At 41.4% G+C, this 558,224-nt stretch overlaps 2 protein-coding genes, 1 long non-coding RNA gene and 1 pseudogene across 10 annotated transcripts in view; 2 read left to right on the top strand and 2 right to left on the bottom strand.

Annotated features, from left to right (window-relative positions):
- Positions 1-31,482: 31,482 nt before the first annotated feature.
- ECT2 (epithelial cell transforming 2) lies at positions 31,483-89,526 on the top strand. 5 transcript variants are annotated; one of them, XM_084768848.1, is made up of 25 exons: positions 31,483-31,672; positions 36,001-36,152; positions 36,701-36,780; positions 36,882-36,974; positions 39,299-39,481; positions 41,836-41,925; positions 43,107-43,214; positions 45,170-45,243; positions 46,707-46,837; positions 47,223-47,338; positions 47,440-47,502; positions 49,736-49,958; positions 51,440-51,576; positions 52,070-52,180; positions 54,250-54,318; positions 56,581-56,691; positions 57,562-57,658; positions 60,353-60,434; positions 62,859-62,937; positions 63,301-63,420; positions 67,672-67,810; positions 70,071-70,225; positions 81,518-81,625; positions 83,982-84,125; positions 88,266-89,526. In XM_084768848.1, the coding sequence occupies exons 2-25, from the start codon at positions 36,023-36,025 to the stop codon at positions 88,353-88,355; spliced, it is 2,733 nt and encodes a 910-aa protein (XP_084624974.1). In that variant the 5' UTR covers positions 31,483-31,672; positions 36,001-36,022; the 3' UTR covers positions 88,356-89,526. The 5 variants fall into 5 exon arrangements, with proteins under 5 accessions (XP_084624974.1, XP_084624972.1, XP_084624973.1 ...); XM_084768846.1 differs by having other exon boundaries at positions 52,061-52,180; XM_084768847.1 differs by having other exon boundaries at positions 31,483-31,686; positions 52,061-52,180.
- Positions 89,527-112,464: 22,938 nt separating this feature from the next.
- Positions 112,465-116,271, top strand: LOC311590185 (glycosyltransferase 1 domain-containing protein 1-like; annotated as a pseudogene). Its single transcript has 4 exons — positions 112,465-112,647; positions 112,834-112,953; positions 115,375-115,707; positions 115,805-116,271. The product of its transcript is annotated as a glycosyltransferase 1 domain-containing protein 1-like (transcript).
- Positions 116,272-187,638: 71,367 nt separating this feature from the next.
- On the bottom strand, positions 187,639-511,862 carry SPATA16 (spermatogenesis associated 16). 3 transcript variants are annotated; one of them, XM_084769324.1, is made up of 12 exons: positions 511,750-511,837; positions 499,104-499,180; positions 483,659-484,288; positions 428,698-428,843; positions 386,602-386,691; positions 321,681-321,765; positions 268,102-268,249; positions 247,305-247,451; positions 245,913-246,025; positions 228,292-228,456; positions 225,404-225,487; positions 187,639-187,887 (listed from the first exon to the last, which is right to left on the bottom strand). In XM_084769324.1, the coding sequence occupies exons 3-12, from the start codon at positions 484,268-484,270 to the stop codon at positions 187,759-187,761; spliced, it is 1,719 nt and encodes a 572-aa protein (XP_084625450.1). In that variant the 5' UTR covers positions 484,271-484,288; positions 499,104-499,180; positions 511,750-511,837; the 3' UTR covers positions 187,639-187,758. The 3 variants fall into 3 exon arrangements, with proteins under 3 accessions (XP_084625450.1, XP_084625449.1, XP_084625451.1); XM_084769323.1 differs by lacking the exon at positions 499,104-499,180 and having other exon boundaries at positions 511,750-511,862; XM_084769325.1 differs by lacking the exon at positions 499,104-499,180 and having other exon boundaries at positions 321,681-321,762; positions 511,750-511,862.
- A 45,071-nt stretch (positions 511,863-556,933) lies between these two features.
- LOC311590170 overlaps positions 556,934-558,224 on the bottom strand; it is a 1,507-nt gene continuing 216 nt past the window's right edge. The window contains exons 1-3 of the long non-coding RNA XR_014776794.1: positions 558,115-558,224; positions 557,433-557,707; positions 556,934-557,074 (exon numbers count right to left, since the gene is read on the bottom strand). The exon at positions 558,115-558,224 is cut by the window's right edge and continues 216 nt beyond it. This is a non-coding gene — a long non-coding RNA (uncharacterized lncRNA). The remainder of the gene's footprint in view (positions 557,075-557,432; positions 557,708-558,114) is intronic.

Here is a 558,224-nt window from a genome sequence, read left to right as displayed (position 1 = left end):
TACATGTACACTCTGTAGATTACTTTGCTACATGAAAGCTCTTTGGCGTTATGAAATCTTGTTCTATATTTCTGCTTCCCCCCCCCCCCCGTGTCTTTTGGTTTATGTCACAATATTTGTTTCCCAAGCAGATGTCATGACATTCTCACTCACTGACTGTGTAAAGCATTCAGTTGTCATATCTAAGGCTTTAGTGCATTTGAACTGGTCTGTTTATGGGTTGTAAGATGAGGGTGTAATTGCACTCCACTTTAAAAAAAATAAGCTGCATTATTAAAAGTTTATAATTTTTTAAATCTTTTTTTTTTTCTCAAAAAAAATCCACCAAAAAGTGTGGAGAAGACTCACTGGGTAAGGATACAGGGCAAGCTCTCTCTTTCTCTTGTTCTTCTCTTTCTCTCTTGCTGTCTATCTCTCTCTCTATTCTCTCTCTCTCTCTCTCTCTCTCTCTCTCTCTCTCTCTCTCTCTCGCTCTCGCTCTCGCTCTCTCTCTCTCGGGCACCCCTCTTCCTCCCCTCCCTCCATGCTTCTACAATAAATCTTATACCATGTTTAAAAAAAATACATGATAAACTTAAAAGATCTGAGTTTGAATCCATTAGCCCCCATGTAAAAAGTACACATACACATAGTAGGCGTGTACAGTGCTCATGCCTACTATGTGTACATGGCCCCATGTGCCTATAACCTCAGGCCTGTGGGAAGTAGAGACAAAAAATGGCCGGGGCTAGCTGGCTGCCAGGCTAGCTCCAGGTTCAGTGAGAGACAAGAATAAGGCTGAGAGATTTAGTGTATTCCTCCAGCTCCCGTGTGCACAGAGCTGAGTTTACAGGCTTGCACCCTACGTCTAGTGGGTCATTTTATCTGTAGAGGTAACTTCTCATGAATGTAACCTTTCGTTAACCTGAGGAAGGTAACGTGGCAGATGTGACATTACCATTAGTTCCAAGGTATGACCCTATGATGGTTATTTTTAGTTGTTCAACTTGACTAAGTCTGGAATGAACTAAAAACACAGCAGCTGGGCCCACCTGTGAAGGAGTTTTAGTAATTGGATCATTTGAGGTCAAAAGACCCACCCTAAATCTGGGCTACACCTTCTCGTGCCACTCACTGTAATCGGCAAGTTCATAGATTATGCTCTTCAGGCATTCCTTCAATGCTATTACAGCCTACCTACTTTTTCAGGATCCAACTTACATTGAAGTCGTGTCCATGGGCTGAACTACTGGATGCTTAGATGTTCTGATGGGATACAGCTATTGTGGGACTAGCTGGACCACAGCCTGAAAACCACTCTAATAAATCATATGTGTGTGAGAATTTATTATATGTATATATATGTATATTTACTTATATATGATATATAATAGATTATATTTTAATATTTATTTATGTGCCTTGGTGTTTTGTCTGCATGTGTGTGTGCGTGTGAGGGTGTTAGACCTCTTGGAACTGGAGTTTCAGATAGTTGTGAACTGCCACATGGTGCTGGGAATTGAACCCAGGTCCTCTGGAAGGGCAGAGAGTGTTCTTAACTGCTGAGCCATCTCTCCAGCCTCATATATATTATATTTTGTATGTTATAGATAATATGTATGTGTATATATGTATATATTTTTATATAACATATTAATATTAATCAGTTTTGTTCCTCTAGAGAACACTAATACAGCACACTTTAATTTTCTCAGTGTGGAGTTCCTTTCCTCTGATGCCTAACAAATTTATGACAGAGATTTTTTCCTTTGTCACAGGAACAGGAAGAGCCATAGATGGGAAAGGGAGAGAGCCTTGCTTGCCAAGCTGTCAGACTAAATTGTCTTGTGGGCTAGAGGATGCATATTGCCTTCAGATTTGCACTTGAAAAGATATAACTCTGATAGTGAATACCTGGCTAATTGGCAGAAAGAAAGAATCTAAAAAATGTTTCAAATCCATACCATCAATAATAGGTAAATGTCCAGAATATATCTAAGTTTAAGGACAGCCTAATGGAAATGGGCAAAGGGTATGAGGAAGTATTCCTAAAAAGATACAGACCATCCAGCAGTATATTACTAAGCACATCATCCCTGATTGTGAGGCTGATCCATACAAAGATAGAGAGTTCAAACCTCACAAGTGACTGAATGGCTGATACTGAACACAGAAAGGCTGGAAAGTGTGTGACAGATTTTATTTTGTTTTGATTTAGTTGTTTTAGATTCTAGAGACCGTCTTGCCTCATACTGGAGGCTCACTTTGAACTAGAGAGGCTCCTGCCCTAACTCCATCAGGGTTTATAGGAATGAGCAACAAAAGCTTATCTGAGCTGACGAACTTGAGAAGTGTAGGATGTGCTGGATTGCTACTACAGCTTTGGGAAAAGGAAGACTAGTGCAGGACCCCAAGGTTTCCAAAATAATGGGCAGCTGGGGGGATGGTAGATGTTGTGGTACACACCTGTTGTCACCTCAGTGCTTGTGTGGCGGCAGCAGAAGATGCTGAAAGGTCAAGGTCATGTGCTACATAGTTTATGGCCAGCCTGGGTTACGCAAGGCAGATATCAAAACAAACAAACAACAAAACCAAGACAGAGAAAAAATTTACAGGAGAATGTGGTGATTTGAATAAGAATGGCCCTCATAGGCTCATGTGTTTGAAGTGGCAATATTTGAAAGGATTAGAAGGATTAGGAGGAGTGGCCTTGTTAGAGGAAATGTGTCACTGAGGTGGGGAATGGGCTTTGAGGTTTCAAAGGCACATGCCAGGCCCAGACTCTCTCTGTCTCTGTCTCTCTCTCACTGCCTCTGTCTGTCTGTCTGTCTGTCTCTGTCTCTGTCTCTCTCTCTGCCTAAGGATAAATATGTAGCTCTCAGCGACTGCTCTAGCACTCACCTTCATGCCTCCATATTCCCCACCACAATGATAAAGAATTCACTCTCTGAAACTGTAAGCAAACCTCCCAGTAAACTCTTTCATAAGAGTTGTCTTGGTCTTGGTGTCTTGTCACAGCAATAGCACAGCGACTAAAACAGAAGGGAAGATCTGTGGGAAAAAAAAATTTATATCAAGCTTTTTGAAACTTGTGTTTTCTTTCTTCTCCTGTAAGTTTGTGTTTTCAGGGGGAGATCCTGGTAGGCGGGTCAATGTGTGGGTCTGGATCTGTGGAGAGATCTGAGGCAGGGACGGAGATTTGAGTATTTAAAATAATAGCAGTATAAAAAGTGAGAAAAACACAAAGAATAAAGGCCAGAAATAGCAATGCTTCTGTAGGCCACGGAAGAGTGAGGTGGTGAAGGCCCGGCCTGTGGTTGGCTATGAGTTCTCGTCTATAGTAATGTGTTCTCACAATCTAGCAAGGGGCTTTAGTGATTCAGGGAGAAAGCAGCTCCTGGCTGATTTGTTTTCTTCTTTAAATGTATCTTGGAGCTGAGAGTGTAGATCAGTGAAGATGACTTGCCTCAAATGCACAGGCTCTGGTGTCTCAGCTTCTCAGAATAATTTTTCCAATTGTGCTTTTTTTCCTTATTCTCGAGAATTACATATACATATGATCATATCCACCCCTCATTTCCCTGCCCCAAATCCTCCCGAGCATGATTTGCCACTTCACGTCTTCTTCCTCCTCCTCCTCTTCCTCCTCCTCCTCTATTTAACCCACTAGTTCGAATTAGTTCTGTTGATATGTGCATGAGTGTGGGGTTATCCCCTGGAGCATGGGAAACTCTGAATGTAATCCCTTGTGTACTGTACGGAATCTTTGCCTGTCCATAACAGCTGACTGGCCTATAGCTGAGGCAGGAATAGGAGGGAGGAGTTCTGGTGGAGAGAGAGAGTGAATGCTGGCACAGAATCAAGCCTGTAGGGGGTTCACCCTGGGACACTGAAGACGAACAAAATCATGGACCCTGAGCTGAGGTAACCAGCCCCATAGCAGGACTTAGAATAAACAGGACATTAGTTACGAGCAGGTCAGAGAACATGCCTAGCTATATTAGCCTAGGCTTCTGTAAATATATTAAAGTTACAGAGTCATTATTTCTGGGAACAAGGGTGTGGTTGAAAAACATGAGCTCCCGAAAACCCCCATCTTCAGGAAACCTACCAGTTGGCACATCCTCAAAATAAAATGACTCTCCCTCCTCCTGCAGCTCCTCAAGAAGGAAAAGGACACAGGGAGCATCTTCCCAGCTATGCCTGAATTTTGGCTGAGTTGATCTCTTGCAAGTCTTGTGCCAGTAGCCACACCACACTGTTGTAAGGTTGTGTGTGTGTGTGTGTGTGTGTGTGTGCACACACTCGCGCGTGTGATAGCAACGTCATGTTCACACGACAGCATTTCACAGCCCTCCTCCACACCCTCCAGCTTTTATATTCTTTCTTCCTCATCTTCTGAGCTATTTGCTGAACCTTTTCTGTGGTAGGTGAGGGTGGACAGGGTTGGGGTAGGAGAGTGCAGGAGACTTGCTAAAGACAAAGACATGTCTTGTTACTTAGCTAGGAGCTCCCAGTCTCTTATTCTCAGTGCATTGGTCAATTATGTTTCTGCACTGACTGACTACCCACGGCAAAAAGAAGCTTCTGTGAGCAGAACAGCCATGTCTATAGGTGTATACCTGAGTACTTGGAAGGCAATCGGACAACATGACCACTGAACTAGATAACAGTGGCAGATTTTGTCCTAGGGCCTATTACTTCCTCAGCTATGGATGTTGACCAAGATTACAGTATTAAACATGAATTTCATATTCTGGAGAAGACCTCAAATCCAATCAGAAAACAATTAGCTACCCCAAAACAGTCATGGCACTCTTGCACACTGGGCACATCCTGCCAGTCCAGTGAGCACTGGTAACAGCCATGCCACCATTGCACACTGGGCACATCCTGCCAGCCCGGTCAGCACACTGTATCACACAGAGTCTAATGGTGATTAATCTGTTGGTGTCTTTTGCCCTCAGCAGCCTGCCTACATAGCACCTTCCTGGGTCGGGATCAGAAGAATTTTCTTTTTGTAAAGTGTGTGGGGTATTTCATTTTAGAAATTTGTTTTGAAGCTCAAATTGCATTCTGACTTCTGTCAGAGTGAACTGGGGCTTACTGTTTCTCCAGTAAAAAGGCCTCATGAATACTAGGCAAACGTTCTACTGATGATCTATATTTCTAGCTATACTCTGAAATTCTATGAGATAAGGTCTTCCTAAATTGTTCATGCTCTCCTGGAACTGGAAATTCTCTTTCATCAGCCTCCCAAGTGCTAGAATTGAAGGTATAAGTCACAATACCCAATGTTGGTTATTTTTGTAAGCTCTTGACACAAATTAAATTTCTTTTAAGGCGTTTGTTCTTATTGGTTATTATCCCACATACTTTAAAGATCTAAGTTCCACTTTAGACTATTTCATGAAAAAAAAAAGCATCAGAAGAAATATAAGCTGTGAGAGGTCAGCAGCTCGGCTCTGCGTGCCTGCCTACCCTCTGAAAGTTGGCCTAGTGTGTGCTTGCCTGCCCTCCGGAACTTGCCCTAGTGTGTGCCTGCCCACCCTCTGGAACTTGCCCTAGTGTGTGCCTGCCCACCCTCTGGAACTTGCCCTAGTGTGTGCCTGCCCACCCTCTGGAACTTGCCCTAGTGTGTGCCTGCCCACCCTCTGGAACTTGCCCTAGTGTGTGCCTGCCCACCCTCTGGAACTTGCCCTAGTGTGTGCCTGCCCACCCTCTGGAACTTGCCCTAGTGTGTGCCTGCCCACCCTCTGGAACTTGCCCTAGTGTGTGCCTGCCCACCCTCTGGAACTTGCCCTAGTGTGTGCCTGCCCACCCTCTGGAACTTGCCCTAGTGTGTGCCTGCCCTCTAGAACTTGCCCTAGTGTGCATGGGTGGCTTTTGCGTTTTCATTTGGTGCCAGAACTCTTAAGGCGATCAATATTTTTATAATTCTAGGGAGGCAACATCTAAGAAGAATCACAAATAATAATAATAATAATAATTGTGCAGAAACACTAAGAAGCACAGATTCAGCCGGGCAGTGGTGGCGCACACCTTTAATCCCAGCACTCAAGAAGCAGAGGCAGGTGAATCACTGTGAGTTTGAATCCAGCCTGGTCTACAAAGCCAGTCCAGGACACCCAGGGCTACACAGAGAAACCCTGTCTAAAAAAGCAAAAACCCCACACACAATTAGATCTACAAACAACATTTTTTAACAGGAAGATATAGTCTCAATTTTCTTATCAAATATATTTTATTACGACTTTATTAACCGAGAGTACCTCACTTATAACCCGACTACCCTAAACAATAGGAAACGAAGATTAAAGAATACAATAATGAAACTGTAAGGATATCAGTTCCGAGGAACGATTCTCCTGGTGTAATCAGCAGTATTTCTTCTGCTGGAACCTGGAGCAACCAGAACCCAGAGCCTAAGCCAGAGCCCGGAGCCCCGAGCCCTGAAGCCTTCCCTCAAGCGGTTCTCTCTAGGATCATCTTGAAGTGAAGCGATGAACAGCCAGAACTATCCCAGGCCTCCAAAGGCCCTGCCTCCTGTTTTTAGCTCACATTTATACCTCCTCTCAGAATTTGTTCAAGGATGTTTTTCAGCTGGTTAACAACCAATCTTCCCCACACGGTGGTTTGACTTCTAAAGAGATAAACATCACCTGTTCTCTCAAAAGTCTTTTTTCTCATCCCCCTCCCTTGATCTAAACAAAAAACAGGTTTATCTCTCCTTCATGGAGAAGTTTAAAATAGTGATATTCTTTGCTATAAACACAGTTTTATAATTTCATTTTGTTAGATGCATATATAAAATTTTACATTTTTATGGGTTTATTTTTAGATAGGACCTTGAATTTTCTTTCTAGCCCAGACTAGCCTGGAAATTATAGTCCTTTTGCCTCCTCTCCCCTCCTCTAGCACTGTGGTTATAGCTGTTCCCAGTATGCACAACTAAGGCAATCAATTAGACCTATGATTTTCATAATTACGAGCTGATATGGTGGTTGGTAAATATTTATATCCCCAACACTCAAGAGGTGGAGGCAGGAGGATCAGCAGCTCAAGGCAAGCATTGGATACATAGTCAGTTAGAGGATAGCCTTAGCTACGTGAGACCATCTCTTAATAAACAAAACAATATTATTTTTTCTTGTTTTGTATATTTTAAAAATAAGTGTATTTTATTATGCTCCACCAGATTCTTTTTTTATTTTCCCCTTCCTTTTCTGCCATTTTGTTGTTGTTGTTGCTTTGTTTTGTTTTGCTTTTTGAGACAGGGTTTCTCTGTGTAGCCCTGGCTGTCGTGGACTTACTTGAGACCAGGCTGACTTCGAACTCAGCAATCCACCTGCCTCTGCCTCCTGAGTGCTGGGATTACAGTTGTGCTCTACCATGCCTGCTTTCTTTCTTTCTTTCTTTCTTTCTTTCTTTCTTTCTTTCTTTCTTTCTTTCTTTCTTTCTTTCTTTCTTTCTTGAGACAACTCACTAAATAGCCCAGGCAGATTTGGAAATTGTTACACAAATTAGACCACCTTTGATTTTTTTTTTTTTTTAAATCGGTGTCTATGTTGCTCTGGCTGCCTTGAAACTTGCTGTGTAAACCAAGCTGGCTACAAAACTGACAGAGATCAGCCCTTCCTTCCCCAGAATAAATGTATCAAATGATCTTTGAAGAAACAGATGATGCTGGCCCATTTATTTCATGTGAAACAGGAACTTATAAACCTTGGGCAGTGGGAGGGGTTTTGAGGGTGAAAGTGTTTGATTTGCTGGGTCTTGGGGCACCAGGGATATTTCAGTCCTAAAATGAGAAACATTGTACTTAGCTTTTTGGGTTTGTTTGTTTGTTTGTTGTTGTTGTTGTTTCGAGACAGGGTTTCTCTGTGTAGCCTTGGCTGTCCTGGACACTCTTTGTAGACCAGGCTGGCCTCAAACTCACAAAGATCCTCCTGTTTTACTTAATTATCTTATGGGTAGAGGAACTCCAGGTATGGCTAAAGGTCACTGGTTGGAAGCCAAGACACGAAGAAATCTTATTAGCATAGGGTGAGTGTATCCAGGAGTCCCCAGGTGTGGCCTGGTTTCTTATGAAGAAAGGCCCAGGCTTGTAATCCTCCTGAGGACTATGTGAGAGGTTCCCCAGATCAAGTGGAGATGGAACCCAGCTGAGAAAGGGAGTCTGTAATCTTATGCCAAGCTCAGAGGCTTGCTGGAAATGCCAGACTTTGACCTCAACATCAGGATCCCACATATAGCTTTTAAAATTATTATTATTATTACTTACTGGTTCATTATTTTAGTTTAGTTTAGTTTAGTTTGTTTTTGTTTTTTGGGTTTTTTCACACAGGGTTTCTCTGTTTAATAGCCCTGGCTGTCCTGGACTCTCTTTGTAGACCAGACTGGCCTTGAACTCACGAAGATCCACTTGCCTGCTTGGATTAAAGGCGTCTGCCCTTGGTTTTGTTTTTGTTTTGAAATTTCAGATGAAGAGGTTTCTACTTAAGTTTCCCAAGGCTTTCCAAGATGTAGAACTCTCACCTTTCTTTCCTTGTGCTTGTGGACCAGTGACATGGCTGAGCAGGTGAAGATGCTTGCTACCAAGCCTGAGGACCCGAGTTCGGATCCCACATATTCATGCATGGTGGAGGGAGGGAACTGATTCCCTTGAGCTGTGCATCCACACATACACATGCCACAAAACATAAACAAATAAATGCTATCTTTGTTTGTTTGAGACAGGTTTTCTCTGTGTAGCTTTGGCTGTCCTGGAACTCAATCTGTAGACTGAGGTCCCCTGCCTCTGTCTCCCAAGTGCACGCACCACCCATGCCTGGCTATAAATGTTATCCATTACAGTGTTTGTTTTTTCTGCTTCGGGGGAGAGTTGGTTAAAGACTTTCAACATTCTTTGGCAGAGCTTCAATGTACACCATTGGTAACACCATTGTGAAGAGTTTTACAAGGAACAGATCATGATCTAAGTGGTTCGGGGTTGGTTTGCTTTTTTGTTGTTGTTGTTGTTTTGTTTTTTCTTTTCTTTTTTCATGTTTTAAATTGGAAAAGTAATCTACATTCATAATGGCAGGGGACAGGAATATAGGCCAGGCACGGTGGTGCATGCCTGTAAACCCAGTATTCAGGATGCAGAAATCCGAGGCTAATCTGGTCTAGACAAATCTAAGTCTGCCAGAGCAACATAGTGAGACCTTGTCTCTAACACCCACTAACCAGGCTCTGGTTTCAGAACTTGGGAGGAGGTGGAGACAGGAGAATTAGGAATTTAAGGTCATTCTTGGCTACATACTGAACTCAAGACAAGCTTCGGCTCCCTGAAACCAGTCTAAATAAATCAATAAGTGAATGAAGGAAGGAAGGAAGGAAGGGGGAGGGAGAGAGGGAGGGATGGAGGGAGGGCACATTTGAGTTTACAGCTCACATCCACATTCTCAGTAGTGATGTGTTAGTTCTTTCATTCTTCATCTTCCTAAGATAAGACAACAATAAAATCACCACCGCCAATAAGAAAAGGATTTTAATTTGGAACAATGAAACAATGTAATTTGGAATTACTGATAATGATCTTAATTATTCAATAGTATATGTAATGACTGTTTAATCTTCAAAGAAGAAGCGTGCAAAATGTTAATGAAAAATTAAAGAAAATTATGCCTAGTGAAGGAGAAAATAGCCCAATATTTTTAGTAACTTCCATAAAATTAGTTCAACTGGGTGTGAAAATAATATGCTAGAGTGTTTTCCCTTCAGAGCAGTGACTGTATCAAACACCACAACTTTCACATTAGTACTCAGTAGGGAAACATTTTCTTTTTTACATATATTAACCAAAATTATCACTCTATTACAGATAGTTAGTATAGCTATAAAGCTTTGTGCATTCCAGTTGTACAAAATGGAGAGGAGTGTTGTGGATTAGTGTTATCTGAGGCTGGGGACAGTGCCCATTGGTGGAGTGCTTACCTACCATCTCCGAAGCCCTGGGTTTAACGCTAGCACAGCATACAAGACATGGTGGTGCACACCTCCGATCCCAGCACTTGGAAGGGGGCCATTTTATTAGCTACATAGCAAGCGTAGAGGAGCCTGGGGTTTATGGGTCCTGCTTTAAAACGAATCATAGCAAGATCACACCAAGCTGTTTCAGTTTTATTCCGAGCGCTCAGCACAGTAGCTGGCAGGTAAACGCCTATTGACGAGACACTTGTACTGACTGGCTTTGTAGTGTTATGAGACCTGCCTGGCTACTTTATTTTATCTTTGATATGCTAGTGTTTTGAAACATGATCTCATGACCCTAAACTCCTGATTAACCTGCCTCTACCTCCGAAGTGCTGTGACGGCTTAGAGATGCTTCTCTTTCTCCCCACCCCCACCTTTCGTGTCTGAAGATCCCATAGCCTCATAGAGGTACATTAATCTCAAAAAAAAAAAAAAAAAAAAAAAGTCCTTCATCTTCTACATGGTGATTTTGTAAAAAAAGAAAAAACAAAAAACATTAAGATATAATCTGAAACCTGCTTATGTCATATAGGTATGTAATAAAGTTCAAATAGCCACTACTTTTTGTTGTTGTTTTTAGTGATTTTCCTTTATTTATTTACTTATTTATTCTTGTATTTTTCGAGACAAGGTTTCTCCGTGTAGCCTTGGCTATCCCAAAACTTCCTCTACAGACCAGGCTGGCCTCAAGCTCAGAGGCAACTGCCTCTGCCTCTCAGTTGCTGGGATTAAAGGCTGCACCACCACGTCCCAGTGCCAGGACATTTTGATGAGTTGGATGCTATGGCGGTTTGATCAAGAATGTCTCCCACAGGCTCTGCTATTTGAACACTTGGCTCCCAGTTGCTGTGGCTTTGCTGGAGAAAACTCATGCCTGGGAGTGGGTGGGCTTGAAGGTTCAAGGCCTCACATTATTCCCAGTTCACGGATTCTTGCTTACCGCTCTAGACAGCAGCTCTCAGCGGCTCCCTGTCTGCTGCCTACGGCCACATTTCCCTGCTATGGTAGACATTGCGCTTATAGAACCATAGACCACACACCCACATATACTTGCATTTTGAAAAGGAAGCCAAATCTATTCAATGGAAAAAAGATAGCATCTTCAGGCCGGGTGTGGTGGTGCACGCCTTTAATCCCAGCACTCGGGAGGCAGAGGCAGGCAGATTGCTGTGAGTTCGAGGCCAGCCTGGTCTACAAAGTGAGTCCAGGATGGCCAAGGTTACACAGAGAAACCCTGTCTCGAAAAACCAAAAAAAAAAAAAAAAAAAAAAAAAAAAAAGAAAGAAAGAAAGAAAAAAAAAAAGAAAGAAAGAAAGAAAAAAAAGATAGCATCTTCAACAAAGGTGCTGGTCTAACTGGATGTCTACATGTAGAAAGATGCAAGAAGAGCCATATTTATCACCTTGCACAATCAAAGTGAGTCAAAGACGTCAACACAGAACTAGATACACTAAATCTATTAGAAGAGAAATTGGGGATCAGCCTTCAACGAATTGGCACAGAAGGCAACTTCCTGAACAGATCACCAACAGTTCAGGCTTTAAAATCAACAATTAATAAATAGGACTTCATGAGACTGAAAAGATTCTGTAAGGCAAAGGACATTCTCCCCCTGCAATTTCCCCCTATAGTCTGCCCCTGCACTCTCCCACTCCCTCTCCCCCTGCAATTTCCCCCTGCAACTTCTCCTTTGCCAGGAAGGCCTGGGAAGACATCTTATAGACACTAAGAAACCACAGATGTCAGCTCAGACTACTATACACAGCAACATTTTGAATCACCATAGATGGATAAGACAAGATATCCCATGACAAAACCAAATTTAAACAATATCTGTGCACAAACCCAGCCCTACACAAGACTGAAGGAAACTCCAATTAAAGGCAGTAAAATACACCCAAGAAAACACTGGAAATAAATAACTCCACTGCAGCAAAAACAAAAACAAAACAAACAAACAAAAATAACACAATCCCCAAGCCCCCAAAACAAAGAAAAAAACAATAACACACACATGCACGCACACACGCGCGCGCACAGACACACACTGCAACCATCAACATCAAAATATTAAGAACTAAAACAAAAATAAACAAACAAACAAAAACCAAGAACTAGCAATCATTGCTCATTAATATCTCTCAACATCAATAGACTTAATTCCCCAATAAAAAAAAAACCAGAGGGTAACAGAATGGAGACATAAACAGGATCCATCATTCTGCTGCATACAAGAAACATACCTCAGCAACAAAAATAGACACTACCTTAAAGTAAAGGGCTGGGAAAAGATTTTCTAAGCAAATTGACCCAAGAAGTAACTGTAGTAACTGTTCTAAAATCTAATAAAATAGACTTTCAAGCAAAATTGATCAAAAGAGATGGGGAAGGACACTTCATACTCATCAAAGGAAAAATCCATCAACATGACATCAATTCTAAATGTCTATGCCTCAAATACAATGGCACCCAGATTTGTAAAAGAAACAACTCTAAAGATTAAATCACACATTGATCCCCACACATTAATAGAGACTTCAACACCCCACTCTCACCAAAGGACAGGTCATTGAGACAGAAACTAAATGGAGAAATAATGACACTAATAGACGTCATGAATCAAATGGACCTAACACATAGCTATAGAACTTTTCACCCAACACAAAAGAATATGCCTTCTTCTCAGCATATAGTTGGTCACAAAGTAAACCTCAATGATACAAGAAAATTTAAATGATTGCTTGTATGTTATCAGACCACCACAGATTAAAGGTGGACTTCATCAATAACGGAAACAAAAAGCCTATACACATATGGAAACTGAACAACTCCATTCTCAGTTAGCACTGGGTCAGAGAAGAAATAAAGAAATTAAAGGCTTCCTAAAATTCAATGAAAATGAAGGTTCAACATACTCAAACTTATGGGATACAACGAAGGCACATAACAATAAGGGCCTTAATAAAGAAATTGGAGACAGCCCATACTAGCAACTTAACAACACACCTGAAACCCCTAGGTTAAAAAAGAAAGAAGAAGCAAACACAGACAAGAGGAGTAGAGGACTGGACATAAACAAACTCAGGGCTAAAAATCAATACATTCGAAACAAAGAGAACAATACGAAGAATGAAGAAAACCAAGAGCTGATTCTTTGAAAAAACTCGACAAGCTAGACAAAAACCTTAGCCAAACTAACTAAAAAGCAGAGAGAGAATATTTAAATCAAGAAAATCAGAAATGAAAAGGGAAACATAACAACAGACATTAAGGAAATCCAAAGGATCATTAGATCTTACTTCAAAAGCCTGTATTCCACAAAATTGGAAACATCTAAAGTAAATAGGCAACTTTCTTGATAGATTCCATTTACCAAAGTTGAATCAAGATCAGGTAAACAAGTTAAATAGGCAAATGACCATAAGGAAATAGTCATCAAAAGTCTTCCAACCAAAAAAAGCCCAGAGCCAGATGATTTCACCACAGAATTCTACTGGACCTTCAAAGAGATAATATCAATACACCTCAAACTATTCCACAAAATAGAAACAGAAAGAACATTGCCAAACTTGTTCTATGAGGCCACAATCACCCTTATATCGGAACTACACAAAGACCCAAAAGAGAAATAGAATTTCCCTTTTGAACATTGATGCAAAAATATTCAATAAAATACTTGGAAACCAAATCTAAGAACATATCAAAAATATCATCCACCATGACCAAATAGGCTTCATCTCAGTGATAGAAGAATGGCTCAAAATATGAACCATTCATCAATACAATCTACTATATAAACAAACTGAACACACACACACACACACACACACACACACACACACACACACGATCATCTCATTAGTTGCAGAAAAAGCATTTGACAAAACCAACACCCATTCATGTTAAATGCCTTAGAGAGATCAGGGATACAAGGCATAGAACCTCAACACAATAAAGGTAGTATATAGCAAGCCTATAGCCAATATCAAACTAAACAGAGAGAAACTTAAAGCAATTCCACTGACGTCAGGGACAAGACAAGGTGCCAACTCTCTTTATATCTCTTCAATATAGTACATTCAGTCCTAGTTAGAGCAATAAGACAACTGAAGGAGATCAAGGGAATACAAATTGGAAAGGAAGAAGTCAAAGTATCACTATTCATGGATGATGTGATAGTATACATAAGTCACCCCAAAATTCTACCAGGGAACTCCTACAGCTAGCTGATAAACATCTTCAGCAAAGTGGCTGAATACAAAATTAACTTTTAAAAAAATTAGTGGCCCTCCTGTATATAAGCAACAAATGGGCTGAGAAAGAAACTAGGAAAACAACACCCTTCACAATAGCCACAAATAATATAAAGTATCTTGGTGTAACTCTAACCAAACAAGTGAAAGGCTTGTATGACAAGAACTTCAAGTCTCTGAAGAAAGAAATTGAAGAAGATATAAGAAGATGGAAAGATCTCCTACACTCATGGATCAGTAGGATTAACATAGTAAAAATGGCCATTGTACCAAAAGCAATCTACAAATTCAATGCAATCCCCATCAAAATACCAACACAATTTTTTAAAGACCTTGAAAGAACAATGTTCAACTTCATATGGAAAAAAAACCCATAATAGCTAAAACAATCCTGTACAATAAAAGAACTTCTGGAGGTATCTCCATCTCTGACTTCAAGCTGTACTACAGAACAATAGTAATAAAAAAAACTGCATGGTATTTGCATAGAAACAGACTGGCAGACCAGTGGAATCAAATCAAAGACCCAGAAATAACCCACACACCCACATATACTTGATTTTTTTACAAAGAAGTCTACATGTAGAAAAATACAAAAAGAGCCATATTTATCACCTTGTACAAAGCTCAAGTCCAAGTGAATCAAAGACCTCAACATAAAACTGGATACACTAAATCTATTGAAAGAGAAATTGGAGATCAGCCTTCAACTCATTGACGCAGGAGGCAACTTCCTGAACAGAACACCAAGAGTTCAGTCTCAAAGATCAGCAATTAATAAATAAGACCTCATGAGACTGAAAAGATTCTGCAAGACAAAGGACACTGCCAAAAGAGCAAAGCAGCAGCCTACAGACTGGGAAAAGATCTTCACCAACCCTACATCTGGCAAAGGGCTAAGATCCAAAATATATAAAGAAATTAAACACTAATAAACTAAATAATCCAATTTAAAAATGGAGTACAGGCCAGCCGTGGTAGATCACACCTTTAATCCCAGCATTCAGGAGGCCGGGGCAGGCAGATCTCTGTGAGTTTGAGACCAGTGTGGTCTATAAAATGAGTCCAGGACTGCCAAGGCAACACAAAGAAACTTTGTCTCAAGACCCCCCCCCCCAAAAAATAGTACAGAGCTCAACAGAATTCTCAATAGAGGAATCTCCAATGGCAGAGAAGCATTTAAAGAAATGTTCACGATCCTTAGTCATCAGGGAAATGCAAATTAAAATGACTCTGAAATTCCACCTTACACCTGCCAGAATGGTACAACCACTTTGAAAATCAATCTGGTGCTTTTTCAGAGAAGTGGAAATAGCACTATGTCAAAACCCACCTCTACCACTCCTGGGCACATATCCAAAAGATGCTCCACCATACAGCAAGGACATTTGCTCATTATGTTCATAGCAGCTTTGTTTGTAATAGACAGAATCCGAAAATCTGGAACCAACCTATATGTCCTTCAACTGAAGAGTGGATAAAGAAACTGTGGCACATTTACACAACGAAATACTACTCAGCTATTAAAAACAAGGAAATTTGAATTTTGCAGGCAAATGGATGGAACTAGAAAAGATCATGCTGAGTGAAGTAACCCAGATCCAGAAAGACATGCATGGTATGCTCTCACTAATAAGCGTGTTTAGCCATATATTACAGGGTACTCATACTACAGTTCAGACCCAGACACTAAGTAGCAGGGGTGGCCCAAGAGAGACCCTCCTTGAAGCTCACTCAGGTGGGGAAATAGAACAGACAGCAGAAGTGGCTGAAGAAAGGGAACTCTGAAGGAGAGGTTGTGGGCATGGAGACAAAGGGCGGGGGATCAGATGTGGGGAGAGTGTGGAGGAGGCTTGTGAAAGAGCAGAACGGTAAAAGGACCAGGGTTGTAATACAAGAATTGCCCTGCAAACCCCTTGAAGAGTGATTTCGGTGAGATATTGAATGCATACCTTAAGGCAAGGCTGATTGCAAGCAGGGCCACAGAAAAGATCCGGGAGCCTTAACTGTGACATCAACACGCTTTTGGGGCACTTCTTTCATAGAGAAACCAAGTGCAAAAGACAAGGGGAGGGGAGTAACACATGTTGGCTATCTGAACAAAGCAATATTACATTTTTTGGCCAACTAGACAAAGTATTAACAGCTAACCTTTAAGCTGGTTGGTCCCAAGTGAGGTGAGTGAGGTGGTGGTTAGGGTCTTTCAGAGGACATCCAAGGTGTACCCAAGTGTGTAGATAACAAGAGTGCAGTCAGAGGGTGGCCAAGTGGGTAGATATCAAAGTATGAATTATGACACCATGGAATCATCTAGTGTAGGTTAACTGGACCCTCTGTCAGGGAATGTCAATGTCAGCTATGAATAACTGCTTCTAGGAAGCAAATGTAGAAACTTAAAAACAACAACAACAACAAGAAAAACTGAACTTAATTTCACTCTATAAATGTAGGAGCCAGGCCTGACTCGGCTGCCTGCCTGTCTTGCTGTTTCATGTCCTGTTTCTAGCAGTTTCCGTGTCTGTGTTCATGTTGATTAGCTAGTCATGTTTACTGCTCTGAGAATGTACCCCTCCCCTCCTCGAGACTTTTCCTCCTGTGTGCAATCACTTCTTGAGGGATTTCACCTGCAAGTGGCATTCCTGTTTTGCTGCCTATAAAAGGGCTCTTTGAACACTGAATAAAAACTGCTGCTGCTGCTGCTCTCAGCACAAAGGACCCGCTGTTTTAGTGTGTGTGTATGTGTGTGTAAGTTAAATCTGCAGTCCCTTGCCCTTGACTCAGTACTGCGGTGGTGCGGGCACCACATATAAACAAAATGGAAGCTGAATACATAAATGGCTGCAGCTATGTCAAGAAACAGGCCTCAGCACCAGCAGGGGACAAGAGTGCCACAAGAAGACCAACAGAGTCAATTAACGTAGGCCCATGGCACTTACAGCTATAGAAATACCAACCAAAGAGCATGCATGGACTGGATCTAGTCCCCCTACACACATGGACCTGCTGGGCAGCTTAATCTTCATGTGCATCCCCTAGTAAGTTGGATGGACTCTGTTGCCTGCTTTTTAATCACTTTCCCTTAACGGGGCTGCCTGGCCTGGCCTCAGCGAATGAGGATGCGCTCAGTCCTGATTTGACTTGACATGCTGCGGTGGGGTGGTGGTGGTGGTGGGGTTCTTTCTGAGGAGGTGAGGAGGAGGACTGTGGAAAAAGGGTGGGAGGGTGGGACCAGGAGGGGAGGATGGATGGGGCTACAATTGGGATGTAAAGTGAATATATATAAATCAAAAATAAATTTAAGAGAGAGAGAGAGAGAGAGAGAGAGAGAGAGAGAGAGAGAGAGAGAGAGAGAGAGAGAGAAGCAGTGAACAGAGTGGGGTCTTCTACCCACAGCTAACATTTTGCTAATCAAATTACCTAATTTGAAATAATACTTTCCTTCTACGTGGCACCTCTTTGTGCTACCAGGGGAGCGAATTCTAGCGCCCAGTGAAGCACCAGAGCTGCGGCTGCAGTCTTGCAGATTGGTGTCAAGAGACTAAGAGCTCAATGATTCACATGAATAAAGCGAAGATTCCTATACTAATTACTGACCATTGAAGTGTGCAAAACTGCTTCCTTGGGCTCATAGTGATTATAATATCTAAAGCTTGTTTTACAGGAATGGGTGACAGGTTAGAAGATGCAATAGCATAGCCATATTAGAAGTGTAACAATTTAATTGGAATTGGAAAATGCTAATTTTTTAAAACATTGACAGAAATTTCATGGCTATTCATGAAAAAGAAAGCCTTAAATGAAGTTCTTAGAGGGTCTGGATCGTTGTAACTCTAGTTAGTGTGGGGGTTTTTTTTGTTTGTTTGTTTTGTTTTGTTTTGTTTGAGACAGGGTTTTTCTGTGTAGCTTTAGCTATCCTGGACTCAAGTTAGTAGACCAGGCTGGCCTCGAACTCACAGAGATCCACCTGCCTCTGCCTCCTGAGTGCTGGGATTACTATCACACCCAGCTGCTAGAGTGGCATTTATATATAGCTGTGTTTATAAATGGGGCTAGTGTGAGCTGTAGGAGATTCTGTCTTACAACAAAAACAAGTAATTTACTCACTACAGCCTTTAATCCTTGGCTTCATGGTTGTGTAGTGAGATGTAGTAAGTAAGGTGTATATAAATTGCCAGTTCCTGATTTAAAAAAAAAAAAATGGGCAGAGTAGCTGGCAAGTAGCAGTGATGTGAATTCGGGCCCAGCATGTGTTGGAAACCTTGCTTCCAAGTCTAAAAAGGCTCATGAAACTGTGCTATTTGGATGACCCTAGCCTCAGGTCATGGGGATGCCAGGAGTTCTCTCCCCAAAAGGCCTCCAGTTTGTTCATCTAGGAAGCACACAGCCATGTGCTGGGCACCAGAGGCAAGCCTGTGAGGGAACATGTGGGCACCAGAGGCAAGCCTGTGAGGGAACACATGGGCACCAGAGAGGCAAGCCCGTGAGGGGACGTGTGGGCACCAGAGAGGCAAGCCCGTGAGGGAACGTGTGGGCACCAGAGAGGCAAGCCCGTGAGGGAACGTGTGGGCACCAGAGAGGCAAGCCCGTGAGGGAACGTGTGGGCACCAGAGAGGCAAGCCTGTGAGGGGACGTGTGGGCACCAGAGAGGCAAGCCTGTGAGGGAACGTGTGGGCACCAGAGGCAAGCCCGTGAGGGAACGTGTGGGCACCAGAGGCAAGCCCGTGAGGGAACGTGTGGCCACCAGAGAGGCAAGCCTGTGAGGGAACGTGTGGGCACCAGAGAGGCAAGCCTGTGAGGGAACGTGTGGGCATCAGAGAGGCAAGCCTGTGAGGGAACACGTGGGCACCAGAGAGGCAAGCCTGGAACGTGTGGGCACCAGAGAGGGAAGCCTGTGAGGGGACGTGTGGGCACCAGAGAGGCAAGCCTGTGAGGGAACGTGTGGGCACCAGAGAGGCAAGCCTGTGAGGGAACGTGTGGGCACAAGAGGCAAGCCTGTGAGGGAAGGCCAATCCTGTCAGTCAGCTGTACCTGATAATGGGTTGATAAGACTGGCTTTGAAGGTTCAGAGGGAAGTTTGTGAGTCCTTAAAGATTCTATCAGGGCCATCCATGACCATTTGGGGCTGAAGAATGTCAATCATCACAGGCAGGAGCCTTTGCTCTACTGGGACATAGAAGGAATCTCGAGTTTGTATAGAAGCATCACCTGTCAACAAAAGTCTAACGGCCTATAGCTGAGGCAGGAAATAGGAGGTGGGACATCCCGCAGGCAGAAAGGACTCTGAGCCAGGCGTTGGAGATTCACTGAGAAGATGTGAGGAGGACAGATGCACAGTACCTGAGCAGAGATAACCAGCCGTGTGGCAGAGTGTAGATTAGCATAAATGGGTTATATGAAGCTATGAGATAGAGAAGAGCCTAAGTATATGGCCCCTAGGTATTTGTAAATTACTCTGGGACCTTGGGGATAGGAGGAAAAAACCACCACAACACAGCGATAAGAAATACTGTTCAGCTAGTGCTGAGAAATTAGATGGGATTAAGAAGAGACCACTAGGGGCTGGAGAGATGGCTCAGAGGTTAAGAGCACTGGCTGTTGTTCTTCCAGAGGTCCTGAGTTCAATTCCCAGAAAGCACATGGTGGCTCACAACCATCTATAATGAGATCTGGTGCCCTCTTCTGGTGTACAGGCGTACATGCAGGCAGAACACTGTACAAATAATAGGTAATCTTTGTGTATCTGGCTTTGTCCTCAGCCCTGTGGCTGATCACTAGAGTGGAGCAATGTTATCACTAAAGGAGGACACCAGAGCTCATGTACACACATCTATGGGTTATAAGGAGGGCAGGTATATTTTGTCCTGCCAGTTGTTACTGGAATCTTCCTCCTCCTCCTCCTCCTCCTCCTCCTCCTTCTTCTTCTTCTCTCTCTCTCTCTCTCTCTCTCTCTCTCTCTCTCTCTCTCTCTCTCTCTCTCTCTCTCTCTCTCTCTCTCTCTCTCTCTCTCTCTCCCCAGGGTAGACCACTAGATCCAGTTTTATAAAGGGACAAATGCCTTTGCCTATACATTACATTGTCACGTGCTGTTTGAACCTTGCTGAGAAACTAGCTCCAGAGGAGGGACCTGCTCTTCCCACTTCAGACCCAGGCATTTTTTCTTTCAAAGCAACCCCCAAAGTTCCCTTCACCGAGTCAGGCTGTCCCCCCAACTCTGTAACAGGGAGAAAGGAGAAAAGTCCAAAGAATGAAGATGTTGTGATTATTATTTATCTCACTATCTAAAGCCCTGTCCTTGTCTGAATATTTAAACATATTCAAAACCAACAGTCTGGTTATGGTGGGGTGGTGCTATCTAAGTGTATAAGGACTGTCTTGCTGTATTTTCTGTTAAGTTTATCCTGGGAACTTACCAAGCCCTACAGTTTAACAGTACATAATCAGGTCATATTAATTTATTGTGTGTGCTGTTTGGACATATGAATTCCTCCCATTAAGGTGGTATTGTACAATACTATCTTCCAAGACAAGCAACTGCCACTACGTCAGCGGTACCATTTTGCTGATGTTGCAGCTAGGCTCGTTGTTTGTTGATTGCTTAATGTCATTATGTCTTCTATGCTGGCTGGATGATTTTTGAGAATGGCAAAGAAAGCTGGGAAGTTTAAATATGCTGCAAGTGTCTGATCAGGGTATGTAAAAAGTCAAAGTTCAAAACACTGATGTCAAATCTCTGTTTATATCAAAGGAGTTACTGGTCTATTCTGCAAAATAATTACAAGGGTTGCAGGATATTTTATCCCATTGTGAACCCTGAGATTATGAACTGTAACAACCTGTTTATTTTTTGGTGTGGCTCAGCCCTAACACACACATTTAATCCAAGAAGTTTCTGCTTATTGTAAACAGTGATTATGTTGTGGCTCAGCCCTAACACACATCTTTAATCCAAGAGCTTTCTGTACACAGGATTTAATAAAGTCAAGAGGCAGAGTAAGAAATCAGCTGACAGGGATTAAGTAGAAATGAGTATTTGAGAGAAGAGTATTTAAGACAGTGCAGACAAAAAGAAAGGGCTCTTCGTCCCTTAGCTTTCAGCTTTTTTCCTCCTGAGCTGTCAGTTGAGTTAGCAAGCTTTTGGCTTTTGGCTTTTGTCATTCTGGGCTTTAGCTCTGAGCGTTGGTTTTGGCTTTTTCCATCACTGTGTGAGCTGAGTGGGAAGGTCAGCTGCGGGCTTCCTCTGTTTCTCGGAGCTAGCTGTTGTTCACCCCAGCATCTGCATCCTGAGTCTTCATTGGTAAAATCAAACAATTGGGATTTTTTTTTTTATTTAAAATGGCATACAAGGACTGGCTTAAAGAATAAAAATGTATGTCTAATCAAAGTGAATTTAAGTGTTTGGGGGTTTTTTGCTCAAGTTTTATTTAAATATTACACAGTTGTTAAAAGTACCAAAATTGTATAACTAACCTTCTGGGCATTCAAAACCATATTAGGAGGCTTATCTTTGTGATAAGAAGAATTAAAGGGGAGAATATTTCCCCCTTTCCTCTCCAGTCAGGTATTACCAGAGGACTATGCGGCGGCATCTCACAAAATGCCCGGCAGCTGTGGGATCACCCGATCTCTTGCTGGGAGGGCAGCGACCCCATCAGCTGTGCTCTAACAGTGTCCAGTTTAAGAAGAAGAAGAAGGTCAGTGCAGAGGGAAAAAACTCTGTTTCTTTTTCTTTCTTTCTTTCTTTTTTTTTTTTTTTTTTTGTTGTTGTTTTTTAAGACCCAGTTTCTTTGCGTAGCCTTGGCTGCCCTAGACTAGCTTTGTAGCCCAGGCTGGCCTCGAACTCACAGCGATCCGCCTGCCTCTGCCTCCCAAGTGCTGGGATTAATAGGCGAGTGCCACTACGCCCAAGTGAAGAAATGTCCTCCATGCTTCAAGCAAGGTCAAGCAAGGCCTTTGAATTATTCTCACACGCATGGGACAAGGTGGGGGGAAGGGGTGTTAGAGGAGCCAGAACTGCTTTCAAGCCCAAATGACCCAAGAGGACAAGATTCTCCAGGGATCTTGACCGTTAAAAAAAAAAAAAAAAGGAAGAAAAAGTGATTAATTTTAGCTACCTGTGTGGTCGTAAACACCCAGCAGGAAGGTATTCCAAAGAATAAAATAATTGGTGTGATTCTTTAATGGTGCCTGGACATTAGGCTTAGTCATATGTGATGCTCTTTAGACAGCGGTTTCTCATTAATGATTTTTCTTCTAGATAAGAAAAAACAAAAAACAAAAACAAAAACAAAAAAACGCGGCACAGATGTAAGACCTCAGACCTTGGCTAAATACAACACCATGATGCCTACCTGAAGCCTAGAGAAACTGGCCCACTGCTGTTTTCAAATGGTGGTTAGATCTCTTCTCTCTTTCTGTGTCCCTCTGGCCCCTGCAACCGCTGCCCGCCCCCAGATCTAGGAGGGAGCCCATACTGTTATGTTAGCCTGGGGGTCATCACTCGAAAAAAACCAGCCTTGGATGTGGGACCACCTTCCTGTGGAGTGGAAGTCCTGGTGTAGAGACCAAATGGACACAGTTTTTGCGCTCGGGGGCCTGAGCACCTGACCCCACCCCCCTACTCCCCTACTAGTTTCCAGGGAGAGCCACAAACACAGAGCTAGCAACTGTTTCTAGGGCACCCCGTGCCAACCAATCAGAGCTGCAGGTCACAGTGACCAGAACAAATGAAAAATTCCCCCCTGCGGTCACGCAGCCAATCAACTTAAAGGTCACTCTGTTAGCCAGTCAAGTTTGCACTAATCACTGCTGCTGAAGTCGGCGTCTGTAGAGGGTATAAAAACGCACGCACGGCTTTTGCTACTCAGGGTCTTCTCCTAACCAAAGGCAGGTAGACCCCTCCAGACAGATCAATAAAAGCCTCTGGCGTTTGCATCTATCTCGGACTCAGTCTCTCATTGGGGCTTCCAGAAAAAGACTCTCCCGACACGAGTCTTACACTGGCTGGAACAGCCTTGGGGTGGAGGTAGAAGTGGGAATAATGGGCAAGCGTAGTAGTTGGAGGCCAGGGCCAGGAAAGAGCCCCATGCCTACCACAGCTCTTGTAGTCATGTGTGAGAAGGCACTGTGGGGCAGTACCAGGAAGCAGAAGGAGAAAGGAAGGCTTGGAGACAAGGAATCCCTTCAAAGGCTTCGCCGTAGAGACTTCCTCTAAGCAGGCCCCACTTCCACGTCTCCATGAATTTATCAAGGAATCAATCCATCCCTGAGGTTAGTGGCCGGTCACCTCCCCGGCACACCAAGTGCTGGGTAGGAAACCTGTCAATACTTGGGACTTTTGTGGGGTGGTACTTTGTATCCAAACCAAGTCGTAACACAAGAGGAACCAAGTGCTAGGTATTCATGAAGAGAAATAAGATGTAAAAACCCACATTGTAATACTTACAATGTAATAACTTACTCCAGCTTATACAAAAAGTAGTAGCTTTTAGAACCAAGTCAGTAAGTAGGGAAGAAAACATTAATTAATATCAGACATAGAAAAACTAAGTCAATGGCTTGTTAGCTGAGTGTTTGCCTAACAAGCATCAGGCCTTGCGTTGGTCCCCAGTACAGCATAAAGCGGATGTGGTGGCACATGCCAGTAATCCCAGCACTGGAGGAAACAGAGGCAGGAGGATCCGGTATTCAAGGTTATATGCAGCTAGGTAGTAAGTTCGAGGCCAGTTTGGGATACATAAGACCTTGTCTCAAATGGGCATAAGGACAGAAAATTAAGTCAATATGAGCTATTTTGACATAAAACTCTTAGAATATGGCTTTGGTCCATTTAAATAGCCATTACCAGTGTTATAAATACAGCTGTAAACAGATACTGTGAAGTATTTTGGATTTAAATTTAGACAATTGGTAAAGTGACAGGAAAAAGAAGGAGTATTCATGACTAAAACAAACAATATACTGGAGAGATGAGTCAGGGGTTTGCAGCATTGTCTGCTCTTCCAGAGGACATAGGTTCAGTCTTTAGCTTCCATATGGTGTCTCACAACTGTCTCTACTGTCTATAACTACAGTTCATGGGGACCTGAAGCCTTCTGGCCTTTGCAAGCACCAGGCAGGTCCAAGATATACAGACATACATGCAGGGATATAATGCATATAAAAAAAACTGTACTCAGGTACCTAGCCTCTACCATTGGAAGTGAGACATAGATATACATTAAGATAGTGAAATATTTGCTTATCTTCCTTCTACTTTCCCCCATATATCTATATTATATATATAAACTTTTCCTTTGTATATATAGTATATGCACACATATATTAGTATAAGCACATACACAAACATTTTTGCTTGCTTTGTTTTGAGACAGGGTAGTTGTTATGCAGCTTTGTCTGGCTTGGAATACACACACACACACACACACACACACACACACACACACACACACACACACCAGGCTGGCCTATGCTCACAGGGGCCCACTCTGCCCCCTTAGAGCTAGGATTAAAGGTGTGTGCCACATGCCTGGGTAACATGTTTTGTTTGTTTGCTTGTTTGAGGCAGTCTCTCATATAGCACAGGCTAACTTTGAACTCTTTATGTAGCCAAGGATGACCTTAAGCTCTTGATATTTCTGCTGCTGTTTCCTAAGTGGATTTTCCCCATGCCCTACCATGCCTAACTCCATAAATATCTATAGGACGCACATAGGCTAACTGTAAGGGTACAATATGATCTTGCTCTTTAAAAGTGTACATCACAGCTGAGTGATGGTGGCACATACCTTTATTCCTGTCAGTCAGAGGCAGGCAGATATCTGAGTTCAAGGCCAGCCTGGTCTACAGAGTGAGTTCCAGGTCTACACAGAGAAACCGTGTCTTGAAAAGCCGAAAAGGAATATGCCCCAAGGGCTGGTGGTGATGTGTGCCTTTAATCCCCGCACTTGGGAGGCAGAGGTAGGTGGATCTCTCTGAGGGCAGCCTGGTCTACAGAGCGAGTTCCAGGACAGCTAGAGCTGTTACACAGAGAAACCCTGTCTTGAAAAACAAACAAAACAACAAACAAACAAGAGTACACTTCATATTTTTTTTAATATTTGTGTGTTTATTCTACTTATATACAGATGTTCTAGGATGCCAGAGGTGGGCACTGGATCTTCTGGCGCTGGACTAGAGATGGCTGTGCGCCAGCTAGTGTGGGGGCAGGGAAACAAGCTTGAGTCTTACCCACCGAACCATCTCTGGAGCCCCCAGCAGCTCCTGTTTTAATAGAGGAGATCCACCTCAATGGATGTCTACCAGAATGGGGAAGATCCCCGAAGGCCTGAACATGGCTGCACTTTTATACAACAGAAGCAGCAGCTAGTTTTCTGTGAGATAATCAGGATAGGTTTCATTGAAGTAATGTTTGAATGGGTTCTCTTTTTCTAAAAAGAGTCTCAGGTAGCCCAGGCTAAGCCCAAGCTCATTTAGAAGGAAGGGATGACCCTCCTGTTTCTATGTTCCCGAGTACTAGCATTACAGGCATGCACCCGTGCCTGATGTATGTGGTGCCAGGATGGGAAGGAAGGCTTCCTGTACGCTGGGCAAACACCCTGCCTGCCACCCGAGCTGCACCTCCAGCCTGGAGTCAGGTCTTGATTGACCAGTATCATTTTTTAATGCAGAAAAAGGGAATAAGGGCAAGCGAGGAAATGATATGGAAATAGAAGGGTCTGAGAAAGAGTCTGATGTCAATTGTGGATGGATGAGAAGCCAATATAGCTGAACATAGGGTATTTGGTGAAGGATCTCCGTTTTCTATTCAGGACTTTGAACTTCCCGCAGAGACTGACTAGAAGAAGGCTGTGCTATGTATGGTTGGGGTGAGAGATAGTGAATCTGAACTGCCTGGGGAAGATTCAATTCTTGGTATTTGTTTTTTGTTTTTGTTTTTGTTGTTGTTTGTGTGTGTGTGTGTGTGTATGTGTGTGTATGTGTGTATGTGTGTGTGTATGTGTATGTGTGTGTATGTGTGTGTGTTATGTGTGTGTGTATGTTTATATGTGTGTGTATGTGTGTGTATGTGTGTATGTGTGTGTATGTATGTATGTGTGTGTGTGTGTGTGTGTGTGTGTGTGTGTGTGTACTCAGGGAGATTGAGAGCATAAGGCTGAATGGTGGTACTGTGGGGAAATAAGTACAAAAAGGGGAGTAAATCAAGGATGACTTTGAGCGATATCTGAGAGGAAATTAAAGAAAGCAGGAAGAACAGCAAAACATTGAGAGTGGTGGTTGGACCCCGAGCACAGTAGCACCTGCCCAGAGTCCCCACACATGGCGGCAAGGCACACACGGCTGGACTGCCAGGCCTGCCTTGGCCTTAGGGGAACCCTGTGTCAAAAAGCTAAAACTCTAAACAAAGAAATGCCACCAAGACTGACAGGCAAGCTTCCTCAGAGGAAGGCAAGGAGCAGAAGTCCATTGAATTTTTCCTCTTTTATCCCTTTTGTTTTTTATTTTCCGAGACAGGGTTTCTCTGTGTAGCTCTGGCTGTCCTGCACTAGGTTTGAAGACCAGGCTGGCCTCAAACTCAGAGATCCTCCTGCCTCCCTGAGTGCTGGGATTAAAGGCTGTGCCAGCAACACCAGGCTTTCTTCTTTCTTTTTTTCTTTTTCAGTTTTGGTTTTTTGAGACAGGATTTCCCTGCATAGCTCTGGCTGTCCTGGAACTCGCTGAGACCAGGCTGACTTCAAACTCAGAGATCCGTCTGCCTTGCCCTTTGCGTCCTGAGTGCTGAACTACAGATGTGCATCATCACCACCTGGAAATAGTTTCTACTTTTCTAAAACAAGATCTCACCCATCCTAAGCTTGCCTTGAACTCACTGTGTACCTGAGAATGACCTTGAAAAAATTTTTTATGCTAGGTCATATTTTTATTTTTAGAAATTTTAAATGAACTCTTTGAGAGTTATACATACAACATAATATATACAGTGTATACAACGTATCTAGATCCTATGTAACCCCCAGGCCTCTCCCTTTCCTCTCAGCCCACCAATCGCACCCTCAAAGAAACAGGACATCCTTCCTCTCCTCAGTAGCCTTCAGTTGATAACAGTTCTTCAGCAAGGGCTGGGGCCACCCTGAGCTGTGACAGGTTTGATCTATTGCAGGTCTTTTGCAGGTAATCCGCGGTCGTGTGGTCCTGAGTCAGCCCAGAACACTGCATTTCACCTTTCCATGAGCTCTTTCCCATCCTCAGTCTCTGACATTCTTTCTGTTTCTTCCTTTTCAATGTTCCCTGAGAGCTGGGGTGGGAGAGGGTGTGGTGTCCCACTTTATGCTGAGCGCTGAATAGTCACCATTCCTCAGCTCTTTGTCCCACTAGGAGTCTCCATGTTGGCTTCTGCCCACTGCAAAAAGCAGCTTATCTGACCAATTAAGATCAGCGTTAGGCTCTGGGTACACACACAAGGGTTTTATAAGGCAGTTTGACAACATGTCCGTGTCACAGAACAAAGGTAGGACATTCTCCTTAGGGCCTAGGATCTCTACAGCCACAGGTCCTTAAGCGGATTTACAGCACCAAGCGTGAATTCTCCGGAGCAGGCCTCAGATCTAATCAGGAAGCAGTGGGTTACCTGCTCTCAGATATGTCACAATTGCACAGCAGACACATATTTGCTGACATGACCTTGAAATTCTGTTCCTTCTGCCTCTACTTCCCAAAGCTGGGACTGTAAGCATGTGCTACCGTGCCTAGCTGTTTGGTTCTGTTTCACTTTTGTTTTTGAGACCTACTGTGCAGCTTAAGGAAGCCTGTAACTATACAGTAGACCAGACTGGTTTTAAACTTCTCCTACCTCTACTGCGTGTAATGCTGGGATTATACGTGTCTGGATAATTCTGAGGTGTTTTTTTTTTCTCCAGAGGTCAGCCCAAGTAAGCAGAAAATTAGTACCTGGGATTTCTGTTTTTAGAAGCTCAAGGTTAATATGCCATTGAGCTAATTTACTTATGCTTTGTCTATAAGTATGTTATTAAAAAGATTGTGATCATGTAGACTTGGAAGCATGAAAACACTTGAAAGGCTTCATAATCAGACAAAGTTATTATTACTGTTTTTCCATGTGCCCAAATTTTGTGAGTACTTTTGTGCATAAAAGCTAATTCCCCAATGAGGTCAAGGTCCTTGTCTATTTTGTCACAAGTCTAGTCTCACTTCTAGCATATTTATTTATTTATTTTAATTTTTATTTTTTTCTAGCATATTTCTTAATGGATGCTCCGTACTTATTGCATGAAAACCACGAGTAAATAAGTGAGAACAGTTTTAACTCAGTCCTTATAGAAATTTGGTACCTACTTCCGTATACCCCTGCTTATCCAAGAGCAAAAATACCATTAAAAACCATTTCACATGAAAAACATTTTTAGATTTTAGCATTTTATTTTATGTTTCTGTTTGGCTGTCTGTATGCATACATAGCCTGTGCATGCCTGATGCCCACGTTTGGTCAGAAGGAAGCATAAGGTATAAGACCCTCTGGAGCTGTGGTTGGGGGTGGTTCTGAGCCACCATGTGGGTGCTGGGGACCAAAGCCAGGTCTTCTACAAGCTGCTGAGCCACTCTCCCACCCAACGCCCCCCTCCACCACCCCCTTTCCCCCTTAAATTAGAAATACTTAGGCCGGCAAGATGGCCTAGAGCCTAAAAGCCTTTGCCCGGCTGGAGAGATGCTCAGAGGTTAAGAGCACTGGCTGCTCTTCCAGAGGCCCTGAGTTCAGTTCCCAGCACCCACATGGTGGCTCACAACCATCTATAATGCAATCTGGTGCCCCCTTCTGGCGAGCAGGCACACACGCAGGCAGTACATTGCATACATTAAAAAAAAATAAATACCAAAAATGACAAAACAGTCTGCTTTGTTAGAACTGTTAGGGATTCACCAAAGGAAAGGAAGGCAGATGGAGACACAGTACGAGGCTCGCTTGGAGGGCAACCGCTAAATGGCACATGCCTATAATCCCATAACTCAAGAGAAGGCTGAGGCAGGAGGATCACTGAGAATCAAAGACTACAATGTAAGACTCCCTATGTCTCCCCAACCAACCAGGCCCTCCCACCGCCCCCACTTCCCCATTCCCCCCCCTCCCGCTGGCAAAGAAAAGAAAGGGAAAATAAAAAGCCTTTGCCATGCAACCCTGATGACCTGAGTTGCATTTCTCAAACCCACAGTGGAAGGAGGGAACTGACTCCTGAAAGTGTTCTTCCAACAGACAGACAGACAGACAGACAGACACACACACACACAGTGAGGATTCAGAGAGTAAGGACTATGTGTTACTTCACTGGGATCTGCACTCTGTTAGGTACAGTTTGTTAGTGTGCATCTTTCACACACGACTATCTGAAATGCTCCTCACACATTGTTTTCTTTTCTTTTTTGTTTTGTTTTTCCAGACAAGGTTTCTCTGTGTTAGCCTTGGCTGTCCTGGATTCACTTTGTAGAGCAGGCTGGCCTCAAACTCACAACAATCCACTTGCCTCTTCCTTTCGAGTGCTGGGATTAAAGGCGTGTGCCACCATGCCCGGCCACACATTGTTTTCTGTTAGACTTCCTTCTTATGCACCTGTTATTATTTCTGAGTTCCTCACAGAGCGCAGGCTGGCCTGGAATTGGTATGTCCCCAAGGATGACCTTTGCCCTCTAGCCCTCCCAGCTGGGTGGTGCTGGGATTACAAGTGTGCACCACCGCAGGCTGCGCCATTCTGACAGGCTGGATCTATACCGCAGTCCAGTTAAGACATTTGCTGAGTGCCCGCGAGTGCAGAGAGTGCCTCTTCTTCGTTTCGCATCAAGGGGGGGTGGGGGGGGCACACAAGCTCTGAAAGGCTAGCCTAACCGTCCTGCACTGGCACCACACAGCCTCATCTGACAGACTGGAAGCTTGTTTTCCTAAGGCGGTGCACAAAGGAGGCAGGCATTCTGTATTGAGGAGAATGTTTGGAATGCCAGACACACCCAAGCTTGAGTTCCGAGCACACTCCAGAGGGCAATTTCAGCTCCTGCTTTCTTTTTCTTCTGCTCTCAACCTAACTGCTGTTCTGAGATTCTCCTGAATGGCAGGCCATAGATATTGGCAAGCAGAAAAAAAAAAAAAAGTTGACTATATAAACTGTTTTACTCGTTCTATGAGGGCCATCACAAACTTTTCATGCTGCAAAAGTTGTCAAGAGGATGTGTTGTTTTTACAGTAGATTTTGGGCTGCCGAGTTGGTTTGGTGGTTACAAGCACTTGATACTCTCAGAGGACCTGGGTTTCATTTCTAGCACCCACATCCTAATTATCTGTAATTCCAGTTCCTGGGATTCCAGCCTTCTTACCTCTCAGGCCACCAAGCACTCACACAAGGCACATACACGAAGAAAAAACTTACATGCAGGCAAGAAGTCAGACACATAAATACATTAAAAAAATTTTTTTTTCTACCTCTTATTGAGATTTGGGGCATAGCAACACGCCCATGCCCTTTTCATCTAAGTCAACAGCCACTAGGTAGGGGTTTTGTTTTACACTAAACCGTAGTTGTTCTCAGACAGGGTCTTTTGTGTAGGCCAGGCCGGTCCTGTGCCCCACCTCCAGGGTACCCTCCTTCGTGGTGGGGTTACAGGATTTGACAAGCACGCCCAGCTACAAGTGTCTGGTCAAGAGACTGTATTATAAACCATTTTATCTAGAAACAATTTTCAGAATAGCAACACTAACCCCAGGAAATAATTGATCACTTCTTGTCTAGACTTCAAAGGACAATCACTAATATTCGTAGGCTGGGGTGGAGTCGGGGTGCGACCCGGAAGCAATTATGCCTCAGGGGATTCTAGAATCTCTTTCTACATTTTTAAAATTGCTCAGATTGAAGCTCGTCTTTAAAAATAAAGTCTGGGAAGGAGTATGAGCGGAAGATCTGCGGTGCCTCGTCCTTTGTCTCCAAGTTGCAGGCGAAGGTAGAGAGGCTGTTCCTCAGGAAATGGGCTGTTTACTCAGTAAACAAACGGTAACCACAGAAACACCTGCCGCTTCCAGAGGCGCTGCGGAGCCACGCCCCCTCGGCCACATCCGGGCACTCCGCTGACGTTCACACGCTCCAGCCGTTTTCGCTTATTTGAAACACACGCACGGCCAATGAACCGGCGTCTTCTGGAGGCGGGCTTTGGGACGCGACCAATCAGCACTCCCCTAAGAGGCTCCAGCCTATCAAAAGGAGGTTGACAGGGCGCGCCAATCAGCATGGCTCTTAGAGAGAGCGGCTGCATTTTTGAATCGGCGGCGGCAGCCACCCTCGAGCCATGGCGGCGCCAGTGAGGAGAGTCGGTGTCTGAGGAGCATTAGCCAAGGGCCGCGCCGGAGTGGTTCCTTTTTTAAATATCTGAGCGTGGTGAGGACTGCGGGGTGAGTGGGGGGGACGGGAGGGGGTACGAGAGCCCGGAACCGTGGGCCGTGGCGTCCACGGCCGGCGTCCCCCGGGCGAGCATCCTCGGGCTCCATACCTGTGTCCGGCTCCCTTTTCCACCTCGTCCCCCATCCGCCCCCTTCTCCCGTCCTGCATCCCCTATCCCGCTCTTCCCTTGCGGTCTGGGTCCTCTTCCTCCCTGTTCTGCTCCTGCCGGGCGCCCCAGGGCGAAGGACGCACTTGGGACCGGGATTTTGGCTGGGCGCCCGGTCGCCCGCCCGCCGCAGCCCTGAGCTGCCCTGATTGTTTTGTGGTTTCCCTCTGGAATTCCTGCAGAATTCCGATTTTCGATTTTCAAATGTAAGACACAGGCCGCCCCGCCCCTTCCTGGCCACAGATGCGTGTGGTTAGTGGTTAACAAAGCGCTATCAGTGGAGTTGGACCGGGCTTGGAGTCGCTGTGCGAGCAACTTTTCTTTAACTACCCACTGGATACAGCAGTAGTTTTGGTCTGCTAGGATGGCTGCAAAGGTTAACTAAATGCCAAGGAAGAGATTTAGGATGATGGTACCTGTAAAATATTAACTCTAAGTAAATGAGAGTTGTTGTTTACACTGTTACTAAGAACGTGTTCAGTAAATAAATAAAAAAGTATTCACTCTTGTAATTTTGCTTCTTTACTCTGCATAACTTTTTTATTAAAAGAAGTTAAAAGGGAAGCTAAAATGACCGTTTAAGAGAACCCATGTGTTGGGAGACAGGGTCTCAGGTAGCCCAGCACAGGTTTGAATTGTGGAGCCAAAGGTGACATTGAACTTCGGATCTGCCCGCCTCCCCATCCTGAGTGCTCGGATTACAGGTGCCTGGTTTATGAGGTGCCGGGGATGACTTCATGCATGATGCTACAGCGGGGCTACATCCCGAGACAAAGATGTGTTGTTTCATGATCACTGAGTCTATTGTGCTTATTTTTAAAAATGCCTCTAGACTATGTGAACATGGAAAGAATGTGATTGGTGCATTTCAGTTTGAAATCAGATTGTTGGGTGCTAGTTATGGCATTAATACAGCATGTAGCACTTTTGCTGTTAATTTTGAAGTTGTTTTTTGTAAATAAATGATTTATGCATTGAAGCATTTAAAATTTTTTTGGGGGGGGGGTGGCCTCTGTTTTGTGCCTGGAGTTAATTATCAATCAACTGTTTTGGTGACTTTTTTTTTCTTTTTTTTTAAAAGAGGGTCAGTAAACATAATATTAAAAGTGCATTGTTGTACATAATTATGGGCTGTGTTTTGACTCTCTCCTCCCCGTCCCGGTAGGGCTGGGAGATTGAACCCAGGACCTCATCCTGGCTTTACCACTAAGTTCCACTTCAAGCCCTAGTGTCTTTTAGTATGTTTATCCAGTGTGTAACGATTAGAGCAAAGTAGCAAAGTAACAGTTACATTTATGATTCATTCTTTCTTTTTCTCGGGACTTTTCTGTGTAGTCCTGGCTGCCCTGGAACTTGCTTTGTAGCCCAGGCTGCATGCTGGCTGCCAGTTCAGAGATGGAATGCCTCTGCTTGCTGATTGTGGGGATTAACGGTGTGTTTGCTCCACCACTGCCTGGCTGTTTTAATTTTTTTCATATACTACATTCTGATCCTTTCTCTTAGATCCTCCCCATCTCCCCTCCTTCCCACCCATCCAACCCCACAGCCTCTTCCTCTGTCTCTTTAGAAAACAAATAAGCAAAAGAAAAAACAAAACAAAGAATAGAAAAAACAAACAGAATGAAAACCCTAGGGCAGAGCCCAGGAAGCACAAGCACAAGCAGACACACAGAGAACTGTCAAACTGCAGGAACCATAGTGTATAAACGCAGACCAGTAAAGGGAAACAGGACACAACAAACACTCCACAAGAACACCAGGGCTCTTGTTGAGCTGCCATGTCCTGCTGGGTGTGCGGCTTGCACTTGGTGGTTTGTATACCCAGTGAGACTCCTTTGGAGGACATTTTTTGCTTGTTTGTTTGCTTTTGTTCTGTTTTTTTTTTTTCTGAGTGGACAGTTGGCCATAACATCTCGGTTAGGGATAGGAGGTCACGTTAACTTCCCTCTCTCTCTCTGCTGGAACCCCATTTGGCTTGGACCTCTCAGACTCTGTGCGTGCTGCCTCTGTCTGAGTTCATATATGCAGCAATCCAGTTGGTTTTAGAAGGCCTAGGTTTCTTGGTGTCCCCATCTCCTCTGGCTACTATTCTCTTGGCTCTTTTCTCTTCTGTGGGGTGCCCTCTGCTCCAAGGGGAAGGATTTGGTGGAGACCCCCGTTTAGGGCTGAGGGTTCCAAGGTCTCACTCGTTGCATAATCGCTGGTTGTGGGCCTCTGTTTGTTCCCATGGGCTGCAGGTTCAAGGTTCTCTGACGATGGCTGAGCAGACACTGATTCACGGGTATATAGCAGAATGTTGATAAGTCATTGTCTTGTGACGTTTCTTTAAGTGACTTAGAGCCTTGTGTTTTTCTCTAGAAATGATTTTTAGGAGATGTAGGAAAAAGGCTGTATGGAATTTGCCACTGATTCTGAATGCAGAGCTCTTCTGTATCGAACCTTAGAATAGTGATTGCCGTGGGTGAGAGAATGAACAGTCCTGAGTTGTGACTGTTGGATAAATAAGAGTAGTTCTTTGTCCTTTCAAGATACCCTTTTAGTTTCTATCTTAACTTGCATTGGAGTTGTATTACTGTCTGCTTCCTTCATATGGAAATGAGACTTAATGCAGAGCTGAGCCAGCACTTGAAGCCTATGATTTTTACAACTGTGTGTAGGTCTATAGTGCGTACATTTTATACTACTGTAGAATCTACCCAGAAGTTGGCTGTGTGGTGGCGCACGCCTTTAATCTCAGCACTTCGGAGGCAGAGGCAAGTGGATCTCTGTGAGTTAGAGGCCAGCTTGGTCTACAAAGTGAGTCCAGTACAGCCAAGTCTACACAGAGAAACCCTGTCTCGGAGGGGGAAAAAAAAAGAATGGAGATTCGTATCTATTGTTTCTCCAAAGCATACAGTTTAAATTGTTTCTTTACTAAGAATCTGGAGCAGTCTCTGAACTTTGTCTCTGAAGTAGGGGAGAGTGGATCAGACATTTTTGAATAAAGTGAGGTTAAGCTCTGAGATAAAGATGAGACTGTTATATTTGCTTAGTATTTAAGATATTAACACCCCCCCCCCACAGTTGGGTATAGAATCCAGGGCCTTCAGCATGCTAGGCATGTGCTTACCACTGAGCCACAACAAGCTCCAGCCCCACACTTCAGATAGACTCTCTTCCCTGCTGGCCTAACTTTCCAGTTCTTAGATTCTAGATGTCTAAAAGAGCTTTCTTCCATAGTCCAGATTTATATTGGTGTATTTTTCTTGTCAAATCTTAGAGGTGTTTGAGAATTAATATAAAATGTGATTAACTGTAAGCTGTACAGTCACCTATGAAAGGTTCTGAGAGTCCATAGAGGTTGAGTGAAGAGCGATGATTGAAGTTGGCAGGCAAAGTAGAGCTGATCACTATTAAATGTATGCAGTTAGGACGTACATTGCAATTTGTGCTTGGCAACTGCTCAGGAATTCATTGTTGTCCCATAGAATCTGACACTAGACTTATTTGATTTGAGACTTATTTATTTATTTACTGTATTTCTGTAAACTAGGCCTGAACAGTTTTATTTTATAGAAGAGAAAATTTAGGCTCATAGAGGTTTTGAGACAGGATCTCTTGGACTCCACATTGGCTTTTTTGTTTTGTGTTTCGAGACAGGGTCTCTCTGTGTAGCCCTGGCTGTCCTGAACTCGCTTTGTAGACCAGGCTGGCCTCGAACTCACAGCGATCCACCAGCCTCTGCCTCCCGAGGGCTAGGATTAAAGGCGTGCGCCGATGCGCCTGGCTTCCACATTGGCTTTGAATTCATGTTGCAAGCCATGACCTCCAACTCCTGTGTGCTGAGATTATAAGCATGCTGACCCACCCCTACCACCTGGAGGCAGCTTATGAATTCTGGATACACAAATACAACTTCCAATGCAGTGGTTGTCAATCTGTGGGTCTCAGCCCCTTTGGTCATCACATATATATCCTGCATATTAGCTATTTACATTATCATTCATAATAGTAGTAAAATTATACTTATGAAGTAGCAAATGAAATACTTTTATGGTTGGGGAAGAACTGTATTAAAAGTTTACAGCAGTAGCAAGGTTCAGAGCCACCGTTCTAAAGCGTGCTGTTCAATGACCGTGTTTGTTTCATGTATTCACATTTCAAATTTTATTTTTTTCAGCCTTCATAAAATAGTATAAACAATGGCTGACAACAGTGTATTAATATCTCCTACTGAGATAACCGGCTTGGCAGACTCTTCCATTTTTGATTCTAAAGTTACGGAAACTTCCAGAGAACACTTGTGCATGGCCTCTACTTCAAACGTTGATGGTAAGCACACTACCGGCTTTTAAACACAGAATTGTTATTTGAATCCTAAAGTACTTAGCTTACTACTGATTTTTTTTGCAACCAAAGTGACAGTTGTGAGGTTAGAATGCGTGTGTTGAGTACTTAGGGCTGTGTCTGCATCCTCTGTCGTCATTTGGGCTCATGCTTCCCACCTTGGAGAAGGGAGCACTTCGGATGAGGCAGTCTAGTGTAACGTTGTCCCGCTAGACTTCACTCATCTTAATGGAGGAGCCGCTTGTATAGCCTGCTTTCTAGATGCTCTTTCCTAAAGGTTCATGTACTTTAAGGAGGAGGGTCATTCTTCATACTGCTGCTCTGAAGGAGTTGTTTCTTGATGTCGTATGCCTTTTGTTACTTTTTAAAAAAGTGAAGCATGGGCAGATATTTTTGTAGGAAATTCAGAATTAGGTTATTTTAACTTCTGCTCTCAGAGATAGAAGGCTTCCTAGCTAGGAAAAAGGCCTAGACACTACTAATTGTGTTGTTGCTACCTTGTAACCACATGGCAATGTTTTACATGTTGATAGAGGAAATGCCTCAGGTTGAAGCCAGAGTGGTTATGGTCCAGGAAGCTGGGGAACAAGAAGAGCTCATCAAGGCCGTGAAGGTAAGGAGTTTGGCGTTGTCGTTCATTTCTAAAGAGATTCTTCATCTGTCTTTGTAAATACTTTCCTATCTTAATCTTAAACGTAAGTCTCTTTTCTACAGACTATTAAGATAATGGAAGTCCCTGTTATAAAGATAAAAGAAAGTTGTCCTGGAAAATCGGATGAGAAATTAATAAAAAGTGTAATTAATATGGTAGGTCAAGCATCTCATTGCATGTGGCATGCTTCACTTCCCTCGATTGAATTGCTTCACTCTGGTGATTGAATCAGGCCTGAGGTGTGCTGTGCATCTGAATTAGAAATGGGGGAAGCCGCTTAGCTTAGAATTGGCTTGTTTCTGAAACCCCAAACTATAGCACCTATTGTAAATTCAAATTTTAGAAATGTTATTTACTTAAGTAAAGGATGTATGTGTACAATGATCTGAATTTTCTTTACAGGTTTAAGTACTTTTCCCCATTAATTTTGTTTAGTTTAAATTCTTGCTTTTTTTTTTTTTTAACAAAATGTAAATAATAATAAGCAGTGATTATCAGTTACTTTGCCTCAGAATTTGTAGTTTATCTAGTTCTCTAGACCAGAATTATTTATCATGTTTTGGCAGATTGAACCCGGGATATCATGTATGCTGGGCAGTCATTTTCCTACTGAGCTAACTCTCAGTTACATTGGTTTGCTAGGGCTGTTCAAACAGAGTAACACAGACTGCTTAAACAGCACAAGTAGCTTACATGTCAGAACTTAGTTTTCTCAGTTTTGGGAGCTAGTTTGAAATTGGTGCCAGCAGGTTCAGTGTCCTTTGAAGCCTTCCTTGCTGCACCCCGCATGGCCTTGTATGTGTGTAGTACGTCTCTGCTATTGGTTTTGTATGTTCACATTTCTTATGAGCAAATGCCTCAGATTGGGTGAGGGCCACCCAGGACATCTCATCTAACTTTAGTTGCTGCTCTAATGTCCTTTTAGCCACATACAATCACATTGCGAGGTCAGGCTTCATTCTTCATTTGGGTTAGCTTTCGACATAAGAATTTCAGGGATAGGTGATTTGGCCTATTACGCCAGTCTTTCAGATTAAAGCCCAAATAATTTATTCAGAATTTTCTTTTTTTCACACAGCCTAGTCTTCAGTATGTTAATTAAAAAAAATGAAGCATTATAATATACTTGCCTTTGAGCTGGGCATGGTAATCCCAGAGAGGCAGAGGCAGGCGGATCTCTGAATTGGAGGCCAGCCTGATCTACAGCATGAGTCCAGGACAGCCAGGACTTTAAGAGAAATCCTGTCTGGAAAAACAAAACACACACACACACACACACACACACACACACACACACACAAAGACAAAAAACAAAAAAAGAAGAAAAAAGATGCTTGCCTTTGTCTATTATACATTTCTATGCTCCCAATGTGGCTCATGGTCTCTCTTTATGGCATATGTACTGAAATGAGAATGCCAATTAGTAACCTTTTATCTCATCAGGTGTTATGATTTGTTTTTTGTTTTGTTTTTCTTTCTTAAAGATAGCTGTGAGCCAGGAGTGGTGGTGCAGGCTTTTAATCCCAGCACTCAGGAGGCAGAGACAGGTGGATCACTGTAAGTTTGAGGCCAGCCTGGTCTACCAAGTGAGTCCAGGACAGCCCCAGGCTACACTGAGAAACCCTGTCTCGAAAACAAACAAACAAACAAACAAACAAATAAATAAAGATCATTTTTTCTTGGTCAGAATGAAAATTGTTGGGTACTTACCTAATGCAGTGCATTGAAATACATGTACTAAGGCTGGAGAGATGGCTCAGAGGTTAAGAGCACTGATTGCTCTTCCAATGGTCCTGAGTTCAACTCCTAGCTACCACATGGTGGCTCACAACCATCTGTAAAGAGATCTGGTGCTTTCTTTTGGCATGCAGGTGTACATGCAGGCAGAACATTGTATACACAATAAATAAATAAAACTTTTTTTTTTTAGAAGAAAGAAATAAATGTACTTAAGTTTTTAAAAAAGTGAAGCCTAGTGGCTCATGCCTGTAATCTTATCACTCAGCAGGCTGAGGCCAGGAAGGTTGCTGAGGCTTTAAGACTAGCCTGGGCAACATTGAGACATTGCCTTTAAAAAACACAACACAATAAAAAGCCTATGGCTCATTGGTAGAATGTTTGCCTAGCATGTTTGGAGTTCTAGGTTCAACCCCCATTATTACCAAAAACTAAAACTACAACTACAGAAAGGAAATTTCTGGTCTTTTAGTACATAGAACTTACAATGCATTCTTAGTGGTTTATAGACCACAGAGTCGTAAAGTTTACATTTTCAGAGTATTGATCTGAAAATCTTAATGTTAAGTATGGGGATATGTGACATACAAGTAGAGAAATACGGTGCTGTAACTATTGTATTCTTTAACTCTTAAATTTTCCACAAATTTTAAAGATGTCAAAAAACTACAGGGGAGTCATTCATTATCTTATACGATCTATGAGTTATTTTTATTTGTCATAACCATATGAAAAAATCTAGGAAATTAAAGTGCCTTGTGTGAAGATGGACTCAATGGAAGAATTTGGAAGTTTGGATTCGCCAGAATTTGAGAATATATTTGTAGTCACTGACTTTCAGAGTTCTGTCTTCAATGACTTATACAAGACTGACTGTAGAATTGTTGGGCCACCAGTTATACTCAACTGTGCACAAAAGGGAGAGGTAAGAAACATATCATGACTTTGCAAAAGTACATTTTTATTAGCTAATTTTTTGAAAGTTTGTAATTAGACAATCTTGCTACATGCTGTCAGAGTGCTTCATGGTTGCTGAGTGTGCTGGCTCATGCCTGTGGTTCTCGCACTTGGAGGTGGATGTTGGAGGACCTGGAGTCTAGTGCATTCTGGGGAGTTCTAGGCCAGCCTGGCTTCACGAGGCCCCCTGTCCCCCATCAAAAAGATAATCATTAGGTGGTTACTCTTACGTACTCTTTTTGCAGACCAGGCTGGCCTCAAACTCACCTCGATCCGCCTGCCTCTGCCTCCTGGGTGCTGGGATTACAGGCGTGCGCCACCACGCCTGGCCCGCATTCCTCATTGAACAGTCAGACAATGAGGAGTGTGGGTGTGTGTAGAAGCATGTACATAGGGCCTTACTATTACACCTCGCTGTCTTAGGAGAGATTGGTCTGCAGAAATGTGTACACATAAACCTTTCCTTTTAATTTAAAACTGGTGTTCTATCTGCTAACATAAGCTTTTATTTTAGTTACTTATTTTTTAATATTATTATGTATGCAGTGTTTTGCCTGCATGTGCCGCCATGTGGTTGCTGGGAGTTGAATTCAGGACCTTTGGAAGATCAGCCAGTGCTCTTAACCTCTGAGCCATCTCTTTAGCCCCAACATAAGGTTTTAATTAGGGAAATAATTTTAGCTTTTTTTTTTTTAACATTTGGCTGTGTGGTGTGTGTGTGTAAAAAGTGGACAGCTTGCGCACACAGTCAGGCAGTATGTGAACTTGGTGTATGGCCAAGCGTGACTTGCGCTCTTGATCCCTCTGTTCTCATCTCCTTAGTACAGAGATTACAGGTGTTAATTTTAAATCATACTTCTCTTTGCTTATTTCTTTGTTCTTGCTTTTTTGAGACAGTGGTTCACTATGTGGTTTTGCCTGTCCTGTATTTACCAGGCTGGCCTTGAAATCATGGCGACTGGCCTGCCTCTGCCTCCTGATTGCTGGAGTACTCCTTTAGGCATACTCCACTGCACCACACGGCTTAAATCATATTTCAATATAAGAATTCTAATCTATTTACTTCCTAATTGTTGGCTTGACAGATTTTTTAGATTTATTTTATGTGTATGTGTGAGTGACTGCATTTCTGTATGTGTAAATATACATGCCTGGTAGCAGTGGAGGGCAGAAAAGGACACCTGACTTCCTGTGGCTGGAGATAGAGGTGCTTGTGAGATGCCTTGTGGGTGCAGGCACTCCGCAAGAGCCCCAAGTAGTACTACAGCCGTGAGCCATCTCTTCAGCCTCTCCCCCCTCCAGTGTGAGATAGGGTCTCACTGTGCAGCCCTGCTTGACCCTCTGAACTGTAGGCTAGTGTGGCTTATATGTTGAGTCCCAAGCCAGCCAGGGATACACAGTGAGACACAGTCTCAAGAACCAAACCAAACAATATAACATCAGCAAAATAATCCCAAAAAACAAAAAACAAAAACTTTAGAATCCGCCCCCCAACCAAAACAACCACCACCACTACCACCACCACCACTACCACCAAAGCCAAGGAAATTAAAGTGTTTTATGTAAAGATGGACTCAAATCTGAGCATGTTTTTGTAGAATGGTCCCTATTCTATCTGTAGTACATAGTCTCAAATAATTGTAGTTGGTTAAAGCATATGCATCATATTGCCTAATATTTATTTAAAATGTCTTTTAGTTGTTGTTGTTGTTGTTGTTGTTATTATTATTATTATTATTATTACATTTTACTTAGTGTGTATGTGCATCATCCCATTGTGTACTGTGGAGGTCAGAGGAGAACTTGTGGGTCCTGGGAATTAAGCAGCTAATGAAGCTTGACAGCAGCTGCGTCTCCCCAGCAGCGTGGCTTGAGTTTTTCCTAGTGACGGGAAACTATTACAGGAGTGTGTGACTCTGGACTCTTAAATGGTAGCTTAGTCATGGATATCAGTGATTTTGGGTTTCAGAATTTATATATGATGCTCTTCTGCTTAACTTTCCAATTATAAAGTATAATTAAACATGCTTTGGGAATCATAAAATGTTTCTAAAATTTTGAGATAAGGTTGTTTTATTGATCCTGGATGGCTGTGAACTTAGAGTTTTCCTATCGCAGCCCTCTGAGTGCTGAGGTTGGTAACCAGTGCATAGGCCCCCACCTGACTAGGAGACACTTATCGTGGAATTTTGATACTTTTCTCCCCCTGCATATTGGAAAATTCAAGTAAACCTTGGGTTCATTGGCAAGAAGAGAAATCTTTAAGCTTAAGGAAATGTTTTCTAAATCCTAACTGAAAAGGGTTTAAATTCTGCCCTGTAGCCCTTGCCGTTTTCCTGCCGGCCGCTGTACTGTACAAGCATGCTGAACCTCGTGCTGTGCTTCGCTGGCTTCAGGAAGAAGGAGGAGCTCGTAAGTGTGCGGCACCGCGGCTTCAGGGGCGTGTCCTGGCCGCAAGACCTGAGTCTCATGAACTTACTTACTGACTTGTTTACTATCATGACTTAATCTACAAAGCCTTGAAGTAAAATGCTGACTATCAGCTTCTAAATTGTAAGGAAATTCTTAAGAGCTTTGTTAAAAAAAAGTTTTGTAAGTGATAGCTGTCATGTGAGTTAATAGGAAATTCTATAACTACGTGAACTGTTTTACTTTCTTGCTAATTTTGAGTTGCATTGGCTATTTGAAGTTTTTTGTAACAAAAGATTAATATTGTTATACAAGCCAAGCTTTAAAGTATTCTTACTACCATAAATAAGTCATAGAAATTATTTTTGGTTCACAATATTTTCTAAGTTGGAACTAGTAACTGTGATTTTTGTGGGAAGAATACTGTTGTTATATAACTTAATATTAAAAATCAGCATATTTGGGGTTGGAGAGATGTTTCAGTGGTTTAGAGTGTTTGCTGCTCATCTGAGAACAAAAGTTTGGCTCCAGCACCATGTCACATCGTTCACGGTGCCTGTAATTCCAGCTCTGGGGGATCTGATACCTGGTTCTGGCCTCTGAGGCACCTACTTGTATGTGTGCATACTCACAAACACATAAGTAAAGATTAACTTTTTAAAAAAATCAAACATTTTTTGTGGGTGTATGGCTGTGGTTTCTTTCTTTCTTTCTTTCTTTCTTTCTTTCTTTCTTTCTTTCTTTCTTTCTTTCTTTCTTGGGTTTTTTGAGACAAGGTTTCTCTGTATAGCCTTGACTGTCCTGGACTCACTTTGTAGACCAGGCTGGCCTCGAACTCACAGAGATCTTCCTGCCTCTGCCTCCCAAGTGCTGGGATTAAAGGCGTGCGCCACCATTGCCCTGCCATGGCTGTGGTTTCTATCCCCACTATTGTAAAAAATAAATTGAGTAAATGAAAATAACAAATCGATGTGTTTAGGCAGTTTTTGAGCCAGTTGTCTATTAACTTGATACACTATATATAGTTTTGCCTATAGCAATAGCAAACTACCCTTTTAAAAAGTATACAAATAATTTAGCATTATAAAATCCTTATATAAGTTTTATAAAATAGTTGTGCTAAATGAGTTGTTAATTTTTGTTCAAGTTAATTAAAATAAATTTTGTTCAATTTTTCTTTTGAGGTCAAGTTGGTGACATTGGTTCATCATATGGGTGGAGTTATTAGAAAAGAGTGTAATTCCAAAGTAACACATCTAGTGGCAAATTGTACACAAGGAGAAAAATTCAGGGTATGTAAACTTACTGTTTTTTTTCCCCACTACTAATGTTTTTTGTTCATAAGTTATGAAGTAGTCTAATAATATAGTCCAGGATAATTGACAATTCTACAGATTATATGGGTGTGTGCTTATGCCATGGCCCATGTGTCATAGGAAGACAACAAGCAGGCCTAGGTTTTCTCCACTTATGTGCGGCCTGGGGATTGCACAGTGAGTTCTTATTTTTTCCCCCTCAACGCAGGATTTTTTTTTTTTTTGAGTAACAGCTCTAGCTGTTCTGGAACTCTCTGTAGACCAGGCTGGTCCCAAACTCACAGAGATCTGCCTCCCTCTTCCTCCCAAATTCTGGGATTAAAGGTGTGCACTGCTGCCACCACCACCTGGCCCTAGTTGAATTATCTTAACAGTAGTTTGTCATTCATTGTCACATTCTCAAGTGTATTGTGTAGGAAATGGTAACCGGCTTGAATTTTCCCTAAATTTGTTTTCATTTGTGTGTGTGTGTGTGTGTGTAGATGTGTATGTATGTGTATGTGCATTCCATGTTGAACATTTGGAGACCAGAAGAAAACTTATAGAGCAGTGATTCTCAACCTTCCTAATGCTGTGACCCTTTAATATAGTTTCTCAGCTTGTGGTGCCCCCAACTATAAACTTGTTAGTTTATAAGTGTAATTTTACTACTGTTATGAATTGCAGTTTCAATATCTGTTATGCAGGATATCTGGTATATAACCCCCAAAGTGGCCACAACCCACCGATGGAAAACCGCTGTTCTAGAGCATAATGCTGAGAGTTAGCTGTGATACCTGATAGGATGGAAGCCTATCATAGGGGCATTTGAAAGTTAAATTCACTTACCTGATTCATTCCTATGTACTAAGGAAGTAATTTCCTGTAATATTACTAGTAGACTTACAGTTTCCTATTGTAGTTAAGTATACCTAAAAGCCTGTTTCAGTCTTTTAAGTTTGTAGTTAAGTGCCATTAGCTACATCTACTTTACTGTGTAATTATTGTTACAATCTATCTATTAAATCTTTTGTTTTAGTTGTTCAGGGCTTTTCCTCTTGCCTCAGATAAAGACTTGCTGTCAATCTTTGTGGATGTGTCTGTATTCTAAGTAACTTGTTAAGGGAACTCCTGTTTGTCTTTAATTGTAATTTTAGTGTCAAACAGTCCAGTAGCATCACACTTAGTAATGACAACTTACCCTACCCCAAATATATGTATATACACAATATCAAAATCTTTATATAGATGCACAAAATTTGGGTTATAAAGGACATTCATTTGCAAGTCAATTTTATGGTACACATTGGAAGCTTTTCAATTGTCCATTCAGTACTCTATAAGTAATAGGTAGCAGTGTTGATAAAACTTAATATATGCTACCTTTGATTCAAGATTGTGATATCGTAAAAAAAAGAAAAAAGTAATATGAAAATACAGATTGCTTTTTAAAAAAATAATTTAATTTATTACTTATTATTTATTTAAATTAGATAAGATTATTCTGATAACTACAAGGTCACATGTAGTATCATCATGTTTGTCTTAATGGTGTCAAGGTCAGGGTCTGAGATTCTGATACTAGCTATATACCATTGTCTTCCTTCTACCCCAGACACCACCCCCCCACCCCTGTTTTGTTCTCCTCACTTTCTAGACCTCACCTAAAAATTCTCATATTCTAGGAGTTTAGTGACTTAATCTTGTGTTTTCTTTTGTAGTCCTGTTTTGACCAATACTTCCAAGGTGTGAAATAGAAAAAGTGAAATTGAAATTTAATAAGCATGAATTTAAGAGCTATATCTATAGTTTGGGTACCATGAAACTTATTTTAAAGTTACCAGAACTTTAACAGTATAATGTAAATTTCTGTACATAATTCTTTAGAAGCACTTCCTTGAAAGAAGTTATTTAAGGTGAAAACTCGTTGTAATTGACATTAATATTCTTAGGTTGCTGTGAGCCTGGGTACTCCAATTATGAGGCCAGAATGGATTTATAAAGCGTGGGAAAGACGGAATGAACAGTAAGTACTTATCAACTTATAGTTTATTGTGTGAATTTAACATCTTATTCATTTATTTAAGAAATAATGGTCTTTTGTATCTTTGTGTACTTGAATGCGTGTTTTTGTCCTGTGTGTATGCAGTGCCTGAGGAAGACAGAAGGTGGCATCAGATCCTCTGGAACTGGAGTTACCATGTGTGTGTTGGGAATCATACCTGAGTCCCCTGGAATAGCAGCCAGGGTTTTTAACTACTGAACCATCTCTCTAGCCTGACATGTTACTTAAAGAAAAGAAAAGAAAGAAAGAAAGAAAAAGAACCAATGTTTTAAAGATAAAGCCATGTGTCAATGAAAACTAAGTTTGCAGATAGTATAGGAAAAACTGAATTCAGTCTTTGAATAGCTTAGAGAGTAAAACAGGTTATAAAACAGTTAGTTGAAAGATTTGGTACATTGGGTTTTACTTTGTAAACTAATTTCTCAAAATTAAAAAACAAACCTTTGTGTGCGTGTGCATGATTGTGCACGTAGGCATGCATGCTGCAGCAACAGTTGGAGGGGATGACTGGAGCTGGTGTTCCCTATTTACTTTATGTGGAGCTGTAGGGATGGAACCGAGGTTCTTAGGCATTCATGGCAAGTGCCTTTACCTGTGGAGCTGTGTCACAGACTGGGCAGTCCAGGCGCTCTGACAGGCGGAGGTGCTTACTATCCACAGATGACTATGAGAGATTGGACTTTAGGGTGTTGTCCACTGACTTCCATGTGTGCACTGTAGCAGCTACGTACACATATAGACACATATACAAGTAAATTTTATTAGTAGCTTAATGTGTTCAGGTATTTGCATTATGTTTTTCCTACTTTATGTTTAGATACATATGAATTAGTGCTTAAAATTTATTCCTCATTCTGCTAGCTTTCCACTTGCTCACTTGTGCCCTGGCACTTCATCATTATGTAACGTTGCATGAAATTGGACAGTGTCTATATTATAAAATTTCAAAAGCACAGCCAGGATTTGAATGATGTGAAGGTTGTTTCATTATTTTGTCAGATGTAATGGATCCCTGGACCTACACATGTTAATTTCAATTTCTACTGAACAACATCCCAGACAAACCCTTGTTTTTTTTTTTAAAACAAAACAAAACAAAACAAAAAAACAAAGCAGATAAACAAAACAAAAAATCAACTGCGGTTGTGAACACTTCAGGACCTTACGTAAATTATTAACAGGGTCTTTCTGTAGCCCTTGCTGTCCTGTAACTCTTTGTAGATCAGGCTGGCCTCAAACTCAAAGATCCACCTGCCTCTGCCTCTTGAGTACTGGAATTCAAGGCATGTGCTACCACCTGTGGCTGTGTAAAATACTTTCAATAAATGCATTATTCTAAAACTTGAACTACTGAGATTTCATGAAGTGATGTGCCTAAGTGATGGAATTAAGCTGGCTTTAGAATGTGCATATTTTGTTTTTAGGTGTTTCTGTGCAGCAGTTGATGAGTTTAGAAATGAATTTAAAGTTCCTCCATTCCAAGATTGTGTTTTAAGTTTCCTGGGGTTCTCAGAGGAAGAGAAGCACAGTATGGAAGAGATGACTGAAATGCAAGGTACCACACCTGACACCGTGTACTTAGTTCTGTTCACAGACAAGCACCTAGCACATGTGTGGGACAGTTTCTGCGCTGGACTAATGAAATGTGCGGTGCTGTCCGCAGATGCAACGGAGAAAGCGAGCTGAGCACCTGCCTCTATTTCTCTGCTTCTTGGAGCTTGACCAGCTACCCCATGCTTTTGACTTACCTGCCGTGACTGGACTAGACCCTGGGACTGAGCAAAACAAACCCTTTAGGCCTGTACTAGAAACGACTGACATCATATAAAAGTTTATACATTTATTCTCCAGGCTGGTCTTCTGCATAACTTGCTGTTTTAGGGACAGAGAGTTGGAGAACAGCTATCTGGCTGATTTGTCTGTGTTCCTGTTCTCTTTAGGAGGTAGCTGTTTACCAGTTGGGGATGAAAGGTGCACTCACCTTATTGTTGAAGAGAGCACAGTAAAAGAGCTTCCATTTGAACCTTCGAAGAAACTTTTTGTTGTCAAGCAAGAGGCAAGTAACTCCAGAATCAAATTAGTTAGCTTTAACAGCGCTGTAGCTTCTTTGCTAAGGTAAATTTAAAATCTTAATGAAAATATTTTTCTCTCCCCTAGTGGTTCTGGGGAAGCATTCAGATGGATGCCCGTGCTGGAGAAACTATGTATTTGTTTGAAAAGGTATGGTATGTTTTTGCTTTTGGGTCTGTGAATTTGTACAAAATTAATACTTTTGTATGCAGAACATTTAGAAAGCACAGTATAATTTGTGTTTCTAGGTGTTTAGAAATATTTGAATACATATTTACACACACACACACATATACATGTATACATACATACACACATTTTTTTTCCTGAGACAGAGTTTCTCTGTATAGCCCTGGCTGTCCTGGAACTCACTCTGTAAAACAGGCTGGCCTTGAACTCAGAGAGATCCACTTGTTTCTGCCTCCCAAGTGCTGGGATTAAAGGCCTCCCACCACCCAGCAAATACCCATATTCTTTGTTTATGTAAATTTAAGTGAAACTATGCAGTGCAACTAGTTTTCAGATAGCCTGCTAAGTGTTATGTTACCTTGATACAAAGTCATTTGGGAAGAAGGAACCTCAATTAAGAAAACATTCTCACCAGATTGGCTTGTGGGCAAGCTATGTGTATATTGTTAATTTCTGTGGAAGGGCCCACTTTGCCGTGGGCTGTGCTACATTTAGGCTGGTGGTCCTAGGCTCTATAAGAAAGCAGGCTGAGCCAGATGTGGTGGTGCATGCCTTTAATCCCAGCACTCGGGAGGCAGAGGCAAGCGGATCTCTGTGAGTTCGAGGCCAGCCTGGTCTACAAAGCAAGTCCAGGACAACTATAGCTACACAGAAAAACCCTGTCTCAAAAACCAAAAAAAAAAAAAAAAAAAAGAAAAAAAAAGAAGCAGACTGAGCAAGCCTGTAAGTAGCACTTCTTCATGGCCTCTGCTTCAGTCCTTGCCTCCAGGTTCCTACACTGACTTTTCTGGCTGTAAGATGAAATAAACCCTTTCTGCACCGAGTTTCTTTTGGTCACGGTGTTTCTAAGACATTTACCGTAACAAGTTATTCTCTGCTGGTTTTTGATGATACCATCATCAATAATATCAACCTTGTCTTTAGAAACTTACAACCTTACTAGGCCACATGTGTGTTACACCCGAATATTGTGTTCTAGAATTTCATTCTGAGAGACTCTGCAGGATAGACTAGCACGACTGAATGTTGAACCAACATCCTAGGCTACTCACGTAAGGACATTAGCTAGAGGTAAGGAAACCTTGAGACAACGTTAAAATGATAAGTAGGTGAGAATGTGTTTTTTTTTTTTTTTTTACAAATTATGGGGGAAAAACCCAACAGTTCAATGTATAGGGAGACATGAAAGTTCTTAATATCCTGAAGAGCCAAGTATTTATCATTCAGAATTAAGAGTCATTGCTGTTACATTAAGAGGATGATTTTCCCAATAGAATGTAAGCAATCTAGTTTTCATGTTGGATCTCAATGAAGAGGACCATTATAAATTCTAGGAGGATTTATGAGATTGTCTTCAGTGTGAGATTTAATAATTTTGAATTGAGGAGCCAGGATATATGCCCATAATCCTGTTACCCAGGAGGCTTTCGAAGAAGGTTTTCAGTGAGTTTGAGGCCAGCCTTGGTAATGTGGTGAGGTACCCCTGGGCTATACAGAAAGGCCTCACTGAAATGAAAGTAAATTTTGGATGGTACATTGACTATGAGGTATTGGACTTGCTGTTGCCTCTATAGAGTCTATGTGATTATCTCCCTGTGTTCTCTAGACCCTTGTTCTTGATGAGAAGTTCTTTAAAGTGTAAATGTGCTGTAGGAGCGCTGAGAGAACTCGGCCAACGCACTCTTGTTTAACATGCATATTGTCAAGTGTGCATTCTGTTCCTTCTCTGCTGTATTGAGACACAAGGAAAATAACCTGTGGCTCATCCTCGCACGGTTCATGCCCTAAAAAGAGGAGCTACCATACAGTGGAGAAGGTGCTATGAAAAAAAGAGGTATTCATTCGCTTTCCATTTATAGTTGGTATCCTTTTTTCCCCCAAGAAAGGGTTTTTCTGTGTAGCCTTAGCTGTCCTGGACTCGCTTTGGAGAACAGGCTGGCCTGGCTCTCACAGCAACCCACCTGCCTCTGCCTCCGGAGTGCTGAGATTAAAAGCATGGACCACCACACCTGGCTCTATAGTGGTGTCCTGACCATTCTTTTTTAATGAAGTGTCTGAATTGTCTAGTGCACTGTTAAGATTGAAAAACTTTTGTACAACATTCACGGGTTTGTCATTTGAGATGTATGTGGTATGTTCTTGTCTCAGTCAGAACCATCATAGTAAAGTTAAGCTTTTGTGCTTTTGATTTCAGGCTAACACTCCTGAGCTCAAGAAATCAGTGTCTCTGCTGTCTCTAAATACCCCAAATAGCAACCGCAAAAGACGAAGACTGAAAGAAACACTGGCTCAGCTCTCCAGAGAGGCTGACCTCTCACCTTTCCCTCCCCGTAAGCGGCCCTCAGCAGAACACTCCCTCTCTATTGGATCGCTCCTGGATATCTCCAATACACCCGAGTCTAGCATGCACTATGGAGGTATTTCACACTCTATAAACTAACCTTTAAAACGGAGTGAACTGCAATGACTAATAGAATAAATCCCTACTACAGAGAATCAATAGGAAAGGCTTTTCTCTTAATTTCCTCAAAATCTGGGCAAGGTACAGATACACCCCTGTAATTCCAGGACTGCGCAGGTGGAGACCAGAAGATGAGCTCAAGACAGTCTGGCCAATATGAGGCTCTGCTTTAAAACAAAACAACAAACATCTAGAAAAGAAAAATCCCATAAAACAATCAACTATGCACGATTGTTTACTGTATGCCTTTGTGTGTTTATAAAAGGTGGTGTCTGTTTCACAGGCCACTGAACTGAGGTTCAGGGCATTTATGACCTGCCCAAGGCTGTAGCTGGAGAATGACAGCTATTTTAAAAGATTTTTACCCCTTTGAGACGGGTCTCATGTAACTGAGGCTGGTCTTGCTTGCAGCCCTGATCCTTCTCAAGTGCTGAGTTTATAGGCATGCACCATCACATCTGTCTTAGAATTATAAGAAATGCTATGGGGAGCGCACACCTTTCATCCTAGCGTTGAGGAGGCAGAGGCAGGAGGATCTCTTGAGTTTAAGGCCAGCCTGATCTACAAAGAGAGTTCCAAGAAAAAAAAACAGAAAGAAAGAAAAATGCTATGGAGGAAATGAGGTAGAATGAATAGGTAGACTGACGTCAGAGGAGGGTGATGTCACTTTGTGTTGAACTGTCAGGAAGACCCCTAGGATTAACTTTTGATTACCAGAGTTTCGCTGAGAATATGTAGCATTTTCTAGATTTAAGATAGAAAAAATAAAAGCCTTTGACTCTATAGTATTCTCTACTAAGTGGCTCATATGCCTTTCCATTACATCTCCAGCCCAGGTTTGAGACGGGAAGTGGAATAACACTGTAGTCCAGGGTGTTCTGAAGTCATGGCCTTCCTTCAGCATCCTGAGTGATGAGCTAGCAGCATGTACCACTGTAGCTAGATTGGAGACATTGCTTAAATAGCCACGTAACAGTTATAACACCAGTAGCACAAACCACTCTAGTACTTTAGATTTTTCTAATTGCCTTAATTGTGACCTAATTTCTAACCCTCTCCCAGCAACAACAAACTTGTGTATTTTAGTTTAGAATCCAACCTAGGATACACATTGTTTTTATCATCTAGTTTCTTTTCATTTAGAGAAATTCCTTTTAATTTAATGACTTTGGCAAATTTGAAAAGTATAAACCATTTATTAGTAAAACGTCTGTCAGGTTTTTAATTGCTATTGAGATTGAACCTGGAACGTGACTCACATATGCCAGGTGAGCTCCTACCACTGAGCTATGATCTCCGCTCAGAATGTCATTGTGTTTTTCTTGCCTTGTTCCATGAGGAAATTGTATTTAATAGAACTCTCTATGGTGGTGTTACATGTATAAGTCTGTATACAGTTTAGATCTGCCTTCCATTTGGACCTTTCTTCCTTTTCAGAAACACCGAAGTCTTGTACTAAGTCTTCTAGAAGTTCTACTCCTGTTCCTCCAAAGCAGTCAGCCAGGTGGCAAGTGGCAAAAGAACTCTATCAGACCGAGAGTAATTATGTAAATATACTGGCAACAATTATTCAAGTGAGTATGTGTTTGGTTGTACAATGATTCCTAATGTTTCCTCTCCTGTAAAAGTAGCATTTATTTATTAAATGTCATTTCTGAGGCTTACTGCCTGTTTGATAACCTGGGCCTAGTCCTGGAAGCTAGTCTGGACAGTCTATTCTTGGCCAATAACTACAGCTAGGTTCTTACAGCTTTCACTTTGTTATGATACTGCTTTATATTTAGAAGCAATAAGATTTTCTGAAATATGTGTTCTAGAGAAATTGCTGTAATTAATGTTCCATATATGTGAAAAAAGGTAGTTTGAACAACAGCTGAGAAAATGTTATGAGAAAAATATATGTTATGCATGAAAATATATGTTATGAGAAAAGATTGTCAAATTTAGGAAACACACTTTCTCTTGACTTTATCTCATGTTGTCATTGTTTATCGTAACTGTTTATAATTTAGCTTTTTTTTCCTCATAGTTTGCCAAAACGAGGTTTCTCTCATTTAGTTATTTCAGGTACCCTTAGAAGAAGAAGGGCAGCGTGGTGGACCTATTCTTGCACCTGAGGAGATCAAGACTATTTTTGGGAGCATCCCAGATATCTTTGATGTACATATGAAGATAAAGGTAAATGTGCAATTACAGGTCCATAGCTTCCTTTTCTGGGAGTTGTATATATTTATTGTAACATTTTGGGTATTTCAGGTTTTTTTTGTTTTTTGTTTTTGTTTTTGAGAGACAGGGTTTCTCTGTGTAGCCTTGGCTGTCCTGGACTCTCTTTGTAGACCAGGCTGGCCTCGAACTCACAGAGATCCGCCTGCCTCTGCCTCCCGAGTGCTGGGATTAAAGGCGTGCGCCACCACGCCCTGCTGGGTATTTCAGTTTTGTGTGTAAAACTTACATGGTGGTCCTCCTTGTTTGGGGGTGGGGGGAATTACAGGTTTAAGACACCACTCTAGGCTTAAATATGGTAATGTCTGTAGTTAAAAGAATTTTTTTTCTCTCCAGACAGGGTTTTGCTGTGTAGCCTTGGCTGTCCTGGACTCGCTTTGTAGACCAGGCTGGCCTCGAACTCACAGCGATCCGCCTGCCTCTGCCTTCCCAGTGCTGGGATTAAAGGCGTGTGCCACCACGCCCTGCTTTTTTTTTTTTTTTCTTTTGGCTTTTGGAGACAGGGTTCCTCTTGTAGTCTTGGCTGTCTGTAAACTGCTGGCCTACACCTCACAGAGATCTACCTGCCTCTGCCTCTAAGTGCTGGGATTAGAGGCATTCTCCACCATGCCCGTCCCAAGAAAAAGAATTTTTAAGACATGCTCTATTATATGTGTATGACTGTTTTGCTTGCATGTTTGTGTGCACACCACAAGTGTGCGTGGTGTCCGTAGAGGCCAGATGCAGGCATTGGATTCTCTGGAACTGGAGTTACATGTGTGGGTGCTGTAAATTGCATCTGGGTTCTCTAAAAGGGGAAAAAGGGGCTTTCGAACCCTGAGCCGTCCCCGCAGCTCATTCAAACTTGTTTTAATATTTTTTTTGTGTTAGGATGACTATGAGGAATTTTATGGACCGGGCATCACCATGTTATGGTTGATAGGCTGCATCTAGCCCTGTTTCTGTAAAGAGTCTATAGTATAGACTCTTCATTTCCATACTGTCTTTTTCCTACATTGTATTTGATTATACTCTTTTCCCTTCCCCTCCTTCCAGATGCTCCTCACCTGCCTACCTACCCAACTTCATGTTCCTCATCTCTCTTTTTTTTTTTTTTAAAGAATAACAAATAAAACCCAACAAGACAAAAATATACCAAAGCAAAACAAAAAGCCCACTGTGGAGACCACTTTATGTTGACCAACTGCTTCTGGGTATGGAGCCCGCCCTGGGGTGTGGTTGGTAAACCCAGTGACACTCCATTGCAGAAACCTAATTTTCTGTTTCCCAGAAGGTAGCAGCTACAAATAACTTCTTGGTTAGGGGTAGGACTTAGGTTTATTTCCCTGTCTCAGTGATGCGATGTTGTCTGGCTTGTGCATCCTGCCACAGTCTGTGAGGTTATGTATGTGCTGTTGTACTGTGTCTGGAGGAAGCTGTTTCCTTGCATTCATCCACCACCCCAGCTCCTACAACATTTCTGCCTCCTCTTCCACATAGATCTCTGAATCCCTGAGGAAGGAGGTTTGAGAAAGGCATGCCACTTAGGACTCAATGTTCCAGCCTCTTCACTCTTCATTTGCATATTTTGTGTGGTTGCTTCTGTTCTGCAGAATTGAGTATGAGTAACAGAAGACATATGGTCTTGGAATATTTACCATCTGTCCCTTTTAGTAAAATTTGCTTGACCCTGCTACAGGTTATAATTTTTAATGACTTGTGTTAAATTAGTTGCTAAAGCAGCAGGATTAAAAATAGCCTTTTCATAATTAATAAGGCCAATCAGTTTTATAGTTAGTAAGACAAAGCATTGATCTATCAATCATGTTAGGGAATGAGGATTGGTCTTCCTGACAGTGCTATTTATATTTTCTTAATTAATTCAAAGGTTATTTTCTTTGTAGACAAAATTTAATTCTTTGTTGAGACAGGAAACTTACATATAACTAAGTACTGCATAAAGTGGACTTTTGTTTTCCCTAGCACAAGATCTCATAAATGTTATTAGTTGTCGAGTTTAAATGTTTCCATTTGTTCTGTTTCAGGATGATCTTGAAGACCTTATTGTCAACTGGGACGAGAGCAAAAGCATTGGTGATATCTTTCTTAAATATGTAAGTGTTTGTTTCATAGTTTCAAGGACTTTAAAGAGTTCAGGTTTAATTAGTATCTCTTTAAGAACTGATAGTTCTTAAGAAAATGCCATTTAAAGATTTCACATGGTTATAAAATAGGTTAGACTTTACTTGACTTTTGAAATATGCTTTCAGAATGTCCAGATGAACACAATATCATTAGAACACAGTTGTATAGTGACTTTTATATAAAATTGTTTGCTAACCTCAAAAGATTATATATTCATGATGAAAAAAACCCTTTGTACATGTATATTTTTACATACACACATTACGTACATATGTATGTGTACACATATGTGTGTGTACACATATGTATGTATATATATATATGTATACATATGTACCAAAACCCACACACACACACACACACACACACACACACACACACACACACACAAACACACACACACACAAACACACACACACACACGATACCTCTTTGTCTGCTTTTGTTGAGTTTGTTTCCCCAATTAGAATTAAAACCATAAAACCACATATCTGAGTGTGTGCTTGCTGAGTGTTCATCACACATTGTAGTAGGCGAGAAAAGAAACAAACTCACCATTTAAGGCTAGAGGTCAGGGTAGGTCAGTGTTGGAGTGTTTGCCTACAGTGCATGGAGCCGAAATGCAATCTCTAGCACTGTTTTGTTTTTAAGCCCTTCAACAAACAATTATAAAAAATAGACAAAAAGCAAGATACAGTTGCATATATTTTTCCTTACAGCATTTAGGAAATTAAGGGTCAGGACCCCCCCCCCCCCCCCACTACATAAAGAGATCCCTCCCTGTCTCAGGAAGCAGACAAAAACCATGTAGCTTAAATTTAGGAAATTACTTATTTTTTTACTAGGTGTGTGGCTTATATCTTTAATCCCAACACTCAGAGGCTGAGGCAGGAGGATTGCTATGAGTTTGGGGCTTACCTGACAGAATCAGACCCTGTCTTAAAACAATAACCAAAACCCAAAAACTAGAAATATTTTCATTTTCATGATGTCTTGTGACAAAGAATGCTTGATGTGCTTTCTGCTTTTTGTTTTCTGAGGCCTCTTTCTCATCTTTTTATAGATAATTGTTCAGGTTGTTTGCGGATTCTAAACATGGAAGTCATTAATATATTCATTTGATGACTATTAATATGTTTAATTAGCCAAGACAGTTTTTGTTTCTAAAGATTATATTTTTTTGTTTTAATGGTATTTATATATGTGTGTGGGTATGTGGCCATGAGTGCAGGCAGATTCTTGGAGAGGCCCGAAGGTACATTAGAGTCCCTGGCATTGGAGCTGCAGGGTGTTATGAACACGTTCTGCCCCATGTGAGTGCTGGGCACTGAACTTGGGTCTGCTGCAAGAGCAAGGCGTTCTCTCAATAGCTATGCCATCTTTTCTACCCTCCCCCCACTTTAAAAAAAAAGATTTATTTTTATTATTATGTATACAGTGCTCTGCCTGCATGTACATCTGCAGGCCAGAGGAGGGCATCAGATCACATTATAGATGGTTGTGAGCTACCATGTGGTTGCTGGGAATTGAACTCAGGACCTGTGGAAGAACAGTCAGTGCTCTTAACCTCTGAGCCATCTCTCCAGCCCCGCCTACCCCCCTTTTAGGTTGCGTGTTTTGGGTAATGTGATTGGAATTTTAATAGTGACCTGGATTCTTTAACAAATGATAACATGCATTTTTAGGCTCGCTATAGACTAGCTTTAATTTAGTTTAATTTAGTCTGAAAACAGCTTTTAAATGACAAGTTGTCGGTATGTGTCGTCACACCCAGATTATATGGTGCTGGAGATCCAAATCCAAGATTTTGTGTTTACTAGGCAAATACTTTATCAACTGAGCTAGCTACATTCCCAGCCTGAGACTCAAAAATGTGTCCTGTTTTAATGAGTGTATATTTGTGTCTTTATTTGCTGGTTTTTTATCATAGAATGTGTGTACCAGATGATACAGTTTGAATAGTAATGAAAAAATGTTTTGAGGTGAACTCTCACTCTGATGCTGAGGATGGGGCTTGGTAGACCACTTTGGTCTATTACTGTCAATCCTCTTGACCCCCAAGACCACCAATTTATTTGTAAAACCCATTTCTGTTCTTAATAGAAATTGTGCAAAAACTTTAAAATGTTTTCTTTTGCATATAAATCCCATTGTGGTTGTAGATTGTGTCACAAAGATTCATTGTCTAAGGTTGGCATTTATAACAAATTGTTTTTCCTTTTTGTTTCTAGTCAAAAGATTTGGTAAAAACCTACCCTCCATTTGTTAACTTCTTTGAAATGAGCAAGGAAACAATTATTAAATGTGAAAAACAGAAGCCCAGATTTCATGCTTTTCTCAAGGTAATATAAATTTCTTTCATAGAAAGATCTGAGAATCACTTCTGAAAGAATTCTTTAAAAATAATCTTTAAAAGATTAAAGTAAAGTATAATGTAAGAACACCTTAGTACTGGTCTTAATTTCAGTTGTACCTATCATGTTTAGACTTAGATGATTTTGGCATTTTACACAGCAGAATCCAGCAGGCAATTGAATGAATAGAATGTTATATGTTGTTTGATTTGTTTCGGCTTTTTTGTATTGATGGGGATTAAACCCAGGGCCTTGCATATGGTAGTTCATATGTAGTTATTTTAAAATGAAATAATGTTATCCATGTTTAATTCTTGAAACACCCAGTGAGGCTTCAGTGATACTGTATTGCCTTTAATGATTGTGTTTTTCTACACCAGTGTTTTCCTTTAACCAGTGTGTCAGCGTAATTGGTATGTCAAAAATGTTACAGTCTTTATCTACAAAAGGCCATATGCATACAGTTGTGTAGAGGAGCACACTTTTTTTGGTAACATGTTAGCCTTTATTGACCAAGAGAATTTTAGGCCTTGGAAAATTACTGAGTTGTGGTGATGTGCCTAAGAACAGCTGCCATCCTCCATCTGCTCCATGAATTCTTAATTCGTTTATTGACTTACCTGTGCACCAGTTCATGCTAGTGCTTGTGCATGATGTGCAGGTCAGACGTTTTTTAACCTTTGATCCTGTAGCTTCTGGGGCCTGCTTGGCATGGCAGCAAGTGCCTTTACCTTCAGAGTCATCATAACTGCTGCCTCTTTTCTATTAATTCTGGACAAGGACATGTGTGATAGAATGTTTTGAAGTTTTGCACAAAACTTAAACTATATTTGTATGTAATAAATTACTTCCTTTTAGATAAATCAAGCTAAACCAGAGTGTGGAAGACAGAGCCTTGTGGAACTTCTCATTCGGCCAGTACAGCGGCTACCCAGTGTTGCTTTACTTTTAAATGGTACTGGTTTTGCCTGTGTTTTTGTTTTTTTGTTTGTTTGTTTTTTGTTTCCTTATTTTTTATGCAGTTTTTTTTTCTTTTTTTTCCTTTTTCTTCTTTGAGAAGGTGGGTCTTCTGTAGGCCAGCTGATCTTGAGCTCATGGATCTGAGGATGACCTTGAATATCTGCTTCTACAACCTTCTGAATGCAGAGATTAATACCTGCTTTATATAGTGTTGGAGTTCCAGCCCGCAGCTTCGTGCTGTCTACCAACAACTCCACCCTCAGTCGCAATACTTTCTTTTTGAAGAGTTGATATCTTTACTTTTAAAGCTTATTAGGTCTTAGCATTAAAGTTTGTTTTTTATATAAATAAGAAAAATTTTGATAATCTTGAGAAGCAGTCTCAAAAGCTACAAATACTCATTTTTACCTAATATTGTTTGTTGTAACACTGGTCTTCTCTTAATGCTTAGAAGCTCTTCATGTTTCCTAGTGTCACTATTTATACATCTGTTTAATTAAGTAACAAAATTCCCACAGAAACATCACAGGAAGAGGATTCATACAGTCCAAGTTCCTAGTCCTCTGAATTTTAGTTATGTTTTTTACATTTGAGGTTTATACCTTTTTATAAAAATTGGAGTGGGGATGTAGGTGAGTTGGCAGAGTGCAAGATCCGTAAGTGTGGTTCTGGGGGCCTTGAAACAGCAGGTGTGGTGCTGCACTCGTCTGTGCTGGGAAGTGAGAGCAGAGGGTTAGCGGTTCCAGTGGCCTGCAGAGAAAGTTAGGTATCCAAGGCCCATCTCACGTTGTTTAGTATCACGTGCAGCCTACATCCATTTATGTTAGCACTTAAAGCTGCAAGTATTAATATGTTTTTCCATCACAGGTTTTATGATTATATTTACTCCTGTCTAAAAAGTGTATGTTTGTCATTTATACTCAGTTGACTAAAGCAATATTTTTTAGGGTAGTGATACTTTTTAGTGTTAATTTTAAAAATTAAAGTATGAAGCTCAGGAATATAATTTATTGATTATTTGTTTAATCTCTTTTCCCCTGCTCCCAACAAAATGTTTTGGTTGGTATAAAATGACAGAGCTAAGAAAAAAGGGGGGATCCTTTCTTTCTTCTTCCCTTCTTTCCTTTATTTTTGGGGCAGTCTCACTTTAGCCCAGGCCAGCCTTAACTCCGGCATTCCTGCAGCCTAAGCCTCCTGAGTGCTGGGATAATAGGTGAGAACCAGTGCATGGCTCCCAGAAAGGCTTAATAAGTAGAAGTCTGTCAGAGAGTTTTCTAAGATGAACTCCTAAGCCTTTCCATGCGAAGCCGGGCGTGGCTTGGTAAGAGTGTGTCCTGTGGGGCACAGGGAGCATAGTGAAGAACCTGACAGTAGCCAGCACTTGGGAGGCACAGGCAGACTTGAACTATGAGTCCAAGGTTAGCCTCTTGAACTTAGAGTGACCTTACAGCAAGCTAACAAACAACAACAAAAAGCCCCAAGCCAAACAAAAACTGAAAACCTGGAGAAGCAGTCAGCATGTTAGATACGAACCTCTATAACAGCACAGAGCTTACTCTTACGGTATTCAAATGTTCTCTGTGATGGATGGGGCTGTGTGCTCCCAGAGGACATTTAAACAATGTGGCAGTGTATAAGATACGTGAGGATCATCCAGCCCTGTAGAGAAAGCTTGAGGAATCCAGGAGTCTCCCAAGTGTGACTGAAAGGCAAGTGACAAAGTAATGTTAAAAGAAACATGTTACATATTCTGAAAATTAAATCAGTAGAAAAGATTGGAAACTTTAATGGAAAAAAGACAGTGTTTTAGAGAATTTGGTTAAAACTATTTTGATTGTTTAAAAAAAAATGTGTGTGGTGGTGGTAGTGGCATACATGTGAGTTTGAGTGCCACAGAGGCCAGAAGAGGGCATCAGATCCCACAGAGCTGAAGTTGTAGGACTGAGCAGCCGAACTTGGGTGCTAGGCCCTCAACTCAGGCCCTCTGCAAGTATGTGCTCTTAGCTGCTGAGCCACCTCTGCAGCCCCTTGTTGTTTTATTAAAGACAGTGTAGCCTTGGCTATCCTTGAACTCACAATGTATTTTAATTAGGGCAGTTGGTGAGCTGATGTTAATACTGTGGCACCTCCAATTAGGTGTATTAATAGGTGGCCTACAGTCATATTTTCATTTCTGTCTCTCAAGTGCTAGAATTCAGCACCATAATGCTAAGGAATAAACAAACCTAGGACCCTGCACATATTAAGCAAGTGTTCAGCCTTCAAACTGCCTATCTAGCCATTGGGCATTTGCAGAATAGGCTGCCTATAACTGTGCTGACCTACCTCTAACTCCTGAGGGTACAGATCTACTCTACTATTCCTGGCCATAAACTCCTTTTCAAAATAAGAATTTGTTTTTAAGAATAGCTAACCTGCCGGGTGTGGTGACGCACGCCTTTAATCCCAGCATTCGGGAGGCAGAGACAGGCGGATCGCTGTGAGTTTGAGGCCAGCCTGGTCTACAAAAGTGAGTCCAGGACAGCCTAGGATACATAGAAAAACCCTGTCTCAAAAAAACCAAAAAAAAAAAAAAAAAAAAAGAATAGCTAACCTGTATCAAGATTGGTGTATTTAAGGCAAAGTATAGGTAGAAAACCACTGAACTTATTTAATCATGGAAAAAGAACCCCATATTTTATTATTACAGATCTTAAGAAGCATACAGCTGATGAAAATCCTGACAAAAGCACTTTAGAAAAAGCTATTGGCTCATTAAAAGAAGTGATGACGTAAGCAATTTATATTTTATTTAAAAATGTTATTTCTATTTGCGCGCACGTGCGTGTTTGTGTCGCCCTTGGTTCTCCGAGCCCTGGGGAAAGCTTGCTCAACTGGAGCTGCTCTGCAGCCTGAGGTGTGCCATGTGGAGGCTGGGAGCATTGGGCGGAGGGAGTAGCAGGACAGCTTACTTTGGCCTCATCATGGAAATCTGTGAGGTGCCTCCACGGTGTCTCTTGAGCAGGTGGGGGCGTGGTTGGGGAGGGCTAAAATCACAAGCCAGAATGAGACAGCCAAAAACAAAACACCAAGCTTTAATGTGCATTCTAACTCTCATGAATTCTGTGCAGAGGGGGAGTCAAAAGCAAAAAATAAGAGAGAACAAGAGAAGGGTGACAGGGGACCTAAATCTCCAAAGAGAAGGGACAGAAGAGCGGCCAGAGAAAAACAACCAGCAAAGGTGACCAAAAGGCCACCCCAACTGGAGAGCCTGGAGATTTTAAGTCCTGAGTTGTAAAAGAGAAGGGATGGTCCCAGCATATTGCTTCTGTTTACAGTAAGAATCCGAGACCCTGTCTCAGGAACAGCCCCTAAAGTACAACCAGATTTATGACAATTTTCACTAAATAGCTTACTGGCCTGCTGAGATCAGAAGGGACGCACTCCCCTTTTCCTGAGCCTAGACGGAATGGCTCTCTGGGAGGGAAGTGGACATCTACCTCAGTCCAGCAATGGTGTGTGTGTGTGTGTGTGTGTGTGTGTGTGTGTGTCTGTGTGTGTCTGTGTGTGTCTGTGTGTGAGAGAGAGAGAGAGAGAGAGAGAGAGAGAGAGAGAGAGAGAGAGAGAGAGAGAAAGAGAGACAGAGACAGAGACAGAGACAGAGACAGAGACAGAGACAGAGACAGAGAGACACCAGACAGACAGACAGAGACAGGCAGAGAGACAGAGACAATCTGTTGGTCGGGTTTCCTTCTGCCGCTTGTACATGGGATATGGGGGTTGAACTCTGGGTTGTCAGACTTGCATGCTGTAAGTTTCTTTTTCCTGTAGATCCATCTTGCTGGCCTGTTTCTATGCTTTTCTTATTGGATTTAGGCTGGAAGCAACATCTTTGTCATAGAAAGAAAATTATTAATAGCTTACTTTTATAAAATATCTAAATTATTTCTCTGATAGTATGGTTAGAGTTAAAATGATAAGTATTGTAAAAAATATATTGGCTTAAATACTTATTTCTGACATTAATTACATGTACAGAGACAGTAATGGAAATTTGAAAATACCCATAAATGCAAAAATAGACATTTTTTTCCTTGGGCCCTAGTGAAAGGCTTTTCCATGTCACTCACATGCATATGGTCTTACTCTTTGGGGGATTTTCTGATTTCAATTAAATTCTGATTTACAAAGATGTGTTTCTGCAAACCTTGCATTTATAGGCCCTCTCACCAGCAGAACTTTTCTTTTTCCTTCTACTACTTTTTATATGTCTTTACTTGAATACATTTTCAAATGTTAATTAAACTTCATTCAGTGAAAAGATTTTTTTACACATTGTTTAAATTCATGGAGTTTCCTCTCATGAATATTCTCCTGTTGATCAAGATCCTAAGTCTATATAAGTTGTCCTACATGACTGACTTTCCAAAGGCTCCCTGCCGATGTTGAGCAAGGTATAAGCTCCAGATGGACACCCCCACTCCCAACACCACCACCTCATGGAATTTCCTAGTGACAATAATGTTCTGAACTTCAGTAAGATTTGCACCCTGAGTGGAGGCTTTCTCACATTTTACCAATGACCTATAAGTGAAAGTTCCCATACGATTACATTCATAAACTGTTCACTGTGTTAATTCACAGTGTCTAATAAGACACGATTGCTAACTAAAAGCCTGGTCCCATGAATATATTCTTGGACTTTTTACACTTATGCATTTTAGGAAAATTCTTTGTTTTGACTGATTTTTTTTTTCCTTTTTTTTTTTAAACTGATTTTTAGTTTTGGACACAGGGAAAAAGGCAGGAGGAGACTCTTGGACCATCCTGTCGAGAAGCAATAGTTGTAGTGGTTTTTTCTTTTTTTTCTTTTTTTCTTTATCTCTTTACCATGTGACTTAAGAAGAAGGCATAAAGATTTACCTGAAAGTATGTTTCAGACTTCTGAATTTTGTTACCGTCGTGTATTATACAGTCTAACTGTATTTTAGAAAGTGTAAATAGTGAGTAAAATGCTTCACAATGAAACATAATATTCTGAGATACGCTATGGAGTATTTTTTAATATTAGGATGTTTTGAAAGAATATTTATCTGATTCATGAATCAAAAGGCACCCACATGAAAGTCAGGCTTTCTGACATGAGATTTATTTGTGTACTGATTTCATGTGTGTTTTTAAAAGAGGTTTTTACAAAACAATCATTAATTTTTCAGACATATCAATGAGGATAAGAGAAAAACAGAAGCACAGAAGCAAATTTTTGATGTTGTTTATGAAGTAGATGGATGCCCAGTAAGTATTTTTTGGTAAATACCATTGACTTTTCTGCCTTAGTGAGGTTTCTGTAGTTTCAGTCTAAGCAGTCTCAGGCTGCAGAGATGCTTCGAGGTTCAGAGCACTTGCTGCCCTCAGAAAGAACCTGAGTTTAGTTCCCATGTCTGGTGACTCACACGCTGTGACTGCAGCTGCCAGGGAAATCAACACTTTCTTTTGGGGTCTGAGGGTACCTTTACACACATAGCATATATGCAAAGAGACATGCACCTAAGAATAATAGAAACCGATCTTCAATAATAAACAATCCTAGCACCATTTTTGAATGACAGCTTGTAAAAGTTACTTGGTAATATTTGACCACGTTATTAATGTTCACAGGCTAATCTATTATCTTCTCATCGAAGTCTAGTACAAAGGGTGGAAACAATTTCTTTAGGTGAACATCCATGTGACCGAGGAGAGCAGGTCACTCTCTTTCTCTTCAATGACTGCCTCGAGGTAAGTTCGTACTCACTGTAATTTAATATTGATGTATTTTGTGATGTCTCTAAATATTTAAAATAAAGCTTTGAAGTACAATATAGGAATTTGAGGTATGTTCAGTTCTTATTATTTTTTTTTTAAATTAAGATCAGTTGCTGATTTCATATTGTGGAATTCTTTTGGAAGAAAGTTTAATACTAAATTTGATAAATTTCCAGACTAATTTTAAGTGAAAATTCCTTACAAATAAATGCTTAGATCATGGGTTTGGGGGACCTTGTATTTTTATGTGTATTTATTCACTATCTACACATTGGGTTTTTTGTTTTTTGTTTTTTTTAATTGTTAGTCGATTTTTGCAGCCAGGATGAAGTCAGTTGAAGAGCTTAACTTGATAACTTAGGACCATGAATCCCTTGATTTCTTCTTTTCCTACTTCCTTAGTATCTCACTCTGTGGTCCAAGCTGGCCTTGAATTTTGGGTGGTCCGTCCGCTTCAGCCTCCTTGAGTCTTGGGATTACAAACATGAGCCACTATGCCAATTGGAGTCTTTAAAATTAGAAGGTTTTATTGATGAGATGTAGTAATTCTAAATCCACAACTAACGTGTCTATGCTCAATATTTTCTTCCCAATAGTACCTCACAGGCAAATATTGAGTAATTAACCAATTTAATGAAAAGAAGTGTCTTAGTCAGGGTTTCTGTTGCTGAGAAGAAACACCATGACCACAGCAAGCTGGGGAGGAAAGGGTTTATTTGGCTTGCACAGCACAGTTTATCATCAGAGGAAGTCAGGATAGGAAGTCAAAGCAGGGCAGGACCTTGAAAGCACGAACTGATGCAGCAGCTATGTTCCTTACTGGTTTGCCTGGTAATAGCTAGCTGTTTTGTTTTGTAGTTTTTTAGTGCAACCCATGACTACCAGCAATGGCTCCATGCACAGTGGGCTAGACTCTCCCACATTAATCACTAATTGAGAAAATGCCATACAGGCTTACCTACAACCTGGTCTTATGAAGACATTTTCTTAATTACGTTGTTAGATGATACTAATTTATGTCAAGTTGACATAAAATTATGTAGTTTTGGTAGAAATTAATGTAGTTTTCTTTATTTCAAAAAAGAAAAGATGTTCATTTGGTAAAACAGACATTAACAAGAAAAGTATTTGATATGTTTGTTATTGGGTAACTTCTGTTGCCCTCAACAAAGTGAGAGCTTGCCTTACCTTTGTCTTTAAAGTCTGTCCATTCCTTGATCCCTTTCTGTGTTGTTTCTCTTAAAAAGCTGCCTTCTTCCATCATGTACCCTATTTAAAGTGTAAAAACACTAGCCAGTTTTAGACACCAGGCCAGGCATAGAGGAGCTTTAGGTGCAGTAAAATCTTAAGGAAAATCTACCTCTGTAAAACAGCCTTGTAGAGGTTAAGAAGTGATACTTTCATTTGCCTAGTAGTAACATTAACAAAAAGCACAAAATAGTGACAATCTGATACACAGTTGACCATGTGGAGTGAAAAAATTTATAAAGTCTTGCAGTAGCTGATTGTGAACTACCTGATCCCACTACAGTAAGAATGTCAACCTGTTCTGCCTTTGAAAACAAGGTCAGAGCCGGGTGTGGTGGCGCACGCCTTTAATCCCAGCACTCAGGAGGCAGAGGCAGGCGGATCGCTGTGAGTTTGAGGCCAGCCTGGTCTACAAAGGGAGTCCAGGACAGCCAAGGCTACACAGAGACTCTCCCCACCCCCTCCAAAAGAGAGAAGGGGGGGGGGGAAGAAAAGAAGGTCAGGAGTCAATCTTAATGCCATTTTACTTGACTTTACATTATCAGGAGGCTTAGCTGTGTATAGTTTGACTTTTTCTGTTAAGACTTTGAGGTTTTTCCTTATTGATATCTCTTGGTCTGCTGGCCCCATTCTATTAGGTTGGGTTATCTGGATTTCCTGAATAGTTTGTAACAGAATTTATCTTTCCTTTTTAGTACAGCAGTGATTTGTTTTGATTTTTAAAAAATTATTATTTTATGGGCCCTTCATATATTTTATCATAATTGGCTCATTGACTTCCTTTCTACTATAATTCTCATTGTGGGCAATCCCTGTACCTTCTCATGCCTCGACCTCTCAATTTTTTCTCCTTATGGATCCAGTGACTTTTGTTCCCCTCCCCTGTCCTAGTCAGAGTTGACATTGCTGTGATGAAGTACCATGAACAGAAGCAGCTCAGGGGAGAAAGGCTTACCCTCCATATCACTGTTCATCATCTTCTCTCACAGGGCAGGAACCCAGAGGCAGGAGCTGATGCAGCAGCCATAGAGGATGCTGCTTACTGACTTGTTCAGCCTGCTTTCTTACAGAACCCAGGACTGCTCGACCAGGCATGGCACCACCCACAATGGGCTAAGTCCTCCCCCATCCATTACAAATTAAGACCATGCTCTACAAGCTTGTCTATAGCAGGATCTTATGGAGGCATTTTCTCAGTTGAGGTTCCCTCCTCTTTGATAACTCTAGCTTGTTTCAAGTTGACATAAAAGTAGCCAGCAATCCTCTTAGCCTCTGTCTCAGTTGCTTGAATAGAAACTGCTGTTTCTGCTTTTTATTGTTTATTTTGAGTCTAGCAAGGACTGTCCTTGTAATCCTCTTGCCTCATCCTCTTAGTTTATTCATTACTGTGTATGTACCCATATTATGTGCGGCACATTATTTGTTATATGTACCCACAGCCCAGATGCTTTAGTTTGAAGGCAGGCTGTTAGGCTTCCCAGGCTGCTTTGAGCTACCTTAGCCTCTCAAATGCTAGAGTTACAGACGTGTATCACCATGCCTGTTCAGCTGCTGTATTTCTAAAATTAAAACTCATAGAAAATTTGAAATAAAAATAGTTACTTTTAATATTCTAATACTTTATAACATAAAAACCCAGAACAATCACTGTACTTATACATTAAGAACAGGTAAATTTATCAGTTGCATCTATACTGTCTAATATGACAGATGACTAATGTTAAACATAATCTAGATTTAAGATTTATTTTCCAGTTGAATGTTTTGTCTGTGCTTTGAGTTTTTAACCTTCATTTATTAATGTGCCACCAATTTTAATAGTCTTCATTTTCAGCCATAAGCCTTAAGCTGTTATATTTTTGTTTAGCTAAATAAAAAGCATATCCATTCATTGCAGAGAAATTAGAACCTCTGCTGCATACTTTCACTATGCTTATGTAAGTGAACCTTTAGTATTTGGTCTATATATGTGATATGTACAATAGACATTTCCATATCTGCTTTAGTGACATTTTGATACATAGATAACTCATCTTATTCATTAGCCCAATACCAGGTAATATATTTTAACTGTATTTGTCATATTCATGATGACCAATCTCAATTCAAGTAACTATTTATACTCATTTTATGTTAATGCTTTTCAGTAAACCCTGCAAAGGAGACTTCTTTTTTTCTTTTTTCCTTTTTTTTTTCCTTTTGGCAAAAATCTCAATATATCACAAATCACAAGATCTTTCTGATTTTGCTCTTCTCCAGTTACCTATCTCTTCCTTTTGCATGGTATCCAGTTAAGGTAAAGTTATAGCCTAATTCAGCACTTTGAATTTATAATTTTTCTTGCTTGTGTGTGTGCGCGTTGTTGTTGTTTATTTTTTGAGACAGTCTCACTCTAGCTCAAGGTCCTGGAAATGAAGGTCCTCTCCTGCTGTAGCCTCCCAGAGCTGGGCTCTCAGTGTTGAGCGTGTGTTTAATTACTTCTCTGAAGCTTCCCTTTGTAGTATTAACGTGAGCAATCATGAGAACAGGAGCTATTGAAACTTCCTCTGTATTCTTCTGTTACCAGGAGATGTGTCAAATACTTACTTAAGCTAAAATTAACACCATTTTGAGCGCTAGACAGTGGCCTCAGAGCAGCCGTCCGCGCCTGAGGTTTGGGGGTTTGGTTCAGGACCCCTGCTGTTGTCCCACGTGTTCTTGCCGTGCTTCTCGTCCTTCCGTGCTGGGGACCTCTTGCACTCCCTCTCCCTAGGCCTGTTTTTCTGGTTGTGAGCTTTCCTAATACGGACGTGAGCATCTGGCTACACAATTACATGTGTGCTTTTTGTCAGTCTCTTGCTTTTATCGCATAGTAACTGGAATGGCTAATCATCAGATTAGTTGCATATAGATTTATGTGATTGGTGCTGTTATTTTTAAATGTGTGAAATTTTGGTTTTATCACAATAATGATTATGAGTTTCCCTCTACAATCAGATAGCGAGAAAACGGCATAAAGTTATTGGTACTTTTAGAAGTCCTCATGACCGCACCCGGCCGCCGGCTTCTCTGAAGCACATTCACCTAATGCCTCTTTCTCAGATTAAGAAGGTGGTAGACATCAGAGAGACAGAAGGTAAGCTCACAGGGGAAGCATTCCTTAAATAAGAACAGCTTGTTCTCTTGACACTTAGGTTTACTATTGTAATTTTTTTTTAATATATAAATTTTCTTCAAATGTAGCTCACCTCTCTGAAAGTAATTGTTCTCATACAATCAAAGCTTACTAATTGATAATTCATCATAATCCAGAAGAGGTCACTAGTCCTGTTCTGGACCATATATGTTAACATAGTTTCTCTCCAATGGTGCATTTTAGGGTGTCTTCTTCACATCCCTTTAAAAAAAGTGTCTGTGTGCTACATTCATATAGTGACCATGGAGGCCAAAAGAGGGCACCAGATCCAGCAGGACTGGAGTTAAGATGGCTGTGAGCCACTGTGTGGATGCTGGGGATGAACCCAGGTCCTCTGGAAGAGCAGCCGCTGGAGTCTTAACCACTGAGCCATCTCTCCTGCTCCAGGGATGTTTCTAAGATAGATACTTGGGAAGGGAGCTGTGGGAATGATGACAAGATGGCTCAGTTTGTAGAAGTGCTTGCTGCCAAGACCTGAATTCAGACTTTGAAACCCACATGGTGGAAGAGAATAACTCGCTTCCACAAATAGTCCACTAAAACATGCATAATCTGGGAACAGACAGCCATACAACTTTTTAAGGAAAGATAGATATTAGGAGTAGATGTATGTGAAATAAGTGGCCCACAGTAACTGGTAGGCTTAGCATGGACTCCAGTATGTACGTGTACACACACACACACACACACACACACACACACACACACACACACACACACACACAAAAGATGGCTGTGGCGGCTCACTCTAACACCAGCACTTGGAAAGTAGGAGCAAGCGGCTTTCTGTGAGTTTCAGTCCAGTTATGGGTATGTAATGAGACCTTGTCTCAAAAATGAAAAATAATGAGAAAATAAGTAGGCGTGTGTTTGTGTGTGTGTGTGTGTGTGCATGCACGTGCGCACACCTGTGTGTTGCATGTGTGCCAGTTTTTCTCTTTTGCAACCAAATTTCTGAGATAGTCTATAGAAATATCTTGGCTGATAATTTTTGGTATTTCATGACGTTCTCTTTTGGTCTTACTGTTGTGAACTGTGATGACATGGTTCATTATGGCTGGAGCCTCATTGCTGAGTTGTGAAGAGGAAGCAGTCAGGGTCCCACAGTTCCCTCAAGGCATGTCCTCCGCCATCTAAAACCTCCCACTCATGCCCAGCTGGAGACTGAGCCTTAACACCGTTTTTGGGTGACATTCCTCATCCAAATTACAGTATTGTTCTAAGGCAAACTTTTCCTTTTAACTTCACTAGCTTTAAGTGATTTTCTATAGGTCTGAAAGGGCCAAGATGGACATTTACCTGAAGTGATGCTATCTAGCTAGCTTGTGCTTGGTGCTATGTGTTCGTGGTCATGTTTTAGGTAACATCTTTTGTTCCTTTAGTAAAGTTAAGTGCTTTCAGTGACCCACTGCTGAGCTGTCAAGCATGAGCCTTTCCTTGTATCATGTGTGTCGCTGGTGATCAGACCCTGTGCTCCTGACCCCCATCTCTCAGGCACAGTGACTTACAGAACTAGTTCTTTCAGCCGTTCAACTCCATATTTATTAGAGCATGCAGTGAGACATATATTTAAATTTGGGGCAGTTGTAGTTTTGAAAGAGTTCATATTGAGGGGTGTCTTGAAGATAGAAGTGGGGGAGGTGGAGAGGCTGGTGAGGTGATTCAGTAGGTGAAGACACTTGCATCACACCTGATAACCTAGCTCAGCTCTAGGGACCCACGTCACGGGGAGAAAACTCCTACAAGTAGCAATTTAATGTTTGTTTTCAGTTTTTAAAATCTTTTTTAGGATTGTTTTAAAAATAGATTATTTTAGCATCTCAATTACAAAGCAATTATGTTTGAATATTTGTATACTTCTTTGAATATGATTTATGTAAGTTGCTGGTGATTCATGCTGTTATTTTTATTTTGAAACTTAAATGCTAGAATACTAAGACATTTTATCTATTTTTTTAATTATTGAGAAATTTAAATATCACAGAGAGTACTATTTCTTTGTTTTCAGATTATTTTGGTTCCTTACATAGTATATATGATTATAATTCTTTCCAGTGCTTCAAACCACTGCAGAGATGGTCCCTTTTTAGTTGAAGAAAGCAGGGACAGGGAGGAGAGCTACTGGGTTTGGGTGCTCTGTGGAAATGATATTTCTAGACAGCCAAGGGTAACGCTGTCAATGGTTGTTCTGGCTTCCTAGATTGTCATAATGCTTTTGCCCTGCTTGTGAGGCCACCAACAGAGCAGGCCAACGTTCTGCTCAGCTTCCAGATGACAGCAGAGGAACTTCCAAAGGAAGACTGGTTGAAGATGCTGTGTCGACATGTTGCCAACACCATTTGTAAAGCAGATGCTGTAAGTTCTTAAATGTGTGTCACATACAGGCTGACTGACTGACTGTACATTTCTAATGACAAGGTAACTGTGGATGGAACAGAGCCTTTAGTTTTATTCATATACTTAAAACCTAGTTTGTTTGGGGAAAGGATTAAAATTTTTTAAGGCATATGAGTCTCTGATTCACAGATGGTCCCTTTTAACTTTTTAGCTCTTGTGGCTGCAATTTGGTGAGGCTTTTGGAGACTTGTAATGCACCATGTGCTTTTCACAGATGCTTTCCCTTTTAATCAAACAAGTTAATAAACTGGCAGTAAGGTAATTTTGCACATAAAAAGTCTTAATGTAGTCATTTTACAAGTTATTTTCTTATTTTTTTAATTAAAAAAAATGACCATTTTGTGTCTATGGATGTTTTGCCTACATGTATGTTTGTGGCTTGGTGCCTGTGGAGTCCAGAGAGGCCACTGGATCCCCTGGATCCCCTGGATCTGGAGTTGTAGCCACCATGTAGGTATTGGGAATCAAACTTAGGTCCTTTGAAAGAGTAGCCAGGTGCTTGCTTCGGCAATATACGAAAATTGGAACGACACAGAGAAGATTAGCATGGCCCCTGTGCAAGGATGACACACAAATTCTTGAAGCGTTCCATATTTTTTGCAGATGGCCAAGTCACTATGAATGTACATATATAGTATTCAGTATTCTCATGATTGTCACATGGTCCTCCCTGCTGTATGTAGTTTGTTTTACACATGTGTAATAAAATAAAGTATATATATATAAAAAGGAAGAGTAGCCAGTGCTCTTAACTACTAAGCCATGTGTCCAGCCCCCTCTAATCAACTTATCTTCTTGGACTCGGGAAATGAAAGTCTTTGCTCAATGCAGTCCTGAAGTTTGTGCGAGCTCTCTTTATTCCTTTGTTTTCTTTTGACTGTATTTTGTGATGGCCTTTGAGCTCAACATTTATTTTTATTGTTTGACTTATCCTGACACTGATGGTCTCTTCTGTTGTCTTTTTAACATAGTGCATTTTTTCTGCACGATGATTTTTAAGCAGTACTCATCACTGATAAGTGTCTCTGTTGAGGGTTGAAACTTTTCTGTTTTCTTGAAACTTGCGTTTCCTTAAAACAGTTGTTTTTAAAAGTTGTAGAGTATGGTCCACCATAGTGGGGAAGTCAGGGCAGGGAGGTGGCTGCTGACACTGCTTCCCCATTGGAGAGGCAGAGAAGGATGAATCTCATGCTCTGCTTGCTGTCTCCTTTTCCCTATAGTTCAGGATCCCAGAAGGGCGCAGGACAGTGCCAGCCACAGCAGACAGGCCTTCTTACATTATCCCAAACCCTATCGCCCTCCAAAGGCATGCCAAGAGCCTGTGTGGCAGATGGTCTAGAATCAGGCTAACATCCTGCAGCAGAGGCAGCCTCTGTACTGCTGCTTCACATGGCTCTAGCAGTTAAATGCCTTGTCTGGGGACTTTGCTCAGCATTGGTTTCACCATGGTATGCCTGTTAATGAGTTTCATATCTAGGGCCTGGACTTAATCCGGGCCAGAGGCTCTTCCCACTTTGCTTTGAGTTGAGAAACGACTGATGTGCTGTGCTTCCTTCAGTGCGCCTTGCCTCTCTGTTCTGCTGAAGTAGACACCCCTCTCACCTGGCTTTCTGTAGCACCGTGTTTCCTCTTGTTCGCTATCACTGTGCTGTGGTGCCCAGCCAGCCCAGCCACTGTCTTGCTCTTAGGTATGGGTAGTACAGGCAGAATATTCCTTTTCAAAGTGCTTTGAACCAGAAGTGTCCCAAGCTTAGGCAAAAATTTCAAATTGTGGATTATCTGCAGAGTTACCTGATGATATATATAGATTCTGAAATTCTGAGATATATTGCTCCTGGACTCAGTACTGCTGTACTGTGCTATGGGCATTTTAGAATTCAAATTGTTGGATTTGGGATGCTTGATGTAGTAAAAGAGAGCATTTTATTTTCTTTCTTATTGAAAGTAGTGGAGGCTTGCTTTTCCTGTCAGGACAAATTTCCAGTCCACTTTTCTCACAGCATCTCTTAAATTACATTCATACCAGTCAGATTACAATGAAGAGCTAGGTGTGGTGCCTGGAAGTAAATGAATCGCCAGAAATCTCAGGATCTATAAGGTCTTGGACAAGTTCAAGGTCCCTTGGAAAATAACTCAATCTTCACATGGGATCAGATTATTAGTACAGAGCCCTTACTCTGAAGAAATGATACATTGACCAGAATCTGCTGCTGAAATAGATTGACCATGTTTAATAATAGGATTAGGATTGGCCTTGGACCTTCCCATGGGAATAACATTTTACTGTAGCTACATCTGCCTTATAATGATTTTGAAGTTTATACATACCATGGTGGGAAATAGGATGGCTTATGCAGTCCTTTCTAGGTGTATCACTCTATAACACTGAAATGCAAAGCTAGTGGGAATTTTTTACTTAAAATGTTGACTTAGTAGATGTAAGATGAATATTCATACTAGAGCTGAACTACAAGCAACAAATGCAGATAATTTCAGAAAGTATAATTATCCACAAGATGGCAGCAAACATTTACACACCAGAATTATTCCAGTTTGTTGAGATCTTTCCCTTAGAATTGTGCTTATACAGGCAAAGATTCGGTGGTGTCAGCTAAGCTTGTTCCTGAGTTTAAGGTTTCACATGTAGTAAAGATTTTAAAGCCCCTCGTTAATGGCTTATTTGAGAATATTTTGCAGTGTTGAAGAAATTATGTTTCTAAATATGTATGCTCAGAAGGTATAAATATACATGTAACTTATTTTTAAAAAGCAATTTGATTATTTGAATCAGGTTTTTTTATTTCCTGGCACCCTAAATAGTAATGTTTGCTCCTTCTGTTGTTGAAATTTGTCTCTTTGTTATATAATCCTAGGGAGTTCTCAGCTTTGTAGCAATCCTCTTGCCTTAGGCTCCTATATGCTGGGATTACCACACCAACTTGACACTGCTTAACTAAGTAAAATAAGTATGATACAGGGTTTTTGTTGTTGTTGTTGTTGTTTTTTGAGACAGGGTTTCTCTGTGTAGCCTTGGCTGTCCTGGACTCGCTTTGTAGACCAGGCTGGCCTCGAACTCACAGAGATCCGCCTGCCTCTGCCTCCCGAGTGCTGGGATTAAAGGCGTGCGCCACCATGCCCGGCTGATACAGTTATTTTATATACTGTCTCATTTATTGTGAGCATTTGTAAATGAGTTAACAGTTAAAGCTTTCAAGATGAAGGAAAACAAACAAACAAAAAAAACCCACATGAAAATAAAGCCAAGAACAATGCCTGATGGTTACATAGCAAGCTCCAGCTTAGGCGTCTTTGTTCTCAATCACCCCTTTTAAACTATTTTACTGTTTTTTTTTTGTGAATTTCATAACACTCCTCTTCTCCCCTGTACCTGCCCTCCACCCTTTCAACCTCCCTGCAACAAAGGGGGGAAAAATCTCATTGTGGAAACTAGCGTGTCACAGTGTGTTCCACAGTGCACTCTTTTGTCTACACACATTTGCTTGCAAATGTTCATCGCAATGACTTGGCCTAGTATGAGGCCTCTGGCTTCTGCTGCTGCTCTGTCAAAGCTGGAACCTCACGGGACTCCTTTCCATAGATGCTGTTGTTGCCCCTTTGTCATGGAGATCCTGTACTTTGGGATCTGTAGGACCAGCCCCTTCAGGCACTCTAGCGGTTCATAGATGGGGAGATGTTGGGGTGAGGCCACTCAAAGACCTGGATCTGGACCTGAGAGGTATCTGAGCTGGTCAGCCTGCTCTCTTGATCCACTCCCTTGGCCCCGCTCCCTCGCCTGCTCCACAGTGGAGGGTCAGCTCTGCTGTGCTGCCCAGGTGAGGCACAAGACCTCCTCTCCTGAGTGCTGCAGCAGGTGAAGGGAAGGGCCAGCCCTGCTGCTCTTATGACCCCAGTAGGGGCCAGCTCTCCTGTCAGCCACTAGTGGCAAAGGCAAAAGGGAGGGGAGGAGAGATCTCTCCCTTACCAGGACCACTGTGCAGGAGACAAGAGGCAGGGCTGGCTCTCCATGTTCCCACCATCTGCATCAGGTCTATTATGCAGCCCAGGTGAGCTGCAGGGCTCCTTCTTGGAAGTGCTATAACTCATATGGTCCAGGGCCAGCTTTCCTGCCCTCATGACCCCTGCCTGGGCTAGGTCTATATCCTGCTGTATGTGGTGAGGAGATTCTCTCTCCCTTTTCACACTGTCACCTGGGAGACAAGTGTTAGAGCCCATATCCCTGGCCTGGTTCTCCCACAATGTGTGGGGCCTGCTCTCCTGAGTACTGCAGCTGGCTAGGGCAGGACCTTGCCCTCCACACCAGAGCCAAATCTCCCTTGATGCCTAGGTAGGAGGTGGGGCAGTTTCGGTACAGCTCTCAGATGTCATCATGTCCCTGGGCAGCAGTCCAGACTAGGGACTTCTGCCTCACTCTTGGTGGTAACAGGCCCCTGCTGCTGCCGGGCTACAGACCCAGACGTGGCTCTCGGTGGTAGCACAGACCAGGTCCCCACCATGGTCCTAGGTGGCATCACTGGCTACTCACACCAGGCTGTTCCTCACTGCCCTCTAATCTCAAGTTCTGCCTCTTTATTGTGCCCATATCTTTGTGTTTCTCTTTCTCTTCCATTTCTTCACCACTTAGTTGCTTAGTGGTGGTACCTAGGGTCTGTGGGCGTCTGGGGTCCTCTCAGGAGTGCTCTGTCCTGCTCATACATTATGGTGCCAGGCAGGGGCCATCTTTGGTATGGTGAGCCCCATCCCCCAAGGCTTGTGTGGTGCTGGACTGGTGGTTATTTCAGGCCAGTTTCCTGTCTGGGCCTCGTGCGCCCATCTGTTGGTCATCTTGGGCTCGCTCCTTGCCGGGCCTGCCTGAGTAGCCCCATGCAATGGTAGTCTGTCTTGGGCTCACTCCCAGCCAGGCCCAGGGTCCCAAATGGGATTCTTCCAGCCTCCAGCTTTCTCTCTGCTCCCCACTACAGGGCCGTGCGGTACCAGACTAGTGGTCATCTCAGGCTAGCTCCCCTGATTGGTCCTGGGCAGCATATTTTGCCAGTATACTTAGTAGTAAATTAAGAATTTACTTAGTAAGTAAATTAAGAATTAAATTCCCTATGCCACAATTTAGTGTTTTTGCCACTAACTCAATGTTTCTAATAAAAAAAATAATTATTCTTATATCTTGGAGCTAGAGAGATGGCTCAGTGGTTAAGAGCACGTCTTGAATAGAACTCAAGATCTGTTCCCAATACCTACATGGTGGCTTGAAACATTCTTATCTCCATTTCCAGGGGATCTGATGCCCATGCTTGGCCTCTCTGCCACTAGGCATGCATGCATGCATGGTACACACACACAGGCAAAATAAAAATACCCATACACATAAATAAAATGTTTTATATCTTGATTTTTAACTACTGCCACTGATTGCTTAGAAATAGCAGTATTTTGGCCTTTCTAAACTTGTAAGCTGAGTTAGTAACTACTGGGGAATAGACGTAGGACATGTAGGAAGACTCGTGCTTGTGAGCCAGTGTTATTTATAATGAAGTTATATATTATTTGTATTCATAACTATTCTGCAAGGTATTGGGATTAATATCCCTCAATATTCAAAATTCTTGGGTCCTAAATGTTAGGATCCCATGTATTCCAGATTTGAGACTTTTTCTACATTTTGAAATATTTGCATATGCATAGTGTGGTAAGTCGTCTATTAACTCGAGTTTAAAACTGCAGTTCATTTGTTTTTTATTCTTACGGTCTAAAGGTAACTTTTTTTGTGCTTGTGGGAGCTTGAAGAGTAACTTGCTAGGGAGATGAGTTGATGGAAGGAAAGGGCATGCCTGATGACTCACATGTCAATGAGATGCTTTTATTGGCTGAAGATACCAGAAATATATATATGTGTGTGTGTGTGTGTGTGTGTGTGTGTGTGTGTGTGTGTGTGTGTACAGCACCATTCATGAGTAAACTTATAAACTGAACTGAAGCTCGTTTTTCATTGACAGCTGGCACTGTATACCTCAGTAGGAAAGGTCAGTATTTGCTTTTCAGTCTTAAGTTCAGTGCTTCTGTTTCTGTGCTCATCTTGTTCCTGTAGGGTTTAGGGACAATTAGCAAACTGGACTCCCGTAGCTGCTTTTATTATGTTCTGTACGCTTTGACTAAACTATAGATGGTTTCAGAGCTATGCTTTAGATTTCATTTACATTTTATTCAAGAAACTCAAAAGATTTACAATAAAGATATTTTTGAAAGAGCTGTAATTACTAATGGGAAGTAACAGAAGTCTGGACTAGTTAGATGCATTTCCCTCACTTGGCACGTTTGCCGGAGTCTTCTCGCCCTGTTTCTGTCATGCTTAGAGAACTTGCATTTTAGCAAACAGTTCTGTTGTTATTCTGCCCTCTAATGGAATACCTGGGTATATTTTCTCCTTTGGCTCATTCTGGAAGTAAAGCCTTCTAGGGTTGCAAAAGAACTTATATTTATCCTCTTCCTCAAATCAGAAAGATTTATTTGTTCTTTCAGAATATAACCGTGAAACCACTTTTCTCCTTCTTCGTTCTTCTTAGGTAGTTATTGCACAATGACAGTTATAGCAACAGGAAAAGGTGCATGAAGTTGATAATACAACCTTTTCCTTAAATCAATTGCTAAAGTTTTAATATGTGTGTAAATATATATATACCATGTGTGCAGTCCCTATGGAGACCAGAAGAGGGCATCATATCCCCTAGAAGTGGAGTTAACAGATGGTTGTAGGTTGCCATGCAGGAGCTGGGAGCCATCGCTGGGTCCTCTGCAAGAGCAATAAATGCTCTTTCCTGCTGAGCCATCTCTCCAGACCCTAGAGTCTTGCATTTTTAAAGCTTTCATTTTAAAGAGCATTTACAAAAACTGAGCATTGGTGGAGTCTAGCTTGATTATCTAAACTGATGCTTTCTTTTTAAATTCAAGGAATAAATCTTAGTTACAATATGTATTTATTTATGCAGTGATTTTTTACTGATAAGTTGAAAAATAGTATTTGCACATACTAGTAAAAACAAATCAACTAAAAAATAGGTATGCTGTAGTAATACATGTCTCAATCCTCTATTCCATCAGTCTTTCTGTTCACTGATGTGGTTTTGTTATGCTCTATCTTTCTAGAAACAGAAGAATAGATGTAAAGCTTTCTTTAAAAATGTGCATTTATAAGAGTCACCTAGGCAATTTCCTCTGTAATATAAGTTGGTACTTAGTTTGCTTCGAAGTATTTTCTGTTTCTTTCTTTCGCTTGCTCTTCCTTTCTTTCTAATAGGTGAATCTCTGATACATATATTTAAGTTTTTAGCTAGCCATTTTACATAATCCTGGTTTAAATAATTTTCCAGTGCATAATGTTGCAATTTTCATCTTTCTTTTAAAACAGTGCCACAAGTTGAACAAGTCAAATGAACATTGGCAGATTACTTGTAAACATACTTAACAGAAAATATATTTAAATGTTTGAATGTTCCAATACAGAGTAAGAGTTTTGAATATGTATTTGTTGATGAAAGCAGGATCCATCCCTGGCATTGTTTTAGCCAACAGCAGACTTCATACTGTAGTGGTCTATCCATCTTTTGTAGAGTGGTGTTGTATGCTGTGTGTTCATGGGTGTATGTTGTGTTGTATACACAGCTATGTAATGACATTCCCACTGGGAAGCAGCACACCATTAAGTGTACACTTAATTCATGGTGTTGGCTTATAAAGCAGTGCAGGGAACAGCACCTGTGTTGTTAATTGGAAAAGCTAACAGTAAGCATAAGGTATGTGCTGTTCAGTCAAATTGCAAGTGGCTGTTGAGGTGTGGAACCTCTGACTTGTTAGGACTCTGAACTGTTAAGTAGCGAAAGTACGTACATGTGTCAGGAGTTTTTGTTAATGTTGGCAGTTATCAATTACAAAGTATAGAAAAATGACCTCTCTCAGTAAAACTTGTTATAAAATATGTAGGAATAGTCTTTTAAGAAATATAAGAAGCAATTATAGTTCAATGGTAGAGTGAGTGAGTGAGTGTTCACCTTGGTATTCCCAAGACCTGCTTTCAATAACCAGCACAAAAACAATGAAGCAGAAGCCTGCAATATTGAGAGCCCTCACTATGATAGTCCCTAGTGAGAACGATAGTACCCAGGTGTTGGTTCAGTTTTAGCTAACAGTTTTCTGCTGTCTCTAAAATCCTATGGAGAACTTTTGAAATTTGACATAATGGTCCATAAGTTAATTTCTAAAGAAAAAAACCAATGATGCCTAGAAAATTTAGTAGTACTGTTAACATTTGAGATATTAATTATTACACTTAAGCTTTACAAATGATATTCTCTTATTTGGGTGAGTGGGATGTATATGCCACTGTGCTCTTGGAAAGGAAGCCCAGAGGGTAGCTTGTGGGAGTCCATTCTTTCCACCATAGCAGTGAGGACGGAATCCAGGCGTTAGGCTTTACCCACTGAACTATCTTTTTGGCCCTAAGATTATACTTTAAAGACGTTATAGTAATCAGAATACTCTTGCACTGTTTTAAAGTTTATATATGAACCTATAGGAAGAGTTATATTTTACATGGATGAGTGTTTTACCTGACTGTATGTCTGAGCACTGCATGCATTTAGTGTTCAAGGAGACCAGCGAGCACATCGAATCCTCAGGATCTATAGTTACACATGGTTGTGAGCTGACAGGTATGTGTTTGGAATCGGACTCCTATTCTCTGGAAGGCATCAGTACTCTTACAAGAATACATGTTCTTAAGTTAACCCATGGCGCTACAAAAATTAGTTAAGTATTTAGAAATTAGATGTATATCCTATTTCTTTCCACATAAATTAGAAATACAAATGTGAAAAAAATGAGAGCCTATTTTAAAAAAATCAAGAAATACATAGGACATGTATTCTTTCAAAGCAGGAAGGATATAAGGAAAAGAAGTTGTAGAGTTTAACAAATGGGGTATCTGTATGGTAATAAGGAATGTAAAATAAAAATTTACAAAACAAGAGAAGTAATAAACATAAAATTGCCATTTTTTTTTTTTACTTGAACATTCTTTTTTAAGGATATAGACATCTACAAATACTGTTAATCTATTGGAGATTGGATTAGTCTGCCATTTAGCAGATGTGTCAAATGGAAAAACTGGGTCTGGAGGTTTCTTGTTTTTTTATTTTTAAAAGATTCATCTTATTTCTAGTTATGTGTATACATGTGTGTGCGAGTGCAGGTATCTATCCGTGGATGATGGAAGAGACAGTAATCTCTTGGAGCAGAGTTCCAGGCAGATGTGAGCTCCCTGACATCCTGCTGAGGACTGCACTCTGGTCTTCTGCTAGAGCAGTATCTGAGTTACCTGCTGAGCTACATCTCTAGGCCCAAAACAAATGTGATGACCTTAATGAAGACACTAAAAGTTTTAGGAAAATAAGCCTATTTGGCTGCTAGTGGTGGAGAGCAAAATAGGCATTTATATTTAGTTTTCATTTTGTTTTAAATAGCCATTTGTTATTGTAGGATGTATTGTTTAATATTTTGTGTTTGTAGCTTGGCATTTCAGTCAGTTCTGAACACTATCAGGTTTTCTCCTTATAAGTGCTGTGGGCTAGACATGCCACATATTTTCTCCACTGTGTGTGTGTGTGTGCATGTGTAATAGATATGTGTTTATATAATTCTCTGTAGCTGCAGACTGATGGTGCTAATGAGTGGCTTCATAGTGCTTGAGGAATGAAGTCATTTGCCTTTTCTTAGTCGAGATATATGAATTTAAAGTGAAAATCATTCCTAGGAATAATGTGTTAACTTCCCTTTGCAAATCCAAACATAATACAGATAAGTAATATTTGTAATTACTTGGAGAAGGGCTGTCGGGTAGTCTGTAGAGGTGATGGGTTCTGGGAAAATGGAGCTGATAAATGAGGCTGACTAGAGCCGCCTTCAGTAACTTGACTTGAGTAGAAATATACTCTCAGTGTTTTAGATATAAAACTAACTTTACTCAGGAATCAGAAAGGTAAACAGTCCTGTGAGGAAACTGTATGATCACATGGACAAGCTGTGGGTGGCAAGTGGCAAACTGTGTTTTTCCCTAAAGGCACATAAACAAATAGCCAGCTGTAATGAAGTAAACTCCTGCCCACCACACCTGGGGTCGGGACACAAAAACACAGTCTAAGAACAATTCCCAATGTCACAAGACTCTTGTTTTCTTGGAATTTTCTCACAAGCACTCAGAATTTTCCTTACAGGACTCCACTCTTGGACCTATTCTGACAAAGGTTTTCTTGTTTTGGTCCATGGTTCTTAGCTTAGCTCTAGGAGGGCTTTTGCTCCTTGAGGAATGTATTCTATAATCTATGGACCCCCTTCTTAGGAAAGACAACTTTGCTCATATTTATACAAAATACTCACAGTTTCTTTCTTTCTTTTTTTATTTAATTAATTTATTCAGATTACAACTCAGTTATTATCCCCTACTTGTTTCCTCCTGTTCCCCCTCCCTCCCTCCCTCTTTCACCCTATTCCCCTCCCCTAGATCTGTGACAGAAGGGACCTCCTCCCCCACCATATGGTGACAGCCTATCAAGTCTCATCTTGGTAGCCTGCTTATCCCTTTCTTAGTGCCACCCGGCCTCCTCACCAAGGGGAAGTGGTCAAATATGGGGTCTTAGAGTTCATGTCAGAGTCAGTCCTCGCTCTCCACGCAACTGTGGAGAATGTCCTGTCCATTGGCTAGATCTGAACAGGGGCTCAATATTTACTGCATGTATTGTCCTTGGTTGGTGCAGTAGTTTGAACAGACCCCCTGTCTGGGTCCAGATCCGCCCGTCATGATGTTCTTCTTATAGGATTCTAGGACCCTCGGATCCTTCTATTTCCCATTCTCCCATACTTTTCTCACCTAGAGTCCCAGTAGGATGTCCTCACGTCTATCCCAATCTCCTGGTAAGTGTAGACTTCCATGGGACATGCCTTTTGGGCTAGTATCCAATTATAAGTGAAAATACTCACAGTTCCAAGGCTGTTACATGGCCCTGCTTTCTAGCTGCTGTTTCTGTAGGACTCTGGACGGCAGGTCAAAACCTCTCATTTAGATTTCTTCTAGATGCACAGTGAGAGAGAAAGTCAGGTGTGAGCATCTTTTTTATGTATGTCTGTGCTTAATGGTTTGATTATAGAAATAGTTGTTTTTGAACATTAAAATAAATTATTTTTCAACAGGAGAATCTTATGTACATGGCTGACCCAGAATCTTTTGAAATGAATACAAAAGATATGGATAGTACTTTGAGTCGAGCATCTAGAGCAATAAAAAAGACTTCAAAAAAGGTGAGTTTTAGTGAAATTCTGGACATACTCTAAAATGTACTTTTCACATTAAATTAAAATATTATCTTCAACACTAATAAAAGAGTAGTCTAGAGCTGTTGTGAGGACCTGAGTTCTGTGGCTAGAATCTAAAGGGGCTGCGCTTTTAGACATTTATAATCTAGATCTGGGGAGGCAGGAGGATTCCTGGGTTTGATGATCACCTAGTGTAGCCTTCTTAGCGAGTTCCATGCCAATAGAGAGGTCTTATCTTAAAAAAAAACAGAAAGTACCAGATTGCACATCAGGGGGTCCCGTGACCTGCCTGTGTGTACTCTCTCTCTCTCTCTCTCTCTCTCTCTCTCTCTCTCTCTCTCTCTCTCTCTCTCAATAGTCTTCAGCAAAACTGATCTACGGTACTTGGAAATGACTCACTGATCAAGGTCTATGAAGTCCCTGATTTCTTTGCCACGGCACTTACAAACAACTTGCTGCTGTATTCTTATTGCAGTGACTATTGTATGAAACAGACTTGAGTAGAAAATATACTACATTCATCTTAAATAACGCCAAAGCTAGTTTTCAGCAAAACATATAACGTGGGTCAAGAAACCTAGATCTATTCATGTTTTTATTCTCTCAGACCTAAAGCAGCTAAGTAACAAGGAGGGCCCAAGGGGACATGCTTAATTCTCACTCAGAAGGGGAAATAGAATAGACAGCGGAAGTGGGTGAATAGAGGGAGCAGGGTAGCCGAGGGAGTAGGGAGGGAAATGAAGATGGGGATCAGATGTGGGGAGAGTGGGGGCGGGGGACCGCAGGGCCTTGGAGAGAGACGAGAAACCCAGGGTGAAGGCATCTGAGACAAGGTGGACACCTACAACAGGGTATGCTCCTGGGAGAATATTGGGGTGACTTAGCTAAGACTCCTAGTAATGGGGGTTTTGGAGACTGAAGGGGCCACCTTCTAGACAGCCAGCGCTTCTAGTGGAGGGAGGGGAACAGCAACCCACCCACAAAAACTTTGACCAGAATTTACTCTGCCTACAAAATGTGCAAGGATAAAAGACAGAGCAGAGACTGAAGCAGTGTCCAATGCCTGGCCCACCCTGAGGCTCACCCTGTGGGAGAGAGCCAACCCCTGCCACTATTAATGATACTCTGCTGTGCTTGCAGACAGAAGCCTAGCATAGCTATCCTCTGCGAGGCTCCACCCAGTGGGACATCAAAACAGATGCTGAGACTCACAGCCAAACATTAGGAGGAGTGTGGGGAAACCTTGTGGAAAGGGCAGGGTGGGGAGGGTCGAAGGACCCAGAGGTGATAGGGGCTCCACAAGAAGACCAACAGAGTGAAATAACCAGGGCCCAGGGGCCAGAGGGAGACTGAAGCACCTACCAAGGACCATGCATGGACTGGTCCTAGGCCCTCTACACAGATGTAGCCTATGGGCAGCTCAGTCTTCATGTGTATCCCATAGTAAGGGTTGCAGGGGCTGTCTCTGACATGGACTCCGTTGCCTGCTTTCCGATCGTGACCTGTTGAGTCTCACTGCTGGCAGGGCTACCTTGACTGGCCTCAGTGGGAATGAATGTGCTCTCAGTCTGATGCGACTTGATATAGAAGATAGGGGGTCCAGTTTTCTGAGAAGTAGGGGAGGGGTAAGAGGGAGGGATGGTGGGACTGGGAACAAAAGAAGGAAGTGGATATGGTCGGATGTAAAGTGAATAAATAAATAAATAAAAAACGAATGAATGAAAGAAATAAAGAAAGTAGAAGTAGAGTTTCAGAAAGCCAAAGGACATTGCAGCCTTAGAGTTGCTGCTTTATTTACAACCTTTGCTTTGTTGCCCTTGAAAAGGAAGCCCTGTACTACCTTTGTATATGCCCTTACTTACCACCTGTAACATACAGTAGATAAACTAGTTAGATTATGATTCAGGGGAACTCCTTCACTTTCAGTATGAAGTTGGGGTTCAAGTGGTTCTGATTGCACAACTGTGCTGTGTCAGAGTAAGAGAAAGCCATGGGTTTTAGCTGAGGACATAGCTTATTAGCACATGGAAGTCCTGGGTCCAATCCCAGCGCTACAAGAAGGTGAAATAAAAGCAACAACACAACAAACCCCTCCATTTCTTGTGTGTGTCTTAGGCTGCCTGCTTTCCTTCCATGTCTCTCTCTTCCGCTGGACTTCAGTGCTCCTCCATGCAAGAGGGAACCATCTATAATGCACTTCATCTCACTGTTTATGCCAGAGAGAATTCTACCACATCTGATTTGTGGAAAATGATGTATTTAGCTTCCTTTATGTAGAGATTATTATGGATGTCTTAGGGTTGTCTAGCTAAAACTAATACTAACTCTTCTTAAACTTCAGGTTACAAGAGCATTCTCGTTTTCCAAAACTCCCAAGAGAGCGCTGCGGATGGCTCTTTCATCATCCCATAGTTCAGAGGGAAAGAGTCCTCCCAGCAGTGGCAAACTTGCTATGAGCCGGCTGTCCAGCACATCGTCCTTAGCAGTGAGTATTGCTTTAATGTGCTGAAGGACTTACTCAGATGTTGATGAACTTTTTAATAAAGTAAAGCAATCTTCTTCTTAAAAATGACTTGGTAATATTTTTTTCTTAATTAAAATGAGCATTATTCATTAAATGTATAAAGCATTGGAGTTTGTTTTATTGGCTAAACATCTAACCTTTATTTTACTTAACAAAAGCAACTGAAAAGATTTTTTGGGGGAGGGGGCAGCGTCTACATAGTCTTGGCTTTCATGGAACTTCTGTGTAGACCAGGCTGGCCACAGACTTACAGAGCAGCCTACCTCTGCCTCCCAAGTGCCGAGAGTGAAGGCGTGTGCACCCACGCCTGGCAAAGAGCCTGCTTTTAATGAGTTAGATGCATATCTACTTTGTAGTTTATTGGGTATGAAATTTTACTGGAACTGAGACATTCTAATTTCCATAGGAAAGAAGTATGTGTTGGCCTGGCTTACAACTTTATTAATATAAATGCTATGTTTCTATTTGATGAGTTCCAATAACATTGGACTAAGGTTTATTCCTTTTTGATTGGCTTGTTGAGTAGCATGTAATCTCTGCAACCAAACTATAGAAGATTCTTTGGAATCTAAAATCATGTGCAAATATTTGTGTTCTTTTTTTTTTAATAAGTTTTTATTTAAGTGTTCTTAAACGATCTGCAATCACAGTTTTAGAATGGTTAGGTGAAGACATTTGTAAGTGTCACATCACCAGAGTATGTAAGTAGTCTCATTAAATTATAGTTAACCCAAGCTACTAAGGTTAAGGAAATCAAGTGGCTGTCAGTTCTTAGCTATACATCTTTTAGCAAGCTTCTGAGTTTTTATGAATAAGAGGTCACTAATGCTTACCTCAGAGAACTAAATTATATATAAAATAATACATGTACGTCATGCATCCTCCATGTGCAGGAGGCAGTTTGAGGAACACTTAAAGAGCATGAACTCTGAAACCCAAGTTTTCAAAACCTTGTTTTGCCGTTTACTAGGGCAAGTTTTATTTAAGATCTGCTTTACTTTTTTTTTTTTTAATTTGTAAACTTGTTTTTTATTATAATTTATTCAAATTACATCCTGATTGATTGTTATCCCCTCACTTGTGTCTTCTTGTCTCCCCCCCCCCCCCCCCCCCGCCCCCCCCCCCCCCCCCGCCCATCACTCTATCCCCCTCCCTTAGGCCTCTGACAGGAGGGGACCTCCTCCCCCACTATATGATCACAGCCTATCAGATCTCATCCGGGTAGCCTGCTTCCCCTTCCTCTGTGTGCCACCAGGCCTCCCCACCAAGGGGAAGTGATCAAATTGGGGGGTACCAGAGTTCATGTCAGAGACAGTCCCTACTCTACTTTTCACTGTAAAATCTAAAGCAATGATGAAAGTGAAATAAATGCATGTTAAGTGCTTAGTATCTGGCACACTGGGTCCCCTAGTATTAATGAGTGGTTAGTTTTGTGTCATATAAAACTAACACAGGTAAGGGACAAAAAAGTCAGTAAAAGTTATTTTTTAAAAGCTAGTTAAAAATCTCTTACACTTCAAAGAGTTATAGCCAAAAATTGAGTGGGTTTTGTTTAGTTTTTTTCTTCAAGACAGGGTTTCTCTGTGTAGCCTTGGCTCTCTTAGACTTGCTTTTTAGACCAGGCTGGCCCCCAATTTACAGAGATCCGCCTGCCTCTGCCTCCCTGAGTGCTAGGATTAAAGGCGTGCACCACCACACCTGAGCTAGAGTGTGTTTATAAGTACATGCAAAGCAGGGCTGGCGATGTAGCTCATTTGGTAGAGTCCCACATGCACAAGGCTATGGGTTCAATCCCCGGCACCACATTAACCAGTCTGTAATCCCAGCATGCAGTGGAGTGGAGGGAGAAGGACCAGGAAGGAGTTCAAGGTCAACCTTGGCTATATACCTATGTAACAACTTTGAAGCCTGCTTGACTTACATGAGACTCTGTCTTTAAGTTTTAAAGAAGGAGAAACAAAAGAAATGAAAAAATATGTGCAAAATTGTAAATACAATGCAGATAAGCATTTGTTTCTTAGATTATAAATTTTCTCAAGGCCAAAGTTTTATATCATGTTATTTTTATTGTAACAAATGTAAATATGATTGTCTTTAAATGATGGTACGTGGTTTTTATAAGAATTGTAGAAAAATTATATTATTTGTACTAATACTTTTATGTAGACAGTATGCATAAGAAGTATCTAGAATCTCCTTAGGTGTCACTGCCTCTCAGTTGCTTGTCTCTGATGAAGCATGTCCTAAGGCGTCACGACTTCTCCTCAGTTGCTTGTCTCTGAGGCAGCGTGTCCTTGCTCAGCCCTCAGACTGCACTGCTGCGCACAGTCAGTATTCCTGGGTTCCACCTGTGCACCATTCTGCCTCCTGAGCTAGATTCTTTCCTTTTCAAATTTTAAAAAATATTCTACCCAAGTCACCTTTGACATTTGTGAAGGATTAGGTGCTATGCAAGCAGTAATGGAAATAAGTCTTATAAATTTAATGTGAGGTTATTGGCTATTTGAAATTTATATTTGTGGAAAAAAACATTCTTTCTCTATTGAGCTCACTTTATGTGGGTTAGGTCTTTTGAATTCACAACTTTATTTTTGCTTAGTAAATTAGATTAAATAGTTTTGGCATTTGCCAAATAAAGATGTTTTACAAAAGAATTTATTAAGTTCACAAGGAGCAGGTTCCATTGAGTTTTTTCTTTCTTAGATAAATGATCTATAGGAAAGTAGTGCTATGGTATGCAGATTTTTTTTTAGGTTGTCTCCCCTTTATTTTATTATAAATAGGAAAACAAAGAGAAACATTAATATAAGCCATATGTGGACATATATAGGAGAGGCAATTTAATCTAGGTCCTGGATGTCAAGTGGGTGTTTATATAAATATGTGTGTGTGTGTGTGTGTGTGTGTGTGTGTGTGTGTGTGTGTGTATGACACTTGCATACCCACCAATATAAAAGCATTAAAATTTCTTGATTTTTTTTTTTTTTGAGTTTTTCATGGTGTGTCTTTAATATTATTAAAAGCTCCAGCAGGCACTATTTCCATTCTTTGCTTCTATACTCTTTCAATTTTATTGAGGCATAATTTATGTAAAAAGTATGCAGATTCTTAAGTTTATGACTATTATTTAGTAAATCATGAAAGCTCTACCTGATGGTGACACAGCCTTTTGTTGTTGAAGTTATTATATTTTATCACTTGTGCAGTAGTATTTTATTTATTTTACTCCCTTTTGGATGAGAACTAAGAGCCAGTTAACTTATAGGCCCTGAGTTTAGATATAGTTAGCCATTAATATGTAGTTTTTAAAAAGTAGATTTTTAGTTTATTTTGATTATGCCTACTTTTGGGTTTTATACTCTTCTGTATATTTTTGGGTATAGTTTAAGATTCTAGTATGATTAACTTTGACCTTTGAAAAGTTTAGATTGCTCAGTAATTTAATAATTACTGTTACTCAGAAGTGCTGCAGTTCTGTTCAGTTTCATGTGGAGTGAAATATACACATGAAAATACATATACATACATACATACATACATACATACATACATACATACATACAGGAGTTGTCCATATAATACAGTAGTCATTGGGAATACATGACTTAATTTTAGATTACTATCATGATGTTATTTTTTATCCTTCTAATTTTGCTTTAGGAATTAAGAAAAGGGGCCTGGAGAAGGGCGTTCAGTAGTTAAGAACATGTCTTTCAACACACACACACACACACAGAGACACACACACTGACAGTTGTCCTCTGTCCAATGAACATGTGGCTCGGGTGTTTGTCTTTTAACTGAAAATCCTACCAAATCTCAAAGCTTTATTTTTAACCTGTAACGCTGCGCCTCATAGAGGAAAGACACCGGGTTAAATCAGTCAGTCATCTAGCTTTTGTTTCAGAATGCTAAACTAGTTTTAATTGTTTCATTCCTACTCCAGCCCTCTGATCTTACATTTTATATTTAAAGAGTTTGGAATTTAGCGTCTTGATTGTCATGTTAATTAGTAGAGGGCGAGAGTGGTAGGCATGACCCTGAACTCTGCTACAAGTTTTGAGAAGAAAATTTAAAGTATATTTGTCTTGTCTTTCACAGGGTATCCCATCGCCCTCCCTTGTCAGCCTCCCTTCTTTCTTTGAACGGAGAAGTCATACATTAAGTAGATCCACAACTCACTTGATATGAAACTTAAAACCCAGGGACCTCACACTTCAATAAGATGCTGACTGAATGGTACTTTTAATTAGCACTTGGTGAAAGTTATGAAGAAGATAAGTAACACTAACCAATGCCATTTTGTTTCCTTAAAAACATTTTTCAAGATAATCTATGTAAAAAAAATACTGATTTTGATGTAATTTATCTCTTTGTTTGAATCTCACATCTGAAGACCAGTAACTTAAGTTATTCATGATAATCAGTAGCTTTGTAACCCTGAGACAGTAAACTTTATTAGTGGGTGCAAAATACTATTGTGTATTTGTATAGTATCTTGGAAGTACATATTTGTGTATCTCAATTTGTGCAGAGACTAAGTGGCAATGCAATACTTACTGAATAAAGCCTTCTGATTAAATTCCAGGGGCTTATCCACTTGTATTGTTTGATGTACTTAACTGTTCTTTTGCAGTTTATTTTCTTTTAAAATAACAGATCTAACACATGAATTTTAAAAGATACATCATTATTAACCATATAATTAAGATCATTTGAAAATAGTACTGCAAACTGAGATAAAGACAGAAAGATTACAAAACATTGTATATGCTGTGAATATGAGATTTTAGTATGTACTTTATAATTGTTTCAGAGACTTTATTTTTATTTTGTTTTCTGGTTCTAGCCACTAGCAAATCTTGATTTAGTTTTGACTACTGTATTGAATTTCATTTCAAAGGATAAGACCGTGGAAAAACTGTGTTAAGAATTGCTTTTCTTCTCTATACAGTTGTTCTGAAGTTGCCTTCAATTTTGCTAATCATTTGTGAAATGCATAGGTATAGTGTATGGCCAGATTTTATCATAGTCAACATTAAATAGAAGATTTGAAATTTATTGTCAAGTATTTTGCAAGCTGCCACTGTCTTCTACTGTATTATTTCGTATAGTCAATAATACAGAATGATTGGGTTCCTATGGCCAAGTGTATTTTTATTTTCTACATGTTCAGGGGAGTATTACAAGTCTCCATGTTACATAATTTTCAATAATCTGCTTTAAAAGTTTAATTGACTGGATTTTTTTTTTCTATACCATGTATGTGCCACTTGACAGGTTAGTAAATGGCCTCATTTTGCTATATTTTAAAAGCAGTTATAATAGCAAGAACTTTGTAAATAAATAGTTTAAAACACAAGTATCTTTTATGTGTCCTGTCATACTTTCTTCAGAGAAATTTCGATAGACAAATGTGAATGCTTCCTTAGTCTCTGGACTGTTTTGCATTTAGCTTATTCATATGTTTATCAATGTTTCTGGGTATTTATATGCTGAGCTATGTATAGGATGGGAGGTTTAAGCTGAACTTTATAGAAGGCAGTGTAAATCCTGTATTTCATGTAAAATTTTGTGTTTATGTCTATGTATACACTTCTCTTTTTTTTTTTTTTCTGGGAGGAAACACATACCCTTTATTGTTTTATTGGAGATAGAGGTATTGCCTTGCCACCGAAGACTGAGTTTTCCAGAGAGAAGAAATAGCAGAAGTTATGGACCTGGAAAACTATTGAGTGTACTGTTAAAAAATATCAAATAAGCCAATAGTCAATTTTAACTTAAAAGTAATTGTGCCTGAGTTTTTGTTTTTTGTTTTTAACTGATTTATTCTCATGTTTTTATTTTATGTGTATTGGTGTTTTATCTGTATGAAAGTGTCAGATCTGCTGGAACTGGAGTTACAGACAGTTGTGAGCTGCCGTGTGGTTGCTGGGAATTGAACTCAGGTCCTCTGGAAGAGCAGTCAGTGTCTCTTAATTGCTGCATCATCTCTCCAGGCTCTGAGTCTGGGTTTTATCATTAACTGCTGTAGAGTGTTAGTATGCTCCCATTAATAGATAAAGGAAATTTGTATGTGTACTTAATGCATTTGGATTCTGTACCATACAGAATTATCAGCAAGTTTTTCCTTTACGGAGAAAGCAACACATTTTATTTATTATAAAAGCCTTTACAGTTGTTTTAAAGTGTTTAGAGCATCAGATAGTATTCTTCCCCCTCCCCCACCCCCTAGACGAGGTTTCTCTATGTAGCCTTGGCTATACTGGACTCGCTTTGTAGACTAGGCTGGTCTTGAACTTGCAGCGATCTGCCTGCTTCTGCCTCCCAAGTGCTGGGATTAAAGTGCTGCTCCTCAAGTACCTGGCAGGTACTATTCTTTCAAGAATGCAAGGGTGGTTTATTATCAGGGCTATTGATGTGAGCTGTATTAGGTAAGAGATAGAATTCATCTCCAAGTTTCAAAGTTGATAATTTTCTTCCATGATTAAGTTCTGAGAACCATTTGGCAGCATAACTATCACAGCTGCACTCATTGCTGTGGGTTAGACCCACTTTCTCTTGTTAAGTAGGCAAACCTACCTTTGATCTCTCTATGTCACCAGCCCAACATCAAGCATGTCTTTATGAAATATAACTAAGAATAATGTTGATATGTAATGAAGAGGCAAATAACAATGTAGAAATCACTAGGGGTAAGAAGTTCAAAACAAAGTCTAATGGTGTTAGGGAATTGGTCACTGACTCATTCTGTTGAGGAATAAGAAATGGTACCTTGGGGTTATGGAATGTTCTGGAGATGATACCTTGGGAATGTGAATGATTATGTACAAATCCCTCACCTAAGTCCTAAGATTTAGAATGTGGTTCTGCCATCAGAAATAGCCGTGAGCACGTCAATGTCAAGCCACAGAAGAGGCCTGACTTGAAGGTAAGAGTGCAATTAAAACAGGAGATGAAGCATAAGCAAGTAGTAGATGAAGCAAGTGGAATCTGTTGGCTAAGAAAATAGGTTAATACAAAATACATACTTACATATATATGTATGCTCAGGCTGGAGGGATGGCACAGTGGGCAGGAGTGCATGTTCTATAAGCGTGGGTACCTGAGTTCAAATTCTCAGAACGCATGTTGAATACTGCACAGCTCTATACACCTGTAAACTCAGCACTGGGAGGAAGGCAGAGAGAGACAGGTTGACCCTGAGACCTCACTGCTAGCCAGCCCAGCCTAAAGGCAAGCTTCTGGTTCAGTGACAGTCCCATCTTAAGGCAGCTATATCTATAGAGAATAGAAGAGGGAGACACCTGCGGTCCTGGTCTGGCTTCTGTGCTTGTAAGTGTATTCACCACACATACAAAACAAGCAAATGCACACAAAATAATAATAAAGAGCATGATTGTTCTTAATGAAATATAGTGAGGGGCTGGAGTGATGGTTCAGGAGTTAGGAACAGGTGGTGACTTAGAACTGATTGTAACTTTTGTTCCTGGGATGGCTTTTTCTAGCCTACAAGGGTATGATCCATGGATGTATCTGCAGGCAAAACATTCATACACATAAGATAGTGATAAATCTTTAAAATATTGTAGAAACTGATCCTTAGCAGTATAAACTGATTCACCTTGTAAGAGGAAAATTTAAAAACACAACATAATCCATTATACAAAATAAGCCATTATTGAAATCTTAATATTTAACTATTCTGATGAAAAACAGGGAAAATATATTCCATCTGTTTCTAGTAGCAAAAAGTCTGTAACCCTTGTCCAGGGAATTTAGTTAAACAAATTTTCCATTGAAATTTCTTTGCCCCCAAAATCCACACACAAGATGTTGTCCCATTATGTGGCTAGAGCAACACTGCAAAAGCATGTCCATTAATGTGGGATTGGGTAATAAAAATTTGCTTACAGTATATAGTACTTGAGCTAGTTTTTATTCATGTATGGAGCCATTTCTAGAGTGCTGTTTTGAAGCAATTGCAAGTTTTGTGTTTATAAGAGTGTGTTACATGGTGGCCCCACCAGATCTAAAGAGCCCACTGCAAGATCCAAGGAATTTCAGCTAAGGACATCCGTAGTTGCTCTTCTGTAGAGTATAGTCCTTGCTTTCTAGATTCACCCTTGTTTAGGGAAATCCCATGGAAGCTGTTGAGGTCAAGGGAAGAAGTGGATGGAGCATAAATGTGACTATGTTGTGAAGCCAAGGCTGGGGAGCAAGAGTGTTTGATAGAGAGCATACAGTGGTCAATAGGATGCTGCCTCAGTTTGTTGCAAGTGTGTGATTATAAATGTGGGGTCTTGCCTGAGCAGATACTAGAAAGACACCATAATGACCTGGTGATTGTTGAGCCCGTGGTATGTACCATGCAGTCATAGTTTGATGAAATAGAACATCTTTGTAAATGTTTTGCCTGGGTAGCCAGGATTCCTTTGTTCTCTCATGAGGGGTAGCATAAGAGCAGGTGGACTGGTCTGTCTCCTGCTTGTGACATTGGAGTTGTAACTCCCTTTCATTTGGTTTTGTCTTCTTAATAAATCTAGGCTGTGACGATGTTCACACAGACTCTGAACTCACAGATGTATCTTACAACTTAGACATGAGATTGCCCCTCAGTCAGCTTTCTTGGTGGTCCCATCTTTATTCCTCACTTCTGCTGAGAAAGTACATATTTAGTCTCCCCACAGATCTCAGAAGGCTTTAGTAGAGCCCCATGTGTGACTGTAAGTTGTATTAGAATTTTCCACAAATACAGTAATATAATCAGCCCTGTCCTAGAGCCTGAAGCTGACTGACAAGTGGAAACATTCCTTCGAAAAGTCCAACAGGCTCTTGTCTGTCTTACCTGTCATTGTGCCTTTAAAAAATACTTTTTAAAAATTGATCTCAAGTCTAGGCTGACTGTGCTCAGCTTAGAGGCTGATCTACCACTCCTTCCCAAGTACTGATTCCGTGTGTGCTGAGACCCCTGGTTTATGTGGTGCTGGGGATGTATGCTAGGCATACACTGTGTATCTCATCTTTGAGGCTCAGTGGGCACTGGAACCTAATTATAAGGCTGAAGGAACCCAACCATTGTCGTACAGGCCACTGATTTAGGGAAGGCCATTATCATTTACTTAGATAATTTATAGTTTATTTAGATAACTGAGAATTAATCCTGGCAGAAGATAAAAAGGTGTGGCTGACAAAGTGGAGATGAGAGCAGCCTCTTCCACTAGAGAAGAAAAATGTCAGAATTTAGGAGTTCAAGTGTCCCCAGTCCTCTCAGTCTTTCCTTCATGTCCATTCTTGGAGTCAATAACCTCCATTCAATAGTATGCACCTTGTGGCCGGTGGTGGGCAAGCTCCACCCATCAGTCCCCGCCCTGGAATGCTTCACCCCGCCCTCCCCTCACACTCTGACTTCTGCTCAGTCCTATGCTGCTGCTCTCCCCAGCAGCCACTCTTCTGGGTCCATCCTTCCCAATAAATCTCTTGTGTGAGATTTGTTGTGCTTCCAGCTGCCAGAATACCTCTTTGCTGTGACACACACTCTATGTGCTTGGGAGTTCAACCTGCATGTCACACCTGGCACTCATAGGACAATGACCTGGTTTTTAATTGATTAGCTTTCTCTTCAGGACATACCTAAATTTTTTTAGGTCATCTATGCAGTGTACACGTGAATTAGAGCCCTTCAGCTTAGTCATTTCTCTTGTCATTTTATTCAGTGACATTATGTGAGATCACTACCTATGTCATTCTTTAGTTTCCTAAGGGTTCACTTGCTTCTTGCTTCTGTAAGTGGTTGGGAATATCAAAGGCTGATAGGGAAGGCATCACAACACAGACTAGCACAGCTACTAGGACGGAAGTCAATGATGTCTTAATCTAATCAGCTTAAAGAGCCAGCTCCAGGAATTCTAGTGCCGGTTGGGGAAGCTCATCCTCACAATCCTGTTTCTCTGGAAACATAAGTGGTACTAAAACCTTAGACTGGAGTTCTTCAGAAACGGCCAATATTATGTAGTGTTTATATTTATAAATAGTCTTATAGGAGTTGGCTTCCTTGATTTTGGAGACTGGTGATATAACTCAGTCCAAATCTGAAGCTCTGGGCACCAGCGGACCCAGTGACTAAGTCCTGGATTGAGTCCAGAGCTGTGAGAATAGAGAACCTGTGTCCAGGGCCTGAGAGCATGGAGGCCCCAGACTGCCTGGCACATGGACTCTTCCTCTGGGTTTTCTCCAGTTAGGCTTTCAGGGGGTTGGATGATGTCTGCCCAGATTGGTGAAGATAAATCCTTACTCAGTTTATTAATTCTGCAAATATTTTGCAAAATAATATAGATATATCCCAAAATAGTGTTTAACCAGCTATCTGGGAATCCCTTACTACAGTCAAGTTGATACATGAAATTAACCACTACAGAGACATTCTGAGGTGGTAAGTAAAAGGTGGTCCCCCTTTATCTTCAAGGTAGTGTTTCTTGCTGTCTGGACAGGTGTAGGTGGCGTCTCTCACTGTCTGGACAGGTGTAGGTGGCATCTCTTACTGTCTGGAAAGGTGTAGGTGGTGTCTCTTACTGTCTGGACAGGTGAAGGTGGTGTCTCTCACTGTCTGGACAGGTGAAAGTGGTGTCTCTCTCACTGTCTGGACAGGTGAAGGTGGTGTCTCTCACTGTCTGGACAGGTGAAGTTGGCATTTCTCACTGTCTGGACAGGTGAAGTTGGCATCTCTCACTGTCTGGACAGGTGAAGTTGGCGTCTCTCACTGTCTGGACAGGTGAAGATGGCGTCTCTCACTGTCTGGACAGGTGAAGATGGCGTCTCTCACTGTCTGGACAGGTGAAGGTGTCGTCTCTCACTCTCTGGACAGGTGTGGGTGGTGTCTCACTGGACAGGTGAAGTTGGCGTTTCTCACTGTCTGGACAGGTGAAGGTGGTGTCTCTCACCTGCAGTATTAAGCTCCTCCTTTTCTGCCTGACAATCCCTCCCTCCATCTGTCTTCTATTCACAGTGTAGAAACAGCAGCAGGGAAACCAGACCACACCTTTGCTTCTGAAACTCAGCAAATTATCCAAGTTGACCATGTTCAAACCTGCTTAGCACAACAGCGGGACAAGTCACTGAGTTTCTTGCCACTGTATCAAAGGACCCCTTTTGCCTTGTTTCCAGCAATTCTCAATTCTTCTAGAGACTTCCCAGCACATACTGCACATGTGTAATCCTATCAGCCATCTGGACAACTTGGGTACTTTCCCAGAGAATACGGTCCTTCCTGCTGTGGTCCTTCTGAGTTCTCGTGGTAGAATCACTAACACCCACATTTCCTTTGGTGATTGTTGTTGTTGTTGAGTCGGGGGTCTCATGTAGCCCAGGATGGTCTTGAATGTACTATGTAGTCAAGTCTGGCCTTGAACTCCCGATCCTCCTGCCTCTGCTCTCTAAATGCTAGGTAGGATGCAGGCATGCAGCACTGCTCCTGGCAGCATCTATATTTCTAACACGCCCTCTTCGCCCAGCATAATGTTGAGTTCCTTTCAGTATGCTTTGCTTTGTTTTCTTTTTATTTAGTTTTTTAAATGTATTAGTGTTTTGCCTACATGCATGTCTGTATACCAGTGCGGATGCCTTGTGTACACAGAGGCCAAAAGAGGGAATCAGATCCCATGGAACTGGAGTTACAGATGAGTGTGAGCTGCCTTACCGGTGCTGGGGGTTGAAACTGGATCCTCTGCAAGAGTAACCATGGCTGTCAACCACTGAGCCATCTTTTCCCTCTCTTATTTAGTTTTTGTTTCTTTTGTATTAAATCTTTTTCATATAAGTATGTATTATACATTTAGCAGTTTCCCCTTTTATACTCTTATTCTCCCTTTTCCATTTATTTTAAACTGATAAAAATTTTTATATTACTGTATACAGCATGGTATTTTAAAATATATGTTGTAGAATGGATTAATCATGCAGTTAGTGTATATATTACCTCCATACCCAACAATCAACTTTTGTATAATTCATATAGCAGAATACTGGCCAATTCCCTAGCTGTTTCTGCCTTTTTGTTGTTAGTTTTTGGGACAAAATCTCATATACCCCAGTCTAGCCTCAAACTTGTGGTCCTCCCACCTCTGCCTACCAAGTGCAGGGGCTGCAGACAAGTGCTCACACTCTACTTTTTAAAGTATTTGTTTCCTGTTGGCGTCACATTAAAACATAGTGGCTTAAAGACAGACTGATGGCGGATCATGAGTGTGTGGCCCGACCTCCATAAATTCCTGAGTTTGAGACAGAAGTACAGTATCGCTCTGGCCCCAGGTCAGTGGAGCAGGCTCCTTCTAGATGCTCTAGGAGAGAGCCTGCTCTTGTTTCTTCTCACGCACACATCACGTTCTCTCTTAGAAGAGCATTGTGACTACATCAGGCTCCTTCCCACCTGCATAGTCCTAGAGCATCTCATGATCCAAAGCTCAGTCACTTCTACACAGTCCCCTTTACCATCCAATGTACAGATTCCTGGGCTTTGGGGGTTGTTACCCAGTTTGCCAAAAGGTAAACAAACTGAAAAATATATGTACCACATGTGATAGCAGCTTAATGATTTTACTCCATAAAAATATTGTAGTATCAAGATATAATCATCAAGATCAATGGACAAGTTCTCTATGAATGACCAGTGAATGTATGAAAAGTTACTCCCATGTTACTAGCAAATGAGACTTCAAGAATGCAGTAACACTACTTTAAAAGTCAAGGTGTGATATGCTACTGTCAAGGATATGCTGTGTACCAAAATTTACACAAACAATTCTCCATTGAATACAGACTTGCAAGCAGACATTATGCAGAGGGTGAGAGGCGGTGTTGCATCTATATTCTTCATGATGTGTTTGTAAAAGATTTCTAAACTTTTATTATTTCTCAAAAAATAAAATTGTAGTGGGGAGTGATGGCACATGCCTGTAATCCCAGCACTTGTGGAGGCAGAGGCAGGCGGATCTCCATGAGTTCAAGGCCAGCCTTGTCTACAAAGTGAGTACGGGATGGCCAAGGCTACACAAAGAATCGTTGTCTCAATAAATGAATGAATGAATGAATAAATAAATGGTACACCAGAGATATAAAAAAACTAAAAATAACTAAAAATGTTTTTTTTGTCTTTTTAATATGTAATCCCATAGCACAGCTCTGTACATTTGCCCATTTTCCTACTGTCAGCCTCCAGACAGTGACTTGTTGGCTATGTTTCTTTTAGGATTCTGCCAGCAGTGTGCATGGTGAAGCAGATGCTTCTGAGGGGCCCTCTGCAAAGCTCTCAACAGCGCTCTATGCTAACAAGTGATGCTGATTTCACCGAAGCTTCTGTCTAAACATACCACATCTCTCATATCTGTGGCTTGGCTTCTTTCATTTTACGTATACTATATACATGTATGTTTATACACATGAAGTGGTCTGTAGGATGTAAGCCCTTCGGTGATTGAAAATTTCTTCATACACAGCACACTCAAAAATCCTCACGGTTTATAAAAGTTTTGTATCTAGACTATATAATAAACACCAAGCAATTAAAAATCACAACAAAACAGGACTGGCGTTCTCGAGTCCTTCCCGTCCCGTTTTGTATGGCTCACTTTAGCATCAGCATCCACCCTACCACCCGAGCCACACCCTGGCTCCTCTCCTGCATGCTCATCTCTCTTCATCGTTCCATCCAGCTAGCACATTGATCCCACGTTCTTAAAATGTTGCAAATGAATCCATTTCCTCATGTGCAGTCCATTGCCAGGCTTTACTTGAGGCACTCACAGCTTTCCCCTGGATCTGCACGGTAGCCTTCAGTTCTAGCCTGAGACCCACAAAAGCAGATCTTGGAACAGAGGTTTCTGTTCAGATTTCTCTTCGTAGCTCGTCCTGAGCAGAGACGGAGGAGGGAAAGCCAGCAGTTTGCTTTATTGGGTTGACTGCTGATACAAAGCACTGCTGCTCAGCCCTGTGGGAACTCTACCAGATACGTGAAAAGGAGAGAGGCAGTGCTCGCTCAACTTTAAAACCTGCAGTTCAAGAGCTTGATTTCAGTCCTTTATAATCCTAGGTTGTACTTGCATGTAGACCCAGCAAGTCTGACACCAAAGACTCAGAAGTCCCCAAGGCACATCCTCTGTCCTGGCTTCAGCAAGAACGATGACATCTGAAAGGTTCTTATGAGTGAGCAGTGGAGTCCTCTGTCCACCCCCCACAATCTTCCTGTTCACCTTTTACAGCCAGAGTCTTTGTAAAAGAAAAATGATTGCGCTATTTTCCTGCCTAAAATCTTTCAGTCTCCTAAAACTTCTCAGGGGAGGGGTGTGTCCCTCAGCATATCACAGGCCCTTCCTCCTTCCCTGGACACCAGATCTCATTTTTACAACATGTTCTACCGCAGTCTTGCCTCTCCTCTGCTTCTCCCTCTCCCAAGGATTCCTGCATCTTTGCCTTTTCCTTCAGAAAGCCTTACATGAATCTACTCTTGCCCAGCTGGGTTAGTTTCTTGTCTGCCTTCCAACATCATTTAGTGTTTCCTTTTAGCATAGAATTTATGTTATTACACATAGAGGCAAGTGCACTACCACTGAGTCTCTCCCCCCTCCCCCAATCCCAGCTTTACCTAATTTACTCATCACACAGACACAGCTAGCTCCTAGCACAGGATCTGGTAGACTGTAGATGTTCAGCAACAGTTGAAATTACTGCAGCATCAATGAGAAGGTCAACCAACTCCACCCCTAACAGCAAGACCAACTACATCTGACATGTGCCTAATTATATCCTTAGGGTACCTATTCCTCTCAGAAGTGTTAATCTGTTGTGTTCCCACAACATGCGGCCTGGGAGTAATAGGGCTTTAGTTTTCAAATTTACATGTATGTGTGTATATGGGCGTGTATGCATGCCGTGGTGCATATGTAGGTCAGGAGGACAACTTGTGGGAGTCAATTCTTTCCATAGTGTGGGTCCTGTGGATTGAAGACAGGTCATCAGGCTTGGTGACGATGCATTTACCCTCAGAGCCATCCCCCAAGTCCTGGCAGTGAGGATTTGAAGCACGTGAAGGAGTGTTAGGTAAGGAGGCGGGAACCATGAAGAGGACTCCAAGTCAGTACAGCACAGAGGAGGTCCTTGTACAACAGCCAGGTTATGGAAACCAGCCCAGGTGCTTGAAAGTGGATGAAGAATACGTGGTGTACACAGCAGAGTTTTCCCCTCACGGCGCATGAAGTTATGCTGCTCGCAAGAAAATGGGCATGCAGGAAGGTCTTCATTTAAGCGAGCTAAGCCTGTCCTGGGGAGACATGCTTTCTTTCATTTCTCATGCATTGTATACACAAAATCATGTGTGTACAAAATAGGAGTGAAACTGTCTAAGAGAACATAGGAGACTAGTGGGAAGAGAGGAGTGGGAAGGACAGGCCAGAGAGATAGAGGGGGATATGCAATATAAACTTGTGTGAGAATGTTTGTATGTAACTAACCTAAATAATGAACATACTTAATGAAAATAAAAGAGAAAGATGGAAGAAAGTGGTAGCTTGGTCATGTGGCTATAAGAAGTGTGGGAATGGACAGGAGTGTGGCAGCCTCAGGCAGAGAGTCTTAGCCCTCCACAGTAGTAGTGTCCATGAAAGGAGCCACCCACAGCCATATGAGCTCAGATGGAATGGGGTCCCTGGCCAGAGTCATTGGTTTGGGTTGAAAATGTAACAAGGCATTAGCACCTCTGCAAAGCTGGAGTCCTGTCGCCAAGAGGTATGGCGTTGCTGTCACTTGGAGCAGTGTGGGAAAGACCTGGGGAAATGCTGTAGGCCGAGAGATTGCTAATAAACCTGCCAGGTGAATTCATCTGCTAAAGAATAGATTCAATTTGGTATGCTTCACTTAGGCAGTTCCAGCTTTCATAGACTTAACTTTTGCCAATGTGATTATAACTTTATTTTTAAAAGAATAGTATGACTCTTAATTTGTTTATAAAAATAAGGAATGCTTGTAACTATCTCTGGTCCCTTCCTTCCTTCCTTCCTTCCTTCCTTCCTTCCTTCCTTCCTTCCTTTCTTCCTTAGACAAGGTTTAAAGCATCCTAGGCTAGCTTCAAAACCACTATGTAGCCATGTATTATGGTTGCCTCTGAACTTGACCTGCCTGCCTCTACTTCCTGAGTGGTAAGTGCCACCACAACCAGTTCATGCTATTCTGGGCACTGATCTTGTCCATGCCAGAAGCACTCTCCCAACTGAGGTATGTCTGCAGCCCCTGACTTTATTTTTTGCCATGGTTACAGTCCTAATTATAAATAGGTACTAACATTGCTGCTCTACAGCTTTAGGTATTATTAACTGAAGTATGAAATCTTGAATATATTAAGCAAGGTACTCAGGTTAAAAAAAAAACATATTTGTTTCTCTACAACCAAATGACAGACAGAGACAAACATCATCTTAGAAACACTTAAAAGTGAAAGATGATTTCAGGACATCCCCCACCTGCCACTTCACCCTGGCTTTAGCGGCAAAGAGCAAGCTTTTATCAGATTCTCCATTCATTAGGCTCCTCTGTGGGCTTAACCACACTTACAGCACAATAATAATTGATGTTCATCTTGGTGTCCTTAAGCAATGCAAGACCCTGAGACCTTCATAATCATGAGAACACAGATAAATGATGTTCAAGATTAATTTTAATTTGGGTTATTTAAAAATGTACCTGCATTCTTACCATATTCAGAAAAATCCTTGTAGTGGCTTCCATAAATACATACTATAAAAAATGTAGAAGAAAGTGGGAATAGGGCTTCTGGCAAGATGGCTCAGTGGGTAAAGACTGACCATCTGAATTCTACCCCCAGGACCCACATGGTGGAAGGAGAGAACTGACTTCCACATGTATGCTGAGGTATCCCACTCCCACATAAATAAAAGTTAAACAATAAAACAGTGGGGGAAACAGTAGTCATGGTAAGATGAAGCCAGAGATGAGTGTGGTACTCATGGTGAATGTAGAGGGGTTCATTTATTAGAAATGCATCATGTATCACATCCAAACAACTACTAGCTATACAAATGCCAGTTCAGGGCCAATTCTGTAGTTCATAATGGCCAGTACACATCAACTTGCTTGGAGATCGGAGGTGTTTCTGGAAGAGGCGAGATCAAATAACTTACCACACTGTGGGGGGTTGAATTAGAAATGTCCCCCACAGGCTCATGCACTCAGTGATTTTGTTTGGGGAGCTTATGGGAACTTTTAGGTTGTGGAGGCTTGCTGGGGAAGTGCATCACTGGAGGAGGGCTTGCCTCATTCATAGCTCTGTGTCTCTGCTTCCTTTGTATAGTAGAGATGGGATCTCTTAACTTTCTGCTCTGGCAGCCTACCACCGTATCTCCCTCACCAGTATGGCCTCTCCCTCTGGAACCCTCAACCAAATTAAGCCCTTTCTTCTATAAGTTGCTTTTAGACATGGCATTTTATCATAGCAATACAAAAATAATTTATACAGAAGTTGGTACCCAGTATGGAGTCTCCACCACAACTCAAGCTCCAATTTTAGTGCTTCATGCAATGGCTTCTTAGACCTCCTTGCAGAGGCCCCTTGCTACACATTTCCTGGCATCAGCAGCTGCCCAAAACCATGAGTGAAGAATCTACAACTACCCCACTCTCGCATTTTTCATTTCACCAACACCGTATGAATGATCTACTGAGTTTGGCTCCTGCTCCCTTCAATCACATTTGTAGTAGTTTTTTTTTTTTCTTTTTCTTTTTTTTTTTAATACATTTTTATTAATTTATACATATTACATCTCAGTTGTTAGCCCATCCCATGTATCCTCCCATCCCTCCCTTCCTCCCACTTCCCCCCCCTACTCCCCTCCCCTATGTCTGTGTCTGAGGGGGATCTCCTCCCCCTGAATATGCTCATACGGTATCAAGTCTCTCCTTGGTGACCTATTATCTTTCCTCTGAGTGCCACCGGGCATCTCCATCCAAGGGACATGATCAAATATGGGGCACCAGAGTTTGTGTGAGAGTTAGATCTTCTTCTCCACTCAACAGTGGAGAATGTCCATCGGCTAGTCCGGGTAGGGGTTCAAGGTTTTTACTGCCTATTTTTTCCTTGGCTGTTGCCACAGTTTGCGGAGGACCCCAGGGCCCAGACTCGCCTGTAGTTTTCCAGGACCCACTGGATCCTTCCATTTCCTCTTTCTCCCAGGCTTCTTACACCTAAAGTTTCAATAGGATGTCCTCCCCTCTTACCCATTATTCTGGTAGGTACAGTTTTTCATGGGGACGTACACCTTGGGCTAGTGTCTCGATATAAGTGAGTATATACCATTTAGCTCTTTTTGCTTCTGTGTGAACTCACTCATTATGACAATTTCTAGTTCAATCCATTTGTCCACAAATTTTGGAAATTCCTTGTTTTTAATAGCTGAGTAGTATTCCATAGTGTAAATGTACCACAGTTTCTTTATCCATTCTTCTGTTGAGGGACACGTAGGTTGTTTCCAAGTTCTGGCTATTATGAATAAGGCAGCTATGAACATGGTTGAGCATATGTCCCTGTTGTGTGGTAGTACATCCTCTGGGTATATTCCAAGGAGTGGAATAGCTGGGTCTTGAGGAAGCCCTATTCCCATTTTTCTGAGAAAGCACCAGATAGCTTTCCAAAGTGGTTGTACTAGTTTGCATTCCCACCAGCATTGCAGGAGTGTTCCTCTTTCTCCACACCCTCGCCAGCATGAGGTGTCAGTTGAGTTATTGATCTTAGCCATTCTGATGGGTGTAAGATGGAATCTCAGTGTCGTTTTGATTTGCATTTCTCTGATGACTAAGGAGGTCGAGCATTTCTTTAAGTGTTTCTCAGCCATTTGATATTCCTCTGTTGAGAATTCTCTGTTTAGCTCTGCGCCCCATTTCTCTATTGGGTTATTTGGTTTGGTGGTGTTTAATTTCTTAAGTTCTTTATATATTTTGGATATTAGACCTTTGTCAGATGAAGAGTCGGTGATGATCTTTTCCCAGTCTGTAGGCTGTCGCTTTGTTCTCTTGACAGTGTCACCAGCCTTACAGAAGCTTCTCAGCCTCATGAGGTCCCATTTATTAATTGTTGATGTTAAGGCCTGGGCTGTTGGTGTTCTGTTCAGGAAGTTGTCTCCTGTGCCTATGAGTTCCAGACTCTTCCCCACTTTTTCCTCTAACTGGGTTAATGTCTGTGGTTTTAAGTTGAGGTCTTTAATCCACTTGGACTTGAGTTTTGTGCATGGTGACAAATAGGGGTCTAATTGCATTTTTCTACATGTAGACATCCAGTTAGACCAGCACCATTTGTTGAAGATGCTGTCGTTTTTCCATTGAATGGATTTGGCTTCTTTGTCGAAAATCAGGTGAGCAAATGTGTGTGGATTCATCTCTGGGTCTTCAGTTCGATTCCATTGATCCACTAGCCTATTGCTGTGCCAGTACCATGCTGTTTTAATTACTGTTGCTCTATAGTACAACTTGAGATCAGGTATGGAGATTCCTCCAGCGGATCTTTTATTGTAAAGGATTGTTTTTGCTATTCTGGGCTTTTTGTTTCTCCATATGAAGTTGAGAATTGTTCTTTCAATATCTTCAAAATATTTAGTAGGTATTCTGATAGGGATTGCATTGAATCTGTAAATTGCTTTTGGTAAGATGGCCATTTTTACTATGTTGATTCTTCCAATCCACGAACATGGTAGATCCCGCCATCTTCTGATGTCATTTTCAATCTCTTTCTTCAGAGGTTTAAAGTTTTTTTCAAATAAATCCTTCACTTGCTTGGTTAGGGTTATTCCTAGATATTTTATATTGCTTGTGGCTATCGTGAAGGGAGTAATTTTTCTAATTTCTTCCTCTGCCTGTTTGTCATTTGTATATAGGAAAGCTACTGACTTTTTTGAGTTTATTTTGTATCCTGCCAATTTGCTGAAGGTGTTTATCAGCTGTAGGAGTTCTCTGGTGGAATTTTGGGGGTCACTTATATACACTATCATATCATCTGCAAATAGGGATAATTTTACTTCTTCCTTTCCCATTTGGATCCCCTTGATCTCCTTTTGATGTCTTATTGCTCTGGCTAGAACTTCAAGAACTATATTAAAGAGGTATGGGGAAAGTGGGCAGCCTTGTCTGGTCCCTGATTTTAGAGGGATTTCCTTGAGTATCTCTCCATTTAATTTAATGTTGGCTATTGGTTTGCTATATATAGCCTTTATTGTGTTTAGAAAAGTGCCTTGTATTCCCGATCTCTCCAGAACTTTAAACATAAATGGGTGTTGGATTTTGTCAAATGCTTTTTCTGCATCTAAAGAGATGATCATATGGTTTTTCTCTTTCAGTTTGTTTATATGGTGGATTACATTGATGGATTTCCGTATGTTAAACCATCCCTGCATTCCTGGAATGAAGCCTACCTGGTCATGGTGAATGATGTCTTTGATATGCTGTTGTATTCGCTTTGCGAGTATTTTGTTGAGTATTTTTGCATCAATGTTCATAAGAGAAATTGGTCTGAAATTCTCTTTTTTTGTTGGGTCTTTGTGGGGTTTAGGTATCAATGTGACTGTGGCCTCATAAAAGGAGTTTGGTAATATTCCATCCATTTCTATCTTTCGGAATAGCTTGAATAGTATCGGTATTAGCTCCTCTTTGAAGGACTGGTAGAATTCTGCGCTGAAACCATCTGGCCCTGGGCTTTTTTTGGTTGGAAGACTATCAATGGTTGCTTCTATTTCTATAGGCGAAATAGGGCTATTTAATTTGTTTATCTGGTCTTGGTTCAATTTTGGTAAATGGAATCGGTCGAGAAATTTGTCCATTTCCCTTAAATTTTCAAATTTTGTGGCATAAATGTCTTTGAAGTAGGTCCTTACGATTCTTTGTATTTCTTCGGTGTCTGTTGTTATGTCTCCCTTTTCATTTCTGATTTTGTTAATTTGGATAGCTTTTCTTTGTCTTTTAGTTAGATTGGCTAACGGTTTGTCTATCTTGTTAATTTTCTCAAAGAACCAGCTCTTGGTTTTGTTGATTCTTTGGATTGTTGTCTTTGTTTCTAATTTATTGATTTCAGCCCTGAGTTTGATTATTTCCAGGCGTCTACTCCTCTTGGGTGTTTCTGCTTCTTTTTTTTCTAGGGCTTCCAGATGTGTTGTTAGGTTGTTTATGTGGGATGACTCCATTTTCTTTTTAAAGGCACTTAGTGCTATGAATTTTCCTCTTAGCACTGCTTTCAATGTGTCCCACAAATTTGGGTATGTTGTTCCATCATTTTCATTGAATTTCAGGAAGTCTTTTATTTCTTCCCTTATTTCTTCCGTGACCCATGTGTCATTAAGTAGAAAGTTGTTTAGTTTCCACGTGTTGGTATGCTTTTTGTTATTTCTATTGTTGTTGAAGTCCAGCCTTAGACCATGGTGATCTGATAAGATACAAGGTATTATTTCAATCTTCTTGTATCTGTTGAGGTTTGCTTCGTGACCAACTATGTGATCAATTTTAGAGAACGTTCCATGGGGTGCTGAGAAAAAGGTATACTCCTTTGCGTTTGGGTGGAAAGTTCTGTAGATATCTGTTAGATCCATTTGATTCATGACATTGGTTAATGAAGTTATTTCCCGGCTTAGTTTTGAAATCAAAGTCCTATCCTTGAGTGAAAGTGGGGTGTTGAAGTCTCCCACTATTAATGTGTGGGTATCGATGAATGGGGCAAGCTTTGTTAATAACTCTTTTACAAATGTCGGAGCCCTTGTATTCGGAGCATAGATGTTCAAAATCGTGATGTTTTCCTGGTTGACTTTACCTTTGACAAGTATGAAGTGACCATCCTTGTCTCTTTTGACTAATTTTGGTTGAAAGTCTATTTTATTAGATATTAGAATAGCTACCCCAGCTTGTTTCTTGTGACCATTTGCTTGGAATATTTTTCCCCAACCTTTCACTCTGAGGCAATGTCTGTCCTTGTGGTTGAGATGTGTTTCTTGAATGCAGAAGAATGTTGGGTCGTGTTTATGCATCCACTCTGTTAGTCTGTGTCTTTTTATTGGAGAGTTGAGACCATTAATGTTGAGAGATATTAATGACCAGTGATTGGTAAGTCCCTTCATTTTTGGTATTTATAACAATCGAGTTTTTGTGAAGTTGTGATTTTGCAATGGTGTAGTTATTTATTTCTTATGTATTTTTGGTTGTAGTTTGACCGGTTGGGGTGGAGTTTTCCTTCTAGTAACTTCTGTAAAGCCGGATTTGTTGCTAGGTATTGTGTGAATTTGTTTTTGTCATGGAATATCTTGTCTTCACCTCCAATGGTTATTGATAATTTTGCTGGATATAGTAGTCTTGCCTGGTATCTGTGTTCTCTTAGCGTTTGCAGAACCTCTGTCCAGGCCCTTCTGGCTTTCATGGTCTCTGCTGAGAAGTCAGGAGTGATTCTGATAGGTTTGCCTTCATATGTTACTCGTCCTTTTTCTCTTGCCGCTTTTAATATTTTTTCCTTGTTCTGTATATTTTGTGTTGTTATTATTATGTGGCGGGAAGATTTTCTTTTTGGGTCTATTCTATTTGGTGTTCTGTAGGCCTCTTGTATGTTCGTATGCATCTCCTTCTTCAAATTGGGGAAATTTTCTTCTATTATTCGGTTAAAGATATTTTCTGGGCTGTGGAGTCGGTTACCTTCTCTTTCCTCTATCCCTATTATTCTCAAGTTTCGTCTTTTCATGTTGTCTTTTATTTCATGAACGCTTTGTGTCAGGAACTTTTCAGATTTAGCATTATCCTGGATGATTGTTTCCAATTGTGCGATTGTATCTTCAAGTCCTGATATTCGTTCTTCCATTTCTTGCAATCTGTTAGATAAGGCCACCTCTGAGATGTTTGCTTTCTTTTCTGATGCTTCTCGATCGCGTTTTTCTTCCGTGCGTTCTTTTATGATTTCTTCCATTTTTATCTTCAGGTCTTGAACTGTTTTAATAATTTCCTTCATCTGGTTATTTGTGTTTTTCTGAAATTCTTCAAATGCCTCTTTATATGACTCTTTTAAGTCATCAGCCCTCTTGTTTGCTTCCTCCTGCATTTGTTTACAAAATTTATTTGATTCTTCCAATATCATCTTACTTACTAAGGATTTGAGGTGGTTTTCATGTATATCCATTGATGTTGGGTTCTCCAGGTTGTTTTCATTAGGATTGCTGGGATCTGGAGATGCCATCCTGTTTTGGTTTTTGTTAGCATTCTTTCGTTGTCCCCTTGTCATTTTGGTGAATCTAATGTTGGGAGGTGGTTTGTAGTGACCTTCCCTGTTTGGGAGTGGATAGTTGATGTCTGCTTATAGGTAGGGTGCCCTTACCTGTGGGGAACAGGGAGTACTTCCCTGGACCAGGCTGGTGATTCAGATTCTACTCCTGTAGATTTTTCTCAACACCTTAGGCTCCAGGCTGAGTCCCGCGAAGTAGGTTTCTGTTTGGGCCTTTTCCCCTTACTGCTGTATCTCAAGTCAGCAGTATTGGGATCTAGAGTAAGGTCAGCACACAAGCTCTCTGGTTGTGTAGGTTGATCCCAGCTGTCTGTCTTTCCTGTTGCTTTGTAGCCAAGACCGCAGGTGGATCAGATCTTCTGGGTTGTAGCTGTCTTAGGAGCGTTCAGCCTTTCCCATGAATTTGGGAGTTCTTGCTGGGTCTGCAGGAGCTGACACAGCTAGGATCTGCCTGTTGGAGATTACAGGATCTGTGCCTGTAACCATACGGTTTCAGGCCACTGGCAGTATCTGAGGAGGTAGCAATTTCCACGTCCCTGTATGCCAGGCCACTCCCAGCTTGCTATAAATTAGCGGTTATACCCTGCACATATGAGCCTCAGCTCCCTGTATTGTGGGATACAGCTAGGGAGAGCCCAGTCAGAGCCAGCAGTTCGTCCCCGTGGCTGGGGACAAAAGCAGGTTAGACCGCTCCCAGGCTCCCAGACGCTTTAAGGCAGCAGTTATTCCCTGCCAGCAAGGCCCACAGCTCCGGATAAAGTGGGCGGTCCTAACGAGGGCGCGCAAGAATGACCCCTGCTAGGTCTATTGTTCAGGTAGAGCCCAGTCAGAGCCAGCAGCTCGTCCCCTCGGCTGGCGACAAATCTCCTGTATTTTCCCTTTCTGCTAGAGAAAGGCAGAGTGCATCGCCTTAGGGCAGCAGTTATTCCCTGCCAGTAAGACCTACAGCTCCCGATAACCTGGGTGGATCTGTCGCGGGCCCACAAAGATGGGCCCAGTTAGTTCAGTTGTTTGGGGATTGCCGGCAGTTGGGCCACGCAGCTGGCGCCAAAGGCAGTTCAGACCGCTGGCGTGAATCTGCTGCCGGAGTACTGCCAGTTCCCTTTAGGGCAGTAGTTAGTCCCTGCAAGCGTGACCCTCGGCTCCCTATAACGTGGGCGGACCCACTGGGCTGTGGGAGCAGACCACGCCGGTTGCTCCCCAGTTTGCAGGGTCAAACCTTTGTGTCTGGCTTCAGCTTGAGCGCAGGACGCGGACGCGGTCCCCAGATCTAGTTGGTTTTGGTGAGACTCGCCACCTGTGTTTCCACCCGGGTTAGGCAGGTGCCGTCCGCAGTTCGGCGCGGTGTGGATGTACAGGATCAATGGTAGTTTCACCCTATTCGCTGAGACTCCTCAGGCTTGGGGCTCCGGAAAATCTCCTCCCCAAATGGCGAATTTGGGTTTTTTGTGCTGGCTACAGCTTGATTGTGGATTCCTTTTCAGAGTTTGGGGAGTGCGTTTAGCCCTCGGGTCTGTCGCTTGTCCCGGGGTTGGACCCCCTGGTGGTCTGCGGAGTTTGGGGCCCCACTCACCTACAGTTCTCAAAATCCAGCAGTCTGTGGTTCCATTCAAGTCCCTGGTCTCCTAAGAGAAGATCAGCTATGGTGCCTACTGGTCGGCGCCATCTTGGAATCCCCTTGTAGTAGTTTTTTATGTTATTATTTTTTAGGAGCAGAAGACCCCCAGGCTTTTTCCTTTCACAGGTTGGAAGATTAGCTGCGTGGGGTCTTGTCCTGAGGGCACCCTTCCCTTTATATCAGTGTGGAGGCCTACCTAAAGGGCACATATCTTAATAATTGCAGCCTCTCTTTCAATGCATGTCTTGACTGTAACATTCAGCTTTCTGGAGTTCTTTTTCCTCTCCTGCCTGCTGTTTTCATTGTGGACATAATGAGGATTATTAGTAATAATTGTACCACAGACACAGCTATCCTGTTTTGAGAAGCCACATAAGGAAGAGCTTGTTTTGGCTCTAGGTTCTAGAGAACTAGATGTGCATGATGGTGAGACAGGCGTGGCAGCAGACAGCCTGAACAGAGAGCTGAGAGATCACATGTCAGTTGCACAAAAGGAAATAGTGAGAAAACTAGAAGTGGGGTGTCTTAGTGTAGTGAGATTTTGGTTTCTTAAAAAAAATCCAGTTATGTAATATGTCTTTGTTTTAATACCACATGTGGGATATAGGGCCACTTCAGATTGTCCACAGCCACTAATTGTGAATTGTCTCATGCTCTAGGAGAAGCCATCTACGGATAGTTTACATATGGAATTCTGGGAACTCTTGAGAGAGGGTATAAATATGAGAGCCCTGAGAGGGCTGTGATGGTTGCTGTTCCCTCTTCTGTTGCTTTTGCTATTGTTGGTTGCTGGTATTCTGACAATGGAAATTGGAATTTCCCCAAGGAACTCAACACCTCTTGTCATCAGGAAGTAGTCTAAAGAGGTCTATACTCCCTGTCCCCTCTAACCTTCTTTCTCACCTACCTAGTGTTGGGGAATTGGAAGAGATTAGGGTGGAGATGAGTGGTAAGTATAGGAACCCAAATGAAGTAGCTAAAAAGCCCAGTTACGTCTTACGGTTTTATTCCTGTAAAGAGACACCATGACTATGGCAACCTATAAGGGAAAACATTTTATTGGGGCTGGCAACTGTTTCAGAGGTCTAGTCCATTATCATCATGGCGGCATGCAGGCAAGATGGTGTTGGAGAAGGAGCTGAGAGTTCTACATCTTGAACTGCAGGCAGCAGAAGTGAATGCCACACTGGGCCTAGCTTGAGCATACAAGACCTCAAAGCCCGCCTCCATGGTGATACACTTCCTTCAACAAGGCCACACCCATTCCAACAAGGCCACACCTCCTAATAGTGCCACTTCTTATGGGCAAGCATCCAAACACTCGTGTCTATAGGGACCGTACCTATTCAAACTACCACACAGGATGAGGCTATGAGCTTGCAAATCTCATCCTCAGAGCCTCCTCCAGCAAATCTTTAAAAGTTCCATAACATTCCCAAAGTGTTCTCACTCCAGAATGTCGAATTTCTAAATAATTCCCTTGAAAGCCATCCTCCAAATTCAAGGCAAGGAGACAATAGCATTCCTTCTTTACAGTGTGGAACTAAAGCTTCTCATCCTTTTCTTTGAGTAAGAAAGGATTTCCTCACGTATCTCAGGTTGGCATTAAAATGTCCACTCCTTCCTCTTCAGCCTTCTGCATTGCATGTATGCCTGGGTAAAGATGTCAGATCTTGGACTTAACAGACAGCTCTGAGCTGCCATGTGAGTGCTGGGAATGGAACCCGGGCCCTCTGGAAGAGCATTTAGTGCCCCTAGCCACTGAGCCATCTCTCCAGCCCCTCTTTAGCCTTCTGAATGCTGGGATTTCCTGTGTGTGCTATCATAAGTGGCTTTCCCAGTTTTCCTTCTTGGCTTTGTCATGGGGAGTCTCTTGGTTCTTGTTTTCTTGAGAGAAAATTCAGCCAAGAGATACAGTTCAAAAAGAAGCTTGCTTAGTGAAGTGAAACAGAGCCAAGAGAGATTGGAATGGGCAGTCCCAAAGCGGGCAGCTCAGTGGTTCTACATTGTGGATCTTAAAGATTTTATGAATATTCATGAGGGTGGGAGGCATATTTATGCATTGCTCTGACATTTTTTCCTTCCCAAATCATGGTAGACTAGACTTCTCTTGTAGGACATCTCTTCCCATGATTCTTTGGAAAGCCTCCAAGAGATTGGGTCAAAATCACATTAGTATAAAGGGCAGTTAGGGTCTAAGGATGCAGATCGCTCTCTGCATTAGAGCTTATCTGCAGTACCTGGAAGGTCTTCTTGGGCCTCAGTTTCTGATACAGTGGGAAGGACCCGTTTACAGCCTGGAGGCACTTTAATATCAAAAGGCCATTCTGACAGTAAGAAACACAGCTACCCAAGTATAGCTGCAGTTTTCCTTGCTTACCCTCTTTGCCCACCCACCGTCAGTTCTTTTATAAAGCCTTTTTCTACACCCGATAATAGTTTTGTTTATTTGATCTTCTTCGTAAACGCCATGTGGCTTCCACTGAAATGGCTAAGAAAATAATGTCTCAATGTCCTGTTGTGTTTAAAAATTACGTTTATTTATTTGTGTGTGCTGCGGGTAGGGTGGGGGCGCATGCCACAGCTCTAGTGTTGAGGTCCTGTGATAATCTGAGGCACAGTCAGGTTTTTTCTTTCTATCATGTGGATCTTGAGGATGGAAGTCAGACTTGGGGACTAGTGCTGTTACTTGCTGAGCCATGTCACTGGTCCCTGTGTCACAGCTTTCAGAGCCTTGTAAAGCAAATGGATGGAACGTCCTGACATGCTTAAGTGCTTCAGGTGTGGCCACTGTTAGTCCAGGCAGGTGGCATTTTATTTGACTAATGTATCTATTTTACCCATTTAATCCATGATACACACTTGATAGCTGCCCCCTTCCCCAAGAATTGAAGTTCCTCTGTCTCAATTTTGGGGGTAGTTAATGCTTACTTTGATTCCTGCTAAACTGTATCTTTTTGTTTTTCTCCTATTGTAACAGGCACTCCTGCGCCATCTGAGTCTACTGTGCAAATATTTGCTTTAAAAGGAATTGAACAGATTTTTGCTACATATTCACTCTGTACATGGAAAGCTCCTTAGGAAAAAAAATCTGCACTGTCTCACTGGAACTGTTTGATTTGTACACATATTCAAGGGTGAAAATTGAGAATGCGTTGCAGGAGAGTTTCAGCTCTTCTCCTGATAATCCTGCGTCTTGTGCAAACACAGCCCCAACATGTTCCATGCTATCTTGTCAGTTTCTGCACGTTATTATATGCAAATGTCTCCTAAGAATGCTGAAAAGCCTGTGAAGAAAGTGCACGAGCCCACAAAGAAAGCTATTGACAAAAAAGATTGAATGGCATAGCAATTTTTTTTTTTTAATGTTGATGAAATTGCACTCTCATATGCTCTTTTTGGAAAGCAGACACGAGTGCCAGAACAGAAAGTGTGCAGGACAGACTGATACACATCTTCAAAGTGAATGCGGAGCTAAGCTGGTGTGTTCTGTCGCAAAGACCCATGTGCCTTTTAGGGACTGTGGAAGAGGAAATTGCCTGTTAGGCTATATTTCCGTTATAAAAGATTGGGTGAGCAAGGTAGTGATCAGCGATTATATGAAGAACTAGCTCTTTCTCTACTACCATCAAAACAGTACATGGGGGGGGGGGAACCTCTTGCAAACAAGGTATTTTTGATAATAGCCCAATCTTCCAGATATCCTTCTGTGTTGATGAGTATGGAGATACTACCACAGCAGCCTTTTTACCTCCCAGTTTCGGGTCACGGCTATAGTTTCTGCACTTAGGAGACGCTGCAGCCTCCGAGGCATCTTGTCTGTACGTGGTGATGCCAAGTTCGGTGCTTATCGCCTGATATATGGGCTGATGATGCAGGTAACAATGCCCCGGAAAAGGATTTATGGGAAGGTTTGGGCATTCAGAAGGTCTTGCCATTTGTCAGGTGGATCTGGCACGTAGCATAACAAACAAGGAATGGACGAAGGGAGAAGCTGTCCTGCCCATATGTTGCTCATGTCCAAGGTTTCAGGGAAGTGATTAACGAAAAGCAAGAATCCTAAATCTTAAGAAGTTAGTGAAGTGCACGACACAAAGAGGTTACAAGCAAGAGACTTCTTCAGTTAGATGCTTATCCTAGGTCCCCAGAAGAGAAAGAAAAGGAGACATAAACACTTAACACCAGGCCTTAAATAATTGTGCTTATAAATTATGCTTATAAAATTATGCTTATAAAAATTATTGTCACTTTGGTTTGGTTTAATCCATAGGTTTGGTATTGTGTTTGTTTGTTTGATCTTATTTTATCGTCATTTTTTAAATGTATGTGAGTGCTCTGTCTGTGTGTACAGCTGCATGCCAGAAGAGGGCATCAGGCCCCTGAATAGATAGTCATGAGCTACCAGGTGGTTGCTGGGAATTGAACTCAGGACCTCTGGAAGAACAGCCAGTAAGCTATCTCTCCAACCCCCTTTTTGTTTGCTTTTGAGACAAACTCTGTCACTAAATTTCCTTCCCTGGGGAAATGTAAACAGTGTCTCTTTCCTGCCACTAAGGTGTCAAAGATAACCGAAGTCTGACTCTGCTGTAGTTCACCATAGGGAGCCAATGAGTTTGCCAGGTTTTATTACAGAGCATGGGTGTGGGGTTTCTGACAGGAGTGCGTATGACACCTAAGCATTCTCACCAGCAAGTCTTCACCTAGCATGGATGATGGCTTTCCCACAGGTCCGTGGATGAAGACCCCTTCCCCTAATCTCTCCTAGCTTTTGAAATTTAGCCTGGACCCAAGATCCTGAGGCCAGATACAGCTGGGACCATGCATCTGGCAAGGAGGATGGATGGATATTCAGGTTAGGGCTCAATGACCCTGCTCACCCCTCCTCCTAGAAGGCCATATCAACACTAATGGCTGGTTGATCTCATGATGAGGGCAGCAGATTTGATTGGTGGGGGCCGGAGGGGTTAGCACGTTACAACAGAGTCTTCTCCCTCCTGTCTCTGCCTCTCTGTGTACCATGTATGGCTCTGGAGATTGAACCCAGGGCCTCATGCATGCTAGGCAAATACCTACTAACTGAACCTTGGTCCGTGGCTTTATTTTCCATTTCAGGTAAATACCCATCTAACTCCATGGTAACAAGTATCAAGAAGATAGGATAGTCCAAGAATGGTTTAATATAGATAAACACACACTTAAACTGTTGTTTCACTCTCATCCGTCTCCCTTTATTATTTATTATTATCATACAGAATCATGCTGGGCATGGTGGTGCATGCCTTTAATCCCAGTACTCTGGAGGCAGAGGCAGGTCGATCTCTGTGAGTTTGAGGCCAGCCTAGTCTACAAAGTGAGTCTACACAAGCCAAGGCTACACAGAGAAACCCTGTCTTGAAAAACAAACAAACAAAAACAACACCCCCCCAAACAACCAAAAACAAAACAAAAACAAAAAAAGAAAAAAAAAAAACAAACTAAAACATACATAATCATTTAAACCAGATTCCATGTTTCTGTGTATTATTTAACCAAAGAAGCTTGGATTCATTACATAACTTTAAAACGCACAGTAGCTTTAAATGTATGTTGAAGCACACGGTTGTTGCTTTGCATAGGGATATACATTCTGCAGGAAACTGCTGTGTTGAATGCAGACATGCCCACAAAAGAAAGTGCCATCCAAACATGAGTACCTGAGTGAATCCCAAGCACCCGTGCAAAGTCCAGGAATTGCTGCACACACCTGAACCCCAGCACTGTGTGTGGGGAAGGGGAGCAGGTGGATCCTGGGAACACTCTAGCTAGCCAGCCTGACTGAACTGCTGAGCTGCTGCTGTCTCAAGGTAGGAAGGCCGAGAGCAATCCGAGGAGGAATGGGACGTTCTCTTCTGTTCTTCCCATGTCCATGTGAATGCATCAGCGCACTCATGTGCATGGAACACATGCACACACACACGTACCCACTAGATCATCCATTAGGTAACAGTTGCGTAGCTAATGTTATGTATTTGTGTACATTTATACACAAATCCTTTGGTCTTTATTATTAAGGCTGTCTAAATTTTGGAACATTTGTTGCGTGTTGTGGGTGGGCTTAAACTGCATAAAATATCCCATTTAAAATCAAAGACTATCTCTCCCTTCTCCCTTCCCTCCCCCCTCCCTTTCATGTAGGTCCCCTCCCTCCCTCCCCTTCCCCCTGGCCCTCCCTGCTCCTGAACCTGTAGGCTCTGCCTGGATCGAATGCACGCCTGCCCCCCCATACCCCCCAGGGCCTGTGGCCCAGTCCTTGGCCATAGCTCCTGTTCCTGTCGAAGCTGTGGCCTCACACTGGCAACGCAGACATGGCTGGGCGCCTGCGGGACCACCTAGGAGCTGCAGGCCACGTGTATATTCTGAGAGATGCCTTTGCCTTTGAAAGCCCATCTGAAATTGCCAACCTCATCACAGCTGAGAACCAGGAAGAAGCGCTAGCCCTCCTACCTAAGAGGCGGACTTCTGCAAGGTCATGGCATTCCTTTTGGGGTCATCTTTGGTAGAACTGATTTCAATGAAGATTCCAATCAGAAAGAGAAAAATGAAGTCATGGGAAAGGTTCTGGCGGAAGCCAGGTTTGCCATGGCTGTCACAGCATAGGTGCAGTGGAGATTGACCAAAGTGCTGACAACCTGTAAGTATTCCTTGTAATATGTGGACTCAGACCAGTGAAGGATACTCTATACTTGGTAGACACATTCTCAGAATGGCATCAAGAAGCCATGTTTACATGGTGATTGTGGGTCCTGAGGTAGATTCAGCGTTTACAAGAGAAGTGAAAGACCGGGTGAGGAGGGCTGCAGGGGTGCGGCTGATCCAAGAGATGTGCCTGGAGGATCTGCATGCTGCGATAAGGTCAACAGCTCAGTCTCCGAAGGCATGTCGGCCGCCATCTTGGAGGCAGTGGATTTGGAAGGTCCCGTGTTAGCCAGGAACATCCCCGGGAACTAGGTTGTGGTGGAGCACAGAGTCACAGCACTGCTGTTTTCAAACCCTCATGAGTTCATTCAGTTGGCAAAGAGACTAGTTAGCGATCCCGCGCTGGAAAAGGAAATCGTGACCAATGGAAGGGAATACGTGAGGACGCGTTATTCATGGCAGGTCAAAGAGACACCTACCAGCATATCATCAGGATGCTGGAGACGAGTGTGGAGGATTAAAAGATGGATGTCTGTGCTTGCCACACCAGTCTCAAGAACCATCAGGTGTCCAGCTCTGAGTAAACATCAGGAGATAGGACCTGGTCCTGGACCACTGGAGTCCTAAAGTCCCCAGGAACACACCCATGCCCAACTCTGTGTGGCAGACACAGTTCTGAAGTGCTTGCTGACAGCTCAGTTCTGGGTGGGCTTATAGCTCACTCCTGAAAATGCTTATGGCTCAATGCTCAATGGTCTTATAAATCACTCCAGAAATTTGCTTTTGGCTCAGTCCCAGATAATGTTTGCAGCTTCGTGCAGGATATGAAGGTGCATTTCAGGGCCTCTGGGGGAGTGTTCTAAGAACTGCTTTTACAACTTATGGAGGCCTATTTTTAAGCAACCACAGTGCAGACCCTTCTTCTGCCTTCAGAGTGACCTTTGCTGGTTCACAAAGAAGAAACAAGAAAGCCAGGACTGTCAAGTGAGTGGAGATAGCAGCAATTTTAACATGATCTTGATACAGCCTATCACAGGGTCCTGATGGGTATGTCCCCCGTGTTGTCCCCACCCCCTGTGGCTAACATGCTAATAAGTGCTGGAGAGGCCGTAAATGGGTTGTATCTGGACACGTCATTCCTCACTGGTGCACCTGAGAGATAAGCAGGCTTTTCCAAGAGGCCAGGTTGCCCTGCAGGTCCTGCCCACTGCATCACATCACAGGAAGCTGGGGGTGATTGGGTGGTCCCTATGATGGAGTCTCGGACCTTGAATTCAGTGTGGGCCTTCTTCCCTCTTACTGCTAAGGAACTGAGGACAAGTGTTGACTGAGTCACAAGACTCCAGACAATGGTGAGACCGAAGATTAAGACAGGAGGTCACTGGGGTACCGGGAGGTCAGCCTGGGGTGGGGTCTTTTGATGGGCTCTCCCTTCACCAGCACTCTGTGACTGCACTGCCCCTCCTGTTGAATTGCAACAAGGCTGTGCTGCTGTGAACAGGGCTAGGAATGGCCCCCTGTGCTAAAGCGAGCAGCTTGGAGAACAGAAGAAAAATGCAGCCAAGAGCCACGCGTGCAAAGAAAGTATCAGGCTCCCGAGGAAACCAAGAAGCAGTCAGAATCTGTATTGTCCTTGCTCCAACTCCTGGGCCTTTTTCTTTTCTTAACACACACACACACACACACACACACACACACACACACACACACGCAGCAACATCTCATCTTAAGAGAAGCAGGCTGGAAGGAAGAAAAGTAGAAGGCAGAGCTTCAGGGATGAGAGCAGAACACGGTTCTGTAGGGATATATATATATATATGTATATATATATATATATATAAATTTATTCATATTACATCTCAATTGTTATCCCATCCCTTGTATCCTCCTGTTCCTCCCTCCCTCCTGCTTTCACCCTACTCCCCTGCCCGTGTCTGTGACTGAGGGGACCTCTCCTCCCCTTGTATATGGTCACAGGGTATCTGGCTCCTTGACTCTGGTCACAGATGACTAGAGTAAAGAGAGGTCTTAGCCCAGAGTCTGCAAACTTAGGAGCCAGTAGAGGCCAGGCACACAAATGCTATTATAGGAGGCAGTAGAGGTCAGAAACAACAGCATTCTTCTTGAATGTGGCAAAGTGGAGACAGCGTGCTTCATTGTAAAGAGGCCAGAGTTAGCCTTGCCAAAGGATGTAATCTAGGAGAAAAAAAAGAAGCATTGCAATATCTTTAAAATTCTTATAATTCTAAAAAATATTTATTGTTTTATCGTTATTTATGTATACTTGTCTTTGTGAGTGTATGCCATGTGCGTGCCTCTGGAGAACAGAAGAGGGCCTCAGACCCCGAGCAACGGGAGCTGTAGCTACACTTGGTTGGGTGCTATCCAATGAGGGTTCTGGGAGCTGGAGTACAGCTCAGGGCTGCTGAGCCACCTCTCTAGCTCTGAAGATTCTTATTTTTAAATGAAATGGCATGTGTGCCTAACAAATCATGACAACGGGACAGATTTAGTTCACCGGGGGCTTGCCTTTAACTTCTGGCTTCCAAAGGTGGTGTGTGGACATTCCAACCAGTGACATGTGCATGACCTAGGGCTATAGGCTTCACCTTTCCCAAACCTACTTTATTTGGGGTTCTTTAATGCCTATACCTCCCTTCCAACCCACTTACCCTAGTTGGGAGAGAAAAGAGGTTAATGGGAACAGGAGAAGTAGACCTCATTGAATTCAGTTCCTGAGAACAATTCCCCTGACGTAGTCGGCAGGTTTTCAGCAGACCAGCAATTCCACCAAAGTTGCTGCTGGAACCTGGAACAGCAGCCGGAACCCGGAGCAGCCGCTGAAACCTGGAGCCTCAAAGCCCTCACTGGAGTGGTTCTCTCTGGGAGCCTCTCAAAGTGGAGCAATTAACAGCCAAACAATATGAAGACCCCCAAAACCCCAGCCTTCTGTTTTGGGCTCATATATATTTCCTCTCAGCATCTATACTAGGATGTGTTTCAGCTGGCAAAAACCAAGCCCCCCACCCCCTGACAAAGTGGTTCGACTTCTAAGTGGATAAACATCACCTGTTCTCTCACAAGTCTGTTTCAGAATAAAACAAAAACCTATTTACACCCAATACTTATCTCACACTGGGGATCAAAACAAAAACATGTTTACATGCACTACATGTGACCTATCCACAAATGCTTGACAAGTCAAGGAGGATGTCAACTGACCCTAACCAATACCAATCTCTTCGGAGTTGTTAAAAATCATGACTTTTTTTTTTTTTTTTTTGAGGAGCTAAGTAATATAGAGCAGAGAGCGCACCTGGTTAGCAGGATGGCCAGAAGCAGTTAGGTGGTGCTGAGGGCCACGCCCAGGGCGTTATACATGCTTAGCAAACACTCTAATTTTATGCTATGCCTTTTCAATTCTTTTCATTCCATTTTAGTCTTTCATTCCCTCTTTACCTGCCCAGCTCAAGCCTGCTTCAGATGCTCAGTCCTTGTGTGCAGTGGGTTAAATGTGTTTCCTGAAATCCCTGTTAAAGAAGTTAGTGGTGTAAGGAGGTTAGGGCTCTGGGCATCTGCTGAAGGCAGGATGGTCAGGATGCATCAGGAGCCTGGTGCCTTTGTAACAGGAGTCCTGGCTTTGCCTTTCCCTCCCTGTTTCTCCCACCACGTAAGGGCAATAGTCTCCTCTCCGCATGATGGAGCCACAAGGCACTAGCTCAGTTTTTCTAAACATGCTCAAGTATAGGACAATCCATGGCAGCCTGGTTGACTGGGATCCTAACAGGGATCCGCCGGAAGTAAGCATCTGGAGGCACACCATGGTAGGCGGCTCCACATGGCACATTTTAGCTTTTATGAAGACTCACACTCACTCGAGTTCTAGCAGCATGTCCTCTAACAGTTTGCCCGACGAGCTGCACGCAATTCCTTTTTCCTAAGGAGTAAAGAACCACTCAAATGTTTCATCTTCACCAAGCACCGAGGGCAGAAGGCACAGACTAAGCCCGAGGACTCCTTTTACAGACAAGGAAATGATTATTATTTTTTCCCCCCTCACAGTATGAGTATTTCCTCCTGGGAATCAGAGAGCTGATAGAATGCACGTTCCCTCCGTTTTCCTTTCTCCAAGGGAATAGCTGGCTGATTAATGAGATAATGAACGTGGGGAGAACTCCCTGGGGGAAAAGCATTTCATAAACAGGAAGTGAAGACTCGGGCTGACTCACAGATCCCAACAGCCAAGAGGTGCCGATAAATCCTTCGGTATGAATCCTAGCTACTTAATCTACGGACCTACCTCCGCACACCTTTCAAGCTAGATTCTGGAGCCTCTCCTAAATGTCAAACTGATCCGACATGGAGCAAGATTTATCATCCAGTTTGTAATTAACAGCAAGTGTTTATAAAATTGAATGACTCATCCGTCAATGTTTCGGAGGGCGGCAGGTGGAAAAGCACCCTGGACTAACCTGGAATTGAGTAGCTTATGGGATGTAGCCTGGAACTACTTTGCTGAGTACTCATAATCCTTCAGGATAAAAAAAAAAGTTCTGTATCAGAATCGTTCTCTTGAGAACAAATGGCAGTTTCCAGCTGATGTTTTTCTGAAAGAACAGAAATGAGTTGGTAAAAAGGTAAGAAGCCCAAAGCAAACGATCCAAGTCCCAGTTGGAAGAGCGGATTACCTCTCTCTCCAACTGTTTTCCTAAGAACCTGAGACGTGTCAGGATATTCGGATGCTACTGTAGATGTGGCCCAAAGCTCTGGATTGTGCCTCTGGCTTCGCACAAGGAAATGAAAAAACAATCCCAGAAAAACAAATAAATAAATGATTTTCTAAACCAGTCTGTGTCAGGTGATAGCTATGGCAGTTTTGTTAGATTAGAAAACTAGCCAAAGGATATGGCAGTTGGTACACATTGAAGGGTGTTATGTTGTCTTTATAAACTGGGTCTCTAGGAGTCACTGTGGGTGGGGGTGTAGCTCAGTGGTAGAGCCCCTACCTGCTCTGCACAAGGCCTTGGCCTTGACACCCACCACTGCTGGAAGCCCTTGTGAAGTATCTTTTCTCTGTATGCGTTCCTGAACATGGCTTCCTTTGTTGAGATTCATCTGTTTGCTTTTTGCAATTCATTTATCCTTTACATTATTTTGTCTGTTAATGCTTCTCATGATCTTCATTTTTATAGATTTAAAAATCAGTTTATTGAATAGCCTAAATGTTAGACAACAGGGTAGCCATTTGGAAGGGGATTAAATTAGACACATGTCATCTCACACCAGGCATACACAAGAATAAATCCCCCAAAGGTTAGAGATTTAAAATTTAAAATGTAAGAGCAATATAAATTTGAGAGAAGACACAAGTAAATTTTTATTTCACCTGAACAAAAGTATTAGGAAAGTATATTTAGCTTGGACTTGGAATTCAAGCTCAGCAGAAGCACAGAATGAGAAATGCAAGTACAAAAAAAAAAAAAATTCAAAAGTCTTTCCTGACTGAGTAAAATCACAAGTGACCAACTAGATCTCTACAGGGTTTTAGAAATAGACAAAGACCAAGAGTTCACAGTCAAATGTAGGTGGGTGAGGATTATGAACAAAGACAAAATGCATGCCTACCTGTCAATGTAGAAAAATTGTTCATGCTCACTTACAGTTTTTCATCAGATGCAGAAGTTGGGAAGCATGTCAGTATGTTCTGTTAGGGATGCTGTGAGAACAGATACCTCCTAAGTGTCTGATAGGAATTGCTAAGAGTACTTCTGTTAGTTTCTCTTCTTGTTGCTGTGAGAAAATACTTGTCAGAAGCAGTGGGAGGGAGGAAGGAAGGAACATTGTGTTTTGTCTCACAGTTTAAAGAGACACAGTTCATCATTATGGTAGGGCAGCATAGATAATGGAGCATGAAATAGTTGGTCATGTTATTTCAGGAAGCCGAGAGAGGTAACTATTGATGTTCACCTTCCTTTTTCCTTTTTGTCTGTGTCAGTACTCCAGTCTGTGGGATGGTACTGTCCATATTCAGGGTCATGTCCTCCGTTAGTCAACTCTATAGATACACCCAGAGGTGTGTCTCCACGTGGCTCTAAATCCAGTCAGGTTGACAGTGGCTATGATATACCATCACCCGTGGAAGGCAGGTTGGTTAGACATAGCACAATGCAAATCATTTTTAGGAATCTACTCTGAAGACTTTCTCAAAATACAGTAACAGTTATGGTGAAGTTATATGTTCCAGCAACCTAAATTCCGATGCATAGGACAATAGTTGAAGAGCTTCTAACACACACACACACACACACACACACACACACACACACACACACACGGGAGCGCTAAGTTCCCATGAAAAAGAATGAGCAAGGTCTCAATCAACAGAGACGAAGTGATTTCTAGGACTTAACAAGTGGCAAACAAACTAACAAAGAGTATTGCCTAGCATGCTACCCTTCGTGTGAGAAATATTTGTGTGAGAGAAATAAAACTGGAGATTAGCTAGATGCTGATTTCCCAGAGACTGGTGGGAAAGGAATGGGAAGAAACGACTGGGGCTCCGTTCCTAGTGGTAAAACGCAAGCAACACTTCTCTGAGTTCTTTTTAAGTATAGGCCTAGTAGAACTGTGGCGGTGTTAAAATCCCTAGTTTTCCTCAGGATACAATTATAGTCAAATAGAAAAACACAAAATGGAATGTAACCAGCAAAAAAATGAACCTGGCCCTTGCTGTTTGAATCTGAAATACAACCCCCTCCCCCACATAATTTGAGCTCCCAGCCCCTCCCTCTCGTGCTTGTCCTGCGGGTTTTGGCAGCAGCGGCGCCCCAGAAGGTAGGTGAGTAGGTGTGGCTAAAACCTGAACTCTGTTCCCTAGTCCCCACCGCCATGGCTTCCTGGCCGAAGTGGACTGAACATGCTCAGAAACTGAGCCAGAATAAACGTTCCCACCCTCAAAACGTTTCTGTTGCCGTTCTGGTCGTACTGACACAAACGGACTGATTTGTTGGCAGCATTACAAATGCGTGCCATCATCAGCCTGAGGACCAAAAGGACTAACTCATATAATTTGGGAAAACAATGTTTTGCCTGGCTAATGTGAGATAAACGATGTAAATAAAGAGCCATATACAAGCACTGTTAGCCAGACAGTAAGTTTGTTTCTTATAGGTGTAGCGCGGCAATCATGCAGCTACTTAGCATGGGTAATGCATAGTGTTTGCATAGTATTGAGTCTACCACTGATGATGACAGAAGTCTGCGATTGTTTGAGAAAGAGAATGTGTTGGCTTGGAATCAGAAAAATCAATTACACACACACACACACACACACACACACACACACACACACACACTGAGAAAGCCTAGGAGACACAAATATCCTAGCAGCTGTGAGCACGCTTGGTGATATAATATTGGTTTCTAAACACTAGTTTCCAATAAAAGTCAGCAGACCTCTTTGGAAAAGTGGTTGACTCAAGAGCTGGGGAGATAGAGACTAGAAGAGCTTGTGGTATCAGAAAATAAGAAAAAATGGCAAGGAAAGCATGGTACTAGGACATGAGGGTTCTTGGTAGCCCCAAATGGGAATAATTGAATAATAAAATATACAAGTTTAATATTGAATTCTAACCAATAAAATAAATACCATTGAGTCCACATGGATCTAAATAAATAATGAAATAAGGAAATAGGGGGAAAGATCGGGTCTTTCCTATAGAAGAAACCCCACTAAACAAAGACAGCTGGGTTCCTGAAAAGGCAGTACTTATTAGGTGAGCACAGTGGTAAGAAACACTAAGGTCAGGATGTCTGAAGTCCCAGGGCAACTGGTGTGAGCAAACTTCAATGTACAGCCATGAAGGATGTAGGAGGTCCCTTGTAGGTGCCGCTCAGCCAGTGATGGAGGCCAACACCACCACTGCTATGACTTCAACCCATTTACCCTTTGATGTGCCCTGAGGAAAACAAACAGTTTATGCAGTGTTCTTTTCTCCAAGGCTCAATGTCATAGGCAAGTGAAAAGACGAAACAAATCCAAGGTGTGGAACATTCTGGAAAATAACTGACCAGCACTCCATCCAGAGTGCGAAAGGCAGGGAGAAGTGAGGCCGTGTTCTGTGGATGTGTGGAGAAAGGTGAGAAGCTGGCTTCTGATGTGTCAGCTTGCCCTGACCCGTGCCGTTCGAACTGGGCTCTGAGGACCTGAAGGAATGGGGCAGGCTACAGTCACATGCTGCAGACAGCCTTACTTCAGTTTCAGTGTGTGCTTTTATATAGGAATGTAACAAAGTAATGCCCCAGGGAAGGTTGCTTGAGTTCAGAAAAACATGATCAGAGAAACGCGTAAACAACCTTTAGTAAGCACATACTGAATATTAACAGAGCAGCCCTTCCCCAGAATTTTCCAAGGACAGACCGATGTAAACACAATTGCCTGGCTCGTACCACAGATTATATCTAGGGAAGCACCAATGGCCGTATCCAGGCCAAGACAAACAGCCGTATCCAGATTCAGTAGCTATGTTCCGACATATAGCAGGAATAAACATGTCTTATGAATTGAATGTAAATGTTTGTCACACGAGGCATGAAATCATTTACAAGAACAATCCAGGGAAGCAGACGCCCCTGAGGCTAACGGTCCTCTGCCTTGTTTCTCATCTCCCCAAGGCACTGTTGGGCATGCATCGTTCTTTCGACCATGTCCCAGCTGTGATACCTGGTAGGATCCTGGAAACAAGAAGGGTGCTGAATAGAAAACGGATAGAGCTCAAATCGGGCTTCCTTAATGGCGTTGCTAAGATGCTAATGTCTTGGTTTTGCTAATTACCCAAGTTATTAGCAACTAGCACTGTAGAAAGTGAAGTAAATGGTATACATGAACTCTGAACTATTTTTAAAATGTCTTCGTAATTCTAAAATTATTTTAAAATAAAAAGACTGGATCTCATATATTTTAGACTGGCCTAGAAATTGCTATGTAGCTTGGGATGACCTTGAACTTTTGATCCTTTTACTTCCATCTGAGTGTTGTGATTACAAAAATGCAGCACCACACCCAGTCCTCTCCAGTGTTGGGGTCAGAGCCCAGGGCTTCGTGGATAGTAGACTCTACCAACTCAGCCATACCCCAGGCTTAGAGCAATTTAACTACAAACTACATGGAAGATACTTTACACACTGGAAAATATTGTACAAAGTGCCAACCATGTGCCAGTTTCTAATTTTGTAAGTAATTCAGTTTAATTTCTGTTTTTAATTAATTGTACACTTTCATATTAATTAAAAGGTCAATTTATTATGATGATAGGAATAAAATCCAAGGCCTTGTGTATGCTGGGAAAGCAGCACTCCACCACTGAGCTAATCTCCTGCCTTGATATAGTCTCTCTCTCTCTCTCTCTCTCTCTCTCTCTCTCTCTCTCTCTCTCTCTCTGTGTGTGTGTGTGTGTGTGTGTGTGTACGTGTGTGTGTGTCCACAGAGGTCATAAAAGGGTGTTGGGGTCCTCTGGAGCTGGAGCTCCGGGTGATTTTAAGCTGTCTGACATGGGTGCTAGGAACACAACTCAAGTCCTCTGAAGGAGCATCAAGCTCTCTGAGCTACAGAACTTTTGACATTTTCTTTTGATGCAATCAAGAGACTCATTAAATAGATGCATGGGACTGCTCTCAGTAAAACACGGTATAATAACAGTTAACTTGTAAAAAGATAAGTTTGAAATCTAATATAATGATAAAAGTATGTCATAACCTGTAATCCCAGTACTCAAGGAGGTAGAGGCCAGCCTGGTCTACAAAGTGATTCCAGGACAGCCAAGGCCACACAGGGAAACCCTGTCTCAAAAAAACAAAAACAAAAAAACCTACCCACAAACATTGTCATCTCTTATCTAATATAATTCTATGTGCTACGCTTTCTTTGACTGGTAGTACAGTAAATATGCTCATGGTAGCATCACTACAGATTGTGCTATGAGCTTGTGACACTATGACACAACTAGAGGCATTTTTCAGCTCATACAGTCTTCTGGGTGGTCCATTATGAACTGAAACCTCCTGTGTGGTGTGGCTTTGGAGCAGTGTGGAGAATGTGTGCACTGCTGTGAAATAGCTTTGCAGAAGTAAAAGCCTGCGCTTGATAAAGTATACTCCCCTTTGACCCGGTATCAGTTTTAATAAGAATGGCTTGAATTCTTGGTCACCAGGAAGTAGTACCATTTGAAAGGTTTAGGAGGTGTGGCCTTGTTGGAGTAGGTGTGGACTTGTTTCAGTAAGTGTTCTACTGTGCTTGGGTTTTGAGCTTTTAAAGGCACAAGCCAGGCCAGGGGATCTCTCTCCCTTCTGCCTGTGGGTCCAGATGTAGAATTCTCAGCTCCTTCATAAGCAGCATGTCTGCCTGCTTGATGCCATGCTCCCTGCCATAACGAATATGGACTAAACCTTTCCTTTATAAGAATTGCTCTAGTATGGTGTCTTTTCTCTTCCTCTGGCTCCTGCTAAACACCTGCCTTAGAGTCTTTTCCTGTTGCTATGACAAAAGTGCTAATGAAGCTTAAGGGGAAAGGAGTTTAGTGTGGGTCATAGTTCTAGGATACGGTTCATCTTGATGGGAAGTCATGGAACGTAAAGCAGCTGGTCACATGGCATCCATGATGAAGAAGAAGGATGATTGCAGCTGGCTGCTCTGCTCCAGACCCTGCTTTCATCTCTGTGAGATATAAACACAGAAGAGGGTTTGATGTATCGTATGGTTTACCTTTTATTTCAAAGTGTAGTATATAGTCAAAGAGTACACTCTTAACATCTATGTTTGTATCTATATACAGATGCACAACTATAAACATCATAGTTTAAGTTTATGTTTATAGTTGAATGGTCATAAGATACCCAGATAGTTGGCTAAACAGTTAAGGGAGATACTTTGTGTTTGAAGAGTTTGGTATGAGCAGAGCACATTGTCTTCCACAATGTGAGTTGGTGTCATCCAACCAAATAGAGCAAACCGATGGGAGGATTCACTTGCCCGACTGCTTGGCTGAATCACTAGCCTCCTCTCCTTGGACCAAGCTTTACACCATTGGCCACTTTGGTTCTTTCTGGACTGAAATTGGAACTGTACCATTAGCTCTTTTGTGTTGCCATTTGCAGATAGTTAACTATGGGACTTTAGGTTTTACAACTGCATGAATGAATCCTCTTTATTTCTCTACATGTACATAGTCAATCTCTCTCTCCATATATATGTATATGTATACATATACATGTGTATATGTATAATATCTATATAAAATAGTACACCGCCACATCATATATCAAAGCCTATTGAACCATGAGTTGCAATGACTTAAAATGAAGGGGCCATGAAAATTTTGGCAACAGTAAAAAGTTTCTGAGCATGCTACAACCAAAGATTAATTTGAAACCAAAAATATAAGGAATCGTTTCTGGCATTGCACGGCTTTGCTTTCGCCTTGGTTCTGAGCACATGACATGCACACTTCACGTTGCGCATGCTATTAGCCACATCGTGCCCGTAAGTGCCAACCAAAACACCATGGTTCCCCTTCAAGATTGTTGTTATTTTATATTATGTATGTATGTATGTGGAACATCATTGACTATTATAAAATCAAAAGACACATCAACTCTGAAGAAACAATGAAGATGCCTTATGTTCTGCAGTTGCAAATACTCAACATACATATCTATATTGTTAGATCGCATATTTGCTGTCATATTAAACATTTTAAAAAGTATTTATTTGATTTGATGTGTATGAGTGTTTTGCCTGCATGTGTATATGTGCAGCATTTGCATTCTGAGCCCTTGGAGATAAGAAGAGGGCCCCACCTTGCATTGGAGTTACCCACAGCCCCATGTGAGTACTGAGAACCCAAACCACGGTCCTCTAAAAGATCAGCAAGTGATCTTGTCTGCTGAGCCATCTCTACAGCCTCTGCTTTTGTCTTTAATAAGTGGTAAAGTTGAGCCGGGTGTGGTGGTGAACGCCTTTAATCCCAGCACTCAGGAAGCAGAGGCAGGTTGGATCACTGTGAGTACGAGGTCAGCCTGGTCTACAAAGTGAGCCCAGGACAGCCAGCGTGACACAGAGAAACCCTGTCTCAAAAAACCCAAAACCAAACCAAACCAAAACCAAGCAAAAAACTCCCCGAAAAAACTAAGTAGATTTATATTCATCAATCTGTTGATTTAAATTTTGGGCTGGAGAGATGGCTAAGAGCATGCACTGTTTGAATGCTTCGATTCCCAGCATCCAAATCAGGCAACTCACAACCAACTGCCTACAACTCCAGATCCAGAGGAATGAGGTGCTTCTGTCTTCGAGCACTCGCACTCACACGCACAAACACATCCACGCACGAAGCCCACTCCTTAAAAAAATAAAAATAAACTCTGAAACAAGAATTGTTTAAAAGTAAAATTCCCTATGATTTTTTAAAAAGTAAAGTAAATGTTAAATTTGCATTCTTTTTTGTGTTTTTTTTCATTTTTTGTTTCTTTTTTAACATATATATTTGTATTCTTACACATTAAGAAAAACTACATACAACAGGGAGAACCACAAAACAATCAGGAATTATATACATGTTACATTCATAGTGATTTATCTATCTGTATTTGGCAAACTTGAAGTAAACATCTTTCCTATCTTGTGTCTAAAATTCTGAATGAAAATCAATATCTATCTCAATTAACTTAAAACATCTATTTAGATCTAAAAACATTTTAACTGCTAAATCAACTAAGCTTAGTTGTCAGATTAAAGTATCTGGTCTTCAACTCCATCAGAGACTTCAGAAAGAACAAAACTTAAATTTGTATTCTTATTTTAGGTAGTTGTATCTCTGGGGGTTATTTAAAATGTTCTCAAGTGAAAAGGTATCATTCGTAGAAAACATTTAAGAAACTCTATTATATCTAGTGTAATTTCACACTGTATATAGTTACATACAACTTTAATCCCAACTATCAGATGGTATAGGCTCAAGGATCAAGACCTCAAGCTCGTCTTCTGCTGTGTAGTGAGTTCAAGGCCAGTCCGAACTACAGCGGACTGTGTCTCGGAAAACAAAAGAACAAAAACAATATAATCTTTCTATACACCCTTTTAAAAAACATCATCTTAGAAGTCACATGTCACAGTGTTCTAGTTGTTAAAAGTAAGTCACCACCAGATCCAGTCCACATCTGAGAGGTTGGGACTCTTGACATGGCCATCACAAAGTGAGTTATTGGAGGCAATCTCAAAAGCCATTAACCTCAGACAGTAACAGGGGACAGCACAAGGAGTGCGGGGGTAGGGGCAGAGGGCTAGAGGACATACGGGGTCAAACATGTTGGTGACCATTTATGCTTAGCTATGAAATTAAGGCTAATTTAGTGTCTTTGATGGTTAAAAACATAAGAGAAGTGCGTATCCCTCTAAGACAGTGTGGGGCTGAGGGGTGCGGGGGAACAGTTACTTAAGACACATGGCAACAAGGCAAAGGACTGGAGACACAGCAGCCTGGTTAGAGGGAGGGTCACGGAAACAGGAAGGAGTGGGCGTGGTTAGAGGGAGGGTCACGGAAACAGGAAGGAGTGGGCGTGGTTAGAGGGAGGGCCACGGAAACAAGGAGTGGGCGTGGTTAGAGGGAGGGTCATGGAAACAGGAAGGAGTGGGCTTCAATGACAGGAGTCGCCATGGGACTGGGAGGTCTGGGAAGCTGACTTGAGGAGGTAGTCATGGCTTGGATGTTCTAAGGCCACTGGGAGGGTTGGGCGGACTGGGTTTGCTGGAATGGTCGAGGTGGAAGGTAGGTGCTCAGATGAAGACGGAATTGGCACCAAGGCAATGGAGACGCTGGGTTTAGCTGACTGTCTGAAGTCTGGAGGAAAGTTTTGTACCACTTCTCAGAGTCTGATATAGCCTTGCAAGCTGTGATTATCTGACACTGACGGTAGGTTTCCATTCTTCCAACTACCATTGAACAAAAGGCTAAATCTCAGCTGTTTGCACGGAACTTCATATAGGTCCAAGTGCAGACTCCATTCCCTGAACAGTCACTTGTTCCTATGAGCTCTAAAAATGGAGTTCTATTTTCACAGTGGCGGATCACATGAAATGCATTACCATCAGCAGTCTCATAAATATTCAGCCATTGTACCTTTCCCCAAACAGCCAGAGATTTATTCATTATATTGAATTGCAGTCTCCCCCTTCATTCCTGCTCTTTTGTAAGGAGAATGGCAATGTTTAGGCAGTATTTTTTTTTTTTGCAACACCCTAGCCTTAAGGGAATGTAAACATAAGCATAATTGATTTTCTGAACTTGCCTTGCCCCGCCCTATCTTCCAGGGTTGCATGCATCTTGGGTAGAATGACTGACAAATCAGCCCTGATTGCTAATTAGGAAGCAGAATATATTAAAAAGCATAGCACATCTATCCAGCTTGCTCACAGTGCAAGCCATGAAAATGTGAGGCCTCTTAATGCTCTAGTGCTTGTTTAATTATCTCCCCCCCCCCTTTTCTTTGACCCAAGCATTCAGGAATTACACTAGCGGAGCTTGACAGGTCAGGATAATTTCTGATTAAATGGTGGGTTCACTTTGCTCCACTTTGACTCATCTTTCCTTGCTTTCCTCCCCTGAAGTGGCATTCTTCCTCAGAAAGCATTTCTTCCCCCCACGTATTGGCTAATAATGAAGGCTGCTGCTCTTATCCCTGTTTGAAGCTCAAATGTGCAAGGTAATTTTACTTCAAGGATTGGTGAAATAGGAATTCCATCCTTTACTTTCTCTGACTCCAGAATAAAGAGGTCTTTTTGTATCAGAGCTTCTAATGGCAACGCAAGACCCCTGGGGTCTCCATTCTTCTAGGTCTCACCTCAGCAATCAGCCTCTGGCCCCAAAAGGCGAGGCCATCTTTGCCTTTGTGTCTGAAATGAGAGTTCACCACTCACCCCAGGAAATCTGTGGGCACCTGCAGGCGGAAAAGGGAAAATTGATTTCCTTTCACCTTGTCAGGGATCTGAATGTCACCTTAGAAACTTTCAGGGTTTAATTGATCGATGACAAGTTCATGGCAACCACAGCCCCCCTCTTGAATAATTAAGAATATTAACAAGGCTGAAGGCAACTGGCAACCCTGAGAGGAGGGCATCTGCTTCTCCTCTGGAGATCTTGTTACGAAGCGTTGGAGTAGAGCTCAAATCTTGCAAGTGCTTTCAACTAGCTCCATTTTGTCATTTGGAGGTGGCTTGGAAGCACGCAAGAAAGCTAAACCACAATATTTGTCTGTTTTTGTACTTGAAATTTGGCACTTTGCTAAGATTGAGACTAACCACAGCTACTGTGAGAGAAATGAGATAGGGAAGCTTGGCTAGACGAAATGAATTCTGGGTTCCACCAAGTCTTTGCCCTTACAGCAAACAGAGAAGTAAAGGCACTCACTTGTGCATTGGTGGGACATTTGTTTTATATTTATTCTTCACTCTTTAATTGCCCAGTAGACAAATTAGGCATGTTCGTGGGGCCCTGCAAAATACGGTATTATACTGTCTTCAACTTCGATGAAAAGCATCCAGCATGGGACATATGATGCATATGTGTGTGCTTAGTTGGCCTAAATCACCTCCTGGGGCAGCTTGCTCATCAGAAATACACACTCTGGGGGAGGCTACTCAGCATTTGAAGGGGTCTAAATTAGGTAGCTCCTATCAGCATACATCTCCCACTCATCTCAATTAGCACCAGAGGGTTTATTAAGGAGCCTGAGGGCTGTCAGCAATAACTTAAAATTAGTCAAATAGACTTTATGTTGGTGAGAAATCTGGCAACAGTAGCCTGGCATGGTGAGCCTATAAAAATCCAGAGCACTCTTGACCCAGGGTTCTTTTCTTGAAGTCAAGCTAAATCCTGCCACTAAGGTGTCATTGTAATTACCTCAATTGAGCCTGTCATGAAAGGTGTCTTGCTGCACACATAAGGACAAGGAAAGCATGACCATACAACCCATGAATTAAGATTTAACAGTGTAAATGTGTGGGAAGTTGACCAAAGGGGATGAAATGGTTGTGATGAAGAATGACCATGGGAAGAAAACAGCTGGGAAGAGTCATGGGGGCATCTTCACGGAAACAGATTCCCATAATGCCATTTATTGGAACCATCAAACAGGAGACATTTCCACATGGAAGAGTTCTGTGGCTTCTGCAAAACTGAAAACCGAAAAGGTAAGAGAAGTTGAGGACTGGAGAGGTGGCTTAGGAGCAGCAGTTGCTCTTCTAGAGGACCCAGGTTCGATTCCCACATAGTGGCTTACAACTGTGTGTATGTATGTGGTGTGTATGTATGTGCATCACACATACATAATGAGTTAATAAAAATAAAGGTTAAACCTTTTTAAAAAGTTAAATGCTGGGAGATGGTAGGGCAGGTCGGGAGAGGAAGAGGCAGGAGGCTAGCCTGATCTACAGAGTTGGTTCCAAGAAAGCCAGGGCTACAGAGAAACCCTATGTCTAACACTCCCCTTCCCGGCAAGTGAAAAGCAAATTTGTAGTGGTTTAAAAGAGATCTCTTGCATTCTTGGACATATGATTATTTGACGCCTAGTTGGTGACACAACTTGGGTAGGTTTAGGAGGCGTGGCCTTGCTGAAAAAATGTGTTACTGACAGTGGGTTTTAAGGTTCGAAAGCCTTGCCTGCCTCTTCCAGTGTGCGTCCTTTGCTTGCTGCTTGTGGTTAGAGATGCTGTGGTCAGCGGTTCCTTTTCCGGTGCCTCCTGGATGCAGTGCCTCCCCTGCCATGATGAACAACTCATCACTCTGGCGCAGTAAGCCCCAGATAGACCCTTCCTCCTAGAAGTTGCCTTGGACAAAGTGTTTTATCACAACAACACAGAAGGAAGTGATCCATATATGCACACATGCATGCATACAAATATAGTATGTTACATATAAACATGGACATGCATATTTGCTGTCAGGGGCTAACCTAGACAAAGGTTAATGCATTCAACAAACACATCAGTCACTTTCTATGATCCAGGTCAAAATTAGCGTAAATCTTGCCTTCCATGTGATTTCAGGATTTGGCAAACACAGACTAATGGAAACATTTGAAGTGGTCAGGATGAGGTCACGTAGGGAGGTTGCAGATTTAAAGATTTAGATGCAGTAGCTTGTCGAAAACTTACATCTTGGATTCAGGAGGAAGAAAGATGAACGAAACTATTAATAAATAAACATGGGGAGGATTAGAGAAAAATACTTGGAGAATTGTGACAGGACAGAAAGGCAGGTAAGTGTGGGAGACATGAGGAGAAGGAGCACCCCCAACATGGAGAAACAGGAAGTCCAGCACAATCACAAAAGTCTCTCTTCCTTCCCAGCTGTAAACCAGCAATGCTCTTGGGATCTCACTAGAAACCTACTCACAGGAAAATGGTGTGGATTAAAATCCTTCAACCATCTTCGTGGCTCCTGGATTTTCTTTACAGAGTATGATTCTATCCAAGGCATTCCCTGAGTACCCTGTAACCCACTCATCAAAAAGAAGAGAAAAGGTGATTAGGGAGATGGCTAAGAGCACTTACTGCTCGTGCAGAGGATCTGCGTTTGCTTCCTACAATCCACACAGGGGCTCACAACTACTGAGTTCTCAGTGCTCCAGGGTCCTCTTTTGACCTCCAAAGGCGTCTGAGTGCACGTGGTGTGTACACGTACACTCAGGCACACACACACACACACACACACACATACAAACACACAAAATAAATAAACATAAAGAGAGAAAGAGATAGAAGACACACAGACACAGGCACACATGCACACATGCACACATGCACGCGCGCACACACACACACACACACATGCGCACGCATGGGCACACACACAGGCAAACACATAAAATAAATAAACACGGAGAGAGAAAGAGATAGAAGACACACAGACACAGGCACACACACACACACACACACACACACACACACACACACACTAAATATTGAGAGAGAAAGATAGAGGACACACAAATAAATATTGGGAAAGAAACGGGACACACAGAGATAGACAGACACAGACAGAGACACAGACACAGACACACACACACACACACACGAGAGAGAGAGAAAGAGAGAGAGAGAGAGAGAGAGAGAGAGAGAGAGAGAGAGAGAGAGATGTGTTTCTGAGCAATGAAGGAGGGTAAAATGGTCCAAAGAAATGCTAGACAAGTAAATGAGTCATTGTTAAAAATGACTAATTTCAAACCTTGTTTAAGGGAAAACAAGTGTCCATTACTGTGTCAGTGTGTGGTAGGTATGGACTGTGGACCGTTGGCATCTGTAGCACAGGACCGTCATGGAAGCACCAGGCAGACAGAAGGTTTCCTGTGAACCTTCCTGCTGAAGGGTAGCCAGGGGAGAGGCGCCACCACCAGAGAGGCCTGCTGTCTCTGCTGGAGTTCTGACAGGCCACTTTATATAGGACGCGGTTCCAGGAATGACATTGCACTCAGAGTGACTCAGCACCTCTGGGACTGTCACAGTTTTACTGGAAGTACCACCTTATCTTCATGAACAATTGCTTTCAGGAAATATGATGGGAAAAAATTTCAAAGCTCTGACTTCTCCACATTTACTCTTGAGTTTTTCAATTTCTCTTCAGGGTCATTCATCTCTAAGCATTGTTTTCATTAGAAAAGAACATGTGGCGTCTGCAGGCAATTAAAAGCTGCCAAATTCCATTGTAGACCAAAGGTGAGGCACAAGCTAGTCTGGAGCCAAAAAGATGGCTTTTAAGGTCAGATGGGCTTGGGCATAAGTTCCAAATGCTGTTCATTATCTGTGTGGCTTTGGGCAAGTGGCAAGTTATTTAGCCTTTCTGAGATTCAGTTTCTACAGCTGTATATTCAGAGATAAACAGCTTTACAGGAATGTTGTGAAATAGTTTGAATATATATATACATATATACATACATATATACACATATATGTATATATACACATATTATATGATGTGTGTGCATTGTGTGTAGTAATATATATTGTATACACACATACACACACACACACACACACACACACACACACACACACACACACCTTTTACACTAAGTTAGGGAACCAACTCAGGTGCTCAATAGTAGAGACATAGAAAAGGAAATATGATTTGTATACATAATAGAATTTCTTTCAGTCACAAAGAACAAAGCTATCTGCTAGAAGGAAATTGATGAAACTGGAGACAATCATATTAAGCAAATTAAGCCAGTCTCAGAAAGACAAATATTGTATATTTCTTCACATTTGTAGGTAGGTCCTAGATTTTATATAGCTACACAAAACCCGTCATGCATACATAGCATAGAAATAAAAGCAAAACTGTCTTGGTCCTAGACTCTAGGGCAGGGGTTCTCAGCCTGTGGGTCTGTGACCCCTTTGGGGTCAAAAGACCCTTTCACAGGGTTCACCTGTGAACTCTACCAGACCTTCAAAGAAGAGCAAATACTAATACTCTTCAAACTATTCCACAATATAAAATCAGAAAGAACATTACCAAACTCATTATATGAGGCCACAGTCACCTTGATACCTAAACCACACAAAGACCCAACAAATAAAGAGAATTTCAGACCAATTTCCCTTATGAACGAACACTGATGCAAAAATACTAAATAAAATAGTTGCAAACAAAATCCAGGAGCACATTACAGATATCATTCATCATGACCAGGTAGGCTTCACCCCAGGCATTGCAGGGATGGTTCAATATATGGAAATCCATCAATGTAATCCACCATATTGACCAGTCCGGCTGGTCAGTTATTGGGGGGCCGAGGAGGGTCGCAACCTGTGAATAAAGAATGGGTGAGAGAAAGGCAGGGCTCAGGGAAACTGTAGCTTGTCAAGAGCCGTTTATTGAAGGTGAGGGCAGGCTTTTTAAAACCTGCTTTAGGGAGGGTGGGGGTAAGCGAGGAGGGTAATGGAAAAGTACAGAATCTTCTGGGGTTGGGCCCCCAGGAACATCTGCAGGGGGAGGGGTTTTCCTAGTTGGGGCAAAGCAGGATGTCTCTGTGGTTATCTCAGGATCGGATCGCTCTCTTCTCAGGGCTAAGCCGGATGCCTTGCGTGCCTAGTGAGCAGCCAAGCAGGATGTTTGCTGCAAGTGCTGAATGGGTGGGGGTCGGCCACGGGCCGTTTTGTTCCTGGCATCTCCCCCCACTTTGTTTACTTTGGCCTGAGGGAGACCCTATAGCCCAGCGAGTGACCTTTAGGAGGTCACCAGTCATTGTTACAGGATGGCGGTATGTTTGAGAATCACTAGTGTCCAAGTGTTTCAGGACAACAGTTATTCTGGACCGGCCAAACTCCCAAGGAAAAGGGGGCTTCGTGATGGCCTGAGCCTGCTAGAGGATCGATGCTCAATCTTACCTTGCGTGCCTAGTGAGCAGCCAAGCAGGATGTTTGCTGCAAGTGCTGAATGGGTGGGGGTCGGCCACGGGCCATTTGGTTCCTGGCACCATATAAACAAACTGAAAGAAAAAACCCAACATGATCATCTTCTTAGATGCCGAAAAAGCATTTGACAAAATCCAACACTCATTCATGTTTAAAGTCTTGGAGAGACCAGAGACACAAAGCACATACCTAAACACAATAAAGACAATATACAGCAAGCCAATAGCCAACATCAAACTAAATGGAGGGAAACTCGAAGAAATTCCACTAAAATCAGGGACTAGACAAGGTTGACCACTCTCTCTACATTTCTTTAATATAGTACTTGAAGTCCTAGCTAGAGCAATAAGAAAAGGAGAGAGAGAGAGAGAGAGAGAGAGAGAGAGAGAGAGAGAGAGAGAGATGGGATCCACATAGGAAAGAAAGAAATCAATGTATCACTATTTGCAAATGAGATGATAGTATAATAGTATACATAGATGACCTCCAAAATTCCACCACAGGACTCATACAGCTGATAAACTCCTACAGCAAATGGCCAGATACCTGTATACAAATGACAAATGGGCTGAGAAAGAAATTAGGGAAACAACACCCTTCACAATAGCTACAAATAATATAAAGTATCTTGGTGTAACTCTAACCAAGCAAGTGAAAGACTTGTATGAAAAAAACTTCAAGTCTCTGAAGAAAGAAATTGAAGAAGATATCAGAAGACGGATATCATGCTCGTGGATCAGGAGGATCAACATAGTAAAAATGGCATCTTAATATAAGCATTCTACAGATTCAATGCAGTCTCTATCAAAATTCCTACACAATCCTTTACAGACCTTGAAAGACCAATTCTCAACTTTGTATGGAAAAATAAAAAACCCAGGATAGCAAAAACAATCCTGTACAATAAAAGGTCTTCTAGATATGTTGGAGTTATTTTATCAGTATAGCCTAATAATGTTTATTATCAGGCCTATAATTATTGTTAAGGCAATATTTTCTAACTCATTAGCAATCAATCAAGACACAGACACTTGTTATATTTTAAAATAGCTTTAGTTAACCTGGGGAAGGGCAGATATTAATCCTCTAAACTATATCCTATATTGGGCAGGTATGGGATGCCTGCCCCAATCCTATGCCATCTGCTTCTAATAATTTCTATCGAGTGACCTCCAATTCATAACCCCAAATACTTGCTAATGCTCTTCATCTGGGTCGAACCTCCCATGATGCTTGCCATGTGCTTCTTCATTCCTCTAAGCCATGGTGTGGCCTTCTTCTTGCTCTCTTGTCCTCTGGTCTCTCGCTTTGCTGAGTCAGTGTCCACACTCAAGCACATCTACAATAAAAATCAGAGACTTGATACCCTATGAGCATTTACACGGGGAGGAAATCCCCCTCAGGAACTGCCATAGGGGAGGGGAATAAGGGGAAAATGGGAGGGAGGGAAGAATGGGAGGATACAAGGGATGGGATAACCATTGAGATGTAACAAGAACAAATTAATAAAATAATATATATCTTGGAAAAAAAAGTTAGAAGTCCAAAGTCTAGACAGTGGAATGGTTCATTGCTTCTTACCTGTTTTGATCATTTCCTCCATGTTACTTCCTATATATTCTAGTGGTTCATATGTATTGTACTCAGTGAGTCACCGTAGAGTAAGTTACAGACTGACTGGGCTTATCAAATCATTCACTGATCCTTGTTAAATGAGTGGGTAGAATCTGTAGGAGTTGGATGAACAACACAAATAAAACCCTTTTGATGTAAAAAAAATCATTATAGACAACACAAAAGAAACTCAGAAACTTGGTGTCAGTAGGCAACCAACTAACTGAAGCCATCATGCAAGTTATGAACAGCTTTTCCAGTAACTGCACAAGCAATGATTAACCTATGATTCAACTATATTACACATGTGGTTATGTATGAAATGACTAATTATAGTACATTCTTGCAAAAATTAATCACTCGTCAAACAACTAAGACTATTGTAAAATATAACAGGTCTCTATATCTTGATTGATTGCTAGCAGGTTAGAACATACTGCCATAATAATAATTACAGGCCTGACAATAAACATTATTAGACTATCCTGATAAAAATAACCCCAACAGGGAGGAATCTCCATCCTGATCTCAAGATGTACTATAGAATAACAGTAATAAAAATGGCATGGTACTGGCACAGAAATAGGCTGGTTGATCAATCAAATTGAAGAGCCAGAAATAAACTCACACACCTTGGGACATTTGATTTTTGGCAAAGAAGCCAAAACCATACAATGGAAAAAAGATAGCATCTTCAACAAATGGTGCTTGTCTAACTGAATGTCTACATGAAAAAAAGTTCATTAGACCCTTATTTATCACCCTGCACAAAAATAAAGTCCAAGTAGATAAAAGGCCTCAACATAAAACCAGACACACTAAATTTGTTAGAAGAAAAAGTGGGAAAGATCCTGGAACTCATTGGTACAGGAGACAATTTCCTGAACAGAACACCAATAGCTCAGGCCCCAAGATCAACTATTAATAAATGGGACCTCATGAAATGTAAAAGCTTCTGTAAGGCAAAGGAAACAGTCAACAGAACAAAATGACAGCCTACAGACTGGGAAAAGATCTTCACCACCCCCCAACCCTATATCTGACAAAAGGCTGATATCCCAAATATATAAAGAACTCAAGAAATTCAACACCACCAAACCAAATAATACAATTAAGAAATGGAGTACAGAGCTTAAACAGAGAATTCTCAACAGAGGAACATCAAATGGCTGAGAAACACCTAAGGAAATGCTCAACACCCTTAGTTATCAGGGAAATGCAAATCAAAATGACTCTGAGGTTCCATTCTACACCTACCAGAATGGCTAAGAATAAAAACTCAAGTGACAGTACATGCTGGCAAGAATGTGGAAAAAGGGCAACACCCCTCCATTGCTGGTGGGAGTGCAAACTTGTACAACTACTTTACAAATCAATCTGGTGCTTTCTCAGAAAATTGGGAATACTGCTGCCGCAAGATCCAGCTATACCACTCCTGGATATATACTTTAAAGATGCTCTACCATTCAACAAGGACATTTGCTCATCTGTGTTCATAGCATCTTTGTTTGTAATAGCCAGAATCTGAAAACAACTTAGATGTCGCTCAACTGAAGAATGGATAAAGAAACTATGGTGTATTTATGCAATGGAATACTACTCTATTCAGCTATTAAAAACAAGGAAAACATGAAATTTGCAGACAGATGGAAAAGGTCATCCCGAGTGAGGTAACCCAGACCCAGGAAGACACGCATGATATATACTCACTTATAAGTGGATATTAGCTCAATATAGATGTCCTTTGAGAGACTCCACCCAGCGGGGGATCATAAATAGCTAAAACACTATGAATGTAACATTTATATAATTCCTGATTGTTTTGTAGTTCTTCTTGCTGTAGGTAGTTTATTATATATGTATAATAATATAAATGTATATAAAAAAGAAAAATAATAAAAAATAAAAAAAAGAAAGATATTGGGACTCACAGCCAGACTCTGGGTGGACCATTGAGAGTGGTATGGAAGAATGGGAAGAGGTGTGATGGAAGGATCCAGAGGGTTCAGGAGGCCTACAAGGAGACCATCAAGGCTGGTGGATCTAGACCTGGGGGGCCTGCACAGAGTATTATATCCACCAAGGACAATGAATGCAGTAAGCCTAGGCTCCCTGTTCAGAGGTAGCCAATGGACAGCTCATTCTTCATGGTTGTAGGGAGAGCAGGGACTGCCTCTGACATGAACTCTGGTTCCCTCGATTAGAACATTTCCCCTTGATGGGTAGGCCCAGCAGGCACAGAAAGGAAGGGGAAGCAGGCTTTGGGTATATGGCAGGGGGAGGAGGTCCCCTTCTGTCAGAGGTCTAGGGGAGCAGAATAGGGCAGAAGAGGGACTAGAAGGAGGGAGGGTGAGATTGGGAAGATACAGGGAGGGGATAACAATCAGAATGTAATCTTAATAAATTATAATAAATTAAAATAAATAAAAGAAAACACATGTATTTACATTATGATTCATAATAGTTGCAAAATTAAAATAGCAAAATAGCAAATAAAAACTGTTCTGTGACTGTTGGGGGTCAGCACAACACGAAGAGCTGTATTAAAAAAGCCCAGCGTTAGGAAGGGTGAGAACCACTGTTTTGTTGTTTTTTTTTTTTTACTAAAAGTTTTGTTTATTTCTTTTTTTTGTTTTTCTTTTTTTAATATTAATTTATTCATACTACATCTCAATTGTTAGCCCATCCCTTGTATCCTCCCATTCCTCCCTCCCTCCCGCTTCCCCCCTACTCCCCTCCCCTATGTCTGTGACTGAGGGGGACCTCCTCCCCCTGTATATGCTCATAGGATATCGAGTCTCTTCTTGGTGACCTATTATCCTTCCTCTGAGTGCCACCAGGCCTCCCCATCCAAGGGACATGGTCAAATATGGGGCACCAGAGTTTGTGTGAAAGTAAGATCTCCTTCTCCACTTAACGGCGGAGAATGTCCTGTCCATCGGCTAGTCTGGGTAGCGGTTCGAAGTTTACTGCCTATAATTTCCTTGGCTGTTACCATAGTTTGAAGAGGACCCCAGGGCCCAGATCTGCCTGTCATACAGTTCCTCTTGTAGTTTTCTGGGACCCTCTGGATCTTCTATTTCCTCATTCTTCCAGGCTTCTCTCACCTAAAGTCTCAATAGGATGTCCTCCCCTCTGACCCAGTTTCCTGGTAGGTAAAGTTTTTCATGGGGACGTAACCCTTGGACTAGTGTCTCGATATAAGTGAGTATATACCATTTAACTATTTTTGCTTCTGGGTGAACTCACTCATTATGATAATTTCTAGCTCAATCCATTTGTCCACAAATTTTAGAAATTCCTTATTTTTAATAGCTGAGTAGTATTCCATAGTGTATATGTACCACAGTTTCTTTATCCATTCTTCTACTCAGGGACACGTAGGCTGTTTCCATGTTCTAGCTATTATGAATAAGGCAGCTATGAACATGGTTGAGCATATGTCCCTGTTGTGTGGGAGAGCATCTTCTGGGTATATTCCAAGGAGTGGAATAGCTGGGTCTTGAGGAAGCCCTATTCCCATTTTTCTGAGAAAGTGCCAGATAGATTTCCAAAGTGGTTGTACTAGTTTGCATTCCCACCAGCAATGAAGAGCAATGAGAGAGTGTTCCTTTCTCTCCACATCCTCGCCAACATGTGGTGTCAGTTGAGTTATTGATCTTAGCCATTCTGATGGGTGTAAGATGGAATAATCAGTGTCATTTTAATTTGCATTTCTCTGATGACTAAGGAGGTCGAGCATTTCTTTAAGTGTTTCTCAGCCATTTGATATTCCTCTGTTGAGAATTCTCTGTTTAGTTCTGAGCCCCATTTCTCAATTGGGTTATTTGGTTTGATGGTGGTTAATTTCTTGAGTTCTTTATATATTTTGGATATTAGACCTTTGTCAGATGTAGGGTTGGTGAAGATCTTTTCCCAGTCTGTAGGCTGTTGCTTTGAGAACCACTGCTTTATAGGATCAATGAGAGGGGAGACAATGGAGAAAAGGAATGTATATACTCAATGTACACATATCTTTATGTGAAAAATAAATAAAATTCACATAAACACTGATCAAGAAAACAGGTGTAGTGACCTATGCCTATAATCCCAGCACCCAGGAGGCTGAGGCAGGCAGAGCTCTGTGAGTTCAAGGCCAGCCTGATCTACAAATCGAGTCCAGGACAGTCAAGACCACACAGAGAAACCATGTTTTGAAAAAAAAACAAAACAACCAAACTCACCAAACAAAAACGAGAGAGAGAGAGAGAGAGAGAGAGAGAGAGAGAGAGAGAGAGAGAAGAAAATAGAGATGAAATTGTGTTTGCAATCTTAAAATTCAGGAGCACAGGCTGGGGATGGGGGTGTCTCAAATACAAGCTCAGCCTGTGCTACGCACTGAACTCCAGATTACCTAGAGAAGTTATATTTCAGAACAAACAGAAAAGTGATTTGCTTGGTTTTCTTTGCATGAGGACATCATCTAGAATAAGACTGTGGTTGTACCCTTTGTAATGATTTGATGGCTTGTCTAATTTAACCTTTGTCCTGGTTACTTTTTTGTTGCTGGGATAAAATACTCCTGTAAAAGTGACTTAAGGGAGAAAGGGTTTCTTTTGGCTCCACGATGCCTGGGAAAACATAGTGGTGGTAACAGGAGGCTGGCTGGTCACATGGTATCCACACTCAGGAAGCAGAGAATAAACAGGAAATGGGAGCAAGCTGTAAAGCCTCAAGGCCTGTCAGGGACTCCATTGAGATTCTGCCTCTAGAAAGTACCCCAACTTTTCCAAGCACACCATCAGATACCAACAAGTGTTCAAACCTTTGGGCCTGTAAGAAGACAATTACATGTAAACCACAGCGCACCTTAACAGGGTCACAGTGTAAGTATCCACAAGTTAAAAACAAAAAGTTAACTCCAAGATACCAGCAACTTGGTGGTTTGGGGTTTCTTTTTCCACTACTGGAGACCAAACCTGGAGCCTTGTGCATGCTAACCCTGTGATGCTGCTGATCCTGTGATGCTGATCCTGTGATGATGCTAGTCCTATGATGAAGCTGGTCCTGTGATGATGCTGGTCTTGTGTTGATGTTGGTCCTATGATGATACTGGTCCTGTGATGATCCTGGTTCTGTGATGTTGGTCCTGTGTTGATGTTGGTCCTGTGATGATGCTGGTCCTGTGATGATGCTGGCCTGTGTTGATGTTGGTCCTGTGATGATACTGGTCCTGTGATGATGCCAGTCCTGTGATGCTGGTCCTGTGTTCTATCATCCAGTTTACACCCTCAGCCTATGGGAAAATGTGTCTATAGAAAACATTCTTTTTAACACTGTGGAGGCTTCTGAATATCAAGAAAGGAAAGGCAGCAGAAACAACCACAGAGAAATTAAAAATGTGTGTATGGCAAAAAGTGTCAGTGAATGAATGAACAAAGCACAGTTTTTTTTGGTCCAGTGTATGCCCCCAGGTAAGCCATGCTTCTTTCTCACTCCCCATCCCTTCTGTTGGCATGGAACTGCTCAAATGGGAAGTCATGGAGGAGATGTGGAAATCAGGTGGCCATGTAATGAAAATACTCTGTCAGTGTACAGACTCCATGCATGGCTGTTTCAGGTGGGAAGCGAAGGGGTTCTTGTCACACAACAAGACTGTAGGTGGGGAAAGAGCATGCAAAAACTTTCTTTTCTTCCTTCCTTCCTTCCTTCCTTCCTTCCTTCCTTCCTTTTATTCCTTCTTTCCTTCTTTCTTTGGTATGGATCTGCTTAGATAGCTTTGTTATATTTGTAACTGCAATGAGGAAAGTGTTCTATCTACCGGGCATGTAAAAAGATAAAGAACAGGAAGAATAAGTGACAGTACATAATCTTGATTTTGATTTGATTTTGTCCTGCTAGGGCTTGAACCTGGGACCATAGGCATGATGGACAGATGCTCTACTTACAAGCTACATTTCCTCCTCTCCTCCGCTTTCTCCTCTTCCCCATTTTTCCTCCCTCCTTTTTTTCTTCCTCCTTTCACCTCCCTTTCTTTCCTCCCCCCCCTCCTCCTGCTTCTATTTCTTTCCCTTCTCCTCCTTTTTAGTTATACCAATATGTTCATAAGGATGGAGTGATGATGGTGTAGGAAGGAGATATTTAAAGTACAGCAGAATACAATTTCAAATACCATCATGCTATTATAAAGGAAGAAATAAGAAGTGTTTAGGGGGCTGGAGAGATGGCTCAGCAGTTGATGGTACTTACTGCTCTTTCAGAGAGCCTGGGCTTGGTTCCTGGCACCCACGTTGTGCCTCACAAGGGCTCCGGCTCCAGTAGTTCTGATGACTTCTGGCTTCTGATGGTGCAGCCATGGGCGTGCTACACAGACGTACATGCATGCAAAAAATAAACTTAGACTCAAAATAAACAGGAATTATTACATTGAAGTATTTAGTATATATTTGAAAAATAATATTATTATTTTGTTGAGGTTACTTGAGTTATAGAAAGTGATATTATTGTTTACATTATTTCACATTTTTATCTTCACAAGGTTATCCTCTTAGAGAAGCCTGGGCCTCTTCCACATTTTAGCACCAATAAGCTTACAATGTGAGAAATGATAGGGTTAAAAATGTGGTTTCAATCTATCATAAGTTGGTGGGGATTTTAAAGAACATCTTTTGGAACCTAGAAAAAATAAGTAACTAATATGCCACGATTTCCACATGGAAATGGTGGCGTATGTGTGATGGGTCTTCATTTCGCCATGCTGCTGGTCATTGCAAGGTTCACAGGTATTGTAGCTAGGCATCCTTGGCAATCTCTTTTCTCCCTTGCCAGTTTGTGTACAGTTTCTGGGACTGTGGAAGCTAGACTGTAGGAAAGAGGCTGTTAGGTCAGACCCAGCTCAAACCATGTTAGTCTTGTGTCCTAAGTGAGTATGTTATCTTCGTCAATAGCAGCCCACCCTCAGCCTTGGCAGGGCAGCTGAGAGACTATATTGATAGTCTGCATTGTGTTGGGGGGGTCACTGGAACGACCCTGACCAACCATTCAGGAGGAGGCTCCTCTCATTTGGCCCTGAGGTTTTGTTGGTTTATGGTCTTGTGGAGACCATTGTCAGCCCAAATGGCTTTAATTTCCTTCCCATGAGCAGGGCAAGCATATACTTCATGTATTGTGTATAGTTTTAGAAAAATTTAAAATAATGTGCTCTCTTGAGGCTTTATCAAATAACCTTGGTGTCATTTGCCCCTTGTCCCTCTGGCTGTGTTCACCTCCCTCCCTCCCTCCTCCCCAACTCGAGCCCTTGCCCCACTTTTCTGTTTCCCACTTCATATCATCTGAGTCCTGTTATTCCCTCTCAAGGTCTCCTCCCACCCCTCTGTGGTCCCTTTATACTTCCGTGGTTTCTGTAGTTACCCTATATTGAATATTCACATAGAGGATTTGGAGGTAGGGAGCACTGATGAGAGAATACAGGTAGGGAGCACTGATGAGAGAGTACATGTGCCATTTGTTTTTCTGAGTCTGGGTTACCTCACAGGGCATAATCTTTTCTAGGTCCACCCATTTACCTGAAAATTTCATGACTTTATTTTCCATATAGCTGAATAGTATTCCATTGTGTGTATGTAACAGGTTTTCATTATTCATTTATCTCTTGAAGGACACTTATGCTGTTTCTATTTCCTGGATATTTGAATAAGGTGTCAGTGAGCAATGAGTTGCACTAATATGCTGTTGGTAACCAACAGCTTTCTAAGTGGACTTAAGGCCCATACAATATGATGAAAATTATGCCTGGGACTGACTGAAAACCCAGCCAATTTCCCAGGATAACTAAGGTCCCAGACATTAGAAAGCTAGGCCAGTAAAGTGGCATCCTTACTACATTCTAAATATTACCACTATTCTCACAGCTAAGTCTGGTCACTACCCCTCATCAAAGAAGCAAAAAGGACCATTACAGAAAGCCACAAGTGGGCATAGCAGAGACCAGTGGCTTATAGGGAGCCCATCGCCCAGTGGATAAATCTGTATCACAGCTTCTGAATCTGTGGTTTAGGGGCGGTGGATGCAGAGGGGCCAAAAGATTGTAAAACCCAGAATACCAGGAAGTCAGCTGTAAAATTCTATCCTAGAATTTATTGAAATAGCAGGGGCGGGATTTTGTAGGGTCCCACTCATAAGAACTAAAGGCAACTAATGACTGCTGGGAGAGGGAGAATTAGCCTCCTCCAGGGATGAGTGTCTACGGGTCATCCAGTACAGAGTTGTCAGCCATGGACACACACACACACACACACACACACACACACACACACACACCAAAAATGGATGCAACAGGTCGTATTTATATATTTGTGCATACACATACCTACATACCTACACACACATCTACATACATACATACATTTGTAACAATAATAACAAAAGAAAAAAGCGGCTATCAGCTTGAGTGCTAGGGGCATAGGAAGGGTCAGAGGGAGAGGGGAGTACCTAGGAGAGAGGCTGGAGGGAGGCGAAGGAAGGAAGAAAGTAACAATTCTATTTCAATTAAGAACATATTTTAGAGAGCTACTGGTTGCCACTACTGCAACCTTAGGGTCATCATGACATGCTGATCATTGATGTGGCTCGTGTGTGCCATAGATGAGTAAGAGTGTTGCTTGTTCTCTTCCTTTGGAGGCTCGCACGGGAGCTCCTGGTACCATGAAAGACAGTCCTCAGTGTGGAGGCACTCAGGCCAGTTCCCACTCAGGTGCCTGTAAAGCCCACAATGTCTTCAGGAATAGAGCGCTATCTTCCACCTCCAGAGATGAACTGAGGGCAACGGCAAAGCCTGTACTGTTTTGGGAGTGTCTTGGACAACCCTGACCAAAACCTCAAAAGAGGTCCTCGCATGCTTGGTGTCAGATGACCTTTGGCTCCTGGAAGCAGCATTGTCGGCCCAGCTAAGAAAATTTTATTTAAATTATGTATGTATATTTACACACACACACACACACACACACACACACACACACACACACACACACACACACACACTTATATATAGACCAGCTGTTTGCTTCCAGGAAGGAACAGAGGGACCTCAAGATCAAATGTTCTGTTTCTCCCTCAGGAGTGGCTTCGGCTGCTCAAGATGAGGCCTGAGCACTAGGTGAGGCTTCTGTTCTTACCGGGGGAGGTGGAAATGAGTTTTCCACTGGGTGTTAGAGTTTGCTCTTTGAAAATGAGATTGCTGGTATCAGACGGCCGTGAAAAGTCAGGAACCCCAAAAGCCTGTGATGATAACAAAAGTGTTACAGCTTAGCAAGGCAGAGAAAGCGCGTGGATGCCTGAAACTGGCTGGAAGGCAAGTCCGGTGAGACACAGGCTTTGCTGCTGGTCAGCAATGAGCTAGCCGGGATGTGCTGGGCTTCAGGGGCTGCCAAGGCAGTTGTGCCATCCCTGCCTGCCTGGCAGTCAAACCCTGGGCGTTCGCAGTGAATCTTCCCCAGAATAAATAATCAGGCTCAGATGGTCATGGGGGAGCCGTGGGGTAGGCTCACATGGTCATGGTGCAGGGGTGGCATAGGCTCAGATGGTCATGGTAGAGGGATGGCATAGGTTCAAATGGTCATGGTAGAGGGGTGGTGTAGGCTCAGATGGTCATGGTAGAGGGGTGGAGTAGGCTCAGATGGTCATGGAGGGGTGGTGTAGGCTCAGATGGTCATGGTGGAGGGGTGGTGTAGGCTCAGGTGGTCATGGTGGAGGGGTGGAGTAGGCTCAGATGGTCATGGTGGAGGGGTGGTGTAGGCTCAGATGGTCATGGTGGAGGGGTGGTGTAGGCTCAGATGGTCATGGTGGAGGGGTGGAGTAGGCTCAGATGGTCATGGTAGAGGGGTGGAGTAGGCTCAGATGGTCATGGTGGAGGGGTGGTGTAGGCTCAGATGGTCATGGTGGAGGGGTGGAGTAGGCTCAGATGGTCATGGAGGGGTGGAGTAGGCTCAGATGGTCATGGAGAGGTGGAGTAGGCTCAGATGGTCATGGAAGGGTGGAGTAGGCTCAGATGGACATGGTGGAGGGGTGGAGTAGGCTCAGGTGGCCATGGTGGAGGGGTGGTGTAGGCTTAGATGGACATGGTGGAGGGGTGGAGTAGGCTCAGATGGTCATGGTAGAGGGGTGGAGTAGGCTCAGATGGTCATGGTGGAGGCATGGCATAGGCTCAGATGGTCATGGTGGAGGCATGGTATAGGCTCAGATGGTCATGGTGGAGGCATGGTATAGGCTCAGATGGTCATGATGGAGGCATGGCATAGGCTCAGATGGTCATGGTGGAGGCATGGCATAGGCTCAGATGGTCATGGTGGAGGCATGGCATAGGCTCAGATGGTCATGGTGGAGGCATGGCATAGGCTCAGATGGTCATGGTGGAGGCATGGCATAGGCTCAGATGGTCATGGTGGAGGCATGGCATAGGCTCACATGGTCATGGTGGAGGCATGGCATAGGCTCAGATGGTCATGATGGAGGCATGGCATAGGCTCAGATGGTCATGGTGGAGGGGTGGAGTAGGCTCAGATGGACATGATGGGGGTGGTGGTGGAGTGGAGAGCAAAAGGGATTTATAAATCTTGGGCAGTGAAGAGGGGTTTAAGGGTGAATGTGTCTGATTGGATGGGGCTGGGGGTACCAGAGATACTTAATCTACATGTAACAAAACAGGCCTATCATAAGAAGGGAAAAGCAGTACTTAATTATCCTATGGGTAGGGGAGACTCTAGGTACAGTTCAAAGGTCATTGGTTGAAAGCCAAGTCATCAAGACATCTCATTAGCATAGGGTGGGTATCTCCAGGAATCCCCAGGTGCTTGCTGATAGGTTTCTTATCAGGAAAGGTTTGGGCCTGTACTCTTCTCTGAGAGTTGAAAAAGGGAGTCTGTCCTTTTATACTGAGCTCTGAGGCTATTTGGAAACATCAGAATTCAACCTTAGTAGCAGGGTTCTACAACAGAGTTACATGTATTGCAGGTTTTGTTTTGTTTGTTTGTTTTTGGTAGCTACTTAGTAGTATGATTCCTTGTGGCTTCTTTAGAATATAGGAGTTTTAGCCAGGCGTGGTGGTGCATGCCTTTAATCCCAGCACTCGGGAGGCAGAGGCAGGCGGATCGCTGTGAGTTTGAGGCCAGCCTGGTCTACAAAGTGAGTCCAGGACAGCCAAGGCTACACAGAGAAACCCTGTCTCGAAACTCCTCCCCCCCAAAAAATAATAAAGGAGTTTTTGGAAGGCAAAAGGGGAAGAGGAAAACTGATATAATTATATTACAATCTCAAAAGTAAAAGAATTAATAAAACATATTTAAGGTGTTAGAATATGTATCTCTATGTGGTATATGATCAATAAATTCCTTTAACACAAGAATACAGAGTAGTGAATAATTCTAAGTCAGCATATCACAGAGATCCCTGCACATCCGTGAGTAGCTATACTATTCCCAATGACCGAGAGGCGGAGTTAGCCTAGATGTCCTTCAACAAATGGATGGATAAAGAAATGTGGTGCATACACACTGGATTTTACGCACCGGTAAAGAGTGAAATTATGACACTACAGGAAGTGGATGAGATTGGAGATTGTGACATTTAATAGAAATAAGTCAGACTCAGAGTACAAATATCACACGTTTTCTTATACAAGATGGCTCTGAGGAGAAGGGTGACAGTGTTTGATCCTGAGGACACATATGGTGGAGGGACAGACCTGACTCCCGAATGACTCCTGAAAGTGAGCACCATGCACCAGGACACACAAGTGTGCAAGCGGGCATGTGCACACACACATACACACACACACACACACATACACACACACACACACACACAAAACACAACACAGAAATACACTTAAAATGAACTTATAAGGAATCCACCAAATGTATATGTGTGTGTAGATATACATACATACATACATATATGCATATATATGTGTATATATATATATATATGTGATGTGATATTAACATAGAAATGGGATCAGGAGCGGGGAGGAAGAAGTAAAAGGCGGGGACTAGGGAGGACCAAAGAAGCTATAGCTGGGACATGAAAGCGGAAGGAGGGACTATTTAGTCAGAGGAATGAAACTGCAAAGAGGGGAATGAGGTGGCACAGAAGCTGGGGTAAAATATGACAATCGGTATGCGTGGAAGTGACACAAGGAAACACAGTATCTAGCATACTAACTAAAAATATTAATAAAAAAATCCCAGATGAACATAAATATGCTTTTCACAAGGTAGTTACAAGACAGATACGGATGTATTTCAGCATGTACTTTGTGTGCATAGTGTACTGTGGCCATTGTAAAGAGCGACCCTGAACCCGGTGCACTGTCCCTGGGAAGACATCACCAGCCTGCAGAGGATGCTCCCTGGATGTCGAGGCCAGTGCACTTCCGGGCGATGTCTCCTGCTCCAAGGAAGCTGCAGTCTACAGCACAGTGTGGGCGCTCAGGAGGCTTCACCGTGTGTACCAACTAAACTGCGGTGGCTGCATTGGAAGCTCGCTTGGCGCTTTACAGTTCGTGTGTCCCAGGTTTAAGCAGCAGCTTGCTAACCTGCTGTCCTTCCTCTGAGTGCCACCAGGTCTCCCCCTCCAGGGGACATGGTCAAATGTGAGGCACCAGAGTATGTGAGAAAGTCATATCCCACTCTCCACTCTACTGTGGAGAATGTTCTGACCATTGGCTAGATCTGGGTAGGGGTTTAAAGTTTTACAGCCTGTATTGTCCTTGGCTGGTGCCTTAGTTTGAGCCTATGAGCATATACAGGGGGAGGTAATCCCCCTCAGGAACAGTCATAGGGGAGGGGAATAAGGGGAAAATGGGAGGGAGGGAAGAATGGGAGGATACAAGGGATGGGATAAACATTGAGATATAACAAGAATAAATTAATTAAAAAAGGGAAAAAAATAAAACAAAAACATGTTTACATGTAACACAAAACTTCCACAACATCAGTGACATTTCATCTTAATAAATAGTCACAAAACAAAAAACAAACAAACAAACAAACAAACAAATAAGCAGCAGCTTGCAATTTCATTAGAAAAAGAAAGGACTCCCACTTTGTCCTTTCTGCACCCCTTAAGCAGGTGGCTGGCATTGAGTCCTCAGGACAGAGCAGAAGGGAAACCAGAGATGCTGAGGGAAATTGACAAGGTGATCTTCAGGCAGTAGCTTTGTTTTGTTACTTTTGAGAGTGCTTAAGGACTTGGGGTTTTAATAAAGCAGGAGGCACATCCCCAGCCCGGCAGTGCACTAATGGAAGTCAGCTCCAGCTGCAGCAGCTGGTGGACTTTCCTAATTTCCCCAGAAATCAAGAGAAGCTCGTCTGTTTTTAGCCGCGAGGCTTCTCGCTAATCTCTAGCCCCAGCTTTTAGTAATAAATCAAGGTGCACCAACGGCAGAGGCACAGGCCACGCATCTCTGCACTCGAGGTGCCCAGGATAGACCACGCAGGCTCACATCACCATGGTGCCGGCTCTCCTGGCCAGACCTCCTCATCTCAGTGTAAATCACTACTCCGAGAGCAGGGCAAAGCATTTAAATCCTCCTTAAATTGATGCAGCTTAGCAGGCTCAGCTTTGAAGCCCTCTGAGTCCCGAGGGCCTGGTTTTCCCATTCGAGACAGAATAGTGCTCTGTTCATTCCCCCGAAGTAGGTAATTAATTCTTGGTAGTGTGCTGGAAGGCGGGTTGCTTTCGTTTTGAGTCTTTAAAAAGAATCTGGTCTCTACTTGTGGGATCATCTTGGAACAGAATAGTTCCTAAGAGGTAAAAATAGAATTTGCATCAATAATAACAATAACAATAAACCTATTATAATCTTGAATTTATAATTTGTCAATCTCTAAAATCCTGAGGATGTTCTAAAAGCACGGCCAACCTGTCCATCATCATCGTTACTGGTGAAAGAGGTAACAGACTCTCTCTACCAAGGGAAGTCAGTTGAACAAACAACTGGGTGTCTGGTAAGTACATGCCTGATTTTTCTGTCAGGCATTTTTGGATGGAAAAATATATCTAAATTGTGGTTAAAGAGACCCACATACTATGGGGTGCTTCCCTCTGTACCCCAGATTAGGCACAGACCACACCCAAACCCCAATTTCTAAGTACAAACCAAATACACAGAGAGATCCTTTATTAAGGGAGGCAAAGACACAAGGTGGCTGGACCTGAATTGGGCAGAAGCTGCGGCAAATAGCTTTATAAGTGTTAGTTTTATGAGGGGAAAGGGGGAGGTCTGCGTTAGGCTGAGCTGGTGAGTTCTGACTGGGTGTTTTAACTAGGCTAGTCAAAATGATGAGTTTGGTTCCGGGCCCTTGGTGTTTTGAGAGTTGGTCCTTGGTGATCGGTCTCAGGAATGGGTCAGTGGCCAAGTAAGGGAGCATGTGGTGGTCAGGTGTAGGGATGCCATCTATAGTTTAGCAAGGGAGAAGGGTACAAGGCAAAGCTGTCGGCGCCACGTTTGCCATGCTCTGGCCTGTGTTTGCCACACTTGGGCCTGCTAGAGCCTTTCACAGTCTTTGATTTTGAGCTCAAAACGTTAAGTGTCTAGGTAAAGGTGCTCAGAAGTCTTGTACGCCAGAACATTGATGACAGTATTAGCTTTTGGGTTGTTAGGACATCCATCCAGTGGACTTCTGTAACAGCCACAGGACGTAGGTCACACACAGAGGTGGACAATGGTCATCTTCCTAGGATTCAGAGTCTCCCTCCACCACCTACCTTGTTTCCTTTTTCCCTTTCCTTCCTTTCTTTTTTTTGACACAGGGTCTCATACAGCCCATGCTGGCCTTTAATAGTTAAATTCTCAATTATTATGGTGAATCTCACCTATCTTCTTAAACTAATTCACATCTTACAAGGTCTTTTTCATATCAATTTCTATTCACCCACCTTCCTCAGAGCCACCTCTGACCTTTCCTTGCCGACTGCATATAGTTTTCCTTTATATCTTACCTTTCCATTTAATAGGACCTGCCTAGGGTTTTCAGTAGCCTGCTCAATTATTTACTTGACCTCAGCATCTGCTCTGTAAGCTCCTCTCCCACCACTCACCATGCTAAACTCTCTTTCCAAACACGTAACATTGAGAAGAGCTAAAGAGTGGTCAAGAGAGCTAGTTCCGGGACAGCCAGGATTACACAGAGAAACCTTGTCTTGAAAAACCAAAAGAAACAATCGAAAGATCTAAAAGAGGCAGTATTTGTTCAGCCCACACACAACACTAGGCGCTGGATAAGCTGCCTCTGGTCCTTCGCAGGTTGGTTCCTCCAAAGCAAGACTGTGTAGGGGCGTAAAACTCCACAAAGACAGAAGTAGCCCATGCACTGTAATCAGTGCTGCAGGGTTTCTGTTCTGTTGCCGTGATAAAACACAGACTGAAAGCAACTTTGCTTCATCCTATACTTTATAATAAATCAAGGGATGCCAAGCCAGGAACCTTGGCAGGAACCGGAGCCGGGACCATGGAGGAATACTGTTTACTTTCTCTCTTTGCCTTGTTCACCTACCTTTCTTAGACAGACCAGGCCCACTTGCCTGTGGAGGGAACCGCTCTCTCACAGTGGACATTTCTTCAGGTGAGGGTCGTTTTTCTCAAGTGGACTTAGACTTGAGTCCATATGACAGCTGAAGCTAACTATGTTGGTCTTCTCTAAGTGTTTCTTGAATTTTTTTTTATAGCTATTTCACAGTTGTTAGATGTATCATTTATTCTTGAAGTTTAAAATTTTAATTATGTCGAAAAAGATGTGTACGTCTGTATAGCTGGGTGGAATGAAGAACCTGTCGTGTGAGTATATCGATGTCAGAGGACAGCTTGCTAGAGTCGCTTTGCTCCTTCAAACACGTGGGTGCCAGGGACTGAACTCAGGGCACCAGGCTTGGCAAAGCATGCCCAAAGACAGCCGGCCCACCTGATTTTTTCCTTCCACCACGTGAGTCCTGGGAATTGTTAAGCGTGGCAGCAAGGGCCTTTACCTGCTGTGTTAACTTGCCATTAAATTTAAATAATTTAAAAAAATATACAGTTTTTAAGTTACTTATTAGCCTGTGGGGTAGGTGTCATTATTTTTCTTGGAAATATAGTAAACTGAATAGGTAAACTTAGATCACCTGCCCTCTTCCCAGTCCTCTCAGTGTAACAGTTTCTCCTTCCCTGTAGTAGCAATAGCTGTGTTGAGTGAGAAAGCTTCTTTATGAGAAATCAGACTCCAAAGTCTGTTTCATGCTTGGGAATTTTGTTGAATCATTAAATCTGGTTTTATCTAGATGTAGGCATAAAGTTAGTGTGTAATTCAAATGCTGATTTCTGAACCGCCCCCCATATCTGGTTGCATGCAGTCCTTGTTCTAAGAATCTCCTATCTCAATGTTGTGTAAACACTGCTCCCCAATTGTCCCCTGATATGCCAATAAAGTAGTTTACAGCCTATGGTTGAGCAGGGGAGAGAATAGGGCTAGACTTCCTGAAGCCCGTCAGGGGAGGAGGAGTTAGAACAGGAAGCAAAAGATTCAGCCGTGGGCTGAATCAGAAGAGAGGAGCTGGCACAGGAAAACCACAAAGATGTATCTGGGAGGAAGCCAAATTAGCTCAGAGGGTTAAGAATGGAGTAATAACTGCTCATGTACTGTGTTGTGAAGCTATTTTTTATTGCAATTTTTTTTATTATTTATTCAGATTACATCCTGATTGTTATCGCCTCACTTGTATCTTCCCATTCCCACTTCCTCCCTCTTTCACCCGATTCCCTTCCCCTAGACCTGTGACAGAAGGGGACCTCCTCCCCCACCATATGACCATAGCCTATCAGGTGTCATCTGGAAAGCCTGCTTCCCTTTTGTCTGTGTCGCTACTAACCTTTCTCTTTTATCTAGGGTCAATGGTTGGAAGGGAGGTAGTGGTGCTAGGAAGCTAAGATAAAGTATTTTTTTTTTTTAAATCAAAGCCTACACTCTAGATCACTTGTGTGGTAAAGTATATCTACCTGTGTACACATGAAGAAATGTGGATGAGAAAAAATTAAAAAGCAATCTTCTTAAAATTAAAAAAAAAAAGGTTAAATCTGGAAATAGAACAGAAGGTTTAGGCTTGAGTGTCCAAGGGGGACCAATGCCATTGGCTGTCCAAGGGGGACCAATGCCATTGGCTGTCCTCCTAGGTAAGTGGACATATGTGTGTTGTCACTGTGTGGATGTGCTTGGCATTCTCTCCCTGAGCCTGGCACAGAATTCTGGGCCAGACATGAAGTGTCTAGAGAGAAGGCATTCGTGCATAATAGGTTTTTAAAATTTTATTATAATTTAAATTTATGTTTATTTTATTTTGTCTATTTGCTCACATGTGTTGCAGCAGGTATAGGGAAGTGAGAGGACATGCCTGTGGGGGTCACTTCTCTTCTTCCAGCATGTGGCTCCCAGGGATTGAACTCAGATGTCAAGTTCGGAGCAAGCACCCTTACTGGCTTGAACCATCTTCCCTGGCCACATACAGATCTGAAGACTTGTGTGTATTTTCTGGCCTCCGAAAACAGAGGAGGAAGAACAAAGAAATGCTTTGCTTCAAAAGCATTTAGGAGGAACTCGAAGATCAAGGCGTGAGGATTGGAAATGCAAAGCAGGAGGTACCTACTGCAGGTGCGTTGTATTTGGAGAATCACTTGAATCTATTTCATAGATGGGATGCGTTAAATGCCTGAGAATAAAGGGAGCAGACACAATGTATAGCCATACTGTCTGTGAAGCAGAAAGGCATTCCCTGTTCTTAGCACACCTTCTGTTTGCCTGGAAATGTTCATAAGCAATGGCCACGTCTAAGGTCAATAAGATGTGGTGTATCTCCCCTAGAGTATGTTACGTACACAGCGATTGGCCAGGGTCCTTTAGGAGTGCTTCAGATCTGTAAAACATATAGGGGTATGGAAGAGCAAAGAGTGGGCAGGTGGGTTATAAATTTAGTCAAATTAAAAAAGGATTCTTATCTAGAATCTATAATAAGACATAACATTTATGTAATCTCCACCATGCTCCGTGAGTGGCATGAAATGTTAAAATCTAATTAACCTTTAATGTACTCGTCTAAGGATTATCATGTCAATTTTCATAGATCAAAGTGAAGGAAGAAGGGCACATGCCTGGCTTGGGACTGTGGAGTGGCGTGGGTGAGGTTTAGATGTAGCTTTGCTTGTTTGGGGCTTTGTCTGTCTTTTATGGGGGAGACTTCAGCAAAACTTAAGATACAAGGAGTGTGGTGAAGGCTGGGCAGCCAATCGATCTGAAGATTTAGAAAAATTCCTAGGTGACAGTGTGACTCATGATGGTAAGTTAGGGACAGAGGGTGCTGGGGTGGCACAATCACAAGCTGCCTACAGTGACAGGACCAAGGACAGCCCTGATTTGATTTCAGGGCTGACCACTTCCCCAGGACTGTTCTCTGGGGAAAATTATTTTCTTCTGTTCTCAGCATTCCTTAGTTGCTTTTAGTTCTTTGTCTAGAGTTGGGGCCCAGTAAAATTCTGCCTTCCACATTAGCATGTTCTGATCTTGTTTATTAGACTTCATGGGTACAGCTTCCTGGACGTTTCTAGAAGATACAGTTTCACAGCAGATACCCCATTCTCTGGATCTTACAGTCTTTCTGTTTCCCCTCTCTTGATGTTCCCCGAGTTTTCTGTACAGGAATTGTGTTGTAGATAGAGCTGTTGTGGCTGGACACCACAAGATCATTTGTTCTCTGCATTTTGATGGGTTGTGGATTCTGTGACAATCTCCATCTTTTGCAAAATGAAGTTACTTTGTTGCAAGGGGGTGAGACCTGCACTTAGAAATGTGGGTATAAAAATGAGTATTTAGAACGTAGTTAGGAATTATGTTAGATGAATAAGGTGGTGGTTGTAGGTTCTCCTCCAAGACCCACAACCTCACTAGCCGCAGATAGTTGGCTAGTTTCTAGTACCAAGCATGAGTCCCCTCTTGTTGAGTGAGATTTAAGTCCAGTTAGAAAGCTGTTGGGTAGCACTAAGACATGAGTGCCACTAGGGCACCCTAAGGGTTATTGTGCCATGCTGGTCATTGTGTTCACAGGCATCATGGCTGGGTATGGCTGTCAGCAGTTCCCTCCCTTAGAAGGTTGTGTGGCATTCTGGTACTATGAAAACTAGCCCTCAGGGAGGATTTCAGGTTAAATATAGCTCAGATACCGTGAGTCCTCTGTCTGAGGTGCATGATGACTTTAGCAATAGGGACTTAACTTTCAACCTCTGGGAGACAACTAAGGCCAACAGCTACAGCCTATCGTGTTTGTGGAGTCTCTTGAACCCCCAGTCAGTAACTCATAAGGGAGCTTCTCATGCCTGGTATTGGGAGTTTTGTTACATAGTCTACGGTTCTTGAGAGAAGTATTGCCAGGAAAGAAAATGTAATTTAAAGTATGTATACACATAGGTGTATGTTATTATAGGTACTTTTGGACAAATAAATGAATCTTTATAAGTTTTTCAGACATTCTTACTTTCCTCATACTGATCAACTACCCCCCCCTCACCCTGTTCTTACCATTTTTGCCTATTCAAATTACATTTACCCTGATATTCCCCTCTGTCTTACTCCTTTACCTCAAAGTCCTTTTTGGCATTCTTAGTTTCTTTGGTCACTCCAGGTTATGTAACTCACATCTGAAGATTTGGAATTAGGAGTCACAGAAAAGAGAGAACATGGGATTTTTTTTTTCTTTCTGGGAGTGAGTCATTTCACTCAATATAATCTTTTTTCATTATTTAAAATATATTTAATTAATTCTTGATAATTTCATAAATACCTAAAATGTGTTTTGGTCAGATTCACTCCCCCATTTCTCCCCGTAACTCTTTCTATATCCACCCCTCCCAACTTCATGCCCTCCTCCTCTTTTTCTCCTCCTTTTCTTCTTCTTCTTCTTCTTCTTCTTCTTCTTCTTCTTCTTCTTCTTCTTCTTCTTCTTCTTCCTCTCTTCCTACTCCTCCTCTTTCTTTCTTCTTTAAATAACCCTGAATCCAGTTAGTGCCACCCATATCTTTATAGATGTGGGTCCATTCACCGGGGTGTGGTCAAGCTTCCAGCAAACACACCCTTACGTAAGCAGACTCTCCTCCCAGATGTTATCAGCTATCAATTGCTCCTCAGCTTAGGGTGGGGATGCATGAGGTCCTCTCACTCCATGATAGAATGTTGACTGGGTTGATCTTGTGTAGGTCATACACAAGCAACCACAGCCACTGTGAGTTCATGTATACAGCAGTCCTGTCAAGTCCAAATGATGCTGTGTTGTGTCACTCTGGTCTTCCCTACTCTCTGGCTCTTACAGTCTTCCTACTCTCTCTTCCAAGAGGTTTGTGAGCCTTGGGGTTATAGATGTCTATTTGTGGCTGGGCATTCCAGAGACACTTATTCTCTGCACCTTGATGAGTTGTAAGTCTCCACCATCCATTTCATAAAGAAACTACTTACTATAAAACTATTAATGGTCCCTCCCTATTCCCAACATTCTCTTTTACTTCCCTTTTTAACTAGTCAACTTAAAAAGTCTCCTGAAGACACAGGCTATTGATGAAAAAGGATAAACACAATTGTGGCTTTATTTCCAGTTGCTTCACAGCCATGAAAGTGCAAGACAAAGCATTGTCCTGATGCTTCTTTTGGCGCATGTATGGTGAGCTTTGGTCTTACTGCACAGGCTTCCTTCCTGGATAGTAAAATAGAAAGGGCTGGCTTATCTAAATCCCAGTTGCAATTCCAGGTTACTTTCCCCTCTCTTCCTTCACCGATTGATTCATTCCCTCACTAGAAACAAATAGCTTTTGTGTATGAAATATTTGATTGGAGCTCTAACAATGAATAAATAATGTCTCACATTCTTGCAGAGTTATATAACAATGGCGACAAAAAGTTAATAATAATAAAAAAAAACAATCATGACAACCATCATATCGGGAGGGTTTACAACTTGGCAGGCACCGAGGTGATTAGATCGCAGATAGCTATTAATCCTACTTTCAACAACAACACCGAAATACTTATTACTTCCAGTCTGTAGAGAGACAGACTGAAGCACAGATCACGGGAGGCTCCTTTCTCATTACATGAGAAAGAGGGAAAGATATGAAAATGTTAAGACAGAGAACAAAGTGCGGCAGAGAGGGTGTCGCTCTGAGCCAGGGGTACATAGGATGGGAGCTGGCTCAGGACTCAGTGGTGTCTCCCCTGGGTCGTAAAGGATAGGCAGACTTGAGCACGTAGAATGCAAGCATTCCCCTTGGAGATGCTGTGCCATACACCTGTACTGCTTTTGGCTTCCCAGCACCTACTCTTTGTTCTATGCACAATGGTGGTTAGCTTTGGGGCAGTTCTTCTTTTCTGTTGGATAAAGTTGGCTACAAAGGTTGTCTGTTTTTCTCCAACCAAATCCAGGTCACCGGGAGAGAGGAGAGAGCGATAGAATCTGAGCAGCAGCGTGAGATAGAACAACACACAAAAGACAGAAACTGGGCTTCATTTCCCCTTTCCCCAGGGAAGCTGTCCACCAGTCCTGTGACTCTGAGACCTTCTTGTATTGATCTCCTCTGGTTTGTGTCTGGGCTGGGCCTGGCTCATCAGTTTCTGCAAATGTTTACCATCTTTCCGGTATATCATTTATTCTTCATAGCCAGAATTGGTTTTTGCTGTTGGCAAATGATGAACTGTAGGAGCTGGGAATAAGACCATGGATGGGCCACACTCTGTAGTCTAGATCTATTCTCAGCAGTGGTGTAGACATGGAAAAAAAGAAAAAAAAAAGAAAAAAAAAAAAAAGAAAAAAGAAAGAAAGAAATGAGAAACATATCCAGAAAAGTAATTCAGAGAAAGATCACAGAGGCCCAAATATTGTCTAAATGGACTGGACTTCACATGGAAAACATTGGGAACCAGAGAAACATCTTAGCTGGGTGTGTGGCTGTGTTTCTCCTTCAAGATTAGCTTGGCAGCAATGTGGTTACAAAAACTGGGGAATGTGGATATGGCAACATAATAGGTACTGTTCTTGATGGTGGGACAAGAAACAACTACGGGTAGTTTGGCTCATGGTTGAGGCGTTACAGCCCACCACACTAGGGAAGTCGTGGTGGCAGGCAGCTGACGGTGGCAGAAATGCACATCTGGAATTCCTTGCCTCCCAATGTCCTGGCAGAATAGGAAGCAGAGGGAAACTACTTGGGGAAGACAGCCTGGAAAACCTCGAGCTTCCTCCCCCAGGGACCTACTCCCCTCCAATGAGACTTCACCTCCTCAAGGTTCTGTCACCTCTCAGAACAGCTTCGGCAGCTGAACAGCACGTGTTCCAACACACGAGGATGTGCAGAGAGGGAGCAGCGGCATTCAAACTGCGAGAGGATAGAGAGATCATAGGAAGGTATTTTAGCCGTCCAGGTAGCAGAAGCCGGATTTGCCTTGTGGAGGAAACAGTGATGAGCTGTACAGGATAACAGTCCTTGTTCTTATGGGTGGGAGCCGAAGGGAGAGAATGCTGAGTCAGAGCAGCGCCAGTGGGGAGCACATCCCACAGGCAGAGAGAACTGATGAATTCTGCTGCGTAGCACCTTAAGTGCTCCGGAGAAGGAGGATTGGGCTCATAAAGAGAGATGCGGCAACTCAGTCTGGAGAGCAAATCAGCTGGACTTGGACCAAATTAATATCTGGAGCTGTCGATGCCGAAACATCGACCACTCCCTTGACAAATAATTTTTGGTTGAAGGCAGCGGGCAAGAGAAGTTCTCATTTGGGAGATTTGGTATAATCAGTGGTTCCTTCTCTTGAAAAAAAAAATAGAATTACAAGCCCCATTTTTTTTTAGTGGTTCATAAAAACTTGCAAAAGGGAAAACATTATTGAGCAATAAAAGGTGTGTTTATGTGTATTCATAAGAAATGGCTGGAGGCCAACTCTCATAAATGTGATAGGCCTACACCTCAGCACCAAACAGTTACAAGAACCCCGGAGGCTCCTATTTCACTGAAAAACATAAGGGAGGCAGCTTCCACAGCCCTTCCAGGCTAATCAACCAGAGACTGTGTGAGAGAGCCTGCCCCTTTAATTGCAATCTATATAGCACAAATGGTCTTTGAAGGCCAATTCTTTCTATTCTTCGTGGTTTGGTCAGATACCCATGTCTCCATGTCTCTTTGTAGTTGCAGGCAGGATTATTGGCTCCGCAGCTTTCTCCTATTTACCAGGTTTGGAGGCCCCACCTTCTAGTTGACATTTAGCTATCCAAAGACAACAGCAAGTGGGTTTCCATTGTGAAAACTGGATCCTTGATATGCACACTTAGAAGACTTCCTTACAGCAAGTAAGATGGTACTCTTTTCAAACGGCTTTTGGCGGTAGATGTATATAAGCTTATCCTTCCTCCAAAAGCCACATCTCAGAGACATCTGCTTATTTCACCAGGGAGCAAGGCCAGCTCCATCTTCCCCAGGAAGGCACACACTTGGATGACTTGACATGAGCACTGCCATTGCTTGTAGCAACAAAGTAAGAAGAGAAATATCTCAGGGGTCCTGCTCAAATTATGGCACCAGCCAAGGACAATACTTGCAGTAAACTTCGAACCCCTACCCAGATCTAGCCGATGGACAGGACATTCTCCACAACTGAGTGGAGAGTGGGGTTTGACTTTCACACGAACTCTGGTGCCCTAAATTTGACCATGTCCCCTGGATGGGGAGGCCTGGTGGCACTCAGAGGAAGGACAGCAGGTTACCAAGAAGAGACTTGATACCCTATGAGCATATACAGGGGGAGGTAATTCCCCTCAGTCACAGTCATAGGGGAAGGAAGTAGGGGGGAAATGGGAGGGGGGAATGGGAGGATAGAAGGGATGGGATAACAATTTAGATGTAATATGAATAAATTAATAAAATGTATTAAAAAAAGAAGAGAAATATATTCAGAGGGTAGCTGCATCAACAGAAATGCTTGGTGCATCTGTTGAAATCCTTTAGTAGCAAGAGAGGAGCAAGGAGTACAAGACCACACAGGATGCAACCCACCATGCTCTCATGTTCCCCAGCTGCACATGGTCTTGGTACCTGAGTCTGTGAGGTAGAAGGATGACAGGAGGTTGGAACTCATCAGTGGTGTAACTGCCCTTGGGTCATCCCGACGGACTCACTGGTTCATTAAGTTAGAGTTTGATGTATCCTGTCTCTGCCTTCTGTGTGGGGAGAGCAGATATATCTCCATGTTTCCCAGGAACAGTGGATCCCTTCACTTCCCTATGGGATTCCCAGAACTGAGAAAGGACTATCACAGCCATTTGAAAAGAGTACCATCTTATATTTATGGTTGTGAGCCTAGCCTTTAATGGCTGAGCCATCTCTCCAGCCCAAGAGTACCATCTTACCTCCTGTAAGGAATTCTTCTAAGTGTGGATATCAAGGATCCACACTTACCCTTGAGACGTACAAGGTTTTGGATTCCAAATGTTTAGCCTTGTAATCATTTGATTCATTCTCAATACCTATATACAGAAATTTTCTGGGAAAATAGGTCTTAAGGCCTGACTTAACGCAGAATCTATGAGGAAGATGCCTCAGATACTAAACTGTCCAGTAGCTGAACCCATGACTTTGGAATTCTGAGAGAAACATATACAAAGGTTGTATCCTGCAATGTAAACTTATTTGCTATGCTGTGGCTTTAACTGGCCCAACAACAACTGTGTTCCTTCCCAGAGGCCACTTACCTTACTTGGTTGGAGATCCCATCCTCTTCACCCCTGAAATGGCTGATATGGAATCTCGCGCAAGACACTAATTTCTGTGTTTTCGCTTCAACTTCTAAGGACACCGTGATTACACCGAAACTTGCTTGGTAATCTTTTTTTTTATTGTAACATATGTTTATTAGACATAATATAATTATATTATATTGTTTGGTGTGAGAGGGTGTACTAAAAGAAACAGAAGAAGAAGAAGAAGAAGAAGAAGAAGAAGAAGAAGAAGAAGAAGAAGAAGAAGAAGAAATTCTGTGGTATATTTTTTTTACATATTTAAAAATTAATTTATTCTTGTTACATCTCAATGTATCCTCCCATTCTTCCCTTTACTTAACTTTGATTAGCAACCTTAATTTCCTTGCAACCTGAGTCCTGTGTCCATGGAACGTAGCCCACTCACAGGCTCTGTGGTTGGACTTGGGCTTCTTGGAGGCCTTATCTGCCTCATTCTCTTTGGTTTCCTAATTACTCTTAACTTTTCTTAAATTGTCTCTAAACTAGGTTATGGTCTTTGACATTGAACACAATGTCTCTTTCCCAAGTGACTTCAGGATGCAACACTGTATACAAGGAGCTACTTGAGGGATCGAGGAGAGCTTATCCGCCTTTACAGCCTTTGAAGAATTTTTCACATGGGTTGAAAGAGATGAGACACCAATGTGCTGAGAACAGAAGAGAGCAGGACTCCCTCAGCCTCTCTGAACCTCCTTGACCAGATGTGTCCTGTCCAGTGGGTACTCCAGTAAGGCTCTGTGCTGGATAGTTTGATGTCAACTTGACACAGGCTAGAGTCATTTGAGACCAGAGAGCCTCTGTTGAGAAAATGCCTTCATAAGGTCAGTCCTGTAGGGCATTTTCTTAAGCAATTGGCCAGGGAGGGCCCAGCCCATTGTGGGAGTGCCACCACTAGGCTGGTAGGCCTGGGTTTTATAAGAAATCAGGTTGAGGAAGCTGTAAGTCGCAAGCCAGGAAGCAGCACTCCTCCGTGGCTTCTGCATCAGCAGCTGCTTCTAGGTTCCTGCCCATTTGAGTTCCTGCCTTGGCTTCCGTCAGTGGACTGTGAGCCAGGGCACGTGGGCCAAATAAACCTGTTCACCCTCAGGTTGCTTTTGGTCATGCTGTTTCATCACAGCAATAGTAACCTTCACTAAAGCAGGCTCCACGGGAGCTAGTATTCCTTTTACTACTGTAGGCATCCCTCAGCCTCAGAAATGGGGGCGAACAAATGCCCAGTATTCTCACTGGCTGGCCCCAGACAGCTGTAACTTGCACAATACTTCTTCCTTTTATAGCACAGGTCCGATAGATTTCCCTCTTCTAATTCTAAAACAACCGATCCTTCAGACAAGTAAAATTACTCAGCATAAAGTTGGGAGCAAGAGTTCAGCTCCCTGGTACAGCAGCAGAGCTAAGAAAGCAGTGAGAAAAATCACTGTATAGATGGGAAGGATCCATCACTTCTTTTCTGGAGACCCTTAGGGAGAAACAGCTGCTCTGGTTTTTTTTGGGGGGGGTCTTTTCAGCCTCCTTCAATGAGGAGCATCTTCTGAGATGGTAGGAGGCGGTTGTAAAGGGGGTAGAGCGATCATAAGTGCCTTTGTGAGCAGCTTGGGGAGACATTTCTGCACCTTCTTTATTTGTGGATCAATTCCCTGGTCATACCGGAAGTGGGCTGTGCTAATGATGTAGGGGACACTCTCACCAGTGGCTCCTGCTCCATTAAGGTCACCCAGGATCATAAAGAACAGCAGCTGAAGGGTGAACCTCTGCTTAGAACCTGTAGTGCAGATGGAGAGGGCTGGAGATTGCAAGGCCTGCTGGGAAAATGTGCACAGCAGCTGGTCAGGGAACCGACATCTTTTTCCTTTGAGTCTATTACAGCAGCTTCCTCTGGAGTACTCTGGTGACGCTTGAAGAGACAACTGCATCTCCTCCATTATTCAGAGAGCCAGCAGACCATATTTAGGATGCAGTCCCTAAGTCAGGGCCATACAAAAACAAATGTCACCAGCAGTGGTGGCTCACACCTTTTCAGAACTCAGGAGGCAGAGGCAGACGGATCTCTGAGTTCGAGCCAGCCTGCTCTACGGAGTGTGTTTTAGGACAACCAGGGCTATGCAGAGAATCCTGTCTCAAAAAACAAAAGATGAAACAAAACAACAAACAAAACCAAACCTCAAACAATAACATAATAAAAGAAAAATGTCCTTATCATGCTTAGTCTTCTATGGTGCTGGGGATCAGACATACTGTTTCATACGTGCCAGGCAACGGAGCCACATCTCCTGCACATATTTCTGTCTCTGGAAAGCAGATGTATGCTTATAGACTGATTTGCTTGGAAAGGAAGGGTTTCAATGGTTACCAATTTTTCCTTTAAAGAACATGTACCTTTAAAAGTCAGATCCAGCCTCTGTTTGACTATTTCCCATGTGTGGACGCTCAGCTAATGATTTCAGAGAATACCACAAGCCTGGCAGACCCAGGGCTTTGGCTGCAGCTATTCAGGTCTGCTCTTGTGGTGGGAAAGCAAACAGCCGTGGAATGTGGAGGTGCTATGTCTGTAGGTTTGTGTTGCCTGTGTGCTGTGGTTTATGTTGTCAGCTTGTGGGGTATAAATCTTTCGGGTTGTCTATGACATGGTGGTTTTCGATAGGATAATTGAAGTAAGAAGACCCAGTTGTGGGTGGTACCGTTCTGTGGGGTGGGATCTACCTCTCTTCCTGCTAGTCAAATCCTTCCTGTCCTTTGTCATGAACAGCTTTGCTTTAAAAATATTTGATCATTATCTACAACTCACCCACTTGTATCTAAGTTATTCACAACATTCAATTTTCTATTGTGCATTGTTTTGCTCTAAAGATTATATGATTGATGAACTGTCTTGCTCACTTATCCACTTATTAATCACTAATTGAGTCTTTGAGTAGGTGCTGTCAAGTAGGGCAATAAAAAGCCTTTGTTCACTAAGGGTTAATGGTCTTGTAGAGGCTGATAAAAAGTAAATGGAGGAAAAAAGTGGTGGGGTCACTTAGGGTGATCTGCCCGAGGACACTGGCCTTGCTCAGGGCACAGACAGGCAGATGAGGACGCTCTCGTAAGGGAGCGTCACTTGACCTAGGGTTAAGACGTTTTCCCCCTCTGTATTACTTAATTTTTTTTAAAAAGCAAGTTTTTAAAACGTAATGTAAAATTCTTTTGCTAATTTTATACAATATATTTTGATCATATTCTTGAACCGGAACAAAATTCCTGACATGCAGTTTTAGGGAGGAAAGATTTATTGTGGTCCGCACTTTGAAGGAATACATACAGGCCGTCATGGAAGTGAGTAAGACTAAGTGGCAGCAGACGTGTGAGGGGGTGGCTACATGTGTCCACTATCAGGAGAGGCGGGCAGTGGGGGACAGACAGACAGACAGACAGACAGACAGACAGACAGACGCACACACACACACACACACACACACACACACACACACACACACACACGGGGGTGGGGTGGGGTGGATGGTGCCACCACATTCAGGGTAACTATTACCTCCATATTCTCACTGAGATGCTCAGAAGTGTGTTTCTGAGGTGGTTTCAAATCCAGTCAGACAGACATGAAGATTACCTACCACACTCGCATGGGAGTGAGCAGTGAATTCTGGAAGCTTGATGTGAAAAGATGTGTGGCTTTTCAGTGTGTTAGGTCCGCAGCTGTGTAGGTCAGGAGCTACAGGTAACTTAGTTCAAGCTGGGTGGGCGCACTTAGCTAGAATGACAGTGGAGGTGAAGCTACGTGTGGTGGTTGGTGTTAACTGGCCAGGTGGCAGAATTTAGGCTCTAGAAATCTCCTGGATTTGAGCATGCCTGTGGGGGGTTACCTCGGTTATGTTTATTGATGTGCCCACTGTGGGGCTATCCTTCTCTGCCTGGGATCCTGGGCTGTATAAGTGGAGTGAAGAAGCTGAGCCACATCCTGCGTCCTTTGTTCTCTCTTCCCGAGTGTGTGTGTGTGTGTGTGTGTGTGTGTGTGTGTGTGTGTGTGCGCGCGCTCCAACCTTCTGCTGCCATGACTTTCTCCTCATGAGAACTCTTGAACTGTCAGATTGCTTTTGCTGGCATTTTATCACAGCCCTGGGAAAATAAACTAATGTACTAGGCAAGCAATTTACCAATCTAACTACATTCCTAAACCCTACTTTTTTTTAACTTTTTAGTGGGGCTAAAAGGAATTCCATATGTGGCCTACCTCTGTGCTTGTGTCTGTGTGGCACAGCATTGATAGAGGGCAGATCTGCCTTCAGGAGTCATGACACTATTTTTCCATTTTGGACACTTTCTGGATGCTCCTACGTTAAGAGGCCAGAGAATATATTTTTGTTTGTTTTGGGGGTTTGAAAATATGGCCTCCACAGTCACATGATCTAATTGCATCATAGGTAGCCATGCATGTGACTCACAGTGGCAGGGGCCATGTGCTAACCCAGCTTTAGCAGTGCAGCCACACAGTCCCTGTGGTTCAGCACCCTGCTTGACTCCCTTGGAAACACCCTCTATCCTGGCACAGACACTTAATACTAATGCGTGTAGACCTCAATCTGCTTGTGAGATTGAGGGAGATAAGGTTTCAAAACAATTTTCTGGTACCCAACTTAGTCACTATTTTTTTTTGTGGTTAGTATGTTGTTAATGCATGCTTATAGAATAAATGATGAATTAATCTATTGCCTAAAGGCAGCAATGTTTACAGACTGGATGACAAGATGTTTTCAGAAGTCGCTTAGTGCTTGAGACAGGCTTCAGCGGTTAAGAGTACGAGAGTTCAGCTCACAGGACTCACATCCAAAGGCTCACAACACCTGTAAATGCAATTTCAGGAGACTTGGAGCCCTCTTCTGGCTCTTGAGGCATTTGCACTCACATGGACATACCAACCCATAGACACACACACATAAACATAATTAAGGAATGAAGTAAACCATCCTGAGTGGTGGCAATTGGTCTTTAATCCCTGCACTCAGGAGTCAGAGGCAGGTGGATCTCTGTGAATTTGAGGCTAGCCTGATCTACATAGTGAGTTTCAGAATATACAGGACTGCATAGAGAGGCCATGTCTCAAAAAAAAAAAAAAAAAAAAAAAAGACAAGAAAAGAAAAAGAAATTTTTAGGAAATAAAACATTGTTTATCAGGTCTATAAAATGATCTGTAAATGTGTTTTGTTTACATTTGCATAATGATCACAATGAAAATAGCAAGCAAGAGGCTGTTTATATATCTGATAGGCTTCTGGAAGTGGCTGCATTAAAAAAATGCACCATGTGGAAATGATGTAATCACTTTCATGATACAGTGTGTCCCAAACTTTGCAGGTTGCAATGGAGAAACTCCCCAAAGGTCTCAATGTTGCCTGTGTATGAGGCTGCCCCTGGCCAGGTGGGTTACAACAGATGAAACAGGAAAAACACTATCTTATCATCAGGTAAATGGTGACATGACACTGTAATGTTTAATATATTTCCTGTGCCATAAAAATATAGGCACTATAGCTGGACCAAAAAGAAAAATAAATCAAAGAGAAGGAAAAGAAATGTTGCCTTAAAAATGGTTATATTTCCAATTACGTGTGTGTGTGTGTGTGTGTGTGTGTGTGTGTGTGTGTGTGTGTGTGTATCTTTGTGTCTATAAGCACATATGTGAGTTCTCGGCCTCTTAGAGTACAGAAGAAAGAATCAGATCCATCAGAGCTGATGACATAGGCTGTTGTAGCCACCGGTCATGGGTACTGTGAACTGAACTTGGCTCTTAACTGCTGAACTATCAGTCCAGTCCCATGGGAACGTATCTTGTTTTTTGTTTTTTTTTCAAGACAGGGTTTCTCTGTATAGCCGTTGCTGTCCTATACTCACTTTGTAGACCAGGCTGGCCTTGAACTCACAGTGATCCACCTGCCTCTGCCTCCCAAGTGCTGGAATTAAGGGCGTGCGCCACCACGCCCGGCGGGAATGTTTCTTTTTAATTCAGAAATGACTGGGTTTTTATGCCATCCTTGTAGTTTCCTAACTGCAGAATATGGATAACATCTGAAAAATGTAACAAAATCTACATTTTGTTGTTGTTGTTGTTGTTAAAATTCTTGGTCTTGGTGCAACTACAACTTTCCAGATCGTTACCTTTACAGCACAATAATACAGACAGGCACAGGGCGCAGTGGTCCTACTTCAGGCCACAGAAGTTCCTAGTCAGCCTAGAACCTACAGGCTCTCCCAGAAGTTCCTAGTCAGCCTAGAACCTACAGGCTCTCCTAGAAGTGCCTAGTCAGCCTAGAGCCTACAGGCTCTCCCAGAAGTTCCTAGTCAGCCTAGAGCCTACAGGCTCTCCCAGAAGTGCCTTGTCAACTTAGAGCCTACAGGCTCTCCCAGAAGTGCCTAGTCAGTCTAGAGCCTACAGGCTCTCCCAGAAGTGCCTTGTCAACTTAGAGCCTACAGGCTCTCCCAGAAGTGCCTTGTCAGCCTAGAGCCTACAGGCTCTCCCAGAAGTGCCTAGTCAGCCTAGAGCCTACAGGCTCTCCCGGAAGTGCCTAGTCAGCCTAGAGCCTACAGGCTCTCCCGGAAGTGCCTAGTCAGTCTAGAGCCTACAGGCTCTCCCAGAAGTGCCTTGTCAGCCTAGAGCCTACAGGCTCTCCCAGAAGTGCCTAGTCAGTCTAGAGCCTACAGGCTCTCCCAGAAGTGCCTAGTCAGCCTAGAGCCTACAGGCTCTCCCGGAAGTGCCTTGTCAGCCTAGAGCCTACAGGCTCTCCCAGAAGTGCCTAGTCAGCCTAGAGCCTACAGGCTCTGGTCTAAGATGCTTGCATGTGTCTCTCGGCACATGATCCTTGAGACACTCAGATTGTATTTTACAAGCAGTGAGATTTGAGAGCAGAAGTGAGAATCTGGTTGTTAAAGAGATCCTTATCAGTTTTATAGATGTTCCCTTAAAACAGGGAAACAGATTAAACTGGAAAAAACCCCACCACAACAACGGTTTCTACTAAGAACTAAGGACTGTTCTATTGCAGTCTGGGTGTTTTGGGGAAGGGAAACTATAGAAATTTCCCCAAAGTTTATGACATACAAACTACATTTGGCTAGAAAGCACTAGAAAAACGACAATTTGAAACAATCCAGAGAAAAACTTGCTTTGTATTAATCCTTCGGCTCCCAGGTTGGAAACTTGGAGTAAGATATCTAATTTAGTATCTGAGTTTATTTATAAAAACCCACCAAGTGTCAAGCTTTTGCCCTTAACCTTTTTTTTTTTTTTAATATGCAGGGAGGTAATTGTCCAGACTACCTCACCCTCCTAGATTAATGAAGTAACTAACAGGCCACAGTAAGAAAATGGGTGCCTGATTGAACTATGACAAACAAGCAAACCCCAAACCACAGCAAAGAGACTGGGAAAGGTCAGACATTCCGTGGATTTCTATTGTCCTTCAGAGCGTACACAGCAGCATTACCCTTCTGCTGAGTCCTCGTGATGGATTGCAAAGAGAATCAGAGAAGGCACAACATGAGTCTGCTCCCGGGACAATGATTGTAATCAAAATAGGAAGTGGTACAAATGTAAGCCATTCTCCTTGCCGTTTAAAGATTATAAATCCGTTATTCATCTGTTATGATCCAGGGCCTACTTGTGATTTTTATGGCTCTTTCCATGCTTAGAATTTTAAAAACTGTAATACTGAAGGGGCTACAGCTGCTCTCCTTTTGATTTTTATGTTAAGATCTCTGCTTGGAGCATTATACCCTGGTGTGTGCCTCTGGCCATCTGTGGTGCGAGCCTGCTGCCAAAGCCTCTTACATGATGAACTCAACCCCATCTTGGTCTCCTCTAGTTATTAGTACATAGTACCTGGGGCTAGGGCGGTGGCTCAGCTGGTTTGAGTGGGAGTGTATTTGCCTCAAATGCATGAAGTGCTAGACCCAATCCTTGGTACTCTATCAACCCAGTCTACTGGCTCACATCTATAGTTCGAGCGCGTCAGAACGGAAGGAGGATGAGCAGTTCAAGATCATCCTGGACTACCCATCGAGTTCAAGGCCATCCTGGGCTATGTGAGACTGTCTCAAAAAGCAAGCACAACTCACACTTCTCGGAGGGAAAGGTAGAAGGAAAAAGGCTGAAACAGTTGCCAAGGATATTGAAGTAATCCATCTTTCTCCTTGATCACCATGCAGCTTGCGGTGGAAGTAGGCTGTACCTTTGGGCCCAGAATATCTGGATTTGGACCTTCAGTGTGCCTCTTTTTAGAAGTATGAACTTCCTTCCCTGAGCTTTTGTTTTCTTAATAGTTAAATAGTGGCCAAATGTTACGCACAGGGCAATTTCAAATAACAAAGGAGCAAATGTCTGCAAAGGTGCCTTGGGAACTGGGAGTACGTTTTCAAATGACAGATGTCAGCACTGGTATGAAAAAAGCTGGTGTGACACGGTAGTAATAATGACTTGCAGCCATGTTGATTTTTCTTTCTTTCTTTCAAGTATGCGTGATGTGCATATATATGCATGTTCACATGTGTGTGTGTGTGCATGTGTGCTGTGAGACACTATTCCTGAGGAGATGTGCATAACCATCTTCTCACCGCAGGTAGAGAAACAGATGACAGGTCAAAGCACAGATACCAGCAAAATCAACAGGGTGAACAGCGAGTTTTACTAAGGGCACTTTCAGGAATATGGGTGAGGATTTACTGACAGGAACAGAAATGACTCAAAGACAGCAGCATCACCAAAGGCCACCCCAGCGCAAGGGATAGCTCACAAAGCTGGAATCTGGAACACACTGCACAGCCTGCAGGCAGCTCAGCAGGTTGGAGAGTGTCCTTTACAGGTGCCTCAGTTGGTCTGAGCCTTTTCTAGGCTCTTGTCTGCTTCTTCCAGCCTCCTTGGGTGGTCTGAGAGTCTTCTAGGTGGCTCAGCTTGTCTGAGAGTGACCCTCAGCAGTCTTTACTGTAGTTTATGCACTCTTGGAGAGGGAGGGACCTAGTGAGTCTGGTCAGCTTCAGGGACTTCCTGAAACTTTTTTTTCTGAGTTGTTTATTTTCTTTCTTAATGAGCTTCCAGAAGGACATTGTTTCACCTCCCTTTAGAATGTCCTGTTGTTTCATCTCCTGTCTTAAAATCTCCTGTTGTATCACCTCCCATTTCACATCCCATGTCTTATTTTCCCCTTTAAGATGAAAGGTTTTAATCTTAAAGGAAAATACTATACAACATGTATATGGATATATATATATATATATATATATATATATATATATATATATATTCACATATATATGGAAGGCAGAAGTTGATATCAGGGGTCTTTTTGATGCTCTTTACCTTATTCATCAAAGCAGGGTCTCTCCATCGAACTTAGAGCTTTCTAAAATGGCTAGCCTCACTAGCTAGTTTGCTTCCGCTGTCTTGTCTCCATGTTTTATAAGCACTTGAACTATAGGTGAGTTCACCCAGTATTTATATGGGTTTTGAGGATCTGAATTCTCATTTTCATGCTTGGATGCCAAGAGCTTTGTCCCTTTAGATATCTTCCATCTCCTTAGCTTCCTTCTTTTGTTTCTCTTTAAAGTTTTCTGCATTAGTTTATGTTTGTTTTATCTACCTATTGTGTGTGTGTGTGTGTGTGTGTGTGTGTGTGTGTGTACAAACATACCCATGTCGCAACACTCAAGTAAATGGAGTTGGGTTCCTCCTGCTATCTTATGGTATCTGGAGATGGAACTCATGTTATCAGGGATGTACGTAAGAATCTCTACCTGCTGGACCATCTCACTGTGACATCTTTTGTGAAATACTCTTAACAGTGTCTCTTAACCTCCTGTTCCCCTGAGAGCCCCAGTCCCTCTAGCACACTTGGGTTTATCAGGGGCACTTACTGAAAAGTATCAGCTCAGGACCCCTAGGGCAAAGTTCTCAGCACAAAGGAGATTTATTTGTCCCAGAGGGACAGAGAGCAGGGAATAAGAGACAAAGACAGGAGACACAGGAAGAGGGAGAAGAGGAGGGGAACAGGGTGAGGAGAGAAAAGGGGCAAGGGAAGGGAGTCAGGGGTATTTGTCCCAGAGAGGCACAAAGGACTGCCTCTGCATAGAGGGGAGACAGATGTGGCCCATAGAAAAATGGTGGTTTATAAAGGTAAAACGGAAACCCCCATGTTAACGTGAGCTGTTTAATTTTAATTAGGCATGTTAATTAGGTGAGCCAATGGGGGCCTTTGATTGCTGGACTTCAATACTTTGATAGCTGGACCTTGGTAGTCAGCCTCAGGAGGAAGAAGTGGCCAAATATAAGAGTAGACCTTGGGGAGTAGCTTTAAGAATGCAATCTAATGTTTTTTGTTTTTGTTTTTAGCAAGGCAGAGGGGATGCGGGAGAAGGGCATGGCCTGCCAGAGCCCTTGACATGCTCGAGTTGGCTAGGGCTCCTTCATTTACAGGAATGTGAGTGACACTGTGTAGCAGTGAGTGTAAGGTAAGCTATTTTTCCAGCGGTGTCTCTGTGATCTGTGCTCCAAGGTGCTCACCCTTACTCTGAAAGTCTTCCCTGGCATGACTTGTGTTGTCACACATGTTTTTCTCATCTTTCCTCTCTCCCCCTTTTCCTTCTCTCCTCCATTTTCTGTAAATTTTTGCTTGTTTGTTTTTTTTTGAGACAGGGTTTCTCTGTGTAGCCTGTGATGTCCTGGATTTGCTTAGTAGACCAGGCTGGCCTTGAACTCACAGTGATCTGCCTCTGCCTCAGGGAGCCTCTGCCTGCTCGAGTGCTGGGATTACAGGCATGTGCCACCACAGCCAGCTCTCTCTTCCCTTTTCACAGTGAAATTTATAGTCATGATCTAAATAAATATTTGTGTCTCCAAATATTCACAATGAAGCTTATTATCTCAACATTTTTTCTAATTCAAATTGTTTGCTTCCATCACTGTAATCATATTTGGGAAATAATGTCTGAACTCGACAGTCTATATGCACAGTTCTCAAAGTCCATCTCTTCCCTTTTCTTTGAGAAATTTATTTTCTTTAGGAGGGACTATCTTTCCAATGTCCTTGTTGTTTTTACTCAGTGTGACCAAGGATCGAACACTCTTAACTATTGTGTCTTTGAGTTGCATACACTTACAACTTACAGTTGTGTAAACCATTTTATTTTGTAGTTATTTTAGCTTCTTCCACTTCTAATGTCTTAAAAAAAATAGCTAGTATCAAGTCTGCCTTTTCCTAGCTAGTCTCATGATTTTTTAGAGAATCTCTACACATTAAAATTCCATTTTTATGTAATATCATTTTAATAGAAATGTTCGTTTTGTGGAAGGAAGATGACTGATACAAATTTGAATGATTCTCAGGCATCTGTTATACCCTTTAGTGCATTTTGATGTGACTGAGCTCATTAATAAAAGCAGGAGAGTTGGAATTGCAGAATGGTTTATCTTCTACATTTAGTCAATAACATTTTTTTAAATACAAAATTTAGAGAAAATTTCCAGCTTTTATTTTCCAAGACTATATATATATATATACACACACACACACAAATAGAATGATCTTGGGCTCAATTCAGAATTAGGATTTTATGGTCACTCTTTAACTCACACTGTGACAGCCCCATGAATAATAGTTGACATTATTATTTCTATTTTGCAAATGGAGCGAGTGACATACAGAGGAGCAATATGCCTTCAGCTTCATTTCTGGAAAGAGTGGAAAAGTCTACTCTTCTTTTCCACTCTCCCCTGTTTTATTCTGATCTATAAATAATTTTGGAAAATTCATTTTATTGTAGAAAATGTGGAGGGCCTTGAAGACTTGAAAGAGAAATTTCCTGCTCTCAGAAATTCTATATTATAGTGGAGAAAAATCCATAGGGCTGTAGTGTAGCTGTGTGCGAAGCACTGGCCTAGCAGGCACGTGACCCTCTGTGCAATCTCCAGCTCCAAAACCAGCTCCTCAAAATGCTGTGTATAGGATTCATTCTTATCTACATTATTAGTGTGGAGGGAGAAAAGCACAGTCTATCTGCCTGGGTGGGGGAGAAGAGAAACGAGTAGATTAAGGCTTTAAAGAATAAGTGACATTTTGAGCTGAGGTGTTAATGAGTGGAGAAGGGAGGGGATCCTGGAGAGATGGTCAAGTGTAGTATCCAGCACACTCAAATGTAGGCTGCTTGGAGGCCAGCTTCTTAAGCAATGGGCTGGGGAGTTAGGCAGGCTTGGCTCTTGAAGTTTTCCCAGAAGGCTAGCCTGTACTGCAGACGGGGAGCACTACCACTGTGAAGACAGCACAATGATGGGTTATGAGACGTTGCTCTCATCCCAGCATGGAGCAGGGATCAAAGTGAAGCAAACCTGGGAGAACGAGCTTGTTAGAACACATGAGCGTGAGCCCAGCTGCCTGTGTAGAAACTTTCACCTCTGATGGATGCTGTTAGGAGCCTGGCCCTTGCAGGCAGGTTGGAGTCTTAATGAAGGGGCTAGTGTCCTCCAGAGGAGCCCCGCAAAGAGCTTGCTTCTTGCCTCTGCTCTCCAGGTGAGGCCAGAGCAAGAAAACATCCACCTGAAGCCAGGACAAGTCACTGATCTGTCAGCACCTTTGCTGTGGACTTTCTACCCTTCAGAACTGTAAGAAACCCTTCTATTGTTTACGGTGCTCTGTCTATGACAACTCGTTATAGTAGCCCTAATGGAGACTAGACTATTGTGACTCATAGGAATTCATAGATGGTGCAAAAGGCCCGAGTTAAGGTAATAGTAGTGAGTATCCAAGGAATAGAGTGGGCGTATCTTAGATAAAAAAAAAAGATTATTTCTTTGAAATGCATAAGGGAGAAGTCATTGTCTTTTCTCATTTTTTTTTTTTTTATAAAAAAGATCTACTTAGAATTTTTGTCAAACAAGCATATTTAATTTCAACTTATTTATTTTTGTTTTTCTGTTTTTGAGACAAGGTCTCATATTCTAAGCCAGGCCTTGCATTTGTTTATCATATAGTGGTCACGGGCTATTTATGCAGTGCTGGGATGAGAACACTGACTTTATGTATGCTAGGCAAGCACTCTACCAGCTCAAATAAACCCACAGGACCGAGCTACGGTCGTTTGGGACAGAGGTCTTTCTATATGGCACATAGCTGCTTTTCCTATGCTAATGCGTATGAGGACGTGAAGTGAAATGAGAAAGGACTGGAAGTACTTTTAATCTTACTTAGGATTTATTTTATTTGTCCCTGTTCCTGTGCCTGCCCCCCCCACCCCCTGTGTGTGTACATGTGTCAGATGCGGTTAGAAGAGGACATTGGGTCCTTCGGAGACGGAATTACAGCCATCTGTGAGCTGCCCAGCATGACTGTGGGGAGCTGAACTCGAGTTCTCTGCAAGAACAGCAAGTGCTCTTCGCCCCCGAGCCATCTCTCCAGCCCCAGTTTTGTTTTAAAAGATGCAACTCTTCGTTTTGTTCCGAAGCCACTTTGCAGCAGCTCAGATTTTTACACAGCCCCCCCCATTAACATAAAGTATGCAGTCAAGTTCCCCACACTTGGCGAAAGGCTGGGCCAGCATATCCCAAGTGCAATGGATGAACCCTGCCCTGGACAAACCACCTTCCTGATCATGGCGGCCCCATGCTGCATCATCTTTTTCTGCATCTTCTTTCTGAACATCCATCTCAGATTGTCCTGAACTCAGTCTCCCCTCCCCCCTCCTCCCCCCTCCTCCTGTGCCAGGGACCCTTCCTCCTTGTCACAGGTGAGGGGCACCATGAGGCAGCACTTTTGCCTGCCGTGTTAACTCTTCAGGACAAAGACTGTTTTGCACACTTCTGTGTCAGAGAGGGCACACTCAGTTGTCCTAGTTACTTTTCTTCTTGTTTTAACACAATACTCCACAAAAGCAACTTCAGGAAGGGTTTCTTTAAGGGCACAGCTGGAAGGTACAGTTTGCCATGAGATGGAGGCAAAGCATGGTGGCAGAAGCTTAGTGCCGCTGCTTACGTTTACCTGCTGTCAGGGAGCAGGGGGTGATTAATGTTGCCGCCTGGCTGGCTTTTTTGTTTTTATTCATCTTATGACCCTAGTGGTGCTGGGACAGGAGCTGTCTACACTCAGTGCGGCACTTCCCAGCTCATCTAAACATTTCTGGAAACTCTCACAGTCAAACCCAGAGGTGTGTCTGCTAGGTGACTGTAAATCAGGCAGGGTGCCAGTCAAGAGTCACCATCACTTAAAAGAGTCACTTACATTTAAAAGAGTCTCTGCTGCATGTCACACTGTGCAGGAAATTCTGCTACATGATCCATTTCAGCCCCCAGTCCCCCACATGAGTCCCCGTGTCATGACTGAGGTCCAGGTTACATAACGGGAAAGCCAGTTCATTTCACATTACTTCACGCAACTGTCCCAATGTTTGTTCTCTGTTCTGCCATACAGTTAAATGTTCTTACTTAATTAGGATTGCAGAGAGGCAGTTTCTTCATCAATATATCACTCTCTGCCATATGTGGTACTGGCAAGGGAGTTTTCTGTCCCTAGAGTACATAACATGCGTTTTGTTTCAGCCATACTCTGGATTTAATGGCGTCTTTATTGTGCATTAATACAGACACGTCATTGCTACCACTTATGTTTTTATAGGGTAATGTGACTCAAGAGACTAACACTAGTTACAGATACACCCACTGCATCCATAGCTTCTCCCCTGAGGAGGACACATGTATCACCCTCACAATAAAACAGTGCTCTAGTTTGCTTCTTTGCTATTGTGATAATGCCATGGACAAAAACAAACAAACCATCACACCACAACAACAAAAACAAAACAAAAAATTTGGGGGAGGAAAGGCTTTTTTTCCCCAGTTTGTACTGTATATTAAAAAATACTTTGTTCCCATCACTGATGGGAATCAGGGCAGGAACTAAAGGCCAGATCAAAAGGAACGATGCTCGCAGGCTTGTTTTCTGACTCTTGCTCAGGTACCTTTCTGGAAGGTAACTGGATCATCTTGGATGATCCTTGGGTCATATGCCTAGGAATGGCACTGTCCACAGTGGACCAACTCCTTTACACCGATTAATAGTCAGCACACTTTATCACACACATGCCTCAGGCTGGTCTGAAGTTGGAAATCTCCCAACTGAGATGCCCTGAGGTTTCTCTGCACTGTGCCAAGTTGACAGTCAGGAACTCCAGTGCTCTTTGAGCACTTCCCATCGTACTGGCAGGAGGTTTAATCTTTCCTAAGATCGTTCTTCCCAATTGGCTCCAGGGGGTCCTGTAGCACATGGTGGGACCTTTTGTTGTAACTGCCTTGAACCAAGGCAAATTCTTAGTTCTATAGGTTAGAAAGGCTTACGTTAGTTAGATCAGGAACCTTAATGAGTGTCTCTGCCTTTCTCATGTCTACAGCGACATGTGCTGAGTGTCTGGACTTGAAGTGGACTCAAGACCTTCCCCTCCCTCCCTTCCTCCATCCCTTTCTTCCTTTTTCTTTTTCTCTTTCTTCTTCTTCTTCTCTGTTTTTTTTTGGTTTGTTTTTTGAGACAGGGTCTCTCTTTAGTCCAGACTGTTCTGGAACTCAAAATATGTACCAGGTTGGCCTTGCACTCACAGAGATCCTCTTGCCTCTGCCTCTGAGTGCTGGGATTAAAGGTGTGTGCCACCATGACTGGCCACCTGCCTTTTAAAAAAAATCAGTCCCTTATGCTATAGGACAAGTGTGAAAGGCGATAGATAGCCACAGGTTACACAGTTTTTGTGCCCAGTTTTCTGGGAAGGACGATTGCTCTTGCTCCTTGAGGTCCATTTAACCATCTGTCCAACCTATCATAAATATGTTTTTTGTTTCTTTTTTTTATTATTGAATGTTTTTACATATACATATATATTACACATATATATAATCAACTGCCTACAGCAAGAAGAACCATGACACAATCAGGAATTACATAAATGTTGCGTTCTTAGTGCTTTAGCTATTTGTGTTTGGCAGTCTTGAAGAAAACATCTTTCCTATCTTCGTGCATCTAAAATTCTGAATGTAAGTCAATATCTATCATATCTCATCATTATCAACTTAAAACATCTATCTAGACCTAAACACATCTTTACCCCTAAACAGCTTAGCTTAATGGTAAAACTAAACTATCTGGTCTTCAACCCCATCAGAGATTTGAGAAGGAATAAAATTAATTACCTGAGTAAACCTGAAGTGCATGTTAGCAGTTTCCCAAGTGAGAAGATGACAGAGACAGTTTGCTACCTGAATAGTCACCCAACATTGTAACATGATGTAACATTGGAGCATCATCTTCTGCCTTCTTGCCCAATATTTCTGACAGACATATTTGTGATGGATGTGTTTTTTCAACCCCTCCTTTTTATTCTTGTGTGTGTGTGTGTGTGTGTGTGTGTGTATGTGTGTGTGTATGTGTGTGTGTTTGTGTGTGGGTGTGTGGGAGGGCTGCATGTACCTGTGTATAATCCAGAGGCCAGAAGATAACTCACTGCTCTTCACTTTGTTCCTCTTGTATCTATTTACTTGCTCCCTATGCTGAGAACAGACCCAGGGGCTTACAAGTGTACCGTAGATTCAAGCTCACGCCCTTATGCTTATACAACAAGTGCTCTTAACCTGCAAAGGCATCTCCTCACGCCTTTCACATCCTTTTGTTCAATAAGAGAGCTTGTTGCTCCAGGTGACTTGTTCAGGACAATGCTGATATATATATAAAATCTCTCTATATCTTAAAAATATATCATATATATGTATATACACACATATATGATACCTATAAATGTTATTTAGAATGTTTGGTAGTTACAGCAAACCCCAGAGATAATTAATTATTTTAATAATATTTCTTTAATATTTAATAATATTTCTTTGAATCATTAAATCTAAAATGTTATCATTTCAACATATAATCTCCATAAGGTTATTGCAGGTGTCTTCTAGACTCTTTATTCTAAATCCTTGAAGTTGGGCTTAAATGTTACTTTCACAACCAATCTCAACTTGAGGCATGTATTATTTTCTCATTGCTGTGACCAAATCTCTTCCAGAAACAGCTTAAGGGAGAAAGGCTTTATTTCAGATCACAGCTTCAGAGGATTCATGGCTGCTTGGACCCAGGACCTTGATGAAACACCATGGCATTGGGAGTATGCGGTTGAGGAAAGCTGTTTGCTCCATGGTTGACCAGGGGCAAACGGTGAGACTTAAGCAGGCAGGGAAGGCATCCCACCCCTGGTGAGCACACCCTCCAGCGTAGCTGCCTCTTAAGTTTCTGAAACCTCCTAAAGCAGCAACAGCACAGGGAGGCCATTGCAGGTCAGGAGCCAGTGGGGGAACGTTGTGCACCCAAACCCCAGCAACAGTAAGGTTTCAATTGAATACTTGATCTGTATTTAGAATCCATTAATGTCAGAGTTAAAGGGTGGTTTTCAGCCAAGCATGGTGCCTCACACCTCTAACCCCAGCACTATGGAGGCAGATGCAGAAATGCTCACTGAACGTGTGAGGCCAGACTGGGTTAAATATTGCGTTCCAGGTCAACGGTTGCTACTCAGTGATGTAGTGAGACCATGTATTAAAAAAAATGATTTCCAGATGCAAATTTTTCCTAAGGACTTTAAAGTTTTCTAAGAATGGAACGATCCACTTTTACATGATATTTTAAGAGGTAAAGAAGGACTGAAGTTCAGAAGAGCATGGTAGAATGTGCCTACAGTCCTGACACTATAGAGGCAGAGGCAGGGCGATCAAGCTCAAGGTCAGCCTTGGCTACATAGCAAGTTCAAAGCCAACCTTTGAACTGTTTTCTGAAGAAAACAGATCCCCCCCCCAAAAGCCAAATGTATTAGTTAGGATTCTCTAACCTTCCTAATGCTTGGACTCAGTTCCTCATGTGTGGTAACCCCCAACCATAAACTTATTTTTGTTGCTACTTTAAACTGTAATTTTGAATCTCCAAAGAGGTCAAGACTCACTGGCTGAAAACTGCCACTCTACAGGAACTATAGAAATAATAATCTATCTACCTATTTCTACCTACCTACATCTATCTATCTATCTATCTATCTATCTATCTATCTATCTATCTATCTAAAATGAGGTGCTGTAATGGCCTACAGAGTCCAGTGATGTCTGTCTACCAATGGCAGGTCTAAGAATCAGTAGTTGTTTAGTTCAGGAAGCCACATGTCTCAGCCCATCTTTATTATATTCCAGAAACCCAAATACTGGGTCTAATGCCAGTAAAGGAATGGACTTGCTAGGAAGATCTTTATATAGGCTGACACCTATAGATAGGTGTCTTTATATAGGCTGACACACCCATATATAGGTGTCTTTATATAGGCTGAAGACCAGATCTTCCCATGTCAAATATCCAGAGTAGACGTAGATCTTTCCCTTCAGATGATTTAATTAAGCAAAAATCCCTCTCAGGGATTTTGAGGTTTTAGTTAATTCTAGACAGAGTCAAGTTAATAACCACCCCCAAAATCCACCACAAGAAGTAACCTCAAAAACAAAACAAGAATTAACATTTAGGTTTAAAATGTAGTTCTTTGCTTACATGTACCACATCTCCGGGCTTGCTAGCTCATGCCATTGTCGGTGACTATATTACACACACAGTGAGCTCCCAGGGCCATTTCTCAGTGATTCCAGGAAATGTGTACTGTCGTTGTCACTCGGAAACCACAGGAGAAAAAGATCAGCACCGTGACAACACATTAAAAAACAAACAAATAACAAAACAAAACAAAACCCCCAAACCCCAGCATATCCAGCCTAACTCTGGAGTAAAGCTGCCTGGGCTTAAATTCTGGCCATGTTACATTCAGATAGAAGGAAGTTACTGCTCAGTCTGGGTCTCAAGTTACACACCAGAAAGGAGGAGGAGGAGGAGGAAGAGGAGGAGGAGGAGGAGCAGGGATGAGGGTGGACTTAGGAGTCGAGTGGGTGGAGATAATGCCCCCAGAATGGCTTCATGGTGAGTTTCTGTTACGTTATCAGAAAAACATAAGGTCTAATTTCATTGCTTCAGTGTTTACAGCAATACATTTTATTAACTCATTTGTTTCTTACTAAAATAATCAGGTAGGTCTGGGGTCTGCACCCAAGTCTTCTCACTTAAGTTCACTTTGGTTTCTGTGTTGTCATCACCACCACCACCAGCAGTAGCCAACTTGAATGGAGTGATGTGGATCTTAGGGCTTTAGACTTGCCAGGACACAGAGTTACAGCATGGCCCTGGCCCTTGCTCTAAGGATCAGAAACAGCCATTCGTATCTAAACATCCATGGAAACGTCTTAGAGAAAAAGCTGTAGGGAGGGTTAGACGGATGGCTCAGTAGCTAAGATCACTTGCTGCTCCCTCAGAGGACCTCGGCTGGACTCCCAGCGTCTCCATGGTATCTTACAGCCACCTGTAACTCCAGTTTCAAAGCATCTGGCACCCTCTCTGGACTTCCATGTGCACACATGCAGACAAAGCACGCACGCACAAAGATAATACAACAAGTAAATCTATCTTTAAAACAGTTTCAGTGTATTATCGAGAATCAAGGTCTCTGGTTTTTTGAAAAATATATGCATCACAACTTCCACAAACACAAAATGAAAGACACAGTCTTAATCATATGTGCTGTTTGCACGTTGTCTTGGAATCCAGGTAAGATCACAGCAAAAGCACACATCCAATAATCAATGCTCAGACTCTCCCAGTGTTTATCACATAATGTACTTGAAGAATGAGCCTGAGCGCTGATTATCTTAGGTAGTCTTAATATTTCTAGATTCTGTCCACTGAGCCCCAAGGAGAATGTGCTTATATTTATAACTTTCGGGATGCTCTTTCAATCCATTTTATGGCTGTCCTTTCCTTTGATGGTTTGTCAAAAATGATGTGCCTGCCTCCAGGTGTCACTTTGTTCCATCTTGACAGTCTGCTGCCTGTCAAGGATGCACATTGGTCTTTGTGTCCATGTCCACGAGCCCTAGGAACTGCTGAGTGGATCAGGCAACGTGTGAAATACTGGATTGAACTCAGACTTGGTCTCCATGAATCAAGCCACCGTAAACCAAGGCTTTGCTCTGCCACTGCTCTTTCAACTCTCAATACATTTTGATTTAAGGGTACTGGTTTGTGATCATCTCATATTTCATGAGATGATATCCTGTGAGCATGAGGAAAGATCTAAGGCAAACAATCCGATGAGAAAAATTTATGGAACGCAAGCAAGAGAGACAAAGGGCAGCCTAAATACTGAACTGTATTTATAAGTGTTGATACGGCTACAACTGGTGCACTGCTCAGGGCCTCCTCCTGTGACACTCGTGACTGCCTGTGCCTGAGATTCTTGTGAACCTAGCCACAAATGTGTGCCTCACAGAGCTCCACAAGAAAGCCTTCCTTTGGTGCCTGCCTGTGAGAGTGTCACTTTTTCTCATGCAAGAACTAATATACAGTTTTCCTCTCAAACAGGGAAAGAAAAACTGAACTAAACTAGTTGTTTCTCTGCAGAATGATACTAAATTTTGTCTTTAAAAGATGATTGGCTATAATTACCTCACTAAAGATAACTAACTATTCCTCATGCCTTATTGTATTTCCCTTCAGTCTTTTATATGCATATTTTACAATCTAATTATAATCATGCTATATATGGTTTTGAGTCCTACTTTTTAACATTATAAAATTTTAATACATTATTAGGTTAAGTATTGAATAGACTGCCATAAATCATTTACTTATTATAAATCTATTAGTTATGCTGGGAAAATTTGGCTGTGCTTATGTTACTTTTCACAAAGCCCTAAAACCTTCTGAGCTTTTATATTTCAAGATGCATTTGGAAAGTTCATCAGTATAAGCTCAGTTCCACCAGAAGCATGTGGGAGGGAATGACTGCTACCACAGCGTGCTTAAAGTAAACACACCATCTTAGAGCTATGGATGTCCAACTAGCCTTCACAGTAGCAACCTGGGACTGCTCCCTGTGTTTTTGTGTGTCCCTACTGTGCAGATCACATGATCCTGACATAGTGACATTACTCAGTTGTCATCTATCCTACCGCCTGAAGTTCTGAGTAACCTTTTGTCACAGTTTTCAGCTGTCAACTTGACACCAACCTAGAGCCAACTGAGAAGAGAGGCCCTCAACTGGAGAATTGCCTTTATCAGAGTTTCTCAGCTGCTCAGCCTGTTGAGTGTGGTACCATGCATAGGTTTGGCTGTGTAAGAAAGTGAATGAGGAAGCCAGAGAAAGCAAGGTTGTACGCAGAGTTCCTCCCAGACCTTGGCTCTCTCCTATGATGGATGTGTATGTGTAAGCCAAATACACCCTTCCCTCCTCAAATTGCTTTTGGTTAGAGTGTTTTGTCACAACAAAGGAAAGCCAATTAGAACAGCTTTAGAGTTTTCAAAATTGTATCACCCAGTCTCAAAGGGCCATATATGTCACTCTTGAAGAGGTACAAAAATGTGAGTTAACAGTTCCAAGATTGCATCATGCCTGTAAGCTGCAAAGGTTGTTACCAGACCAAATCAGAATGGTAGCAGACAGTTTTGCTACTTGCATTTCCTCCTTTAAAGATCCCAAGCACATTGCATTGCTGTCATCATCAGAGCGCTGAAGAAGGGCCCCAGCAGAGACAGGGTGTGTGTGTGTGTGTGTGTGTGTGTGTGTGTGTGTGTGTGTGTGTGTGTGTGTGTGTCCATGTGATGCTTGGCACTGTCCAGAGTGCCCCTTTCAGCAGTCCCTAAGAAAGTAGCTGTAGTGTGGGGCTTATCCACGAGAGAAAGCAAGGTTTGATTGCAACAGGGACAGTGATTTTGTCATCCCATGAATGAATTATAGTGAATCTAAAGGAGAGGAACAAGGAAATGTGATAAAATGGTAGCAGTTGGGGAAGACTGGTCTAGAGAGCCATCTGTTATATTGTCTACTCTTATCGCTTTTGTACAGATTTAAACATTTGAAAATAAACAGCCACAAAAGAATATGGAGAGATGGCTTACGGGTTAAGAGCCCCAGCTACTCTTCCAGACAACCTGGGTTTGATGTCTAGCACCCACATGGTACATCACAGCCATCCATCACTTCAGTTCCAGGAGATCCAAAATCCTCTGTAGCCTCCGTGACACCAGATGCATACATGCATTCAGGCACTCATTCACATAAAACAACAACCAACCAACCAACAACAAACAAAACAACACAGCACCAAAATTCCTTGAGAAATGAAATTCAGGTAGCTGTGGACTAGGAGCTATGATTACTATGGTGTCGCAGGGCCCCCTGACATTTCTCCTTTAGGGAAGATCCTATGGCAGTATCCCCAACACAGTTCATGGGCAGATTTTCTCACCCTAGTGTAGCCGGTTTGGTAATAATTTGTTTAGAGATTGTGCTAGTTAGGGTTGCTATGATGTTATGATGAAACAACATGATGAGGAGGTCAGGACAGGAACTCAAAACAGGGCAGGAACCTGGAGGCAGGGCTTGACGCAGAGGCCATGGAGGGGCACTGCTTAGTGGCTTGCTCCTCATTGCTTGCTCAGCCTGCTTTTTTTTCTTTTAAAAAATTTATTTAATCACTTTACAGCCCTGATCTCAGCCCTCACCCTCTTCTCCTCCCAGTCTTACACCCTCCCTCTTCCCCACCTCTCCTTCTCAGAGAAAGGGAGGCCCCTAAGGGGTACTAATTCACCATGGCATCTCCAGTCACAGCAGGACTGAGCTCTCAGCTGCTTTCTTACAGAACCCAGGAGCATGAGCCCATTGGTGGCCACACTCACAATGGACTGCGTCCTCTCTCATCAATCACTAATTGAGAAAATGCTCACCAGGCTGGCCTACAGCTCAGTCTTATGGAAGCATCTTTTCAGGTTCTCTCTTCTCAGACAACTATAATTTGTGTCAAGTTGATGTAAAGTAGCAGCCAGCACAGATATTTTGATAGAGTTGTTACTCCTGGTTTTAGGGGTCAACAGAACTCTGTTCTTAGCAAAAGATAGAGAGACATGATGAATAGCAGGGACTAGCTATGCGGCTAATATTACTGAAAGAGGTCTGAAAAGAGAAAACAGTATATTTCCCTTCTGTTTGGCCAAGAAGTCATTTCAAGGTTTGCATTAAGTGTCTTGAAAATATTACTAAATAAAACCCCTTGTCTTCACTTTCAGGGAAATGCCAGAGAAGATCACACTTCTTACAGCTGAACTTTGTCTTTCAGCTTTTGTAGGAGTGTGTCCGTGTATGTGTGTGTGCTCATGCGTGTGTGCGCGTGTGTACGCTGTGCCTGCATGTGGAGGGCAGAGAGTGACTGTGCCTTCCTAAGTTGCTTTCCATCTGTCTTGATCTCCTCGCTTCTGACCACACCCAGCTTTTTACATGAATGCTGTGGATCCAGTCCGGTCCCCTGCTTGCCCACTGGGTATTTCTTCAGTCTCTTCCACACTAATATATAATTCCTGGACAGTGGTCGAAGAGACTCTCGCCAGCTTGTGAAAATAAAAATCAGAATACATTCCTTAAGCTAGCCACCAAGGTCTACTCTCTTATTTGGCCACTTCCTCCTCCTTATGCTGACTTCCAAGGTCCAGCTATCAAAGTATTAAAGTCTAGCACTTGAATGCCCCTTTGGCTCACCTAATTAGCATGCTCAATTAAAATTAGACACCTCATCTTAACACAAAGTTTCCCCTTGTACCTTTATAAACTGCCATTTTCCTATGTGCCTCATCTGTCTCCTTTCTATCCAGAGACAGACATTTGTCCCATTCTAGGAAAACCACGCCTTTCCCCCCTTCCTTTCCCTTTCCTCCCTTATTCCCCTTCCGTGCCCCTTTCCTCCCGTCTCTGTTGTCCCTCCCCCCCCCCTTTCCTCATCCTCTATCTCTGGTCTTTGTCTCCTATTCCCTGCCTTTTATCCTTCTGGGGGCAAATACGCATCGTTTGTGCTGAGAACTTCATCTTGGGGTGTGCTGAGCTGATGCTTCTCCTACAGTGGTCAGGGGTGTTAACATCAGCTAGCTATAACACTAAACCAACCTGGTCCTCTCCCATCAGCCAGACTCATGTTCCTAAAAGAAAGAGTTTCCCAATGCTTGGAGGAAATGCGATGTTCTGGTATGGTCTTAGCAGCAAAACAGAGCACCTTAAAGTGCTCATGTTTAATTAATCACTAATGTGAGAGGTGGTGGGCAATGGAAGTGTGTTCCTTGTTGGGTGGGGGAAGAAGGGAACTATTTGATGGAAGCAGGAGTTGAACAAACAGCACGCAGAGAACCCAAGTCCCAACAGTTACATTTCAATATTTATGCTTTGAATTTTTAAGAGTATATAAACTTCCTATGTGTTAAGAGCAAACTTTTATTTAATCTGTTGCTTCACCATCTCATTGTATCAAGACAGGCTCAGTACCCCCTTTTTCCATATTTTTGTAATGGAGGTACTCAGACCTTATTGATTGTTCTTAATCATAAATTGTACTTATTTGCTTATGTTACTTTCTGTCTACATCCCTCCTATCATCGCCATTTCCAAATCCTCTTATGGGCATTAGTTGGAGTCTCTCATGATGGCTCTAGATTCACCCTCACATCAAATATGTGAATCTGTGTGTTGCTTCAAGAGCAGGTCCAGTGCGATATAAGAGATCCAGAGGGAGGAATGGGTCTCTCAAAGAGAGAACTGATAATAGCCAAACAACATATGGCCATATTTCTAAGGACTGAGGAAGTATACTCTTGTCTTCATCATTTTAAATGGGCACTTGTCTGCATGTGACCTGTGACTATTTTCAAAGGAGCACACACAAATATGAGCATCCTTGGGTAGACCTAGCATACCGTAGTCAAGTCTGGAAGAAAACAGGTAAAGGAGGCAGCAGTGGTTATTACAAAAACTCTTCAAACAAGAAGAATTTGAGCAGGAGTCAAGTCAAACATATTGAGAACATTTATTGCTGCTAGTTGAAAGTAATGAAGTATAGACTGTCTTTGCCAAGGGGGTGTATTCCAGTGACGGCCTTTGTTACCCGGATGCTATAGAAGCCAGCTTCTCTAGACATTTTGGTCAGCCTGTTCCCTCATGTCGAGTTTTGCTGTACAGTTTGAAGCCTCTTCATTTTTGTTTTCTGCCTTCGAGCAGTTCTCAGTTTCTTAGTTTTCAAGAAATTGTCTTCTAGTTGGTATAGAAAGTCTTCAATTCGTCCAACCTAGAAGAAACAAACAGAAGTTTTTTGTTGGTTTCTTGGGTATTCTAGCTTGAATGTGAAAGGCCTCCAAAGGCTCCTGTGTTTGACACTGGCCCCAGCCAGGGGGGCTAGTTTGCAAGGTTGTGGAGCTGTAGTAAAGGAAGCATGTTATTTAGGATGAGCTTTGAGGTTTGGCTGCCCATCTGCCCTCTGTTTCCTGACAATAGGTCCACTGTGACCAGCTGCCTCCTGCATCCTTGCCTTCCCTCTTATGGTGAACTTCATCTCTTCTTAAATTATATGTTAAAACAGAACCCTTCTCCCATAAATTGCTTCTTTTTTTTTTAGGTATTTGGTTACAGAAATGATAAAAACAACCAACACAGAGCCTTGGAAATATATGGAAATGACGAATTTAAAATTCAGCCACAACCACAGGCCCTGTTCAAGCCACCGAGCTGGGATGTAAGGGCTCCCTTGTTTTTACACTGCAGTCATGTAGGAACTGGCTTTTCTTACTCAACCAACACAGTTGGGATAGAGAGACATGCCACTTCAGTGTTGTTTCTGATGGCCAGTCAATCCAGAGATTTCAAAACAATGCATGGTGAAAGTGCAGCCATGGCAGTTTTCTCTAGCTCCTTCGTAAAAATCAAGACAGAAAATGAATCTACCCCCTCATGGCTGGGGAGTCTAGCATTTCAGTAATAGAATCCTGACCAACACAAGAGAAAAATGGGCATTCCACACTGTCTTGGCAGGAGCCATTGCTTCTTGAAATCAAAGGAGAAATTTGAGAGTACATTTTCCTTAAAACAAAAAACATAACAAAACAACTGCCTTCGAGGAATAAGGTGAAACAAAGGCACACAGAATTGTTTCAGGATATTTGATCATATTGTGAACCTTGAGATTGTGAACTGGAAAAACCTGTTTCCTGTTGTGGGATGTCTCAGCCCTAGCACATACTTTTAATACAAGAGATTTCTTTGTGAATACTGTAAATGGGATTAAATAAAGTCAACCAGAGGTCAAGAGGCCAAGCTGGCAACCAGTTAACAGGGAGTGAACATAGAAAAAAACGTAGAGTGACAAGAAGTCTAGAGTATGAATAGAAAGATGCAGAGGAAGTAGTAAGGAAGGACATTGGGTTGAGGTCTGTTTAAGACAGAGTGAAGAAGGGGCTTTTTCCTTCTGCCATGTTAGCTGAGGAGGAAGGTCAGCTGGGTGCTTACTCCGCCTCTCTGAGCTAGCAGGCTTTCACCCCAACATCTGGCTCCCAGGTCTTTATTGGTAAAATCGAACATTTGAGATTATGTTTTAAAAAAAAAAAACCAAAGAGTAATAATTCTTTAGAAAGGAAAACTATTATTTTTTAAAAAGAAAGTCTGCAGTTATTCAGTGGGAGCTTGCTGGATGTATTTTATAATGTTTGTCTGAAGAACGATAGGATAAAAATTTCCATCTATGCTGAATTAGGCTCTCATGAAAGTCAGTATATACAATTCCTACTTAGCCTTGCCTCCCAGAACCTGTACATTGCATTAGTCTAACATCACTCACTACAGAGCCCATTGTCATTAACTGAACTCAGAGCTGGGGCACTTTCTATTCATGGTACCATCTACTTAAGATAAAAGCACTTAGAACTTCAATTTTCCAATTTTGAGTCCTGTTTTTAAGCCATCTGATTTATCATTCAGAGTTATATCCAAGAGATAATTCTGATTGCCAAAGTGAGAGTAATAAATGGCCACACTGGTCTGCATGTTATGCTAAGGACACTTCAATCCAGGTGATATAAACTTCCATGGGGTTCCTTAAGAAAACAGATAATTTATTTATGCAAAGCAACTTTTTCCTGGAATCTTTTTGAAGTTCCATCAGGTAATGTCTCCAAAAGCGCATTGTCATTTCTAATGTCTTGTCCTTGAGAGGAGTCATCAAAATAACCTCAAGTCAAGCCACTATTCAATTTCCAGGAAACTGGTGAATAAAAAAAGAAAGGAAAACAATAGCAACAAAGCAGAAAAGCCATTAAACAATAAACAGAAACACAGTAGCTGACACTACTATTCCTTTGGTAGTTGAGTTGGTGGTGTCTTCCTGTCATTTGCCCTGATAATGTATCATTGTCAACTTCTCTACAATTACAATGTTCACAATTGGCTCAAAACCAATTTGAAGTGACAATCATACTTCAACAAAAATAAGTCTTTTCCAACAAGAAAAAAAAAATCATCCAAAAGTGAGTGCTGCTTTCACTTTGCTTTTGGCAATTGCTTTTTAATAAGAGCAGTGTTGACACAATGGGTTACCTTTAATTAAAAAAAAAAGCCAAAGATATCAGAGTATTGTACTGGTATTGATTGCACAAAGCAGTGATCCCAGCACATGGAAATCTGAGCTGGGAGGATGTTGAATTGAAAGCTAGACTGGGCTACAAAGGAGATCCTGTGTTTGTGTGTGTGTGTGTGTGTGTGTGTGTGTGTGTGTGTGTGAGAGAGAGAGAGAGAGAGAGAGAGAGAGAGAGAGAGAGAGAGAGAGAGAGAGAGAGAGAGACAGGAGACAGAGAGAGAGAGACAGAGAGAGAGACAGAGACAGAGAGAGAGACAGAGACAGAGAGAGACAGAGAGACAGAGAGACAGAGAGACAGAGAAAGACAGAGACAGGGACAGAGACAGAGACAGAGACAGAGACAGAGACAGAGACAGAGACAGAGACAGAGACAGAGACAGAGAGAATAAAACCAAAGCAAAAATGCAAGCCAAGTCAGCACAGTAGAATGTACAAGAGTAGAGTCAATTGGCCTAGTTTCAGCACTCATGTGACAGTGCTTATGTCTCACCTAGCCTGTCATAGGATGCTGTTTCTTAGAAAGTCAATCTTACACTGACAATGCTATCTCAATTGACACTACAATGATCCCTTTAAAATAAGTGGGGCCATGTTTGCCTTGGTTAAAATACTTTAAACGGGTTCCTCATGGTCCACACCAATCTCAGTTGACCTCTTCTACTGCCCTTGCACTTGTCTCACACCACTCCACCTGCTTTAGGCCTGGGACACATCCCTCAGTTACCTTAGCCTACCAAGTGCCTCTGCACCCTTGACCTTCCTAGAGCCCTGCCCTCTGTGGGGCCCTATTTCCCTTGTGTTTATGGTTGAAGGTCAATGCCTCTGTGCAGTCTTCCTCTCTCAGCTAGCCAAGGTTGGGTCTTAGGTATATAATCCTGCAGCAATTCAGCAATTTATTCATCTCTACATATTACAAATTATTTTTAAAAGCCTTTTAAACATTATTTTATGCATGTGAATGTTTTGCCTGTATGGATGTTTGTGCACCATGTGTGTGCCTGGTGCCCTCAGAAACCAGAAGAGGGTGTAGGATCCTCTGGAGCTGGTATTATAGACGGTTCTGAGCCACAATATGAGTGATGGGACTCAAACCCTGGTCCTCTCCAAGAGAAAGTGAGTGCTTTTAACTATTAACTCATACCTCTGGCCCCAATATTACAAGATTTTACTTAATAACTTCTGATGATTTAGATAATATCTGTTTTGTGGAACTAAATCCCATGTTGTCCTTATTGCCAAAACCTAGGATATGACAGATCCCTGTAACCCTTCACTTTCTAGTAAGAGAGTTGAACAGACTCAGAAGCCAGTGTTTTTTTCCTTACACTTCAACTGATCCAGGTACTCAGTGTAACAGGAAGCCTTCTTTTCCCTTGTAGGGTAAACAGACACCATACCCATGGCTCCTCACTCCAGCACTGTTAAATCTAGTTTCTAGGCTGTCAGCGCAAGGCAATAAGAAGAAGGCGTGCTTGAAATAGCCCCAGGCATATCTCAGCAGGCAGGATTGCAGCATTCCTGGCGTGGCTTAGTCTATCCTTGCTCTGTGATACCGGGGAAATCATGTGTCCTTTCTTGGCTTCAGGTCTTACTGATGTTCTGTGTTATGAGAACATAACACAAATAATTCCAAGGCCACACCCACTCATAAAACTCCCTGACTTGGACTCACATGAGATCTGGGTAGTCTGGTACACACACACACCCACATACACACATGCATACATATGCACACACACATGCATACCCATACACACATACACATGCACACACACATGCGCGCACACACACACAAACACACACATATACACACATGCACACACACGCATGTGCACACACACACATACACACATATGCGTGCACACACATATACACACACATGCACGCGCACACACACACACACACACACACACACACACACACACACACCCTTAGATTATACCATTATATCAATGACACTGCGCAGGAAGTGAGTGAACTCTTGCCTCTGTTCTCACTGAAGGACAGGAGAGCTGCCGAATGTCTTTGTAAAGTTGGGCCCTTATTTTCTTTTTTTTAAATCAAAGAAAGAAAATGCTGGTTCAAGGGAAAACAGAAATCACATAACTAAGAACAGATTGCAAATGATAGAAATTTCTATAGAGCCCTTAGGGAAATGAAACAAAGAAACCACAAGGATGTGATAAAGAGAGAAAATGAGCTGGTTTGGAGGAGGGTCATAGGGGTTTTTTTGTCTCTCTTTTGATACGTTGTCTATTTGCTTAATAGAGTCAGGCTGTTTGGTCACTTTGAGCCCAATTTTTCCATTTGCAAAATGGGTTACATTTCCTTGTGTCTGTGTTGCCGGTGGTGTTGACGGTAGGTAACATTTCCTTACGATGTGGCTGAGGAGCTGATGGTGTTTCTTTGATGACTGAGAGGAACTGAAGTCCTTATGGGGAGGGCTGGTTCTACTCTACCCCGTGGGTGTTGGTTATCAGTCATGTCAAAGAGTCAAGAAATTGTCAAATTGTCATCAGGTATTTTTTTTTTAAAGATAGGATTTTATGTGGTCCAGGAAGGCCTCGAACTCATCACGTAGCCATTACGGAGTCACCTCGTTATGTACTGGTGGGTATCTAACCTAAAGCTTCCTGCAAACAGGCTACAAACTGATCCACATCCCTTTCCCTCCTAGGACCTTGTAATTTATACCCAAATACTACTGTTATGAGTTTCAACACAAATTAATATATTGTGACTCCCTTGAAATTCATTTGCTAAAATTTTCACTCCTAGTCCTTCAAATGCATAGTTTTAATTTTTATTTATTCACTGACAATTTAATGTGTGTGTGCAATGGATCTTGATCCTATACACCCTAAACTGCCTCCTCCTCCACCAGATGCTCCCTGTGTCACATATACATCACCATCATATCCTTTTTTATTTTTTTCTGGTGATAGTTTGAATAAGAATGTCCTCCATAGGCTCATGTATTTGAATGCTTAGTCATCAGGGCATGGCATTACTTGAGAAGTTTTAGGAGGTATGGCCTTGTTGGAGGAAGTGTATCACTGGGAGTGGGCTTCGATATTTTCTGAGATTCCATCTTACGCCCATCAGAATTGCTAAGATCAAAAACTCAAGTGACAGCACATGCTGGCGAGGATGTGGAGAAAGGGGAACACTCTTCCATGGCTGGTGGGAGTGCAAACTTGTACAAGCACTTTGGAAATCAATCTGTCATTTTCTCAGAAAATTGGTGATATGGCTACCTCAAGACACAGCTATACCACTCCTGGGCGTATAGCTTAAAGATGCTCCACCATCCAACAAGGGCATTTGCCCAACTATGTTCTTAGCAGCTCTATTTGTAATAGCCAGAATCTGGAGACAACTTAGATGTTCTTCAGTTGACATGAACTCTGGTGCCCCATACTTGACCACCTCCCCTTGGTGGGGAGGCCTGGTGGCACTCAAAGAAAGAATAAGCAGGCTACCAAGATGAGACTTGATAGCCTATGACCATATAGTGGGGGAGGAGGTCCTCCTCGGTCTTAGACCTAGGGGAGGGGAATAGGGTGAAAGTGGGATGGAGGGAGGAACGGGAGGATACAAGCGATGGGATAACAATTGAGTTGTAATCTGAGTAAATTAATACAATTAAAATAAAAAAGAAACTGTGGTACATGTACACAACGGAATACTATTTAGCTATTAAACACAAGGAAATCTTGAAATTTGCAGGCAAATGGGATTTGATGTTTCAAAAGCCCGAGCCAGGCTCAGTGCTTCTCTCTCTCTCTCTCTCTCTCTCTCTCTCTCTCTCTCTCTCTCTCTTGTTTTCTCCCTCTCTGCCTGTACCTCTTAGCTACTGCTCTAGTGCCTACCACTATGCTGCCGTGCTACCTACCACTATGATAATGGATTAAATCTCTGAAACTGCAAACAAGCCCCAATTCAATACACTCTTTTGTAGGAGTTGCTTATAAAAGTCACGGCGTCTCTTCACCGCAATGGAACAGTGACTAAGACGGAGGTTGGTGTCCTGTTTGCTGGAGGAATATGGAAGACTTTGGATTAGAAAAAAAAGGGTGGAGCCTGCAAACAAGGCCTGGTGGACCCCACTAGCAGGTGCACGGAAGGCAGTGCTGAGGGCTGTTTGAACTGTGGCGACCGAGATCAGAGAGTTTCAGAGGGGAAGAATAATAGTAAGTGGCACAGAGACTATTCTTGTGGTATTTTTGGCAAAGAATGTGGCTGCCTTTTGGCCTTGTCCTAAAAATCTGCCTGAAGCTAAGTTGAAGACTTTGATATAAATGACACTGGCTTAGGAGACTTCAAGACAGCAAAGTATTGACTGCCAGATGGTTATTAGTGGCCACTTTTATGCAGACATATAATGAGAAGGAACACACTGAGCAAGGAAAACTACAAACTGTACAGCTTGAGGGGAAAAGGAGCAGCAGGAAATACAATGTTGGAACCAAGTTCAGCACTCAAGTTTAAAGAAAAGCCTGATGCAAATGGATACAGGGACTGGTGACCTCAGCATGAGAGCCCACCCAGATAAGCTTCCAACTTCTGATAAGGAGTTAAAGGAAAGTTTAAACAGTGAAGAAAACCTTCAAAACCAGAAAGCTGATATAGGTGTATTTGAAGGAGGGGGGCCAAGGTGCAAGCGCTGCACATGGCTGAACTTGGCAGCTTTGGCCAGGCGGAGAAGGGGGTTTATCTGGAGATACCTTTACATTAAATCAAACCAGACTGCGGTCATTCTAATCCAACATGACTAACGTTCTTCTAGGAGGGAGAGCTTTGGAGATTGCCCATGGAGAAAATCAAGTGACAGTGAGAGTACAGGTTAGGGTGTTGTTTTTTCAAGCCAAGAAGCCATAATGATAACCATCAAACCACTGGAACTGAGAAGAGGAACAGCACAGATGTGGGCTTTACTTCACAGTACTCAAGAGGAAACTAGCCTGTCTGTGCTTTCGTTTCAGACCCATAGGCTCCAGAACTGTGCATTCATTTCTTATTTAAGCCACTCAGTTTGTGGCATTTGGCTACAACAGGCCTAGCAAGTGAATTTTTCTAATTAACTCACCCTCAAGGAGAAAGCAAGTTCAAGTTAGGTAAAACTTTCTCCTCTGGCATGACTTTGATGCTCTTAGTTCACTTTTCTTATTTTGGAAGAGTCTCTACTTAGTTCGTCCCCCCTTCACAGACTTAGTCCACAGCTTGGGGACCAGAGTGCTCTGCCAGTAGTGTCAGTGAGAACTCTATCTTAGGGCTGGGGAGATGGCTTGCTGTGTTTCCAGAGGACTGGAGTTCATTTGCAGTATCAGGTCAAGCCTGATACTCAAGCTCCAGGAGATCAGATGCCCTCTTCTGGCCTCTGCTTGTACCTGCACTCACATGGACATAGTCATACACACAGACACACACAATTTAAAAAATAAAAATAAACCTTTTTGAAAAAGAGAAATCTATCTCAAACAGGAGTGAACAGTTAAATTATCCATAGAAAGATGTTAGATTTGAACTTCGGGCTTTCTGTTAGGTTGCAGGCATTCAAAGGAATAGGTATGTCTAAATGGTTTTGCTTGAAGATGGTTATGATTCAGGAAATGGAGGGTGAATGTAATTCCCCCCATCAAAAAAGAAAAGAAAAAGTATAAAATACTTTACCTTTAGAAGAAAAAGTATAAAATATTTTGCCTTTAGAAGAAAAAGAATAAGCACCCAGAATCAGACTCTGCAGGAATGACTATCAGGCACATGTGGCTGCAGCTCGGCTTTTAGAATGAGAATGTTTTGAGTGATTAGCAGTTTGGGCCAAAAATCCTCTCAGCAGAACAGATATTTCACTCCACCACAGTGGGTTTGATTACATGAGTTTCTTTGCTCTGTTCCAGCTTAATTTCCAGACCAAATGCTTTTAAATATTTATCACCCTTAATGGCTTGAATTTTAATTCTTATTAGAATTACAATTATTTTCAAACATGCTTGAAATTAATTTCTAAAATAAGCCCAGTTTCTGAAGCAGCATTTTTCGCACAGTTGCTTTACCTTTGGCTAGTGTACAGTGAGCCCCTCTGATTCTTCTTTCTTACTTAGTGGATTTTGTTGTATTGTACAACATGTAAATCTCAGTACCTAGTCCAGAAATGTTAGCAAATGTGCAAAAAAATCCATGCCAAAATACATACTATTGATGACAAATGCCCATTCTGACAATGCTTTTATACTATAGAGCTAAAAACCCCATCATCAAACTCTGCTATCCCTTTGTTCAGGGATGCATATGCTGTGCTTGGAACATGGCGGATCCTGAGTAGTCTCCACTCAAAACCCTCTTGAGGTCACAGAGAAGAAGGTGGTGCTGGTGGCTTCTGACTGATGAGATGGCTTGGTGGTGACAAGCCATCATTGCTCTTGCGGAGGACCAGAATTTGATTCCTAGGACTCACACCAGGTGTCTCACAACCTCTTGTAACTCCAACTCCAAAGGATCTGGCCCTCTTTTCTGGCCTCTGTGGGTACCTGTGTTACATACACATACCTCCCCATGTACATAGTTAAAAACAAAACATAAGAAGACGGTGGAGCTCTGGGGAAATGATTGCATCATAGAAGTAGGACCCTCATGAATCACTGCTCTTAAAAAACAAAGCCCATAGGACCTTGCTTGTCGCTTTTGTCACATGAATACACACACACACACACACACACACACACAATTTATAAATGAGAACTTTGACCTTTGCTATATATCAAGTCTGCCAGGTCTTTGACTTCAGACTGCTCAGCCTCAGGATGTACCAAATGATTTCTGTCACCCACAAGCCATCCAGACTATGGTATTTTGTATGATGAGTAAACATACTGAAAGTCCATGCATCAGGATTCATTTTAGAAATTCACTTTTTAGAGTTTAAGTATAAAATTTGTTTGAAAATTGAATGTATTTTATTATTACTCTTACTATTTTGATCGCTTTTGCTGTGTAGCTCTGGCTGACCTCAAACTCACTAGGTAAACTGGGCCAACCTTGACCTTGCAGCCGTCTTTCTAATTCTGCCTACTGAGTGCTGGGACTACAAGCATGCACCAAAAAGTTGAACATGTGTCATCACACTTCCTATTTTATAATAATTGTAGATAATTGTAGATTCTCATTCACTAGTAAGAAGTGCCAAGGGAAGAATCTATTCCCGGGTCCCTCATAGTGTAACTTGCAACTATAGAAGAACACTGAGTGTAATAACATTGATACATACAAGGAAGACACAAATCTTACATGTTTTTGAAAAGCGCCCCATTTTTATCTCTCTGTTCCCTTCCAGTTCTTCATTGAAAAATGATTGCCTCAATGGAACATTATCTAATTTTATTCTTTTCTTGAGGTTGATTCTGATGAATGCATCAGTTGGTGTCTTCTTACTGATGGGCAGGGTCGCATGGTCTGGAGAAATAGTTGGGTGAGTCATTTACCGTACGAAGGGTGGCTTGATCATGTCAGTGTTGGGGCTACTGGGAATTAGGCTGGCATGAACATTTGTGTATCTGCAAGTCTTCATTTTTTTTATTTTGGATAAATAGTTACCAGGTCATGTGGTAACTGCATATTTACTTTATCATATTAAAATATATTGATTATACGAAATGATGGATTACTGTATTTTCATGCATGCATAAGATGTACTTAGATTATATTCTCCCTCCCTCTCCCTTCATCATTTCTCCCTTCAGTCTATTCTTTTTTTTTTTTTAATGAAATGGTCATATTCTATTGTAACTGGCTGCACCAGTTTTTCTTCCCATTATCAAGGCTCATATGATCGAATTCCTCACATCCTCACCAGTATTAAATGTTGTCAATATTTTCATTTTAGCCATCTTGACAAGTGTGCAGTGGCATCTTGTGGTTTTACTTGTCTTGTGAGTACATGTTACTGACCTCAGTTTTCTTTAGTTGAATTTTGAGAACTTTTATATACTTAATTAGTTAATTTATTTCTGTCTCCCTATAGCCCGAGCCAGTCTTGAACTCACAATCCTCCTGTCTCCGCTTTTTGAGAGTTGTGATGACAGGCAATGCCCACCATGATCACTTTATGTGTGTGTCTGCATGCATGTAAGAGATTATATGTAGATATATTTAGATATGTGGTTTTAAAATATTTTTCTCATTTTGAACTTGTCTTTTTATTTATTTAAGAAAACTCTCATAGGGAAAATAAAGTGTTTTAAATTTTGATAAAGTTGAATTTGTCAATTAGACTGTGACTGTGGCTTGGTATCAAGTTAAGATTTTTCTACAGATCAAGATCTCAAAGATTTTCACTATTTTTTCCCTAAGAATTTTATAGTTCCACAATTACACTTAAGTTTATGGCCCATTTTAAATTAATGCTTACAATAGTGATTTTATGGTTTTCTTTCTCCCTCAACTATGGATGTTCAGACAATCCCACTCCGTTTGTTGGAAATATGATCTTTTGTTTGTTGAATTATTATTATTATTATTATTATTATTATTATTATTATTATTATTATTATTATTATTATTATTATTATTTTCAGACCAGGTTTCTCTGTGTAGCCTTGGCTGTTCTGGACTCTCTGTGTAGACCAGGCTGGCCTTTAACTCACAGAGATCCACCTGCTTCTGTTTCCCTGAGTGCTGTGAAGGTGAAATATTTTTAAACTGTAAGGAATTATTTTATTCTTATAAAAGATGTTTCATTATTCATGAGTGTGTGTCTGTGTGGGTGTATGTGCCTTTGTGTGCAGGTGGCTCTGGAGCCGGAAAGATATCAGATTCTCTGCAACCAGAGTCCAGGTGTTTGTAAGTCATGTGATGTGCTGAGAACCAAACTCACTTGGGTCATCCGTAAGAACAGTCAGTGCTCTTAGCTGCAGCACTCCATCTCCACTTTATTCTTTATGCTCTAGAAAAATTTGTTTTTTTGTCTTTGTTTAGAAAATTCTTATATGTATCAAGTAAACTATTTGCTGAAATTTAAATGGAGATTATATGTATCGTGTGTATCAGTGTCCTAAGGCCTGTGTGTACACTGTGCTTGCCTCTTCCGTTCAGCCACACAGCAGGTTTATCCACTCATTTAGACATTTTGTACTTTTAAAATTAATACACTAATTCTATAGAAGAAGGCTTTCATTATGACATTTTCATACTGCTTTGTAGAATTTGGTGAATAAGTCCTGTATATGTCTTGTTAGATTCACTGAAAACACCCTCTTTTTGAGCAATTGTTAATGGTCTATCTGCGGATTACTGCTAGTGTAAATGCAAATGAGCTTTGTCCATGGATCTTGTCTCTTATAACATTGCTGAATTTATATTATCTTCAAATGTCTCTCTCTGTCTCTCTGTCTGTCTGTCTGTCTCTCTCCGTGTGTGTGTGTGTGTGTGTGTGTGTATGTGTGTGTGTGTGTGTGTAAGAGAGAGAGAGAGAGAGAGAGAGAGACAGACAGACAGACAGACAGACAGACAGACAGACAGACAGAGACAGAAACAGAGATACTATGTAATTTTCTATGCAGACACTGATGTCACTTATCAATAGGGACAGTTCTCTTTCTTCCTTTTTGTGCAATGGCATTTCTAGTACCATGTTGGATATGGGTGGTGAGTACTGACTTCTTTACCTTGCTCCTGATCTAAGTGGGAAAGTGAAAGCATTCATTTTTTTCTGCTTTCAAATATAACATTAGCTATAAAATTATTGCAAATGTTCTTTAACAATTCAATGAAGTAACTTCTATTCTAATTTTCAGAATATTATTTCATGTACGGAATCTAATTTGGCATTTTTGCATCAGCTGATATAATCATGTGATTTACTTTTTCTGTTTTTCTGTGTGTATGTCATATGTGTGCCATGTGCATGCATTCATATGTGCTCATGTGTATGTGGAAACCCAAGGTTGAAGTAGGGAATGGTCCTCAGCTGATGTTTCCCCTTGTGGAAACCCAGACTTCTAGGATGTGGCTGGTCTCACCTCATGTTTTCTTCCTCTGGGGATTTCTCCATTTCCACCTTACCAAGCTATCAAGATTACAGGCAAGCTGCTATGCCAACCAGCATTTTCATGGGTTCTGGGGATCCAAAGTCCACCCCACATGCTTGGGGGACTCATAGGTAAACAAAGAGTCATCTCCCCTGATTAAAAAATGTGATTTTCTTTTTGTGGCCTGTTAAGATGACAGATCACAGTGACTTTTCAAACATTCAGCCACCTTTGCATCTACAAAGCAAAATGGCTTCTAGTTACAGAATATGGTATTTTCATATGTTGCCAAATTTTATTTGCTAATAACTTAAGGGTTTCTTCACCTAGATTCATAAGGGATGTTGGTTTTCAGGTACTTGGTTTGGTGTCAGAACAAGCCAGATATGTAACAGAAATCGGCAAATGGCTACTTGTCTTGTGAATTCTTTCAAATATATCTACCACAGTTGTTCAGTGAGAGCAGATACGTTTAGTGGTTTTGCTGAAGGGGGTTTGTCATTATCAGGACATTTAGATTATACTAGGCAAGGTATGGTGGGTTCTACGTTGTTTAGGACTGGTACATCTCATCTGTGTGTGTGTGTGTGTGTGTGTGTGTGTGTGTGTGTGTGTGTGTGTGTGTATATGTGTGTGTGAGTGTGTGTGTGTGTGTGTGTGTGTGTGTGTGTGTGTGTGTGTGTACTTGGTCCCTACTCTTCTTCTAATGTTTGCTGCATTTACAGTGATATCTTGAAAAGTTTATGCTGGTGATTTGTGTCTTATTGTTCTTTGTTAGTTTTGTAAAATGATTACAAACTTTTATTAACAAAATGTACATTTATTGAGTACAAATACTGTGCCCGTTCCATGCCTCCTCACAGGGGTGGATATTGGAGCTTCACGTCTTAGATGGTTAAATGACTTCTCCAAGGTTGTGCAATTAGAGTCCAGGCAGGGGGCACTGGGGCCTATGCTTTATTCCTCCTGTCCCAGACACCAACAATCCTCCAATATGTGTTTATTAAGAGGAGTGATTAGTTAAAAAAATGTTTAATTCTATTACTTGCTTATGTGTTGTTTCTTTCTTTCATTTTTTTTTTAAATCATGGAAGCGTTTATGTTGCTTAGCAGACGCTATCTTTTTCCAAGGTGTGTTCTTTCTTAGAACTAGGTGAAGTGCATTGAGCAAGTGGAGACTTACAATATGCTTAAAAAAAAAAAAAAAGAGCCTGGGCCAGCAGAAGCTGCTCTGAGGGGTGACCCATGTACCCTGCCTATTTTTTCTTCTCTCCAGGTTTGATGAGGGCGCTGGCCAGAACTCAGCTCAGGTGGCAAAGGCATTTGACAAGCCATCAGATGAAATGGTTGAAGTTTTATTGTTCTGTTTAAAGGCCAGTTCTTGGTTGCATTGATTTCCTAGTTTTCTTTCAATGTCATTGATTTCTCGCCTTATCTTTATTATTTTCATTGTTTTACTTGTCTTGTGTTTATTTTTGTCTTGCTTTCCAGGGTTTTCAGATGGACCTTCAATTGATTTGCAAGTTTCCCTCTTAGAGTGTATGAATTTGGCACTTCTTCTCTCTCAGCACTGTTTTAGCTATATTCCATAAATTTTTATCTCTTATATTTTCATTCACACTCATTCAAATGTACTGTTCTTATTTAATTTCTTTTGGATTTAATTTTTTCATACACAGACTATTGGAGCAGATTTCCCCATTATTTCTTTATCTTGAATTCACTCTAGAGAAAAAACACATTCTTTATGATTTCAGTTCTTAAGATTTTGTGATGTTTATAGCAGGGATAGTCTCTATTTTGGTACATGTCCCATGGGCTGTTGAAAAGAATGGGTAATTGTGGTGGTTTGAATAAAAATGGCCCCCACAGGCCCTTGGGGAGCACCAGTGTTAGGAGGTGTAGCCTTGTTGGAGGAGGTGTAGGCTTTGAAGTCTCACAAGCTCAAGCCAGATCATCATGTCACCGTCACTTCCTGCTTCCTGCAGCTGCAGCTGTAGAGCTCTCAGCTCCTTCTCCAGGACCATGCCTGCCTGCCCACCGCCATGTTTCCCGCCAAGGTGGTAATGGATTGTACCTCTGAACTGTAAGCCAGCCCCAGTTATAAGAGTTGTTGTGGTCATGTTGTCTCTTCACAGCAATAAAACCCTAACTAAGACAGTGCTCTTCTGTTGTTGGGTGGACAGGTCTACAAATACAAATGTTAGATGTTTTTTTTTTTTATCCTGTTGCTGAATCATTCCATATCCTATCTGATTACATTTGTTTAGATGTAATCGACTGTTGAGAGGGAGAAGAGGAGTTCCCCAAGTGTGACTTGGCCATGTCTGTCTTCCTATCAGCTTTGCTGCTTATAATTTTTTGTGGCCTGGCTATTAGCTCATGTGTGCTTATGACTTCTTCATAGGTGATGCAAACATGTTATCATTGTAGGACGATCCTTTTTGTCTCTGGTAATTTTGTCATATAAAGCAGCTACATCATCATCATCCTTCTTCTTCTTCTTCTTCTTCTTCTTCTTCTTCTTCTTCTTCTTCTTCTTCTTCTTCTTCTTACTTTTTGTTGTAGTTTTGACGTAGGATCTTGCTTTGTTGCTTCGGCTGCCTAAGACATGATACATAGCCCAGGCTGGTTCAGACTCATGATCCTCCTATTTCAGTTAGTCTCTGGAGTTCTAGAATTACAGATGGGCACTACTGTTCCCAGCCCCTCTTCACCCTCTTTTCTTCTTAATCATTACGTTGTACCTGCCTTCATCCTTTGATTAGCTGCTTGTCCAGTGTGTGACATGCATTTGTGGGCAGCAGTGCTAGCCAGTTTCTGTTCTGGGCAGCAATGACAGAGCTGATAGAATAAATATATAGTAAGAAGGCAGTTAATACTTTGGCTTACACAATATCATCTGAGCCGTCCAATGGTAGTTGTTTTACACAGGATAAGCTGAGAACCCAGCAGCTGATCAGTCCGTGACATACTGGAGGCGTCGGATTCCAGGGGCCACTGGTCTTCAGCTTATACTGTAACCAGAAGAAGCTGGCTTCTCATATCAGGAATAGAAGGCAGTAGGAGTTAGTGGTTTCAGCTGCAGTGGCAGCAGGGGAGGGATGAACTCACCAACAGGGTAGAAGAACTTGCCAGAGAGACACAAAGGCAGTGAGGCAAAAAGCCGAAGTTTCCCCTTGTCAGCCCTTCAACATCACTGGAAGGTGGTGCCCATATTCAGGGGGGGTCTTCCCACTCCACGCAACCTGAGAAAGCAAATCCCTTACAGGAGTGGAAGGAATGTGAAGGAGTGAACAGTGAACAGAGCAGTGGGCTCTGACCTTCCAGAATACCTTGATGCATGCAGTGTCATGATAGCTTATCTGGAGTAGTTTTTTAGTTGCTTTGAGTATAAACACACACACACACACACACACACACACACACACACACACACTTTATAATTTTAAATTTTTGCTAAAATACATAGTTTGCTTTAAGATCTCTTTATCTCCCCCAAACTACAATAAGCCCATCTTAAGTATTTCCTTCAATATAACTAGAACCATATTATACAGTTATTATGTTTGCTTCCACCATTAAATACAATGAAAGAAAGTTTATTTTAAAATTAATTATTAATTAATTAATTACCTTTACATTCTGGTCATAGCTCCCTCCCTCCTCTCTTCCTGGCCCCACCCTTCCCCCTCCTCCCTTAGTCCTCAGGAGAAGGAAGCCCTCCCTCAGCTCATCATGTCTCATCAGGACTGAGTGTGTCCTTTCCCCCCTGTGGCCTGGCAAGACAGTCCTGCTGGAGTAAGTCATCAAAAAGCAGTCAACAGAGTCCATGTAGGGACAACCCTTGTTCCCAGTACCAGAGGATACACATGAATCCTGAACTGCCCATCAGCTACATCTGTGTAGGGGGCCTAGGTCCAGTCCATGTATGGCCCTTGGTTGGTGCTTCAGTCTCCACAAGTCCCTCTAGGCCTGCTTAGTTGGCTCTGCTGGCCTTCTTATGGGACTCCTGTCCTTTTCTCAATCCCCCCACTTTTCCACAAGACTACCTACACTTCTGAAAGTGTTTGGCTGTGAGTCTCAGCATCTGTTTCAAACTGTTGCTGGGTGGAGCCTCTCAGAGGACAACTCTGCTAGGCTTCTGTCTGCAAGCACAGTAGCACATTGTTAATAGTGTCAGGGTTGACTCTCTTTCATGGTGTAGGTCTTTGGTTGGGCCAGGCATTGGATGGACGTTCCCTCAGTCTCTGCTCTACCTGATCTATCTTTATCCCTGCACAACTTGTAGGCAGGGTAATTTTTGGGTCAAAGTTTTTGTGGGTGGGTTGGTGTTCCCCTCTCTCCACTAGGAGTGTTATCTAGTTAGAGGGTGTCCTCTTCAGTCTCTATGGCTCCTGTTACTAGGTGTCTCAGCTAGAGTCCCCCTCATATCCTCCCAGGAACATACTCTTAGGTTTTAAGCTTATCACAGAAATGTCCACACCCAGTTTCTCTTTTTTTTTTCTGCAGGCCTTCAGTCCTCTCACCCCCTGTCCTCCCCAGGTCTGATCTCCACCCTCATTTCTATCTGCTTTTCCTCTGCTACCTTGTTTCTTCTCTTTAGCCATTTCCTCTGTCTATTCTATTTCTCCTTCTGAATGAGATTTAAGCATCCTCCCTTGGGTCCTCCTTATTACTTATCTTCTATAAGTCTGTGCATTATAGAATGTTTATCCTGTACTATATGGCCAAAACCCACTTATAAGTGAGTACATACCATGTGTATCTTTCTGGGTCTGGGTTACCTTACTCAGGATGATCTTTTCTAGTTCCCTCCATTTGTCTGCAAATTGCATGATTTCTTTGTTTTTAATACCTGAGTCGTATTCCATTATATAAATGTACCACAGTTTCTTAATCCATTCTTCAGTTGATGGACATCTAGGTTGTTTTCAGATTCTGACTATTGTGAATAAAGCTGCTATGAACATAGTTGAGTGTCCTTGTATAGTGGAGGGTCTTTGGGGTAAATGCCAGGAGTCGCAGATCTGGGACTTGAGGTAGAGCTATTCCCAATTATCTGAGAGAGTGCCAGATTGATTTCCAAAGTGTTTGACAAGTTTGCACTCCCACCAGCAATGGAGGAGTGTCCTTCTTTCTTCATATCCTTGCCAGCATGTGCTGTCACATGAGTTTTTGATCTTAGCCATTCTGATGGATGTAAGATAGAATCCCAGAGTTGTTTTGATTTACATTTCTCTGATGGCTAACGATGATGAGCATTTCTTTTAAGTGCTTCTAAGCCATTCGGTGGAGAACTCTCTGTTTAGATCTGTACCCTACTTTTTGAATTGGATTATTTTGTTTGTTGGTGTTTACTTTTTTGAGTTTGTTATATATTTTGGATTTTAGCCCTTTGTTGGATGTAGGGTTGGTGAAGATCTTTTCCCAACCTGTAGACTGCCGTTTCATTCTATTGACAATGTCCTTTGCCTTAGAGAAGCTTTTCAGTGCCAAGAGGTTCCATTTATTAATTGTTGTTCTTAGAACTTGAGCTGTTGGTGTTCAGAAGTTGTCTCCTGTGCCAATGAGTTCAAGACTCTTTTCCACTTTCTCTTCTAATAGATTTAGTGTATTTGGTTTTATGTTGAGGTCTTTAATCCACTTGAACATCAGTTTTGTGCAGGGTGATAAATATGGGATATTTACATTTTTCTACATGTAGACATCCAATTACTCTAGCGCCATTTGTTAAAGATGCTGCTTTTTTTTTTTTTTCCCATAGTATGGTTTTGGCTCCATTGTAAAAAATCAAGTATCTGTAGGTATGTGGGTTTATTTCTGGGTCTTCAGTATTATTCCTTTAATCAACAAGTATAATTCTATGCCAGTGCCATGCAGTTTTTATTACCACTGCTCTGTAATATAGCTTAAAGTCAGGGATGGAGATACCTCCAGAAGTTCTCTTATTGTATAGGATTATTTTAGCTACTCTGAGTTTTTTGTTTTTCCATATGAATTTTAGAATTGTTCTTTCAAGGTCTGTAAAAAATTGTGTTGGCATCTTGATGGGGATTGCATTGAATCTGTAGATTGCTTTTGGTAAGATGGCAATTTTTACTATGTTAACCCTACTTGATCCATGAGTGTAAGACATCTTTCCATCTTCTGATATCTTCTTCAATTTCTTTCTTCAGAGACTTCATGTTCTTGTCATACAAGTCTTTCACTTGCTTGCTTAGAGTTACATCAAGATACTTCATATTGTTTGTTGCTATTATCAGCTGTAGGAATTCACTGGTGAGATTTTTGGGGTCACTAATGTATACTATTATATCATCTGCAAATAGTGATACTTTGGCTTCTTCTTTTCTAATTTGGATCTAGCTAGGACTTCAAGTACTATGTTGAAGAGATATGGAGAGAGCAGGCAGCATTGCCTTGTCCCTGATTTCGGTGGAATTGCTTTGAGTTTCTCTCCATTTAATTTGATGTTGATTGTCGGCTTACTGTATATAGCTTTTATTATATTTAGGTATGTGCCTTGTATCTCTGATCTCTGGAAGACTTTTATCATGAAGGGGTGGTAGATTTTGACAAAGGCCTTTTCTGCATCAAATGAGATAATCATGTGTTTTTTAAAATTTCAATTTGTTTATATGGTGGGTTACATGGATGAATTTTCATATGTTAAACCATCTCTGCATTTCTAGGATAAAGCCTTCTTGATCATGGTGAGTGATGTATTTGATGTCTTCTTGCATTTGGTTTGTGAGTATTTTATTGAGTATTTTTGTGTCAATGTTCATACGGGAAATTGGTTTGAAATTCTCTTTGTTGTATCTTTGTCTGGTTTAGATATCGGGGTGGTTGTGCTCTCATAGAATGATTTTGGTAGTGTTCTTTCTGTTTCTATTTTGTGGAATAGTTTGAGGAATATTGGTATTAGCTCTTCTTTGAAAGTCTGTTAGAATTGTGCACAAAACCATTGGGATCTGAGCTTTTTTTTTTTTTTTTTTTTTTTGGTCGGGAGGCTTTTAATGACTGCTTCTGTTTCCTTAGGGGTTTACATTGTTTACTTGATCTTGATTTAACTCTGGTAATTGAAACCTATCAAGAAAGTCATCCATTTCCTTTAGATTTCCTAATTTTGTGGAATACAAGATTTGAAGTCAGACCTAATGATTCTTTGTACTTCTTCAGTGTCTGTTGTTATGTCTCCTTTTCATTTCTGATTTTGTTAGTTCGGGTACTGTCTGCCTTTTAGTTAGTTTGGCTAAGGGTTTGTCTATCCTGCTGTTCTTGTCAGAGAACCTGCTCTTGGTTTCATTGATTCTTTGTACTCTTTGCTTTGTTTCTAATTTATTGATTTCAGTCCTGAGTTTGATTATTTCCTGCCCTCTACTGTTGCGTGTGCTTGCTTCCTCTTTCTTTCTAAAGCTTTCAGGTGACTTATTAAGTTACTAGTATGAAACATCTCCAATTTCTTTATGAAAACACTTAGTGCTTTCTTTTTAGCACTGCTTTCATTGTGTGCCATAAGTTTGGGTATGTTGTGCCTTAATTTTCATTGCATTTTAGAAAATCTTTTATTTCTTTATTCCTCCTCTGACCCTGTGGTCATTGAGCAGGGAGTTTTTAAGTTTCCATGCATGTATAGGCCTTTTGTTATTTCTGTTGTTGAAGTCCAGCTTCAATCCATGGTGATCTGATTAAGTACAATGGCTTAATTCAATTTTTTTGTATAGGTTGAGGTTTGCTTTCTTTTCCCTTGCTGCTTTTAATATTTTTTTCTTTGTTCTGTAGATTTAGTGTTTTGATTATTATGTGGCAGGAGGAATTACTTTTCTGGTCCAATCTATTTGGTGTTGTGAGAGCCTTTTATATGTTTAAAGGCATCACATTCTTAGGTTGGGAATTTTTTCTTCTATGATTTCCTTAAAAATATTTTCTGGTCCTTGGAGTTTGGAATCTTCTCTTTCTTCTATTCTTATTATTCTTAGGTTTTGTGTTTTCATGATGTCCTTGATTTCTTGGATATTTTGTGTTAGGGACCTTTTTGATTTAATATTTAATATTTTCTTTGATATATATATATACATATACATATGTATACATACATACATATACATGTATATGTCTATACATTTCTTCAGTTGTATCTTCTATGACCAAGATTCCCTCCTCTATCTCTTGTATTTTGCTGGTGATGCTTACCTCTGTGGTTCCCGTTCATTTCTCTAGGTTTTCCATCTCCAGGATTTTCTTGGTTTGTGTTTTCTTTATTGATTCAATTTCCATTTTCAGGTCTTGAAGTGTTTTATAAATTTCCTTCATCTATTTGATTGTATTTTCCTGTATTTCTTTGACTGATTTATTCATTTCCTCTCTAAATGCCTGTAACATCTTCATAAGCATTGACTTAAGGTCATTTCCCCATGTTTCAGTCACATAGGATATCCAGTGTTTGCTGAAGGTTCTGGTATAACCACATTGCCCTGTTTTTTTGTTGATTTTGTTCATACACTGGCTTTTAGCCATCTGGTTGTCCCTGGCATTGGATGTTTGTTCCCAGAACATGCTGGGTTTCTCAGGGGTACTGGAGGAGTCCTAGGTCATGAGATGGGGGCTGAATCTTCTCCCATAGCCTACAGCTCTCCTGTGCTGGTCATGTCCCAGTTGGTTCAATAGGCAGGGAGTTAGAGTATTAGGGTGTGGTTTATTAACCTGTGTGAGCCATTGGGGTCCTACGGATCTCCTCAAGTCAGCCAGCAGAGCCATGAACCATAGGGTGGATCTGCACATCTCCAGAGCCCAGAGTAGTCCCCAGGATGGGGGAGGGCAGTCAGGAAGTCCGAGGTGGCAGCATGTGTGTGTGTATGTGGGGGTAGTTAGGAAGTCCAAGGTGGCAGCATGTGTGTCTGGTAGTTGGGAACCCCTATGCTTTCCGAGGGAACTCGAACAGACACTGGTGCTTTGGAATCAGCAGCATGGAGGCTTGCTCACCTAGTAGACACTGATACTCAGACTTGGCTGGATGTCACCATCTTGTACCAGGACCCTTTATGTTCCTCTTGTCCATATGGTCTCCACAGGGAGATCAGTAGAACCATGGAGCAGAGGGTGAGACCTTGTCCCTGTTATCTGGCAGCCGTTCTCTGGGAGGCAGGAGCAATCTGGTCTGATGCTAGAGCCTTGCATTTCTGGAACTTAGGACTTGTGCCTGTGTAGGGGGAAGGTGCCAAGGTGTTGCGAGCCCAGGGCTGTGTGTGGCTCTTGGATCCGGGAGATGACCATGGGGTTCCTTGGAACTCCGTGCCTCCAGCCCACAGGATGCCTCTTCTTGTCTGGGGAACACAGAAGCTGGTGTTCTTGAGTCAGCAGCTAGGTCACTCACTCAGTCTACAGTCTCTCATTTTTGCTACTCAGATATGGCATGTACTGGGCACCGCCATCTTTCAAGTTCATTGTTTTTTAGTCGTAGTTTTGCTTGTTGTTTTTTCTTTTTCTTTTTCTTCCTCAATTTTATTAACTTTTTTTTTCATTTAGAAGATTCTTTCAGGCATTCTTTTAGGGTAGGCCTGCAGCTGAAAATTGTATGGATTCTTCATCTGAGTGTCTTATCTTTATTCTCATTCTGGAGACTTATTCCTCTGGGCATTTGCTCTGCAGGTAGAAAATACTTTTCTTCCAACAGCTGAGAAGTACTGTTCCAGTTACTTCCGGCCTCTGAGTTTTCCTATGGAAAAGCCCCTGACAGTTGAGTTGTTTTTTCTCACCTGTAACGTACCATCCCTCCAAAGCCATGGTTCTCAATGTGTGAGTTGCGACTCTTTCACAGGGATCATTTAAGGCCATCAGAAAATACAGGCTTCTGCATTATGATTCATAACAGTAGCAAAATTACAGTTAGGAAGTAGCAACAAAAATAATTTTATGGATGGTTTGTACACGAGGAACTGTATTAAAGGGTCACAGCGTTAGCAAGCTCTAAGGCTGCTCTAAGGCTTCTTGTCTTTAGTTTCCAGGAATTTGACAAGTACATATCATGGTGTAAATGGCTTTGAATTTATTTTTATTTTTAAAGGAAAACAGAACAGCCGGATTGATACAGTTTATCACATGCAAATAACTGTATTAAAAGAAAACCTGGGACAAATATATAATCACCCATCTCACAAGCTAATGACTGAAAAGAATAACCTAAAAGAAAATAGGTCAATGTTATCTTAGTGGGGGAATTTTCTCCACCTCTGGCAGATGCTTCCACACCTTGTCCCATGTCCCTTTGTTCTCACAGCACCCAGGCTTTCGGGAGAGCATCTTTCCTTATGCAGCCCCAGCCTTGGTTTTCATCTGCAACAGGAGTAATTTTCAGTATGTCAGGCAAAACCAGACATCAGCTCCTGGAAGCATGCAGGTGTGCTCCAGCTGTGCTACTCATCAGCTCTTTGTGTGAGTGTGATGGTGCACGTCAAGTTCATCTCCTCCGTCACTGTGAGGTCCTCAGTGGGGAGACAGAGATGCCTCAGTGGGGACAAAGTTCTACTGTGGCCTCCTCCTCTTTGGTCCTGCTACAAATGTGAAGGTGTGAAGGGAATGGTAGGCCCTGCGCTTCCAGAGTACCATGCTGCACTCTCTTGGATTTAATTGTTCATGCTTGTTCAAGTTCCTATTTTCCTCTCCTCCATTTCCTTCTCTTCTACGCCTTCTTTTCTTCCTCCTCCTCCTCTTTCTCCTCTTCCTCCTTTCTTCTCCTTCATTTCCTTTTCCTCCTCTTCCTTCTTCTCCTCTTCCTCCTCCTTCTCCTCCACTTCTTTCTCCTTCATTTCCTTCTCCTCTTCCTCCTTCTTCTCCTTCACCTTCTTTCTTCTCCACTTTGGGGAATGAATGCAGGGCTTTGTGCACACCAAGCAAGCACTCCATAATTAAGCTCTATCTCCATCCCTCAACTTCTTTAACTTAAAGATTTTTTTTCCAAAACTGGGGGACTTATTTTTATTTATTTGTATACATTTTTAGGTTTTTCTCACTCTCATGTCCACCTGACACACTGTTGACACAAACATTAGATTGGCTGTTGTACTCCTCCAGGTCCCAGATGCTCATTCTCTATTCTCTATTCTCTTTCTTTATGGTTCAGACCAAGTTCTTTCTATTGTCCTATTTTTTTCTTCCTGATTCTTTCCTCTGCCCTGTCATTCTGCTCTGTAGCCATGAGGGGTATTTTGTTATGAGACTCTACTTCTTATTTACACTTCCTGGGTTAGCTGTGCTTTTAATTTTTTGATACTGTTGTGGCAGGGGAAAGAAAGATGACTGGCTTGTTACTACCACTTGGGAGAGAAACATAGGTTTCCCAATGAGTACTTGTGAGGTCCCGGGATTGGGCCTTCCCCAGGTTTCAGCTGATGCTGCTCCAGCTTGGAGGGGCAAGACCACGCCCCACGTGGCCTTCATTGATTCTATGATATGTTATAGTTTGTACGCCAAGTCTTTTCTTTCCATTGGTCTTTTGTGTTGAAGGCTTGGTTGTGAGCAGGTGACACTATGAAGAGGTGATAGGGTCATGGGAACTCTTGGGCAGATCCACTGATTAATTCACACAGGGTGGGAAGACGAGGAAATCTTGCTACAGCCTGGTTGGTGAGGGTGAAATTGAAGTCCCTTATTTGGCCCTTGCTGAAGCGGATGGGGTGAGACTAGCATGACTCCTATGTGTTTCACTGATGCAGAGACATTTGTATGCAAGAGATTTCTTTCTTTCTTTCTTTCTTTCTTTTTTTTTTGGCAAGGCCACTCCTTTCCTTGCCTGTTGGAGGGATAGAGTGGGAGAGAGAATGACACAGAGAGAGATTGATTGGGGCTTGTTTTGGCCTAGGCTTGATATTTCTGGGTTATTAGTTTCTTTAGTTTTGAGGGTGGAACACACACACACACACACACACACACACACACACACACACACACACACAATGATTGCATTATCATGTCAATCCCTGGCTTCTAACATCTCTAGTTATGATCCTTTTTTATTTTACCATTTAGATTTAAATTCAATTTTACATACAGTGTCCAGGGATTTTGGTTGTTATGTATGAAGTGAATAGGGCAAATCATAGCTATCCTATATTCTTAGAAGTAGAAATATTGTCATGAGTTTGTAAGACATGATTTTTGACTCCATGGATCCCAGCAAGGTGTAGTTTTGTGTCTTCCATCTGTCTGCCCATGTCTTCGAAACATTTCCCTCACTGTAATAAAGCAAACCTCCTTCATAGACTCAAGGTGCTTCCTAGTCATCAGCAAAACTGGACAGTTAAAATCCTCCTGAATTCCCATCAACTTGACAGGAGATGGGCCTCACTTTACCCTGTCTCTAGGTTAAGATTTCTCCCACTTATAGTCCCAATAATTTTCCTGATAGCCATTTTTTGGTCCTCTCGAGCCTGTTCCAGGAGAAAACTACTTTAAGAGTCCCGGTGTCTTGTCCATTTTTAAGGATGTTGAGGAACACAGAGGTGTTTGAGCGTATTGAATTTATATGTGCTTTAGATTACAGCTTTTATCCCATATCTATGTGCACTGCTTTAAGAAAGTCATAGTCAGGATGATAAATGATCCATACTTTCCTTTAAAATTGGATGAAAAGCCACTTTTGTTTTTGCCCTTCTCCAAAAGATGATAAGTGTACTGTACATGGCCAAATGGCTTGCAAGTCCAACACTTTCAACTCTCTAGGAATCCCAAGTTTTAAACAGAATGCAGTATGTCTATGGCTCATCAATGACATTAGCTGTTGTCCTGTTACTCTCTCTTTTTTAAAAAAAGATTTATTCATTATTTTTAATTATAAATAGGTGTGTCTGCACACAGGTATGTGCACATGAATGCAGGTTCCTATGGAGGCCAGAGGTGTCAGATCCCATGGCCTGGAGTTACAGGTGACTGTGCCCCCTGATTAGGTGCCTGAAACTGAACCTGGGTCCCATGGATGAGCAGCAAGTGTTCTTAACTGCTGAGACATCTCACTTTGAAAATCTTTTGCAAAGATGAAAACACTAATAGGGTTAGAGTGAAAGAAGCACTTCCGGTTTCTGTTCAGTTAGTTCCTTGTATTAGCTGGTGAGTGTGTCAGGCAGGCAGAGAGCTGAGAAAGTAAAGGAGGTAAACACTATGTAGGTTCATGGCCAGACTTGAGGCCATGGTGAAGTTTACAGAGGTTACAACAACATGTGCTTGTTTCTTTTTTTACACTGCTAATTCTGATGACTTACCAGAGATCAGACTGAAGAGCAACTCTCAGTAAGCAAAAAAACATGTCTAGAATGTCAAGTCGTGTTCTAGAATTCCTGAACTTGCAGGAAGATGGAAAACAGTGAACTATGAAAGCAAACAGAAAACAATATGCCCATGGGGGGAGGGCTCATGAAGGGCAACAGCAGGGCAATTCAGGGGAGCGCTGTGGGTGTTGGCATTCAGGATTGGCCATGCAGCTTCCGATGAGCAGTGTAGGTGAGTTTTCAGATGGAAAACAGTTTGTGGTGATGCTCATAATAGTCCCTGATGTTAACCATGTACTCCTTTCAAAAGAGAAATCAAAGCTTCTCTCATTGGCTGTTGCAGAATCTGAGCTTGGAGTAGGCGGCATTGTGCGATCTTTGGCAGCTGTGTTTGTCTTAGCATGACTGTTCCAGCTGGAGATTACAAGGAGGACCTCTGTCTCATTCCAAACCAAACCATGCAGTGCAGACTTGGGATTACTTCCTGTTAGTTTTAGAGTGCTACTTTCCTCATCTTTCAGAGACACACGATGACAGCTGTGTCATAGGGTTGTTGCAATCATTAGATGTTATATTATGATCAAGTGTATGGTACGTGCTGGCATCTGTAATGACCACTGATAATATTTATCATCATCATCAATTTAGCTTGATTTTCTGAAATAAGTTTTGCAAGCATGTCCTGGTTATGATCATTAGCTCAAGCCTGTTTCAATCCATCTAAGACAGTGGGCTGGATAATGGTATTTTGCTAGGTTCACTGGATTGGCAGCAAGCTAGCTATGTCAACCCCTAGATAAAATCCTGTTTAGAAATGACCACGCTCCTGGGTACGTGCTCCTTAGATGAGGGCCTCAGGAGGGTCAGATTTCTGCTGCAGAAATGTCCTGTCAAATAAAGTTTTAGAAGACACTATCTTCAGCCAACCAAGGATGTAAAAGAGCTTCCCCATTTTGGAGGCAAAGTCAAGCATCGGCAGGAAATGAGCACCAAGAGAGCGCTGCCAGAGACTGAGAAAATGTGAACACTGACTGTCTCTAATGGCGTTACCGAGATACGGGAGGCCTGGCCTCTCCCTGTCTCTCTCTTCTCATTCCAGCTACCATGATCAACACACATCCTCTGCTTTGCTGCTACCCTGATCAACTCAATTGTCTTGTGGCCGAAGCAACAGAGCTAAGTGCCCATGGGCTAAGACCTCTGAAATGGCGAGCTCAAACGAAGCTGCTGTGTCTTGTCGGAGTCGTGGGAAGTTGGCCGGTGCAACAACGTGACTCCAAAGTTTGTCTCTCTAGCCAAGGAGAGAAGATGTTGGTTTTAGTCACAGCCAGATTTCACCATCTATTTCCTGTAGCTTTCCCTATTCCATAGGGTAGTCATAGTGTCATTGTCCAAAAGTCCAGCTTTTGATGAAAACCATGAGCTTCTACAGGGCTTCAGGGAAGCAGCTTGCCTAGAGAGCCTTGGTGGAAAACTACAGATGTAGAATCTGTTTCTCTCTTACTGCAGTGATCCTGAGGGTTTTTGGTCTTGTCTTTCCTGCTTGTGCCTGGAATAATCCCTTCCCTTCCCATCGCGGCTAGTGACAAGAGCACTTAGGTTTCCTACATGATCTGCATGAGGCTCCGGACAGAACTGCTTAGCAGTGCTCAGAGCTCACACCATAAAGGAATGTGGGGATATGCTAATGAGGATAGTCATAACAGGAAGTTGCAAGATTCACAGTCAAATTGCAATAAATCTATGGAGACTCTTTAAAGAACGAGACACACAGGAAAAGCCTGATTGCTGAAAAAAACTGCTTTGTAAATGAACGGCACCACTGCTGAGTCTCGGAAAAGACACGAACATGCTCAAAATGCCTAACCCAGCATGCATTAGTCAGACCCGTTAACTGGCTGAGGAGTGATGGGACCACGTGGGTGATCTCAGAGGAACCTCTGGAAGGATTCAGGCTTGAATGCTGATGTGGAAAGTAAATAAAATGCTGCAGTTTGCTCTTCTCTCTCCTCAACCAACTGCCCCTGCCCCCCCTCCCACTCTGTATTCATTTGCCTCTGCTCTGCCTACACCGAGTCTTCAACAGAATTGAGTTGCTGGGTCACATCATCCATCATATGCTCATCTTTAAGGGCCCAGCGAGGACACCTATGAATGCCATTTCTGTGTGATGACAAGGGGTATGCTGTGTAAGTGAAGGCTATGAGATAAAAAAGGAATATAAAAATGTAAATCATTTTGAGTCCATTCATATGGATGTCTGAGGACACGCATGTATTCTGTGTGTTGGATTCCCTGACGTTCGCTGCATTTTGTAATACTAGATGAATTTTAAAGTGGTCTTCCTACTTTAAAACCACTTTTCATGAAAACGCACAGGTCTGAGGTTATGCTTGAGGAAACGTCTCTCACTGTTTCTAAAATATCAAAGTATATACTCTCGTTTAGTCTCAGACGAGCGATCCAGAGACAAAAGGATAAAATAATATGGCAAAGCAGGTTAACTCTGATCTCCTTACTGAGGCATTAGGCTTTGTGACACAGAAAGAAGGATGTTTCCTTGTGAATGGTTTAACTCTTGGATGTGTAATGAGAAGAAATCAGATGTGCTAACATAATATTTAGCGTCATTTTTGCACTCCTCCTGTTTCTCTGGTTAGACCCCTTTATCAAACCTCAGTGGAGGGGGTGGTTAAGATCGCATATTGCCTATGTCAGGTGACCCACAAAATGCCTCTAATTCTAGCTCCAGAGGAATATGATGATCATTCTGGCCTGTGTGGGCACCTGCATTCATGTGCACAGACCCGCAGAGACACACATATATATCCATAATGAAAAATTGCAGGACCTAAAAGTGCAATGGGTCTGGACACACTGGGTTTCTCAGAAGGTGCTGAATTGTTCAATAATGTCTCATGGTGGAAAACTACACACAAAAGGTGGGGGATCCTGTACAAGATAGTGAATTAGCTAATGAAATTACTTATTTAGCATGTGTATGATGTATGTGTGTATATGTGTGCTTGTTTGTATGTATAAATACTGGTACAGAGGTCAGAGGATAACTTGGAGTGTTGGTCCTTGACTTACAAAAATCTGTTTTTTTTTCTTCTGTTTGTTTATTTTGAGAATGTGTTTGTCAGGCCCAAGAGCTTCTAGGGATTCTCTTTTTCCACCTTCCATCTCTTCTTAAGTTCACTGGGGTTATGGGTATGTGCTACAATGCCCAGCTATACATGGGCTCTGGGGATTTGAACTCAGATCTTCATGCTTGCATAGAAAGCAGTTTACACACTGGACTATCTCTCTAGCTCCAAAGTCAATTAATTATAATGTTAGGCTAAAAAAAAAAAATCTTAGTGGCTTCTTTAGCTTAGGTTGAAGGAATCTGAGAACTGAAGACAATTAGGTGAGTGTGTAGCCAAATTACCCCACACTTGGCCTCACACTGAATGTGAACACACTGTGGAACACACTTGGGCATCTTCAGGTATCATATATTCTTGGCTTCCATTCTGGAGATTTGAGGACCCAAAGTCAGCTCAAGCCATAGCTTGTGTTACTTACTGGTTATGTGACTTGGGCAATGAACTAGATTTCTCTGTTTAATAAATTATAATTTTTACCAGGTGAAGATTAATGAGTTGGTATATATAAACAAGTTGAATGTCGCATAATAAGAACTCAGCAAATGCTTTTATTCTTCAAGTTTTGGTGGTTTGCCATTCAAGAGATATATTTATCCAGAGGTGGGGGAAGGTTTAGATTGTTCTAGCCCAATATCCTTATTTTACAGGGAAGGAAACTGAGGCCCAGGGAACGAAAATGATATCATGCCCTAATTTGTGACAGGTTTAGTTTGCTGCCAGATTACTAGGTCAGAGTGTGTGATGGTTGATCTTCATTTTCAACTCAATGGATTTATAGCTGCTTAGGAGACACACTCCTCAGTCAGTCTAGGAAGGTGTGTCCAGGGGGATGTAGTTGAGAAGAATCACTCCATGGAACCTGGTACTGGACTGAGAGAGAACCAGCTGGGACATCACTGTTCTTCTCCCTGCTCTCTGACTGTGACACAATGTGACTAAGCATCTTCCCTGCCAGGGTGGGCCGTGTTCTCTACTGTGAGCCCCAACCAACCCTGTCCCTTAAGTCGCTCCAATCACAACTACAAAAGAGGGTAAGGAGTGCAGGATGTTTTGTTTATTTTACAGCACTGTCTCTCTTTAAATGCTTTGCCATTCTGAGTAGAAGACAAAAGCTCACTGTGGCCCCCACTCAGGCTTAAGGCTTAAACTCCCAATTTCTCCCCTGGACCACTGTAATAGCCTTTCTTTGCATAGTGTTTTGAAAGACAACGCCCTCACAGGGTCCTTTACATAAAAACTGGTCTGCAGTTAGAGCTGTAGGAGAAGGATTAGGAGGTGTGGTCTTGCGAGGAGATGTGTCGCTAAGGGGTGGCTTTGAGGTTTTAAAAGCTCATGGACTCCCAGTCAGCACTCTCTGCCCCTCTCTCTGCCTCGTACTAGTGGGAAAGGACATACACCCTCAGCCAGTGCACCAGCACCGCGCCTGCCTGCTGCGGAAGGTCATAGACTCACGCCCGAAACTGTAAGCATCCCCGTAAACCCTTTCTTCTGTAAGGTGCCTTGGCCATGGCGCTCATCACAGCAGCAGAAAAGCAACTAAGATATATCGCTTTCCTTTGCCCCTTCGACCTCTCACCCTAGCAGCTTTGTTTTTACTTTTTTTTAAACCAACTGTATTTGTTTTTATAAAACATTCTACCTTCCTTCACATCATATCTCAGGATTCATTCATTACATGGTAGCTATCGTGCTGCCCTTGTAGGGCGCCCCCTACCGGAGGGTCTCACACTTGCTGCTTCCTTTACAAAAATGAGTTCTACCCAGTGTCTGCCGATTCGCTTCCGTATGTGGTACCTTTCATTTTCCTGTCACGTTGCTATTCCTCCACTGTTTTGTCCTATAACATATTTATTTTCAGGTTTGTCTGTGCCTATGTCAGTAGGGTACAGATGGTAGGAGGGCACTGACTTTTTAAAAACTGCATGAGTCTCGAATGTCTATTACAATGCCTAACACAGATGGGAAGCCACGTGAATTTTTTGCTGTTCATATGAATGAGGAAGATGTCCGTGGGACCTTAGGCATATTTAAAACAGACTGGTTCCTCGGGTGCTATTGGTATAGAATAAAACTAAGCAGTGTTGATACTCTCAGCCACACTGTGGATGAGACTTTCCAACGTAAGAAAACGCTTGCTATTTTATTAAATGTGACTTGCCTAGTTTTCTATCTGCACCACTAAACCAACACGAATGTATCTTAATATTGAGTTAATTACTTGAAAGAACTACTCCACAGAGCCAGTCTCCAACCACCATCACTATTCTACAACTCTGTGAAGAACATATTTTGATCCTAGTGAGTCAAGGCAAAGCACAGTTGTTTCGGTGAAGACAAAAACACAGACAGGAGGTCAGCGCCCATGAACGAGATTGCAGCGCGATGAGTTTTTTTTAATAGACCTATAACAACGTGGAGCCCAGGAAACCGTGTGAGGTAATGGGGATTCTGACAGACCCTTTAACTATGTAGAACGAGCAGCTTCTGCTATAATTCTGCTGCTTCAGATGAAAATTTCAAGTGTTTTCATTAGGTACAACAGCTGTTTCGATTACAGATAACAGATCTCAGAGGTGGTGATGCTGATGTCAACTTCCAGTGAGCTCAGAACACAGTGTAGCTTGTACAATTAGTTTTTTTTAATTATTTTTTTTCCTGCACACACAAATTAACTCTGTAGCAGTAAAAGGAAATTACTTACTTGCTACTGGAATTGTCTGAGAGTGATACCATCATCCTTTGTAGAGTCACATTAGCCAAATTAAAAGCCCTTGGGAAAAATTTGGCACCCTGTTCTTCCCCATTCACATCTTCCTAAAGATCTCTCAGGAGCTTCTATATAGAAAGCCATGATCATTACCAGGGCTTTTAATTTGAAAAGACTGGCTGCCCATCAGTGAGTCTTTCCAGACACCCATTGGTTGGGTGTGTGGTGCACGGGTCAGTTGTGTTGTAATTTCGGGAGGCTTTGACTTGATGGTCTGCCTGACTCCTGCTTGCTTGAAGGTGTGTTTTCCAGTCCAGGATACAGAGCCACCCTGCTGCTGTGCCTTGTCTCTGAGATTGTCACCACCATCTCCTTGGCAGCGACTTCTATTCGTCTATCTATTTATGCCTAGGCTGGCCTGTGACTGCTTATGTCAGCACAGTATGACAGAAGTTGACATAGAAAGAAGGCAACTCTGAAAGACTGAATGTTTTCACCTGTTCTCCTGGAATCCAGTGAGACACTGCTTTAAAGCCTATTTCAGAAAGGAGACCTCCATCCAGGCCAGTGTCTCAGCTGACCAGTGTCAGCTGTCTGCCATGTGAGGCACATTTACAGATGTTAGACACGTTCACGCAAGCCATAAGATTGAAGCAGGTGGGAGAAATTCCCAGAACCACCTGGTAGCGTCTCGGCAGTGTATGGATCTGAGAGACAACAATGGTTTCTAAAAAAATCACTGCACTTAGTAGTTTGTTACACAGCACAGATAACTGAAGGAGGGACACAGTAAGAAGCCAGTTAAATGCGCCCTAAACATAGGCGCCACAAGCAGCAGCTTACAGCCAAGCGCAATAAATATTCTCAAAAGGTGCAGAAAGATATTAATTTTTCTTCTATCGTTTTTTTGGCCTGACCCTAGGATTTAATCTCTGGGTGGTGGCTCTTAATGTTGGGATTTGTAAATATTTGCTCAATGGATGTAAGGATTTCTGGGATGTGTAACTATTGTAAACCGGAGTACAGCAACATTTTCCTTCATACGGCTGGATAATAAATAGTTTTCACTTGGTGAGTGATTACACTGGCCACGTTGACCCAGACCACACATAAACGAAAGGCACGGCTTTAAGCAATACACTTTACTAACAGAAGCATGTGGTATGCTGAATGTGACCTGCAGCGTGTAGTCTGCTGATCCCTGTTCTAAGCAGTTATGTTGTAGAGCCAGTAGAAACCATTGGTAATGTTGCTGAGTCTGAGGTATTGAATTTCCTTAACCTGCAGCTCTAAGTCTTTCAGCGAACCCCATTCTCCTTCGAGGGTTCCTCTTTCATAGTTTGAAGTGCGCCCTCCACAATCCTCTTCCCTTTGTACATACTCTTTCTTAGCAGTTTCAGCCACTCACATGACTTACTATTAATGGCCAAGACTTGGAAACGTACATTTCTATCCAGTCCTCTCTCCTCCTTCTCATCCCTTTTTCTTCTTCTCATTCCTCGTCACCTTCATTCAGTATTAATTCAGAACTCCAGGCTCCACATTTCCCCTTGTGTATCTTGACACACCCAGGTTCAATGCACTCTTTTATAAACCTGAATCCTCTCTGCTCCAAATTCAGTCTTCTATGGTCAGTTGATACTAGGGCTGGGTCTCTACAAATCTTACCTCTCATTTGCCAGCGGTTAGTCTCTGTCAACAGGGGAACTGAAGAGAACAATGTGCTTGTCCCTTCCTCTCTTCTTGTCTTCTGCGAGCATCTCTGCAGAAAAGCCATCTCCAGTACAGAAACACATACTGCTCTACAATCTAGTCCCCTGTCACCCAGCCCCCGGCCATTTCCTTTCCCTCCAAGACCACTGGACTTAGCACTTCACAGTATCAGGATAGTGTATTGGCCTTAAAGACATGTGGTCAGCTCGTCTGGAATATTTCTTTGACTTCAGAGACCCAGGAGTGACAGAACAACACCTTCCAATAGAGTTTGGGCTTGACGGGTTTTGGATCCAATTTTCTTAAGAGTTAGTCACCCCAGCCTCTTCCCTTGGATCCTCAGCTTACAGAATGGTACTGATTTCTCTTTCTCTTTTTCATCTTCTTATTCAACAACTTCATTACTCATTTGAAAAATTACATGATTACCCCAATCTCTCCTCTTTCCCCCTCTCTCCTCCTCCTCCTCCTTCTTCTTCTCTCTCTCTCTCTCTCTCTCTCTCTCTCTCTCTCTCTCTCTCTCTCTCTCCCACCCCCTGTGTACAATCATGTGCTATGTGTATGCACATGTGTGGAGGACAGAGGACATTTTTTAGGAGTCAGTTCTTTCTTTCTACCATGTAGCTCTCTGGAATTGAACTCATGTTGTTGGCCTGGGCAGCAACTCCAATGACCTCCTATATTAAATTCTCATTCAGCTGTTTAGTGTGGTTACACTTCCCTCCTGGCTACACTGTAAAGCAGTTTATATTCTTAGCCAAAAGCCATACCTGAAGAAGTTTACTTATTCATTTGTTTTTGGTAAGTGGCACCAGAAGCCTCTCTCTCTCTAGCTCCTGCCTCATTGCTCAAGCAACTATCTTCATGGCATTCTTTATTTTTCCTTATGTGTAAGTGTTTTGCCTGCATATGTGCATGGTGTGGTTTGAATGGGAATGGTCTCACAAGCTCAAATATTTGAATACTTGGAACCCAGTTGGCGGAACTGCTGGGGGAGGGTTAGGAGGTCTATGTTCGGGAGAGGAGGTGTATCACTGGGGTGTATTAGTCCAGGTTCTCTGGAGTAACAGAACTTATACAATGAACCTACACACACACACACACACACACACACACACTCTCTCTCTCTCTCTCTCTCTCTCTCTCTCTCACGTACACACACATACATACACACATACACACATAGACACACACATAGACACACACACACATACATACATACACACACATAGACACACATACACACACATAGACACACATAGGCACACATACACACGTACATACACACACATAGACACACATAGACACACACATAGACACACATAGACACACATACACACACATACAGACACATAGACACATATATACACACACACACATATGTAAAGGGCTTTACTAGAATGATTTACAGTCTGTGGTCCATCTAATCCAACAATGGCTGGCTATGACTGGAAAGTCCAAAATCCAGTAGTTGCTTGGTCCATGAGGCGGGTGTCTCAGCTGGTCTTCAGTCTCTGCTGGAATCCCAAAGAAGTAGGCGCCGGTGGTGGTGAAGGAATGGACTTGCTAGCAAGGCAAGGGCAAGCAGGCAAAGAGCAAAAGCATCCTTCTTCCCTGTTCTTATATAGGTTTCCAGAAGAAGGCATGGCTCAGATCAGATCTGAATTGAAGATCTGGGTTAAAGTTGTGTCTTCTCACCTCAAAGAGCTGAATTAATTGTAGGTCTTCTCACTTGAAATTAAGCAGAAATCCCTCCCAGGTGGGTTCTGTCCTCTACATGTAGGTTGTAGTTAATTCCAGATGTAGTCAAGTTGACAACCAAGAACAGCCATCACACTGAGGCAGACACTGAGGTTTCAAAAGATGTGTGCAATTTTCAGTATGCTTTCTGTTGTCTGTTTGTGGATTAAGATGTGAGCTCTCAGCTGCTGTTCCAACTCCTGCCTGCCTGTTTGCTGCCATGTTTCTTGCTGTGGTGGTGATGAAATTTTCTCCTTCTAGGACCATAAGCCCCAAATAAAGTCTTCCATAAGGTGCTGTGGTAATTTGAGTGAGAATGGTCCTATATAGGCTCGTATGTTTGAATGCTTGGTCCCTAGTTATTAGTGGAACTGTTTGAGAAGGATTAGGAGGTGTGGCCATGTTGGAGGAGGTGTGTCACTGGGATTAGGCTCTATGGCTTTAGAAGTCCATGATAGACCTAGAAGTTCTCTGCCCACCTGCAGATCAGCACCATGCTTGCCTGCCTGCCACCATGCTTCCTGCTCTGATGATCATGGACTTGCACTCTGAAAATGTAAGCAATCTTCCAATTAAACACTTTCTCTTATAAGTTGCCTTGGTCATGGTGTTTCATGATGATTTATTTGTGTTCTTGGTGCATGCTTTTTACTCTTGAAAAGTTCGTGTGTATGTGTGTGTGTGTGTGTGTGTGTGTCTAGGCCAGAGGACAACCTTGGGTGCCATTTTTTCATATGCCATTCACCCTTTGCAGGCAAGGTCTTTCACTGACTGAAACTCACTGTTTCAGCTAGATTGGCTGGCCACTGAGTCCCAGGGATCTGCCTGTTTCCACCTCCTCTGCTCTGGGATGACACCACAAATGGCTTTAAAAAAATTTAATGTGTGATCTGGGAATTGAGCTAATGTCTACATGTTCAAGCATTTTACCAACCAAAGTGTCTTCCCACTTCCCATCTTCCCTTTCACCTGGGCAATGACCACTAATCATTAGAAGTTATAGCAGCACCACATTCATATTTCTTCTGCTCTCCTGGACCAGGCTGTTCTCGTCTGTTTCCACACGTTATGAAAACATGTTGTTCACACCTATTTAGTAGGCATGCTGCTTCTGTCTAGCAAGGAATCCATTATAGCTAATATCCTTTCTGTTATGATGGACACTCAAGCATCTACCGATTCTGCTCGTTTTGTTTACCACGTATACAAAACTTTGTATAGTTTTGAGTTGATCTCAGAGCTCATGTGCCTCCTCTGATTCACCAGAGTCCCTTCAGGTTGGGTGCCATCTTTGAGATCAAAGCCTTCTTTACTTTGTCCCTTTCATGTTTCCTGATCTTGGGATCCACAAGGGGACCAGGACAATTGGAATGTGCTACCTAGAGGTGAACTGGAGGTGAGCACCAACACTTACGCTTTCAGACAGTCTTAACCAGAAGTCTCTTGAGTACCTGGGGTCAAGTTGTCATTCCCGTTAAATGTTACCTTGAGCACCAGCAAGTGGTCATTATGTTTCTCTGTGGGAAAGACCATCAGCTTTGTCACAGGTAAAAGCAGTCTTGGCAGGGCTTTACCCTTGGGCACCCCATGGATGAACCCTTGTGATAGACTGAGTGGAGCCATCCTGGGCCTGGAATTAAGGAAGCAGACCTGGGGACTCCACCTGGACTATTGTCTTTCTAATCGACCCTCAATGAGAGAAAGAGACCACCCTTTGCTCAGGCAGGCGGAGAGGAGAGAGCTGCAGCAGGTTCAGACCAGGCTTGAGCGCACGTGGATCAGCAAACAGGCTGGACCAGCACTCAGGCCAGAGACACCTAAGGACCCGTCCCGTGGAATGGATACCAAAAGGTTCACTCTTTTTCCCTCTTGTGTAAGCTAGTTGGGTTGTATAATAAAGTTTAATTGTTAAGAAACAGAGCCTACACTTCTCCCCAACCAGAACCACCAATGTGCAAGATTCCAGAGCTTGAGATGGGATGTAGCCATTGTCTCCCAAGGGAGTGACAAAACCACAAACACAAACACAAGCAAAAGACAAACAAGTAGTTGAGGAATCAATGAAAATTCGAAGGAAGTGGGTTTTTAAAATCATTCAAGTCAGGCAGTGGTGTTATACACTTTTAATCCCAGCACTCGGGAGGCAGAGGCATGTGGATCTCTTTGAGTTCGAAGCCAATCTGGTCTACAGAGTGAGTTCCAGGAAAGCCAGGGCTGCATGCCAAATATATATATATATAACATACAAACATACCAATATATTATATATTTATAACATATGAATATATATTTACAAATAATGAAGCAGTTCACGTAAGCAGAAAAGGAAGGGGAGCATGCTCAGGAAGGGTGCTGGGTACCATGACTGCAGCACTCGGGTACAGATGAAACAAACCCATCACTGGTCTTGGCTATGTTTGTAGTTCTTTCCACTGCGTCTGCTTTACAGAGGAAGCAGACCAAAAATAACCCCAGGGACTTCTCTCATTTCTTTCTTATCTTCTAAACAGATTTGACTCAAGGTGGACATTTTCTCTGAGGATAAGATATATTTCCCCCCTCAGCTCAGAGTTTTACCTTTTGGATTGTATTCCACACACGCTCTTTATTACTCTTTCCTCCTTCAAGGGCGTCCATGGCGTCTGCCATTAGCGACTGCAGCTGTGATACCAAGATAAAAATTATCAGCATGGAATTCACACAGAAATAACTTCTCTAAATACACAGATTAAAACCTAATTAAAAAATCATTTGTACGCTGATGATTTTATTACTCATATTTTCCATAGTGAGCGCTGCCACCTCGCCTCTGCTCCAGCCACTACTGGGTATTGCTGTGCGCATAAAATACTGAAACAATGGAAAGATTCTCCCTCAGAATTTGTAGGAAGCATATAGGTTTTAATGTAGTAAGTGTTGATGCTTTGTTAAAAAACAGATTTGGGCTGTAAAGAATGAAGGCTGCAGTCGATTCTCTCAGGAAATGGCATGTAGTACATGAATGCGCTTTAGTGTTGTCTCCTGAGGCTAATGTATCATAATTCTAGGCGTCATGAAAAAGCTCTCCAGAGGACCATACTCAAACTGTGCTGTTTTATTGCCTCTTAAAACAATCTCGTTCATTTAAACTCTTTTATTATTGTTAAAAAAATTGAACTAACTATTTTTTCTTCTGCTTTTTTAAAAGGCCCCTTTGAAACAGCACACATCACCTACCAAAAAGCCATTTGCTCTATTGCAGTTGAAAATCATGTGATGGGCTAAGAGTGCTGGTGCCTGTCCGCCATTACGGAACATGATTGGAGGAGGCAGAGGATTGGGAGCTCCAGACCAGCCTCAAGGAGTGCTGAGTGAAACTTCATCTCACAGGAAATGGACAAAAATGTCAAAGCACCGTCATAGCAGTGTGGAGGCCGAGGCAGGAGGATTCCTAGTTCAAAGCGCCACTGAGCCAGATAGGGAGACCCTATTTCAGAATGTGTGGGCTGCCTTGGAGCAGATGATGCTCAAAGCTTAACGTTTAGACAATGTTTCTGGTGCCACAGAGCTTAATCAGGAATCAGAGAGCAGAGACACTCAGGGGGCCTCTGGGGAACAACCACTGTTTTCCTAGTGGCCTACGAGGGCAGGTTAGACTTACTCCCTAAGGTTGACCCATACTTGGAAGCTGGAAAGTAAACCCTTTCACATAAAGTGAAGAAAGATACAGACTGTTCAAATGCCTCTGCTGGTCTGCATCTCTGTTTCTCTCAATCTGTCTATCTAGCGACCATTCAGTCATTTATCCATTTCTCTTACTAAATTTTGGGGATGTGTAAAAATACCCAAATCCCATTTTATAAAGTATAAGCTACTGAAGAAATTGTATACCCAGAAGGTATGTCAACGATGTTGGTTTAAGCGTTTTGTGCTTGTTTTGAAATCTTAAGCCCTGGGGTAGGGAATTCTCACAGGTGTGTGGCTCAGGAGACGTAAAGCAGAGAATTCGTCTTCATTTTTTCACTTAAATCTTGAGTGTGCTTTTTAGGAAGACAGGACCAACGTTTTGCTTTCCAAATTAACATTTTCTTTGCTGCTCTTACCTTGGGGAAGCTTCAATCATCTAAAGTTGGTTGTATTACTCCCTTTGAAAGCATCACAAGTACCAAACTATTGAAAGCCTCCTGAACGGCAGGATGAGCACATAGCCTTTTCAAAGGTGTTCTTCCAACCACCATAGTGGGCCAGACAACATTATTAGCAGTTTTGACTAATACATTTCTTGAAAAACAGGCTTATTTTATGGGACTCATCTTTAGTATGCTTGGCATTATTTCTGGACTGTTTCATATGCTTACTTTGAAGAGCAGTATTTATTTAATACACTCTTTAAAAAGTCTAGATAAATATTATAAATACGGGAAGTTCATTTCTTCGTCACATCTGGCAAAGCTCAAAGGAGGGTTCTTTTAGTTATCTGAAATTACAGGTAATCAGTTTGGGCTGTTCTCATCCTTGTGCTGTGAATTCAATTCAAGTCTATAATTAGTTTTAGCTCCTCTCAATTAGAGCTTCAAAGTAAAGAGGCCTGCCCAGTGACACGTTAGGCTCTCCAGACCTCTCCTTGAATGGGCAGCACACTGTTCAATAATTACTTTTCAAATGAGGTGGTACGATTTCTAATATTAATTATGACTATAACACACACATGTTTGAAGATTGTTCTAAGCTACTCCTTTAAGTAGTTTCTGACTGGGGTTGTATCAGAACGAAGTGTGTGGCTTTCTGAATGTGTTTAGTTAAAACTTGCGCGCGCGCGCGCGCTTGCGCGCGCGCGCGCGCACACACACACACACACACACACACACACACACACACACACACACACGCTTTTCTTGCAGCTGCGAGGGGCCTAAACTTGATCCTTAAACAGTAAGTTAAAGGAAAGAAGCAGCTGAGCATGGCAATCAGCGCTTGTCACCCCAGGGCTGGGAAAATGGAGATGGGCAGATCCCTGAGGCTCCATGGCTAGGCCAGGCTACCCTACTTAGTGAGCTCTGGACCAGTGAGAAATCCTGTTAAAAAAAAAAACAGATGGTGGTAGGTGCCTGAGCAAAGACAAGACAGCTAAGGTTGTCCTGTGGCCTACACACACACACACTTTCATTTTAATTTAAATGAAAAGTTTTTATATGTATATATGTATATAAATAATTAGGCCTTTCCTATGTTTTTACATATTCCAAAGTTTTGGCTATATATGAAAAAAAAAAAAGAAAAAGAAAAAAGGAAAGAAGGAAAGAAAAGGGAAAGTAGTCAAATAGATCCAGACTGCTGCTATCTTCTGGTGTCCTCATTTGAATGCTGTATGAGGGCTGGCGTCTCCCTTCAGACTGCATTTATTACCACAAGCCTTTTCAGCCCCTATCAGTCTTCTGTTGGCTCAGGGCCCGTGAAAGCTTAAACAAAGAGAAACAAATACTTACCAATTCTGCCTCCTGTTGACTGATGTCCTGGAGATAAGGGACGGTTGCCAGCTCTGCCATTGCTTGATTGATCACCTGGGCCTGCTCCTTCACTCTTTGCAGCTGGCTGAGGAGGCTGGCATAGTGCAGCTTCTCCACCACTCCTGCACATGCGTGGAAGTTTCCCTGGTCTCCCAGTGAAAAAAGAATGTTTCAGAACAAGAGCACAGAAACAGACCCCTCTGACTGAAGCCAAGTCAGGGTTGGCCAAAACAAACGGTTCCATCCATCCATCTGTCCGTCCATCCATCCATCCATCTACTTCCCTTCCTACCATCTATCTATACTGAGTATCATCATGTAGGCCTGGCTACTTTGACAAGGCTGGCCTTGACTTCACAGAGATCCATCTATCTCTGCTGGGATTGAAGGCATATACCATCAGACCAGACTCATTTACATCTTTTGCACACAACATCCAGTACAAGGGCATGTTTCCTCCTATCGCTTCAGAAGTGGTCTCCACATTTCCTCAAAAAGGTGGATGTACGTGAAAGGCAGCCCTTAGCAGCTCTACTAAGATGGCTGTTCCAATTGCCCTGTATTAGGGATGTAGGCTGCTGTGAAAAATCAGGATTGAAGTTTTACCTGGGCTTTCCTAGTTGTCCCCTCACAGGCCTGTGACCTCCTCTAGGTGACTTTATTTACATTATCAAAGCATCATACCAACTAAGAGTTTACCTGTTATCTTGTTTATGTCCAAGACAATTTTTATGCAAGTTGAATAAATAGTCTGCCCTTATTGATAGTTGTTTCTGGGGTCGTTTGTACACTGGCTGTGTTCTAACACCACTTACTCTAGATCCTAGGGTTACCTCGACAGCTGACATGATCCATCTTGTGATAGATTGCAACTGTAAAGTGCTTCCCCCTCATGAATATATGTGTACTTCTGGTTTTCCTAGGACAGGGTGGCCGTCCTGTGTATTTGCCACTGCCAGGCACAGAAGAGAAGTCACCACCTTCTCTACAAAGTCAAATACAGACTGTCATGTTCGACAACAGAGATGGAGGTTATAACAAAATCCCCAGGTTTCTCTTCAGGAAAGATACATGGGGTGGGGCACATCATGGTCAGAATCCAAAGTCTTGAGTGTTTACTGGGTTCTGAGGGTGTTTGGCAGGTAGAGCTCAAAAGATCACAACTGATGAGCAGTATCCTTCATGCAAGACTTCAGGACCGGCTACAGCAGGGCCTTTGGGCTTGCTTGCTAAGCAGACGCTCAGCAGTGCCCTCACTTCTCCCAGGGACTCCCTGGACTTGCTGCATATCCCTAGAAATAAGGATTTTATGGGCATCTGCCCAAATATCCAGACATCTGGCCCAGGAGTTTAGATGACACCAACAGCCTTTAGCTTAGTATCTGGTAGGGACTCTTTTTGTTTGTTAATTTGTATCAAATGATTGCCTAGAAGGAGACCTGGGATTTTGTCCCAAAAGAAATGTTTCTCTAAGAGAAAAAAGAGATCATCTGAACTTCAACTTGAAATTAGAAAGCGATGCTCTGAAATGTCACGCCAGCGTTGTGACTGACAGCAGGCCCGAGAAGCTGGCATTTTCCTAGAAATCTGAGAAATGAGCAAAGTTAGGCAGACCTGCCTCCTTTTGGCTTTATTTCTCCCCGATCTCCACCTATGTCATCCAAATGACGTCTTCCATTTTTGTTTACTGTTTCTGATTAGTTAGTTGTATGAAAATCTAGGAACTTCTAAGACTGATGATTTCACACGGTGGGTTTGAGATCCCTCGGCTGAACTGACGAAACAGCTAGCTGTGTGCTATGTGTCCCTGATCAACGGCATTTTGTCAAGCAGAGAAAAGCAAACCGAAGGAGAAACAGTTTTCTTTCTGGAGAACAATTGCTTCCTTTGTCCTTCGTAAAAGAAACAATGGGGCTAGTTGTAGGGAGCTGCTGTAGTGACTCAACTTCAGAGAACAGAATCGACTGCAGCTTGCTCGGGAACGTAATCTATTAGTGTAATTTTCCAAAACATCAGGAAAATAAAAATAGTTGAAGGCAACAGTGCTTTGTTAGCCTGATTGCCGGATGCATAACAAAACAGGAAGTGCTCCATATGAATGAGACCCCGGGAAGGAATCTGTGTGTCTGCTAATAGTCACCCGGCCCTCCCTTCCCCACAACCAAATGCAAGCTGGCCATCAGGAAGCTATAGATCAGTGTTGTGTCTATGCAGGACGAGGGCTTTTGAAAGAGTGAGTGGAAAACGATAAACATCAATATCTCATGTCAGCAGGGGCGTTTTAATGTGGCTTCTGTAAGACAAATCAAGGAAATAGTGGAAAATGAAGGAATTAGGGTAAACCTCCAGTGCTAGCAAAGGGAATTGGCTCTCTCTCTGCAAGACCTTAGGAGTCACCAAATGGCCCCTTAGCTTCTGGAGAGAGGGTGATAAAGTGGCCAAGATTGAAGCTAAAACCTCACCTGGGTGCAATGAAGGTTAGGCAAATAGCAGGTTCCAAGGAAGGCTTCTGGCAGAGAATCGCCTGGATTTAGTAGCAATTATTGATAAATGCTGAGTAAATAAGTGGCACTGTATAATGCTATGGAAGGCAAAGTCCAATGTTTGGAGTGTATTTCCATTTGGCATAACATATAGAAACATGACTTGCAAATAGAGTGGGTAGGAAGCATATACTGTTGTTCACTTCAAATGTGCATATGTAAACAGTTTTAAATTCTCTGTCTAGAAGAAATAAAAGGTAAGATTAGCGAGGTCTTAAAACATGGTCAGTTAGGTCATTTTCAATACATCACCCTGTGAAGAAAGCTTCATGTATGGCCAGAGATTTTATGATTTGAATTCTTAAGAGAAACTAGCCAGGGAGCACAGTGTCCAAGGTTCAAGACTGACAGCAGCCAGTGAGGTCCATGAAGGGAAGAGCAGGGCAGCATCAAGGAAACTAAGATACCAGGACTGAAATCTGGAGAACAGGGAGTAAATAACAACAACAACAACAACAACAACAACAACAAAGCCCTTAGAGTAAGGATGCTGGGTGGTGGTAGGCTTGACATTCAGTAGGATTGGAAGCTACCAGGAACACTCTGGAATATTTTAGTTTATAGCTTCTAAAATATCAGAATCATCCTTGTTTACCCATTTGTTGTATGCCTAGAAAAGCCATCTAGGGAGAAGGTAAACTAAGCCTGTGAGAGTGTGAAGGATGTTATACTCGGAAACAAGGAATCGTCTTCGGTCCAGGTCCGCTACCACCTCATGTAAGAGATTAAAACTCATGTTCCCTTGGAGCGTTTCCACAGTTTCCTGATCTATTTTTTGTCCGGAGCCAGCCCAGGGTCATTCAAGGCTAAAAGAATCTACTGGCTGAGGCAAAATTCTGATGCCCCATTCCAAAGCTAAACTTCCTCATTTCAGCCTCTGCATAACTTCCTTATTTCAGCCTCTGCATAACCTCCTCCTTTCGACCTCTGCATAACCTCCTCCTTTCGACCTCTGCAGATGTTGTTTAGCCGGGTTGGCTCGGGACTTTCCAAGAGATAGTTAGCTAAAGTAAGATAGGAATTGTTTCAAGATGAATCACAGGATGTTCCCCTGCTGAGATCACCTGGAGACATTCTCAGACCCCCTACTGCTTGGCTCCTGCTTCCACCCCATATAAGCTTTTGCTTTTGATTCAATAAAGAAGACCTTGATAGGAGTTCTACTTGGTCTCGCCTCCTTCTTTCTCGTCCCATCTTTTCAGGTATGGCTCCCCTCGCGACCCCGTAATTACTGGTCCTGCTGGACGGGACACGTGGCGCCCAACGTGGCCACGAGGTACGAGCCCTCTACCACGACAGAGACCCTTCGTGGAAAATAATTCAGAAACGCCGCGGTCAAGTATCTCGCCGAGGTCAAAAGTACCTCCGATCGTCTCGGGTGCGGGCCTGCCGCTCACAGGACCTCTCCGCACTTAGGTAGGTGTTCATCTCTGTCAATAAGATGGGTAAAAGTCTCTCAAAGGAGGCGCAATTTATTCGCCACCTTAAAAATTGTTTCAGGGAAAGAGGAGTTAGAGTTAAGAAAAAAGACCTTGTAAGTTTTTTCTTGTTTGTTTCCCAAGCCTGTCCTTGGTTTGTCATTGATGGTCCTAATATTAATCCTGATCGTTGGGACCGTGTTCGTCGAGAATTAGACTCCTATTCTTCCCAACATGGTCCTGAGACCATTCCTCTTCAAACTTTTAACTACTGGACTTTAATCAAAGATCTTATCTCTTCTGATGCCCCTGACATTTCTTCCGTGGTTGCTTCAGCTGAGGCCTTCATTCAGCCCTTATCTCGTTCCGCCTCCCTGGCTTCCCTAGAGTCACAGGGCTCTAAGTCGTTACAGCCCCCAAGATCCCCCTGCCCTTCTGTTGTCGTAGACATGGGGGATGACCGTCCCACCTCCAATAAGCCTTTATATCCTTCTCTGTCCAAGCTCTCTCTAGTGGATGATGCCCCCACAGACCAGGGCCCTGCAACCCAGGCTTATCCTGTTGTTAAGACAGCTACCTTAGAAGAAGAGGCCTCTAAGTACCATAACCCAGATTGGCTGCCCCTTCCATGCCCGCCCCCTTATCGGCCCCCTCCTTTTATTGCCCCCGCACTTCAGCCTCACCTTCTCGGTAAATCCTCCTTACATTTGGCTAAACGCAACTTAAAACTACAGATTCAAGACCTTAAAGAGGTTCTTACTCTCCAAAAGGAATACTCTGAACTTTCTATGGAGGTACAATCCCTCCAAGATGCCCTCCGACAAGCTCTTCTACCGCCCATGACAGGGGCCACAATTCAGCGACCCAAGGCCCCCTCAAAAAAACGCCCTGTGCTAGCGTTTCCTGTGATGACCCGGCTTCAAGCCAAAGAGTCTTCTGGCGCCGAGGCCTCTACTGAAGCTTCTCCGCCACAAGGTGACGAAATGGCCGATGATTTAGATGATACTGATGGTAATGGCTCAGATGATGAGGAACAGGGGGGCTCTGACCCTTCCTCTTCAGGCACCAATCCAATTTTTAAGCCCCTAAAATTCAAGATCCTAAAAGAACTCCATAGTGCAGTTAAAAACTATGGGCCCACTGCTCCCTTTACTCTTTCTCTGCTCGATTCTCTTGCCCCCGAGGGCTACCTTGTCCCAGGAGAGTGGCTTAAACTTGGCCAATCGGTCCTCCAGCGTGGACAATATCTACTCTGGAAAGCTGATTTCATGGACCGCTGTCAAGAAACGGCAAAAAATAATCAAAGGAAGTCCACTTCTTCTTCCTGAACTTTCGATAAATTAACAGGGCAGGGCCGCTATTCTTCAGAAACAAGGCAAGCAACATTGCCTCCCGGGCTTCTTGCCCAAGTTAAAATGGCAGCCTTGGGGGCATGGCGTGCTCTACCAGGGAAGGGCTCTCTTACCACCCCGTTAACCAAGGTAGTCCAAGGCCCCCATGAACCTTACAGTGATTTCATTGCACGTCTATTTGAGACCGTGGAGAGGGTCTTGGGGCCAGACGAATCTGAAAATAAGCTTTTAAAACAGCTTGCTTATGAAAATGCTAATGGTGCCTGTAAAACTGCCTTGCGTGGCCACACAAGGGGTAAGGATATTAATGATTATATCAGACTCTGTGCTGATGTTGACCCCTTTGCCCATAAGGTATCCCAAAGTGTACATCTGGCAATAGGAGCCGCCCTCCAAGCGGCCCATTCTGGCCCCCGGACCTGTTTTCGCTGTAAACAGCCAGGTCATTTTGCTAGGCAATGCCCTGTCTCGACCGCCACCACTGGCCTCCCCGACAAGGCGCCTTCACCTACCTCGAGCGTTGCACCAGCAACTGTTTGCCCGCGCTGTAAACGCGGAAAACATTGGGCAAATCTTTGCCATTCCAAAACTGATATTCAGGGTAATCCCTTGCCTCTACCGCAGGGAAACGGATGGAGGGGCCAGCCCCGGGCCCCGAGACCCATACCTTTTTGCCCAGCCTCGGGGACACAGACAGGCTCAACGCAATCAGTTCCCCCACAATTGACCCCACCCCCTCGCTCTGCCGAGCCACAGCAGGGAGCGCAGGACTGGACCTGTGTACCTCCACCGACACAATATTGACCCCTGAAGATGGTGTCCAGGCCCTCCCTACTGGGATATGTGGACCTCCGCCCCAAGATATGTTCTTTCTTATTCTTGGCAGAACCTCAACCATGTTCAAGGGTTTGACTGTTCACCCCTCCATCGTGGACAGTGATTATACTGGGGAGATAAATATATTGGTCAGTGCTCCCTCTGGCCCCGTGACCATTGCTAAGGGACAGAGATTGGCCCAAGCCTTGCCATTGCCTATATCTCGCCAATTCCCTCATATGTCATGTCTTCGAGGTGCATCCTCCCCTGGATCCTCAGATGTCTATTGGGTACAGGCCATTTCCCAGAGTCGCCCCACCCTCCGGCTACATTTAGATGGGAAACCTTTTGAAGGTATTGTCGATACTGGAGCTGATGCTTCGGTAATCTCCGAGGCCCATTGGCCATCTACATGGCCTCTTCAGCCCTCCCTTACCCATCTACAAGGGATAGGCCACTCCAACAATACTCTCCAGAGTTCCAAAATTTTAACTTGGACTGATTCAGAGGGTAACGCGGGAATGGTGCAACCTTATGTTATCAAACACCTTCCTGTTAATCTTTGGGGCAGAGACATCCTCTCCCAAATGAAACTTCTGATGTGTAGCCCTAATGAAGTTATAGCCCAACAGATGCTTGCCAGTGGGTTCCTGCCAGGTCAAGGCCTGGGAAAAAATAATCAAGGCATTGTTCAACCCCTCCCCATGTCATCAAATCCCGATAAAAAAGGGTTGGGATATGAGGGTTTTTCCTAGGGGTCACTGCATCCCCTGCACCCCAGGCAGATAAAATCTCTTGGAGAAGTGATGCCCCTGTCTGGGTAGACCAGTGGCCCCTGACACCCCCTAAATTACAGGCTGCCACAACGCTTGTGCAGGAGCAGTTGTCTGCCGGCCACATTGAACCCTCCACTTCCCCTTGGAATACACCTATTTTTGTTATCCAAAAAAAAAAAAAAACAGGTAAATGGAGGCTCCTGCAAGATTTAAGAAAAATAAATAAAACTATGGTGCCTATGGGAGCCCTCCAACCCGGCCTTCCATCACCTGTAGCAATTCCTAAAGGATATCATAAAATTGTTATCGATCTCAAAGACTGTTTTTTCTTTATACCTCTCCATCCAGATGACTGTAAACGTTTTGCGTTCAGCCTCCCAGTTCCTAATTTTGCCGGCCCCATGCGACGATACCAATGGAGAGTTCTCCCTCAAGGCATGGCAAATAGCCCTACTCTTTGCCAAAAGTTCGTTGCACAGGCTGTTGATCCTCTTCGAGGCCTTTGGCCTTCCATTTGTTTTATACATTATATGGACGACATACTACTAGCTGGCCCTGATATTCGCTCCCTATATAATGCCTTACAACAGCTAACCTGTTGCCTTCAGGCACTAGGCCTTCAAATATCGCCTGAAAAAATTCAATTAAAACCTCCTCATTTATTTTTAGGATTTGAACTCTTTCCTCATAAAGTCTTATCCCAAAAAATGCAACTTAGAAAAGACTCCCTTCATACCTTAAATGATTTCCAACGCCTTTTAGGTGGTATTAATTGGCTACGACCCTATCTAAAACTTACTACAGGGGATTTAAAACCGCTTTTTGACATTTTACGTGGAGACTCTAACCCCACCTCTCAACGAGCTCTTACCCCAGAGGCTGAGGCTGCCCTAGCTCATGTTGAATCTGCCATTAACAACCAAACTATCTCCTTTTTTGACCTTACTAAACCCTTACAATTCATTGTCCTTCCCACCCCTTTTACGCCCACGGGGGTGTTTTGGCAGGGCGCCCCCCTTTACTGGGTACACCTCCCTTCGGAATCGTCTAAGGTTCTTGCCACCTACCCATCTCTGGTGGCCCAGCTCATAAAGGATGGCCGCTTACAATCGAGAAAAACCTTTGGAAAAGACCCTGACATTTTGATCCTCCCCTATACCCCAGCTCAGATTAATTGGCTATTTATCAATTCTGATATCTGGGCCATTAATTGCATAGATTTTCAAGGCAAAATCGATAACCATTATCCCCCCGATAGGTTGCTTCAATTCCTTTACAAAACGCCTATTATTTTCCCTAAAAGGACGAAATTGTCCCCTATCTCCCAGGCTAGTTTAGTTTTTACGGATGGATCTTCTAATGGTATAGCAGCTTATTCCATTGATGGAGTAACCACTCGTGTGTCTTCCCCTTTTCTTTCGGCACAGCTAGTTGAGTTATATGCTATAATACAGGTATTTACAGCCCTCCCAGACCATTCCTTTAACCTATATACCGACAGCGCCTACATTGCCTGTTCGGTCCCCTTGCTAGAAACAGTGCCTCACATAAAACCTACCACTAATGCTGCCCCATTATTTGCAGCATTACAAAGCCTTATCCATCGGCGCACCAAACCCTTTTTTGTTGGACATATTAGGGCTCATTCTGGACTCCCTGGACCTCTTGCCGAGGGAAACCGGTTAGTTGATGCCGCCACCCAGATGGTCGGGTCTATTCAGGTTCAAGATTATCCCTCTGATCTAATTTCCCAAGCCCAACAGGCCCACGAGTTCCACCATCTTAATGCCCACACCCTTAGGTTGCGGTTCAAAATTACCAGAGAACAGGCTAGACAGATAGTTCATAATTGCAAGAGTTGTTTGACTTTTCTCCCCGAAGCCCACTTCGAGGTCAACCCTCGAGGACTGGTCCCAGGCGAATTGTGGCAAATGGACGTTACCCATGTTGCCTCTTTTGGAAAACAAAAATATGTCCATGTTACCATTGATACGTATAGTGGCTTTCTTTACGCCTCCCTTCAAACAGGAGAGGCCACTAAAAATGTCATCAACCATGTACTGACCTGCCTCTCTGTCATGGGACAGCCTAGAACTATCAAAACAGACAATGGACCTGCATATACCAGCGCCAGTTTTAAACAATTTTGTGCCCAATTAAACATTAAACATATTACTGGCATTCCCTACAACCCGCAGGGACAGGGAATTGTCGAGCGAGCTCACCAAACGCTTAAAAATATGCTGCTGAAATTACAAGGTACAGGGGGAACACTCTTCCCCACATTGGGCAATAACAAAACCCTTCTGTGCCATGCACTTTTTGTCTTAAATTTCCTTACCCTAGACAAAAATCGCAGATCAGCAGCGGATCGCTTATGGCATGGTACAACCTCTCAGACTTATGCTCAAGCCTTATGGAAAGATCCATTCACCTCCCGGTGGCAGGGTCCCGACCCTATTCTTATTTGAGGAAAGGGACATTGTTAACTCCTCTTCCTCTATCACTCATCAAACACCGTGGCCTACTTTGGAAGTGGACTTATGTATGCTGGCCTTGGGAGCCAGCGAGGCCTGGGGAACCCCCTCCTATTATATGCCCCAAGATAAGCCACTGGATCTTCGGCCTGAGGGTGTCCAAGCAGGATGTGATGGACAAGTGCCCAGGTACTTTTTGGGAGAAATACCCATTTATGTGTGTCCCGGGGGACACAGAGATCGCTCCCTGGGTCACAAATGCCGCTTCTCTAGTGACTTTTACTGTGCCGCTTGGGGATGTGAGACTACGGGAGATACCTATTGGAAACCTTCATCTTCTTGGGATTATATAACTGTTAAAAGAAAGGATCTCCCAGAGACAGTTGACCCCTCTGGCACACGTGACTGTAGTAATTGGTGCAACCCCCTTGTGATTACCTTCACTGACAAAGGAAAGAAAGCCACATGGGAGAATCGAGGCCTAGAGTGGGGACTTAGGTTATATACAGTTGGATATGATCCTGGCCTTACTTTTAAAATTAAACTACTCAAGACCATTCCCAATTCAAAACCGGTGGCCATTGGCCCAAATCAGGTCTTACAGAACCTGTGGTCTGATTCACGCCACCCAACAGCCACTGGTACACCCCATACCACCCTGTTTCAACCCACCGTACCTCCCGGTCCCTCACCTTCTGTTAATATTATCCTGACCATGGTTAATGAATCCTGGTCTGCCCTGCACGCTGTTCGTCCCAACCTTGCAGATGATTGTTGGTTATGTTATCATGCTTCCCCACCCTTTTATGAGGGTGTTGCTATCCTTAACAATCTTACTGCTACTAACGACTCCTCCCTGGTTCGCTGGAACCCAGAGGCCAGGGAAGGCATGACCCTGGCCCAAGTCTCAGGCCTGGGGCTCTGCATCAGGGGACCCAGGATGCGTTTACCCTCCGTTATTTCTCCTCTGTGTAATCAGACCCTTGAGGTCAGTGGTGGCTCCACCTACCTGGTAGCCCCAAATGATACATATTTGGCATGTTCCACTGGCCTAACCCCGTTTATCGTGGTACAGCCTTTCCTACAACAATATGATTACTGTGTGCTTGTTCAGCTACTTCCTCGATTAACAGTTTATTCTACAGATGAATTTCTCAACTTCTGGACTCCTCCGGGTACACCATCCAGAGTCAAACGCGAGCCCATTACAGCCGCAACCATCGCGGTTCTACTGGGGCTCGGGGCTGTCGGGGCCGGGACGGGCATTTCATCTTTAGTGATCTCCAATCAAAACTATCACCAGCTTAGTGCAGCCATAGATAAGGATATTGCTGAAATACAGGTTGCTATGGCAGCTTTAAAGGATTCGCTTTCCTCCCTTGCAGAAGTGGTACTGCAGAATAGGAGAGGGCTAGATTTGCTGTTTTTACAACAAGGGGGATTATGCGCAGCACTCAAAGAAGAATGCTGTTTCTATACCGATAAAACTGGGATCGTAGAAGATAGCATGAGGAAGGTCAGAGAAAGTCTAGAAAATCGCAAGCGGGAGCGAGATAGAGCTGAATCCTGGTATAAAAACTGGTTTTCTGCTTCCCCTCTTCTGACTACCCTCCTTCCTTCGTTGCTGGGACCTCTTATAGGGTTCTTGTTACTAATATCTTTTGGACCATGGGCTTTCAGAAAGATTACTGACTTTGTCAAACGCCGAATAGACTCTGCCATACAGGGACCCACCCATGTGGAAGTTCATTACCACAGGCTCGAACCACCTGACCCCGAGGCAGAAGACTGTGCCGTCCTTGATAATGCGGCTAAAAGTGGCCTCGACTTCAACAAGCTGAAACCTAAGGGCCTGAGTCGATTGTTCGCTTGAGAGGGTGCGAGGCTAAGCACTGCAGGGAACCATGCCAGACACCTCGGTAGGTTCCTGAGGAGCACGCCTGACTGCATATAGGCTGACGTGCATAAAGGATGTTACTATCCTTTTCCTGTCCTCCGCAAACGCGTCTGGGAGGTTGGGGACATGTGTGACCTGAAAAAATGGCCATGCAGTGACCTCTTAACGCAACGCCCATCTTCAGGAGGGTCAGGCCTCTACTCCCCCCTCTCTCTCTCTCTCTCTGCTTCTATTTAATAAAGAAGGGGCAGATGTCCGGAGCCAGCCCAGGGTCATTCAAGGCTAAAAGAATCTACTGGCTGAGGCAAAATTCTGATGCCCCATTCCAAAGCTAAACTTCCTCATTTCAGCCTCTGCATAACTTCCTTATTTCAGCCTCTGCATAACCTCCTCCTTTCGACCTCTGCATAACCTCCTCCTTTCGACCTCTGCAGATGTTGTTTAGCCGGGTTGGCTCGGGACTTTCCAAGAGATAGTTAGCTAAAGTAAGATAGGAATTGTTTCAAGATGAATCACAGGATGTTCCCCTGCTGAGATCACCTGGAGACATTCTCAGACCCCCTACTGCTTGGCTCCTGCTTCCACCCCATATAAGCTTTTGCTTTTGATTCAATAAAGAAGACCTTGATAGGAGTTCTACTTGGTCTCGCCTCCTTCTTTCTCGTCCCATCTTTTCAGGTATGGCTCCCCTCGCGACCCCGTAATTACTGGTCCTGCTGGACGGGACAATTTTTTAAATATATATATACTTTGGAGCTCATTCCAAGGTTTTTTCCTTTTAATTCTGTGTACCTGTGTTATGATCAAAGGGACCAGAATAGTCGAGGAAATTGTCTATTGGTGGCCTGAGCTTTGAAACCGCAAGATAGCCTAAAAGAACATTTTTGAGAAATGGGGTGTACTTCCAGGCTGTGTGGTAGTGAGAGATCTAGGGGCTTTGGTGTTGTGACCTACTCTTGTGTTGAAGAGGAGGATGCTGCAATGGGTGCTCATCCTCCCGAGGTTGACGGTTGTGGTGCAACCAAAGAGAGCCATTTCTAGAGAAGATTCGGTAAAGCCCGGTGCTCATTCAACAGTGAAGGAAATGTTTGTTGGCGGTATTAAAGAAGAGACAGAGGAACATATTCCGAGAGACTATTTAGAAAAGTATGGCAAGATTGAAACCATTTAAGTTTTGGAAGATAGGCAAAATGGGAAAAAGAGAGATTTGCTTTGGTAACTTTTGATGACAGTGGTACAGTTGATAAGATTGTTTTTCAAGAATACCTTTTTTTTTGAGACAGGGTTTTTCTGTGTGGCCTTGACTGTCCTGGACTCGCTTTGTAGACCAGGCTGGCCTCGAACTCTCAACGATCTGCCTGCCTCTGCCTTCTGAGTGCTGGGATTAAAGGCGTGCACCACCACCGCCTGGCATAGGAATACATTATTAACAGGCATGAGTGTGAAATGGGAAAGGCCCTTTGTAAACAAGGCCTTGGTGGCTCTTGGTGGAGACATTGGAGGTGATTTTTGTCTTGGAGGAAACTTTGGTAGAAGAGCAGACGTTGTTGTGGAGGTGGTGATGGTGGACATAATGGATGTGGAGGTGATGGTGGCAGCTATGGTCCTGGTCCTCGTTATAGTAGCAGATGAGGTGGTGATGGACCAGATTGTGGAAATCAAGGTGGTGGAGAAAGTGGTGGAAGAAGAAGATCTGATGGTTACAATGAGGAGGAAATCTTGGTGGAGGTAACCCTATAATGGACAATGGAGATCAGTTAAGGACCCATGAAGCAGGCCAGTGTTGGCAGAGGATGCTCAGGCAGCCCCTATGGTGGTGACTATGGATCTGGTGGTAAAAGTGGTGGGTGCAGTAGCTGAAGGTTGTAAAAACATCAGAAAAAGGCTACGGTTCCTAGCAGGAGAAAGCTGCAGGTTGCTATGAGACAGTCAGCCCAAATGCGTTAGAGGAACTGTAAGATCAGCCACAGAAGGAACAATGATCCACAGTCTGAAAAGTTATTGCAGCTTAAACAGGAAATCTTCCTGTTCAGGACGATCACAGCCACAGTTTACAAAAAGCACAGCTATTGATTCATGCAATGCAGTGTCAACTAGATGTACATTCCTGAGGTCTTTTATTGGTTGTAGCTTTTTCTTTTTAATATTATTTTTCTTTTCACTGTGTTGGGTATATTGCCCTGTAAGTTATAGCAGTGGTACTAGAAATAAGAAAGGAAGAAAATTTAACCTTTCAATAGTTTTGTAGTCCAATTTTTTCCTATACTTTAGTACCGAAACTTTAACAAAATGTGGTTTTGAAGGTGTTTCCTTGTGAGTTACAAGGAAAGAAAATCATTGTTAATTACTATTGTGTGTGAATGTTTCTAAAGTTAACTGTAAAGAAACACAATTTAAGGAGAATATATTCTTGCCATTTTCAAAGCCATGATGAATGGATACTGACGTGTGGAGAGAGTAGACATTTATATGTTTACAATATGTATCTTAGATTATTAGGATTGGACATTAAACATTAACATTTTTGAGTTAATAACATTAAAGGTTACCTTCAAATATAAAGGATTTCAAAAATTAGATAACATTTGACTCCAAATATTGAGTGAATTCCCATGTTGTATTATTTAAAAAAAATTTTAATATCTTAATAAAAGAATGGTGGGATAACTTATCCCAGTTCCTATCTCGTGTCCAATCTTGTAATCCCATAGCGGTGTGAGTGTGATTTATTACCCCCAAGCCATGAACAGTTTCCTCATTGGCAAAATGAAAGAGATTGTGGGGTGCCACTGAAATGATGTAAGTGTGGCAGGACGTTGTGACCTGTTTGGGATTCCTCGCATCTTGAGATAGCCTGCATCTGGGTTGCCATAGCAATATGCTTCCCTGCCCTTTGCTTTATAAAAACTCTGTGAAATTTTTCAATAAAGGGGGCTTGATCAGAATCCAGACTTGCCCCCATTTCTTCGTGTCTTGTGTTCTGTCCCTATACAGAAAAATTTTCCTCCCGAGCATTAGTCAAAACCCGGCAGGCCAGGGCACTGTATAACCAGGCTTCTCTGTTTCACTTCAAAAGTGTTTGAGTTAAGAGAATGTCTTGATTATGACAGGTACAAGAATTTAGGGAAAAGCTTTAGAATTTTTGTTTCGCTCACTTTATATTTAATATGCTTCTGATGAAGGTGTATTACTATGCAATTTTCATATACTTATTTTGTGGAGAACAAAACACACACTTATTTCACTGTAGGAAAATTTAAACTTAAAGCAGGCAGGGAGAACATCGCAATGATATTATAACTTAGTGTTATTATATTAATATAATTTAATGCACTGTCATGTTACCCTTGTCCCAATTAAAGGTGATGGATGTATATCTCCTATTTATAAGGCAGGTTACTATTTAATATGTTTAGGGAAAATATCACAAGAATTCTTGGCATTGTCTAAGTATTATTTAAACAACACATATTTATCATCATTTATGTGACAATGTAAGTGTGATAATGCATAAAATTATATAACTGGCTTCTGGTCATAGCATTATCTTAAAGATTAATGTTGTCTTTTTGGCCTCCTGTGTCCTAATGAATACTAAAACTGTAATGTATATTATTTTCATCCTGCAAAGCCACTTACATTAAGGAACGTTGTCAAAGTGAGTTTAAGAAAATCTCTTTGAGGATATGACACAGAGCATCCTTCTTAGCTATTAGGGTTCTATGTAAAGCTGGATGCTCCGAATAGATGGATCTTGGCCTTGGTGGCCAAGCAAAGTCACTGTATTAAGAATGACATGAACTCTGGTACCCCATATTTGACCACCTCCCCTTGGTGGTGAGGCCTGGTGGCACTCAGAGAAAGAATAAGCAGGCTACCAAGATGAGACTTGATAGCCTATGACCATATACTGGGGGAGGAGGTCCCTCTCGGTCTTAGACCTAGGGGAGGGGAATAGGGTGAAAGCGGAAGGGAGAGAAGAATGGAAGGATACACGTGATGGGATACCAATTGAGTTGTAATCTGAATAAATTAATAAAATAATAAAAAAAAAGGAAAAGAAAAAAACTGAAAAAAAAAATGACTGAGAAATTCAAGGTTCTTTGAGACAGATATGCTGCCCCAGGTGTCGGTTGCGCTCTTACAGTGGCAGTGCCTGGGGTGCTGGGTCCTTTATGGCGAGACGTGTATGGCACTAATAGCTCATGGTCAGAGTCTGTGGTCATTGAGGCTGCGGGCCTGAGGCCAACCCTCCTGTGGACAGTAGGTCTGCTCTGTGGCTGGAGAAGACACAGGTCCTGCCTGTGTGTGGGGAGCTGAGCAAATCAGTGATTGAAGGAAAAGGATTTAAGGCTGATGAGACTCCAGTGCTACCCTCATATGGGAAGAAAGATTAAAGCACACAAGATATACAAGGAAAAACAAAGGGCCATGAAACAGCCCTTTTGTCAAACAAAACCCAAACCAACACAAACAATTCAAGTTTCCATGGGAAATACCTGGTTTTACCCTAGTCACAAACCATGGCAAACACATGGACGATGTATGCTTATTCAAGTGAATGGCATTTGATGTCTCATAGATAAAAATACATTCACTATGAACTCAAACACACCATTGAAAACTTCTTGTTAACAGCATGTGGAAATGCTTTCTAATAAGTTACCGTCGTATGCAGCTTTGCTCATGTGATGACTCTTGGCAGTGAAGACTTTATTGTTTTAATAACTTGATGATGACTGTGATGATGTGTGTGAAGTTTTAGTTAGGATGGGAAGAGGTGTGTGTGTGTGTGTGTGTGTGTGTGTGTGTGTGTGTGTGTCGTGTGTTTGTGTTTATGTAAGGGATTATGATATTATGAATAAGACTCAAAATTTGTAGCACTATTGATGAGACTGTTGTGGACCGAATGTTTATGCCACTCCCTAGCTCATATGTTCAACCTCAAGTTTCAGTGTGAACGTGTTTGCAGATGAGGCCTGTGTGTGAGGTAATTAGGGTGAGATGAGGTTGTGAAGGTGGGGGCAACAGGAAGCAACATAGACCAGCCTGTCATGGAGGGATGAGTGACCTCACAAGAGGAGATGCTTGACCTCTGTTCTGCCTCTCTCTGAGCCCTGTGGGGAAACTGAAAATGCAACTTTATGAGAATCAGGAAGAACACCCTTAACTGAACCACATTAGGCTGCCATCTTGATCTTGGGCAATTGCTACAGGACTGTACAAATATCAACTATTGAACCCACTGGGTCAACAGCATTTGGGCACAACAGCCTGAACCAAGTGCAACAAAGATGGATTCCTCGCCAGTAGAAATAGAAGGAAGTAACTGAGTGGAACACAGTTGTGGAGAGAAGGGGCTTTGCGGCAGGGAAGTCAGTTAACGCTGTACTTAAAAAAAAAGTAATATATACAATTACAAATCATGCAACTAGATTAGACATTTTATAGCTTTCCTAAAACGCTGCCTGATGTTAGTGAGCAAGTAATTGCCAAGCAGATGTTAAGTAGCTGCGCAGGACGACCCCCTTGGTTCTCCTCCTACGGACATGAAATCAAACACAATACAAAAGCTGTAAGAAGATTCCTTAACATTTCCAACTAAAGGCTTTTTGAAAAACATTAACAGAGGACAAATCCTCAGCCTTTATATATATTAATAATAAGTTATCTTTATGTACTTTCAGTACAGTAAGATACGGGTTGTAAAAGAACAGCAAGGAATTTGCGTCACATTTAGGGCATATTAGGGTGTAGGACAGGGGGAAGAGCACACTTTTGCTGCTTTATGGAAAAGGATGACGTCATTCATCTGAAGGCCATGCACAGCTCTGCAGCAGTGATTAGAGTGGCGTCCTGCTGGTGACCAGGTATGTGGGCACGAGATGGCAATGCTGAATTCCTGTGTAAGGTGAGGCAGTACTGCTCAATGGCTCAGTACATGGCTTGGGAGAGCATTGTGCTGGCTAACATGCTGTTTTTGATTTGAAATGAAAAGTTCATGGCAGCTTTGAGGTAGTTGGTAGGAAGGCACGGAGAAGGAAACCTCTGCGAGGAGACTTTCGTCTGACAAACACTCAGGCCCATGGGTTAGCACTGCGACATGTGTGGGGATGGAGAAGGCACGCAACCATTAGCTAACATTTGTTTGGTTTTGGGAGTGTGATTCTCTGTGTATCTTTTTAAACCAAACCAAAGCAAAGCAAACTAAAGCAAACCAAACCAAACCACTCTAATGTTTCTTCCCTCATCTTTACAGACCCTTAGAAATCTCTGACGTTCACACATGGGACAAAGGAAAAAGACCCATCAGATACGCACGTTCAGTTGTGTGCTTCGGAGAAAGTCCAGGATGGGCAGGATTCGCTTCCCCACCATCTCCATGTGTCTCACTGTGTCTTCTCTGGTGAGCAGGGAGAAGGGAGTTTTATGTTCTAGAAATTGTAACAATAAATTTTTATATATTTTTTTAGAATTCCATCTCAGAGTGCTATAAACAGATATCTCAATAGTAACAGATACAAAATCTTTAGTATGGACACTAGTCCCATCCTAGCCTGTATGTGTAACAATAAAAGGTCTATGAGGAGAAAGGCAGAGGATCCATAACCTCTTAGAAACTGACATTTATTCATTTTCTTGATGGAGAGATCTAAGAGACAACCTGTGACAATTCATGCTTCTTGGCAGAATATGTTTGTCTTGAATTGTGAAAAAATGTTGTCATGGACATGTGTGATTCTTGTCTTTTTCCACTCAGGTGCTGCTCAAGTGTGCAGATGTCACTGACTTGGAATGCGGCTTGAGGTGGAGAGAAACCCCAGAGGGTGCTGCCTCCGACAAAACACAAACTTAATGATGTGCTCACAGCACAAGAAACCAGTTCAACCTGCTCATGAACTCGGCCTGGAAGTTTGAGATTTCAGTTCCAGTAAGCATCTTCTTAAAAGTTGGAACCAGAATTATTTAGTGCCATCAGATTATATGCTCCTCAGGAGATGTGAGCTCCTGTCCAGTTATCTGAGAGAGGGCAGAACAAATGCTAATGTGCCAGCAGCTAGTCCAGGTGACCTGGAGTTGTCATTTTTATATTTTGGATTTCAGGGACTAGTCATGCTGACAAACTCACATTTGCTGATTAATGATAAAAGACTATAGTCTTTGTTTTTTTATTTTTCCAGTGCATATGTGTTTATGTGTAGATGTGTGTATGTATGTGCATGTGACTTGTGTGTGTGTGTGTGTGTGTGTGCGTGCAATCAGTAGCCAACTTGCAGAGGTGATCCCATCCCTTCCTTCCATGGCTAGAATCACACTAAGCTCACCCAGCATTTCTGTGGGATTCTGGGAATAGGGACTTTGGTTCTCATGCTTGTAGGGCAAGTCCTTTGGCTGTTGGTCCTTTTCCGAGACTGGAAAGCCTGTGTTCTTGGTGGCTATGGTAGGCAGGGGCTATGGTGTTGGGGATGGAATGTTAGAACGAGATAGTAAGCACCCGTGACAGGGTACAGTGTGCTCCTGAGGAAGGAAGCTCTCCTGAAATCAGCACTCTATGTGTTTTTAATCAACCTACAAAGAAAATTAGAAAGATTACAAGAGACTTGTAACCAAACATTTTTGGATACTTAGGCCCTTCTACGAGCTGGTGTGTTGTGACAGGCTCCTGGCCTTGGCCCCATTTTGAATGATTGTAGTACAATCAGGATCAATCACCTGTGAAGGTAGGCAGCTTCCTAGTTGACACTTTTTCCAAAAATTTCCCGTCTTCTTTGTTTTTGAACCCAAGTGTCAACAGATACTGTTGCGGAGGAAAACATGACCAGTCGGCTGTCTGAGGCAGGACATGGAGTCCTTGGGTGTCTGAAAAACAGCACGGGAAGAAGTGGGAGGTTTTGTTGCAGTTTTATCATTTTCAGTTCCCTCCTCCCCTTTAGGTATTGTATTTGGAAAAATGATAAATATAAACATTAAACGTGCCAAGTAAAATTATGTGCATCAAAAGTATAAGCTGATAATATATACAATTGTATTGTGTTTTCCTTAGTTATATGAATATACATGGAGCACAGTAATAAGCAGTGAGCAGATTATACAGCCATCTTTCCCCACTCATAATAATAGACATCCAGGATCATCTCATACAAGGGACTATTTTCCTCTCTGTGTGTGATTTTTGATTCCTAGATGATGATTAAGGAAATATTGTCATATAAAAGGATAGAAGAAGATTACTGAGTGAGAATTAAAGTAAACAGGGCTGGGAAAACTGGCTCTCCTCATGCACAAGCACAAAACTTAATTTATCATCTTTCAGAAAACATGGTTCAACATGCCTCGAAGGCTTAATGTAGGACATGAAACTCACCAGGCAGTGGCATCCCATGCCTTGAACCCCAGGGTTTGTGAGGCATAGGCAGGCAGGTCTCCAAGTTCGAGGCCAGCCTGGTCTACGTAGTGAGTTCCAGGACAGCTAGGGCTACACAGTGAGACCCTGTCTGGAAAGAAAAAAGACTTGACACTCTGAGACTGCAAGAAGCAAACAGGGCTAACACTTCAAGAACAGACACAGCAAGGATTTTCTGTAGAGAACTCCGCTATCCCAAGACATAACCCTCAAACCTGCAAATGAGATGGCACAAAATGAAAAGATTTCTACAAAGCAAAGCAAACAATAGCTAGAGCGAAGAGACAGTTTTTTCCCCCTGAGTACACATCAGACAGAATTAATATTCAGGACATGTGAGGACCTGCAAAAATTAAACACTAACCTCCACCCCTCAGTTTTCTTGAGCAGGCTGTTCTCAAAAGAAGAAATACAAGAGATCAACAAACACGTGGGAAAACTGATGTACATCCTCAGAAGGTGGTCTGTTAGTGAGGAGGATGGGTTCTAGCAAGCTGGGGTACTGAGGCAAGAGAGAGGCTACAGTAAGAGGTACTAAGAGCAAGGTACAGGTTTGGGTGAGGGAGCAGAGGGTAGGATGGGAGAGAGGATACGGAGGGGGAAGATAAATAAAATAAGCACCAATAACAAAAAGAGGAAGGTATGTTTAAATCAGCACGATGACACACATTACTTTATATCCTAACTTAAACCACAGTTAAACGATAGTAGCTTCGACTGTAGCGATCAGACCCGGAAGTCACCCAAGTGTTGGGAGCGCAGCTCTAGAGCGAGCTCCATTCTCCATGGCTGGAAGAGCTGCTGCTAGCTGGAGATGACTTTCTTCCTGGCAGTGTTTTAAATGTTGTGTGTACATTGTCCTTATGACTGATGTTGTCGCCTCTCCTTCGGAATTAGGAAGTGAAGGGACCTATGCGGGAGCTGACTAGCCAATGGAAGCAGTCTGGAAGTCGCAGCAAGGACTGAGGCCCACAGCCAGTCCACCATGGAGAGTCTGTTCACTGCTGTGCTACTTTTGGGGTAATGAAGGTCATATTGGGCTCTGAAGGCCAGATTTGCCCCAGTCATCCTTACTGTGGGCAGTACACCTTCTGTAAAAAGTCTTCTCAGTTGGTGATGGGTGAACAGTAAGGCTGAGTAAGTTCCCTGCTGAGTCCTGCTAGAGAGAGCGATGGCAGCAATCTCTAATAGCTTGGAATTTTCACACAGAATCAAATGGTTCGGTTCCAGCTTTCTCTCTTTATTGGTAATGTTTCTTTAGCAAATGATAGGCATGGTGCATCCCAGCTCCATCTGTAGAATCCTCCACAACCCCTTTGCTCATGTTCAGCGAAATGTTTGCTAGGAAGTCACTTATTTATTTATTTATTTAGGCAGGGTCTCCCCCACAGTCCACACCAATTTGGAACTCATGTCCTCCTGCTCCAGCATTGCTGGGATTCTGAGTGCCCCGCCACGCTGGGTTCTGATGCCTGAAGCTCCGGACCCTTGAACATGGATCATCATCTCCCACTCCTGGAACCCTGCTCTGGGTTCCACATGTGTTAGCTGCCCAGAGCCTTTCCACAGAACCTCCTTTCCCAAATTACAGTCCATGAAAGCTGTAGTAGTTTATTGGCAATCTATTTAACTCATACATTACATAGTTTAATATACTCTGATTCTTCCCAAAACTAAACCACAGAACTCAAAGAGCCCAATTAGTCTTTCTTGGATGATTGGGGTCTTTATGAGGACTGATATTTACCTGGTATTTCTGTGTCCTGTGCTTTATGAAGATTCCCTTTTTGTTCAATACACGCTGGGGATAAGGTTTATCTTTCCACTAACCCTGCAGATTATAAGACTGGATTTTCAAGAGATTACAAATGGGGGTTGGGGAGATGGCTCAGTTGGTAAAGTGTTTACCATGCAAGCAGAGGACCAGAGTTCAAGCCTCAGCATCCACATTAAAAAACAAACAAACAAACCAAACTTCCAAGTGCAGTAGCATGGGCCTAAAATCCCAGTGCTGGGGAGGTAGAGAGAGGTGGACTCATGGCCTTGCTGGCCAGTCATCTAGCTGTGTAGAGGAATTTTAATTAAGGAACATGGCTGCTCGGGCAGGGGATCAGATCTAAGGACCTTCTAGGTCTGTGTGATCAGGTTGGAATGCGGATATGCCACATACCTTTAATACCTCCAGCTGGAATACAGACATGCCCTTAGTACACACGTTTAATCCCAAGCAGTGATGTCTAATTGAGGGGCAGACAAAGTGATGAATTAGAGAAAGATTTGACGGAGTAAGTATGAAACAGGACATTGCCAAAAAGAACAGACAGGAAGGAGAGGCTACTTAATAACAGTGGAGAGAGAAAGAGAGAGAGAGAGAGAGAGAGAGAGAGAGAGAGAGAGAGAGAGAGAGAGAGAGAGAGAAGTCTAGTTTGATGCAGTTTAGTTGAATGCAGTTGAGTTCAGCTGAGATCCTTTAGTTCTGGTTGGTTTGTGCAGTCACTGCAGTTCAGTTTGTGGAGTTCATCTTTTCCAAAAAGAGGAATTTACTCAGAAGCCAAGATAAGCCAGTTTGAATCAGTCTGCTTGGAGAGGAGTTTGAGCCAGCACAGCTGAGTTGAGCCAGCCAGCCAGAGTTCAGAAAGAACTAGAAGGAGTGAGCTTATTCAGCAGTAAGTCTCTGAGGCTGAAACATTCTAGGTTAGCAGATGGAGGCTGGAAGATGAAGCCTTCCAGGTCTGGGCTTGCAGAAGATTAGATTCTACGGAGGCTAGAAGCTTCCAGGCCTAGGCTGGAGTAGTTAGATAGAAACTATCTTGGCTCAGCCCAAGCCATGTATTTGTAAAGCTACCGTACGGCTCTCATCTCATGCCCTCATTGGGAAAATAAAAAACAACAGTTACATAGTTGAATAGATTATCCATAGATTCAGACAGAAATCCCTCTCAAAAACTTCAGTCTTCTGAACACTCGTAGCAGAGTCACGTGCTGCCAGGAGGATGCTCTTCCAGCTGATCACTGGTTTCTGTGCAGAGGACACTGAATACCCTGATATTCGGTGTTTTGGTTGTGCTATTGCCAAAACAAGGCACACGTGTGAGGACATGATAAACAGAAACAGGGACACTCGTAGGGTTTGGCTTGCCGGTATTTTTGTTGGATAAAGAAGAGACCCGTGTTACCATGGGAGGTGATTAGATAGATTAGAAAAATTAAGTTAGCCCAGAGCCAACTTAATAACAACCTGACTACATATAAGTGTGTTTGGGCTCTTTTTCGTCTATATATGTCTCATTCAATGTGTCCAATTGAATTAATTATTAATTTACAGGTAAAGTTTGAAAATGTGATTAGACCCATCGTACACACTGCTCACTTTAGAAAGGAATGTAAATGACGGTTTAGGTTTTGCTTGTCCTTCCATTTGCATGCAGAGTCTGTGAAGGTGGCCTGGCAGGTAGTCTGTGACCCCATGTGACAACACACTTCCCAAGGAGCGAAGCTCATATAACACTAATCTGAGTGAGAATTTACCTCAACTTTGTGCATAAGCTTCTGCGTCTGAAATTCTTGTGTTTCTGATGGATGAGAAAGTTAATCAGGTTATATTGTCCTTTGGTAGAATTGATCTTTAAAAAAAGTCCTTTTTGCTCTGGTCATGTCAAGAATACTTGGCAGAAAGAGGTCCATTTAGTGCATCCCTTTACAGTTTATCACCACTGGAAATGAAATTTAAAAGTCTATAACAGAATTTATTATACAAATCAGTTTGCAGGTATGACGTGGGTTTAAGTTTTGATCATTAGGAAAGCATCTTCTTTAAAAATTTCTACCATGAAATCATGAAGATTTCATTTCCTGCAAAATCATATCTTTTAATTCTGTTTTTTTCTTACTAGATAGAAGATAGCTAATGCTTAGAAAAAGAGGTTCAAATAGTTGTTCATTAATCAGAAATACAGTGCAGAGGGAAGGCTAGCACTGCCAAATCAGCTGCTGAAGTTATGGAATCTCTCTGACCCTCTCCACTGCTGTTTGTGAGATGATGATGAAGATGATGATGATGATAACTAACTAATTTTTCTCTGTCTGTCTCTTCTTTCCAGTTTTTAAATTTTGTGATGGTTAGTGTCAGTTGGGTGTGCCTGTGAGGGATTAGATTGTGTTATTTGAAATGAGGTGGTGGCCTGCCTCCTGAGGGTGGGGTGGGGTGGGGTGGTCACCGTTTCCTGACTGGGATCCTGGCCTATGTGGAGCTGAGCAGCACTAAATGCACTCATCGGTCTTTGCTTCCTGAATGTGAATATCACGAGATCGGCTGCTTTGGGCTCCTGCCACCTTGACTTCCTTCATGTGTAAGTGGGAATAAACCCTTCCTCCTTTAAGTTGATTTTGTCAGGGTGTTTTACATAGTAACAGGAAAAGAACGTGTGTTGGTTGGTTTTTGTTGACTTGACACAGACACAGTGCTATGAGAAGAGAGACCCTCAAGTGGGGAAATACCTCCATCAGATTGACCTATCCGCAGGCCTGCAGGTTGTTTTCTTGACTATTGATGTGGGAAGGCTCAGTGCATTATGAATGGTGGAACTTTCAGGTCCTGGGCTGTATAAGAAAGCAGGCTGAATGAGCCATGGAGATCATAGTAAGCAGTGGTTGGTCCTCCATGGTCCCTGCCTTACTCAGTTCCTGCCTTGAGTTCCTGTCTTGACTTCTCTTGATGATGGACTGTAGCCAAATTAACTCCTTCCTTCCCCAGTTTTGGTCTGGTGCTTATCACAGCACTAGAAGGCAAGCCAGAAGACTAAGTCACATATACTGATTCTTCTTTCTCCAGTGATTCCCCAAGCTTCCTGTGCCTTACTGACACCGTCTGTATTAGCATACTCTTGGGATTTCTCTACTCTTGTGAATTTTCCTATTCGTTCTAACTAAAACATGGAGGATGAGTGCTGCAGTCTCATCTTACAAATTTCACCAAATTTCAGCACACATTTCCCAGTGCTTGCCAGGACATCGTTGTCTGCTCGTTGTTCCCAAAAACTGCCTCGAATGGTGGAAATTCTGCCCAGAGCTGATTTCACTCTCTTTGCAGTTTCTTGTTTCCCCTGATGCTTTCTGATGTCATGATGATAACCACTGTTCAACCATTTCGTTTTCTGACTTAAAATCGTGTCTGTTGTTAACTTGCCTTTCCCAAATTCATGGCATCGCAAATGCTAATGGAATGTGCTGTTGTACACCCCAGCTCACCCCCTTCTATGCCTACAGTCATCATTTTGGTCAGAAGCGGCTCCTTCCACATCTCTGCCACACCTTCCCTCAGGAGCTTCAGTGGCAACTAAGACTCCCAGCTAAGTCAGCCTCGTTGCCATCTCTCATAAAGGATGAAAATGTTTGTACTTTACGAAACATAGATAAACTACATACGGTGGTGCCTGCCCATGGCCCCTGTGCTCTGGAGAGAGGCATTGGTGCGAAGCAAGCTTGAGGGCTGTGCAGGAAGACCCAGTCTCCAAAGCAAGCTTGTATCATTTCATAATTTCTTCCTGGGTTTTATGATTTTATTTTTTGTATAAATCTTCTGTATAAATCTTTCATCCTTTGGGCAGATTTCTCTGTCTTGTGCCATCCTGTGTATACCCTGATGCTGAACTTTTGTCGTCCATTCACACCCCCCCCCCCCCCCCCGGAGAACACAAATCACTCTTTCTGCTTTGCCATTTTTCAGTGGTGTCTAACTTGTCTTTACAAATTCCCCTACTCTTACCTGTTATCTCCTTCAAATTCCCATAACAGTATCTTAAGCTTAATTCTTGAGGACACCTCTTACCCTACCGGCAGCTTCTAATGCCACTCAACCTCACATTTTCCGGTCATATTCGTGCCCCAAGGAACTGACAGATGCTCAACCCACTATTCAATTGAATCTAGAAACACATCTTTTTTTTTTTAATTCCAAATTTTGAATGATGCAAACGAGAACAAAGGTCTGCTGCTTCTGAGATGTCGTTGCTTCTTTTCTGTCGCTGACTGTAGGGATGAATCATTCTGGTTTGCATTTCAACTCAAGCTCAGCTGGGTTGTGGGCTAATGGTGCAAAGGGTCCTCACTGACCACATGCTAGAGTGCGCATAGCAGCTTTGATCCGGTCGAGACCCTGGTTTCGAAGCCAGACTGTAGTAATTGTTTTTTTGTTGCTGGGACAGAACACCCTGACAAATGCAATTCAGGGGCGGAACGGGTTTATTGAGGCTTACAGTTCTGGAAGGAAACTGTCCATTACAAAGGGGAAAGCTTGGCAGTAGAAACATGAGACCAGCCTGGTGGTCAGGAAGCCATGTGATCATATTTTATCCCACACAGGAAAAGGATGGAGGAGGACAAAGACATGATTTCTTTGATGCCATTTCTTCCTGAGAGATCTGATCTTTTAATGGCTTTACAACCACTTCGAACAGCACCACCTAGTGGGGACCAAATGTTCAAACACATGTGCCTGCAAAGGGGGGGTGGTTGGGGTTGGGGTGTGTGTGTGTGTGAAACATTCTCACTTAAACCTCAGTTGGCATCTGGTCACAAAAGATGGTGCCCCAGAAGGCCCGACAGCATAAAACAGCATCAACAGAAACTCCAAACAGCAATTGTGGACAAACAGACTCATCTATATGTCAGGGATAGTGGTAGATGTTGAACATATGTAAAATGAAAGTTGAACTCTCTGGCAGTAGAGTATGAACTATAAGTGCCTTATCATCAGTGTGTTCTGTTAGATACCTAGTCATAACTATGACTGCCAGACCATGAATGAACACCTCAAATAATATTTTTCCTTTAAAATGTACAATTATTTATCTATTCACGTGTGTGTGTGTGTGTGTGTGTGTGTGTACGTGAGCACATACACACCTCGGAGGGTTTTGTTTTCTTTCTGTTCCGTTTCAGGGAATGAACATGGCTCACCAATCTTGGTGGCAAGTATCTTTACTTGCAGATCCATCTCAGCAGCACTTGCCTCAATATTCAAAAGCAATAAAAAGAATCATAGGGAGGTAAAGTCTCCTCTAGGAACATGCAAATCTATCTGCATCTCATCATTACTTTGCTCTAAGTTTCATCTCTTCTGCTTTCTGGAGTCTGTCATCTTCCTGCCCTTTGTCCATAACAAAATGTTCTGACATTTTGGGTTAGAGCAAAATCTCATTTCTAAAGGTCCCAATTGTTCAGGGAGAGATGGGGCTGTGTGAGTTTTATATGACTCCTTTTTACTGATCTGTTTCAGAGTTTAGCTTCTGCTGTGCTTCCGAATGCCGACACTTCGTCATTACCTCTTCCTCAGTCGGTTCTGAGTTTTATCTTGTAGGCTTTTTAATGCCAATACTTCTAGCTTGGAACTTTTCCACAAATTCACATCAGCAAGAAAGTAGCAAAAGGCAGCAACTTTTCAGCTACGTTGTCTTCATTGCCCTTCCTCATAAATAATACAACGTTTTCTACTTTTAAAGACACAGACGATCTGAGGGGTGCATGCCTGTAACCCCTGCATTCTTGGAGGCTGGGCAGGTAGACTGCAAACTTGAGACAAGGCTGGGCTATATAGTGAGACCCAGTCTCCTCAAGCTGCAAGCAGGCAAACACCCCACCACTTAAAACACAAATAGTAAACTTTGGGTTTTGCATTTGATGTGTTATCCAGCCATATGAATAATGGATTGTTACATAATAAATTGTATTTTCCCTTGGGCCATTATAATTACAGAATTACACATGCAAGAGGAAAAAAGTTGGCTTCCATCCCAAAGAATCCTCATTTTCTCTTCAGGCTGCTGGTCTACTTCTCTGAGACCAATTTGGTGTATTTAAGTTTCCTTTCATAGCCTGTATAAATTTTAGAAAGATAAGTAACCCCACAGGAATTTTATATACATTTCATTTCTATTTTTCTCAGAATCCTTGTTGGTTGCAAAAATTTCTTTAGTCAGCTATTTTGGGTCTTTGGGATTCATTACATCGAAGTTACTCAAATCTACTTGGGATTCATTATACTGAAATTGCTCAGACCTGAGGCAATGAATGAGTTAACAACACAGCAAATCCCTTCACTATTGACTAGAACACTGTGCGTGCACCAGCACATGCCGAAGCCACTGTGTAAGGGTTGGCATGGTCGTTACTTGTGAGTAGCTGGATGTAGTACTCCCTCCCTCCCTCCCTCCCTCCCTCCCTCCTCCTCTTCCTTTTTATTGAAAAAAAAAAGCCAAGATAAAACCTTTGGAAACTTCTCTAATCACTCTCTTATTCTGAAGATGAGTCCAGGGCCTGGAGTGGATCAGCAGTTAAGAGAACTCGCTACTCTTCCACAGGACCGGAGCTTCGTTCTCAGCACTCATGTTAGGATGCTCACAGCTGCTTGTAGCTTCAGTTTCAGAGGATCTGAATCCTCTTCTGGGCACCTTTGATCACATACCTGTGTACACACACACACACACACACACACACACACACACACACACTTAAAAAATTTTTTTTGAGACAGGGTCTCACCATGTATTCTTAGCTAGCCTGAAATTCAGACTGACCCCACACCCCCCACATCATAGGATTCACGGGCTTTGGCCTCCACATGCTGGGGTTTAAAGCTGCTTTTAAAAGCAGGATGTAGTGAACTTCAGTCAAGTTCAGCCTTGTGCATGGAATGCAGTTTGTCGATGGCTTTCTCATTGTTCCTTTGGGAGGCTCAATTTCATAACATAGAACATACTTGAGCATTTTGCTGTTGCTGTCTAGCACCTAGCACTCAAAGCATGGCGCAGGTAGGAGAGCACAAGGTGCAGTTTAGGAATAAAGTTGACGGAGGATGCCAAACGGTAGAGCTGTGGTGCTGTTGAGTCAAGGTGTGTGTGAAGGCAGTCCTACCCTCATACGTTTCAATGGTGTGAGTTGCCCTATTCTCCACCTCTGCCTGCCCTTTAATGCATATATGCTGCAATCAGTGCATCGAGTTTTAGCATCTGAAAGGTTCCTGATACAGGATTCAGCTAGAAGCTCAACACATCGATAAATATTTCAGAATCCTTAAGTCACTGGAGTTGGACATGTAAAGCACATACAAATGTCAAGTTCAATTTCTGGGGAGAATGTTTCCTTCATGTGTTTTCCACACAGGAGGCCTGGGGATCATTATTTCTTATATTAAGTACAAACAACAGAATTGATCACTTCTTGATGGTGCCACTATTGATCACAGTAGTAACATAAACCTAGGTGGCTGTGATGAAAGGTGACACGGCTATTCGCTACAAGTAATCCTGACATTTCACTTCTAAATATGTACTCCAGATAATTAGAAGAAGATGCTCAAATAGATCGTCATAGGCTCATGCTCATATCAAAATTATTCATAATAACCAAGAGGTCAGAAGAACTCATGTTAAAAGGACAAGTGAGTGGTCAAAGAAAATGTGTACATATAAAATATGTAATGTATAATATGATATAATATAATATAATATAATATAATATAATATAATATGGACAGTGGAATCTGGTATGTGACAACATGAGTGATCCTTGAAACATTATGTAAAGTGAAATAAGCAAGATAAAAATAGATAAAAATACCCCTTGATTCCAGGTAGCACCTTAGAGAAGTCAAATTCACAGAGAAGGAAGTAGAAGGGTAAGTGCCAGGGCTGGCAGAAGGGGCAGGAGGAGCTGTCACTCAATCCATATAGAGGTTCAGTTGGAGAAGTTGAAACATTACTGGAAACACCACCCAATTGCTAACCACAGCAGCAGCAGCGGCGGCGGCGGCAGCAACAGTTCACTGCATGTCTTTTCTCGGGATTTTGAATGCTCCAAGCACAAGAGAGTGTTAGTCATGGACACACCATGTGTCCTGCTCTGGTTATTATGCATAGTCTTCACATGCCGCGCTGTTTCAGGATTATCGAAGCAGTGTCCAGAAGCTTGCAGGCCACTATGGCCATCACTAGTAGAAGTTGCAGTTCAGTTCTGAGCTTTTCATGTAACATTTGAGGGTGACGAAAACAAACCAGTTAGTGCTTTTGACATGAATGGATGAAACTCATCATCATGACTATGCTGTTGCACAAAGGAAGCCAAACACAGGATCTTCCCTCTGTGATTTCAGATGTCTAGTCTTCCACAGTGGCAAGTTAAAGTGAGGGTTTGGGAAAGAAAGTGCATCTGATGGCACCGTGCAGGGAAGGAAAGGAGTATTTCAGGGAATGTTTGTGTTTTACCACACACTGCCTGAATCTGAGCCTTTGTGAGGCGACAGAGATTGTGTTGGCCCACAGTGCTGAGGCTGAGATGGTCAAGTGTATCTGCGGCAACCTGGTTCCTTGTGTCCTGTGGGACCTTCCTTTCCAGAAGCCTCAGAGGCATCTAATGGTGGTGCCTCCTGACTCAACTATCTCCTTTCAGGCCCCACCTCTCAAAGGCTCCACGGCCTTCCAGTCCCACACTGGGGACCATCCTTTTACCACAGGTATCCAAGGGCACAGATCGTACTCAAACCAAAGCAGGAGAAAAGACTTTGAAAGTTGGGGCAGTAATTATCCCGGTCATGGGTGGGAAGGGCTTGGAGCTGTGGAGGGAGCAACAGAGAGCACCTGTGGAGCTGGAAATAGTTTGTTTCTTGATGATGTTTACTGAATAATAACTATATAAGTAGTAGAGATCTTTTGTTGCTTGTTTGTTTTGAGAGAGGTTTCTCTATGTAGTCTTAGCTGTCCTGAAATTCACTCTATGGACCAGGCTGGCCTCAGACTCAGAGATTTGCCTGCCTCTAGTGCTGGGATTAAAGGCATGTGCTGTTACACCTATCTTTTTTTTCATTTTTTAAAAAACATTTGTCCTTTTCTTTTTGATTGCAACCCAAGTTGGCCAGCACCTCACAACGTGGAACGGGCTGGCCTTGAACTCATGGTAGCCTCCTTCTGCAGCCTCCCAGGCCTGAGAGTACTAGGATTACAGATGTGAATTACCAGAGCCAGCAGAGATATGCATTTTAAAATGGATGTGTGTATGTGAGTGTGTGATGCTATAAAAATATTAAAAAATAAAACAAATAGGGCTGCGGAGATGGCTGAGTCAGGAAAGTCCTTGCTATGCAAGCTTGGGGACTTGAGTTCAATCTCCAGAATTTAGTAAAAAGGTTGTGTGTGGTGCTCTGCTCCTGTAACCTAGGGCCTGAGTGAGCTGAAGCTGGTGAAGCCCTGGGGCTCACTGGCCTGGTTTTGCCTAATTGGTGAATGTTAGCCCTGGGAATGACCTCGGCGCAAAACAAAAACAAAAACAAGGGGGCTGGTGCCTGAGGAGTGACATGTAAGATGGTCCTCTGGCACGTGTGTTCACACAAGTACACCACAACATATGCATATACACACATACAGACAAGCACATCACATAACATACCTACCACAACACACACACATTATCATACACACATACACGCTCACACATACACTCACACAAGCACATCACACAATACACACATATACACACAAACACACACCACACACATACACACAAGCACATCACATAACACACACATACCACACACACACACCACACATACACACACACCACACACACATACTAGCATGTCACATAACACCCCCACACATAATACACACACACACACACACCCATCTCACACACATAAGACACATACACACACCATACAGACTAGCTTATCACATAACACACACAGACAAACACAGGCAAGAAAGAATGCCTTAGTCTGGATGGCTCTACTTAACTGAAACTACAGTGATAATTTACAAGGTCCTCAATAAATATGCTCAGAAGGCATAGGTTAACTGTGAGCCAAGTAGTTAAGGAGAAATACATTGTACCTGTATACTGAGTGCAAATCTTAAAAGATGAGTTTAGAAAAGGAACTCTCCAATGTGAAAATTCCATTTTTGTGCAAGATTGACTTCCAAACAAAGAATGCCAGGTTAAATGTGGGGAAGCAGAGTTCTTGTTTACAGTGACTGGGAGTTCAGTCTTCCTGGGTGTAGTATGATGCATCCTTGGAGGTTAGTACCTTCCATCTTGGAGGGAAGCTCTTTAAGGTATAGGCAAGTAAATAACTCAAAACAGCTTCAGGAGGTTCCTGATACTGACCAGATTCAGTAGGTCCCTGTCTTCCCACCTGTACATAATCTGTAAGGACTGCTGGGAGTTGCTCTCAGACACGTTAAACTGCCTCAAAGAAGCAGAGACCCAGAAAGAAGGCTCGGAACAGACAGGCCTCCTGCAAAGGGCACTCTCTCTGGTCTGCTGAGCTGCCTGCAGGCTGTGCAGTGCGCTCTCCTGCACTTTCCTTTCCCATTCTGGGGTGGGCTTTGGTGACACAGCTGTCTTTGAGTCAGTTTTGTTCCTTCAGGTAACCCGCTACCTACATTCATGCAAGTACACCAACTAAGACTCACCAGTTCACCAAGGTGGGCTTTGGTGGCAGCCTTACTTTGGTCTGTTATCAGCTCTGAATATGGTGAGTAGACACTCGTGCCTGTCTCCCTCAAAATAGTGCCAGACAATGGGTCCAAATGGTCAGCTGCCTGGTTTCTTAGCTAGCAGTGGTCGGAGATGTAAATAGGTTAGGTTGGTCAGAAGAAATTGCTATAGGTGTTTACCACGTGGCTTCCACGCCAGCTAAGACAGGCTCTGCATGTCTAGGGGCTTTGCCACCTGAAAAACTGATAAGGCCTGAAGTCCGACGCTGGCAGGGAGCTGCCCTATGTGTACATTTGAGGGGTGTGTCTAGAGAACGTACAGTGAGAAGCAGTCTTTGGTGGTAGCTGCTTTTTTATATAATTTTTCTGAGTACTATAGATACAATACCTGTAATTTACATCTGCTCCAGTTGGGCAGCCTGGGCCAGCTGTGCCACCATGCCCCATGCCATCTGGCGTTCTTTAGAGACATAGTAAATGCTTATATTACTTTGACTTATTTTTGGACCATTGGCTGATGACTTTCTTTTTGCTTGGAGAGCATAAGGAAATGTATTAGGTAAGCAGTGCTGGAGCCTAGGTGAGGCTTGGGAGGGTAGACAAGCGTCACAAACAAACAAACAAACAAACAACCAGGACGCTGGGGTGCTGGGGCTGCAGCAGGCACATGAACTGGGGTTGGGAAACACACAGCGATGCCTGAACACCACTTCACCCTGGGGAGAGAGCATTCTGTGTCAACAGTGAGGACTTGCAGCCTGTTTATGAGCTGTGCCTTTACTTTAGGAATGGCTCTTTGAGTCTGTGGAAGATTTTGTAGGAATATCAGTGGATTTGTCTTCCTGAACACAAACTTGGCTATAACACTTTCCCAACAATGTTGGGGGTGAGAGAGCTCTTTAATTACATAACTTTTTCCATTTGTAAAAGCTGGTTCCAAAGAGGAAGGCATCTGATTTAGAAACTTCTTTATCATGATAAAATTATATGATTTAAGGAAGGAATAAAGAAAAGAGGAATTTCTGACTTTATGTTTTAGAGAAAACACGAATATATTATCCTTACTAGTAAATGATGGCTGGGCAAAAACAAACTTATAAATTCCAGTGAGCAGCAATTTTTAAAGGTCTATTTAAAAACAATATATTATTCCTCTGAACATACGTATTTACTCCTGGGAGTTACAGTGCACAAGAAAGACAAAATATGACTCTACCCACTTAAGTGTTAAAGTAATTGATATCTGATCCACAAAACTTTTCTATTAAACATGGCTAAACACAGATCTATTACTGAATATTTATTTATTTAGCAAATAAATCTTGATATTTTCATCAAGAGGAGACAGGGTATGCTTATTGTATTACTTTATTATTATTAAAATACAGCCATGCAAGAATAAAAACTGCATGGAATTGCATTATTTCATTGGAATATATGAATAAAAATCACAAGTAAAATCTTTATAAATGAAAGCATAATAATTCCAGGGCTGGTGAATTATTATTTGTTTTATGTACCCCGACTACACCACATGAATCAAAGTAGATGTTTTCTTAAATAAGAAAAATGGATAGCTATGCTATAAAAATATCAGTAATTTTTCCTCCATGAAACACAATACAATGAAGCTCTATTGTAAAATGGCTTGAAGATTTTGGTGGGTCCACACTAGAAAAGGATGTGCCTGAATGCTGATACACACTGGAGCCTGGAGAGCCTACAAACCTAGCTATAATAATAATAATAATAATAATAATAATAATAATAATAATAATAATAATAATAATAATAATGTAATAAAAATAATAATATAAAAAACAGAGATGACCAGAGGAATATTAACATCTTCCATAAAAGGTGAGTTTTTCATGGTATATCACTGCCAAACTCATTTCTCACTTAATTGGTTCACTCAGAAAAATGAAAACCTAGACTTAAATTCAAAAATTATTTTAGATTTAATTACATTTATACCTTCCTCCTATTTAATGTAGAAATATCTTACAAAGAAGACTGGTTAAAGCAAACATGCTGGTGGCTGGGGAGGGAGGGGGACTTTGCTGCTCATGGTCACCTCTGCCAACTGCGGCTGGCCTTGCTGCATTGCCATGACCAGGGAGTGAGGCGCTCTGTCCCAGGTAGGCTCCAGGAAAGTGAGCAGAGTTTCTGAGGTGGGGTCTGCCTGCCAGCCTCCACTGGCTCTACCCAGTGTGCTAGTCTCCAGGTTTTAATGATAACTGCTCTAGATAACAAGTGCTTCGCTAGGTACCCCCTTCATCTGAGACTCACATGAGCTTTATCCATTGTATTTCCTCAGACTGTTTCTCAATTTTAGAAAACCTTCAGATTTTCTTTCTTTTCTTTTCTTTCTTTCTTAATATATTTTATTAATTTATTCATACTACATCTAAATTGTTATCCCATCCCTTGTATCCTCCCATTCTTCCCTCTCTTCCATTTTCCCCTTACTCCCCTCCCCTATGATTGTGACTGAGGGGGACTTCCTCCCCCTGTATATGCTCATAGGGTATCAAGTCTCTTCTTGGTAGCCTGCTATCCTTCCTCTGAGTGTTTTTCTTTTTCTTTCTCTTTTTTTTTCCTGGAATAAAAACTTCAAAATAGCAAGAAAGAGAGACCTTGGGTGGGTGGTTGCAAGTGTGTTTCTTAGCTGCCTGTGGAAAGGTGAATGTCAAGTTGAAGTGTGTGTACTTGTTTTAATATCTGGCATATAGTAAACACATATTAACAAGGGGGGTTTATGGATAAAGCCCATGCTATGCGAGCACAAGGACCTGGCTCTTGATCCCTTTAAAAAGCCACATATGGTGATACTCACTCGAAACCCCAGCTTTGTGGAGGAAGAGACAGGAAAACCTATGGGGCACATTGACCATCCATCTTAGCCTGTCTGCTGAGACTCTCAAAACAAGGTGGGTGGCTCCTGAGGAACAACACCTGAGGCACACACCTACCAAGATGTATGCACACTTGCACACATCTCTTTGCATGCAGACACTCCAATGCACATACTTTCACATATACATACATACATACATACATATACCCACACTGTGCACATATGTGCATGCGTGCACGCACACACACACACAGACACACACACACACACACACACAGACATTTAGGTGGTAAATAAAGAGAAGAACACATGAAAATATTGAGTGTTGAAGATAGTATTGGTTGCACATGAAAGAAAATGTTTTTTTCAGTCATTAGAACTGGGTGAGTGAGTGAGGACTAAAGCACAGTGGTAGGGTGTGGTGATCTAGCTTTTGTTGTCACTTATCTTTGTGTGACTGTAAAGTCATAGCTGGTGCACAAATGTATGTTGAAATATGTGAGCAAGTAAATGACCAATGGGGCAAAAGGTCTTCTATTCTATCAATATCTGGTCATGGTGGCATTTAAGCCCTTGGGAACCAAAGGCAGGTAGGTGGTTTGCTCCAAGAGTGAGGCCAGCTGCAGGACGCCAGGGTTAGACAGTGAGAGTCTGTCTCAAAAAAAAATTACACACACACACACATACACACACACACACACACACACACACACACACACACACACACACGGTGTCTAGGTGTTGAAGGGGCCTTTCCTCTTTTGTGCTCTGTACCCACACTCATCTCGAAGGTGCTGGGATTAAAGAAGTCACGCCTCAGGTAAGCAAGTCTTCAGTAGTTCCTGCCTCACTAATATGTCTGTCAGCTATATTGGGCCAGAAGGCTGAAGAAGATGCTCCAACATAATAGAGAGTCTTGGGTTACTATTCAGGTAGAAAACTGTCTCTGATAATCTTCTCACTTGGAAAGCTACTAACCTGCACTCCCGGCATACTCAAGTAATCAAGTTTATTCCATCTCAAGTCTCTGATGGGGTTGAAGACCAGGTAGCTTAGTTTTACAATGAGGCTTAGTTGTTTACGGATTAAGATGTTTTTAGGTCTAGATAGATGTTTTAGGTTGATAATGATGACATATGATAGATAATGATTTACGTTCAGAATTTTAGATGCACCAAGACAGGAAAGAAGGTTTTCTTCAAGGCTGTCAAATACATATGGACAAAACACTAAGAATGTAACATCTATATAATTACTGATTGCATCATGGTTATTCTTGCTATAGGTAGTTTATTGTGTATATGTGGAATAATATAAAGGTATATGTAAAATATAAAATAAATATTTTTTTAAATCTGAAAAAAAAATGAAGTCATGCCTCAAAACTGCATTACCTCTAGGAGTAGACTACTAATAGTTGTTTCACCCTAATCCTAGATGATAGTTTTTTTTTGGGGGGGGGAACCCTGGGTTTTTGCCCCAGAGGCAAATGATGTCACCAAACCATCGTCATCTTGTTTACTGTTTACTCAGCTCCCACAGAGGCAAAGAGCTTTAGTAGCCCTAAAGAAATTTACATTCTAAGCTGCCTTCCCTACCTCACACACCCTTGACATGCTTTGTCTTTCCACTCTGGGCGCTCATATCACACTGTCATATGCTAGCAATTAGTGATTCAAAATAATAGAAACAGTCATTAGTGATGTGTAATTATCTTCTCTTAGAAAGCGTAAGATTCTTTAGCGCGAATTGTCTTGCCAACGGATCATAATTCATCTTGATAACAGGTTTGATGGAGTTATAGGAGACGCGGGTCTGGCTCATTAATGTTATTATTGTTTTTAAACTCTCAGTGGCAATGATGCTTCCTAAGTATTAATTAATCGTCATGACTTCTCTGGGAAATGGGTTAAATATAACTAAACTAATTCCACCAGAAGAGAAATTGGCAAATTGGCAATCTCGATGAACCCCCCTCTGTTTTTATGACATTAGAATAAAAGCAGCTGAATTGGATTCAGTTTTCCAAGGTGATAAGTAGGCAAAACTTTTATGTGCTATCAGCGACCCCGCCCTTTAAAAAAAGAAAAGTCTTGAAATGCAATGAAATAATGAAAAGAATTATAGCAAGTAACCAAGTCTAAGTTCTGAGAAATATTAACAGTTTTTTAAAACAGAGTTTTAAAACTATACTTTTTTCTTTTGTGTTTTAATCTTACTTTAAAATTTTAATTTTAAGTGTGTGTGTATGTGTGTGTGTGTGTGTGTGTGTGTGTGTGTGTGAGAAAGAGAGAGAGAGAGAGAGAGAGAGAGAGAGAGAGAGAGAGCTCTCACAGCACATGTGTGGATACATGAGGACAATCATGGTTGTCAGTCTTCTCTGATCATCTTGCTTGAGGCAGAGTTGTTCTTGTTCGATGCTTACTCAGCACTCCAGGCTAGCTGGCTTGGATGCTCCCTGGGGCTCCTCTTGTCACCTCCCATCTCATCATAGGAGGGCTGGGATGTCAGCTGCTTACTGCTGTGTCTAGCTTCTATATAGGTTCTGGGGACCCGGAAGTCAGGTTGTCAGGCTTGTGAGGAGTGCTTTTTCCTACAAAGCCATTTTTGCTGACCCTTGGTTGAATGCTTAAGAGAGTGCTCAGACTCACTAAACAGTACCAACAGTCATCAGAACATGACATAGGCATTTAGTTCCTCTTTTTTTTTTCCGAGACAGGGTTTCTCTATGTTGCCTTGACTGTCCTGGACTCACTTTGTAGATCAGGCTGGCCTTGAACTCACAGCGATCGCCTGCCTCTGTCTCCCAAGTGCTGGGATTAAAGGTGTGCGCCACCACCACCCGGCCTCTTTTTCTTTTCAAATTCACCCTGTAGGGACTTATGATTCACGTGTCAATAGTTGGATTTATCATATTTTCTCTGAAGTCCCAGAGGAACTTTATTGATGAAAACCAGAAATTTATAGAAGCTCAAGGTCCAGGACCAGCCTCGCATCAGAGGCCTGCTGTCACCCTTCTTGCAAGGGACCTGCAGAGGGTTCTTTGTTTCTAATGTAGATCATCTTTCCCCATAAATTATGAGAACAACAAGAGAACAAGTATACAGTGCTGATTCTTGAAATGTGATCAATAATAGTCTTGTTATTAATCCCATAAATCAATGAGTCAGCCCCAGAGATCAGGAAGAGCAAGGATTATTTCTTAATTTGAGGCTGCGGACACCAGGTGCATGCTTTTGGAAGTCTTGCTTCATCTTGTAATCCTTGCTGAGCAGATTTTTGTTTAGTGTGGGTTCATAAAATTCCTTTGAATCCAAAACGACACTTGGTGCATAGTGAATAGGAAATTTATTTTGGAATGATGAGCAAAAGCAGGAGACTTTCAACATGAAAAATAGAGAAAGGCATAATCCCATTGCTTTGTCCTTCGACACACTGCTGTGATGTGAGCCATCCTCCACAGGACTGTGTGCTTGAGTGCGTGGTCTCCGTCCGGTGGTGCTGTTTTGGGAGGCTGCGAAGCTATTAGGATGTGGAGTGTAGCTCTGAGAGGGAAGGAAGGCCCCGAGGGTTACAGAACACCCCACCTCTGACCCTAGCTCTTCCTGCTTCCTCATGTGAAAACCGCATCGCAGAGCATGCTGCCACCACACTGGCTGAAAGAAACCTCTTCTCCCTTAAGAAAGTAGTGAAAGCAGGTACCCTTGTGTCTGAGTTAGGGTTTTATTGCTGCGAAGAGACACCATGACCATGATAACTTTTTTTTTTTTTTTTGGTTTTTCGAGACAGGGTTTCTCTGTGTAGCCTTGGCCAACCTGGACTCACTTTGTAGACCAAGCTGGCCTCGAACTCACAGCGATCCTCTTGCCTCTGCCTCCTGAGTGCTGGGATTAAAGGCGTGCGATAACTCTTATAAATGAAAAAAATTAATTGGGGCTGCCTTGCAGTTTCAGAGATTTAGCCCACTATCATCATGGCAATAAGCATGGTGGTGTGAGGCAGACACGGTGCTGGAGGAGGGGCTGAGAGTTCTGCATTGTAATCTGTAGGTAGCCAGGAGGAGACTGGATATGTTTCACAGTGGGTGTAGATTGAACATTTAAGACCTCAAAGCTACACCTCCACTGTGACCTACCTCCTCCAGTAAGGCCCCAGGTCCTAATAGTATCACTCCCTATGGCCAAGCAGTCAAACATATGGGGGCCATACCTACATAAAATTACCACACCTTGGTTATCTAAGACACACACACACACACACACACACACACACACACACACACACACACACACATACACACGGAGGGAGAGAGAGAGAGAGAGAGAGAGAGAGAGAGAGAGAGAGAGAGAGAGAGAGAGAGAGAGAGAGACACTGTGGTGGATGGTGAACAGGAAATACAAGCAGCAGTCATTGATGAAAAAAATTACCATCTTCAGGAAAACACTAATTGCTGTGAATACAGAGGGGCAGGGAAAGGGGGGGGGGAGGAAGTGAAGTTTACTTTTCTGTCATACGTCTTTACTATTTTGTTCTTTTAAAACCTTAAGAACTTCTAGATTTACTCCTTAAAAAGTTTAAAATTGTGACTATACAAGGCAGATTGTGTTGAAACAATAGCATTACTTAAAGTTTTAAAAGTAAGTTTACCTTTGAGGTTTTTAGATTAAAGCTTACACCTGTAAGTAGAAACAACAAACAAGCCAGAAAGGACACTGAGCTGGTTGCCATGGCACCAGAGCCTTGTGAGGACTATACACTTACCTGTGTAGATCCACTCCACATAGGCAGGATGAGTTTTCATGAACACCTCTTTCACTTTTTCTATTTTATCATCCCTTATTTTTGTTGCAAAGGGTGTGTACATAACTGAGAAAGCCTCGGCTCTGGTGATGGCTTCTTCAATCATGGCCTGAGAGGAAGCAAACGACCCACTTAGCAGCAATAACGACATAAGATTTTTTTGAGAATGTAAAAAATATAATTACCTTATGGATGATTTAAGAATCTATATACTGTACAGCAAAGACAACATATTTTAGTCTTAAATATTCATTAGAACACAATTTAATTAGTTTTGAAAATACTATTTCACATTAAGAAATCCAATTAACTGAAGAAAGTTTGTAAACAGCCACCTGTGCCCCAAACCTGGCATAAGATAAAAATAAAAGTCTGCTTTTCAAGGTGTCATTTTTGCTACTTGACTTAGAAAATCAAATTCTTAGGTACGGCATTATAACCAGTCTACTAATGGGTAGATATTGGTGACCAATTTATACAAAATTATTTTTTCCTTTTTAAAATTTCTATATGTATTTATTTTTAAAATAATTTATTCAGATTACATCCCAGTTCTTATCCGCTCACTTATATCTTCCTGTTCCCCCCTCCCTCCTTCTCTCACCCCATTCCCCTCCCCTAGGCCTGTGACAGAATGGGACCTCCTCCCTCACAGTCTGATCACAGCCTATCAGGTCTCATCTGGATAGTCTACTTCCCCTTCCTCTGAGTGCCACCAGGCTTCCCCACAAAAGGGCAAGTGGCCAAATAGGGGGCACCAGAGTTCATGTCAGAGTTAGTCCCCACTTTCTATACAAGTGTGGAGAATGTGCTATCCATTGGCTAGATCTGAATAGAGGGTATGTGTATACTGCATGCATTGTCCTTGGTTGGTAAAGCAGTTTGTGTAGGCCCCCCAAGTCCATATCCACCAGCCTTGATGCTATTCTTGTATGGTTTCTGGACCCTATGGGTCCTTCTATCTCCCCGTTATTCCATACCACTGTTCCTTGGAGTCCCAATAGCAAGTCACAGCATCTGCCCCAACCCCCTGCTGAGTGAAGACTCACAGAGGGCATTCATGTTGGGCTAGTATTCAATTATAAGTGAGTATATACCATGTGTGTCTTTCTGGGTCTGGGTTAACTCACTCAGGATAATAATTTAGAGTTCCATCCATTTGTGTGCAAATTTCAAGATTTCCTTGTTTTTCATAGCTGAGTAATACTCCATAGTGTAAATGTACCACAGTTTCTTTATTCATTTTTTGACTGAGGGACATCTAGGTTGTTTCCAGATTCTGGCTATTACAAATAAGGCTGCTGTGACCACAGTTGAGCAAATGTCCTTGTCTGGTGGAGCATCTTTCAGTTGTATATGCCCAGGAGTGGTAAAGCTGGGTCTTGGGGTAGAACTATTCCTATTTTTCTGAGAAAGTACCAGACTGATTTCCAAAGTGGCTGTACAAATTTGCCCTCCCATCAGCAATGAAAAATTGTTCGTCTTTCTTCACATCCTAGCCAGCATGTGCTGTCACTTGCGTTTTTCACCTTAACCGTTCTGATGGGTGTAAGATGGAATCTCAGAGCCGTTTTGATTTGCATTTCTCTGATGACTAAGGACGTTGAGCTTTTCTTTAAGTGTTTCTCAGCCATTCTATATTCCTGTGTTGAGGATTCTCTGTTTAGCTCTGAACCCCATTTCTCAATTGTGTTATTTGGTTTGGTGGTGTTTAATTTCTTGAGTTCTTTACATATTTTGGATATTAGACTGTTGACAGTCTGTAGGTTGTTGCTTTGTTCTGTTTACAGTGTCCTTTGCCTTACAGAAGCTTCTCAGCCTCATGAGGTCCCATTTATTAATTGTTGACCTTAGTGTCTGGGCTGTTGGTATTCTATTCAGGAAGTTGTCTCCTGTGCTAATGAGTTGAAGGCACTTCCCCACTTTTTCTTCTAACAGATTTAGTGTATCTTGTTTTATGTTGAGGCCTTTAATCCACTTGGACTTGAATTTTGTGCATGGTTTTAAATATGAGTCTACTTGCATTTTTCTAAATGTAGACATCCAGTTAGACCAGCACCAGTTGTTGAAGATGCTATCCATTTTCCATTGTATAGATTTGGCTTCTATGTCAAAAATCAAGTGCCCATAGGTGTATGGATTTATTTCTGGGTCTTTGATTCAATTTTATTGATCAACCAGCCTATTGCTATGCCAGTACCATGGTTTTTTTTTCTGTTTCTCCATAGTACAGCTTGAGATAAGGGATGGAGATGCCACTGGAGGATCTTTTATTGTACAGGGTTATTTTAGCTATCCTGCGCTTTTTGTTTTTCCGTATGTAGTTCTGAACTGCTCCTTATACGTCTTTTAAAAATTGTGTATGTATGTTGATAGGTATTGCACTGAATCCATATATTGCTTTTGGTAAGATGGCTATTTTTACTATCTTAATTCTCCCGATCCATGAACAAGGGAGATCTTTCCATCTACTGATTTCATCTTCATTTTCTCTTTCTTTCATTTTTTAATTTAAAATGTAATTTTATTAATTTATTCAGATTACAACTCAATTGTTATCCCATCACTTGTGTCCTCCCATTCCTCCCTCCCTCCCGCTTTCACCCTATTCCTCTCCCCTAGGTCTATGACTGAGGGGGACCTCCTCCCCTACTATATGGTCATAGGCTACCAAGTCTCATCTTGGTAGCCTGCTTATTCTTTCTTTGAGTGCCATCAGGCCTCACCACCAAGGGGAGGTGGTCAAATATGGAGCACCAGAGTTCATGTCAGAGTCAGTCCCTGCTCTCCACATAACTGTGGAGAATGTCCTGTCCTTTGGCTAGATTAGAGTAGGGGTTCGATGTTTACTACTTGTATTGTCCTTGGTTAGTGCAATAGTTTGAGCAGACCCACCTGGGCCCTGATACAGCCATCACAATGTTCTTCTTGTAGGTTTATAGGACCCTCTGGGTCCTTCTATTTCTCCATCTCCTATATTTCTTTTACCCAAGTCTCAGTAGGATGTCCTCACATCTATCCCAATCTCCTGGTAAGTGAAGACTTTTGTGGGACATCCCCTTTGGGCTAGTGCCCAATTATAAGTGATGATATACCATATGAGTCTGCTTCTGGGTTAATTCACTCATTATGATAATTTCTAGTCCCATCCATTTTCTCTTTCCTCCACTCCTATTATATTTACATTTTGTCTTTTCATGGTTTCCTTGATTTCTTGGATGTTTTGTGTCAGGAATTTTTCAGATTTAACTTTTTTTTGATGGTTGCATCAAATTCTTCTATTATACCTTCTACCTCCAAGATTCTTTGCTCCATCTTTTGAATTTTGTTCCTGTTTTCTTTTCTAAATTCTTTTATTCCCAGCTTTCTTATGTCTGTGTTTTTATCATTGTTTCCATTTTCATCTTTAGATCTTGAACTTTGATTTCCTTCATCTGATTTGCATTTTCCTGAATTTCTTTCAGTGATTTCTTAATTTCCTTTCTATAGGCTTCTATCATGGCCTCTCTAAGGTCATCAATCTGTTTGGCTGTACCTTCCTGTATTTGTTTATGGATTTTATTTGTTTCCTCCATTATCATCTTTATTATTAAGGATTTGAGATCATTTTCTTTGTGCTTCAGTTGTGTTTGAGTTTCCAGGGTTGATTTCTTTGGGATGACTGGGTTCTGGAGATGCCTTATTATTTTGGTTTTTGTTGTTTGTGTTTTTTACACCGGCCTTTAGTCATCTTGCTGTTTCTGACATTGGGTGGTATTTTCTGGTGTCCTTCAGTGGCTGTTGAGAGCAGATCGTTGGTGAGTGTGTATAGATTGAGATCCCTCACCATGGGGATCAGGAATCCCTTCTCTGGATCAGGCAGGTGACCTGGGTTTAGCTCCACAGGACTTTGCTCTACACACTGGGCTCCCCACTGGGCCAGCAGAGACTGATGCTGATGCCCTGCAGCCCAAAGTTCAGTCCAAGAGAGTGTAGGTACAAGTTATTATACTCCATTTGGCTGGGCTTTGGATACCCTGCTAACGGTCACTGGGACCCTGGGGCCTTGGTTCAGTTTGCCAGATAGTTGAGTACCAAATGCTAGCTTTGGCATTTTGCTAGGCTTCTGTGTAAGTGCCTGTGCCTGCTCACGTTCTGGGGCCTTGGTTTAGTCTGCCAGAGAGTGCAGGTTCCACCTTAGCCTGCAGTGTTTGGCTGGGCTTTGGCTGTCCACAGCTGTCTGGATCCCCTGTCTGGGCCCTGGGGCCCTCCATGGACCAGTGGGATATTCAGAAATCAAATCTATCCAACATCCATACTGTGCGCTGTACCCTGGGCCAGCAGACACTGATGCTGGTGCTCTGTACCTCACAGTTCAGTTAGAGAGGTGGGGGGAGCAGGTACTGCCCGATAGTCTGTGTGTGCCTGTGGTTTGAAGACCCTGAGGGCATCCACTAGACCCTGGGCTTTTGGTGGACTGGCAGGGTGGTCTGATATCAGATACACCCATTCTTCCATGTTCTCCCCTAGCCAGCAGATGCAGATGCTGTTGCTTCACTGCCTACAGTTTAGTCTCAGATACAGAGTCTGAAATATAGAGCCCAGATGCAGTATGCAGGCGGGTATGCATCCAGACTCTGGGGCCCGGGCACCCATCCTCCATGGACTAATTGGATGGCCTGAGGTCAGACCTACTTGTGCTCTGTACTGTGTAGACCCCTCTCACCAGGTCTTGTGGTCTGTAGTTCCCAGCCCAGTTCATAGGTTCTGTCCTGCCAATCAGATCCAAAAATATTTTTTAAAATGCACTAACCCACCTATACTGAATTACTTTCATAAGAAGCACTGCAAACTGGACACACTCCTTTCTTCTCCCAATCCTGGCAAAATCCTTTAGCAGTAAGAGGCATCTCAGATTCCCCAGAGAAGCATTCTTACCTCCGGATTGCAGGTGACATGAGACAAATTCAGCTGTGTAAAAAGTTTCTTTAAATTATGTTTGCTCACATACTGTTCTCGCCAGGACTTTGCCCTCCTGCTGAGCTTCCTGTTTTAAATATGCCACAACCATACTTGTATCACGTTTTTAAAAGAGCCATTTCAAAATTTAAAGGGAGTATATTATTTTCTACAATTATCCCTTCTAAAAGAGACTTGGAATTTGAAAAATGTGTGTCTACAGCTGCCTCATTTTTTTCTGAAAATAGCACAAAAACATATTATATGAAAAGCCCATATATATTTATAAGAATAAGAAGTTCCCTGACAATAAGACTATCTACAACCAATAAGAAAATCAACAGATTGGAACTGTGTAACAGTGGGAGAGAACCCAACAAACAAATTATATCATTACCAACCTCGTATTTTGAGAACATTAATAGGCAGTTTTCATATGGGTATATGCCACACTCTGAACATTCCCTACATTCCCCGTACCCCACTTAGTGCTCCTTGTATCTTTTGTTCTATGATTATGTTGAAAATATTTTCTGGGTCTTGGAGCTTGAAGTCTTCTCCTCCTTCTATTCATATCTGTCTAAGCTTGTTTTTTTCCCCATAGTTTCCCAGATTTCTTGGATGTTTTGTGTTAGAAACTTTTTAGTTTTAATGTTTTCTTTCATTGGTGTATCAGTAATTTCGATGGTATCTTCCACATTTGAGATTCTCTCTTCTATCTCTTGTATTTGGTTGGTGTTGCTTATGTCTGTCGTTCCTGTTCTTTTCCTTGTTTCCAAACTTAAGATTGCCTCAACTTGTGTTTTTGTTGTTGTTGTTGTTTTTTTGTTTTTGTTTTTTTTTGCTTCTAGTTCCCTCTTTAGGTCTTGAATTTTCCTGTAATTCTTTAGAGGATTTATTAAATTCCTTCATCTGTCTAAATGTATTTTCCAGTGTTTCTTTGAGTGATTTAGTTTCCTCTTTCAAGGCTTCTATCACTTCAATCACTTCAGATTGAAAGTCGTCTTCTTTCACTTTGTGGGTGGTCATATCTCCGGGGCTTTCTGTGGTAGGATCACTGGTTTCTGATGGTGTAATATGGCTCTCAGGTTTGTTGCTAGTCTTCTTGCCCTGGCCTTTAGGCATCTGTTAGCAGGCCTAGAGTTTCTCCAATGGGGTCACTGTCTGTGTCCCACATGGGCCAGGCAGGTTGGGAGGAAGTAAGGAGAGTTCCAAGCTGAAGACTGTTTGCTAGGGCTCGGCAGAGGACTCCTCAGGATGGTGGACAGTGGGCATTGAAGCCTGTACCTAGTTCAGTTCAGCTGGGTTCTCTGTCTGAATCCCAGTTGGGTCAGGCAGGAGAAGAGTAGGCTGATAGATTTCTAAGCCCAAAGCTGCTCAGGTGCCCCACAGGTATTCTTGGGATGGTAGCAAATGTGAGTTGTGGCCCATGTCAGATTCAATTCTGCCTATCTTCTTTGGGTCCAAATGGGCCAGGCTGGTAAGCAGCTGGGGGCAGGGCTGAGGAGGATTGGATCCCCATGCAGCTCACAGACCTTCTTGAGATGGCAGGGCTCTGCTTTTATGCTCTGTGTTCCACATGGGCTAGGCTGGTAGGCAACTGGGTGGGGGGCAGAGAGAGATCTGCACCCAAAGCTGCTTATGCAATGGCAGCTAATGTAGAGTGTGGCCTGCGCAGAACTCAGCTCTGCCTCTCTGCTCTGTGTCCTAGCTGCTTCAGACCAGTAGGCTTCAGGTGGGCAGAAAGAAGTCTGAACCTGAAGATGCTCTGTGGCTGGTGCCGCGACTCAACTCTGCCTGTATGCTCTGTGTCACAGATGGGCCAGGCAGGTAAGTAGCTGCGGGGGGGGGGTGAGCCCAAAGCTGCTCCAGTTCTCCACAGGCCTTTTTGAGATGGCAGGGCTCTTCCTATTTGCTCTGTGATCCAGATGTGCTGGGTTGGTAAGCAGTTGGTGGGCAGAGAGAGATTCAAATCCAAAGTTGCTTGTGTACCCCAACCCCCACTTTTTCTTGGGATTGCAGCTAATGTAGATTGTGGCCAGTGCCAGGACTTAGTTCTGCCTGTTTGCTCTGTGTCCCAGATCTGGTAAGTAGCAGACAGGCAAAGAGGGCCCAAAGCTGTGTGGATGCCTCACAGTCCTCAAGATGGTGGCTAAGGTGGCTTGTCCCACAGGACTTTTTTTGTGGGTTAGGTCAGTGGCCAGTGGTGCGATGGACCCACCCATGCTCCATACAGTGTGGATCCAAATCACCTGAGAATCTGAAGCACTGGTGTTTTGTAGTTCTCAGTTTGGTCTTTAGGTTGCTGCACAGTCCTGGTTGTCCTCAGAAGCAATGTGTGATAGGCACCATCGTCTTGGATCTCCTCCTCCTTGTCTCTTTTGAATTCCCCTGTCCCCAAATTTGTCTCTTTTTTCATGTCATCATCTATTCACCTGGTTTTATGTATCCTGATCTCTAGAACTCAGAAACAAGAAAAAAACGTGATATTTGTCACTCTGAGACTGACCCAACTTAGTATGATTACATCCAGTCACATTCATTTTCCTGCAAAAATCCAATGTGCAAATATAGCCCCCCCTTTTTTTTATCTATCCCCCTGTTGTTTGGAAAAGCTTGGTGCATAACTTAGCTAGTATGGAGAGTGCTGCTATAAACACTGATGTGCCAGTGTCTCTGTGATGTGTTGCCTTGGAGGCTTTGGGGGTAAATCCTGGGAAATGGTATAGCTGGGTCATATGGTAGTTCTTTTCTTAGTATTTTTGTTGTTGTCTGTTGTTGCCTTGTTTTTGTAATCCCCATACTGATTTCCATAGAGTCTGAACCATTTTCCATTCCTACTAGCAGTGCGTAAGGCTTCCCCCTTGTCCAAATCCTCACCAGCATTTGTTGTTATTTCTTTTCTTGATGGCTGCTATTCAGACTTGGGAGAGATGGAATCTCAGATGTAGGTTTGTTGGATGGCTAGTAACACTGAACACATTTTCATGTTTAATTTGCTGTTTGTATTTGTTCTTTTAAGGATTACCTGTTCATTTCAGTAGTTGGTTTATTGATTGGGCCATTTGGTTTCTTGTGATGCAGCTTGAGTTCCTTGTATATTTTAAATATTAGTTTTATCAGGTTTATAGGGAGGGAGGGTTTTCTACCATTCTGTAGCCTGTCTTGTCTCTTCACTTGCTTGCTTCAGGATGTGCTGTGAGAAGCTTTTAAATCTCATGAAGTCCCTCTTGTTAGTTATTGGCCCTGTTGAGTGGAGTCCTGACGGAAGTGCTTGTGTATGCTAATACCTTAAAATCTTTCCTCTAATTTCCCCTCTAACAGTAGCAGGGTTACAGGTCTTGCATTAAGGCATTGGATCCATTTGGAATTGCTTTTCATACAAGGTTAGAGAGAAGATCTAGTTGCCTTTTTCTACATGTGACTATGTAGTGTTCCCAGCAACATTTTCTACAGAGGCTGCTTGGTGTTTATGTATGCTTTTGAAATCAGGTATGGCCTTCTTTGTTCTCAGGATTGCTTTGTCTATTGGGATCTTTTGTGCTTCCTTATGCAGTTTAAGTTTGCTTGTTTCTATTCTGTGAAGGATTGAAATTTTATGGTGATGCCAATTAGTCTGTGGGTTGGCTTTAGCAGACTAGCCATTTTTACAGTATTGACTTATGAGCTCTCCTTAAGCAGATTTTAAATTAAGTACCCTAGTTGAACTTAGTCATTGCTTGGTCCATTCCTCAGTGACTTCACATGGCCTCTATGATCATCTGTGCTGTCTACAAAAACAGAGTCTTGGGTCTTATGATCCAAGATTCCCTTGCTCCTGTTAGACTCGTAACACTCTGCTTTTCTATGTTCAGGGCAATGGAAGGGCTGAAGAATGGAGTTGTTGGGTGTCACACAGATGGAGCTGTCCCTGGCTGTGTATGTGTGTAGTAGGATCTCTGTGCCATGTCCTAGGTCAGCTTTGCATTAATCAGAGTAACACAGGCAGCAAGTTTGGAACTCAGATGAGTAAAGGCTCTTGGTCTTCAGGTAGAGAAATAGTCCCTTCAGTGTTGTGCTCCTATATGCTCACAGCTGGAACCAGCAATGGGAGGGCTATTCTTGACCCACCCCCACAGGTGTGAAACCACATGAAGATGTGGAGTGATGTGAGGAAGAGGAAAGATGCTGCAGACCTCAAGTTCAGTCTTGGTACTTGGCTTTATTGATTATGTAAGCTATTGGTTCCCCATTAATTAGGTAGGGCTACTATAAGAGAGAACCACAAAGTAACTGACAGAAACACCAGAAATTCATATTCTCCTACCTCTGGAGGTTGGAGGCCTAAGACTGAGGTGTCAGAAGTATTACTGTGAGGCCCTTATTATTCTCTTTGGCATGGTTGTTTCCTTCCTGCATCTTCAGATCATCATCATTGACGTCGTCGTTATCGTTGTCATCGTCATCATCATCATCATCATCATCATCATCATCATCATCATCATCTCTCTTCCTTCTCTCCCTTCCTCCCTCCCTCTCTTTCTCTCTCTCTCTCTCTCTGATATTGGGGATAGAGTCTAGGGCCTTCTCAATATAAGGCACGTGCCTGACCCTGTGCTATATTTCCAGCTATATTTTATGTATCTTAATAGCCTCTTTATGAAGTGGTCCACCATAGGACTCATCTCAACCTAGCCCTCCTTTCAAAGAGCCCATCTCCAGGTATAGTTTTATTCTGGGACATTGGGTATTAGCACTTTACTTGAGTATATTTGAGGGGAGGACAAAAGTCCTTCTATCAGTTTATAATACCTAGAAGGCTTTCCACTGGCCTTTCTGAATATCTTGAAAGCGGGCATTTTGTCTTAAATTCTGTTTGAAAAAAATTAGTGAAGGTACTTAATCTTCCAGCTTGCTTCTAGACAGACACTAACAAGATCACAGTCAGGACACTAGGGAGAAAACACTCCCCACCCCATTTCTTTTCCAAATGCTGGCAGTGTAAGTGAATGCTGGCAGGGTAACTTGGCGAAGCCACATTGCAGCAGGGATGGTAATGTGAATGCCCAAGAACTTGCACCAGCTTTTCCGCAAGTGGCAGAAGTGTGGTTTTCATGTGGCAGCTTGATCTGCTCATTGGCAGAGCTATGCCCTTGGATTTCAGCTTTGGGCCGTGTATTCAGGCCTTCTTGTGAATCTTACTGAAAAAGATGTGTGTTTGAAGAAGAGAAGACTCCTGCACTGTGGGGGCCAACACAGGTGATTCTTTTGTCTTCTGCTCTTAATCCTGGAGATGCCTAAGGGAGTGAGTCAGTGAGCAGACTGCATACACAATTCATGACTAAGAAATGAACATGTTTGTGATTCCATCACTTAGGAGGTAGAGTCAGGAACATCAGATGTTCAGGAGAGCCTTGGCTACATGAGAGACATCTTTTCTTACAGCAAAACAAAACAATGAAAGAAGAAAATTATTTCCAGGAGGATGTTTTCTTTTGAAGGAAATTATTATAACCCTAAGGAAAATGATTATTACCATAGAGTAGTAATAGGAATATGGATTGCCCTTGCATTGGATCCTGAAATATCCTCACTGTGTTTTATTTTTTTCTAGAACTGGACAATCTTTGGACTTTGATCCTGTCTCATATTGCTCTGGTAAAGGGATAGAGCAATATTGCATTCAGTATTCAGTGTAATTGCATTATTGGGTAACTGGTTAATCGAACAATCTAGGAAAAATTCAGCCTACAATTATTAAAAATGGAAATTTTATTTTCTAGTACCACAGAGGCTAGACTACAGGAACTGTGTCTGAGTTCTGTGTCCTAAATATGCATAGTTTTCTGCAATAAAGCCCTACCTTTGATTTCTGAGAGGCAACCAAGGAATACGTAATAGTCTCTACCATTTTGGCAGCCACTTGGCTACACTAACAATTCATATGAAGTTTCTTATGCCTGATACTGAGGTTTTGTTTGTTGTTTGTTTGTTTGTTTGTCTATGGTTCTTATGGGGGATCATCTTCCCTGTATTGTGTGCAATTTTGGGCAAATTTAAAATAATATGGTTCTTGGAGGCTTCATCAAACAGCATTGGTATTATTTGTTCTTCGTCTGTTTTTAATCAGTCTATATGGACCAACCAAGCTGCAGAAGGAATCATACTCAGCCACAACACTTATAAACCATGACAAGGAAAAGCATGGCAGGTGTCAGTAAAGATGTAGTAAGTGGCACTTACTTGTCAGTGCTAGCGAGCAGCTGTCTAATTGGACTTAAAGCCTGCTCGACAGGAAGGAAGTCATGCCTGGTGCTGGTTTATTGCGAAGAGTGCCCTTTATTCACTGTGGTTTCTTTGCACCTTTATCAACATTGAGCTGGTTGTAGATACACCAGTTGATCTCTACTTTCTCTATTCTGTCCCATTGGTCTGTCTGCCAATCCAGTGCTCTTCTAATGCCCATAGTTCTGTGGCACATTGTGGAATCAGGTGGTGTAATCCCTCCTAGTTCTGTACAGATGTTTGAATGCAAACTTTTAAGATTTCTAGTATTTTAATGGGAATTTTATTGTCTCTGTAAATATTTTTGGCATTATGGACATTTTCAACAATATTGATTCTTCCAATACATCAACTCAAAGCGTGCTTCTGTTTTCCTGTGCTTCCTCTGTTTCTTTCATCCATGTTTTAGTCTTCATTTTAGGGATGTTCATCTATTTGGTTAAAATTGTTCTTAAGAATTTTATGTCAGCATCTCTGTCTGTTGAAAATGGGATGGCTTCATTCATTTTTAGTTTAGACAGTCTGCTACTACTGTATAGTAATGCTACTAATTTCTGTATTTTTTTATTTTGATGATTTGCCTTATTAATTCTAGTGGGTTTTTAGTGGAGAGTTTGGGTCTTCCTACATATAAGAGTGTATCATTGGCAAACAGTAAGAATATGACTTCCATGTTGGATACTCTTCCTTCCTTCCTTCCTTCCTTCCTTCCTTCCTTTCTTTCTTTCTCCCTCCCTCCTCCCTCCCTCCCTCCATCCCTCCCTCCCTCTCTCCCTCCATTCCTTCCTTTCTTTTGACTGATGGATATGGCTAGTACTTACAGTACTGTGCTGAACTAAAGTGATAAGAATGGGTGTCTCTCATCTTGATTTTTCAGTAAGAAGCTTTCAGTTTTGGTCTATCCATTCTAACACTGATTCTTGCTTTATCACATGTGATTATGTCATGCTGATGCATGTTCCTTCTAGACCTAATTTGTTCAGCATTTTAGTAATAAGGAAAAATATTGAGATTAATACATAGACTTTGTTCTCCATCCCATTTTTAGTTATCATCTGCTTAAAAGTATTCTTATTACACATTTATTTATTTATTTACTTATTTAATATATGAAACAGACACACACAGAGAAACAAGATACAGAGAAATGCGGAGACAGAGACATAGCATGTCTGTGGAGGTCGTCAGGAGTCAGTGTTTGGCTCTTTTCAGCATATAGGTTCTAAGGATTGAGCTCATGTCTTCAGGCATCAGGGACCATCATGCTGGTGCTCTTAATTATCAACTTTTAAAATTAGTGTTATGAAATTTTCACTAAAATGTTGCTTAGTTTCACTCCAGGACTAGATTGCTTTGCTCCATTCTGCTGGTCTTCTTATCTCTAAACAGCTCCTTTCTGCTTCTCTCTTTCTCTTTCCTTCACCATCCCACTTCCCTTACTATATATTGTTATAGTTAGATTGCACATATGAAAGGAATCATATTTCTTGCTCTCTAATTACCCTTCCTTATTCCTCATCTTCCTCCTTTTAGACCCCTTTCTCTGCCCATAGATTTCCTGACTCTATTTTCAAATCACACACACACACACACACACACACACACACACACACACACACACACACACAAACACACACACTTACACCTATATTTCACATATGAGGGAAAACACGCAATGTTTGTCTTTCTGAGTCTGGCTTATTTTGCTTACACAAAGATCTCCAATTGTATTATCCTGAAAATGAAATAATTTAAGTTTCCTTACAGATGAATAAAAATACATTATATATATATAATACATTTGAACATTTATCCATCTACTGACTGGCATTTAGGATAATTTTTGTGCTAACGTCTTTGTGTTATGTTAATCTAAATTGCTTCTGACATATTCTCAGAAGCACTGTAGCTATATTATATGACAATCCTACTTTTCAGTTTTTGAGGTTTTCCATGGTTTTCAGTTTTCTATGGTGGATGCAATGGTTTACATTTCCACCAGTAGGTATGTCTTCATCTTGTCGACTGGTTGTGTATGCTGAACTATCCTTGCATCTCTAGAATGAATCCCATTTTATACTGGTGATTTTGACATGTCTTTGTGTTTAATTTTCCAGTATTTTGTTAAAAATTTTGTTGAAAATCTGTCATCAAAGATACTGACCTGTAGTCATTTTCATTTCATTTTAATGTCAGAATAGTACTAGCCTTACATACTGTATTTGGAAGAATTACTACTTCAATATATTTTGTTGTAATTTAGGAAGAATTCTTTATTCTTTAAGTAGCAGAATTCAGCAATGAAGTCTTCCTCCTTTAAGAAATCATTATTTATTCAATCTATTAATTCTTATTGGTGAGATTGGATACTCTATTCCCTCTGGGTATTTGCACAGGAATTGGTCATTTCTTTTACTCACAAATTCCATAATCTAATTTTATTTACAGCTGAATAAAATTTCACTGTACATTGTTAAAGTTAATTTCATACAACTGTGTTTGTTTTTCTTAGTTTTTCTCTTAACCCAGCTTTCTCACAAATAATTGAGACTCCATTATATGATTTTCAATAAGATTCACAGTACAATAACTGAGCAGTTATTACACTATTCTTAACCCTCTAAGCTGATTTGCTTTCCTCCTAGCGTACATCCCAGATATATTTGCACTTTGTAGCTTTCTATGGCTCCAGATCCTTTTCCTGATGTTTCTTGGACCTTTGACAGTGGCTGAATCCCCTCCTTCCTCTTCTACTTCCTCTTCCCCTGGCTGACAGGAAGTCTGGCCCTATTATCTCTCCTGCTCAGTGATTTACTGTAAGCTGCTTTATTAGCATATCAGGGGATAATTGGGAAGCAGTGCTTATCAACAGTGAGACAGGAAATTCTCAGAACAAGGACTGTAATTAAATATGGGGGGTTTACAAAAATCAGCATTTCAATTATACAATAACCGTATGCCTACAGTATATAGGTGCCACATTTTAATTACCCATTCATCAGTTGATAGAAATATAGATTGATTCAATTTTCTAGCAGTTGTGAATAGAGTGTCAATGAACATGGATAAGCAAACATTTCTGTGGATATGGAAGCATTGGAATATATGCCCAGGAATGGCATAGCTGGCTCATGTTCTATGTCTGACTTTTCAAGGACCTTCCATACTGGTTTCCATAATGTGTAGGCATGGAGAAGCCAGGAAAATAGAAAGAAGCTATTGTTGGTATGTGTGTGTTTGTGAAGATATTAAGAAAGAGGAGATAGTAGAACACAGGGGATGGAAATAATGCAGGGCAAGTTTGGCAGTGGGATGTGGGTAGTAATAGCCAACATTAAGGATGCTGAAAAAGCCACATAGAAATTATACTCTCACTCTCTCCTCTTCCCTCCCCTTTCCTCTCCACTCTCTGTCTGTCTGTCTCTGTCTATCTCTGTCGCACTCTCTCTCTCTGTCACACACACACACACACAAGCACACACACACACACACACACGCACACATGCACACAGACACACACACACACACAAGCACACACACACATAAGTACACACACACATAGACACACACACAAGCACACACACAGACATGCACACAGACACACACATAGACACACACACAGACACACACAAGCACACACACAGACACACACATACACACACAGAGACATACACAGATACACACACAGACACACACACACAAGCACACACACAGACATACACACAGACACACACATACACACACACAGACACACACAGAGACACACAGAGACACACAGAGACACAGACAGACAGACAGACAGACAGACAGACAGACACACACACACACACACACACACACACACACACACACACACTTTTGTAGTTTCCCTGCATGGGGGAGACTGATAATGCTTCTCTTACAAGCCATAAGTTACCAAACAAAAATCTTTGTGGCAGGAATAGGTTATTTCTCTTCAAGTGATTGGTCAGGGAACACCAGAGATTCTCAGATAACATAAGCTATTAAAAATGCTTTTGGTTGTCCATTAGACCAAAAGTTACTTGTTGCTGAAGATGTCATAAAGTTTGGTTATAAGACATGGAGAAATCAAGACATTACTGCCTTGTAAGCTTCCTCTCTCTGGCTAGCTTTTATAGTGCTGGAATGCACCATGTAGACAGAGGGGGAGAAAAGTCACCAACAGTCTTACATAGCTGTGAACCCCCGTTGGCTACAACAATGACTAGCCTGGCAAAATATGCTCATTGGTGTAACAGTGATGTGACTGTTATGGGAGAGGGCTAACCAACCACTTTCTCAGTTTCATAGGTGGGAACTCACTTTTATGCTAGAAACCCAACCAAGAACCATGACTGAAAAGGTCCTAGGCATTATGAGAGAATCCACTACTATTATTTTGCTAGATGGAAATAGAATCAAAGTTATCTTTTAAATATTAACCTTTAGGTCCACAAATTAGTAGAGGGCTCAGCCCCACCAGAAGCTTTTTATTTGTAGTAGTTAATGCAGAGACTGGTCAAAGTGCAGATAGTAAGTGATGATGGAGTGCTGAGTCCTAAAGTGGACACCTATCTCATTCATACCCAACAAAGATCAAGGAACATCATGGAAGAGAGCCTAGAGATATCTTAAAGAGGAATGGTGCCAATGGAGGGACAAGATGTTGGCACACAGTATGGACAGTGTGTAGAAGATAGAACAGCTGAGGCTGGGAAATGGACTGATTTTTTAAATCAGGAGCACCAAGCTCCCCCCTCATTGCAGCTGGACAACTCCCTGGTTCAGAATTCACAAACTTCGAACACCCTGTACTCCTCTGAATACAGGAAGGAGCACAGACCCCCTGGGGGTAGAGGGTCCTCTGTGGTAGTTTGCAATGGCAGCAGCTCAGCACAGTAAAGCAGATGAGCAAACTAACAGGCCACTATCCAAACCACAGACTTGGGGATTCTTTAGTCTATACAAGTGAGGAGCATAAAAAGAAGTGCCCGCTCCCACCTCCACCATGGCTGGACTTACCCCAGGGTTGGGAGCTCCAAGCTCCAAGGACACTGTACAGTATAGGCTCCCTCTGGAAGAAAGCATCAACACAGTCGAAGCCACAGAACATCTGGCATTCAAGTCACTGTTGTACTTTGTGTCTGATTCCTCTGAGGCATCAGGCAGAGGAACCCTAAAAAATCATGACGCCTAGGTGACAGAGCTTAGACAAATATAGATACAGGAAGTCAGCGTCTGCCAAGCCAGTATAGAAAGCAACTGCCTTCCAAAGGCACTCACTCCTGTGACTGCCCGCTTAGAAATCCCAAGCCCTCTTAGCAGATGCCTAATGGAAAGAGTAAGAAGGCAAATAACAAAAACCAGGGCAACATGCCTCCACCAGAAAGCCCAGACATCAACAGATACCCTAATACAGCTGAATCTCATGAATTTCACAATAAAAGGATCCAATAATCATTGGTCACTAACATCTCTCAACATCAATGGCCTCAACTCCCCAGTAAAAAGACACGGACTAACAAAATGGATTTAAAAACAAGATTAATCATTTTGCTGCATTCAAGAAACACATCTCAGCAACAAAGATAGACATACCTGAGAATAAACGGGCAGGAAAAGGATTTTCCAAGCAAACGAGCCCAGGAAACAAGTGGGAGTAGCCATTCTAATATCTGATAAAGTAGACTTTCAAATAAAATTGATCAAGAAAGATGGAGAAGGACACTTCATTCTCACCAAAGGAAAAAATATGCCAAGAGGACATTACTATCCTGAATATCTAAGCCCTAAATACTGGGGCACCCGCATTTGTAAAAGAAATACTTTTAAAGTTTAAATCACACATCGATCCCAGCACAATAATAATGGGAGACCTCAACACCCCACTCTCACCAATGGGCAGATCTTCAAGGCAGAAACTAAATAGAGAAATAATCAAACTAACAGAGGTCATGAGTCAAATGGACCTAACAGACATCCACAGAACTTTTTACTCAAGCAGAAAAGAATATGCCTTTTTCTCTGCACCACATGGAACTTTCCCCAAAATTGACCAGATAATTGGTCACAAAACAAGCCTCAACACATACAAAAAATTGAAATAATCCCCTGCATCTTATCAGACCGTTACAGCCTAAAGCTGAACATGAACAATAGAATTAACAAAAAAACCTATAGACACATGGAACCTGAACAATGTCTTACTCAATGGCAACTGTGTCAGGAATGAAATAAAGAAAGAAATTAAAGACTTTCTAGAATTTAATGAAAATGAAGGCACAACATATACAACATATCCAAACCATTGGAACACAATGAAAGCAGTGCTGAGAGGAAAGTTCATAGCACTAGGTAGGTGCCTTCATAAAGAAATTGGAGTCATTACATACAAACAACTTAATGGAACACCTGAAAACTCTAGAAAAAGAGAAGCAGACACACCCAAGAGGACTAGACTCCTGGAAATAATCAAACTCAGGGCTGAAATCAATAAATTAGAAACAAAGAAACCAATTTGAGGAATCAATGAAACCCAGAGCTGGTTCTTTGAGAAAACTAACAAGATGAACAAACCCTTAGCTGAACTATCTAAAATGCAAAGGGACAGTACCCAAATTAACAAAATCAGAAATGAAAAGAGGACATAACAATGGATACTGAGGAAATCCAAAGAATCATTACATCTTACTTCAAAAGCCTATATGCCACAAAAATTGAAAACGTAAATGATATGGACAATTTCCTTGATAAATTCCACTTACTAAAGGTGAATCAAGAATAAGCAAACAAATTAAATAGTCCTATATCCCCTAAGGAAATAGAGCAGTCATCAAAAGTCTCCCTAAAGGGACCTGACTCCAGAGACCCCAAACTCCTCAAGGACCCCAGTTGCTTGGCTAGATCACCTCCACGACAGGCTTCAGGTTTTCACTCTGCCTAACTAGACCAACTTTCTAACAATTCCTTAAAAATCCACAGGTTATGAGCAGCTCATGGGCAGCTAATTAGCTTATAAAACAAAATGACTAGATACCATGTTTTTATTACTTCATGGCCGTGGTAAAGAACACAGCTGGCCTCTTCCAATCAAATTAAAGGCCAACTCCTGAGTAAGAGCCAAAACTTCAGTGACTCAGAAGTCCCCAATAACTAAACAAACAGCCAGTCCTAAATTTCCTCATACACTCTGACTCAATTTTGTTGTCACAGATCCCTCCAACTGTCTATAAATTGAGCCCGAGTGCTCATTTTGGGATCACCTTCTAGAGAGGCGATCCTAGCATGCTAGAATAAAAACACGTTGTTTTTGCATATTGCCTTGGAATTTTTCTTCAACAGATCACCTGAACCTTAACATTCCAACCAAAAAAAGCCCAGGGTCAGGTGGATTAAATGAAGAATTCTACCAGACTGTCAAAGAAGACCTAATATCAATACTCCTCAAACTATTCCACAAAATAGAAACAGAAGGATCACTACCAAACTTATGCTATGAAGCCACAGTCACCTTAATACCTAAGCCACAGAAAGACCCAACAAAGAAAAATAATTTCAGACCAATCTCCCTTATGAACATAGGTGCAAAAATACTCATTAAAATTCTGGCAAATCAAATATAAGATCACATCAAGAATCTCATCCATAATGACCAAGTAGGCTTCATATCAGACATGCAGTGATGGTTCAATATACAGAAATACATCAATGCAATCAACCATATAAACAAACTGAAGGAAAAAACCCCACATGATCATATCTTTAGATAGTAAAAAAGCATTCAACAAAATCCAATACCCTTTCATGTTAAAATTCTTAGAGAGATCGGGGATGCAAGACACAGACCTAAACATAGTAAAGGCACTGTACAGCAAGCCTATAGCCAACATCAAACTAAATGTAGAGAAACTTACATTAATCCCACTGAAATCAGGGACATGACAAGGCTGTACATTCTCTTCATTTCTCCTCAATATAGTGTTTGAAGTCCTAGCTAGAGCAATAAGACAGCTAAAGGAGATTAAGGAGATACAAATAAGAAAGGAAGAAGTTAAAGTTTCACTATTCGCAGATGATATGATAGTACACCTTAGTAACCCTCAAAATTCTACCAAAGAACTCCTACAGCTGATAAACACCTTCAGCAAAATGGCTGGATACAAAATTAACTAAAAAAAGTCAGTAGCCTTCCTATATACAAATGACAATCGTGCAGAGGAAGAAATTAAGGAAACTACACCCTTGATGACAGCCACAAGCAATATAAAGTATCTAGGAGTAACTCCAACCAAACAAATATGAAATATTTGTTTGAAAAAAACTTCAAATCTCTGAAGAAGGAGATTGAAGATGACATCAGAAGATGGCAAGATCTCCTTTGTTCGTGGATTTGGAGAATTAACCTAGTAAGAATGGCCATCTTACCAAAAGCAATTTACAGATTCAATGCAATCACTATCAAAATACCTAAAAAAAATTAAAGACATTGAAAGATCAATTCTCAATTTCATATGGAAGAATGAAAAACCCAGAATAGCTAAAACAATCCTATACAATAAAAGATTTTCAGGAGGAATCTCCATACCTGATCTCAAACTTTACTATAGAGCTACAGTAATTAAAACAGCATGGCACTGTCACAGCAATAGGCCAGTTGATCGACGGAAGCGAATTGAAGACCCAGAAATAAATCCACACACATATGGACACATGATTTTTGACAAAGAAGCCAAATCTATTCATTGGAGAAAGGACAATGTCTTCAACAAATGGTGCTGTTCTAACTGGATGTCTATATGTAGAAAAATACAAGTAGACCCATATTTATCACCATGCACAAAACTCAACTCCAAGTGGATTAAAGACTTCAACATAAAACCAGAGACACTGAATCTGTTAGAAGAAAAAGTAGAGAAGAGCCTGGGACTCATTGGCATAGAGACAACTTCCTGAACAGAACACCAACAGCCCAGGCCTTAAGGTCAACAAATAATAAATGAGACCTCATGAGGCTGAGAAGTTTCTGTAAGGCAGAAGACACTGTCAACAGGACAAAGCAACAACCTACAAACTGGGAAAAGATCTCCACCAACCTCACATCTGCCAATGATCTAATATCCAAAATATATAAAGAGCTCTAGAAATTAAAGACCATCAAACCAAATAACCCAATTAAGAAATGGGGCTCAGAGCCGGGTGTGGTGGTGCATGCCTTTAATCCCAGCACTTGGGAGGTAGAGGCAAGTGGATCGCTGTGAGTTCGAGGCCAGCCTGGTCTACAAAGTGAGTCTAGGACAGCCAAGGCTACACAGAGAAACCCTGTCTCAAAAAACAAACAAACACAAACAAACAAAAACAAAAAAGAAATGGGGCTCAGAATTAAACAGAGAACTCTCAACAGAGGAATATTGAATGGCTGAGAAACACTTAAAAGAAACTCAACCTCCTTAGTCATCAGAGAAATGCAAATCAAAAAAACTCTGAGATTCCATCTTACACCCATCAGAATGTCCAAGATAAAAAACTCAAGTGATACCATATGCTGGAAAGGATGTAAAAAAGGGGGAACACTCCTTAATTGCTTGTGGGAATGCAAACTTGTACAACCACCCAGAAAACTGGGAATAGGGTTATCTCAAGAACCAGCTATTCCACACCTTGGAATATACTCAGATGCTCCAGGACACAACAAGGACATATGCTCAACCATGTTCATAGAAGCCTTGTTTGTAATAGCCAGAACTAGGAAACAGCCTAAATGTCTGGGTAAATAGAATGGGTAAATAAACTGTGGTAGATTTACAGTATGGATTACTACTCAGCTATTAAAAACAAGGAAACCTTGAAATTTGTGGACAAATGGATGGAACTAGAAATGATCATACTGAGTGAGTTAACAGAGACTCAGAAAGACTCACAGGGTATATACTCACTTATAATCGGACACCAGCCAAAAAGGGATGTCCAGTGAAAGTTTTCACTTACCAGGATATCAGTATAGATGCGGGGACTTCCTATTGGGGCTCTAGGTGAAGGAAATATGGGAAAATGGGGAAATAGAAGGATCTAGAGGGTTCTAGAAAAAGAAAAACATCATGGCAGGTGGATCTGAACCCAGGGGAGTGTCTGCTCAACCTACTGCACCAACCAAGGACAATACATGCACTAAACATTGAACCTCTACTCAGAACTAGCCAATAGACAGGACATTCTCCACAGTTTTGTGGAGAGTGGGGACTGACTCTGCCATGAACTCTGGTGCCCCATATTTGACCACTTCCCCTTGGTGAGGAGGCCTGATGGCACTCAGAAACAGGATAAGCAGGCTACCAGAATGAGACTTGATAGGCTGTGACCATATGGTGGGGAAAAAGGCCCCCTTCTGTCACAGACTTAGGGGAGGAGAAAAGAGTGAAAGAAGGAGGGAGGGAAGAATGGGAAGATAAAAGTGAGGAGATAACAATTTAGATGTAATCTGAATAAATTAATAAAATAAATAAAAAAGAAGGATCCAGAGGGTCCTAGAAACCGACAAGAAGAATATCATGATGGGCTGCTCTGGACCCAGGCGGATCTGCTTAACCTACTGCACCACCCAAGGACAATACATGCAGTAAACATTGAACATCTGCTCTGTCCTAGCCAATGGACAGGACATTCTACACAGTTGTGTGGAGAGCAGGGACTGACTCTGACATGAACTCTGGTGCCCCATATTTGACCACTTCCCCTTGGTGGGGAGACCTTGTGGCACTCAGAGAAAGAATAAGCAGGCTACCAATATGAGACTTGATGGGCTGTGAGCATATGGTGGGGAAGGAGGGCCTCTTCTGTCACAGACCTAGGGGAGGGGAATGGGTGAAAGAGGGAGGGAGGAATGGAAGGAGACAAGCAAGGGAATGTAATCTGGTAAATTAATTAAAAAAATAGCCATCCCACCAAAAGCAATCTACAGATTCAATGCAATCCCTATCAAACTACCAACACAATATTTTACAGAACTGGAAAGATCAATTCTCTACTTCAGTTGGAAAAACAAAAAACCAGGATAGCTAAAACAATCCTGTACAATAAAAGATCTGTCAGAAGAATCTCCATCTTTGATCTCAAGTTTTACTATAGAGCAACAGTAATAAAAATGGCATGGTGCTGGCATAGAAATAGGCCAGTTGACCAATGGAATTGAATTGAAGACCCAGAAATGAATCCACACACCTATGGTCATTTGACAAAGAAGCCAAAACCATACAATGGGAAAAAGACAGCATCTTCAACAAATGGTGCTGTTCTAATTAGATGTCTACATATAGAAAAATGAAAATAGATCCATAGGGGGAGATCCAAGATGGCGGTGAGCAGTGTGGACCATGTTTGGAAGCTCCAGTGAACAATTTAGGGAATTGCACAGATTTCTGAGCCAGGATCACCAAGGTCCCCACACCACAGCAGCAGGAGTGCTCCATGGTTCGGAGGTACCAGGGTGTGGAGGACTTGTGTGCCTCTGCACACGGGAGGAACACGGATTTTCTCAGATCGGAGCAGCAGCGGCAAAGGCAGCAGCAGCAGCAGCAGCAGAGGCACCAGCAGCACCAGTGTCAGCAGCGGTGGCGGCTGAGGTTTGCAGCTCGCTTCCGGTGGAGGCGAGTGATATGGTGGCCGGTGGGAGTTGCTGCGGGACAGGGGACTCTGGACAGGATTTGGGTCTTGTGATGCCTTGAGACCCAAACTGGACTTGGCGGACAGTTCAGCCCCAGAGTCCCGGGTTCAGCTCAGTGCGCAGTGGAGACACTGGCTCAGCCCAGCAAGCACTTCTGCCTGAGGCACTACCTCAGCACAGCCACAGCTCCCCTGCTGTGGCGCAGGCTGGATCGAGCACTCAGTTCCACCCTAAGCACTGGCTCAGCTCAGCAGCAGTTCTCCTGCTGTGATGCAGGCTGGGCCGAGCGCTCAGTTCCACCGAAGGCGATTGCTCAGCGCAGCTGCAGTTCTCCTGCTGTGGCAGACAGTTCAGGCCATGAGAATCTGGCTGAGCTCGACGCCCAGTGTCCCTGGCCGGACTTGGCAGGGGATCCGGAAGGCAGTGGATACCTTGGCCTGACCCAATGCTCATTCAGAGACCCAGAACAATTGCAGGACCCACAGCAAAGGGGAGCTGAGGATCACTAGCTGTGAGAGCCCAAAACGACAGGGCTAACCTCCTGCTATCCACACCAGTGAAGCATCAGAGCTTCCAGCCTATGGAAATCGTGAGAAAACAAGTGAATCTATCATCAGACTCCTTCCATCCAACTCTGGAAGTTGTCCAACAAAAACAGAGATGGCAAGATGTCTAAAGGACAGCGTAAAAGCATACACAAAAAACCCATAACAACATGGCGTCTCCAGTTTCCAGCTATCCCAAAGAAAACAACCCAGAGAACTCAAATACAATGGAAACACAAGAAAATGACCTCAAATCCTTGGTAATGAGGATGATAATGGAGGAAACAAATAAAATTCATAACCAAATGCAGGAAGACGCAGCCAAACAGGTGAGAGACATAAAAGAAGCACATAGAGTGGAACTAGAAAAATTTCAGGAAAATGCAAACAACCAGATGAAATAAATAAATAAAACGGTTCAAGCTCTGAAGACCTATAAAGCGACAATGGAAGAAACTCAGGAATATACAAAAAATCAGATGAAAGAAATAAAAAAAATCTGTTCAAGATCTGAAGATGAAAATGGATTCAATGATAAACACACAGACAGAAGAAAAATGTGAACGTGAGACCTCAGAGAAGAAAGCGAGTGACACAGAGGTGAGCTTTTCTAACAGAATCTAAGAGATGGAAGAATGAATCTCAGGTCTAGAAGATACAACCACAGATCTTGAAGCAACCATTAAAGAAAATGCCAAATCTGGAAAACTCCTGACACAAAATATCCAAGAAATTAAGGACTCCATGAAAAGAAGAAATCTGAGGATAATAGGAATTGAAGAAAGAGAAGATATCAGATTCCAAGGGCCAGAAACAATTCTCAACAAAATCATAGAAGAAAATTTCCCTAATCTAAAGAAAGAGATGCCTATAAACATACAAGAGGCATACAGAACATGAAATACAATTGACCAGAAAAAAAACCTACCTGTCACATAAAAATCAAAACACAAAACATACAGAACAAAGAAAAAATATTAAAAGCTGCAAGGGAAAAGGGCCAAATAACATTTAATGGCAAACTTATCAGAATTACACCCGACTTCTCAACAGAGACCATCAAAGCCAGAAGGGCCTGAACAGAGATCCTGCAAACCCTAAGAGACCACAGATGCCAGGCCAGACTACTTTACCCAGCAAAACTATCAATAAACATTGATGGAGAAAACAAAATATTCCATGACAAAAACAAATTCAAACAGTACCTATCCACAAATCCATCTTTACAGAAGGTACTAGAAGGAAAACTCCATTCCAAAGGGTCAAGCTACAACCAAAACTACTCAGGAAATAGATAACTATACCATGGCAAAACCACAACTACACAAATGCTTGACTGGAACCAACATCAAAATTAAGACTCTTAACAGTCACTGGTCATTAATATCTCTCAACATCGATGGTCTCAATTCTCCAATAAAAAGACACAGGCTAACTGAATGGGTGCATAAACAAGATCCAACATTCTTCTGCATTCAAGAAACACATCTCACACATAACGATAGGCATTACCTCAGGATAAAAGGTTGGAAAAAAATATTCCAAGCAAATGGTCACAAGAAGCAAGCAGGCGTAGCCATTTTAATATCGAACAAAATAGACTTCCAACCAAGATTAATCAAAAGGGATGAGGACGGCCACTTCATACTCATCAAAGGTAAAGTCAACCAAGATGACATCACAATTCTGAACATCTATGCTCCCAATACAAGGGCACTCACATTTGTAAAAGATCTGTTAAAAAGGCTTAAACCACACATCGATCCCCACACAATAATAGTGGGAGACTTCAACACCCCACTCTCACTGAAGGACAAGTCACTGCAACAGAAACTAAGCCAAGAAATAACATCATTAACCAATGCCATGTGTCAAATGGATCTAACAGATATCTATAGAACCTTTCACCCAAACAAGAAAGAATATACCTTCTTCTCTGCACCCCATGGAACTTTCTTCAAAATTGATCACATCGTAGGTCACAAAGAAAGCCTCAACAGATACAAGAGGATTGAAATAATACCTTGTATCCTATCAGATCACCATGGGCTTAGGCTGCAATTCAACAACAACAGAAATAACAAAAAGCCTACATGTATGTGGAAACTAAACAACTCTCTGCCAAATGACACCTGGGTCAGGGAAGAAATAAAGAAAGAAATCAAGGAGTTTCTGAAATTCAATGAAAATGAAGGAACAACGTACCCAAATTTGTGGGATACATTGAAAGCAGTGCTGAGAGGAAAATTCATAGCACTAAGTGCCTTTAAAAATAAATTGGAAACATCACACGTAAGCACCTTAATGACACAAGTGAAAGCCCTAGAAAAAAAAGAAGCAGAAACACCCAAAAGGAGTAGACATGTGGAAATAATCAAACTCAGGGGTGAAATTAACAAATTAGAGACTAAGAAAACACTCCAAAGAATCAAGAAAACCAAGAGCTGGTTCTTTGAGAAAATCAACCAGATAGACAGACCATTAGCCAAACTAACTAAAAGGCAGAGAGACAGTATTGAAATCACCAAAATCAGAAATGAAAAGGGAGACATAACAACAGACACTAAAGAAATACAAAGAATCATAAGATCCTACTTTGAAGGCATATATACCACAAAATTTGAAAATCTAAAGGAAATGGACAATTTTCTTGATCAATTTCACTTGCCAAAGTTGAGTGAAGAACAGATAAACAAGCTAAATAGTCCCATTTCCCCCACAGAAATAGAAGCAATCATTGATAGTCTCCCAGCCAAAAAAAAAAAAAAAAAAAAAAGCCCAGGGCCAGATGGTTTCAGTGCAGAATTCTACCAGACCTTCAAGGGCGAGCTAATACCGATACTCTTCAAGCTACTCCAAAAGATGGAAATGGATGGAACATTACCATATTCATTCGATGAGGCCATAGTCTCATTGATACCTAAACCTCACAAAGACTCAACAAAGAAAGAATTTCAGACCAATTTCTCTTAAGAACATCGATGCAAAAATACTAAATAAAATACTTGCAAAATGAATACAAGAACACAAAAAAGATATCATTCATCATGACCAAGTAGGCTTTATTCCAGGCATTCAGGGATGGTTTGATATATGGAAATCCATCAATGTAATCCATCATATAAACAAATAGAGATTAAAAAACCACATGATCATCTCTTTGGATGCAGAGAAAGCATTTGATAAAATCCAACACCCATTCATGTTTAAAGTTTTAGAGAGATCGGGGATACAAGGCACATTCCTCAACATAATAAAGGCTATATACAGCAAGCCAATAGCCAAAATCAAAGTAAATGGTGAGATACTCAAGGAAATTCCTCTAAAATTGGGAACAAGGCAAGGCTGCCCACTCTCTCCATATCTCTTCAATATAGTACTCGAAGTTCTAGCCAGAGCAATAAGACAACAAAAGGAGATCAAGGGTATCCAAATGGGAAAGGAGGAAGTCAAATTATCCCTATTTGTAGATGATATGATAGTCTACATAAGTGACCCTCAAAATTCCACCAGAGAACTCCTACAGCTGGTAAACACCTTCAGCAAATTGGCTGGATACAAAATTAACTCAAAAAAATCTGTAGCCTTCCTATACACAAATGACAAGCTTGCAGAGGAAGAAATTAGGAAAGCCACACCCTTCACATTAGCCACAAGCAATATAAAATATTTAGGAGTTACTCTTACTAAGCAAGTGAAGGACTTGTTTGAAAAAATTTCAAAACTCTGAAGAAAGAGATTGAAGATAACATGAGAAGATGGAATGATCTTCCTTGCTCATGGATCAGGAGAATTAACATAGTAAAAATGGCCATCCTACCAAAAGCAATCTACAGATTCAATGCAACCCCTATGAAAATACCTATACAAGTTTTTAAAGACATTGAAAGTTCAATTCTGAACTTCATATGGAAAAATAAAAAACTCAGAATAGCTAAAACAATCTTGTACAATAAAAGGTGCTCCAGAGGAATCTCCATACCTGATATCAAACTGTACTATAAAGCAATAGTAATTAAAACAGCATGGTACTGGCACAGCAACAGGCTGGTTGATCAATGGAATCGAATTGAAGACCCAGATATGAATCCACACACATATGATCACTTGATTTTTTTCAAAGAAGCCAAATCCATTCAATGGAAAAAGGATAGCATCTTCAACAAATGGTGCTGGTCTAACTGGATGTCTATATGTAAAAAAATGCAACTGGACCCATATTTGTCACCTTGCACAAAACTCAAATCCAAGGGGATTAAAGACCTCAACCTAAAACCAGAGACCCAAGTCACTTAGAAGAAAAAGTGGGGGTAGAGTCTGGAACATATTGGCACAGGAGACAACTTCCTGAACAGAACACCAACGGCCCAGGCCTTAATGTCAACAATTAATAATTGGGACCTCATGAGGCTGAGAAGCTTCTGTACGGCAGCAGACACTGTCAAGAGAACAAAGTGACAGCCTACAGACTGGGAAAAGATCTTCACCAACCCTATATCTAACAAAGGTCTAATATCTAAAATATATAAAGAACTCAAGAAATTAAACACCACCAAACCAAATAACCCAATTGAGAAATGGGGCTTGGAACTAAACAGAGAATTCTCAACAGAGGAATATCAAATGGCTGAGAAACACTTAAAGAAATGCTCAACCTCCTTAATCATCAGGGAAATGCAAATCAAAACAACTCTGAGATTCCATCTTACACCCATCAGAATGGCTAAGATCAAAAATTCAAGTGGCACCACATGCTGGCGAGGATGTGGAGAGAGAGGAACATTCCTTCATTGCTGGTGGGAATGCAAACTAGTACAGCCACTTTGGAAATCTATCTGGTGCTCGCTCAGAAAACTGGGAATAGGGCTTCCTCAAGACCCAGCTATTCCACTCCTTGGAATATACCCAGAAGATGCACCAGCACACAACAAGAAAATTTGCTCAACCATGTTCATAACAGCCTTATTCATAATAGCCAGAACATGGAAACAGCCTAAGTGTCCCTCAATAGAAGAATGGATAAAGAAACTGTGGTACATATACCCTATGGAATACTATTCAGCTATTAAAAACAAGGAATTCCCAAAATTTGTGGATAAATGGATTGAGCTAGAAATGATCATAATGAGTGAGTTAACCCAGAAGCAGAAAGACTCAAATGGTATATACTCACTTATATGTGCATATTGGCCCAAGGGGCATGTCCCACGAAAGCCTTCACTTACCAGTAAACTGGGACAGAGTGGAGGACATTCTGTTGGGACTCTAGATTAGAGAAGCATGGGAGAATGGAAAAATAGCAGGATCCAGAGGGTCCTAGAAACCTACAAGTAGAACATTATGATAGGCAGATTTGGGCTCAGGGGCATGCTCAAACTAAGGCACCACCCAAGGACAATACAGGCCATAAACTTTAAACCCCTACCCAGATCTAGCCAATGGTCAGAACATTCTCCACAGTAGAGTGGAGAGTGGGATATTACTTTCTCATGTACTCTGGTGCCTCACATTTGACCATGTCTCCTGGAGGGGGAGACCTGGTGGCACTCAGAGGAAGGACAGCAGGTTACCAAGAAGACACTTGATACCCTATGAACATATACAGGGGGAGGTAATCCCCCTCAGGAACAGTCATAGGGGAGGGGAATAAGGGGAAAATGGGAGGGAGGGAAGAATGGGAGGATACAAGGGATGGGATAACCATTGAGATGTAACAAGAATAAATTAATAATAAAAAAAACCAGAAAAACAGTGTTCCAAACCGTGAACAATAGAATACTGCTTACTTTAAAAAAATGCACATGTCTTAACTGAAGAAGTATTAAATATCTTCTTAATCACTATAAAAAAAGAAAATAGATCCATATTTATCACCATGCACAAAACTTAAGTCCAAGTGGATTAAATACTTCAACATAAAACAAGATACCCTAAATCTGTTAGAAAAAAAAGTGGGGAAGTACCTTGAACCCATTGTCGCAGGAGACAACTTTTTGAAAAGAAAGCTCTAGGATCAACAATTAATAATTGGGATCTCATGAAATTGAAAAGCTCCTGTAAGGCAAAGGACACTTTCAACAGAACAAAGCAACAGTCTACAGACTGTCAAAGAGCTAATATCCAAAATATATAAAGAACTCAAGAAATTAAACACCACCAAACCAAAGAACAGAAATAAGAAATGGGGTTCAGAGCGAGATAGAGAATTCTCAACACAGGAATATTGAATGGCTGAGAAACACTTAAAGAAATGGTCAACGTCCTTAGTCATCAGATAAATGCAAATCAAAATGACTCTAAGATTCCATTTTACACCCATCAGAATGGTTAAGATGAAAAACTCAAGTGACAGCACATGCTAGCAAGGATGTGCAGAAAGGGCAACACTCCTTCATTGGTGGTGGGAGGAAAAACTTGTACAACCACTTTGGAAATCAATCTGGTGCGTTCTCAGAAAATTAGGAATAGTTCTACCCCAAGACCTAGCTTTACCACTCCTGTGCATATATACCTGAAAGATGCTCCACAAGACAAGGGCATTTGCTGAACTATGTTCATAGCAGCTAAATTTGTAATAACCAGAATCCGGAAACAACCTAGATGTCCCCTCAATGAAAGAATGGATAAGGGAACTTTGGTATGTCTACACAGTGGAATACTACTCAGCTATTAAAAACGAGGGAATCTTGAAATCTGAAGGCAAATGGATGGAACTAGAAATGATCATTCTAAGTGAGATAACCCAGACTCCTAAAGACATGCATGATATTTACTCACTTACAAGTGGATTTTAGCCCAATATAGATGTCCTCTGAGAGACTCCACCGAGTCAGGAATAGGAATAGTTACTGAGACTCGAAGCTAGACATCGGGCAGAGTGTTGAGAGTTGTAGGGTGGCTTTGTCAGGCCACAGAGGGAGAGGTTACATGTAGTACAGAGGACGCTGGATAAACTGAGATAGATCAGACATCAGGGAAGGAGGGCTCCCCTTTCTAAGGACTCAGGATGGGAGGGAAAGGGGATGAGGGAGGGGATGGGATTGGGAGGTGATGAGGGAGGGGGCTGCAACTAGCATGTAAAGAATTCAAATTACAGAACAAGCAGGTAATTTATATTGCTAATCCCACTACATGGAAATAGCTCTGAGACTGAGAATGCCTATGCGTAGACAAGCCTTCATGTTGGTCACAGATTTTCTGTGACTTATTATTAGAGGCTATTCTTAGTATGGCATGAAGGGAGATTTGCAAATGTCTTACTTCTGCTCATACAATGAGCAGAGACGCAGTCTTAATTGCTCTGTACATCCCGTACACTTCATACAATTATAATGTTAGAACTGTAAAATGCTTGTGGGAAATTATGTTTTCAGAACAAAAGAACTGGACACTGACACTGGATCAGACCTGACAGGATTCATTTTTGAGTTGCTGTCATCCATCAGAATTGGACAGCTTCCAGGACAGCATTGTAGAAAGTATCTGATCCCAATTGGTCCAGCATTTCAGAGTGTCCCACACAGGAATCCTATTAAGCTTGAAATTTCTCAACATTTAGAAACTGGACCACAAATGCTATGCCTGGCTTGGTTAACCATTTTCCACGTTTTTGGGTGGGTGCCCTTCAAAGTTATTATTCGCCCTAAATCAACCTGAAGAATCTTAAGAGAATGGTGTCCCATTTTCTCTAAGGGGCCTTGGGTACGTTTCTGTCTGTTCTCTTGGTCTACAGATGCATATATTCATCAGGAGTTGGTTTTAAATCATTATTGGTCTTATACAGAGAGAAAACTAGGTTGGACTCTGGGACGTCTCTCTTTTTCTTTATCTTTCTTTCATAGGTAAGGAAATAGGAGCTGAAAAGAAAGAAAGGGGGATATAAAAATACTGAGGGAGGATAGAACAAAAGGTAGATTATTTAATCTACTCCTCAGCTTAAGGGCTTGTTACTCACAAATAAGGTTATTTTTAATTCAATGATATAGAATTTTGTATATTGATGCAAATTGTGGTCATGTCAAAAACTAGTCTAATTTTATCACAAGAATATATATCCTAGGTCTAACAGATATGATTCTATAGACATTTAAGGTAAAATAGTTAAATAACATCTTTAAAAGCCTCAGAGACCTACAGAAATAGCATTTAAAGATTTTTAAAATTATTTTAAAAATTCTTTGACATCAAGACAAGTTAACTCCTGGCAGCACCCAGCCTACCTCAAAGAAGATGATGAGCATCATCGAACCTCCTTATGGAGTTGGCTTGAAATGTGGCAAACCAGACACTGGGCAAAATGTCTTCATTTCTACCACAGATAGAATTCTGCCTAAAACTGGGCAAGCTTAGATGCAGGCAGAGTCAATGGCTGAACTCTGCCAAGACAGGGCAAGCAAGTCCTCAGTAGTTCCTGCCTTGCAGATATGTCTGTCAGAGATATTGGGCTAAAATGCCAAAGATAATGCTCTCCAGTGTTATAAAGAGTGTTGGGTGACCGTTCAGGCAGTAAATTGTCTCAGTCATTGTTTTATTTTGGAAGCTGCTAACCTGCATTTCTGCTTCACTCAGGTATTTAAGTTTTATTCCTTCTCAAGTCTCTGAGGGGGTTGAAGACCAGATAGTCTAGTCTTACAATTAAGCTTAGTTAGTTATGAGTTAAGATGTTTCTAGATCAAGATAGATGTTTTAATTTAATAGAGATATGATAGATACTGATTTTCATTCAGAAATTTAAACCCGACAAGATAGAAAAGATGTTTTCTTCAAGTTTGACGAATACAAATAGTCAAATCAATATGAATGCAACATTTATATAACTCCTGATTATCTCATGGTTCTTCCTGCCTTATGTAGTTTATTTTATTCATGTGTAATAATATAAATGCATATGTTAAAAAAGAAACATAATTTAAAAACAAATTAAAAAAAAAAGGAAAAAGAGAAATGATGCCAAACAGCATCTTCTGGACATGTCAGGACATTGTTATTATGAACTCGCAGTAGCTGTGGTTGCCTCTACCAGATCAAGGCATTCAATACTGCAGCACAAACGGGAGGAAACAGGAGAGTGGTGTGAGGTCTTCCCCCTAGCTGAAGAGCTACTGGCAGCTGGTGACTGCTGAAGAAGGGTGAGTCAGTCTTCTTCAGAAACTTGGACTCTGATAGGTTGCTCATGTCCCGCTGAAGCTCCATGTGCATGTTGGCAATTCTAATTGGATTTAGTGGATTGTTTAAAAAATACCAAGAAGCTGCAAGAGGGATGAAGGCATAGCTGGGCAAGCCAGAGTGGGGAGTAGGGATGGGTATAATCAAGATACATTATAAGCATGTATACAATTCCCAAAATGTGTAAAATCGATTGCAATTAGAATACTTAGATATAACCATTGATATTAAAATATAGGTTTTTAGGATCACACATGATCCTTGACTTTGAAAATAAAGACCAGATGAATGTTTAACTGCTTGTAAAAAATGTTAAAATTGAAGTAAATTTCTAATGATGTTTTCACTTTGACTTCAATGTTCTGAGTTGACTGTCTTTCTCTTATGTGCTCCTTTGATGTTGTAGATGTTGCCTGTGTGCAGAGAATCGTGAAGCAAAAACAGGTCCTCTTGTTGAATGTAAAATGTTGCTAATCATCTTCTCCACACTGATCCTCAGAAGGAAACTTTGGTGCTTATGTCTGTGGGTTCCAGTGAACTCTTAATTGTCACTCTTGCATTTATAAGTCTTTAAATGTATGATTTGGTAAAGCAGGAGTATATGTGGGCAGCCCATTTTCTTTACAAACACCAAGTTATAATAATTTCTCTTAGTACTACAACTAAGTAAAAGAACCACTCACTACCCTGGGAGTCAGCTGGCCCTGGATGGCAGTGTGACAGAGACTGCAGAGAGGAAGGGAGGAGGTCAGTGCCATCAAAGGTTAAAGAAAAGTAAATGTGAACAGACAGTGAGAGAAAAGGAAGGAATTCATCTCCCCATTTCACATCTAAAGGGTTGGAGCCTCCTGGCAAAAACTCATCAGTGCTTAAAGGTTCCCAATAAAGCTGGCAGAAGCTACAGTACCCGAAGGAATTCAGGATGGTAAAATTATTTTATACATCCCCACCCCCATTTCTTGATGGAAGTGCTGCAGCAAGTAAGAGTCCTGTCACTTCTAATTAGAAAATGTAATCAAATAATTTTAGACTATCAAGTTATTTTTTTTTATTGCTCCCAATATTAGTCTTGACCACAATCATAGTAAGTTAATTTGCTTAGAAAATTAGATCTGGAGGGCACCTCAGGACTTTCCCAACCTAATTCGTGGTGATTTGGGAAGGCTTTAAGGGGCTTTCTAAGGATGAACAGATTTTAAATTTTATAGAACTTGAAATTAGACCTTTATAATATGAATCACTTCCTTTTGAAAAATTAAGGTTTTACCCACTGGGAACATGACAGGAATTTCATAAACTCTTACAGGTGATTATATAAGGTAGGCAGGTGTATCTTTGCTTAGTGTGGTTTATATTTTATCCCACCAAGGACTGAAGAGAACTCTTAGCCTGGTCCTGTATCCCAGCTACTCACGAGGCTGGAGCAGAGGACTGCAAGTTTAAGACATTCTGGACCAAAGAGTGCGTTCAAGGCCAGCTTGGACAATTTGTTGAGACACTACCTCAAAATAAAAAGTAAAAACAATGCTAGTAATAGAATTCTGTGGACAGGCTCCATAAGAGTGAGAACATATTTGTCTAGTATGCAAGAAGTTCAAGGTTCAATTCCCAGGTTGTGGGGAGAATGAGAGAGCCACAGAGCGAGAGAGAGCCACAGAGCATGAGAGAGAGCCACAGAGCGAGAGAGAGCCACAGAGCATGAGAGAGAGCCACAGAGCATGAGAGAGAGCCACAGAGCATGAGAGAGAGCCACAGAGCATGAGAGAGAGCCACAGAGCGAGAGAGAGCCACAGAGCATGAGAGAGAGCCACAGAGCGAGAGAGAGCCACAGAGCATGAGAGAGAGCCACAGAGCGAGAGAGAGCCACAGAGCGAGAGAGAGCCACAGAGCGAGAGAGAGCCACAGAGCATGAGAGAGAGCCACAGAGCGAGAGAGAGCCACAGAGCATGAGAGAGAGCCACAGAGCGAGAGAGAGCCACAGAGCATGAGAGAGAGCCACAGAGCATGAGAGAGAGCCACAGAGCGAGAGAGAGCCACAGAGCGAGAGAGAGCCACAGAGCGAGAGAGAGCCACAGAGCGTGAGAGAGAGCCACAGAGCGAGAGAGAGCCACAGAGCATGAGAGAGAGCCACAGAGCGAGAGAGAGCCACAGAGCGAGAGAGAGCCATAGAGCATGAGAGAGAGCCACATGGAGAGAGGGGGAGGGAGGGAGGGAGAGCGAGAGAGCGAGAGAGCGAGAGAGCGAGAGAGCGAGAGAGAGAGAGAGAGAGAGAGAGAGAGAGAGAGAGAGAGAGAGGAGAGGGAGGAGAGGGAAGAAGATAAAGGCATAATGCAAGTGCAAAATCACATTCTATTGTCTTACTGAAAAAACTGGGGTTGTTTGTTACAGTACTTAATCTATCCTAATACAGAAATAGTAATAAATGAAAATTTGGATCTCACTCATAATCCATTCCCATCTATTAAACCTTATGACATTATAAAAAGTAAAGAAAAACAACATTTAAAGGTAAAATAGCAATTTTTCACTTAGCACTGTAATACAAGCTTTTACACATGCCATTTTCTTTAATCTGTATAGAATCCACCTAGGTAGGTATTATTATGGACTGAATATTATGGGTCCATTGTTCTATTTTAAGAGTAACTGTTATTACTTTCAAAGGAAATTTCCTATACTTGGAAGCTATATTGTTGAGATGGTACCTAGTCTTTAATGGCTAGCATAACTCTTTGTTATTGTATGAATAATAACATAATTTTGAATGATGAGTATAATTTACTAGAAAATGGAAAAATAAAACTCTATAAGTGACATTTTAAGAATTTAATCCCTGTAAATATATATTGGTTTAATTTGGAAGGCTTCCATGACTTGAAATAGAGGGCAGAGTTTTCTAAATCTCTCTCTCACTGTGTCACTTATGCAATAACTAGGGTTGACATTTCTGTGATTATAATATAATAGCATGTTAGAATATACTGTGTTATAGAAGATTGTTTTCTCTTGCCACAGAGCTCAGTGCCTTAGTGCTGAAGCTCTATTATGCTGGACAGGAGTTCTCTTATGAAGCAACAGCCATTTAATGTCTGTCAGCCCAGGTCTGAGAATGCTGTAGATCTCTTTATGAAGTATAAATAAGGCATTTAAATTTTATTTTCATTGTCTGTAAATCACTAAAGATTATATGATCAGGTTACTGTTATCTAGGTAAACAGATTTTGCTACAGCTTTCTTTAATTCTCTACTTTACAATTCTTCCTGTTTATTTTTTTCTTTAAAATTAAAAAAAATATTCAGATTTCATCCCATATGTTATCCCCTCACTTGTATCTTCCTCTTTCCCCCTCCATCCCCTTTTTGCTCTATTCCCCTCCCTTAGACCTGTGACAGAAGGGGATCTTCTCCCTCACCATATGATCACAGCCCATCAGTTCTCTGGTGGATAGCCTGCTTCCCCTTCCTCTGTGTGCTTGCCACCAGGTCTCCCAACCAAGGGGAAGTGGTCAAATAGGGGACACCAGAGTTCATATCAGAGGCACTCCCTGCTTTTCCCACAACCATGAGGAATGAGCTGTCCAATGGCTATATTTGAAAAGGGGGTCTAGGTTTACTACATGCATGGTCCTTTGTTGGTACAGTAATTTGTGCAGGTCTCCCTGGGTCCAGATCCACCACTATTGATGGTCTTCTCGTGGGGCTCCTGAACCCTCTGGGACATTCCATCCCCCATTCTTCCATACCCCTCTTACCTGTGGGCTATTCCAGGCGCTGTTTGCTTCTGAACAGGAACAGGAGGACCTTGCCCCATTCCTGGCTCAGGGCCAGCTTAGAGCACTCAGGGTGAGGCCTGTGCACTAGGCAAGGTCCTGGTCTCATTGGGGGAGGTGGAAATTAGTTTTCTACTACATGTTACAGTTAGATCTTTTAAAATAAGTTTCCTTGTGGTCTCCTTGTGGGGCTCCTGAACCCTCTGGACCTTCCAGTCCCCATTCTTACATACCGCTCTCACCCAGAGTAGAGTCCAGCATTGAGTCTCAGCAACTGTCCCGATCCCCCACTGGGTGGAGTCTCTCAAAGGACATCTATGTTGGGCTTATGTCCACTTATAGGTGAATGTATATCCCGTGTGTCTTTCTAGGAATGAGTTACTTCACTCAGGATGATCTTTTCTAGTTCCATCCATTTGCCTTCAAATTTCAAGTTTTCTTGGTTTTTAATAGCTGAGTAGTATTCCATTGTGTAAATGTACCACAGTTTCTATATCCATTCTTTGGTTGACGGACATCTAGGTTGGTTCCAGATTCTAGCTATTACGAATAAAGCTGCTATGAACATAGTTGAGCAAATGTCCTTGTTGTATGGTGGAGCATCTTCCGGGTATATGCCCAGGACTGGTATAGCTGGGTCTTGCAGTAGCAACTATTGCCAATTTTCTGAGAATGGTATTTAAGAATGGGGCCATGGAAGGACCCAGAGGTTTCAGGAGCCCCAGAGGGAGACCATCAAGGCTGGCAGATCTGGACCCAGGGATGCCTGCACAAACTGCTGTACCAACCAAGGGCAATGCATGCAGAGAACCTAGACCTCCTGCTCAGATCTAGCCAATGGACAGCACATTCTCCATGGTTGTGGGGAGAGCAGGACTGCCTCTGACATGAACTCTGGTGCCTAAGACTGGATCACTTCCCTTTGATGAGGAGGCCCTGCAGCACACAGAGGAAAGGGAAGCAGGCTATTCGGATGAGGGATAAGACCTGATATGCTGTGTCAGTTGGTGGGGGAGGAGGTCCCCTTCTGTCAAAGGTCAAGGGGAGGGGAATAGGGTGAAAGAAGGAGGGAGGATGGGAAGGGAAAATACAAGTGAGGGGATAAAATTCAGGATGTAATCTGAATAAATTATAGTAAATTAAAAGAATATTGAAATAATAAAAATCATATTAATCTTTAAAAAAAATAAAATGAGATTGTTGGTATCAGATGGCAGTGGAAACTCAGGAGTTTCCAAATCCCTGGCATCCAGTGATGATTCTTTTCCAGAGTAAATGGGGCTCAGATGATCTTGACAGAGGAGTGCAGTAGAGAGCGAGCCAGACTACCTTTATTTGTGAATCAGGGATTTATAAGCCTTAGGCAGTGGGGAGGGGTTTGAGGGTGAGTGTGAATCAGACTGCACTATATATTTTAGATATCAGTCCTCTGTTGGATGTAGGGTTGGTGAAGATCTTTTCCCAGTCTGTAGGCTGCGGTTTTCAAATCTCCATTTTTTTTAATGGACCACATCCATCTCCCCTCCATCCAGTGGGAGTCCTTTTTCCTTCTCCAGAACAAATATCCCTTACCCTTTTTTCTCCTCTCCCTTGTTCCCCTCTTCTCCTTATTCCTTTAGCTTCTGTCTTTGTCTCTTATTCCCTCTGTCCATCTGGGGCAAATAATCTCCTTTGTGCTTAGAACTCAACCTTAGGGTTCCTGAGCTGATACTTTTCCTTTCAGTAAGTGCCCCTGATAAAACACAAGTGTGCTAGAGGGACTGGGTCTCTCAGGGGAACCGGATGTTAAGAGACACTGTTAAGAGTATTTCAAAAAAGTTGTCACCGTGAGACGGTCCAGCAGGTAGAGATGCTTACATATATTCCTGATAACATGAGTTCCATCTCCAGATGTCCAGATACCACAAGTAAGAAGGAGGATCCAACTCCCAAGAGCTGCCCTCTAACCTCTTCCTGAGTGATATAATACACTCTTGTTTCTTATACATTCTGCTTTTAAGAAACACTTCTCTCTCTCTCTCTCTCTCTCTCTCTCTCTCTCTCTCTCTCTGTTAGGGTTTCACCATTTATTTTTGTTGTTGTTGTTTTGAGACATCTTCTCTCCATGTAGTCTTGGCTATAATGGAATTTGATATGTAGTGTAGACCAGGCTGGCCTTGAACTCAGAGAGATCCTCCTTCCTTTGCCTCCCAAGTAATGGGATTAAAGGTGTGTGCCACTATACCCAGTGAGTCTCACAATTTAGTCTAGGCTGGCTCCAAACTGGTATTCTGCTTCAGCCTCCATTGTGCTGGGATCACAAAAGTGAGCCACTCTGCCTGGCTTAGGTTTGAGTCTTGATTGTACATTATGCATCTATGAACTGAATCACATAAGTATGTTATAACTAAAACCTTCCTTGCACTAATCTTTAATCATTCCTGTTTTGTAGTAAAATGGTATTTGCATGTTCCTTCAACATGGAACTGAGGAAAGGTAAGAGAGCCACGGTACAATTTCACACCCACTTTTAGCTAAGTATCAAATGTGTAAATTCTGGTGATTCGTCTGAGGTCACAGAATTACAAGAGGAAGCAAGATAAGGGCTTGAGTGCCCGAAGTCAGTGCTTTCTTCTGTACCGAAGGCTTTTCATATTTTAAATTAGATTGCAAATTCCTGGAAGATCAAGCATTACCTTCGCCTCCCTTTCTTTTCCTCCAGCAGAATCTTTTTTTTCCCTTCGAGACAGGGTTTCCCTGTGTAGCCTTGGCTGTCCTGGACTCACTTTGTAGACTAGGCTGGCCTCGAACTCATATAGATCCGCCTGCCTCGCCTCCCGAGTGCTGGGATTAAAGGCGTGCGCCACCATACCTGGCCAGAATCTTATTCTTACTGTCAAGAAAACTAGAATTAGGCTCCAACACTAAGAGCAGAACAAATGGGCTGTATCAGAGCATAACTACATCAAAGCCCTCTTTATAATAGTCTCAACATAAAGTTTCCATACTTACTTGTCACAGTAAGATTGTTTTGTCCATTGACATCTCATTGGGTTAGTATATACTGTCAACTAGTATGGCCATTTCAAAGAAAAAGTTTACAAAAATACTATTCAGCTATTAAAAACAAGGAATTCCCAAAATTTGTGGATAAATGGATTGAGCTAGAAATGATCATAATGAGTGAGTTAACCCAGATGCAGAAAGACTCAAATGGTATATACTCACTTATATGTGCATATTAGCCCAAGGGGCATGTCCCACGAAAGCCTTCACTTACCAGGAAACTGAGACAGAGGGGAGGACATTCTAGTGGGACTCTAGATGAGAGAAGCATGGGAGAATGGAAAAATAGCAGGATCCAGAGGGTCCTAGAAGCCTACAAGTAGAACATTATGATAGGCAGATTTGGGCTCAGGGGTCCCGCTCAAACTAAGGCACCAGCCAAGGACAATACAGGCGGTAAACCTTAAACCCCTACCCAGATCTAGCCAATGGACAGAACACTCTCCACAGTAGAGTGGAGAGTGGGATATTACTTTCTCACATACTCTGGTGCCTCACCTTTGACCATGTCTCCTGGAGGGGGAGACCTGGTGGCACTCAGAGGAAGGACAGCAGGTTACCAAGAAGATACTTGATACCCTATGAACATATACAGGGGGAGGTAATCCCCCTCAGGAACAGTCATAGGGGAAGGGAATAAGGGGAAAATGGGAGGGAGAGAAGAATGGGAGGATACAAGGGATGGGATAACCATTGAGATGTAACAAGAATAAATTAATAAAGGAGAAAAAAAAGAAGAAAAAAAATTAAACAAAAGGCTTCTTGGTAGGGGAGCTTCCACATTAGTGCGCTTAGGTTGGTTAGCTTATTCAATGACAAAGTACATATACCATATAAATAGAATTTAAATTATGTTCTTGTTCTAGAGATGTGAATAATTTTCCTACTTGCACCTTAGGGAGACACCAGCTGATAGACACTCAAGAGTTACCCGTGTGGGTTTCAGCGGCCTCCAGACTCTTTAGGATGCCACAGCACTTTTGTTCTTCATGTCTGAAAAATGAATCACTAGAAAGAATTAAAGAAAGAAATAGCTACGTTACCTGCAATTATTTTATAAGGACAACTGGATACTACTAATTAGTCTTAGCATCTGAGTTTGGTGGTAATGTCAAGACAGGACGATACTCTCTTATGTATTTCATCTTTATACGTCATGGCTTAGTGAAGGTAGGTATCATGTGCCTGTGTGTTGTTTATTAAATTTGTTTTGAGACTATAAATCCCAAGTGCCCAGGAACTTGTATTACTCCTGTCTTGTGATCTTCTGAGTCGTGAAATTGTATGGTATAGCACCACAGCCGACCAACAACTGATTGGACTAATCAGTTATGTGTGCTGTTGTTCATTGTATTTCTTGACTAGTGGTTTCACCTTGGAATACGGCTTGCTATTACATGAATGTCATTAATGGGAGGCTTGGGACGAGGACCTGGTTCTCCCATTTGTAAATTTGTAATGCCTTTTCTACCAAGCATTTGTTTTATAAGTTAGGTGGAGAGGCCAGGAATGACTTTGGGGGAATCATTCACTAAAGAAATTGAAAGGTCGTGGTGTGCAAAGACTAACTTCTGTCATTAAACGAGCATGAGGTGTGTTTATGTGGGCTTCCACCAGGTCATGGACACAAGGGCATTTTAGGTGGGTGTTTTCTGTGCACTTGGCTAAGTGTTTGTTAAATGCCACTACAAACTTCACATGTTCCCGTTCTATAGATGAGGAAAGCAGGTATTCTTTGTGTGTGCTGTTGACACGGCTACTTCAAGAGAGAGCTTGGACTGAAATGACCTACATCTCCATCAGAACCTCAAGCTATGAGCCATTTGACTCTGGAGACTCATAAATGGGGTCTGCAGACTTGTCCAGCCAATCAAGATAGACTTCCAAATATGTGAAGATTTCTTGTCTCTGGCTCCAGAGGACAAGAGTGAAATCCTGGGCAGAAGACAACAGTTTGAGTAGTTCTTCACCCAAGTGAACGATGCATCTTTGAAGAGAGCATCTTCTTGTAGAGATGCACATCTGCTGTGCATAGAGCAAAAAGGGATGCCATGTCTGGAACCCACCAAGAGACATGACCACACTTGCTGACATCATTCAACCTTCATCTTTGGTATCTTCTGCCCTGTAATTTCTTTTCTTTCTTCAAGTTTCAACCTTGTCTGGCAACCAGACATTTCTAATCTTCTCTCATTTCTCTTATTTGCTTGAAATTGATCTCTTCTAGGTTATGCCATCAGATTTCAGAATTCTGATTTTATGAGGTTGTTGGCTTCCTATAGATGACTATTGATCATGCCACCTAACATCAAGATGTCTCAGAAGGGGAATAACTTTGTCCAAGGTAAACTCAATGGTGTTGCCAAAACTGATATATATATATGTATATAATAATAATAATAATAATAATAATAATAATAATAATAATAATAAATATAATAATAATAATAATAATAATAATTATATATGGGTATATTCAATTTATTATTATTATTATTATTATTATAATTATTATTATATATGGGTACATTCCATGTACTCTATTACAAGAGAACACTGCAGCTTCAAGTGGTGCTAATAAATAAAAGTTCTACCTTCATGTTCTCACAGACGCGCTCTGTGTGGCCTTGCTATACTCACTGAGGTAGGATTCTGAGGGCTGGGGGATGAAAATGCACGGGATGAAGAATTGCATACTGATTTTTTCCAGGTCTCTAGATCTGGTTTGAAATAATCCTCCCAAGGTTCTCTGGAGGGTATTGTTCCTCACAGGTTGTTGACTCCTACTTTAGGCTGCACTACATATAAGAACACTTAAGCTTTCTTGTAAAAAGAAATAGGTTAGCTTCATAGTTAATTTATGATCCTTGAGAAAAATCAAATATGTCATATGCTAAAGGTTGACATTTGAAATGTCAAAGTCTCATTATTTAGGAGAAGGGAAATTGTTATGAAAAAGAAAATTATCCAACCCCGGTACAGGTAGAACAGATTGTCTTCTAAAATTAGTGAAGAAAATACAATCATATGAACTGAAACAAAGAGAACTTACTTTTTAATTGGGGCACAGCACTGTCCAAAGGATGGCTTAAAAAAACATTAAAAGCTTAGGGTTTTACAGATTATCCTACACCTGGGTGAGCACAGCTTAAAAAATACCATGATTTCATGGGATAGTAATTGCCCATCTCCAACTGCTAAAAAATACTGAGCTCAATTTCTCTGCAAGCTTGTAAATCAATAACCCATAAAAACCTGTGGGAAATATAAAAGATAGCCATAAAAACCTCTAAATTTGGTTTTGCTCATAATAGTTTTGGATTTTTTTTATTTCAGACGCAAACAAAACAAAGGAAGAGGTCTTTGCAAATTTCAACTGGAATGCAAGTCTTTGTGTCAACAACCTCCTGGGCAACCCAGGGGTGGAGTGGTAGGAACCAGGCTCGAACAGCCAGCTTCACTTGTCCTGAAGAGAAGGCACCTCAGAATGCTGTCGCCTCTAAAACACATTCTCAAACAAGAGGAAATGCAAAGACATTTAGAGGTTATTCCAAAACTCCCAAAGCACTTTTTTTTTTAGAAGACGAGAAAGACAGACAGAGAAAGAGACAGAGGGAGGGAAGGAGAGAGAGAGAGAGAGAGAGAGAGAGAGAGAGAGAGAGAGAGAGAGAGAGAGAGAGAGAGAGAGAGAGAGAGAGAGTGCTGCAGAGTGAGACGAGACAAATTTGACCATGCGCTAGCTTCCTGGGTCAATTGACAGAAATGGCTGCAAAACCAAACCAGCCCCACACGCTTGCGAAGGCTAGGAAAGAGTAAGCATCGCCTCGGAGGAACTGACGAGGAGTTTTTTTCTGAGGCATCCGAAAGATCTTTGTGCAACTGAAGATCTGTGCCGACACAGGAGGGCAGTGTGCTTCCCCCTGCCGTCTCAGCCTAAGGCACTGGCAGGGATTTCTGCCTCCAGGCTCTAGTGTGATCTGGAGGCTGACAAAAGAGCCACTTGTGCTGCAGCGACTGACTTAGGGCGTCAGAGGCAAGCAGCTTCTGGAGAGTGAGGGCACTTCAGCTTCTGCCCCACGAGTGTGGACAAGGGCCAGGGGAAAAGCCACCTCACTTACTCGGCAGCGTGGATGAGTCAAATGCGCACAGTCTTCCTGACATGTTAATACGATTACATGCGTATACGTTCAGACTCTGCCCTCCTCTCGCTCCTCCACTCTCTGCCTTTCTCTTTCTTCTTCTTTCCCTAATGCCTAAGACACTCACAGAACAGCACTGAAGAACTACACAAAAATCACACATGCAGCAAACAATGTCACGGTCACTAGCTCCTTCATGGGAACACCCAACCTTGGATCACACACAGGCCTCATGACACCTTTCAGTTAAAAGTGAGCCTCTCCTACTGGCAGGCCGCCTCAAATAGCATCAAAGCAAAATGAAACACAGGCAGCATTTAACAACGCTGGTAACCATGGAAACATATCATTAAAGAATATATAAACAGGAATGAATAATTAGATGAGAAATTCATTTCCATATTTATCTTTTTTTTTCCAAGAGCCAGGAAAAGAAGCTCTCATTTGCCTCGCATCGCAATTTGGACACCTCCTCTTAAGCCTGCCTTTTAATTGAAAAAAAAAAAAAAAAAAAAAAAAAAAAAGAAGAAGGACATTTCGTAAAATGGGAATTTCAATATTGCCTATCTTAATAGACAAATCTTTTTGCAGGCAAGTGACTTCAGAACACTTCAGTGTCCACTGTGGCCTAGCTGAGACCCTGAATGCAAGCAAGGACACTGAAGGCCTGGGGGAGGACTCATGGTGGGTGGAGGATGGCAGTTAGTCATATTGAACAGCAGGAAGCCTGAGGGGCTTCACTCACAAGGAAGCCTTCTACACTGCGGCAGACTCCCCCGGTGCTCTACCCTGGTGCAGCTGCAGCTTAGCTGCATGGTCCGCTGAGCTGACCCTGAACGTAGCAAAAGGCAATGGCTTCTGGACATTTAGTGCAAGAGCAGCGCATTGGAATCAGTTGGTGGGGGCAGGTGTCTTAGAGGACCTGCACCACTGACGGTTAGGTCTAATTGTTGACACACCATATAATCCTCTGGGAAGAGCATCTCAGTGAGGGACTGTGCATGTTCAGAGTTAGTCTGTGGGGGGGATTTTCTTAATCAGTGTGGGAAGCCCCAGCCCAGTGTTGACACCATTCCCTAGGTGGGGATCCGGAACTGTATTTAGAGTGGAGCTGGGTATAAGCAAGCAATCGAACAGGCAAGGTACCGCACAGCACATGCATGCATTATTCTCTTTCTTCTCCTGATTCTGCATGTCATGTGTAGCTGTTTGAAGTCCCTGCCTTGACTTATCCATAAAGATGCATTCTAATATGGAATTGTAAGCTGGAGAAAAGCTCTTCTTCCCCCAGGTTGCCTTTTGTAATGGAAGTTTGGTTACAGCAACGGAAAGGAAACAGGATCACCACTCAACCCACGTGATGCTAAAGCAGTTGCTACTAGACACTGGTGTTTGAGACCCACTGAGGTTGGCCTAAGCTAAGAGACACGACGCCTGTACACTCAATGGCCTCCTTACCTCCCTACACCTCCTGCGGCGATATCATATTCATGACTTTGTCCTGGTTCTGCAGTGGCAGAGCTTCCTTTGCACTTGGGCTGGGTCTTGTAGCTTCCTTTGTCTTTCTTGATACGAGCAAGCCCACTTACAGCAGAGGATTAAATGCCTCTATGTGCTCTGGCTTTCTCTTAGAATGCCACATTTCCTCATGAGAACACACAGTAGGTAGCCATCAGGCCAAGGAGGTAGAACTCACTTGGACTTCTCTCAAGCTTGGAGCTGAGCCTAAGCAAGACTAGCCAGGATCATCTGAATCTGAGCCAACCTGGTTACTGGGAGTTTTATAGTGATTGTCATACATAGCGTTATCACAACCATTAGCCGATCCAGAAGCTGGGTGTTAGGAGCAGACCCAAGCTCTCAGCTCCTGGTCCTCAGTGCCACCCTGTCCCTCTTGCCTACAGTGCATCTGTTTGTTTTCTTTCCTGCATGGAGTGAGCCTCAGTCAGTACCAGGACCCATTGCCTTTTCAGAGTCCTTCTGCCTCACTCACATTGCTTGCCTGAGGGACACTGTGTCAATTTCCTCTGTAAAGCTTGCTTTTTTTCCTATTCTTGTTCCTTTCCATTTTCACTTTTCCAGAGAGACTAGACAAATCAGTTTTCACCATTGTGTTCACTGTCACCCATTCCTGAGCTAAGCTCCCCCACATCACGTTTATTTTGCACTTGACCTGAGGCCGACTAGAGTGTTGGTGCCAAGCAGTGGGCGTTTAAATACAGTGCGTGGCATCTGATGGAGGAATATCTTTGAGTAAGTGGCTTCGGGGCTTCTCAAATTATATGTAATCTGAATAATCTTCAGTAACAAGGCTGCTTTCAGACACTGGGCATCTGTTTTACAAGCCCTCTGACTGACAAGGCCAAGGCAAATAAACAGATAATGAATATTGGCGTTTAACTAAAGTACTCATGTGCTATTTCTATTTTGTACCTTTCTGTGGGAAACGTTTTCACATGGAGGCACATCTCTGGGAACACATTTTTTTCTTCCCTAGAAATGTAGGTGTTTTATTCAACATAATGATAGATGTTTCTGGTTCCTTGACCTTGCGTTACCTGTAATTTCATGTTGAAGGTTTTATTTTTGTTCTGACGTGGAGCTGTAAGTTTTCACGAATTAAATGAGTGATATTGGGATGATTTTGCAATAGCAAGGGGAAAAAAAACAAAGAATAGAAAATTAGGCTTATTATTAGTTTGAACTCCCAACTCATTCCAGGGTTAACACCCTACATGACTCACCGGTCATCACAGAGACTTTATGAGATTTCAGGGTCCTTGACAACTGTCATGGACTTTCATAGGGGCATGGAAACCAACTACTGCAAAGGATCTTGGAAGTCTATATCCTTTTCCATCTAGTCCAGTGAGTCTCAAGCCAATGGAAGCCAAAAATTATCTACAGTTTTGAACTTAAAACATATATGCACGTATGCAGAAGAATGTGAAATGATTTCATAACTAATGAGATTTTTTCCTCCCCTTGCTGTTTTTAATTTTAAAGACTGTGTAAACTAAGAGAGATATTCTCAGGATAACCACTGGGAACTGTGTAGTATATAGTCTGTGAGACTCTGCCCCCTTCTTTCATATGCGTATGCATACGTGTGTAGGTGGGTAACTTATAACCAGTACACAATTGTATGTTATGGATGTTACTGGTTTTGGCTTCAAGTCAGACAAATTTGATTTCTTGATTAAAAAACTTATTATTGAGAGGCATTTTATAATGTGCTTTGATGGCACCATGGAAGAAGAAATATTAAGCAGTGGGGTATGTTTTGCTTACTTTACAGCCTTATGGTGGAATACAATTGTTTCCCCTCTAACTCATGAGGAAGGCATTACAAAACTCTCCCAATAGATGCTTGCAGCTTTGGATTATACCTAATGCTATGTAAACTAGGTAAGTTCCCCCCGCTTGGCAGATCTAACTTGGTCACAATGAGAGATTAGCAACAGACACTGGTAACAATAGAATGGTTACAACATTGAACTACAGTACAAATCATGTGAATAACTTCCCCTTTCTCTCAGAATATTGTGTGTCACTGTATCATTTGAAGGATGCACTTCATATATACTCTTCGACATGTGGGAGTCACCATTTCTGTACTTGTGGTAATTATTAAGGATATGTTCTAATTTAACTTAAGTACTGTATACCAATGCTCTGCTGGCTGAAATGGCTATTGTGGGATTTAACAGGTGGGATATTTCATCATATTACTCAGAATGAGATACAATTAACATAGATTTAGTCCCTCTCCTCCCCGTCTTCCTCCTCCTGCTCCATCGCCTCTGCATCCCCCCCCCTCTGCCTCTTTACATAAGGTCTCATTAGTTGTTCCTAGTTGGCCTGGATCTCACCATGTAGATGAATCTGGCCTAAAAGTCACAAGTATGTACCTGCCTCTGCTCACAGAAGGCTGAGATTGCAGGTTTGAACCAACATGCCTGGCCTCCTGAAGCTGAAGAAAGAGATACTGCAGATGAGGAGGAATGCTATGTGTGGTCCCTCAAGACACAGTGATGTCTGTTTGTTTGCTTCTGTATCGTTAGCACATAGTGTTGTGCTTACACACAGTTACTCAATGGCAAAGGAACATGAATGATGCAGAGTTTCTGAGTATATGGTAAAGGTATTCACCAGCTTCTTAAGTGCCTGCCACATGACTGAATTATAAACATTTCAAGTTTGAATAACTGTAGCAAAGTTGATGGAAGCACCCTATGACAAGACCATGCTCTATGACAAGACCGTGCTCTATGACAAGACCATGTTCTATGACAAGACCATGTTCTATGACAAGACCATGTTCTATGACAAGATCATGCTCTATGACAAAATCATGCTCTATGACAAGACCGTGCTCTATGACAAGACCGAGTTCTATGACAAGACCGTGCTCTATGACAAGACCGTGCTCTATGACAAGACCGTGCTCTATGACAAGACCGTGCTCTATGACAAGACCGTGCTCTATGACAAGACCGTGCTCTATGTCAAGACCGTGTTCTATGACAAGACCATGTTCTATGACAAGACCATGTTCTATGACAAGACCATGTTCTATGACAAGACCATGTTCTATGACAAGAACACACTTGGGGCTATTTTTTGCCTTCAGTGCTAGAAGCGGCAGATGTCTCTTCTAGGCCCAATATCAAGGACAAATGGGACTGCAGTAGTAGAGAGTGCTGAGCAAAGAGAAGGAGTGGATCAAGGGCTGAAACCCTGATATGCATGGAAATACCTTAGCAGCCAATATAGTGCACTACATTCTTCGGGCATGCGAGTAGGATAAGTACAGTTCTTGGTTTTGTCCTTTGAGAGAAGAATCACATCAACACCAGCCAAACAAAACCAAAAAAAGTTCTTAGTGAGCTTTCTTAGGAAGCTACAGAGGCCATTGATAGTTTTGAAACGGGGAGCATTTCAATGCCAAGCACAACTTGACTTGAGTAGGATGTCTTAGTGTTATCTGCACAGATGGAGGCCCTGTGAAGTTGGCACTGCCTCAGCCTTGGCTATTTCACTGCAGAAAGAGGCTCCACATGTCAGGCTCTCCGCACAGGCGTGTGTTGGTGTCAACAGCTTTTCCAACAACCCCCAAAGAGGGCTCCCGCCTGCTGCACAAGTCCTTGGCTTTCTCAGAGCCAGGCGCTCCAGCCTTTCAGGAGCCCACCATGAAGTTCCTTCCTATTAGATCCGTCTCTACAAAGAAAGGAGCCTAGAAAGGATTCTCTTTGGTTAATTTTATGCATTTTTTCAAATAAAGAAAAGAACGTGATTTGATCATGTGTTTATTCCAGAATATAGCTTTGTCATAACTGATAGCCTTGGCAGTGCGGTGAATCGTTGGTGTGAGGAATCTGATGTCAACTATGGGTAGTGCAGCTGGGCATCCTCTTTCTTGTCTCTTTTCTTTCTTTTTTTAAAAAATATATTTTATTAATTTATTCATATTACATCTCAATTGTTTCTTGTCCATTTTCTAATCAGTAACTTTAAATGAAGTGCCTACAGTCAAACAAGCAGGTACCTCCAACCCTGGGATGACACTGGCAATGTCCTGAGAGTTCCAGTGGGGACAGTGTACAGACACATGGCAAATAGTTTGTGTTTGAAAATTGGAAGAAATTGCTGACATAGATAACCTTGATGATGTCACCCTAATAAAGACTTCAGTGACCCAAGGAAAGGAAGTGATGTAATATGAATTTAAAAAGAAGATGTTGGTATCTCTAGATGACTGTTTATACACACACAGCATGCTGTGCACTACAGGTGCTGTGACTCCATTTGTAATTGGTGATTTTTGTTAGTCCAACTTTCGCTATTTGCTGCCACTAAAATGAAACATTGAAATTGACATTATGTCAAATATTTCAGTTTCTTATATCAGGAAAATTACATTGTTCTTATAGGTGAGTAAAAGTCATAATTCTTTCTCAATAATGCCTTGGTTTTTGACTTTGCTTAGGCCAATTTCTTATGCAATGAGATAAACATTTCTCTTTCTCTCTCTCTCTCTCTCTCTCTCTCTCTCTCTCTCTCTCTCTCTCTCTCTCTGTGTGTGTGTGTGTGTGTTTGTGTGTGAATGAATCTGATTCTCAGGAGGTAGGAGACTGTTATTTGAAGGCTCAAAGCTTGCAGATTGATGAAGAAAATTAAGAAAATAAAAAGTAGGCTGGGGTGGTGGTGAGCGAGCTGAAGATTGGGCAGCATGCCCCTGTTCCATGGGGGGATTTTCTGCACTTCTTTGTATGTGTTTTACAGCAAATCTCTGCTGCTGCCCTTCCAGATTCCATGTGCTGAGCTGTGCAGAGAGGGTTGGCTTCTGCAGTCTCCTTGCAGAAGTCAAGGTCATACAAACTGATGAATGTCACATGAACACATGGCTGACAGGCAATACGGGAAGGGAAAGAGCACAACCTCCTTGTTCATATGATCCTGAACAATTTAGACCTCCACTAAGAGGCTGGAGGTGGAAGAGAGCTTCTACTGGAAAAAGTTCTTGTAATAATACTATTTTGGGGGTGGGAGAGATAATGTGGTGGTAAAGAACACTCGCTCTTCTTCCAGAGGACTAGGGTTCAGTTCTCAGTACCTACACTGGGCAGCTTACAGCTGCCTCTAACTTCATTTCCAGAGCATCTGAAACCCTCCTCTGGCCTCTGTGGGCCAACTCACTCGTGTGTGCGTGCACACACACACACCCACACCCACACACACACACACACACACACACACACACACACATAAGACACCTGCTTCAAAACAGCCAGTTATCAGCTCAACTGAGCAGTGCCCCATTTTATTGCTTAGCTCAGCCTAGTGGTGAAATTTCAAGGTATTCCCCACAAGACTGGTTGGTGGTAGAATGCTGGGCAGCTTGCTATGGAGACACTGTATTCTTGTCAGCAACCACCAGCCATTTTCAACCCTCTCTACCTCTGTGTAGCTGATACTATTATAAAACAACATGTGCAAACACTTTTATTCAGCGTGATGGGGCTCAGTGTGAGCTGTCATCCAGCACAGACCGGTACACCATTTCCCACCCCTTGATGGAGTGATGATATAAGAAGTCCTTCTCATACAATTGAAAGATGTTCCTGAGTTAACCATGGCAGAGATCAGCTCTTTTGTGTTCGACAGTCAGTCTACGCAGAGTGGATGGAGACTGGCACTAATGTTTTTACATTGTTAACATTTCTGTTTTGGTATTAGGGCCTCCAAAGAGAACAGTGAACTGGGGCTGGAGAGGTGGCTCAGCCGTTCAAGGCTAGGCTCACAACCAAAAATATAAGAGCATAGTGAACTGGAGGAGTAGGGGTTTTATGCACCTGGAAAGGGAAATGGCAGGTGCACCTTGCTGTATGGTGGTCTCATGTTCCAAAAGCTCCACCCATCTAAGCCAAAAGCCCTTCAATGCACGTAGCAGAGCAAATGCTGCAGCTTGAGCTTGCCTACCTGAATACATCCAGAGCACCTAGATTAAGCTTCAGTTGGGCAAATCTTCTAGTATCAAGGCTATTTCATAATAAAACATTGACCACCTCATGTAAATTAATGAAGGAAAAAATGTAAATTGATTAATGCTGTACTGTGAGTGGAAAAAAAAAGCCCACAAATGTAAAGCTTAAAAAAAAAATCCCAAGCGAACCCATTTTATATTAGAAACTACCTGCCTTTTCATCTTTTGCTTTATCTTATATAGTAATTTAAAGTGGAAGTTTCTGGTTTCTTTGAAGACAAACCCCCTCGCCTACAGCCTTCTTTCTCCAGTACCTATGGTGGGTGGGTTGGAAGGGAGGTAGAAGCACTTAAGAACCCTAAATAAAGTGAGTTTTTAAACTATCTAAGCCCACAGTAATGGGTTTCACCAGAGCGTTTTCATGTGTACCTGTCATATTTTCTTACTCCCTTTTCCTGTAAATAGTAACTTCTTAGAAAGGAAACAGTGCTTGTCTGTTCCATTTGTTGTTGTTTGTTTTGAGGCAGGCTCTTACTGTGTAGCTCATGCTCTTCTTGACCTGGAATCTCCTGCTCAGCCTCCCAAGGGCTTGATGGCAGACTTCAGCACCTCCCTGGGCTCTGGCTAATGGCTGCGCACAGGAGGATGTGTCCATGCCATCTGCATGTCTATCTCTGTGACGTAGGAGCATCAGGAGACTGATAAGCAGAGTTGCCTGGGTGGATTAAGCAGCCAGGCATCCTTCTTTTCTACTGATGACAAAGGCTGATTTTACCTGGGAGTCTAGGACTAGCTGAGGCTAGAATTCACCTGAATCAGGCCCCTCTTGCAGCCAGGGGCTCTTGTCACTACACAGGCTACTTGCAATTAAAGGAATACAATGAAGAGTGTATTTTCCTTATCACTTATTAATACAGGATAACAAAATAAAAGACTTGTGATATTAAATTTGTGGTTGCAAACAAGTATGTATTGCTAACTGGAGGTTATTTTCTCACTTTAAGATTAATAAAATGATATTATGTTCTTTGTAAACTAAAGGAAATAAAATTTTTTGCTTAAATGTATCAGATTCTAAATTTGGCTTTGTTTATATTTACAATGAACTCACTTTCCCCTAGTTCAGTATAGAAAGTGCAGCGTGCAGGTAGGGTGTGCTTGTTTAGTGACTGAATAGCTGAGGCCAAGCATTTGTTAGGAAGCTATCATAGCTAAGACATGCTGATCGTGTCTGGAGAGCCAAACCCTCTCTTGCTTATTTTAAGATACCTTTGACATCCTCATGTCAAATATCTGCTTTTGTATGCATCATATTGCTTGTTTGTTTTTCATATCGGCCAATTCTTCACAGTTGGTTTAAAATATTTTCTTTTAAAAGTGTGTGTGTGTGTGTGTGTGTGTGTGTGTGTGTGTGTGTGTGTGTGTGTGTATGACCATGCCTATGGGTGCACGTGCTCTCAGGGGCAGAGTAAGGAGTAGGATCCCAGTGGGTTTGGGTTTGCAGGTGGAGTAAATCGAGTGCTTTTACCCTAACTCCGACCCCACAGCTGTTTTTATATTTGTTGGTTTGTTAGTTTTTCATACTTATTCAATTACTATTAGGAAAGTCTTTTTTTGGGGGGATCAAGTGTTTATCTGAACCCCATCTTTTTATTTTCCTTTTTTAGATGGCAGGTTTCAAGCACAACAGGGCTACATTTTAAAATGTAAATCTATTTATATAATAGGTAAATTGAGCTTCAAGTATTTAAGTAGAAACACGTAAGCTACTGAGAACTGTAAATGGAAGGAGCCTGAACTAGTGACTCAAATTTTCCTTACAATTCTGAGATATAGTGGCTTCTCCTTGGGCTCTGAGAGGACATCGTGCTGTCATTTTGAGGAGAGCTGGTGCCAGACCATTTGCTGTTGCCCAGTTTTAATAGTAAATATCACCCATCAGCACCTCTCACTTCTTGGTGTCCTCAATTATATAATTAACATCACTTCAAATGTTTGGTTTTATTTTTAATTTTTATTTTTGCTTTGTGTACGTTGGTGTTTGATTGAGTGTATGTCTATGTAAAGGTGTCCGGTCCTCCGGAACAGGTGTCACAGACAGCTGGGAGCTGCCATGTTGATGCTGGGTCCTCTGGAAGAGCACTCAGTGCTCTTTATTGATGGCTGATCTGTCTCTCCAGCCCCCAGACGTTTGGTTTAAAAGTCTGTGATGCAACACAATGTATGGAAACACAGCGTATTTTAAAGGACCATGTCATCACAGCATCCCTGGAAAAATAGCTCCAGGGTTGTCAAAATTTTATATTGAGTTGTAAAATTCAAGTCTGGGACAAGGGTTAACAACCCTGAATTCTGCACTTAACATTAGTTTCAGAAATCTACCTCATTATAAATACATTACCACTGGGCAGTGCTGTCTTCTGATTGATTTGCCCAGAGCTACCTTTTCAATGGTCTTTTGAGTACCCATCCTTCATTTTCATTCTAAAAGTGAGATATGCTCCCCCTCCCTCTTGGGATATCAGTGTTTACCTGCCAGTACAGTTTGATGAGCTTGCTCACACAGTGCTCGCTCCCTCCGCAGAGCCAGAAGATGTAGTCCGCAATCATGGCACTCCTCGGAACAAGAAAAGACGTAAGAGACGCCATGAATTTATAAGGCCGAGGGGAAGCTGCCGTAGGCTACACGCACAACCCCAGCGAAGGCTTTACAGGGGACACATACAACTGGAGTGAGGTTAAGCAAAACAGGACACACTTCTGGGATGTAGAAAGCAGGGGCTTTGTTTCTTGAGCTGCACTGAAACTGTGAGCCATTCATCTTCCACAGGGTTGTTCTACTGGTACAACCCAAGCATACTTGAAGACCGCCCGAGGTGTCTGTGCTGTGTTTTGGTTCCTTTGTATTAGACCTCAAAAGATGTATAGAATAGCAGACTCTGAAGGCCCATGTTTGTGGTGCTGTCTTTCAGAGCAGCTCTATGCTGTGCCTTGCACACAGCCTTTACGGCGTCTCTAAGCTTAGCGTAGCTCTGAGGTAGTAGGTGGGCATTTAAACACACCTCAGACTTTACCTGAGTCAAAAGACTATTTATCTTCGATGAAATTTGTCTTTTTACAACTGAAAATTTAAAAAATGCCCTCGAATTCAACAGATTAAACCCCCTCCTCCTAACTTTGCGTCTAATTGAATTAGCATCTGGGATCCCGTACACACAGTCGCTGTATTGGTCTTATTAAGCCGAGGGGATATTAACACTATTGTGGAATGGATATTAATTCATTACTTAGCACCCCTGGAAAAACAGTTTACTTTTATGGCTGTTTCTTTGCTAGGCTTCTCTATTTCTTTTTCCCCAGAGATTGCAAATCCAATTAAATGTGACTAGAAGTAATTTCAAATTGTCACGTTAGCCAATTAAACATATAATAATCCTGTGTACCTAATCACTAGCACCAAAAGTTTATTTATTTAAGTAGAGCTATCACTGTGTACTCCTGCATGTTTTTCTTATCTTCGCCTGCAGATACGTGTTGTTTCTTGACATCACTGTAAATTGAATTAGAAATGTTGCTTCCCTAAATATAGGCTGTCTGAGGTGCAGAATCTATAAACTTACTACTGCATTTTTCTCAGAGAATTAAAACATTTACATTCTTGCTCAGGACAAACAAAGATTAGGACTTTAAAATTAACAATGGGAGCTGGGCACAGTGGCGCACGCCTGTAATCCCAGCACTCAGGAGACAGAGGCAGGCAAATCTCTGTGAGTTCGAGGCCAGCCTGGTCTACAAAGTGAGTCCAGGACAGCCAAGGCTACACAGAGAAATTCTGTCTCAAAGCAAACTAACTAGCTAACTAGCTAACTAGCTAACTAACTAACTAACTAACTAACTAACTAACCAACCAACCAACCAACCAACTAACTAACTAACTAACTAACAGTGAGGCTGGGGAGACAGCTCAGAGCTGTGGCAGCATGAGGACCTGAGCCCAGATCTCCAGCATCCATATAAACAATTAGATGTGGTTCCGTGTATACGTGTCTGTAGCCCCAGGGCTGTGGCATCCTGCTGATGACAGAGCATCGCTAGGCCTTGTTGTCAATGTGCCTCCATGCTCAGTGAGAATGCCTGTCTCAGGGGAACGAGATGAGAGTGGTCCAGCTGTCTGTCTGTTGTCCACTTCAGGCTTCTGCAAGAATGCACAAGGATGTTTGTGGGTTCATGTGACACACGCACACACGTTGCACACACACACACACACACACACACACACACACACACACACTGGGGAAACAATAGCTTGTGGAGGACTATTCAACTCTACGGTTTCTTCATACACTTGGGACCTTGGGAAGGTGCTGCATACTAACATTTCAAATAAATGAAGTTACCTTTTAAGAATCGTGTCATGTTCCCCAAAGGCTGTAATAACAAGACGAAGCATTCTAGGAGGCTTTGACATTGTGTGAACATGCACAGAGCATGGGCAAATTATTAAAAAAAACCCACAGACGTCAGGAGGCAAGGTTGTAGACCAGATGTTTACATCTGCGAGAAGCATGTGGAAAGTCTCCTCATATTGACCCCCAAATCAAGTCAGCTTGTCAAGGAGGTGCCTGTACTGAACACATTTAGCTGCCAGTTCTGAGTTTAAGGGATCAAGAGAGAATGTGGAGAAAACTTACTCCCAAGGGCCTCACATGCTGCATTTATGAGTTGGGGGCTCTGTGGCCATCTTAGTCTGTATCCCAATTCCTCCTTCCACTGGAGACTGAATTTGTGTTGTCAAGGTCGGGCAGGTGCCTTTACTCACCGTGCCATCCCACTGGCTCTGTTCTATTAATTCTGTGTTTCCATTGTTCTTCACTACCACAGGGAGCAGCATGCTGTGGTACATCCTTTATAGCTGGCCTACCACTGTCTGTACATAAAACTCTAGGAACACAGTGAACCTAGCTCCTGTGTGCATGGCTTACACATCGGCTTGCTGCAACAGTGGCACTGAAGCCTATGACAGAGTGACAGAGCCCGTGGCCGGCAAATCCTCATGGCTTTATTATCTCGATCTTCCCTGGCATCTGTCTCCTCACCTCCAAATAGGAATTCATCCACTTCAGACATTTCTTCATCTCCAGTGCCTATTTGAACATTGTACCTTATATGTAGTCACACAAGTATTTACTGCCTTAACAGTAGCACGCTGTCTTATTTATTTGTCTAAACTAAAGGAAAAAAAAATTAAACTCTGTGCTAGAGATTCCTGCCCGAGCAGCTCGGCCTTAGGGTGATTTCACTGTCCATATCTACCAGAAAGATTTTTGCAAGGGAGGTGTTGTGACAATGGAGCAACAAACTAATTTGTCCAATATGAATTCCAATGCAAGCTATCTCACAGGAGAGCTTAATGAATGCTAATGGATGCTGACGTGTTTATTACATAAGTTAAAGAGGCAAGGTGCGAGGAGGCACACTGGCCCAATGTGCTGTATCTAAAATTACATTTCGTGCAATGCCTTCAGTCACGTGTCAACTATTATTGCTTTCCTGCAAGCAAATCTACTACTGCTTTGATATTGTGTTTGAATTCATTTTATGGAACTGTCACTGAAGTCACATTGATTTAGTCAACACATCTGTTAAATGTAAAAGGGCCGGGATCGGGCATACGAACAAATATATTCATAAGTAAAAGGCATTTATGTCATGAACTTAGCTTATTGTGACTCAAATCCTGTTTCTATGGAAAGGCATATGCACAATCAAATAATATCATTGTTATTGATAATACAGAAATTAGCTTATATTTTCTGAATTATGGTCGTTAAATGTTCCTGTGTATAAGTACATCCACGCCAGCCAAGTTTGCAGACAGACCATGCGATTCCAAGGCATGTGAATATACAATTGCCATATTCCCAGGTCTGTGCTTGGTTTCGAAATTTGCAACATTTGTACCCAGTGTGGCCACATGGTGGTGTGAAACAATAAGGTATGGGTAAACAAAAGGAAATCGCAGCATGCAGTCTTTAGTGTGGCCTCCCTGGGTTGACTGGCTAGGACCTTGAAAAGCCATTTCCTTCATCACCTTGCCTTTAGGCAGGATCACACTTAAACCTTTCAAATGAGACTGATGAGAATCTCTTCTGTTTTAAAGACCTCCACAGAAGGACAGTGCTCTGAATTCCTCACCGAGCCCACAGTTTCACAGCCATAAATAGCTTCTTCTGCAGTTTTAATCTGCTGGCTTTAGTGCTCTTCCCAGTGCTGACACCACCCATTTGGCCCTCCTCTTAAGAAGAACAACTCTAAATAGTCCCACAGCCATTTGTTAACATTCTCATTGCCAGGTTAACTAATTAACCTATCTGTTTTGATCTCTATGGGCAGCCCCTTTCCCCCATTTTTAACTCTCTCTAGGCCTTCCTCTTCTTACTGTTACAACTGGAAATTGGTCTGCCAGAATCTAAGGATGAGCGTGTGGGCTTTGCATGCCGCTGTTCCTCTTGTGTTCTGGGTACAGACACTCAGAAGGGTGCATGCAGGTTGGCTAACTATAGACTCAATCCATTTGAACACACTTAGGAAGTTGTTTCTTCCTCCCCATACTTAAAAAAATGCTCAGGATGATACACGTTACATATTCATATGCATATATGTTATTAATTTTAGATGAATTAATATTGATGCCCAAATGTATATTCCTTTTGAGTATAAATACATACTAATAAGGAGTTGTTATTCTGAGCAGAAGGGGCAAACTACCAGGTTTACTCCAACACAGACACACACACACACACACACACACACACACACACACACCTCCAAAGCATCTTTTTGTACTCTCACATTTTCCATAGACTAGTTAGCTACAGCAGTCTTTAAACAATGTAAAATGCAAATGGATGCAGTGAAATCTGAGCTCCTAGGGGTGACCTACAGCTCTCAGCCGTTTCCCTCAGCACATTTGCTTGTAGCCTCCACCACACGCCTGCTGAAGCACTCTTCTACCAAAACCTCGGCCTTTTCTTTGTTGATTTCTTGTTTTAGTAGTGACTTTTTGGTTTTCTTGATGTTGCCTTCCTTCTCTGGGCCTGTGCAGTCCAAATTGCTGTCACTCACACTAAGAGGTCAGCTACCTTTAAATGAACAAACTTTTAAAAAATTAAGTCAGTTCTTCAGGTCTGTAGGCACATTTTTGGTAGCCAGCAGCTACTGGTAGCTGATGACTTTCGTACTGAGTGATACAGTACATGTCTCATCGCTGCAGGCTTGATGGTCCAGTGCTGCTCTAGGATGCAAGCCACGGGAGCCTGCCAGCATAATGCCTCACACAAGCTGATAAGTAGGAGGTGCTCAATCCATTCTTATTTTTAAAGGAAAAAAAAACATATCTATTTAGATGCTTGGTGCCTTTTCTCTCTCTTTTGAGCATGACATTGTCTCATGTGGCACTTGCCCTTGCTATGCAGGCAGGCACGCAGGATTTCAGGCATAACTTGGGACGTGCTGTGTAGCTAGCATTGGCCAGCTCCTGCTTCCAAAACCAGTTCACAGGATGCTCTGGCCTTCCTTATGTGTTCTGGGCATGTTCACATTAGCAGGTGATGAGCACTGAAGACACTAAATGCATTCAGCCCCCTTTCTACAGAAAGAAGAGAAAGTATCAGCCAAGCAGCAGCCTAGCATGTGTACCCAGCGGGGCGTGTCTTCATCGGCTGAGGTTTCAGTGAGGACATTTGGAAAGCTCCTTCAGTGTGTTCTTTGAAGACCCGGCTGAGGCGAGAGAGAGCAAGCAAAGCAATTTCTACCGCATCTCAGGAGGCACAAGGGAGGGATCTGCCTTCCACTTCTTAAAAGCTCACTATGGATGCCAAGGAATTCTTGTGAAAGCCTTAGCACTTGCTGATGGAAACTGCATAACTGGTATGCCAGGAAGGCCCGATTTTCAGCTCCTGGGGTGGAGTGGGGCGTGGCACAGTTCCTCTTTAAACAGCGAAGGAATGAAGATTTTTCTGGGATTCCAGCTAGCTTATCAGAAGACACTGGGACCAAGCAGCAAGAGATCCTGACTGAGAAAGCCTGCCACTGCATCTGCAGAAGACACTGAGCGTCCAGGGTGACACAGCCAGGCTCCTCACCAGCATGTCGGGAAGCCAGCCGTAAAGGACCTTCCACTTGTCTGTAGATGATTTCCTTTCTACTTTCCCAGTGTTCGTTGTCATAGATGCAAATAAATCTGTTTGGCATTATATAAAAGAAAATTTCTGTGTCTTTAGATCTTTGTAATAGGTCAGCCTCTGTCTGTGCCTACTTGAAATAGCTGGGGAGCTGTCCCTGAGACTATTTATGAATAAATTAAAATACGTCTATTTATTTATTTGTATGTGCTTGTGTATTTGTACTGGTGTCCTGGTGCCCTGGTGCATATGTGGAAGTCAGAGGATCACTTTTGGGAGCCATGTGGGTTCTAAGGACCAAACCCAAGTCACTGGGCTTGGCTGCAAGCACGCTGAGCCATGGAGCCTTTCTCCAACCCCTGATGTCTGCTTCTGAGGTTCAAACTTGTGTAAAGATTCCTGCCGACCTCTGGATTCTGAATGTTATCAATGCTCTGGCCATGCCTGCTCCCACACGGCTGTCTTCCAGTGTATCAGAGGGTTGCTTTGTGTTTATACCCACCTGCTGCTCTGGAACTTCAAACACTACACATTCCTTCCTAGGTTCTCAGTTGCTAACCACAGCACACAACAGCAACAGCATCACTGTGACAACTGACGCTTATAATAGCAGCCAGTGTTCTCTGAGTGCTTACTGCGCATGTACCAAGTGCTTTTACAGATCACTTAATTCTGAAGACCAGGATATGAAGTTTGGAATATGTACACATGTTTAAACTGGTTAAATTGGAAAAAAAAAGTGGTTACTCTGCTGGAGACAGACAGCACTTTGATGCTTTCTCCAGGGCTGGGTGCAACAGACTCCACTTTGCTGGGCTTCTCCTATGCATCTGTCACAGGACAGGACTCCATTAACTCTTGTTCACTTGCCTGGGGCTATTTTTTCCAAACAGACAACTGTTGATGTACTATCTAAAAACAGAAACCTCCATGGCTGATCAAAGTGGTGACACCTTTGCTGCTTGGGGCCCAGTCCTCATCCCTGCCTTTCACACCACATGACAGCTTCTTAATCTGACAAAAATCAATGTTTCCTCCTTGGCCATGTCAGAAATGTACTATTACTTCTATTAAAATATTCATGAATGTGGAAGTAGAAGGGATGCTCTTAGAGAAGTAGAAGAGGATTGAGGTATAAAGGAGAGGAAAGAAAGAAGCAAGCAAGGAAGGAAGGAAGGAAGCAAGCAAGGAAGGAAGGAAGCAAGGAAGGAAGGAAGGAAGGAAGCAAGCAAAGAAGGAAGGAAGGAAGCAAGGAAGGAAGGAAGGAAGGAAGGAATCAATCATGTGGGTAGATATGATAGGCTTGTCTGAAAATAATGAAATCCACTAATCTGGTTCATTTTTTGTTTTGTTTTGTTTTTGTTTTGGGGCTTTTGTTTGTTTATTTGTTTTTTTGAGACAGGGTTTCTCTGTATAGTCCTGGCCAACAAAGAATTCCCTCTGTACCATGATAGGCCGGAACTCACAGAGAGTCACTTGCCTCTACATCATAAGTGCTGAGATTAAAGGTATGCACTAATACCATCTAGGTCTGTGTAATTCAAATTCACAGAAAAGAAAAAAAAACCTTCTTGAAAAGGTCTATGTGAATAGAAATAGTTCTGGGTTATGTATGAAAGTTTTATTTTATTTTTCTGTTTGAAACCCAAACAGAAAAAATAGTTTTCTCAATTCTCAATAGTTAGTTTTCTCAATTCTGTGACAAAATACCTGAGAAAGTAAGTCAAGGCTTATTGTGGCTGGGTGTCATGGTGACATGACAGAAGTGTGAGGCACCTGATCTGGAAAAGGAGAGAGATGGGCACTGGGATTCTGCTCGCTTTCTCTTTTTCCTTCAGTCCAGAGCACCAGCCCCATAGCACGGTGGTGCTCACATTTCCCTAAATGTTAAAGACACTAAATTTCAAAAAAAGTAGTTACTGTGTAAAAAACTTCAGTAAATTAAATCTAGAAACTCTTTCAAAGACATGTTCCTTGACTTGTTTCCATGGTGATTATAAGTTCAATCAAGTTGACAATCAAGATTAACTATCAAATCAACTATCTTTGATGTTTGTTGTTTTATAGGGAGGTTTGCAGTCATGGTAACATGATGCTGCCCTTGAATGACTTCCTATCTGACTAGTGATGTGACATCTATATTTGAAAACAGCAACCAAGGGTCCATCAATAGAGAGCTAAGCAAATACCAAGTACATAAAACTAACTTATCACAAATTATGGGGCTGCAGAGATGGCTCACCAGGTAAGAGCACTCACTAGCTGCTCTGTCAGAGGTTCTGAGTTCAATTCCCGGTGCCCACCTGGTGGCTCATAAGCATCTAAAACTAGTATCATGGAATCAGATGACATTGTTTTTGGGAGTGGTGGTGCAAGCCTTTAATCCCAGCATTTGGGAGGCGGAGGCAGGTGGATAGCTGTGAATTCGAGGCCAGCCTGGTCTACAAAGGGAGTCCAGGATAGCCAGGGCTACACAGAGAGACTCTGTATCGAAAAAACAAGAACAAAAACAAAAAAACCCACAAATTATAAATGCTATAGAATTTTAAAGGGAAAAGTGACTGCCTCTGACTTTAAGAAACAATTCTGTACTGGGTCATAAAAAAGGCTAAAGTGATGACGACGAAGAGAAGAAAATGGATCTGGGTCTTTTTTTCCCACTGGCGTATCACCTATAAGAACACTGAATGTAAAAGAGCATGATTGCAGACTCTAAGAAGGAATAGAGGGCTGTGCTGAACAGACGAATTGGGGTTCCAACTTCTAGATATGGGAAACAATTGAAAAAATTTCCACTAGGGAGAGTACCCTGGAGGTTTCTAGTTTTGAAACTCCATCCACTGCTACTCTGGGTTCAGTGATGGGAAGGGGGTCTCACACAGCCTGGATCTCAGGCTTGCATTTAGCAGGGATGATGACCACCTCTTGCCTCAATCAGTCCAGCAGTGTATCAACCCTTAGGCTCATAAGCAGTGTCTCTTTCTCTGGGGACCCTTGTGCTTTACAGGACCCTAAAGGTATTATGAAGAAGCAAGGCCCTGGAAGAGCCATGTGGATGGGGGAAGGAATCTCAGTACATGACTCTGGTGCCCTCATTTGCATACTTCATGAATTCATTAAGCCCACAAAGATGGGACTCTAAGATGAATAAGCCATTTCCTATTATTGGAGTCTAATGGGGAGGCAAACATGCACAGAGATAATTATATCACAATGAATAAAGTGGAATAATCAATATACGCATTAATGCAGCTGAGAGGCTTGTTCATGTTAGGGAGGGGCCTGCTTACACTGATGGGTGAGACAAAGGGACTATAGACTGAGAAGCTCAGGATAGGTTAGGGTACAGAACAGACTCAGAGGCAGATGTCAGAAGGGTGGGACCCCAGCAGTGCCATCTGGGTAAGGTAAGGAAAACAAGGAGAAAGGCAAGAGGAAGCCAGATCTCCTCTGGAGGGAAATGGCGAACCCTTGAAGCTTTCAAAGTTTCTTCACCTTCCCGCTGACATGGGAAGCTCTGTGGTCTTCAGAGGAGATGGAAACAGCTCTCAGGTAACGTATCTAAAAGCAAGAAGATGAGACAGGAAGGCAGTTCAGGGGTTCCAGAACTGGGCAGGGCTGGCTGCCAAACTGGGAACCAAGGCCTTGGCACCATTTCTAGGAACACCCTCAAATGACACAAGCAGGAGAGAAGGTATTTAAGACAGTAAATATTGCAGGATCCAATCTCATAGGAAGGATGGCTTCCTATGAGTGTTTGAAACAAAAAAGTCTACAATTTTCTGATGTATCTTTCTAGATGAATGAACTAATATCTAATGATCAAAGGAAACAATAAATAAGGATGAAGCAGCACTGGTCTTGGCCTGAACCAAACATTGCAGCCCTTCAGGAAACACACATCAAATTAAATACTGTGTTACCCTGAGTCTCTGAAGACCACTGGTGGAGCCTGGAAAAGTCCGGGGGATCTTTCTGGATGGGGTATGTAAGGGTTCTCTTTGGAACATTTCTCAGTAATTGTTCCCATAAGCCATCTGTCTCTTCTGACTGTCCATATCCAAGTTCATGTTCCCATGAGTGTGAACTTTTTAACACAGTTTAACCACAATCTACTGACCACTTACTTTCTTCAGGATGTTTGTGGCTGATGATGTGTGGGATAAGGTAGAAAACACGCCCAAACAGAATGGATGCTCATCCTTGGGTCATTCCTTCCCAACAGAAAACCCTCATCTTTGGCATGAATAGAAACGTATCATGTTCTTAGGTTTATACAAGATCATAAAGTTTTTTTTTCCAATTTCTTGCGGGAATAAATGAAGGAGAATACTTAGGATAAAGCGAAGGATGCAATCTTCGGTCACCCTGAGGAGGAGCCAAAAAGCTAGAGTGCAGAGTCTGGTTGGTTCAACCCAGGCAATCCTGGGCTTAATTTTCCTCCAGCAGTTTGTACCAGCAGATTCTGCAGCCAACAGAAAATGTAAAGCAGTTGGAGAGAGGAGCACTCAGAGCAGAAAATAAACCCATTCACAGTAGAGGGACAGCTTACAGTGCAAACAGCCAGAACCAACTGCCATCCTCCTGCCTGCCACTCCATCTTCTGATCCCACTTGAGTGGGTAAAAGCCTCCGAATTCACATGGATTGTACAACCTGGTAAGACATCTTAATTGTCTATCATAACGTACCAGTCAATCGTAGTCGTAAGCCCAGTTGTTTACTCTTCAAGAGCCTGAGACCCACAGGCAGCAAAGGGGGAAGTGTGGTGAGTGGAAGCAGGCAGGCCTTACTTTGATAAAAGTGTACACTGTGATGTTGTCATGGCAACTACAGTCAGCCATGTGAAGTCATGTTTACAGAGATGATGTGTTCTCCACAGCTGTGCAGTGTTTTATCAATTAAACAAAACCAGAGGAGAAAGTAAAGGTGGCAACAGTTCTGAAATTTCTAGTGATGAGCCAGGTTTCCAGTTCACAACAACTTCGTCAACACTGACCAGTCGCAATGACTGTCTGTATTCATGTTAGTGTCCTATGGGGGCCACCGTGGTCACAGTGTTGGGTTCAGCTTATATGGTGGCTGCACTGATTATTTGCCCAAACATTACACTCACTCTTAGGACAGGGAAAGGAGCTGAGAATCATTCACTGAAATAGAGATTTTTGAGGTGGACCATCATTAAAATGGCAAAGAATTCTTCTGGGGTTACAGGCGTTCAAGGTAAAATTGTGACCGTCTCAGTAATTTTATTTGTCACATTGTGAATTTAATCAGACTAGGAGAACAAAGTGCTCATTGTCCCATCCCTATCACTGATAATAACATCAATGGAATTTTCTCTCCGTGGAAAATCTCAGAGAGATACCAGCTTGTCCCCCAAGGCAGCAGCTCCCTAGAGGAGGGCTGGCTTATTCCTGAACAGCAGAGGCCTTACCATCCCACAGCAGCGTCTGTGGACTTTCGGAGTGATAGGTTGTTTAACGTGGACAGAAGACAGCACTTCATATGTTCTCACTTGCATTCCAAGTGATGCTCGAGCCCTGTGGAAAGTTCCTGTTTCCATTTTCTTAAAATGTTGAGTCAAGCAGTGGCTTTCTTTCTCAGGTGAATTCACCGAAGCCCAGTCTGATGTCAGTGACAGTATTTAAGTATTTTTTCTTCTCCAAACCTTCATTCAGTGTCTAAATTCTTCAAGGCAACAGTACATCTGGAGATAAGCTTTCAATTTGAGACGCCTCAGAAAATAGCCCATACCTAAGTTGTTTCTTCAAGAACAAAATAGTGCGAGAGAAAGACACTTTCCTTCTTTTTTAAGGGAACAGTACGTTTGTGCTGCCTCAGAGAGTGAGAGCACCCACAGTCGTTGACCAACTTGAATATACTGTTTTTTTTCTTTTTCTTTTTTCTTAAATCACACTAACAGAGTAGCACTGTAGCTAGAAGCAAGTGCCTAAAACGTAGGTGTAGGAGTTAGACTGCCTTAGGTTGAATCTCAACTCCCTCATGTGTTAGCTGTGTGACTTTGAACAAGTAGGTCAACTGTCTGTTGGAGTTTTCTTGCATGGCGATGCTGACGGTAAGAGTTCCATGCCCTTGGACTGTCAAGGGACTGTGTGCTCTGCCCCATGTACTGTATGGCAGAGCATCTCTGATGTCTACAAAACATTCAGCAATTAGCATTCTGTGCAAGCACTGATGCTGCTAGTTACAGGAAGCAAACGTGGCTGCGTTCAGAAGCTTATACCCAAACCAGGTATTGATTTTCTCATTGTTTTACAGTTTTTCTTATGCTTTAAAAATATCTTAGAGAAGCTTGTAATTAATATAGGTAGTGGAAGTTCATGCTCCTCTTTTGGTGAAGTCTCTTTCTCTTCCTCCTCCCTCACCTCTTTTTCATTTCTTTGCTTGTGTCTGGGGAGAAAACAGAAGTCCATGCTGGGCAGTCATTCTGCCATGAGCTGTATGTTTGCCTCAGGCACAGCCTTCTTCAACTCCTATTGTGCTTGCATATTCCCACCTTCCACTCATAACACTTGACTCATGTCTTTCCTGAGACAGCCCTCTTATGTTCACCTTCATTAGCTATATCCTGTGTTATGACCTGTGCGTTATGACCATTTAGGGTTCGAATGTCCTTTTCCCAGGGGTTGTATATCAAATATTTACATTATGATTCATGATAATAGCAAACTTATAGTTCTAAAGAAGCAACAAAAATAACTTTATGGTCTGGGGATCGCCACAACATTGAAAACTGTATTAAAGGGTTGCAGCATTAGAAAGGTTGAAAACCATTGTTTTAAAGGAATATCCAATACAGCATGATTTGTGGAGCCTCGGGATCAAGTCTCATCTATTAGGAATTCAAAAAGGACTGGTCAGGCTGGCCACTTGCTACATGCTCATGAAATGAAATGATCATGTTATTATAAGCCTCACAGGGGCAAAGGTTTTTACACTTTTACTCATTACTTATCTGCATTTTTGTAGATGAATACATATCTTTGTACATTGGAGAGACCAATTCTGGTATGTGGGCCAGAACACCTAATCATTCTGTTAGAGCTATTTTTCTGAGGCTCAGAGGATAGTGACAGTTGTTATCTATAACCTTTATTCTCCTGTCTCAAGATGTAGGTACTGTCTCCTTCATTTAACCAAAGTCTTCTGACCACTTACTTTCTGAAGGGCGTTGTAGCTGATGATGTGCAGGACAAGCCAGAAAAGACGCCCAAACATTGATCACAGAGCTTAAGCATGAATTGTTTGAGCAGGACGGATAACAGGAAGCTCTTTGACCAACAGCAAATTGAGTGTTATTGTCTCAGTCAGGGCACTCCTAAGAGAGCTGCCTTATAGCTGCACAGGGGAGGCATGTTCAGCTGATCTTACTCTGCTTTCTGATTGGACTGGGGTAGGCATGAGTATTTTAGAAACTGAGATCACCTGGTCCAAACCGAAATGACTAGTGATGCAGATTTATGAACTAGGACATTCAAAAGGGCAACTCTCCGCAGCAGAATGAGGAAGCAGAGGTTCAAAACAGTCTCCATCCTCTGTACGTCTGAGTCTTCCCATTGTCTTCTGCGTTTAAGGCTGTTCAGATGGACAAACTTCAAGATAATATGTTGATTAGAACTGTTCTGCTCCCAATCAAAGGTCAAGAGAAAGAGGTCAGCATGATGTCCACAATTATTTAGGCTTCCTCAAGTTGGCCCTAGCTTCCTCTTTTCATCGTAGAATGACAGGCCCCTCTCATTATCAAACCAACATGGATTAGATGACAAATGGCATCGTGTCCTGTAGCTCTCTCAGGGTAGATATACATGTATGCATACTGCACAGCCTTTCTCCATGGTTCAACGCACCTGTTTAATACCCCGTAGAGAGAATTAAAATCCTTTCTCTAATAGGATTGTAAGCTCCTCAAGGGCAGAAATCTCATTTTCTGCTTCTTTTATTTCTCCTTCCTACCAAGAGCTGATTATATAGAAGGCTGTAATATATTCTTGTTGAATTATATTGATCTTCCCCCTGACTTAGGATATTTAAAAATTCATTTACATGTGCACTTTTTTCTCCCAGATGATATATTTTCTTAGAGATAAAATATATTTATCCCTAGTCAGCTAAATTCACTGAATGCACCCCCCCATTTATCAGATGGACTCCATAAGAACTTTGATTTTCATGCCTAAATTGTGCTTTTCAAAATGTACACCTTATAGCTTTTAATTTATGAATTAGAATCAGAAAGCCTAAGATACACAAATGCATTTTAAGTAGCTTACAACTTATGTTATACACAAAAGTACAGTGATAGGGTGAAATTTCTGAAGATAAAAAGCAAAATTTGAGAGAGAGAGAGAGAGAGAGAGAGAGAGAGAGAGAGAGAGAGAGAGAGACACAGACACAGACACAGACACAGACACAGACACAGACACAGATACAGAGAGACAGTGAGAGACAGAAACAGAGAGAGACAGAGAGATTTCCAGATGCGGAAGCAGCACAGCCTATGGCGTTAGGAAGTGAAGTGGTCCACACATTAGGAGCAAACTCATTGTAGGTCATTTTCAAGCAGCACTGACATTATTGTTTGGATTTTGAGGAAGAATAGATGGAGATATGTAGATCTGATGCTGCATCCCGGCACCAGAGCTCCTGGGCTTACAAGGTCCTAGAAGAAGCCTTGGCGCCCTTGAGCTGGTTCGTGGTGATGGCTATGCCCTGTTTAGCTTATAGGGCACAGGGCAGTGGCCTTGAAGGTGAATGTAGGTAGGGTTCTTTTATCACCCTTTTAACAACCACAGTGTCCCTGATATTAGCTTTATTTTTACTTTTTACAAATAGGCCCAGAGATATTAACTAATTAATTAATGGCAGCATATTTATAAATCAAAGTGCAAACAGATAATTTTGGAAAACAGCAACAGCTGGCAGGTATTTTTCTCATGTGAGCTGTTTGTAAGGAACCAGCTCCATTGGCACGAAGAAAGCAACTGCTTTAATTCACAGTAGACAGCACACTGGGAACCTCACAACAGAAGCCTGAGTTTTCAGAAGACGTGAAGAGAAAGTGTGTATCTCTTGTAGAAGGTGGGGGTGGGGCACAGAGAGTGTGAGTGTGGGGTGGGTGGGGAGGAATAAGAACAGAGGCCTAGGGGGAAAACAAAGATGTAGGCGCCCCATGTGTACCGTGTCTAGGGAGCAGAAGACTGGAAGCTGTGAAATTGACTGAAGGGAAGGAGTTGGGCGGGATTAGAACCAGCTCTCCTCTCCCATCATGGCTGGACAATCCCAGATTAGGGAGTCACAAGCTTCAAACACCCTACCCTCCTCCGAATACTCCAGTGGGCACAGCAGTCCCCCTGGAGAACAGAGTATTGGTGCAGCAAAACCGAATGCGGAGAGCTGAAGGCGTGGGCAGCAATCCACATTAGTTGCTATATGGATTAAGTCCTGTGGGACAACTGAGCCACTTTGGACTTGTATATCTCTCTGCCCACCCATGACTTACTAGCCTGGCCCATTTGGGACACTGAGAAGAAGTAAAGGTGAGTCAGGTGTGGGTCGTAAGCCACGTTAGCTGACACCCCTAAGAGACCTGTGGGACACCTGAGCAAGTGGCTTTGGGCTTGAATCCCTCTCCACCTGCCCACTACTTACCAGTCTGGCCCACCTGGGACAAGGAGAGCAAACAGGAAGAACTGAGTTGGGCACGGGCAACAACCCATATTATCTGCTATCTGGATAAGGCCTGTGGGACAACTGAGCAGGGTTGGGGCTTGGATCTCTCTCTGCCCACCTGCGGCTTTCAGGCCAGGCCCATCTGGGACACAGAGAACTAACAAGCAAATGTGATCCCTCCCTCCATCAACTGATATCCCTAAGAGGCCTGTGGGATACCTGAGTGAGTGGCTTTGGGCTTTGCCCACACGCTGCTTACTAGCCTGGCCCATCTGGGTCAGAGAAAGTGAACCAACAGAGGTGAGTTGGGCTTCAGCCACAATACACATTATCCACCATACCAAGGAAAACTGAGGGCCCCTCAAGCAGCTCTCTGCTTGACGCTCTCTCAGGCTGTGCCTCTTCTGCCTGAGCCAACTGGGATACAGACAGTGAACCAAATAGAGCTGAGCTGGGTGCAGGCTCCAACATCCATTTCCCACCTTCCTCAGGAAAGCTCTAGAAATTTCCTTCAGCTTGGAGCTTTCTATGCTGGCTTCCAAACTGCCTGGCCCATGTGAGAACACACAGACAGCAACCCCATTAGAGGAACCTCCAGGCCTGCTGGAGACAACCCGATGACTAGTGGCCAGCACAAGAAGACAAGCAACAAAACTGACAGCCGTATGACACCACTGGAAACCAGTGATCCTACCAAAGCAAGCCCTGGAGATATGAACTCCCAAGAAGCACAAGAAGAAGATTTTAATTCTGAGGTGATAAAAATGATGGAAGCCTTGAAGAAGGATAATAAATTACTCAAAGAAATACAGGGAAATGTATTTAAACAGGTGAAGAAATTGAATAAATCATATAAAGAATTTCAGGAAATTTCAATCAATGAGAAAAAAGACATGAATAAAGGCATTCAAGACATAAAAAGGGATTTGGAAACAACAAAGAGAACACGATCTAAGGTGATCTTGGACTTGGAAAACCTAGGGAAGAGAATGGGAACTGCAGGCACAAGCAACATCAACAAAATTCTAGAGATGGAAGAGAGAGAATCTCAAGTATAGGAGGTATGGCTGAAGTAATCGATATATCAGCCAAGGAAAATATTAAAACTAAAAAGCTCCTGACATAAAACATTCAAGAAATCTGGGGCACTATAAAAAGACCAAATCTAAGAATAATAGGAATAGAAGGAGAAGACTCCAAGCCCCACGACCCAGAAAACATTTTCAATAAAACCATAGGAGAAAACTTCCCCAATCTAAAGAAAGAAATGCCCATAAACATACGAGAAGCGTATAGAACTCCAAATAGATGTGGGTCCACCACATAATAATCCAAACATAAAATGTACAGAACAAAGAAAGAATATTAAAAGCTGCAAGAGAAAAAGGCTAAGTCCCATATAAAGGCAAACCTATTGGAATTACACGTGATTTCTCAACAGACTATGAAAGCCAGGAGGGCCTGGATGGGAGTCATGAAGACACTAAGAGACCGCAGATACCAATGTAGGCCACTATACACAGCAAAACTTTCAATCACCATAGTTGGAGAAAACAAGATTTTTATCATGACAAAACCAAGTTTAATCAGTTCCTAGCCACAAATCCAGCCCTACGGAAGATACTAGAAGAAAAACTCCAACCCATGGAGACTAACTACATCCAGGAAAACATAGGAAGTAAATAACCCCTCATCAATTAAACAAACAACAAAAAAGGCAACACACACACACACACACACACACACACACACACACACACACACACTCTACCAACACCAACATCAAACAAAAACAAAACAACAATAACAACAAAAAGCAGGAACAAACAACCACTGGTCATGAATATCTCTCAATATTAATCAACTCAACTCCCCAATAAAAAGACATAGGCTAATAGAATGGATGTGAAAACAGAACCTGTCATTTTGTTGCATACAAGAAACACCTCAGCAATAAACATAGGCATTATCTCAGAGTAAAGGGCTGGAAAAAGGTCTTCTAAGCAAATGGATCCAAGAAGCAAGCTGGAGTAGCCATTTTAGTATCTAATAAAATAGACTTTCAACCATAACTAATCAAAAGAGATGGGGAAGGACACTTCATACTCATCAAAGGAAAGATACACCAAAAAGATATCTCAGTCCTGAACATCTATGCCCCAATTGCAGGAACACCCACATTCATAAAAAAAAATTACTAAATAGAGCTTAAATCACACATTGAACTCCACATATTAATAATGGGAGACTTCCTTCACTTACTAGGAAAGTGGGTCAGAAGGGAGGACATCCTATTGGGACTTTAGGTGAGAGAAGCATGGGAGAATGGGGAAATAGAAGGATCCAGAGGGTCCTGTAAACTTACAAGTAGAACATTATGACAGGCAGATCTGGACCCAGGGGTCCTGCTCAAACTATGACATCAGCCAAGGACAATATGGGAAGTAAACTTTGCACCCCTACCCAGATCTAGCCTCTGGACAGGACATTCTCCATGCTGAGTGGAGAGTGGGGACCCACTTTTACACAAACTCTGGTGTCCCATATTTGACCACGTCCCCTTGATGGGGAGCCCCGGTGGCACTCAGAGGAAGGATAGCAGCCTACCAAGGAGAGACTTGATGCCCTATGACCATATACAGGGGGTGGAGGTCCCCCTTAGTCACAGACATAAGGGAGGGGAGTAGGAGGAAAGTAGGAGGGAGGGAGGAATGGGAGGATACAAGGGATGGGATAACAATTGAGATGTAATATGAATAAATTAATAAAATATTAAAAAATAAAAATGAAAAAGAATAATGGGAGACTTCAGCACCTCATTCTCATCAATAGATAGATCACTGAGGTGGAAGCTAAATAGAGAAATAATGAAACTAATAGATGTCATGAATCAAATGGTCCTAACAGATATCTACAGAACATTTCACCCAAACACAAAAGAATATATATTCTTCTCAGCACCTCATGGAACCTTCTCCAAAATTGACCATATACTTGGTCACAAAGCAAACCTGAAAAGATACAAGAAGATTGAAATAAGCCCTTGCATCTTTTTTTCTTTTTTTTAAAGTTAATTAATTTATTCAGATCACAACTCAATTGTTATCCCATCACTTGTATCCTCCCATTCCTCCCTCCCTTCTGCTTTCACCCTATTCCGCTCCCTCTCCTAGGTCTAAGATCAAGAGGGACCTCCTCCCCCACTATATGGTCATAGACTGTCAAGTCTCATCTTGGTAGCCTGCTTATTCTTTCTTTGAGTACCATCAGGACTCCCCACCAAGGAAAGGTGGTCGACCACCACAAATTTACACTGGAACTCAACAATAACAGAAATAGCAGAAAGCCTACAAACTCGTGGAAACAGAACAATTCCCTACTCAATGACCTCTGGGTTAGGGTTGAAATTATTAAAAATAAATTAAAGACTTCATAGAATTCAATGAAAATGAAGGCGCAATGTACCAAAACTTATGGGACACAATGACAGCAGTGCTAAGAGGAAAGGTTATAGCACTAAGTCCCATCATAAAGAAATTGAAGAGATCCCATACTAGCAACTTAGAAGCATACCTGAAAGCTCTAGAAAAAAAATAAGCAGACACACCCAAGAGGATTAGAAGGCTGGAAATCATCAAGTGCATGGCTGAAATCAATAAATTAGAAACAAAGATAACAACTCAAAGAATCAGTAAAAGCAAGAGCTGGTTCTTTGAGAAAATCAATAAGATAGGCAAAACCTTAGCAAAACTAATGAAAAGGCAGAAGCAGAGTACTCTAATCAAGAAAATCAGAAATGAAAAGGGAGACATAACTACAGACACTGAGGAAATGCAAAGGATCATTAGGTCTTACTTCAAAAGCCTATATGCCACAGAATTTAAAAATCTAACTGAAGAAATAAATTGAAGAAGATATCAGAAGATGTAAAGATCTCTCATGCTCATGGATTAGTAGGATTAACATAGTAAAAATGGCCATCTTACCAAGAGCAATCTACAGATTTAATGAAATTTTCATCAAAATGTCAACACAATTCTTTACAGACATTGAAAGAACAATTCTCAACTTCATTTGGAAAAGAAAAAAAAAAGCTGAATAGCTTAGACTATCCTATACAATAAAAGATCTTCTGGAGGTATCTTCTTTCCTGATCTCAATCTGTAATATAAGAAAACAGTAATAAAAACAGCATGGTACTGGCATAGAAACAGACAGGTGGATCAATGGATTCAAATCAAAGACCCAGAAATAAACCCATACATCTATGGACTCTTGTTTTTTGACAAAGAAGCCAAAACCATACAATGGAAAAAAGATAGCATCTTTAAATAATGCTAGTCTAACTGGATGTCTGCTTGTAGAAAAATGCAAATAGACCCTTATTTATCACCCTGCACAAACTAAAGTCCAAGTGGATTAAAGATCTCAACATAAACCAGACACATTAAATCTGTTAGAAGAAAAAGTGAAGAAGAGCCTTGAGCTCATTGTCATAGGAGACAACTCCCTGAACAGAACGCCAATAGCTCAGGCTCTAAGATCAACGATAAGTGGTACCTCATGAAAATGAAAAGTTTCTGTAAAGCAAAGGACACTATCAGTGGAAAAAAACAACAGCCTACAGACTTGGAAAAGATATTCACCAATCCTATATCTAACCAAAGGCTAATATTCAAAACATTCAAAGAATTCAGGAAATTAAACATCACCAAACCAGATAATTCAATTAAAAAATGGGGCACAGAACTAAACAGAGAATTCTCAACAGAGGAAAATCAAATGGACAAAAAAAAACACAAAAAAACAAAAACAAAAAAACCCAAAAAACAAAAAACAAAACAAAACAACAACAACAACAACAACAACAACAACAACAAAACCCCAAAAAACAAAAAACAAAAAAAACTTAAAGAAATGCTCATGGTCCCTAGTCATCCAGGAAATGCAAATCAAAATGGCTCTGAGATACCATCTTACACCTGTCAGGATGGCTAAGATTAAAAAAAAAAACTCAGGTGACAGCACATGCTGGCTAGGATGTAGGGAAAGGGGAACACTCCTTTACATTTGGTGGGAGTACAAACTAGTACAACCAGTTTGGAAATCAATCTGTCACTTTCTCAGGAAATTAGGAATAATTTTACCTCAAGACTCAGCCATATCATTCTTGAGTACATACCCAAAAGATGCTCCACTATATAACTAGAACATTTGTTCAACTATGTTCATAGCAGCTTTATTCATAATAGCCAGAATATAGAAACAACCTAGATGTCCCTCAACTGAAGAAGGGATAAAGAAACTATGGTACATTTACACAATGGAATACTACTCAGCTATTAAAACAAGGAAGTCTTGGTATTTGCAGGCAAATGAATGGAACTAAAAAGGATCATTCTGAGTGCGGTAACCCAGACCCAGAAAGATATGTGTGGTATATACTCAGTCACAAGCAGATATTAGCCATTCAGTACAGGATAACTACACTACAATACAGAGACTGATGTGCCAGCTAAGGACCATGCATGATGTGGACCACAGTCTTTGCTCAGATGCAGTAGATAGGCAGCACAGTCTTCTTGTGGGTCCCACATAGGGGGAGTAGACACTACTTCTGACGTGAACTATGGTTTCCCCACATTGATCATTTCCCCCTGGCAGGGTGGCCTTGCCAGGCCGCAGAGGAAGAGGATACAAGTTGTAGTGATGAGATTTAATAGGCTGAGGAAGGCCCCCTTTCTGAAGACTGGAGGAGTGAGGGAGAGGTTATGAAGGAGGCAGGGTGGGATCGGGAAGTGATGAGGGAGGGTGCTACAATCAGGATGTAAAATGAAGAAATAAAAAAAAAAAAAGAAAAAAGTAAAAAAGAACTGAGGGCTAGCTAGACACATTTTGAACAACCAAGGTGGAAAAGGCCTTGCTTCTTCATACATGCATACAATCCATTTCCTTCTGGGATGAGAAGGCTGAAAAACACTCCATAATCTACCCCTGAACAGCTGTTATCATCCTGGGGGATCAGAGAAGCCTCGCGGCCTTGTCCAAAAAGGATCCATTTTAGCTTTTCTTGATTTAAGGAAGAATTCCATCTGTCAGAAAGTCAGAGTTTAATAAAAAAAAAAAAAGTCGGAGTTTACATCTCTCAAAAGACAAAACAGTTGTTTGAGCCCAGGGAAAGGTAGAAATGCATGGATTTACTGCAGTGGCAAGGAGTTCCTAGAGTTAGGTGAGGAAAGCAACGCCTTCCACAGAAATCAGTTGGCAGAGACGACTCACAGGCAATCTTCGGAGCAATTACATCTAAAACCCAACAGGCCTACGAAGAGAATGCTGTGCATGCCTAAAACACATCCCAACAGCTCTAGCATAGATGATTCCTGTAGTGGCCGCCTGCTCTCACATGCTGTCAGAAGCTGATATTTCCCAGTTCCATGTGGAGGCATCCGGAGGTTGAAGACTGATGAAAATCTCGAAAGTGGCAGGATGATGTCACACATGCATTTAGCCTATTGGTTTGCAAAAATACTGGTAAAAGAAACAAACAAAGAGGAAAATGAAAATTGAAACAGTGGCAAGTGCCAACATGCCTGCTATTTTATAGACTGAAGTCCACAGGCAAAAGACAGAGCCAGCCAAACTGGTAATCATTGCAAGTTTGAAACCTATTTTCAATGTATGAGAAAGGTGTTAAAGGTTTTTCTCTATCAATGGTAAAGAAGCAAAGCATCTGCTAGGCAAATGGGTGGCCCTTCGGGCTTTCCAGGAAAAAAGGCAATTCATTAATTAGTTAATTGTTAGTTAATAATTAATTTCAGGACAGGGATGAATAGTCCAGCAGACAAGGTAGTTATAAAGATGTGATGGTTTGACAAATAGGAGGGGAAAAATTGCTGAAGACTTACAAACAGAAATATCTTCAGTTATATTTTCTCAGTTCAATCTCCCTGTGAAATCTGATACTGGATGGTACAAAGTGCATTTAATGCTTGTGTGAGCATATTAGTGTATAGACTGTAGGAACAAAACCATGCATGGTGATGTACGCACATTTCTAGGTATTCTTTACCCTATTTTCCTTGACTGAAGTACATGGAGCTGGTCCCCAGGAATCCCAGAAATGTGTATGCGTGTTGGGGTGTGTGTGTCTTGTTTCGTAATGGCAGAAACACAAGCAAGCGGTTGCAGCTTGTATCATGACTCATTTTGTGTTCAAGGGGTGATAAAGCTTGGAGAAGCTGAAGTCATATAAGAAATGTGTTTTAAAAAAATCAACATAAAGTTTTCATTACTGAGTCTGTAATAAAATAGAAATGCTTTCCTTGACTTTTACAAAAATCCATGAATAGAGACTTTCTCTTTTATTCTGTACATGGACACCGGTTCCAAGAAAATCTTGTCTATTTTATTGGAGGTAGAGAGTATGCTAATGTAAGGGCCTCTTCGCCTTGTTGACTTAAATGCCAGTGTGCTGTCCCATGCATTGACATGGCAGTAATAGTACCTGTCATTTCACAGGACTCTAGTTATGGAATGCTAGATACTTTAATCTATGCTGTATTTTCAGATCCACAAATATTTGTATTTTGAGTAATGTGAGGTGAGATACAAATTGGTGCTAAGGGTAAAAAGGTTGAGCTGGTCAGTTCTCATCCTCAGAACACCAATGATTGCTGGAGATTAAATTGACACTTTAGGAAATAATTATGAGTGGAAAAATATGCAGTTAATGTAATGGGAGAAAGTGGTGCTAGGAAAAAAGTCCTCGAAGACAGGGGACCGGATAAAGGCATCAGAGGCGAATAGAGGAGATGTGGCTGTCAGCTGAGACAGAGCATGGGTATGTGAGTGGACATTTGACGTAACGGGCTGCCCTGGAAGCATTCAGGGTGGAAACTCATCTGTGTGTGTGTGTGTGTGTGTGTGTGTGTGTGTGTGTGTGTGTATGCAGATGTGTTTGAACATACACTAGGAAAGGTGACCAAAGAGATAGTTTCAATTATAAGAAACTTAATCCCCGACCCATGATCTATCTGATAGATTATGGAGAGCTATTTGAAGCAATTAATTATTTAGAATTTTGTTCATATTTGTCCCATAAATAAAGCAGACCACACAAACACACACACACACACACACACACACTCACACACACACACACATGCCCTGACTTTGAAAATTAAAATAATGATGAGAGTATCTTTTATATTTATAGATACTAATTTGTAGCATTGACTAAATTTTTGCATTGCATTCTGTAAGTATTTTCTTATTTAGTTCCCTATGTTCCACAATCAAGATGCAGCAAAGTGAAATTTTTGAGAACAATAAAGCTTATAGTTTTGAACAGATGCTTATGATACAGCCAGATATGGATGCCTTGAAGGTAAAACAATCCATGCATATGGACTTGAGGACAAGATCTGAGATAGTACATGTAGATTTGGGTATCACTGAGGTAATTATTAATTGCTTAACATCATTAATGAAAAAAATAGCAATTGAAAGGTAAATGAAAATTTTCATAAAAGAAAAAAATGTTAAAAAACCTTTTAGAAATACATATTTCTGATCTGGGACACAGCTAGCAGAGGTGAAATGCATATTGTCCTCTAAGTGCCATCAGCCTACTTCCCAAAGGGGCCTTCAGGTCCGTAGGAACATACAACTTAGACTGCTCCCCATTAATTCCCTGCCTTTCTGGTCTTCCTGTGGCACACCTGGCAGAAGTGCTCTGTTCTGGGAGCTCCATTGTCAGGTCCATGGGTGTGCCTCCATTCCTGCAGGACCCTAGGAACACTCAGGTCTACCTGGGCACAGCTTGCAGAGGTGAACAGTGGACTGTTCCTTGAGCCCCACTCTCAGGCACAAGGCGCCAGCTGCCTCCCTGAGGAGTCCTGCTGGCACCAGGGACAGCCAGCCAACACTAGGGACAATATAGTATTTGAAGTCTTAGCTAGAGCAATAAGCAATAACTGAAGGAGATCAAGGGGATACAAATTGGAAAGAAGAAATCAGAGTATCACTATTCACAGATGATGTGATAGTATACATAAGTGACCCCAGAAATTCCAACAGAGAACTCCTACAGCTGACAAATATCTTCAGCAAAGTTAACTAAAAAATTCAGTAGCCCCTTTCTGTATATACATAAAAGATAAGTGAGCTGGAAAAGAAATTAGAGAAACAATACCTTTCAAATAACCACAAATAATATAAAATATCTTGGTGGAACTCTAACCAAGCAAGTGAAAGACCTATATGACAAGAACTTCAAGTCTGTGAAGAAAAAAAAAAAGAACATATCAGAAGATGGGTAGATCTCTCATGTTCATGCATAAGTAGGAATAAGTAAAAATGGCCATCTTACCAAAAACAATCTACAGATTCAATGCATTCTCCATCAAAATTACAACACAATTCTTTATAGACCTTGAATGAACAATTCTCAACTTCATATGGACAAATAAAATACCCGGATAGCTAAAAACAATCCTGTACAATGAAAGAACTTCTGGAGGTATCATTATCCCTGATTTTAAATAGCACTACAGAGCAATAGTAATGAAAACTTCATGGTATTGGCAAAAAGGCACACAGATTGATCAATGGAATCAAATTTAAGACCAATGAATAAACCCATACACCTAAAGAGAGTGATTTTTCATAAAGAAGGCTAAACTGTATAATGGAAAAAAGAAAGCATCTTCAACAAATGGTGTTGGTCTTCCTGGATATCTGCCTGTTGAACAATGCAAATAGATCCATATTTATCACTCTGGTACTCAAGTCCAAGTGGATTAAAGACCTCATAGATTGAGGGAATCACCAACCAGTGACTGGCCCAACTTTAGACTTACCCCATGGGAGTCAACCCCTTACACTATTAATGGCACTCTGCCATGAAAATGGATGCAGAGACCCACAGTCAAACAAGACCTACAGAGTAAACTAACCTGGGATCATGGGGCCACACAGAGACTGAACCACCAACCAAAGAGCATGCATGGGCTGGACCTAGACCCCCTATACATATGTAGCAGATATGTAGGTTGGTCATCGTGTGGATCCCCTAACAATTAGAGTAGGGGCTGTCTGTGACTCTGTTGCCTGCCTTTGTATCCTTTCCATATAGCACTGAGAGGATGCACTCAGTCTTGCTGTAACTTGATGTGCTAGGGTGGGTTGGTACCTTTGGGGGCCTCCTCTTCTCTGAGAAGGGGAGGTGAGAATGGGAAAAGGGAGTGTGAGGTTAGGACTTGGGGGAGAGGTGGGCGGGGGCTATGATCAGGTTGTAAAGTGATTAAATAAATAAATTAATGAAAAAAAAGGAAACACACGTTTTTGATTCTTAAAACATACATACATGTGAAAGAAATATAAATGGAATCATGAAATAGTGGAGACAAAGCCCCAAGTAGACATCTTTTGCCACCAAATGAAACCTTCTGTGTCTGGAATGGGTTACATCTAATTTGAGTTGTTGGGCAATGAAGCCCCATGGACACCACCACATAACTAAAGTCCATCACCAAGTCTATTGGTTGCTCTTCATAAACTGGTGGTAAGAGTCCAAAAAGACAACAACTACATATCTCATCGAACACTGAGAAGTCAAGCCTATGCAGAGCCTTCAATCCTAGTGTCTATTGTTTATGGTGTGCTAGAAGTATTCCTCATGTTGCCACAGGAGAAAGGTAAGCATGAATCCAGCTTCAGTCTATACTGGTGACCTGTCTGAATGAAACACTGGTGCAATAGTGGCACACAACTTGTGAGAGTAACCAACCACTTTCTGATTGGATTTAAAACCTACTCCATGAGATGGAGCTCCATGAAATTCACTCCATATCCCACACTACCTAGGTGGTCAGGAACCTGAGACTAGACAGGTCATAGGCCTAGAGGAAAACCATTTTTTATTACTATGCTAAAGGAATGTAGCAATAAAATCACTCCTAATGACATTCTGCTATACCCATAAATTAATGTCTCACTCAGTTACCATTAGAGATGCTTCCTCTTGCAGTAGAGGGGAACTAATACAGAGGACCATAGCTGGGCAATGTGCAGAGAGTGTGAGACCTTGGAACACTGTGCTAAGAGGTATGTCATTATCAAACCCTTGTGTTCACGATATTATGATCTCCTGATTTTTCCCAGTGCTTGACTTCCCTCCAATTTCTTATTCCTCAACTTTGTGCTTAAATGTGCTTTTCTTTACATTTAATAATACATTTCTTTATTATTGAGAAGAATAAAACTATTATTCCAAAAGGAATTCAGTGGCCTTTTGAATCAGGGAGCTATGTGGAAGAGGAGGCAGAAAGATTGCAAGAGTCACAAAGGATAAACAACATAAAGGAAACAGTTTCTTTTAGACACATCAGGACCAACACATCCAAATTCAGAGACTGTGTAGCATGCACAGGGCCTTCACAGGTCTAAGCTGGATGGGGCCCAGCACTGAGAAGGGGAAGTGAACAGGATCTCCCATTTTTAACCAATTGACAACTGTTTGCAAAAGAAAACAATTTTTTTTCAATGGAGTCTCACTGGGTATATAAACCACACTTAAGGGCAGTCCACATGGCCAGCAGTAGAAGGCCAACAGAATATTAACTCAGTGATGTTTTGGAGATTTAAAAAAAATCTCATATTGCTTTGACAGGGTATTTTGTTTTTATCTTATTGTTCTTTGCTTGTACTTCATGGTTTCAACTTTGTGTTTTTATGTTTCTCTCTGAGTGTGTTTCTCATGCATTTTCTTTTTCCTTTTTGCTTTTTCTAAAGGAGAGAGAGAGAGAGAGAGAGAGAGAGAGAGAGAGAGAGAGAGAGAGAGAGAGAGAGAGAATGCATGGGACTGAATAGGTGGGCAGGAGGGAGCTTTTAGGGGAAATAATACATTGTATGAAAAAATTTATTTCAATAAAAATTAAAGTAAAAAAGGAGTGCAATAAAAAGAAATTCAAGTAGGGGGATAGCAGTACATAGGACATTAATTCTATAAGCGTATTCAGGAAGGAGAAAAGGAGAGAGTGTGAGGGAATATCAACTATATAAACAGTAACAGCGAAGTGTTTATATGACAATAAAATTTGACAACCCCTATGCAAGAACATCAAGATTTATGATCCCCTCAAATGTCAGAGGCCAGTGAATTCCTTTCTGAAGAATAGCTTTATTCTTCTTAATAATAAAGAAATTTATTATTAAAAATAAAGAAAAGCACATTTTAAGCACAAAGTTGAGGAATAAGAGACTAGGAAGAAAAAGTTAAGCAGCGGGGACAATCAGGAGATCATAATATCATAAACATATGGTGAAGACAGCATTGGCACTCCTGCAGCCTTGGGCAGAAGAGTCAGTGGTACCCACCATGACTGTTGTCTGGCCGACAACTGCATGGTTCCAGGTGATGTCACAGGATTGTGATCCTGACCTCCTCACTTCAGCTTTAATGCAGTTACCACCAGACTCTACTCCAGCAATTAAAGCAGAGTACAAAAGAATAGCAGAATGAGATTCAGAAGCTAAAATGGAAATGGAATCTGTAGAGTACAGAAAAAGAACACATTCTGAAGTTATAGCAGGCAGAGAAGGATATCCCAAAATAGGCTAGGACAGAAAGTTGATAAAAAATGCCTCAAAAATGTTAAGTCTTGGCTTTCATATTTGAGAATATGGTGGATAAATGATTAGCAGAACCCTGATGAGTAAAATTGCTACAGAAAACAAACAATGCATTTTTCTTAAAAAAAACTTATTTTACAGAAAATTTAAAATTATAGAAAAGTTGCAAAAATAGTAATGCAGTTCTATCCCCTAGCTTCATCTAATTTTAACGATTTACATAACTATTTACAATTTGCATACAATTTACATAGTACAATGAATGAAATCAGGAAATGAGCATTTGGCATCCAAGCATCAGGACTTCCCTTTAGCATCCCTCTTCTGCTCTAGTGTCCAGTTTATTTGTGTCTACTTATTCACTCCTACCTTTGACATTTCTTCACTCTTTGTGTGCTTTGCATGGCCTTGAAACTTTTTTCAAGTAAGTGTATGTGTGCCTGTAGTATGGATGTGTGTGTATGGGTATATATGTGAGCATGCATGCGTGTTTAAATACAGAGGCATGAAAGTGATGATAAAGATTTTTCTCTACTCTTCTGCTTCCTTCTTTGAGGTAGGGTCTCTCAGATAAGCCCAGACATTACAGATATGGCTGGTTTTGCTTAAACTTGCTCTAAGGATGTAAGTGTTCACCCTCCAAGGATGGAATTATATATGGGTAGCCGTGCTTACCTCCTCTTCTCCAAGTCCCTCCCTTCCCCCTCCCCTGCCCCTAGGAATTCTTCCCTTCCTTCTCCTAGATGGGGAGACCACCCATGGATATCAACCCTCCCTGATATATCAAGTAGGACTGGGCCCATCTTCTATTGAGGTTAGACAAGGCTGACCATTTAGGGGAAAGGGATCCAAAGGCAGGCAACAGAGTAGAAACAGCCCCTGCTCCTGCTGTCAGAAGTCCCACATGAGGACCAAGCTGTATATCTGTTACATATGTGTAGGGGCCTAGGTCTGTCCCATGCATGCTCTTCTTAGTAGTTCAGTCTCTGTGTGCCTTTATGGGCCCTGGTTAGTTGATTCTGTAGGATTTCTAGAGGGGTCCTTGACATCACTAGTTCTTTCAATCCGTCCTCCCCTTCTTCCACAAGATTCTCTGAATGCTGCCTAATGTTTGCCTGTGGGTCTCTGCATCTGCTTTCATCAGCTGCTACATAAAGTCACTCAGATGACAGTTATGCTAGGCTCCAGTCAGCAAGTATAGCAGAATATTATTAATAATGTCAGGGTGGCTCTTTCTCATGGGATGGTACTCGAGTTGGGCTAGTCATTGGTTGGCTATTCCCTCACTTTCTGCTCCCTTTATTCCTGTGCCTCTTATAGGCAGGAAAATTTGTAGGTCAGAGGTTTTTTTGGCTGGAATTTCACACTAATTTCCCTTATGGACATTGATGCAAAAATATTCAGTATAATAATTGCAAACCAAAACCAAGCACACATCAAAAACATCATCCATGATCAAGTAGGCTTCATCCCAGGGAGGCAGGAATGGTTCAACATATGAAAATCCATCAATGTAATCTACCATATAAACAAACTGGAAGGAAAAAAACCGCACGATAATCTCATTAGACAGTGAAAAAGCCTTTGACAAAAATCCAACACTCCTTTATGATAAAAGTCTTGGAGAGATCAGGGATATAAGGTACCTATTGAAACACAATAAAGGCAATATACATCAAGCCAATAGCCAACATGAAATTAAATGGATAAAACTTAAATAATAAATCAAGGACAAGACAAAGCTGCCCACTCTTTCAATATCTATTCAATATTGGACTTAAAGTCCTAGCTACATCAATAAGACAACTAAAGGAGATCAAGAGGATCCAAATTGGAAAGGAAGAAGTCAAAGCATTGCTATTTGCAGATGATATGATAATATACATAAGTGACCCCAAAAGTTCTATCAGAGAACTCCTACAGTTGATAAACATCTTCAACAAAGTGGCTGCATACAAAGTTAACTCAAAAAATTAGTGACTCCCATATATATAAGCCATAAAAAGGCGATGAAAAAAATTAGGGAAACAACCCCTTTCACAATAGCCATAAATAATACAAAATATCTTGGTGTAACTCTAACAAAAAAAGTGAAACACCTCTTTGACAAGAACTTCAAGATTTTGAAGAAATAAGTTGAAGAAGATATCAGAAGATGGAAAGATCTGTCATGTTCATGGATAGGTAGGATTAACATATTAAAAATTGCCATCTTACCAAAAGCAATTACAGATTTAATGCAATCCCCATCAAAATAAAAGAACTTCTGGTGGTATCACCATCCCTGATCTCAAGTGGTACATTTTTTTTCTATGATAAACCTGTATTTTTATATTATCATCTCCCAGAGCTATCGTTAACAGTGGGGCTCACTCTTGATTGGGTGCATCCTATGGCCTGTTAGAAATATATAACAAAATATGCCCAGCATCTAACGCCATGCAGAACAGTTTCACTGTCCTAAACAGCCTCCATGTGTTCACTCTCTCCCTTCTTCCTAAACAATGGTGACCACTGAACTTTTTACATAATACTACCTTTTCCAGAAAGTAGTAGTCCTGGACTGGCATAACATGCAGAGTTTGGAGATTAGTTTCTTTTACTTGGGAATATAATTTTAAGGTTGGTAGTTCCTTTGACTTTAGTCCTGGCTAACAACACATTGTGTGGATATGTCACAGGTGTAGTAATGTAGCTTAGGCAGCAACACATTTTGCTTGCTTTGGAGGATTAGCAGTTAGGTGTAAGTCTGTACATTTTGTTTCCTGACCATCAGCAGTGAGAACTCTTTGGGGTCCCTGGTTCATTATCATGACTTCATGACGTCTGTGATCAGGATCTGGGGAGTATTCACTGGAACCTGTGGGTAGTGATAGCACATTGTTCTTTTCTAATATACATGTTCTGGTGACATACAATGCAAAGCCTCTCTCCCTATGGCTAGTTGTCACTGCATATCATCTTCTGTGAGGTGTCACTCCCCCTTTGGCTAGTTGTCACTGTAGAACATCTTTGTTGAGGTGTCAGTTAAGATTTGGGGCTTATTTTTAAGTTGGGTTGTTTGGTTTTAAAGAGTTCTTTGTATACTTGGTTAGATATGTATTTTGTAAGTAGTTCCTGGGGTGCTGGGGGATAAACCTTAGGGCCTGTATGAGAATTTTATACTTGAACTGCACTTCCAGTCACTTTTATTCTTTTGATAGTGTCTTTTACGTGTGTGTGTGTGTGTGTGTGTGTGTGTGTGTGTGTGTGTGTGTGTTTGTGTGTGTGTGTGTGTGTGTGTGTGTGTGTTTGTGTGTGTGTATTTGTGCATGTAGAGGCCAGAGACTGATATCAGGTGTCTTTTTTGACTGCTCTCTACTTTATTATTCAGTATGGAATCTGTCACCAAGCCTGGAGCTGGCTGACTGTCTGGCCTTTGAGTGCTGGGAATGTACACTTCTCTGCCCACCTCTACCAACATGGCTGGAGACACAGACTTGCATCATTGTGGCTGCTTTTACCTGGATGTAGGGTTCTAAACTTAGGTCCTTAGGCTCATAAAATAGGCTCTTTATCAACTAAGCCATCACCTTAGCTTTTAAATTGATAATTTCACTTTTGGGGAGAGGACAATGATATATTTTTTATTATAATTTTTTTCAGATTACATCCCAATTGTTATCCCTTCACTTGTATCTTCCCATTCCCACCCTTCCTCCCTCTTTTGCTAGATATTTTCACTTTTATTCATGTTTAAATAATGGCTGAGAAACACTTAAAGAAATGCTCAATGTCCTTAAGCCATCAGAGAAATGCAAATCTAAATGACTCTGAGATTCCATCTTATACCCATCAGAATGGCTAAGATAAAAAAACTCAAGTGATAGCACATGCTGGTGAGGATGTGGAGAAAGGGGAACATTCTTTCATTGCTGGTGGGAGTGCAAACTTTTCCAACCACTTTGGAAATCAATTTGGTGTTTTCTCAGAAAATTTGGAAGAGGGATACTTCAAGACCTAGCTATTTCACTCCTTGGCATACACCTGAAAGGTGCTGTACCATACAACAAGGACATTTGCTCAATTATGTTCATAGCAGCCTTATTCATAATAGCCAGAATCTGGAAACAACTGAGATGTCCCTCAGTTGAAGAATGGATAAAGAAACTGTGCAGTATTTTTGTTGATATTATTTTTATATATAATTGTCCAATTGTTGTAGAACTATTTGTTGAGGTGACTATGTTTTTCTTCTATTTTATAGCTTTAGTCCTTTTGAAAAAGATTAGTTGACCTAGATAACAAAATGAAAGTTTTATAAATAGGAAAGAAAATAAAAATCTCTCTATTTACTGGTGATATATGATAATGCTTAAAAGATTCAGCCAGAAGACTCTGAGATATGACAGACACTCTGAGCAGAGTAGAGGTATACAAAACCAACAAATAAAAAACAGAAGCATTTTTTGTATAGCAACAACAAACTTGCTAAAAAGCAATCAAGAAAATAATAGCACAAACAACAGCAAAATACCAAGAAAAAATGTAACCAAAGAACTAAAGATTTCTAAACTCTAAAAAAGAAATCAAAGAAGACAAAAGATAGTGGAAGCTCTCCTATGTTCACAGATTAGCAGAATTATTATTGTAAAACTGGACCTTTTAGTGGAAATGACCTGTAGAATCAATGCAATCCCTGTCAAAATTCAATGTCATTTTTCACAAAACAAAACAAAAATTTGAATCATATGGAAGCACAAGAGATCCCCATAGCCAAAGACATGCTGTAGAAAGCAATCCTGCTGGCCTCCCAGGACATGACACCAAATTGTACTAGAGCTGGAATAACAGAAAGCATCCTGGTACAAGCAAGAAATAGACTCAGGGGTGAATGGAAGGGAATACGAGACCCAGAAGAAAGCCACAGCCACAGCCACAGCCACAGCCACAGCCACAGTCACAGCCACAGCCACAGCCACAGCCACAGACATCTGATTCTCAACAGATGTGCTGAAAACATAGACTAACTACTGCTGCTGCAGACACTGGATACTTACACGTAGAAGTCTGAAACTCAATCCCAATCCCTCAATTGTACACAAATCTATTCAAAATGGACCCCAAGCCTTGGTGTTAGACCCAAAGCTTTGATGCTACTAGAGGAAACAGAAACAGGAAATGCTTCAAGATGGAGGAATAAGCAGTGGCTTCCAGATTGCTCCAGAAATGATTTCAATAGATAAGGAAATAACAGTAGTAATTGCATCAAAATAAAAAGCATCTGCCTAGTCAAGGAGATGGTCCAGAGCGAAGAGAAAAAGCTACAAAATGGGGAAATCTATGCAGTTAATTATCTGATAGTGGATTAAGATTACAGAACTCAAAAACCTTATCAATAAATGGGCAAGTAAGCAAAATAGAACCTGAAGATTTCTTTGTGTATATTAACTGTAGAATATAATGTGTTTCACTACAGGGTGTGTGTGTGCCATGTTCCTTGATCATAATCACTCTCCACACCCCCCACTTCTCCTTTCAGAGCCTTGTTCCCCTTTGGTTCTAGCAGATCACTCTTCAACTTCATTTTTTTCTGTATGTGATAAATATGTAACGTTGTGAACATTATTAAAATCAGTATAAGTGATTAATAAACACACAAGAAGGTTCTCAATATACTTTTCCATCAGAAAAAATGAAAATCAAAACTATACTGAGATTCTATCTCACCCAGTCAGAATGAATCTCAGAAAAAGCACTTCACACAGCCCCTGCAGGATATCTCACGGGGCTGGATCCACCTAGCTCAGAGAGAGCATGCACAACCCTCGGGACCAAACTGGGGCCACACTAGAACAGAGCGCAAAGGACAGAGCCTGCAGATCAGAGAAGTTAGAACCCAGCTTGGACACTTCACACAGCCCCAGCACAATCTTCCATGGGGCTGGGTCCACCTAGCTCAGAGACAGTGGCGCACAGCCCATGGGGCCAAACCGGGCCCACGTTGGAACAGAGCTCAGGGGATAGAGCCTGCAGATATGAGCAGTTAGAACCCAGCTTGGACACTTCACACAGCCCCAGCAGGATCCATGCTCTCAGGAGAGGCTGGACACTTCTGAGGTGTCTAGATGCTGGCATAAAATGGGCCCATAGCTCAGTGAGTCGAAGCTGGGCAAGGTCTGGGCTACAGATCTGCTGGAATTGCAGGAAATTGGGAGCAACTTGCCCATCCAGAGCTTGCAAGCCTCAATCTGAGACCCCATAACAGCTGGCCTGAATCGCAACACTAACGTGAAAGGGACCAGTCAGAAGCCTACCTCTGCTGACTCAGCCTGGAGCCTAAGTTGTAGAGCAAAGTCTCTAGGAGTGTAAACTAGGTCACCTGCCTGTTCCAAGGAAAAACCCTGATCCCCACAGACAAGACCACATGACCTATAATCATTCACCAAGTATCCACTCTCAATAACCTGTGAAGGACACCATAAGCCACATGCCATCAACAGAAACAGCAAAATGACTAAAGGACAGCGTAAGAATGCAAACAACAAAAACCAAAACAGCTTAGCATCTTTAGATTACAGCTATCCCAAAGAAAACAGCCCTGAGAACCTAAACACAATCAAAATACAAGAAAATGACCTTAAGTCCTTAGTAAGGAAGATGATAATGGAAGAAACCAATGAAATATATAAACAACCGCAGGAGAACGCAACCAAGCGGGTTGAAGACATAAAAGAGACATATAGAGAGGCACTGGAAGAATTTAAAAAAAAAATACAAACATACAGATGAAGGAAATCAATAAAAAACTTCAAGATCTGAAGATGAAAATGGAATCTATGATAAAGGAACACACAGAAGAAAAACGTGACCAACAGGTCTTAGAGAAGAAAGCAACCAGTGAGGGGATAACCACTGAGATGTAATATGAATAAATTAATAAAATAAAATTAAAAAAAGAAAGCAATCAACAAAGAGATGACTTTCTCTAACAGAATCCAAGAAACGGAGGAACAAATTTTGACACTTGAAGATATAATCATAGAACTCAAAACAACCATGAAAGAAAGTGCTACATCCAAAAAGTTCCTGACAGAGAACATCCAAGAAATGAAGGACACCATGAAAAGACAAAACCCGAGAATAGTAGGCACTGAGGAAAGAGAAGATACCCGACTCCATGGCCCAGACAATATCTTCAACAAAATCATAGAAGAAAAATTTCCCAATCTGAAGATGGAGATGCATATGAACATACAAGAGGCCTACAGAACACCAAATAGAATAGACCAGAAAAGAAAATCTTCCGACCACATAATAATAATAACACAAAATATACAGAACAAAGAAAACATATTAAAAGCAGCAGAGAAAAAGGGAGAGTAACGTATGATGGCAAACCTATCAGAATTACACCCGACTTCTCAGCTGAGAGCATGAAAGCCAGAAGGGCCTAGACAGAGGTCCTGAAAACCCTAAGAGACCACAGATGCCAGGCTAGACTACTATACCCAGTGAAATTATCAATAACTATTGATGGCAAAAACAAAATATTCCAAGACAGAGAAAAACAGTACCTATCCACAAATCCAGTTTTACTGAAGTTACTAGAAGGAAAATTCCAGCCCACAGTGACGAGTTACAATCAAAACGATTTTGATATTTCATCTTATGCCAGTCAGAATGGCTAAGATAAAAAAAAAGGAAAAGCTTTAGGCTTCTGGTCACCAAATATTATATATATTGAAGGGTTTGTGTGTAGAGATTTTTCAGGAGGTTCTTAGTTTCAACTTTGCAAGCACTTCAACCAGTGTGGGTTGGATCTTGTCAAATGCTTTCCTGTATCTGTTGATATAAGCAGGTAATAATCGTCTTTAGCCTGTTGTTGTAGGCGCAGACTTGAGTCCTGGAACACTTTCTGTAGTGCCCAGATTCTGTGTCCTGCACAGTACATCCTTACCAGGATTTTGCTGGTTGGAGCAGCAACAGAGAGGTGTTGAAGTGTCCAACTACAGTATGGAGTCATCTATTTTTTAATTGTGTTCCTATCAGTTCTTGCCTCGTATATTTTCACAGTGCTATGTCCTTTATCACTATGCACTATCTTTTCATTTAGAGCAACATTCTACTCTCTGCGGGTTCTTTTTTCCTGAAATTAGTTCAGATGTCCCTGCTTCCTTTTGATTGGTTATCATGATTTATATTTTTCTATTATGATATATATCTTTCCCTTTAGTTTTTGTTTTTGTCATTATGTGGAGTTTTATGAACAACAAAGGTGGATCTTTTCTTTTTCCCCATTCTAACAATCCCCGAGTATGTAGAGGACTGATAGTTAAAATGATTAGTCATATAATCTATTATATTTGTTATAATATCTATTATCTAATAGATCTAAATAAACATCTATTATATTTGTTAATTTTCTATCAACAACTCTTGTTCTATATTGCTTATTTTGTTTTCTATGCTTTCCTGCTCTGCTTCTTACTGAACATTTCAGATAATTCCATATTCTCACTTCAAGCATAATCTTCTTTAGTGATTGACATAGAATTTATAATGTATTCATTTACAATGAATCCTAGACCACTTTTCAGTAAAACTATACCACTTCGCCAATAGTGTGCGTACTCTGTAAGAAGCCCTTCCCTTCTGGTTCTTGCAGTGATTATGTCATTAATTTTCTTTACCATAAGCACACCTATATAAGAATGTACAGTCCAATACATTGTTGCTATTATTTTGAACAAACTGTTACTTGTACTTTATTAGCAAAATATCCCCCAAACAGCTGTTGTTGGTGTTCTGGATAGGGATGCCTGAGTGGAGCTCGAGGTTCTTTTACTAAATGAGGCTACACGTGGGGATGGGTGGTCGGTGGGGTGGCAGACTCAAGCTGCACTCCAGTGGTTAATTCATCCTGGTGAGCAGCTTTTGAACTGGATTGTTAGAGTTTTGCTAAAAAATGAAGTATGTCTAGTCTCCAACTTCCAGACATCTTTTAAATGATTTTGGGGTGGCCTCTTCAAAGGGTAAATTATATTATAGTAATGGAACATTACATGGAATACTTCTGGGACCAACCCCTACATGGAGACACATGCTTGTCTCCTCTCTTTAAGAGTTAATGCAATCAGCCAGCCAGCTCAATGGCCTGACCAATGGACCTTCCTGTCAGGAAGCAGGTTCACTCACATGAACCTATTTTCTTTCCCATAATCATTGCAATCCCAACACAGCCTCCTACAGAGCAAAGTGTTGCCACTTTGTACTACTTCTCTTTTCCTTCTATCCTTTTTCTTTCTAAGCATGCTTTTCTTAGTGTTTAGGCTTGGCTCTTTTCTCTAGAGCTCCTTTCCTTACTAAGTGAGTGACATTACTTTGAGTTTAACTGAGATGTCATTGCTTCCCACCCCCTCTTCTTCATCTTCCTCCTCTGGGTAGCTACTGAAATTTACAATTTACATGCTCTGGATTTTTGTTTTGAAATTCTAATGAACTTGTCTTCAAGCTTAAAAAATAAAATTAGAAAAATTAAACAATTATCTTTCTATTACATTAATTTCTCAGTGTCTTTCCTTTATATAGATCTGAATTTCAGAAAAAAAAAAAGAAAAGAAAGAAAAAGAAATGTTTCTCTCAAGGCAGATCTTTGGGCAACCAATTGTTCACTTTTTTTGTTTATCTTAGTGTATTTCTTTTTCACTTTTGCAGAATATTTTTTTATATTTTTATAGCATATTCACATTACATTCCGATTGTTACCCCCTCACTGGCATCCTCCCATTCCCCCTCTCACCCTCTTCCCCAAATCCCCCTATTCTCCTCCTCTAGTCCTCTGACAGGGGGCCCTCCTCCCCTACCATCTGGTTCCAGCCTGTCAGGTCACAGGAGGATAGCCTGTATCCTCTTCCTTGCCAAGGGGAAGTGATCAAATCGCAAGCACCAGAGTCTATGTCAAAGGTAGTCCTGGCTCCCCTTACTAGGGGGTCCACCTGGAGAATGAGCTGTCCATTTGCTACATCTGAACAGAGGGTCTATGTTCTCTGCATGCATTGTGCTTGCTTGGTATATAGCATCTTTAAGCCCCCTTGGGTGCATATTTGTTAGATTTGATGGCCCTCTTGTGGAGCTCCTGTCCCCTCTGGGTTCTTGTATCCCCCCACGCTCCCATAAGACTCTGTGCTTTGCCCAGAGTTTGGCTGTGATTCTTAGCATATGCTTTAAATATCTGCTGGATGGAGTCTCTCAGAGGACATCTATGTTTGGCTAATATCCACTTATAAGAGAGTATATACTATGTGTGTCTTTCTGGGTCTTGGTTACCTCACTCAGAATAATTGTTTCTAGTTTAACTGAAGAGGGCTCTGCCTTCTTGAATAGGACTAGTGCTCTCATGAAAGGGCTAGTGAATGTGTCTCTGTTATATACTCTTTGTCCCCTCAGGGCCCAAATGGTGCCACCTCTTATAGGTAGGCCTTTGCTAGACATGAATCTCCTGGTCTCTTGATTTTGGGCTTCAGAACCTCAGTGAATTAGTTTCTCTTCCTTACTGACTGCCTAATCTATAATATTTCCTTCTAGGAGCCTGAACAGATTCAGGTCAAAATTGATATAAGAGTGGAGAGCTGCTCTCAGAAACACTACAAAAATTGCTGAAGCAGGTTTGGGATTGGGAAACAGGCAGAGTCTGGAAGATTTTGGAGGTGAATGCTGGGAAAAGAGACAAAAATTATCCTAGTGAGGATTCAGAAGAAGTAAGCTGAAGAAGAAGAAAGCTACAAGGTTGCTTGAAAATAACCAAGTGGCTGTGAACAGAGTATTGATAGGAATAGAACAGTAAATGCCATTGTTCTAAGGGCTCAAATGGAATATTCTCTATGCCAGTACACCAGTCTTCAGTTCTCTATGTATGGGCTAAATGGACCCAATTATACCATGGGCATCCCTTCCAGAAGGAATAGAGTAAATCCTGGTGCATCTATGAGGTGATATCTCTGAAGATGTGAAGAATGTAAAGGCTGTGTGGACAAGACTTCCTAGTCATAAGTTCTAAAAGATTTCCTGGGGAGCCCTGAGACCCAGAGAGTGAAGTGCCATAGGCTTGAGCCACTGGGCCTGCACCCAAGGCAGAGAGAACAGCCTCTGGGGAGATGGCATCTTTGCGGCCTCAGAACTGAAGAGCCACCAGAGTGTGATTTCAGTGTGTGACTTACAGGAACACCAAAAGCCAACATGAGCACATTGTAGTGACTGTGCAAAATCATGGAGCACATACATCTGGAATGCTGGAGAACCAACTCCCACCACAATATGCCTGCTCAGAAAGTGGGGCACAGACTAAAAATATTTTTCTGGGACCTAAAGATTTAAAATTTGTCCTGTTGGATTTTGGACTTACCTCAGACCCATGCATCCTTATCCATCTATCTATCCATCTATCTATCCATCTATCTATCTATTTTTCATTCTTCCTTTTAGAATGGGAAATGTGTATCTTACTCTGGACTTGTACTTTGGGAGCATTCTAACTTCTTCAGCTTCCCAGGCTTATGGGGGTTGGGGAGTTTCTCTCACAAAGAACCATACCTTGAGCCCTAGCCATATCTAGTATAGCAGGATTTTGACACATTATGGGGTGTTAGACTTTTGAGTTGATGCTTAAGTAAGCTAAGGGCTTTGGGACTACTGAAGTGAATGTATTTTGTATATGGAAAAGATATGATCTTTAGTTGGCTCTTGGAATTCTTGTGCCTCTCCAAAATTCATGCTGATATTTCCTGCTACAGTGCAATAGTACTAAGAGACGGTGCCTTCTGACATATGAGCACTTTGTGAGAGAGGTATCCTCTTACCTGAAACCGCTATACAATGAAGGGGTTGAAAGAGAAAACTCAATCCATTCCTGTCCTGTTAACAAATGTGGAGATACATACATTGACACTTCTAGATGCTCCCACTGCGCATATATTTCATATGTGTATTTATGTGTATATTTATATGTTATATTTTACAAGTCTTGTATATTTTGTTCTAGTTTGATTTTTAGTCTTTAAAAAGAAATACTTTATAAGCTTGGAAGCTTATATTGTCATGTTCTTAATCTCAGAAATTCTTTTCTTTGGCCACATAGAGTCTTCTTTGAGCATTTGCCAGTTTTGTCATAGTGTTTTTGATCTACATTCCTTTTTTACTCTTCCTTAGAGCTTTCATGGCTCTGTTTGTGCTATTGATCTGCTCCAACATGCTGGCTCTTGCTTCCACTGAGGCCTCAGTATACAACTCATAGTTAGAAAAAACTTTCAGGTCTGATAATTCCAAAATTCCTGTCATATCTGATTTTACCATTTGCTTATTTGTTCTCTGCAGACTGTTCTAACCTGTCACTTGATGCACTGGGTGCAGAAACAGCAGCAAGTGTGCCTTCACAAGTGCGGAGGAAAACTGTGGAGGAAGTATACTACTGTCCGCTCTCTGTCTGGCAATAAGCCATGGAGGATGGACTATGGACATCACCAGTGGCTTCTCTCTTATGATTCCCCCGCTCCCCTCTGGTGAAACAGGATGGCTACAGGTAGGGTTGCGATGCATAGATGAGACTGATAAAATCCCAGCAGGTGGAGTCTGACCAAACAGCATCTTCCAAGGGTGGTACCTGCAGATCTCAGAATGCTCTGGGGCTCCTCGGGTTGGCTTTTTTTCTTGTGACTTTGTTTCCCTGATGGATTTAGGAAGACATGTTGATTTTTCAGTTCATTATCATTTTCTTTGTATCATGGAGTGGTGACTTCTAAGTTCCTTACACACTGGACTGGAAACCGGAGTCCATTAGTGAATTGTGCCCACAACAATTATTACTGTGGTGTTTGCTCATATTGATTTTCTCGCATTCTTTCTACACTTATTAACTGGCATTTTCTGTAAGAAGTGGTTTTCTTTATGCTCTGTATATTCATTTGTGAAAACATTTTATATTACCATTGAATTATGGGTGTTCATTGAATTCTTAGAAGCTGATATTATCAATATTTAGTTTGAAACTCAATTATTTCAGCTTTGTCTCTTGCACATTACCCCTGCTTACTTCCTGTGTCTACTAAGCATTAAAAATACTCATATAGAATTAGACAGGAGGATCTGGTAAACAAAACTGAAGCTGCTGTTTTTGTTTTTCCTAAAAATGTTGTTAACCCTTAGAGGTTTAGTAGCTGTATTTCAATACAGACAGGCATGAAATACAGAAAAATAGACAATGCCTGAGCAGAAAGAAGATTTTAGAGGTCATTCATATCAATATTTTCTACAGAAGTAACAGGTTCAGTGAAGGAATTATGAGAAAGTTTCAAAGAAACTGTTGCGAGGTAACGCCTGTACTGGCGTTGAGTCTTGAAAAAACACATCAACTCTTGCTTGAGAATTTCTAGACAAAGCTGTCAGAACCCTGGCTGGCAGTTCTAATAGTTTCTGCAGCACACATGGAAGAGCAAAGGATCAAAATGGACAAAGGAATTATTGGAAAAAAATAAGTTGGGAAGATTGTTTTGATTTACCATATACCAAATATATCATAAAACTGTTCTATACTGGACACTGTGGCCTTGACAATGAAATAGACAAATAAATGCATAAGCCAGATAGAGACCAGAAATCAGTCTGTTCGTATACAGAAAGCTGATCTCGACAGAGCTAATTTTGAAGATGACTAGTAAAAGTATTCAGTAAGATCATACCAAGGAAATTGGTTTTTGGACAAGGCAAAAACAGCTGTTTTATATGTTGCTTTGTATATGAAAATTAATTAGTAAGTCATTAAGTCAAACCTTCAAAGGCAAAGGGGAAATATTTTTCTTTTACATTTACTTATGTGTCTAGGCACATGCACCATTAAACACATGTTTGGCGGTGAGGGGGACATTTTTCATCTTTTAGGACTTGATTCTTTCTTCCCACTATGTGGGTCCTCAGGATCAAATTCAGGTCATTATGTGTAGTACAGGACATGCTCTGCTTAGTTCTATTGTTTTGTTTTGTGTCGTCAATTTGACACAAGCTACAGCTATCCAATTCAAGAATTACTTCTTTCTTATTGGCCTATAGGAAAGTCTGTGGGACATTTTCCTGACTGGAGATTGATGAGGGAGGGTCCATCTTACGGTGGGCAGTGTCACCCATGGGAAAGTGATCGTGGGTTGTATAAGAAAGCAGGCTGAGCAAGCCACGCGGAACAAATCAGTAAGCAGCACCTTTCCATGGCCTCTGCTTTATTTCCTGCCCCCAGGTTCCTTCCTGGAGGTACTGTCTTGGCTTCATTTTCTGGTGGACTGTAAGCTGTAAGCTGAAATAAACTCTTTCCTCCGAAGTTGCTTTTGGTCACAGTATTTATCACAGCAATGGAAAGCTAAGTAGAGCAGGATATTAAAGGACATCTTAGAACCCAAGCAGTGAAAATCATAAAGTTGATCAAATTTGATCTCAAAGCATTAGACTTTTCCTTGTCAAAAGATACAGTGAAGAATGCCTTTTATAAATTAGAAGAGGTTGCCTACAGTAAATGTTTCTATAAATTATTAGCTATCTAAATTTACTGAAATTCTAAGGTTCAATGATGAAAGACAAATAACCTAGTATCTTTTATATTGTACCAAAGATAAATATAAAAATGGGCATTTCATAGAAAAAATATGATTTGGTGGTAGCTGTAATAAAATTATGCTGTAAAAAATTAAAAATGTTCATTAGCAATTAATAAAATGAAACTGAGAACAAGAGTCACTGAATGCCAAACGCAGACTCTGATGACGTGAGCAAGCTGGGTCCATCAGTGACAAACAGTTGAGACTTGCCAGTGATCAGCAGTGAGATTTGACATGTTCTTTAAACTCTAGTGACAGTTCCTCACCTGCAAGTTTAGAATATGACTTCCCTGCAGTTATGAGAAATGAAGTTAATGCACACAAAAAACGCACATAGAGTTTGCTAGAGCAGAGGGTGCAGAAGCTTACATAAACTTGGGGTAGTAGCAGGATTCGGGGCAATGTCACAACAGCAGAACTCACTCACTGACTGCATACTGTGTGCCAGACACAGTTTGCTTTATTATGGTCATTATTTCATTTAATTCCCAGTATTATTTTGAAACAATGTTTTTTGTTTGTGTGCATAAGTGTTTGTGTGTGGATATACATGTGTGTATGGATGCAGAAGTCAATGTCAGGTGTATTTTTCTTTTTCTTTTTTCTTTTTTCTTTTTGTGTTTTTGAGACAGGGTTTCTCTGTGTAACCTTGGCTGTCTTAGACTTGCTTTGTAGACCAGGCTGGCCTTGAACTCACAGAGATCCTCCTGCCTCTGCTTCCCTGTGTGTGGGGATTACAGGCATGAACCACTGTTCCAGGCTTAATCTTGAGTGTCTTTGTTGACAACTTTCCATCTTATTTCTGAGTCAAGGTCTCCTACGATGCCTTGGGCTCACTAATTCTTAATTCATGTACACTTGCTGACTATCAAGCCCAGAGATTCTCTTGTCTCTGTTTCCCTAGTGCTGGGACTACAGATATTTTGTCACATCTGGCTTTTATCTGGGTGCTGGGGGTGTGAACTCAGGTCCTTCGGCTTACCTGGGAAGTGCTTTACTGACTAAGCTCTCTCAACTCTCCCAGCTACTGTGGCTAAGTTCCTCCCTTTCCCTTTCATGGCTGAGAAAACTGAAAGTTAAAGGGATGAACTACCTTGCCCAAGGTCATTTCTAGCTCTGGGAGTGGAGCACATTTCTTTCTGCTTCTACTATAATTCTCCAGGGTAGATCATTTCTTAGCACATAGATCCAGAAACAGAGCTTTTGTTTTACAAGCAATTTTCATAATTAGTGGAATCAAGGTTAATTTATGTGCATAATAGTTTGATGAGCTGATGGCAGTATTAAAAAATAGGTGGGAGGGAGATCAGTTGGTGTTCTGTGCTGCTGATTTCCAATCTAAGTTTTGGTTAAGGTACCTTTGTGTTTTGGCTGAGATGATGCAGAAGGAAGGTGGGGAAATGAAGGCACAGGCAGCTGACCTGACTCCTCGAACTCTTTGAAATTCCATGTCTCCAGCTAGGAAGAGTCGGTATTCTAATGACCAGCAGAAATACACAAAATAGCACTGAAAATCAAGCAGGATGATACAGTTCTTGATATACTCACACACAGAAAATCCAAATAGGTAGAGTTTTGCCTTGCCAACTTTTTAAAGTAGCTAGCACCTTGCCTTCTGAATCTTCGTGCACTGGTGGGCTTCCCAAAGCACTGATTCTGAGAGCAAGACTGTATTTAGTGGTTGGGTGCAGCACAGCTCAATAAATCCTTGGCAAACTCGGGTTTTACTGTCTAGAATCTCATTCTTTTTAAAAATACTTACTTTTATTCCTGCTGTGTGTGTGTGTGTGCCCACAGAGTCGAGAATAGGGCATTAGATGGACAGAAGCTGGATTTAAAGGTAGATGTAAGCCCACACCTGCTTCTTTGTAAGAGTAGCATGTGCTCTTAAGAACTGAGCCATCTCTCCAGCCCCATCCTCTCATGAGGTAGCTTCATCTGCCTTGAAATAACTTTTAATTAAGACATTTATTTTTATGCGTTATGTGTGGGTGTTGTACCTGCACAAGTGTCTGTGCACAATGCACACACCTAGTTCCTGTGGAGGTCAGAAGTGTGCAGATCCCCTGCAACCAGAGTTACAGATGGCTGCGAGCCATGACATGGGTGCTGGGACTTGAACTTGTATCCTCTGGAAGAGCAGACAGTGCTCTTAACCACAGAGCCACCTTCATCCCCAAGGTCTCTAATATTTTAATAACATAAAAAACAATGGCAATAGGTCATTTAAGTTGAGAGTATATTTTGATGGGTCAAGTATTGTATTAAATGCTTGATTTACCTATCTCACTTAATTCTCGTAATTATGGGTATCATAGATGCTGTTATCATATCCAGGCTACATACAGAACATGGATGTTTATTTTTGTCTGTCACACTTTTAGCACCTGCAGATTGCATCCTAATGTATTTGTCATCCCTGAGGAAGCACCATCCACCTTCCCAGGCTTGAGCCTTGTCCCGGTTGCTTAAACATGTCTATATTTAATTGCATCTCTACATCCTATCTTTATAGAAATTGAGGAACCATGTGGACATCTGATTGAAGGTGATAACAGTCAGTAGGCATGCTTTCTTTACATTAATAGACGGAATTTGGAAGGCCTTGTCTGTTCTTGTCCCATTGTCGCCAGCCACTGTTTTTGTGTGGGATATTTATGTGTTTGTGTGTGCACATATGTGTATAAGTCCATGTGTATGTGTGTGCAAGTTCATATGAATGTGAGAGGTTGACTTAATATGTCTTCCTGTATGACTCTCCACCCTACTTTTTGAGAGAGAGTGTCTCACTGACCTGGAGTTCTATGACTGTGGTGGGCTTGCTGACTAATGAGCTCCAAGGATCCATCTGTCTCTGTGCTAGGGTTAAGCCATGTGTTGTGCCTTGCTTTTAAAAATTTACATTTATTTTGGGTGTTTCTGCTTCTTTTTTTTCTAGGGCTTCCAGTTGTGTCGTTAAGGTGTTTATGTGCGATGCTTCCAATTTCTTTTTAAAGGCACTTAGTGCTATGAATTTTCCTCTTAGCACTGCTTTCAATGTATCCCACAAATTTGGGTATGTTGTTCCTTCATTTTCATTGAATTTCAGAAACTCCTTGATTTCTTTCTTTATTTCTTCCCTGACCCAGGTGTCATTTAGCAGAGAGTTGTTTAGTTTCCACATACGTGTAGGCTTTTTGTTATTTCTGTTGTTGTTGAATTGCAGCCTAAGCCCATGATGATTTGATAGGATACAAGGTATTATTTCAATCCTCTTGTATCTGTTGAGGCTTTCTTTGTTAACTAGGATGTGATCAATTTTGGAGAAGGTTCCATGGGGTGCAGAGAAGAAGGTATATTCTTTCTTGTTTGGGTGAAAGGTTCTATAGATTTCTGTTAGATCCATTTGTCCCCTGGAGGGGGAGACCTGGTGGCACTCAGAGGAAGGACAGCAGGTTACCAAGAAGAGACTTGATACCCTATGAACATATACAGGGGGAGGTAATCCCCCTCAGGAACAGTCATAGGGGAGGGGAATAAGGGGAAAATGGGAGGGAGGGAAGAATGGGAGGATACAAGGGACGGGGTAACCATTGAGATGTAACAAGAATAAATTAATAAAGGAGAAAAAAATGAAAAAAATTTACATTTATTTATTTATTTGTGCATGTGGGAGTATATGTGTACTTGCCATGGCATGTATGTGGTGGTCAGAGGACAGCCTGTGAGAGTTGGTTCTGTCCTTTGACCATGTGGGCTCCTGGGATTGAATTCAAGTTGTCAGGCTTGGACAAGAGCACTTTTTCCTGTTGAGATCTTGCCGGCCCCATGCCTGGCTTTTTATGTGGGTTCTTGGGTTCCAAACTCAGGTCCTAATTCTTACACAGTGAACACTATCCAGACTAGGCCATTTTCCAACCCCAACCAGTTTTAAAGACAGTTATTATTATTATTATTATTATTATTATTATTATTATTATTATTATTATTACTACTACTACTACCACCACCATTATTTTAAGATTCAGGGCTAGATATATCTCAGGAATTTTTTTTTCTGAATTCTGCTACTGTATAGACTAATACACTATGCCAGTTCATGAACTTTGTATTTACAAATTAATTTAGCAATGTTTAAAGGTAACACAAACATATAGCACGTTATTATCATTACTATCACTGTAGACATTAGTGCAGAGTGTTTCTCTCTGATAAGTTTATCAATAGCCATACCATAAGCCAGGGGTTTCAAAAAGATTTTTTAAAAAATATTTTTAAGCATGAACACCAACCCAGCTACAGACACTTCATTCTGCAGTGGTACCCAGCCTACAAGATATGATAATGTAATAGTGGCACAAAGTTTGTGGGAGTAACCAGTCCATATCTGATTTAAGGTAAAGCCTACTCCTTGAAATGGAACTCATATCTGACACTACTTGGGAGACCAAAAGTCTGAGATTAGATAGGGATCTAGGGTTTAGAACTCTACTGTAAAAAAATGTAGCAATAAAGAGACTCCTAATGGCATTCTGAAAAAGATATTTTTATAGAAGAGATTATGTATTTCTGTAGTAATTTACTTATAATTTGGAAATTATCTGAAAAGTTCAACTCTGAAATCACATTGGTCTTTTAAAAAGCTATCTGCTATCCTAACATCAATATTTTTGTTATACTATTAGATAATTACAGTTCTGTAACTTTGTTATATTTTTGAATATTTTTAATTATAAGTCTCTGTGTGTGTTTGTACACATGAGTACCCATGGAAGCCAGAGATGTTGGACTCTGCAGAGCTGGAGGTGAAGGGGGTTTGAGCTGCCTGACATGGGTCCTGTGAACTGAGCCTACGTCCTCTGCTACAGGAGCAATTATTCTTGTCCATTGAGCCATCTCACCAGTGCCCAGCTCTGTAATCCTAAGTCCTTAGGAAAAGCACTGGTTATGAACCTGAAGCTGGACTGTATGAATCTCGATACAGCCTTCTGAGATTGTGCCCACCACACCCCCACTGTTGGGGTGAAGATATTATGAATTGTGGCTGAGAAGTGAGATGTTTGACTTAGGCCATGATCTGTGGCAAATTTTGTCTCTACTAATGTTGCCTTATAAGTCGTACACTTAGAAGCCATACAACATTTTGGCAGCGTGTAAAGTGAGGGTTCCCACAACTTTGTGATACCTACTGTTGGGGGAGGGTCTTGTGCACTGTGAATTCAGGTGCTGATTTCTGTGCCCTGATTGTCACAGATTGTATAGAGAATCTGCTGTCTCAATCTTATGTAAGAATTGCTCTCTAGAGATCCCTGATTGGTTAATAACTGGGCAGAGGAGACAGAAGGCAGGACTTCTGTTCCCAGTCAGGTAAGGACCGCGGGGGAGAGGGAAGGAGGTCAGCATAGAGGATGCGCCATAGGGACAGAGAGATACAGCAGCAAGACTGAGATGGCAAGGAGAAGTGCAGGTGGCTGGGAGGCAGCCAGACCTGCATAATTGGAATAGAGGAGATGAATATCTTCCCAGTATAGTGCTCTAAAAATAAACGTAATACGTCTCTGTGTCAATTGTTTGGGAGCTAGGAAGGGTATTAGAAAAGGCTAATGCTAATACCTTAGTTCAACAACTTACACATGCGAAGAGTCACCTAACAGCAAAACGAATTATCATAGTCATTTCTCAACACATGGCCCTCCCACAGCCACGTTTCATGTGATGAATGCCAGACCACACACAGCTGCTCTGGCAGTGGCAGAGTGGACCCAAGAAAGTGAAAGATAAAGTTTGTGAATGAAAAATAGCCCTGAGACTTTATTCAACCTATTTCTCTGCATACACAAGAACTGATTTTACCATTCAGAAAACAAAACTGGTGTGTTTTTTAACTCCTTGCATGGAGGAGGAATGTGTTTTACGCTTCTAATTGAAGGAGAACGGGGCTCTAATAAACTCCGAACACTACCACAATCTCTTCAGAATTACTTGTCTAGAGTCTACCTGTCAGCGTACTCTCTTCCATTGCAAGATACATAATAATCTCATCTAAAATCACAGAGTTCCATGACACCGGAAAGCTGACAAAACTTGCTCCTGCCTGCCGCTATGATCCTGCGTCTGGGTGGCTGCTTATCTACGCTCATGTTTTATATTGCCGGATCCCTGAACACTTCAATTTATTTTTGGATCACTCTTTGGCAGACGGTGATTTATATATGCATCACTTCCAGCACGATCAACCGGGAAGGAAAGACTGAGGAAGACAGGAATATCTCCTAAACAAATGCTCCAGTGTTCTTGCTGGTTCTCGTGAAAGTCATCGGCTCCTGAATCTACTCACCTCTGCTACCCAGCCTGACCATGAAGGAAACCATCAATGACTGCATCCTGAAGTACTGTAGGTATCAAAGCTACTGCTTAGCCAAACAGGACTGACTCTGGGCTCTCTTGATGCCCATACTTAGGCCAGAAACAAAATTTTTTGCCCCACTGAAAACTTGGTGTGCTAGTGTGTCATACTTAAGGTGCAGGTGACTGTTTATTCCTAAAAGCCTCAATGTTAGCACATTTACCTTTTGAAGGTATTGTTCTGCATTTAGCGACTGACCAGATTTCTACAACATTCGACTATCCCAAATTATCTCTAACTCATTGTCCATGCAAAGCAAAAAAAAACCCAACTGTAATCGCTAATCAATTGAAAACAAACAATCTGAAACCACCAAAGATGACTGATGACTGCTGGGGATCCATTGAGGATGGTAGACAAAGCTTAGGTGGGGGAACAGTGCTACTTTCTGTGGGCCAAATACTGACAAGTGAAGCCGCCAGAGGCCTGAAACATGTAACAATGCCGGTTCAGTGATGTGGCCTGTTTTATAATCTCGGGAAGAGTAACTTGAGAATACATTATGTGAAGCATAGAGGTTTATTTCTTACGGTCCAGAGGCTGAGCAGTGGATATCAGTGGCTTTCTTGTGGAAGATTTAAGGGCAAGAGAAAATCATTCTCAGGTGTTATGGTGGAGGGAAGTAGAGCAAATTCATCTTTCTTGGGAACACCATGCTTGTGATAACTAAAGCATGCTTGTGATAACTAATGCGTGTTTATGATAATGACATCTATTTAGTCGTTTATGAGGTTACCCTCATGATCCAGACGTCTTACTAAGGTCTCCATGGTTCCGCTTTCTTTTTGTTTATTTATTTTTTATTAATTTATTCAGATAACAACTCAATTGTTCTCTCATCACTCATGTCCTCCCATTCCTCCTACCCTCCCGCCCCCACCCCACTACCCTCCCTTAGGTCTATGTCCGAGGGGGATCTCCTCCCCACTTTATGGTCACAGGCTAACAAGTCTCATCTTGGTAGTCTGCCTATTCTTTCTTTGAGTGCCACCAGGGTTCCCCACCAAAGGGAGGTTATCAAATACGGGGCACCAGAGCTCATGTCAGAGTTAGTCTATGCTCTCCACATAACTCTGGAGGATGTCTTGTCCATTGGCTAGATCAGAGTAGGAGTTTGGTGTTTACTACTTGTCTTGTCCTTGGTTAGTGCAATAGTTTGTGCAGACACCCCTGGGCCCTGATTCACCTGTTACGATGCTCTTCTTGTAGGTTTCTAAGATCATCTGGATCCTTCTATTTCCATGGTTCCACTTTCAAGACATCAACATGCTACGTTAGCTATGAAGCTTCTGGTGAAAAGCTCCCAAGTATTATTGGCACTCAAGCCACACAAGGATGAAAGTGGTGGTCCTGAGCGAGTGAAGCATGAGCAGTGTTAGAGGCTTGGAGGGCAAAAGATAGAGACCAAAGATGAGAAGTGGTCAAGAGAGAGAACCCTCTTAGTATAGCAACAACTGACATAATTTTATACCATTAAAAAATCTATTTGTTCTAGTTTATCCCCAAATTCACTGTAATATAAAACTGCTCTGAAGTCCAGTGCTTTGGTAAGGACATTGCCTTTAGAAGGGTGAGCATAAGGCAGTTTGCCATCACTTATCTGCCAGTCTGCATCTTCAATATACAGCACACATTCTTTGATGGTAAATAAGAGCACTGAAGGGCCAGTGAGATGGCATAAAGTAAAGCCACTTGCCACCAAGCCTGACAACCTGAGATCCTCCGCTGGAACCCACATGGTGGAAGAAGTGAACTTCTGAAAGTTGTCCTTTGACCTCCACATGAATGCCATGGCATACATATATGCACACACACACACACACGCACACACACACACACACACACACACACACACACACACACACATTCACAAATATAATAATAAAAAAAGCATTGTAAATTAAAGAATAGGCCAGATCATTACTAACTCAAATTTTTGAACTGAACTCTGCTCACACTGAACTTCAGGAAACATTTAAAATTGGAACAAAGGAGCAAGCCTGGCTGTAAGCCTTCGCCTTCTGTGGACTCTTGGTCAATCCATCACAACATGGATTTCTTTAAGAACCATCTGGTCAGGTCTGTAAATACATTAACTTACTAAAAGTTACTTTATTTTCCTTTCTGGGGATGTAAAGCAATCCTACAGATGGATGCGAAGGGAGCACAGGCTCCAGAGTCCAGAGTTTATTAGTGTTTCTCTATCATAGTTTTTCTCACTGTGGGATCTGCAGCCAAGAGTAGGCTAGGTGTTCACTGGTGGATCTCCAGACCTCAGTTTCCCTAGCATCACGGGTTAAAGTGGAAACATTTTCCTACTAAGGATGAATTGTTGCGAAAGCTGTTAGTAGTTAAAAATATATTCATTAAATACATAAATTTGGCCACTCTCCATGGACTGAGAAAGAACCCTAAGAATGATTACTTCAACCTTTGAAATATTGTGAGTCATCTGGAGTTAAAAACAGGACTTCTGGGTAAGATGGAGGATCAGATGCTATCTATGTGCAGTTGAGTGAAGAAGATTCAGAATGAAAAAACAGAAACCGAATGGTGGACACTGTTTCCAAAGAGAGAGAGGAAGAGATTGGGAAATTTACAGAGGGTTTGATAGACCTGAAAGGCCTGGAAAAACAGAAGGTGGTGCGCTGAAAACATTTAGCAGAGGGCCGCCTTCCTGGCCAGGGAGAGGAAAAAGAAACCTTACAAACTGTCAGGCTAGTGCAGGGGAAGACCCTGGCAGTCTATGGCCAGGACAGACCCTGACCTCACAGCCTTAAGTCCAAGTGGCAGGGTTGGTGAGATTGTGACTTCTCTCATTGCTGGTCTGCAGGAGAGGGTATCCCCATCCTGTCATCTCTGTGTGACTTGGAGGACAGTTGCTAGTTGCCATCTTGACTGAGAATCTATTATTTAAAAGTTGGCTACCTCAAGAGTCTAAGAGTAGAGGACAACTGCAAGTTGGGGGTCCTGGATTTACTGGTCACAGTTGAAGGGACGACAGAAAACTTGGAGGCTCTTGTGAGGTAGGAGGAGGACCAGATTCTCATGAGACAAGAATCCAAGATACCAAGAAGCTCAATCAGCTCAGACAGTGGGGTGTACAGAACGCAGTGCCCCTGCCCTCAGTGCTGGGGAGCAGACATCTTCAAGTTGACAATAGCCTTGGAAAATGAAAGCCCTGGATCCAAGTGGGTAAACCAACTCTTGGAAGCCATCTATCTTCTGTCTTTTGCTGTAGGGCCCAAGACTCTCAAGGTTTGATAGTCTATTTGACATTCACAATTGTATCCCTCCAGTGGGGTGGCCAATACTCAGGTGGTCTTGAAAGTAGGAAAACAGGTCCTCTGCCTATAGAGTCCCCACTGTTATTGCCTCTCACATTCTCAATGTACATGGGAGACACTCTCAGCTTCCTACCCACTCTCAGGGTGTGTCTGAAGGATGTGAGAACTTGCTCAGCCAACAGACTGCAAAGCAATGAGACCCCTGGTATGGAAAGAAGGAAGACACTAAGGTGATACCAGTGCAGGTGGTCATTAGCCATTTTCCTGACTTGGACTCAACCCAAGCAAAAACTACAGTAAAGATGAGAGCGCAGAAGCCAATTCACCCCTCCTCCATGTGTGTGACTGGCATTCTGGAATTTTGAAGACCTCAGAAAAAGTTGCTCTCACAATATTATCTTTTCTTGCATTCTATTAAAATTATAACAGAGTTACAATTTTCATTGTGTATATTTGTTTTACATGATGCTGTTTTACATAAGATCATTTCCATACATGTATATATTATATACCGAGCATATTCTCTTCATGCCACCCCCTCTCAGCTCGGTTGTTTCCGCCTCCTCCCACATGTTTTCATTGTTCCCCACAAGAGCTTTGCTTCTGTTTTCATGTAACACATGCACACATGGTGTCTTGTAGGCATATAAAACCTAGGTCCACAGAGGAGGGAACAAATGCAGGACTCGCCTGTTTGACACTGCGTTACTTTGCTTGTCTTCAGTGTACCTATTTACCTGCAAATGACATCATTTTTTTTAAGGACCGAAAAATTCCACTGTGCATGTATGCATTTTTCTTTAGCTACTCCACTGTTCTTGTACACCCAGGTGGGTTCCATAGCGTAGTTCTTGTGAATGGGGCTGAGGAAGCATGGGTTTTTTTTTCCTCATTTGGTGACTCAGCTTCTTTTCGATAACTACACAGCAGTGATATAGCTGGGGCAATTTTAGCTTTTTGAGAAACCACCACACTGACTTCCAAAGTGGCTAGAGATTGTATAGATTCTGACCAGCATATACAGCAGTACCCTTTTATTTACACCCTCACCTTGTTTTGTGATTTGTTTTCTGACATTTCAATGGGGGAGATGGAACCTCAGTGTAGGTTTAATTTGCATTTACATAATGGCTCACAGTGCTGAATATTTTTTCTATTTTCATTTAGTTATTTGAATTTCATTTTTGTTGGTCTATCTGTTTATCTATTTGTTCATTTATTGATTTGATTAATTTCTTGTCTAGGCTTTTTAGTTATTTGTGTATTTCTGTGGTCCAGACAATAATCCTTTGTCATATATACAACCAGTGAAGATTTCTTGACATCTCTTCCTTTGATTAGCTGTGGCCTTAGCTCCACAGGAGCTTTGCTGGTTTGAGCCTGCCAGTGGTCAGATGCTGATGTCACTTTCAAGTGACCAGTATCTTATTCAGAAAGGTCCTGCTTATGGTGCAACGTGTTTTCTCCACTTTTCCCTTTAACATTTCAGAGTTACATGTCAGGTTGCTACAATGAGATCTCCGGTCCACTCAGAATTGATTCTTCATATAAGGTGAGCAAGAGGTACCTAGTTTTATTTATTTCCCTACATGTGGATATCCAGTTTCCTCAGTGCCATTTGGTGAAACAGTGTATATTTTAGCATCCTTTTCAAGAATCAAGTCACTGAGGTTGTGTTTTATGCCTCACTTTTCCATTATATTTCACTATTCTGTATGTCTGGTTTTGTGCCAGCACCACACTGTGTTTTTTCTATTGTTCTTGTTTTTATGACTTTGTAGTGTAAACTGAACTCAGTTATGGTGATAACTCCTGCATCATCATCATCAATCATCATCATCATCATCATCATCATCATCATTATCATCATCAGTCATCATCTGCTCAGGATTGTTTTAACTCTCTGGGGCTTTTCGTGCTTCCATGTGAAGTTTAAGACTTCTGTTTCATTGGAGAATGATGTTGCAGTTTGGATGATATTATACTGGATCTGTTTTGCTTTTGAAAATATAGCTGTTTCCATAATACTAATCTATGATTAACTGATTGATTAATTAATCAATTGATCCCTGGTTGCTAGTGCGATGCAGGAGCACTAGCACACCTACATATTTTATTCTTCACTGATTTCATGTTCTCCTTGTGGAGGTCTTTTGCTTCCTTGCTAAGGTTTATTACAAAGTATTTGTTTATCTTTTGAAGCAATTTCCTTGATTTCACAGTGTGTTTGTTATTTGTAGACATGAAGACTACTGATTTTGCAAAGTGATTTTGTGTACCACCACTCTGCAGAACATTTTCCAACAGTTATAAGAGTTTTCAGGCAAAGTATTTAGGGAATCTTCTGCATAGAACCATGCCATCTATAAATGAAGTTGCTTTGATGGTTTCCCTTCTGATTTACATTCCTTTTGTTTCTTCCTTTGTCTTATTGGTTTATATAAGACTTTAGGCACAGTATTAAATAACTGTGGAAAACTGGACACCCAGGTTTTAGTCTTGATTTGAGTGCAAATAACTTGGATTTCTCCCTGCTTACTATAATGCTGGCTGTGGGTTTGGCAGATGCAATGTTCATTATGTTGCCATAGTTTTTTCTAGTCCAAGAGTTCTGAGACTTTTAGGTTAGGTATAGAAAAGATCCAGGTTAATGAAAGTAGAGATGAGAAGGAGTGGCCATAATCTTTAATAATAATCCATCTCGTATAAATTCACAAGATAATTAGGAAATATATTGAAAATCTGGAATTAAAACTGGAGAATATGAAAAAAGTAAATAAATCCCTATGCACATATTGCTTACAAATTCAATCAAGGAGACAGAACAGCGTAGACAGATTTGCAACAAGCCGACCATTAAAGCATTAGTAACAAGAAAACGCCTAGAACTTATGAACTCCCTGCCAAAGTATATCTAAATTTTAAGTAAGGTCCAATTATAACACTCACCAAACTGTTCCATAACACAGAAAAAAAAAACCTACTACAACAGTCAGCCTATAAAACTAGCATTACCCTGAGATCAAACTGAATAAAGATACACACAAGAAGAAAACTTTTATTCTCCAATGAATATAGATGCAAAACTTAATAAGACTTTTACAAACTAAATTCTCAAAGGTATAAAAAATCATCTTCTATGATAAAGTAGGCTTGAGGATGCAAGGATGGATCAAAGTACACAATTTGGTAAATATATTAATCACTGAAATGAATTCAAAGGTTGAAATCACAATATAACCTTAACAGATATAGAAAAGGCATTTGATAAATTTTAACTCTCAGCACAATGAAAATACTTGAATAACACGTGAATAGAAGGAAGGTTTTGCAACAAACTAAAGGGTATAATGAGAAAAACCATAGGCAACATTACATTAATTAGGAAAACAACCCTGGAAGCATTTCTGCTAACATCAAGCTTTAGATAAAGATGCTCACTTGCTCCATTGTTATTCAGAACATTTCTAGAACACTGAACTAGAGCAGTGAGATAAGACAAAGAAACAATAACACAAATAGGAAAATACATCAAACAGTCCTACTTTCAGAACCGGTCCTATAAGTCAGTCAGTAAAGACTCCACCAGAAAACTTGCACACCTCACAAACACCTTCAATAAAATAAAGACACGAAATTAAACATTAAGTGCCAATAACTTTCCTATATGCTAGAAATGAACTTATTGAGAAATAAAAAAAACTTATTTACTATAGCTTTAACAATCCTACAAAAGCCAATCAAAAGAACCCACAAAACAGGAAGGGGCAACAACTTAGACATAATCCTAAACCAAGAGTAGGAGACTCTTGCAATAAAACTTTAAGATACTGAAAAGCAAACAAACATATAAGACTCCTGATTATTCCTGATGTAACCATTATTCTTTCAAAATGCTTGCTGAATGTTTTCCCTCTTACATCTTGCAATTTGTGTGTGTGTGTACATATATATATATATATATATATATATATATATATATATATATATGTATATATATATGTGTGTGTGTGTGTGTGTGTGTGTGTGTGTGTGTGTGTGTATGTGATGTGTATGTGTGCACTCACATCTCTGGATGCTTGGTGTGTTCCTCACGTATTTACCTTTTTAAAAATTTATTCAGATTACAACTCAATTGTTCTCCCATCACTCGTATCCTCCTATTCCTCCTACTCTCCCACCCATACCCTATTACCCTCCCTTAGGTCCATGTCTGAGGGGGATCTCCTCCCCACTTTATGGTCACAGGCTATCAAGCCTCTTCTTGGTAGTCTGCCTATTCTTTCTTTGAGTGCCACTAGGGCTCCCCATCAAGGGGGAGGTCATCAAATATGGGGCACCAGAGTTCATGTCAGAGTTAGTCTCTGCTCTCCACATAAATGTGGAGGATATCCTGTCCATTGGCTAGATCAGAGTAGGAGTTTGGTGTTTACTACTTGTCTTGTCCTTGGTTAGTGCAATAGTTTGTGTAGGCCCCCCTGGGCCCTGATCCACCTGTTATGATGTTCTTCTTGTAGGTTTCTAAAAGCCTCTGGATCAGTCTACTTCCCCATCTCCTATATTTCTCTTACCTAGAGTCCCAGTAGGATGTCCTCACATCTGTTCCAATCTCCTGGTAAGTGAAGACTTTCATGGGACATGCCTTTTGGGCTAGTGTCCAATTATAAGTAAGTATATACCATGTGAGTCTTTCTGTTTCTGGGTTAATTTACTCAGTATGATCATTTCTAATTTCCTCCATTTGTCCACAAATTTCTAGATTTCCTTGTTTTTTATAGCTGAGTAGTATTTCATAGTGGAAATGTACCACAATTTCTTTATCCATTCTTCAACTGAGGGACATTTAGGCTGTTTCCAGATTCCGGCTGTTATGAATAAGGCTGCTATGAACATGGTTGACCATATGTCCCTGTTGTTTGGTAGAGCAGTTTCTGGGTATTTTCCAAGGAGTGGAATAGCTGAGTCTTGAGGTAGCCCTATTCCCAGTTTTCTGAGAGAGCACCAGATAGATTTCCAAAGTGGTTGTACCAGTTTGCATTCCCATCAGCAATGAAGGAGTGTTCCTCTCTCTCCACATCCTTGCCAGCATGTGGTGTCACTTGAATTTTTGATCTTAGCCATTCTGATGGGTGTAAGATGGAATCTCTGAGTTGTTTTGATTTGCATTTCCCTGATGACTAAAGACATTGAGCATTTCTTTAAGTGTTTCTCAGCCATTTGATATTCCTCTGTTGAGAATTCTCTGTTTAGTTCCAAGCCTCATTTCTCAATTGGGTTATTTGGTTTAGTGGTGTTTAATTTCTTGAGTTCTTTATATATTTTGGATATTAGACCTTTGTCAGATGTAGGGTTGGTGAAGATCTTTTCCCAGTCTGTAGGCTGTTGCTTTGTTCCATAGACAGTGTCTCCTGCCTTTATTAATTGTTGACCTTAAGGTCTGGGCTGTTGGTGTTTTGTTGAGGAAGCTGTCCCCTGTGCCAATGTGTTCCAGGCTCTTCCCCACTTTTTCCTCTAACCAATTTAATTGGGCATCTTATGTGTTTGTTTGCTTTGCTATTTTTGTATGACAAATACTTTTTATATTTTGGTTGTGAGCCATTAACCAAAAAAGCATTTCTGGTATAAAAATGAAAGTTAAAAAAAGAAGCAAATAAACAGAGTATCTTCTAAAAGTATGCTGGGTCATGGTTATAGCACTGTATGCAGATACTCATCGATGCTTTATTTTAGTTCTTAATTTACTGACCTTAATTGGGTTTTAAGACATTTTACCTTAAGTACCCTCTGTAAGATGGCTTACACCCATTGTGTGGTAATGGACAAAACAGCTGCCATTCAACTTACAGACACTTGTATTTGCACATAAGAAAGACCATGTCCTTGCAAAGGCCAGGGCTACACAGCTGAAATTGTGCTTATTCACAATTCATCAATATTATGAATGTGAATGGAATAACCAAGTATCTGGAACAGTCATGGAAGAGCGTCATCTACTGGAAATGACAGAACGTCGCGGTTTCTGCAGAGTGTGCAATCTTAAATATTGTTTAAGTGTTGGCTCTTTCCAAAATACGTTTCCCATAGTTACAAAAATAATGTTATATTTTACAAACCTGCCATAACTTAAAAGTATAAAGAGGGATATTTCCAACTTAAAAAAAAGAAGATGCTGAAAAATAGAAGACAATAGATGACCAAAGGACCTCCCACGCTCATGGCGGTCAGGATCAACACTGTGAAAATGTCTATATTATCAAAGAAACCGACAGACTAAAGGTAAACTCCCATCAAATTTCCAGTGAGATATTTTATAGAATTAGGAAAAAATCATAAAATTCATTTCGAAGCACAGAACCCTTGAACAGCCAAAGAAATTTTAAGCAGAATGAGTGATGTTAGAGGGTTTGCAGTATGTGATCTCAGATTATCAAATACGGCAAAAAACAAACAAGCAAACAAACAAACAAACAAAAAACACAGCCTTGATACTGACACCTCCTGAAATCAGAACAGAGTAGAAGACACTTATATAAGCCACACAGGTACAGCCATTCCACATACTGAAGAAAGGTGAAACCGAAGAGACTGTTCACAGGTTAGGAACATGTGCTACTGTTGTAAAGGGCACAAGTTCAATTCCTAACGTGCAGATTGGCGGCTCACAACCGCCTGTAACTCTAGCTCTATTGTGAACCAACACATCTGGCCTCTTAACTCATATGCATATGCCTGCACACATGAACATAACTAAAATTAATAAAAATAAATTAAAAAAAGAAGTAAACATGCAAGCAATTATCCCAAGTAAAACACACACACAACACACATGCACACCCACCACAGTTAAGAACAATTGCTGCTTTTGCAGAGAAAGTGGGTTCAGTTCCGAGAACCCACATGTACACTGGAAAAGAGACACCCACTCTCTTAACAAAGTGCTGAGAAGACTGAATTCAAATGTAAAAGAATAAAACTAGATCCTTTCCTTACTCTATGTGAAGATAATTTTAAATATAATAAATACATAAAGTAAAACCTGGAGCTTTCCAGAACCTGGAAAACTCTACAGATAACTATAAGGGAATCATGTGAAATAAAAAGGCCAATGTTTTCTGAGAAGAAATCTTGTCATATAGAAAATAATATGAGGAACTTAAAAATGGAATAAAAAAATCCTCTTTTCAGAAAAAACTCAATTATAAGGAGTGAATAATGAGCCACAAAATGAGAGAAAAATGTCAACCATATATCAAACAGTATGTCAATATCTAGAATCTACAAAAAAGTAAATACCCAAATCCAAACCATTAATGAGCTAATGAATTGAATAGATAGTTTATAAAGGAAGAAATACAAATGCCCAATATGTATTTGAAAAGGGCTTCAATATCCATCAGTAGGTACCAGGAAAATGGAAATTACAATTGCGCTGAGATTCTCTGTAACTCCAGTTAAGACGGCTATCACCAAAACAACACACACTGTCAAGGAGGCAGGGAAAAGAGTTTATTATTTTTTTTTGTAAATTGCTGGTCAGGGACTTCCACATGCATTATGGAAACCAGTATTTAGGGTCCTCAAAAACCTGAAAACAGAATAACTGTCTAATCGAGCTGGGCTACCATGGATATGTTCCGAAAGTTTCTTAGCTGGAACACAGTAGAGATACTTGCACAATTATGTTTATTGTTGTACTATTCATAATAGCCAGCCTACAAGTCCATCAGCAGAGGGGTGGGTGGAAAAATATGGTGCATGTGTACAGTGAAATTTTATTTAGTCTTGGAGAAGAACGAAATTATGAGATATTAAGGAAAAAGGACCAAACTACAGATCATAATATTAGGCGGAATAAGGCAGTCTCAGAAAGATAAAGCTTGGTGTACTTATATATTGAATTCCAACTTTGCATATTCATGATAAGGAAGAGTGGGGGATGGAATTTATGTGACACAAATGCAGAGGAGGCATTATTGAGGGTGGAAGAAAGTATCCAGAAAGAGGAGGGAATGGGACAAAGGATGGCAAAAATAAAGACTGATTACAAAAGCACACATATGTGAAAAAGCTTAGTGAAAGCCACTGCTTTGTATTCTAACTAAAAAATTGATAAATACAGTAATAGCGAATATACGCACTTGGACAGTGGTGACACACACCATTAATCTCGTCACTCAGGAGGGAGAGGAAGGCAGATATCTATAAGTTCAAGGCCAGCCTGGGCTACACAGAGAAGCCTTGTCTCAAAAACATACCCTCCCCAAAACATAAGACTGTAGACTTACATCACTGAAATACATCTAATAGACTCCTTTCTTTCTTTCTTTCTTTCCTTCCTTCCTTCATTTCTCTTGCCTTCACTTTTTCTTCTTCCTCCTCTTCTTCCTCCTCCTTCTAACATAGCATCTCACCTATGCCTGTACCACCCTAGATATACTTTTCCTTTGGCATAGACTTTCACTTTGTTACTCAGACTTTCTAGTCCACTATCTAGGCAGCTTTAGCTTGAGTTCATGCCAGCCCTCCTGCCCTATGTGTGCATTTATCATATCCAGCAAGTAATGTTTCTTAAAATAGGTTTTTAATGAACTTTAAATTTGAAAAGATCTGCATACTGATTATTGGAAAACTAGTTCTTTAATGGATATTTTAATGTAAATATTTCAACATTAAATTTTTTATTATTATTGTGTGTGTGTGTGTGTGTGTGTGTGTGTGTATAAATGTGTACAAGCTCTTCTTGTCGGTATGTCCACCACATGTGTACACAAACTAAGGAGGCTAGGAGAGAAAATCAGATTTCTTGGAGGTAGCTAGAGGTGGTTTCAAGTCGACATGTTGGTTCTAGGAAATGAACTCAGTTCCTCTCAAGAGCAGCAAGTGTTCTTAACTGTGGTATATGTGTGTGCCTGCGCAGGTGTGTGTGTGTGTGTGTGTGTGTGTGTGTGTGTGTTTGTGTGTGTGTGCATGTGTGTGTGCTTGTGCATGTTATTTTGGATAATTGCTTATGTATTTATTTAATTCTTAAATTTTATTTTTATTAATTTTAACTATGTGCATGTGTGCATGTATATGCACCAGCATGCAGAGGTCAGAGGTACCGGATGGCCCTGGAGCTGGAGTTACAAGTAGCTATGAGGTGGCTGATGTGATTGCTGGGAATAAAACTTGTGTCCTTTAGAAGAGCAGCACATGTCGTAACCAGAGAGTAATTTCACCAGCTTCACCTCAACTTTCTTAAGATGATACTGTGTTAGAAAAAGCTGTAATAAGTGTCAACATCTATTCATCAAGATCTTTCTTGGAAAGCGGTGTAACATACACTAAAGAGGTCTTAAAAACTGAGCGTCCATCCCTGTATAGGTTCTTGATCTGGATATGAGCAATGGATGTTACCTTTGGAAGGATCCGTGGGAGGGTGACCACACGCTTTGTGTATCTTTGACTGCCTTGCATGCTTCCTTGGTGTGATTCTTAAAAGTATCCACCTTAGTTACCACAGTGTCCAGTTTGAACGGTAGCGACACGGAGAGACACTGTAGAGCTGTTATAGTTGCCGCTTCAGATGAAGCCTTCAGGGGGGACTGCTTCTTACCGGGGGCTATGGCACATTGGCAGTTGCATAAATATTTAGTTTTGTTGCAGAAAATATGATTTTATCAATTTAACCAATGCCAATCATTTACTCTGCAGTGACCAGAGTCCTCACAGAGCTATACCATGATAAATAGCCTTCATTTTATTCTGTTTGGACCATGGGTGTGCTCTTGCTATTTTGTCCAGTGGGATGTTTCTGAAAGGCCATGAATATATATGGTTAAAGGATCCTCCTATTGTAAACCTGCCTGAGCTTTCAATCTAATCGCAGTAGCATTCTCTGCCTTCGCGGTGAGAGCCTGTCCTCTCATGATGCTGTCCTGGCAATCTTTCTGACCTGTTTTCTTGGAATCCCTGATTCAGCAAAGATGGCTAAACTCAGACCACTTCAGTCATTCTGCTTCCAAGGGCTTCTTGTAAATGCTACAATTTGATGAAAAAAGGGCTGAGGAATATGATTATTGGGAATTAGGGTTTTATTTTGACTACTTCACATAATATGCATTTTTTTTTTGGTTGGTGGCTATCAAGTCCAGAAACCTGACACCCTTTAGGAAACTTGGTGCATTGGCTTTATAGATTAGTTTAAGACCATATTCTTATAATGCCTGAAAAAATTATCCAAATCTCCACATGAGCTCCTGATAACAATGAATGCTATATGTACTGGCTTATGTTGGGGGAGCCGATGTGTAAGCAGATGTTAAGATGTCCATGTTTATGCCTTTGGTAGTACTGGAGATCATGGTAGATACTTTACACTGACAGATGTAATTTCCAAAGAAACTAAGACATTTCTTGCCTATGATGAGTAGCTGCATGTGATAGCAACTGTCTACTTCTCCTCTAGGGAAAGTGCACACCAGCATAACCAGTGCTTAGCAGGGACTTGCTTGGAGCTTCTTATCAAATCATCATCAAACGATATCAAATGGATACATCTATTTCACCACAGGGGGGACATAACAAGAACAGTAGAATTGCCAGTGCCAGTGTTACATGGGAAATGTTGACAAATACTAAGTTTCCAACTAATTGCTTGCTTTGAGACTCAAATGACTTGAGGCCAACTCCTTTGGCTCAGTTAGGTTTAATAACATTAAGGTATAACCAGTGGTTGGCTGGCACCTACCTTTTCTACAAACAAACAAACAAACAAACAAACAAATAAACAAAAACCAACCAAATAACCAACCAGGCAACAAAACAAAGGAAGAAAGAAACAAACCTGCACTTATGCATTTCTTGATTTCTAACATAAATTATCACCAAACTGTTAATTTCTCCAGTTATTTAACAACTGACTCCCTCTAAACTCCAGTTTAACTATGTACATTTTAAATTGGCACAAGAACCCCCATGGCAGGTTTTGCATTTGTTGTACTCTAAGCCTCAGTTCATAGGTAGATTTCTATGACAATTTAGATAGGATTCAAACACATTAGTAACACATCTTTTATAAGATTTTTCCCTGGAACTTTGTATTAGCTTCTTTTGTGGTGAGCTCTCAAAGTTTAACAAACTCCATTCATGTGTGTGTTTGTGTGTGTGACCTTTTGTAGGTCTGTGTGCAGGCATCAGAGGTCAGCACTGAGTGTCCTCCATCACCTCTGCCTTACTTTTTGAGATGGGGATGTCTTTCATTGCAGCTGGAATTCTCCAGCTCAGCAAGGCTGGCTGGCCAGTGAGCCCCAGAGGTACACTAGTCCCTTCCTTCTCACTTCTTAGATGTGTGCCTTGGATTGGCCACATCCAGATTTTCACATGGATGCTGAGGACCCAAACTCAGGACTTCATGTTTGTATGACAAAATTTTAAAAATTAAGTCATGTCCCCAGGGACCCCAAAACCCTTCTTCTGTAATCATTTGCCTTAAGGATTATCTCTTAATAATCTTTTCTTTCAGCCTGAGGGACGAATCACTGAAGAGAATAAAAACTAGAAAGAAGGCATGTGTGAGTTCAATAGAAAAATTAATTCAACAAGCAGTGTATGGAAAATGGAGTGTGAAGGGAGTGACAGAGACCTGTTTTCTTATTTTAAGGTGGATCACAACCCATGAGAAGAAGATGTGCTGTGTGTCTGCAAGGTGCCAGGAGTTGAGGTTAACTCTACTTCTTATAGTCATCACTTGACGGAGCTTCTAGCAATGTAAGGACCCATGTTAGACAGATGGACTTCAATATCACAGTGTCAATGCCATGGAGCCATTTTATTCACCATTCAAAGAAAGATTTGTATGCAAAGATTTCCAGGTGTTCTAGAGACAACAGTCATCTAAAGACTAGAGCCCGCACCCTCATTACTATGGATTTGACCTTAGGAGTTGTGCTTGGAGGAATTCTAGAAACTATCTGTATTTTCCTCCTCTTAATTCCTGGAAACAGTCATATAAAGCAATAGATTTTGGTACTTTAGGAGGAAAGAGAAATTCATTGAGGAAATTGGTCAGTTTCTTCAAGTTCACCCTGGAGGAAAACCAGCCATGCCTAGGACAAGGGACAAGGTCTTTGCAGTGGGTTTTAGGCTGCCGTGTGATTCTTACAATTCTTTGCCAAAATTTAGGTTCTGGGACAAGAACATTAGCCCCTGCCTCACTCAGTTTCCCTTCAAACATTGACATCCAAGAGAGAACTATCTTCAGCCCTAGGCTACCCGACAGATGCCATCTTTTAGACATGGACTTTTGGCTTGCCAAGTTCTTTCCTCACAGTTTGCTTCATCTCCACATCTCGAGTCATAGAACTGTGTCATTACAGTCAGAGCATCCTGGACACTTAAGAGGTCAAGTTCTTTCCTAATATCTATGGAAGTTTTCCCATCATCATTAATGACCTCATGGCTGGAAAGTTTGAATTTTGCTAAGAGCTATGAACATGGAATAGCTTTAATTAAAGAAAAAGATACTCAATAATTGTTGGTTTGACATTTATAAGACAATAATTCGGGTAAAATCATATTCCATGAGAGAAATGGAATGTCCTCTTATGCTATTACCAGAATCTGAGAGTAAAATTAATTTAACTTTAAATAAATCTTCACAAAGTTGTAGCAAACATACCGGGCAGCTTCTGAGTATCTCTCCAGACATCTAAACACGGCTGCCTGACGAAGATGGTTTCGGAAATAGGCTGGGTTTAAAACAATACTCCTGTGAAAAGATAAAGGAAATACAAATGCCATTAGAACCTTAAGGGACAATTACCAGAAGCGTATAGGAATGTAATCACATGTATTCAATTTTCTATATCATCTTAAAAGATCCTAATGAATGAGGCCTCTTCTGTGATTTATCAGAGAAGACAAACAAGCCAGATGATTGAAAAACAAATTACGTTTGCATCATAAAAGCTACTTGACAGTACTGAATTTATTTTTTATGTCTGGTAATGATAAAGAATACAACCTAACTTATATTGTGTATATCACATGGTGCTATTTGATTTGCTTATGTCAATGCACCAGGTATCAGTCATAGGCCATTTATGGCATGCCTTCTTTTTAACATTTTAAATTATTTTGCTGTACAAATTGTTTTCATATGCATGTCTCTATAGTACATTGTGCGTGTCCCTGTTGCACTGTATTGTTCCTTCCTTGCTCCTTTGCTCCCTTGGCAGTTTTGCGTGTACTTTCACTTCATGTACTATTATAGATATTTTGATGAAAGAAGAGGTTGCAAACTGTTCAGTTTTGGATAAAAGCAGCTGTAACTGGCGATAGACTCATTTGAATCAGAAAATTAGACTTGTCAGAAGGTGTGGTGGCATGGGGGAGCTGCGAACCTCAGCTGAGGAGACTGGTGTTGGCCTTGCCACTTTTCATAAGAGACTTGAGAGTTTGGACTTCTTTTTCTATTCAGTGCCTGCCTCACAGAGAAGCTGGTCAGATCACTTGAACTGCTGGCTATGTTGCTGTGTCCTAGAGTTTTAACACTTCAATTCAGTTGAGGAGAGCATGCCCTGCTGTCTTTCTACTTCAGAGATAAATTGAGAGCAATTCCCCTTCCTTGATTCCTCCAGAGCTCTTAAAGCTTGGCAACACTCAAGACATCTGACAGACCAGGAGTTGGGGCAGATGCAGTTCATCCCATGCCCTCTACTAGGGAAAGTTTCAAGTGCACCTTTTACTACACGTATAGATGTTATAAAGCCAACAGGAGATTGCTAAATAACACCCTGTAAGACTGCCCATGGCTTGGTTGGAGTTATTTGGAGCAGGTTAATTACTGACATAGACAGTTGACTTTTATGTTGAGAAGTTCCAAAAGCTAAAAACCATTGTCTTAAAAAAGACGCATGTAAATATTGATGACCAAATTTAGAGTTCATGGGACTCTTTTGGGCCTAATCATGAACTTGAGTTTGAAAAACTTACAGATTAAAATAATTCTACTCTCAGAAACATTGCTTCTAAAAGGGCAAAAGGGAAACAGACTCCATCTTTCTGGGCCACGACGATTGCTAAGTCATATGGCAATGGGGTGGCTCCATCCATTCCACTTTAAACACAACAGAAACCATAGAGGTTAAGGAAACCCTCATTCATCAACAGCCACAGGAGTCTGTTGTACTCCTTCCAGTCTCTTTTGCAGTGGCTCCTCCATCACAAGGCTCCCAGTCAACCAAAGTGGGCTGTGCTCCATGAGCAATTTGTGAAAGTGAATACTTATTCCCCAAAGATCAAGGAAAACTTGTTTAGATAAGATCTAAATTAAATGGAGGATACTTAACAATTATCACAGGGGGCCACTTGACTCAAGGTAGGGCTACTAATCGACACCAACTGCTAATGTTCTATCAGTTTAGACAAAAGCAAGTTCTAAAGTTTCTATCCTAGCCTTTTGAAAACAATCCTTAAACGCAACCCAAAGTGTCTCAGAACACAGTTCTGTCCAGGAACCTGGGGTTTCTGCCCTGCCCAGAGGCTTTCTTCTGCATCCAGACCATACCATTCCTTCTACATGTGTGTAGCACATGTTTTCACATGTGATGGGGCAGATTGGTTAAGGAGTGCATGTTGCTAGCCTGTAGTGCAATGCCCTGCTTTCGCTAAACTCTTTTCCAAGAATCTTGCTCTGATGGACAATTTTTTTTTCTTTACAAAAAAGGCTTAGGTTGAAGGGTGAAGGGCTGCACTCAGCAATAGTAGTGAGGGAAAATTAAAACAGAATGCGGGAAGAGTGACATGACACTCTGAGTGGCTTCTCATGTGGATGAGCAGAGAGACTACAGAAAGGGGACAGCAGGGGCCTATTCTGATGCTTATAAGTCACCCACAATTATGGCCTCCTGTGCTTCTGAACAAATAGTGGATCAGATGTGGGCCTATTGTTAGGCTGTACTATGTTATTTGAACTACAATCTCACCCTCCCTGAGCCATGTGATTCCTCACTTGAAAGAAGGACTCGTAAAGAAGATCAAGACCCAGTTTCCTCCATGAAGGTGACATCATGAAGGGACATTTGGAAATGTTGGACGGGAGGTTACATCTGGCCACCCATTATTTTTTGACCCTCTTGTAGTAATTGCAGTTTCCACGGTATGTTCCTGCTAGATATTTGGCAGGCAAATGTTAGTGGTGGTTGTAAAGCTGCAGTTTCCACACTTTTATTAATTTATTGGTGCTTCTCCAAATGACATGTCCTCTTAAAGATCTATTTTAGGTAGTGCACAACCTGCTGAGTGAGTGATAATTTGTCCTTTAAAACATCGAAGCATTTATCATTTGACGCTGTTTAGAGAGGCAGAAGGCTATGATCAGGATGGACAGTCTCGCAGGGTTCCAGTGAGGAAACGGTAATTGTAATCAGAAGAGGCCTCTGCACTGATTAGTCTGATTTTCAGCACAGAGGAAGTGACTTTGATTTAAGTATGCTGATAGGGCTTCTGGTAAGAAGCAAGAACCCTGTCAGAGGGAACTCCAGGAAGTCCTGAGTTTCTGCAGAAGAACGGAGTTGGTGTGAGCAGCAGGCCTTGGTTGCTCACTTGGCTGTCAGGGTCATACTAAAGGAATGCGATCCTGTAAAATAACAGATTATGAGGCACCAGAGTACATGTGAAAGTCATACCTCACTCTCCACTCAACTGTGGAGAATGTCCTGTCCATTGGATAGATCTGGGTAGGAGTTTGAAGTTTACGGCCTGTATGGTCCTTGGCTGGTGCCACAGTTTGAGTGGGACCCCTGGGCCCAAATCTGCCTATCATAATGTTCTTCTTGTAGGTCTCTAGGACCCTCTGGATCCTTCTACTTTGCTATTATCCCATGCTTCTCTCTTCTAGAGTCCCAGTAGGATGTCCTCCCCTCTGTCCCACTTTCCTGGTAAGTGAAGACTTTCATGGGACATGCCCCTTGGGCTACTATGCATATATAAGTGAGTATATACCATTTGACTCTTTCTGCTTCTGGGTTAACTCACTCATTATGATCATTTCTAGCTCAATCCATTTGTCCACAAATTTCGAGAATTCCTTGTTTTTAATATCTGAGTAGTATTCCATAGTGTATATGTACCACAGTTTCTTTATCCATTCTTCTACTGAGGGGAGACCTGGTGGCACTCAGAGGAAGGATAGCAGGCTACAAAGAAGAAACTTGATACCCTATGAGCATATACAGGGGGAGGAAATCCCCCTCAGGCACAGTCATAGGGGAGGAGAATAAGGGGAAAATGGGAGGCAGGGAAGAATGGGAGGATACAAGGGATGGGATAACCATTGGGATGTAACAAGAATAAATTAATAAAAAATAAAAAAAGAAAAAAATAACAGATTATGTGAGATGGAAGTTTATTTTTTAAAATTAATTTGTAATCTATAGTAGCTTTATATTTTTTATGATTACTCTTTGTGGATGCCTTAAAAATCTATCTCTATGTTAAAATTTGTGTAATTTGATGTATGTGCATGTTGATCTACAAAGTTCTCCTTGTGAAACAGTGAGGTAAGAATGTAGGTCTATCCGAGCCTTGGCTGTGGCTTCCCCATTCATTTGGCAAAGTTTAGCTTATTTTAGTACTGTGTGCTGAGTTCACAGGCACATCTGTTCCTGTGGATGGACTTGGTACTTCCACACGTGGTGTGGTCTTTCTTTTACTGTGACAGGAACTGCACTAAGTGCCCTGCATTTGGAAGAGTACTCTTCAGTTTCTGGATGGGAAAGAGCTGATTAATGTCTTCCTTGTGAAGAACTGTGCTAGTTAGTATGACATCGTTATCTGCTCAGATTGGAGAAACATCGTTTCAGTGGGAGGGGAAGACAGGAACAATGGAAGTTGAAGGCTATGCTGGCCTTCACAGAGAGCCTGCCTCAGAACAAACACATAAACACAAGAGGAAAGCAAATGAAAACCCCAGCCAAACTTATAAAACCGATATACTATTTGATGATTTTCATTACTGCAAAACTAGATTTTGGTATAATGTTCTCTTATTCCAAAAATGTAATATTCATTCTCCTTAAATCTTTGTGTGGGTCTCAGCAACATTTTAATATTTTGTGTTTTTCTTTTAAGATGAATTGAGATATTGTACAAGCTTTTATTGTTGAGATTTTAGTATAATTATAATTTTTCTCCTTTCTCTTTGCCACATTCAGAGCCTCCCCTGTACCCCAACCTGCTTTCCTTTAAAGTCACACCTCATTTTTCATTAATTACTTCTACGTGCACATATGTATATAAATACATATTGATAATTGTAACCTGCTCATTTTGTATAATGTTAACTACATAAATGTTTCCAGAGCTGAACATTTGATATTGGATAACCTGTTGGTGTGGTCTTCCATGGAGCCGACAATTTCCCTAACACATGTACATACATCTAGACCTTACAGTTCAGAAAATGGGCAACAGCAGCACTGAAGAGGTCATTCGCATCTGAACTCCTGACTTCCACCTATCAGGTGCACAGCCTTCTGAAGCTGCATTTAACAGGTCTCATGGGTGAGCTGCATGCAGACCTCCATGTATATATGTGTAAATGCTATAGTATGTATGTAAGAATGGAATTTTCTTCCATTATAATCTTAGAAATTATTGTTTTCACTGCTTTTACTTGAACTTAGTTTGTCTTCTAACTTAGTATCATAGCAATTCTGTTTATTCCCATTATCTGCAAATGTTAAGTTATTGATTTAAAAATACATATCAATGTTTCTTGTCTTATTGTATAGACTAAATCCTTTTCTGAAAGGAGTTAACTAAAGGAGAAGGTCTAGGGTCACTTCTGTGTGTCACTGATGTTTATCATTGTTTACAACTTTGAGGAAAGTGACAGCATTCTGTTCTTAGATCACATGTAGTAAAGAGTTAATGGATTTTCAAAAACAATTATAAAAACAAACACAATATTAAAGTTAAATATTAGGGATGTTATACTGTTTTTTAAAATAAAATATAATTATATTAAAGTTCAGCTGTCATGGGTTTAAGTTTTGTTAAACACATTTTAGTCATAGTTATTAATTTTGCTGTCAGGGTTTTCAACTTGTTCAGTTTGTCTTTCATAGAATCACCTCCTATTATCCATGGGCCATTGGTTCCAGGATCCCTGTGGATGTCAGGCTCTGTGGTGATCAAATCCCTTGTGCAGGATGCTGTAGTATCTGCGTGCGATGTATGCATGTTTTTCTGTCACTTTAAATCATGTCTAGGTTACCTGAAATGTACAATGCAGTGTCACTGCTATATAAACACTTGCTATAGTACGTTGTGCATGGAACTGTGGCAAGTCAAAAGCCAGTGCACGTTCAATACAGGTATGTTTGCCACTTTCTGGAGTATTTTCTCTTCTGGAGGAGAATGGAGGTTGAGTGGGAGTAGAGGTCATCCCAGAAGCCTTCCGTGTCCCTCTTTCTCAACTGTGCATCTGCAGTTATCATTATTACTCCTCAAGTAGTTTCCTTGCTCTTTACAGCCAGTGAATGCACAGATCGTGGGTCTCAACACGGTTTCTGGTGACAACACAAGCCACAAGTACGACCCCCAGTTGAAATAGGACAGTGGACCCAGACAAGGCCCTCAAGAGTATCCCAGACCACAGACATCATCATGGCCTCAAATGGCAGTGCAGGTCACTCACATCAATGTGGCCGCCAGTGACAGCATGGCCATTGACATCAACATGGCTTCGTGCTATAGCACAGACTATGGACATCTACATGGCCTTTGGTGATAACATGGGCCATGTGCATCAACACAGACACTGTGGTAGGACCACCAGCCCAGACTTGGACTTTAGGCACAGCACAGTCCAGGACATCACCATGGGCTCAGGTGGCAGTGGGGGTCACTCAAACCAATATGGCTCCTGGACATCAATATGGCTTCAGGGAGCACGGCAGACCATGTACATCCTTCTGGCCTTTGGTGATAACATGGGCCACAGACATTAGCATAGAGTCTGGCTTCAGTAGCACCTTGGCCCAGAAATGGCCCTCAGAGGCAGCAAAGATCTGGTCATCACCATGGCCTCAGGTGGCAGTGCAGGACAATCCCATCAGCCTGGTCCTCACTGCCTTTATGTCTCCAGTTCTGCCTCTCTCCACAGTGCACTTACCACTCTGTTTTTCTATCTTTCTTTTCTCTTCATCACATATTTGCTCATCATAGCGCTTCCGCCCTGGCAGACTTCTGCCAGATGGTAAAGCTTGGCAGCCTATGAAATATTTTCTATTTGTAATTGGTTAAATTAACAGATGTGGTGTGTGTGTGTGTGTGTGTGTGTGTGTGTGTGTGTGTGTGTGTGTGTGTGAGAGAGAGAGAGAGAGAGAGAGAGAGAGAGAGAGAGAGAGAGAGAAAGAGAGAGAGAGAGACAGAGAGAGAGAGACAGAGAGAGAGAGACAGAGAGAGAACGAGAACTGTATTTATCAATCAAGTTTTGCCATCCCTGCAATGTATTTTTCTTTTAGTCTCAGCATAGGAAAAATGTGTTTTCTTTTTAGCTTTTAGTTACCTATCCTCCTGACTTTAGCATGCAGAGTATATTTTTTCTGCTTGCCTATAGCATTTCTCTCTAGATAAACTTTAAGTGCATTTATTTAGCTTCCCGTAGAATTTTATAAAATGGAACCATAGATATTTTTTCTTCGGTGCTGATGTGTAAGCCCAGAACGTTGTCCACACTAAGTGTGCTATCAGTGAGCGAGGTCACAGCAGACAGCCTTGTTTGGTAAAGTATCTTTCTCAGTTGCAGTGCTTCTGCATCCACAGTTGCATGGTTATCTTTGCTCTCCTTTTTGCACAGCTGAACACTGCCTGTCCATTGCTCCCTAGCCACCGCCAACAGATCTGGCACCACAAACACATCTATATATTGGTTGATGTGAGTTTCTTTTATGTTCACTAATTTATTTTTTTGTTTCTGAAAAGTGGTCTCACTATGTACTCCTGCGTGGCTTGGGATTAAATGTAGAACAAGTTGGCCTACTTACAGAGATCCACCTGCCTCTGCCTCCTGAGTGCTGGGATGAAAGGTGTGGCTGGCTTTTTGTTATTTTGTTTTAATTATATTCTGTCTTTTTTCAGGGCAAGGGATTAAAGCTAGGGCCCTGTACTTAGGTGTGCATTCTACCCCCAGAGACCTCAGCCTTACGCCCACATCTGTGTATGATATGAGGGAAAGATAGTGGACGTCTACCTATGCTTATAGAGCTCTATGTATTTTTTTCCTCTCAACTTTATTTTTATCCTATAATTGCTTAGAACTTTGAGATACTTTACTTTTCTATATTTTCTTTTTAAAAAGTATGTTAGTTGCTAAAATTGTCCAGTGAGATTTTTAAATCTTCACATAAATTTAGGGAGTTCTGACATCCGAACATCATATGATCAGTAGGTTTCTCCACAATGTAGTCTTCACTTCTCTGGTCGATGTTAGGATTCCTAGTAGGAGAGATTGTCCAAGAATGTCTTAGGTATGCCCCAGAGTACTTAAAATTGTCTGCATCAGTAGGGATAATGATCTTTAAGTTTCGATTTTCCTCTGCTCATTGCTGACTTAGGGAAATGTAACTGCTTTCTTCGGAAATCGATCCTGTAGTCCACCATATACTTCTAAGGGGATTTACTTCTAAAAGCTTTTCCAAAGATACTTTAGCATTCTCTGCATAGATTGTAATATCTTTTGTAAATAAAATATATCTTTATTTCCAATCTATGGATTTTTTATTTCTCTTATTTTCCTTATTGCACTTTCTCGAATGGTCAATGATATTCTTTTAATATTGGTGGTTTGCTTTCTATGTCTTAAAATTCTCTGTGCATCTTAGACATGCTCTTTGTGGTTTTTAAAAATTTCTTGCCAAAGGTGCCCTGCCCTATTCCTCATCTTTCTTTTTCCTTTTTTTTTTTTTTTTTGGTGTGTGTATGTGTGTAAAACTTCTTTACGACCTCAAAGCTGTGTTGGATATGTGGCTTGCTTCGTGCTGGAGAGAGTATTTTTTGCTCCTAGTTGATGGCTATTCGAAAGCTTGACATCTTTCCTGAGTAAAGAGAGGTGTGACTATTTCTCTCCCAGGGGAGAGAGAGTAAGTTTCCCTCTTCTTTGGTGTCCATGAGGGCCTTTCCTTCTACTTCTCCATCAGGATCCCCTACTTCTTCCTGGCTCTGTGAAGGAGAACACTCACTGTCATGTTGGATGCATTTATGCTCCTGAGACAAACCCTGCTTTACTGTCCCAGTAAGGTGCTGGCGTCATTTAAAGGAAATTATTGGAAGAGCTAGAGAATGTCAGGAATATGAACTGTTTTAATCTAAGCAGAGAACAGTGTATAATGGTGGGAAACTGGTGACATTAATGCTGGATAATTGTATCATTTAGTAGATGGCAACCAGTCAAGTGTGGTCCAGATCATCACAGAAAAGACATCTCAACCCCTTGGCCTGCTACGGCCCTTTTTGTAGCCACTTCCACTTGGGACTAAGATTAAAACAATGAAGGGATCATTTCGAAATACTCAAGAACCAATATCACTGCTGACAGAAGCAAACCCCTGAATGATTAGGCTGGTTGCAAATGAGAAGCTTGTGTTATGATGTGAGCAAATTCAGCCTGTGGATTGAGTCATGCCTTGAGTTTGCTAATGTAGAAAACATTTGGATACTTTAACTGACTGTACTTTAAATGTGATACAATATAAACAGAAAAGCTATATATAAAACCTTATGGTAAATCAATAGAAGGAATTATTTCCATGTTGCAAGTGCTATTTTCACTTGGCCACGCAGTCTCTTGAATTGTCTCACTCTAAGCATGGTCACAGATCATCACCGTATTGGAACATGGCTAGAATGTCTAGTTGGCATGGGAAACAAGATCAGCATAAAAAAGTCAATATGTTTAGATAATGACATAGTATTATTCAAGACTCAGTAAGTATTTTCAGATCCATGGCCTTCCATGTGCAAAGCAGGATTACTAGTCTACACAATGCCAGAGGAAGCCAGGCAAAAATCAGTGCCAGGGAATCAGGAATGGCCCAGTTCATCTTAGGGATGGGCTCCACAAGCTCCGAAGCAACAGGCTCTGAAAGACTTTCCTGTAGCGAAACGTCTAGGTGATATTTGGAATGCCATCTGTCTGGACACTAAAAAGAAATTCATCCCTAAAGTGGGGGATTAGGCAAAATGGCTTTCATAGTCACAGAAGTCCTTTATTCTCTTACTCAGCACTGTGGAGGGTCTCAGAGCTTTCCCTCCTTGTAAGTTTTACCAAGTTTCCCTGATGTAGTTCTATGGATGCTTGTGAGGGGCCTGAGCCTCCAGAACCAATGACAAAAGACAGGCCAATACTCCCTGCCTATCAGTGAGAAGAGTGTTGCTGAAGCCCGAGACCAGGCAAAGCAAGGCTTGTCTAACCCCGAGGACGGAGGATGCTTTTGTCAACGTGACCTTCCCTGACTTAGCATCACCAGTGCTGAGAGGATGTCATGCACCAACCATGTTCTGCTGCAGCTGCCAGTCAGGTGTGGTAGGAAACACTGTTGTCATGTTTCCAGGCTGTAAGCTGACTTGCCTTTCCTCCAAGGCTATTTGCCATGCAGCCAGCTTTGGAAAGACAGGAGCAAGAGCCAGTCAACACAGTGATGTAGAACAACAAATGTGATGCGAGCTCAATCGTTGCCTTACGTAGACGTCTATTTGAATGTGTCTACACTGTTATAGTCAAAGAATAATAACAAGGATCCATAACAGGGCAGGGGGTTAGGTGTCACAGAAGAATAGCCAGATGCCTAAGACTAAAGAGTGGGTGGGCACAGCTGTATTTTCTCCTAGAACATGGTTCAGGTTAAGTCAATGTAAAAATAACTTAAAAGAAGCAAGCCAAACAACCCATACATCATTGAGTGATATCAGTAGTAGAAATTTTGTGAATGAAAAGGCCGAAAAGGCATCTGGGAAGAGAGAAGAAAAGGTTGGCAAAGCAAAGAACCGACACAGTGCTTGATTTGACATCTTTACATGCAGTAAGCTGCACGACAGGGTGACAAGTTCTGGAGGTGGTGGCACAGCACGCGAACACACTTAGCAGGACTGAACCATTCACTTAAGCTGAGTGCCAGCACATTTTATGTTTTACATATATTGTACCATAGTTAACAAAATGTGTAGAAATTCCTACATTTCAATGATGAGAGTAACCAGCTAATTAAAGAATGGGTTAAGGACCATAATGGAAGTTTTTATAAAGACTATGAACTACTGGCAATGGAACAAGTAAAAGATGCTTCACATTACTAGTCCATAAGAAAAAAAGATAACGATGTGGTATTACAACATGCAGAGTAGCTGCAATTAGAATAAACATGAAAACAACAAGTGTGGGCAAAACGTGGGGAGATCGGAATCTCTGTGTGCTGTTAGTGAACAGTCAAGTGATGCAGCCACCACAGAAAAGAGTGTGGCCGCAACCCTCACACCGGATCTAGTGTTACTATATAGCCCTCCTGGACGTATGCCTGTGGTGGTTTTAATTCTCACCCTGACACAACATAGATTAACCTGGGAAAAGAACCACAGTGAGAGATTGTCTACATCAGTTTGGCCTATTGGCTTGTTTATATTAGAGTTTCTTGATTATTAACTGATACAGGAAGACTCAGCTCACCGTGGGCAGCACCAGTGCATAGGTCGCCAGTCCTGAACTGTGCATGAGATGAGAAAGCAAGCAAACAAGGAAGCATTCACTCCCTCCTTTTTTTTTTTTTTTTTTTGACTTTGGCTATGCTGCAACCAGCTGCTTGATTTTCTGTTTTGACTTCCCCAAAATGATACAGTGTGACCCAAAATTCTAAGTCAAATAAATACTTTCTTTTAAAAGTATTTTTCATATATTTCGTCACAGTTATAGAAGTAAAGCTAAAGTAATACTCAAAGAATTACAAAAAGTGGCTTGAAGAAATATATCACATATATATTCACAGTGATCAAAGGGTTCAAAAATAATGTAAGCATCAATTCTTAAATTATGGAGTAAGAAAATACAGCCTACACACACACACACACACACACACACACACACACACACACACACACACACACAGAAACAGACAAATATTCACACATGTGCACATACACAATCATACAAATGCACTCATACACACTTGTACATACTTAAAAATATGCAGACATACATATGTACACACATAGACATTCAAACACACACATTCATATAAGTCAATATGCACAGACACACACACATAAAGACACATACACAATACATACACCCGTATATACAACATGCACAGATGTGCACATATATACACATGCATATCCACATAGTATATGTATACACACACACACACACACACACACACACACACACACACACACACACACACACATATATATATGTAGGAACCAGGCCTGACTCGGCTGCCTGCCTGTCTTGCTGTTTCATGTCCTGTTTCTAGCAGCTTCCATGTCTGTGTTTATCTTGGTTAGCTAGTCATGTTTACTGCTCTGAGAATGCACCCCTCCCTTCCTCTAGACTTTTCCTCCTGTGTGCAATCACCTCTTGAGGGATTTCACCTGGGAGGAGGATTCCTGTTTTGCTGCCTATAAGAAGGCTCTTTAGAACTCTGAAAGGGAACGAGAATAATAAACCACTGCCATGGCTGCTGTTCTCTTAGCACCAAGGACCCGCTGTGTTAGTGTGTGTGTGTGTGTGTGTGTGTGTGTGTGTGTGTGTGTGTGTATGTATGTGCATGAGTTAAATCCGCAGTCCCTCGCCCTCAACTTGGTACTACGGTGGCACGGGCAGCACATATATGCATATACATGCTTTTCAGCTTCAAAAATCATAACACATGCTATGATGTGCATAAAACCTGAGAAATAAACACACACAGACAGGGACCAGTACTTTGCAGTCTCCTTGTCAACTCAGGTTGCTTTATGCTCCTAGAACAATTCTGCACACTGTGTAGCTTAAAATCAGTGGAAGTTTATTTGCGTCACTTTTTTGGAGGCTGTAAAGTATATAATCAGGAATTGTATGTAGTGAGGACACTTTTGTTTCCTCTAACATGGTGGCCAAACATATCCTTCTATTAGAAACAAATCTGATGAGGACATTATAAAAATGTTATGTATGTAAAAAAAATACTCCTCTTAAGACAAAAGCAGTCTGAGTTATATGACTTAAAGGTCCCACAATAGCGTGACATTGACAATGTTCTATGCCATAAACACTGGGGGCCAATTCAAACCATATCACGTGAGGAGGCTACATGGCCAAGTTCACAGGTGTTGAAAGTGCAGTGTATTTTCTGAGCGTGAGAGAGGGAGGGGAATGAACGGTTGTCAGTTTCAGGTGAACAAATTGTGTTAGCATTTCTGTTGCTGTGAACAGATACACAACCATGACATTTCTTATAAAGAACAATGTTTAACCGGGGCTGCCTTACAGTTCAGAGGATTAGTTGATTATCAGCATGGTGAGAAGCACGGAATTGTCCAGGCAGACATGGTTCTGGAGACACAGCTGAAGGTCAATATCTGGATTGTCAGGCAGCAGGAAGAGACTGCCTCCTGTGCCTGGATTGAGCATCTGAGCCCTTGAAGCCCACGCCCTCCGGCTCCCCATTTCCTCTGACAAGACCACACCTACTCCAACAAGGCCACCCCTCTTAATAATGCCACTCCCCGTGGGCCTATGGTTTTTCAGATTGAAAACTGTATGGAGATGGTTTGCTGAGCCATGTGAGTATACTTAACAGTATTGAACTGTACATTTAAAGCTGGGCAAGATTGTAAATTTTATGTTGTATGTATTCGCCATCTAAAGTGTGAAGCAAACACACAGTAAGTGAACAAGGGAAGCAAGGTTTAAGACAGAGAAGCAAAGACAAAGCTGGAAGAAATTAGAACACAGAGCACATGCCACAACTTTCTAAATGTTTGCATGAAATTTGTGATGTTTCCTTCTAGTTTTACTAGTAGCCAGTGGGAAAAAAAAACACAATCTTCCCCCCCCCCTCCGTTTACTTATTTAATCACTTCACATCCTGATGCCAGCCCCCTCCCTCCTGTCCTTTCAGTCCTACCCCACACTCTCGTCTCCTTCCTCCCAGAGAAGGGAAAGCCCCCAATTGGTACCAATCCACCCTGGAATCTCAAGTCACTGTAGGACCAAGTACATCCTCTCTCACTTGGGAGTGACAAGGCAGCCCAGCTAGGGGAAAGCCACCCAGTGGTAGGTAGCAGCTTCAGAGACATCCCCTCCTCCTATTGTTAGGGGACCCACATGATGACACACCAAGCTGTGTGTGTATGGGGGGGGGTCTAGGTTCTACCCATGTAATCTAAGCCCATTTAAGTAAGCTGTTTTCTCAACTCCTATTGTTCTTGTAGCATAATCGGAAAAGTCAGTTTACTCAAAATCAGTTTACTCAAAGATGCCCAGTAATGTAACAATTTCTTATTTCTGGAAAAAAAATTAATCATAAGATCAGCAAGTGCCCCACATAGTCACTTCCTTGTGACTCACTCAACATGACCACTGATTATAGGGAGCGTGGTGGAGGGCGATGGACACTATGTGAAAGCAGCCACCAAATGGTGAAACAATGGTGAAACCACCAAATGGAAATCACAGAACAGAGAAGTGCATTTTATTCGGTCACTTGTTTTCTTATTATCAAAGACTGACAATTAGAAGTAGATGCAAAAATCAAACTTACAGCCTTTTACTTGTTGATAAAAACTGAGGAGTCTAGGCACCCAGTTTAAATATCTCCTATCAGTGATCCAGGCAGAAAACCGGCAGCACCCAATTTACTTTACACGGCAGGAATGGAACTATTTCATAAAGTATCAGAGCATAAAATTAGAAACGAAGGCATTGGTTTTTGAAATAAGAAATCTGCGCTAGATTGCTGTCAAATAAAGCTTGGCTTTTCCAGAATGGGAGCAGAGCAGGCATCTGCAGAAGCACAAGGCAAAGCCTTACTGCCTCTGCAGGAAGCCACCACTGGGACTCACCCCGAGGCTGCTCCAGCCTTTATAAAACCGCAGCATGGAAGGAAAATCAGTTTGGGAGAACTCAAGTAACTTGAACATCATTCCTTATGCTTTTGCTCCTAAAATTATAATTAACAATACAACTAATTACATGTGAAAGAATTAAACCATGTTATTATCTCAAATGAGCAACACTTTATTTCTTGACATTATCAAGAATCTAGGAGACAAATACTTGAGTTGCTATACAGTCTAGCACTGAGGACTGTACAGTCTTAATGGGATGTCGCATGTCTTGGTTCCCACTTCAGACACAGCCTCACTGTGTGTCCCAGGCTGTCCTTCAACCTTGGCCTGCCTAGTGCTGCACTAGAGGACAATGAATAATCAGGCTGCATTTGTAAGTACATTTTACTCTAGCCTTTGAGTGTGAGATTGGCCTACTCAGAGTAGAATGATGACTAAGGATGCAAGAGAAAATTTAATTGCTCATCAGAACCAAGAAATAGGAACCTGGAGGAAGCATCCCAGCGTCAGGTCTTCTGTAGCTCTTTATCCTAATGAGCATTGTTAGTGAACATGCATGAAACCAGCATAAAAATCAACATGCTTCTCTACTGGAACTTGAGAAGTATGCAGGGCTATGGCTCCTTGACAGGGGACAATGCTTTTTCGCTTACATTTCTCTGACTGTTTCACATAGTCATCACATTTTACCTACTGGAAGGTTCTCCATTGTAGGAATAGATGCCCTTGCCATTCGTATTTGTATTGAGGACACTTTGTGAGTGATTCATACTCATAAACGATAGGCGCTTGATGAATATTCACGTAATAAAAGTGTTAATAAGTTGGCTAAATAATGCGCTTCTGCAGGAGCTGCCAGAAACCCTAATATAAGATTCATCAATGAAATCTGTATCTGTTGTTTCCAAGTTGCTAGGGTAAGAGACTGGACAACAGCAGTCCTGATGATCGAAGCTCAGCCACCCACTGACAAAAAAGCAGTCAAACAGACAAGTAATAGTGAAGTGCTGGCACGGATTTATTCAATCTGGTCATACAGGGAAAAAGAGCACAGAGGGGCCTGTGATGCCCCTTGCACCCCATCCTTCCTTCTTCATGGCAATGACATGAGGTTGAGGTATAAACACAGGGCAAGAATATGAATAACCAAGCACTCATGTCAAGGTGTGCCCTGGCGGTCACCTTCTCTGCTGCAGCCTCTCTTGTAAGGTGCTCTGATAAAGTTTCAGAACTTGATCAAACTACCTTCAGGCTCTGAGCTTCTAGCCTTTTCCTTCCCTAGCATGGGACTCAGGTGAAATTCCAGTCTCTCAGGACTGTTGTCCCAATAGTTTGCTTGCCAAAGGGAAGGGCATGAGTGTCTCTTTAGAATGTCTCCATTCTTGCCGGAATGGTTATACTTTTGCAATCTAACTATGGAAAGGGCCACTTTATTTTTAAAGCTATACTCTAGTTAAATGCCAAGTGCACACACTCCCACAATCCCTACCTTTATGCAGATATGACCAGGAATTATAGGCAGCTACTGTAATTAACAATATATAAAGGTAAGAGACACAATAGGGTCTTTGAAAAAAAATCCTCAGAAATTCTTTTTCACAATCTGGAAAACGGGAAAAGAAGCCTCCAAGCTTGTAGGCTATAATTGTTTCTTCTCATTTTTTTCTCCATCTGTCAAATGTCTAGAGAGAATAAACAGGAAATGGATTTCCATTTATTTTTTCATCTACATTGTAATCCAAAGCCTGTCCAGTAAAGGCCTTTTGTAAATCACCTGGTCAGCTCTGCCAACAGAATAGTCTTTAAGTAATACAGTATATCAACCTATCTTTTGACATTTTCATTTTTTTTGTTCTTGACATTTTCCCTTAAAAATAATACAGTGTTAGCCCTATTATCTTTTCTTTGGGGTCTGTGATAGAAACATCAACTATCAACTCCTGTAGAAAAGCGAACAAGATTCAGAAAGCCAAGATGTCCATGCAAGGCCCTGCTCATCTGTCGTTGTGATGGTGAGGGGGAGGTGGGTGGGGTTGTTGTGGTGCTGGTTCAAGAACAGAGTGCCAGCTTGTTCCTGCCTTTTCTATTCTCTGTGTTACTTGGGTGGGATGCAGTTTAGAATGATGGCTTTGAAAAGTACAATTAATAAATTCCCCTCTGTTCTAAGCTACAAGAAATGACTTATGATTCATTCAGCAACAATTATTGGGTGGAAACCATGTCCCAGACACTGCATAGGTTCTGAGGAAAAGAGCCAGAAGGGTAAATACATACTTCAAGTGGTATTTTGAGTAGCCTTATTGTATGGGAACACTGAATGTCTGCTTGCATTGTATTGCTTTTCATGCTGTTTTCAAATAGCAAGTTATGCAAGGCTCTTTTAAATGAACTGAAATAAATGATATTAGTTTCCACTACAGAATCTTACTGGATCATAATATGGGATATTTATTTCTCTTAGAGAATATTATAATTAGAGGGATTTTCCAAAAAATTTTAGAAGTTTTTGATAGAGAAAATGAAATCATTTTTATATTATCAAATACTAAATAAATTGTTTATAATAACATCCTGAGGATGTAAATTTGTGGACAAACTACATATATATAACAATGTTTTATCTACTATCAAGCTTTTAAAAAAGCCTTTCTACAAAAGAAATGAATATAATTCCCACGCTTTATGAAACATCAGTAATTAAGTTGTACAATAATAGACATTATGTTTATGTCTAAACTATTAATCACAGGTAAAAGCCAAGGTGATGTGTTATATCCTGAAAATTTAAGGTGAAAATCAGAACTGGACACAGACTTTGGGCACAGGAATTAAATTCAGGGTCTTTTGAATGCCAAGCTCTTATTCAACCACCGAATTACACCCCCAGATCCTGGATATGGACTTGATGTGTTTAATGCTTTCAATGTTTTCTTCAATGTGTAGTTATAAGTCAAACTACTGTTAGTAAGAGAGATTCAAGCCTTGGATATCTACTACACACTGACATTATAAATAAGAATATTAATGATTTCTTTTTGAAACACAGACTCCATTATTTCTTGAAAGATGATTACATTTCCCATCTTGACATCTTGTCTTTTTTGGGCCCCAACTATTGCATCTTAACCTGTTGTGACTTGTATTAGATAAAGTGCCATGGCACATGACTTTGGAAGTAACACATTTGTATACTGGATGTCTTTAGAAGTACTGCGAATAAAATGACAATGGCATATGCTGTTTCCCTTTATTTGAAAGTCACATCAGCTAATAAGTGACACACTCTCAAAAGTATTACTTGAATTGTAATTTCTACCCCATCTCATCAATAAACACACTGAACTTGAAAGAGTTAATTGAGTATGCATACAAAATAGATGAGAAAGACAGAAGGTTTGAAAACAGGAGTTGTAGTAACAGGAGACTTTATAATCAGACAAGTGGCTGATTTGGAAAGAATTCATAAGGAAATATGGATTGAGATTTACTTATTAAATTATAACATTTCTATCAGTTCTTTGAAGGTTGCATACAAAATATTTTGATCATGTTTAACCTCTGCGTTACTTACTTTTCTCTTGCTGGGATAAAACGTCATGACCAAGGTGACTTAGAAGAGGAAACATGTCTTTAGGTTCCAGTTCCAGAGGGACCAGAGCTTGTCACCATTGCAGTAGCAAAGCATGGAATCAGGAAGCAAGTGGCTAGGGCCAGCTGAGAACTCACATCTGGAGCCTGAGATAGGAAGGTAGGAGGGCAAGCTGGGACTGGTATGCAGCTTCTGGCAAACTTAGCCCACAGCGACACACTTCCACCAGGAAGGACACACTCCTAAACCTACCCAAACAGTGTCACCTACTGAGGACCAACTACAAAGATACCCAAGACTATGAGGGACATCATTTAAACCACGACATCCACACTATCTCTCCTAGTTCCTTCTTGAGCCGTGCCTATCTCTCTACCCTCCTTTTTTATATAACACATAGAATTCAATTTGTGTTACCTATTTAGTCTGTGTTGACTTAGTAGGAGATGTACTCCTAAAGAAAACTGAGTCTCTTTCCCCAAGAAGCCATTAGCTGTCACTAGTTACTCAATTAGGGATGGGGGCGGGGTTCATGAGCCCCTCCCCACTCCATGCTTGAATATTACTGGCTTGATCTTGTACAGGTTTTGCATAGGCAACCACAGCTGCCCTAAGTTCCTGAGTATAACATTCTTGTCACGTCCAGAAGACACTGTTTCATGCACTCTAGGACTCCCCAATCTCTCCATCTTACAGTAATTATGCTTATCTTTCACAGTGGTCCCCAAGCTTTGGGGTGGCATAATATAGACTTCCCATTTGTGGTCAAGGAGTCCAAAGGCTCAGTCTTCTCTGCACTTGGACCAGTTGTGGGTTTCTGCTATAACCACTATTCACTGCAGAGAGAGAAACTTCTTGGATGAGGTCTAAGAGCTTACCAATTTTTAGGTGTATACATATGAATTTAGAAGTCTGTTGGATACTGTGCTCATTTAACAAAGTTAATACTTGTAGGTTTATATGAGGTCTTGTGACTTCCCCATTGGGGTTTCTTGGCCTGCTTTACAGTACCAGGCATGTGACTTTTCCTTCTGCATGGGCCTCAAATCCAATCAGAAAATGCTTAGTTATTTTAATAACATTCTTGCCACTATGCACCAATGTGTTTTCCTTGCCACATCTTACCATATCCTGGCATGCATATTGGAGTTCACAGCTGGGTAGGATTGGTGAAGCCTTTTTTCTCCCACTATCTGCTATAACATTTTCTGGTACTGTGAAAACTAGTCAGCATGGAGGAAGCTCCCTGGTCAACACTAATTTGAATTCTCCAGGCTTTGGGACAAAAGCAAGATTTGCTTTAAGATGGTCATATTTAAAGATGGAGATAAGAAAATCCAAAGAGGTGAGTAGTCAAAAAATGGCCTGGTGGGAATTGGAAGTTTTTATTTTAAAAACTGCCATGGAAATTTTCTTGATGAAAACAACAGATTAGTCATCAGAGAAAGTAGGAGTCGATTAAGGGGTTGCTCATTAGTGACAGAAATTTTAATTTCATGAAAAAATTACTAATGCTTCAAGGATTACTAAGCAAGCACATGGTGGAAACACTTTCACAGAAGATAATCATTATGACTGTTCTGAAGAGAGATGAGGGTACACAAGCTGGGATGCTATCAAGGATGCCACAAATTAATAGAGCAGTTCTTAAAGTGTGGCCTGCAGATGGCCAAGCGACTCACAATGCTTTTTGTTTCACTTGCTTGACATTTGTACTTACACTGCAAACACTACAGGGACTTTTTTTTTTAATTTCAGGAATCAAATCAGTGATAACAAACTACTCTCTAATCGTTGAGTAGAATGTTTTACCAGTATAGCCATCCCATCCCTGGAGAAATGACTTCTTCTTAATAATAAATATCTATCCTCAAGGGGATGTCTTTTTACTGTTCATTGAGGTGTGGGGGGGGAGTAACAAAAGGCCCTTCTGCATATAAAATGTGAAGGATGTCTCGAGGAAAAGTGCCTGTGCCCTTGCTTCTATGTGGCAGCTGACTTAGCCAAGATTTCCATGGAACATTGTGTTTTACTTGGAGGAACGATATACAGACCATGATTATCAGACTTGGAATTTGGCAGACATTTCCTCGCAAGTGAAAAGAAGAGTGCTGTCACTTAAAAGAACACAACTGACAGTACCTACTGCCAAGGATAAAAGTTTAGCTTTCAAGCAAAATTAGAATTTTGGAAAACTTACATCTGTCACTGTGTGTTTGACAGTTTCCCAATGCATGAAGGTTTTCTGATGGGATTTGTGGTATTAACAAATGTATTTTTAAAAATTGCAACTGCATAATGAAATGTATCAACATTTGGAAATTTGTATAGTATCTTCCAAATGATCTATTGATAACATCTCTAAACACAGATAAGTGAGTAAATAGTCCATTCAAAATATAAGGTGGGGCAGTGAGCAACGTTATGGGTGGAACACACAATTAATTGATATGAGTTAAGAACTCACACTGTTGTTAATCTTTAACATTGCTAAGGCTTGGTGTTGCATCAAATAACACTACTCAAAATCTTCTGAAAAGGCTGTTTCAATTATTTTTCCTTTCTAACTGCATATACTTCATGCGAGATTGGATTTTGTTCATATTACTTGACCAGATTGTAACAGATTGGATGTAGAAAGAGATACAAGAACCCAGATTTCTTTTATTATGCCAGACTATATAGATTTGCAAAAAAATATGTGCTATTTCTCTTATGCATGCTTTAAAAAGTATTTTTCATAAAATGTGCATTTATAGTAACATTTGCTGGGTTTATTGTCATTTCAAATGGATAAGAATATCTTTAATTTCTAGATTTTAATTTCTATATCTCACATATTTACAAGTGACCAAAGAAGCCCTTAGGAATTTTCAGTAGAATTTCAAGATGTATCATGGCCACAGGTTTTGAGGACTACTATAGAAGTACATAGTCAAATCTGGATGAAGAATCTTAGTACAAGAATGAAGATGGGGCTGGAGAGCTGGCTTAATAATTAAGAACCATTTCTGCTCTTGCAGAGGAACTGAGAAGTCCGCGTGCATGCTAGGTGCCTCAGAACACCCTGTAATTCCAGTCCCATAGGGACTCAATGTCTTTGGCCTCCATGGGCACCTGCTGCTCATATCCATATATGGGCACAGACCCATAAACACAATTAAACAATAAAAATAAAATTTTAACCAAATGAAGATGATCAGGCATGTGGCATACATGTATATTCTATTTTCTTTTTCTCTATCCTCAAAGATCTTTTGGACAAGTGCGTGACTTCTCATTATTATCTGATGTTATTTTCTCTCTACAGACACCAAGAGCTACTTATTTAAGGTTTATATATATTGAACAAATTCTACAGAGAAACCTTCTCAGAAGAATCAAAGGCCACAGCTCACTTTAGGCTCATGCACAAAAGCTTATAGTGGTCTACACAGACAAACAGATCAAGTGAATGTGTAGTTACACTGTTTCTTAATCTTACTTCATCCATTAATAGTACTGTTAAACTCTCACATATCAAATGCAGTTGGTTTGTCTTCTTTGCCACTAAAATGTGCTAACCAAAGCTTTATAATCAGCAAACAATAAAAACATCTCATTAGGTGTAATAAATATTATAAATTGATGTGCACAAGCGATCTCATAAAGTTACATCATGTCAAGAGCTACTTATTTAAACTTTAAATGTGTTGAACATCATACAAAAATTATACACATTTAGTGAGGAAAATGTCATAGAAAGCATGTATATTATAATTATATCTTAGGAGCAAAGTTTATAGTCAGTGCCTCAAACAAAAGAAGCCTCATATGGAACTTAACACGTGGCTGCTTATCAGGCATTGGTGAAAAATAAGAAAAGTTTATTGACTCAAGAAAGGGTGAGCCGGGCGGTGGTGGCGCACGCCTTTAATCCCAGCACTCGGGAGGCAGAGGCAGGCGGATCGCTGTGAGTTCGAGGCCAGCCTGGTCTACAAAAGCGAGTCCAGGACAGCCAAGGCTAACACAGAGAGACCCTGTCTCGAAAAACCAAAAAAAAAAAAAACCAAAAAAAAAAAAATAATAAAGAAAGGGTGAATATGAGAAATTCTTCCCACAGCAACAGAATAGGAATTAAGGGAGAAATAAGGGAAATTTAACAGTAACTGAGTTAAAGCATTTGCTAATGTTATGTTCTCAATGATATAATTTATCAATGGATTATCTACAACAATATCCACACTCACTAACTGCACCAAGTCTGCGATACCTAGGTGAGGCCATGAACTCTGCTAGGCAGATTGCTAATGTGAATACAGACACACCTATCAAGAAATCAAGAACTAAAAACATCAGACAAAAGCTGCCAAGGGTGCTAACTTGGGCCCTGACATGGCAGCCATGTTTTCCCCCTGTTCCGGTCAAAACTGTCTTGACCTGGCTTTGCCTCTTGCTAGTATAACCCTGTACTATAATTCCCTTTATAGTGATTTCTCCACACCAAGGGTATGAGAGGAGACCTCACAAGCTGCTGGTGGGTGAAATGTGGAAGCTGCCTTGAGACCAGAACATCCATATTAATAGCCATTTTACTGCTTAGTCTAGGTAAGAGAGCTTTGGTCTTTTTAGATTGTTTTGGCTAAATGTGGAAAGCATGTAGCCTTTAATTTTTCTTCTAAGTTGATTACTTTTCACTTTGTCCATTTATGGTCATCATAGTGTGTGATCATAGATTTCTTTAGTTTTAGTATTGGTTCTTAAAATTACTAGTTTTTAACTATGTGTCTGAAAATGTTTGTATTGTTTTCATTTCCATTTCTCACATGTATGTAGTGCACATTTGTGCATGTGTGCACATGCATGCTTTTGCATGTGTGAGGGCACATAGAAGTGGACATATGTGTGTGTCTCGTGCATGTACAGGCCTAAGGTTGATTTTAAAAGTCTTTTTTGATTGTTCTTCTACTTTACTCATTCGGGAAGGGTTTGTCAGGCTCGGAACTCCCCAATACGGCCAGTCTTGCTAGCCAGTTTGTTCTTAGGATCTTCTGTCTTTGCCTTCTGAGGCTGGATTATGGCTGGCTGCTATCCAGCATTTGTTCGTATTCTGGGCACCCAAACTCTTGTTCTCATGCTTGCAAACAAGTGCTTAGACAAGGTATCAAGTTTTAACTTTAAGCTTTTAAGCTTAAAAACAAGCCTGTCCACCAAAAGTACCTCCTTTGTTTGGTGTCAATAATCAGAGAATGACCACTGTCCATGCTAAACAGAGCAGTGCTTCTATGAATGACCATGAGTTACAGATAGCTCATATGGTAGAAAATAAACCACAATGGTTACCTTAAGGCCAAGATCTACACTGAGATGCTCAGTTTTCAAAACATCTTCACACTCAGAGGATCATCTTGCTCTCCTGACAAATATTGGTGATACTTATTTGCAGATGCAGAGACTGAAGCAAAGGGAAGTTAAGTGACTGGTGAAGTCAAGACTAGCTAGTGATGTGCAGGTTCAAACCTGGACCTCTGCTCATGGGAGGTTTTCCATACATGACAAAGACATTTGCAAATCCACTGCTTCATCTGCAATTGCAGAATTAATTCTTGACAGCCTAGAACTTGCTATGCCCCCATTAGCTGATCTTGTAGCAAGATTGGGAAGTGGAAACAAACAGTTCTCCAGCACTCACCATTCATACTTTGGGCAATGTAGCTTATTTGCTTTATAATATTTGGAAGTTGTAAGTGAGTTAAGCTGTGTGCAACAGTGTATGCCAGTAATCCCTGCAGTCTAGATCTGGAGGCAGGAGAGCCAGGGATTTAAGGGTATCGCTTATTACACATCAAATCTGAGGCCAGGCTGGACCTTGTCTCAAAAAAGTAAAGAAAAAGAAACAAGATGAAAAAGACATTCTCCACAGTTGAGTGGAGAGTGGGGTCTGACTTTCACACATACTCTGGTGCCCCATACTTGACCATGTCCCCTGAATGGGGAGACCTGGTGGCACTCAGAGGAAGGACAGCAGGTTACCAAGAAGAGACTTGATACCCTATGAGCATATACAAGGGGAGGTAATCCCCCTCAGTCACAGTCATAGGGGAGGGGAGTAAGGGGAAACTGGGAGGGAGGGAGGAATGGGAGGATACAAGGGAGGGGATAACCATTGAGATGTAATATGAATAAATTAATAAAATAAACTTAAAAAAGAGAAGTCCCCATATGTAAAAGCTTCTGTTATCCACTCTTTGCAGCAAATCCAGGTGAATTTAAGAGATTCATGGTTACATAAGATGATGAAATCAAAGTACAGTTAATCAAGAGCTCATCCTTCCATCAGACATTTATGCCACTGCTCATTTCAGAAGAGAGGGGAAGAGCCTGTATGAGCCCAAAAGCAGGATGAAGGGATGGGAAATGCTGTCTTCTGGCCGTGGTGATCATGAACTCACAGGAGCTGTGCCTGCTGGCATTGGGCCCACACTTAAAAGACATGGATGGCGAAGGGGCTCACAGGGACCTACCACCTTTGGATGCTACTGGCAACAAACAGATTCTGGGAGAAAGGGAGGCATAGCACTTGTTGAACACCAGGCTTCTGTGGACAGTCTCAAACCCATGAGACACAGCAAAATAGAAATGGGAAATAGAACAAATAGAATAGAATAAAATAGAATAGGGCCTGTTCCTATTCCTCCAATTTCACCCACAATCCTGAATGACTCCAGATTCCAGTGCTGAGAAGATCCAACATTCAGTTCAGCCCTATTAGCTATCTTGAGAACTATGGCAGGACTTCACTGGATCATAAAGGCCCAAGAAACCCAGCAGGTTCCATGAACAAACAGCCAATGTCATAGACAACCAGGTGGCTAAGATCCAGCATAAGAACACAGTCAATAAAACACAGGGCAATATGGATCCACCAGAACCTACCCCCCCCACAAAACACTGGATATTCTAATGCAGCTAAAACATAGGAAAATGACCTTAAATCTATGGTTATGAAGTTGTGTGGGAAAGATTAAGCTTTGTCACAGGTGGAAGCAGTCTTGGCGGGCTTTACCCTTGGGGCACCCCATGAATACCTTGTGACAGACTGAGTGGAGCCTTCCTGGGCTTGGAATTCAGGAAGCAGACCTGGGGACCCCACCTTGGCTATTGTTTTTCTAATTGACCCTCAACGGGTGAAGGAGACCGTCCTTTTCATGTGACTCAGGCAGGTGGGGAGGAGAGAACAAGTTCAGCTTGGGTGAGAATGTGTGAGGAGCAGCGACCAGGCCGGAACAGCACGTGGGCCAGAGAGACACCTAAGGATTCGTCCCGTGGAACGGATACCGGAAGGTTCACTCTTTTGTCCCTTTAACCATTTTTTCTTCTTGTGTAAGCTAGTTGTGTTGTATAATAAAGTTTAATTGTTAAGAAACAGAGCCAACAAAGTTGTTAGAGGAACTTAAAGAGGAAATGAATTAATTCCTCAAAGAAATATAAGAAAATACAATTAAACAAATAGAGGCCATCAAAGAAATATACAGGAAAATACAATCAAACAGGTGAAGGAAATAAATAAAATTGGTCAAGACCTGAAAATGGAATCAATAAAGAAAACACAAACCAAAAATATCATGGAGATGGAAAACTTAGAGAAGAGAACAGGAACCACAGAGGTAAGCATCACCAACAGAATACAAGAGATGGAGGAAAGAATCACTGGCACAGAAGATACAATTGAAGAAATCAATACATCTGTAAAAGAAAATATTAAACTGAAGAAATTCCTCACACAAAATATCTTAGAAATCAAGGAAAGCATGAAAAGATGAAATCTCAGAATAATAGCAATAGAAGAATAGAAGATTGCAAGCTCCAAGGACCAGAAAATATTTTCAAGAAAACTATAGAAGAAAATATCTCCAACCTTAAGAAAGAGATGCCTTTAAAAATACAAGAGAATTACAGAACACCAAATAGACTAGAGAGAAAAAGAAATTCCTCCTGCCACATAATAATAAAAACACTAAATATACAAAAAAAAATAAAAGTCACAAGGGGAAAAGGCCAAATAAGTTATAAAGGCAGATACATCAGGATCACACCTGATTTCTCAAAAGAAACTATGAAAGCCATAAGGGTCTGGACAGATGTCATAGAGACACTAAGAGATCACAGATGTCAGGTCAGACTACTATACCCAGCAAAGCTTTCAATCACCATAGAGGGAGGAAACAAGATATTCCTTGAGAAAACCAAATTTAAAGAAAGTGTATGCACAAACCCAGTTTTCAGAAGATGCTAGAAGGAAAACTCCAACACAAGATCAACTACATCCAAGAAAACACAGGATATAGATAATTTTACAACAGCAAACCCAAAAGAAGACAAGCACACAAACGCAGTAACACCACCAACACCAAAATAAAAGGAACTAGCAATCATTGGTCACTAATATTGATCAACATCAATGGGCTGAACTCTCCAATAAAAAGACACAGGCTAATAGACTGCAACAGAATCCAACATTCAACTGCATACAAGAAACACACATCAACAATAAAGGTAAACATTACCTCAGAGTAAAGGGCTAAAAAAAGATTTTCCAAGCAAATGGACCAAGGAAGTAGGTTGGAATAGCCATCCTAATATCTAATAAAATATCCTTTCAAACAAAATTAATCAAATGAGATGGGGAAGGACACTCCATTCTCATCCAAGAAAAGTACACCAGAGGACATCTTACTCCTAAATATCTATGCCCCAAATACAAGGCACTCACATTTGTAAAAGAAACATTATTAAAGCTTACATCACACATCTATTCCCACATATTAATAGTGGGAGACTTCACACCCCATTCTCACCAATGAACAGATCATCAAAACAGATACTAAATAGAGAAATAATGAAGCTAACAGGGGTCTTGAATAAAATGGACCTTAAAAATATCCACAGAACCGGGGCTGGTGAGATGGCTCAGTGGTTAAGAGCACTGACTGCTCTTCCAGAGGTCCTGAGTTCAATTCCCAGCAACCACATGGTGGCTCACAACCATCTATAATGTGATATCATGCCCTCTTCTGGTCTGTAGATGTATATGTAGGCAGAGCACTGTATACATAATAATAAATAAACATTAAAAAAAAGATATCCACAGAACTAACAACAAACAAAATAGCCCAATTACAAAATGGGACACAGTGCTAAACAGAGAATTCTTAACAGAGAAATATCGAATGGCTGAGATACACTTAAAGTAATGTTCAATGTCCTTAGTTGACAGAGAAATACAAATCCAAATGACTCTGATATTCTATCTTACATTCATCAAAATGGTTAAGATCAAACTCAAGTGACAGCACATGCTGTCAAGTATGTGGATCAAGGGGAACACTCCTCCATTGCTAGTGGGAGTGCAAACTTCCACAACTACTTTGTAAATGAATCTGGTGCTTTCTCAGAAAACTGGGAATAACTCTACTGCAAGATCCAGCTATACCACTTCTGAACATACATCCAAAAGATGTTCCACCATACAACAAGGTCATTTGCTCACTTATGTTCATAGCAGCTCTATTTGTACTATCCAGAATCCGGAAACAACCTACATGTTCCTCAACCAAATAATGGAAAAAAAAATTGAAGTACACTTATACAATGGAATGTTACTCAGGCATGAAAAACAAGGAAATGAAATTTGGAAGCCAATATATGGAACTTGAAAAGGTCATCCCGAGTGAGGTAACCCACACTCACAAAGACACACATTGTATGTACTTATAAGTGGAGTTTAACCGTTTAGTACGGGATAAACATACTACCGTGCATAGTCCCAAAGAAGATAACAAGAGGACCCAAGGGAGGATGCTTAAATCTTACTCAGAAGAGGAAATTGAATAGATATAGAGAGTGGTTGAAGAGAGGAAACAATGTAGTAGAGGGAGCATAGAGAGAAATAAGGTTGGTGGGCAGACCTGGGGAGAGTTGGGGGAGGGTGGGGTGGGGCGGGAGGATAGCATGCCTGCAGAGAAAAGAGAAACTGTGGGTGGGAACATCTCTGTGACCAGCTGGAGACTTAAGTCAGAATAGGCCTCTGGGAAGCTATTAGGGGGACTATACCTGAGACTCCTAATAGCTACTTTTCAGTAGACTGAAAAGAACACCCTTTAACTAGACAAAATGCCTTGTGGAGGGTGGAGAATATCAACCCACCCACAAAAACTTTGATCAAAAATTTACCTGCCTATAAGATCTGCAGGGACAAAGATACAACAGATAGAGCAGAAATTGGTGGAATGTCCAACCAGTGTCTGGCCCAATCAGAGACCCACTCCATGAAAAATAGGCAACCCCTGACACTATTAATGATACTCTTCTAGGCTTTCAGACAGGAGCCTATCAGAGTTGTCCTCTGAAAGGCTCCACCCAGCAGTGCTTTGAAACAGATGCTGAGACTCACAGCCATAGATGTAGTCAATTGGTAGCTCAGGCTACATGTGGGTCCACTAGAAAGGGGAGTGGAGGCTGTCTCTGATGTGGACGTTGTTGCCTGCTTTTCAACCACTTCTTGCTGACAGGACTTCCTTGCTGGCCACAGGGTAAGAGGAAGAACTCAGTCCTGATGTGAGTTGATAAGCTGGGATGGGTAGGTAGGGGGGCTCCCCTTTTCTGAAGAATAGGAGAGGGAAGGGGAGGGATGGTGGAACTGGGAGGAGAGGAGGGAGGGAGCTATGACCATGGCCAGGATGTCAAATGGATGAGCAATTAATACAAATATTTTGTACTATGTTTGTGATTGTATTCATCCCCATCACCTTCTCATTCTTTTCTCATTATGATGACCCCTTCTTCCCCACAATTATCCCCCCTCTCTCTTTTTCTCTGTGTGTGTGCTTGTTTAGTTCAACTGAGTTTACATTCAGGAGCATAAACAGTAGGCAATTTACCAGTGCTTATATCACTGAAGAAAATGACTCCCAAACCCTCACTGTTAATTTTCTGTTGCTTAGAAAAAATACCATGACCAAAAGAGATGAGAAGAAAGAATTTATTTTGGCTTATGGTTCAAGATGGGCAAGAATCCTCATGAACTTTCTTCATCAAGGCTGTACTCCTAAACCTCCCCAAACAGCACCATCAATAATTGTGGACCAAGTATTGAGGTGATTGACCTCATGGGGGACATTTCTCACCTAAATCACCACACTCTCTGGCATTCCTCAGAAAACAGTGGGACCTCAGGATGCCCTCTATCCTCTGCGATGGAATGCTGACAAGGCCAGTGTTGAACAGGTGTTGTTCAGATGATCACAGATGCTCTGGGTCCATGAGTGCAATGGCCATATGTTTAGAAGATGACATTTCACAGCACTCTTCCCCATTCTCTGGTTCATATATTCTTTTAATTTCCTTTCCCATAATACTTCCTGAACATTGAAAAGGGTCATATAGATGCCTGTTTATGGCAGAGCACTGAGAAGTAACTTATTCTTAGCACTTGAACCAGTTATGAATCTTTACGTTAACTGCTGTCCACTGTACAAAGAAGTTTCTCTAGCCAAGGCACTGATCTGTAAGTATGTCTAGAAATAATTAGAAAGATGATTTGAAAGTGTGTCTACTTAGCAGAACAATAGTTTCCCCTAAATTCCTACCTTTTACTTAAATATAGCCACAGGTCTACATTGCAAGACTGTCTCACTAATTCATGTGATTTCCCAGAGGCATAGCAGGGCTTCAGGAGTCAGAGAGGGATGCAATGTGGTGGAGGAGTATTGTAGAAAGGAATGTTGCTATTTAAAAGTTGCATTGCAGTAGCACTGAAAAATAGGTTTCCTAAAAATATAAAATAAATAAAATAAAGTTACATGAGGAAATGGGAGTCAGTGAGGTAGTAGTTGAACTTGGGTACTTAACTCCAGAGGGAAAAGCTCAACAGATATGGTGCTGCTCCAGTGGCAATGAACGCCCCGGGTAGAATGGTAGCAGGATTTTCACTGTGACCAAGATAAAAATGGAACCAAAGAGTTTTTGAGGGAAAGAAAAACTGACGGTAGTTTCAGAGATACAGGTGATATCTCCTGACAGGAGAACCACTGCTGGAGTTATTGGACAGACTAGCCTATGATCTCTTCCCAGTGTTTCACTAAGATTAAGTGAAAAGACTAATTGAGGCAGCATAAAATTACTTCATTCACAACTATCACACTGTGAGCCATTGAATGCTTGCTCTTTTTACTGCCCAACAGCTTTTTATGTTTCTCAATGCAGCCAACCTTGGAGTCCAAGAAGCTGTCATGGTTGTTCCTTACCCTGGCTCAGTGCACATAATCTTTGCTCTTCTATAGAGTACTGTCATGTTTTATATTCCTCTTAGAATTTAAAGAGAAACTTGGAGTATTTAATGTCATCTTCAATGGATGCATCTTTTTATAGTAGATTTACTTTCATGAGAATACAATAACAAGAGTGTAGAGATACTAATGACCCACATAACGTTGTAATGTGCCCAACTCTTTGAAGACACAAAGTATCTAACTTGCCAAAAATCCAACCAGGCATCTTAAAAAATGACAGTATTATAACTTATCATTATTTCTCTCCTCACTTGCAAGCATGTGCAAGCATAAACACCAGCACACACAGTATGTATAGGATGTTATTATGTTACTAGATTGGAAGAAGAAATCACTAAGACAGGAATGGATTTAACTAGGAAGAAGCAGGGTTTTCTAATCCTAAGAGCTGAAAAAGATGATTGTGGGAAATTTACTATATTTAAAAAACGAATAGTGATATCATCAAAGCAACTAGCCATGTGCTTTATCAAAGTGAGAACCATATTGTTTGTCTTTCTGCCTATATATTTCTCCATCTATCTATACCTTTTATTTTGTGTTCCAAATTATTGCTTCCCTAAACACAATACTATCATTGGTATTAAAGAAGCTATCCATTTTTTCATATCAAGAAAGCTGGCACTAGAAATGTTCCCTTTTGTTTTACTGTACTTTACTTGCACTTAAATTCACTTAAAATTATTAGCCATTTTTATACAATATTATTTACCTATATATCTTTATTGTGTTAGGATTTTATATCACATAATGGTGTTTTGATCAAGCCCAGTCTTTATTATTTCTCCAGTTACTCTCTTATCCCCCACCTAGTTTCTTGCCCAATGTCATTATTATTATTTATTATTTTTTTGTAAAATATGCAGAGTCCCCTTAGTGTTGCTTGAGTGTGTCTGGGTGTAAGAGCATCTATTGGAACACACATAACTTCTTAGTATCTATGTCTCTGAAGAAAGGCAAACGCACCCCAGCAGCCATCAACTACATGTAGCTCCTCACCTAGGAGTGGGTTTTTCTGAGCACCTCTCCCATCCATACTGGAATTGTGGCTGGCTAGATCCAATGCAGGTCCTGTCGATAGTGCCATAGCCTTTGTGAATTCATGGGTGCAATGGATGCTTCAGTTCCTTCTGCTGCTGCTGTCCACTATCCTCTGGATCGACCATCTTTGCATCCCTTCTTCTATGATGATTACTATGCTTTGAGTGAGAAGGTATATAAAAATGTCCCCTTTAAAGCTGAGCAACTCAGTCTCTTATTTGTATACTGTCTTTGTTTTAATAGCCATGTACTGAAAACAGAAACTTCTCTGATAAGGAGTGAGAAATGCACCAATCAATAGGTATAAAGAAGAAATTATGGGGCAGTTTATTATTATGTCTATTAAGCACAATAATAGTTTTAGACCCAACCAATAGGGCTTATGACTTCTGCGGGTACAGGATTTTGGCTCAGTTAACAGTGTCAGGCATGAGGTCCATCTAGAGTATCAGGCTTTTTATATCCAAACTGAAACTGGTTGATTATTCCTATAACATTCTCGCCATAATTACACCAGTGAGCTTATCTTACCAGACTAGGCATTACTCAGGGCTAACAACTTGGTAAGAGAGTTGAATCTTTTTCTCTTCAGTAACGTGCACAAAATATTCCAGAACTATTAAAACTAGTCTTTGGAAGTTAAGCTTTCAGGATGGTAGTCCTGATTTCTCCATGTCTTATGACTGAAGTGTGTGGGATTGTCAGCTCATGCTTATTTTTGGCATTTTCAAGTTGTAGACAGTTACCAAGGGGAATAGCAATAGCCTATAATATTTGGAGATTTATGGGATCTCCACTGACCAACAACTCAAAAAAGGGCAATTCATTCCTGGCACTGGGGTCTTAATTTAATAACCTATGGTATGTGGCAGAAACATTCTCTCTCTCTGCTATAGTGTAACTTCACTGAAGCTCCTTTGATATATAGGTCTGTGTGTGTTTCAGGAAAGTTGTAGAGTGATTTTTTTGTATGTCAAGTCCAGGGATATCATGGATCTGTATGGATTTTCATTTGTTCACTTTACATCCCAATTAAAGCCCCTTCCCTCATCACCTCCAGATCTCACCCTCCCTTCCTCATACCCTCTCCTTTTTTCCATCCCCTGCTCCTCAGAAAGGGAAGCCCTCCTCCCCTAACAGCAGACCTCATACTATCAAGTCTCATCTGGACTGCTTGTATGCTCTTCCTCTGGCAAGGCTGCCCCACCAGGGGGAAGTGACCACTGTATGGGGACCATAGTCCATGTCAAAAGTAGTCCCTACACCCCATATATTATGGGAGACTGTGCTGCCTATCTACTATGTCTGAGCAGAGGGTCTAGGTCCCCCCGTGGTCCTTGATTGGTTCATCAGTCTCTGCAACACGCCCCTCTTCTGCCCACTTTGTTGGCTCGATTGGTCTCCCTGTGGAGCTTCTGACCCCTCCAGGCTCCTCTATTCCCCTACTTTTCCATAAGACTCCCTTTGTTCCACCCTAGAGTTTGGCCGTGAGTCTCAGCATCTGCTTGGATCTTCTGCTGGGTAGAATCTTTCAGATGACCTCTATGGTAGGCTTCCTTCCTCTTACTTCTCTTCAACTGCTTTTGATATCTATTGTATTTGTCCTTCTGAATTAGAATTGAGCATTCTCCCTAGGGTCCTCCTTGTTATTTAGTTTCTTTATGTCTGTGTATTGTAGTGTGGTCATCCTATATTATTTGGTTAATATCCACTTATAAGTTAGTATAAATCATGCCTGTCTCTCTGGGTCTGGGTTACTTCACTCAGGATGATCATTTCTACTTCTACCCATTTGCCTGCAAATTTCAAGATTTCCTTCTTTTTAATAGTTTAGCAATATTCCATTGTATACATTTACTACAGTTTCTTTACCCATTCTTCTGTTGAGGGACATCTAGGTTCTTTAAAGATTCTGGCTATTATGAATAAAGCTGCTATGAACATAGTTGAGCAAATTTTTTCGTTGTGTGGTGAAGCATCTTTTGGGTATACACCTAGGAGTGGTATGGCTGGGTCTTGAGGTAGCACTATTACCAATGTTCTGAGAAAGAGATAAATTGATTTCTAAATTGGTTGTACAAGTTTGTACTTCCACCAGCAATGGAAGAGCATTCCCCTTTTTCTACACCCCCTCCAGCATGAGCTGATACTTGAAATTTTGATCTTAGCCATTTTGATAGGTATAAGATGGAATCTCAGAGTTGGTTTGATTTGCATTTCCCTGACAACTAGTGACACTGAGCATTTCTTTAAGTGTTTCTCAGCCATTAGGTATTCCTCTGTTGAGAATTCTCTGTTCTGTACTCCATTTAAATATTTTAAAATGTGTTCACTTTACATCCTGATTGTATGTCACCCCCCTCCCCCCTGTCACCTCCCCATTCCACCCTCCCTCCCTCATCTCCTCTCCCTCCCTCCACTAGTCCTTAGAAAGGGGAGCCCTGCTTCCCCTAACATCTGACCTCAGCCTGTCAAGTCTCATCTGGACTGCCTGTATCCACTTCCTCTTGTAGCCTGGCAAGGCCGTCCCTTCAGGGTGAAGTGATGAACATGTGGTAGCCAGAGTCCATGTGAGAAGTAGTCCCTACTCCCCATATTATGGGAGCCACAGGGAGACTGTGCTGCCTATCTACTATATCTGAGCAGAGGGTCTAGGTCCTCACTGTACATGGTTGTTGGTTGGTGTACTGGATTATTTGTTTTAGTGGTATTTAATTTCTTAAGTTCTTTATATATTTTGGATATTAGCCCTTGATCAGATGTAGGGTTGGTGAAGATCTTTTCCCACTCTGTAGGCTGTTGTTTTGTTCTATTGACAGTGTCCTTTGCCTTACAGAAGCTTTTCAGTTTCATGAGGTTTCAATTATTAATTGTTGATCCTAGAGTGTTCTGTTCAAGAAGTTTTCTCTTGTGCCAATGAGCTCAAGATTCTTTCTTACTTTTTGTCCTAATAGATTTAGTGTGTCTGATTCTATGTTGAAATCTTTAATCCACTTGGACTTTAGTTTTGTGCAGTGTGATTATTAATTAATTATTAATAATTAATTATTATTAATTCTATTTGAATTTTTCTACAGGTAGACATCCACTTAGACCAGCTCCATTTGTTGAAGATGCTATCTTTTTTTTCCATTGTATGGTTTTGGCTTCTTTGTCAAAAGCAAGTGTCCATAGGTGTGTGAGTTTATTTTTGGGTCTTTGATTTGATTCTATTGATCCATCTCTCTGTTTCTATGCCAGTACCATGCTGTCTTTATTACGGTTGCTCTATAGTACAGCTTGAGATCAGGGATGGAGATTCCTCCAGAAGATCTTTTATTGTTTAGGATAGTCTTAGCTATTTAGGTTTGTTTGCTTGTTTGTTTGTTTGGTTTGGTTTTCCAAATGAAGTTGAGAATTGTTCTTTCAAGGTCTGTAAAGAATTGTGTTGGCATTTTGATGGAAATTTCATTGAATCTGTAGGTTGCTTTAGGTAAGATGGCCATTTTCACTATGTTAATCCTCCTGACCCAGGAGCATGGGAGATCTTTCCATCTTCTGGTATTCTCCTCAATTTCTTTCCTCAGAGACTTGAAGTTCTTATCATTCAGGCCTTTTGCTTGCCTGTTAGGGCTACACCAAGATACTTCATGGTTTTTTATTTTGTTTTGTTTTGGTTTTTGGCTATTGTGAAGGGTGTTGTTTCCCTAATTTCTTTCCGAGCCTGTTTGTCTTTTGTATACACGAGGGCTATTGATTTTTTTGGAATTGATTTTGTAGCCAGCTACTTTGCTGAAGGTGTTTATTAGCTGTAGGAGTTTCTTGGTAGAATTCTTGGGTTCACTTATGTATCAAGGACATATTGAAGGGAACCTTAGTTATCTCTATTGACACTCCTTCCTCTATTTGCCACTCCCCAATTATTTTTCTTTTCCTTTACTACCTTCTCTCCCTTCATACCAACTGTGTTCTATCCCACTCCCCTTAAAATCATCCTCCATCATGTTGTGGTTAACCTTTAGTATTATAGATATGTACATTTAATTTATAAAATTGAGCGCACCATGTTTTATATATACTTGTTTATAACTGTGATATCATTTTTACTTAAATTCCTTTAAAATTACTAGAGTTATTTGTATCTAATACAATTATATTTTGAGATTAGTAAAGAATTTACAAACTTCCCATTAGTTCTCTTACATACCAGCTCATTTTTAAGCCGATGAGTTCCTGTCACACTGTAAGCTGATGCCTCCCTCTGAACATTTCGGTTATCATCAAAACTGAGGAGAGGGATTTAGAAGTTGGATTTTCACAGGCTTTCCCAAAGTATCTACTTCATTAAATATCTGAGGCTCAGAAAAGCAATTTTAAAATAATAGTTTGCTTTTGGGAAATAGAATTTATTCCTAGGATAACCTCCATCTTGAAGACAATCTACCTTTGTTGTTGGCAGAACTGGAACAAAACACATATAAGATAGCATCTGAGATTCAGAGATGGGTTTAAGCAATCTAATTGGATATATAGATAAGAAATCATGTATAAAGACAGGTAATTTATGAAAGTTAAGGCCAGTAAATTATTAAATAGAGATCCAAGTTTGTTCCTTGTGTGCTTTAATTTTAATTTTTTTTTTTTTTTACTTTTAAACCCATGAGTTACCTAGATACATACTGTTTGAGCTCCAAATACTTAGAGAAACTTTCTAACTATTTTAACTGTTACCAATTTCTAATGTAATTACATTATGACTATTGAATTAAACAAACAAGAATTCAAAACTTTTGAAATTACACTGAGCCTTCTTTTTGTTTAGCTATTAATTTTTCTTTAAATCTACTTTGATAGTAACAGCAAACATAACATGAAATGACACTTTATATATCACTATTTGGAATGGCACACCAATTGATCATCCATTGCCAAATGATCAACCCTGAAAATATACCTACAAGTTACATTATATGGACTGAACAGGTTCTATTTAGGAATAAATATATTTATACTTATATGCAGGCAGGAACATTTAGTGAAAAAAGAGGCCATGAACTTCAAGGAACGTGGAGAGGGGCTTATGGCAGGAAGGAGAAGAGGAAGGAAAAAATGTAATTATATAGTCATGGGGAGGGGAATAAGGGGAAAGTGGGAGGGAGGGAAGAATGGGAGGATACAAAGGATGCGCTAACCATTGAGATGTAACAAGAATAAATTTTAAAAATTAATTAATTCATTAATTAAAAAAAATAAAAACAACCAAAAAAACCACTTCTTCTCACAAGTAACATATGGCTGACAGTTTAATCCAGACTGACAGTCTCTGTGTAACTCAAATTTTCAAGTAAAATACAAATATTTCATATAATTCCTGGTATAATTTGGTTGAGCTTGCCATCTTATTATTTTTTTAGTGCCTCAGCAGTTTTTCTCTTTACTCTCCTTTTCTTCATTAATTTCAGTCAATTAAATGTTATTTTAACTTTAAGTCAAAGTTTTGGTCCTCTAGCTACATTTTAAATGCCTTTTAATGATAACTTTAGGGATTACAAAATGCATCCTTAATTTATACAGAGTTAATATTGTGTTGCCACATTAAAATACTCCAATGTAGTAAAACATTTGTTATTACTTTACAGGCTATTGTGGTATTAGCACCAAATACTTCACACTGATGTATGCAAGCAAACATTTAAAAAAGAGCCTTCTTCTGACAGGATCTTTGACTTCCTATGTGGTGGGGTGATCTCACCATCATTTTCTCCATCCACCTCTCTGATGTTCATGCTGGGTGGTTTTTATCGATTTTTTCTTAGGCTCGAGAAGCCTTTCTTTACTTCTCTCCATCAGCATCCTGGCTACTCTTGGTGAACTCTCCATTCTGTCCTTGGTCCTGTCCTTGTTTATCTTCTAATCTTCCCCCTAGGCTTTTCTAAGCTCACTTGTTAGAACTGGTTTTACCTCATTGTTCCTGAATAAATTGTTGGAATTTTGGTCTACTAATCCCAACACCTGGGCATTGTGGAAACTATTTCTTTGGCCTGATTATCTTCTAAGTGCCAATGTCATTTTTCTGCTTTTTAACATATGCGTGAATTCTTTATTCTTTGCTGTACAGCTTAATGGAGTTTTGTAGGGACTTGGGATGGTGGCATCTTCCTGAAGAAGACTCAAGGCATTTTATTTGTTTTCTTTTAGTGGGTGGTGCTTTCTTTAATAAGTCTCATCTTAGTCTTAACAGATCTATTTTGGCAGAATTTAATCCTCAGGCAACTTTCCCCTTCATATTCTTACCCTGAAAGCATTGCCTTTCTGGGTCTCATCTGAATATGTGGAGTGTGAGGTTAGACTTCCTTATGTTGATTCCACAGATGTCTTAGCATTAAGGTGATTTATCATTTTCAGCTAATACTTAGTTCTGGAGCTGAAAACTTCCCCTGCATGGATGTGTATTTTTCACATGGCCAAGGCAGTACCTGGGAATTCTCAGAGTCTTTCCCCAAGCCCTTTCATGAAGCTACGTCTGCCTTAGTCACTGGCCTTCACATTTATTATTATTTTTTCAGTTTTTGAGATAATGTAATTACAACATGGCTGCCCAACCATGAGATGAATAAGAATGACACCAACAGACGCGCCAGAGTGGACACTCGCCTTTCAACCACACCCTCTTCCTTAGCCCCCTGTTCAGACTCAGCAGACAGCTGCTGTAGCTCACTGTGCTGTCCACGGTTAGCATAGAAGGGAAGCCCAATGAACGCTGATAGAACTATGTATTCCCCCTTTCAAGGATTGTCCCTGTTCTGAAAATTGTTAATACCCAAGAGGAATTAATATATCTTGCCCAGTTTTATACTTTTTTAATAGTAGGGAGGCAGATTTGATAGAAGTAACTGTATTGTGGCTGGAATAAAAAATATGGATTCATGATTAATTATTCATAATATATTATGAGATAATAACTGTGAAATAGGTACTATTATTTTAACCCAATCTTATTAAAAAGCAAGTTCAAGCTAACTTGTGAGAGGAACTTTTGGAGTTTTAAATGAAGGTGGTCAGACTTCAAACTCTTATTTGATTCAGCATACTATACAGAGTCTGTGTTATAACGTTATGCTTACTTCCCTCATGATATTTATCATGTCTATTTGCTCATATATTTACTATATTCATAAAGTTTTTACTTCCTGTTTGAAACATCTATGGAGAAACAAGGAATGCACCTTTCCTATCTATAGGCATTGCTCCATTGTTCGACAGAACAGGTTTCTGGTGAGGATTTGCTTAAATATTGTTGAACTAATAAATAAGTGTATATCACAAAAACTGTATGGCAACAAAATTGGGAAATACCCAGAACACCTCACTAGAGGCTTTACAACTATATGCATAAAATATAATTATATAATAGAAAAAAAGTCTATGGCAGGATTGGTGGTTTTGACAGGTATCAATTGGGAGCCAGCCCTAGAGAAGTGCAAAGTACCTTTTAATCAGTGATGCATCTTGCGTGTCTAGGCATCACTTTGAGTTGAAATAAAAAGTGATGTCTGTGTATGTCAGCTTGTGTTTGTTAGAAGAAAAAGAAAAGAGCAAATTTTGTTAAGAGTTGTTTCTAGAGCCTTTTTATCCATACTTAGCTAACAATACATGCTGATTGATTTTTCAAGTATTTCTGTTGATTTTGGAACCACATAGTTACAGCTTTTGTAGTCTACATGACAAAGCATATGCATTTATTCTTATCAGGAGCAGAACTACCTGATGGTTTTGAGGCCAATTTTTGTGTTTAACAAGATAAAAATATGCACTAGACCTTCCATTTACATAAAATTAAAGAAAGATGCTTCAGCAAATGCAAATAAATGCAAAAAGGAACATTTTAATTTTGATTCATGATTACTATCAACTATCATGATGTGGTAATAACACAATACAGAATTCTGTAGAGTATAACTAATGGTGTGAGCTATTTATAAACAAAATATCCTGATTAATTTATTTTATAAGAAGTATTTGTTTGATTATATGTCAGATTCTGTTTTTAAAGCCAGGGAACTTTGCAAACGTTTTACAATGAAAATTATATGTACTCTCTCTGTAGTTCTACCCACATGACATGCACAGTAAAATGGCTGCTTTCTCTTGATACATTATTAATTATCTGAAATGACCATTTAATCTTTATTGATTCACATTTATTACTTAATATTCTACTTTAAAAACAGAAACACCAACTATTTTATACCAGAAAACAGACTAAAGGTAATCTCAACATATCAAGTTATTCTTTATCATCATTATGTTTTGCCCCAGTAATTTCCAAGGTCTTGAAAAAGCATCCTTATTTTTTTTATCTTTTATTAATTTATTCTTGTTACATCTCAATGGTTATCCCATCCTTGTATCCTCCCATTCTTCCCTCCCTCCCATTTTCCCCTTATTCCCCTCCCCTATGACTGTTCCTGAAGGGGGTTTCCTCCCCCTGTATATGCTCATAGGGTATCAAGTCTCTTCTTGGTAACCTGCTATCCTTCCTCTGAGTGCCACCAGGTCTCCCCATTCAGGGGACATGGTCAAATATGGGGCACCAGAGTACGTGTGAAAGTCATACCCCACTCAACTGTGGAGAATGTTCTGCCCATTGGCTAGATTTGGGTAGGGGCTTAAAGTTTACCCATAAGATGCTCCAGCACACAACAAGAAAATTTGCTCAACCATGTTCATAGCAGCCTTATTCATAATAGCCAGAACATGGAAACAGCCTAAGCGTCCCTCAGTAGAAGAATGGATAAAGAAACTGTGATACATATACACTATGGAATACTACTCAGATATTAAAAACAAGGAATTCTCGAAATTTGTGGACAAATAGATTGAGCTAGAAATGATCATAATGAGTGAATTAACCCAGAAGCAGAAAGACTCAAATGGTATATACTCACTTATATCTGCATACTAGTCCAAGGGGCATGTCCCACGAAAGCCTTCGCTTACCAGAAAACTGGGACATGGGAGAATAGCAAAGTAGAAGGATCCAGAGGGTCCTAGAAACCTACAAGTAGAACATTATGATAGGCAGAGTTGGTCCCAGGGGTCCCGCTCAAACTAAGGCACCAGCCAAGGACAATACAGGCAGTAAACCTTAAACCCCTACCCAGAGCATCCTTATTTTTCAAACAGAAAATGTTTTACTCTTATAGATTCATGCTTCTTTGTTCTCATTACCTGTTTTAATAGACTGGCAGAATTTTTACATGGCCATACCATTTGAGGTCCTTTGATGATTAAATGTGATGTAAAAATCCCTTCTATCCATTCTGACATACAAGTGATATTTTCTACAGTGGTTGTCCTTTTGGTGTGTGATAAAGCATGAAGGAAGTGACATATAATTACTTTCTGCACATCTCAACTTATTATTGCTTACATCTACCTACAGAATTTTTAGAAAAGTAGTCTTAGTTGTAATGAGTTTTTCACATTATACTCTCAAATAATCCTGACATTCTAATAATTTTGACATACTGAAATATGTGTTTCCACTACTGCCTCTTTCAAATTGAAATGGAATAAATAGGCCTTTCTTTGAAAGGCCACATATCCTGTTATTGGACGGCAATATGACTGCATGAAAATGTTGCCGGAAAGACTAGTGAAGGAAGAATTTTCCTTTGAGGTCAAAAGAAATATGCTTTTAGATTCTGCAGTTTACTTACATGGGAGCATTTCTTCCAAGAAATTTATCTCATGAGTTTCAAAGTGTTTTTGTTGTCTCTAGGTCCTTGATGTCAAGTCTAGTCCACTCTTAGAGCTGTGAAAACTCTGGGTAGAGTGTTTCTGTCCCAGACAATATGGTTTGTAATGGCCTTCCTCCATATTGGCACATCTCCCACTCACACGGACTCTAATATGATTATGGTGACTACTAAGATGAAAGTATTTGGTTTTTACAGTGATATTGGTTTTGCTATTTGTATACAAAAGAGTATGAGGGCATAAGATGAGAAAACAGAAAGCACAAGAGATCTCAGTAAACTTCTGTAAGCCAGGCAAGGAGGAAACAGCCATGATATGAATGACAGGGACAGATGAAGAGGACAGCACAATCTACACATCTTTGCTGCAGGTTAAAATGGATTATTCATGGTGAGAGCAAGATCTTTCGGAAATCGACGGTGGGGCAGGTACATTTTCATAGCCTGCAAGGTAGGCTCAGTAACCATGGAGATTCCACATGGTTACAGAACCAGACAGAACTCTCCAGAAGGATACAAACATGAAATGCAAATCTTTAAGGATGGAGATAACAATATTTCAGGCCTTTGGAAAGCTGTCTGGAGGGTGTTAGCATCCTAAAGTCAACAACGCTGGCACTAAATATCCGCAGTCCATATTCCTGGATGTTCCCCATCTCTTCTGTAATTCTACAAGCTCCTCTTTTCCCTCACCATCACCTCTCCTCTTTATCTTTTGCTCATTTTCCTTTGTTTCCTGGTGGCATTGCCCTTGCATTGTGAGCCAACTTCTGGATCTTTTTCTTCCCCTAACAGTTGAGATTCCTCTTTGACGGCTTCCTGATTTGCTCAGCTTTGCATATCAGGCAAGGTATTATAATTTTGGGATTTTTTTCCTTTAAATTGAAACACAATGGAAAGCCACCATGTAATCCCAGATGTGCACGTACAGTTCTTACCTGTAGACCTTTGGCATTTCGTTTTACCTGTGTGCGTGGTTCAGGGCAAGGTCAGGCTTCCGCATACGTAGGTAGCATGTGACGAGCTTCGTCTCAATGAAACTTGCTACACTTGCTATGTCTTCGGCATGTGCTTCAAACGGTTTCCCTAGGGCCGCCCCTTTGCTGCAAAGCTTAGAAAGAACAACACTGTCAGCCTCCTGGTACTGCTGCCACACAAGCGATCTTTTTAATAAGAAAGATGTACATACGCACATGTAATTTCGAAGAACTATGTAAAATTTTACTATTTCGGTTGTAAGTTAAGTGGTTCCTGCTCACTATTGTGTGACTATAATAAAATTTTGACATATTTTTTAACCGTAAAATGTTTCCTACAAAATATTTTAGCAGTGTGATAGACACCAAAGAGTGCCATTTGCAAGGAATGTCTGTTTTAAAATGAAAGCACACAATAAGCAAAGATATTAGGGGGGAACTTGGCATAAATCACATTAAATACCAGTGCTCTTATGAAAACCCAATGGAGCAATGATCTAACTCACTATCAAGTTTGATTTAATATAATAAGGGGTATCGGAAGTAAACTCCTAGGAGCCATTAACATGATCGTTGATTAATTTGAGTCTGAATCAGATTCTCTAGGACGTTACTGAAAGAAAAGAAGTGAAAAATTTATTAGGATTTATTGGCAGAAGCCACGGTATCTGAGAAACATGGCAAGAATATGGAATTCTTAATAAAAATTCCAGGAAGCTGGTGGTTTCTGGGCAACATAGACAAACTGCAGAGGAAGAAAATAATTAATATTTTGGGAGAACTACCAACATTAATAAGTGTCAGTAGCATGGCAGAATGGGTCAGCACTTTCTTTCCTCTTAGAGTTTTCTGATGTTCTTGCCATGCAGGCTGATGGGGAGGGGGAACAGCACTTCCTGCCCATTGACTTTTTCAGAATGCCTGCTTCACTGCACTTTTGTATCTTTATTTGTACTTATGTTTGGGGAAATCTTCTCACCAGGGAGAACAAGACGTACAGTCTTATACAATCTTGAGTCTGGCTTGTTATTTACACTAACACTATTGTGAATTTGTTTTTAAACATGCAACTTTGCTCACAGCAGCTATATTTTGTTCTAAACTAGTTTGCCTTTTTTGTTTTTATAAAAAATACAAACATTGCATGTTCTTTCTTATTTGTAAATCCTAGATTTGAATCTTTAGATGAGAGTAAGCTCAGAATCCAGGAAGGTGAAAAAGACCATGGGCAATAGGAGTAGAAGCTCTTGGAGGGATGTTGGAAGAATGGCCTGAGGGACTCTTGCTAGGGTAGGAGGAGGAGGGTGATGCAGAAGGAGCGGGGAGGGGGGCATAAATAACACTAAGGTGGTTTGAAAATGCAATAGGGAAATATTTAGTGATGCCTTAAAATACATATAAAATGCATATCTAAATCTATGCATATATGTATGTATATATTTTATTATGCCATGTGGCTGATAATGTTTTCCCACAGAGCCATAGGCTAACAAAAATCCTGGTTCCAGGCCTGGGAAATCTCCCAGGCATTGGTCAAGGGAGTCCAAGAGACGTCCAAAACAATGTAAGGCAGTACAGTTGCCCTTGGTTGCCTTTCTGACCTTGAAGGTAAGACCACATTGTTGAAGACATCATATACTTCAGAAACAGAGCTTCAAAGAATCAAGCTGGGATGACCTGGAAGCCTTCCCTCTGAGGACCAGCTTTCATCTCATTGGAAGATGCTATGGAAGCTGCCAATGGAATAAAACAGTCTATAGTCCTATGCATCCATGCAGCTTGTGAACCTCAAAAATGACCAGCCCAGAAAGATAAACCCAGGAGTGTATTCTTACATCTTTGAGATAATAAAAACTGCTTTACTGGGTTCAAGGCTCACTCAAAAGGGGAAAATTTATGCTTGGTAGTTTAAACCTAGCCAACTAGTAGAGGACCTACCACGGGACTTTTCTGAACTACTATAAGTTCTAAATACAAACATGCCAAGCTCCCTTCCTCATCAAAGAAGCTTTGTTTTACACATAGAGCCTTCGCTAAGAAATACACAACTGTTCAAAAGAAGAGATCAGCTGAGTGTGTGCTAGCCCAGTTGATACATCTACAACAAAACCTGTGCATTTAAGGTTCAGGGAACATTGTAGGAGATGGAACAGAAACATTGTAGGAGGCAGAGGACTGGGGCATCTGCTATGAGATAGTGCTGTCTCTGTAAGGCAAGGAAGCTACACTGATGACCTATCAGCAATATATTCACCTAAACAAGACCAGAACAATGGCAGCACCAATTGATATGCCAACACATACAGGGAAATGTGACAAGGTTCACCCTAGATGAAGAACTACAAACAATTAGCAGCTGCCAAGGCAGGGAGTTTCAGTCTTCTACAGCACGGAACCCCATAATAGATTATCCATTCCTTCGTGGTCTGCTCTAAAATATATACATATGAGCAACACTAAATGGACCCAGATATATATATATATATATATATATATATATATATATAATGTCTCTCTCTCTATATATATATAATTTAAAAGTCACTAATTTGAGAGGAGCAGCCCAACAGAGGAGAACTGGAATGAGGAGTTAGGTAGAAATGTAGAGTGATATTTCACTCATGCATGAAATTATAAAAAAAAAAAGCTAAAACAAACAAAACCAAAAATAAGCTATTTGAAAAAGAATGTAAAATACAAACTTTTCATATTCCTAATTCCAATTGCTAGTTAACTGATACTATACTGTGTTTTATAGATTTATATTGTTTTTAAAACCCTTTGCCAGTTTGATGGGTAGAACATGCATATTTATTCGGTAAGTGTTTCCTGAGGGAGGGCCTATTCCTATAGGCCAGGAAAACATTGCTGCATTCATAAATAGATATGAATTAATTAGATCTTTTCATGGAGTGTGAGTAATTTAACTCCATGTCAATTTTTTCTAATCCTTGCCTATTTTCTTTTTCTCTTAGCCTTATTATTTTAATAGACATTTAAATATAGAAATTATTTTTTAGTAACAACTACACATATGGGCTCAAAATGACCTTTCACAAAGGGGTCAGCTTTCTCTCCTGTCTTTCTAAGTGGTTGCAGGAAACATTTAAAAACCATTTTGATTGCTTAGAAAACAAAGAGCATCTGTAGGAGACCGCATGGAGATGACCTGAGCTGTTGCTATGGTTCAGTGATGTCTGGAGGTTATGAAGAGATGGCCAGTGAAAGAGGCAAAGCATTGCATACACATTATCTGTGCCTGGGAATCTGATTACACAAATGTGTTTGTAAACAACGTTTAAGATAGAATTGTAGAAAACAGAACCTTTTGCCCGTGTACTCTGACATAACTCTCCTCTCCTCTTCCAAACTCTGATGCTACAGGACACAGAAATAACTTAAGGAAAATTTCCAGAAAAAAATTAATTCTAAGGCATAGCTATTAGTTCAAAACACACAACAATGGAAAAATTACTACAATTCATGTTGTTTTCTTCACGATCTCCTAGCATTAAAATGGTAAACATTTTTGTCTCTTAAATAAAAATCAGCAGTTTTACAATCTTAAACAAAGCAGCTAGCTACGCAATGAATGTGTGCTTCACCCCTCCGCATGTGGATAGGCCTTCGCCATCAGGCACATCCTGAGGAACAGATGTGTGGGCCCACAGAGAAGAGGCTGTGAATAGTCCATAGGAAGTTGATATCCCTCATGACAAGAGGAAGCTGACCTTCACACTCCCTCGAATTAAAGACTGTGTAAGAATACCTAGAGCGAAGTATAAGAACTCTGCCTTCCAATGTTCTGCAATACTCTCTACTTTCATGACACTCAAGGGCAGAAAAGCAATAAAAATGATCATTTTTAGCACGCAAATGAGAATGCCTCATGAAACCAAACTCCACGACAGCAGTGAAAGACAAGACAATTTGTCAGCTCAGGTTAAAAACACCTACAGCTTTTGGGTAAGTTTTATGTGCACTTCTGATAATCTTGCTTTATCAATCAAGCATTGTAGGACTGAGAACTTTATTGATTTCATTAAAGATTACTTAGCTCCTATTTTCAAAGCAATAGGTTTTTGAAATCAGCTTTGGAAAAAGGTGAAGTTTTATGTGTTAAAGCTGAAAGTATATTACATACCAATATGGACGTAAAGGCCATCATTGGCATCTTAAAACCACTGCAGACATTTTTTCAAACTTTAAATTTTCCATGCAGCCATTGCTGTGGACTGAGTGGTTAAATTTCTAGATGACGAAAGACCTTTGTGTGGTGTCTGAAGGAGAGCCACTGTGATCTGTCATATTTGCAGGAACATATTTTCTGCAAATATTTAGAGTAGAAAGACAGGGGACTATAGGAATAAAATGTGTTAAACTACTGAATTCTAATTTCAACAAAGACACGTTGAATTAAGACGTCATATATGTAAGTGTTAATGTTTAGGTCAGAAGGAGCCCCAGCTCATTCTCAAATTAAGAAAACACAAATAATCACAGTATTTAATTGAAAAAAAATGCAGTCAAAACTTTTATGGATATAGTTGAGTGAGATGGTAGGTATTAAAATAAGATTTCAGTAGCAAATTAGAATCAAACTCAAATTTCAAATGAGAAGAGACACACTTTACAAAAATAATTGGTTATTTCCTAGAAACAGTAAACTGATGATACTTTGGATCTGGAAGGTACTTTTTCTAAGGCCAGCCTGGTTTACAAAGAGAGTTTCAGACAAACCAGGGATAGAGGGGGGGGGGGCAGGGAGGGACTCATTGAGACACACAGAGACTCACTGAGACGCACAGAGACACAGACACACCTGCACACAGATGTCCAGTTTGAGGGTGTTGGAAGGACACAGTGACTTTTAAAGGATACACACACTCCACAGGAGCACATAGAAACCTTCCTGGCACCACAGAACTGTGAATTAGGATGAGAGCAAGCTATTCTTGCACATCTGTCAGAATGATATTAAAATAAGAAACTGTAACAGTGTGGTGCTTTAAATGAGATGGCCTCCCATAAGTCCCAGGCATGTGAACACGTGTTGCCAGTTGTTGGCTGTTTGGAGACAGAAGCGTGGCCTTGCTGGAGGAAGTGTGTCACTCTTGCTGGATCTGAGGTTTTAAAACCTGCTCCTGGTTAGCTCTCTCTGCCTCTTGTTTGTGTTTGTGATTGTGATGTGAGCTCTTGGCTCCCAGCTGCAACTACCAAGTCTTCCACTTGCTGTCACTGTGTTATGAATCCTAACCCTCTGGAACCGTAGGCCAAAAAGAATCCCTTCATTCTGTGAGTTGCCTTGGTCATGGTGTCTTATTACAGCAATAGAAAAATAGCCAAGACAATCAGTGTCAGAAGAAATGTTGAGATCACGCCCCCAGTAGTGAAGTTGCATTGGACGGACACATCCTCTCACAGTGGCTTAAGAACAAAACTCACATGATGAATTACCACACCTAGATTGATAACTCATTTTCAGATGAGAAAACTAAATTCTGGAGCATGTTCATAACCTACTTGATCCTCAAGGTGTTAGGTGGGCGACTATTTCCGAACAGCTGCACTTCAGTTTGCATCTTTGATTGCTACACAACTTTACCCTGTGACCTGTCGGCTTGTAATGAGTCAGGGATGCAGAATGGGGGTGTGCATTTGGAAACATTTCTAGAAAGCCAGCAAAATTTGTTACACCATCAGATGGACTTTATTATAAAAAATGATAGCTTTTATATTTTCTTCTGTTTTACTTTAATTTTGGGAATTATTATTATTATTTTACTTAATAAAAGAATCAGTCCACAACAGATTGGAGAAAAACCACAAGTGAAAAACAGTATTATCTCTTTATTGTGATAAAGGAGCAGTGTTAAAATGTTGGGAATTTAGATAATTCAGAAATTATAAATAATTAAAAATTAACTTCATTATTAAAGTAGCAACTGTTTGAAACTAGTAGAGATGACAATACAGCGTGAGTCTATCCCCTGGAGGCTTGTATAGCTCCAGTCATCCATGAACAAAAGTGGTATTTTTTATCATTAGCCAGATTATTATGTATCCAGTGTTTTTGTTTGCCTCTCTGAAAAAAGACATCTGCATTTGCATGTTAGAATGTATTCATATACATCATTATTTTATCATAAATTTTTAATGGCTGGATCTCTTACAATATTCCTGGTTAGTTCTTTTGCATGAGAACTTTCCTAAGTTGCAACTATATCTCAGGATCACAATGTATATATTACTAACCCTTGTCTATATGTCCTTTGCCTATCTTTGATTGTTCCTAAGCTGTTAGGTTCTGTGCTTATATATTGGAATTGCTGAGTAAGGTATATACAATTTGGGCCCACAGGTCCTGCTCAAACTATGGCACCAGCCAAGGACAATACAGGCCGTAAACTTCAAACCCCTATCCAGATCTAGCCAATGGACAGGACATTCTCCACAGTTGAGTGGAGAGTTGGGTCTGACTTTCACACAAACTCTGGTGCCCCATATTTGACCATGTTCCCTGGATGGGGAGGCCTGGTGGCACCCAGAGGAAGGATAGCAGGCTATCAAGAAGAGACTTGATACCCTATGGGCATATACGGGGGGAGGAAATCCCCCTCAGTCACAGTCATAGGGGAGGGGAGTAAGGGGAAACTGGGAGGGAGGGAGAGAGGAATGGGAGGATACAAGGGAGGGGATAACCATTGAGATGTAATATGAATAAATTAATAAAATAAAATTTAAAAAAACCAAAAAAATCCCATTCAATTAAGCAGTAACAACAAAACTACTCCAGAGTAACACAAGAGCATGCCCAAACAAATTATACACCCTTACCAAAAGTGGCACTAAATCCTTGAATCTCTACTTCGATAACACCAGGTGGTAGTGATATTAACTGCATCTACTCTTTGCTCACCAGAAAGACAAAAATTATTTCTCATCTAAACTTGGTTACCAGCTTAACCTGCTAGATTTTTTGATCATGTATACAGGTACACTGCTAGCTTATTAATTCTATTATTTGTTAAATTATACTGTTCTGATATTTATTGACTTATTTTTATTTAGAAAATGTATAACTAGGTTACTTACCAGTTTGCAATTATCATAGCTACTTTTGTACTGCTGTGATAAGATACCATGACAAAAGCAACTTATAAAAGAAAGTGTTTAATTGGGCTCACAGTTTCAGAGGTTTAGAGTCCATATTCCAGAGAAAAGGCATGGATAGCTTTAGTATCAGCTGAGAGATCACACCTCAAACCACAGGTACAAATAAAAGAGCACACCAGGCACAAGGTGAGTCTTTGAAACCTCAAATTCTGCCCTGACTGACACACCTTCTCCAAGGCCACACCTCCTGTTCCTTCCCAAACAGTTCCACTGACTGGGGCCCAAGTGTTTAAATACCCGGGCCAATGGGGGCATTCTTATTCAAACCTCAGCAGAATTTTATTGTGAGTTATAGCTATATCATTTTGGTCTCTGGCTTACGCTTTCTGAAGCATATGGCAACATCTTTTTCACTACTTGAGAAAACTGCAATAAATAGATAAAAAGAAAAACGAACAAAAAACCCCCTCTGAGTTCAGTTGCTTTCACCTGCGCCCCAGCACTTGATTATTATTCTGCCAAGGGTTTTGGTGTTTTGTACCCATTTTGTTAATTTTTATTTTCCTACAAAATCATTAGTTTCATCTAGAGTACCATAAAATCTGTCATTACCGTGGAGAGCACTGCATTCTGGGAACATCTTAAATCCATGCTCCACAGTGACCTCCCTTTGCTCATTTTTAGGACTTGTTGTGCCATTATGTTGGATCTGCTCATTTCTTAGCCAGAATTGCCAGAAATTGGATAATTTTGTTTTCTTTGAGAACAACAAACTCAGATAAATCTGTTAATTTTCCTCTTTCCAACTCATTCTTTTTTGCTTTATTTCTCTCTTTTGGTTTTCTTTTTGGTGGTTGTTCTTTTGGTAATGTCTTTCAATGGTTAATTCATTCATTTCAATTTTTTTATGCCTAAGTTTGTTGTATGCATCTGTGATTTCTCAGAATAAAATTATAGTTTTTGTTTTCATGTCTCTTATGAGAGCTAGTTAAGAAAGAGTGGGCTTATTGTTTTTCAAAACCCTACCATCTGCTTTCTTTAGTTTTTTTTTTTTTTGCAAGTTTGGGCCTTTGTATGTATTATTTGCTTAGCATTTACATCTTGCCTTTTATGTTCATACTAATTTTTATTAATTATGGAAGCCTGGCATTTTGGAATGCTCTGCTTTTATAGTTCTTTTTGAAATAAGGTCTTAGTGTGTAGCTCCAGGCTGGCTTTGCCCATATGATGACCATTCTTCTTAGCTTCCTAAGGTCTGGAGTATGAGTAGGTACCACGGAGTACGCCTGGGTCCATGTTGTCTGTTTGACAGCTGTTAGTAGGGCACTGATGTTGTAATTTCACAGAAATGCAGAGTTAAGGGGCCTTTCTTTTTCATAGGGGACAAACGTCTGTCTGAGAATGAAGCCAGTGTAGAAGAAAGGCAACAATGAGGTGGAGTGGGAAACCCCCGCTGTGAATACCAAGATGTGTTCTCTCAAATAAAAAATGAAAGGAGTGGCCTGGAGGACTGCCTAGTTGGTAAAGTGCTTGCTTTCCAAGCAGGAGGAAGACCTAAGTTTGAGTCCAAGAATTGACATGAAAGACGTGTATGGTGCTATACATTTGTAATTCCAGTATTAGGGAGGCAGAGACAGGAGAATCCTTGGGGCTTACAGGCCAGCCACAATAGCCTATGTGGTGAGACTCAGGCCAGTAAGAGACTCTGCTTCAAGGAGAGGTGTGCATTTTCTGAGAAATAAAACCTGGGGTCAAATTCTGGCCACCACAGGCATGTATGAACCATATACCTGAGCACATTTGCATACAAACTTGCTCAAAGCATGAAAGATATTTTTAATAAGCTAAAGTCGTTTGATTATTTTGAATGAGTGGTAGAGATCATAGAATTGTAGGAAATAATGAAAAATGAAAAATTAAAAAAATTAAAGATTAAGTTGCAGAAAAACTTGTAGACTAAGAAGCAAGAATCCCTAAGAATCTATATTACACCAAATAAAATTGGAAATTTTTAGGGCAGTTTCTAAAAGATGAAAGACATTAAAGATCCCATTCGTAATGAATTCCTACAAATTCTGAAACCCACTCACATGCTAATTGCATTTAAAGTCTCCATGACTGCATGAAGAATATAAAGTAGGTATTATTGCTCCATTTTCCAGGTATTAAAAACTGTGGCAAATCATGTGGTAATCTGCTTCCCTTTCATGAGTAATAGGAGCTGAGACTTATGTTTAGAGGAGAATTTCTGTTTCTTCTATAAAACTTGGTGTCTTCACTTACTCATCTTTCTTTTCATCTCAGTATCTAGCACTCTGTTGGAAAACTTATGTAGGCCTTCTCTTTTCAGAGGCTGGAGGTTTTCCTCTGGATTCCATGAAAGGTTAATGCTTCTGTTTCCTTGTCATGTGTAATTCTTTCAAAGGCCTGTTTTTATGTAGGAGGAAATTCACCTGGGTCAAATGCTCTCAGGTAGATTGGGCTCATCTCTTGCAGCTCAACTCTGCACTGTTAGACCCGAGCCCTGTCCTTGTATACGCTCCTCTTTCTCAGGAGGATAGGAAAGGAGCTAACAGAAAAACAAGACCTTAGGGATCACTGGCCCCCCAACCCTGCCTCTTCTTTTTCTATCAACATGGTGGCTCAGTGCGTGGGGGCGTGGGGGGTCAGGCCCTGTTATCCATTTCTACCTGGGGCATAATTAATGAGACTCCATTTGTGCACAGAAATAGAGTGACATTAAAGGACAAAATAGTATTGAGCACCCAGAAATGACTTTTGAAGAAGAAGATGGCATCTGTGGTGTTCCAATTACAAAAGGCAAAGGATCCTACTGTGTCCATGAATTAGGTATGCAAGGGCTTAGATAAGTAAACCTTGTTCATGTGTGCTATTGGGAACTGAACCCAGGTCTACACATACTCTTAAATAAAGTCTGCCACCAGGCTATGCACCCGTGCACCCAAATTTCCTTTGCATCGGCTGTTTTCCCTGCAGTCTTTAAAGTATAATTCCACTTGGTACCTGTAGCTCTTAGCAGTTGTTATATGTTTTTCTTCAGTTGCTTCTTGTGGGTTAATGAATGTTGATGAAGGAGAATTAGACAAAACAATGTAACCTCCAGTCTCCAAATTCCTTGACAGGATCTTTGAAATTCCCTTTTAGGCACTAAACTACATGGTCAAATCTTCAAGTCCCTTATTTTAGAAATTAGTGCTTCTCTATCCCAGTGGGTGTCTTCTCTACTCCCTCAAGGGAAGGGAAAGCCTCTCTACCCTGTAGAATAACTCTAGACGGTTCCACATTCTCACCGTTTGATGGGGAGGAGACATGCATCAGGAGCTTATCACTTGTAGCTTACAAAATGGTACCTCATAGAACTACTCAAGTTCCTCCCCAGGAGAGACACTTTAATATGTAGGACTAAAAGATATGGAGAGATATGTTCACATATCACTGGGCTTAAACAGACCATCAGGGTTTCTGGAGCGATGCTCATCAGCCAAGTAGGCCATGATGTAACCTCTATTAAATTTATGGAAAATAAGGCTTCTCCCTGGGTGATGGGCTGTTGAATGACAGAAGTAATCAATCATTCCTACTCCTATTGTTAAAATAGCTGTGCTACAGCCTTGCTCTCTTTTCTTTCTTTTTTCTTCTTCCTAGTTATCCTTAAAATTGAGGTGTGGCCACTGAGGGTTCATTTCACCTTGGTCTGACCAGCCAGTAATTTGTGTATGCTTTGAAGCATGCAAATGATATGCATTAACCTTCATAATCCTTTTAAAAAGGATGCCCCCAACTCTAGCTATATGATGGGTAAAGACAGACAAAAATGTGAAGAGAGTGAGTGAATTAATATAATAAATCATTCTTTATGCACCCACACTTTAACTTATAAAGCTAAAGTTTTAAAATGGAAATAATGTTAACAAATTTGCTTATTTGTTTTATTGTCAGGGAAATATAGTATCACAGGCAAACTCAGATCTTGCATAGTAGTTGTAACAGCCAGCATGTATTAAGCCATGTGCTTGGCATTGGAATACTCCTTTATAAACAGTATCCTATTAAAAATAATCCTTTAGAGACGGCTTCTTATTAAATATTATTACTCCCAATTTTCTGATGAGGAAATTGGGTTTAAGAGAGGACATTAAACCATCAGACAGTATGTGGTAGAACTACAATTCAAATTCATGTCTGCTGCCCACCTCAGCCTGAAGCAATGCACAATATTGCCTCTCAGCTGACTGAGGATCATTTTGCTGTTTATGATCATTTCTGCCATCTCTGTGTCTGTGTTATTATACTCTGTCATCTCTCTGTCACTGTTTATCTCCATCCATTGCCTCTGCCTTGGTCTCTCTATCTCTCTTGTTATCCTTCTATCTCATCACTGGATCTCCATTAAGAAAATAGTGTGTAGTTTAGGTAGACATTGACCAACAACCAGATAAAACCCTTTTATACATATTAATCACTCTATTAGCATATTGGCCTTTTAAAATAAAGGAAGTAGGGTTGGTTAATTCCAGAAGTACAGAAGCCTAGACCATGTAGATGTAGAGAAAAGAGTGACCATGTGATGGGTAAACGAGGAAGGAGACAGTAGAGGTGCCATGGCAAGAAATAGAGTTCTCACACACTCACAGGGCTTGTTGGCTGGGCTCCAGAGCGGGCCTGGGAAGCTGGTGCTTGTCCTTGGATTGCTGCTGGCTCCCTGGGCAGCCGTTTCTGACCCAGTGTCTCTGCTTCGCTGGCTAGTAGCTGCATGCAAATTAGTATCCAGACGCCATTTGTGGATAATGTTTGTGAGCCTCTTTGCTTTAACATATAAACAAGATATAGCGCTCTATCCAACTTTTCTTACTAATTAAATGTTTTTATAGCTTCATATTATTTAAGTGTAAGTAGAAAAAGTTAAGTTCCGTGGGAGGGTATACTTTTTTTTTAGGCACGTTGGAATAACTATCCTAAGCCAAAGGGACTACCAAGAATTATATGCTTTTGACAAGGCATAGTTTTCACATATTCAGTACTTTCATTTCAAGAATTAAAGTATTTGACAAGTCAACAATCCACAGTCAATGTTCTTGATTTCATTCCTATGTTTTTTTCCGTTTTTTTGTGTGAAATTATTTTGGGGCAAATGCTCTAAAATATCACATACCAGCTCACAGTTACCATGAAAGCTCTGTGGAGCAAAGCACTCCCAAACCCTCTGATTTACACCATTGTTCACGTTGGAGCATGCATGCGCGCGCGCGCGCGCGCGCACACACACACACACACACACACACACACACACATACATGTTGGCTAGGATTTGTAACACATGTGTGTGTTCCAAGAGACATGTTCTCATGCAAAAGGCAGGGTGTGTGAAGGCAAGACAGTGGTGCAGGTTCCACTTAAGGCTTTGCTCATTCCAGGCACATCGACATTGCACTGGCCATGGCCAAGCCCAAAGCCATGGCTTAAGGAGACAGCAGGGGTAGACATGCTGTGCTCTGGCAGGAAGGGCGCATGCGTGCAAATAGGACTGATGACTTCATCTCCAAGGATGTGCATACCCTGGTAGGAAGACTCACTGGGAGACACAGTACAGAAAGGGCTTGATAACTTAACATTCCTCCTTTTCTGCTGTTGGCACAGGGGCCATTTGGACTGAAAGACCAAAAAGAACTAAAACTCAGATCTTAGGGTCACTGAGGCAAGGTTTTAAAAAATAGGCTTAAAGGTCTGGGAACAGGTGCAGGGAGAGCTGACCTTGTCACATTCCTTCCACCCCACCGGAAATATGGTCACTACGAAAATAGACCAAAGGGTCCAGCTCGAGCTATACATAAAGATCCTTGTGTCTTTGCATAGGTTTTGACTCCTGGTGATTTTTGGGGTATTCAACAGTCAGGCACACCGGGACAGAAACAGTTCCGGAGCTGCATCCTACAGGGCATCTGTGAACTGTCATATTAGAAAAGTTTGGAAATACATGCAATGGCAAGCTTCCCTGCATGGCTGCTTGACACACAGAGGATCCACATGCATGTTAAGACTCTCAGGAAGGATGAGGTGGCATGCAGTGTTCCACAAACTTACTCTGAATAAAGAGATTTACTCACTAGAACTCAAAAAAGGAACATGTAAAAGGACTAAAGTTTTACATAATTCATTTTGGGAAATAGTGTCCTAAGATGACTTTTCTGTCCCTTCTTGGTTCTAATGGGGCCAGCAGCATCTGGTTAATAATCCAATTTGGAGATAAATGTGTCTAGAAAGGGTTTGAAGATGGGGACTAGCAGTTGCATACATCTTATCACAAGACAGGAGCCGTGTGCTAGAATACTCAGCTTCAATTTATATGTCATGTTATCAAGTCATTTCCAAGTTATTTAAATCTAGTCACATCTCACTGTCTTCTAAAATTGCTCTTCAAACACTTCAGAGATATATGTACATGTTGAAAGAATACTGTACTGTTTGTGTGTATTAAGATTTTTTTGTAAGACATGAAAGAAAGTCATTCTGAGGTCATTTAATCCTTATTGTTATATTAGGTGAGAATCTAGTTAGTATAAAATTAATAACCTTACCAATTGATACTTTTCTCTGTAGGATGTATGTTTAAATTAACACCTTGATTCTATGCTGTGCTGAATAACACTTTAAAAAAAAAAACAGCTATGAGGCTAGGGTAGTCTTGGCTCACTGGAAAACATTTTTTTACACCTAAAAATTTTTTTATGGAATGCTGTAAATCTGTAAAAAGTCATTTTAAACAGCTGAGATTTTTATGGCCACTCAGGGATAATAAAAAGTTTGAAGAATATATTATGTTATGTAAATGAGAAGAATATATTAGTCAATATTATGACTTTAAAAAAGGAGTTTGCTCTTAAAAACAGAACAAGGGGGAATTACTCCCTGGTCTTTTGGGGAAAATGTCAGTATGTTTTTGCTGATATCATCATCCTTGCCCACTGTTTCCTAAAACAAAGAGGAAGGTGATGTGCCTCGTGATATTCTGGCTACAGGGAGCCTTGATCCCTCCATAACCCTAAGTCGCAGCAGCCTGCAGAGCGCATGGTTCCTGAAGAGCATTTCAGATCTTCACCACACACCTCGAAGGGTGTACCGGGGATGTGGAACTTCTATAGTGCTTCTGCATACGGGGTCTGTCTTCGTCGAACTTCAAGAGGCTGGGTAGGCACGCTTCTGTGGGCAGTAAGGCTGGAATCAGAAGGGCTAGTCCTGTACAGACTTTCCCATGTCTGCATGTTCTGTCTGGAGTATTCGGTTCATAGGTCTGCTTTCCGATGCCACTTCTGTGAAACTTGTCTGTCAGCCCTCATCCTGTCTTGGTAAATGATAGGGGTAAGAATATAGAGGAAAAGGCAATGATTTCAATTTTAAACATTTGAGCTGAAAAAGATGCACAAAAAGCAATGGGAGAGAAGCTAAGCTCTGAAAAGAAACTGAAGAGTGGCATCCACTGGACTCCACAGAGTGACACTTTCAACAGTATATGTAAACAACTTCTTTATATGAGTAAGACTTCAAAACAGTGCGTGAAGTTCTGATGCAGAATGTGAGTGCTGAGTCCCACAGGTGTGGTTAGTGATAACTTTACGGAAAGGAGTTTTCCCTTCACTGGAGAAATAGTCAGGATTCCAAGGATGTGGAAGCCGGTGAAACTTACACAGCAGACTCCAGGTCCAAATGCAGAAAGAAGAGAGCCTCCCCCCTCAACTGGTGCCCCACCAGGGCCTGCTGAGCGCTCTGCACAAAGGTCTTTCACTCTGGAGAGGAAGGGTGAGTTCACCCAGCTACATAGGGAGTGAGGTTTGGACTGACCCAGCTTAGACAAAATACCCTGACTGCGGCTGACTCAGTGGCACCAGACTAAACATACCAAGGAAGAAAGTTCCGTCTTGATATTTTGGCTAACCATAAGGAAAGAAACCAATATGATGTGATAATCATAAAAATTTCAGAGTGAAACTGTAGTGAAGTATAAATCTAATATTAGTGAGGACAGAAATTATTTGGTGATGCTAAGTTCCTCCACCTCTATTTAAAGACATGAGACCGTTACTAATAGTGCTTTCATTTTACAGATAAGAAAACATAGGCTTGAGGGACTTGACATCTTCAAGGTCACAAAGCTACGTTAAATCACTGACTTTGGGCCCCAACTCCCGAGGCACAGAGGCCAGCAGACATTCCTTTAACCCACATTCTTAAATAGTACAGTGCAATGTAGTCTTTCAAGCCTTGATCTGATAGTACTGACAACAACACTGGCTACTAGACAGCTGATGTGTGTGTCTAGAGAAACTTGCCTCTTGTCAGCAATGGCAAAGTAAGAAGGACAAATACAAAGAGGAGGAAAAAAAAAGATGATGGGGACTCCTTAGATCAAAATGTATCTGTTGGCTAAAGACAGTTGAAGACTGAACTAGAAGTCAGTAGGCATTGATTCTGATTTCACCTGGTCCCACATCACACATACTGTGGCTCACACCTGAGCGTTTCTGTCGACACACAATATAATTACCAGTGCAGGAGTGTGTGATTTGCTGGGTAGCAGTGCAGACCTTCAGCTGTGTGTGATCACTGGTACCACGCTTCGACCCCAGATGCTCAAGGAGCTGAGGACGGATCTTTCCCATGGCCCACTTCTTATGAGTACCTTCCTCACCAGTCTCTGTGAGTATGAGCCAAAGGAAATGACGACGTAGAGCAGAAGTGTCCATACACACCATCACTCTCTAGTTATGCTGCACTAATTACAGGGCACCAAGAAACCTGGGGTACAAAGGCATTAAATTTTTTAAAAAAGATTTTATTTTTATTTTGCATGAAAAAGTGCTTTGCCTGAATGTAGGTCGGTGTACCACATGCATGCAATTCCTGTGAAGGCCAGAAGAGGGTGTCAGATACTCCAGGACTAGACCTACAGTTGGTTGTGATCCACTAAGTGGGTGTTAAGAACTGAACCTTGCTCCTCTGGAAGATCGGTCAGTGCTCTCAACTGCTGGGACATCTCAGGCCATACAAATCTAAATTTTGTGAACTCTTCTGGCACTGCATTTGAGAATGTCTTTATCACTGATATCATTTGTAATTACCTGAAAATGTCCTATATTATTGAAGAATTTCTACCAGTGCCTAAACTTATAAAGTAAACTTTTGAAATATGATACCGTGCAAAGATTAATGGTGAGTTGATACAGACTAGACAGGAGTCCAGGAGCAGCTGTCTGTATTTCTTGACAAGTCACAAATATCTTTTTGAAATCCTTGTTATGGGAATCACTTCTAATCTCATTACATTGTCGTGGCTGACAATATAATGGTGAACATAAATAAGAAAACCAAGCTTAAAAATGCATAAAATAAAAACAATAGTCAATCCTATTCTAAGAAGTACAACGAGCCTATGCAAACCTGGAACTTCCAGTTTCCAAATCTATGATCCTCGCTAAGCAGCATTTTCCTTTTTGCAGAGGGCTACGGAAGTTATATGCATCACATATTTTCATACAGGGGTCCTCTGTTTTGGGTGTTGTTCACTATTTATAATTGAATGGGCTGGGAGTTTGGTCTCCAGTGGGGCAATACTAAGAGGTAGTGGAAGCTTTAAGATGAGGTTCAGTGTTGGATAGCAAGGTTAAGGGGAACCCTGATCTTAGGAGGGGTTAATACTGGACTCATAAAGGAGCTAGCTTTGAGTAACACTTCAATACCAGCGCCACTTTCATTCCTGTTTCTCTACCTACCCTGCTGCCACCCACAAGAAGGAATCAGTGAGGCTCTTCAAATCTGGTGCTTCCAGGTTCCAAGTCTATGAGACAAAGAATTTTGTTTTATTTTTTGCAAGCACTCTCTGCTATAGCCCCATCAAAGTTCATTATAAGCTCCAGAAAGTTGAGTGGTAAGAGCTGGGGGGAGGGGCGCTGATTTTCAACTTAGAACATGCAAAGCTTTAGCTTTTAGTTGGCAATACAACATTTCAGGGAGTTGCTCTCATTTTCTTTATTAATATGCTACTGAACAAAAAAAGACCCAGACCGTGTGCATGTGTGTGTGTGTGTTGTGTGTGTGTGGGGCATGTGTCTGTGTGTATGTGTGTTGCAAGAACAGCAAAATATTATCAATTTCCCAAGGAAAAGTACTTCCCAAATGCTGCATAACTGGTTCTTTCGTACTTACGTGTGGGGCTATTGTTATTTTTAAGTGAATATTCTTCAAGGAAAACAAGTCTGTCTGGATGAGAGCTGCAAGCGTGTTGTCAGACTCGGCAAATAAAACACACGGTATTTAGTAATGGTAGAGGTCTGGAGGAATAATTATTTACTATTAATATGTCCCAGACCCTAAAGTATCAACAATGTCTGTCTCTGGATAACAGAATTGTTTCTGTTTTTAATTTGCCTTAAGGTCCGACTCTTTTTACCAGAATTCACTGAAGAGCCCTAGAGAAGAAAGGAGCAAACAAGACTCAAAGACAGACTGGAGATGGGTTCGGTTTCAGGAGTGCTTGTCTGGCATCAGTAGGCCCTGGGTTTGGTCCCAGGATAGTACCTCCCAGGAGCAGCAGGCTGTACTTGTAATCTCAGTGCTCCACTGTCTGGCAAAGGCGTGAGAATCAGAAGTACAAGGCTATGTAGCTACGTGGTGAGTTTGAAGCCAGCTTGACATATAATATCTTATCTAGAATGAGGGAAGAAAAGATGAGAAAAAGATAAGGAAAAAATCCCGAAAGACTGAGGTACACTTGAGAGACTCCAGAAGTTATGTACTAAGCAAAGCCTGGAGTGGGTGATGACACAAGTTAGTGGGCTCCTTGGCTTGCTAAATGGAGTATTATTCTCTTAAAAGCAGAAGACACCTTTTAATAACCCTTTTATTGTCTCAGTAAGGGGTGGGGCATCATGAGCCACCAGCGAGAAAGCTTGTTGGAAATCGGTAAGGTTTCAGCACAGAATGTATGTGAAAATGACCAAAATCACCATATATGTATGGATTTGTCAAAGAATAAAGATAGAAATTGTTTAAAGGCAGAGAAATGATTTTTTTTTCATGTTGACTCTGCCAAACACTGGGTGAAGTCACCTTGGTACTCTTAGCCTGACTTGAGCTATAGGTGCAATGTTGAGGTGAGAACAAAGGGGCGAAGGTGACATGTCCAGTGTTGACTTGAAGGAAGCTGTTGTGAGGAGCTGAGGTAAAGTGACATCTCAGACGCCATTTTGAAGACTAATGGAAGAATCTATTTTAGGTGATTTCTGCTACTGCCAAGGTTTTGTGAGTAAATGAACAGAGATGCCTCTGGCTATATTCTGAGTGAATTCTCTAATTTATATACTTGTAAAATGTGGAGAAGAGCAGAGCGTGGTGGCACACGCCTTTAATCCCAGCACCCGGGAGGCAGAGGCAGGCGGATTGCTGTGAGTTCAAGGCCAGTCTGATCTACAAAGGGAGTCCAGGACAGCCAAGGCTACACAGAAAAACCCTGTTTCAAAAAAATGTGGAGGATAACAAAAAACAAAAAACAAACAAAAGAGAGAGAGAGAGAGAGAGAGAGAGAGAGAGAGAGAGAGAGAGAGAGAGAGAGAGAGCACGCAGTGACCACTCGAATCGCTACTTGGTGCAGGAGATTTAGATGCACACAGATATACTCCCTGTCTGAAAAAAAACCTACCATGAACTGAAATGCCTGGGAGGAAAAACATGGTATTTTATCCAAGCTTGCAATTTCCCAGAAGGTGGGCTGTGAATGCAGGCAGCATCAAGGTCCTACAGGGTTTAGGAATCTGAGAGAGAGCCAGAAAGAAACACCCTTAACGACAAAGGGGGAGGTGGGGAGGGAGCTCCCTGCTAAGTGTTTAATAAATCTCTTGGAACCGTGAGAGCAGAATATCAAAAATATGATCATGGATTTTCTAGTTTCAGGAGAGATGGAGAGAGACGGGAAAGAAGGAGAAGGAAGGAGAGAGGGTGAGGAAGAGGGAGAGGGAAAGGAGAGAGGGAGGAGGGGAGGGAGAGGGAAAGGAGAGAGGGAGGAGGAGAGAGTGAGCGAGAGCGAGAAACACAGAAACCAGCAGATGCCTGACACTGACCAGGCAAACAACTTTAAAATAGATGTGTATTCTTACCCAAATTAAAAATACCATATGACTTGTTTATATTATATTAACTGCTTGTGCCTCATAGTCAGCCAGACCAGAATTTCCTTTCCCATGCCAAGTGCCTGATTATTTGTGAAGGTTGGAGGCTGAGAGGGAAGCTACTGGCCTCTAGCTGATACAGATTAATTGAAATGGCTCTCCTGTTTTGAGTCCATTTTTGTGTCTGCTTAGACAGCTCTCAGCCCTTTGCCCCTCCTCCTACTCTCAGTGGTCACGTCCGCCTTGGCAACACAGTTAAGCTTTTCCTGGCCTTGATTCTGCACTCGATGTATTAACCAAAGTAACTGGCAGGTTATATCTAAATATAACTACTAAATATATCTAAAATAACTACTATGCTGTACTGGGAATAAATGTTTCAAGGTTATTCTAACCTTCATCTAACTTTGATGTATCTATGTGGGTTTTGCCTTTAAAAACCACTGCATGGAGACACAGAGCCATTTGGGAGAATAATAGTCCCTCCCTGGTCTACACACCAGCTCTCGGCAATGGCTACCCAAACAAATACAAAGCGATAGAGCAAATGGAGGCTGCTGCTGAACGCTTGATGAGGAAAGTTGGAGACAGATGAGAGTGAGTTTTAACCAGAAGGAGGCAATGTGATAAAACCCTTGTCCTAGAAAGAACCATGGGGCAGCTCGATGAAGACAGATCAGGTAGAGGTAAGGCAGTTTCCAAATGTGCTCGGATTAAGAAAAGAAAGCCCAAAGAGAAAAGGAAATTAGAGCCAGCGAACCCAGACAGTCTAGGGAGACATGTGGGCTTCTGGATGTGACACAACCATCACACACACACCAGCACAGTACACAGTGCCCATGGCTACCTTTGTGAAACCTGAACACAATAAAGTCCGTCAAAATTCCAGCCCGAATGCAGTGCTATTGGCTGTTGATGGTTGCTCTTCGTTTGGGGCATGGCCACAAGTAGGTTGTCCATGCCCCAGTGGACCACACTACACCCACTCACAATTGGGCAGCACTAAATGGACTCAGTGGGTTATAAGGATCAACAACAACAACAACAACAACAACAACAACAACAACAACAAAAAGGAAAAGACATGAAAATGGGAAGATGATAGAGGCACTATGGAGAGTTGGCAGGGAGAGTCAGGGGAGGTGGATGTAATCATAATGCATTATATGAATATATGGAAATAGAGAATAGCTAAAATCTTATTAAAAACAGATAAGCCACAATATCAAGAGCTACATTGAACAGTTTCTATGTGGTTGGAGCCTTGTCTTTGGGCAACTGTAAAGGAAAGGATGCTCATGTTTACCTCCTAAGCACAGTGTCGAGACTTAAGTTTGTAGAGATGCAGTTTCTCATGCTAATGATATTGTTACTTCTGAATATTAAGTGGCTTTGAATGCAGCTGTTTCTGGGTTTCATTAAATGTATTTTTGATTTATGAAGATGAACATACAACTTTGCTTTCTTTCTTTTTTTCTTTCTTTCTTTTGTTTTTCTTTTTTTAATATTAATTTATTCATATTACATCTCAATTGTTAGCCCATCCCTTGTATCCTCCCATTCCTCCCTCCATCCCGCTTCCCCCCCTACTCCCCTCCCCTATGTCTGTGACTGAGGGGGACCTCCTCCCCCTGTATATGCTCATAGGGTATCAAGTCTCTCCTTGGTGACCTATTATCCTTCCTCTGAGTGCCACCAGGTATCTCCATCCAAGGGACATGTTCAAATATGGGGCACCAGAGTTTGTGTGAAAGTCAGATCTCCTTCTCCACTCAACAGTGGAGAATGTCCTGTCCATCGGCTAGTCTGGGTAGGGGTTTGAGGTTTACTGCCTATATCTTCCTTGGCTGTTGCCATAGTTTGCGGAGGACCCCAGGGTCCAGACTAGCCTGTAGTTTTCCAGGACCCGCTGGATCCTTCTATTTCCTCATTCTCCCAGACTTCTCACACCTAAAGTCTCAATAGGATGTCCTCCCCTCTTACCCACTTTCCTGGTAGGTACAGTTTTTCATGGGGACGTACACCTTGGATTAGTGTCTCGATATAAGTGAGTATATACCATTTAGCTCTTTTTGCTTCTGTGTGAACTCACTCATTATGACAATTTCTAGTTCAATCCATTTGTCCACAAATTTTGGAAATTCCTTGTTTTTAATAGCTGAGTAGTATTCCATAGTGTAGATGTACCACAGTTTCTTTATCCATTCTTCTACTGAGGGACACTTAGGCTGTTTCCATGTTCTGGCTATTATGAATAAGGCAGCTATGAACATGGTTGAGCAAATTTTCTTGTTGTGTGCTGGAGCATCTTCTGGGTATATTCCAAGGAGTGGAGTAGCTGGGTCTTGAGGAATCCCTATTCCCATTTTTCTGAGAAAGCGCCAGATAGATTTCCAAAGTGGCTGTACTAGTTTGCATTCCCACCAGCAATGAAAGAGTGTTCCTCTTTCTCCACACCCTCGCCAGCATGTGGTGTCAGTTGAGTTACTTTCTAACTGTGGTGGATTCATGAGTAGAATAGCATGGAACTGAACATATTCTGCTCATCATGGCTGTTAAAAGCCTTCTAGGAGTCGCCCAATTAAGTTTACATCTCTTTGGTGGGGTTCCCCATAGCACCACGAACCAGACCCACAGGGCCTGGGCAAGAATGGAAACGAAAGCCTGCATTCCATATCTCTAAATGCTTTTAAACCATAAGTCACATTACCAAAGCATTAAATAAAACACGTTCCATCGTCCTGCCTCGACACACATGCCCTTCAAAACCACCTGGAGGTTCAGATTAGAATTCTCAAAACACTGAGTTCTCTGCAGAAGTGTGACTAGAACAGTGTTGTCCAGTCCCACCCACCATTCTGCAGCCTTGCATGCTTCCATGCCCATTTCTGCATCCACCGGGCATGTTGAGCCGTGGCCCCAATGCTGCACGCACCCCAGGACAGGGATGAATGAGGACGAATGTATTTGTAGATGATAACGTCAAATACAGTGTCAAAAGATGGGAACGCCTGACTCTATAACTTCAGTGGGTTTCTTTTTCATGTTAATGGGTGATCAGTGACATGGGCCACACAGGCAAAATTCTATTTACAATCCTTCTCTCTTGTCACCTGTCGGTGGTGACACACAGCCAGCAAGGTCCATGTTCAGGAGAGGGAGACTAAAGAAGTCTTATCTGGTTCCAGAAGTTAGTCTGAGCAGCTTGACCAGAGAGTTCTAACATGTAAGGTGCTCAGAGGTGGCTCAGGTGGAGTCCTCCAGCGGGCTTCCCCAGTTGTTTGGTAAGGAGGCTCAGGGACTGGGGGCAGAGTGGTGTTCTTTGAAACCCAAGGCCAAAGAAAGCCAAGGGAATACTGTGCCCGGGTCTATAGGAAGCAGTGCTTCCAGTTGCCCAATCACAGTACTTTGTCATTTGAAAAAAATATATACTTTCTCTTCTATTTATTGACTCATTTGCATATGTGCCTGCACACACATGTGCCACAGTGCACATGTGGAGGTCAAAGAGCGACTTATAGGAGCAGGTTCTCTCCTTGTACTGTGTGGAGTCTGAGGATCACAGTTCATCAGGCTCAGAGGTGGGTAGGCACCGATACCCACTGAGCGGTCTTCTCAGTGCCTACCCATTTGTTTTTATTTCTTTCCTTTTAGGCTTTGTATCTCACGTCGGCCCTGGTCCCTTCCATCATTACCTCCTGGCTCAGTGACTGGCAGCTGGTACTGATATTTATGGAATTAAAGAGATAACCAATTTAAAATTAGCCTTTATCTTTGAAGGTTCTTTTTTAATTGAATACATTTTCATACATGATATTCTAATAAAGGTTCCCCTCCCCCAACTCCTCCCCACCTTCCCACCCACCCAACTCTTTCATGTTGGAAGAGCCATATGCAAACCAACAGGGCAACAGTGGCCATGGAAAACTAGTATGACATCCTCATGGCGGGGAATATAAGCAGAGGACAGAACACCTCTTTGACTCAAAACTTTTGTGGATGGACAAATCACTTAGGATGAAGTCACTTCCTTTTCAGGCTTCATGACACACTGGTTATGGTAGGTTAGAATCAGAGACTTAAGAGGACACCCTGTGACTAGATGAGTCTCCTAGTGGAGGGAGAGGAACACCAACTCACCCACAAAAAGTTCAGCTCAAAATTCACCCTGCCTACAAGATGTGCAGGGATGAAGACATGCAGGGATTAAGTAAGGGGATGTCCAACCAATGCCTGGCCCAACCCAAGACCCACACCATGTGAAAGAGCCAACCCCTGACACTATTAACGATACTTTGCTATGCTTGCAGACAAGAGCCTAGCAGAGTTGTCCTCTGAGAAGCTCCACCCAACAGTGGTTGAAGCAGATGACTCAGACTCACAGCCAAACATGAGGTGAAATGTAGAGAGTCTTCTGGAAAAGTGGGGGGGGGGAGGGGAAGGATAGAATGGCCTGGAGGGAATAGGAGCTCTACAAGAAGACCAACAGAGCCAACAACTACCTAGGTCCAAGAGTGCCTTGCAGAGACTGAGGCACCAACTAAGGACCATGCATGAACTGGACCTAGACTCTCCACACAGATGTAGCCAATGGGCAGCTTGGTCTTCTTGTGGGCCCCCTAATAATGGGAGCAGGGCTGCCTCACCAGGCCACAAGGGAAGAGGATGCCCTCAGTCCTGATATGACCTGATTTGCTGGGGTGGGTTAGTAGAAAGGGAGGTTCCCCTTTTCTGAGGAGTAGAGGAGAAGGGATAGGGGGAAAGGAGGGTGGGACTAGAAGAAGAGGAGAGAGGGGCTACAATTGGGATGCAAAGTGAATAAATTAATTTGAAAAAGTATGCATATGGTTGGAACAAATTTTGAGATGATCTATTTCTCATGATCAAGAGATTAGTTCTCCAGAGAATATCGGTGATGAAAAAAATGTTGCTCAAATAATGTCTAGAAAATTAGTTTGGACATAGAAGAAAAATCTGCTTTGAGAGTAATAGTTCCCTTCAGCTGTGAATGGAAAGTAGAGGACACACTAATGTGAAAACAGCCATGACAGTGGCACCCTCCTGCTCTAGAGAGTCAGAGCCACATCAGCTGCACAACCACAGTGTTCTTGTCTGTGGATAGCTGAGGAGGAAATTAGTACCTAGAGGGACACTTCAGGAAGTAGCCAGGAGGCAGTAACAATGAGCAGTTAACAGCCGAGATGGGACATGATTGCCCATATCAGTGACAGCTGTCAGTGAAGACATGGATAAAGACCCATTAGATCCTTCCAGAAAAGAAGCAAGTGAAGTCTCTCAGAGTCTGTGACTTGAGAGCACCTGAGGGAGTAGGAGTGACAGTTTGTATGAGGTGAGAGTGAAGTGGTGGTTAGCGGAATACAATGATGAGCCTGCCTGGGATGTGACATGAGAAAGGCCCTTGGTGATGAGCAAGAGGGAGGGGTTTGGGACATGAAGCAGGGGTGAATGGCACAGCATGAAGAGCTACTTCTCCTGGACTCAGCCTGCAGTCCTCTCTGCAGAGGAAAGGGTCAGAGAGTGCCTGGCATCAGCGTGCCACGGAGAGGTCTAACTTGATCAGCTGAGGGGCCATGATCACACCCTTTGCCCTCGTCAACTGCACACTCAGAAGCCTGATGCTACCAGGTGCTATGCAAACCCGTCAAAGGTATTCTGAAGCAAGAGTAAAACACAGACGATGACATCCAGACAGGGCGGAAGAAGCCTTACTTGTGTGGCTGGTGCTTCTACATCCTGCAGGTCACAAACATGGATGACATGGCATGGTTCCCGACCTTTGTTTGGAAATGTGAAAACTGAGCTTCAGAGTTTCTCAGTTCAGGTGGGACGGATCCAGGCTGAAAACCTAGGCTTTATTGGGTGCTATCTGCTGAACAGCTTCTGTTCTTCATAGTCAAAGGAGAGCTGTGGAAGTCTTTCATGCTCTCTAGCAACCCTTAAGTGCCTCAATTATCAGTGCGTTCATAAAGATGAGTTTAACACAAGATAATGACCTATTATTGACCAAACATGTGATCAAGGTGGGCATGATGCTTTCTTTCATTTTTAGACCTGTTAACTCTAGCAGAGACGGAGAGGCAGCCCTGAAGGCATTCACTCTGTCTATGCATTGTGTACAGCATTTAGAGCCTTCCAAGTACGGTCTGTTCCTTGAGCAAAGATGGCTGCCTTTGTCTTGGCCTGATAGCTTTACGTTGGTCTCAGGATGGTTGTATGGGAGGATGCTGGCAACTCTCCTCCTATGTCAGTGCTAAACAAAACGATACGCACCTGGTACCATTACCTCTTCACAAGAGCATAGGATGTCTTTCATTTGATTTTTTTTTATTCCACATAGCTCTTTTTATTATTAGACTATTTATGCCAATAAAACTATTATTTTAGTGAGGTTTTGTTTTGTTTCAGGTATTTTATTTCTTTATTTGCATGTGTATGTATGTGCCTGTTTACATGAGTGTTGAACCCACATACAGGTTGGCATCAGTTGTCTCCCTTGACCATTCTCCACTTTAGTTTTTGAATCAGAGTCTCTCACTGACTCTTGGAACTCCTCGACTGTGCTAGTCTAACTACACAGCTCACACTGGGGAAATCTCTGCCTCTTCCCCTCAATGGCTAGAAATACAGGTTGTTGCCAAGCTCTCCTGGACTTTACATGGTTCTGGGATATGAACTCTGTTCTGGTGTGTGCAGGTGAGTCCTTTATCTCCTGAGCCATTGCCTCCTTCCACTTTTTTTTAAAGATGGGTTTTCTATATTCTAGAGTGGACTTGAACTCATGATCCTTGACTTGTAACTCCCTAAGTACTGTCGTTACAGAATTTTTATTTTCCTAATAGGAATATACAAACAGAACAAATTAGGGTTTATTATGATAGTTTCCTGCATGCGTATAATATAATTTGTCACACTACTTCCACAGTACTGTCTTTTCTCTTCTCCCAATTGGCCTCTTCTCTGACTTGGACCAGCAAGTCATTCTTCAAGTGACAGGGTCCCAAGATAGAAGGTTCAGGGGATCAGAGATATAGATGAATGAACAGTCATGTTTAGAAGGTTTTGTACAATCTATGCGTTATGCCGAGCAAGCTTATTAAGAAGCTCAGCATCTTATATACTATTCCTAGGGAAGAAATGGGACAAAGTAAGCAGAAACTTTCATACAGTGTTGTGCAGAATATCTTGAGAAGCACACAGTGGGAAAAGGTGCTTTCTCACAGTCTGAAGCAGCAGCTCCTCCAAGGCTCCGGCCCTGCCACAGGCTAACTGTCTTTGTCAAGCAGCTTCTTGGTTTTAGAAAAAGCTATGTGTTCCTTCTCCATACACCAGGACTCAGGAAAGCCCTGGATCAGCCCAGTCTTCAATACATTCTCTTTCTTAAAATAAGTCTCCTTACTATTTTTAGTTCTCTTTAAAAACACTTAGACCCTATATATGAGGGGCTCAAATGACACTTGTCTTTCAGAGTGTGGCTCATTTTGTTAAGCCTAGCTGTTGACCGGATTAGTCATTGCAGACACCAATTCCTCCTCCAGTGGGTTTAAATCTACTATGTAGAAACAAGGTAGCACCAGTACCTGGTTTCCACAGGTAATTGTTTCTGTCAAGGAAATAGTGAGAAAACTGTTTAGTAGTTGTTTCTTCATCATGAACTCAAGTCAAGTTGCCTTTTGCATTAATCTTTTGTTAATTAAATTAGCCACAGAGTTTCCATGTTTTCACGTAGACAGTACAGCAATAAGGGAAAGTAACAGTATATTTTTTTCAATGCTGGAAAAATGTTTAAAATGTGTAACAAAAGAGAAGCTGAGTTAAACAAGTAATAAAATTGAGAAAACGGCATGTGAAAAAGAATGACATCATCTGTAGACTAGGTTATTAGACACAAGGGCAGTGTAACTTCCGGCAGGCCTTCTGTATGTTGTTCGCCTGCCTCCCTAGCAGGGCAGTAGCACCTACTCTGTGCTCTGGACTGGTTTTCTGTGGGTGACATGCAGTAAACACCCATGGGAGGAAAAGCAGTGTCTGTCCACAGCAGGAAAAGCAGGCAGGCTTACCAGCTGTCCTAGTTCCACTTCTATTGCCCTGCCCAGGGAATGGTATCACCTGATGTAGAGGAGGCCATCCTACATCAATTGTTAACCAAGACGGTGGTCCCTTGCCTGCAGGCCAGTCTGATCTAGGCAGTTCTGCAGTTGAGGCTTTCCTATTTGGTGACTTTGGGCTGTGTCAAGCTGACTGTTTTAGCAAACCATCTCTTTTAAGATCTTCTGAGCACAGTGGCGCACGCCTTTAATCCCAGCACTCGGGAGGCAGAGGCAGGTGGATCGCTGTGAGTTTGAGGCCAGCCTGGTCTACAAAGTGAGTCCAGGACTGCCAAGGCTACACAGAGAAACCCTGTCTCAAAAAAAAAATGATCATCCACTTCCCCAGGCTCAAAGTTCATCTCAACTACAACGCACCCACTCCATGTGTAGGCATCACTGAGCCTCATCCGCACTGTCACCAAGGGGTTTGGAAACAGAGTCTCTGATACAAAGGAGTAGATAGATGCACTCCACTCCTTGCCATGCCTTTGCCTATGACCAGAATTCTCATGGTTTTTACCCCTATCCACAACCTCTGGCTAGCCCTTCTTAGCCTGCAAATAAGGTACTATTTCATAACTTCTCAGCTCTTAATGAGCCACTAGCTGGTAAGGAAGCAGTGTCCTATGACTTATGTAAGAATGGTATGATGAATGGAACTGTGACTTACCAAGACACCTTCATCTGATTTCCTGTGACCTCTAACTATGCTACACAGTGTAGCAAGGGAGAATCACAGTGGTGGTAGGATGAGGTTGCTGATCTGGTGACTTTATCATGAGGAAGGCAACCTAGCCAGGCTTGTGGATGGTCTTACCACAAATCATAAGGGAGGGTCTTTGAATTTAAAGGATGAAGCCAAAGCCAGGGATAGAAGTGAAGATTCTACGCTTGATAGCTTGAATGACAGAAGGAGGATCCTGGAACTGAGGACCACAGTGGGCTCCAGCACAGTGAAGAAAGCAAGGAAACCGATCCTCTCCTTGAGCCTACACAGCATGCAAAGACACGCTGACATTAGTCCAGAGACCCAAACTGTACTGGATGATAAAAGAGCATGGAGTTTAAGCTACTAGGTTTGAATAATTTACTACAGCAGCCATAGAAGGTCAAATGCAGAGGGCAAACCCTGAGCATCTTGGAATAGAAGGCCTAGGTACTGTTCCTTATGATTCTCCCTTAGGTATCAGCTCAAATACTTTGCCTTCTATGAAGGCAATGCCTACTGAGAGATGCCGGCTGTTCCTCTGAACTGGTCGTGTATGTCAAGCCCTCCCCATCCCCCACTGTCCTTTATCATTATTCTATATTTTTCTATTATAGAGACTTCCACAGTTAAATTTAATATCAAGTTTTGTTATTTATCTACAACAGAAATGTGTGTGTGTATGTGTGTGTGTGTGTGTGTGTGTGTGTGTGTGTGTGTGTGTGTCTGTGTGTGTTTGAGATTTATATGCTTTCTTTTTTTTGGTGAGAAGCTGTCTCCATTCTAACATTATAGTCTTACATTTTAAATTTAGAATGTCCTTTAAATGAAATGATGTTGCTAGAATACAGTTGTCTTTCTTGTTTTTCTTTTTGAAACATCTTATATCCCCTCCAATAAAATGTTAGCAATTTGACTTTATTCTAAGCTTAGCAGTGATTGCTTGCATTCCAGGGCTGGGGACAGGATCAGTGGGTCCCTTGGCTCACCAGCTAGCTAGCCCAGGCACACCAGTGAAGTCTATATCTACTGAAAGAGCCTACTCAAAAAACAAGCTTAAAAGCAATTTGAGGAAGACACATGAGTGCTCAAGCTCTGCCATCCTCATGCATGTACACAAGTAAGTGCACGTCTGAACACATGTAAAATACACATGCATGCGCTTGCACATGCACACAGAAGCAAACGCATGTACCCCTCCCCTCCACCCACAAACTGAAGCACACATGTGCACACACACCATATACACATGCACACAGATCATATACACACATATGACCATACACAAGGCACACCTGCACAAACGTGTGCACATACCTCCTTACCCTTTCACACGTACCTGCTCACACACCATATGCGCACACACAGACACACAGACACACACACTCATACACACACACACACATAGACACACACACTCATATACACAGGCATACACACATAGACACACACTCATACACACACACACACACACACACACACACACACACACACAGATGAAGAAAGTTGGAAACTGCAGTTCCAGATGCTTTCAAATGTTTATTCATAGCACTTGTTCTTCTTTTACTGAAACACATTTTATTTTTATTGCTTTTTAAAATTTCTGAACACCATCCCTCATAAGGGAGAGAACAGAACTGTTTTAGATTATATTCCATCATAACCCAGTTCCTGACTTGGGATAAGCATACAACATAATTTTGAATTAATAACTTGGAAATAGAAAATATGAATAACATGATTCTATAAGGATTAATGTCTTACTTATTATGACAACACTCCGGTATGTTTAGGATAAACTTCCAAAGGTTACACATTGGATACAAAAGCTGAACTGTTTGCTTTTTTGGATATTGCACGCTTCTAAATTTAAATTTCTATCCTAAATTTCTACCCTAAGCAATCTGAAATGATGCTCTTTGTCAGTTTCTGTCTAACAGAAATTTGCCAGAACTTAGTAGCAAAAACCCCCCAAACCCAACAAAGTTTCTTTTTTTTTCTTAAATTAGTAAATGGAAGGTATCTAACTAAATCCCAGTTCTTTCCACTTTTCCCCCCAGTAAGCACAGAATGGTACTTTGTGCTCATATGAGTTTGAGGGAGCTCAGCACAGACTCTCTGACACAATTTTCCTCTTTCCTATGTTTCTCTCTCTGACCTGTCCATCCTTATCCAAGTCCTGCTTGGCTCATACACTCTCTGTTCTTTGTTGATTATGTTATGTGTATGGTAATCCACCAAACAGACTTTCTGAGAGGGAGTCAAGCTCTTCCTTGATCAATCACTGCTGAATTGAGGCCCACATACCTGAGTTTTCATGCTGGTCCGATGGGCCTGTACTCTGTTTTTCTGTCTTTGATTTTCTCACTATAAGAACAGCAGCCAAGGGTCACCTTCTCTCTTTGTGGTCTGCCTAGATATTATTTATGTTAGCATACTGCCCCAGTCTGCCTAGCAACCTATGACCTCAGTCTGCCTAGCAACTGATAATGTCATTGCCTACCTGTCTCTAAGAGTGGCTCTACCCAGGATTATAAAAGGACAAACCCACCTTGTTTCTTTCTCTTGTTTCTTTCTTTCTCTCTTACCTATCTCTATCTCTCTTCCTCTCTCTCTGTCTCTGTCTCTCCTTCTTTCTCTCTCAGCGGCACTCCCTTTTCTCCCCCCCCCCATGCTCATATAATAAACTTCTCCATATTATATCTGTTGTGTGGTGACAAATGTATATTTTATATTTCATGATTCATATTTTAAAATTTAGATGAACAAATCATACATGTTTAAACCAAAATCCACCTTTTGGATATTATATTTTCCATATAATGCTTTAAAAATGGAGGTAATTTAGAATTAAAGGCAAATTTTAAGCTTATAGTTGTTGCACTGTGGGAAATGGTTGCTAAGGATGGACATACACTTCCCAACGGGTGTGTATGCTAATGTATACAAACAGGTTTTTCTGAGAAGTGAAACCAGGAAAAGAGCAAGGGTTGGTGAAAAGATGCTTTGAAAGACCTTCGGTGGCCTCTGTCTTTATTTTCAATTGCACATGAAAAGTGAGCTGTGTATCAGCTCATGGATGGTTACAGACAGTGTGGGGCATTGTGAGACCTGTTCTTTCACTGTCAAACTCAAGTTTCCTTGGGACAGAAGGTGAGGGTGGGGAGAAAGGAGGGAGAGTCACAGGGCTGTTTTGTTGGCCTCCAACTCTTCATTTTTCCTTCCCAAATGTATTGAGCTCACGCAACTAATTGTGGGTATCTACTCAGCTTCACGTGTGCCCCTTTGTTCCAACTTCATTGATAAACAGGAAGTGCTGCCAAGCAGTTAGATGCTGTGCTTTCCAAACCAGTAGGCTTCTGTTCAAACCCAGGCTCTGCTGCTCACTAGTAATATTACTTTGATATCTCAGAACCTTTTCTTTCCCCATCTGTAAGAGGTTATCAGAACCAAAGGAGGTTCAGTAAGTCAAGAGCTGGCATATACTGCCCAGTGACACATGAACAATAAAAAGAAACAGAATGAAACACACTTCCAAGCATTCAAATAAAAACAGTCTTAGGCAAGAGGCTGGCTTTTAACTTTTCTGTAGACATGAAAGTGAAGTTAAAGTTTTTTTTCTCCCTTATCTCTTAGGGCTGAAGAATAAATACAGTAATTTAAAAATGGACCGTTCTGCAATTGAGCTATAAACCTCATTTTTTCCTAGTACTATTGGAGGCAGTTGAAAGGAAACATTTGGACCTGATCTGCTGGTGTCATGGAAGAAAATCTTTTCTTTCAATCATTGTCACTTCTGGCATAGAATCCTGAGAAACAAATCATGTTTGCTGGAGTCACTATTGATTGACATTTTTATGTTCTTCGTTCTAGAGTAAACGCATAGCAGAAGAAATCAATGGATTATACAAGATACTAATTGAAATATAACAGCATCCCCAAAATTGATCAGTGGTAATTGCTCACAATTGGAACTGTATCACAGGTGAAATATGGTTTGAGGTGGCACCTTCCATTCCATTTTTCCTTTCCAGGAGAAATGGCAGCACTACATTTTGACACATTAGAAAAAACATCAAAATCAAAGACATCCTAATCTTAAACACTGATGTTCAATTCATAAGAGCATCCCTGTAGATTTTATAATCTCTCAAGAAAAAAGAAATAATGCTTTTTTGCATGAACCTTACTACTAATAAAGAATGTTCAACTTTTATCGATGAAGAATTTGTTAAACAAATGTTATTGTTAACTGCTATCCCATTTCTTAAAAATATGAACCCACACTTCATTGTAGAGACAGTTGCCTCCTAGTATATAGTCAGTGGGTTCTCCGGTCTGTACTGGTCTTGCTAAAGGACAGTAATTGGGTTTTAATGCAAGTTTATAACTGAACACAAATTAAAAGAGGCAGTAAAGTGATTTTCAGCTGTTCTACAGCATGTTATATGGAGCAAAGCATATTTACCTGCAAAGGGCTTTCCCAACTTGTTCCCAGTGTAAACTCACTGCCCTCCTAAGACATTAGCAAGCCAGCGTGTGTAAGAATACTAGACTGGAAACAAGCAGAAAAAAAGAGAGGGAAACGATCCAAGCAAACCTACAGCTGTTCAAGTCATGCATCTGCTCTATATTTGTTTAAGCTGTGATGCTGGGAAAGATACAATGTGGCAACAGGATAGTTTGGTGAGAATAAAGAAGAGCAGGCTTGATGGGGGCATGATGGGGTCTAATGTGGCCATGCTTACTCAAGTTTCAAAAATGTGTCCAATCTTGGCTTCAAACTCAAGGAATGTAACCTGCCCATGCCTGCATGCTTACACAGTGGTTTGTGTTCAAGGTCCTTTTCTGTAAGCCTGCCTCTCACTGCAAACCACTGCATGAAGGCTGATGACAGAATGTTATGCAGCCATAAAAGGAAGGAATATGTGCTATTTTGATAAGGAAAGGTCTTTAACACTTCTAAGTGAAAATCTAGATACAGGAAGACTATTGCCTGATGCCATCTTGTTTGTATTTGTGGAATTAAAACTAAACAATTATCGCCTCTTCGGAAAAAAAAGTTGGTGTCTGGAGGGTAAGGTATATAGTTTCTCCCTCTTCAACTATGTGAATATACTACTATTCAAAATGTGAACAACTTAAAATATATAAAACAGAAGGAGTGAGATTCAGAGCACCCCCATTCCATGGCCAGTCAACAGTGTGTAGGTGAGCTGGTAATTTACCAGGCATCATGGTTGCCTTGCTCCTGGCAGCAGGATGTGCTTAGAGGCCAAAAAATATATATTATAGGTACCTACTTTCATCCAGGACATCTGGGAATCATTTATTTTTTATTTTTATTTTTTTTAGTTACTTGGTTGACAGCCCAAATTAACAGGGGGCATTGATAACAGTATTGTGATTTCTCAAATGGACATTTTCTTGTGAAAGACTGCTATCCAAATTCTCTCTCCTAGAAGAACCATGACCACAAACACCTAACCACCAAGAACCTGCTTTCAAATGCATTCTCAGTGCATCAAAACTGCAAGGCTCACACAACAGTGACTCCCTTTTAAGGGGCCTGTGTGTGTGTGGGGAACTCTCAGTGCGAGTCAATTGCTGAGGAGGGCTCCCAAGTATCAGCCTAGGATTCCTGTAGTGTGTGGTGACATGCCTTGCAGGTGTTAGGACCACAGCAGCCCAGACTCTTTCTTTGCTATTCCGTTAGCCCATGTAAATAAATGTTAAATCAGCTCATTCCAAATTTGGTGTTGATATCAAGGATGAGCTACTTTAAATTCATTTAAATATCTTTTTATTTTGTTTTGTACATTGCTAAAATAAAATTGGCGGCCAGGAAAGGATTAAAATAAAAAACAATCAACTGGTGTGAAATTTCATGTTACTGATGTTCACACCTCCTGAAGACATCAGAGAGTGGGAATATTGGTTATTTAATTTTTCATCGTTTTGCTTGGTATTTAAAAACATCTCAGGATTGACAAAAGCTTCTCATGCCAACAAATAATTATCATGCCTACCTGGAAATTAACCACAGCAAACTGCATTACAGCATGCAACACGTGACCATCTGACACGCACTTGCATGTATGCGCACACACAGTGTGTTGGTAAGGCCTGTAGAGAGTTCCCACTTATGGATAATTTAAGTGAACTTGTTGAAAACTCTAGGTGAATGAGGCGGTTCATTTATTAAAATGCTGTGCTCACTAGCATGTGCATGGATACAGTTCCCTGGAGTCATCAGAAGCAATTATTCAGTAATATTTCACATATGAAAAACAAGAGAAAAATCCAATAAATATAAATGAACATGTCAAAATATACAAACAACCTTGGTGACTAACTTTAAAGGTGTGTTATAAAAGCAATTTATCATTGGAGCAGTTTGCACAGTCCCTTTACTGCTCTTCTACTACTGCTTTTCTATTAGTAAAAAGGTGAAAAGGAGGCAGAGGCACAGGAGACCAAGGGCGAAAAGCCACTGGCCACAGCGCTACCCACAAAAGCCACTTCCCCTTCTCTTTGGCTGGGCTCACTGGGGTCTCCAAGAAGCACATTGCTACACAAGGGGATTGCAGGCTGCTCTCTACCTGCGATAGACCTTCAGCTAGTTACCATTACAGGAGGAAGTCTGTCCTCCTCCTTGTGTCTTTTGTCCCAAAGGGAATTGCACTACTTCTTTAAGCAGAGCACTTCATGCTGTGTGGCTTCCCCTCCCCCTTACTGTTGGCAAGATGGTGCTTGTGGCCTGTCCTCAGCAGCTCACCCCATATGCCTGAACCAAAAGCACCGATGCGCTTTCCACCTTCTTCAGTTCAGGCTTTCCTTTTTTTTTTTTTATTTTTGTTTTTGTTTTTAATGGCTAGAGAACTAAGACATCATGCTGTCTGGGAACATTTACTATGTACCTCTTTCTCTTACTCCTTCCTCCACTTCCCCCTCCTTCCTTCTTTCCCTCCTCTCTTTTCCTCTCCCTCTCCTTCCTATCCTCCATCTTGCCCTCCTGCTCATCCTCCCCCATCTCCCTCTGGCTCTTCCTCCCTTCCTGCGGAAACAGCCTAAGTGGCCCTCAGTAGAAGAATGGATAAAGAAACTGGTACATTTACACTATGGAATACTACTCAGCTATTAAAAACAAGGAATTCCTGAAATTTGTAGACAAATGGATTGAACACTAGAAATGATCATAATGGGTGAGTTAACCCAGAAGCAGAAAGACTCAAATGGTATATACTCACTTATATCTAGCCCAAGGTCTTCACTTACCCGGAAAGTGGGACAGAGGGGAGGACATCCTATTGGGACTCTAGGTGAGAGAAGCATGCGAGAAAGAGGAAATAGAAGGATCCAGATGGTCCTAGAAACCTACAAGAAGAACACTATGATGGGCAGATTTGGGCTCAGGGGTCCTGCTCAAACTATGGCACCAGTCAAGGACAATACATGCAGTAAACTTTGAACCCCTACTCAGATCTAGCCAATGGACAGGATATTCTCCACAGTTGAGTGGAGAGTGGGGGTCTGACTTTCACATAAACTCTGGTGCCTCATATTTGACCACGTTCCCTGGATGGGGAGGCCTGGTGGCACTCAGAGGAAGGATAGCAGGCTACCAAGAAGAGACTTGATACCCTATGAGCATATACAGGGGGAGAAGGTCCCCCTCAGTCACAGTCATAGGGGAGGGGAGTAAGGGGAAATGGGAGGGAGTGAGGAATGGGAGGCTACAAGGGATGGGATAACCATTGAGATGTAATATATATATATTACATATGTACATATACATACATATATATATATGAAAATACATCTTGTCCCATAGTAAGACTGGCTGGCGTTTACATGAGTCCTGTGTCTTCCATGGCCACATTTAGTTCCCTGTCCTCTCAGCACACATATCATGGCAGAACGCCGTGCGCTCTACAGTCTCACTTTGCCAACGCTCAGACTCCTGCTTACTTGCCCATGCGCAGGCAGTTTTCTAAAGCTTGACTCCTGGGCTGTGGTGCCCCTTTGGTCCTCTCTCTGTCACCTCCTGAGAGTTCACTTTCTCACCTCACTCTTACTTCGTCACAGAAGCTCTCGCTGTGCCTGCTCTTTTCTATTGCGTCTGCCCTGTCCAGAGCTGCATGACCACCATCACAACCACTGCCCCTTCACCCAGCAGCGCAGCTCTGACTGCTGGCCGTTATCTCTGTCCCAAGTCTGAGTCACTCAAAGCTTTAGGAACCAGATGTGGTGGTGCAAACCTGTCATCCCAGCACTCGAGATCTGGAGGACAGAGAATAAGGAGTTTATGTAGTGAGTTGGAGGCCAGCCTGGGCTGCACAAATTCTGACTTATTAAACAAACAGACAGAACTTTAGGGTTCCTACAGGCACATTGAGAAAAATCACCTAACTACGGTTATTGACAGTATAGATTCATAGACTATCAGTTAGAGAGCTGGACTCTTCCCTGTGCCCACTCAGGCATTTAATTGATGTCTGTAGTTTGTACATTTTGTGACTTCAAGACTTAAATTTCTCAGCTGCCCTAAACTCAGTAAAAATGTTTGAGCTAGGTCCTGGGAAATGCATGAAGACCTGGGTTCTCTCTCTCCCCCCTCTCTTTCTTTCTTTCTCTCTCTCATTCTTCAGTGAAAACGTGGTCTCATGTCCCGAATGGTGTGTCCCTAGCTGCCTCCAGACCCCACCCTTTCACGTCCTGCTGGGCAGCTCACCCTTTCATCTTCTTACTTGCTAAACCATGTTCAGTGCTCAAATTCCTGACCATTTTTAAAACAAGTTGTAGACAGCTCCTTCCTACATCTTCCCTGGCTTCTGTCCCAGCTCTCAGCACATTCTAGGTGGACTTGGTACTGGACACTGCGGCTCTGTCTCTGTCAAGCTCTGCTTTCGGAGGTTACCCGTGGTCGGTAGGCTGTGCCTACAAGCAGGGTTTGCCACTGACCACAAGCAAGACAATCAGCTGCTTTCGGTTTCCTGGTAGTGTCCTCTTTTTATAGAACTGATTGAGGGGGATCACATTTTCAACTACAGAACCAGTGCTCAAAAAAGGACAGCCAGTATGGGAAACAGCAAGACCAATGCCAGGCTTGTTCATTTTTGCTCTTTATTCTGAATACATGATTAGTTAAATATTTCAGGTAAAAATTATTACAGGCCCTTTCCATGCTTTTAAAGACAGTATGTCAAGACCTATTTTTGAAGAAGATGGTCTCTTAGTTCTGATTATGGGTGATTACTAAAAATATATTCTCTTTAAAGATTTTACCAGACAAATAAGGCATTCTTAGTCTTAATTCCACGTCTAGGAATTTGCTAACTAGCTACTTTCCTAGACTCTGACAAGTGACCACATGGAGTTCTCCAGTATTACTGAATGCAATCTTCTAGTTTCTCAGTCTGGAAGCCATCCCTTTCTTCACTACTCATGTTTTTCAGGATTCTGCTCTTGCTCCTTTTTGATATTTCAGGTAGCACTAAGCATCACCTGTGCTTTTTGCTGGATTTACTCCTGCTGCCCACATGGTAGATGTACTTTTCCAGTGACAGTCAGCAGCTGTACCTCTTCAGTTCTTTAAATGCTCTTCCTGTTTGACCACTTCCTGTTCCCTACAAAATGTTCTTTGACTGTCTCTGCATCTGCAAGGTTTTCTTAGTCCATACTCCCTCCCTCCCACTCTTCTTCCCTCCCTCCCTTCCTCCTTCTTTCCCTTCCTTTCACTCCCCTCCTTCCCTCTGTGTCTCCCTCCTTTCCTTCCTCTTCCTCCCTTCCTCTCTTTCTTTCTCCCATCTTTCCCCTTCCTCCTCTCCCACCTTCTCTGTTTCTCTCTTTTGCTTTCTTCTCCTCTCACTTGCTAAAATTGCTGATTCAACTCTGCCCTTACATTACTCAACTTCATGATCATACCCAGAATCTTTTTCTTTTCTTTTTTTAAAATAATTTATTCAGATTATATCCTGATCCTTATCCCCTCACTTATATCTTCCCATTCCCCCCTCCCTATTTTACCCTATTGCCCTCCTCTAGACCTCTGACAGAAGGGGACCTTTCTCCTCCGTATGACCACAGCCTATCAGGTCTCATTTGGATAGCCTGCGTCCCCTTCCTCTGAGTGCCACCAGGCCTCCCCACCAAGGGAAAGTGATCAAATTGGGAGCACAAGAGTTGATGTCAGAGGCAGTCCTGCTCTCCCCACAACAGTGTAGAATGAGCTGTGCATTGGCTAGATCTGAAAAGGGGGTCTAGGTTTACTGCATGCATCGTCCTTAGTTGGTACAGCAGTTTGTGCAGGCCCACCCTGGGTCCAGATCTGCCAGCCTTGATGGTCTTCTTGTGGGTCCTTCTATTTCTCCATTCTCACATAACTCTCTCACCTGGAGTCCCAATAGTGAGTCCCAACATCTGTCCTAATCCCCCACTGTATGGAGACTCAGAGGACATGTATATTGGATCTACTGATAAGTGAGTATATACCATGTATATCTTTCTGGCCTTGGGTTATCTACCTCAGGATGATCATTTATAGTTCCATTCATTTGCCTGCAAATTTCAAGATTTTCTTGTTTTTAATAGCTGAGCAGTGTTCTATCATGTAAATGCACCACAGTTTATCCATTCTCTGGTTGAGGGACATCTAGGTTGTTTCCAAGTTCTGGACACCATGTGGTCTCTTGGAATGGAACTCAGGACCTTTGCAAGAGTAGCCAATGCTCTTAACTTCTGAGCCATCTCTCCAGCCTGATTCTGGCTATTACAAATAAGGTTGCTATGAACATAGTTGAGCAAATGTCCTGGTTGTATGGTGGAACATCTTTCAGATATATGCCCAGGAGTGGTATAGTTGGGTCATGAGGTAACACTATTCCCAATTTTGTAAGAAAATGCCAGATTGATTTCCAAAGGGATTGTACAAGTTGTTACTCTCACCAGCAATGAAGGAATGTTCTCCTTTCTCCACATCCTTACGACTCTGTGCTGTTACTTGAATTTTTAATATTAGCTATTCTGATGGGTGTAAGATGGAAACTCAGAGTTGTTCTGTTGATGTGTCCTTTGCCTTACAGAAGTTTTAGTTTCATGTGGTCCCATTTATTAATTGTTGATCTCAGAGCTTGAGCTATTGGAGTTCTGTTCAGGAAGCTCTCTCCTGTGCCAACGAGTTCAAGGCTCTTCCCCACTTTTTCTCCTAAAGGATTTAGGGTGTCTGGTTTTATGTTAAGGATTTAAATATACTTGGTCTTTAGTTTTGAGCAGGGTGATAAATATGGATCTACTTGCATTTTTCTACATGTAGACATCCAGTTAGACCAGCACTATTTGTTGAAGAAGCTATCTTTTATCCATTGTATGGATTTTGATTCTTTGTCAAAAATCAAATGTCCATAGGTGTGTGGATTTATTTCTGGGTCTTTGATTCAATTCCATTGACCAACCAACCCATTGCTATGCCAGTACTATGCTGTTTTAATTACTGTTGCTGTATAGTACAGCTTGAGATTAGGCATGGAGATTCCTTTTATTGTACCGATTGTTTTAGCTATTTTGGATTTTTTGTTTTTCCATATGAAGTTGAGAATTAATTTATCAAGCTCTTTAAAAAATTATGTAGGAAGAAACACATCTCACCCACAAGGACAGACATTATCTCAAAGTAAAAGGCTGGAAAAATATTCCGAGCAAATGGTCACAAGAAGCAAACTGGTGAAGCCATTTTAATATCTAATAAAATAGACTTTCAACCAAAATTAATCAAAAGAGATGAGGAAGGACACTTCATACTCATCAAAGGTAAAATCAACTGAGATGACATCACAATTCTGAACATCTATGCTCCAAATACAAGGACACCCACATTTGTAAAAGAAACATTAATAAAGCTTAAAACAGATTTCAGCATCCTTCTTTCACCAAAGGATAGGCAACAACTTGCTGATTATTCTTTCTGCTTCTCCCTGTCGTCATTATTCTTGTTGTTCTCCCCCAAGTCAGGACTTGGATCACGGAAAATACCCATTATATTATATCAAGGTCTCACATACTGCCTTCAACACCAATTTCAATGTTTTCCTGGCTTCTAAAACTCTCCAGAATAAAGCTCTATCTATCAAGCCGTATTACAACTGCATGACTTCCTCCAGCCATCACACATTCTGCTGTATGCTTCCTCCTTAGGGTTCCATGCTTCAAACAGTGTTCTTTTCATCCACCTAACAGGTTCCTCTTCCATTCTCTCTCCATATCCTACTTTTTCATTCAGTTGTTTATCCTTCGAAGTTTAGTGTAAAAATTCTCTTGCCTTTTCTAGGAGTACTTCATGTTTTCAAGATCTATGTTCTTTTAATAGAGATGATAGTTTCTACCTTGTTGGATTATGCTGAAGATAGAAACATTCACACACAGTGTGTCTTGTGTCATTTGCTCTCATAGACCACAGACTCTGTTAAACTTCTCCATCCTGAACCTTTGCTCTACATACAACACTGAACCCCTGACTTGTTCATGCTCACGTGTGTGAGCATTGCCACATGTGTGGCATGGTGTGTGTGTGGAAATCAGAGGACAAGCTCTGGTGTCAGTCTTTATCTCCCACTTTGTCTGTGATAGTCTTTTGTCATTAGTCTTCATATATGGCAGGCTAGCTTCCAGAGACTCTCCTGTAGTCTGAGGGTTTAAGCACAGGTACTTATGCTTGCACAGCATGTCCTTCATCCACTGAGCTATCCCTAGCCTACATGTGACAGATTTTTAATGCATTAACAATAATAAGAATCATGTCTAGGGATTGATTCTAAATACCTTGAGATCCAAAGCTCTTTTGTATAGTGAGCTCTTACTGATATGTTATATGAGAAGGTAAGAAAAAGTAGCTACTTAATAATTCGGTTAAATTTAACAAAGACTCCGGTGTCAGGCATAGGAAATCTCCTTTCAAGTTGTTGGTCAGTGAAGTCTAAGAGACTTCCAATGCAGTATAGGCTTTTTCCAGCGCCCTTGGTTGCCTCCAAGAACTTCAAGGTCGTGCTCTATTGCTGAAGACACTAGAGAGTTGAGAAATAATACTTGGAGAAATAGAGCTGGAACCGACATGGGAACTTCCTCTGTGAGAACTGCTTCTTTTAGTATCAACAGGTGCTATGCAAGTTGCTAAGGAAGAGGTGAGACTGCCCTACCTACCTACAAAGCCTATGAGTCATAATAACTACTGGGAAGCCAGGAACAGTGGTGGTGTATGCCTGTAATCCCAGCACTCAGGGAGGCAGAGACAAACAGATCCCTGCCATGTTGAGGCCAGTGTGCTCTATAAAGTGAATCTCGAATAGCCAAGGGTACACAGAGAAACCCTGTCTCAGAAACAAAACAAAACAAAACAATAAAATCATAATAATCACTGGCTTGGAAAGATATCTATAATAGTGTAATAGTGACACTTTTGGCTTAAGCAACAGATGTATAATTAGACTTAAAGCTTTCTTAGTAGGAAGGAATTCATGACTATTACTGTGAACACAGCTAACCATCCATGGCTAGAGAAGTGATAGCCCTGAGAGGAAAACTATTAGTGCCATTTTCCTAATCTAATGGGATTTTTAACTATAGCCTAAAAGCTTACCCTTGTATGTGCACACATAAGAGTAGCTCTCAGCCCTCATCTGAGAAGATTATTGTTGTAACAGAGACTGTTACAGATACCCAACATTTGTCAAAACGCAGAGAAAAAGTGGCTGTGTAGTGCCCAACCCAACTGATACATCTGCAACCCAATCTTTCTACCTAAGTTCAGGGAAAATCATGGAAGTGGTGGTAGGAGAGTGTAAGAGCCAAAAGCTAGAATGCATGTTGTAAGATAGGATCTTCTGTTTATGACACAAAAGCTACAATCATGAACTTTCGGCAATATTGGCATAATGATAGCACCAGTTTATATGCCAATGTGGGCATGGAACTTTCATATGGGCCCACCATTAGATGAAGAGCCACAGGTGGTCAATGCCTGCTGGGAAAGGGAGACTCAGTCTCCTTCAGGGATAAGCTTCTATATTTCTAATGTACAAATGAGAAAAGCTAAATGCAGTCAGTAAATCATGTATGCACATATACATGCACATATCTAATTTTAAAATGTAATTAACTCTGTCATTGATCATTACAAATCAAATATCTATCAATTCAGCTGCAGAATCCTTATACAACCCTAAGTTGTAATCAAATCAATGATATTCTCAAGGCTCACATGAACTAAAATTGATGATTCTCATGCAATGTAGGATAGTGTCCTGAAATACCACTCCTGCTATCCAATTTTATTTTCCAAGTTTATTGCAGAGCCACCAAAGCTACACAAAATGAAAAATGGCAATACCCATTATCTTTCTTCCATCCTTTGTTCCATTTCACCCTTATATATTACATATATAAGATATGTAATGTGTGTGTGTGTATATGTGTCCATGTGAAAACAATACTTGAAGCAATCACGAATTTGGGAGGGAAGACACAGAAGAAGTTCAGGGTCAGGAATAATGTAGATGCCAGGCTCATGATGGACTCTTACTCAAATAATACAATTTTAATAAAAGTGATTTGTTCTTGACTTTATGCTATTATTTATCCTATAAATTAATCAACATTTATCACACTTTGCACTGTCATTATTATCACCACCATTGGCCAAAACGAATGCTCCAGTATTTATTTGTTTATTGATATAATGTTGGTGGTGACATTCAAGTATACTTAAGCTTAGTATTCTAGTTTTCCATAATCAAGCATACACATAGGAAATCACAGAGACCTCCAATGAAATTCATTTCCTTTCATATCAATCCTTGCCTAGCTAAATCTGTCTCTGATAGGGATAGAATAATCTTCCAGGTGGGAATAAAATGTCCCTTGTGTTAGTGAATATCAAGTGAGGCAACAGGGGAACTAAAAATTAACTAAATATTGAAATAGAAATTTTCCGCTAACGTTCATCTACATAGTACAATCAGAAGAGTAACCTACAAGCTCCATCCATAGTACATTTCTAGGGCAAAGTAAAGTAGATTTCTTCTATTCAGTACTGTCAGGAGTCTGCCCAAACACTGAGATACATCATGAAATGGGGCAAAGGGGAGAAGAAAGAGGGGGTATTGCTGCCTTCCATTTGGTGTAGCTTGGGTGGCCCTGAGAAAAATTTGGAAAATAAAATTGGATAGTGCAATTGGTATTTGGTAACACTATCCAGTATTTGCATGAAAATCATCAGTTCTAGTGCCTGTGAATCCTGAGAGGATCATCAGTTTGATTACGATTTAGGGTTGTGTAAGGATTCTGTAGCTGAGATGATGGGGATTTGATTTGTAATAATCAGAGAGTTAACTATATTTTAAAATTACATTAACATTTACTGTCACTTGAATCAAACAAAAATGACCCCTGTAAGCTGGAGAATGACCCTGCTCATCAGAAAGACCCTGCCCAGCCTCCCACAGAGCGATCGAGCGTTCTTGTGAGGTCTTCAGGCATGGAGTAATTTAAGTATTTCAGACAGAGATTCTAACTAGCCATTAGTCAGAGTTTAGCATCAACCTATTTTGAAGTATTTAACGGGAGAGGAGTCATTGAGAAAATTACTTTTTCTTGTCAATTAATTTGAGGTTATTTTAAGTATAGGCTTCCAAAGAGTAAATTTTTCAAGTCATTTAATTTTATTTTTCTTTTTAAATTTTTAACTCAGCATAACCCAAGTTTCCACACAGGACTTTCAGCTTTCCCAAAGCGGCTCACTGTGGCATTTCTGGTCATGTATGCCATGATTAATAATCATATGATTATAGCAAAATGATCGACATGTTTCCTGGATTGATTCTTGTTTTTATTTTGATGCACGGATTCATCATGTAGCCCAAACTTTTGATCCTCAGCTTGCCAAAGTCCTGAGATGACAATTGTGCATCACATTCCTGGCTCTAGGCGTTTTAAAAAATAGTTTTAGGGTGTTTATATATCTGCCAATACTTTTTTTTTTAAAGTTGACATGTTACACCTCTTGTAAGTGATTTAAAGGAGAAGAAGGGAACGATCATCTAGGACAGTGGATTTCAACCTTTTAATCAATACTTTAGTTACAGAGCTAAAAGTATCAGTGTAGAAGATCTATTCATTGTGTGGATCCTACATCTGTGTCAGTTTCTCTGGTAGCACCATATACATTTAACAGATCTCCAGGGCATTATCATTATAATTATAGTAAGAACTATGAGGTTGGTGGCCTTATCCAATAGACTCTGTTTCTTCTCTCATTTGTAAAGTGACAAATATTATAGTACAGACTAAGTTATTGAAAATTTCCACCTCATCACTCTGTATGCAGTGCAACCATTGGAGTAAAAAGAAAGCTACCCAGAGGGCCTCACTTGGCCCTGTCTCCCATACTGTGGGTACTAAATACCAAGAGGAAGTTTTGCTCTCTGACCTGTTCTATTCATAGTTGCTTCTGTATGGACAATGGAGGAAAGCTTAAGAGGAAAGTGGATGGTCAGAGGGTTAAGGGGGTGGCAGAACCTGGTTTATCTGGGAATAAAGCTTCTATTGTGTCAAATCAAGGACCTGCCACACTTGCCGTTCTTGATCATACTGTCGCTCAGGAAAATCTCTGTTGCTTTAAGGGAGGATCAACTTTTTCCTCCATACCTTGAATGCTTTCATCTTTGTGGTTCCATTGAAGGGGATGACAGTCACAGGAAGTAACTAAATTACACGGCTACATGTACAAAGTCTTTCTGCACATCTCTCTAAAGGTCACATTTTAGGGGGGGAAGTGCCTTTAAAATATAAACAATAACACATCAAACAAAAAAAAAACCCAGAAAAGTATATAACTGAGAAATATAAATCCAGCCTTGGCACTGGAATGCTAGGTTCTTATTACTCCTCACTCTGAACTCTTATTTCTCAGGGCAGTGGTAAGGGAAGACATAAGTGCTGTTAACATACCTCTTCCTTATATTAGTACATTTTAATTTTTCTAGAGACCTACTTTGCTTAGTGCTTAATTATTAAAAAAAAAAAGAAAAGAAAAAAGAAACACATTTCCCCCCTCTGTGACCCTTTAACCATTCTGTTAGACAAGACATGCTGCCCATGCAGTCATGGCATAACTGTTATGGAGCCATCAACCACCTTCTGACTACATGTTATTCTGTTCCTACAGGAAAGAGCCCATGCCTAGTATTGTAAGCCTGTTTAATAACTCATACCTGGAGAGGTGAGAGGCCTAATGGGATAGCTTATTATTGCTGTTTAATGAAATTGACATAGCGTCAAACTGCCTTCTAAATATCCACATATAACTATAAATGAAAACTACTCTTCGCTTTAATCAAAGATAGCTCTCTTTGCATTGAACAGCAATGAATGCAGATTGTTGCCCAAGTTGCTCAGAACTAGTGACAGGTGAGGGACCAGTGCTCTACAGCACATTCTTACCACTACCTTTAAAGCTGCTCAGAGAGTGTTTTGGAAGAAGGCACTAGAAGATAAAGAAAAGCAATCCTTTTCCCTACAATCATGAACTCAAAGTAGCTGTGGGTACTTGAACGAAGCCTGCCAACAACTGCTGAACGAGGATGACTGGCTATGGGTAGATTCTCCGAGAGTAGTAGTCGCTACCCTCAGTTGTGTGCCCACTTCTGAGACCACTGTACTCAAACAGATAGCTGCAAACCATGGTCACACTGATGTCACAAAACAGGATAGACAGGAAAGTAAGAGAGAAGTGCCTAAGGCAGAGGGAGGGTGATGAGGTGGAAGGAGGCTAGGAGAGGGCAAGGGTGAAGGAAACCAGTCTGTATTGTATGCATCTATAATATTGTCAAGGAACAAACTCATGAAAGGAAAAGGATTCAGTCCTATTATTTTATTTTTGAGGTCAAGAGAAACACACGTTATGCAGTTTTCTGCCGTAGGAATTTGCTAACATTTTTTCAAGGGTCTTTAATCATTAAATGCTTATTGGTTATGGATGAGCAAAGCCAGCAACAATCAAAAACTGAAATGTCCAATCTTGAACATACAAAGTTCAACAGTTTGTTGCTGGCAAGCAGGAGTAAATGAACTATTTCTGGCTTCCTGGTTTGTGACTTAAGAGAAGGCTTATGTTTTTTTGTAAGAAGCAGCTAATCATTTACAACAGTCTTTGATGGAGAGGAGTATCCTAGAGAACAATGCATTATTTGGGTTATTGTTTGGACCAATTTAAAATATAATTAAAAGTAGATTAGATTTTTTGTTCCCTGGTTCTCCAGACCAAACCCAGAATTGTGTGCACACTAGGCAGGTGCTTAAGACTACACATTCAAATGTTAATTACACAAGAAAGGGACTAAGGATTAACAATGCCATTAACAAGCAGTGGGCAGAACCATTTGGGATGCTGACATTCTAAAGTTTTAAATTTGAAATACATTGTGTGAGGCTCAAGAAGTTGAGCTCTGTTATAACTTATACAAAGGTTACGATTTTATCATGGTTTTCATTAAGCAGTTGCTGACATCCTGTATGACAGCACTTGGTCACAAGTTACTGTCATGTCTACCCCACTGCATTCGGAGGAGCACATGGAGTCGATCAGATCAGCCACAACACACACAAGTACAGCATCAGTCAGAGATTCTGACGCCAATCTCAGCATCATGTTCACTACATCCCTGCAGTTTTGTGGCTGTCTAGAACTGTGAAGGGAGCAGTGTAGAACAATTTCCTGATGGTACGCCCGAGGGCTGATGGCAGCCATCTGACGACCAACTAGCTGGGCATAGCCTTGCTACCCAGAGTGGCTCCTGGAGCAGAAGCATTGACAACATTTGTGAACTTACTTTAAAGTGAGACATCTGGTGTGTCATCCAGCATGGCAGATCTGCATTTTAAACAATATTCCTACACAATGTTTATGCACCTTTTAATAGGAAGAGCAAAGAATTTGAGGCATGACAAGGCCTGCCCCGGACTGGGTGTGATCCCTTAAGGAAGTTGCTTAGCTTTTGAAAAGACCATGGTTGGATCTTGTTGTTGTTTGCTATTTGCTTTTTTTTTTTTTTAACCTTTTAAAGGGGGACTGACAGCTAATTTAAGGAGTTACAGTAATGACTTATTTGAAAGTGAATGTCTTGAACTTGAAAGGTTTAGGATGCTGAACTACCTTGCAAGTTCCCCAAAATTTGCTTCTCTTGGTTTTCTTGACCAGAGGAAGACATTCTAACTTGGGCAAGATGGGATCCCAAAACAGTGTGACTTTGTCTTTTCCTGAAGACTATTGTTTTGAACACATTTAAAAATATTTATTGGCCATTAGAATTTCTTCCTTTGGGAACTATCAGTTTGATTCATTAGCCCATTTATTGATTGGATAGTTTTCGTAGTTATTGGTTTTGAAATTCTTTAAATTTTTAATATATTCTAGGTGCTACTACTCAGTTAGATGGACAAATAACAAACATTTTCCTCCAATTCTGGTAAAGATATTGAAAAAGAAGAGTCTTGGTGTGAATACTCATCCAGTTACTATGAAAATCTGTATGAAAGTTTCTCAAAAAACCAAAAATGGAAATAGTTTATGATCTAACTTATGTTTCTATAGCATATGTACCTGAAGAACTGAAGAAGAACCTGAAGAAGCCAACATACTATAGAGGCACTTGTACGTTTATACTTACTGCTACCCTAGTCATCAATGCCAAAATTTGGAACCTGCCTAGATATGGACACTGACAGGATAAATAATTGTATCTTTATATACATATATGACTTTATTTAGCTGTGAAGAAATGTGAAATTATGACATTTGAGGGAAATTGGAACTGGGAGTCATCATGTTAAATGAAATAAGGCAGACTCAGAGACAGAAATATCACATATTTTCTCTTATATGTAGAATTTAGGTTTAAATGTATGTAGAACATGAAAATAGAGAAAGCACGGTGAAAGGGGAGGAATAGTTCTAAATGGAAGAGTTATAAGAAAAGATAATAAAGCACACGCGCACATACACACACACACACATACACACACACACACACAAAGAATGAAAGTAAAGTGGGAGGCCAGAAAGAAAGGAAGGAAGGGTGAGGAAGACAGTGTGTGGCTAACAGAACAAAGTATAATGATTAATCTATGTATGAAAATTGAACAATGTACCCAATTTCTTTGTCTGCTAATTTAAAACACAACAACAAAGAACTGTGTACTGAAATCAGGAGGAAACCCACATCTTTGACATCTATGTAAAACACCACCTCAGGTACTCAGAAAGCAGCACTGTGTTAGAATCCATTTAAATTAAGCTTTCTGGGATATCCACATTGCGAGGCCCTAGAGACTTGCTTCAGAATTATTCTCAGTAGAGCAATTATAGGTGAGGCTGCCCTATAATGAGATATTTTTGCTACTTCATTAAATAAACCCCCTTGAATGGGCTCCAAAATGGACCTGCCTCCTACCAAATTCCATTACACTGCAAGTAATCTTATCAGAAGGCCTGGTACAGACTCCATCGTCTTGGAGACCTAACATTTACCATAAGGGAAATGTGTTCTAGAACAATGATTCCCAAAAAATGGTTCTTAGACCCTTGCTTTCCTAATCTACGGTGAAATGCACAACAGACAACTTAGTGAGCTTTCTGTGAAATTACAATATAATCTATTTTCAAAATGTCCTTCATTTTCAGAGTATGACCTTCCATTTTCTTTCTATCCTAGCTTTGTTTTGTTCGTGTTATGCTGTTCCATCTTTGATGACACAATGATGGGAAGTTTTATAATGATCTTGCATAACAGATATGAAGTACCAACCCATTCCTACCTCCACCAACTGTGTTGCTTGTTATTTTTTGTCAACTTGATACAAGCTAGAGTTATGTGAGAAGAGGAACCTCAATTGAGAAAATGTCTCCATAACACTGCCTGTAGGCAAGACTGTAGAGCATTTTTTTTTGGTTGGTGATTGATACAGAAAGGCCCATTCCTCTGTGAGCAGGTCAGCTGTGGGAAGGTGATCTCTGGTGCATAAGAACTCAGGCTGACCAAGCCATTGGGAGCAAGCCAGTAAGCAGCACTCTGTCATGGTTCCTGCTTTGTGTCTTGCCTCCAGGTTCCGGTCTTGATTTCCTGCCTTAACTTCCTTCAATGATGGTGTATGACCTGAGAGCTGTAGACTGAAACAAACCTTTTTCTCCCCAAGTTGTTTTTGGTCATGGTGTTTTATCACAGCAGTAAAACCCCTAACTAAGACAGCCCCTTGAACACTTAGTTTTTTGCAGATGTTTGAAATCCCTCATTTCTGAATGATTGATATTTAAACAACTGCTGCTCAAAGGGAAAGCCTTTCCTAGGGTCAGTGGTTGGACATAAAAGAGTGTTAGAGAGCAAACTACAGAGTGTTCATCAGAGGCACATGCGTTAGCTTTCTGCCACTACAACAAAACTTTCGAGATATTCAAGTTATAGAGGAAAGTCATTACATTTTCTAGCTCTGGAGGTTCTTGTTCATGATTGGTTCACCCATTTTGGACTAGCGGTATCATTTACACTACAATCCCAGAGAGTAAAGAGAAAGAAAGAGCCTGGGCTGCCTTTAAGTGTCCCTTCAATGGTGACACACCCCTCTCTCACTACTCCTCTCAAAGGTTACCTTACCTTCTGAAGTGTTACCTTGGGATCCCAGCCTCCACCTCCAACCCTTGGGCATGTGGGGGCATTGATCAGCCTTGCCATCACAGTGAATAGTTTAGTCAGGCACATTCAAACATAGAGCTCTTGAGATTCAATGTGCTTAAGGGTCATTGAGGATTTTTGTAAATGTAGCTTCCAACTCTGCAGGTCTGGGCCTCTATGGAATCCTCTATTTGCAACCAACTTACACCCAGAAGCACAGACACGGCGATTATGATGCTACATCCTTGAAGCATGCTGTGTTTAAACCCAGGCTCCACAGGTTTTAGCAGGAGGCCCATGAGCATGTCACTTAACCTGTTTGTCCCTTGACTTTCTCATGAGCAGTGACGGTGACAGCAATGTAACCACCCTATGGCATGGCTGGCTTGGGAAACAAAATGGAAGAGTGACTGCAAATATCCCCAGAGTGTAGAACTCACCATGCAGCACACAGAACAAGCTCTGGGTTGTGAGCAATGAGTAATTGCTCAGTCGGGCGTTAAGATAGGAGAGATTAGTGCCCCTGGAGCCCCGTCCTCTCTATGTGCTCCAATCAGAAGGAACGGCTTCAGCTACAGAGGGCAAACTTTGTTGTGTAGTGTTGGTTCAAGTGGAGCTGTTTGAAGCTGTAGATCTAAAAGGTACCTACAGATCTGCTCTAATTCATGGAAAAAGCTTTTGAAGTACTAAGGTCCGGTGATTAAGGCGGAGGCCATGGTATCAGTTTGCAGGTCACAAAGCTCAAGCCTTTGATGATCTTTTTTTTTGTTTGTTTTTTGTTTTTTTTTTGAGTATTTTCCCTGTAAGTAACAAGAAACCCCGATTTCTATATTCTTGCATGTTGGCAATTGTTATTATTCTTCCCACGAGAGTGTAGCTAAAGTAGTTTGACTAATATTTTCTTACTTAATTTGTGTGTGTGTGTGTGCGTGTGCGTGTGCGTGTGCGTGTGCGTGTGCGTGTGCGTGTGTGTGTGTGTGTGTGTGTGTCTGCAAGAATCCAGAAGAGGGTGTTTGATCCTCTGGAGCTGGAGTTATAAGCAGTTGTGAGTCACTGACATGGATGGGTGTGGCTAACCAACACTCGGGTTTTCCAAAAGAGAAGCTTACACCAGAGCATGGCTTTCTGTAAGATTTGATGGTGCTGTTTTCAACTGCAAGCTCTATGTACTTTGTATGCTCCCATAACTGATTGTGGTCACTTACTGAGTAAGCCTGGTATACACCTCCTGATATGTTCCCAACTATAAGTACTCCTGGGAGAAAGGCTTATCTACCTGTGTCCTAGAACCTCTCAGTGTGAGAAATGTCTGGAAAACTGTTGTCCCAGTCTGCCCTGCAGCTTGGTGTGGTTACATGATAAAATTGTGGTCAATGGGAAAACAATAGAAATGATGGGTACAGCATTGTGGAAAGTGCTTGTACCATGTGTTTCTCCCCATACTTTTTCCCATTTGGTTCTCTGGAATGCATAGCAAGAGCAGCTGTTTTGGGTCATAAAGTCTCAGCTACCTCTTAGGAAAATTTTGTTATAATTTGGTGTTCTGATGATCATATTGCATGATTTTGGCTACATGTACATTTATAAGACAAAGATATCTACCCCTATCTTCCACTAGACAGTCAATTTTAGAATTTCTGCCTTTATAGTTAAATATGACCAAGTTATACACCTTCAGATACCAGCTGATTTATCCCTCCCTCTAGTGTCATGGTTGTCATTTTACCTTGCCTCCATCCTTCCTTACTTAAAAGCCACACCAAGCAATGAGGAAAGGGGTGTGCTGCATAACATCTGAGAAGTCCATGAAATATTATGTTTATAAGCTTAAGTTCAAGAGAAGAAGGGTTAAAGAAGTGAAGAAGCCATTCTATTCCCAGTAGCTCTTGTTTATTAAGAGACATTCTAGAGAAGATTTCAAAGTTAACTCCCAAGGTAGTTAAACAAAAGCTAGGCCAGATGTCTAAGCTAAAGTTTTGGTCTCAAAATAATTACCTTTGTTAATTACCAGTAATTAGTGTCAGCAGCCAAAGCTTTCCTAAAATCCAAGGGAGAGAGAAGGGGAAAAGCAGAGAAAGAAGAGTGAAGGAAGGGGGAGGGGGGCAAAGCAGAGCTGTCCTACAGCATCTTCTGGGTGGCCTTGCTTCTGCTGGTCCAGGGGTCAGTCCAGGCACTTCTTGACTCCAGAATGGATGGACTTTGAATTTCAAAGGTCCCAAGGTCCCATTTCTCACTCAGGGTGGCCTAGAGTGCTCAAAATGAGGCCCAAGCCCAGGGGCACAAGGCCAGGTTCCCAGTCTTACTAGGGAAATGATTTTCCACAGGGTGTTACAGTTTAGCTCTTTTAGAATGAAATCGTGGGTATCAAATGGCAGTGGAGCTACACAAAACTGTGATATATCTAAAGTGTTAAAACCCTTTGTTTAAGTGCTGTGCTGAGTGCAGCAGAGGAAACAGGTGGATGTGTGAAACTGGCTGCCAGGCAGGTCCAGTGAGATGCAGGCCAGGCAGGTGCTTCACCAGAGGTCAGCATTGAGCTGTCAGTGACTGAGTGGGTTTTCTGGCTGCCATGGCAGCTCCACCATCACTGCCTTAACTGGCAGTTAAGCCCCAGGTGTCCAGCAGCGATTCTTCCCCAGAATAAATGGAATCTTAGTCATGGTGAAGAAATGGCTAGCACACTAGAGCTAGCACACCAGCCAGCCTTTATTTATAAACCTTGGGCAGTGGGGAGGGGTTTGTGGGTGAATGTGTCTGATTTGATGGGGTTAGGCTTGCAAGGATACTTAATCTACCTGCAGTGGTACAATATTTTATTTACATATAGTAACATGGGGTCCTATCACATGAAAGAAAGCAGAGCACTTAGTTATCCTATTGGTGGAAGAACTTCTAGGTACAGTTAAAGGTCATTTGCTTAAGGCTAGGATCTCCTTAGCATAGGGTGGGGTACTTCAGGAATCCACAAGTGTTTGCTAAACTGGTTTTCTTATCAGGAAAGAGTCCGGCCTGTAATCTTCCCTGAGGGTTATGTGACTCTCCTTAGAAGATCTGGGGGCAGGTCTCAGATCAGGAGGAAGAAAGAAGATGGGAAGAGAAAGGGAATCTGTTGAAAAAGACCTAGCTCAGTTGGCTACCTGAACATGCCAGACTTCAACCTCTCCAGCCATGCCCCCCACATAGTGTGAGAAAGGAGAGGAGAGGAGAGTTGAAGAGGAGGAGAGAGAGAGAGAGAGAGAGAGAGAGAGAGAGAGAGAGAGAGAGAGAGGAGAGAGCAAGAGAAAGAGAGAGAGAGGGAGGGAGAGAGAGAGGGGGAGGGAGAGACAGGAGAGAGATATTTTTCAATATAAACATACCTTTGGCCATTAAATCTTGATGCTGATTTTTAGCACCAACAACACTGGGCTTTATAGAAAACTGAACATTTTCCTCCAGTTGACACTGGTATCTTTTGCTCTCTTACACAGTCCTAATTTAAAGTTTTGCAGCACAATTTCTTAGTTTTATATCCCCTTTTTATTAACAAAATGATAACATTTTCTTCTACCCTGCCTCATGAAGAATATGTACATTGAGGCAAACTCCAGCAGACAATGCAGTGATGCTTGCAGAAATGTACAAGGGTCTATGTGTTGCCTTTCCTGAGCATTCTGTCCTTGGCCGAGGACTGAGTGGGGGCTGGAGCAGCCCAAAGTAGAGGTGGTGGTTCTCTCAGAGGCTGGTGGATAGCCCAGGTGTTCAGCACTTACTAATTATAATTACATAATGTAGAAATAATATCCCCAAACTCTACACGGCACATCATGCTTCCAATTGGAGCATGGATGGACAGTGCTTTATGAAAATACATGAACTGTCTGTGTGCCATCAAATTACTTTGCATCTATTTGGGAGACTTTGCATGTGCACACAATTTTTAAGGGATAATATTGATAATTGCTTCCTGTTAGCAATTCATTACAGATTTAGTCCTTTTAACATGAAAGCAATGGTGAAAATATTTTACTCTTTAAATCTGTACCAAAAGATCTTACATTATCCATACACTTCCCTCTGGCCCCCATCAAGGTTTTCCTTGATACCAGATTTATATCATATTACTGTACTGAGCCTCTCAAGATGAAAAGCCAAAAGACACACACTTCCTTTTCTTTCACTCATATCTTGAAGTCTCCTTGATGAGCAGGAATATCTAGAATTCACTGAGTGAGTTTTTGCAGTTAATGAAATACACAGAGAGACACCAATTATACCAAGCCATTGAGACTTGTAGGTATGCACATACTTATTCCATAGGCTTACATCACACCATGTACTTTTTCTCAGGATTTATTCTCTGTTTAACAGTGATTCCTAGCTTTATTTCAGTCTACTAGCAGCTTCTTTTCTTTTCTTTTCTTTTCTTTCTTTCTTTCTTTCTTTTTTTCTTTCTTTCTTTCTTTCTTTTCCAGAACTGAGGACTGAAACCAGGGCCTTGAGCTTGGTAGGCAAGTGCTCTACCACTGAGCTAAATCCCCAACCCCTCACTATCAACTTCTTAACGCCATGAGGGAGACAAACTTCACCTACTTGATAAACATTCTATCTGTCTGTCTGTCTATCTATCTATCCATCTATCTACCTATCTACCCATCTTTCATCCATCTATCTATAATAATTGGTCATAGAGCTCACTGGAAGGGAAAGGGAACCTGAGGTGATGCTCATGCCAAAGAATATGATGCCATTTGTATCAAGCATTGAATGTAAAGTATCACGCTGTGCTAAAGACTAAGGGTTTACTTGCAAAGATTACATAAAAGGGACAATTCATGGATTCAAGGAATGTCTGCATTTAGAAAAGATATATTTAACACATCACCACACCCAACTTACAAAACCAACCACATTTGTTGGCATTTCCTTCTGGGTTTGTAAGCAGAAAAAGCATGTTAAATGTGACTAGGCATAATAATCTACAGGCCCATCTTACTTGCTTTATGTAACATTGGAACTCTTAATTCTGAAAGTAAATATTTTTACCCCATGACCACTGTTCATTACATTGATCAATGATCAAAACCACTCAGTGTAATTGTAACTTTTAATTTCATGACTCCCTGTTCAACTAGACTGTCTTTAATCCCGTACCTCAAGTGCTGTTCTGAACTGCCCTGCTGCCACGGCATATTTCTTCTGTCTATAGCAAGAGCTGGCATCCTTTAAGGCTACTTGAAGCCATTTGTCAATCTGTGGCAGGGTGGTGAGGTCCCGGGCACTTGCAGGTGTCATCATGGTAGCAATCTGGCTCGTTGCCTGAAGCCCAGTGCACATGTAGGACTGGGCAAACTCATAGCTCACATCCTCCTCATCAACATAGACCAGCTTCATTTCCACATCCATTATGTTCTTTAAGGGGATGTGAGGTAGAGGCGCAGTGGTGATGAGCTGGGTGTCCAGTTCCATTATCTTAGCCTCTTTCTTTCCCACCATCTTTTCTTCACCCTCAGCCTTCCGTTTAAGGGCCACCTTCTCTAACTCACTGCTTTGTTTTTCCTTGGTGCTCTTTGTGAGTTTTACTCTCTCAGCTGTGGGTTCTGTTTGTTTTTCTCCACAGCTCTTCTTAATTTCAGGTGGCACTTCCAGGCTATTGGGTGAATTTAAGGTGGACATCTTCTTGCTGGTATTTATCTTTGGTATAAGCAGATCACGATAGACTCTCTTTACTGTAGTCTCCAAATTCCTACTCTTGCCAGAATCCATTCGCCCTCCCCCACAGTCCTGCAGGGATGAGAAAGAATAAAGCCATTAAAACAATTATTCTGGAATCCCAGTGGTTTTAGCCTATACTCAGTTGCATTTCAAACACTGTTTACTTATCATAGGTACTTATTACTTAGAATAGAGCTGCATTTATACCATCCAGTGATTGTTCACCCAGTCCAATGGATGTTTCAATCGCAAAACTCACTAAGGTAACAACTCACCCAAAACGTATTTAGGTCTTGCCTGAAAAACAATTTACAGCTGAGCAGCATTGAATGAACCTTTTTATGAGAAGCCCAAAGTCATTGAATAGGAAAATTTTATACATAGCCCTAGAAGACAAAAAAGTAAAAAAAAATCCATTTCTATATTAATTTCCTCAGAAAGGCAGGTGGTCTATAACTCATTACAAAGCCCATTGCTATTCTGCATGATGGACTGGGGAGCAGAAACCATGGCCACTTCTGAAAAACTTCCAGAAATGTGAGCACAGTGTCTTCTTCATATGTTTACTCTATTAATACTGAAAGCTGCATGTTGGGGCATGTTTAAAGATGCTGTTTGTTAAAACAGGCTTTCATAGTAGGAGAATGTCACCTTGAACTTACGGTGACTTGGAGCCACGCATTCATCTGGAATCCACTGTTTTTGTAGTAATGACATGGATGTTGTTTACAATATGAAACATTTTCTCAATGTTCTGATGCATAACACACAGTCTAAAACAGAGGCTTTTCCATACTAGCTCTGCTTCTAGATTTGTTGCAAAATAAAAGACATCTTAGAATCTAATAATTACTGAATATAATTGGTTCTTATTTCATGCCATTCTCTGACTTAGTCATAGTCTGTACTGGGCACAATTTTGCTTCCTTATTTCACAAAGAATGTGAAGACTACGGGGGCTGATGCTTCTCCATGAACACCGTACTGGCTTCCAGCAGAACCCAGCAGAACACACCCCTGGGCACTCACTAAGTCCCTGATCACAGTCTTTCCTCATGCCATGCCACTTTTAGTGTATCTCTGACTATACTTACATCAGATCCAAAGAGAGAAGAGAACAGCCACGGTACGGCTGAATATGATTATATGATACAATGAGATAAGCATCTATTTGTGCTTTTCTTAATCTTTGAGCATGACTCCCTCACTAAAACACTTGAGAAACTTCTTCAAGCTTATTATTTTGCTAATATTGATTGCTTTCCTTTGTCTACTTGAGAGACAGCAGTTTGGCTCCCCAGAACCTTTGGAACACTGTGAACTGAGACCCAGTTGGTTCTTAAGGGAAAAAAGTGGACAACATAAAACTGTGCTTTACCCCTTGAAGTTTAAATCTGTCCTTTTCTCTACCTTTATATGTAGGTGCTAACATGAACATATTAAAACAGCTACCATGGCAGTCTTATTACTTCATAAGAAAGATAAAATGGGTAAGAAAGAATGCTGTGAAAGCCAGAGGAACTGCGTTCAAATACCGCCCCCCCCCCCGCCGCCACATAAAGGCCAAGCTTGGCGGTATGTGTCTATAACCCCATTGTCTGAGGACACAGACGGGTGGAGGAAGTTGCTGGCCATCTGTCCTAGGCAAAACATTGAGCTTCAGGTACAATGAGATTGTTTAAAAGAAAAAATAAGGCAGAGAGTGATAGAGGAAAATACCCAATGTCTTCCTTTGGCCTAATATGTTCACCTGCACATATGTATACTATATATGCACACATGCACAGAAATACATATCTAATTTTAATGGTAATTAACTTGGTGTTGTTATTAAATGCTAAATACTGGAGTTGTGGTTCCTTGACAGAATTTTACTGACAGAACTAATTTCTGAAAGATTACAATCTTTGCCAGTTTACTCTCTGCCCCTTGCTAAGTGGATGTGCATGCCAGTGAACCACAGGTCCAGTGCCACCACTCTACTCTGATAAGGCACTGTCTTGGTCTTGGAGCTTTCTACCTCCGCCAGTAAGAAGAAGACAGTGCTGCCGGCCGGCCATCACTCTGTTCTTGTTTGTTCTTGTACCCCGGAGGGTTTGGGCTGAGGGAACATAGGTGCAGTGCCTCAGCTGGGCTATCCAGTGGGTGTGTCCCAGAGCAGGGTCCATCCCAGGGACACTCTTCCAGTAGCACAGGTGCAGCTTTTGAACTTTTCCTGATGCTCAAAATAGCTGCTAGGAAGATCCATTCCCACAGTAGATTAGATGTAAATATGGACAATAAATGTTGGCAGGTGAGATGTTCCAAGAGTTTTTTTTTTCACGCTTCTTATCTCAACTGTTTACATCAGGCACCAGAGGCTAAAACACATCAGCTTGTCTATTGTTGTTGAGATAACGTTTCAGCATCTGTGGCAACAGTACTTGTTTTATCGGGGCTGACCTCACATCTTCAGCATGTAAATTCGTAACCATCTTTGTAACTGCTTCTCCTCAAGGGGATTATTTCTCCTTCCTCTAATGTCTTCACGTTCCTCTGCCCCTAACCTTCTCCCACTTCCCCCTGAATACGTGCAAGGAGAAAGGCTTTATTATTTGATTTGATTTTACCTTTCTTTTTGTGACCAAGGCTCTCGAGTGCTTCTACAGCAATCTTTCAGCCTTTCTAGAGAAATCATCATCTTAAATGCCCTGGCAGATATGCATAAACAATAGTAACAGAGGGAGAGAAAGCAGACAGGGTGCTCACAGGACATTCAGAGATAGGGAACAGATGAGCAAACCTTTACCGTCCAGGTATCTGAAAGATCAGTTATCACAAACTTGTCCAAGAAACAACAAAGTTACGTATCTCTTCCTCAACAGAATACAGCCCTGAATGTCAACATGTGTCCTGAAATCGACAATCTGAGAGATCAGGGCCCAAACCAACCTCAGCTTCACAGTGGTGGCAGCTGCTCACACAACTTTGATTTCAGAGGTTGAAGATGTTCCTTATAAAAGCTGTGGTGTCAAGTCTCTTCTTGGTAGCCTGGTATCCTTCCTCCGAGTGCTACCAGGTCTCCCCCTCCAGGGGACATGGTCAAATATGAGGCACCATACCCTACTCTTCACTCAACTGTGAGCATATAAAGGGGGAGAAAGTCCCCTTCAGGCACAGTCATAAGGGAGGGGAATAAGGGGAAAATGGGAGGGAGGGAAGAATGGGAGGATACAAGGGATGGGATAACCATTGAGATGTAACAAGAATAAATTAATAAAAAAAAGAAAAGAAAAGAAAAGAAAGCTGTGGTGCCCAACAGAAGAAGCAGGCTGCTTCCAGTGTTTCCAACCATTACAGACTTGCAGAGAAGCACTGTAGGTCCCGAGATCTTTCCCCACCCAGCCTCACACCTGCCTTTGCTTCTCACAACTTGAACGCACGGTGAACATTCCGCTAACTCCAGAAGGCACTCATTTTCAATCCGTCTGCTAAAATTTCCCCATCTTGTTCCCATCTCAGTTATATGTCCTACACCAAACAGCCATTCCAAGATAAGGACTGCCCATCTCTGTCTTCTCTAAAACAGATCAGTTATGGATTCAGGGATGACTTCTTTCAATAAACTGTCTAAAAGCAGACTCATTCTCCACTTATCCAGACATTAGCTCAGTGCTCTGCAAAAAGTTGTTCAAAAAAATGTAGGTCAAAACATATGCTATAAAACAGAGACTAAGTTATGTGCACTAGGAGAAAATAAAGCTGGAATCTAAAAACAGGTCCTTTTATATTTTGAGATTATAATACAATTGCTTCATTTCCTATTCCCTTCCTTTCCTCCTGTATCTCTTCATGCTGTCTTTCAAATTCACCATCACTCTGATCCTTGCACAAGAGGAGGCAGAAAGGTTCTAAGAGCTGGAGGAGAAGCGGGCACGGTAGCGCAGGCCTTTAATCCCAGTACTTGGGAGGCAGAGGCAGGCGGACCATTGTGAGTTCGAGGCCAGCCTGGTCTACAGAGTGAGTCTAGGACAGCCAAGACTACACAGTGAAACCCTGCCTCAAAAGCAAACAAGCAAACAAACAAGAGCTGGAAGAACATGCGGTGTGTGGTGAGAACTCCTCGCGATGTCAGAAGCTCCTCCCACAGTGTCGCACCACCATGACTGCCCAAATATCAGCTGGGCTAAGACAACAATAGAAGTCCTAATCCTAATGCGGATAGGGAGGTTGGAAGCCTGTACAAAGAACTACTGTAATTTACAGATTATTGCATGCAGAAGAAATAAAAAGCCCTGCCTAGGGTTTTTTTTAAGACCCAGGGAATGAATCAAGTGTGTTCAATGTAAGCAGTTCTGCCATAGAGTGACACTGCCAGCCTTCCTTGTACTTGTTCTTTTAGTTATTTCTTATTTTTTCAAAATAAGAAGCATTACACCATTTCCTACTTACATTTCCTCCCTGGAAAGCCTTCCTTCTATGCCTCCTTGTTCTCTTTCAAATCAATGGCTTCTGTTTTCATTAATTGTTGATACATACATATATGCACACACGCACACACCCCACATACATATATGTGTGTATTTATGTATATATGTGTATATGCATATATGTATGTATATGTGTGTGTCTGTGTATGTATATATATATTCCTAAATACAAAATATATGTATTCCTAAATACAAAAATACAATCTGCTCAGTCTGTATAATGTTGTATAATGTTACTTGTATGCATGTTTTCAGGACTGAGCATTTGGTGTTGGGTAACCAATTGGTGTGTCTTCCTTGCGGAAGGCTATTTCTCTACTCACAGGATTCCTTAGTTGCCTTTAGTTCTGGCCTTTCGTGCATTCATTTTGGCACATGCATTGCTGTTGTCCTTGCTCATCTCATGTATAAGCATTTATGTTGGTGAGACCCTATAGGGCAACACAATGTCACAGCAAACTGCCTGATCCTCTGGCACTTACAATCTTCCTACCCTTTCTTCCTCAGTAATCTTTGGGGCTTAGATGCCAGAGCTGTATCATAGATACATGGCTGGGATAGGGCTCTACGGCTCTGCACTTTGCTTGGTTGTGGTTAGGTTATGGTCTCTACCTGTGCAGAGACATGTCCTTCATTGGGTGTAAGGAGCATACTTCCCTATGTACAGAAAGACAAATATTAAGAATTTAATTAGGCCTTCTCATGATTTAGTAAGATGGTGGCTGTGGGTTATACTCCAAGATCCATGACATCACTAGCCTTGAGGCATGACCTAGGTTTCCAGTACCAGCTATGGCTTCCAAAAGAGGGCTTCTTATACTTGATATTGGGGTCTTTATTATGTAGATTTTAGCTCTTGGAGGGAGCATTTTCAGCCCAGGTGAGAAATTTTATTTAAACTGTATATATGTATTTATATACTATCATATTCATACTATAGGTAAGCTTAGGTAGGGAGTTAATAGTATGATTCCTATGGCTTTTAAAGAAACGTTAGTATAATTTTTACCCTCTTCCCTTCTGTATTTTTCTCCTTCTGTCCCCATAGTTAGAGTTGCCTTTTCCCCCATCAGATCATGTATACCCTTCTAACACCTTCTCTGTTGCTCCCTGACATCCCTGTCTTGGCAGTGGTCCCATTTTATTTTCCTGGTTCCTACAGCTACTTCAGGGTACATATTCACATCGAAAGATTTGGAGCTAGGAGCCTCAAGTAAAAGATAACATGCAACACTTGTGCTTCTGGGTCTAGGTTACCTCATTCTGTATGATTTTTTCTACTTCCATCTATTTAACTACCATTTTCATGATTTCTTTTCCTTCCTTCCCTCCCTTCCTCCCTCCCTCCCTCCCTCCCTCCCTCTCTCCCTCCCTCCCTTCTTCCCTCCCTCCCTCCCTCATTTCCCTTTTTCTTTCTTATTGAGCCAGATTTGCTAAGTTGCCAAAGCTCAACTTGAATTCACTCTGTAGTTCAGGTAAGGTTTGAAGGTGCCACACCCCTGCCTCAGACTCCTGAGTACCTAGCGCTGGGACCAGCTAGAGCTGGATTTTTTTTTTCTCACAGTAAAGCAAAGCCTTTTCAGAAAAAGTTGATTCTGAGAGGTTTTGATGGGTTTTGTTTTGCTTTGTTTAATCTCATCCCAGGAGAAGTACATTTTCTTCTTGATTGTTCAAATGAGTCATGTAAGAACTAGATTTAAACTATCAACCTCTTCACTCTTTTAGTAGTCAGGGTGATTAACATGGCATTAGTCAGTGTTCCTCAGGCTACATTTTTGATCTTTACTTCAGTAAAAATACTTTAAGAGAAAACTAATATTCGGCCACCATGAATGTCAAATGTATTTGTAGGAGGCATTCTGTAAGGTGTTTATTCTTTAGTTTAGAAGTCAGTATAGTAGTAGGACTGATTCTCTCATACTCACATGGCACAGATAATGAAGATCTCCAGCAAATGTTGGTAAACATTTGAATGGTCTGTGGGGCTTATAACAAGCACAGGTACAGGAAGCGAAAGGTGGTTCGTGCTCAGCCATTTCTATCAGGTAACCAGTTTACACATATTCACTGTATTTTCAACATCTATCTATTTATTTATGTTTTTACTTCAAGCACGTCATCAAGCTTTCTGTTCTACATGGGGGTTTCTATTACCGCTGAGACTCAATCAGTAGTTTACATGGCTATTAGTAAATCAATTTAAATTATCATTTTTCCCCCCTGAAACTGGCAGCTCAAATCTGGGCAATTCAGAAGAAGAGAATCCGTAAAATGTGCTCTCTGAAACATTCAACATCACAGTTGCTATGGTTTTCTTTCTTTTAAAAAAAGATCTAATTTTAACTTGCTGTTAAATGTAACCAGAGCGACATTATGAGGAAAAACACCTTGCTTGCTAGGTTACCGGTACACATTGTTATTTTTAAAGGCATCCTACAAAAACATTCCTTCTGTCTGACAGTCATGTATTAAGGCCATGAGCCATGATCAGGGCACAGGGATAGATGGAGAAAGAGAAAAGGTTGACCAGATCTTGGCATGTCAGTATTCACAGCCAGGAGAAAGCAGAGGTGGAGGATGGGCAGGAGGAGATGTACAGACAAACACTCCCTCCGTTCAGAGGAGATGCTTTCTTCCCTCACTGAACAGCAAGGGAGTGAAATGAGTCTCAGTCCATCTCCTATGTGGATGCACAGTTTCTGCAGATGCTGGACTACAACAGCACACTGGCTGCTAGAAAGAGGGCGTGGCTCGTGTGCTAAGATGGCAATAGCATGCCTGCTTCTGTAAGAGCACACGTAGGTATTTGGAAACAAGGCTTTGAGATAGAAGAGTCAGTGTTCCCACCCTAGAGGTTTTCCCTTTTTTTATTCAAGTGATGCTGTTAGCAATAGTGGACTATTACCAGAGAGTAGAGGTGGATTTGCCTCATAGTATGCATTTAAGAAATAAGAGTACTGTGGTGCTTTCAGTTTGTAAGTTACATCACTGCATTAAATTTCCCCCCTCACGACTTCTTTGTATAAAGGCTATTAGCTTAAATTGTGCTAAAAGAGAAACCATGACACTGAAGAACTAGACAGTCATCAAGGGGACTGGCCATACCAGAGACTCAAACTCAGGCCAGTAGATACCAAATTCCACAACTTTAGGATCTTGTGAAAATACTCCCTGGGCTCTCAGTGATTGGGACTTTTACTTTTCTCATATCACAAGTGTTTTCTTTATGAATTATATAACCAAGTACTTAACATTTTTGTTGTTTGATTGGGTGAGACTTCCTTTAAAATGATAAGATGTACACAATTTTATGGTTAATTCGAGTGCAGGAAACAAATTTGTTCAGAAAGAAATTATAGATTTTAAGTGTTTTTAAAGATCTTTAGTTGTGAATATAATTATGACCCATTGTATTCCAGAAGTTGTTAAATAAAGAAAATATAATGTGGACATAAAATTTCCACATGAATAGATTTCAGAGACTTCAAAGGCAATGTCAAGTCACTTGCTGATCACTAAGTCACCAAATGGGAATAATTCATTAAAACAACTGTACCTCTTTGTACCAGTACGTTGTGCACACTTGTCAGAGGGCTACTCACAGAGGCATTATGTAGTGGAGAGAATGTTCAGTTTGGAGCTGCAAGAACAGCTTGAATTTTAGGTTTATTATTCATTAAATGGCATGTCCTAAGAGAAACTATGCCTCTTGTCTAAACATTACTTTCAGAGCTATGAGTATCATGGAAGAATCAGATGGGCTATTTTCCGGCATGACACTTAGATGAGAAGAGGTTTACCAGTTCCACCAACAGCTCCTTGCAGTTGTCCATGGCTCCCTCAGAGAATTCTGTCTCCTCCTCTCAATGATTATTCTCTTGCCATCACTGTCCTGGCTAGCTTTATGTCAACTCGACACAAGCTAGGGTCATCCGAGATGAGGGAGTCCCAATGGAGAAAATGCCTCTGTAAGATCAGGCTGTGGGCAGGAAAGCCCACAGCGCATTTTCTTAGCTATTGATTGGTGTGGGAGGGACCTGCTCGGCCCTCAGCCGGTCCTGGCTTCTATAAGAAAGCAGGCTGATCACCTCACAAGGAGCAAGCCAGTAATCATCACTCTTCTATGGCGTCTGCATCAGTTCCTGCCTCCAGGTTCCCTCCCTGTGTTGAGTTTCTGCCTTGGATTCCCTCAGTGGCCTGTGATTTGAGATAGATTAGCCAAGCCATTTCCCTCCTAAGTTACTTTTGGTCATGATGTCTTATCATAGAAATATTAACCCAAATTAAGACAGTCACCTTTGCAAGTTACTGGATATTCTCTTGGCTTTGGGCTAGTTTTGCTGGCGTATGTGCCAACCTAGCAGACCTTATGAGAAACGTGACTAACGGCCTTCCATGGGCTCCAGTGCGCTGCCTGATGTCATTGTTCAAGGCTCTACTCCCTTGCCGAAATACAGAAGTAGGTCTTTACACACTAAGTCTCTTCCAACTCATCTTCATCTTCTTCCTCTGAGGCCCAGCCATGCTGTTAAGGCTTCTGCTATAGATCAGGAATCACTTTCCAGTGCAGTGACTGCTAGGCTTGCATTCACTGTGGCTCTAGACAGCAGCCTTGCCTTCAGTGGGACACTCTTCTCATTTGCACTGATGCCAAGGCCATTCAGCTCTCCTCCACCTCACTCCCCAGTGTTCCACTCCCAGGCCCTGCTCTCTTAAGCACCAGGGGCACTGCTTTTCCCAGCTGTAGTCAGGTCCTTAGGTGACCTGGTCCAGTTCAGTCCTGCAGCTCCAGATGCCACCACAAGCTCTTGTTTTTTGTAATGTCATGGTTCTAGTCTTTGCTCCTTGAACGGCACAATAGTCAGCTTCATTCATATTGTTTAATATATATTTCAAAATGAACAATTCCTAACCTAGTATCTTAATTTTCATTCTACCTTCCTAGAATATGGCTCCCCAATATACCTGTTTGTCCAGTAGAAAACATTACAAGTTGTCTTTTATCCTTGTTTTATCCATTCACTTTTATTCAGGATCCATCCTATAGTTGGTTGTTGGCTTTGTTGCCTCTATCCATATCCATTATTGATATTCTTAAAGACCCATCACCTCCCATCTAAATGACTGCATCTGCCTTCTCACATAGCAGGCACAGTCATTCTTTTGAATGAAAACCACATCCCTACCCCACTACCATATCTCACGTTGCTTTTCCTGAAGCATTCACTTCCATGAATGTCCATCACACCTATAACAGAGTATGATCTGGGGCAGCCCTGATCCCTCTGCAGAGTCATCAGCCCCATGTCTCTGATGTCTATAATGGTCAAGAGACCTGGTTAAGCAGGTGCATTTTAGGTGCATTTTAGCTTCAGACACTTTGTTCTCATTGGCCTGGGGGAACAGGGTTTATTCTGTGTAGCCCCAGCTGTCCTTGAACTCACTCTGTAGACCAGGTTAGCCTCAAACTCACAGAGATCTGCCTGCCTCTGCCTCCCACCCTCCTCAGTGCTGAGATTAAAGTCTGGTGGATCTTTTTATCCTCAACATTATTCAGATCAAAGCTTAAATACCTCTTTTTAAGTTTTTTATTATTTAATTAATTTATTCAGATTACAACTAGTTTTCCCTTCACTTGTATCCACCCATTCCACCCTCCCTCGCGCTTTCACCCTGTTCCCTTTCCCTAGGTCTATGACCGAGGGGGACCTCTTCCCCCACTACATGGTCATAGGCTATCTATCAATTCTCATGTTGGAAGCCTGCTTATTCTTTCTCAGTGCCACCAGGCCTCCCCACCATGGGGAAGTGGTCAAATACGGGGCACCAGAGTTCATGCCCCAGAAAGCCTTCTTTGATGATCTGAAGCGTACAGTTCTCAGTCATGTATCCATTTCAATCTCTCAGCAGTTCTTATCCAATATTATATAGCAATTCATATTTCATCATTCCTGCCATATAATCAGAATGTGTTTGAGACAGAAAATACCCATTTTGTTGACTGACTGGATGGCTATTTAATTGTATCTGACTCTATTGCACAGTTTAGGGGAGGTTCACTTTCTTTTGCTCTTTAGCTAGAATTACCTAAGTATAAACTACCCTTTTATAAACTGCCTTCACTTTGAATGTTACTCTGGGCAGGATGGCTTTTTGATTCTTTCCTATACTTGTTTGTACCTATTTTGGTTGTTTGTTTGATACTCTGAATCAACAATATTTGTGAAGTATCTACGTCAATCTGCTTTATTTTAGTCTTTGCTGGGAAGTAAATAGTTTTGTTCATTCCTGGGTCACATAAAGTATAGTTCATTCCCAGCTGAAACCTGAAGCAAAGTCAGTTCTGTTTGGAAAAGAATTAATATTACAACTTGCTGCCATTACTAAGAGTGTGGCCGTAAGAATACAGTGGTTCTTCTGGAAGGTTCTTACTGTAATTTGATTATAAGCCCAGCAAGTTTTTTGTGTGGCAGGAATGAGAGACTTGGAAAAAGTCACATTTCTGTAATTCAGAGCCCTTTGCCTACAATTTTTCCTGGAACAAACACAGTTAGCCTGCCAAGGTCATGAATATGCTGAAGCAAAGTTTGACTCTGGTTTGGAAATTTTGTTTAGAACACTGTTCGCAGCCCCCTCACCCCATCTAGAAAAGTGAACAAAGTTTCCGCTGTTTAGAGAGGCTGATACACTATGCGTCTGTGTAAGGAAAAGAATTTTAAGTTCGGTCAATTGTTTAATTCTCCTGGTATAGTTATTTCGTAGACTTACATTTTGTTTCTTAACCTTCCAGATAGCAGAGATCTGGGTGGAGAGAGTTTCCGGCATACTCCAATTTCTCTGTTCTAGAAGTGGAATCTCTGGCAGGTGAAGTGCCCTGTTGACCACTGCACAGTGAAGCAGGCCATAACCACATTTTAGAGCCAGTAAATCATTTTCTTCGGCTTTGCTCCACTGCCTCCCACCACCATACAGAAACAGTTGTCACGACTGCCATTTCCAAGGTTTTCCTTGCTAGCTGAGGTAACGAACGGTAAGCATAAATGGAAACTGAAAGAAATATTTTGACTCCTCTCCAGGGAAGACTATTTCTCCCCTGCTCAGCAGCCCTTCACTGTACAAAGTTTTTATCTAGAGTCGAGGCCCATGGCCTTCAGCCCTTCCGTGTTAGCACGTCTGTTGGTGTCATCCTTGATCCACTCCGTGTGGAGACAGCCAGGTTGGTGAGACTTCATGGGCATAATGTCCCTAACATTTCCAGGAGACACCGCGCACACTTCTTCTTCTCCAGACACCATCTCTCTGTCCCCTCTTCTCAGATGTTTCCTGAACCTTAGGAGCAGGACTTGCATTGCATATAGATCAGCTGGGGCTGGGCGCTACACAGTCACTTGTTCTCTGCATTCTAATAAGTTGTGGTTTTATGAGCTAGTGTTCTATCTATTGCAAAGAAAAGTTTCTTTGATGAGTGATGAGAAGTATACATATCTGTGGGCGTAAAGGTGAATATTTATAATACAGCTAAGAATTCTGCTTGTTTGATAAAGCAGAGGTTTATTAAAGATCAAAGATCCATAATCCCACTAGCCCCTGGTAGATGATGACTGGGTTCTAGAAACAGGCATAATTTCCCTCTTAATAAGACCTTAAGTCCAAGTAGAGCTCTATTGGTTAGCAGCAAGATATTCACACTGCCAGTGCAACTTTAAGGTTATTATACAATGCTGGTCATTGTTGTTGCTTAAAAGTATCAACGCTGAACACACACACACACACACACACACACACACACACACACAGAGCAACAATTAAAGACAAAGAGGTCATGAATTTAAAAAGGGGGTAGTGCATGGAAAGTTTTGGTGTGATGAAATAAGAGTGGGAACTATTCTAAATATATTTTAATTTCAAAAGGAAAATATTTAAAGAGCTACAAAAACAAATATTGAAGTTAGTTCTTAAAGCTACTTAAAGTTTAATGCAACCAGAGATGAGAAATCCATCATAAAATACCATTTTTTCTTTGAAGTAACTAAATTTACAGAAAAGTTTTGAGATAAAAAACTCAAAATTGCCTTTTACCTGCATCAAGAAATTTTAAGTATTTTCACCACATTTCTTACTTTACATATGATGTAAACATGTATCTACACTCCCTCACATATACATACTCACATGTTTTCATTCTTTATTTTTCCAATCTATTTGACAATATGTTGTTTGCATCATACCCATTACCCCACAATACTTGACTTCACATTTCCTTATTTCTCTTTTATAACTCACATAGAGAGCAAAGTCAGAGGTATTAGCAGCAATACAATGTTATGCTGAATCTACTCTCTTTGTTCCCATTTTGTCAATTGTCTCAGTAAAATTGCTTTATTGCTTGATTTTAATTTTAGCATAAGATCCAATCTGGAATAATATACTGAATACTATTGTCATGTCTATTTGTCTCTTTCACTCTAGAGCAGCGGTTCCCAACCTTCCTAATGCTGAGACCCTTCAGTACAGTTCCTCATGTTGTGGTGACCCCTAACCATAAAATTATTTCATTGCTACTTTACATCTGTAATTTTGCTACGGTTATGGATTGTAATGTAAACATCTGACATACAGGATATCAGAAATGTGATCCCCTCCCCCCGAGGGGTTGTGACCCACAAGTTGAGAACCACTGCTCCAGAGCAATTCTTCAGCCTTTCTTGTCTTGTGTGGTTTTGCAGGTTTGAAGAACATGAATAAAGTGATGGAGATACTGTGTATCTTTAATGGAACACTGTTCTAAGCTCACTGATCAAAGGAGCAATATAGAGGGCCAAGCATGGTGGTGCATGCCTGTAATACCAGCCATCAGGAGGTAGAGGCAGGTGGATCTCTGTGAGTTCGAGGACAGCTGGGTCTACAAAGTGAGTCCAGGACACGAAATGCTACACAGAGAAAACTTGTCTGGATAAAACAAAACAAAACACAACAACAGAAGCAATGTAGACAGAATATGAATCTGGGTTTTGAAATCACTTCCAATCTCAACCCAGTCTTTTATTTACTGAAGAATTTTTCTCAAGTGATTTAATTTTGAAAGAACTTGGCTTCCTTGTCAAAAATACTATGACTGCTAACTCACTTATAATAGTGCTAAGTTTCTTCTTATAATGATTAAAGGATTAACAAAATAGCATGTTAAGGACCAAATTTATCACTTAGAATACTGCACGTTCTCTACTGAGAGCAGCTAACCCTTGTGGTAAATACAGCATTGTAACATGAAAGAGCATCAGCCACAAAGCCAAGTGACCTACTTGCCAGTGGCATCATATCTCTAATCAAAGATCCTGTGATCTTTAAAGTGAATCTCTGTATATAGTTATACACATGTTCATTACATACATTCATATGTGTTATAACTTGAGCATGAGGATGAGCTGCCACTAAATGGTTTCTCCTGATGTTGAAATTGATGCCAATTTTTTACCTGAAATCATTAGAAACCTCAGCAAACTGTCTTTGGAGTATGGTAGATATGCAGAATAAGAATAGAATAAGCATGTTCTATAATAAAGTTTTCATTTTGTCATTACAGTATTTTATAATACATTAAACTTAGCCATAACATTGTCTTTCCTTTTAGAAGTTGGGTAGAGAATCGTGGATCAACATAATAGGAGTTTGGATCTACAGGATCCCAGTAAATGCCTGGTGGCATGGCAACCTACCTAAAATCCCACTGCAGGGAAGACAAGAGGCAGCTGCTCCCCATAGTGAGGTGCCTAGCAGACCTAAGGCCATCTTCATCTACAAAGTGAACCCAGGACAGCCAAGACCCCTGTCTTGAAAAACCAAAACCAAAACCAAAACCAAACTAAAAAGAAAGGAAAGCCTGTGCCTAAGAATGAATCACACAGTTCGATATGGCACTTAAGATGGGGTCTGGGAGAAAGGGGTGGAGCCTGAGGATCACCTCCCATTTATGCAGGTCAGCCAACACAAGGCAGAGCCAAGGGCAGGGCTTACCTGTTTTTTTGTTTTTGTTTTTGTTTTACCAACTTTTAGCTTTGGTGCGTTTACTGAAGATTAAATTATGACAAAATATTTTCAAACAGTTTTTGGAGCTTGTAAATATTTTTCACTTTTTGAATACTGTTTTACTTATGTTTAATAAGGAGAAATGTTTGAAAGCAGGCTGGATATTAATCACCCACTAACATTTCTCCATTGAGCTAAGCAAAGGAAAACTGTGAAGTCAAAGAGCTGATTGGAAAACAAAGATTTGATAAATGCCATTCATCAATCTGAACCTGACAAATGATGCCACTCAAACCATTGTGTGACATCATGTACTGCTTATGGGTTAGGCAGGATAGCAGCCCAGAACTTCTACTAAGAACCAATAGAAAACCAGAATAAAATCCTACCTCATCTGTAGGAGTGCACTGGATAGCTAGGAATGTGATGAGAGAGGAAGAGTGTACAACTCCCTCAGCCAAGAATCCTAGGAGGCGATGAAAGTAATAAATGCTAAGTTAACGAGATATACTTGTAAAAATGATGACGTCAACTGACCATATTAAGCAATAAAACAGAAACAAACATCACTACAAGAAATCTTTGTGGCTGTTTTAATCCTGGGCTGTTGGATGGGAGTAGGCACGGGGGATGTGGGTGAGCGCCTGGGACAGGTGCAACAGTGGAAGTCACGAAGTTACCACGGCTTGCGTGGTTGATACTGGATTGTAGGAGGGCAAGTCCTTTGGGCACAGTTCTGTTTTACAACTTAAGCGCTGACAGTTGTGGGCGCAACATCAAGCAGTAGGCTGAAGTGAAAAAGTCTAAAAAAGCACCGTGGAGTATTGATAGTCCTGTGAGACAGAGGTACAGAGAATTTGGGTGGAGAAGTGCCAGACCTTTAGCTGAAACTCTCAAGAGCCTGATGACCTGGAGGCAAGCCGCCCCAGTCACCTCCACATGGGGAGAGAGCCTGGTTAAATTTGTGTCCAACAGAGCCGGGTATATTGGCACATGCCTTTAATCCTAGCACTCAAGGAGACAAAGGCAGGCAGATTGCTGTGAGTTCCAGGCTAGCTTGGTCTACAAAGTGAGTCCATGACAGTCAGGGCTATACAGAGAAAGCATATTTTGAAAAAAAATTGTATCCAAGAGGTATAAGGGATTTCATTACCTATATTTTACTCAACCATTCCCACATTGTTGAGTATTTAATCTGTGTCTAAGTATTAAAAACATAGAATGTATTATTGTTGTGCTGAATGTGTAAACATGTGTGTGTGTGTGTGTGTGTGTGTGTGTGTGTGTGTGTGTGTGTGTGTAGAATCATCTAGGAAGAGGGAACCCAGCTGACAGATGAATTCTATCACATTGGCTTGTGGGCATATCTGGGGGGGCCTTCTTCATTAATGGCGATGTGGGAGGGCCTGGTCTACTGTGGGTGCTGCTGCCTCTGAACAGTGGTCCTGGGGTTCAGAAGAAGGGGAACTGAGCAAGCCATGGGAAGCAAGCCAGCAGGCAGCACTCTCTATGGTCACTGCTTCCAGGTCCTGCCTAGCATCCCTGCCTCATCTCCCCTTTGTGACGGACTGAAACACTTTCCTCCCCAAGTTTCTTTCAGTGTTTTATCATAGCAACAGAGAAGTTAACTAGAACAACTGTGTAAAAATTTAAACTGACCTAGGCATGGTGGCATGCCTTTAACCCCAGCAGGCGAAGCTGCACGAATTCAGAGCCAGCCCGGTTGGCATTGCAAGTTCAAGTTTCAGTTAGATCTTGTGTGTCATCTACATTGATCTAGTAGATCATTGTGTCACGTACTTAGTGAATAGTTAATTCATTATAGAGATTATATAGAGATATGCAATTAATTTAGCTATGTGCATCATTGCTAATGTCCCAAACATAATCTTAGCACTTAATAGAAAATATTAATTATGTAACATCTATTTGTGCTCACATAATAAAAAACAAAAGAACTTGCATATGACAGACATACTCATGGGTGAATAAGATATTGAAGCTAGCAAAGGAACTTAAAATAACTAATATATTCAAGATGAGAGGGAGGGATTATAAATTCGTTGGTAGCAGAGATCACTGGAATTTATATAAAAAAAGATTAAATGAAAATTCTGAAACTGAGAAATGTGTTATCTGTAATTAACTCATTAAATAAATTACAATAAAAATTAAATATATCAGAGCATAGGATTAGTAAGCTCAAAGAAGTAATCAACAAGAAATATGTAACTTTAAATAAAAATTAAATAATGGAAAATATAGGAAAGAATTTTAGACAGTGCTTTCAGAGCTCCCCCAACCCCAAGGAAAAGGAAAAGAGAGGGAAAGAGAGAGGGAGAGAGAGAGAGAGAGAGAGAGAGAGAGAGAGAGAGAGAGAGAGAGAGAGAGAGAAGAAACACAATAAGTTTATAAGGTAACGGCAAAAGTGTTGCTTCAAAAAACAACTGTACTGGAAAAAAGAAAAAGAAAGAAATTGTATTGGAATTGACCCAGAAACTTCTTCCCTGCTAGCTAGCTCTCAGAATGCCATGCAGGTTCTATTTTAAGGTGTTATATGGACTTGTGGGTGGCGTAGAAAACCATCAGTGTTTTTACGCAGTGTTTGCCCTACGTGCTACAATACAGCATGTCAGATAAGGCTAGCTAGCCTACAGGGACAATAGTGGCATGACTGTTAAACGGAGGAAACAGGCAACATATAGTTTGGATTTGAGGCCTACTCCATAGGAGATAATTCATGTCTGATATTGTTTTTTTTTTTAAAGATTTATTTATTATTATGTATACAGTGTTGCTGCTTGTACACCTGCCAGCCAGAAGAGGGCATCAGTTTGCATTATAGATGGTTGTGAACCACCATGTGGTTGCTGGGATTTAACTCTGGACCTTTGGAGGAGCAGGGGGTGCTCTTAACCACTGAGCCATCTCTCCAGCCCCATGTCTGATATTGTAAACCCAGTGAAAGCCCATGGCTGGGGAGGACATGGACCTTAGGAGGAATCCACTATTGTTGTTTTGCTAAGTGGACAGGCTATCAAAGTGCCCTTAAATATTTATGTGTACTGATTATCGCTGCTCTCAACCTCACTCAGAGAAGCTTCTTTTGCAGTGGGTAGTGGATTAATACAGACTTATAATTGGTCCTGGTGCTTAGAATAAGTGATGTTTGAGTGCTTGGCCCTAAATGTGACATCTATAACAACCCCCATCCCTACCCCGAGGCTGATGTACCTCAGGGAACATCATGGAAGGGAGGGCAGAAATAATTTAAGAGCCAGAGGATGGGTAGCGCTCCTGAGGCAGTCTGTCTTCTGGACATTATGCGACTGCTGTACTCATGAACTCTCAGCAGCCGTGATTATTTGCCTAAATGGTATAAGACCCACTCAGTCCGCATTCTAATATCGGCGAGGGCGGGACTCCAGAGGCCACGCTATTGGCTGTGGGCGGCTTCTGGGAAGATGGAGTCACTTTTCTTTAGGAACGTGGCAACTGGTAAGTTTCCCCATCTCAATTAGACGGGCCTACATCCATATGTTTGTGAGCAGCACTAACTGGATTTAGTGGGCCATTAAAAACAAGAGGATATAAAGGAAATGAAGGTGACAGAGCGATGTATTTAGAGCCTGTGGGATGGGAGGAGAAAGCTGAAGTGGATATGATCAAGACGGATTGTATGGAAGTATAAAATTGCTAGAAACTATTCATAATAAGAAGACAAGAAATAGTGTATGAGGTCTAAAATGTATGCAGGATAAAATATTAACTAACGTGATGCAAACTATGGGAACAGGCAGTGGAGTTAATGTATCCCAGGGCTTGGAAATTTGTAAGGATTTCCTAAAATTATTTGATTTAAAATGTAATAAAGAAATGATTCATATTATAATTTATACAGTAAACATTAGGGAATGATCAAAGTGTGTAACATTTGAGCTAGGTATAGGGATAAATCACTAGAGCACTTGTGCATCATACACAAAGCCATTGGTTCCATCCCCAGCAGCCACCAGGCACATCCGGAATGGTGGCACATGCCAGTAATGTCGTGCTGTGCAGGGAAGGGGACCCGCAGCTCAAGGTCACAGAGTGGAGGTGAGTCTGAGCCGTGACAAGATCCTGCCTCAAACACCTAAACTGAAAATAAACATATATCATGTATCAAAATAATAATAAAAAAGAGATCATATAAATATCTACTAGGGTCAAAAGATAAACAAAGGGATTGAATAGAAACTAGATATGGTAGATATGAGCCAAAGTATAACAGTGATAACTTCTAGATTTAAAAGTACCAAATATCCTAATTAAGCCTAAGCCTGTTAATTTGGAAGAGAACTGCAGTGCCTAACTATTTTCTGTCTAGGAGACATATGCCTTAAGTAGAAGGAGAGAGAAGTTGAAAACAAAGCCACGCAGAAGGGCATAGCACACAGCCGTCAACCAGGACGAGGGGCGGCCGTGAGCCAAGCAGCTTAACTGGAAGCCGAGAAGGTGTGCCAGTTACTAACTTATTGTCTGCCAGCTCCAAACCCACACTCCCCCTGGATTCTGATATTGGAACTGAACTCTGCAGGCTCCATTTCAACACTTCCAGCTGGCTGAAAATTAGCTCTGCTCACACAGAGTGGGAGAAACCCTGCAAGGCTGGAAGAAAACGATGGGCTTTTTCCTTCTGCTCTGTTCCCACTAACAGCCAGTGCCTCTGCATGAAGGGGTCCAGGCCGCAGCATCCTCTGTAGTGATGACTCTCATGGTTCATTCATGTCCTTTTTGAAAACATCACCATAGCCATGGCACTCTTCTGACTTCAGGGCAAGCAAACTCCATTACGGGGAGTTCCCATGACAACTTCACCTTTTTGTAGGAAGCACAAATCTTGGTCTTGAACAAAATCTTCTAGCATTCAAGGTTCATGCTTCTAAAAATGCTGCAGCCCACCCAGTGATTTCTCTACCTGTTTAGTAACTAAGATATTTCTTCTCTCTCTCTCTCTCTCTCTCTCTCTCTCTCTCTCTCTCTCTCTCTCTTTCATATCTGTCTATCTATCTATCTATCTAAGAAAAGTATTAGCATATACATGACAGATTCCATTATGCTGTTTTCATATACATATATAATGTATTTTGATCATATGCACCACATTAGCATCTCTTTGAGAATGCACACATGTGCCACACAGTGCTTGTAGAGGTCAGAGGACAACTTACGGGGGTCAGTTCTCTTCTTCCACCACGTGGGTCTCAGGGACTGAGCTCAATTGTCAGTGTTGGTGGCAAGTGCTTTTCCCATCTGGATTATCTCACTGCCTCCTCCCATCTCTACCTTTTTATTTACCTGCTGTTCCCAACTAGTCCCCCATTCTGCTTTTTATGTCAATTATTTGTTTGTTGATTTATTTATTGGCAACCAAGTGAGCTTTATTAGGATGCTTCCAGAAGGATGTGTGAGGGAGGTTTCTCTACAGGAGTGTACGCAGGTTACCAATGGCTATCCGACTATGAAAAAAAAATGTCTGTCTCTCCTCCTCAGCCTTTAACTGTGTATAACTCCCTAGGCAGGGACTGAGCCCTGTGAACACCTGTACCATTCATGACAGGAAGCGAATGAGCCTAACGCTGTGCAGGTCTTGTGCAGGCTGTCACAGCTGCTGTAAGTTCAAGTGTGCCCGAGCATGCCATGCTATGCTGTAGGCATTGACTCTACTCTATTGTAGATATGCCTGGAGTCTGTCTCCTGACTCCACCTTAATGGGCACAGGATGTTTTATTATGAGATGAGGATGAGGCAAGGAAAAAAAAATCCACCGCTGCTTTAAATTGGTGCTGTTAACACCGTGGCTTTAAAATACACAAAGCCAAAAGTTTTAAAAAGGGAAAAATTGACACACTTCCAGTCATAGTGGGAAGTACGGTGCATGTTCTTCAATTGCTTAGAGGAGAAAGAGAAGCAAAAGGGATAAGGCATGGCCAGGTCAGAGTGTGGGAGTTCTGTGCAAAAAAAAAAAAAAAAAAAAAAAAAAAAAAGGCACAAACTTGACTTAACACCTGAAACTTTGCATCAAAGAAGAACCCAATGTGCATTGTTTTTCAAGTGCATCTGAATCTTTACCAGAGCTGGTTATGCCTCATTCATGAGCAAAGAAGCAGCAAACCTAAATTTTATATTTTATATATATAGAAGTCCAAAACTGTGCTATTAATCTTGAAAAAGAATAAATAAATCTGGACAACTTAAAACAGCCAGACCCTGGGATTTGGCATAAATCCTGTGGTGGTAATTAGGGCAGTCTTTGATGCAAGGATAAATAGTCCCAGCATCCAAACCGAAGAGAAAGCCCAGAAATAGATTTTCACATAAATGGTCACTTTATTTGTGATGAGATGCGCCGGCAGAATTGTGAAGTCTAGAATAAATGGTGCTGCTCTTAAGGGAAATAGAGAAAAAGTGAATTTTGACTTCAAATTTACATAAAAAATTTCAAAAAAGAGCAACTGTAAATGTATTGGGATACTATATGTAAAAAGACCGTTCATGTCTTCAGAAGACAATAGACAATAAAACATTTTCCTGGCTAGGTAAGAAAGGATTTCTTAGGCAGGGCCTAAACATAAATATTCCATGACATTATGAGTACAAATTGAGCATCTCTAATCTGAAACTCCCAGATCTGAAGTCTAAACCCTCTAAATTGTGGAACTTAAGGAGGATTGCTAAGATGTCACAAGTGAGGAATTCCTCATGTGGCAAGTGCAATGTGGTCAAAAATTCAAGGTCCCTAAAAAGAGTATACAGTTAAAGGTCTATGTGAGACAAGCAAAGTACATGTGTAGGCTTGAAATCCCTCCCCGCGGATGCTTAGCTGTGCGTGTATCGATATCTTGTGTGTAAATGTCACAAACTGGAAAACAAAGCTACGTATTTTAAATAAGGGACACAGAAGCTGTAATGACTCTTGTTCATTAAAACTCTTTATTTAAAGAAGAAAGGCTCATTCACAGAACATGGAGAGTATGTGTAACATGTGTGTCTGACAGGTACCCAGCACATACAAAGGACTCCTACAAATCAACATCAAAAGGGTAGATGACCCAGTTATGGAGTGATCCTCAAATATTAATAGGTATGACAAAAAAAGGAATCACCATATTGGCCAATAAATGAATAAAAAGGTGATCAATTTCATTAATCAACAACAGGAAATACATATTGAAATTTGAGATCTATAGCCCTACAAGATCATCTCCATGGCTATAGGTAAAACGATAGGCAATAGTAAATATCAGCAGGTTTACAACTGTGAACTCTGACACAACTGCTATGAACATAAATTGATATCACCAATTTGAAAATATTTGTAATTTATGGATATCATAAGTGTATATTAAGTATTATTTTAAAAGTTTACATTAGCAAATGATAGGTCATGATAGGTTACAATTTTGGTAAAGCATGGCAACTAAAGACCTCATGATAAGGGAGCAACCTTTTCTCCGTCAGTGCCAGTCTTTGTGGAAAGGTAGGAAGGAAGGTGTTACAATGAAGCCAGTAAGGAACAGAGAGGACAGTGGCACAAGCCTCCTCACCATGTGGCTGTGATGGGGTTTCTCCTCCCCAGTGTATTGAGAGGGAAGAAAATAATGACCACTTGAGAAGGAAAACAGAACTGCAGGTTACCTGCATTTTAGTCCTATTAAATATTATCAATGTGTGTGTGTGTGTGTGTGTGTGTGTGTGTGTGTGTGTGCTTGTGTGTGTGTTGCCTGCATGTATGTCTGTGCCTGTGTACCTGGTGTTCACAGAGGCTATAAGCAACTAGAGTTACAATTTTGAGCTGTCATATGGTGCTGGGATTTGAACTTGAGTCTACTGCAAGGGCAGCCAGTGGTCTTAACTGTTGAGTCATCTCCCCATCCCCATCAGTGTGGTGATGAAGTATTTACCAAGTTCCCCCTAACTGTAAAATTTTAACAGTACCTCTTTCTAATTCCAACATAGCATAAATGGGGCTTCCTGAATCTACTCAGCGTATTCTAATATAAAATCAATGGTCTGCCTCTGTTGTCCTTTTGAATGAAAAAACAACCCAGACCTGCGGAGTAAGTCTCCAGGCATGCCTGCCCCAGACAGAAGCAGGGAAATCAAGTCTTGAAGTAGAGATGAAACAGAGTCTAGGGTGACTTTTCCCATGTCACTTATTCCCCAAACTCCATCCCTTTCTCCTTGATAGCCCAGCATGGTGCTGAAGGATCTGGAGGAAGGAAAGGAGGCCGAGAAGTAGTGAGGTTGGAGAAAAGTGGAACTTGCCAATGAAAGATCAGAACAAAGCTCAGTGACCAGGAATGTACCTACTGGTTCTGGGCAAGTAAATTCTGTGGCAACAGACAGATGGCATAGCATGAAAAGCCACACAGGACAAGAGAGGAAGTGCTAACTGCCAAAGATAATGCTCCTATGGGAGGCTAACCTGCTGATTTTATAGTCACAGGACTGGTAAAAACCAAACCAAACCAAACCTGTCTGCACCATGTACTTTTGAACAGGTCCGTGGAATTGAAATGGTGTCAACCTCCACTCAATCCAGTAGCTGCCTCCCGTCCAGTGTGACTGATGACACTCGGGAATATAAGCGATGAGGGATGACTGAGAGACCTGAACCTTTGAAGAGCCTATGAGCAAGGCTTGGCCTAGCTAAGAGACACAGATGATCTCTGTGTGTTTCTCCCTGTGAGCCAACATGGAGCTCACCAAAATACTCCAGTCCTTATTTTGTACACTTTGTGTTCAAGTTTCCAAATGTCGGTAAAACAGGCGTGTGATGCAATCATTGTATAGTAGTTTTACCGACAACTCCATATTAACAAAATCATGTGGATTTCTAACAAGTTAAAAGCTCTTTTTTTTCTTTTTTGTGAGGGGATGGCAACACAATGCCTTCTCTGGCTGTAACTTGAGTGGTCTTTGAAGACAGTGTTGGAGTCTTCCGCCTGAGTGCTGGCTAATAGGAGTTTAAGTGAGAAGTGGTGGGTGAGCACTGGAGCATTCATGCATGGGAAATCGGATGAACACTCACAATGCAGAATTTCCTACGGTAAGCTATTCTAGCAGAGAGAGACTCCGGCCCGTGTTGAGTGCCAGAAACATTGAAACTGCCCTGTACAGCTTTTGTCCTCATGAGACATAAGCTAAAGGTGTCTGAGGAAAACCCAGACCAATATTTTTAATGCTGTATATTCAAATGCACACACACACACACACACACACACACACACACACACACACACACACGAGAGAGAGAGAGAGAGAGAGAGAGAGAGAGAGAGAGAGAGAGAGAGAGAGCGCATCTCTTCTTATAGAAAGAAATTAAATTTCTTAAATTTAGATTCTATATATCAGTGCTTACTCTTGAAAGCCATATATGTACAACTTAAGTTAATCCAAAACAAACACGATGAAACACCTCATGGATACTTGGGAAGGAACAGAAAACAGGAACTCTGATTTCTATTCAATGACTACAGCACTACCTCCCTGAAGCATTTGCTTTTAAATGGCCCACTTAAAACTGTATCAATTTCCCACTTGTCATGCAATTCTAGATTGCAGTGTGACTTCAGCTTCTCCCAATTAAGGTGAAAGATACACATGCTAACACTTCTCCTGTGTCCAATCAGCTCAGTTATCTTATGAGAAATATTAGGGGTTCCAAAATCTGCCAGTCCTGCACATTTCAGGACAGATGTACACAGCTGCTCACAGAGTAAATAATACATCAGCCAGTCAAAGCCCTGGAAGGTTCCAAAGGTGGGCAAACAGAACCGTGGTGCCCTGTCCCTGCCCAGGCTATTTTATTACAGTCCCATCATGCAGAGAATTTGGATCAGTGTTGTGAAGGGTCATGCTGTGGGCTCCTCAGCATCCTCACTTACAAAAGGGGTTCAAGACGGTTGCAACCTCATGTGTGAGAACAGAGGAGGGTTGTCTGATAGCACCGAGAATCTAATAAATGTTAACTATTATTTCATCATGATTGTTATTTCATTATTTCGGTTACTATTGCTCAGCAATTCCATAGGAATTAGACAATTAGGAAATGCTCCTCACATTGGACAGATGGCTCAGGCTCATTTATCATGTGTAGTTTGAAATTTAGCCAGAGCAATGATAAGTTATTGTCTCTATTCTGGCGATCTTTAAGCCAGACTGCTATAATATTTTATTTTATAACATCCTTGAAAAAATTCAGCAGGGCTGTTTATGGGTGCAAAATGTTACAACTTCAATGCTACTTTCCAAGGAGATGACTCAATATATTCTAGACTAGTTGAGAGACAAGATTCTGGGCTCCCTGGCGTAAAGGGCTTTAAAACCCTTGAGCGTATGGTGTTTGATGACTCCCCTTACCCTGGCATTTCACTGTTGGGGTACCTCATCATATGTTTTGGACTGACGTGTCACATAAAAGAAGGATAAGAAGAAAAAAAAAGCTCATAGTTGAGTTCGATATAAAAAGGAGATGGCATTACACACTGCATCTTAATTAGAAAAACATTTTCTTGCAGAGAGCAATAAACTAGGGTTGAGACCTGGAGGTCATTTCAAGGTCACCTGCCTGATGCTTTTGGCTTGCATGGTGCTCTCTTCTAGGTTTTAACCAGCTTCCAAGGTCTTGCTTTCCCTGTCTAGACGAACAATCCACATACAACTTCCATTTTTTTTTTTTTTAGCAAATTTACACTTTGAAAATGAAATACATGCATTTAACACATCTGATCATATCCATCGCCAATTACATCTCTGTGCCTCTCCCTATGTTGCCCCCCAACATATCTCCTTCCCAACTTTGTGTCATTTTTTGGTGGTTGTTGCAATACACTGAGTCTTCTTAATGCTGCCCATGTGCTCACGGGAGGAGGCCTTTCGCTAGCGCTTGGGAAATCTACTATTTTGAAGTCACCATCTCAAATGTGACTCTCATTAGCTGTGGGTAAGAAAAAAAAATGACTTTTCTTTTGAATGGCTTTTAAAACGTCTTTGAAAATGACCAGATGGGAAGATTTTTGCCATTTGGTTATAATAGCACAGATGCGTAACAGACTGAGCAATACTGGATACATACTCCAGTAGAAAGTTCACTTGTGGAACGAAACAGCATCTCTGTTCAATCTTGATTACGTTTGTGTTGCTCACCATGGCAACTGGTGGAGGTAGGCAGACCTGCACACTTACAGAAGAGCTTTTGAAACTTCCTTTGTGTAAGTGAGACTAGGCAGCAGCCTTGCCTTCAGCTGTATCCCTCTCTCCCACATCAGCTCCAGCCGTTCAGAGTGCACACTGTGTGCCAGGCATGTCAGGAGAACGACATGGTCTCTTGCAATGATGAACTGCAGCCAGGCAGCCTGAAGTACTCTAATCTCTCTTGCTTCTAATGCATTCTTCTATCTTTAATTCTTCTTTACAACTCACGAGCCTTTGACGCATGTGAAGGAAAAAAGAAAACCCTTGCAGTGGCAGCAGTATTGCCACCCCAGTCCACCAAAAAGAGAGTCCCTCCTGCATTACAGCTCTTGCTGGAATGTACAACATTAAAGCTCACTTTAGCTCTTCGGTGTGTATAACATTAAATCAAAAGGGCCATACGAAATTATTTATCAGCTAGTGTGAAGTTTTGAAGCACTTCAAATTAGTGGCTTTACCAAAATGACAAGCACTCCCCTAGTGTTTCAAAAAAGAGACCTTTACTGATGGCTATAAATATTTTATAGGTAAAGAATATGAAATGTAAATTGTATTAAATAAAGATTTAAGGCTGTTTTTCACTGCTTATGCTGAACCACCTTTGAATGTGATAGGCATTTATTCACTCCATCTAATCAGTAACGTTTTGTACTGGGGAGAGCAGGATAAAAAGAGGGCATGGTTTCTGTGTTATAGAAAAGCTCTTAAACTAGCAGTTCCCAGCTATGTAGGTCTTGAATCCTTTTGGAGCCAACCAAACCTTTTACTTGGGTGGCATATCAGGTCTCCTGCATATCAGATATTTACATTACAATTCATAATAGTAGAAAAATGACAGTTATGGAGTAGCAGTGATAATAATTTTGTGGTTGGGGAGGGGGGTCATCACTATAGGAGGAACTGTATTTCTTTTTTTTTTTTTTTTTTTTTTTTTGGTTTTTCGAGACAGGATTTCTCTGTGTAGCCTTGGCTGTCCTGGACTCACTTTGTAGACCACGATGGCCTCGAACTCACAGCGATCCACCTGCCTCTGCCTCCCGAGTGCTGGGATTAAAGGCGTGCACCATCACGCCTGGCCTGAGGAACTGTATTTAAAGGGTCACAGAATTAGGAAGGTTGAGAACCACTGCCTTCGCCTGCCTTTCTCTCTCTCTCTCTCTCTCTCTCTCTCTCTCTCTCTCTCTCTCTCTCTCTCTCTCTCTCTTTCTCTGTGTGTGTGTGTATCCACGCATGTATTTATGTAACTACCTGGTATCAGACTGGCCTCGAACTCCAACCATTCACTTGATTAGGCCTCCCAAGTATTGAGATTATATGCAGGAGCCATCGTGTCAGGCTTATAGCCAATATCGTAATCCGCACAGAGTAACAAAGCCCGTATCACAAATGATAAAACCCAGAGTGTCGCAGACACCATCGCCTACCAGACCAGATGTTTTCAATCTATACTACTCACTAAGGAATACCAGTTAAGATAAAGGAAAACGAAAATAGGAAACGCCCATTATTCATGAAACTGAGTAGGACCTCAGCTTTTCTCATCTCAGTGGGATGAAAATAGAGTGCCTATCCCTTCAGGGAGAAAGGCTAAGGGGTTTCCTGAACAACGCATCGGTTTTGAACCTCTTCTAAAGTGCCTATAGAGGGAAGGTCTATCCACCAGGAGTCCCCTTCTGCAAGACACGTTAGAGCACAGATCTAACTTGTAGCCATTCAAGCTTCTAGTAAGGCCACCCTTTTCTCCACCAAGCCTGCCAACTGCTTTGTTCTTTGAGTATAGCAGTCTCTCCCTACCTGTGTGGTTCAGCTAGGGGCCGAGTGACTACCAGCTACAGCATCTGTTGGGCCAACGGTCAGTCGGGTCCCAATCCCAGGCCAGCCTGCTAGAGAGCATCAGAGGGCTCTTCAAAATAAAACGACCTGCCACGTGGCCCCGCCCACTTACCAGACCACGTGATTCCAGGCCCTGCCTACCTCTCCGCAACCAAGGTTCTCTCCTCAGCCTTCTCTCGGCAATGTGCCTGATGTGTGTGGGTTTCCTTTCATAGTTTAAAATTAATGGAGACAGAAAAAGAATTTAGAATAATTTGCCCACCCCCAGATGAGAAGCTATTGGCACTTGATTCACTGTAGGGGAGAAGGAATCAGTTTCTTTTTTCAGGGACCCATGTTCCCATAGGAAATCCTCAGACAGTAACAAGAGCATATAAACTTTGGAGGGAAAAATGGTGGTGGATTCAAAGGAGGGAATGGAGGTTGATTAGATCAAAACACATTATATACATGTATGAAATTCTCAAACAATACAAAGAGAGAAAACATAATTTGGAAGAGAGAAATACACATAGAAAATCAGAATTAACTCAGAAACATTAAGAACATTTTGCTATACATCTTTGGCTACATAAAAATAGTGCCCCTTCTCTGCTCTTACTGCCACACATAGCAACATTCACTTACAAAGATATAATACACATAAATACCTCACAACATTTTGCATGTTATTTATTTATTTATTTATTTATTACTTTTATTTTATGTATATACACATCTGTGGATCTGGACAAGGGAAGCCTGCACAAACTGTTTCACCAACTAAGGACAAGGCATCCAGTGAACCTAGACCCCCTGTTTAGTTCTAGCTGTAAGGACAGCTCATTCTTCAAGGTTGTGGGGGGAATGAGTCTGCCTCTGGTGCCCCCAATTTGATCACTTCCCCTTGGTCTGGAGGCCCGGCAGTACACAGAAGTGAAAGCAGGCTATCTAGATGAGACTTGATAGTCTGTGATCATATGGTTTGGGGGAAGGGTCCCTTCTGTCAGAGGTCCACGGGAGGGGGATAAGGTGGAAAAGAAAGGGAGGGTGGGAACAGAAAGACACAAGCTAGGGGTAACAATTGGGATGTAATATAAATAAGCTACAATACATTAAAAACAAAACCAAAAAAGAAAAGAGAAAAAAAAATAATGTGTGTTTCACCTCCATTGAGACATGGCATATGTACAACAAAGCCAATAAACTGCAGTCATGTTTAATGATGCATCGCAAAGTGCAACCTGCGGAGCAACCATGACTCTAATAGATTTCAGATGGCGTCCCTAGCACAAGAAGTCCCTTTCACTAGCACCCATTGTCCGTATTTTAAAGGTAGTCACAGTGTAATTTAGTTTAACATTTAAACTTTATGAATATTTGGTCATGGTTTCACTGCTCCAAACTGCCACTGATCATGGTCATCATTTACAAATCCTACTCAAAATGGTTAGTAAACTTCACTTCTTAGGGTAAAAGGGCCCACAATCCATCCAAACAGTTTCCCCTTGACTCTGTGTTACTCATGCATCCTAAGGTACATGTAAAGGCAAGTTGAAAGGGTCGATTGAGATGAGCTGTGCAGAGCCTCTCATGGTTAATAAGCCTGCCTGTTCCTCTTGCTACATTCTCCCTACAGGCTCGCCTCTAGTACTATTTTGATGTACAGATATCCACAATGCCTTCAAGACTCTAAACTCCACTAAATGTTTCTGACATAGTAAAGAATTCTGAAAGCATCCACTGTGGCCCAGAGAGACGAAGGTTTTCAGCCACTTATATGTTTAGTTTTTCTTCAGTTATCACATTGTCCTGGTTACTATAGCATTAAAACAAGCCTTAATTTCATGTGCTATTTGTGTTTCAACTTTCTTTTTCTTTTTCAACATTATATATTCTATATTTTTAAAACTTTCTACTTAAATTCTAGACTCAGCTCACTTGTTTCCATGATAGAGACCTTGCTACAATTTTTGTAGTAATTTGTTAGAATTTATAAATCAGTTTGCTGAAACTGACATCCTAACCAATTATCTTTCAATGTACCATCACCTATACATCCATATTTAATTGGACCTTTTATTTCTCTTATTGCTATTTTTGTATGCAGTTTTCACATATATTTTGTAAAATCCTGTGCCTAAGCAGTTCATTTTTTGGTGCTTTTAAAAATTATATTTTTTTGAAATATTTCATTTTCCTGTGGCTCATTATTAATCTGTAGAAACATATGAGGTCTTTATATTGGTGGCATAGTCTGGTATTTCCCCAAACTCAGCACCAGAATAGTTTTTGGTTGTTTTTAAGATTCTTGTGACTTTCTAGATAACCATGTTTTCTGTGAATAGAGATCATTTTATTCTTCATTTCTGATCTGTGTGTGTTTTTAAAATTTAGCTCTTATTGCTTTATTACATATGGCAAAACCTAATTGTACATGGTGTCAAATAGAAAATATAGGGGCCCAGATATTTTTGCTATAGTCTGCATTTGAGGGTCATGTTAGTGACTTTTCGGTTGTTGTAATAAAACACCATGTACAAGAGCAGTTTCTGAAAGAAAAAGTTTATTTTGGTTTTTACTTGAAAAGAATTCCTGAGGAGTAAGTGTACACTCTGATGGGAAGGCGAAGGCAGCACATAGCATGTATCATAATTACAGAAGCAGGAAGCTGCGAGCTCGTGTCTTCAGATACAAGGATGCAGCAGAGACAGAGCCCTGGAAGTAAGGCATGCTCTAGCTGTAGGGTAGCCACCAGAGACGAGTGCTCAGACACAGATTTCAGCTAACAAGATGTATTTATTAGCCCACTGGTCATTACACCAGGTGTTTGGGTTCCCAGGGGGCATCCAACCTTTCTCACAGAGAGCTTTTAAGCACAAAAACCACATTCTGTGTTGACATACTTCAGTCAATAAGGACAGCTAGTCGGAAGTGGAGCCACAGAAGCCAACGTGCAAGGTTACATTTAGAGACTTCCCCAGAATGGTGGACCTTGATGCATTAGGCCTTTGCTTTAGTTTCGGCAGGTTCTGCGGCAAACGTGTTGAATTTTCCAGCCTGAATGGTACTTCCATCATGGAGTCAGTTGAGCTAAGGTCTGTGGGCCTGCTTAAACTATATAATTCCAAAGCTCACTACCACTAGTGTACTTCCCCCAGCAAGGCTACACCTTCGAGTCTTCCCCAAACAGTGTGACCACCCAGAGACCAAGTATTAAACACCCTGGCTTGTGAGGGACAGTTCTCATTCAAACCATGAGAAGAGTTAAATGCCAAGCTTTCACTACTGAATGTGATGTTGTAACTTTTCTTAATTACACTGAGGGAGTTTCTCTATTCCTTTCTATTTTTTTCTGACAGATATTTCATACAATAATTAAGTGTAAGACATTGTCTCATATTTGTTTGGATCAACTTAAATAATCAGATAATTTATCTTCTTTAACTTATTATTGTGGCACACACTGACTAAATTTTAAATTTTGTCTGTCTTGTATTCTCGGGAAAGGCTTACGGTAACAAGACATGGGTGTCATTTAGGAGTTAATTTTTTAAATTTAATTTTATAAATTATATTCTAATAATGTTAAGTAATTTATGCTTTAAACTTTATTGCTGGGCATGGTGATACATGCCTTTAATCCCAGTACCCAAGGCCAGCCTGGTCTATAGATCGAGTTCCAGGACAGCCAAGGTTACACAGAGAAACCCTGTCTCATAAAACAAAACAAAACAAAACAAACAAAATTTATTGTGTACAAAATTTTCTGTATATTCTTACACTTTTGAAACAAATACTTTATTAATTCTTTTCATTTTATATATTAATATATATTACTAATTAATACATTTCATATGAGTGCTGTCTGCATATATGCCTCCAAATCAGAAGAGGGTATCAGGTCCTAGTGTAGATGGCTGTGAGCCACCATGTGGTTGCTGGGAATTGAACTGAGGACCTGAGGAAGAGCAGACAATGCTCTTAACTGCTGAGCCATCTTTCCAGGCCTTTATTAATCCTTTGTATTAATTGGTGTATCATATTTTGATCATAATACTCTCTCTACCCCCAACTCCTTTCAGACTGATTGTCTCTTTGTTATCCACACAACTTAGTGTCCTCATTTCCTTTTCAGTGTATCACCTCCGACTTGTGCTGCCTGTATACTCTTTGGTGTGTGGCTATCCACCAGAGTACGGTCGACCAATCAGTCGACAAATCCTTAAACCCTATCTCTGTCAGCAGCTGTCAACTCCCAATAACCCCTCAGCTAGGAGGATAAATCTGTGCCTATCTCCCCTTTCCATGCTGGGATTTTGTCTAGCTCGAGCTTACCCAGGTCTTGTGGCATGCTGTTACAGTTACTGCACACTTACCCTGCTGTGTTTGAAAAGCACCGTTTCCTCACAGTCGCCTATCATTTCTGGCTTTTACAATCTTTCTGCCTTCTCTTCACAATGATCCTTGGGCTTTGGGAAGAGGTAGTCCAATAGGGATGTTCCACTAAAGGCTAACATTCTGCTGTCTCCTTTTCTCTGTATCTTGACTGGTTTGTGTTAATTGCTATCTACTGACAATAGAAGCTTCTTTGATGAAGATTTGAGAGATGTACTAGTCTAAGGGTATAATGGTAAGTCATTAGGAGTTGGCTTAATATTACGTTCACTTATTAGAATAGGTAGAAAGTTCTTTCCCAGAGTCTATGACTTGTCTAGTCATGGGGTCTTGGCCTGATAACTGTTCCTGATATCGGTTTCCTTTGTTGAGTGGATTTAACAACTGTTCCAGCAGTACACTTGTTGGCACATCTTGCCAGGCCAGTCACAGCTCGTGGAGTTCACAGCTGGGAAAGAGTGATGATGACTGTTCTCCTCTCCAGAGTATAAAGCACCTTCCAGAACTATAAAACCTGGCCAGTCCAGATGAAGCATCTAGATGAATACCAGTTTGCATGCTCCACTTTCTGTGTCTCAAGTGCATGCTATGTTCAGAAGTAGAGTCTTGCCATCCCATTATGGAGGGTAAGCAAGAACAATGGCAACAATCTCTAATGTTTGCTGGGACATGAGGTCTTATTTGGCAACGAATAAAAGACATAAGATCTTTTTGGCTCTGGGATTTTTTATCTGTTATCCTATGTGTCCAGTAGGGACATTGTTGCCTCATGTTTAGGGTGAAGCTAATAGTTTTAATAGTTAATAGGTAAAAAAATAGTTTAGAGTAAAATTAAACTATTTATCATATGTCATCTATATCTATGTATCATCTATCTATTTATGTTTGTCTATTTATCATCTATCAATATCTATCATCTGTCTACTCACCTATCATCTATGTATCTAGCAACACCATCTATTATATGTCTATCTATCAGTTATTTCTATGTATAATATATCATGCATCTATGGATATGTGCATCTATTTATCTGTCATCCATTATCTATCTGCCATCTATCATTATTTATTACATGTTTATCTATTATATCTATCTATCTATCTATCTATTTATCTATCTACCTATCCATTTAATCAATCATCTATGTATATATTTTAAAGAATGTCTACAGTAGTAAAAATTATTGAAAGACACAAACCCAAGTGATTGACTCATGTTATAATTATAGGAATTGTGATCTCACAAATAGATGAATCTATTATGATGTCCACATGGATTGTACATTGCACAAGTCCAGAGGAGTGCATCCATGCGCAGCATAGCATGAAAGTCATCCTTGGGAATTAAACAGAGAATTAATGACATGAAGTAGCTTCTTCATATTGATTTAATTTGTATGTTGATAAGTGGTTTTTAGACATTGGTCAGTGTAAAATAAGAATACATAGCTTAGAAACCTTTCTGTGCTTTGCTTTGCCTTTAGTTGTCAAGACAATTGATGTAAAAAGTTGGTACACCAGGGTTATTGTTGTATAAACACGGACTAGTACTAAAAGCAAATACTTTAAAGCAGCACTGTACATGTAGAGACAGAGCTATAACACTCTCTGTTGGTGTGTGTAAAGATCTTTCATAAAACTAGAAGAGAGCAGGAAGCTTTGCCACATAAGGTGCCAGGCAAATGCAAGACAGACTCTCTAACACCTTTGACACAGTAAAGCAGATTCCCCCTGGCCAGTGAATAGGGAAGTGCGCACAGGAGTGAGAAAGTGACCATGGCATTAGAAAAGAACACTCACAGGCAGCCAGTATTATAGACACCGTTGTCCTGAAGGGTCCAGTGCTACTGTTCCATTAAGGAAGTTTGGCAAGATTAGGGACTGAAGATGACCTTAGCTGAGGGGATTTTGGGGTGCTTCCTGAAGGGAAGTGTCTCAGGCAGTATCAGACAGAGGGCTTTGGTTCCTGTAACCCTGCTGTGCCTGCAGTATGCTTGCTTTCTCAAATCCTCACCTACTTTAATAGCTTATGGCCTTCAGTCACTCGGTGCTAGGCTGATTTTATTTATTTTCTTGAGGGAAGCAACGTATCTCAGTTCTAGAAATAATACCAAAGGCTAGAATTTGGACTTTCGTTTTTTGACTAGAAAACTTGGTGTTTCCTCTTCACTATTGTTTAGACTTCAAATTAATTGATTACTAGATGGTAACACTCTGTGTGTATGTGTGTGTATGTGTGTGTGTGTGTATGTGTGTGTGTGTGTTGGTGCTAGAGAAATCAGAAGAAGGCCTCAGATCCCCTGGAGCTGTGTGCCACCAAGCACGGGTGCTAGGAAGAGAGTTCCAGTCTCCTAAAAGAGAAGTTTGTACTTTTTTTTTTATTAATTTATTGATATTACGTCTCAATTGTTAGTCCTTCCCCTGTTTCCTCCCATTCCTCCCTCCCTCTCACTTCCCCCCTTCTCCCCTCCCCTATGTCTGTGATTGAGGGAGACCACCTCCCCCTATATATGCTCTTAGAATATCGAGTCTCTTCTTGGTAATTTGCTATCCTTCCTCTGAGTGCCGCCAGGTCTCCCCATCCAGGGGACGTGGTCAGAAAAGGGGCACCAGAGTTTGTGTGAGACTAACCACTGAGCTTGCATTCTAGTCCCAAAAGAAGGATTTTATACATGCTCCGAGCAGAAACAAACATATAAACAAATGTACCACATAGGTATCCATGATATAATCCCAAGATGTGTTTTTAGATAAATTAATGTCATATTTGCAGTAGTAAATAAAATAGCTTCTCCTTCAAGCCAAAGGGCAAACGAAACTCCTTTGCACAAATAGCAGAGTTTGATAATTAGAGTTGTTCTTAAAATTCTTTACAGGACTGCAAAACTCAGACAGAAAATGTAAGAAATGTGTTCTTTTTACCTTTCTTCTTTGGAATGAGCTTAGCAATTACCTCCTGTTGCATTGCAAAGGCAATTATCAGCTTGTCTATACAAACAGAGGTTCATCCCTGCCTGGAAGTTACAGAAAAAGCAAATTAATGAACAGCTCTAATATTGTTGGGCAAATTCAAAGGCTATCCCTGAGGATACTGGCTGAGGCTTCATTACTTCATTTGAGACTCTTGCTATTGTGTCTTGTGCAGTCCTCAGGGGGAGGGTTTGCAAACCTGGGGTGCACCTGTGTTTGGCAGGGTAACCATACCTTCCTTTTGAAGTAGCTGGAGTTTAACACTACATCCCCTCTCTGCATGCTTTGGTGTTTCCCCTATTTCCTGAAATAGTTCTGACAACTTTATTTCATAACTAAGGTTAGGGATTTTATTAGAACAGCAAACAAAACATCTGAACATTTCAAGAGAATTTGGGAAGAAAATACAAAAAAAGAAAAATGGACATGCATGGAATATTGATTTCTAAGTATTGCTAAGCTTTTCACACATTTCTCTTTTTTTTGTTTCTATGAAATTTGAAGTAAAATTTATAGAATTCTGTTCTGCATTCGATTCTAGTAGGTGGGCTCTGAGGTTTGGGGGGGATTACGGCCAACACTTCTTTCCTAGTCTACTTCTAAATCTGCCTTCTCTGTTCTGAAGAGCACAGCCTCCAACCCCAGGCCATCCTACATGGACTCTGCCTCCAAAGGAACTCAGCAGGCTTTAGTTCTGTACTTTTTCCTTACCTACTACTTTAATTGCATTATTAAAATGGTTCTCAAACAAAGAAACGTGGAGTTGAAAATAAAAATAGAAGCACAATAATTCTATAAGATTTGTTATTTTCTCTATATAAACAAATACTCCTATGATTGTCACAAATACCATACACTAGAGGGTTAGAAGTACCTTGGGTTGGGTTTTGTGTCAAGTTAAGTTCTCAGCATATTCTAGTCTTTGGGTCTCCTCAACTACTGACAGTAGTTTCTGTTGATAGCATACCTCTTATAGCTCTTTCTCTCAAAGTACTTGCCTATCTTTTAAGTTTCTGTGTTGTGAATAGGGAAAACCACATTATTTCAGCTTATTTGAAAGACATACACCAGACAGATCATGACACTTCCTTGGATTATTATTTTCATAATGACTGTAGCCCTTAAGGACCTGTAGTTAATATCCAGGCACTGTGGTGCACACCTGTTATCACAGCACACTAGGAGGCAGAGGCAGGCAGATCCCTCTGAGTGTGAGGCCATCTTGGTCTACGAAGCAAGTCCAGAATAGCCAAGGCTACACAGAGAAACCATATCTCAACCAAACCAAACCAAACCAAACCAAACCAAACAAAACAAAACCAAGAAAAAGAGGCTGTAGTTAAAGAAGGCAGTAATAGGTAAAGAAATAGAGCCAGCTACTAGATTAGATTGATGACTGTGTGTTCTTGCTCAACTTCCTGAACTCCGAATTCTGAACAACTGTTCCCTACACACACACACACACACACACACACACACACACACACACTTAGGAAGGCAGCAAGTTTGGACTTGAGCATGGATTGGATAAATGAGTGCTTTCATGTTGCCTGTCCGTGTGGCAATTCTTTCAGTGGGATTATTCAAGATGGGGGTGACACTGGGATTACACTTTATCTGGTAGAATGCTTGTCTAGCCGCAGGAAGCCCTGTTTCTGATGAGCACCACATAAACTGGACATGGTGGCGCAGTCCTGTAATTCTAACACTTGTGAACTGGAGGCAGGAGGATCAGAGGTTTAAAGTCGTCCTTGTCTACATAGTTCCAGGCCAGCCTGGGCTACATGAAAGGCTACCAAAAACATAGAGAAGATGTGTGTGGGAATGGGCAGGAAAAGAGACTTTTGAAATGTCTTCTGTTAGCAGCCCTCACAGCTAGGATTTAATACATAAAATAATAAGCTATATAGTCAAATTTGAATTTGGGTAAACACAAAATAGCTTTTGGAAAAGGAGTTCCAAACACCATATGGGACATACTTATACTAACAATTATTACCAGTTTGTCTGAAATGCAAACTTAACTCCATGTCCTAAATTTTCTCTGTCAACCCCACACAATGAAAGCTAACCTATTTTTTTTTTCAACAAGTTGGCCAAGTAGGGCATCAATTCCTGACGTCTGGATCGTTCACTTGGTACCTGTGCATCATGGGACAGGAAGTGTCAGTGTTTCTTTTTTTGCCCAGGTTGTAATACCACTTCTATGATAAAATAAACCGTGCGACATTTTAGTACCGACATGAGAAGTCACCAGGCTAATCCCTGAATAGACCTGAAGATTCTCCATGGAGCCAAAGAGGAATGATCCATTACAGAGGAAGCCAAGGATGACAGAGGAGCCTTTTGCTTCAACCAGAGAATACTTACATTGTGTCGACAAGATGACATGCCTAAATAAGTTCATAGTTTTCATGTTAATTAAAAATAGAAAAGTGCAGTGTTTAATAGGGTGCTGTTCCCAGTTCTTACTTTGTGCTAAGCTGCTTGCACAGCTAGTGGCCATGCATTTTTGCAGACTCTTGCACTGCCATCTCTCGTTAAAGTCTTAGGTATTTAGTATGTAGAGTCTATGAACTAGATAATCAGAGAGCAATCATGAGCAAGACATGAGCATCTGTGACTGGTGAGGCTTCCCTGGGGAATCATTAGTTGATGGACCTTATCTCTGTTGACAAGCAAACAGTGTTCTGGTTCTTGGCTTCTGGCCTGCCTGGGACAATCATATTAAACCATATCCTGGATCCACAGTCCTATCTGCTCCACATACTGAAGGGTGACCACAAACTTGAACTGTTGACTTAAAATGGATAAACGTCCGAAGCAGAAAAGATAAGATTTCCTAATCATCCATATTTCCTTGAGAATAAAGCATGGATGTGGCATAAACACTTGTATAGCAAAAGTCTGTCTGTGGGATTACATCATGAAGTGTGTGTGTGTGTGTGTGTGTGTGTGTGTGTGTGTATGTGTGTGTGTGTGTGTGTGTGTGTGTGTGTGTGTGTGCATGTGCAGAAGATAGATTATGATGCCACAAAGACCCTCACAGAAGGAGAGAGCCACCACTATAAAAGCAACTGACTTATACATGGAGCACGGTAGGTTTTCTCTGGGCGATGCTCTCTAATTTTTTTTTGTAAGGAAGAGATATACAATTACCTAGAAGAGGGCAGGCTCAGTGGTGGTCATAGCTATCCAGATGTGTACTAAGAGCTGAGAGAAAAGAGACCATGGCAATTGCAGAGCATCTATGGAGACTATTCACAGGTGGCTATGGGCAAACAGTCTAAAGACGGGATAGGATGGACTGTGGCTAAGTGAAAGCAGACGGTGATGGCCTCAAATATGATGCTCAGATGGTCAGAACTTCCTAAAACATGGAAGACAGTGGGAGATTACAAAGGAGATTCACCCCGTAGGAGGCGAGGAGACAAATTAAAAATGTTAACAATAACTAGGAGAGTGACTAGTGATAAGGTGGACTTAGTGTTTAGTGACATATGCTATAAGAAGATCATTATCAATAAATATAAAAACTTATCAGTTTTTACATACACATGCATGTAAACATACATACACATGTATGTACACATATGTATGCCTCTGACTTGAGGGAATTTGGAATGTTATTTTCTAAGCTAAAAGAACTCACAGAGGACTCGGAGAGGTGTTGCGTTTTAAACAAAATCTCAACTGTTCGATCTTACCAATAAAGACTCAGGAGCCAGATGCTGGGATGAAAGCCTGCCAGCTCAGAGAGGCAGAGAAAGCACCCAGCTGACCTTCCTTCTCAACCTATGTCCTAGAATGGAAGCTACCTCCTCCCACGCCATCTCAAAACCCCCTCAAACGGAATGTCCCTCCCTTCTACTTGCCGTGGACCTCTCTATCCAACCTCCTGACTTCCTCTTTTTCTTTATGATTTTTCCCCCTGGTCCTACGGTTGCCTTCATTTAATCCTGTTTGCAATACTCAAACAGAAAGCTGTTGGATTAAAAATTTGTCCTAGGGCTGAGCCACACCACAGCTAGAAACAGGTTATTGCAGTAATAACACAATCTCCAGGTTCACGGTGTCATAAAATATCCTTCAATAGAGAGGACCAGTGGGTTCAATACAAGCCAGGTGAGTATGTATTAAGTTGTGCTTTTACCACATACATTTTAAGACTATTGCACATACTACTTTAAAGAAATGTTCTCAGGGGTCATTTACAGAGGTTCTAGTTTCAGCAGAGAAGTTTATCCTATAGTTCGGAAAGCTTCATCATACACACTGTAAGTGACTTTTTTTTTCAAAGTGTGCTAAATCATCTAGGAAATGTAATTGCGTTGAGAGGAGAAGCAGGATGTGGGTGGAGCCTCTGGGAGACTGTTTTACAGGGACTGATAAAATGGCTCAACTAAGAGAGAAAAAGAGCAGAGGATACATTGGGAGGTCAATTGGAACAGCTTTGTGTCATGGCAACGAAGCGAAGGGCTCAGCAGAGGAAGAGAAGTCCAAAGTATTTTGTGGACCCAAAAGATCAAAGGAGGCTTAAGAAACGGGTTTTTTTTTAATTCAATAAAAAGAGACCATTGGTGTCTTCGCAAGGTGTGTTTCAAAGGGTACAAATGAGGTGCAGGAAATTGAGAACAGTCTGGGAGACAAAATGTCCTAGTAAATAGGACAGAAAAGGTTCGTACATTTAAGGATTCATTTTAACATGGACAGATCTTGCCTAGGGTAAGTAAGTAGCGGAAGAAAGACCATTTTGAGTGGAGAGGGGATCAAGAAGATGCAACAAGGGTTGTGTGGGGCACACAGCAATAACACCTGCACCTGGAGGCGGAGCAAGGGATCTGGTCAAGGCCACCATTAGCTATAGAAACCAGTCCAAGCCAGCCTGGGCTACATGAGCCACTCCAAAGCCGGAAAAAAAATCCCAAAATAGAATAGAAGATGCAGACAAGAGGAAGGCCTGAAGAAGCTCAAAGACTGAACTCAGGGTACCACAGAGGAGCCAGCTATGTATAGGAGGCTCTCTCTCTCTCTCTCTCTCTCTCTCTCTCTCTCTCTCTCTCTCTCTCTCTCCCTCCCTCCCTCCCCCCTCTCTCTCTCTCTGTGTCTTTGTCTCTGTCTCTCCACCCCCCTGTCTCTCTCCTTCCCTTGCTCTTTCTTTCTCTGTGTAGTGTTGAAAATGACAGATTACAACACGGGGTAGGAGGTGTGAGGAGAAGGAGCACATTTGAAATTGCCAATTTGAGACTGGGAGAGGGTTGCCAGGCAGTTGCGAGTGCCCAGTGGATGTGAAAGCCATAACTTGGAATTGGAATCGATCTGGGCAGTTGTGTGATTTTCTCCACTGGAGCTCGGAGGCACTGATGTAGAGGTTCCGAAGGACTGCAGTGCAATTGATCGCAGGCCAGAGAGTGCCAGGCAGCCTGACAAATGGCATGGGACTTCCGGCCAGAGAGGCAGATTTGGGGGCCTGGAGAAGAGGGACTTTATACCTCAAAGGAGGAATTGAGGATTAATGAACATGGAAAAGTGAGGATGGATACTCAGAAACTGAAGGGCTCCAAGGATCTTAAAATAGAATTTTTTATTTGCAATTTATATTTTTGTTTACAAAGATAGATGTTTGCCAAGACTTATGACATAAAAGTACAAATATATTTCAAGTAGTCACAACTCATATTTAAAATATTACAAGAGTATAGACAATTAAAATTATGATAGTTTTGTAAGTAATCATTGTATATAAGTATATTTAGTAGGAAATAGATATAGTATTTTTACAATGAAGGGTTATATATACACACACATATATAACATATACTACAAACAGTAAGAAAGGATTTTAAAGATTTATTTTTATTTATGTGTATGTATGTAACTCTGTGTGAGTTTATGCTGTGTGTGTGTGCATGTGTGTGTGTGTGTGTGTGTGTGTGTGTATGTGTGTGTGTCTTTGTGAGTTGAGGGAGGGTCACGGATAGAAAAGAGAATAGAACATCAAAACTCCTAAAACTGGAGTTACAGGCAGTTGCGAGCAGCCCAGTGGGGGTTCTGTGACCCATACTCAGGTCCTTTGGAAGATCAGTAAGTACTCTTAACCACTGAACTATCTCTCCAACCCTAGGAACGGACCATACAGAACATAAAATACCATTTAAAGTCTTTATAAATAGTATACAATTTGTAAATTGTTTATTATTTACAACTTTTAGTAGTGATAATAAATATTTTATTAAGACCCATGAAGTGGTAAGGTTTCACCTGAACCATGAAAAATAAATAACAAACATACTAACCCCATTAAAACATATGCTGTAACTAGCATGTCATACCTGACTAAGTTTCCTTGTGAGCAAGAACATACATACTCCAGGTTAAAAGCAAGTGGTTTGAGAAGTACATTTGGAGATGTAGCCAAATGTCTGGGTCCCTTGCATCGACATGAATGCTGCATTAGATTTCTTGGTCCAGTGTTAGTATGAAGTTGGGAAATGTGTGATGCTCTCATTGCACTGCTCTGAAAGGGAAACTATGGCAATGAGATGGTCCACAGCTGCTCAAATATCAGGTTATCACAACACCAAGGCCTTCACGTTATGGAGGACTACTCACCATTTCACTTGGTTTTCTTATCTCTTGCAGAACAAGTTGTTCTTACACATTTAGAAAGTCTCCAGGACAAGAAAGAGAAAATATGCCTTGCTAGTCATTGATCCATGAATGTAAACCTGTCTGAATTATATTTTAATGTCCATTATATTTACACCACTTGCACTCCCATGGACTACATTTCATGCTGGGCAACTTTGTGTCATAGATGCCTTAATGCTTGGAGTGTTGAGATTCTTTAAACCAAACAGAGCTTTATAAGCAGTCACATACCCAGACACCATCTTTAAACAACTTAAACACACAGCAGAAAGTGGACGTGGGGCTCACGGTACCGGCTTGTGCCTCACATCACGAGTATTGCTGCGACAACATGACCTTGTTCCACATATCACCTGTTTTGCCATGAGGCAGTTTCCTTCAGCTTTATGTGACCATAGCCTGTGATATCAGCAAATATAAGGCACAACACGGGCAGGGGACATTGCCTTTGCCTCCCAGTACTAAAGTGGTACCCAGACAGAGAAGACGTCCATCCCTATCTATGCCTTCATTACATGTCTCTAGAGGTGTGCATAAGCCTAGAGGAATATTCTCTCCTCATCTTGCTTGAGCATAGAAAACAGATGACAGAAGGAGAGAGGAGACATTGGCAGACAGGAATATGAAGTAATGAAAAAGGAGAAACATGGAAACAAGAAGGACTGGGCTGCATAGTAGTAGCTTAGATTGTAAAAACCGAATGACTAACCCTAGTGCCACATGAAAACTCCTTTTTTCAGAGTTTAGAAATTACACTCTATGCAGTGTCCTGTGGAAGAAATGTTCATTAAAATAGGTCACCTGTCACAAAAGTACAGGGCAATTTCATGTACATTTTTTTGTTCCCATTTTTATTTCTTCTTTAGCTCTTTTATTTCTTCATCCTAGTAAGATGCCTCTGAGACACACACACACACACACACACACACACACACACACACACACACACACAATGTTATATAGCTTACCATTTTTGTAAATCATTACCTTAAAATGAGAGAGTAAGAAAGTAATAGCAAGTGGAAAGAAGAGGGGGGAGGGAGACACAGACAAAGACAGAAAGAAAGAAAGAAAGAAAGAAAGAAAGAAAGAAAGAAAGAAAGATAGAGAAGACAGACAGACAGACAGACAGAGCCAGAGACAACCTTTTCAGTGAAACACTTAGAAATTCATAAAAATGCCTCTTCAGTTCCCCATGGGTTTTCAAATTTTACTTTACAGGGAAGCGTTCTAGGGTGTAAAGCCTGTGTTTTATTCTTAGCCTTAGCACTGAGTCACTGCCTGCCCTTGGACACCTTACTCAACACTCTGTCACCTAGTAAGAGCTTCCTCCTTCCAAGCTAGACTATGTTTGCAAAGAGAATGCTCCAGTTTCCCTCGTCATGATGCCTCTCTGCTTCATCCGAGCACTTGAGGTCCTTGCTGCACTGCTTCAACTTGTTCGGGAGTAATTGGTGACAGAAAGGAGGTGCAAAAGCTCTTAGACTTATCAGGAGTGCTTGTGAAGACGTCTTGCAGCTGTAAGACATCTCTGTCTCTTCTCTCAGGCCAGCCTAGGAGAGAATAACAGAATGCAGTGGTCCCCAGCCTGGGCCTGTGAGGCTCAACTGCCTTCGTACAAAGCATAGGGAACAAAGCTTTTAGTTTCCACTGGAAACTTGTTTCATAAGATTAAATTATAGTTTTGATTTTCAAGATCGTTAGAAAACTTAGAGTCCTCTCTGGCCTTATTCCTCCTGGTGTCCTCTGTCTTTTGAGTGACCAGACTTCTGTGCCCTTCCTCTTCACATGAACATGTGAAAACAGAGGGCATTGATTTTCACTACAAAATGTGGTTTTCCCAAGTAGCTTTGTAATTGCCCAAGAGCTTCCCAACACCACTACTAACAATTTTTAATTCATTTTTATTTTATATATAAATTAAATTATTTTTAATAACTATACATATATTTAAATTATAATTGAGTTTTAAATAAATTTTGCATATATCCCAGTTAAAAAACCTTAATTTTGTTAGACTACATTAAAGATTTGTGTATCAGTGGTCATATTTCAGATGATGTTAGGTTAAGAGCAGATTATTCAAGGCTTTGCTTTTCACTTACTTACTACTAAAATAAAACTAAAAAAAAAAATCCATGACAGAGTTAGAACAGGAAAAATAATTAGCTTTATGTCCTCAGTTCTATATCTGTACAGGTCAGTCTGTTGGAAAGTTCTTTACAGATCCAGTCAGTGTCCTGCCTGTATTTTACAGGATGACTCACCTCCTTGAAAGAATGTGGGTTTTGTGTTAAATATTTGTGAAAATGGAAAGTTCTTCTCATGTAAGAGCTGTTCCCAAATAGTATGTGTCCAGTGGGGGGGGGGGTTCCATTCCACAATAAACTCCGTTAGCTAAGCAATAGAGAAGACCTTGCAAAAAAGAGGTGAACTTGAACTACATCTTTGAAGATGATCAAATCATTGCTTAGGAGGCTGGAAAAGGGAAAAGCCATGTTGTCATGTTGACGAGCCAGAGTGAAGACCTAGAAGAAAAGATTAGATAAGAGCTAGAAGAAAGTGTTTCCGGGGAGCGGGGAATCCTTCCGAGATTGACCAAGCAGATAAGTTAAATAATTTAGAACCTTCTGCTGCTATTTTGCTGGTCACTTAAGGTGACCGGCCACTCTGCTTTCCTGTCATGGCATTGGGGAATCTCTGACTTGGATGCATGGTGTGAAAATACACATCACAAAGACTGGCCCCTGCTTTTGCTGCAGAGGAGATGTTAAAAATTAGGATGTAAGGACAGTTCTGTGGGACAAGGACAGCGTGACGAAGATGTTAGGCATGGAAAATAAGCCAGCTGGAAGAGATTCATGGAAGAAGGTCAAGTCTGAGGATGTTAGAGTAGTTATACCAGGGAATCAAAATGCGCACAGATCCAGAGAAGTGACAATATGCATCTGTTTATGTAGATGCTAAGGCAAGGAGTACAACATAGGAACACCTCCCAGATGCATGCAGTTGTGTAAAGCAATATCCACTCAAAGAAAAATATGGCTGCAAAAGTGTCAATTGATTTATTTAATTGTCAAATTGGCTCCCTTGAGGTTATTTATTTTTGCCATTGCGTCAGGATGGACTCTAAAGACCTCCACCTCTACCTTCCTGTGGCTCCTTTTCCTCAGACGTGAGCTGGGCTTGAGACTCTCTTCTACTTGGTAGGCTGTGGCAACAACAATGGGCTGTCATTTCCAATAGAGTAAGAGAAGTAATCTTCCACCTTGTGCTGTCTTGATTATTCTGAGGGAAGCCTTCTGCCACGTGTGAAAGACCTTGATGACGCTGACCAAGAGCTACCAAAGCCCTGCATGAGTGGGGAAGCTTTCAGGCGTATATCTGCTCCAAGCTTATCCTTGAAATGGGTGAATCCCCACAACAGATGAATGCTGGGAAAGTCTGAGACTCTGAGCCAGAGGATGGGTTTTTGGCTCCACAGAAACTATAAAGAGATGACTGATATGTATTTGTTCTAGTGATAATTTTGCTTTTGGTTAAAGTTTAAAAGGGATTGAGTTCATGAATCCTCTATTCCATTGATTGTACAATGTTAGCAATGCTTGTATTTTCACAATGCACACTGATAGATTGCATGTCTTGATTCTTCCACTTTTATTCTGACATTTAATTGTTAATTATTATATGGGTATATGTTTACTGATGAATATATTATTATTTAAAATTTGTTCTAGTGATATGGTGTAGATATCTCATGTTGTGCCTCTAGGTAGCATCTAGAATAAGAAACAGTGGTCGGAACATATAAAATCACAATCATAAATACAATAAAATAAAGTGCATTTCAACTCTTTTACAGTCAACAAAATGATGAGTTAAGAGGTGGCCCATTAGTTAAAGTGCTTGCCATACAAGCATGAAGACAACAGTTCAAATCCCCAGTACTCATGTAAAAGCCAGGTGAATATGGAGTCTTGCCTGTAGTAGTCTTTTCTGTAACTCGTCTTGTTATGTACTGTGGGATGTGGGAACAGATAAATTTCTGGAGAAAGTTATCTATCCATACTAGACGTATCAGCTAGCTCTGGTTATAGTAAGAGACCTTGCCTCAATATATAAGGTGGAAAGCATTAAGAAAGGCACTTAGGGGTGGAGAGATGTCTTAGAGGTTAAGAGCACTTACTGCTCTTCCAGAGGTCCTGAGTTCAATTCCCAACAACCACATGGTGGCTCACAACCATCTGTAATATGATCTGATGTCCTCTTCTGACCTGCAGGTGTACATGCAGGCAGAACACTGTATACATAATAATAAATAAATATTTAAAAAAAGAGAAAGGCACTTAATGTCAGCCTCTGGTCTCTGCATGCACATGCATATACATGCACCTGCAGTTACATAACTGCGAACACACATAGTCACCATACATACATGAGCACAAAACAAAGAAACAACTATTTTTTAAAAATCCCTCAAAAGAAAACATAACGGTGCAGGGTCCATGGCACTAAAACAATAAAACACAGCTTAAGAAAAATGAATGGAGGTAAAGAAGATAGTGGGAGCACGCATAGTGCATTATGTGTTTGTTTTTAAATATGTTTTTTGCAGATATATTTTCTGTTTCCAACATTGGAATACCCTTGTGTTTATAATGCATCTTATAATTTCTGGTAACGATCTTGTGGCAATCGCCAGCTCATGTGACAACTCAATCTTGTTTGTTCATAATAGCCATTGACTGATGTACATTGTTAGCACAGCGTACAATGAGCTTCATGCCATTTAAAATGTCATTAGGAAGTGAATAATTGACTCACCAGTCATAAAAAGAATTTCTATATACATAGAAAGACAGGGAGCAGTAATATGATGTCTGTTAACATTTATATATAACGACATCTGTAAGAGTTATGCAATGGGTATAAAATTAAAATTCTGAATAACAAAGTCTGGTGTCACAGTTGAATTAGGAATATTTTTCACAATTGCAGTAACACATTACTAACTGATGATATATTAATGTTATTTGTTGTGGTATTATGTAATATGAACATCATATTTGGTATAACAATATACTATTATTGGCTGGGGTAGAGGCGGATCTGATGACTTTGTAAACGGGGGACAAGTTCTTGATCATTTGGCTACAGCCACATTCCTTAATTGATGTTAATTCCAGCTAAACATGATTTAAATGTATGTATGCTTCAACATTCTTTTACTTTTCAGTGAGGCATTTAAGCTTCCTCATTTTTTCATTTTATTAAAATAGGGGAATCCCTTTCTTCTCAGTTGTCCTGCAGAACCTTCTGGCAGCCTGATCTCATGTGGCTTGGGGGTGTCTATGATGAAAGAAGTAGCTCCTCCCCTCCCATTCTCATATTTACGGCTGCTTTCTCGTTTATCAGATATCTGTGCCAGACACAGGCCTTCCCTTGTGGCTTGCCCATGTTACATACACAGTTTCTGATTTGTACACCTACACTAAAATGTACTTATCCTGAAGGCTATGGGGATGTTTGTAATTCTGTGCTGCCTCCTGAATCCATGTTAATGTCCACGGCTGTGCTGTGGCCAGAAACCATGTGGATTTCCATGATCCATGTGTCACTGACTGTCCAGGGCAAAGAAGCTAATTTTGCAGTGGTCTTGATGACTGCAGACTCACAGTTGAGAATGAGAGATATAGAAAGCTTGTATGACAACACTCTGTGCCCCCCGAAATGGAAAGAGTTTAGACAAGAAGCCATTGAATTCTGTGATAAGGATGTTCTCTACTATTTATGGCTTTCTGTGGGGTTGGGGTGGAGAAGGCTCATTTTTCTTTAAGGGGCTGGCCACTGGGATTTGACAGTGATCCAGTGAGTATATGGCAACACACATTGGACTTGGTAATTTTTTCTTTTATCTTTTTCTCTTCTTCTTGTTTTGTTTTGGGTGAGGTTACAAGGGGGAAGTGGTGGACCCGAGAGGACAGGGAAGTGAATGTGATCAGAGTGCACTATGTGAGATAATAAAAAAAAGTGTTATGTAAACAAAAGGAAAACAATTCCTTACTATGCATAGAATTAAAGACAAATGCAAGCATGCATACTACTGAGCTACATGCATGCTACTGAGTTGTATGTGCTTCTTTATTCTTATTAAAGAATTAAATTTGAAAAAAATGAACTTACTCACCTGGCTTCCTGCCTCTACTTCCTTTCTTTCTTCTCTGATTGGTGTAAATATGGTGGAGCCTTTTATAATTAATATATAGTTGTATGTGATAACTATATATGTAATTATATATAGTTAAGGACTACAAACAAACAAGTAAACAAATAAACAAACCCCAAAATTTGAAAAACAAAATGAAGGGAAAAACTCCTGAGAAATTCTATTAGTCTTGGATCATCTTTGCATATTGGCTTGCAGAAAAAAAAAGTTGGTTCAAACCAATGCGTTTCAAAGGACAATAGGACTTGCTCCTTTAGTATGTGATAGATTTACAGAGGCTGGAAAGATTAATTGAAAAGATCTGATGTGACATGGCCAAGTTTAACTTTACCACACCTCTCCACACCCCTCTGCCTTGCTTCTGGACATAGAGCTATTGAGGGAGGATCATTGAAAAAACGGTGTTATTGGAAAAAATATTAGTGAAACATGAAGAAAGAATACCACTTTTTACTTTAGTTTGATTTCTTATATTCCTTTCTAGCTTCTGTACCCTAATCCCTTTTAACACCCCAACACCAAGTAGGAGAGAAAGAAGGTTAATGGGGAGAAGGGGAGTATTTCTCTTTGGCTACTTCCTGCTGTTTAGGGTAGATTTTTGTTGTTGTTGTTTGTTTTTGGAATACCAGTCTCTGTCATCCAGATTTTCAGCCAGCAACAGCAAACACAGCATCAGTCTTCTCTTTCTCCTCTGCCTGTCTCCTTTAAAAGTTCTTCTGATAGTCCTCATTCTTCTGTCTGTCTGTCTATCTGTCTGTCTGTCTCTGTCTGTCTCTGTGTCTCTGTGTCTCCCTCTCCCTCTCCCTCTCCCTCTCTCTCTCTCTCTCTGGGATCTCATACTTTTCCAACTGAAAAGGAGCAAACCTCAGCACGAGGCAGTTTCCTGCTGACAAAGATCATGTGCTCTCTCATGAGGACAAATTGGAGCAGTGTCCACATCCCACACCTGGAATTAAAACAAAAACACATTTACATAACATAACTGATTTTTTGGAGGTGTCAGACATTTTATTTGTTTACCAATACCAAATACAGTGGCACACTGTGGGCCCATAATATATATGAGTAAAGAGATGAGCTTTGCAAGTCAGTACAGTAAACCTTCTTTGTAAGAACACAACCTCAGAAAGATACGGTGATCTTTATATTAACTATGAAAAGAAAATGTATTCTGACTTCCAGCCCTTTTGTAAATTCCTTCTAGGATGCTTATAAATGAAGCTGAAATGCCTGTTAAATCTTATTTGTAAGCACACATGAACACACAGAGAACAATAGAGACACTGTGCACCAACAGGGTGACATAACTGAATTTTTAAAGAAACCAAAACTTCCACAACATACCACAAAATATTTATTCAATATGTGATGGTAGAAATGCAGGAGTCATAGAAATCCATCTGTATTTAAACATCAAAACATGGGTCTACGGTGAGTGTTTTTGAATCAAAGTATAGCAATCTGTCATTTGCCAAACCCTACTTGAAAGGCCAACTGTGGAACTTGGAGATCAATGCTTCAGCAATGTGAAGAAAACCAGGCAACTGGAACAAAGGAAAACAAGAACAAAACAGGTCGTAAATAGTCTTCTTGGTCAAACCTCACCATAAGATAGAGAATGTGGCATGTGCGTCCATAGGGAATATGGATTGTGAGCCAGGAAAATCCAAATAAAAGGAGCAATTGCAGGTTGTGCAGTCAGTTGGTGAACCCCAGTTATAAAGCACCAAATGAGTACTGATACTTCCATAGGCTAGCTGAATATGTGGGGTTGCTCTGTCTGACTGCTCAGCTCTTAATATTTTCTGCATTTTAAATACATTTTTACAGATTTTAATTATTTTTTAATAAGCTTAGGAACTGAAAACATGCAGAGGTCTATTAGAAACTAGAGTGTCCCATTTGAGTTGAATTCACTGCATTAAGATTCAATATGTGGTGAGTGAGGCAAGAGCAACATGTGAATATTAATTTCTTGAATCACGATAGTACTCTGTCTTATGATCCAGATTCTGGAGCTAAAATATTTTGGGCTATTTACTTTCAGCTAATAGAGAAGCTTCTCTCAATATTTACTTGAGGATTGAAGAACGCTTCCTCCTTCATCTCCTGCCTGGATTCTCACTGCGGAAATTATTTAAAATATGCAAACGAAAGATATCATACTCATCCCCCACCCCTGGTATTGTTTTCTCCCCATCCCCCATTAATTTTATTTGACTTTTGCACCTGGTCTACACAACCACTGAATATTTATCTAATAGTTCCCAGCCTCAGAATTTGATCTTGCAATAAGAGTATTTCCACTTAGATGGCCACAGGGCAGTTATAATTTAGTGAACTGCTCACTGAAGGGAAGAGGGGAGTGGGGAAGCAATCTGGATTTTAAGATGGCAAAGAATTTTCCATGCAAAGCATAATAATTTTTATTTTAAAGTTGAATTTTATATATTAATTCTAATACATATTCAGAGTGTAAATTCTCACCGGAGAAAACTGAGGAAGTCCTGTCTCTATAGTGTCTTTACTATATGACAGTGAAGCTATAGACATGAAAACTTGAAATTATAGGTGCCTCTACTAGTCAGGCACAATGACAACACCAGCCAACATACCCATGTGGTAGGGAGAAATCTCACACCAGCCCCCTGAGGCAACTAACAGCTACTGAGAGGAAGAACCACCAGTCTTCTCCAAGGCTGAGCACCATGATGTTTTATCCAATCCCAAGTGGTCAGCCCTAAACATATATACACATGAGCAACGCTAAGTGCACTTAGAAGGCAGTGCCTCTGTACACATAGGACTATATACATAAAAAGCAATAATTAAAGAATATAATCTCATCAACTCAGAGAAGTAGTGTGGGTGAGGGGCGCATGGGAAGAGTTGCAGGCAGAAGAAATGGTCGGAAATGACAAGAATATAGTACTAATGTTGAAATTATCAAACAGATTTGAGTTATGATAAGTAAACAAAGTCCTATCTTCATGTCTCGGTGTGGTATCTTACACCTGTAATTGCAGAATGTAAGAAGTCTAGGATCAGCAGTAAGCGTGAGGGCAGCCTGACCTACAAAAGGAATTCCAGGACTGTCTGAATTATGGAGAATTTCTGTCCTCAAACCCCTTCACATAAAAATTCCATTTCCAAGGAAGAAATAGTTCTAAGAAATGATTATTAAAAGTCTGAATTCTTTATATCATGAGCAAAGATATTTAAAGTATTTCAGACTAGTTTCAAGATTGCACATTGTTTCACAAAGCATGCATGTCCCCCTTGATAAAAAAAAAAACTGGAAAAAAAAAACACATTTTGAAAACAGCAGTGCCTGAGTGTTTGCCCTCAGCCCATTTCTTCAAATACACTGAAAAAAGCCAAGCATATCGTGATTCATTTTAACACACTCAGTCTCTATGTTGTTTGAAGCTGGAAGATTCCATGATGCTTTTAATACTGAACTCCTGACTCCTTGATTTAAGCCATAAATATGACTCTCTTTACTGATGGCCAGAGAAACTCCACCTAGCAAGGTCACAGCAACAGAATGGCCAATAGTTACATCTCACCGCTATCATTCTTTGACTCACAGTCACTGTAGCAAGAAGCTCTGTGGTGAGAAAGGCTCAGAAGCCATGCCTGCTCAGCAAGACAGAGCTCTGTGATCAATACTAATGTCCTCTACAACTATGGGGAAGGAGGAGAGTTATTCGTTACTCTGCGGTACTAAAATGTCTGTTGTAAATAGAAAGTAATGCCAAGTTTGAACAAACTGGGTCATATTAAGAATGAAGATAAGTTGCTAAAAATAAGTATTGAATATGAAGTATTTATTACATGTGCGGACTTTATCAGTTATGTTCTTGCTGCTGTGGTAAAACACCACAGCAAAGAGCAAGTTAAGGAGGAAAGAGTTCTTTGTGGTTTCCAGTTCCAGAGAGAGAGACTGCATAATAGTGAGAAAGGCTAGACAGCACATGACAGGACCAAGAAGCCAGCCAATCACTGGAATGCATTCACATTTACACATTCACCACAAGAAAGAAGGGGGAAGGGGAGGGGGAGGGAGAGAAAGACAAAAGAGAAAGAGAGGTAAAGGGAAGGGAAGGAGGGGAAGGAGAGAGAGGGAGACAGGGAGGGAGAGAGGGAAGAGAGAGGAGAGAGGAGAGAGAGAGAGAGAGAGAGAGAGAGAGAGAGAGAGAGAGAGAGAGAGAGAGAGAGAGAGATCTATAAACCCCAAAAGCCTGTCCCCTGTCATCTTAAAGGGCCCTTGTCCTCCTAAACAGTACTGGAGACCACTTGTTCAAATAAATTAGCCTACGAGGGACATTTTTATTCAAAGGACCATAAAATTTGTTCTGTTCTTGTAGCTAGTTGTAATGGCTTTCTTTCATCCCTCACTCCTCTGCAGATGATGTTAGGCAAATGTCTTTGTAACATCTCGACCAAGAGATCAGATTGGGCTGAGCCTTGTCTTTGGGAGACTGTCGTGATTATTGTTGACCTGGGAAGGTCCAGCCCATGGTGGGTGGCCCCAGCTCTGAGCGAGTCTCCTGGACCACTTAAGAGCTAGCTAATAGCTGAGTAGTATTCCATAGTGTAAATGTACCACAGTTTCTTTATCCATTCTTCTATAGAGGGACACGTAGGTTGTTTCCAATTTCTGGCTATTATGAATAAGGCAGCTATGAACATGGTTGAGCATATGTCCCTGTTGTGTAGTAGTACATCCTCTGGGTATATTCCAAGGAGTGGAATAGCTGGGTCTTTTGTGGACAAATGGATTGAACTAGAAATTGTCATAATGAGTGAGTTCACACAGAAGCAAAAAGAGCTAAATGGTATATACTCACTTATATCGAGACACTAGTCCAAGCTGTACGTCCCCATGAAAAACTGTACCTATCAGAATAGTGGGTAAGAGGGGAGGACATCCTATTGAAACTTTAGGTGTGAGAAGCCTGGGAGAAAGAGGAAATGGAAGGATCCAGTGGGTCCTGGAAAACTACAGGCGAGTTTGGGCCCTGGGGCCCTCCGCAAACTGTGGCAACAGCCAAGGAAAAAATAGGCAGTAAAAACCTTGAACCCCTACCCGGACTAGCCGATGAACATTCTCCACTGTTGAGTGGAGAAGGAGATCTAACTTTCACACAAACTCTGGTGCCCCATATTTGAACAAGTCCCTTGGACGGAGATGCCTGGTGGCACTCAGAGGAAAGATAAGAGGTCACCAAGGAGAGACTTGATACTGTATGAGCTTATTCAGGGGGAGGAGGTCCCCCTCAGACACAGACTTAGGGGAGGGGAGGGGAGTAGGGGGGAAGTGGGAGGAAGGGAGGAATGGGAGGATACATGGGATGGGCTAACAACTGAGATGTAATATGTATAAATTAATAAAAATGTATTAAAAAAAAAGAGCTAGCTAAGTATGAGCTAGCTCCAAGTGAGCTAGAAAATCGTTTTCCACCATGGTTCCGCTACAGGCTCCTGCTTGAATTCTTGTCTTGACTTCCCTAAATGATCAACTAGTTGTTACCAGGAAGAGGAAGCCAAATAAATCCTTTCTTTCCCCAAGTTGCTTTTGGTCCCAGTGTTTTTTGTTTTTCTTGTTTGTTTGTATTTTTTGTTTTTGTTTTTTAATCACAACAGAGTTCAAATGAAGCTGTTCAGGAAGTGACTCCAGCCTGAGTGTGCAGGTGCCTACGACTCTGATAACAGGGCCAGGAAAGAACACACTGGGCATCCAGGCTGCATTCCTCCTTTAGTCTTCTCTTCCATGACAGAGAAATGAGCAGAAATGGGCATTCACATAAAAATTGTGTTTGCACAGATGGGAATATTGCTCAGTGTAGAGAAACCACTTGTTCAGAAGTACAAATGGTTTATCCAGACATCCAGTTCTCGGCTTACTGTCTTCCCTATTCAACACTTGCTACCCTTCCTTTGTCTTCTAGCTCCATGATTTCTCTTGAGAAGTTAATCATCACTAATGATGCTCCAGGGACTGACGAGATGTCTCAGTGATTAACAGTTCCCCAACAGAGGATCCAGGTTTGGTTCAGCACCATGTTGAGAGGTTTACAATCTGGTACTGGGCATCTGTGGTCCACTACCCAGTGTCTTCTGGACACTGGGGGATGGTGTGCATACACACAAGCAGACACACGCTCTCACGCACACGCATGCACACACACACACACACACACACACACACACACACACACCGTTTGAAGAAGTAGTTGTGTTCCAAGTTGTGTTGTGTGTGTTTGCTGTTTGGGTAGTCAAATTAAGCTGATTGCTTTTGGTTTTCAAATAACTCATTATAATATGCCTAGAGGTTTTGAATCTTGTTTTTGTTCACTTGCTTTTTGGTCTTTATCCTATTTAGGATTCACTGAGCTATATTGTCTGATTTTCAAAAAAGTCAGTTTTGTAATCCTGACAGAAATCATGTCTAATACTTTATTTTCCTCATTCTTTTTTTATCTTGCCAGTTATCAGTTTTATGCATATCGAATATTAGATATTGTCTGTTATACTATAGATATTCTGTTCTTTTTCATTTTAGTCTTTTTTACTTCCTCATTTGGATATGTTATATTGATCAGTCCTCGGGTTCACTGATACTCTGTTGCAACATATAGCTTTCTATGAGTCAATCTAGTGAATTTTAAATTAGTTTCATTATGATTTTTACCAATAAAATTTCTTTTAATTCACTAATTTAGATAAGTCTAATGCATTTTTCTTGATAAATGAATACATGAACTCAATAGAGTAGCTTAGTAATGGAGCTTAGCTCTGTGTAGGAAGGCATTTGAGAAATGAAGGCACGACAGTGTGGGTGTATGAGAGCCCAGGCACATTGCTAGACCTCAGAGTAGGATGTTGGACTGGGCAAGCATCCTGTGCAACATTTCTATTTAGACTTTTGTTCAGTTAGATCTGCTGAATTTCCTCAGTTCTTCTTGCTTTCTATTCATTATTTTCACTCTATCCCTCAACACATCTGTCATGGTTATTTCAAGTTCTCTGTGGGATAATTTCAACATTTGAGCTATTTTGGGATTTGGTTTTATGGATTGCTTTCTTTCTGGTTGCCTATTCATATATTTCTCTTTTTGTGTTTGTCATATAACTTTTCACTGCTTGCAAGCTATTCTGTATACATAATAGTACAAATGAAATAAAATTTGCTTCTGTTTTGAAAGTATACTCAATTTTACTTTTATTTTATTGGGGTAGGGGTTGGCTGGTGCATCACAGTGTGACGCTGGCACACAGAGGTCAATTCAAGGAACTAATCTCTCTCCTCCCACTATGGAGGTCTCAGGTTGTCAAAATTGGTGACAAGTACCTGACCCCGCTGAACCATCGTACAGGCTCCCAGTTGCTGCATTTTCAATGCAGCCATTCAAGTAAGAGATAAGATAAGGCTGATTTGTATTCGGGCTTATTTCAATCTCACTTTAATGTAGTTTTCGAATGTCTTCAAATACTTTGAAATAAAGTCAGGACTTCCCTATTAACAGGGCTTGGAATCCTAGTGTGGATAGCACTCTAGATATTTCCACAGGATTCAAAGTTGAGTCACTGCCCTTGAGAGCTATTGAAAGCTCTCTCTCTGGTATACTGCAACTGCCATGGTCGGGGTCTCTGAAAGGTTTGCTTTGCTTTTTATGTTTGTAGCATGCTTTCTGAACCTTGGCAGACCTCTTTTCGAACCGTTTTCCCCACCTCAGCCTTAACACGACTATGGTTCTATAATGCTGTAAAAACACAGAACACCTGGGACAGATTTCTTTTTAGGATTGCTTACAAAAAAGGTGTGTGTGTGTGTGTGTGTGTGTGTGTGTGTGTGTGTGTGTGTGTGTGTGTGTGTCCATCTGTCTATCTTCTTTGACCCCTTCAACTTAGGTGACTAAGTTTTCTCTACTTGTTTCCTCGCTCCAACTCAATCTACTTAGAGGAAGATTTGTCCTTGAAGACTCTGCAGAACACTGTTGGGCAGGCTAGCATTTTGCTTTCATGCCTCACTCCTTGCTTTAGGGGCTTCACTTCATACAGTTAGTGAGTAGTCATGGGCAAGAGGTGACAGATAGCCACCTTTGGCCTGTGGGTCTACTACGGCAGCCCACAGGTGGTCTTCGCAATCCTTAAAGCTGTGCCTAATTCTATTTCTTTCTTCCCCTCACCCCATTCTTATGGCACAGTTCTTCCTCACGGTGTCCCCTCTCTTTCACAAAATATTGGGCTCATTCTTAATATTTGTTTGTTGGGATTTCATTGTTTTGCCAACCCTTTGTAAGGTTTTCAAACCTATGATTTTAGTAGCAAATCAGGCTTTTATGCTTTAAATTTAGGGTGAGGGTGACACTTTTTTTTTTGTAACTTTCTTATCGGAGTGGAAAAGAAATTGAAGACACTGTTGATGTAAAACATCTCTCTTTATGCATGACTTTAGAGACAAAGGACGCACGTGATGGGGAGTTGAACAATCACAACTCCATATGCTGCTAGAGACTGGTCAGGGCCAACTAAAAACACTTCTTTGTTGTCGTCTTCACTTAGCAAACTGCATTGTGTAGCACTTGGAACATGAAGGATGCCAGAGCAGGGCATCTCAGTGACTCATGCTCTCCTTCTGCTGTCTTGAATTCAAATTTGGAAACATTCAACAGCAATATTTTGCTGCTCTGAACTAGTGATAGCGAACATAAGACCCTACTTGTCACTGACTCACTCGAAAAACATTTCCTCCTTTCTTTTCTATTTCCTACTTCTTCAGCTTACGAAAGCATTTTTGATTCTTAAGGAAGATTGCATTTCCTTTATTGTTCTTACAAATACTTTACAAATTAAGATGTCCTCCAAACTGAAGTTCATAATTTAAAAGATATTATATGATATAATAATATCTTAATTATTTAAGAGAATATATAATATAATATCATTCTCTTAATTGCCAAACTTCATGTATTTAATGATTTTAGTATTTCTTTATAGATTAGTGCTTTGGTTCATTGCTACTATTATTTGACTTCAATCCAGGTGTTTAGTATAAGATTTCTGCTGTAGGTACTCAAACAAACCTAAATATATTAGTGTCTATGTATGTTTATTAATATGCAGGAACATATTTAATAGGACTTTATCAACAACAAAAATTTCTTGTTACCCAAATCTAATCCACAGTCTAAAATAGAATGCCTTTGTAACTCATTTTTTTTGTCTGTAGTCTGTCTACTCACATATGTTGTTGAAAGTACACTGCTCTTTCTGTTGTGGGAACTGCTATGTTATGGCATCAATCCATCACCATGGCAATTGGATCAGGCATCTTGTCCTGATTGAATTCTACCTGGACAATGATTAAGTAGAAATTTCATACACATTTATTTTCCTTTGATGCATATAAATATCCTATTTTGGAGCTGGAAAGTTGATATCTTGTTTATTCATTTATTTAGTTTTTTAAAGCATTGACTTGCAAAGTCCTCCAAGTAATCCCCATTCCTGAGATCTCCCTTGCTGGCTCCATATGGATGTGTCCTGGGTATCCTGAGGAATAAAATTGCATGGGCGTGATGCATTGTTTTTCCTTTCTGTTCCACTGTGTCGTGTGTGTACTAGAGTCCGATTGTCCAGTGTTGGATGGGACCCAGTGGGCAATCCGCTCCACAGTTGACTTATACTTCTGCTTGTCTCAGTACATATGGTGTGTGTGGAATATTGAATATAATGCTGAAAAAATGAAAAAAGTGAGTCATATACAGCAGTCCTTATCGGATTAGGCTTGAAACAATGTGCAGAGGCTTAGCAAACTGCTTGGCACTCATTCCCTTTTCAGCAGACGATCCTTTAACATTGAACACTGTGACCCTCCTCATATCTGGACCTGAGCAATAGAATTGCCAGTTGAGATATGGCTGCAGAATACAGGTATGTACAAAGACAAAACATACACACACACACACACACACACACACACACACACACACACACGCACGCACGCACACACACAATCACATTTTAATTTATTTTTTTACTTTTTAAAAGATTATTTATTTATCTATCTATTTACTTATTTATTTATTTATTATGTACACAGTGCTCTGCCTGCATGTACACCTATAGCCAGAGGAGGGCATCAGATCACATTCTAGATGGTTGTGAGCCACCATGTGGTTGCTTGGAATTGAACTCAGGACCTCTGGAAGAGCAGTCAGTGCTCTTAACCGCGGAGCCATCTCTCCAGCCCCCACAACCACATTTTAATGTAGGACAGTCCTATTACTTGAGATCTGCCTCTCAAAATTGGTATAACAGCCTACACCTGCACCACACATTCATTCAGTGATCACCTCCATTCAGAGCCCAGGGGACAATTTTCTTTCTTTTTGACCTAGCATTGCAGAAGTTTGAGAACAATGCCTGTCTTGAGCTGGTAAATTGCGAGTGCTTTCTGCCAGGAGGCCTTCCCTGGACCAAGGGATCTGCCACTGACCTGCAAAGGCTTGCTTCCATGTAGTGCTACTGCAGTTAGTTTTTCAGTGGAAACCACTCAGTAGTGAAGAGGGCCTTTCATTCTGTTGGCTTTCCTTGTCTAGTTTATTGTCTATAGGTACCAAATGAAAAATAAGATGCATCCATACAGCAGTTGCATTTGGCTGCTCGGAGACTTTTAAGTTAATAATTCATTTTTTTGTTGAAACTTTCAAAAATCTAGATATTATATCAGTCCTAAAAGTGAAAATACAGGTGCGCATTGAATGTAGGAACTGAAGATCGTTATGGTTTTACTGAATAGTAATGACGTCAGCATGGCCTCAGGTCATGGGCCCGGATGCTCACAGTGGCCATTCCTCTCCAGCCTCCTGTGTCCAGCTCAGCCCCCTTCATCACGCTCAGACTGTTCAGTGTCCCTTTCTCTCCAGCTCTCCACCACATACCTGCACGTGACGATGGCTCCTGCTGCAGGTGGGCCACGCAGTGGGTGCTGCCAGCCTTCCTCCTTTGATACCTTTTTAAAAAGATTTATTTTATTTTTATTTATTCATGTGTACACATGTGTCATTTACATCCACCGACTACCATTAAGTTATGCATCCACCAATGATAATCCTTTTATAATCCAATTGCTTCCCTAAGATGAGAATGAACCACTTAGCCAACAGCCTTTGGGTGTTCAATGAAAGAGCCTTTGGGGCACATTTTACATCCAAACCATAACAATTACTAACAATTTATTTCCATGAGAAAAATAAATCAACCACTTCAATATGTAAGTAATCGTAAACCACAAATGAATGCTGGTGGATGCTACAAAGTATACCTTTGACGGTTGTATCTTGCCTCCACACTCTTTATTTGTGGACTAAATAGCTTTCCTCCACCATAGCCTTCAGTCATTATGTCCTCCCTTACCACAGACAATGGAACCACAGAGCCAGAAAGGACTGAAACCGTGAGCCAAAACAGACCTTTCCATTTCTAGGCTGTTTTTCTCAGGTGTTTTGTCACTGCAATGAAAAAAACTGTGACCATGCTAATACTCATGTAATGCCCCCTTGCACAGGAATCCAGTTAGTTGGAGCTTTAGTTGAAAATATTTTCCTTTCTAGTATTTGTTCTTAAAAAAAGGGGAGAAGGCATTCCAGGCTGGAGAAGCCAAGAAATGTATAGATTATTTCATTACACACTTGTGTTGATAAAACATCACTGTAGTTTTGACCTGGCATTGTTGGAGTGAGTATATAGAAGTAAAGAGGACAAGAGCCAGGGAAGATATTAGGAACTAAAAAGTGATAATGCTAGCACAGATAATATCATAGTTATAATTTTCTATATCTCTCTATATTATATATGAATCAAACTATGAGACATTAATTATCTTATACACTGTCTAAAATAATTAAAAAAATAAAGAAGTCCTCAAGCTGCATATTAAATATAGGAACATATGATATTAGAATCTCCCACTCTCTCTCTCTCTCCCAGTCATCTGCATCTTCATATCAACATCTGTCTATCTGTCTATCTATCTATCTATCTATCTATCTATCTATCCATCCAATATACACACATAATTATGAACTCATGTGCCAATAAATATTTATAGAGATACATACTAACCAGTTAGCAGACCATTAGGTCGTATTACAGTTTCATTATGTTGTTGTAACAAACATTCTGACTAAAATAAAGTTACGGAATGAAAGGACTTAGGTGTCTCATGTCCCAGTTCTTTGTTCATGTAAATCAGACCATGGGCGCAGACAGGAACCTGAAGCTGAATCCATAGAGGAATGCTGTGTCTGGTCAATCCGTTCTTGGCAATCGTTCAACTGAGACTTCCTTTTCAGATGACTTGTAGGCCATGTTGAGTTGACAAGTAAAAGTAAGTAGGACAGCTTTTTGACATAGATATTATGATATTGTTTGGCTTTTTGCAGGCAATATTAGCCAAATACTCTGGAAAATTGCAATTGTTGACGAGTGCTGTTCATCTTACATGCTCCTGTGAGAGATTTCTGCATATTTTCATACACAATGCATCAGGTAGTGTGGGGGCTTCAGAGTTTGGTGGTGACTCAAATACTCAAGTATAATCAGTATAGTGCAAAGAAAGTAACCTTACATGTGTTGGGCCCACTTCTGACTTAATACCTGGCAATAACTTCAGTAGCATTTTATCAACCTCACATTCCAATGCCTTTGAGATTTTTGTTTCCTATCTGTTCTCTCGTACAGTTTTCAACCCCACAGTTTATCATGTGGATAGTATATTTTTCTATTTTCAAACAGTATATGTTAAGAGAAGAAGAAAATATCACTAAATCCGGTATGTGTCCTATGCTGACCAGCTCCCAGAGAGACAGTGAATTCTGTTGTGTGTCACTTGAGACAGAATGTGCATAGTGGTTTAAAAAAGAAATATCTCCAATAGTCTCATTTATTAGATTACAGTGTTATAATAAATGGCACTGTTTGGATAAATTACTGAGTGTTAAGGAGATACAGACTGGTTGGAGGAAGGCCATCACTGGGGCCAGATTCTGAGGGTTTATAGCCTTGCTGTATTTCCTGCTTGCTGTTTTTGCTTCCTGTGCACAGATGAAATGTGAGCAACCATCTTGTTCCTACTACCATGCTCTGTCACAGTGGACTCTGGCCCTCTGGGACCATAAATCAAAGTGAACCTTTCTCCTTTAAGTTGCCCTTGTCATGATCCTTTATCACAGGAACAGAGCAGCGGTCTCTATAAAAACTGGCAGCAGGTGAGTGAGCTATTGCTGGGAGGAAACTGGCCATATTGGTTTTTTTTTTTTTTTGAAAAATGTGGTAAAAGTTAAAACTTTATATTGAATGTTTTGAGCAGGCTTAACAGGTAATTCTAATAGAACCTTTGAAAAAAGCAGGGCTGAGAATAATGTGGACAGTGGAGGTCTGTTTCTTGAGGTTTTCACAGAGAATAAAGACTCTAACTAGCAACTGGGCTGGAGATTATTTGTGTAGCATTTGGATAAAGATTTTTTTTTCTGCATTCTGCAAGTGTCCTGAGGGTAAGTCAAAGAGTGATGGACTAATTAACTCAGAGGAGAACCTTTTAAGACAGAATAAGATTCAAAACAGCATAACATTGAATTTGTGAAATGGTTATTACTAATTATTCTTATGCATGCCTACAGCAAAAAAGAGCAACAAGTGAAGCAGAAATAAAAGTTGTACAGCTTGGAGTGGGGAGAAAAAAGCACAGAGAAGTTAATGTTACAGCAGAGTCCTGTGCTGCAAACGAGATTATAAATGTTAAGAAGATTAGTGCCTTTAAAGCGAAGCTCCTGCTTTCTACTGGACAGATTAAAAAAGGCCCCTCTCAGCCAAATTCATCCAATTTGTGAGAGAGAGCCTAAGGCATTCCTTGCTCCTAGAAAGCAATTGCTTCAGCATACACAAACTGCTGCTACTATGGTCCAATAGAGAAATACATCCCTCGCAAGTTCAGAGCTGAGCACAGCAGTGTTGCCCGCATGGAACTAGCTTTGGGGACAAAACGATGCAGGATTGGCCAGGGATTCAGTGACTCTTCCTCCATAGTTTTAGAGTGGTACTTAGACCAGGCAACAAAGTGGCAGGGTCAGAGCCACTGTGAGGAGGCCCTGGGAGGCCAGTGCACGAAGCTCTGAGGTGAAGTCTGGGTCATGATGGAGAGCTCCAGATGTTAGAGATGCCAGGGGTGTGAGGCCTCTGGCAAGAAGAGCTGCATACAGGGAGTGGAACCTGTGAGGCAGCAAATCCAAAGTTCCAGATAACAGAATTAAAATGAAAATATTTGGTGTTTGTCTTTCTGGGTTCCAGTCTTGCTTTGGTCTAATCTTTCCTTACTGTATCCCAATTTCTCTCTTAGAATTGGGAATGTACACTCTATGCCATGCTAGGTTCTAAGCATGTAATTTTCAAATAATAACCATTTTTCTGTTTGTAGATGCCAAGGAAGTTTTGACAGACTTATTTTGACTTTTAATTATGTATATGTATACATTCTAAAAATTTGTCTGTATACCTACAGATACATGTTGTCCTTACCCACCTCAAGAAAACTTCTCTTTTCAACAGATGGAGACTATTTCAGAAACCCACAACCAACAAAAATTCAGAGTTGAATAGCCCTGCCCCAACAGATACACTTATACCACGACTCTTGCACCCAAAACTCAGGGATAGTTGTGGAAGAACTAGTTGAGAGAGTGTAAGAGCCAGAGGATGCTCTGAGTTTGCTGTGAGGTCAAGTCTCCTAGCATGACTGCCTAATGTGAGCTGAGCGTGGACAACAGCAATAGATATGGCAAAGTAGACAGAGATAAACCAAGAGGCCTCAGCTCTACACAAAGAAATGCCGCCAACTAAGGACTATGAGAGCAGGAGAAGTAGTTTTCCCCAAGGAAGAACACAACAATTGATTATCTAATACCAAATGGTCAACCCTGAAAACACAGATACAAATAACATTACATAGAGTGATCAGGTTATGCTTATTTAGGAATATATATATATATATATATATATATATATATATATATATATATATATATATATATAGTGTGTGTGTGTGTGTTTGTGTATGTGTGTATGTGTAGAAGATGGAAATGATGTAATTTATTATGTTAAAAAATAAGAGAAATAATTTTGAAAGATTTTTAAATTCTAAATTATGTATCTATGCGTGTCTTTATGTGAATATGTACGTATGAGTGTCTCGAATTTCTTGAGTTTAGAGTTACAGGATGTTGTGAGCTATCACTTGGGCTCTGGAGATGGAACATGGGTCCTTTACAAGAGGAAAAAATGCTCCTAACTACTGAGCCATCTCACTAATTTGTTTTCTAAATGGGATTTTGTATTACTTTCCTGGGGATTACAGTTAGGAGATTGTCTTATGTCTAAGGAAACGCTTGGTACTTTTGAACAGTGCTACGACTGGTGACTTTTAAAGTCAAACCGAATATGTGTTGCATCATGAGATGGCCACGAGCCTGTAGGGTTCAGAGGCAGAGTGTGGGGTGTCAAACCAGACAGATCCCTATATGCTTCTGTTTGTGAACACTTGAACCCTAGTGGCATATTATAGGGAGATTTTGGAACCTGTAGGAAGTTGAGTCTTGCTGACCTTCTGCAGCTCTACAGGCCAATGCACAGGGAGTCATGTCCTAAGTGATAAGAGGGTGTTCCTTTGAAGAAATGGAAATTGTAATAAGGCAATTCCCACAGCAATTGGCGGGGAGAAATATATTTGGGAGGGCTGCAAAACATCCCCCGAGACACATTAAACTTGAGCATGATGACATCTGCTCTGGTGATACATAGCTTATGTGCTGTGCATTGACTAACTCTTCATGATCATTGGCTATGGGATGTAAATACATGTCTGTCTCCATACTAGAGGGAACATGACAGAGAACATTGGCCAGTGTTCTCCTACAAAATAGTGTGAGACATTATGGTACAGGTTGGTAGACACAAGCCAGCTAGTCATGGGAACAGAGTAACTGACAAGTTTTGTGTTGAGGAATGCATGCAGCTTAAAGTAGAAAGTGAAAAATAAAACAGCAGTGATAATAAAATCACAAATAGAAAGCTCATCCACAATGGTTTTTCAAGACAGGGTTTCTCTGTGTAGCCTTGGCTGTCCTGGACTCGCTTTGTAGACCAGGCTGTCCTCGAACTCACAGTGATCTAAAATGTTTCCCACTAGCAAGTTCATGCTTTGATTTTATTGATAGCTAAAGGAAGACTCATAGTCTCCATCCCAAGGGAAGAGTCTTGCCAACACACTGAAAGGAAAAGAACATGACTCTTTCCTGGAATGGGCAGAGGCAGCTTCAGGTGGGCTTGGCATTTCTGAAAGGAATCTTCTTTTTCTGTTGATGGATGGAAGACCGTACTATGAAGGGACCAGAATTAGTCCTCTCTGCATCATTTCTTATCTCTGCAAGTAGAAAGCATGCCAAAAGTTGTTCTGGCTTGTTTTGTGTCAAACTGACACAAACTAGAATCATCAGAGAGGAAGCAGCCTCAGTTGAGGAGATGTCTCCACTGAGATCCAGCTGTAAGGCATTTTCTCCATTAGTCATCCATGGGGAAAAGGCCAGCCCATTGGAGGTGGTGTCATCACGGGGTTGGTTGTCCTGGATTCTATGTGAAAGCAGGAGGAATAAGCCATGATAAGCAAGCCAGTAAGCAGCACCCTTCATGGCCTCTGCATCAGCTCCTGCCTCCAGGTCCCCGCCCTGCTTGAGTTTCTGTCTTGACTTCCTTCAGTGGTAAACACTAATGTGGAGGTGTGAGCCAAACAAACCCTTCCTTCTCAACTTGCTTTGTGGCCATGGTGTTTTGTTGCAGCAATAGAAACTCTAAGTGAAACAAAAGTCTAATCTGAAAAATCTCAATTTTCACTCAGATGATACTGGTGGTTACATTAACAGTGTCACTCAGCTACCCTTCCCATTACATAAAAATAATAGAAATAAAATCAGAAATTCACCATAAATACATGATATGACAGGAGTGCAGAGGTGATGGGAAAATCCAGTGGGTGAACCAGATACCTATGTTTATTTTACTAAGGGCTCTGGAACACAGGACTTACTACACCCATTTCAACATGTTTCTTCCTACTATAACGAAACACTGGTAGGCTGGATAAATTATAAAGAACAAGAGTTCATTTGGTTTGTAGATACAAAATCCATGAAGTTTCTAAATCATAAGACTGCATATAGTTAGAACCTTTGTAGAATGCAATAAATATACAAAAAGTATCTCATGGCATGAGATCATGAGAGGGAAGGAAGGAGTAAAGGCAAGTAAAGGGGGAGTAATGGGTATGTAAAAAGAAAGATAAAAAAAACAGGAAAAGAAGCTGGAATTTTTCAATAAGTAACCTGCAGAGTCAGCATCAGACTATCAATTCATTTACATGGTCACAGGCTCATACTCCTTTAGAACCTCCTAATGCCACCAAATTGACAACTACATCTGATATTTCATTTCTTGATTTTATTTATTCATCTAACTTCTTCTGTAGTTATCTATCTATCTCTCTATCTATCTATCTATCTATCTATCTATCTATCTATCTATCTATCTATGTATATACGTGTGCGTATGTGACATGAGTGTCACTGCACATGTGACGATGTCAGAGTATAACTTGAAGATTTAGTCTCTCAGTCATGGAAGTTCAGCTATCAAACTGAGGCCATCAGCCTTGGTAGCAAGTTCCTTTCTCCACTGAGCTGCCCTGCTGCCCTGACAATTAAATCTCAACAGAAGTTTGGAGGCAATATTTCAAACATAGCCATATTTAATGGCCAGCTGGGGACAAGTGGGTAAAAGAGCTGTCTAGGTAGATGACGGTACACCAGGTAATCAGAATATAGATAGCGAAGTGGGAGGAACATCTCACATCAAAGGTTTTCCAAGCACAGAAAGCAAAAAGAACAAGATTTAAACAACGTGAAACAACAAAACGAACAACAAATACTGACAAAGGCGAATCAGTCCAACGACAGAAGCAGCAGCCACTACCACCACCACATATTTGATGCTTGAGCTTTATTAGATCATTGAAGAGATGATCAAAGTAAGTCTTCCTAAGTATCTGTAAGCTAGATTATTCCTCGTCACAGGCCAGAAATGTGAAGTAACTTGCCCAGAGTTTCAAAGCTAATAATAGGGCAGAACGAGCACCTTGACTAGAATGTGGTTCTCATGACGGGATGCATTCATTTCCTTCTAGCAAGCGAGCTACACTTTGCCATTGTCTCCTATTTCCAAGTCAGGAACCTGAGGCTGCTTTAGCCCCCATAGCTAGGAGGCATTGTGTTATTCTTCATCGTAAGAGATAAGCGTTTGGTACAATCTAATAGCAAAAACATGGTTTAGAATAGAAATGAAGCCTTGGGAAAAAAATCAAAACACAGAAGATTTATTATTTTGGGGACCAGAAAAACACAGGCCTGGTTTGTAACTCTGTTTTATCATTTATTAGCTCTATGCCCTTGGGCAAGCACGGTAAACTCCCTGTGCCTCAGTTTCATTATCTATAAAGTGTGGAAATAATATCAGCTTCTATACCTCATAAAGCTTTCAGAAGAAGAAGATGCAGCAGAGTCTGTGGCTGCTTTGAATCAAGAGAGCTATGCAAATGCCTACTTTTGGTTTTGTTATTATTTTGAAAAGGCAACTGCTGCAGAGACACTCAGTAACCTGAAAATGGAGACGTAAAAAGGATATTTTATGCTTACATGAATGGAAATTATTCAGAAACACAATTTTAAAAATCAAAGGAGATAGCAGTTTGACTCTGCAATTAAAATGAAATTTAAAGATACTTAAAAGCCCAGAAAAGATGATAACATACGGGCTTGAAGCAGAGATGTCCCCTGAAGAGTCGTAGGCCCTTTATTCCATCAATTAAAGAAAAAGGAAGAAAGCTTGTGCAGAAGACACATATGAGTAGTAAAGCTCAGAGAGGCCCCCTCACTAGAGACGTTTAAAACATTTTAAGAGTGTATCCGTTGGCTCTCTAAAATGAGTGTATATCTTTACATTTATTTAATTTTTAAATCTATCCACCCAACCTGCTTCCAATGCCCAGTATTTCCAAAAGAAAATAATTGAAATTGTTAAATCATTGCCTTCCTCAGGCTCAAAGAAAGTATAATAAAAGAGTAGTTAAATGAAAACTACTTTGTATTGCAAATGTTTTTAAACTCAAAAATGTAAATTAAAAAAATTTTGAAGTGAAGTTTGAATACAAAATCTGTGAATTGCTTCATTTAAAAATATAAAGTCAGGGTGGGCATGATGTGCCAACGGAAGAGTCCTTGTTGACGAGCTCGCCCACCTAAGTAGAATAGGTTCCTGGAAGCTGTCTGGTGACCTTGCATGTGAGTGCACATGTGCACACACACAAATACGTAGATTGATAATTAAATACATGTAAACTTTGACTTATAAAGTCTTCCCCTTTGTTTGATGATACTCCCAAACCCTGGGAAACAAATATTGACCTTTCCCCCTTGTTCAGTTATATTACTATACCCATACTATAGAATGACATAGGTAATAAACTTAGAATTTACTTAATAAAAGCATCATGGACATTTTGCCTTCAGACTGTTTTAAAATTAAAGCAAGCACTTTTATATATTAAAGAGATTCCAATGGCAAATTATATGAACACACAGAATGAATAATCTATATAAAATTGATTACGCATGCCATCTCTCGACACTGTGTCTCGAGAGGGCCAATTTTAGAGTAATCTGTCCCTCAGATAACAGACTCACAAACAGATTTTCATCATCTCCAAAGATAAGAAAAAGACTCCTGGTTTTCAGAACAGCTTATTAATATTCCAAGCTGTCTTTTCTTTATATAGCTGGGGTTGTCCTTGAACTCATGACTTTTCTGCTTTGACCTCTCCAGTAAGGGAATAAGAGCTATGTGTATCACCATAGGGGGGCTTGTTTCCTGCTCTTTAAAACCCATATCTTTATGGCAAGTGTCTCATGACTGTTCTAAGGAGTAAGTGAGATTTCTTGAGCTGTCTTATTGTAAGCAACTAATAAATAGGAACTGTATTCAATATTAACTTTGAGATTAGATCACCTCATTCGTGACTTTTCATCCCATTTCTCCCTTGCCTTGTCCCAAAATGCAGATTTTTCCATCAACGAAATTTTTATTGAACCAATTTGCTTTCATTCCCTACCTTCATGCCTCCATGCACTGTGGAGCCCAGGCCCCTTTTTTTTCTGCACTATGTTTCTCTGTAGAGTCCACCTACTGCATTCTGTGTACACCTTGATCTTTGCTTCTTGTTTTGCAGTTATGAAATTAAAAGTCAGAGCATGGCATCTTTAGAAACTTCTCTAGAAGGCTGAAGGTGACCCTCTTCAGTAAATAGAAGAAAAGTCTGAGAATGCCCACTACACACAAACACAGGATCCACATGTTGAAGTTAATTCTTTCTGAGTTAAGTGCAAGAGGGCAGAGCACTGACATTTGGTAAATACATTTTAAATAGCAGCAACTTAATCATCCTATAAACAGATCTGCCTGCTATTATCACCTCTATCCTTATGATACAGACAAGGGAATCATGTGACAACAAATCTTGACTCTGTGTAGCAACACAACTCCAAATGTATCAAGGACATCAGCATAAAACCAAACACACTGAACCTGATAGAAGAGGAAGTGAGGAACAGTCATAAACTCAGTGGCTTAGGAGAAGATTTCTTGAATCAAATACTGTTAGCACAGGAACTAAGATCAACAATTAATAAATTTCATGAAACTGAAAAGCTTCCCTACAGCAAGGGGCACTGTCATTAGGACAAAACAGCATCCTATAGAACGGAAAAAGATTTTCACCAACTACACATTGTGTAGAGGGCTAATACGCAAACCATATCAAGTACTCAAGAAACTAGATTTGAAGAAAACAAATAGCCCAATTTAAAATGGGGTACAGATACAAATAGAATTCTGAATAGAAGAATCTTAAGTGGCTGAGAAACACTCAAAAAGATGTTCAACATCCTTAGCCAGCCATGAGAGATATGCAAATCAAAATTACTTTGAGGTTTCATCTTACACCTGTCAAAATGGCTGAGATCAACAAAACAATTGACAGCTCATTTCAGAGAGGATATGTAGTAAGGGGAACACTTATCTATTGCTGGTACAGCCATTATGGAATCAGTGTAGCTGTTCTTCAGGAAGTTGGGAATTGATCTACCAGAAGATACAGCTATACCACTTTTGGACATATACCCAAAGGTTACTTCATCCTTCCACAGAGACACTCACTCAGTCACGTTCATTCCTGCACTATTTATAATAGCTAGAAGTTGGAAATACCTTAGTTGTCTCTCAAAGGAAGAATGGTTAAAGAAATGGTACGTTTATACCACAGAGCATTACTCAAGTGTTTTAAAAACTGATGTCATGAAATTTTCAGGAACTAGAAAAAATTATGCTGAGTGAGGTATCCAGATTCATAAAGACACATATGTGTTCTCCTATATGTGGATATTAGCTGCGAAGTTGATGATAAACAAGCTACAAACCATAGAACCACAGAGTAAGGAAACAGTGTGAACGGATAGAACTCATTAGAAAAGAGAAATAGTACCCTCTACACATCTCTCCCACCTACCACCTGATCCCTCCTATTCCTATCCCTAGCCACCCCCAGTCTACTGGCAGAGACAGCTGGAGTGGGGAGCATCTGAGGAACCATGTAGAAACTTATGTAATCTCCAAAGGTAACCATACGCGTTATCTATCTATCATCTATCTGTCTATCTATCATCTATCTGTCTCTTTCTATCTATCTATCCATCTATCTATCTACCTACCATCTATCATCTATCTTTTTATCACCATTTATTGATCTATCAACTAATTTTGTATCAAATACCATTATCATATCTATTCATTGTTCATGTTTGTATCACCTACATATGTATGCATGCATTTATGTATCAATTTTCTGTCATATGCCTTTCCTGATTCTGTTTCTCTAGAAATTCTCCTCTACTAGATTGATAGTCTAGTCACAATTGCCTGATAAGTGTCAGTAGGTTCTTTTTTGTTTGTTTGTTTGTTTTTGTTTTTGTTTTTGTTTTTTTGAAGACAAGATTTCTCTGCTTAATAGCCCTGACTGTCTTGGACTCATTTTGTAGAGCAAGATGGCCTCGAACTCACAGAGATCCTCCTGCCTCTGCCTCTGCCTCTTGAGTGCTGGGACTAAAGAGATGTGGCTCCACTCCTGACTGGATTCTTTCTAGAATGAATGAACATGTTTTTTTTGTTGTTAAAACTTGACAAAGAAGACAAGATATAATTGAGAAGAAGATTTATAGGACAAACCATTGACCAAATTTTCATAAAAAGGAGAGATGTAATAGATTATTTTGTGAATCAGCTTGCCTGGACTCAAGGAAGTCCGGATAGGCACTAGCATATTTTGTTTAGAAATGGTTGTGAGGATGTCTCAGGAAGACATTCTGCATTTGAACCAATTGACTGATTAAGAGCAGCTACCATTACCAGCATAGGTGGGCATCATTCAGTGAACCGAAAGCTCAAGGACAGCAACATGCCGAAGAGGTGAGTTTCATTTCTTGTCCTGTGTTTGTTTCTTAGAACTTCTCCTTCTCCTGTCCTTGGCCCTTGACTATGACTTACATAATTGCTCTCCCTAGATTTTCCAACTTTCAAGCTTGGGTCGACTTGATATCTCCAGATTCCCAGTGGCTCCAGCTCACAGAGAGTAGGTATGTCATGAGGCGTCTGGTGTCTGTTACATGGACCAAATCCTGCTCAATCTGTTTTTGCAAATTGTCCTTACTAATAAAGGAAATCTTAGTTTGAAAATAGCCAGGTACTTGAGAATATTAGAATACTTAGGTATCTGATGAACACTGACAAAATATGCAAGACAGCAGCATCTAGTACACCTTCCAGATAGATTAATAAAAAAAAAACCCGCAAGGTAATGAATACAAGGAAGATCCCATAATCTACAGGTATATACTGGTGTTGTTTTCTACTGGAAATTAGATTTACTCTTTATAGACCACCTTATTTTGCTTTTTATTTATACATTAGGAGGGATCTCATTGGATTTGGCTTGATTGTTTCCACTAGAGTAGCAAGAATAGTAACGATCTCTCAGGCTTTCTTACATTTTGCTTTGGGGGCAGTTTTTATAAGAACCTTATAGCTGACTTTAAAAGTCTCTCAAGGGTAAAAAGTCAAGCTCGCTGCCAAGTTCAGTGCGGCACCTTTAGATCTGAGTAATTCTCTTATCAGAGGTCCAAGAATGCCTCAGTGTCCCTGGCCTTTGTTGAAAATGACTTTCTTTACTTATCCAAGAATCTTATAAATCAGTTGTCAGGTACCAGGATGTGTTCTCCAAGAGGATTTTCTAAGTGCTTGTTTTCATAAAATCAATCTTTTTTCCTTAAAATTCTGATCATATGCAATTCCAGTCACTATTTCATAATATTACATTTCAAAGTCTTATTTATAGAATCATTTTTGTAATTATGATCCATCATAACAAAGATAGATTCTCATTGGACCTATGTGAATTAAAATATAGCCACGAAAATACAAATATAGTTATTTGAAATTTTTCACTGAGTTTTCCAATTATAGAAAGATCAAGGATAAAGGAAAAAAAATAAGAGTTTTATTTCTGTTCTCCAAAGTATAATCTCGTAAACTTAAGAGGAAATGAAGGAGAGTTATTGAAGTCCACGAGCTGGAACATTGAAGCAGGTGAAACTGCTTTTTTTCTAGTTCACATTTTTCTTTATTTTTTATTATAATTTATTCATATTACATCCTGATTGCTATCCCGTCACTTGTAGCTTCCAGCTCCCACCTACCCTCCTTCTTTAGCCCTACTGCCCTCCCCTAGACCTCTGACAGGGGGCGCCCTCTCTCCCACCATCTGACCACAGTCTATCAGATCTCATCTGAGTGGCCTGATCCCTTTCCTCCGTGTGTGTGCAGGTCTTCCCTGCCAAGGAGAAGTAATCCAATCACCAATCATGGGCACCAGACTTCATGTCAGAGGCAGGCCTTGCTTCCTCCACAACTGTGGAGAATGAGCTATTCATTGGCTGTTTCTGAAAGGGGGGGTTGGGTTCTCTGCATGCGTTGTCCTTGTTTGGTGCATCAGTTTGAGTAGGCATCTAGCTTATATTATTAACTTGACTGTTGTTTCTGGCAGGATAGCACAAGCTAAGCATCCTATACAGTATGGGAGCTAAAACTTTTGTCAGTATTTGTGGAGGTGACTGTCAAGATTTTCACTTGCCTTCCTATATACTCACAGAGAGTCTGTGGACTAATTGTTAGGTGGGTGTGTGAAAAACATCAAATTACTCTTTTCATGAACCCTAAGCCTTCCTAGTGCCTAACATCCAATGTGATACCTAGTTCCCTATTTATTGTCTGCCCCAACTCTAGTGCTTCTTGCTTTTGGACAGTCCAGAGTCCCTGAGAAACCCTCATGGGGACCAGCAGTTCAAATTTAGTGGCTGCAGGGAATTTAGTGACTGAACTGAATGGGTAATGCTTGTTTGTGATTGTTGGAGAGATGAGGGAGGAGGGTTGTAAGGGGCATAAAAGGAGGAAGTAGGAGCCTAAACAGCTGGAATGAAAGATTTCAGATGTATCAGAGTCTTCAAGAGATGCCATTGGGCGCCCACATTTATTGTTAGTCCAGAAATGCCGGTAAGGAAGGTATGTCTTTGTGAGTGTGCTGAAGCCTAGAGGTAGAAGCAATTTCAGACAGAAGAGAAGGTCGACATTGCTGAGATGTTCCTGTTCAGAGACAGGATAAACAAAGATATTTGCAATGAGAAAGAGAGAGAGATAAATTGACAGACAGACAGGTAGGTAGAGAAAGATATAATAGAGATAATATGGGAAGGGAAAAGAATGCTTCACCGTAGAGTCTGCCGGAAGTCTCTTGCGAGCTGAGTCAAGGATTCCACCATGATGTTAGCATTTGCTGTAAAGCTTGACTACATAGAGACAGTGTTCATTTTGTATTAAGTTATATAAAATATGAAGGTTAAAATAGCAACGGACCTTGCTTAAGGCCTCAGTGTATATGATTTTTTGAGTATTCCATTTCTTCTTTCTTATTTGTAATCCTACAGTTTTCTCTCACACGCAAAAATCTCCACTTCCAGTAAAACACATGGTTTGACCCTGATGGAACTCTTGTGACCCATGGTTTTACCTTATCAGATTGCAAAAGGTATCTAAGACACCTCTGAAGCTAACCTATAATCTCATTTATTGAAAAGGGAGAAAAGGATACATTTTTTTTAGCAGGACCTCGAGATACAGTTCAAAAGTCACCAAACTTGTATTCATGGCTACTGCCAAGGCACCTAAGCAGAGCTCTCCAGAGTTCGCCTTGCATTCCGTGTATCTTCTACTTCCCGGGAGCGCCTGCTCCTCTTCTTACATGCCTCTGCTTAAACCTATCTTTAAATAAATCTCTGCCTTAGCTCTGCTTCCTGCTGTGTTCTTCTGAGAAGCCTTTCTTCAGTGAAGTCATGAGTCCTGGTTCGTCCCGGTAGCGATCCCCCTCTAAGGAAGTGAGCAGACTGCTGCAGTTGGCAGCATGGAGCCCTCCCAGGATCCTGTCCCACAGCTGTTTACAGTTCCTAACTACTGTAACTTGAAAACAGGCTGGGTCCTCTACAACAGCTTCTTTGTCTCAGAAGCAAAAAAACAAAACAAAACAAAACAAAACCCAAAACAACAACAACAACAACAACAACAACAACAAAACAACAACAACAAAACAAAAAAAATCCCGGAAGATACAGGCTCAGCTTCTCATAGCCAAGCCTGGAACTCCAGCCTTGTTACCAAGACAAGAGGCCAGCCCCCACTTCTCACCAATGAGAAGTCTGGGGTTCCAACCAAAGCTTTACCTGAGAGCCAGTTAACGACTTAGTGTTGACTGTGAACTGGTCATAGTCTAGACTTACCTCATAAACAGATGCCAGGGCTTACTGTGAGAAGGTTAACTGAGATGGGACGATCTACCCAAGCATGAGCAGCAGTTTCAGGGCTTTGTTTCATCCTTGCCTGCTCCAGC

This window comes from Acomys minous (genome assembly GCF_964271855.1).
Source record: "Acomys minous genome assembly, chromosome: 19".
In the NCBI taxonomy this organism is placed as follows: Eukaryota; Metazoa; Chordata; class Mammalia; order Rodentia; family Muridae; genus Acomys; species Acomys minous.
The sequence above is the reverse complement of the archived record's forward strand: the minus strand, read 5'-3'. Positions and strand labels throughout refer to the sequence as shown.

Coding starts and splice junctions, on each gene's coding strand:
- ECT2 (XM_084768846.1), top strand. CDS start 36,023: ATGGCTGACAACAGTGTATTAATATCTCCTACTGAGATAACCGGCTTG. Junction 36,975..39,298: donor TAAAAAGTGTAATTAATATG/GTAGGTCAAGCA, acceptor GAAAAAATCTAG/GAAATTAAAGTGCCTTGTGT. Junction 57,659..60,352: donor TGTTGCTTTACTTTTAAATG/GTACTGGTTTTG, acceptor TTATTATTACAG/ATCTTAAGAAGCATACAGCT.
- SPATA16 (XM_084769323.1), bottom strand. CDS start 484,270: ATGGATTCTGGCAAGAGTAGGAATTTGGAGACTACAGTAAAGAGAGTC. Junction 246,026..247,304: donor GAAGCTGCCTACCTTCACAG/GTGATTGATCCT, acceptor TACAATTTCTAG/AACATAAAACTCCCTTCTCC. Junction 187,888..225,403: donor TGTGGAATACAATCCAAAAG/GTAAAACTCTGA, acceptor TGTTTCTTCTAG/GTTGGACGAATTGAAGACTT.